Here is a 491812-nt window from a genome sequence, read left to right as displayed (position 1 = left end):
GTGCAGCTTCCTGACATACCACAGTTGTCAGGTTTGGGACCAACGTGACCAAAACCAAAATGTGTGCTCACCGACTTTATCTGGAAACACACATTATAGCCTGAGATGCTGTACTGAAGTACTGAGAGGATGGATACACTGTTGTACTTATGGTTTGTGCTGGAGTAAATGTACTCATGTAGTACAGCGTAGAAAAGTATGAAGACTTTTAGCCATGTTGGTGGCACTTATCTAGGGATGGAAATGTAGATCTGTCAATCTGTTGGTGGGTCAGTCTGTCAGTTGATCGGTCTACAACATTGGTCCAGACTGATATATCTCAACTGTTGGATGGGATGAATTCAGATGATGAATCCTACTGACTTTGGTGATCCTCTGACCCTTCCTGTATAGCCACCATGCGATCGACATTTATGGTTTAGGTAAAATGTCTTGACAACTATTGGATGAAATCATGTACATGTACAATTATGTCCCCCTCAGGATGAATTAATCCCTGAACTTTTCATCAACAAAATGTGTCCAGTACTTTGGTTTATGACCAAATACCTGCAAAACTAATGTCATTCCCATTTGCCCCTGCTGTCCTTTGTTCCTGGTTCTAATTAGAAAATGTTAACATACAAACATACTAAACTAAGATGGTAAACATTACCCACTAAACATCAGCATGCTAACAGGAGGATTTAGCTCAAAGCATGACTGAAGTGCAGCCTAACAGAGCTGCTAGCGTAGACTCATAAGACCTATGGATGACAGCAGCCTTGAGAGGCCACTTTACTCTGTTTAATTTAACATAGCTGTGGACTTCAATTTCATAAAACTGCAACATAAATCCAATCCAATAAAAATGCAACAACTATAACTGTCTGTGGAGACCAGTCAAAGTGCTGGCTTGTGTCAGCACGCTGTCTCAATCAAACATTAGCAGACGAAAGCTAATCTTTGCCTAAATGTAATTGTTCATCAACATGCAGCACGGTGGGCATGAATTTAATTGGATTTTGGCAGTTATGCAGAATCTTTTATTTGCTACAGGCAAATAATAGAAGGGTCCATGGGAAAGATATTGTTTTTTATGAATCTTCAGTATTATGAGGATGCATTGGAGACAGTGGCTGTGTCGTACATCAGCCTGTGACATTGACATATTGCTGTAATTCCTCCGTCCTCTTGTGTCACGGCCACAGCCAACATTGTAATAAAATGCAGATGCACACGACTTAGCAACAGCAGGTGAAGAGAGCTGGTTCACTCTGTTGCTGTGTGTTCACTCTTCAGAGGCTATTAGTGCCTTTGTTACAAATCAACACAGGTGATTTTGGTTTTGGTGAACACAGTTTCGGATCTCAGCCCAGGGTCATGCTGAATTCTCACTGGTAGTTATGAAGCAAAGAGAAAAGAAGAAAAACAACTACCCCAGAAGTCTGCGAAAAATCTTTGATTAGCTTCTCGTTATTTTCATCATCTTTATTGAAAGTTTGATCAATTCTACTCCTAATGATCTGAAACCAGGAACACAGCATGAGACAATTTTTTTTTTTTTTTTCCTCTGAGGTGGGTTGGAGACCTGATCTGTAGCTGGTGTGTTGAAAGGCAAAAAGACTGGTAGAGTTTGAATGATGCAGTGTGTCATCTGAAGGTGAGGATTAAGTTTGCACGTACAGGTCAACAGTGCATGAAATGACGACGGGGACCTGTCAGGATCACAATGTTTCAGGTGAAGACAGATGAAAGAATTGAGTCGCGCCACCTCTGGCACGACTTGTTCTGGCTGACGTAACTGTGATGTTTTCTGAGGCAGAATCGTCGCGATGTAATGAACTCTTTCCTTAACTGAACCTTCTTCTGTAGTCACAAACAGTTTTGGCCAGATCTCCTTTGAAATACAGACTCATAATCTCAATGGAACTTATCTAGTTAAATAAAAGTTGAATATAATTAAAATTCAATATTTGAGTGTTGCAGGCTCTCAGATCTCCTAATACAGCTACTTCTCTGCCACGACAACTTATGTAAGACTGAGTACAAAGGGAAGGCGAGCCCGTCTCTGGCATTATAAAGGTAACCAACCCCCTCCAAGCAGCACTGAAGGGGAAGCAATAATACCAACAGGATATGGGGATGAAGTACTTTCGTACAAGTCTGCTCTTCTCTTTCTGCACGCTGTTCATGCGGGAGCAGAACAGACATGTTAATGAGGACATTAATAAAGGATGCCGATCCATTTTTAATGATGCTCTGGCCCCTTTAGTTTGAAAATGATTTTCATGTCCGTGGTTGAGTTTTCCGTGTTTTGCTTTGAGAGCGACTCGCTCATGTGCTATTTTTTGCCCACACAAGCTCAAGTGCTGCATAAAAACCGACATACACCTGAATGTTTGTGTGTGTGTGTGTGTGTGTGTGAGTGAGAGATAGATGCGGAAGCAGTCTTGTCTGTCTATATTTGGAAGATAATCCCAAAGTAGGGAAGCAAGGAGAGAAAGAGGGAGTAAGAAAGAAAGGAAGAACTTAAACTTTATTATCCGGAAGGAAATCTGGTTTGGAGTCAGACAGTAAACACACACACAGTAGATCACAGAGAAGAGAAGAAAAAGTAATGTTGGAAAATTAGACAGAATGACAGGTATGAGACCTGCATTTGGCTCTGATATGTCATAGTGCTGTATGTGCATGCTGGCAAATCACACATTTTTGTTCTCTGATCCCAATCCAACAGATGTTATCATGCTTATTTGTTGTGTATTTTTAACATTTATGCCTGTCAACTTATCATAGAAGAGTCAGATTGAATTAAAAACGAAAGGGAGATAAAAGAGAAAGAGGAAACCATAGCCAGAAACTACAAGCAGCAGCAGCAGCTACAGCATCATGTTAGAACTGGCTATGCACACACTTACACACACACACACTTACACACACACACACATTCATCTCTATTCTCACTTTCGTCAGGGGAGAGTCTGTCTTCTCTCTGCAGCAGGCTTCTCCTTCTCATCGCTATCTCTCTCCCTCTCTCTTGCTTTGTTCATGCTGTGCTCCGCTCTGAAGCAGCGCCACGCTGGAGCACTAATGAGCACGCTGAGAGCAACCCCAACACAGATCTCCTGTCAGTTGAGGAGCAGCAGCAACTCTGACGGCGTCTGAGGCAACGAGACACAGGACTGATCTGCAGTCAGCGGGGAGGCAGCTGTAAAAAGCAAATGAAAGCCCTGGGAAAGGCGTAGGAGAGGTCGTGAGGTGGCTTCAAAGACAAATTAGCAGTCACTGAGAGAGTGAGAGGGGAGGGTTGATCCAGCGTTACCGCCGACCTTCTCCACACTCGGAAGCTGACCCTCGGTGCACTTTTCTTTTGGTGAAGAAGGAGGACCGTTTTTCCCCCTGAGGAGCGCAGCCATGGAGGAGATGCTCACCTGCAGCCGAAGCCCTTTCTCCCAGGTGTTTGGGCGTCAGGGTCAACTCATGCAAGCCAGTGAGTGTTAACATCCACCTGAAGTCTGCAAAATATAAAAATTTATACAAAAAGTTTTATTTACCTTGTTGATTCTGATTAACTTTAACTTGCATGCACTGGTTGAGTAATGGGTGTAGCCACTGTTCTTTTGTATTTAATGCAGATACAGAATATCACAGATGAGTAAAGTAGACTTTTCTGGAAAAAAAAATGACAGGAATTTAAATCCAACAATGCTGTTATGCAAAATTAAGGCATTTGGGGAGACAACAGTTGAAACTGTGTGTCCTAGTTTCACAAAAAAAGTAAGAAATAATATTTTTTTAATATCCCTTTCAGCATATGGTGCAATCCATCATTCAGTTATTTCAATATTTTTAATCATGTTATCCTTTTATCTTTTATAACCTGCATTGATGCCATTTTTTTCCTACTCTGTTGTGAAATCACTGTGAAAAAGACACAATTTATATTTCATACCAATTCTTGCATCATACCTCAGATCTCAAATATCTGTTTTATATATTCTCTAAGAAACATTGCATAATACATTGTGCTAAACAGCGACTTACGCGTCAATATTGAATCATTTTTATCTGTAATGCAGTGTGACATAGAGATGTGTTAACGTTGATAGACTGTGATGCTCCTTTCATGCACAAGAGAGATGTCAGGTGTGAACATGTGAGTGCAGTGTCTAGTGTGTGTGTGTGTGTTTGTGTGTGTGTGACTGAACATGCCACAGGTTTAAAATGGAAAAAAAACAAACAATAAATCATCAGCAGATCACAATTACATTAAAATTCAGGACTACAGGGGTGGACACAACAGCACAAACAGCTGTAAAATACAATATAATCCATCTAGTACAATAGTCCTGTAAAAAAAAATACTGCCATCATCAAGTTTATCATGTTTTATTTTTATTCAGAGAAAGAAGCGTCAGATTGCTACTTTATTATACTTGACGGCAACAAAATAACAGAATGCAATGTTGATTCAGAGTGACCTGAAAATGACTATTTTATTCAGTAATTCACAGTGCATCGGCATTAAATGCCGCACCAACCCTACAAATTAACTTTTGTAGATTTCATCTTTGCACATGAGGTTGTTCAGTGAATTATCAATTAAATATAGATGATGTTTGCTCATAAATATATGCTATCGTACTTTACTTTTATTTTTTTTAAATCAACATTCGAAGGGATTCTCTGCAGACCCCCACGCCCCTCTGTTCAAACTCCACTTATATGTGTGCATATATGTATTATTTGTATACAGTATTCAGTATGTAACTTGTTTCAGTGTGAATTGTAAGATTGAGCTTTGAGGTCCTGTGGCTTTCTTTTCAGGTTCAAACTCTGCCCCTTGGTGTTCTGTTACAAGGTGTCTCCTAATTCCTAAAACTAAAATAGCAGCCTTCGGACATAGAAGCAGAGTGAGTTGTGATTTTTCACAGGTTTGCAACAGATTTAGATGACTGTGCATGTACACGTTTGTATCTGCTGGGCAAGTTCATCCGCTGTGGTACAGAAATGGATTGCTTTTCTCCTAAATCCTATTGAACTTTTTTTTTTTTGGTACTGAGTTGAGCTGCACCTTGTCTGATTTTATTTTTCTATTCATCAATAAATAATTGTTTTTTTCCGGCTGCTGTTTTGGTAAAGGAAAGCAATAGCTTTTCCCTGGTCTGGAAATATCACTGTAGATTTATTTCAATGAAATATTATACAACAGAAACTTTTATGAATGGTTGAAGTGATTTTTTTCTGTTTGAAGGTGAACGCTTATTATTTGTTTGTTTGCTTGCGTCTTTAATTGTGATCATAATGACTGAGACTGAATATGTTTCCTAGTGTAAATGATTGAAATGATTGCTCACTTAGCTACTCATTCAGGCAGAGTGAGAGAACGCAGCAGGCAGTGTAACATGGGGGGAAAATCTACAGAAAACACACGACTGTTTGAAGGCGCGTCAAGCTTTCTTTGTGCAGATTGTTTATGAACTGTTACATACTGAAAATGTATTAACGCTGAATATTCAGTCTTCGTCACACATTTATTTTACATATGTCCGTGGGCTATTATTGTGTTCCTTCTCCACATTCAAAATTAACTCAAAGACAACTTCAAGTCAAACTGTTGTGCTCATTTGCAGAGACTCCACTCCCGACTCTATTTATCAGTCAAAAGATATGTGAGAGCGCTGGGTGTATTAAACCTAAATGCCACTCTTTGCTCATGAAAATGACATTATCGTTGCATGTGTTGTGGTGAATTACAGTCAGTCTTGCGCTCCCCAAGTTATCTATGCTCTTTGAAGCTTCTGCTGCATGTCTGCGAATTCGGATGTGCGGGAGAAGAGGGAAGGGGAGATGGAAGGAGAGAAGAGCAAGGAGGAGGAGGAGGAGGGGGATAGGGGCAAGAAAGTGAGCAAGCTGCAAACTGTGTGAATAAGAGATGTGTGTGTGTTTTTTTTTTTCTTCTATTTTTAGCAACAACCTTACATACTGTTACACAGCTGCTGGAAGACTAATCCACAGTAGCGCTGGCTCGCAATATCTGAGCAGTAATTATAGGAGAATTTTTTTTTTGTTATCTTTGGCTGTCACCCATCATTGGATCAGACGTCCCTCAGCTTTACGGCCTGCCTGAATTGCAGAGAGAAAATCCATTACATGAGTGTTGCATATTCCCAAAGACTTGAATATTAACAACCTTCTGGTGGTACCCTGGCAGTATAAACACTTGACAGAATTTTTTTTTCTTTTTTTTTTTTCTCGTGAATCATATTCACGTGGCAGTGCCAGGTGCATAATCCTGCTACATTTCTCCTGCTCCCCATTGGTGGTGTGATTTGTTCTGTGTTCAGTGTTGGGATGTGCTGTCAAAAATCCTTCAGCAGCCAATGCTGCTACTGTTTGACAAGTCAGTTCTCTGGCTTTGAAATAGTTAAAAGTATTCAGGGAAAGTTAATTTCTTATGTCTACAACTTTTAAAGGTTTGTTCATTCTAGGTAGAGCATTATTCTACCAATCAGCCACTGCTATTAAATACAATTCTTTGTTCCTGCAATGCAAACAAAGAAATGTTTTTTCCCCTTGAGAATCAAAGACATTTCTCAACACAGTGATGTTTTTTTAAAAATCCAATAAGCAGGAGCTTACAGCTCAATAGCACAAAAGTATTTGAAACATATCTGTTGGCTGTTGATAGGATTGTGGATCAATACTATCATTTTACCTGATACTGGCTTTCAAAACTCAGCTCCTGGCTGTCATTGTGTTTGAACAAAAGATTCCTGTTTTCACATGTCTGACATTGTTTCTCACCACAGATTCTTGATAACAAGCCTGTCAGTCTGAAAATAAATCTGCATATACAGTAAAATAATTCATATTCAACACTAATTTTGACTAGTTTTGCTTCCCTCTGCTGCTTTTGATTCATGATTTAAAGATGAAGAGCAGAGCAACTGACAAAATAGGTTTTTTGTAATCTCACATTCCTTCTAAAGTGCATATTAATTTCAATTAAGAGAAATGACAAAAATTATCTAGACAGAATGGTACAGCCCTGAAATTCTGATGTCACTGATAGACACTGATGATTACTTAAAGCCACTTAATCATAGCTGTATTCCCAGTAAAACCATAATGAGATTATGACTTTCAGAGACAACCTTACACGGGGGGGAGAGTATATATTTTCAGTTTAGCTGTCAAAGTTGGAGACTGTTTCTTTTCTTACCTACCACTCTACCCTTGACTATCCTCTTAATACTTCAATAAATCGTTGGTAAGTCCCTGCTCAGGAGAGGTGGTTGGATTTGAAGTTTTAATACGTGACCACTGCAGGTGTAGAACATATTTGGGTCTTCTTTGAAGTGATTAATTCCTCTCCTGCTTCCACTCGTGTAATGGTTCTAGCACACTCACGGATTCCTCATACCTCCTTACCCGATGGGCTTTTCCTGCAGTAAGAGATTAGCTTCATGCTCCTGGTGTTGCTAATCATGTAGAAGGAGTCACGTTGCAAGAGGTTCGCTGGTATACTGAGTGTGTGCACTCAGTAAGGTAACATACCATTTCTCACATGGTGAGTCATGGATTTGGGCTGTTTTTGTGATTTTCGTTTCTTTTTTAAATTTGCTCTTGAGGGAAACTGTTGATCGGTGAAAATGAAATGCCACAGTAAGTGTGAAACTACAAGATTGGTGCATTGATACTAACGTTCACACTCCATCTACTGTCATTTTTATGTGCCTTGAAATAAAATTGTGTAATTTAAGTGAAGAAATGAAGCCACGGGAGAGACATTTTCAGCCCACCAGACTTCAGATTGTTTCATACAATCTCAGTCAGAGGGGGAAAAAAATACTTCACCACACCAGAAAATAACTCAGGTACTGACTGAGACCACAATAATAATAATAATAATGATAACAATAATAATAACGCCTGCTGATTGATGTCAAAAACACACTGTGCAGTACTTTGATATACACACTGCTGCTTACTTTCAGAGTTACAGAACCTTGTTGGTATGTGTTTTCAGTTTTTAGTACTCTGACATAGTTTGTAGTGTATATTACAGAATTTAAGGGATATACTATATGCAGTGCTCTTGTGGAAGACTGAGTGCATTATGCTGCATGCTGTATTTTGTATCTTTATCAATATTTCATTTCTATAAAAAAAATGTGTGTTTACATCATACCAACTGCACAGTCTACAAAGAGTGCATTATTGTGTTTCTCAGAAGATTTTATTTCTCTTGTGCTTACAGACAGAACAAGTTAGGAAGGATATGCTGCTTTCACAGTAGCTTCTCTGCAGTATTTTGGGCTATTGTGGGATAATTCAGATAGTATTATTGTGACTGTAATGTAGCTTCAGTAGGAATTTGTCTTGGGAACCCATTTTTTTACCTCAGTGGATCTGTGGTTGGGAAATTTCTGCATTAACAGAACATTTATGACTTTAAATGTAATTAAATAACCAAACCATCGCTAATCGAGATTATAATTATGTAACATGCCCTGATAAATATATCAAGACCTGTTAATGAGCAGCCTACCACATATGAAAGCATCTGTCTGCATTAGTGGCCCTGTTCCAAGATGGTAAGAATGGACCTAAACATAAATAAATAGCAAAACCAGAGTTCTGTTTCACCAGAAAAGAAAGAAATTATAATTACGTAACATCCTATGACACATACGGGTCAGTCACAGATGAATGCAGGTTGTTCTTCTGCACCAATGGGCCTACTCTTCCTCACATGTGTTAGAAACCATGGTATCGCCGTCCACCCACACCGCGAAGCCCAGCAGGGCATCAGAATCACATGTGAAACATAGAGTCTCACACTGTGTTCACCCAGCCACCCATGCAGAAGAACTATGTACTGTCCAAATAATTATTTTATCTTTCTGGATAGTATGTGCATAGGTGATGAAGCTCTTCAAAAGTTCGCCCAATAGCAGCAGAGCACTTTGAAATCTACCTTCCAAGTTTTTTTTAATTCAAAACTCCTGAAAGAGGAAAACTGCTGTAAATGGCAGATCATAAGACACCTGTAATTCTCTGTAAAAATTTACACCACCTCTAACCAATTTCTGTCCTTACAACTGGACATCTCCAACTTCCATTAACCTTCAGATGACTGAGCACACTTCCAGGGTCAGCAGGCTCTGTCTCCACATCTCCTCCGCCTCACTTATCTTCTCTTCTACCCTCTACTGAACCATCCTTTTAGTATGAAATTTGTCAGACATACAGGCTCTATTGTCCTGTCACACATAGGGGTCATTCTGAATACAGATTACAGTCTGTTATAGTGGCTGTGACAGGAGTCAGCATCAACAAGAGATATAGGACCAATAAGTCAGGTTAAAAAAACTTCAGCCTATTGAATAAAAGCTATAAAGTAGGCCTATAACATGTTTGATACTGTGATAATCTAATACTGCAGAAAGTGTGGAAATTCTGTGTAATAGCGTAACATACTCTCAAGGACATTAGATGTTATCTTTGCTTTGGAGCTTCACATAGATGTCACAATTCATGCAAAATTAGTTTCTGTAACACCTCACTCTTTCTCTGATTGCTACTCCACATAATACCATCCACTTTGATGTGTGCATACATTTTAACAGAAAATCAATAGGCATCAATGCGCCATATTTGCTGTATAATTTCAATTTGGGGGGCTACTGCTTCTGATTAATGTGTCATTTCTTAAAGGAAGATTTTTATTGCTGATTTATAGGCCAATCTTCAGGGGTCCTCAGGATTAGCTGACTCCCTATATTTTTCAAATCCATCAAACAAAGGCAATGAAAAGGTCTTTTTTTACAATCAAATTCCAACTTGCTTCATCAGTTCTTGCAATACCCACTATTCACTGTTTCCAGTCACTAGTGGTGTTGGGCATGTTCATCTACATCTGTGTGTCAAGCGTAGTAAAGGAGTGCCACAATCAAATACATGGTAATAAATCATCTAATACTTTGCTACCTTTTGTGTCAGAGTAGGAGATTGCTGCCTGACAAATGTGTAAAAGCAATATTGCATCTGTCATTACATTCAAAACAGCTGAATAATAGCCACTTTTTGCACTGTATATATATATATATATATATATATATATATATATATATATATATTTATCAAAGAAATAGTCCCTACAAATGCTGGCAGCTTGTTCTGCAGATTATCCAGAGTAATTGGGACACTGCCTCCGGAATCAGATGTTTCTATTGATCTTTTTTAAAAAGTACTTTTTGGTGCTCTGAGCACCACAAATAAATTCCAGTCAGTACCACTGTATCAGGGACGGTGGCATAAATCTCAGAGATGGACATCTCAAAACAAATAAAGCCAGAACTATCTGCATTCTTATCATGTTTTTAAAACTTTAAAATCATTTTTTAAAAGATTATTTATTTTCTGTATTGTGCGTGATCCCATTAACATCCTGAAAATCCCGTGTAATTGCAACGTCATGTGATGCACCCTGGCCCAAAAACACTTTTTCCCATAGACTTACATTGTGAGAAAGACGTCTGTAAATCAGTGAATACATATTTTTGAGCGTCACAACCTCTGCGAAATGAGTCGTCTCACTATCACATTTCGAAAGTCTAGAAGAGCCGCAAGATTGAATTGTTTTATCCCCATTCGAGTTAGCCAGAGGGCTAAACCGGAAGTAGCCTGCTCGGGTGGTGTAAGTCACTAGTGCGCATGCTCTGTGGGCCGCACAGATACGGAAGAAATGCGGAAGAGGTTGAACTTTTTTGGCTTCATGCGCCACTGAGCAAATTTCATAGGAGTGAACGGGGCCTCGCCTCCGACGTTATCTTTATGCATACATGGTTTAAACCATAGACTGTAAAAAATATGGACGTCGTCACCCATTCGTTTGTGGACTGCCATTTGCAGCCTCGAGTTTGGCGATTTGATCGTCGCCATCTTTGATTTTTGGAGCCAGAAGTGAGTATGGTTAACTGTGATGATGCTAATGCTAATTTTCACTAGCAAAAACAGGCTTAAAACCATTAAAACAAAATTTACTTACCGGAAAAAATGAACAGCTGACTCCTTAGATGGTCTTCTAGTACAACAGGGAGCAGAAAAAGACCGAACCAAAATGTTACGCTTAACTTTGATGAACTGAAAAAACTGTGAAAGGGCGACGCCCATACTCTATACAACGCCAAGGATTACAGATAAATATGAAAGGAAAATAGTGCAGTAAAAAATAAGTTTACACATTACAATTATATAAGTATATTAAATTTGGAGCACAAATTTATAGTTTTCACGGCTTTTCTATTGCATGAGGTAGACAATGTTTTAATATAGGAGTCTGTTTCTTTTTTGAATGTACATAAAGAGGGTTTAACTTCTAACACCTTACATTTATGTATATAAAACTTGATAAGATTATACAGAAAAAGCCTATACTCTGTGAATCTGGGGCCATGCCATGGTTGCGTTATGTAACCAACGTTGTCGCCGTGGTAGTGACTTATCAATCACAAGGTAGCCATGCCCTAAAGCATACGCTGCTTCATCATCTATTTTACTTTGAATGGGACCATAACTTACAAAATGAACATCAGGTTTAGCTAGTGAGCGCCGTCCTAAAAGTTGGGTTAATGGCCTAAAGAATGAACTAACTTAACAACAAGATGAGCCATGTCTTTATGGGAGTTGCAGATCTGCTCAGTGACCTGGAGTTTAGTATAGTGATGAATGTTTCCGGTCAGAGGAAGGCAAAGAACAAAAACACCTGGTTTAAGGTAAGACAGCTTGCTTTACCGCCATAATGTTGATTGTTGAGTTTGATGAACAGTGCAACAGTGTGTGCAGCTTTGTGATCAACATTTTGCTAATTGCTTTGTGAATAAGTGTCTGTTAGTGTAATTTAGTTCTGACAGAGGTGACAGACCCATAGATTTAGATAGATAATACATGCTCTCATGATTTATCACCAACAGATGTATTGTGAGAGATTCACAGGTGTTCACGTTGATTAAAGCCTGTATTGATGCATACAGATGCTTTTGACTGAAGCTTTGCTGATAACACACAGGCGTGTGTTTTTGCACCAGACAGCTATTGATGTTCGGTTGGAAAACAGCATGAATTTCATGTCGGATTTATGGGTTGGGGGGGTCTCCATTGTCTGTTTGATGGAAACCTCATCTCTGAAGTGACTGCAGGAATGAAAGGGACAGGAGAGAAGCTGGAGTCTGTGTTCCTGGTGATCCTTTATAGTGTTTTTAGTGTGTGAAAGCAGACATTTCATAAGTTTACATTGTTGAAAAAACGTAACAATTCCCATTTCCTGTTGCTTGATGGAGCACTTGTAGTCATTTGTGTTATAAGGGAAATCTATGGATATTTAAAGGGAGTGGGATTTTATTGTATTACTTTTTGGTGTGAGGAATTAAATATTAAAACTACATCTTGTAAAAAATGCCCTTACACGGATAAATAAAGTTGTATTGAATTGAATTTAAATAGATTATAGAAGAGGTTTTCAAAGTGGGAGGCGTGCTTCCCTAGGGGGGTCTCCAAACAGTTTCAGGGAAGCTCAGTGACTGTGAAGTGAAAAAATATTACATTGGTTATTACATTAGTTATCAAAAGGAGATCATGTAGAATACCCTAAATGTGTGTGCTTTGGTTAAAGAGCTAGTTCGGAGAAACAGTATTATTATCTATTTTGGGGAATTGTACTGCTTTTCCCACTTTCCCAGAGTCAGAAACTAATAAATGCCTTAGGACAGACTTTTTTATGTGTTTGGTGTAGTCTGAAGTAACAGCTGTATTAGGCTATCTTGGCTCAATTGTTGAGTGTCTGTGGGATCAAATAACATAATCATGATCCCATAGCCATCCAGGAAGTGAGCGAAACTAAGTAAGTAAACTAAGGAGGTTGAGGGGGCGCCTTTTTCCAAACTTTGTCTGAGGGGAGGCCCAAAGTCTCAGACTTTGAAAACCCCTGGATTATAGTATTTAGTAATATTATGTATCTATAGGACCAACTATCATTTAAACTTTTGGCTTTGGAGTAGAAGTGTGACATTTTCTGCATGACACGTGGTTTTCAGTTCTTGAAGCGACTGAATGAATGAGTTAATGTACTGTTATTGCTACAGTGTACTCTGCTGATATACAAGTTTCTCTTTCTAGCCCCCACTACAAATAATTTTGCCACGCATCAGACACTACAGCCAGAAAAATGTTTACAAAAGTAGCATTAGGTTACAACAACACTAGCATTGCAACATACTTTACTCCTTCACTGTAACTGCACAGGCAACAGAATCTAACATGAACAGCCCACACTGAAACTCGCTGCAGCGTTTTGTTGGCATAAATGGGGAAACTGGTGTACAAATACTACCAGTCGGCTCTCAGTGTTTATCGTATCAGCTGGCAGTGGGGTACAGAAGCAGACTGGCCACAAGCTGGCAGGACTGGACGTTAGCCAATAGCCAGGCAGCAGCAGCCTCAGCCATGGACTGTCATCCATATAACATTGTTCAACATTGATCTCTGCTTTTTTGTTTCACATGTTGAAATATCCAAAAACACAGTGTTATGTTACATGAATTTAATAATAATCTTAAATGGTGATATTCAGTGTTTCATTTGACCCTTACAAACCACACAAAAAGTAGCTATTGGCCTTTTTCATGGCAAACATGGTTACAACAATCAAAACACAGGTGTACCTAATAACTAAGACGTGTAATTGTGATGCAGACATTAATTGTATTTATTACATCTGTGGTGTTCATGTTATGAAATTTGAGAAAGGATTTGTCTAATTTTGCATATTTATATATAAATAGACCTCCGTTGATGGCAGATGCACTATGATAAAGGAAATATAATCTGTAGTTCTGCCTCTAAAAACATAAAATAACATTTCTGCTCTCAGCTGGTTACACACTTAACAAAGACTGGCACAGCTCCAGAGAGCACAGTTTTATATCAGATTTTCCCATCCCTCTTAAAATAGAACGATAGGATTCAGGTTCAAACAGAGTGTCAGTTTAACTCTATTTGAGTGATCATGGAGCGTCATGCCATATTTAAAGGACAAACAATTTCCCTTCTGGCTTCTCTGCAAGGCAACCGTAATCCTCTCTAATCACTGAAAGTTGATTATGTTTGCAGTTGTGATTGTTTCACAGCGTGTTTCTTATTCTTTGCTATTCAGATAACACGTGTTTTCTTTTCCCCTGCTGTTTTTTTTCTGTTGGCTGCCGCGGCAGGTGGATGATGCGTCAGCAGCATGTGATTCTTCATCACGTCAATCCCAGTCTCTAATCCTTCACTTTCCTGCTTCTAAATCCTTACTTCAGGCGTCTGTGTGCTCCCATCTAGACAATCCATCTCCGCCAAGCTTTCCTCTGTGAGACGAGAGATCATTGATGAGTGATAAAAGCTTAGACTTTAATCCTGAACACATACAGGATTATAGGACAAGTGTTGCACATTTGAAGTAAAAAAGCAGTAGCCTCTGCTGTGACTTTGAGAACATGAGATGGGGACTTTTTTAGTTCACTCGCGGTAATAATCATAGTTATCCAAGAAAAAATCTAACCACACAGAATAGCCGTCGAATATATTTTGATAAGCACTAACAGTCTGTAGCCCAGTGAGCTGGTCTCATTACAGCACTTTCCTTCTCAGAAACTTTAGATGTGTATTTGCAATGACCTTTGCAGAGCACAGTTTTTTGAACCTGTAAATTAATACTGTCTTTGTCTTGGTTAACCCCGTGTCAACTTAGACAACATCACAAGAAATCATTTTCACAGATAATATTGTAGTAATCTGTCTCACTCCGACCTTTAACCTACCTACGATGGAAGCTGAAAGCATCTTTGTCATGTCTTTTTAAAAAAAAAAGATTATTTAAATTTGTTACAAGTGAAAAAGAGAAATGCTTTTGCTCAGAAATTATGTTAAAATATTCAATTCACCACAGTAGATGAAGACACAACCATAATGCAATCCTTGGCTTATACCCGCCTGTTGGAAAATGGATGATGAAACACAGATGAAGGCCAGTGACTGAAATGCTTTTGACTCCTGCTGTGCATTCAATAAGCATAACATACAATAATTTGGTGGTGCAGAAAGTCTTCTTTTTGATCCTCGGTGTCATATAACTATCCCCTGGAAACTTACTTTAGCTTGAGTAAAAACAATCAGAGCGACAGAAGCTAGAAGTCTGTCGATGTCAGCTCAAGTTAAAAGAGAACAGAAAGTTAATAAAAAGTAAACAGTAAATGCTCTTATTGACAGTATTAAGAAACGAATGCTCCCGTTTCTTAAGGAGAGAGTAGCGTTATGGATGCATAAACTACACTCTCAAATGTTAGACATTAATTACTGGCTGAATACTCAATCAGGGCTTATTGAATAATGTTAGTTGCAGCTTATCAGACAAAGACATAATAAAAATGATATACTATATCATCTGACCAAGGTCAGAGGAGTGCATCACACTCTCTGGATGTGTGTAGAGGCTTAAAATCTCACCTTCCACTGTAATTATCAGAGGCCCCACTGCCTAAGGGAGTAATCTCACTTTGGCTGAGGTGTTAGGATGGCACAGCACAGCGGGCTACAAAACCACACAGAGCCGTTAGACTGAGCTGACCCCTTAGATCGGTCAGGTCTGAACAGATGGATAGTCAGTGTTGTCTCAACTGCAAGTTCTGTGCCAAGATCCAAAAGAAACCCCAAAAATGTTATATTTAAAAAGGAGACATCATCAAAATTATTTCTAAAAAATACAATTTTATCTTGCACTGTCTAGTCATGCAGATAGTTTTGGTGTTATTTGTCCAGGTTTTGAGATATCTGTCCTTAAGAGTTAAAGGGAGATGGATAGAATTTCATTGCCGGTGCTCACAGATATAAAAAAATACATTTTAAAAAGCTCAGTGGCAACATGTTTGTCCAGAAATGTTTGTGTGACTCTGAATAATCCACTGACTGGCTGTGACAGGTTTTTATTGGAACCATCGACTGATACATCAGCACGGACGATGCCATAAGCCGATTTTGGTTAATCTCAGATATACTGATACCAGGTAGTACTGAAACTTCTCCAGTCAAACGATACCTGCATTTGTTCCTTTTTGTACCCAGATCCAGAGAAAAAAACACTATTCATATTGTTTTGCTTGCAGGCAATCATTGCAAGCATTCTTCGATTTAATGCGACATGTGATTGGCCCACTACCGCAGCAGCCACAACCCATACAGTCTGTGGTGGTGAAGTTGAGCATGGTGTGTTTGACGGAGTTAGCAGTTCAGCGTGCCGAGATGCCACCAAAATGTACAAAAGTGTGGTTATACTCCACGCCTGTCAAGTGAGGTAGAAAAGAAAAAAAAGGGTATAGAATGAAGTACTCTATTGGTATCAGTATCACTTTAAGTGTACTGGTATTGCCATTTTTTAAAAGATACCCAGTCCTACGTATATGCAGAGTTTGAGGCTGTTTTCAGTTTCTATGTGAGCACCTTAAGTCTGACATTAATGCGTGCACCTTCGAGGATGATTCGTGACATCACAAGTCGTTTGGAGCCAATTGGGTCCAGTATGGAATTTACAAAAGTGTAAAATGGAAACTTTCATTTCATTTATTATTATTATTATACAGCAAAAGATTAAAAGTAACATTACAGATGTTGAAATGTGCTACATTTAAACTGGTCTGACTCAGTTAAAACTGGTTTACAGCAGATTCCTGTTCTGCATCATTTAAAAAAAAAACAGAAACACATTACAAAATAAAAACAGAAACAAAACAACGACAGCTGCACAAACAGTACAGAGGAAAGGACCTAAGTGGAGTAAGATGGTGTATGTTAGATGGATCAGTGGTTGCAAGTGTGTCCTTCTATCACATAGTGTTTACATGCCTTTTTGAAGTGTGTAATAGAGGTTATTGCTCTCGTTCCAGATTTCAGGGTATGTGTGAAAAAATGATCTCTGACCATAGTTGTTTTTGTAAGCCGCTGCTGGAATAAGTGAATTGATCTAGTGTTGCGTTCCTGTCTCTTGTCGTGTCGCGGAAGCAGAGCAGTAAGTGTCTGAGGGGAGTTTTTATTCTGGATCTGAAAGTAAAATTTAATGGCTAGATTATTCGTGTAGCTCTGAAAAGTCAGAGCGTCAGAGTGTGAAAGTGCAGTGCGGTGGTGAGTCCGAGGGGGAAGGTTGCCATGGATCTTCAAGGCTCTGTTGTATAATATTACTATTGGTTTAATGATTTCCTTTGTGGTGAGGAACCAAATTTGAAGCCTCCGGTGCACATACACAGAGACCAGACTTTTCAGTCTAACTTTTGAAATATTCATAGACTCTGGATTTTTCAATGTAGGAGAAATAGTAGAAGACATTTTAAGCATTTTAACAAGGTAGTAAGACACAAATTATTATTCAAAGCAGTGTGTATTTATATATCTTAAAACACGTCTGCACAGGTTCTTTAAGGAACCTTTTTATAGAAAATCTTGTTATGTGTATTTAAAGTAAAACTAAAAATAAACTCTTGAATATCCATATTGCTGAAACCGACCCTCTCTGCACGGATTGATACTACAAGAGTAGTTTTTGTCATTTAGATGAACGGACCTTTTAATGTTGAAAATCACCAGACTATCTGTGTTCTCCTTGATCATATCTTTGATGGTATCTATGGCAGAAATAGCAGCGTAGCACAGCGGTCTAATGAGAACTTTATAGAACTGTTGGTGCTCTGAAGCCATTTAAATCTCCTTTAATTGAACACAGGTCCTCAGCAGCTGTTTAATTAAACAGAAGTTCCCCGATGAAACGCAACATTCACTTTTAACTTAAACACTAAATCCTGACAGAGGACTGTCATTATACATGTAATCCCTCTTGTTTATGTTTTGGCAGCAGCTTCCAGCCCCCACAGGCAAATCAGCGGGGATGACAGTGAAAGGAAATGGTCTTGTCAAGTGTGATTCATGGCTCCTTCCCCACCCCCCACCTTCTCCTGATACCAGTATGCAGACTTTTGAAGTATAGTTAGAGGAGCTGCGGTGCTGCAGATATATTACAGACAGCCATGCTTCATATTCACAGAATATTTTTCACTGACCAGCACCTTTGTTACTAAAAACATTCTCATGAATATTCAAATTTCAAACATCAAGAGGGGAAGAGATGACAGGGGTTGTGTGATGCGTGGGAGTAAGTTGTTTGTCAGTTTCATCTAAAAACATAAGAATATTTAGGCCAGTTTTGAGTCAGGCTGAAACTTCCTTTGCATTCATTTGCCATAATGTTTTCGCTAATGCACTCAGCATTAGCCATTAACTGTTCACCCGTGAGTTCAGAGAAAGTGCGTAATCCTGTTAGAGAGCTTTTGAAATCATTTCACAGCGAGAGCATTTTTTGTGTTTAAAATTCACACGGCGTCGCAGAGAAAGTGAGAGCGCCGCACTCACAAATCTTGCCTTGCGGATGCGAGATGTTCGCGGATCGCTCAGAAGTTCAACTTTGAACTTAAGTTAAGAAGGTGTTTATCCTGGGATCCACGTTTTAATCAGTCTGGCAGATTCAACAAACACATGAAATTCTGTTATGACACCAAACACAGGCAAAGATTCATCGGCCTCTAGATAGTTGGCCCAGATCCAAACTTTGACAGTATTTACAAAGACAGTTCTTGTACTTCAGAGATGCGCTGTGAACAGCACACTCACAGACCACCCGGTATCTAAGAAAAAACACGTAATGTGCTCAAGGCATAAAAGCCAGACAGTTTGGAGTTGACATAACAGTTTAATCTCATCTAGACTTTGGCAGTGGGGTCTGTGCATTGAATCCTTCCTGTTTGCGCAGAGCTTTGTGTTGGCTGTGACCAAAATCATAATAAACCAGAGACTACAAAGCATTAGACATGAGGCTTTTCCTTTTAACTTAAGAGCCCTGAGTCTGTTTATGAGCCGGCAGTGTTTATGAGGCTACATTATTAGAAAATGAAGTTAATGCACAAACAACATTAGTCAAATTACGTCGCAGCTGCTGTCCCTTTGTGCCGAGACATCAGATACCGTTTTTATTATTCTATTCCTCATGCTGAAATTGAGTACATGCTCAAGCCGGTATGTAATCCGTTCAACAATTGAGGATGTTGTTACAACTGCAGCAGAAAAACACAAGAATGAGGGCAGAGAGGAGGAGAGAGCTTCAGTCATGTAAAGCTCAGCAGAAACAGAAAGGGGGGGGAAAAAAAAAAATCAAGGGGGATGCATTTGCTGCTGGAGGCAGAAATAGGCAGATATGGTGAGCCAGGCCTGGATTTTTCTATCATGGGCAAACACACAGACACACACACAAATACACCCACACACACATACACACACACATACACACACACAAGCCGTTTTTAAGTGCACCGCTAACCACCTCCAGGAAACCACATCCCATTCCTGCTTCTCTCTCTTTATTCCACCCATTACAGCAGTAACAGATACGATTAGTAGAGTTTAATGAGCTCTGCAGAGATGAGAGTTCTGCTTGCCGCTCTCTGCTTCATAGCTACAGAACCCCCGGGGTTCGGCTCCACTGAAGGAGCGATGTGTGTTTGCATCGTCTCTGCCTCTTTATCATCAGCATGTGAATCTTGTGTGGGGACTGTAGGTGGGAAATTGATGGCATTATGTGCGTTTGTGAACACATGTGTAAACATGCGTAATGTATGAGCGTCCTATACGAGCAAACCTGTTTATGATGTGTCCGTGACCTACGCTCTGTTCATGAATTTTTAAGTTCTCTCCTGTGTCATGTGTGTGTGTGCACGGCAGAATCCGAGCAGAAGATTGTTTGATTTGGATAAGGAAAAACCGGCTCATAAATCCTGATCAGGAAAACATTTTATTTTCTTCTTTTTTACAGTCATTTTGATTCATGTATCACCTTGGATGACAACACATTTTTCAGCCTGTGTTCACGCATACTGTTTGTCGATGATTAATGCACCTAGCGCTCTGTGAAACTATCCCATTTCTTTTGATGGCCCGCCTTCGTGTCTCCCCCCAGCCCTCGCTACTCCAAACCCACAGAACCACTTCACATCGTCAGAACACACATCAGGTGTCGAGCAGTAATAACGTCACTTAAGACAATACGATAATGCTGAAAATATCCTTACAAAGCAGCGAAGATCCCCTCATTAGACGCAGCTGTGAATTAAAACATCACATTCCAATCAGGTCATATTTTCACACTAACAGACAGACTTATAATTGACATTAATTTGAAGACTGTCGTGCGCCTTTTCATCTTTTATGTGGTTGAAGTCTGGTAATGTTCGTCACCCAAGTGATTTGACTGATTTGCATTCATTTCACAGTGAGATTAAACTGAGTGGGAGTACTGTGAACACCATTCGACTGTTACTGACAGTAAGATTAGAAATTGGCCGACGCTGTGGTGTTGTATTGATATCATTAGAGGGCAGTGTTGTATAGCGCTACTCTCAGGTCAGACTGGTACTTTTTGACTGTGCGTTTGATGCTGCTTTCTATCAGGTAAAATCTATGCTGTAAAATTAATAACTTTTTATAAACCACCCCACTTTTATAAGTACTAGTACTGATTTAAAGATAACTTAACTCTTTCCATTTATCTTTCCTTTAGATTTTTGTCTGCAGAGTGATTTTTTTTCACATCTATTTTCATTTTCTGGGCAAACTGTATCAATCACCCATTAACAGTGGTCAGGACTGTAGTTTACTGTCTGTTTTTAAATGCCTTGTTGCTTCATGTGTCCTGTCAAATGTGTTAAAAACAACATTTTTAGCATGAGAATACGGACATGTGTGTTTTAACCAAAACAAACTACATAAACAAATATTTACTCTTCATTCCTGAGCGTCTTTAACTGCTTCTCAGGGCCTGAAGAGTTTACCGTTGCCTAAAATAACTTTATCATTATGATGTTAATGATGCCGTTGATGATCTCGCACATACTTGACTATAGATTTCACAAGTTTTGTCTTTACAGCTCCTCTAAACCATCTGTTCCATTTACCAGATGTTTCATAAGTGCATCATTTTTAAACTGTGCTTAATGGTGCAAACACAAAACCACATGCCGGGCTTCCAGTTTAGCGCCAAAGGAATTTGTTTCATCAATATGAACACAAAACAGGAAGAATTCACCGGAACTGTCTCTCATTATGTGGCTTTGATGCAAACCCCTAAGGAAAATAGCACTTTAAAAAAAACAACAGGCCTGTTAAGACTATCAAGCCGCATGCACTCGCTCTAATGTATTAAAGTTGCAATTTTTTATTTCATGCTGGCTATCAGCGTGTGAAATTGTTGCCCACTTTCATTGCTGCCTGCTGAAGGAATTAACTCGGTAATGCATTAGTATTCACAATAGCACGCTGGAAAGAGATAACAAGAGGGCCAAGGTATTGTTTGAAAGTGGTCGATGCCAGTGCCAATACAAAACCAGAGTTTCAGAACAAAGACCGAATCAATACTTTTACCCAATATTTCACATTGAGGAATATAAACAAAGCTGCTTCACTATTTAATAAAGTAAACTAATCATTTCAAATGCATGAATGTTTAATGGTTTCACATAAAGAAAATAGTCTTTAATTACCAAAATTATGACTTAAATTGGGAATGGTCTTATCAACGAATAAGTAAACAAGACTAAGAATCTGATCAAGCATTCAACAACTTGATAGTTATAATTCCTAATTATGAGTCCACTTTATTTATATCAGCTACTAGCAATCACCTCGGACCTCCAGAGAATACATTCAGAACTATCCAGCAACACCGGTATCGGTGAGAGCAACATTACCAGTAAAACAAGGGTTGATTTCATTTCATTATTATATTTCATAATAAAGTTCTTTTTTAATACTCAAGTGTTGGTTTGATATTTAATTACAGCTGAAACGATTAGTCGATTAATCAAAATAATCAGCAATGATTTTGTTAATTGACCTATCATGTCATTGATTTTTCAAGTGAAAAACACCAACAATCCTCCAACAATGAGAAGATTTTCTGCTTTTCTCTGTTTTATACCATTATAACCGAATGTCTTTGTTGGTTGCACAAAAAAAAGAAATACGAAGACGTTATCTTGGGCTCTGGAAAATTAATGGACAGTTTTTCATTACTTTGTTGCACGTTATAGACTACACGATTAATTGAAAAAATAATTGGCAGATTAATTGATGTGTGCCACCACCCCTGCTGCTTTCTTACGCAGAGAGTAAAATGGTTTTCTTTCTTCTGATATGCATTTTAGTTAATGAACACATTTAAGGACTACAACACACTATTTCAAGCACTGCGCATATATTATATACAGTGTTAAATAAAACCTTTGGATATGTCACACCAGCATAAAGAACCTGGGTGAGTATAACCTTGTACCGCTCAGTGCATTGCAGTAAATGTAAGTCTGACATCAGAACTACCCCAGAAATGGATTTTGGCTCATCACCCTCAATATTTCTCAATATTTCTCCAAGATTTCATGTGCGCTGCGAACAATTCCCATGAAATAAGCCCCTTTTATCTCGACTTTAGCCCGACCAGTGCACCTTATCCTATTAGGTTTGCTGCATACGTTCTTTCAAACATTTTTCATCAGCAGTGATCTTATTTTCCCCTGGCACCCAGAGTTCTCCCTCCTGAACAGATAAAGGCCTGACTGTGGCCTCTCTTTTTGCTTTTGTTGTGCTGTTCGTGCTCTATAGGGTGACATGTAAGGCACTCTGAGATCTGCCTGTGCTGGTGAGACACAGATAGAAGAAGGAAGGAGGGAAAAGCAAGAGGAAAAGTGCAACTGCCGAGCCAGAACGACAATTTTATTTTCCTGTGCATCTATTGTAACCAAACTACTTTAATTTTATCTTCCTCTTTCCTTCCCACCTGCATACCGCTGCCTCTCTTTCATCAGTTTTTCAGATTAGATGAAGGCAAACTTGAGGTAGAATCTATTTCAGTTCACTGTCGAAGACACAGTATAACAGTCCCTGTAGTTTGGTGTATTTTGCATATTTATCCTTGGCAGCAATGCCACTGCTGTGACAGTGATATATTGTTTTACTTTGCCAACACAGAATATCTGATTGAATGTAAGATTGTCAATATTTAATGTGGCCAATATCAGTTATAGCCTGTAAAAACACTAGACTACTATATACTGTTTATTGTTATTGGCTTGACCTGAAGGAAAGCACCGAAGCCTCTATTAGTAGAATTGTATAATATACTGTATAATGTAATGAAATCAATAATCAATAATTGTAGCTATTTGGTCTATTAATGAGAAAATGGATGCACATACAACAAGAGAAATGCCCTAGATGAATAGTGTGTGTGTATCTATTTATAGTCCATGATTTGATTCTTGTTGATACACACGGTGGAAACACCTTTTCAAAAGAAAAGCATCGATTGTGTGCTTCATTAAACTGGTTAATGGTTCGTCTGTGCAATGATGCATGACGCTTCCAAACCATTTAGTTGGGTTTTTTTTTTTGCTTCAGAGGCTTAATGATCACGGTATTGGCGACTGGACAGTGGTCAATATGCAGGGTTATGTGCAAGCAAAATGCCTATTGATTTTAGAGCACGGTGAATGAAGCAGGTAGCCTTCATCATCAATGGCTATGAGTTTGAAATCAATGATGTTCACACTGCAATGGCAATTTAGCTTATCTGTTGTGTTAGTTTTAAGAAGTCTTCATCATATTACCTGGGGTCTCTTGAATTCCCACGCTGTAAATGAATAGATTATTAAATTAGGTTTTATTCAACGTATCATGTTAGTACAGGCAAATTAAAAATCTCATAGAAAATCAGCATATTTATCACTGCTTGTCCAACACATTCCTGGTCACAGTAGCGCTACGTCGATCTCATCTGTTTGGCATTTAATTATTTCCCGTACATCTCATAACTGTGCTGGCTCACAAAACAAAAGTCTGCTCAGTTTGGTTAGGATATGAACCGGCAAATGATCAATGTCACAGTTTTTGATTCGCCGGTGCCTGCATGTTCAATATTTGTCCAGAAGAGGGCAGTAAGAGTCAGTGTCTGAAATAACATCATCCAAAGCTCAACTGAGGGAGTGAAAAAGCCATGTACATAATTACTAATGTGCGTCTGTGTGGCTTCCACATCAGTGAAAATATAGAAAATACACTGAAATTAGCAGGAAGAGAAAAATATGACGTTTGCCTTTCAATCAACCACATTTAAATATAAACTGAAAAAAAGGGGAAAAACAAAGCAGGAGAACGTCTTGCACACTCACCATCTACTGAAGTGTTACAATAGTGTGAACTGGCCAGAGTGTCTGTGAACTCAGGCGACAAACAGCAGCCTACTCACGTATTCAAACATCTGACGTCTGCTCCACTCTTACCTCAAGGGGACACAGTCTTCCTCTTCAGCCCCCTCGTTTCTTTCTTATCTCTGCCGCCTTCAGTGCCGACTTGTCAAATTTCCTACTCAAAGCTTGTTTGCTTGGAAATGTCACCCACGGTGAAAGAATTTTTTGGTTATGTAACATGTTAATCTATGCTCTCTCTCTCTCTCTTTCTTTTTTTTTTTTTTTTTTTTTGCGTGGGCTTTTGTGTGTGAAAGAGGCTTTATATTTGCATCCTGAAAAGACCCATACTCATTCTTGGCCTAAATTCATCCTACTCTATATGGATTTAGCAGGTTAGATTTCTTTATTTGGCAGAAATATGGCTGTGTGTGATTCCAGGACAACACAAGAGATTTAATGGCTCAAAGTCTGTATGAGATGACCTCTGGACAGAAGGTCAGTCCTTGATCACCTCTCGCTCCTTTTCTAACTGACAAAGCTGTAAGTTTGAGGTTTTAGCAAAGTTTAAATGCTGGAAAGATGAATAATGAGGCATTAGGGGTTAGTGCGGCAGCTCATGAAAAATACAAAAGATACTTATGCTAAAAAGGCACAAAAATATGGAAATGCCTTTTTCTCCAACTCTTTCATTTATCCAGCAAGTCTACCACGTGGGTGGCCTAGGAAATAGTTGTGGTGACCTTTCAAAGACTAAGGGGGATTAATGGCAAGTGGAAGAGGGTCGAGGAAGTCTGTGTGTATGTGTGTGTGTGTGTGTGTGTGTGTGTGTGTGTGTGTGTGTGTGTGTGTGAGTGAGAAGAAGGAGGAAATACAGTAGGGCTGGCTAGTTTGTAATGGGGGAGCCTAGCCGGAGAGGAAACCTGAAAGGAGAGGGTTTGCCAGGGACACACAAGGGCAAGAACAGGGAAACAAAAACAGGATGGCTCGCAGGCCGACATGGAACATTCTGGACCAGAAAGGGCGTTGACGGAGAAAGTCTGTGACAGTGTGACAGTAGGAAACCACTGAGTTATCTCTGTTGTTCCTGCTCAGTAAGAGGTTGGCACCTCATCCACAAAGGAAGAAGTAATACGTTTGTGTGTGTGTGATGGAGTTCTGGTATTTAATGCAGTTTATGATCCCCTTAAGCCTGTCTGTACTCTGATAGGGAGGACATATAAAAAAACTATAATTTTTACTTTTTAATTGTCTTTTTTAGTGCCATTTTTCCTGGACAATAAAGAGGGTTCTCAGTACAGATTAAGTTTGATTCACCAGACTAATGACTGATATTTTTAATCACTTAGTCAAAATCCAAATTGAACAAATGCTCTTCACGTTCACAGCCTATTCACGGTGACTTTTACCTTTATGTCTCCCTCTAGCTGTGCAGTCTCTGAACAGCCTGAATGACCAGATTGCAAACTTCATGGTGACTGGACCCAAGCCCCTGGAGCAGGAGGAGCACGCTTTTATTCCCCCGGAGAAGGAGACACTGCAGAAGTCCATGACCCTGATGAGGCACCTCCTGGTGGATGCTCAGGTACAAGAAACAACACGACTACATTCATTAGCTCACAAGACCGCAGTTGGGGATAAAGAAAGAGAATCATCACTGACAAAATGATTGTTCTGCTCTCCAGGTTTTAATCTACCTACAGGCTGACATATGACATCCTGTTTTTTTTTTTTATAAACAAACATTGATTGGTTTTCAACAGAAACAAGGGGCTTTCATTCTAGCTCTGTAACACATCCTGCAAGAAGTCAATATATCAGCATGCTTTCAGCACCACCTATTTCGCAAGAATGCATTGATAAATTTAGCTCTGCCATTCTCTGCTGTGACTGTGGCGCTTACATTAACGGTGTTCATAAAGACCCCTGAAGTGGCCCAGGCACTGATCCTTTAAACTTCAGAAACAGAAAACTGCAGGTGACTCAGTGATTCAACTGCTCGATTCAACATTACTCAGTTGATTGATTAGCCAGTCAACAGAAAACTAATCAACAACTATTTAGATAATTGATTAATGATTCAAGTCATTTATCAAGCAAGAAAACCCAAACATTTGCTCTATCTAGCTTTGAAGATTTGCTGCTTTTCTCTTGTTTATATCTTGAAGGCTTTTGTATTTTGGACTTGGACTCGTCTGATAAAACATTTGGGGTCTGGTAAGTTGTGAAGGGCGTTTTTGTTTTTACTGTTTTCTGACATTTTATAAACTAAATGATTAATTGCGCAATAAAATGAAAAAAAATGAAGGGATAATTCATTTGAAATAATCATTAGTTGTAGACCTGTGCACAATGCGGTTAGATTATGACTGATGTGAGATGAGACACATTTAATTAACCTTATAAATTGCTGGATAATGTAATCTCAGGGAACAAAGGTCAAAAAAGATGCTCGAATTTGAGAACAGAGGAAAAGATAGTTTGTGCTGACGCCTGGCAGACTTGTAGTGTGGGAGTACACTTCACTTCACACTTCATTCTGCATCAGTGCAAATTGTTTGTGAAGACAAAGAATGCTATTTCTGAGCAGCGCCGGCAAAAGGCCTCAGATGAAAAGAAAATATTGACTGTGTGTAATAGGGGTTGAACAACAAGGTTACATTTCTTCTACGTAATGACCGATCCACTGAATAGAACAGAGTATTCTAACTATTCTCATGGTTAATATATTTCTGCTTGCTACCCTCCACCCCCTCCTTTGACTGAATCTTCCTCCAAGTCCTGTTAATATTGAGTGATGACCCCACTGTCCTCAAAAATAAATTTTCTGGGGCATCAATCACTTAAGCATCTGTGAGAATTGATGTTTGTCATCTGCTAGGATGGCACATTTTGTTAATAAATGAATTTGCTCAGCCACTATTAATGGATCATATAGAGACGATGGGGACGTGACATTATCGGCACCGTCTCTGTACATCTATTCTTTCTCTGTTTTCTCCTTGTTTCACTCTTGTTCTTGCTGATGATTTCATGTAATTTTTGTGAGGGAAGAGGAGGAGATGAGAGGCTGGATTCCTACAAGCTCCAATTAGTGGACGCAGGATGCAGCCAACTGAAGTGGCAATGTCAAGAGTGTGATTGAGCTGTTGGCGATTTAATACGCATATGCTTGTTGTGGTAATTTGTTACAGTGTCATTTGTACTCCTTCACACAAATCCAAAATAATTTGTAATGCAAAATGTACTGCATGAGCTACAACCTAACAGATGTTGTTGAATAAAAATGGTCATGAACTCTAATCTACAACAAGGTGGCTTTTAAAGGACCAGTGTGCAGGTTTTAGTGGTATCTAGCGGTGAGGTTGCAGATTGCAACCAACTGAATAATCCCCCCCCCCCCACTTCCAAGCGTGTAGGAGAACCTGTGGTGGCTGCAAAACTTGTGAAAAAAGCAAAAGGCCCTCTCTAGAGCCAGTGTTGGTTTGTCCATTCTGGGATACTGTAGAAAAATGGTGGTGCAACATCGTGGAAGAGGACCCGCCCCCTATGTAGATATAAAGGGCTCATTCGAAGCTAATGAAAACACAACCATTCTTATTTTCAGTCGTTTATACACTAATTAAAACATATTTATGAATATTATTTTCCATTTCTGCAAAGTCTGTTCCACTAGATTCCACTAAATTTTACACACTGCACCTTTAACTTGCTGGTTGCAGATCTATTGCCTTTTTTTATTTTAGTCATCATTTATACAAAAGTTAACGACCTTCTAATGAAACCGGTTACCTACTTAGCATTTCTTTCTCTCTGATTCTCCTGGCCCCTCATTGTCTATTTCTTTTGAGGCTCAAAAGCCTGTTTAAAACTCAAAGCCAAAGGAAAATCCACTTAACTCCAGGACAAGAGACATGTTGAGACTACTGAGTGACTGGTGACTGACACTGAACGCTCCTTTCTCCCTTTTTCACTTTATCACTTCATCTCTCATTCTCCCTCTAAGAGACAGGTAGCCATCTTTCTTTCAACAACACTGCAGACTCTGTCTTAGTAATTTAAGTTGCAGTCAGGTACTTCTCATTCTGTCAGAACTCTTTTGAACATGTTTCTTTTCATTTTAGTCATAGCTAAGTGAGGTAAAATGTCATGAAGCAGGTGTCTATCAGTGAGGATTGTTGTCCTCGGAGCAAGAAGCTCCGTGCAGTAAAAAGTGTATGAACACAATTCCAAAATGAAATATCATTGATGGAGAACCTGAACATTTCTGGCTTAATTAGTCAGGTCCAATCAGTATGTATATCAGTATGTATGAGATGGAAATGACAAGATCAGAAATGAAGAATGTGAAATATGAAAAAGAACTGGAAATGTCACAAACCTTAAACGTGGTCTCCAGACTCCTGAACACTGGCAGATAATTCATGGATGACTTTGATGCTTTAATACACTTTATGATTTTTAGTTCTCTCTGTTATGCCTCCAAATCCATTTACACCCCTTTATAATGTAAGAACATTGAGTAATACAAATGTAACTGCTTTTCTGCTTTTTGCTTTTTTTTTACACTTAAACAACAGCTATGACTGATAGTCTGGCTATGGTCAAATGAAATTGGTTCCACCCTTTTCGGGTCCCCTGCAGTTCTGCAGTATCTGAGAAGGACGTTCCAAACAGAATTACACTGACTTCATGAGTATGTTGACCAGCAATCTCTTGAAAACTGAAGTTTATCAAATTTCCCTTCACCTCTCTCATCTAAACAACATTGCATTTTCAACAAACCCCAACTATTGTCCTGCAATGGACGGCTCACTGCAGAGCTGCTTCGTGTGGATCTTCCTTTTCCTCCAAAGGCCCATCTGGTGTGTATCCTGCAGTCAAGCTGGGAGGAGATTGGCTGCTGAGCTTTTGCCACCGACCCTCCTTCTATCTCCCCTTCCCCGTGCTGTTACCCGGCTGTGCCTACATTAGCTGAGCTGTCACTCATCAGCGGAGGAGAATAGGGGGAGAGAAAGGGAGAGTTTGTGCACAGGGGGATGTGGACACAGTTTGGAGGCCAGTAAAGGTGACTTTGACAGTGACTGAGTGGAGACACTGATAAATAAGATCTATCTGACTCCCTCCGACCTCCACTCTGCTGTAATCATCAGTGGAGAGCTGTGGACACGTCTGTCACTCTAATAGAAAAAGCAAAGCAGATAGATAGACACACTTTTTTTTACAAGTGCAAAGTTACACAGAATTTTAGAGCTAAAAACAATGAATATAAAAACATGTCTGATCAATATTTCATGCAATGAAATTACAACAAAAAAACTAGTAATTGTGAGCCCTTTGTAATCTGTATTGAACACAGAGAAAATCAATATTGTTAGCATTGCCGGCTATTCTGAGACAATCGATATTTAGTGGCTGTAAAGTGCACAAACTCGGCTTCACTATACAGAACTGTTACAAACTCTTGTTTCTCCTAACTCAATGACATAGATACAATATTATTTCAATCCATGAAAGCGTTTGTCTTGTATGGAAGTGAATAGATGGTTATTTTGACTTAAAGCTGCACTTATCAATATTTTCATATTAAAGGCCCCATGAAACAGAAGTTAGAGCGTCTTTAGCTTCTGTACTGTGACGTAAAATCGAATATTTGAGCGGTTTACATTTCCTTTGCATTTGATTGGACCACTGAAAAGAGGGCGGACCTTGGAGTTAAGTGCGATACTGAGCTCCAGAAAGAAACAGCGCTACAGAGGACTGTTGACTGCACACACACCTCCCTCACCTTGCTAGAAAAAGAATTGAGTTGAATGAATTAGGCCACATTGTTTTGGGAATGAAAACTGACTGATATCCAAACACACATCTCTTCCTGTCTCTCTCCATATTGTTCTGTGAGCTACTACGGCCCACAAACAGTGAAGTACTTGCCCAACGTCACATTTGATTGGATGAACTTTCCTGATTGCAGGATGAGTCATCAAACATTTGAAACCATTTTACGAGAAGAGAAAAGATTTTGATGTAAAAATACTGTGATGCTGATTTTTTTGACATATATTTGGCATATAACCAGAGATAAACACAGGGACACAGGATTAAACCTGGGAAAATGTATTTTCCATTTCATGGGGCCTTTAACAATGTGTCATTCGACAGTGTGTAATGCACTATGGGTCACTCTTGGTGATGAACCACAAGGGCTAATAATCACCTAACTCTGTAGATCCCCTCATCTCTACAGACCGTTCTCGTGTCTTTCAGCTCCCGTAATTTCACTGTTTAGGTTCAATCTCATTGCTCTCATCCATCTCATTTCCAGATGCAGCAGACGGTGAGAAAGCTTTGATAAACCAACTGTACGCAACCTAGCCAGCACTAAACAGCAGACTGACAAGGTAGTGACAAGCACAGTGGAGCATATAGCTGCTTAAGTGCCACACATTTACCTCAGAAGTTGGTGGAGGTGTAATAGAGCTAAGAGGAGAGTGAATAATGGATTTGGTGGATGGAAACATGACTCTAAGTGAATGCTAATGTTGCTTCACGTCTGCTGGATGTGTAAATAGGTGACTGTTTGCTCACTTTTTAAGTTGATGATTGATCAAAGTTGTATTTATTTGTTGTTCTGCTGCCCCCAAGTGGCCAAAAAAGAATGAATACTGCTTAAATGAGTGAGTTAATGATCCCACTTATCTACATTATGTGTCGACTAGATACCCAAGTCAGTTATGTTGGATCAAATACCTATCCGTGAAGTGTCCAAATTAATATTTCACATAGGACTGGCTTGCACATTTATTAGCCAATAGTGCTGGACCTGTGCCCAGGGTCATGGAAGAGTGCAGGCTGCCTACAGTCTCAGAGGACTGGGGGGAGGTGCTGTAGGGGGAGTGAGTGTGTGATGGGTCTGGCTGGGTCAGTCTGTCTCTCTATGACTGGGGGCTCAGCTGGCCCTCCAGAGCATGGTTTCTACCCATGCATAATACATCACCTTGGTCCCATCTGCCCTCTCAACCCTTCCTCTGACTCCACCAGGCCTGTCTAATAGGCCCTACTCCAAAAAGGGCCAGCCAGATATGCTGCCATGTGGTACTATGGTGATGGTTTATTGTGGCCCAGCTCAATCCCAGAGTGTGACAAATGAGAATGGAAATTGGGTAATGTGGTTCAAAGAGAGTTTTGTCTTCATCTACTGTTGAAAAGAGCCGGAGCGTTTGTGAGGTTTTACTGTTCTGTCAAAACATCCAGCAGTATTTTCAAAATACTAGAATTTGCACACTCAAGTTCTTCACTTCTGTGTGTTGTTAAATTTTTGAAAATGATTCTTTCATATCAAGGGCAGCCAGCTTCAACTTGAGGTATTTGGTTTCTGGTATTTGGTCTCTGTCATTTTCCCATTTTTGATTAGTTTATTCCTATTTCTGTTTAGCCTTTCCTCAAAGTCATAATTGCCTGATCTCAGCGAGTGTGATGGTACGGACAAGGGCAATCCCTTGTCATTCTTAATGCTGCTGCGGTCAAGAGTATTGCACTTAATGAAAAGCCCAGGGATATCTCATTCATTCAGAGGATACTATGAAGAAGGAATGTATAAAATGATGTCTTTTACTCTATCTGCTACTTCCAATCAGTTTTTTTTTTGCCACACAAAAATTTGTCAGTGCTAGATGCATGATAGTTCTCCTCTAGCTGGTGGACTTGTACGTTGAGCAGATTGAAAATGACGGCTTATCTCGTAAGGAATAAATTGAAAACCATTTCATTATAGGAATACAGCTCTGAATGTTGCCTGCAGAGAAAAGAGCTCTCTGTCACAGTGAAGTGTAATGGTATGGAAATTCATGAGTAAGTAGGAAATAATATATTGTAAGAAACTGTATCCTTTACTTGTTCTTGAGCTCTGATAATCATTATAAGAAGACACACAATATCATTTGTTGTAAAAATGTATAACTAATTTATCAAAATATATCAGTACATTTTGCAGCTGGAGTCAATATTTGGACCCACACTGTTTTCGGAAATAAATTTACAGAACTTTGAAGTTCACGCTGTAAAAAAAAAAAAAAAACCCTCCTCAGAATCAATATTTGCTCTGCCATCAAAATCTATTACGAGCAGGTGGAATCTAATGAGCCCAGGCTGAGTAAATAGTGAACATTGCCAAAGGACAGTAGGACAAAGAGCAGCAATGGTGAACTGGCCAAAGTAAATTTTTTGCCTTCATTGTAAATTTTTCATTCCAGGTTCCACATATATATTATCAGGTGTTTAGACCAAACTGTGTTCAAAATAGCGAGGAGCTGCATTAATGAAATATGATCTTGGAAAGCCAATCATAGTACTAGATCCAAAACACTGCATACTGTATTAATTAATAATACAATGGAGAAGGAATTCACAACTCTGGGAAGTTTTCACAATGAAAATCATTTTATCCTTTCAAATCGATTGTCAGCCCTATTAAAAACTGAATTTCTAAAAAGTGTGACATTACATGATGGGAAGCCAACATCAACCACTATCACCAGTTTAATTGACATACAGTATAGAGAGTGAAAATGGTTAGAAGAACACTTTTGGGTTGTATGAAAGAATTCATATGATCCTATCAGACTGCCTCACTAGTTTGTGTTACCTGACATGTATGATAATTGGTTTTTACTCAGCTTGTGACCAAAATCACTGTTCTCTGTTAAAGGGGACACATGCTTTGGGGGATTTTCTGTTATTTGTATACTATTGGATGTTAAACATGGTAAAAGTTACAAAACTTGATGTGAACATACTGTATGTAAAAATGCTCCCTGCAAGTCAAAAGCCCAGGCTAAAAATATAGACTTGAAAATGGGCATAATATCCCCTTTAATTTCAGCTACATTTATACTGTAGTTGTGTTTTGGGTATTTTTTAGTGCGTTTGCACATGGCATGACATGCTAAATCAGTAAGTACTTTCCCACAGCACAGGTCTGTGGGGACGCAGAGAATCTTTCCACTCATCTTACATCTAAAGGCCCCTTAAATGGAATAAATAATGGCATGCTTCAAGCTAGCTCTCTGCAAGGAAAACTGAAAATGACTAGTCTATTGATTTGGGAGATGCACTTAACAGAGCAAGAGAAGGAGCTGATGATTGTGCAAGCGTTTAACGCACCACACAGTTCCCATCTTCCACAAAGCCTTACTCTCCACAAGCTTTAACCATTTCCATCGGAGGTCAAGGTCTGACTCTAACAAAGACATACACTAGCTATGGGAATAGCAACACAAGGTAGTGGTTAATAGTCTGCATTGATCCAGAATGCAATGCCTCAGAGATTTTGTGACTACCAGCCCTCCGAGCTGGTCTCCGTACACAGCTGGAGCAATGACTAACTGTCCTTTTTGGTCCCCTGGGATAGGGAAAGATAAATGTGTATCCTTCAAGGAGAACTGCAAGCTTGAGGTCAGATTTGAGCAAACTGCTAAGTAAAGACATTTAACCCAGAACAAAATGTTTTCAGATTGTAGATTAGGCAGCGGCTGAAACACTGGACTTGTCGGTACCTCCCCAGGGGAAATGGTTTTATTGGTTCCACAAATCAGTTGTTTTAGATTTTGGTATTGAGTGAGAAGGCTGTTTCAGCATGATCTGGCTACATCGAATATTGTGAACCCCATGTGGGATTGTCTGCTAATAGATACGGAGCCCTCATTAGTCTGTAAGTTAAAAAATTGATCATAATAACTAAAGCTAATAACCAGATACAGTTTATACACTACAATCCTAGACTTGTTTAAAGGCAAAATACTACAGAAAACCTTAACAAATACTTATTTCAGACACATCCTTTGTATTTTTGGGCGTGAATGCATTTGGTACAAGGCTGGTACAATACCAGACTCTCAGATGGTCTAACAATTCATTTATTACTGCGTCTAATGACACTCAAGGGAAATTTAATCATGATAATAACTTATGTGGTGTTGGTGTTGAATAGAAATATTTGCATAACTGGTCAAGTCATACCTAGATTGCTAGGCAACACAGCTTGTCTGACAGTCACTGTTATAGACAGTCATGTTCATAGTTGAATCTGTGTTTTGGTGGGTTTTTTTTATATCCACTATGTTTTTCTTGGGTTTTCATGGAAGAAAGAAACCTTTATCCCAAGTGTATGTGTGTGTTTGCACTAACCCATCCACTAAGCAAATGAAGAGCATGCAATTTCTTCCAGGCACTTAGTCCACTTTGACACTGTGTCTACACAGAAAACGTAGCGTGAGCAGCATGTTTAGCAGAGCAACAGCAGCAGCGGCGCTGAGTGCCCTGTCTGTGTGTCTACATTGGAGGCTTTCAGGTACAGTGTCGAGTGTAGGTCAATCGCATTTTGGAAGTGCTCAGAGCCCAATACATAATGACTGGAGTTATGTGTGTTAAAGGGAAAAATAGACTTGAAGCCTAGAAAAGAAATACGCTTGAGGTCGCAAGCCAATGTGTGGGCTGTTTAGACAGCTGTATTGATTAACATTAAGGCGTACTGTTGTGTCAGACACATGAGACACAGACAGCTGAAAGTGTAGACACGATATAAGACTCATGATTATTCTGTGCCTCAAGCATGTCAGAAACATAGACCAAACTATGTAATACTGGTTAATATTGATTTATTTTTTAGAAGGTCTTTAACCCTTTGGCAGCTCACCTGGAGCCACATACGGTGTGTCATAAGTTAAACAAACTAGGGGAAGGGTTCCAGCTTCAGTTAGCAAACCTGCTGCTCACAATGGCTACATGATCTCCCTCTTCATGCGGAGAACAGTTTCTTTCAGCAAGTCCCGGCCACATCAGACACAGTACTCTTCTAATCTAATCTATCTAAGCTCATCTATTGATGTAGTCTAAGTGGAAACCTCAATTGACAGGACTTATGCCTCAGGCTTGATTTTTTGTGTGTATATATATGTATGTGTGTACACATGTTCACATAAGGCAGTAGGTTACTATGGAAACAGGCAATCAGAAGATTATTTTGATGGTATAAAGAGAAGATATAGGCAGTGAGGTAATAGAGTCAAAGCTTGTTTATATGTTAGTCCTGGTTGCCCTGTCTTTTTGCTCCCTGTTTCCCCAGTGTGTTCTCCATATTACTGCACCTTGCTATCTTCAAAGATCAAAGGCTTTGCCCTCAATTTTTGAACGGGAGCTATATCGGGCTGCCTCTGACGCAGGTGTGTGCTGTGTCCATAGCTACACCGTTTAGTAGAGGTAAACCCATAACCCTCAGGTGTGGAAGAGTAAAAATGCTCCAAGCTTTAGTCTCATGTATGCTCATGAATATGGAGTCACTGCTCACTCAATTTGTTTGACCTTCAACAAGTGAACTGCAACAGAGATGACTGTTCCAACCTTTTTCTTGTCTTTGTGCCGCCCAAAATTAACTTTGACTTTGTGACTGTCATGTGCAGTGCAGTATCCCTGGTAACAGCAGCTCAAATCAAGGTTACAAGACTTTTGAAAGTAAGTGAAACTAATGACAGCATAATAATGTGTGTATGTGTAGGTGTGATGATGAAGTTTTAAATCTGCATTATATGTGAGGTGACTCATCAATAGCTCTGCGCTCTTTTCTTGCCCCTGCACAGTGGGAGTTGTGTTTTATATTAGATGATTCTTATTATAAGACAACCCCCCCTTTTGCTATGTCTTTTTTTTTTTTTGTCAATAATAATCTTTGATGAAAACATGGTAATAATATTGTAATGGTGAAATGAAAATAATGAGAAAAGGAAATAAAAATAAAAATTCTGAACTTAAAACTCAAATGATCTGTCGTTTAATATCTTGTTCAGGGTCACTTGGGGCCTGTGTTGCCAACTTACTGACTTAATGAAGTACTCTGTCTATCTGTTTAGCAACTTTTAAATGGAAACTTTGCCCATTTTCAACCAGCATTGTATCATTACAATGTGTGTAGTGTGTGCAAATGAACAATGTTTAACTTCCCTCCATGTTGCCTGCACCCAGAGCTCCCTGCTCATTTGCCTACGCTAGCAATAGGGAAAAGCAGACACAAACTATCATACTACTTAATACTTCAAAATATCAGTACTTTTGGAGGAAAACTAATTTCATGATACGGAATATAGTGCTGTTTAATCAGACAGCTACAGCGCAGCCTGACACACAAACTTCAGCTGACTTTCTCCGTGATGACACTATCACAAACCAACGACTAGCTTGACAATATAATGTCGGAGCAGAGATGTGGCACCACTATTACAACTTAAAAGGCTGAATATAGTGCTGTGGAAACAGAAAAAACAGAGTGTGGAGGAGAGGACAACCACAGAAAAGGAAAAACTCTTTACTGCAACAAACTTTGCAACGCTTTGGTGAATCTGACTTTGTTTTCTGACAGAATATTATATCAGACTTTGCCAAGTCTGAATACAGAACAGTGAACAGCGACTGTGTTACCTGTACTTGTGCATCCATCCAGCGGCACCATGCAGCACTCGGTAAGTTGATCCACATAACGTAACTGACTCCAGTGCGCGAGTTTGTTTTATGATCCTTTGAACACGGGTGCAATTTATCCAGACTCGATGAGGAAAAACATTTTGTAAATGAAAATAAGCGTCAGTAAAGAGATATAGTGCTGCTGCTCACTAACCTTGTCTCTGCAGGACGTGTACACACCTTTAGTGGAGTGAGTCAATCTGATTGGATGCATTCTGGTTGTAGTATTCCCCCTTTAGAGCGATATGGGGAATCTACAAACTTTTCCTTAGTTTTCTATAGTCATAGGGCACTTAATTAAAAAATAATCGCACATTTCTAATACATAGGTGACCCACTTTTAAGAAATCATCATATTCACAGTGGTGAATTTTTCCTATAAGACCTATTTTTAGTGACTTTCTTTCTCATAAAAGCACCTAGTTACAAATGTAGTGATTTATTGGTATTGGACAGACATCAGCTACGTCTGTGTCACTTTCATGGATGTCTTTGCAAAAGAAAATGACACCAACATGTGTTTGATATGACATATGTAGTGATGAGAAGGCTTGAGCTGTTTTCCATTAGAAAGAGTTGGTAACACTGCAGTGTGGCTGTCCTATCAGGCTTTAGGCAGGAGGCCTGGCACACCCTGGACAGGTCACCAGTCTGTCAGGCTAACAAACTCAGACAGACACAACGTTCATTGTCACATTCTCAGCGAGGGGCTGCAGAAAAAGTGTGTGATCACGTTTCAGCTCAGACAGAGAAGAATCAATAAGTTTATGATGAAACATACTCCCCTTTCTTCTGCCAAACCTGCAACCGTGGTTTGCCTTATAATGTTGGATTCATGGACAAATAGAGTTCCCATCATATCAGCTGCTCCTATAAACACAATAGGAATTGTTTAGCCCGAAGCTGCTCATTTCATGTGGGTCTTGATAGAAAAAAATATATAACAGCGGGAGCACCGCTTTGGACTGTCCTGATTGAAAGATGATAAAGTGTTTTTGAAATATGTGGCGAAGGGGAAGGGGGGGGGGGGTTGTCACGATGCAGACACATACCGCTTTAGTAAACACAGCCGGACGAGTCAGCAGGAGATGACAAATAGAACAATTCATACTTGTCTAATCCATAATATGAAAAGCACCGGTGCTGTCATCAAATCTTCTTGTCACTTGGATTATTCTCTCTTGAGTGAGGTTTAAAGGAATCAATAGAGAGCGAACTTAACAATAAACGGCTCAGCAGTGTTTAGGTTTAGAATAATCACTTTTTCTGTGGCTCATAATGAAAAAATAATTAAGGGTTGTATTTATCTTTGGAATCATTAACATGTTGTGCTCAAGCATGAATTGAGGCCAGCCCTCTCCATTTCAAGAGTTTCGAAGAATTTATCTGTGTAGTGCAGCTGTGGGAAAAGCTTATTGGATCTCGTGGAAGCCTTGAGATAAGAATACCCAGTGCAACACATGGGCACTGGGTTATAATTGTCCTAAATTAATTTAAATTCACTTTTCATTATTGGGTGTTTTGGTCACATTGAGTTCTGCTCCAATACAACCTGTCTTTTGAAACACCAATTAAGCCTGTATTGAAGGCACTTTTGACCACACAGGAAATAAGTCTTTTGTTTTTAGGGAAAGTAAAGTAAAGGAGTACTTCTAAATATAAAAAATGTAACCCAGTCAAATAACACTGCATGTTTTTATCAGCTAATTGCTAAACAGTTTTCTGTTGGCAGCATTACAGTCTTCAACTGTTGAGAAATAACTCAAGGCAGCTTACAGTAATTATAATTCAGTTCCTGACACTACATCTATCCATACAAAAACACAGAGTATATCTTAATAGAAGATGGTGAAATCTAATTGAATTACCCCTATATGCTACTTACTCTGCTCATCCAATCATACACAGATGACACTGTACAGCTTTGCTCACGTCTCTAATGCAGATTCTTCTCAGTAGTGAGACTTCACGGTCGAGGGCGGTACACTGAATGATGGCATTATCCTCATGGCAAATCAGCCAGCCATCCGAAAAAGAAAATGAAGCCACTATAGCTTGTGGAATACACTTTAGTAGAGTTTAGCTGCAATAATAGATGCTTCTAACATGTCATTCCATCTGTTCAATTGCCTGCCTACATTCCTGATGTATAGTTATAATAATACCCTCAGAAACATTTAAGAGTGCCCGATCCCCGGAGCATATTTTCCTGTCAAGCCTTTCTCTTCCAAATATGACAGAATAACACTAAAAGCAACAGCAAAAAGCAGAGGACCAAAATTGTACACTACAAATAGGTAAATAGTGCCTTAGTCAAAGTAACAAATGGTCTGAGCTCTCTTGTTCACTTTTTCTCATCGTCTCTTTTACTTTACTTGGAAAAATTCTGCTCGCATTACGCCTAACGTAGAGTGATATCGGTCTTGTCTTTGATCTCGGTAAGCGATTAAAGACAATAAAAGTAGACAGGCTACATCTCCTCGTGGTTAAATGCCGGTGTAAATGGGATTAGGTTTCATTTTCCCATGAGGCCTACTGAGCCTGCCTACAAAGCTGACACACTCAGGTTGAACTCAGTAATAGATAACAGCATTTTTCTGCTGCTCACAGTCCTCAGTGTCACTCTATGTGCACGTCTAACCTTTTTTAATGTCACTGAGGCGTTTTCAAAGGACTTACCTGGACGGTAGACTGAATTTGCATAAAAGTGTACTTGCCATGGCTTAAATTGATTTCTGAAACCCTGGGCAGAAGAACAATGAATTTAGATATTTTCATTGAAGGAGTCCAGTGAGGGCTGCTGCCAGTTGCTTCTGACATTACCACAGGCGAACCAGACACAATTCGTCTGACCATATTTAGCATTTCAGTTCACTCCGAGCTTCTAGTTTGACCTACAGTTAAGAGCCAGTTTCCTGCCAAAATAGGATATCCAGTGTTTAATAAATTAGGGACATTAAGGGCAAAATACAATGGCCTATGCAAAATCAGCTTTAATCCGTTTCTGAGTCATAAAAAACCACAGCGTCTCTCATGTTTTTACTTCATCCAAAGAGACAAGTTCATCAAACTGTTTCTTAAAGGTTATTTCATGACTGAGGTGCAAAATGAAAGGAAAGCTGCTACAGGTTTTGAGAGAGTCCTTGATACCTGTCAGAGGTTAAATACAGGGGTGTCATGCAGTCAGTTTTTTTTGAGGGGGCACAGTTTCACAATACATATGTTAATGTTCATACCAAACAGAGTCGTTACCAGTAATCATCTGCTTTGGCTTCTATGCTCATGATCAAACCGACCCCTATCAGTAATTATACATTACATACAAATAACACTGTGGGTCACTTGTGGGCTCTGGTTAAATCGCACAGGTATCTGTCATAATGTCATTATATATATTCAGTATGGAATTGAAATTGAAGCAAAATTGCATCATGATCAGAGCAGATTCAGCCTAGGTCAGGTAACTTTATGTATGTAGGTGATAGCTACATCGAACACGTAAACTCAGTTGCTCTTATAAACTTCAAACAGGCTCTGGCTGAAGATTCAGACTGGACCAAAGCAGCAATAAACGCTGTAGGAGTGTTTCATCGCTGTGGGTATGGGACTAGACAGTGACAGCTTGAGCTCTACTGTAATGTTCATATGTGGAAAGTGTGCATCTTTCTCTTGATCTCTCACCTTTTCTTTCTGCCCCTCACATACTCAAACATACAGTGGCCGTGTCTTCCTTCTATATTATCTCTACAGTTTCTGTTAAGGGTCATCAGAGCTGGCTGTTTTTCTGTATTTTCCGCTGACTCTGTCTGGGCACGCTTGGGCATCTTTCAATTTAGCTCCTTCTGATAACTCAGCCTCCTCCAATAGATAAATATTAAATTAGAACAAATGACTCTCACTCTCTCAGCAGGCAATTGTGTCCTCTTCCCTGAGGTTCTTAGCATCAGCTAAACAAGCACTGCTGCTATCTGTAATTAGGAGTGGGGGAAAAAAAAAGAAAATGCACACCAACACATTTGAACTGCTAAATCAACATCCTTCGCGTTATCGATAGTAACCATCCAGCTGCCTCCCCTGGATAACTAACGTTATTCAGATTAGCTCTGTATATTCACAGGGGGTCACAAATTGCTAAATTCACCAAATGTCTGTCACTGAATCTGCATTTATGAATATTCCTCAATAATGTGGAGGATAGGATTTCAGATGGGCTTTTAAAAAATGAAAGCTAGATATGGTTTCGCTGGAATGTTTCTGCTTTTACATGATAAGTGTCTCATACATATATACTGAAATAATCTTCCTGCAAAGCCTTTTCATGTTTGTTTTTAGCACATATTCTAGGTTCCAGAGAAGGTTGTAATCCCGTAAGCCTGTTTGAGTGTGTAACATTATTAGTATAACATGATTTGGATTGCAGAAGACAAGTGAGCTTGATTGGGTGTCGCTCCCGGGGGAACACTTTTGGATGAAGGTAATACTGTGTAGCATCTGACTATCTGGCACGAGTTATTAGATGGTTCGGTGTGATAGGGAAGTGCTGCAATGCTGAGAGCTGCTGCAGATGGCTCATATCTATCTGTGCAGCAGCAGCGAGACCTCCATTTGGAGCAGTGAGAGTAATATCCTGAAGCAAGTATGCAATTTGCTGTATCAGTTTTTAAATCAATCTCTGTAGTATTGATATATCTATATGTCTACTGGTCTGTCTATCTGTCTGGCAAGTTATTGCCCTATTTATTTGTTTTCTTAAACTCTTTATCAAACCAGCTTTCTGTCATCGTAGATACTCTGTCTTTAAGTACAGTTTGTATTACAATTACTGTATGTAATAATCAGTTCAAAGGTTTAAAAAACAATTAAATTTTACATCAGTTGAATTGAAATTTGCTAGAATGTGACTCAACTGTGAAACTCCTCGTGAATATTCACTGTCTTAAAATGCCACCTTGGTTTGAGGACAGTATGGGAGGATATGGCTCTCATGCCACAGCTCACACATTATGTCTGTGGAATTACTGTATATTGCATAAAAAAGACACATGGAGCTCACTGATTTGAATATTTTTGACAGACTGTACATATTTCCCATTACTGTAGGGAGTTCTTTCAACTCATGGTCCTTAAGAAAGGCACTGGAGAAGATGGGTGATGTTAGGATTATGATGCAGTAACACTTTTATCTGGGATTTGATTTTGAATTAGTGGCACTCATGAAAATGTTTCTTTAGGTTTCTGGGTTTACAGCATCCATACAGTAACATAGCATTTGTAAATGTTAGAGAAGGATTAAAGGAAACTAGTGTTGACTGTTAGTAGGAGTTGCAACTTCCTGTTCGACATTGCTTTCACCTGTAAAATGACAGCATTGGTCATGTCATCCAATGCTAAAGAAGACCTACAAAATGATTGCGTTTACTGGCAAACAACATCTTGCGGCAAGTAATGACTGTTGTGTCTCAGAGGCAAAGACGAAAGTTGCGTAAAAATGCAATTCCCTCTTTTTGTTTCCACAGAGTTAAGTTCCTCGTTGAGCTGTGGCGGAGAGATGCATTCTAGTGGTCACTTTCTTCATCTCAGAGCTGATCTTCAGCTGCTCCTGTTGTCCTCCATTCCACCTCGATTTGCTCCTGCCTCTGCTCCTAATAAGACATGAACTATGGTTCACATCTGTGTTTATCTGGTGTGTTCTGAAAGAAATGTGTACCAGCGATTTCCTTTGAGAGATCCTGAAAGGACTGAGTTGTGGTTAACACTGTCAGTGGACATAAATACACTGTTTGCAAGGCTCAGTTGAAGAGGGGCATTACCAGTTGAGTTAGGGGAGCTAAGTGTAAATAAATACTCAGCATCTGATTCACTGATGGTAACATGTGAGTAAAACACTGGTTCTGGCAACAAATCTACACGTGACTACTAGAATATATCCCTCCACCACAGCTTGGCAAGGAACTTTCTGGGGAAACAAAGAGGTGGGAATTTTGTTCTAAACAGGCTTCGACTTTGAAAGATAGTGACCCGAGTTAGCTAACTCAGACTGCTGAAGCATCATGTTATCTTCACCTGAGTTTTGGAACGTATTTTTACACAGAACAAGGGCTGTGTAAATGTGGATTTTGTCCTTCATCTCTTACAGTGTATTATCGTTCCAGGGGAATAGTCTCAGGACCTGTGTGGACCCGTCCTTTAACCAAGTAGTTTTAGTTTCACAAACTTAATCAAAACCCCTACAGACAGCAGATCAGGAATCACTCAGATGAATCATACTGATAATCAATGTTGTCCTGACATTGGGCGCCTCATGACAAAACACTCACATGGGTCTTTTTGGAAGGCATTGACAAAAAGGGCTCATTCTGTGTTGACATGGGTCATTTGTCAGGGCTGCTTTAAAGAATAATCAATGCTGTCATTTTTTTTGGAGATAGCAGTCTCTTGTTGCCACATCTGCAGTGCAGTTGCATGGTATCCTGTACTATAATGGACTGTTTATTTTTGCTTACAGTTTTCTAATTTCCACCTTTCTAGACTGAGTGTATTTTTTTAAGCATGAAACATCCACAGTGAGAGCGCTTACCCGAAGAGGACAGTGCTGCAGAATCTGTCCTCAGCCGTTCAGCGGCGGCGTGACCTCTCTGTGAAGACAACGCCATTCATTATCAAATAAGGGTGAGATAGCAGGCTCCTACGCATGCATATGGATATTAATGGCTCGCTGTGATTTACATTTCAGTTGCAGGCACTATACGAGAAGTGAGTCATATGCAAATCATGAGCTGGTGAATTGTGCAGGAAAGAAATGATTGACATTTTTCAATTAATACTGCGAGATGAATTTAATATGTTTTGTGCATTAATTAACTGGTGGGAAATGGAAATGACTAAGGGAGAATTAGCATGATCTATGCGTGGTACTGCTGGGGTCAATTACCCAACTGCAACCAGGAGAATGAAAATGCAGTCATCTTTGATTGATGTCGATTCTTATTAATTTTGATGGAGAGGTCTGATAACTTCACTATCAGACTGAGCTCCTGCCAAATTAAAAAAAAAAAAGGTCAGAGTTTCTACATCTGAATTCCTCACCGTGTTTGCGGTTCTGTGGTTCTGTTTGAAAAGGTCAGATGATCACAGTATGTAAACAACAGAGTTATAATGGAAGAACCTGCTTCTCTTTGATGCGTCACGCACAGCAGTGTGTTATGTGCTTGTTACTGTTCAGAAATGATGAAATCTTGCTTTTCTAGTTTGTTAGGTGTTCATGGCTTTGAATTATAAAGGCTTTTTTTTTTAATGCTTGTAGCTTTTGCAGCTTACTGATACATTTTAATCCAAACAAAGACACTTTCCTGCATATTTTTGAGCTGTATTAACATAGCACGCGAAGATGTCAGTGTCTCAGACAGCAAAACATAACAAAAATAGAAACTTATTACATCAGATTGGCAGATGATGCAAATTCACACAACTTAAATGAAAATATATTAGAAGCAATACTGACAAAGGAGATATCAAAATGTGCTGGCTGACAGTTACACTCTTGATATGAACGTTATTTATTCTATCTGCTTTTCTCTTATCAGTCACCTTCAACTATGAGATTCTGCCTCTGCACTTTAATGATTTTTGAAAAATTTCTCCCAAGTTTCAACAAAAAAAAAGAAAGGGAGGAACACAGACGCTGCTCTGATGTCAGAATGTGTGTCACCGTCATGAAATATTCATCATGTTTGCCGAGGGTGTGCATTAAGTTTAGAATAAGAATAGCTTGAATTTTTCAGCAGCGGAGCATCGATCCGGGCTGTATCATTAGTTGAATGACTCATCACAGAAGAATGTTGCTGAATATTGATCGCTCACATGACTGAGCCCTGCAGAGCACATTTCCCAGCCTTTTCTACTCCCTCTTTTTGAAAAAGGTGTAAAAAGAAATATGCGTCGGAACATTACTGCTCATTCTAGTTAATTTCCAGGTGTCAGAAATGTTTCTCTACCGTGTACTTTTGGACAAACAAATATTGACACAAGGACAGTATTTCAGTATTCTTCCTTTTCCTCTCTCCGTTCCTCTTCCTTCTCTCTCTCCTCCTCCTGATAATTACACTTTAGCTATCTTTGATTTCCTCTGCTGCCATCGGGATGCTCCCACGAGTTACCTTCTATCTTGCTGCTTTTGACACAAGTAGTAAATAACAGTGAGAAAGGCTATAAATCATGGTAATTCTCGCTCAGACCTGCTCTCCAGACCTATCATCCAGATTGATCACTCGTGTGCCTTTGAGGTCCCCCTGTGAATCTCGTCCCACGGATATAAATTAAGTAGAATTATGGGAAATACAGTATATACAATAGCATCATTGTGTATCAGAATATTTATGCAACAGAGGATGTGTGAAAGTGCGGGCGGAAGCCTTTTTAAAATCAATTTTGGGATTCCATTTTCAAAGTTAATTATTAATTTGTCATTTAAAGCAAGATAAGGAAAAACACATTTAGAGATATTTTCGAATCCATCATTTCAATGTACACTCAATTAATTCATTTATAATTACTTTTTAGTAATTCATCATAATTAAACAAATCTGTAATAATTCTGGTGACATTCTCCACACTACAGTTTGGTAGAGTCGCTCAGAAAATGAAGAAATTAATCATAAAGTCAACCTAAGGCGGATTATTTTGTAAGGTTTTAAGAAAGGAGAAATTCACTGTCTTTATTAAGGTAAGAGGTAAAATATTTTTACAAGTTATAGATTCGGGATGCAGGGTGGTTTCGTCAGCAAGAAAAAGTGCCTGCCAACTTGAGGAACCTTTGAACCGAAGTGTCCTCAAGTCAGACACGAAGCCCGGTGGACGAGGTGGCAAGTGAAAAGAAATCAATAAAATATCACATAAGATTAACTTACATGGCGTGATCTTCAGATGCTGCAGTTTTCAGATGTCACGAAGGTCCTCAGTGCTTTTCTCACTTTTTACTCTTGTGACATTGAGGGATAGCCACATCCAACACTAACAGACACACACACACACACACACACACACACACACAGAGCGGGTGAGCTAAATGACTGACATGTACCTTTCTCCTCTGCTTATATCACTTCTTTAAGACTTTTCCAATATAATTGACTTCACAGGGGGGCTCAGTGTGTTCACTGACTCAGAAAATCATATTTGGATACACAGCTAGCAAACTAATCCCAGCCGTGTACAACTCTGGACTGGACTGGATTGGTAACAGCTGCAAGGCATCCTCAAACACTGGTGCTTTATCTCCCCATTGGCAAAAGTCAGATTAGTCTCTGCAAGACTTTTTTTTTTTTTTAACTCTCTTTAGCTCATATTTCGCCACACCATTAATGCAGCTCTTTTCTTCATTTGCTTTCCAAGCCTATTTCTCGAGTGCTGGAAGATGTTTGGCCATCTACTGCTCCGGCAGCTCAGGGTCAGCCAGAGATAACCCGCATAGACGGAAGGAATTTCAGATTTGAGCAGGATACATATGTAAGTAACGTTCACAGGCAGAGCTTTCAAGCACCAATCTGCTTGTCAACATTTGCTCGATGCATTTCAGTGCAGTTCGGTCATCTGAAGATGTTTTCACACTTGTACCAGCTGTACCCAGGTTCATTTCTTTAGTTATTTGGGAGATGGAGTCATCAATGCGCTTTGCTTTCACAAAAGAGAATTGCAACAAACTGTGGATTGATTGTGTGACACATATTCATGACAGTATTATACAGTATGTTACCTGAGTCATATCGGAGAATGTGAGTTGGTGTCTTGTCATAATGGAGTACCATCGTCAAATAAATTGTGTTTCTTTATAAGGTTCATAACTGTACACATAACTTTCGTAACGATCCCGTTCTGCGACCAGGGCTCAATAAAGTCTTATCTTACTAACAACGAAAACACACTAGCTAGCTAAGTAGAGAAACAGACGAGGTATTCTGCATGATGATATATATGTTAAATTCAGTTCCTGGCAGATTGAGGAGTTGGCTTTCACATGTTTTTGTGGATTCTGAGACCACTCGAATCGTACTCCAAACCAGTGTTTTATGGTGGACCGCTACAAATTACCTTTAAATACTACAAATTTTTGACATAAAATGTAATTCATGCTGGGATTATGTTCCTTGGCAACATTTTTATGATTGAGGTAAGTGCTACGCTTATTCGCCGCACTAGATCTGCAGGAAGGAAACTGAGCTGAATGACGACTGGACAAAGTTCTTTGATATCAAAGCTCAAATCCTATTGACTTCTGTTTTTATTCTTTTTTCCTGTACAACACAAATCATGAAAAAAACATTACAACGTTATAACACCAGGCAACACCAGGCAGATTATATTACATACAAATCCACTTTGAGCATATGTAAGTTTGTACACTATAGGGTTCTGTTCAGCTCTTGAATGTCACTAGCCAATTGTCTCCCTTTATGAATCAGTCACCATCCTTTATGTGGTCTGGTTGTTTTATATTCAGTGCACAGAGATGAGTTGATTAATAATGTCCCAAATGTTCATCCCTGGTTCTGTGAAAGTCTTTTGGAAACCACAAGTTTTTCTAACCACAAGGCTTTTGAAAAATAAGCTGAATTAAGGCACCAGTCAAAATTTTGGACACTGCTTCCCGTTCCATTGAATAAGAAAGTGTGTCCAAACTTTTGACTGGTACTATATGTTCTCTCCAATTTATAATAAGGATTATTTTAATTGATAAACAATCCGCTGTCCACAGTGTATTAACAGTCACACCAATATTGTCTTCTAGTTTATGACCAAGCAAGCACACAACGGGGCAGAAAAGAAGATCTGTGATATCAAGAATATTAATTTTGGGAACTCTTACCTCTGTCATACAACTACATAACAACTTCACGTCATACGATACAGGTGCTGAATTTGGCTTTTTCCTGTCACCTTGGTTCAGGCTGTAATCACAAAGCACCTATAGGTGTCCACATCCATTGCTTCCATAATCAGCACTTAGGCTGTGTGCAAGCACTCTATGCTAATTTAATACAGGAGGTAATGTGTTCATTTGCAAAGATCTACATATTTTGTGGATAAGTACGATGCAAAACACCAGGAGTGATGGCAAAGTTGACTCCCTATGGAGTTTTAGAGGTTTCTCTCCACATTCCTATAACTGATTTCTGTTTCCTCTCTGTAATCATAATGACAATGGGAACCTACTTAATTCTGCTGCAAATAAATCAAGTGTAAACATCATTAGATGTTGATGTAAATTACATTCATTTACAAGATGAAGTTTGCTATGCTCCACTAGATAAATTCATTGGCGCTGAGGTGAATCCAGATATGAATATTACAGGGAAATAAACTGTAAACTCAACAGCACTTTTGGTGTTTTCAATTAAGATTTTCTGTCTTTGCATATGGTGCCATTCATTCTTTATTGATGTTTTTAAGTGGTCCTTATATCTGATTTTGAGTCAAATATGCATTAATTTTGTAGTTGAAGCTTTTTGAAAGAAAACCATTTATCTTGAAGAACTATATCAATGGTTTATGTATGTTTGTGAATTTATTATAAATCACTTATAATTTACACCACAACTAACTATCTTTTAAACCAGGCTGCTGTGTTTTAGACATTTGGGTGTATTTTGTCTAATATTCCAGGCATCTATTGGTTTTCATTCATTTTCACGTAAAATTTTATTAGTACACTGTTGAAACTTTTATTAGTACACTCTTGACGTTCAATCCATAGCATTGATCAGCATTAAAGTTAAAGCTATATATTATTTATTATTATATATTATAAAGGATGTTTGGGAAGTCTGGTTAAATGATTTTCATATCATACACAAATGAATGTAGTCCAATAGCAGCTTGGAAATGTAGGGAAAATACCTTAAAGGGCTGGAATTGTGGAAAACAAGAAAATTGAGCTTTGGGATGGATTAGGGTGATGGTGGGAGCCTCCTGTGCTGTAAATTTACTGAATTCTTTCTCTTTGATCTTCTCCTAATCCTAACCAGGTGGTTTTTTTGCCTAAACCTAAACAACAGCATTAAATGACACACGAAAAGGTCAAAGATGCAGCGTTAAATTGGCGTATCACCTGCACGCACAATTGGACTTTGGTGTATACACTGCACGCAATTTGAAAGTGTAAGTCGTGTTATTTGTATGCAGATTGTTGCAGACCGGATTGGTGTTCCACACATTTTACAGCATTTACATGCGTCTACTGAACAAGACTCAGTACGTTGCAGGATTTTAAACATTTTGATCTTCAATCTTTTGATGTTTAAACTTTTTACGTTTTAAAACAAGCACACTCATAAACACAATTTCTTTTTGTTACTCAGCGAAAGCAATATAATATATCTGTGCTTAAGCTAAGCTAGTGAGCTACGGATACATTTGAAAAATTACTTTTACTTTGTTAGGAAACTTAGATATGATCTTACTATTCTGAAACATCCTCCAACGTCTCAATTGTGCAAGAGCAATTTCTTCCCCTTCATTCAGGATCAGACTCTGGTTCATAGACCTCTATATGTTACGTCTCCAGCTGCAGATGTTACTGCAGGTAAAGATGTGGTGTAGGGGAATTTGCATTATTCATTAGGTCATATTCCGATTGGCTGGGGGTGAAGGTGGGGGCCACATCTCCAGCCAATCGGAGAAGTTGGTCACTAATAATGGTTACCTTGAGAGGCAGCTGGATTCACAATATCATGGTATCACAAGATCACATGAGAATCCATCTTGTCAGGCTTCACTTGTGTCCGAACCACCAGTGGTTCAGACCAATCAATGTCCTGTGAGGATTATCTAGTTATCTCCGTTGTGAGGATTCAAATCCAGCTGCCTCGCAAAGGAAAGACGGTGATGGACAGATGGTTCATCCAGTCACCTGCCAAGTGTTTTTTGAAAGTGCCTGCCCTTTTCCAAACAGTTGCCAAGGACGGCTTCTCTCTGTGTAACAACATCTGGTGCGTCAGGTTATAATAATGCATCTGTTATGTAAATAGCTTCCGAAACAGCCTGCTGGAGGACAGAGGGGGATCTGGGCAGGAAAGATGGATTTAGAGAAATCTAAACAATGATGCTACAGCTATTGTGTGTAGTTTTCAAACTTTCAAAAGATGATAAGTTTTTGGATATATTTGTGAGTGTCTAAGCCTTGAGCCTCTGGTTGGGTGTCTCTCATGACATCGGTTGAGAAAAGACACGCTGTCAACTGCCAAAGTGCCATACAGACTGGAGACCGTCCTACTGCATAACCTACAAATAACATGTTAATATTGATAAAAGGTTTTTTCCCTGTAGTGTTAGTTATCAACCACTCACAAAAATAGAAGCTAGTTAGCCCAGCTTGTTAATGTTACCACCAATCCTCCCTAGATGTTATATTTTGTTTATGTTATATCAACACCTCCTTAGTCATCGGCAGCTCCTGCACACTCAAGATGTGTTCAGACAGAAAGCGAAGCAAATTTTGGCCTACAAACGCACCGACTGTGTGTGTCTGCGTGTTTGTGTTCAGTTCGGCTTCTGACTGAACGCGCCATGACCATACCACTCACCAGGAACTCCGGTTCTTTCTCTCTCTCTCTCTCTACCCAACCAGTCAAGGCAGATGGCCGCCCACCTAGAGCCCGGTTCTGCTTGAGGTTTCTTCCGTTAAAGGGGAATTTTTCCTCACCGCTGTCACCAAGTGCTTCTTGCTCATGGGGGAATTGTTGGGTCTCTGTAAATTAAAGAATATGGTCTAGACCTGATCTATGTGGAAAGTGCCCTGAGATAACTTTTGTTATGATTTGGTGCTATATAAATAACAACAGAATTCAACTCTTTCTGTCTTTTCCTTCCAGTCTTTCTACTTTTTTCCTTTTGTTTCTGTACGTTTATGAAGTAGATTCATAAATCTTTGCTTCAATCCGCGTCACTCAGGACAAATCTGCGTCTACTCGCATCTTTCCATTGACTCAGTGTTCATTGACGCCACTTCTAAAATTCGCTTTTCATTCTGTCTGAACTAGGGATGGGCATTTGAAGAAATTTCCTTAATCGATCATTGGGAAAATGAACGATCAATTATCGATTAATCTTTTTTTTATATGTATTAAAAATGCCTAGGGCAGAAAATACTAAAGAAAGTGCGTTTTTCCTCGATGAAATCTTTATTCCAAGAAGAAATTATAGACCAACACCAGTCCTCTTATGCAAGGCAGTTAAACTCGTAAAGGCAGTGGATAACTAGCTCCTCCGTGCTAACACTGAGGTGATGGTAGATTGAGAGGAGGAGGATTCATTAACCAGTGTCGGGTGTACGTTGTTCAAGTGGTACATCATTGGGGTCGTTGTTGTGTTGTAGGTATACATGGCATTGCAATGTTTACAATGAGCTTTGTTGTTTTTTAGCTCGAAATGGTCCCACACCAAACTTCACCTCGATTAATCATGCCCATCCCTAGTTTGAACACACAGTCAGTGTTTGTCCTACATAATAAAAGGGGACGGGGTCTAGCTAGTGTTTTACCAATGAGTGGACTGTCAGAACTCACAGCAGCGGGTAGTTCTTTGATCTGTGAACACTGAAACAGTTTCTGCTCACTATAAACATTCCTCCTGTTCATACTAACCATTAAGAGACCCCTTCCTAATGCACTTTCAATGGGACAGGGGAGAAAATCCACAGTCCTCTTTCTGTGCAAAAATGTGTTCAAATGTTTATTGATATAACCAGTTTGAGCCAGACAGATCTAGTGTATATCTTCCAAGGTTACAGTCTTTGTAGTATAATATTTCCTCTTTTTGTTACTATCCCTCCACTGCAGCTCAATAAGGAAACACTGTCCAAGGGAGGAATTTCACATCATTTGTCTAACTCTCACCGTTGAGGCCTCATATTAGCTTCAGATAAACTTTGGAATAGATTTTTGTAAAGATTGAGGACTGTGGATTTTGTCCCCCATTACTTACAGTGGAAACATGTTCTGAAGGTGACTCCTAATGGCTAATAACAGGAGGAGCAATTTCAGCAACAAGAAACTGTTTCAGTGTTCATATGTTTTAAGACAGACAGACATGTTTATTAACAAGAGGTTTTCTGTTGTATTAAATCTCTTCCTCTCATATTGTTTTTACAAACAAACAAATATATTTTTGATATCTTTTCTCTACCTCTTTTGTCGAGGTGCAGAAAAGCTTGTCATCCATGTGTTGTGCCTTTGAAGGAAAGTGGTTTTGAAAGGATACATCAAACCAGCCAGCATCAACCCCCCCTACAGCACCTAAACAGAGCTTCTCTCAATGCCTGTCACAGAGACAACGGTTGCTGAATACTGAGCAGAGGAGACAGGAGCTGCCCCTCAACTTGAAACACACAATTATTCTCTCTCTCCCTCTCACACACAAAGGCATACATACATGCCGACACATACACACATGCAATTAACCACACCAAGTGAAACAGCACACACCTACGCAGGGATTTCAGTTCAAAGAACACTAACAGCATCAGATGTGCAACCACACACTCCCTTTCAGCAGGAAAAATGGACCATCTGTGAGCTCTTCAGGCCACCAGCCAATGACTTTGTTTAGGACTCATTTTAATGGCAGTCGTGAACTGCATTATGAATCTTTGTTCAGCAGTCTTTTGCATTTGGTATTGAAAAGGCTTTTTTGTTCTTGTTGTTTTGTAAACATTTGTGTGTGGATGTGAAAATTGCTTCTTTAATGGAAAAAAAGGAAAATTTTTCAGCAGCTGTATGCTGTTAATGGCAGTGGCTTTTAAACAAATTAATGGAGTTGGAATAAATACATACTCATGCTCATTTTATTCTTACAAAGAATAAAAGCGGTGTAATGCTATGTGTATTCGTCCCAAACTGACACAGTATGCACGTTATGGTTCAGTGCATGCAGTCATATGAAGAATATACTACTGTGACCCAAACAATTACTGTCAAAATAGTTAGTAATAATCCAAAAAGAGTAATAATCTACTTATTCCAACATAAGGCTGTTGCAGTAATTGCAATATTGCAATACCGCACTATAGACGAGCCAGCTGTGGCGGATGGCAAGCAACCGCCACAACCCTGCTATATTCATGTTTTATCTTTTTTTCATGAGGCTAGGCCCTTCTTGTTTTACACTTCAGTGTGTATGTATTGAATGTTTGGCGGTTTGTTCGGTCCGGTCTGTCTCCGGTGGCTCCTCTGGTCCGGTGGCTCTGGAGGATCCGGTCCAATTGAAGAGTTTACCAACTTTTATGTAAACAGCGTCATGGCTCTTGTCAATCAGATGCATTTGTCTTTTTAACACGAGTTGTCGCTCATGGGGCTCCACAGAGTCTCCCGCGAGCCTCCAGCAGCTAGCATCCAGGCTAACAAGCTAACCTGGCACCCAGCCCTCATAACAGAGCCGGGCTCGGGGTGAGCTGACTGTGGGTCAGTGCTGATGCTTAGCAATTAAAAACACATCTGTATGAATATTTTGAATATCTGTATGAATATTTTGTCTTGGTTATATGTTAAAACTCTCCAGGGTCAACACGTGGCTTAGCATGCCAATTAACTTGCGAGGCAAAGTAGTTCTCCACCAATCATACAATCTAAAGGTGCGTCCAGCCAGAATCCATTTATAAATCCCAACTTTAAGGGGACTCGGCTGTAGGCCAATCTTGTTTCCTGCAACACAATTTAAAGTGTTTTCTGTTTTCGTCAGGTACTGCTGCTCCATTTGGCCTACTTATAATCAGACTAACATACCAAAATATGGCGCTAATACTGCATAGGCTGCATACTGTGCTGTCAGCCATGCTGAATCATCAAAGTGGAAATTCCCTCACCGTGACATGCGGAACAATAATTCTAAGGTGTGAGTTCCACCTGGAACATTTTGGTAGCATGCTCATGGATGCATGCTAGCTAGCTTAGCCAAGGTAGCCTGGTTACCGTGGTTACCATGTAGCGTCGCTGCCGTCAGAATGACAAATGAGAGACCCATAACACTGAGTGCAACTCTATTATTAAAATATGCTCCATTATCTCTGTAGTGAAACGATATTGCGTCCTTCTCCCCTCCCCGTGACAGTCGGCTTTTCACTCCACCTTTGAGTGAAGACGTTCAGAACAACGACAAACAAATTTGATTTCTGACGTGGTCAGACAGCACAGCGTGAAACCAGTTCTGAGAGGGAAAAATGTAGTTAAAAAGTATGAAAGTAAAAGTAGCGGTTTGGTCTCTCTGACTGATATATTATTATCTATGACATCATTAGATTATTAATAGTGAAGCATCAGTGTGTAGGCAGCATGTTACTGTTGTAGCTGCTGGAGGTGGAGCTAGTTTGAACTACTTTATATACAGTTAGACCATAAATCATCATAAACAGCTGTCAGCAGGTGTTCTGACTCCTTACAGGAAACAGAAAGCTTGTTTTCTTTTTCCACTGCAACACAACTAAACTGGTTCAGTAATAGTTTCCACTGCAACACAACTAAACTGGTTCAGTAATAGTTTCCACTGCAGCACAACTTGTGGTCAACGGGTTACAGTTCAGTACTTCAGAGATCAGGGTTCACATGCTTAATCCCTTGTGTGGTTAGGTGTAGGCAACAAAAACACTCTGTGACTCATACAACAGGTACATGTCATGGATTAACTCAGATTAGGACATTATAATTGTAAGTCAAACAAGTGTTTCTCCCCAGTGAAGAAAGGCAGAGATTATTTATTCATTACAGGTGCTGTCATACATGATTTTTGTGGCCATATTTTGGCAGCAGCAACTTCTACATTTCAGTAGTTGCAGGAAACTTCTCTCACTCTGACAGCTGCCTCTGTGCCTCTCTGCAGCTCTCTGTCCAGTATCATGTTGTGTTGCAGCTGACAGTGTAACATCACCTGTAGGCTATAATTTTCTCCTCTAATATCTCAGCAACTGTCACATCCCTTGACTGTCCTCTCCTCAAGGAGCGCTTTGCTTTAGAAAGATGTTTTTTAGCATCAAACTTCACATCAAATCATTCCATCTTTATTTCTGTCTCAGTGCAGAGCTGCTCTGATGACACATTGTTTGCAGCTGGACTCATATTTTCTAAATGTTTCAGGTCTCCTACTACTAACACTAAATTTGTTCTTTTCATCTTCTGATTTCTGAAAGCAGGGCTTGAAGTTGCACAGTGTTTTTGTGAATGAAACTCGCCTGCAAACAGAGCGGAACATGGAGCCTTATATGGCAATGTTAGGGGTGTGGATTATGCTAATGATCACATCTCACGAACACCCACCTCCTCATGAACAGGTGGCATTCATCAGCCTGAAACAAGCGATTTACAACAAGTTCAGGCAGTTAAGAGAGTTTGTTGAATCCCATGTAGGATTTTCTTATTTTCCTCTTATTACTTTGTGCAAGAACGAATATAAGAGACAAATATGAAAACATTCATGCATGAAGCCCATTCATCTGATATTACCATACTGCTTCATGTGAAAGTATATTTTATGGATTTCCATGAGTACATCGAGATATTGAAAAGTATTAATAGACCAGATTATGAATTTAGTTGTGGATATTTTCATGAGTTCTGTTTTTTAAAATGGATTTGAACAAAGTGGTTTGGAGGGGTAGCTGCTGTAGTCTTATTTCCAAAAATAAATAATAATAATAATAAAATAATAATAATAATAATAATGATAGAGTGAGATGATAGCATCCTGCTGAATCTACTTGAAATAGACTGAGAATTTCCTAACAGGACTGCCAAGACCGTCCCAGGATGGAACATTCGTTTTGAAATGTCATGAAATTTTGCTGATTACACTTTACCTCACGGCTTTTTTAAAACCGTGTTTGTGTTTGACGGTTAGGATGTGTGCTTGCGCACAAAATCCACTTCCATCATCTCTAACACAAACACAACCTTCACCACCCTCAGTGGATGGCGATCAGTGATATCCCACAACCAGATTCAAACCAACATAAAAGCATTTTTCTCTTTCGCCCATAAAACTGTGGGAGATCTTTGTTTCCTGCTTGTCTCACTTCAAAGGAGCATGTATCTTAATTCCCATCAAAGCCTGCAAACCTGTTTGTGTCTGAGATTAGCCTTGAGCCTTTACCACTGAGCAAGGGTCCATTTGGTGTTATGTCGTGCCCAAAAAAAAAAAAAGTCTCTCTGCCATCGCTGTCTGCATCTGCCTCACACTGACATTGGGAATGTGAGGCGGGAGGATGTGAGCAAGAGCTTAGCATGAATAGCACAAGAGATTAGAGAAATTGGGAGCGTTTGGATGAGCACACAGGATATTCCAATAACACACTTCCCCACCTCTAACCTCCCCACCCTTGTTAGACAGAATGGAAAACTTATCTGTGTGTCAGCAAACAGTGTTTACCCGGCTGCATCTGTGTATTTTATTTTTTGTCTGTCGTACATGCAGTGCTGACGGTGGCAAGGACAGCAGAGGCATCGATATCCACTCACTGGGAGCCTGTTTGTCGCTTGACATTAGTTGCTCGCTTCAGTGAAATGATTATAAATTCAGACAGTCTTTTAGGATAGAAAGATAATGAGAGGCCGGGGAAAGGAAAATGTGAAAATGAAACAAAAACAAGGCACAGTAAAAATGAGTAAAACAGTGAATATCTCCAGGCAGCGGCTTGAAAATGTGCAGTTATTTTCACGGGTGGACAGCGATGAAGTACATTTACTTATGTACTCATGTACTGTACCTAAGTACATTTTTTGACTGATCTGTACTTTACTTGAGTATTCATTTTTTCAATCACAGTGAACTACTCCTACACTGTCAGTCAAGTTCAAAGTGCTTTTTGAACAGTTCAGTTTGAACTTGGCGGTGGTAATGATGCCCACAGCAGATAAAGATGACGATTCCTCACCAGAGCACCCATGGCCATATCTGAAGTTCATGTTTCAGATTTTTGAAATGAAGAAAGATTGTTGTTGTTTTTTTGTCTTGCTTAAAGCAGTGATGCTGTTGGACAGTTATAAAGCCAAAAGTGTGTATCTTGGATTTTAAGGTAGGTTAGTTGTTTTATTTTTTATTTTCTGAGGAAGCTGCATCTACAGCAGTCCCACTGTGCCTGATACACACATGTGCATGGACACACACACATACACACACACACACACACTGCCAGAGCTGTGTCAGAACACTGCCATGCTGTTTAGTGGAGCTGGGGGGGCTCTGTTCTGTCCTTTTGTCAATGCAATCGTGTTTCTATAGGTTCTATAAGCTTTTTATTCTACAGCAAGCCAGTCAGTGCAATCAGTAGGTTGTTTCAGAGTCATTAGGTTCTGTTAATGCTTTGTGGCAACAATACAGCAGTGTGTTGACATTAAAAAGAAAATGTATTTTGAATACTTAAATATATTTACAAGTAAGTACTCCAGCACTTTAACTCAAGAAAAAATGTGATTGAACAACTTTCACTTGTATTGGAGTAATATTTGACCAGAAGTATCTTTACTTTGACTCAAGTAATGGAGTTGTGTACTTTGTCCACCACTTTGTCAAAATGTCTTGGATTTAGTCAGCCACTGGAATGTGATGTAAAAGTTTCGTGACATCTTCAGAGATCAGGAAGTGTAGTAGGTATCCATCACTAACACTTGGGAATTCAGCTGCTCAGGCTAACTCTGGGTGTTGTTGATGTCAAACTGGTGACCTTTTAGCTATACAAGTGTCTATCTAATCCCTCTGGGATAGACAGACAGTTGCCACTGCTCTCGGAGCTCTCTTTCTCCTATCCTCCAGCTGCTCGGCATTATCCATTTTCAGATAGTTTAAACAGTGAAGGAAGAGGAGGGCTGAGAATAAACAGATTAGTGCAGTGAACATAATTCTGTGTTTTCATAAGACTTGTGTCTGTTTTTTGTCTTGGATTGACCCACCCTGGTGGAATGAGCTCATAACTCTTCTCGTGTCACACAGTAACTTGTCCGGTCCCTCTTGTAGAAATGTTCCTTTATGCATGATGGAGATAGTGCACTTTTCATGGTATGAAACTGCTAATTGTTAATTCAATGTAAGAAACTTTGGCATGAAGCAGCAGGGCATCACTTTGCATTTGAGTCATCTGGGTTGTCTTGTTGAAAGAGTTAAGACTGTTGATTTCACCTTTCAAGATGGACTCTTCCTCATTAACAGACTAACTAAGACTAAGTGTTAATTTGATTCCTGACCTGTTATTGCCTCTTATATCCCCATTAATTACTTCAAACATCTTACTTTTTTCAAATTGCTTTTTTTCGGTCTGTTTAGCTGGACTTGGATGCCTTCATTAATAACATGGAAAAGCAGCTGGATAGAGGAGGAGCATTTAGCAGTTTCCAGGACACACTAATGTTTGGGAGTAGGTCTGAGAACTGTCTAGTTCTTATGTCACAAAACTGAGTTCATTCATGGTTTTGAAACAGTTAGTGCAATGAATTGCAACAGCATTTGCTGCGAAAGACTGACCTCAAATCCAGTGAGAGCATTTTTTTCAAGTGTGTAAACAATTATCGCATGTCCACCGAGTCCTAACCTTGGATGAAATTCTGAATAACAAAAACTTAAGTAAACATTTCCTGGAAATAGTGGGTTGTTTGGTTATAGTTATGACTCATACGAGAAAGATCACAATAGTTTCTGATCATTCTGATCCTGTCATCCTGCCAGATCCGTTGCCCAAACATAAACTTTCCATTTGTAGAACAAGCCTAAGGCCATGTTGAGGTGATTTCCTTTGGGTACTGTCTTCAGCTTGTACTCACAAGCAACAAGATGTTAGACTTTCTGCACAACAGTGGTCATAAATGACAGATCAGGTAAATATTATGATCTTATTGGGGGAACATCTCTCTAAAATATCTCTCTTTTCCTCAGTGCTCACCTCTCTTCCCATCCCTCCACCTCTGTATGTGTTTGTTATTAATGTGTACTGCCTGTTCTGACTCTGCAGAAAAAGACTTTTTCGCTGAGCCCCATTCTCCCCTAAGATGATCTTGATAAGAGATACCGTTCAACTACAAAAACTCAATTTCCTTACCCCTCTAGAGACATTAAACTATTTCCTTTTGCTTGAAAAAAAATAAAAGAAAGCAACCTAAGAATTCACATCAGCACTGCCCCGCATTACAACACCTTTTCCGCCTCATCGGCTGGCCTGTCCAGATGCTATCAGTGAGCAGGTGATTTTGGTGCAGCCCATAAGTTCTGCATTGCAGAGGCATAGTCTGAATCACTAAACACAGATTGTGGTGTAGGTATCTTTTCATTGTATTTAGATTATCTGTGCAGCAGCAACACTTACTTAGAGGCACAACCCTGACTGCTGAAAGCAGAAAGTACTATAACACATTCTTCTTTCTTGTGGTTGTTTTAGATTTGGATTCGTGTCATATTTGGATTGTAATAAATGTTCTCATACAAAGTCTGTAGTTACATTTTTTTCTTTTTTCTTTTTTTTTTTTTCAAAGATTGTGTTATAACACACTCAGGGTTGGTATTTCTGTGTGTCTTTTGGATGTTCCTCCTGTAGAAGTTTTCTTTCATGCAGTGATTAATTAATGAAGCTTATGTCGGGAAAGAAAAAGCTATATAACGTATCTCAGTGTGTGTCTACAGGAAAAAGTCATACTCCCGTCGTTTGGTTGACAGGTCTATGACAAAGTTAAGACATATAGAGAAATAATACTCTTGAACACGTCACCGTAAGTTTCAGTCAAGTCTTTTCTATAGACACCCCCTCGTTTTTTTTTTATCATGTCAGCCTTTCATTTATATACTTAACTACACCCACGCCTTGTCTATAAATGCTCTACAGTATGTTGCACATCATTTACACCTTGAACTGTCAAGTAATGGATTGAGAAAACAGGTTTGAAAGTGGTGAAAAAGAAGATTATTTCTTTAGCTGTGCTAAAAAAGGCTTAAAGAACCACTGCTACATCACAAGAAAAATCAACTTCATAAATACTAGTAATGGTGATTGTAGAAACATAACACACTGCCTCTTTTTTTAGAGGAAATTACAATAAAGTGAGGACCAAAACCTAAATTCTGATGTAAAAACACAATCTGCAGTCAAACTTTTGTCAGAAAACACTGACAAAAGTTGTAACAGTGAAAGGTTTTTAGTTTTTACTACCACAGCAGAATTCGGTTTCTATTGTTGCCAGGCAACAAAAACCATCCCAGTGTGTACGCAGTCTTGACTGTCATTGCTTAGCAACAAAATTCAGCCCCAGTAAGTAAGAAATTAAATCAGCGAGGCTTAAAAGCTACTGTATAGACTTACTGCAACTTTTTTGCATGACTGTAGTTGAATCCGGTGGCTTGGCTGCAAAAGGCCTGTTGTGTGGACGGACACTCGGCAGCAGCACAATGAAGAATGACTGCAGAGCGCTGATCCCACTCCCCACTGTCTCTATTCATATGGTAATCCGAACCCCTGGCACACCCACTAATTACTGATCCTCAGTCAGCCACTGGGTCCTGATTCACTCCACTGACCAGCAGACACATTCAGGACCCATGGGTCATTTATGTGATGCACACTCAGACATGGATCGAGGTCACAACACATGTTCATGTTTGGAGCTTAGTTCTCAATAAACCAGTACTTAGATGTTGAACTGTGAGTAGCCAAGGATGAAAATTTGAACCAACTACACAAAACAATCCCCAAAACATTTCTATGAGCATGTTGTTCGTTGTTCAGCTGCTGTTGGTTGGATTTTGGAGATGGATATCGACATTGAACAGATGGTAGACCCACTCATAAGAAAATAACAGAAGGCAACAGCAATCTTGACTTATGGTGATATATAGCTTTCTATCTAGTCTGAGGTGGTATGGACACCAGAGGAGATAGTAGATAAGTTCTTCATGCTTAGCTAAAGTTAAGGGAACTGAAATTAGATCTTGCCCGCCCCCCCACCACCACTGCCCATCTTCCAAAATCTCCAAACTATTTATCAGTCCTTGTCACTTTTATTTGTAGGCCCAGACAGAGCATGAACCCAAACAAACCAAATACAGCCAAGAAAACATTTCAGCCATGGCACCAAAATAGAATTGCTGTAGTACAACACACACAGTATAAGTTTTATAGTTTATGTGGAAGAGTAAAATGGAGCAAAACATAATTTTCAAGGTGAATTCCACAATTGGTTTGCAGGCTCTTTTACTTCCTGCATATACAACATGTCACATTGGAAATAAACTTCTGTAACACTGCAATGCTGTAAGATAATGTCAAGTAAACTATATATTACATATAAAACATACAAGTTATATAAAATATCAACATTTACCCTTCTTTACCCATGCACATGCATGCAGACAGATATCATTCAGGATATATGATATATAAATGAATAGATACAATAAATCCTCCGTCACACTTAGACACCAAAACATCTTAATTACCCAGAAGGGTCCAATAGACTTTTATGTCACCTGACAAGAGATGAATTTCATTAATAAACATCAAATGACTTTGGGATTATTAGCCCCCTGGTGTATGTGTGTATGTGTGAATGAGTGTATGTGTTTGTCTGTGCATGCCCTCCCCTGCGACTAATGTATCATATGCGGCATCAGGGTCGTCTATAAATAACAACATGATGTTCATTTACTGAGCAGGAGGGGTGACTCGTGTCTGGGCAGATGGATGAATGGGTGGAAGGGTGGAGTGTGTGTTGTTCTTCGTCTCCTTGCTTGCATACTGTAGCGGGCAGTCAGATAAGTTTTGTTTGAGACAACAGTGTGAACCTCAGTGTTTGGCCCACACACACACACCCTCGCAAAGCGCCTGGAGCCACGGTATCATTTTCTGGGCGTACACAGCAGTTGCTTGCTACTCTGCTTTTGTGCAGTGCAGTGGGTGATCAGCGTTTACCACATGCAGGATGCATCGGGGGTCCACGTTCACATAACCTCGGGAAACAACAACACAGCTGCACTGCTGAGTGAGTGGACATGCTTTGACAGCCAAATGTCGGACTATAGTTGACAAGTGCAGGATTGAGTTGGGTGTTGGGTGGGAACTTGCGCAGTTAATTCTAAGTAGTCATTCAACTAAAAAGTGGAGTGTCAAACTCTTTTCCTCGGCTGTGGGATTGGATACTGAGAGCATGAGAACTTCTTTTTTTCTGTGACACATTTTATAAAAGTTTTCCTCTGGAATTCAATGAAGCAGCAGTATTGTATACTGGGTTTAAGGCTCCTTCTCCGCTGAAGTGTCCTTTAGCCAGACACTTAATCCCTACCAGCTCCATGGATGATGATTTGTAGCTGACTGTGTGGTTTGTGGAAGGAAGGAATATCTGCTTCTTCTTGTTGAACACTGTGAACTTGGCTTCATGTCTTAAACCTGCATTAATTGATTTTTTTTTTGGGCCGACTGCGGGTAGCACAACAAGCTGTGATCACAACGTTGACATATTATTAGCAGACACCGTGCAACATTAGCATTAATTTGGAGTTGTGATTTTGGGTGTCTGGAAATTGTAAGTGCAATGTTCACTCTCTTTTTAGGTCTGTTGTGTTAGGTCTTCACCAAGGCTTTAGTAAAATATCTGGCTCTTTAGTAGCTAAAATTTCCACTATGTTCACTAGAAAGCTGCTAACTTTGCCAATATTCACCTCTTAGTGTCACAATTTGGGTTCAGAGTTGGGCACTCGTTTCAGGTTCTTGCTGTTGTGATCATTATTATCAATAATGATCACAACAGTGCACTGTGAGCCAATCCATTCACTTGTGCTCTTAGTCCACTGAGTTACAATAAGAAACATAACTGTCAGTTAAGCTATGATGGTCACTGTCTGACAGATGGAAAACATGCAGAGAAAAATGTGCCTGCAGCTTTTTTTCATCTAAAAAAAGTTAACTTGATTAATTTGGAAATAAAGTCTTCTGCCTGTATGAAAATATTGAAATGAAAGTGTAATTTACTGACCGCCGCCACTGGCTAAATGTCTTTTATACAACAGAAGTTGTACAGCGGGGCACTCTGTCTCTAGCAGCGTTGCACCCTCTCTGCTGCAACACTGCTACCAGTAAAACCCATCACTATCCCCGGCGCCGTACCGCCGCAGGGCTTTTGAAATGAAACAGACTGTAGAACGTTACAGAAGACTGTAGAAAGTTATTGTCTTCAACCACCCAGAGTTGGCTGGAAGTTTTGTAGCTGCAGTATGTGTCAGTTAGCCAGCTCATTTGTACTGTTAGTGCTGGAGTTTGGTTCTCCTCTCCGCTATTGTTAGTGTCTGGTCGATGGCGTATGAAGTATTCATAAAATGCTTCACTTTCATCTTGCAAAACTAATTATTAAGCTACTGAATCCAGACTACACTCAAAAACTTGGCTACTTTGAAGATGAACTACAAAATAACTCAAGTGTCTTAGTGCTACACTGTCTGTCTTCTTCCATCAACACAACATTATTAACGACATTCAAAAATTGTTTTTTAGAATCTGATTCTGAATCATAAAAGATAACAATTTACGATTCTTTTGTGAATCAATTTTTTTTTCTCCCACCCGTAACTACAAGCAACCATTTGCTCAGTACATAGTCATTTTTTTCTGTTGTTAATATAAAAATATTGATTAGCGCAGCTTTAAGTATTTCTGTACAACATTAAATATTCATGACTCAACATGTGATGTTAGGAAAATCTTACTTATCATTTTTAACTCCACTCACCAAACCCACTCACTCAGCCTCTCTTTCATCAGGACAACACACACTCCTAATAAAAGAGAAATCACATTTGACTGACATGGTTGTCTCCTTGGTAACATGAGCCAGTGAGAAGAGCACAGACAAAACAAAACACAAGTAGAGAAATCTCTCACATAAAATGACCAATATTGTTCGAAGTTTGGCAGAAGTGTGTATAGTAGATTTCAGGGGACATGCTCTCAGTGTCGGCTGTTTGTTCAATATTGCATACACGTACAAAATACTAAGATGGAGCATCGGATACTGTACTGGAGCTGTCTGATGCCTATTGGCAAACATATTCATTCTCCTCTGCAGTCTCGGTATCGAGCTGCTCTGGATTCATCATGAAGCTTTAATATCCTATAAACTTTTAGTGTCCGTCTGTCTCTTATTTGATTTCTGGGGAATATTTGACATTTGTAAGTAGTGTCATGCAGTACTTAAACTACAGTAAAAGCAACAGGTTTCCCACTCTGAGTGTACATATGTTCGACAGTATTCCTCTGTGGTGCTGCAGAGTGGACAAAGAAGCATTAATGTTTCATTCGCTGTGAATGATTAGCCTTATTTGTAAACAGGTGGCAGTCAGTGTGTCTGCTGCCTGTATTTGTAGACTTTTACTCTTCTGTGAAGAAAACAAAAGAGGGAGAGAAGCAGAGCATAATGTATGAGGGGTTATATAAGATATTTGTATTACATTGTTGATCACACACACACAGTGAAGATCTTTTTGAGGTGTGGCAAGACAGCCACAAGAGAAATGGTTTAATTCACCAGCTGGACTGGGAAAGTCCAGTTAGGAAAAAATGAGTGAGCAACATTCTCCTTTTCCCATCATGAGTCTTAGGAGGGGCGAGCACATTTGTTCTATAATTCCCCTGTGTGATTTTAAGTTTGAAAAATAAAAATAATAACCCCCAAATTATGGCTAAACATTTTTTATTTTATATTTTATTTTATTTCAGTAATGAGCATCCTTATGGTTTTGATCATTGTTCTCTAAGGCTTCAACCAAGAGGTTTTTTTTCTGACATTTTTCTGATTAATTGCAAATAAAATGTTTGAAATTATTGAAAAAATGCCTATCACAGTTTCCCAGAACCCGCAATGATGTTTTCAGCTCGCTTGCTGAAATTACATTCAATTTTCAATTATATGAAACTGAGAAAATCAGCAAATCCTCAAACCAGCAAATGTGGGATTTATGCTTGATAAACGACTTAAATCATTTTCTGTTGATTGACTAATTATTTAATAAACTAATCATTTCAACACTAGTGTGGTTTATGGACCTCACATTTTGTTGGAAACTGCAGTACACACTTGAGTGCATGCAAAAATATACATCTTCCTCAACTTAAAGCAAGACTACGTAACGTCTGCTGCCACGAATCAATCACTCGATATCACGCCGATATGTAACTATATCGTTATCAACAGAACTAAGATACATACTAGCCGCCACTGGACCGTATATCAATAAGTCAGTCAGTATTACGTTAGCTATTAACAACGACATTTTAGCACAGAGCTGCTGTGGGTTCAGATGTTGACATCATGGAAATAAGTTCAGCCAGAAACACAGCGAGGGATGAAGTCTGTTCCTCTTCAAATAGTCTCCCCTCACATTATAATAGTGCGTTACCCTCACTTCAAGGTAAAATAAGTTGTTTAGGCAACCTGTTAGAGCTGAAAATGCACTAAGAGCCTCTTCACCAAACATCATCATCGCTGTTTGTGCTTTTATTCTTCCTCTCTACAGTCTCTATATTGGATCTGCTAAACAAATATCTCCAAATCTTGTTTGTTTTTATTGAATAGCGCCGCTAACGAAGCTCCGCCAACTCTGTTATAAACACATTTCCTTTCCTGTAAGTTCTTCACAATAAAAAGCCTTCTGTTAGTTTGTCAGTGGAAAGCTTTTAATGTGAAACAGCAGCAGAAGGAAATGGAGTAACATCAAGGTAACAGGTGATTGTACCTGCTCAACCCAAGTTACATAGTGCAAGAACAAGGGTTCGGGGTGCGGATTGGGAAAGAAAGAGGGGCCGTTGTCCCTATTACAAGTCAGTGTACCATCAAAATGACTTTGAAGCTGTTATTTTAAGGTGAAATAGTCGCACAATGTTGCTTTAAACAAGTCTAGACAAACATTACAGCAGAGCCTTAAATGCACTTGTACTGCAGGAGGAATACTGTGATGAAAGCTTTGTTTGCATAACTATTATTGTTTTCTCTCCACAACTGTTTCTTTGTCAAACTAATGATTTCCTTCCCTTTGTCCATGAGTCCATGGAGGGAGGCGCACGCAGTGTACAGAGAGAAAAAGAGGAAAAGCTCGAGTGTTTCACTGAAGTCAGTTTTCACAGGCTTAGTGAGATTTGTTGTGTGACAGTTCAGTTAAACACACAATCCCAGAACCTTAGAGCAATATCTCCTGAAAACACTTGTGCCGAGGAGCTCTGACTTGCATGTGCTTATATGGTCTAGCTCACTCCCACCCACCCACCCCCCCGACTTTCTCTGCAAATGGTACAGTCCATTTAAAAAGGTGCCTGTCATCTCTCAATGCTCTGTGTCCTTTCAACAGTCAGCTGCGGGGAGCACATTTCACAGGGGCAGTGCTGACTCTCTAACACACATACACACACACACACACGCACATGCACGCACACACACACACATACACACTCTCATGCTGTTACGGAAACTCTCAGACACACACACACAAGCGCGCAGGCATGCTTGCACACTGACACACTCACATCACACATACACCAGCTTCCAAACACATACTCCCTCCAGCAGATACACATTTCCCCTGAGTCGGATGTCTCTCTTTAAGGGAAAGGACAAACTGCTTTGAGGATTTAACTTGGCTTTCTCATTTAAAAAAAAAAAAAAGGGAAGAAGAAAAGACAGACGAGGGAAAGAGGGATTTATTTGGGGACACCTTCCTTCACTGGAAATGGTCAACTTGTCAGCATGACACCTTGTCTGGATTCCCCTCTCTTCCTCAGGCAAAAATCCTGAAAATGATGGATGACAACAAGCAGTTGGCTCAACGCATAGATGGGGCCATTCAGTCGGCCAGCCAGGAGGTGACCAACCTGCGGTCAGAGCTGAGCGCCACAAGCCGCAGACTGACTGAGCTGGGGGCAACCGACTCCTCTGCCAGCATGCTCGAGACCCTCCAGCACAACCACAACGGTAAGAGATCAAACTGTGTGCTTAAGAAGCTGGGAACATGTGGAGGAGCATGAGTTAGGCTGCACACACACACACACACACACACACACTCTCTGATGCAGCTGTGTGTAGTCTCGCAGAGTACAGTATCTTTGTGTGTACATGTGTTCCCGCATGATGGATGGAAAAAGTCTGCGTTCATGCCTCTATCTATTGGAATAAGTGCATTTGACGGTCAGCGAGTGAGTGGATGAGTTGAACAAAAGAGGTGAGGGGTTTCTGCTGGCTTGTGTCCACTCTCAGTTCCCCCCCGAAATCCCCTCTCATGTTGAATAATTAACCTCCTGAACCTTTAAGAGGGAGGGGGGTGGGGGGGGGGGGAGTAGTGCTGCACTTTAGTAGGGGCAGAGTGGGTAAAGTTACAACCTCTTTTCTCTCTGTCACTCTGCCTGCCAGTTCATTCGGTTCTCCCTTAACTGGGCAACGGATCTGTGTCTCATGGGGAGGAAGGGAAAGGGGGCTGGTTTTAGGGTTGCCGTGGGTTACTGTTACCGAGAGCTGTTTGAATGGCTGCCCAGTCTGTAGAATGCTGTCCTCTGTGTGTGTTTGTGTGTGTGTGTGTGTGTGTGTGTGTGTGTGTGTGTGTGTGTGTGTGTGTGTGTGTTTGTGCCGCAGCTGCTCTGTTTGCCCTTTTCTACCTTTTTAAGACTCAGTTTGGCATATAGATAGGTAACAGATGTGTGTGTTTTTGTGTCTGTGTACATGAGTGAGCTGTCTGATAGGATACGTTCCATCTTGGCTTTGGCAGCACTCAGCTTTGAAACCACATATATCTGAGACACTTCCGAGATCAAGCTCAGGAAAAAAAAAAAAAAAGAAGGGGGGGAGTCTGCAGTATTTCCTCTCTCACATACACAAGGAAAAACTGTTGGCTAACTTTCCCTTTACAATGAGAGTCATTTAGTCCTCAGTTGACCTCTATTGCCTTTTTAAAGAGGAAAATGGTCAGCTGGTCAGGAACAGTTTGGTCATGTGTCAGCATTGTTTTCAATGGACTGCCCCTGTCGCTTTGTTTTGCGGTTATCTCTCCCTGCTTGTATGTGTGTGTGTGCGTGTGAGTGTGTATGTATGTATGTGTGTGCCTTGCGGTATCCCTTTAACCCAACATGCAGGCTCACACTCCTGCTGTTTCCATAGCAGTGTGTGTGCCAGTGTAAGTGACGACAAGCATTCCTCTGGGAGGGTTTGAGCACTGATGTCATTGTCCCTCGTAGCTGCTTCTCTGCTCAGCTCAAATGATGCCTGAGATGTGCATGTTCAGTTGGCGGAATCACATTCAACTCACAGAAATATCACATTAACACCACAGAGACTGCAGAGAAAGTCTTTTCAACCGGCCCTTTCTGACAATGTCCGTAATGTTTCTGAATAAATACACTTTTAGAGGCTGACACCTATCTGCTGATCTCTCTGTAGATGGGTTTTTTTTTTTGTCAGATGTAATTGTCCTGAAATACAGTACTAAGTGGTTCTGAGTGCCCCTTTTTCAACATCAAAAATGACACGCACACACGTCTTCTTGATGCATACGATTATGGTTGCTGAATCTCGTCTTTGTTTGGCCTGTATATCTTCCCACCGTCGTTGTGTCTCTGACAATGAGTCCTTTTTTGTTTTTTTTTTCTTTTTGCTTCACACCCACCTCTCGCTGTCTCTTCTCAACCCCCTTTCTATCCCCGTAGCTGTCCTTTACAAGCCCAGAGTGTATAATAGAAACAGCTGGGGATAGGAAGATTAGGTAATTTATCACCAGTGGCTGTGCTGGGAAGGGAGGTGTGTGCTAAGGGTCGCCGGTTCATTGCGCAGCCAGCATAGTGGGAGTCCTGAGGGAGGCTGAGTTGGGGGGTGCTACCTGGCACTTCGCTAACAGCAGCAGTAACCTTGCTGGCAGGCTGGCCTACGTTAATTGCGTTTTCTGCTGCCTGGGGGGTTTGCATTTGCATGTTGCATTCAACCCAGAAAGTGTAAAAGATATGAATAAATGGAAGTACTTAATGTATTATCTTTTTGTGATGGTCACACACACGAGCCAGCCTCCACATCTCTCCCTCAAACTATCTTACACCTTCTCTATCCTGTGAGCTCACTGGTATCCACATGTGGTTGTTCATGAGCTCCCTCCCCCCTGGACTTTAATGGACTACATTTAGCTTTGTTGTGGTGCTTTGAGGCTGCATAGAAATGGGGCTATATAGAAAAATGCTGAGCAGCCATAAAACTGGCCCAAAACTGCTGCCTGTGGTCCCAATTCATGCCGTTCTCATTTTCTGTTTTTGTATAGGAGCTCCACTCTGGACATCGGCAGGGTGAATGAGAAGCCCATTCAGTACTTATTCTGCCATATAGACTTTAAGCTGGAGGTATTTTTGAAGTGTCTACTTTTACAAAGTTTTCAGTAATGGTTTGGAAAGGAGTTTTTTATTCTCATTGCGTCAGATTTAGAATTTAAATGATTTTTATATCAAGTTTCATAGAGATGCATACAAAAACTCCTCTATGTGCACTCGATTTGTGTATGAAATGCACAGTCAAACCATAATTATGTATGCTAGATGCATTATGGTTACCTTGATTAAATCTTATGCAACCACCACAGGGCTGTTACAAAGTAACCACACAAACGTTTGTGCTGTTGTGCACATCAAACCTGCTGGTTTTGTCTTTGTATTCTAAACATTCTCCCACTTTGTGCAGTGCAAACCAGCAGGAGTGTGAGCGATAGAGACATCGTCAGGACGCATGCGGTAGAGGTCGGACTGTGGCTGCGACGAACAGCATGTTGTGGTGGAGCAGAATCATGACTGATCACAATTCTGTGTCGGTTAAATTTCACGGCGGTGTGATCAGCCAACCGACTTTGTTATGAAATGGGGTAAAATTCACAAATAGTGTAATTGTGGAAGTGACACTATTTGACATGCCGTATTTTACACTCGAATGTTACCAAAACATCTTAAACACAGTTATCGCCGGTTTGACATGGTCCACTTAGAAGCGTTTTGCAGAGCATTTAGACACATCTCACAGTCTTTACCAGAAGATTCAGGTTGCTCTGTTGTCATGGAGATGGCTCAGTTGTCATCAGGTGGTTATATAGTAAGTAAGTAGTATAGTAGTAAGTAGTAATCAGCATTTTAATCACTTTTCTAAAGCACCGCTCAAAATATTAAACCATTTATGAACTGGTTATATACCACCTTTCACTGCTTAATATTAGGACTTAAAGTGTGATGGTGTTTTAGACTTTACTTAGTCATATATCGAGTGCTTTAGACAGCATTTAGAGGTTATAAAATCTTTTGGTCAGCTATATTTTTGTGCTGTTTTACCCAGAGAAATGATGACAAGTAGAAGCAAGCAGTGCAAACTGCTGACCTACTGAATATATTCTGCCCAGTGTTGAGCAACTTTGTTTACTTAGCTTTAGTGCTCCTCCATTCTTTGTTGAATATCACTGATTTCTCTACAGTCTACTTTGGGTCTGAGTCTGAACAAATGCTGACGCTGTTATTGATGTGAGTTTTGGGATAAAACATTGGACATTTTCTGTTGCTGATTGTTTTCTAACCTCCTCTCATGAGGGATGATAATGTTTATTTATTCAGCATTCAAAGGTTATGAGAGAAGGTCAGTCCTATCGCGTATAATGACCCATCCACTCTTATTGTTGAGATCGAGAGCGTTTGAGCCAGGCGTGGTTGGTCAAGCATTATTGACTACGTTACTGCCTCAACACAAAGGGCATGCTTCTCTGTCTAAAGCTCATCTGAACGCTTTACATGATGTCCGAGTAATCATTTAAAACACAGATTTTTATCCTCATGATAATTAAAAATACAAAAAATATATTCATCTTCAAGGAAGGGTTATCCAGAAGATCAAGGCTGAGTTAGGCCTATTATATCATTTAGCATGGAGGATTTGCTGTCTCTGTACATCATTAATGAGCAGACAAGCTCTGAATATTAAAATGATACTGAGACTACAGTTAGGTGATGTTCTGTAATTCACTTCACGAAAAGCCTCCCTGGACATTGACATTAGATATTAAACAGGATTAAGAATATGTGGAGGCTATTTGCTCAAAGAGTAGTTGCTCCTTCAGAGGTGAGGAGAAGAGCAACCTAGACATGACAAGACTACTTATGTTTTTAATACTATAAGCCAGGGCTGGAGTTGGAATGAAACAGGTGCCAGTACTCTCTAGAGCAACACAGTGTGTAGTATAGGGAATGTGAAGTTGACGTCACACCATGTTGAATCGTGAGTAATGTTTAGAGGATCCCGCTGTCTTTCTGTTGGTGAGTTGGAGGCTGTTTTGTTTTTCTGTTGTGATTCTGGAAAGCGTTGCCATGGCAGGTTAGTGCTGCTGCATCAAGAACTGCCACAGTAGGTCACACTGTCGTTCAGGGAGAAAACTGGACAATGGAATAAGTTTTTTCGCCTTTCCTACCTGGAAAAAACACGAAGGGAAGCGGGTTGAAGAGGTGAAAAGAAGACGCCGGATGGCGTGGTTAGCTGCAGTAAGAAGAAAAGACATTACTTTTTACAACATTCCTGTATCAATAAAAGTGTGTTCTCAGCATTTTTGACCTAAATTGCACAATATTTTCATTTTTTATATTTCTTCAAAAAGACACCTGCTATTATTATCTTTCTTATGATCTTCTGTGAAGTGTAAACGTGTGTGTTTGTGTTTTTGTGTGAGTGTGTGGAGCAGTGGGTGAAATCAGAAAAACAGGCAGATGTAAAACCACAACAAATGCTAAGGGATGCAACATATTTACAACTTATGCTCCTTATTATTCTCTGTCCTGCCAGGGCATTTCATTTAGTTTTTCTTCCAGCTACATCCATCAAACCTGGTGTCACAAAGGCAGAGCAGGGATTTCAGATTTGTGACAGGCTGCACAGGATCTCTGAACTCCTCACAGTAATGTGGCAGCACACTCAATATAGCACATTTGCCACCTGTTTTATAGAGATCAGCGTAAAATCGTGTTAGATCCAAATGTGTTGGCGATGTTGTAGTGATCCTCCTGGCACGAGTCCTCACGCCAGGCCTGTTGTCAGTCTCACCATCCAGAGGACAGTTAAGTGATTTTCATGTGGCAGCAGCAGAAGTGTAATCAATCTTATGGCCCATCTCAGCATGCACTTTGTTCACATTGCTTGGTATGATCCAGTATGCAAGTTTGTCTGTGACAGTCTTCATTTCCCTGCACCGGATGGTTGCGAGGCAGCTGGATTTGCGAGATCACAACATAACGAGAAGAATCCACCAGTGGTTCGGACCAATAAGCATCCAATCACCTGCTATGTATTTTTTTTGAAAGTGCCTGACCTTTTCCAAACAATTTCCAAGGACGACTTCTCAGATGGTTCTGTGTAACAAACCATCTGGTGCGTCAGGTTACCGGATAGTCGCTTCCACTTTGAAAAGCAAGGCCCCAACGTGAGTGCATGTCTCTTCAGCACCAGCCGTGCATGTTCTGTAGGCTGAGGAAACTTCACCAGTGGACCTGATGATAACCCAATCCTTCAGAGGAACCTCGCTGAGGCGCTGGGAGTACATGACCTGTTGCACGACATGCAATGTAATTAATGACAAGTCATGTAACAAATGAATGAGAGATGAGTAACAGCAGGGAGCCAACATACAAACCCAAAGGATCTTCTTTTTATGCACTACACTGTAGGACTAACCTTTAAAATCACGTCTCCGTCTGTTTCTAGTCGACATAACCAAATGTTAAACATATCTTCCCGCTGCAAGTAGAAAAACCTACGTTTTTAACAAGGTCCAAGATTATAGCAAATCTTTTTTATTAATAATGCAACTGATCAAACCCCCTGCCTATGACTCAATAAAATAATCACGTAGCTGAATGTTTTTGAAGGTTTTGTATTTTGTTTGGTTTAATAATTGGGCCAAAAAGAGGAGTGCCACCTTAGCTTTGTGAATATGACTGTGCTCTCACAGTTTGCTGGCTTGTGACTTAGCAGATCTAGCATCAGGGTCTGTAATCCAGTCCTGGGCTGCCAAGTCATTTGGATCTATGTTGTTTATCGTGCTTAGTTTGTCCAAATACCATTGCTTTGCATTGGAATTCAGTTTCTCCCAGTAGGGTCTCTTCTCTCTCTGTTCTCCTCTCCATCTCTTCCCTCCTCAATCAGATTTGACTGATTCAACCAACATTTTAGCCAAACAAAACAAACGGTAAGCATGCACCACCGTAGCACCGTTGCACAACCGTAGCAGGTACAGGTAACAGAGCTCATTCCTCACAAGATCGCTCCCCCGTCCCAACATGCAACGTGGCGTGACGCACCATCACATTCCCTGTTGGGTGTTTTAACCTCTATTTCACGAGCACCTTAAGCTGAACGGCCCACACTCCTGTCCGACTGGCCCCACCTGCAGTCTCCAGATCGATGAGGTGTTGTGATGGCAGGCCAGTCATCAATGCGGAGTTTTAAAAGCGAAAGCAAGAAGCTGAGCTTATCTCCACTACTGGCATGTTACAGTCAGAGAGGAGCAGCACAGTCCTGCCCTCCTCCCTTCTACTTGATAACCAGACAATTCAAAAACTGGTAAAGAATGAGTTTCATGTTTTATTTGAGCTTATTGTGAAACCTAAATACACACACTTCCTCGGTATTACACCTCACTCCCACTAAGGTAACAGGGCATTGCAGTGAAATTACATTGCTCTGTGATTAAAATTTTTATGCGTGAGTGCAGATCCTTTCTGCTCAGTGGGGCTCCAGTCATTCTGTGTACAGCATTAACATTCAATTGCCAGTATATTGGAGACATTACTCGCACAGTGAATGCGTCATTAACATGCAGAAGAAGAGCTTGGACATTTGTATTCCTTCAGTATGCAGCCTGTACATGTGCCTGACACATATGACATGCACTCCTGATTCCTACTATAGAAATCAAATCTATATATATAGCACTTAATACTTGATATATGGAACATGCAGAGATCAATTTTGTACCACAGTCGTTTCATTAACATGTAGAGGATGCTGTTCCACTGCAACTTACAAAACTTACTGTGCATATGTCGACTATTTAAAAATCTCAACAGGTTTTTTACATAATTTCATACCCTCTTCAAGGGGTCTTTGGTATGATTGTTTCCAGAGTTACTTTAAATGTCACTACTTTCTTGTTGAGAATATGATTTGGGTGCTCGGATAGGAACATTATTAGTATAGTTACATATTGAACTGATGTTTATGAATAAATCTAAGTATCCCTGAAAATATACTGTACTCAATAAATTATTTAAGTTCACTTTAAGACTTATAAAATTCAAAGGAAATATATATGTGACAAGTTCATGTTCAAGCTGCATTATGTTCTTTTTCACACTGTATTCTGAGAAATCTGACTGTATTTCTCAACACATTTCCACATGCCACAACACTGAACATCTGATCACTGCCTTCGCTGCATCAAGCCCCGGGGCAAGAATATCATTTCCACCATTGTCTTTTGTTGTTAAGTTGTGGCGCTGTCAAAATCCCAGCAGAGTCATTCAAGTGTAGAATGTCCTCACATAGATTACAGGTTTTTCCATGAATTGCATTTCCTGCTGTCTTTTGTCTGCTGAAGATCTGACATTTTGCAACATGCCATTACCTTCGCAGCCTTTCACACTCCCGTTCATTGATTTGATGAAGAGGGATAGGTGTAAAGCTGCTGTCACTCAGAGAGGCGTATGGTGTAGAATACCAGCTGGAAAAACAAAGAAGGAGAGGAAAGATATAACAGGGTAATGCAGTCATAAAAGACTGCAATGAATTACCTCAAGCTGTGAAAATAGCACCAAATCTCATTAGTGTTTTTTGTTGATGGAGATGGCTTTTGAATCCCTCTCTGTCTATGGCAATGAGAAACTTAATGACTTGTGCGATGAAAAATGATAGTCCTCTCCAGGTTTCATGTTTATGGCACGTTTTATGGACATTTATTTGACAAAGTTACCCACCAGATGGTTACTCATCAAAGCAGTCCTCAAAAGTGCAACAAAAATTGGAAACACTGCAACCGCCTTTGGCAAACTTCAGTTTAGCTTGTCTCCGGGCGTCGACTGCAGTAACTTTCCTAATGAATCCCAAGTTTAGAAGGAATTACCACCCGCTGGAAGTTGTATTTCAAATGGAACGACCCATGTCAGTATAATTAATAAGGCTGAAACCTGAACATGTGGTTGAAGGTAGTAATTACTTGCCTATAAAGCATGTTAATGATGAGTGATGTTAGTCTGTAACCATATGTTTAAAGGTCATTCATTACATATACACGTAGTCATCAACTGAGCCAGAGAACCTTGTGAATTAGATTGATTACCATGTAGTATATGTTTAAAGTGTATTATGTGCTGTCTCTCAACATATTATGGGTGTGTCCTCTAGGGTTGGATGATATGGTCAAAATATTATCATGATGTGTTTTTTTTTATATTGGTCGATGTTGATAATTATCACAATATATATTTAATAATAATAATAATGCTTAATTTACAGTTTTAAGAGTATTCTCCTAAGGACAGAAGCCTAAAGAAACCAGAAGGTTAATTATAATTTATAATATACAATTATTTATTATCAGAACATTCAACAGAACCAACATGGCTTTACGTTAACCACTGAATAAATGAAATAAAATAATAAATACGTAAACAACTGCTGTGATTCCCATCACATCAAATGCCAGCTAACTCTGGTGCAGTACATCAAATGGTAGCATTTATGTTTGACACTGTACATGGTCCCAATAAATACAATACAACAACAGATGTCTGCCAAACATTTTAGAGGTGCTCATTTTCTTCTGACAAGGCTCCGCCACACAGATGGTCATTCTGAGTTGTGAGTGGGAGGAGCCGGAAACATGCGTCAACCATGTGTGTTTGTTTCGCTGCTGTGCGATTGGCTGTTCGTGTAGGAAAACAGAGACTCAGAGATAACTATCGAAAACAAATCTCATAAATTCATCATCGTTATCTTGGAAGATTTTATTGTGAAAATTAAGATTGTTTTATCACCCGGCCCAGGTGTCTTCACAGCGCTGTCACACTCACACCCCTCTGTGGCTTTGTCATATGTTGTTGGACAGGACAGGAAAGTGTTTCTAGCTACCAACAGGCCTTGACACACTAACAGCGACTTTGTGTGACATTACAACCCTAATAGTAATTAACCCACAGCCCCACTACTACATACATACATTATTTATTCTCTACCTGAATAGACAATTTGATGCCCTTCATTGCATTTGCGCGGGTCAGGTCGGTAGCGTATATTTGATGTTTTGGTTTGGTCACAGTGTGAATTAATGAGGTTGAGCATCTCTCGGGTATGTAAATTTATGTCGCCCTCTGTCCTTCAGCCTGCCTTTCCTGAAAACTGATGCTAACAGCACTCTCACGCGCAGCGGCAGATGGCATGAGCGAGTGTGCTCGGTAATCGGTGACATGGCGCATATTTAGATGCCATGAAGTGCAAATGCTGAGCTTTGTCATGCAGAACTGTGAAGGCAGACGGCGAGAAAGAAAAATAAAAGTGCTTCAGTACAATGTAAATATAATTTTTCCCACAGAAAGGCTTTTGAAAGAGGATTTTGAATATTCTGTAGCTCCATGAAGGTGACAGGCCAGTACAATGGATAGTCCACCATGTAGATAGACTACTGTGAACAATGATTAAAACTCTCATTAATTTGATGGAAAGCTTCATTAGCGACTGATGGTGGGTGGTGGGCTTCATTGTTTTTATACTGTATCCACTAAGAACCCCCATTAGTCTCTAGATGGCCTTCCTATATGTTTGCCACAGGGCCCAGCTCAAACATATTAGCACAAACTTTCCTCCAGATAATGTGTGGGAGAATCATTCGTAACTGTATCGTTGCCAGTGATCATAAAGGAAATAAAACGGGGGAAATTAGAGCAACTGAAGCTACGCAAGGCTTTACTGCAATTACATGGGATGGGACTCTGGTGTAGAAGTCTGCGCGGTGGAAGCTGATCGGTCTGCTCCGTAGCCCCAGAGAATGGCTCCTAATGGGCTGAGATAGGAGATGAGGAAAGTGTGTGCTCATCAAGCAAGGAGCCCCCCAGTGGTTTTTGAATGATGTGATGTGACGGGGACTTGGGTAAGAGGCGGGGGCTGAGGAGGAGGAGGGGGGGGGGGGGGGGGGGTCCGCTGCGGGGCTTCCTTAGATTTTGTCAGCAATTATTCACAATGAGGTGCAGTCAGACGATTGACTGTGGCAGCAGCAATGATGAAATGACATTTCCTCTATTCATCTCTCATTTCTGGTAGTGGTAGATTGAAAGGATGTTGAGTTTTGCTTATTTCTGTCCTCTGTGGACATTCCTGTGAGGCACATGCGGTGCGTTACGTGTGTTTGACTGAATGTTACAAAATGCTGCAGCGCTGTGTAAATCTTCGGCATAAGTCTTCGTCAAGTATGTGCAAAAAAGACCTATTTTAGAAGTTTGGTCGTAAGTGTTAACACTGCTGTAGTGTTAAAAACTGATCGTAGCAATGACCATATTCTCACAGTACAAAGAACTTAAAGATTTATTAACAAGCAGTCAAGAAAATAAGTGCATGTTAATTATATATATATATATAAACACATGCACATCGACAGTCTATACACACAAATATACAGTAGACATACAGGTACATTTATTGTGATGCATTACATAAACATCCTAACTTTCATTTTAAATATCAGTTTTCATCCCAGAAGTGTATTTGCTCCTGTAGGATATCCAAAGAAAGTTTACTAAGCATTGAATTTTATATTGTACCATATTACTATATTGAAACAATTCAACCGACCAGAAATAATGTAATTCATTGATGACACTTCAACGCAGAGCAAAGTTCATCCTCTTCAGGTCTACATCTACGACAGGGTGGTAATTTTGGATCCTAGCTGGTGTGTGTGTGTGTGTGTGTGTGTGTGTGTATGTGTGTGTGTGGTGTGTGTGTGTGTGGTGTGTGCAACCCAAGATTATAAGGATATTTTGGGCGTGGGTATTACCCGAATAGAATTACTGCATAGCTTTGCAGAGGCCTTGCCTGGCCTCTGAGCATTTTCAGACATATGTACTGGTCCTAGATCGGATTTCTCCTCGCATACATCCCACTGCAACCGTTTAAGAGCTGACAAATAGAGTAGGATCTCGGATCAGTGGTTTTGTAAAGCCTCTACTCATGTGTCAAACTGCCCTGTACCAGCTCAAAAAGATTGGCCAAGGGAGCTGTGAAGGTGTTTCACAGTTTTTTTTTGTGAGACATTACTTTGAAATTGCTACATTGCACTTGGAAAAGGGCACAGGATGCCTAAGCCAAAAACGCCCAATGATTAAAGACAAGGATCAGTGGGAGTTTAGAAGTACTCATGCAGAGCTGACACTAACTGACGACACTAACGGCGCTATTCGAGTATTAAAACACTCCCCTCCGCCTCCCACATTTTGTACTTGACATGCTGCTTGGATCGCTCTTAAATCTTGTTGACGGTGTAGTTAAGTTCACCAACGAAGTATACCAATAACAGTTTCCTACCTCTGTTGACTAAGTCCTATCATCGTTGAGTTAGAGGTTACAAGAGAGATTTTTGGGATTACAGTTGTCTGGTTGTAGTTTCACGTTTATACTTCAGTCCTTTGGCTGCGACCACACTGGACACATGTGCTCAAACTATCTGTGCAGCTGTGAGTATTACTAGTGACAGAGAGCCAGAGGTCAGTGGGTGCAAACGCATTACATCATCATTCTTATTGCTATGCAACGCACGGTTTGATAACTAGCCGGCTATCCAAGTGGCATTAGCTAGCTAAGATGTAATGAAGTGGATAATCTTAGAAAATAATGGCCAAGAGAAAGTTAGTGATTACTTTTCTTACTCCTGATGAAGAGGATAAAGAGCAAAAGTATGGGTATGGAAACATGACGGGGCACGATTAAGGAGAGAATGCACTGTTTTATTATCTTGTCTAACAGCTGCATAGATAATACCCATGTCAAAGTCTATTTCTAGTCTATTAGTTAATGGCCAAAAACCGCAAAATGTACTGTATATATAAATTGAAATAAGCACAGATTCACAAAATGTTTTTCTTTTCATTTGTTTCTTTTTCTTGTCCCTCTTGTTTTCTCTTCTAATTATCCTATCAACAATCAACATACGCAGACACAATGCTGTGTCTGTGTTTGTTCTAGTCAGTTAGTTAGAGGCTTGGCTGTTGTGAATAGGAGTTATCATCCAGCCTACAATTGTCCATCTATCAGCATGCAGGCTGTCCAGCCAGCTGGTGCCTGCTGTGTTGGAGAGGCAGATTGGGTAAGCCTGGATGTCACAGTGGTAGCAGGTGGGCCCTGCCATCAGGTACCGTAATGCCCACTGGCACAGACGGGGCCGTCTCAGAGCTGCGCGATGGGGAAGGGACGGGGCATGTGTGGCGATGGAGAGCGGGAGGCTTCTTAAGCTATGTGTGTGCCAACTCTGACAAATTGGATAAAGCCTACAGTGGATAGGAAGGGCAACGCCAGTGTGAGGCTGACATATGAAGAGGACTGGCACAGTGGGTGGAGTGGACAGAGGGTGGGAGGGGTGGGGGTGGCGGAGAGCAGATGTGTGTGTCATCACAACCGTGGAATCATGCTGGAGGAGGAGGAAGCATTACTTACGTTAATGGACATAAACAAACAGATACACGTATACACAGAGGAAAAAAAATGATTGTGCTTGTGTGTGCGTGTGTGTATGAGAGGAGCTGTCCTTCTATAACAATACTGAAAAATACTGCCAATGGGGCTATTTTCACACACACACACAATGTCTGTCTAGGGATGCTCTTCATCTTCTACCTCATTAGTTTTTTCATGCATTTCTGCTCCTATTATATGGTATGAAAAACGACTTGAAAGTCATATTTTATACGCTGATGCATTTATGCTTTGTAAATTGCCACAGACTTTCACTGTCAGGTGAGCTGCACTGTTCTCTCCAGCAGAATAACAGACCGTACACATGACTCTGTTTTACACTTAGAAACATGGTTGTCAAAGCAAATTTGTCAACACTGAATTACCTTAATTGATGCAGAAGTGTTAATGTCATTGTAGTAGTGTTATGCTGTAAATTAGCAATTCAGCTTTATACAAAGTGAAAGCTGTCATGCTGTGCAGACATATGGTAACATAATATATTTACTTCTAACTACAAGTGGTTCAAAACTTTGTACTTTGCTGGTATAGAAACCTGTTAGACTCTAATCAAATCCATGCAAAAAAACAGGTAGCTAACTGTCAAAGAAACTACAGTGTTCTGCTTCATTACATCAGATGTTCATTTGCAAGCTGAACCACAACTGCTCCTTTGCACAAAACTAAAGCAATTACACATTTCTCACAGTTGGTTTCACCTCAGAAAATTGAGGATTAACTCAAATATTTCATGACTAACCTTTCTCGTAAGCTTACGGTCCTCGATAGATTTCCTCCATATGAGGATTTGTTGATTCAAATTGATTCACTGGGTGGACAAAAAAAAAAATGAAAAAAAAAAAAACCTCAAAGGCTGCGTCTCAGGAGAGTTGTTGGCAGACAGAGATCTGTATTTGCCGTATTCCACTTAAGGATCTGTCCTGTCATCGTCTTTCATTTTATTGATTGGGATAATACTGCAATGACCAACTCCATACCTAACTGTAATGCAGCTTTCATTATGTAATGAATAGCTTATACAGCGACTAAGAAGATATTAGATGATATGTTGAGAACAATCTGCACTCTCTCCACACTGTTAATTGAATTGAACAACCAGTGATTCTCTGAAATGCTTCTCGGAGCAACATATCACGATGCAGGCGATGTGAACGGCCTCTAAGACTCAGCCAGCTAAGCTGTTAGTTTAGGGTCGATGCATCTGAAGGCATCATTTGACTCTCATTGAGCTTACATGACCCTTAACCCTGGACCAGCTGACCTCCAAACCGAGGATGTGATGTCCTCACACAGTCATTAAAAAGTGGTCAATGTGTCACCATGCCTGTTTAAGGCCCATTGAATCTCTATCAGCGGGAAGCTAAGCAGATGCCTGATCAATAGGCAGGGGAAATGTAACAGAAGAGTCACCCCTACCCAAATGTTTCTGTGGCTTTTTTTAAGCAATCACAGTCTCTCCACTTCTCTTTTTGAGCCTTTGTTGACAAACAGGCTGAATGCAAAAATTGTTCATATTTTTAATGTTCTTAGAATCTATTATATATTCAAGATATCTGTTGTATCTTCATCCTTTAAATGCTTTTAGTTTTACAAACTCTCTGTGTTTCAACCACCTCAGAGCAGAGAATTATCATAATACTGCACGAAGCTATAACAGGGTTGATAATAAACATAAGTAATTCAAGCTTTGCTTTAGTCAATGCTGAGATTTCTGGCATTCACAGTCGTACATTCTGGCCCATATTCTTGTAAACAAACCCCCACATTGTTGCATTTTCAAATCCTGAGAGACGGAGGATGGTGCTATGTGTGTGTGACTGGCATTGTAACACCTTTTTTTCCTCTCATGCCAAATTAGCTTATGCTAAAAAAAATAAAATAAAAAATAAAAAAAGTTTTGTATTTTTCACAGATATTTCACCTCCTCACAAGATACTTGTTTTGCAACTCTGCTGTAATTTGCTAGCTCGCTTGTTGTGTTGTATAAATATGATAAAATATTTTCTCTCCTTTACCTGACCTGTTCATCTTGCATTTGTTGGTTGCAGACAAACATCCAAAAAGCTGTAAATTACTCACTTCAACATCAGTGAAAACATCTCTTACAACTAAAATGTTATGGCATGTCCTATTTGTATTTTAGGAGTTGGTTCTTATCTGAGACATAACAAGGCAGGTACCGCCTGCTGCTCTGTCAGTCTAGAAGTAGTCATGACACTTCATCTCTCTGCAGCGAAGAGGCTTTGTCTCGTATCTCCCATCCAACCAAGAAGAGTTCAGCCAGAGTTCAAAAGGAAGTTGAGAGGGAGAGTGAGGTTGTTGCTTCCCCTTGTGTCAGTTACTCCCCACCTTTTGGGTCTTTCTCCTCTGGAAGGAGAAGTTGTTGATTTGACAGCTGGTAGGTTGCAGATATGCGGGGGAAGACATATTTCTTTCTACCAGCTCCCTATTTGAAGTATGCTGTAAAGCAGGGTTTGTCATCTTCTAGAGAAATATCAAGAGGAATCTTTGACTCAGCCGGCCTCAGGGGAACACTTTTAGTTATCAAGGATGCAGATTGTGAGGAAATGCTTTTACAATCCACCTGGGCGATGAAAAAGCCATGTAATTTAGCGTCAAAATGAAATAATACTTCAAAAGAAATATTGTATGTTGTTTTGTTTTGTTTTTTTAGAAATGGTGTATGAAAGAACAAAACACCACTTACTCATCTTGGACAGTTCCAGAGATCAGATTCAGGGAAGAAAAGGAAGACAACATGATGAATTGCTATGTTGACAAACTCATCGAGACTTTTTGGCATTCGATACCAACTTCAACGGTCATTTGAGGCCCTTCGGCAAGGCTAGTTGTTGCTTGTATGTATGCACACATGCTCATCATGTACGTACATTGTCAAGCAAACACAGACACACACAGCCTCGCCGGGTTATTTGTTTTGTGCAGTGAGTGATCCATGTGTCAGGGTGCTCTGCAGCCATTAATTGATGTGGCTGGCTCAGTAGACAGAATTGATTTCTGGTACAGGCCATAAAGCACAATGCTACATCTTCTCACTGTCAAAGTCTACAAGGCCATTACCTTGAAAGGAAGTTGATGCCACCATTGAACAGATTCATGGATAATGTAATGGATATAGAAAAAAAACATACAGGGCTATTGTGCTACTACTATCCCAACTCTTACTACTCCACTGTGTCAGCTTAGTATTCTTGTATACGTGTGTATGTGACAGTAATTTTGATTAGAAGTAGGTGGTTTCAGCCAAACACTCTAACTGGTCAAAGAGAAATACCAGTACTCGTCATATGAGGTTCACTTCTGCTGTACTAACTGAGGTGGTTATGATAGAAATACCCAGTAATCTTTCTCTTGACCTTACCAAGTGAAATGGAAAAATTTGATTCCTGTCAGAATTTTTTGTTTTAGTCTCTCCAAACTGGTAGGATACTCCAACATCTTAGCCATAAAAGTTTTTTGCAGCAATGTTTAGGGCTGCAACTAAGGATTATTCTCATTATTGATTAATCTGCACATATTTTATTTAGGTCTACACAATGTCAGATAATAGTGATAAATGATTACAGTTTCTCAGAGTCAAAAATGATGCCTTCAGATGTTTTGTCCCGACGGTCCAGAACCCAAAGATATTCTGTTTACTATCATGTATGACAAAAAATCCTCACATTTGAGAAGTTGAAAACTAAAATGATTATTTGATTATCAAAATAACTGCTGATAATTCTCTGTTGATCAAATAATCCAGTTCTTCTCCTACATTAGTTTATTTGTGGCAGCTCGCCACAATAAAACTTTGCTCGCCACAAACTGATTTTCTATTTTTGGAGCTGCGCACCACACTGATACACTCCCAAACAGACGTGTATGCACCTGCGCCGACTTGTTCTCCCCCCGCTGCTCACAAACAGCCTCCTCTGAACTTTTACCCTACAGTCACGTCACACCATCTACACTTGAGAGGCACAAAACATTGGACATGGTGCATTTAGGAGCACCTTGTAAACTCTGTACTCAAATGTCCACAAAGGTTGTTTAGAACAAGAAGGTTTTTTTTTCCTTTTACTGCAGCATTTTAATAATTAGATGCTAAAATCAGAACAACAATATCCCATTCATTCAAAAATTCTATAAAATCCCCTCCCGGCCACTACCACCATAAATACAATCTGATCCTGTGGGAAACACTGTAATCAATTCATTGACTATTCATTGAAGGTATAATTGCTTTGGAATATCAAAACATGAAGGCAAATCCTGACCAGACTGTCATGTAGCTGCAGTTTTGCAATTTGGATAATTGTACAGTGGTGCAGAGGATTGAGATCTGCTAAATGTCTAGACGTTTTTTCTGAAAATCCTACTTGTGCTGCCATCTAACTCTTGCTGCGTGATGCTCTGTCTGTTCACGTCAACAGATATCAAACTTTGAATCCACGAGAGTCTCAGCTTTTCAGTCATACCCAATTTATGCAATTCCAAGACTGTTTAGGGACCCCAGTGTGCAGAAATATTCAAATGCACCATTTTTAGAATAGGTGAAAATAACACATTTATACTGCATGCAAAAAACTGCATGGTTTTTGCCAAAAACTGAATGGGATTAGCATAAAGTGGGCATGTCTGTAAAGGGGAGAGTCATGGGTACCCATAGACCCATTTTCATTCAAATATTTTGAGGTGAGAGGTCAAGGGACCCCTTTGAAAATGGCCATGCCAGTTTTTCCCTCGCCAAAATTTAGCCTAAGTTTGTAATGTTATTTAGCCCCCTTTCCGATACGCTAGCATGACACGGTTGGTACCAATGGATGCTCTAGGTCGTTTAGTCTCATATGACACCAGTATCTTCACTCTAACGCTTTAAAACTGAGCCCACTACAGCCTCTGAAAGACAGTAATGTCAGCCGAGGACACCGGTGTCCTCGGGGAATGGAAGAGGTTAAATAACATTTATATTAACTTGAGGAAAAGTGTTCACTGAACAGCTGTAATGAAGTCATAATGCTTTGAGAGATGTTCTTTTCTCATAGCTGTCATTCAACCAGCACAGTTGTTATAATAAAGAGTAGCTTTAGATTGTCTGTATCTATGTTTAGATCCCTGTTGTTACATCTTGTTATTGTAAGAATATCCCAGAGACTGATGTCTGCGTGTATCTGGATTCAAAGCAATAAGCTGCTTATATTAGATTTTAAATCCTGCAGATCACCAAACAACATCTTGGCTTTACTTCCACAATCCATAATCAGACCCTTCACACAAACTTTATTTTGATGCTCCGAAATTCACTGATGAATTGCCAAAAAACCCTCAACCTTATGATGTCCCATAATTCTGCAGCTTGTAATACGATCAGTGTCTTCCCTTTACATATTTTACTGGAGTGAATAGATGGATAGGCGGCTCTCGGTAGCAGGTGAAACGGCTTGTGAGGAGGAATCACCTCATAGACAGTCGGTCTTTGTCAGGAGTGACATGCAAGCCTGAGCAGAGTCTGTCTCCCTCCACAACACTGACTTACATTAGGCTTAGTGTTCAGATATTGCTCTGCTGCTCAGGGTGTCAGAGAACTATTTCCAGGCTTACGCTCCACGCCGTGATGCCAAAGTGTATCATTGATTCATCGATTGTAGGCCTCTTAGAATTATTGCCGCTCAATGCGGTTTAGGGTTTATGAAGAACAATCTTGCAGCAAAGTATGTTTACAGACAGAGTTATTGCAAAGAATCAATCTCAAACGTAGGTATTACAGGAGAAATATTACTTTTATGTTACCCAGTCGGGCATGAGAAAATGTTCTAGTTTCACAATTATGACCACGTAGCTACAGCGCTGTGGTCTGTCATTCTTTAACCGATTACATGGTCAGTTGGGAGTAAAGGACACAACTCTCATTAACCAAAGTTTTTGTTGATGCGGTTGCGGTCTAGTGTTTCCCTCTTCAGACACTCCTGTTGCTAAACCTGGTTAGAACAGAATAACACTCTACTCATTGAAAACAATAAGAGCAAGAGTCCTGAGCCCTGAAAATGGTTAAGTATAATTCTGGTTTCTGGTGTATTTCTGCTGTAGAGGCTCATGCATCCTGCCCCGAGCTCTCGTTTCCCCCGAATCTCTGTAATGGAGCTGACGAGTGAAAAGTTAGCCTGATCCATAGAGCCTTAATGGCAACATTTATGGGAAATATGCCAGGTTGACAGAAAACCAAATTATCCTTTAATAGCAACAGTCATATGTTAAGTGTCAGCGTTAAATAAATTACCAAGTTGGAGTAAATTCAGCTTGTTGCTCGTCACTTAGGGCTTGGAATCGAATGAAATACATCCATAGTATCGAGTATTCAAAACTGTTTAGTACCCTGAAGCTGGGATCGAATGTGTGGTCAGACTTGTTGTTTACTTATCAATCTTTGATCAGATAGTTCCTGATCTAAATCAACATTTGGCTCAATTTAGACTGTAGTTTTTTAGGCAAAGTCCTCGTAAGGCTGCTTGTGTTTAGACAACATTTGACATTTGAGAACTTTTTTCAGTTTATATTTCTCAAAGTAAAGTATTTAAAAAAGTATTGTTCTGATGTCGTTACTGAAACTCAGATATTCTATCGGCACTAGTAGGCTAATGAAAACTTTTATTAAAACAAATGTATTTATTCATCAAGACTCAACAAATACATGACCGAATAAACATACAAACCAGTGAGGTGCACATAGGAACATTCACATCAAGGCGCCAATGAACACACACAAAAACATTTCTAAGTAAAAGAAAGAAATATAAAAGAAAATGAGCAATAAAAATATAAGAATTTCACTTAAATTATGACATTAACAGATATTCTCTGTCTCTAAGGCTTCTACAGATTCCCCCCTCTAGAAACGCTGTAATAGATAACCACATCTTCACAAAGAGGAATGTTTTTCTCATGAACTTAAACTTTTGTTTTTCTCATGAACTTAAACTTTTGTTTTTCTCCTGAACTTTTCAAGAGCAGAAGAGGGCAAAAGACCACGTAGATTTATAGACTTGGCCTGTTAAATGATTTCAAGTACTTGGAAAAATGTTTTGCTTGTAATAAATAGAAGAAAGTCATTTTCTTATCTGTGTGGCTTAGATTACATTCGCAGGAAAAATTCCAAAACATACTCCCTAGCATCATCGACACAACAGGTGTAAGACTCATAATATAATCATTTCACAATCCTGACAAACTGAAGCATCAGTGTGATGTAACCCTTAAACATGAGAGTGTGTTTGAATAAATCTCATCTAATGTATACTCTGCTGTAAATGTCAATGCTTTTGAGTTATTTCTGCTTTGAATTCTTGGTCCTGCTGGTCAATTGAGAAATATGGAGCTATTCATTGGAGGGCAGGTAAACATGCAGTGGTTAAGAAATGGCCCCACGGCTATGAAAGAGAAAGTTAAATGGCGACCATGCGGTGGAAACAGTACAGGCTAGATGTATAATTTTCCTCTCTTGAAGCGATGACAAGCCATTTGCGGTTGTTCTGCAGTGTTTGTTATTCATGCTGCTCCTCTCATGTCATGTTTTTACACCGGAGGATGGTTTTACTGCTTCACTTCAGTGCTGTTCAGTATAAATATTTATGGAATTCAGAAATATTAATGAAAATATATCTCTAATAACTGCCAGAAACTGTGACGTCATTCTAAGTATCATGCTACCAGAAAAACCTTGAATTGACATACCCACGTAGCCTCCCTTAACTCTGCGAAAGCTTGACAGTCTTTTTTAGGCCGGACTGGTCTCTGCCTCGCTGCCCGCAGGTCAGAGCGTTGCTTCAGGATTAAAGTCACTTTCTAAGTGTTTGCCTCCAATCCAGCGACACAGTTATCACAGCCGCGTGATCACACTATCAAAGCTCATGCCCGTGCGTCAGCGTAAGTCCGCGCCCGCCCTTTTAAGACGTTAACAGTTCCATGAAATGAAGATCCCACAATCATGCGGAAGAGCTTAATTGTGTCCTTTTGCCTGATGGTTCCAGCTCTGTGGAAGCTCAGTGACAGGGTCTATGTAGATGGAAGATAAGAGTGCATGGCACCATGCTTGCTCAGGGCACCGAGAGAGGAATGGTGAGTTTTCTCTGCTCATTAGGATTCTGCAGTGGCCGCCGAGGGAGGCAGAGATGAGGAGAACTGATGAGAAGAGAGGCAGCGGAGGGCCAGAAATAGATCAAAACTAAACTGGAGTCCAGAGTACTGGTGGGCATGAGGAGGGAAGGAATGTTGGCCCTGTAAGGCTGGACACGCTAAATGGAGCTGTCTGCCTGGACTGCAGATAGAGAGGCACCCAGAAGAGTGATAGCAATAGACCTAGCTGGTTAATGATGGGAACTATTTAGAAATGCTGATAACAGTATGAAGGGGTCTTGGTTTTGATCGGGAAGCAGGGAGATTATAGCAACCCTCGAGCTTTTTCTCTGCTCCCCATTTCTTTCACTTCATCTCTTTCCTCCCCCTGTTATCTCCCCTTCAGTTTTGCTGTTCTGACTGTGATTAGTGGAGAGATAAGAGGCTCATGATTCTTCTATTTTCTGCTCCATTAGATCGACTCACTTCCTGCGGTTGGTCTGTGTCAGTGGCCGAGCGGCTGTCTGCCGTCGTCTTGCCTTCATCATCTTTCCTCTGTTTTTCAAGGCCTCTCACTCCACAGCCTTTCATCTAATGGGCCACACATCTTAGTAGTAAAGTTGGAACCGATCCGATCCTGTATTGGTATCGGGTGCCGATACCGACGTAATCCACTCATCGGATTTCGGACTGATGTTACCGATCCACGTGCCGATCCAGATTCCATAGTCTGATGTTTTGGCCGGCCGGGAGAGAAGCAGAGCTGACGGACGGAGCGGAGCAGTGTAGAAGGGACTCGTGTGTACAGAACGCACCATAAGTACGAAGGGAAGACGCCAGCCTACAGCCTGGTCGCAAAAAATGAGAGTGTAAAAGCCGAGAGAACAGCCGACACCCCGCAGAAGCTGCGAGTGAGGCAGAGGGAAGGAGACAGAGCTCAGCACACATGGCACGCTGCACCCGCAGGCTGCTGCAGGAAAGAGGGACGCGCTTTGTGGGAAAGCGGAGGGGTGAATGTGCGCTATTATTTTGGCTCACCCCTATTAGTAAATATAGCTGGACTATTCCACCTTATATATGAACTCTCGATGCAGTAGGAGACTGAAACAGATAAGTCTGTTGATTCGTTTTCATCCTCTGTATTTGCCAGTTGGAGACGCCACAAGGTGGTCAGGGACTGGAGGCCACCCACGTGCTGCAGACAAAGCTGAAACAGCACTGCTCTTAGCTGGATCGAACACTGGACTCTTTTAACATTGAGACATTTTATTTCTTTTAGTGATGTTTTATTCCTTCTAAGAGACTTTTAACCTGTGTTTTAAATCTCTTCTTAACTTGTGCTTTAGCTTATAATAAAATTAATTTGTTTTTAACCTCAATTTCTGTCTGAATGCTGTTTTGATTCAGTGAAACTCCTCAGCAGAAATTCTTTGATTTTTCTTGAAAGTCACACTCCACACTCCTGGCAAATTTTGCTTTGGAATACATTTCAATTTATTGTATTTTTGTATATTTTTTTCTATTTTAAGAAAGTGCTGTGTGGTTTACTACAGCCTCATGCAACATTACATATAATACCAACAACAACAACAACAATAATAATAATAATGATAATAATGATAATGATATAGTATTGATAATATTCAAGAAAAAAGAGATCTGGTATCAGTTTTGGTATTGGCAGATAGCTAAATTCAGGTATCGGAATCGGATCAGAAGTGGAAAAAAGTGAATCGGTGCATCTCTACTTGATAGTGCAGGTTATGCTTTGCAAAGTTGCATTTCAGTTTCTCTGGTGTTTGCGTTTGTGAAAGTTATGAGCTATATGAGTTAGGTCAGCAGATGTTTTAAGCTGGATTCTATGAGTGTTCAAAAAACAAAAGCACGTTCAAATATAACCATGAGGAAGGTTTTTAAACATCTTGGTGAGAACTGTGCATTCAGTATCCAAATAAGATCATTACACTTCCTAGAAAATGTGACCCTCAGTTCAGCATGTCCACTTTCCAAGTCCTTCCTCCCCTTCTCTCCAAACACACCATTAGCACTACGCCGGCCGATCTGGAGCTCTGTGAATGGATGACATTTAAGAAACATCGCCTTTAGTCATTCCTCTTCCTCATCCCCCTTGTCGGTTAACCTTTCTCTCTTTCTCTTTTTCTCCCTCTACATTCTCATTTCTCACTTCTCTCCTCTCTTTCTCTAATGCGCTGTCCTTTCCTAAAGTCCTTCTGTGACTTGCAGTTTCATTCAGGCAATATTTTCTTTGTCTCCTCTCTTGTAGCCCCTCTCTCTCCATCTGTCCCCCTCTCTCTCTCTCTCTCTCTCTCTTATATTTCTGTGGATCCATGAGTGGAATGGAAGCAAATAGAGCGAGGCAGCGAGGTAGAACCCACTACCTCATCTGGTAATGAGCCTGGAAAGTTCCCAGTCAAGAGCACACCGTCTCCATGGAGACTGAGGTAAAGTTACTGGCACTGCCTGTGCCTGGTGTCTTTGAAGGCCCCGGCCAGAATAAACAATGCCAAGGTCAACGCTTCTAGGGGTCTGTCTCAGCATCTGCGACCACAAAGACGCACCGCAGTCTTTGAGGATGTCATGGGAGCTTGTTTTTTTTTTTTGTTGTTGTTGTTTTGTCATATTTTTCATCTCTGACCTTTTCGTTAGACTAGACCACCCTCACCGTGACTTACCACCCAACTCACTTTGTTTTTTTTCTCCAGTGCAAACCTCTAACTTGCCATCCTTGTGTTTTATTTTTTGCCTTGTCCCAGAGTGAACTTTCTAAACCTCTTTTTATTTCCAAGGCACAGATGAATAGCTCCATATATTTCCATGCAGGCTCTGCTTCATATTTAATGTGAACTTGTTTGCGTGTTCATTTACTGGATGTAGCTTTAAGGTTCATACTAAGTCAAAAATTTTTAGCACCATGTTGGTGTGTTTTTTTGTGCTATTCAATGCCTTCTTTTGTCCTGCTACAGCTTGTTCTTTTCTCTTCTACTTGCCCCCCGGGCCACCTCTATTTATTGTTCAATTTAATTATTAATGTTCTTAATTCTAGACAAGGGAACAAAGCTGCTATGTTGATTATTTATGCCTTTGAGCTCTGAGCCATTCACTCTCTTGCTACCGCGGTTGCTGCTGCAGTCGCAAGTCATCGCTAGTGGACTAATTACATACAGAGGCACCTGCCCACACACACAGCACAGACGGGTAGTTTTGTCACATTTCTTCCTCTCTTACACTGTGAGCACAGTGTTCACTTTAGGTCACACTTGGACCTGATGTGTGCGAAGCAGAGTCTTGGAAATATCGTAACACAGTAGTCATTGTAGCTTAGTTGCAAGAAGTGTATTTCCACTACAGTACAGACTTATCCAGGGAACTAGCCCACCACTGCTGTACTTGTCACTTGTAAACCTCCACAATAACATTGTACGATTAGAAATTACATTTATGTTCCTGTAATTTGCGACAGCACATACATTTTGAAAGAAATGTCATTCTGCCTGGGTTACATTTTTTATCAATAAGAGTAACTAAAGCATAAATCATGTTTTTATGGTTATGTTTAGGCAGTCAAAAGTAGGGGAGGGACAAAAAAATCAATATTTCCACTTGGATACATTATCCATACACTAGCGTCAAGTATTGATACATTTTTTTAAAACAGGACCGCTCAGAATTGATTCAGCTTCTTTGGCTTACTACTACTAGAGCGCCGCTACCCTCCACCTCCTTATGGAGGCACTGAACAGACTGATGGCAGTTAAGTGGACGGCAATTTTAGGTGACAACGAAGGAGAAATGCAAGCAAAATAACCAGCCATGAACAGCTGCTGTCAGACTCTCCGTGTCCTCGCTGGAAACACAGAGAGTCCGCCAGAGCTTTGACCATCACTAGAAGCACATTCATGGCCCATTGTAAAAGTCTCTGTGTGATAACTGTGTGCTGTAGTTGAGCTAGCAGCTCTACTAAGAGAGGCTCTCCAGTGTGTGTGTATCAGTATGTAGCTGTAGCCCTGCTGTTTGATAGTTTGATGGTTGATTACGTAGAAGATATAGTCAATGACTAATAATTGTAAGGTGTCAACCTCTGAAGCAATGCTGACCACAGTAAAGGAATTAAATACTACACAACACTTTCAGTTAAGGTCAGACAAAACGGTGATGTTAATGTCATTTTTTTTCTCACAAAGTCAATGTTATAACCAAATGTAGACTCGTATGATCAGACTGAATAACATCGACATTCACACATTGCTAACAAGCTGTGCAACTAAAGCATTTTGCAGCATATGTGACCCTTCAGGCTTGTAGCTGTGCAGGTACTTGACATTCTGCCCTGTGATGCTGTGTTTGTGTATAAATTGTGCGGCTCACACGTCACACTGTCCGACGCTGTCCCAGATGCTACGGAGCATATCTAGCTGTTAATTGGGGCTGAGGGCAAACCCAATACAGATGGTATTTGCACCGTGTGATGAAGAGGATTTTCTGGGTTTACTGCAATCTGCAGTGCAGCTAAAGGAGGAGAGGAGACGAGGAGACAGGAAATTGGAAAAGAGAAATGGGGGAGGTGGAAAGCTAAGAGAGGGCTGAGAAAGAAAGTGACAAACAGTCAGTATGGAGATTGAAAGGAGGGATGCACAGAGAGGAGGAAGAAATATGGAGAGACAGATGACATAAAAACATACAGACATCGAAAGAGCATTTAAAATCCCTTTTACCTCTCTTCTTAGCTGTGTTTAGTCATTTGATTTCTAGCACTTTGTCCCTCCTGCATGATTATCGGTGATAAATCTGGTGATCTCGGAATTTAAGCTTAATTTAGTGGCGAGGGCTAAAATGTAGACCACACATTTGAGCCAGTGATTTCATATGTATCCTACTTAATTGCCAGTGATTCTGATAATCGATTAATCGTTTTGAGTTATTTTTAAAGAAGAAAATATCCAAATTCTCTGATTCCAGCCTCTCAAATGTGAATATGTTCTGGTTTCTTTGGTCGTCTATGATGGTAAACTAAATATCTTTGGGGGGTGGACTGCTGGTCGGGACAAAACAAGACATTTGAGGACATAACCATGGACTCTGGTAAACAGTGATCAACATTTTTCACCATTTTCTGACTTTTTTGGACTTTTTTTTTATAGACCAAATGACTAATCGAGAAAATAATCGATGAATCGCTAATGAAACTAATCGTTAGTTGCAGCCTTAATCCTAATTACATGCCATGTATTGACACCCCAGTCAGGACAAAGGGTTAACCCACCAGAAATTGTCCCCTCTTTAAATCCCCGCTCATCCTATAATTACCACTGATAGAATCTCCTGGAAACTCATTCAACTTCCTAATGTGCAAAGTTAACTTGATGAACGACAAGCAATAATGCATCTGCGCCCTCCATCAGTCACCATTAAAACTGAGAGCTGGCCATTGCATCTCAATGTAGCACTATTAGCAGTGGGGTTTCTCAAGAAGATGGAGCGCTCCGCATACTAAACCAGACAAGAGGCCTCAGTGTGATGCTGAAAATGAACAGCTACTCTACTGTAAACTTTTTGAATGATCGTCAACTATGATTAATGTGTTTACTTGTGCTGATGAGTGAATAGTAGCTTAACAAATGGCAGCTGTGGATACTGTAGATACTGAACTTTAGTGAGACAAACTGATTTAGAATACTATTTTCTGACGTTCACATTTTATTCTCTATTTCCCAGGAAAACTGCCACCAGTAGGATCCTCTAGTGACACACCGTTTTGCTCTCAGCTTCACTGCATTTATAATTTACACATGCAAAATAAGACTCTCAGGATGAGATACAACCTGCACCTCCCAGTTCAAACATTTTCAGTAAAGTCACTCTTTCTTTATATCAAAGATTTTCAGACAGAAATTTTCTGATGCTCCAAAAAATAATGCCCCAACAAATGTGTCTCAGTTTGTCATACAGGGTGATCTTTTTCATCAAGATCTCTTTCATCGTAGACAGCTAAGATGATGAATGCTTTTTCTATTTGACAGCCTTTTTTCTTTTCACTGTTTCTCAACACTCACCACATTGTGTGTGGATTCCATTGTTATGCTCAGGAGCTGTAAAATGTCAAAATATACCACAAACTAACAAAACTGTGGTATACAGTACAGTATATGTTACAATTTGAAGGAGATCGACTGTGAATGCTCTATCTTCAGGGAGAAGCTATTCAATGCGGCAATGGTCCAGAATAAGCTCGAGAGACATGTAGAGACAAAACACCAGCATGCGGTGGTGCGGTGCTGTGATGGGAAAAAAATCACTGTGAAGGAGTGCCATATTTTTTAAAGCCCCCGGAGAGGCAAATCCATGATTGGCTCTTAATTATGTAATTTGGGATATAATGTGCAGATAGTAAACACCTATAGTATTTGACATAGCTATGTAATTCTTTAGAAAGTCTCTCTCCCTTCCCTTGTTACTGGGTTGCGGTTAGGCATGGCCAAGCAAGGACATTACTTGCGTAATAAATTTCTGTCCAATCATATTTAGGAGAAAGATGATTGATGTGGCTCTAAGGCCAAGCTGACTTCACAACACTTCTTATTGTTTCTGCCGTGGGAAAACACTGCACTGCACTTTTCTTTGCCTCTAGCTAGATTGAGAGTTTAGATTAGCCTGACATGATTTGAAATCTAATGTGTTAAGCTAACTAGCAGACTAGGATACACCACCCAAATCTGTATTAATCACAGAGTTGATAAGTAGCTCAAAAGTGAAGCATAGCAAAGCCACTGCTAACCATTTCATGTAAGTTAATAGAAGATACTAAAACACTTAGCTTCTTAGTCTGGGAGGTATAGTTCAATAAAAACATAGATATGTGTGGTCTACCCTAGTCTGCTACTTAACCTATTAATCAAGATAACTAGCAGACTACTTGGGTAGTTGATAATAAGCTCAAAAGTTTTGCATAGTAAAGCTAATGCTAACTGTTTCATGTAAGTGAAAGGAAAATGCTAAAACGATTAGCGCCATACTCCGAGAGGTATAGTTAAATAACAACACAGATTTGAGTGGTTGAACCTATTTTGCTAGTTAGTTGATTAATAAAGCTTTCCAGCTAAGAAGGGTCCATTTGATAGACTTGATAGTTTATTCCATGGCAGCAAAATGTTTTAGTGATTGAATGGAAAATGAAATGCTTCTTGAGCTGAAAGGGAGCTGTCAATCGAGCGTGATCTGATCACACCCCCACAATCCTGGCAAATGATTTGAGCAGCTAAATGAGCTGTTTTTGAACTGGGTTTTCTAATAGTTATGAATGTTTATTTTCACTCAGATTTTTGTGGATGCTTAATGAGACATTCCACTTTGATATTGTACATGCATTCATACTATTTCAAGCCAAATTTCCAGAGGCTTTAAAGACGTTTGTGAGCCAATGGTCCTCCGTGAAGATTCTGCTGCAGCTGTCAGCATTTTGATGATGTCATGTTTTCTCCTATGACATTGGAAGGATTTGACTCAAGCCAAAGTAGTTTTTATTAGTGCTGAAATCTCATTTTCATCTCTGTAGTGGTATTTCATTTTCATTTATTTCTGTTATTTAACCAGGTAAAAAAAAATCTCATTGAGATTAAAATCTATTTTTCAAGAGAGACCCGGCCAAAGGCCAAAGAGCAGCATTAAAACCTTGCTACAGCAATAAATACAGTACCTATTAGGTATCCAGACATTTGTGATTCAAGTAGAGCATATAGACAAAAAGCCTGATCATGGCCATGCAGGTTATTGTTGTCTGTTCTTTAAATATGTTTTCAACTCACTTTAGATTGTGTCATGGAACAAAAACAATGACATTTCAGGAGAAAAGGCAAAAATATAAAAGGATATATGTGGAAAAAATATTGAACATTAAAATGTGTATTTTCCCCACACTATACTGATATTTTATATACTGTAGGTAGTGTTGGGAATAAAAAACATTAAATCAGGATCAGTATGTCTATAGAAATAGGTTATCTATTGCTGTTACTGTACATACAGTATATCAGTGCATGCAAGTCAAATCAAGTAAATTTTATTTGTACAGACCAAAATCACAACAATCTTTACAGCAATACAACATGCTCTATACTTAGACCCTCATCATCACTTTATTGCCCTTTGTTAGTTTCAATTTGCTCTTTGGCAAGATGTTAGATGGTGGTCTCATCTCATCTGCAGCTACAAATACACTTGTAATGTTATTTCTGTGCATATTTTCTGTGTACAGTAATGTATGCATGCAATAATGTTAAATAATCTAATAAAATGACACCACATTGAACTTAATACCTCACAGCACTACCATTACCACCTCTGACTGAGCAGGAAGAGTAGGCCGTGGAGTCACGCCTCTCTCTCGCAAACATGATGGATTGCAAAATAGCCAGTGTCTAGAAAAACAAAGCCAGCATTTAAGCTCCTAGCTGCCCACTGTTCTTTTCTGTCGTCTGTGGCATAAATCTCAGTCAAGCCATACAGAGTGCTTCCTCTAAGAGGGGTGAGAGGGCTTATTTGTTTCACTTTGCAGGGAGACCACTGTGCGTGGGTGGTGCAGATTTCACCTCGTCTTTAGGGAGGCTTTGAGAGCCTGATAAGAGTTTGGACAGCAGAAAGTACAGAACAGATCTGGATGTGTACGGAAGCCAAGAACGGCCATACTTGCAATTTTTTTTTTTTAAGGCTGTTATCTTGAGATCGCAAGTTAATTATTTCGTTATCTCGAGAAAACGAGCTTTGTTATCTCCAGATAATGAGATAATCGACCCGTTATCAGGAGAAAAACAAAAGGTTGTTTCCTCTTACTACTTATAATGTTTATCAGAGATCAGGAGTGCCATGCCAGCATGCAAAGATGGCGTGTTGACAACCGTAGCAACTGATTTAAGCTGAAAATGTCAGATCAAGGAGTACTCATTATTATTATTAGTAGCCGTTTTATTAATGACATCTGTGTCACAGCCAAATGGCAGGTTGATTAACTCTATCATAATATGATGGGATGTTTCATGTAGGGGAGGTATCAAACAATACCTTTCAAACATTTTCATTTTATTAGACTTAAAGGGGGCCTATTATGCTTTTCCTTATTTTCAGTCATATATATAATGTCACAATATTGGATGTTCATATTAAACATGGCCAAAGTGTTAAATAATGAGGTAAATGTATGTAGAAGTAATCTCTGTGAGCAAAAAGCACCGGCTTCAGACTGCTGTGAACACTCGATTTCCAAAGTTTTTTTCTACTTTCAGCCTGACATCTGCTCCACGCACAGCACGCAAGTTCACTGCTCCGCTCCACTAACTTCATGGCATTTTTCCATTGTTTTAGGGTGTAGTCACGCTGAGCCATGGCTCGAGTCGAGCTGGCACGTTGTGAATGTTTTTCCATTACATCCAGCACTGCAAAATAAAATAAGTTGTTAACCTGTTGGAGGTGCGCTGGTCGTGTGAAGCTCTTCATCAAATATCGTCATCACTGTGGCTGTTTCTGCTTGTACTATTCCTCCCTGCATTGTTTCTAACTGATCGGCTCAACAAATAGCTCCAAATATTTCCATATGTTGTTGTGTCAACCGGTTTTTAGCTCCAATTCTTCACAATTATATAGTCATTTAAATTATATTATTTTATTATTTAAAATAATAATTTAAAATAATTTAATATGAAGCTATAAAGCAGGAAATGTTGGGTTTTCATCGGCGGTAAGTCAATATGACTCTGATACGGCTGCCCCTTGGCAGGTTTCTGGAAAGCTGGCCGATCAGAACAGAGTGGACTCATCAAGAGGGGGGCCTTTAAGAGACAGGAGCTAAGACTACCTGTTAGAGACAGACGCTGAACTGAGGGGCTGCATAAAGCGCCAGTATAAGATAAATAAAGAGTTTTTTGAACTGTGAATCACGCAAACCTACTCTAGTCAAGTCCCAGAATAAGAATATGGAGCTGGAAATGAGCATAATAGGTCCCCTTTAATGAGAGAAAGGAAAGTAGGGTGGAGGAATGAGAACCAACATATGACCGATTTGAACCCATGTCTGTAAGAGCCACCTGAAGGCTTGTTGTGCTTGATCTAAGTAGTTTAGGTATCCATGTGAGGGAGACATGGAGAGAAGATAGGAATGAACAAATGAGAATGAGCTCCATCCGTGATAAATCTTGTGATAAATTATCTCGTTATCTCAAGAAATCTGCCTTTTCTTTTCTCAAGATAACGAGATAAATTATCTTCTGATCTTGAGATAACAGCATTAAAAAAAATAATTGCAAGCGGGGCCGTTCTCGGCTTCCGTAGATGTGGGACAGTTTTGTGCCATGTAATGCATTTTTGAGAACACTTCCTGACAGGCTTCATGAGTGTGTTGATCTACTGGGAGGGTGTGTGTATACTGTTTTTAGAGGAAAACAATAGACATAGAGGCAGTAGACAGGAGTACAGTTTGAGAAAGTTGTATGATAGGGTCTTTGTGTGGTGAATTGCCTTAGATCAGACAGTGCATGTCATTTTTCTCTCCCTGAGCAGACATGCACACACATTTTGGCAAATAAATAGGTAGCTGGGGATTGGTTCAACCACAACAACAGCTGCTCATGTCTGGCCACTTTCATGTTAGCCAGCAGCCAGCCATGCAGGCTGTGCACTGGAAGACACAGTTTGTTGGCAGAGTCTGAAAGCATGTGCTGTGTATCTACCAGACACACAAAAAAGTTCTTGTACGTTACACAACATGAGTGTGAGGAGCTATGAATAGTGTGATTTGCAGTTTGTTTTGAATGTGTTAAGTAACAGGGGTGTACAGTCAGGTCATGGTTCAGCAAACAATGCATTATAACAGCAACAGTAGTGAACTTATTTATGGCCATAAAATGCACAAAACAGTCTTGAAAATAGTTTTTCTTCATACACATTTGTAGATTTTGGTGAGAAAAGCAAAGAGTAGATCCTCTTAGTACCGTACATGATAAAATAATTAGCTTGTTTTACAAACCTTATATAGAATAAAACCCAAGAACAAAGTCTGACTGAATGTCTATGTACTAAAATGTTTTCATTAAAGTCTTCTCTGTTAATCCTCTGTGTGGCCGCAATGAGCTCCCTCCTTGAAGATTTTGAGACTTTGTTGGGCTAACGTTCTTCAAATATCCCTATTTCAGCAGAAACTCTAATGGATGCTGTTCTTTTTGTACAGTGTGAGAAGATATTTAGAGGTGGCATGAATGCAAAGTCAGTGGAATCATGATGTTTGTTGGCATGAATGGAGGTGAAAATCATCAACTGAGGGAGCCAACTGATAAGATTTGACTTGATTTTATTTATATCATTACCAGATGTGTATCTTTGCGTTTTAGTATCTCAAAATATAATGCTAAGTGGCGTTCTGGTGGTATAAGATGCAGACTACATACAGTACTTGCAAGGTCTCTGGTTCAAGTGCAGCTGGTGACTTTTGGTGCATCTCATCCACCTTCTCTCCTCTCATGTCCTGTCAGGTCTCTACAGTAAGCTGTCTGATAAAGACAAAAAATGCCCCCAAAACTATATATATAACAATACCATGCTACGATATATCCTATACCACTGCAAATACTCAGATTACAAAATTACAAAAACTATTTGTTGATATTGCACTAAGCCACCGTGTTTTCCCCCTGTTCACCTCTCTTTGTAATGTTGGTCAACGCTATTTCGCCCCAAATCACCATGTAAACAAACAATAATTTGAAGAGCGGGTGTTTGAAATGAGGCTGCGAACCTCTTACTGATCTTGAATTGTTTTATGGCTTCAGCCTTATGAGGAGGGACAAGTCGGGAAATACTATATGACACAAATACTAACAACACCAGTCTATAACTAATACTATAACACCAGTCTCAGGTGGGTTTCAACCCTTTAATCAAGCATCAACACACATACACACATTCTCTGCTTTCACTACTGTTTAGGAGATGTTATTACAGCCTTGCTGAATTCGTGGAGGGTAGAGGAAAGGGTGTGCATCATTAAGTGGAGGATTCAGAAGACCTTTATAATCTGTGTCATCTCTGTAGACATTTTATTCACCTCAGACATGCTCCAAATGACCTCTACTTAAAGTACAATGTCTGGCCTGTGAGCGCTCTGTTTGTCTCCTTTGTGACAGTGTGTGTCCCCCGTTGATCAGGGCGTGTCTTCAGATGGGCATCAGGGGGCCAATGAGAGGAAGCCTGGAATGGAGACGCGTGCACACAGACACACACACACACACACACACATGCGCGCACCCAGACACACTCACACACAGATTAACGGGGTAAGCTGTGCCGCTCATCTGGGATAAATGCGGTCAGAGAGGGGAACAGCTGAGCAAACAGCTCTGGCAAGAGGCAGAGAGCAGAGTGGAGAGGGAGAGAGGGAAGCAGGGATGACGGACTATTCATCCCGGCGCAGCGTTGGTGACCGGCTGCCACGTTGGATATGTATCAGCCCTGAACCTGGGAGAATGGGCACCAGTGGAGGTAATGGCTAACAGACACACACATATACTACACTCAGCTGCCAACAGGTTTGTTTTTTTTTTCCTGGGGCAAACTGCAAAGGGAATGGGAATATAAGAGTAAACTGTGCCCTGGAAGAAAGAAACAATTGAGATGTCTGGGAAATCCCTTGTCTTTTTTTATAGTGACAAATCAAGGACAGATGCCAGTGCAGATCTATTGTCTGTATCAATCATCATTTTTTTTCCCTTAAGAATCTAGCAGAATTTTTTCTGTCTTTTTCTAAAAATAAAATAGGCGACACATGGAAAATAAGTAATGGTTAAAAAAAAATAAGATGAAGAATGAATGGAGAATAAAAAATTGCTCTTATAAAAACACAACATAAAAATCATACACATTTAAGTTTAAACAGAAACTCTTGTTTGATGTGATTTGCAGAGCACCAGATGTGGCACAGCAGTTAAGCGAGAGGAGTCATGCTTTAGATAAAACACAAGCAGAGGTATTATGCTGGGACATACACCCTTGTTGTACAGTACATTACGAGGCCAGATGGCCAGATGCTGATAGTCAGTGATGAACCAATGAAACCGGTGTCATTAGGATAGATAACAGTGATCTGCCACATTAATCCTCCAGTACTTGGTGCAGATGAAGGGGAAATACAGCATCTGAAACTGTCATAACCTAATTGGCTGTGTTGCTGCGTGATGCCTAGTTTGATCATAAATTGATGGGTTAGACTTTGAGGTGGAAGTTCTTGAATGTAAGATGTCATTTTCTTTTAGGTTTTTATTTTTTTGGAGACAAAACCATAGACCAACAAGGAAAGATGTGCCTTTCTGACAGTTAAAGCTAATTGTATCAGGTACACTTTATTCAACACCACTGTAGTGTCAAACACATTAGGCTGTCCCTCACCCATCCACACAGCAAAATCAAAACTAATAGGTATAGCTCAGTGCAATTTAGGTCGCAAATTGAATTGTGACTCTTAAAATCCACTTTCGTCTCAAGGCTTTCAGAGGTTGTCATCTCCTCGACCCATTTTGTTGGCCAACTCAATTTACAGAACTCATACTGAAACCTTCTTTTCAGTGTCGCTACCGGCTTTAGGAATTACTAAGCGAAAAATTAACTGTGATCCTGCAGTCTCATTTTGGCACATTGACATTTCTAGGGCGGACTTGTTGTTGCTGAACATGCTTTGGAAAAACTGCATGGGCAAAATAACTTTGTCAAAAGGATATAATGCCTCAAAAGGAATATCGACTTGAACGTCTAAAAACATCGCGTTCGGTTTTCTTTGCTTTGACATGTAAAGGGTTTGCTTTGTCTGGCTCTCTGCAATTGTTCCCTTTCATGTCCAAAAAGATTTGACGTCTGAAAACAGTTATTTAGGTTTCTGAAAAGGCCTTTATCAACTGCTGCTGTGTACATATGCAGGGTCTATTAAGCAAGACACCCGAGAAGTCTAAACAACCTTTTGAACCTCTTTCCCAAGATGACGGAATTTTTCTTGTAGGTAGCTGGTTTTAGGTTTTCATTCAGTTTTTTTTTGTTACTACTGCCTGTACAGCACATCTGCTCTGTTGGTTAGTTTTTTGTTGTACACTTCTGTTGCAAAGCACCATTTTTTGTAGTTCAGTTAAAGGGATCTATTTTTATATTTATTCAGAAGCAAAGGAGGTCTGCATCCTCAAAAATCCACAACTTAAACTCTATCTTAACTCTAATTTCTTCTCTTTGTCTTGGGATTTGGCTTTAATCAATGTCTAGCAATGTTCTTGTTTAATGGAAAATTGCAACCTATGCCTTGTATACTGTGCACACTGTTTATAGTACAGTGTAAAGTAGACTAGATGTGGAGTCCTTTTTATTGTGTTTTTGGTCTGACTGAAGTCCTGCATGGAATCGGAGTAATAACATCATCTTTCTCTGTCAGAAATAGGAAAGTTTGATGAAAACAGCTGAAAGCGCTGTCTTATTTTATTACAGTCATGTCACTGGATATTTTGCAAAATGGGGACCACAATGTATGAACTGTACCAAGTCCAAACCCTGCATCCTCTTCCTGTGGCAGCAGCGCTCCATCGTCACCTCGCCAGATTGGGGGAGCAGCTGATGGCAGTTATCAAATTCCCACTAGTTCTCTGTCAGTCTCTTTACCATTCATGTCCGATCTGCCAACCTCCTGCCAGTGTCTCAGGGGGTTCTCCCAGTTAAACCAAGGTTAAATCAAATCAATCCCCATGTCCACATGATTAGGCCTTACCAAATTGTTAATTATCCAGAGCATGGGGGAGTTGATAAAAGCGATGGGCAATAAAAGACAGGGGGATGGGGGCACTTACAGTAGATATGGTACTGTTGTAGAGTGCTCTGTTACACAGTTCATTCTCTGGTCTCAGCTTCTCAAATATGAGGATTGCTGCTTTTCTCAGTTTTATATTAATATGAATTAAATACATTGAGTTTTGACTGCTAGACAGTCAAAATAAGAATTTTGAAGATGTCAACATGGGTTTTGGGAACATGTGACAGGCATTTTCATCATTTTTTAGATTAAACTACTAATCAGTTCATGGCAAAAGTAAAATAGAAATAAAGAAATTTGACTCATCACTTGATAATGATGCTGGCCTGGCAACCAGCTATTAATACAACTTTGGTTGGTGTCTTACCAAACCAACTGCTTTCATGTCTTTGAAAGTCTGCCAGAGACTTCATGTACTTGACAAACACTATGCTTAAGGTTAACCAATAAAACAGTAATGTCAGACCTTGAAGCAGTCATGTAAACCTTTTTTTTTTTTTCATTTGAAATTAAGCTTTTGTATCTGAGCTTTCCCTCTATTGCTCTGCCAGAAAATGGCTTTGTCAGGCTATTTTAGCTGAGGCTTCAAAGATTACATTTCCCCAGATTTGCTATTCTGGGAGTAAAATGGCCTTTGCGGTGTAACAGGCTTCTGATGGGAAATGCTCCTGAAGGGAGAGAGAGCCCTGGGTCACTGTGACTCCTGGGTCTGCAGAGATGCGGATACAGTGCAGGTCTCTCCTCCTGTTCTGTGATCAAAGGTCTGTTTTAGCTGTGCAACTCAACTCAAACAGACGACTATCCATCCCGACACAAACAGACACACTCACTCTCTTATTTCGATGCTGTTTAATCTTGCCTCTGCAATAGAGATTGACAGATGAGCTGCTCATGTCCTAAACTTTGGTCACATACTTGGTAGTGAGCTTAATCTGCCCACACTCAGCTTTTCCACATAATCTCAAGAACCTTCTTTAATCCGTGGATGTCTGCAAGCTTTCATTATAAGCCTCTGGGAAGCCACATTTTGCATGTGTGTTTATGTGTGTGTGTGTGGTTTTGTGCATGTTTGCTTGCACTGCCATGTCTATGATGCTTCAGCGCGTTTGCTGACTCGACTCCTCACACCACTCACCAATGAGTATGAGACTGACTATGACAGGCCCTACACAAGCTCCATGCATTATTTAGCTAATGGTCAGGTGGCAGATGCTAGAGTGCTTGTACTGAGACCATTGTCCCAGCGGGCAAAGGTTGCCCTTCTCCCCTCTACAATCACTTCATTTTTTTCTGAGTAAGATCAGTGATGTTCCTCCCTGCTGGTCAGTGAGCTCACTGTGGTTTTTCTTGGTATCCTCCCAGTAGTTAATGTGGCCTCCCAGAGGTTTATATTTTAGAGCTTGCAGCCACCCACAGCTTTAAGGGCTAATATCTGAGCTCTGAGTGCAGAACTACCCATCACATCTACATGATCAAAAAAACTAATCACAATAGCCACACCAGGACACCAGCGCAGTTCACGGATGCACTTTACACTCCAAGATAAAGCCAGCTGTGTGCACAAATTCATTGTGGCTCCATATTAAAACATAACTTTATATATATGTATACAAAATGTCATATTAATGCATAAAGTAAAGCTTACTGCAGCATTTCTCTGTTTTATATCAACATGAATTGATAATCTTTGGGATTTGGACTTTTAGTCGGAGAAAATTAGAGCAATTTGAAGACGTCACCTCAGGTTCTGGAAAACTGTTCATTTTACTGACTAATTGACTAATCAAAAAACATTATATAGAAGAATCAATAAGGAAAATCGTTGTTCATCGTAGCTTTACTTTTCTTTGCATTGTTTTTGCCTTGTAGCGTATCTCTGAGCACTGTGCTGTGATTACACCAGAATACATTTCACTGAGGCAGTATGGGGTAGATGGTTCGGTGTAAATCAGGTCGAGTAATTACAGACCTAAGATATCAATCTAGCCTGGCTTATTATGTTGATGCATAAACAACGAGCTAAATCATTTGTCCCTAATATTCCTACAGTGAGCTGTGTGGCAAAAAGCATGAAATGTCTGTCCAACTTTACACCAGCTGAGGCCTGAGCTTGGAATCTAATGATGCTAATTGCAATCATTAGCTTGGCTTTAGAGGAGCGGCTCAGATGTTGTTTGGACATGGACGTTCATTGTGACACATTCTGTTGTATTGTGTAGTATCATCAAAAGCTAACTGGAGCACCATAGAGTGCTGGCTGGTGTAATTGGGAGATGTTAATTAGTCTATTGGATGGAGCTTGTACCCTCCTGAGTACTGCCTTTGTGTGCTGCCCTTTTCTGTGTACAAAGCCAACCTAATGCTTATGTCAGTGTAAATGTCTGAATGTGTGTGCACGCGTGAGGAAGAGAGAAATCATAGGACAGTGTGAGTGTGTGTACTTCTGTTTGTATACATGCACGACACACTCTGGGGGTCTAGCTAATGAGGCAGTCATTTGTTTAACGTAATCACCCACTAGTTTATGCCACCCGCTTCCCCTGGCACAGGGACAAGCCCTATTATAAAAAGGGCGTGTTTGAATCACATTAGCACATTTACCCCCACCTCCCTGTCTCCTCACCCTAACTCCTCATTCATATGCTGAAATGGATCATCAATACCCTGCTGCCACTGCAACAGTCAAGCATTAATGATGCCATGCACAAGGGATGCACCAATAGAGACAGAGCGCAATCAAGTCCCTCCCACAACAAAAATAAAACAATTCATCGCTCTCCATTGACTGCGTGTTGAGTGAAGGTGCCTCCTTGTCACTTCTGTCTGCTAGCAAACCACTGAAAAATGCCTAAAACCTGCTGTGTGGTGGGTTGCACTACCAACAAGGTAAAGAACTCAGAACTAAGTATTTATAAGCTCCCAAACCGAAAAACTGAGCCTTTAAGAAGACAAAAGTGGATACAGGGAATAAGATGTGAGGCATCGGCAGGATGAATGGGAAAAAAGTTGGATCCTGACACTCAGTATGCCTACGTGTGCAGCAAGCATTTCGTCACTGGTAAGTCAAATATCCAAATGTCAGTTTTAGGCTAACTGTATTTCTGTAAGTTAAGTATTTTGACACAATGTAAATTGTTTTATAGTGGAATGTGGATAAACTAGAAAGCTATGTAGTATTATGTTTGCAAGTATCTAGCTAACTACAATAGCTTGCTATCACAAAGCTAATATTTGCTTGCTAACAGCTAACTTGTCCATCATCATTTTACTTATCATATGCTCCCCAACTTCCCTCTATATCTGGCTCTATTTTGGCCATAAATAAATTGTAACACTAATTTTCCTCCCTCATGTGGTGTACCAACCCTGGAGAATCTTGCAAAAACATCAGATTTACACAGGATGCATTATTCCAATCAAATTTTCCTTTCTCTCACTGTGTATGTGTGTGAGAGAGAGGCTGAGAGGGGCGATAAATCAACTTTATTTACCACAGCAGAATTTGAATTTTTTTTTTAATTGGAATTAGTTTGGCTATCTTGTGTCAACTATTGATTTGTTGCCTCAAATTAGAGATGCTACCTAAATGATTTATGTTGTTTCAGACTCCAAATGTCATGATGAGTCTCATCCAGACTACATTTCAACCTTACTGCCTCACAAGACTGTAAAAATAGCCAAAATTGCAAAATAGAAAGAAGCGTCATCAACTCCCTGCTACCGCCATGACAACCCTGCCCACAACTGATGACCCTCTGAATCCCAACCCAAACTTACCTGAAGAGCACCCAACAACAGAACAGCTTCACCAGGAGATTGACGTTTTAAGAGAGGAAAGGGATGCTGCCAGGAGAGAGAGATGAGGCTCAACAGAGATCTAAAGCCAGCAGTTCCAAAGAGGACGATGAGGAATGCAAATTGATGACTGATGTATCCTGGACCATTTTTGTTGTACTTCATGCATGCCTTGCTCAGTTCATTCAATTCACTTGACTCCACAACTTGACCTCAGAAAACCAGTTACTCCACACGTTGCTAAAGCTACACCAAAACCCAACAACGTCTTTACTGGCGGTTCAAATGTTTGGATTAAATAGAACAACAGTGAATAAATGTCATGTATGCTAAAATAGCATACCTGGCCTCAAGAACTCTCAGTCTCACATTACATAGTCATCACTAGATGCCCCAATAAATGGTTTGTGCAGTGAGACTCTGAATCCAGCCCTCTTCACTTGCAAGTTGACCTGGGATTGATCATGCGGATAACTTGCAGATTGACTTGATCATGCAGATAAATGTGGGTGGAGGTTCCTTGTTTGGACAATGAATGGCTACAGGTCTTAAAACAACCTAAAACAAGTCACAAGTGTCAAGTTTGACTTTCCTGGTATCTGGTTTTAACTTACCCTGCTCTACAGTCACAATGGGCTGCCACAACTGTCCCATTACTCCTCACAGCAACCCATGTGTGATGTGATGTATCAGTGACCCTCAAGGATGGCTTCACATCACCGTTGAAGACTGTGCAGTCTGACTAGGCTGGTTTATGGTGGTATACAACTTGCACACATCCACTTACAAAAATATTGGACATCCAAAGAATTTTTCATTGTTGTTTGAGTGTAGACTAGATTCCTAACAAAAGATAAGACAAAGAATAAGCAATCAGCGTTCACTGGATACTCTTCTCATGCCAAGCTTTTATTAGGTCTTTTATAACATTGGGGATGTAACTTTCGCAACGCTGAGGCTATGTGCCTTGATTATTATTAACTAAGTTACAGTTGCTAATTTGGCTAAACAAACTGTGGCGGTTGAAACTACAAAGCTATGCAAGACCTGGTTTTGATCTTTATTAGGTTAAATGATTATTTTACCTGGTGATTCGATCAAATAGTTGTAAATATCAAAGTATTTCTCTGCTGGCCGTTAGATGGGATCATTTCTCCAAGAAAAGCAAGATAAGGAGAAGGGACACTGAGATAGACGGACAATACTGAGTTTGTCAATATACCTTTTCCTCTCTGGTAGATAAAGGGTGCTAAAATAATCATTTGACATGCTGGAATCTAATATTTTTAGCTAGCTACAGGCATTTTGTTAGCGTTTCAGCCTATTATGGCTCAGATTGTTTTCCCCTCTGGTGGGCATGGTCTTCGGAGTATGACGTCTCTATGATGCTGAAGCCAAATATGTCTGAACAGGCCTTTTTAAAAAAGTTTCTCTGGAAAAGAAAACAGTTCTTTGCATTTGATGGCATTTTCAAACAAACTGCAAATTTTCATTGGCCTTGATGTTGGCCAATTAATTTTGAATATAAACCGAATGGAAACATTGTATGAGCGAAGTGGCGGAGTGGGATCATAGGCTATTTCTCAGAGCAGGAATATCAATTATACTGTATACGCATTGTCAGATATTGCTGGCTGATATGATTCATATGTACTGTAACCGTTGACTCTTGCTCTTAATTTGTCAAGTATACATTTGACATTTCTAGTTGACATTGTGGGTGTGTGTGATGTGCTACTGTGTGTAACTTTGTATTATGTGTCCTGTGTGTTTTTTTGCTTCATACTGTTTTCTTATTGTGCTGTTATATGTTTTAATTGTGACCTGCCGAAGGGACTGTAGATGAAAATTAGCTGTAAGCTGCTAAGCCTCACAAATACAGTAAAATAAATAAATAAATAAACTTAGTAGGCTTTAAGAGCCCTCATAGGGCTGTTTAGCTTTCAGAACTATTGATACGCATGATTAGTTTTATGGGAAAACATGTAAAAAAAAAAATCCTTTTTACTATCTTGGTCAGGCTGAGACTTGATGGCCAGTAAATCAGTCAGATGAGCCATTTATAGTTCAACAGAAAACAGAATCTGCAAATCATTTGACAGACGGTCTATCTGATCCTTCAGCTACCTGTCCTCTACAAGATAACAAACATCACCCGATAGGCTGAGAGAGGATCAGCTGCCGCTAATGAAAAACAGGCCTTTCATCACTATTCAGTCTTGGAGTGAAAATACAGCGGCCAAAATTTATCATGCATAAACTTGGCCTGAAGTGCAGTTTCCATGTTTTTAATGGGGAAAGGAATTAACACCTCACATCAAAGATAAACACAGATATTTCTGGCTGCATCTTTCCCTTCTCTCAAAAAAAAAAAAAGAAAAAGTGTTTTGTTTTTGATCTATCCTTCATGTTTCAGTTTTCAAAAGTAGGCGCAAATTGCACTTGAGGGAAGTGTTGTGCAAATTAGGGCCCGAGTGTAACGAATGGCTTAATCAGAGCTTATATAGAGAAGGCTGCAAACATCAGACGATTGCGAGGCTAATGCTGGGATCAGGCTGAAGAAGTTCATTGGTATCAAATTCCAAATCATATTAACTGAAGTGCCATAACACAGAGAGCAGCTGAAACTGGTCCAGAGACATGCAGACTCATATACATACATAACATTATTATTAGAGCATACAGATATTAGTCAATAAAACGGGGGGAAAATTGCCATCACAAATTCACAAAATCTAAGATACCATCTTCAAATTGTATGCTTTGTGACATTCAGTCGGCAAAAGAACAGAAAAGCTTGTTGGTTGAGGCTTGAAGGTTACAGTACAGTATTAATGCACAGGATAAATGTAAAGAAATATTTTCCTCCTCTGTAATAATAGCACAGATGTAGCATGGTGTATTATGTCCTTTATTTTTTGGAGACTGCTAAGAGCTGAACCTAAACAACATGGAGTAATTGTCGAGAGGACGCACCAGTAGGGAGCACAATAGTGAGCACGATTTGAGAAGCGTACACTTTGTCATGTAATGATCTCTGGCATTCCTTCTGTAATCACAGCGCAGATATTAAGCTGAGACATGCATGGAAAGTAATGAGAAAATAGGCCTGTAACACTGATAGTCTTGCATCACATTCACCAACTTCACATGCTGCTAGACAGATCAGTAATCCTTCTGTTGTTTGCGAGTGCGACACAATATCAGAAGATTTTTTCTCTTTTTTGGCGGTCTTCTGAAGCATGAAAAGCATTGTTTTGGCTGTGAAGTACTTTTGATGTGGGATCCTGTGAGGAAAACGCACGAAGAAAGATGTATAGAAAATGTAAAATACGCTGTCGCCAACTTCGCTGGATAATGAAAGAGCCTCACAACACAAGAGGAATCCCACTTCAAAAAATGCGTCTGATGTCAGAGGGGGACTTTACCCTCTTCATGCACAGTCATAAACATTCCCATTTCTTATTCTCTAAGATCTGCTGGTGCTTGTATGTCATAAAGGCAGACAGTATTTTAGAGATTTTGGAGTCTGTTTATAGCGAAAAAGACATTCGTGAGAGTTGAATTTGAAGGATTTTTTTTGTCTCTATGCTTCCTCCCACAATCAGAAACCGGTAGGGAGGCGGCAGGTAATCCAATTATTTATTCTCACGTAAACTGGCTGATGGAGGTGTTGAATTATTACATGTGTAGCCTGAACGGACAGAAACAGACTATTAGAAAGAAATTGGCCATTAGAGTGAAACCACCACCTCAAATGACATCCTCAAAATATCCGGCGCCTGAAAATCCAGGTGCCTGTTTAGTCAAGTCTAACTTGAAGACACAAACAAGAGGGAGAGAACATTATGTAACCAGACGCGCATCTGGACCTTTTCTTGGTAATTGGAATGATTACTAATGCAGGGGGCCAGGAGGCCAGCTGAGTCCTGCGATTGCCCTTGTGTTGTCTCCTCTGGGAGCCGAACTGTCCCGTAGAGCTGAGGGCCAAATCAATGTCTCTGATTTGGACTGCAGCTGGGTCTTCTCTACAAACATTAGCTCCTCCACCACAGGAGATGCCGGCTGCCTTATTGAAATAAATGACTGTTCATATTAACAGCTGCAAGGTGCACACAAGAGAGGAAAGCCGTGCGTCTAAATGTGACATGGTCACATGGTAAATGTATAATAACATTAGCTGTCATTTATCATTTGATGGTGATGTATGATTTTTTTAAAAAATAGCAGTTTAACTCATTTTGATAAGCCTCTCTCTTCATCCATTCATCGCCTTCATTTATTTTTGGTCTTTTTCATATGAAATCCTGTTTAAGTATTGACAGTAGGCATCCTCTATAACACATAAGAAGGCATAACTTTGTTTTGACTGTGTGTCAGTAATGAGCTGTGATCTGAGAAGTTGTTGTGGTTTTGGGAGAATTTTGCCCAACATACTTTCTGTAGATCTAACAAATTACTTGTGACCTACAGTCAAAGTTGTGTAAAGTACTATTGACAGTTCTTGTTTCATAGCCAACCTGCAATTTTCAGACACTCATACTTGTATTGTTGATGAGTAATTTCATTTTCATCCCACTTTTTTGGCCTCCAAACCACATTTATCACTTTTCTGACAGCGAGCAAGCAAATTCAGTTTGTTCTGTATTTATTTATTTATTTTAACCATTGTTTATTCAGGGTAAAATTGACTGAGTGTTGAGCTCTTTTATAGCAATCCCTTGAGTTCACATTCATATGGGCTAGAAGGATATACAATAACAACCACAGTCATAACAGTAAAATGTCAAATAAAGCAAACAACTAGCAGACACGTCTGGCAAGAGTGATATAGAGCAATAAAAACAGTAAAATGACAAAAAAAAGTCAAATAACAACACATAAATAACAAATAACTCTGCCAAGAAGGATATACAGCAACAATAATGCATCTCATAAAGCATTACTACACTCTCATTCTTTCAACATATCCCAGCCTTATTATAGGCTGACATGACTCCAGCAGCATCTGATATTTGGTCCAGAGGGTACAAAACAGTTTCTCAGATCTCCAGACTGCTGAACTTCTCACATAAAATTCCCACTGTTGAGACTCAGCAGACAACTCAAACCTATGTTTTTATGCTTGACTTGCTTTTGTTGGTATTGATCACTGATGTGTTACATAGTTTTACCACAGTGGCAGAAGAAGTGAATGAAAAAGCATTAGGTTATATGGGGACCACATTAAATAGACAGCCAGTGTCAGACAGCCAGTGAGCAACCTTTTCAGCATCGGTTGGGTTACAATGCATGTTTATGGCCTTGTTTCACACTGTCTGCACTGTCATCCTTTAAACAAGCAAATTGCAGCAAACAAAGGCAATCCTAAGTAAACCGTGGTGCTAATACTTACCAATGAAAACATACAAACCAGAGTTCTGCAAATAATATAAGACATCTAGACTGAAATTGTGTTTCTCCTCTGTCTGTCAGTATTGAAGGTGTAATCCAGAGTGACAGTCTTTGTTGATATTGCCAAAAGCAATTTGTTGAACATATTTGCCGCCTAATGAATTTGGAAATGAAATACAAACAGCCAGAGTAATGTTACAAATTACTGTTTGATTACCAGAATGCAATCTCTCTGGGAAGAGCAAATGGCTGATATACAGCAAATCAAATATGTAGTTACAGCGAGCTTTGGATTCTAGTAAATCAATTTTGTTCCAGAGATTACTGAGGAAATATAAACTACTTTTGCTCTGGAACATACAGTTTCATAATGTGAATAATGCCAACAAAAAAAACCAGGAAAGAATGTAAACTCAAAGTAAAGGGAGTATAATCCTAAGGATTTGTAAGTCAAAGTTGTTTCTAACCTCCGTGCAAAGAGGAGGCTTTTATGTGATGATGGAAATTTCCAGTTATCAGGCTGTTTTGGCAAAGTCAGATATAATAGCCTTGTTTTCTGTTGCAGTGTTTTGACATTTGTTTCTTTTATAAACCCTCCTGGTCCTGTTTGTTTTTTTCAGAAATGTTCAGTAACAGCAGATTTTTGCAGACTCTTTCTGTAATACTTGATGGTCTGTAGTAGTCACTCTGTGTCTTTCCTCCGGTCAATTTTTATCTCAGCTAACTGTCAATTTCTGCATGATTCAGATTCAGTTTGACTTACTTTTTAAGGGAAAAAAAGAGGGTTTTGAGTGACTTTTTCTGTTTCTCATCTTCTCCATCTCATTTTTCTTCCCTGTTTCATCCTGCCTCTGTCCCCTTAGGGATTTCTGTCTGATAGGAATGTGGTTTCCAATCTCTTGTTCATCCCTCCAAATGTCAACGTCTGGTGTTTATTTTCTGCTGGTGCTGTTGTGTTTTCTGAATTCTCCTAATTAAAATGCTGGTTTGTGTAGTTATTCCTCACGTTCTCTGTTCCATCATTTTTTCCCTGTGATTTGTTAAACGGTTAGTCGATGTGGGTGGATTTTTTCTTCTTCCTTCCTTCTATCTTAGACAGAGTCCTCTGTACCGTTTGTTCTCATCCTAGAAAATTTAGCTGAGCGTTGGTGTATCCAACAAGAGCCTGTGACATCAGTTTATTCCCCTCTATAACCTGGCAGCAGAATTTTCTCACAATTTGGATTCACGCCATGGGTTATCAGTTGAGTCAGTTTCTTTCTTCCAGTCTGTCCCCAAAAGGCTCGGCTTTGCCCGAACTTGCCCTCACCCCCCAACCCTGCAATTTGTGGCAGCCGCTGAGGAGATGACAGGATTGTTCCAGGTCAGCCACGGAGCTTTTCGACCTCTACTCCTCTTTGTCTCTTATCCAGAAAATGACACACTCGCTTGGGTAAGCCAGCTTGATTTCACCTCAGAGCCTTATCCTTTAGTCACGCTCCGATAAGTGATTGACCAAAATGGCAGGCTGTCACAACAAAGCTAGGCACTAAACTCACAGACTCCAAATATCCTGGTTACCTGCTGATGCTTGGACGGCAAAATCAATCCGGCAATAAATCTGGGATTGTGAACTGAGACTGTGAATATGTCTGTCATGGGGAAAAAAAAGAAGTGCCACCTATATAGTTACAGGGTTAAGCCACAAGTTGATGGAGTTGGGGTGTCATGGCAACAGGCACTGTGGACAAAACCCTATGTATAAAAACCCTCTGTTTCAGCTGCAACTTGGACTATTCCATACCACCCTGAGCAGTGGTAGTAATGGACTGAACCATGTTGCACCCCTTCTGAACGGGCAGGATCTGTCCAGTCCAATCCACAGTAAAACCCACTACGGACTGGGTGATGGTTCTTTTGTTTGTTTTGCTTGTTTATGTGTGCATTAAACTGCAAAGGTGGCATCAACCATTGTGAATGTGGTCAGCAAAATACATGTAACTGTATATTCCTTATAGACAACTGTTTAACGTGAACAACAACTGTTTATTTTAGCGATTTTTGAGACAGAGAATAAAATCTTTGTCTCTGTGATAACGCTTCAGAGTCCTGTGTGATGTCTGATAAGTCTTCAGACTCATGGATATATATCACCGGCCTGCATGGATTGTGTTTCATTTTCTCATCAGCAGCTATAGCAACACAGCTCTACTAACACAGCCCACTTGCATTTTTTTACACAGTGCCATTGTCGGCAATTCTTCTATTTTATCTGTCCTGTCATTATAACCTTGTTCTGTGTCACATTCTTGCGCTACTTTTAATCTGTTCTCTTTAAACTCGAGAGACTGGAATGTCCACTCCTCACAAGCTCAATACTTAATCCATGCAATGCACTGGCCCTGATACTCAGTTCATGTTGTTCCAATTTAGTGCTACATGGGTGCATGTACTGATAGTGCTTTTTTTGTATATCACTCACCAGGTTTCAGCTTTATCTTCTTCTTCTTGTCACTGGATGCCAATATGTCTGTTTTCTCCATTAATCAATTAGTAGTTTGGTCTTTAAAATGTCAATCAGACCCAAGATGCAAACTAAAATGTCACGTTTTGTGACGACCAACAGTCTACAACCCAAAGATATTCCATTTACCATCATAAACCAGAAAATATTCACATTTAAGAAGCTGAAACCAGAGAATGTCAGCATTTTCTCTTAAAATATGACTCAAAAGGATTAATTGATTATCAAAATAGTTTGCGATTCATTTACTGTTGACTGACTGATTAATCAGTGTTGCTGCTCTACAACTCTTACAAAAACCGACATCTACAAGCCAACCAGCAGCAAGACAAATTGCAGTTTTTCTGGTTTTGAAACCTAACTTTAATTTGACTGTTTTCAAAGTGTTGCAGTTCTGTTCAATAAAGAAAATGATCTGAAGTCTGTTTTTGCTGAAATGAGTCTCTCTTGCTACTGCTTGGCCCCGATACAGGATGGGTATCATTTTGTAGGCTTGTTTTTCAAATCTTATTCCAGAGACAAAATGAACCATCTGGTGTGAAATATTGGATCCTGAAGCTTAACACATACAGTAACAAGTCCTTATTTGCCCCACTGATACAGCACCTTTCAAGTGTACCACCGCAATATATACAGTGTACAGAGACTCATTCATCAAATCATGTGTCCCCAGACTCCCTCTGTCTGCCACCGAGATAATTAGAATCTGCACACAAGGCATCAGATTGACTTTCGACAGGCTCAGTCAGGCTTTCATTTTAAGTCTTTAAATCTGTCATACACTTGTCTAAACGATGAGATGGTAAGGCTAAGGAGCTACACAGTCTATTTTGTCTGTAAATCTTCCACACTTTTCATTTATGAATTCATTGTCAAGGCACTTTTATCACACCAGATGAGATGTGCTTGGGTTATTGACAGAGCTGGTAGGGGGATCATTAGCTGGCACAGGGATGTGTCAGTGTAGATCAGTGATATAAGTGTTGTTATGTGCACTGTCATCCTTTGACAGTGGACATAACAAGATGGAGGTAGTCTGCTGAGTTTTTTTTGTTTGGCTTCCTTCATTTAATTTTGAGCTAATTGCAGTTTCTGCATGCCTTGGGGAAAAGAGGTGAGACGAGGAGAGGAGAAGCTATCATTCCTTAATTTGTATGGTAACCTGTCTGACACGAACACGCACAGGCCGGATGAGAACAGCCTATTCTTGTTTACCGAGTGAGGACATAGCGGTAATAAGAGACGGCTAGGCTGAAGGGACAGGAGATGATCAATTGAAACGGAGTCAGAGGAGGGAGAAAAGACGTGAGGAGAACTCAAGACGCGAGCCAAATGGAGGGACAAAAAAAAAAAAAGAGGAAAGAGATTATTACTGTAAATGGAAGCTATTTAAATGTATAATACACCATAAATGTGTAAACGCTTTAACAGCAATTGCAATTTTAAAGCAATAAAACATCTACAGTGAACGTGTATTGAGGTATAAATTCGTATATATCTACTATATGAGATAATGGGATAGGGAGAAATCCATCACCAAAACGTTTACTGACTCAGCCTCTGCAGCCTGAACATGTTTATTATAGTCACTTTCTGTTTTGTCTGGACAAACTCATTCTTTTCTTTCTTTGCCATTACTATTACTGTTATTATTATTGCAGGCTTATGCAATCAGATACATTAGGTCTGCAATGAATACTGTGAAGTTAATAATGCTTAGTTTTTGTTGACATTTTGTCAGATAGTTGTTTATCTGATGATATATTCATTTGTCATATTATTTGGTGGTGTCATACAACATTCAGAAACCACACAATGTTATGACATACAAGATAAAAACACTGCAAATTATGACATCAACTCCTCTGTGATAGAGTCACTTTATTAGTGAGTAAACAAAAAAGTAAATTACAAAAAATTAATCAAAATATCTTGTGGAATGATGAAATGTAAGTGTAAGATTATACGTGGGGGGAAACTGTCCTTCAAGTACAGCATGACAGCAGCACAATAGCTCCACTGACAAGGTATTAATTTTTGTGTGTGTGAAGATGATGAGCTGTTGAAAAGGGGAATCTGAGCGATGCCTTCTCTGAATCACCTATTGAACTGGTATCAAAGTAAAAAGCTGCTGTCTTGCCTCACAGGAATGGTACCTGATGAACATTACCATTACTCCATTTACCAGTATATAATGGGAAAGTGGAGGGTATTTATTTTTTCAGGGTAATAGTTTGCAGAATAAGTTCTAGTTCTTCATCTTGATTGTGCCTCCAATTACTTTACAGACAATAAGGGCAAGTGTATTTCAATTGAACCAATCAGCAATCAATCTTTGGATGAATTATAGACAAGAGACTAAGGAGCATGTTGGAGAGATATAATAAACTTACCTAATCTTTATACCCAAACCTCCAACGACATTAAACATGGAGAACTGTCCAAGAAAACTTGATGTAAGCAGTATAGATGAACATCAATGGATATAAATAGAAAAGATATATCAATATATCAATGGAAATTGATCTGAGCTCCATCAATGTCTGCTTTGTGAACTGAAGTGCTACATACATGGAAGGTTAGAGAGAGACAGGAAATGACAATCTCTCCACTTACAAGGTGAACTGACAGAAAACCAAAAAAAAAAAAAACCACGAGGAACCCTCGACTGCCACATAACGCTGACTTGTTTGATGAGTATCCTTGAAGTGAACAATAGCCTGGAGTGACAGAGAGCGATTCACACGGGAGATCTGAAGCTAGAGAGGTGTAGAGACAGCCAGAGATCCGGTGAAAGAGAACGAGGGATCTAAAGTGAGAGACAGAGAGAGGCAAAGTGACACAGAAAGCGAGACCTAAAAAAGAGAGAGTTTGTGGGGCAGACACGCCTCGGGGCCTGCAAACCTGCAGAGGGATTAATGACGTGAGGTCAGACCCTGAGCTTGTTTACAAAGAGACGCACAGCTATTTTCACAATTGCTGGCTTCCTTCGCCGTGAGAAAGGCACAAACCAAACTCTACAACTACAGTACCCAACATGCAACTAGAGAGATGGACCTGAGGGACAGAGGGAGTGTTGTATGTGTACAGTGAGCATTTGACAGTTACTAAAGCTTTAAAGTGTAGCGCAGGGGTTTTTTTTATTCACAGTTTTATAATGCACATAAAAACAAGTGGACGGGAAAGTACTCAGGTGACAAAAATGAATGCGTGAAGGATGCAGAGGAGGAGAGTTGGACTGTAGGGAGACCAGGAGGGTCTCCAGTGGCTCTTGAGGTAAGCTGGCTTTGTGTTAGGTACCGGGGGCCTTTTCACTGGACATATTTAGGGCTACCAACTAGGACACAGGTGTACCGGCTGTAGAAACAGACTTGTGTTACTAAATGAGGGCCACAGAGATAGAGAGCACCGTGAGGGTTATTTGCCTGTTGTGCAACCTTGACCAAAACACGTCCCACGCAGCGTCTCAAGGTCGCAGTGGGTGTGAACTGTTTTGTCTCTTAATAAAAACTACTTGAGCATACCATATTCAACACAAGAGGCTTCTTTATTCATAAAAAGCACAAGCGAATATCAAAAACACATTCCACTACGCAGTCTGTGTAAATGACACTGACCCCAGCGGCGATGCTGCAGTGTCGTATCTCTTACAAGAAGCTGTTTTTAACTGAGAGGACCCATTTAATTTAGCTGAGACGATACTGTAGGTGACCTGTGACAAAACTCCACTGTGCTATTTTGAATATAGGACACTATCAAATCCACTCAGTGAGCTCCCTGATGTCATACCTACATCTCTGCAGACAGTTGTTGGCTGTTTCTGCTTTAAATGGATTTGCACGAAAATTAATGAATACTGTAAATTCCTGAGATGAATATCCTCGTCTGTTTTGTGCGTATTTAAGTTTCAAACTATAAATCTTTTTGTTTGGAGGTTTTCTTTCCTTATTCTCACATATTTCAGGCCAAAAGTAAACTCTCCAGTACAACTACAAAGATGTTTAATACAAGAAAAATTCCAGTCAGTGATAAATGTGAGGTATTTATACAAAATCAATGAGTCTTGTACATTTGCCACCAGTGTGGCATCAGGACATCCATCACAGAATACGATGAGATGCCAAATCAACCAAAAGCAAAAGATGGGTGCAATGTTCAGTCACCTTTAGGGCTGCAATTTATGATCATTGTCCAATAATTTCACCATTTATGTTTGTGATATTTGATTAATTTGTGTAGTCCATCGATCTGAACAACAGGCCAAAACCCAAAGATGCATTGATATGAAGCAGAAATCTCTCACTTTTGAGACGCTGGAATCTGTGAATTTAGCTTCAAGGTCTTCAAAAATTATTAATTTATTGTAAATTGGTTAATTGATTAATTGTTTCAGTATGTCAGTTTCGGTTCATTTTGCTTTCAATAGACCAACACCCATTAACCATTCACTAACCGGTTAGTAAATGGTTATCCAGCAGTCGGTGGTCAGAACTAGCTTTTCTACCCTGGTTAGCTTAACGTTTAGCTCATCCTTCTTCACCTCAAAGTGTTTTTAATGGGTTTAGTCACAGTAGCTCTCGATGGTACTTGGGTTTGAGCACAGGTATGCTAACGATGCTAGCCATGCTAACTAGCTGCTAGCTGCCATGCAGGCTGGTAAAACGGATCTGTCATGTCTCTTTGTTGCTTCAGTCGGAAAATATGAGTTTTTAAAACTTCTTTCAGGGCTGCGCTCACTCTCAGTCCTGCACGGTGCTGAAATTTGGCACCAATTGACCTAACGTGAATAACATGAAGTTATGAGTTCAGTACCCAACCCTAGTATGCAAATTGACCTATAGACTGACATGTGTAACTGGTCAAAAATATTCTTGGTGGTTAACTGATTAACAGTTAACTGTTGACATTCCTAGTTTCAGGAGATGCAGAGTGAAAAACATCTAGGTCTGAGCTTCTGAGTTTATTTCATCTGTGGGGGAAATAAGACAGATAATTGGAAAGACAAGGGAACAGCTTGACAAGGGCTGTTGTAGAATAGCGATGGGGAAAATGTAGCAATAAAGCATCTTGGCAGGGTCAAAAACCTGGCAGCGTCAGAGTTCAAAGAGCACCAACCTCCGCTTCTCTATCTCCTGCCGTCGTTGTCAGTGTTTACTCAAAACAGCACTTCTTCTTGGTGGCAGACAGACAGAAATGTCAACACCCAGGAACCGCAGTACTTAGAGACTCCCTCCGCTTCTTTGCCTAGCAACACATTGCAGTGACAGCTTACATCACCGAGCTTGCTGGCAAAGTCCTCTGCAACAAGCTTCTCAGCAGCTGTCTGTAAATGGGGAAAAGGCAAAGCGTGGAATATGAAAAAGTGACAGGAAATGCTGAAAAGGCCTCCAGCTGACAACAATTAGGACCGTTTTGTGTTATTGTTTTGTCAGTGGGAAACTAGATATGAATTCTTGTGAGTGGTGGTTTTGTCTGAAGTTATGTCTGGGAGAAAAATGGAAAAATCTTGTGTTTCTGAGCATTCTTTGACTTAGTGGTTTGTGCAATGGCTGCATTTATTGCCAATATTGAAAGCCAGCCAGCCAGTGCTGTATGGGTGCCAATACACACTCACATACCTGTGTATCCTGGTATGTTGAGTACATCCTCATGCTATTGAGCTAATAATCTACTTTCTTCATTCCCAGGCAGCAGTCATGTGTTTCTTTATGACATATTTCATTGTTAATGACTTGTCTATTGGTAACACATCTTTAGAGACATGTAACGTTATTCATAACAGGAATCTAGCATTGTGTCATTTATTACATTAGTGGGGCAACAGGGAGCCTAATTATCCCTCATGGATTAATAAGGCCCTGCATCTGCTTTTCATTATAAATCAACTACTGTCACAACCTAGTGTACACAAGGAAAGAAATATTCATTTAGCAGTGAATATGTATTGTATTCTGAATCATTATCTAATTTTCCACAATTGTATTTGCCTTTGTACATTTTCCAAACGTGTGTTCTGGTCTAGATTGCAAAATGAGATGAATTCGAACCGCTTGTTTCTTTTCTCCCCCTTACCTTGACTCCCGGATGGCATGAATGATGAAAATGTTACTGTATTAGGTAAGGCAATTTAACAGTCACACACACACACCGTTGTAGGCACACGGAGGAGAAACCCATGAATGCCATCAAGCACACTATTTGTACTTGCAGCCATTCAGTGACACACTGTTGCATTTCAGTGTGGGGATTTCAAATAAAATCTGCTATGGTATCTCTGGAGTGGCTAGTGCTTTGTTGGCCTAGTGAAAATTTCATCATACTAATTTTCTTCATATCATCATCATCATTTCAAGATCAAATCCACAAATGTAGAGTAAAACCAGAACTTCAATAACTCATTCTGTTACTTTTCAGTACCAATTTGCTTTGAACCATTTATTTGGACAATATCATATATACAGTATATGATCATATTAGCATGATAACACTCCACTGAATGTTGATTAATCATCATTTTGAGTTATTGCCTAAACCTATAATCTATAAATCTATAAAAAAAACTTCATGTACACATTTCTGATACTGTAAAACAACATTTGAGTTCTGTGTCTGTAAATCTATTAATCCCTGAGCTCCGTACAGTAAATGTCAAGTGTTTACACTTGATAAAGATACGTGGCAAACCCTTTTAGTCATTCAGACAGTTAGCCTACGTTTGCCATTTAAACTGATGTTGATGTCATCTCCAAATGTTGTGTTGCCTCTGAACAAAAGGATCTGCTGTGTGGTTTGTGGCATGAATCACTGTTTGCCTTTTAAAAGCTGCGTTGTGCGTAAGAAACATGTTTGATTTGTGCTGAAAATGTCAGATATTTCTGTCCTTCTTTGATTGCGTATGTTAGATAGAAAGCCTGAGCCCTACAGCCACCGTCAGCTCCTATATAAGTCAGGACAGTTGCATGTATAATAGCCTGCTGTACATTCTGCATGTATTCCCCCCTGGATATCATTACTCTGTCAGCACTAGTGTAAAGATATAAGCATAGAGCTGTTTGAAGGGTTATATAGGGATGGTGGGTGTTCCAGAGTTTAGGGTTAATGTCCGCTCTTGTACATTCATCTTGCTAGAAGGAAAGGTTTTACAGCCACTGAGTTTTCCACTCCGTTCTCTCATGGCACATTGACTAATGTGACCGCTCCAGTGCCAACCCCCACCCAATAATGTCTCTTAGGAGCTTGTTAGCCACAGACCTGCAGTGACCCACACGCCCTCGCCTTTTCCCTGTTTGCTAAAAAAGTAACTGATTTTCTTTTCTTTTTTTTCCCTAAATGCCTTTTCTAGATCGGAGAACTCAACTTCAGACAACAACCTCTCGGTTGCTTTTATACAAACACAAGTCACAAATAGTTAATGTGGTAACTGATGTAGATGAACAAGGAGTATTTTAATATCTGAAATAATGACATTGTTCTGTCTTATCCCAGAGACTTTTTGAATAATGATCTCTCCAGGAAAAACATAGATGAATAAAAACAATATGTTGGCAGAGTTGGTACAGAGTTGGTAAGCACATTGTATTGATCCATCATGGCTGAGAACGCTCATAGAGCCCAGATACTGATTGGTGCTGACTGCTGCCTGTCCCAGCCCGCTGCCCCTGCTGAGATTTCCATATACCCCCCCCCCCCCACCATTTCCCCATTAGTCAATCGATAAAGCTCTAAGACACACCTGAATGGTTGCCGCCTCAATGCTGCCGCTGAGTGCTTTGATGGAGTGATGAAGCGGGTTTGTTGGGCTTTATAGAGCCTAACAGCCGTCACACAAGCATCTGGAGATGCTGAGTGGTTATGGCCAAACTTTTGAGAAGCCTATTGGACTGATTATTTTTTTAGTGTGTGAAAGTGAGTCATAAGATAAAATGGAGAATGAGGGAGCCAAATTACTCATTGTTAAAATCCAACAGGACAGTTTTATATTCATGACCCAAATAATTCACAGTATTCATCTCTCTGTAATGTTTTGTGTCAACTCGGTCCACATGCGTAACATACAAGGGCCTGTGGGACAAATTGATCCATTAGGGCTGCAGCTAATGACTATTTTCATCAGTGATTAATCTTCCAATCATTATCTCAATTGATGATTCATCGTTTTATCTTTCAAATGTCGTTTTAATTCCTCAGAGCTCATGGTGACGTCTTCAGAAGTCTTGTTGTATGTGATCAACAGTCCAAAATCTAAAGATGTTCAATTTATGATCATGTATGTATGACACATGAAGGCTTCAAATCCTCCCATTTCAGTAACTTAAACCAGCAATTTTTTTAGCATTTTTGCTTAAAACATTACTAATTATTGATGAATTCTCTGTCAGTCAGCTAATCAACTAATCGATGCAGCTCTAGTTTCCATTGGAAATCTTGGAGTATCTGTGTATTTGATATGTTTTTCACCCAAAAAGATTATTTTATTTACAACTAAAATAAATCTTCAGATAAAAGGACTACAGTATAAAATATTTTATAATTTAAAAAAACTAAAATAAAAGTAAAAAAACACTAAAATGATTGAAAAAACAAAAATCTAGCATACATGACTAATCTCCAATCCTGATTTATTATGCAGATGATGTGATATGCTTTCTCTACTAATCTATTTTTATCTAGATAAAGCTGATAAAGCCTCACCCTGCTTCCCACACACACACACACTCACCTCTACAAGCATCTGGGACTTGTCCACCGCTTCTTCAGTTATCTGTAGTTGGCTGTTGAGCCACTCCACTGGAGCAGCGAGGGGTTAAGTGGCTTGTTGAACACAACCTCAGCTGTTGATGGAGGAGGAAGTCATTCACTTTCCTCTGCCACATTTTCCAAAACCGGTCTGGGATCTGAACCCCCTTGACCCACTGTCTTCTCAGCTGCCACCATGTGGGCTAGAAGGCAGTTTTTCTATATTTGTGGATTTCCTCTCGCTGCATGCAATCTCACACCTGAGCAGGGTCACAGTGACATGTTGTGTGTGTGTTTTTTTTCCCCCTCGTTTAAATGTTTTTGTTGCAGTCAGGTAGTGAGTAGGAGTGTTTTTGTACAATTTTCAGCACAACCTGGGCTCCTCCTGTGCGCCTGTCACCTGTCAGAAATACTCAAAAAGACTTGCAGTGTGAGGTGGGAGATGTAGAATTATTGATGATAAAACAAGTTCAAATCATTGTCAACATCAGCCAATTTTTTTTTGATTATACAACATGTATAAACTTCACATACAGTGAGATATAATTCCAACAAAGCTATTATTCATGAATTAACCAGCGTCATATTCAGTACATGTAAAAAATTGATACAATAGGCTTATTAATCTTTCACCTTGAGCATCTTTTTTGTTGTTATTTACCGCTCAGTTTACCTTTAACAGATGAAAACAATTATAACCGCAATATTGAAAGCTATGTTACTAAAATGCTTTTACACATACTGTATGTTGTATGAGCAAGAGACTCGGATCTTTTTTCCAGTATCCGTATCTCATGTCCTTCAGAACTCCGAGGGAATACCACGATCATCATTTCGTATTCATGATGCAGGATTTTCCCCAGTCGATGACCGAAGTGCTGAATTGTGAAAAGATTTAGTTTGATGTGTAACATGCCTCAGAGCCCACTGAAGTTTATGTCTGACAGTTGGTTGGCCTTGAAGTGAGGGTAAGTGATGCTTTACTGGCAATTTGTTTTGCAGTCTGAGATATTGAATAAGTAGTGTATCGCTGGGCACCGTCATGCTCCATGAGCTTCACGGAACATCGGTAACCTGTTTGTATCTGCACAGATTTGCTCTCTGTGGATCAAGAGTGCGCATCCTTCCTTTTGAGACCAATTTGATGTGCGTCTCGACACAGAATCCATCTATGTACCCAAGATAAATTGTTAAGCGACCGCCAATTCCAAACGATTTGACTCAGACTGTGTCAGTGCCGTGCGAGGTGGATCATTACTGTGCTTGGATTTGATTGTCTAAACGCTTACAGGTTACATTTACCAGATTTCTGCCGTTGTTTGCAGGAAGGTATGTTGAAGCTAGAAACAATTAACCTCAACATATGTAAGAAAAAGAGTAGGATTAAAAATGTTGTGACATTTTAATAACAGGAAACCAACAAAAATGCAAATTTTTAGCAAGTTTTACAACTTAAAACTAAAAATAGATCTAAAGTTGTAAATTGTAGACAACAGACATATCAAAGGCTTTTTGATGAAAAATCTGTGTTCACAGGCACAAATACACAATAGCCTACCCCAGAGATTTATATATGACAGTAACCTATATTAATATCTACATTAATATACTTGGGATTCACATATTAATATAAGGCTTCCTAAATACATTATACAGCATCCAAATAATGCTTTTAAGTATTGGATTTACATTTCAAGAGAGACTGAAACTCATGTCAGTTGTGTGCAAAAATGTATTTTATAGTCTGTTTGCTATATTCTAATTACCTCATTAAAAAAGTTGCACTTGTCATATGAGAGTCTACATGTTCACAACACTGCCACTACTGTAAATACAATGAAAAAAGCAACCTGCCACCTATATAATTTGTGAACTCCATTAAAGTTAAAAATAGTAGCTGCTTCACAAAAAAATCTCACTGTTTGAACTTGAAATAGGTGTGAATCACATTCATATACAACAAGTCTGAGGCTTTTCAAATATGGAGAAGTCTGAATGTGTCCCCAGCCAACAAACTAAGAGACAAACACATGTTAATCAGATTTTTAGACATTTTTTGTTTTATTCAGCTTCTCAGATACAAACAAACATAAATCAATATTTTGTCAGCGTTCGCCCAATTAGCTGTGTACACTTTTCCCATAATATCCCACTCATTAAGCATGACTCACTACTTAACACCAAATACAGTATCAACAAAGAATCATCACTCTGTAGCACAGCACGGTTTCTCTGATGAACTGAATTGTGTAAATATTCTTAAAAGAACACCTAAAAATACATATCCGTGGAAGTAAAGCAACTGGAGATGGACATACACACACATAAATACATACTGACACACACTTCTTCCCTTACATACCTCCCTCTGGATTTGCTCTGTCTCCCTTCTCGCTCTCTCATCCGTTCCTTGTCAGTTTTCACACATTGTGTTATAATTGGGAACATTTGTAGCTGCTGTGACACATCTATCCCAACGCGCACGTGCTCGACACATCAACGCTTGACGCACACGTACATTCATACGGGCGTAATAATGGACAGACTCCGGTGTTGCCTTCAACAGCCTTAATTGGGAAGAAAAATCCGACTGATGAGTGCATGCCGCTGTTGTGCGTATTGATAAAATGCATCACTCACAGCAAGGATGAATCCGACCAAATCCCCCTGGATCGTTCTCATTCTGAGCCAAGCCTTTTTCTAGTTCGAGCTGTTTAATGCCTTGATTTTTTATTGTAGTTCAGTATTCTTTTTTTTTTTTTTTGCTGAATCCAGGAAGACAGTGAACCATGTTACCTTGGACCATGGACCTTTAAGGATCAAACAGAGTGTGACATTAATAACAATGTACTAATCTTCGGAAGCGAAATATCTATATTCAGTCGCCTGGAACAAAAACACTATGGACAAAAGATAACAACATAAGACTAACAATAAGCCTCCTTGACTTAAACGAACATTTACAACTTGATGATGATTTGTGTAAAAATATCCAAATATGCCTACATATTCGACTGTTATTGAAATAAATAGAGTTCAGCTCAGTTTCAAACTCACCGTCAGACAATTCCAGTTTAATGTCGAACTGCATGTTTTGCCTGAACAAGTCCAGACTCCCCACTTTGAGAGTAAATACACAGCAGGCAGTTTAATGTCTTCAATATGGTATCACATCCTCCTGCCAAAGACTGAGCCACATCAGAAAGGAGAAGAAGACGTTGCCAACTCAGTTTCCTGGGAGTACCTCAGTTTTCACTGCCCTCTCCTGGTGTCCTTCACCTACAGTGCAGAAAGAAAAGCTGAATATACTCAGCTGAGAGCACAGAAGTAAAGACGTCTGTGGACATCACTATGACATTTTTGCATCGTGAGCTGCGGAGGTTGGTTAATTTTCAATTTTGGTGTCAAGGTTTAATGAAGCAGTAAAGATGTCTTTGATAACAACATGATTTATACTAATTTTATCAAGTCAACAGGCCAAACTTCTAAGTAAGCACATTTTTGCAAGTTAAATTAAAACATGTGACTGGCTACAGCTAGATGTCTTTTTAAATCAAACTATTACACAACGAAAAACAACAATAATATGAGGAAGAAATGAAACTTAATCTGAATAAATTGTCATTAAAAGTGACTCAAATGTACTTAAACCCTTTTAGATTTTGTTGACTAAATATTTTCTACATTCAGAGCATAATAAATTACAAACAATTAGACTAAAAGAAAACACACTTTAAATGTTAATAAGATCAATACTCACCTTAGACTGAAGAAATCCCAGCAGTATGCAAACTAGGAGAATAGGTTTGGAAATTTAACAGTTTTCACCTAATGTGTTGCTTTTTAATGCCACTAACCACTTCCTGAAAACACAGTACAGACTTCTGTTTAAATTTCCTTTCACGCATGTGTTGATACACAGTGTACAGTGTTTAAAATGTAGCAGACTAGTCGTATGCACTTTCACGTTTTATCTCAGGAAAAAATCAGCTCTGCAGAGGCCTCTGCAAACACTTCCATACAGAGATCAGGGTCTGTCAGTGGACACTATGTTGCATCCTGAAGAGGCATAAGTGGAAACACTGATGTGGTTGTCAGTGGCAACCGTGTCACGAGCCATGATAGATGATTCTCGGGTGTCCACAGACTCTGATTTTGTACCGCAAAGTGCTGTCCCTCTGCAGATGAATATCATGAAAGACGCACACGTTACAGAAACCATCCATTTACAAGCTTTTCTGTTCTTGTTCACATATGGGGTTGTTGTTGTTGTGCCTGGATGGTAGTTGACTACCACTTAATATTGCCTTTTGATGCTCTCCTCATTTCCTTAAAATTGCCCAAGATAGAGGGAGCGTTAAATATTGGAGATAAACAGGCTGAAACTGTGTGAAACTGTGTGAAAAAAATAGGAGAATGTTCTCCTTCAAGCCTCTGAGGTTCAGTCTTCTTCATTTTATCCCATTACTGTATTCCACAGTCCACAAGACAAAGGCGGAGAGGAAGTGAGAGGAAGACAGAAAAGAGAGCAAATGCTCATAAAGACAAACCGAGAGCGAGGGAGAGAAAAACGGATGAGAGAGTGGGAAAGGCTGAATGTGCAGAAGATTGGAGGAAGGAGAGACAGACAAGGAATGAGCTGAGATTTGGAGGCAGGGGAGAGAAGAGAGGACGGCGTGACAGAAATGATCTACAGTCAGCGAGTGAAAGAGAGGAAACACGGATATTTGTCAGGTGTTAGTGAGTTTCACAGTGAAGGGAGAGAGTGAGTTTCAGCTGATAGCCTCTCATCAGAGAGGGATGGGAGAGTTGTTACTGGCTGGGATGGTTTTTGTGAGGAGTGAGTGTCAGGTGTGTGTGTGTGTGTGTGTGTGTCTTTTCTCTCGGTTGCTGAGTTGATAACTATTGGGTAGCAGAGTAAGTATTTTTGCCATTATAGTTCATCTTTGTGTCATTCGGCACACATACTCCTGCACATACCTGCTTCCTGTGTTCATACTGAAAGTTCTCAAATGAAAGAGACAAGCAGAAAAAAACATTAAGAGGTGAAAAAAATTACCTGTATCATAATGTACAGTATGTGTTTACAGGATTAATTCCGTCAGTAGAACAACATCGTCATGTCATATTCACCATCCTGCCAGTCTGACGTTCACTAACTGAAATACTGTTTTCATTCACTAATTAATTCAGATCAGCTCTACGTTGCTATTAGTTGGTTTTAAGCTGAAACACAACTCTGTCAATCTAAACAGCAAACATCATCAACAGCAAATTAAAGGTTTCATACTAAAATACGATAAAATATACTTTAAAAAAGGTGAAAAAAGTCTCTAATATCATCCAGCATCAAATAAAGGCCTGTTTTTTTTCCTCTAGTGACGTCAATATCTGGAAAATTTACTGTCACAGATAAAAGGAAACATCTTCTGTTGCATAAGATGAGAGTTTTATCTCTTTTCTTCATCATATATTGTCTTTATTTCCTGTCATCTCTCCCTTTTAACCTCCCTCGTACTTGGTCATTACGCCCAGTGTCTCTTTGTTCCTCTCATTTTCTTCCTTTTCCCTCCTTTTCCTGTCTCTCACGCTCTCACATGACTCATCTGCTCTCATTTAATCTCTTTCTCTTTGTCACTTCCCTCTGTCTGTCCATTTCCATTCTCTGGCATTTTGTGTCATTCATTTATTAGATTATAATCGCCACACACAATCAGTATAAACCAATATTAGACTTGAAACATACCTACAGTAGCCTTCAAACTCCAAATCAAACTCAGACAACAGAAACAGATAAATTAGCATGCAGACCTTTCAGCTCTGTGTTAAAACTGATTATTAAATTAGATGCCTGTGCTCTACTTATTTGAAGCATCTAGTACCCGACAGTTCATAGCTGTATGGGATAAACTGAATTTTTTAAATATGCAGAACGATGACAGCCTTACAAGCGATGCAAGTCTTTTTCATGCTTAACTGTCTTTCACATGAGGACTTTAAAAAATGATGCTGTAATGCATGTTTTTAATTTTGATTGAAACCAAAGCTGTTTAAATTTTATATAGTAGTGATATTTCAGCGACTCTTCAGATAAAATGTTATAAAACACGTGCGGATTATCATAATATACAATATTAATCAATGCACAGCACCCTCTTTTAATGTGTTTTGCCAGTGCAAGCTTAAATGAAAGAAAAACAACAGCCTCTCAAGGTCCTTTGGAGAATACTACACTTGAATAATTTTGCACTGCCTTTGAGTCATAATTGCTGTTAAAAGCTGCTCATAAAACACATTTGGTGTAGATTGTATTTATTAAATTGATTCTGAACAAATTGAAGTGTGCTGAAGAGGATTTATTTTCAATTTTACCTTCCAGGTTTTTTGCATAATTGCATTGGGATAATTATTCAAATATCTTCATATTCATTCTCAAGGCAAAATTAGAATTAGTTTATTAAGTATCTACAGTTTGTGTGTTTTTGCTATTATAACATGGTTGGTTAAAGTAATGTGTAAAGCTAAGAGTTCATTCTGCTAATATTCTACTCTTATCAGTGCACAGTGAAATGAGCCAAAGGTTACGTGAACTGTTGGCACGTTCAAAGACTATGTTGTGTCAGAATATCATCAGCGGAGTATTATGATAATTAAGATGTGTGCTTTTCGCCTCATTGTTCCAAAGACTTGACTTTGAATTTTCCTACATTATGCTGTACTGTAATTATGTTTGATCTATGAAATTGACAAACCCGAGAGAAATAATTTATTCCCACGATAACTTAACACCATCAGTGGATCCTCTCACATAAAGACTGTCAGGTCAATTAACAACAGCTGTCTTAGCTACCATTTTATAAATCTATCCACTTAAAAGTTCTCATTATCACTGTATACATAATATAACCGTTCTCACAGCTACAGCAGCCTGTTGAAGAGTATTAGTCAAGAAAATAACATATAGCGGTTGATACATTTCAGGTAGTATTTAAATCCTATCAAATGAGATCTAAGTTTCATTACAATTCAGCTTCCTGATATGAGCTGTCACACTACTCTCCATCTCCTAAAATGCTTTGATTCCAGGAACAAACGTGATGTTGAAGCGGCCGTGCTCCGGTCACTTAAAATCTGTACTACCTGCAGGCACCTGTCTCTGGTCTGTCATGCAGCTGAGCAATGGGCCATTTTTCACTCTACATACAGTGTTCGTTCCTCTGATGGCCACTGTGAAAATGACATTCACGCGCTAACAAAAGACAGCTTCTCCTCGGTTTAGTCTCTCAGGCAGCAGCTCATTTTCTCCCAAGTCCTTACACCAGCTAATAACATCCCCGGCCTACGACACGTCCTTTGAACGGTCCGCCTAGTACATTCAGCAGCCTTTCATTACAGTATGAATTGACGAGTCATCTTGAGATCGGGGATGGTTAGCGTGGGCGGCAGACGTTAAGCACTAGCTCCCCACAATCACACCCCTGGTCCATTAGTTCCATTTATCTGCAGGATATTTATGGGGCACCTTGAATTTGGGTCTTGAGGCAGGTGATGTGTGGGGGGTGGGGGGGAAAGGTCTGTCCTGGCTGGTGGTGGTGGCCATGATTAATGCATGAATATGCACGCTTTATCACGAGTCCGGCAGCCTCGGGAACAGAGAATGTCAGTGCAATTAAAGGCGTGTGGCAGACGTAAGAAAAGAGAGCCGGCGCCTATCTGCAGATTGCAGACCGAGCTGCGGTACATGGGCAGCTCGGCGAAGGTTCCAGCAACAGTGCCTATTCATTCCGTAATCACCTCCACTACTCATTAGGGCCTTCTTTTGTTCCACCCGTCGCTTTTTCCTGCGCTGTGCCAGCAGATAAAATATGGCAAGCTCAGAAGAGAGAAGAGCTCGGGGAACCCCATTAAGCGCTGGCAGAGGAAGGATAGAAAATGAGGAAGGAAAAAGGAGAGATGACGTCCGAGTGGTGGAGTCAGTCAACTAAGGAAGAAGAGAGGACTCAAGGGAGAGGGGTGGTGACAGGAAAGTGAGAAACAGAGAGAGAACTGTCCAAGCATGAAGACTAGTAATTCCTCTCGATCTTCCCTTTAGGACTGTCGGAACACTCAGCCAGAAGACCATTACAATATGGGATGTTTTATATCATAACCACGAAGAGTTCAGTTCATTACAGCAGTGAATTACCTCTACAATCATCTCCACAAACCTGTGGACTTGAACTCTGTGAATGTGGAGCACCGTGTCCTTGCACAGTAACTGAACATAAATCAGTGGTTTTATTCAATTGTTTCGTGGGAGTCCTCTTCCTGCTATGTAAAGGTATCAAGGTCTTCCATAAAACATGGCCGTACCAATAATTATTACGTTCATGGGTTGATTACAAAAAATACACTGCGACATATAAACTGCTGTCAGTAGAGGGTGGACACATGTGCCGATGTAAATAAATGGTAAGACTTACCACCTATGCTCAAATTAAAGTAAATGAAGCTACAGTTAATAATAATGTGTGCTGGGAACATAAATATTAAATGAGACCTATTTTCAGTGGCACTCAGAGCGATAAAAAAAAAGAGCAATAAAAACAACAAACTCAGGCAGAGTGTTGCTGTTGAAGCCGTACATGCCTGCATATTTCCCTCGGCTTCACAGATTATCCTTTGACCGACTGCAAAACATTTGAATTCCCGAAAGCAATTGTCTGAGTTCTTTAAAAAATGTGCAGTGAAGTCTGAAGTTTGAACTAAATCTTCCTCCAGACTCGGCGAGGTAAAGGAAGCTCGGCTGCATCTATTTAAAGGGAATAGTTTATTTTGGGAGACGCATCCCTCCCTGACAAGGATTTTGTGTTTCATCCCCACTGAGAAGAGGAACAACAGGGGGCTCTTGTTGACAAAGGCTGAGTCCTCTATGCAAGTTTTACTGAAACAATGTAAAGGTTAAACTCCCAAAGGAATCAACAGTCAAGTAGGGTCACTGAAAACATGCTCTTTTGAATTCAAAAAGAACAGTTTTCATGGTCAAAGTGAAACATTGTGTTAACCGGGAGGAAAAGGTCTATTTCAAAGTAGCCAAGAACATAATGTGTGTTCACTATCACTCCTGCATGTGTCAGCACTTTGTATCCATTTCACCTTTTACTTTTGGACTGTTAGTCGCCTTGCAATAAAGACTTTTGTCTCAATATCTACACTCACAGAGCACTTTATTAGGTACACCTGTGCAATCTAATGCAATCCAGTACAACAGCTCTGCCATATATCCTAGTTTAACCAAGCGTATACATTTTCAGTTCTTGTTGACATCATCAGAAAAGTGATAATTCTACTTTATGTTTATTATTGAGATCGTAGTGGTTTACTGGAGAGCATTATATTGAAGGGTTCCTAATATTTTGCCCCTCTTATATATGTTAATGGTGTGGACAAAATAGTAGTTGAGATGAGTGCACATTGATACTAAAACTGTGCACATCTCCGTATCTTGACTTGTTATTCAACCAGTTTTAAAGGTAAAACTGTTCACTCAACACTGCCTCAGCAGTCTCTCTTGAAGAACGACGTGTCTTTTGCATAACTTTTGTCGTCTCAGTGTAGTTAATTGCACCTGACACAGCAGACCAATTACTGTATGAAGTGGGTTTGACTGTGGTGGTTTTTGGAAAGTTATAAAAATTTAAATGCAAGTAAATTGTGGTATAAATTCCAAGAATAAGCTCAATTGAATCCACTGCCTCTTTGACAATTGTTGCAACCAAATTTCTTTCAGTTCTCTTGGACCCTGTTTGGCAAGAATACAGCGATTTGGATAATTACATCATTAGAAAGCCACATGGTGTACAATAGCTGTTTTTGTCTCCGGGCCAAATCATTATTTATTTCATCACAGCAGAATTACCTTTTCTCTCAGTTGTGTGCTCGGCTGGTTAAACTGCTTATTATTGATAAAGTGAATTGAGGAAGTTTGATGGTGAGGAAAATGGAACCGAGCTATAAAGTGTGATAAATTCTCATCAGTCATTTAAAAAAAAAAAAAAAGTTTCTGCTGCAGTGCGGTTCATTGCTTTCTCATGAAAGCTATATATCTTGCAAGATTATTACAACCCATGCCTTCATTGCTGTTATGTGTGTATATATAAACATTTCTACTAGACAAAAAAAAAAAACTTAATATAAAGAAACAGCAAGGACAGAGCTGATAAAAGAAATGTGAACGTTAAATAGGTCTCCACAAGCCTGCTGTTCTCCTCGCAGCTTAAAAGACAATCTTCAGATAGCTGAAATTCCTGTGATTTACCAGAATTAAGTTCTCAGGAATTTCAATTAAATTGGTAAAAAGATAGATGATTTTCCCTTACCAGCTGCATTTTTTAAACTTTTCTGTTTTTGTTTTAATTGGCGTGTATAATGTATGCATCGTTTTAGCTCTGCAGACATACGGATTCTCTTAATTTTATGCCAAACTGAAATCTTCCATAACTCTGTGTGGCAGATATCCACACTTGCTGCGAAGCTTACTGTGTCTTTGTCAGATAGTATTGCTGCTACTGGCATGTGGTGAAATGAGGAAAGAACAAAGAGAAGATGGAAACAGAGAGGAAATGATGCTCTTATCTCAAATCCTTAATAGATCACCCCCAACATGATTTATACAACAAGCGTAAGTAAAGCTTCACTCTCATTCAAGGTGCAGCATAGCAGGCAGCAAATGTAGAGAGTCAGAACAACAATGGAAATTACATTTTTGATTGCTTCTACATCTCTGTCTGTATTATCAGACGCCGGTATCTCATTTTGACTTCATCTCTCACCCTTTGTCTGTCTGTCCTCTCCGCCTGTCACTCTCTGTAGTATTTCTTTGACTTAAGTGAGCCGAGATAAAGATTACAGGATCAATATGAGCCACTTGGACCTCACCAGACCAAAAAATATTCAGTGTGTTCAAAAGGACATTGATTCAGAGACCTGGACAATGACCTAGAAAACATTGCAATTACCTCCTTGACAACTCCACTTGGCTAAATAATGGCATTTCTCAGTAACGCACACAAACACACGTCACTGCAAGGTCTGAAGGCCTAAGCAATAATAAGAACAGCAGCCGGACTATTCCCTCCCCATACCTCTGACTCTTAAAAAAAACATCCAAGTAGTCTACAAACAAAAACTATGGAGCAAAAATCACTTTTAAAAAATGTGTGCAGCCCAGCAAATGATTTTTTGTTCATGTATTTTAAAAGTGCGTGGTTCTGTAAGATGTAAAAAACAAATCTAAATCAGAAAGTAGGGCTGCAGCATAGAAGAACTTTGTGTTTGGTGTTATTATTAGTGGAAAATATTTCTCACAATAGGGAGTTGCATGCAAAATTGTTATTAGATGATTATAAGCTTATCTACATTTGGCCGTAAGTGCTTACAAATATTATATCAGTAACAATATGACATATTAATCAAGTGCAAGCAGCAGCATCAGAGTACTGTACGGTACTGATGAGAAGATGAGTTGCACCTTAATATGTGTGCAGTTTCATTTATTTTAGCTATAACAAGAAATTTACATTCACATTTTTGAGGCAACCGTATGACAGTAAACATTTCACAAGGACTCGTTAAAGATTCATATGCAGAAAAAAAAGAAAGTAGAAGTTCAAATGTAACTCGGAATTATCCAGATGTTTATTTCTGAGTGAATGAAGACGTATGAAGACAACGCAGTGAGTTTAGAAATAAATCAAGTGAAGTTCTTTGCTGTCGTTTGAAGGTCTCCTTCTCTCCACCATACCAGCTTTTCCTCTCTGTTTTCACTAAGCAACTATCATGGTTTACTACTTCCTTTGCATTTATTCCACCAGACTCTTTTCCTTTTCCATCTGTAAGTTTTCTCTGAGGGCCTGTCAAGGGCACGATGCAGGGAAGATAAAATATATTCACGAGGCTACCGGGGTGCAGCAGCTTGAAGCTAGCAGATAAGTATGCAATGTGAATTTTTACATTATTAAAAAAAACTAACAACTGTGTTCTCGGTGCTTAAGGCTGCACCGGGGGCAAGTTTGAAAATTATACATTTGCTAGGTGTTGGGTGGCAAAGTGTTATATACAATTTTAAAAGAAACAGCCCTCATGTGCTTTTACCAATCACCTCAGGTAGGTCAGGGAGCAAGGCTGTTATTTATTGCCTTATAAAGTCCATTTCGACAAGTGTGATGACTAATCTCGCCATAATGACAGTACCGCCCCTATACGTCGAGCTCTTCACCCAGACACATCTGTGCTCAATTACTGCTGATAATTCAACCAGTAACAGCTTCCTAATAGGCGGTTGGTGGACTGGTAGGGGAGGATAGAGGAAGAAGAGGAGGAGGAGGAGAAGGAGGAGGAGGCCAGAGAGCAGCAGCGAGGTTGAGGACTGACGTTGAAGAGATGTAGTTTGCTGAAATGTGAATTTTACTGTGCGTCTGAGCGAAGCAGAACCTTTAAATTCTTTTAACATTTTTTTTTTTACCAACCAGAGACGACTGCTCTCCAAAAAGTGACACTTGTACGACTGAGAGTGACTCTTTGCAAGTGTTTCTTTGAAATAAAACTCTTGGGAGGACGGCAGAGGTGGACAGCACATGTTGAAGTGGCAAAGTCATTTTAGCGAACACTTGCTGACCTGCAGAAATGCATTCAATATGCATTCACAACGTGCCGCTGGTGGGAACCGAAAAAACTATATTAGAAACCACTGAACCTCACCAGAAATCAAATCACACTCTGGTCATAAAAATGCTAATATTTATGTGCGTATGCAGTCTCTCAAAGCAGCGAATGTGTTTTTGCGGCTGCATGTGTTTTAGGGTTGTATGCCTTTGCTACGGCGGTGCGTTCACGCTGTCTCCAGAGACAGTAGCTGTGTTGATGAATAGTAAGCTACTGTGGAGTTAGTGCAGTCTAAGGAGCGAAGAGTAAAAGTTCATTATGTGCATATTGAGTGGGATGTTGTGGAGGTCACTGGTGTGGTGTGCTGCGGTAATCATTTTGTTTCCCAAATGTCCTCCTGCATACAGTATAGTTTAATGTACAGAGGAAAAGCAACATTGATGAGGGCTTTAATATACACAAGCTTTCTCTCTCTCTCTCTCCACACACACATCTGTGTACTGTCTGGCTTAAATTTAATATCAGTGGTCTTGTTGTGTTGAAATTGCTTTACATATAGCTTTTATGTTTCCATTTACAGGGCTCAAAACGTATTTAGATATTGTTTTTGAATGTATTAACTTAAAAATGAATTTTACAGCCCCGGTTGCATTTCTAAGTCTATTCTGGATGCTTCAACAAACATCCAGTAATTTTTAGCTACACAAGACACAACACAAGTAAAGCTAATATGAATTTTAAAAAGTCAAATATGTACAGAATATTCTTTTCTCTTGGTATTCATTTGGAATTACTTAGTATCCTCTCAAAACCTTGAGCTCAAATCCCGTTTCCAAGAACACTGATAAATTCTTCTATCTCTCTCCCTTCTGTTATCTTTCTAAATCCCTTCATATGTTGTATGTTGAGTTAACCCTGTCTGTTATTCTCTCCTCTCCCAGATCCCTCTCCCCACCCGAGGCAGAAGCCGCCCGCCACTGACCTCTGCTACACGAGTGAAATCAGCAGCCTCATGGACTTCAACTCTCCGGATGCCTCCCTGGACAAAGGTAAGATTTACTCTTGACTTAAAAGTAGGTTTTCTGCTGCAGTGTCACCATGGGAGGAGTACAGGAAGAAGTTCTAGTGGATGTTGTGGTAAGGCAGGGTTGACACAAATGCGTCCCAGAATGTATGCATGTGCAAAAATACTGTCCTGCATATACACACCCACATCTGCACCTGCAAGTACATTTTGCATTGAGCCAGTCCACAAGAGCTTGAGTTTGTGATTAAGTGTCTGCACGAAGGGTGCGCTAGGATTTCATTATGGGGGTAAGAGCAGTGGTAACTAGTAGCACCTCTGCAATCATCAATCCCTCTCCCATCTCAGCATTTGCTGCTGGCAGCTGAACAATGAGCATCCATTTCACGTGTTATTCTAGCTAACAAGGGCTGTTATTAACCGGTCCGGGTTGCCTCGGCTGCTAATGAAGCCAGTGAGTCCTGCAAACATCACAGACAGCTCTTCAACTAATCAGACTATTACAAAGGCTCTTAATTTAGTCTGCGTGCACGTTAGTATTGAGCTAGGAACACAACAATAATTGACCATTGCTTGTTTGTTTTATGTGCAGTTGTTGTATGCTTGGATGGAACAGAAGAGTAGAAATTATAACTCTCACTGCAGCTTGTACAGTAATAATACACTGAGTAAATAATAGTCCTGGCTGAAAATATACAAATTATAGGAAAGAATTTAAAAACTCCATATGGTGGCATCAAATGTAAGTTTTATATAATTGGTTAAACATGTTGAAAAGTTAGTAGTAATTGCTGTAAATAGAATATTTCGATTGCATTTACAAGCACTTTAAATGCATTTTACTAAACCGTATGTACGTCTTGTTGAGATCTTAGCCAATCCAGACTTATATAAAGACATTTAAGAAGTTAAAACTTCATCCAGTAATAATGAATTACCATTTATTTAACAGTTAAAGGTAGATTATGTAAGAATCCATCACAATACAATGCTGTTAGATCAAGGGGAAATTTAATGTTTAGTCTGCATGTATAGTAACTCTCCAATTTGTGTAAATGGTCAATTTACACCCAGATGTGATGTAATTGCATCTTGGTTGGTGGTTGATTCTACTGCAGCCACATTACAATCTTTACATCATTACATAATGTACCTTAAAGCCTCCTGCACCATCTGTTTTCACATTATGGCTCTAAAATGAGTTAAATCCATTACCTAAATGTTTCAATCTGCTGAGTCAGTAGTCACTTGTGTACCTACAGTATTGCAGGGCTTGCAGCTAGTGGAGAGATTCGTACGGTTCTTGTGAGGACAGTTTGAATACTTATTGGTTTTACATTTAATGCATTAATGACTTCCAGCCCTCATTTAATGGGATGCTACAATATGGCTCCGTCAACAGTTTATACCATCACGCTCCGTGGTCACCCGTGTTTACTATTCTGCTGTGAGTCATTTGCGTCACCATGAACCATCCCAAAGATCAGCCAATAAACTTAAAAGACTGTTTTTATTCCCAGACTCTTATCTGACTGGGTGGTCAGACAGGTCCAATAGTAGCATCGTCAGCTCTTCAGACGAACACAGTTGTAGCACTTCCACTTTCCATGTTCAAGCCCTTTCATGGCAAAAGCTTCTTTCAAGGACTTGGAGTCTTATAGAGAGGATCAGAGTAGCTAACGATGGCACCAGTACAAAGTGTAAGGCTATAAGCTCCAGTATAGATCTCTAGTGTCACCCAGGCAGCCCCCAGAGGCCCTTTTCCTCATTAGAGTGTCTTGCGTTGGGGTCTGTTTGGCTGCCAGTTCTCTCTTCTCTCCTATTAACATCTGTTGATGTCATGATGATACTGAGAATGCTGACAGGTACAGTCATTGTTTGAAAACACTGGAGGAGTTTTGCTGATTTTTTGTTTTGTTACTATTGTACATTAGTCCACCTGTTACCACATGTGGTAATAATCTGAGGCCAGTGCAGGTGTCTGCATCTAATTGATAAAATCACAGAACATACTGAAATATCTGATTACAAATGAGTACATTTGTGATTTTTTTTTTTGTTTTTAAACGATGGTGGTCATTTGGAAGTCAAGAAAGTAGATCAGCTTTGTTATATGGACGGAGTAAGGCACACATTTTTCACTGTGCCAGCTGGTGCGTTTGTTCTGTGGTCATTTCCTGGGTGCTGTAAATGTGCAGACTCAGGAAAAACACGCACGCACGCACCAGCAACCCCTGCAGTGGCCAAGGCCACATATATCACCACAAGTTTCATCAGAATGAGAACAACAAACTGAGGGGGTGTGCTATCAGCAATTTCATCTCAAGTCTGCAGTGAGAGAGAGAGAGAAGGAGAGGGGAAACAAAAGTAAGCACATGAAGACAGGTGCTGCTTCTGCACATTGACAGGCGATGACGTCACCAGCCGGGGGAAGCTTGGCTTTCCCACTGACAGCGTGCATATGAGCTGTTTTAAATAAGAAGGTCAGTGCACACAAGTCAAAGAGGGAAACCAGGAAAAAAAAAAGAAGGGAAGGAGAGACAGAGAAGAAGAAAGGAAAAATGGGGAAAAAGAGGTGAAGAGCACAGTGAGGAAGAGGACAAGGTGAAACATTACATAATGCATAAGGACACCGTGTTGCCTTGCATATGTTTTCTGATTAACAAGAGAAAGTCATAGAGAGAAGGGTGGAGGAGAGAGACAGACACGAACAAAAGGACAATAAAGAAAGGCAGAATGTGAAGGTGTATGTGTGGGTGTGCATGTGTGGAGAGGTCTCTGCTGAGCACTTCCATTTTTCTCATGCGCTGACACTTTTCCAAAACACCTGCCCCCACCAAAGCCCTCTTATAGCCATTGGGAGAGTGGCACTTAAATTGTCCCCGGCAACAATATCCAGGCCTCTCCACTGTAATTTCCACGCATCAGAAATAGCTACTCAGAAATGCTCATTCACAATGGCTGCGGTTAGGCTTGTTTTTTTTTTGTTTTTTTTTAATGTGACTCATATCATTTAATTATGCCAGAATGCAGTGGCCAGACAAATTGGATATTTCTTGTATTGTCATCTTCAAAGTCAGATTTGGAAGCGGGCACGGTCACTCGGCGATCAAAGACTGCTTATATTACCGAGGAGGAAGAGAAAAAGTAATATGGGGTTACCACGGTGGATATAATCATCATAGGCATACAGTATAATCAGAGTTTCACATTGTGGATTCACAAAGATGTTTCAGCTGAAACGTTCATAGACAAATGGCTTTTCTGCGTGCTTGTGTGCTTCTGTCCTCTGGCCTCTCCATTAAAGGCCACTGAGAGGTTGAAATTGACAAAGGGAGCCGAGCAGCAGTCTGATTATCTGCAGTCTTTGTCACTTTCTAACTGCTTCATTAAAGGAGGCTGCTGACAAATGGAACTCAAAGGTCATAAAGTCAAAAAGTTAAATTTCCAAGTGGTCTAGATTAAACTTGTCTGTGCAGAAAGACTTATTTGAGAAGTCATTAAAGTAAACACTGTTTTTTCCCCAAAAAATAGTGTGCGTGTACATGTGAGCGTGCACTTTGTTTTTCACTAGAACATCAGAGAAATTCTCAGAGACACAAACTTCTATTTTTCTCTCTTCTTCCACTGAGCCTTTTCCAAACGCTCTTGTTGTTTTCTTCTTCTCTTCTTTCTTTCTCTTCTCATTTTCTCTCCTTTCCCTTACAGAGGCAGGTTGCACCACCTAAATTTGATTGCAGTGACGGTTGCTAAGCACTGTGCCTGCTGAATGTACTGTAATGTAATTGTATTGAATGTAACTGTAATGTGATGTGTGTGTGTGTATCGATGGATTCAAAAGTGTCAGGTCTCAGACTGTGTGTAATTCTCTTGTTAGTGCTTGTAGATTTGTCTTTAGCGAATGGAAACTGCCAATATGCATCCATTGACCATCTGACACTGTAGCTAATCAAGCCCTTAATATACCTCGTAAGTCTATATTCAAAAGTATTATATTGAAGTAATATTAAACTGAAACCACTATGGTTGTACAGACTGTATTAAAAGTTGATCTTAAGATATGTTTATGTATAGAAATCATACATTTAAGGTGTTCATAGGTATTTAGGATTACCAAAAAAAGCAAAATGTTTTTAAAATAGACTTCCAGTATATTTCATACGTTCTTAGTACTTTAGGATATGCAGTATATTTCTTGCACAGCTCAGATTTGTAGTGTACCTAGTTAAACATTTCTCAATAAAACCCCAAATTTAAACCTGCTTTTCTTGATGTGCATAACCCAACCCAATACCAAGCTTTCTGGTGGACATCATTGGTTAAGGAAGCTGACATGAAGTAGAGAGTCTTTCTCTATTGGCTGCATGCCAAGTTCATCCTGACTGTGAAGTGTGGACCAGCTCTCAGGGAGTTTGTTCATCCACATGTTTTTTTTTGTTTGTTTTGTTTTTATGAATTATGTACCATTGGGTTGGAGTACTGTGATAATATGGGATGCTTGGGATGTTAATATGACATGTCCTTGTATAGGGACACAGAGACCTGTTGAAAGCATGAGTTCAGCAGGTGAATACATGCTGTAGTGAAAAGGGAGCTTAGCCTAAAGTTGATCTCAATTTACCAGTTAATCTATATTCAAAACCTTTATCTATGGTCATGAACTAAAAGTGATCAAAAGATTGTGGATTCAAGCAGCCAAAATGAATTTACTTCACAGCGTGTCTGAGCTCACCCTGAGGGTAAGGAGATCAGACATCCAGACTAGACACGCTGCTCCTTCACAGCTGTTCCTTTTAATCAATGCACTAAAGAATAAATCAAATTCATACTTACCATATTTTTTTTCTAAAAAAAAAAAACACTTACCTTCTCACCCTCTGAGAGATTAGTGTGTGTTTGTCTTGCAGTCTAAGAATGCCTTCCAAAATTTTCACTTAACACCTACACCTCATTAGGTTTTGGATTTACACCTTATTACAGCACCGTGCCAAGGTGCTACTAGAGGTGTATTTTCTATTTCTGAATTCCACCTTGGACTTCAGCTCGACATGAAACATACAGCCAACTGGTACATCCGGTCACCGGTTGTAATACCTTCTGCCTGCCCTTCAAAAGGCCCACGGGCAGCTCATCTGGGCTGGCGCCTGGCAGTCGTGAATTGGCAGTGGAGGCGATGGTGGAGAGGGACGGTAGCTGTTGGCGCTGACGGGTTTGGAAGAGAGCTGAGTGGCATCTGGTGGCTTTTCACTGATTGCTGAACATGAAGTTTGGAAGGTGGAAGAATAGAGAGGCAAATAACATAGCTTATGGAGATGAAGAATGAAGGAGCTGATTTGGATGAGTATGAATTTAGGATGCACAGTACTTGTAGCGATGAGTAGACCAAGAAAAGTAGAAGAGCAAGCAAGTGAGTTAGAGAAGATAACGTGAAGCAAGACAGAAACTTTTTAGACTCACATTAGATCAACAATATAAGGTTGCACACCTTCAGGTCTCATTTCAAACAGTAGACTGGAAGTTGACATTTTAACATTGACCCGCCCTCCCCGTTTATGTGCTTTGCCTGAGGTAAAAGAGTAAAGAGGTGGGGGTTGGGACGGAGGTCATGGGAGAGGAAATGACATCCTCGTGAAGATCATAACAAATCTAAGACCTTGGCATTCCTTGTCAAACCCCTGCAGTTATCCGCAGGAGACCCACTCAGGTGAAGTATGCGCTGACATGTTATAACTTAAAAAAATGTAACAACAGGAGTGTTCTGACTCCGTAGTCGTGTTACTTGTCTAACACCGTGTTCAGACCGACAAACAGTGAGACTGTTGCATTGGCACAGCGGGGGTCCTGATGTAGGGGGCTCTGGCCCAAAAAAAAAACAAAAAACGTAGAGTTGTTAGGAAAAAAAATGACTCTACTTTTGCAGCAGTGCAAAACAACATCATCTGGTAACACACTGCTTTGACCAATAAATATGTGTAAGTACAAATTCAGCTAGAATGCCATGAAACTGAATGGCGAGATTGTCCTCTTTACCCCGTAATTGTCGGAAGAATTAAATTTTTTCTGTTTTGACTTGAGTAGTAAAACCCTTCCTTAGTATTATAAAACTGCTCTGCAGTGTTTTGACATCTTATAAACCTTAAAGCTCATGGATGTGTTACTCCAACTAGACTCATTTATATTAAATCTTCTCACTGTTACCCGAGGCAACACTTTGTTTTTTTTTAAGGCAGTGCTATTTGTGTTTTAAACAGCCTATTCCTACAACAGACACAAAATGAAATCCATTTTGACAGTATGTCTGTGTTAAAATGCTAAATAAATTTTTGACTACACCCAACATTGTGAGGTAACTGCAGCCGCTGCACTGCAGTATAATGTTGCATCACTGCAGCAATGTGAATATTTTTACCTCTAGGTGGCAGCATAAACAGAAAACATGAGATTTTTGATTGATTGATTAAGTGTAAATCAACACTTAATCATATTGAGCAGAAAACTGCTTTTACCTTCGACAGCTGAGGGGAAAAAACCTGCTTCAACTTCACTGATTGGCTTGTGACTAGAAGTGCAACATGCTTGAAAATATCATGCAGTATTCCAGCAGCTTTTTTTCTGCTATACAGCACGTGATCCAGGGAAGATTTACCCTTTACAGAGTTTTACAATAACTCAGACTGCTATTACTACCGCATTACCACAACATTTCCCTCCATTATTTTCTGTGGTGTACAGTAGTTAATAATAAATTCCTGTTGGGACCATTTTTCCTTTCAACTCTGTCATCTTCACAGCTTTTTTCTCCCAAACAGTTTACACTTTGTGACTCGTGGGTGATCTTTTTATGCAGGCTTGTTTCAAGTTTTTTGCAGTGCAAGCTGCAGTGTTGGGAAGAATCATGAGAAGAGAAAAGGGGGGGGGGGGGTTTCATGAGGAGAGGGTGTCCATTAACATTTGCATTGTGTGTTGCAACAAAGGCCAGTTAGGCAGCACTGAAGATAGGCATTAAAAAGAGGGACAGCGCCTTGTTCACAAGACACAGACCTGAATCAATTTCTAAATCTGTCTGTCATTATCTTTGTTTTACTCGCATCTCTTTCTCACATAAGCAATAAAAGGTTGATATCTTCCTAGCAGGGTGAGGTGCTGCTGCCATCCTTTGAGGTATTGTGTAAACTGACTGTAGAGAGAGACTGGCTGCTTCCATTGATTTTCATTTAAGGGATAGTGCTCTCAGTTCATCACCTCCAGGCATCCCAGAACTTAGGAACATGTATGTGTGCACATGTGTGTGTAATGCGGCAACACACAATATGCAGAAAAGGCAAGGTGAGCGTCAGTTCAATTCCTCATAAACTGTTTTTTACAGTATCATCATGTAACATAAGCCATGTGTGTGAAAGAAAGCTAATTTCCTGTTGTTCCCCGGCCCCGCTAGTGTGATTAGATGCTGTCTTAATGCAGTGTAAATAGCCAGCACGTGCCAAGTACGTTCTTTTAATTAGGAAACCCAACAGACCTGCTGATTAGCACTTTATCTTCACAAGTGTCTGGGCCTGAGCTGCAGCTGGACCGCTTCCTAGTTACCTTACACTCTGTCTAACATGTCCCAACAGGTCTGGAGCAAGAATAGTGTAATTAATATGTTGCACTCTGCCATCTACTGAGCAAGCAAAGATGGTTTTGATAATGTGTTCCATATACATTTCTTGTAAGTTATTGTATTTGTTAAATATGTGAGCTCTTTCACTCTGGCACACTGCTCAATAATCATGGTACCCTGCTAGTATGACCTCATTTGAGATGGTAAAACCCCTTTGTCATAAAACCATCTTCCAGGTCATCCAGCATTTGGGGAACTGCCCTGCAATCATTTCTCAGGCAATGTTACCAGCACAATTTCACAGAGTTTCACATGATAAATTACACTATTAGTTTTTTTTTTTCCCTCAGATACTCTCTCTGAGTTCGCCAGAATGGGGAAATTGCTGAGTCATCTCTTATCCTTGGATTTCTAATCCTAAACCATTGGGTTCTAGGCAGAGGCACACCGCATCCTTTATAGCCCATATAACTACTATAGCCTTCCTCTTCACCGGCATTAAAGGGCATTTGTTACCATTTCATGAAATGGCCTTGTGACTGTGAGAGGAAAATAAAGTCCAACAAAAATCAATGACTGGGTTCCAATTGTGTAGTACATAACAACTCAGCGCCTCTCTCCCTGCCATCTTCTGAGGATCCTTTGGGCGTTATCATGAAGCGTAATCCTTCATCATATACACACATGTTCCCAACACAAAGCCTCACGCTCTCATCCGCAGCTCTTATAATCTGCTGTGTATCAGCCGAGGATAGAGGAGGATTCAGTGGAACTGAAGGCCCCTGCATGGGCCACAAACACTCCTTTGAGTAGACAGTGTTCAATTTCCTCACTTTGTCCATTATGCATGGACACAGTTAACAACAAGAGATTATTCTCTGTAGCTGCTTGACTGTTTCGGAGAGAGGGATAGTACACTTAGTGATTCTGAAATGGCACACTCTGCATAGCAGTGCGCCATAGGCAATGTAGTAGATCGACTCTGAAATAACGTCTCAGGCACTTGTGTGTGTGTGTGTGTGTGTATATGGAGAACACACTCACTTCATCTGAAATTTACAGGATGTTTTTTGAACATTAGCTAAATATAAAGGAAGTGGCTACTGGTACGGATGATACTAAAATGCTTGACGTCATGGTAAAAAATGTCAGTAGTTGGTAAATTATTGCTTTCGTATTAATAATAATAATAATTATTGGTTCCGTAGCTGCAGCCGTTGTCAAATATAAAACAAAGAAACTTTATCAATTCTAATTATTTACAAATGCTGTTATTTAGCCCTGCACATGTTTTCCTGGTCAGTGGGGAGTTGTGGAAGCTCCATTGAGGCATGTAATTAAGCAGAGTTCAGTAGTTAATGATTGTTGATGAATTAATTGATAAATTATAACAAATTGTATGAGCTTAATTAAATTTACATTCACTAATCTGCATGGTTTTGCCACACTGTTATGGAAGCAGGTTCTATAAAAATATTTGTATAAGTTTGAGTCTCAAAAGTGGCCTTGTTGATTAATGGTGCTTGAGAGAAACTGGGCTCAGCACAGGCCACCAGTGAGGGCTCCTTTAACCACAGTACAGTGTGGGTGGACTGGTTTTATTTTTGCAGCAGCTGCAGTGACTGTGTGGCCCTAATACTGATTGTAAATATATAAGAAATCACATATGGAGTTGTGACATTTTTATTTTTTTATAATGAATTGTCCCATTTGAATGAATTAATCAGCTGATAAAATATAATTATTTATGATCATTACTGGTTTGCACACAAAAGGCTCCACGTGGATTGCTGCTTTATTCTTTATTATTACACGGATGAAAGGGAAATAACTTCAATATACAATTCAATCAGCCTTTGATGAGTCTTTTGTGCTGCTGTTTTGCCCTTTTTATGACTAATTCGGTGTGCCCACTTTAGTTGTGGGATTACATTTACGGTCTGACTCATCATTCTGCTCGTTTTATCTTTGCCCTTGCAGACAGATGAATAAATCTTAATTAATTCATAGGATCATTGCATTTGTTTAAAATCAAGGTTTCTTCTGTCTGACCGCTCACACATCATCCATCTTTCATTTACCTTCCTACCTTCTAGCAGCATGTCAGTGCAGGAGTGGTTTAATACAACAAGCATACACAGATTTTGTGAACAAATACCACGCACCTGTGTCTGCATTAATCGTGAAAACCGGTGATTGAGTCTGTTTACTTGCTCTCCTCACCAACCACAGAAATTACAGATAGGAGATATAATTAAACTAAAATGTGGGCGGCTTTAAAGGATAGCTTTTTACAATGAAATGTAAACATATGTGGTGTATTACAGTTTATAAAGGAGCTGCATTTTAATCCACCAAAATGACGACAATATCCTGTGTTTATCCCGTGGTTGTAGGTCTAAATCCAGCCATTATTGCGTTTCTTAGGCCCCTTCTTTACTCTGTATGACTCCCTTAGTTTGTACAAGTTACTAAAAAATGTGGAGTGACGGCTTTGAAAAAAACATTGAACAGCGTCAATCAAAAAAACGTGTTTTACCGACTGTAAAACAGCAGAGAACAAACATCACAAATTGTTTTTTTTCCCCCCACTGCCGGGGTCATTTTAATGACACTCAAGGTGTTGTTTTAAAAGTATTAGGTTACCAAAACCCTCGGGCAAGTCAACAGCTGGCAGACCTGTTGCTGAGCAGCCTGCCGGTGTTAGACTACACACACACACATCGTCACTCACCTGCCTGCAAGCCCACACCTTGGCTTGGCTCCTCCCCTCATTGGTACGTGCGTATGTTTGTGTATGCATTTGAGTAATGTGGGAAAATCATTGTGACAGCCCGGGTGAGCTCCTCCTCCTCCTCCTTACCCAGTAAACCATTTGAGTTGAGGGGGAGGGGCTGAGTGTACTGTATCACTGAACCCGTGGGAGTCGCCTTGGAACAGGTACACTCAGAGAGGGAAAGACACAGGGGCAGTCCCTGGATATATTTCCTGGTGTCAACTGATCCTGATTTTAGTGGGAAAAAGATAAAAATGGTTGTGGTCTGAGGGAGGGCTGCTTGACAAACAAGGATTTTTTTTTTTGGATTTTGTCTTTCTTTCTGTCCTGAAAGTCCGCAGCACACACCTGACAGATCCTGGAAAACGCCGGAAAACTCCCCTCGGAGGAGGGGATGAAGTCAGACGGGGAGCAGGGAAAGTCTGGTGAGTGAGTGGAAACGACAAGTGCAGCCGCCGCTTTATTCCTTAATAGACTGGAGTATGAAGTGAGTTTCAGTCCTGCACTTTTGAGGGTTTTACAACGAAAAGGCAACGGCAGCTTGTTCTGTGTCTTTCTGGAATAAAGACCTGAGGAGGGAAGATTTGCCTTCTTTTTTAGCTTGAAGAGCGACATTTTCATGTCTGTGCAGGTGTCATGTCACCCACTCAGTCAACAGTTGTGCTGAGCCGTTGGGGGACTTTAACCTGCACTGACATCAGAGCAGTCGTTATTGGCTGAACTTGGGGCCAGAGGCTCCACCATTGACTGATTATTCTGCAGTTTGAGTTGTGACTTTTTTCCCCAAGTGTCATGCAAAAAATGAGTAGAAAGAGGCTCCGTGTGTTTTCTTATATCTGTAGACATATGGCTGTCGATGTCGGGATCCAACCTTTAACCTATAAAATAAAACACGGCCATGATTTGAGTTTTGAGCTTTTTGAGGACAGAGGTGTCACAGTTCAATCTAGTTTTTGGTCTATGTACATTGTGAGGGGTTTTTGTTACCTGTCAATGACTAGATCACATTTGTAAAGCAATGTTTGTTTTATGTTTGTTTTTATGGCCTCGTATCATAAAGAATCCATTGTGTTCTGTTTCTATTGTAAACATGCTGCTCTCAGGTTGTTGGCTGCAGATTTTAGCCTGAATGCATGTTGACATTCAAACAGGATTTTTTGCTGCGTCAGCCTGACTGGTTTCAATTTTTTTTTTTTTGACGCAAAAGCATTAAATTACAACAGCTGTGAAATGTTGCTCTTGTGAAAAAAAGCTATAGGTGTCATACTCTACTGTTTTTCGTTCAAATACCTGCATTTCATTTCTATACTGGTCGTTCACCTGCCCTTCAACCTTAGACTAAAAATAACCCAAACACAGAGGTAAAAGTTCACACGACAACACAGATTAGCCCTGTGTTTTCTGCCTGTCAACTTTTTGCACAAATTCCATGTGTTTGTGCCACCCAAAAATGTGTAAAACGAGCCAAAATGAGTTATGTTTCTCAAGCAGGTCATCTAAGTCCTTCATGCTTAACCCCAAGGTGTGGTTGTGACACAATTAGTGCTTTCAAAGCAAAACAAACACCTGCAGGCTACCTACAGTAACCCTCACTATCCAAGGTGTGGTTATGTATTTGCAGTTCTGCTCAGTTACCCACCTTTCCTTCAAACATTTCTCTGACAGCATCTGTGATTACCGCTTAGGTCATTTGTGGTCTATCTTTTCACACTGTAAATGGACATTAGTCATGCCGCCATTATTACTTGTAACCATAGCAGCAGATTATGTACAATACAATCATACCTGCTGTTGATGACATCCAAGCAGAATAAATGGAGGAATGTTCTGGTTTGATCTTCTCTGTGTGAAATCCACATCAAACTCCGGTTTCCTCAGCTTTGCCAGGCCTGCCAGTCAACTAGCGACACCCCAAATCATTTCAGATTACATTGCTGCTTTATGTCTCACGGCCGTCACTCAGAGAGAAAGCAGTGTTTTCAGATGAATGACATGATGTCGGAGTGGGCTTAACACCTTCTGTGAACCAGGCTATAACACAGAAGCTGCTGTTGGTTTCCACTGGACAGCCTGTTACTGTCTGACTGACTGTCCGACACTCGCTGAGGATCAGGTCAGGGCTATGTGTGTGTGTGTGTGTGTGTGTGTGTTCCCACATTTATATGCATCTGAATGCACGCATATGTCCATCTGTGCGTGTATGTCAATCAATTCATGGATGCGTGCGTGTGTGTGTGTGTGTGTGTGCTCTCAGCAGCCTCAGCTTGACGGCGTAATTGTGACAGCAGCTGAGTTTGGTCCTAGATGTGTAATTGCCTTCTTTCTCTGACTGTGCTGCAGGTGAGAGCAGTGAGCGTCTCCCTCAGGTGCTAGCTAGTTTCCTCACGTTGAGACAGACACAGAGGACAATTTGGAATGAGTTAAAGATAATCAGCTGCCTGTCAGAATCAAGTCAAGGATAATGATAAAGTAACTATAATAATCACGAGCCATGCTAGATCGAATTTGCCAGTTCTTTCCGAGCGCATGGAGTAATTTTTTATATTTCAATGAGGATGGACTGATTGGAGCCTTTATGTTCCATCTATCTCTCTCCGTTTGAATAGCTCGGTGCCTAATCACATTTACTCTGAAGCAAAAGCTCAGATTAATTTGGCTTCTTACTTTGTCACTGTCACAAATCAAATTCATCCCACTGTCGGCTGCTGTTTTCAGACACTGTCCATTCCTCCTCGGCTCATCAAATATGCATGGACGGATGACAAAACTGGCTGCGTGTAAGTCATTGAAAAGGTAACTCACATTTGCAGTGACAGTCTTTTCAGTCTTCTTGTCGTGTTATTTACTGAAGCTGTCAACCGAGGCCCTGCTCATTTTGAAAACTGGGAACAAATGCAACTCCATAACCATTAGCTACATATTTCAGTCCCAGAATCTTATTTAGTATCTCAAGAGGCTAGCAGGATTGTTTTGACACCTCCATACTGTAATTTGTCTGCCACATCATCATTTTCTAGGTGGCCGAATTTATTTTTGGCAACAGCATGTGTTGTGTGCAGGGTTTCGTCACAGTAACAGGAGCCACCTCATACAGGTGCACTGACTCTGCACGTATGTGGACTCATCCACGGACTGATGAAATATCCACGGCGACACAGTGTCTGCCCTCTCATTTGGCCGACACTTTAAATAACAGCACTGTTAGCCTTTGGCATAAAAGGTCATTTCTCAAATACATGCACACAAACACAGACACACATAGTGTACACACCTGCTAATCTGTTCATACACATAATAGGATGAATCTGTTGAGTTTAATACTTATTCTGGACCGGATTTGGAACAAAGCTCTGGTCATGCAGCACTCAAGAGACGTCGCTCTCCAAAACAGAATTTTTTTATTGTTCCTATTGCATCAGAAATTGTTATTATGTTGTCTACAGTACTTGACTCCCACTCATGCACAACAAGACTGTTCTCGGAAAATAACTGTTTATTTGTTCTCAATATGCTTAACAGCAACACCCGGGGAAAATGAGGTAAACATAATAGCAGCAACACTTAGCAATAACATGGAACCATAAACCAGTGAAAATAGATGTTACAAAACCAGCGAAATGTTGATGGCTCATGTGACGCAGTTTGATATCATGACTGGATGAATAACATGTTCTTATCCACATTATAATACCAGCACAGCTCATCAAGCATAACCATGGCAGCAATTATAGCCCGGCCTCATGCTGCCAATTAACATTCTCATCATGTCTGCTACTGTATAAGCTTTCCAAAATAAAATCACACACGGTAGCGTCTATCTGGAGGAACCGCCGTAGCAAAGCACCAGTTCATTAGTTCATTTAGTTATCCCCAAAATAAGCAAATACTGCACACTTGTGCAGTTGCAGTATCCTAGAATTGGCTTGATTTGTATTCTAGCAGCATTTATTTGCCACCTGAATGCCTACTAATACAAAATACTGGAGGATGATGAATAACACAGAGCTAAAAAGGAGATCACGTAGGAGGATAGTTGGGCAGCCTGCACCTTCATTACCACCTCTGTGGAAAGGGTTTGGCTCATTTGCAGTCTCTGACTCGTCCAGTTGTGTTTTAATGGCTCCGTCCATCTATCCTTGAATCTACCATCCATCTTTTCTTCCATCCAACTGTCTGTCCCTCATAACCTGAGCACCACGTCTTCCAGTTTCATAGAAACCCTGCTGCTAATCTCCATGACGAAGGAATTCAGAAAGCTGCCCAGAATATTATCTCACTGTTTGTAGATTTCATGGCATAGATTTGGGGGGTGGACTTTAAAACAAGCAGATTCTGTTGATGGATTACTGTCAATTCAAGTACAGACTGAGGGGGCTGGTTATGAAACTCTGTAAAAGGACACTAAAAATTAAGATAGTTTGTAAATATATGGTTTAAATACTCTTTCTGTGCTTTTAGACACAGTTATAATAAATCATATAAGTGACTGGGTTTGCATGTTTGTCTCTTTCTGAGAACAACAAGTTCTGGCCAGCGTGGCTGATACAATCCATAGACAAACCAGAGGGTTTTAAGCCGACAGAAGCAGATCGCGGTGGAATGCGGCTGAGATTACTGCCTATCTTTCCCTCTGATCAGTTTTTCGCTCACTGTCGAGCTTTGTTCTAACCCCACTCTCGCACAAGTTCAGCCCCCATTACTCCAAGGACCTGAAGCATGAAATAGGCTTGCCAGCATGTGGATGTCACATTCTCTGATGTTAAAGCATAGACTTCTTGATCGACACTGGCTGACTAGAAGGGAGTGAGTCACGCAGCGAGTGACATCGTCATTTAAATGTCTTTGATGTGAATTAATGGCGACAGCCTGGAATTCTGTGGTTTTCGGATTATAGTTTGTTTAGTGAAAGCATTAAGTAATTCAAGTTTGTTTGATAACTGATACTAATTTATCAAATAAAAATCTTTGCTGGTTTTCTGCTTTTCTGTTTTATATGATTGTTAATCGAATATTTGGGGTTTTGGACTGTATATCGGATAAAATGAGCAATTTGAAGTACCAGTTTCTGACATTTTATTGACTAAATCATCCAATACATTCACTGTTATGAGCTAACTAGTCTCTCTGTAATCTTCCAACTTCAGAGCAATTATGAGTTTATATGAGGCTGCAGACCACAGGGACTTGAGGCTGCCCTCCACACCAGTGTGCTCATCAATAAATAGCAATCCATCCCTTTATGTGTTATCCCGAATACCAATCTCTCTTCATCACTGTTTCCATTAATACAGAATATTAGAGTCTGATATCTATGATGGAGAGCCCTAAGGCAAGGTGTTTTTTTTTTCCCCTTTTTTCCAGTTTTCATCAGGCGTGACCCTGTCATCTCCTCGGGCGACGCAGGGCGATTGTTCTGCTCATGAGAATTGACTAGCTAATCCAGAGCAAAGCACTCTCAGACTGAGCAGACACTGAAGGCTGCCTTCATTAGTCAGAGCTTAGGCGTTACGACTGTCATGAGCCACTGATGAATTTGCTATCAATGGTCCATAAAGATGAGCGTGTGTGTGTGTGTGTGTGTGTGTGAGACAGAGAGAGAGACACACACACACACATACACACACTCTGACTTTTATTAATGACTCCAGCATCTCATTTGAGATGAGTGGCGCTATGAAATAATTTTGGCAAGCTGCCCTGAAAGACGTGTGCAGAGTCTCATGTGAAAGTGCGCTCATGGGCGTTCCCTTTCGTAAGGACCTGCATGTGAAAGTGACACATTTAAGAGATTATTACCACTTCATTTGTGTCCTCAACAATCACGCCCTCTAATATTAGATAACTCACATCACAGGAAACCAGTTGTAACTAACCTAAAAGGACCATCCCAGTGTGTTTCTATCTATCAGTTTTTAAATTATACTGAACATTTTTATTCAGTCTTTTTTGGCAGGATATATATTTCCAGGAAACTACTGGTTTCTGTTTGTTTTGAGTCTTTAAACTTGCCTCAGTTGTATAATCTAATATGAAAATCAAGTTTGTATTAATTTTCCTTCATGGTTCACTATTGTTGTGTGATAAAGCCATTGAAGTGCGGATTTATTTGAAAAGTCTGCACTGCATTGCCTCAAGCAGACTGAATGTTTGCACACAACTCAAGCAAGCTTGAAGAGTTTGCCAATTTTCATACAGGACATAAATGAATGGAAATCCATAAAAACAGTAGAAATAAATAGAGTCAAAATGCTAAAAGGAAGTTTTCAAAATGGTAAATTATACTGTAACGTATACATGATTTGTAGTAAATGAGCTTAAACGTGCAAAACCACTGGTATAGTCTGTTAACAAGTGCCAGTGTCCACAAATATAGTTATATAACAGCCAAAGCAAAAAGGAAGTGTAACATCATTTATAAAACAGTTTTTCTAGTAATTTTTTTTTTTTTTTGTCCTGAGGACACAAACAGATTCCCTCAGTAGGGAAAGGTCAGATGTTTGTATACATGCCTGCAAAGGGCAAACATTATTCAGTATCCCATCATGCATTCAGTATATGGTGTGGGGTGTGTATAATATACCTATCTGAGTTTGTGTGTGTAGAATGAATAATGTTCTCCATATTGCGACTATGTCTATAGAGTTTGAATTAAAAAAAAAAAAAAACACATCAAATTAAAAGTTGTTGAAATATGATTCTATAAAGGCATCTTTAAAACTGTAGAATACGTGGAATTTTCAATATCTCTGTCAATTTTCAAACACTGCAGATTGTAGATAAATCTGTGAAATTCTTGTGCTTCCTGAGACATAATCATTACAAGGAAATGGAACCATGACGAAGGGGCTGCGTTAGCCTGAAGGCTCTCTAGCATGTAGTCTTATATGGAATAACGCTGCTGATTCTCATGGATTTTTATAGGAGCCCAACTGGTGAAGTACTGGCTCGGCTGCTCTGTGCTCTGTCACAAAGACTGTAGAGGCAACAGGAAGCATAATGAGTCCAGAAATGGACTGAACCTGAGGGACCACAGCTTGAGATGTGTAGTAGATAAGCATCTGCATGTAGGGAGTGGAAAAAAAAAGAGTATTCATTTACAGATGAATGAAATTCAAATGAATTATTAGTAATTATTATCTTTAACAAGGATAATAAGCCTTGCATAATTACTGCATACATTATTACAATTCTTTTATTTCTTACTCTAATGAAGCACTTGTACAGATTTTGAATTTGGCAGGAGATGGAAGTTGGCTGAAAAGTGTTTGATGAGCTCCACTGCTGCACTGTGAGCGTGCACTTCGGCTCGTCACTGGAGCTTACAGGAAGTTTTTTTGGTTTTTTTCGTTCTCGCCTTTATGTGCATCCTTTGGTTAAAGGAGGAATAATTCTGCTGAAAAATCTTAATCACATTAGCCTTAAAATCCTATTTTTTTATTTATTTTAAGTATATTTAAAGGATTGCTGTGAAGGGTTAAGCTTTTAGCCCAGCGGGGCATCACTGAATGGTTTTACAGAGAATCTGTTTGAATGTAATTATTCAAGCAGTGCCACGGCTGAGTTGCCAAGTCCAAAACAAATAAGAGGATGTGGGCTGTTGCCTCCCGTCATGAAAGCACTTGCTCACATTCTTGACCCCGACTTCTCTTTCATTCCCTTTTTTATTTAACACATTCCTGATTTGGATTGTTCCATTGTCCTGGTGATATGCTCTGCGTTCAGACTGTGGATAAGATTTTACTGTATATACACATATTAATATTTGCTGGAGAAAATGGTGTTGGAGCCCAGCTAGTGTGACGCTCCTTTACAGCGTTTTTCTGTCATTAAATATGACCATTTTTGTGAGGATGTATGTTTTTAAGGAATCAATTATGTTGCACTGCAGGTGGACTTGATCTACTATCTAATGATGTGTAAGAATATTATATTGCAGTAATCAAAGCAGTCCATATACATAAAGTGTCAAAACTACATAGTTATTATATCAAAGAAATACCTTATCAGGATTTTCTAAAGTTCGTGTGCCTACTACATTATGTAGTCATTGTTTAGCAGTCTACATACAGTATGTGTACCCATAGTAATGTGCAGTGGAGCAGGGCTGCCTCTCACAATGGCAGCTATTTTTATGGCCATCATCTGCTTTACACTGTGCGCCTGTATGTCCTCACTCTGCAAGCTGGCTGAATCAGAATTCTGTGTGAACAATAGGCCTGTTAATTGATTTTGTCTCCAGTAACAGGCAAAAATTGAACCCCACGCCGTCTTTCCTTCCCACTCACTCTGAAGAGGGAGAACCAATCTAGAACCGTACCCCCTCTAGACACTTACTGTCATACCCTCTCAATTTTCGACCTCCAATCCCATTCCAGCCAAGTCCAATTTCAGCTGCCTTGTGGCCACTGGACTCTTAGACAAATTGTTGGACCTTTTGTAACTTTGGTTTCTGACTCCTGCTGTTTTTGTAGAAGTGAGAGAGGAAGACCTGGAAGAGAACAGGACAACAGAGTCTGTGGTAGATACTGAGAGTGACAGCAACAGAGACAGATAGAGAGAAGTCCTCATATTGACATATAATCAGTAACAGGCAGCTTCAGAGAGACTTAGTATCTTGATGAATGATATCTACTGATTACAAGCACTGAATAGTCTTTGTGGACCCAGAAAGAAACATTGATTTTAAGACGAATGGTAAAATGGTGAAATGTTTTGGAACAATTTTATGACTGGTTTCCACCAGACCAAAGCTGTCACACCATAGCTGCCAGATTATTTAGGGAGACAGTTTCGGCCATTTTGCTTAAATCATACAAATAGGAAATGACACTGATCAGATAATTCACTGGTACCAACTGCATGTCAGCTGATGCATGGCCGCTATTATGCAAATGGCCACATTTAAACAGTCATTTACATCAATGGCCAAGGATGGAGATTTTATTTACTGTTTCGATGAATCATAATAACTAGAGGCGAACCCGTTCAGGGAATTTAGATGGAATGGAGGCAGAGATGAAGGAGGGGGACTTCAATGAATGCACATATTTCTTCACTGATCGAGTCAGAGACAAAGATCAGCTATCATTAGCCTCAGTTTAATCCCTGTGGCACTTCACAGTTGCATAAGACTTCAGTCAGAAACACATTAAGCCTGCAAACAAACTCCCTGTTCACAGTTTTGTATATTTCTGGGTACTAGAAGCAAGAAATGCAAACAACAAGCTAATGGTTTTACAAGCAAAACTGTTAATGCTCCAGTCATTAGGGGCTGGAGACATGTGATGGGTCTTAAAATGCAGTTTCATAGATTTGCTTTTCTGTACATATATATTAAATGCTGCAATATAAAACCTTTATTATGATGTATTTGTTCTCTTCATTAATCGTTTCTTTCTCTTATCATGGTGCACTTCCTTTATTAGGTATATATGGTATCTTTATTTTTGTGGTGCCTTTTTACTATTCTGTATCTCCTGTCTTTTAAAATAGTGCTACGTTTTAGTGTTGAATTTTGCTGCAGAATTACAGGCATCTCAGAACGAATTGAGTGTTTTTAAGATGCTCTGCTGCCTAATCAGGTTATTTCAGTGTGTAAATCTGGAGAGGTTTATTATAACGTCTCTTCTTTTTGTGGGTTTCCTAATAATTCCTATTGGTAAAAAAGAAATTGTACTCACCAAGTAAATTGTTGAGATGTGGGTGTGCAGTGACATTAGTAAAAAGAAGCAACCACTCCCCCCTACTGACAATGCACACCCCCTACATATACATACACGTCCTCCTTTTCCAACAGCGTCTTCTGTCACTCCTATTTTTACCCAGATAATATCAGACACTGCTCTGTTGTTCACTGTTGTTTGCTGTAGTTTATTTGTTTGTCCAAACTGTCCGTATTAAAGGCTCGGTCACACAAGCATTTAAAATATCTACATTTTGCATCAAACTCATTTAAGTGCAATGAAATCGCAGGGATAAGTGGATTTTCTCATGAGTTAAATTTCGGTGACTTTGATGTGAATTTGTGCCGTTGAGCAATAGCAAGCTGATCCTTTAGGGAAAAGAGAGTCTAAAATGGAGGAAGTTGTGCTGCACCATCAACTTTTAATGAATCCTCCTCTGTTGAAGTATAAAAGAGAAAACTGCTCCATAAAAGAGAATGGGAATGGTTTGCAGACAGTTATGAGAGAGGAGTTCATGTTACAAATATGTCTTTTGAACAAGATGAACTTATTCCCATTAGCAACTAAGCTAACCGGCATGCTAACTGAGAGGTAACACAGTTAGCAAGCTAGCTAGCTCAGAGTGTTTTTTTCCCTCTTCAATAACTCTATTGGATGAAATTATGTAATACAGAGAACAAAATGTCAGGAGGAGTAAACACAGTACAGTGCAAATAGAGAACTATTGTGACTAACAGCTTGTTAGCATGTTAGCACGTAGCTCACCAGCTGCAGCAGTTCATCAACAGCCCATGCAAGTACAGTATGTCACCAGTCCTCCTGCACTGGCTATTTAGTGAAGATGGGTGGATGAATTTAGCTGTGACACTTTTAGGTGTGACCTGGTCTAGTGGCCATTCGCAGTATTGCAGCAAAAAAAGCCCAAAAACCATTTTCCCCATAGACCGCCATTATAAAAGAGACTACTATAAAACTGTATGCAGAATCTAATCAAATCTAAAAATCATTTTTGGCTCACGCGGCCAGGTGAGAAGTTAACATTTTATTGAATAGGCACAGTTCTTATAATACATCCATGCATATTACAGACTGACTTCCTGATTCAACTTTGACCTACTGTGCTGTACAGTAGCAGTATGTGCTCACAGTGAGGGATTGTTGCAGACATATTAACACTATGTGTGCTCACTAATGGTTTTATAGATACTGGGATTTATTTATAGACCTAGATAACATGGTTTAGATAATATGGACAAACTGTTGGCTTGTTTACAGCCTATGTGATCGTTTCACCACTCGTGTCTCTTGCCTCATTGGACTTTTTTGTTGAGATGTACTGTTTTCCCAGATCTCAGCAAGTACTTTGGTGGGTTCAATGTTATCATCATCATAACTGAAAGAAATAATGCCCAAAGTGTATACCCTAAAGTTCAGCTGTAGTACTGTGTGTGAGACCTCTGTTGCCATTTTGGAGCAAAAAATCTGTTGCCTCTGTCAGTCAGTGGTGAACAGGTGTTGTTGAAGGCTGAGCTAACAGTAGAGAGGCAGCAAATATCCGACCCTGGTACATCCTCTCACCCCTTCTAGTACTGAGGTTGTGATGGCAACAGAGTCGCACCACTGCAAACCAAAACAACTTTATGTGTACTCACAGTCCTACATACAGACAGAAACATTTCTTGTTATAGTTGTCAACTTTTTTTTCTGTTTGAGGAGAGAAGTAATTAAGGCCAGAAGGTTTTTGTTGACAGTTGAACTGGAGTGCAGCTAAAAACAGCAGCGTGGCTGAGATGTGTAACATTTGACTGTGGTTGCAGTGGTGAAATGATCTCATGAACACACTCAAAAAATAAAAAGTGGAGACTTGTTCATATTCTTTACCTCTCATGGTTAAATTCTTTTCATAATTCACTTGAACGTTTTTTGAGAAAAACTGCCTTGGGTTCATGTTTAATATGAATACCAGCCATTTCTTTTGCTAAAACTGATTCTATCCGTCATTTTGTCTGTTCAGGGCTTTTGCAATGAAGTTGTTCATCATTCATCCAGGCTTCAATAAAAACATTTGAAATTTTATATGCTTTTAGATGTTTCCAGTGGCCTCATAAGTCATTTCTACTGACTTTAAATGGAAGAAAATCAGGGACACTCGACTGATACTGTGTTGCATAAGTACACAGCAAGAATGTGTTTATTTACGAAATTACAAAAATGAAGAAAATAAAATATACAAACCAAAATTTCATACCTGAAACAAGTTGCATACTCATTTGCATATGCATAAGCTAAATTATGAGACTCACATTTTCCATGAGGCAGAAGTTGGAAACCATGCCAGAGAAGGACGCTCGATGGGAATGAGCTGTATTGAGTCCTGGAGGGGAGAGCAGGAGAGATTGCACTTATCAGGAAGCTCCCACTCTGAGTGTCATTTGTAATGCACAGCTACAGCGCATGCTTCTTGCCAACCTTGAGGCTATGCGGACATTGAAAAATAGGTAGCTGTCCTCACTCTCCTCCACCCCCATCGTCTCCCCCAACCTCAGAGTGTCTTATCTAGAGTGCTCCAGCACTGTGCTCGCCTGCAGAAAGCTGGAGAAGACAATAGCATATCTTTTTTTAACATCTCTCACTCTTATGCTAATAACTACTGTGGCATATTTAGACAGTGAATCTTGCATTTCCTATCATAGATGTTGAGGGTCCTCTTACAGACCAAGAGCAGGGACTCAGCCTGTCAGTGCTGCAATAAAAAAAAAAAGGTTTTAAATGTTCACCAGCTGGTTGTCTTATTCAGTGCAAAAACACATCACTGAGTCATCAAGTGTTTCATTTAAATTAGGGAACGACAGTGTGAGATTATCAGTGTGTGACGTCAAAATCTTCTCTATATTTTCCATAGGTTTATTTTTGTCCTGAAGCATCTGGGTCCATATAAATGTTTGAGAAAGAGTGAGAATGTCTTTATGTTTCTGCAATGGATTCTGTTCACCGTATATACAGTAGGCAGAGTTTGAAGGTATGAGATTTGAAAGTACACAAGGATTTTCCCTTCTCTGTAAAGTTGTTGATACATTATAACATACACAGTCTCATTTCACATGGCCATTTAAAGTGCTTCACATAATGCATTTAAAACACTAAGACATTAAAACACCTAATGTCAAGTTTGCGTGAAGTCTACTGTATGTTGCACAGTAACTAAATGCTGCCTTTCTATGTGGATTCTGTAAACAGTTAGCAGAAAGCTACCACTATGCAGCCAATTTAGCACGATATGGTATTTTACAGCTGTGCCTTTTTCCTGCTGTGATAAACAGGAGGAAGCGTAAAATGACACTTAGCAGTTTCCAATAACAAGTGGAGTTTTCTCTATTTGTTGCAGCAGTGAAATCCATTTTTATACGGGTTCATTATCTGTTTTTTCATTTTCTGTTTTTCTATAGTGATCAATCTCAATCTGATCAATCTAAACTGTGGTTTTATGGTGAAGATGTGGTTATTGTAACTGAATGTAGGACATAAAGATGTAGATAAGCTTACCTTAAAATCAATTAATCCCTACAATAACCATAAACTGAAGTGATATCGCATGCAGCGTTGTTGTTTTTTTTAAATCAATGGTCTGTATTTTGCATTCAAAGCTTTGTGCAATATCAACTGGAATTGTTAGTATTTGTGGGTCAACTACTAGAGAGAAAACCCACATCTCCAATGACCTTGTCCCTTATTTATGACTCTCTGCTGCCTTTGCACAATCAATACATGCAAACTTAATAAGTGATCGGATCGAGTCTGACTGTTATAGGATTTTTAAACACCACTGAACAGTATAGTGCAGTCGGTTGTTTCTAGATCAGGCCTGCTCTTTGGTTTGCCAATAAGTGTGTTGCTGCTTGAGTTGCCCCGTAAAATGTGCTTCCATTATCGGGTCCATTAAGTATACCTCTGTGTAATGACACTCCACTCACTGACGCTTTTCTCTCGACCCGTCTCCTAATAACCCCTTTTACAATTCATTTTCGTTATTTAGCAGGCAGCCTTTATCCTCAGCCACTTACATTTAGTCAGTGAACATAAATTAAAGGACTCAGAAGGCCCAGGAAGCAGGTACACACTGTACCAGCAGTGAACTGGTCTTAAAGGTTTATTTTGGTTTCGGGAGGAGGAAGAGCTTAAGTCATCCATGTGGTGCTAAAAGGTAGAGCGAGGCTTCATACACCACATATCCTTCGTTATAGTTTGTGGTCACAGTTTGCTGCTGTGTTGAACCATCACTAGTGTCCTTATATAACGTATCAGTCACAACTATGGGTGCAGGAGGAGGAAAATGGGATTATAGCACCAGGTCTGCTGTAAGAGGAGTAAAGAATGAACTGCCGGTGTCAAGGCCAAACCACAGGATTAAAGATACATGTGTCATTCAACAACAATGAATGTGTCACCGGTGTGAAATCAAATGCTGTGAATGTTTCTAGATGTGCAGGTAATGGACGGAAAAACATGAACTCATGTACAATGTGATGCAACTCTTTGCGATATCCCTGTCAAAAATACTTAACCTGTGAAGCTTATCATGTTCACGTTGACATTCAGGCGTTGGTTCAACAATATGGCAATATTTTAGGCCGTTATTTGTGGTATAGGTGCCATTGGCTGAATTACAGTATATTATAAGGTGTCTAACAGATACACCAGTGAATCCCAGCAGTGTATGCATTATCAGGTGTGTAGGCTTTAGAGCAAAAAAAACACCCACACACTGAATACATTCTCCCAAAAAGGCTATTTATTGAGTACAATTGCAACGTTTAGGCATGAGGCATTACATGATGAAGACATAAAGTTGAAACATTGTTATTGTGATTGAGATGTTTTTACCTTATACACTAGAGAAGTGACTACAGATCAGAAATCCTAACTGTGGTTTCAACCCACATTTTAGTTTTTCTGTTCACTAAAAATCCAAAACAAAGTTGATTAAACTATAATACGAGGCAGTAAAAATAGTTACAATGGTGATAAATCAAATTTAGAGCAAATCCAGTCTGCAATTAGAAGATTCAAGATTCAACCTTTATTGTCACACAGAGAACTAAATGCACTCAACAGAGACATTCTTAGTTTGCCATCCTCTCTGATTTTGAGGCCTTGTTTTTGCTTTTAAAACTTTTAAATACAGAATACTGGACTGTAAAAACGAAACATTGTTCGATGGAAACGAACAGTTGCTAAACGTTTTCTAAATGATCACATATAGATTTTGATGTCATGATGTATGTAACGGTAAAAGACGCACTGTATTAACCTGTGAGAGGATTATTTCCACTGATGCTCTGCAGTATGCAAAGCTTTAGCCGTTTTGCTGAATTGGCTGCATTGCTGGAAATCAATTTCTATCTCTGTACGTTGAGCCTCACTATACATTTTCACACTTTCAAATAATCATCCTACCCTTTATTAAAAAGCTGCAGTAAAATCTGTATTCTGTCTTTAATTTGTCTGTTCCCCTGTCCTCGGTATTTTGGCATATTCAGTCTCCTTTTCTCAGCTCTCCCATTCATCTCTGATAGATTTTATTTTATTATTTTTTTTTAAGACAGTAATATTGGAGCCGGGATATGTGAGTGTGAAGTGTGATTTATGTGAGGCAGTTCATAGTGAAGCCATGCGAGATGGGGCTGAGCAGTTTTCCTCAGCCCCCCCCCTTCTGCCCTGAGGATGTATGAAATTGAGCAGAATGACTCTACTCATCCTTATATGAATTACTCTCCATATGCTCCACCTAGACAAGCACATTCACTGTGCCAAAAAAAAAAAAGACATATTTTTAGATTAAATATTTCCTTTTGGAGGTTTGATGTGGGAAATTGAAGTGTGACATTTGTCTGTTGTGGCTTGTTTTAAAAGCGAGTGAAGTCCTCTCTGCTGCCGCTGATACTTTGAAAGCACTTTGAAAAATTCTCAGTGAGTCAAATTGCAAGAAAAATCGATTTCTCTCTGCTGCTGTTTTCATTTTATTGTTTGCTTCTTCTTCTTTGTGACAACGCCGGGGAGGAGCTCTCTAAAGCACCAGTCACTGAATATTAAATGGATACACCTCTCCTCTTTTCTCATAATTTCTGCCAACACAGACCAGGTTCAACTGGCAGCTTCAAAGACAAATTTCATTATAATATCAATGTCTTGTCCCTACTCATCACCTGGATCCCACCTACCCCGGTGATGCCTTTTACCGACAGTAATTTGGTGCTGCAATTATCTCAATTACAAATGAAACCATAACCTCATATGGTGATGTTAAATCGATTTTGCATTTCACACATAACCATTTCTGCAGTTGTGTGACCGTTCAAAGCTAATGCACCTCTATGAGATTGGATTCTAGTGTGCATATGACCCTTTTCTACCCACTGGAATTACAGTTTTACTTGAGCTTAAAAATGAGATTCACTGTTAAAACTGTCTCGCAAAATCAAAACCAAACACATTTCCACAATATATATATGTAACCACGTTTTGGTGTCGGCATGCTAAAGCTCTCCTCCCCTTTCTGTGTGTTGTAGTCCTGCTGCGTGAAGAGGTGGCCCAGCTCCAGGAGGAGGTGCACCTGCTGCGGCAGATGAAGGACATGTTGAGTAAGGACCTGGAGGAGACCCAGGGAGGCTGTTCGGCCGACGTGCTCTCCGCCACCGAGCTCCGCGTGCAGCTGGCCCAGAAAGAGCAGGAGCTGGACCGAGCCAAGGAGGCTCTGCAAGGTAAAGACCTCGCCAGGAAACAAGAAGCTGTGTGTGCTATTTAAAACACTAACATCATTATTATGCTGCAAGAGACGGAGAGCCAAGAGACTGTGTTCAAAGACATGTTGTCCTTCAGATTATTAGTTCATATTAACTGTTTGGTTCATTTTCAATGTTTTCTGAATGGTGAAAGGAAATACAGCTGCAGTAGTTACTGTCCAAAACAAAACAAAAAAAAAAGAATTATTTCTGACCAAAGTAAATGTTCCTGTGAATTTTAACATGCTGTTACCAGAAAAAAAAAGTTTGGCCTCATCTTATTTCCCAACATCTGCGGACAATGTTTGTCTATCAGAAAAAGAAAAATCCATAAAGAGCCATAGTTAATTATTTTCATCTGTTGTCTCGGACCAGGGGCCAGATGCATATGCAGTCTTTGATCAGATTTATAAAGCCGTGCTCTCTGTTTTATATATCTCTGTCATTGAGGAACTGGGCGCCATAGTCATAAATGGATGAAGACACACCCTGAACCAACCGTTTTCTTATCATTTCGCCGCCTGCTCCACCAGGCGGTACACCTGTCAGTGAAACAAATGGGAAAGAAGAAGTGCTGTTTCACCGATTGTGTTGCACCAGCTGTCGTTACACGCGTCTATTACACACAACCGTGCAACTCTTTATAGTGTCCATATCATTACATCATCACATGAACCCGTAAACCCTCGTCGGCAGTGATATCTCAGACATGTAATCAGTGATTAGTTTGTAGTGCTCATATCTAAACCGACTTTACAAGGTGTGACACTACCACGGATAAAATAAAAGGAATATAAACCTCAAAACAAAATGTTGACTGCTATGTGAATTAAAAGAATGATAAAATTAATCACAAAAGTAATTAATAAATGTTACATTTATAAATGTGCCTTTGATTCGCATTTTACAAATCTCTTTGTAAAAATCACGCAATCAGTGTAGCTGGTTATCAACCTAAATAAACAATGTTTATCTCTCACGTTATTTCACCTCCACGTCATCACATCACCCTCAGATCGCTTTAGAAAAACACGTGTACACCTGGTCTGACGAATGCATGAGGTGCGCACATTCTCACCACACTTTCTGTTTATAAATTCCACTTTATGTGTGAGAAATAGCATATACATGGTTTTTGTGCATATGCATCGTTTATGCATCTGGCCCCAAGTGTCGAAATGGCACCCTAAAAACAGAATGAAACAACATTTTGTAAGGAGCTTAGTAACAAATAACATGCACTATTATTGTGCAACAGTAAAACACATATTGTAGTGGTTGGTTGCAATCTACAATAAGGACAATTGATAAAAAATACAAGAGAGAAAATGTCTAAAATGTGAAAATTGGAAGAACGTAAAGATGAGTGTGTGAACAGAGTGAAGTGGCAGTAATTCCCACTTCATGCTCAAAGCATTCTGTAGTCATTCAGCTCTCAGCAGCTTCAGGTTTGCCCCTCCCCACTCATGCTGAGAGAAAACCTGCTGCATTTGGCTCCACAGGGCTTGAATCCAGCGCTTCTTTTTTTTCTCGTCACCATAATGTAAACACGAGTGTCTGTAACAATGTGGTAAATGCTGTCCATTAGCTGCATTACAGACCATTAGCATGCGTTACGTGCGAGGGGTGCAGCGGTATCTTGGGGTGAAAGAGGAGGATACTGATGCTTTGACTTATCAAAAAAGCGGCTACACGCTGCAGGAAAATTCACTCCACTCCCACTCCCACTCCGCACCACCTACATACCCCGATGTACATACAGCATAATGTACTGTAGAAGCTCTGCAGTACCATCAAAACAAAGCTGGATTCTGAATTTTAAAATGAGGGAAGGTGAAATGGGATTAAAACAAACTCTAAATGTAGCTAATGTCTATGTTAGATCGCTTCACCTGAAGCTCTCATTGTTTTATTGTGCTTTTCATGTGTATATTAGAATCTCCACTTTAAAAAGCTCATCTCAGGAATTGCTTTTGTGAGACTTGACTCCTTAAAGACTTTACTTAAGACTTTAAATTAAAAACATTCAAGTCTCATGTTTTGGTAAAAATTAAATTAAGACAGTGACAGACAGTCCATACACCTTGAATATTTCATTATTAGAGCGATGTATTGAAAGGACTTGGTCTCATTTACATAGAAATCACTATGAACAGATTTCAAAGGAAAATGTTAAAATTATATCAATTTAATGCTCTACATTAAAAGACCATTCCCAGCTCGTCCAAACACAGAAACATGAGGGCTCATCCTTAGAAATAAAGCCAAAGTGAAAAAAGAAACAATTCTGAAAAAATAATAAATAAATACATAATTATTTTTAAAAAACAAATACAAAAGCTGCATCTCCCACATGGAAATCAATATCGTCAGTGTGCTTCTACCTCATCTTCTCACTTACACATTCATAAAAGAAGTATAAATGCCCCTCTTGAGGAAATATTTTTCTATCTTTTGGAGTCTACAAAATTTAATGACCAGCCTGCATTTAAAAAGTGGGAGCCTGGAGTTTTAAAGACATGGGCACATAGCAGGCAGGAGCAAAGGAAGAGACGCAATTAAGTTGCATTATAGATGTGTTTTGGAACATGACTCATAATAATGATTCAAAGTCAAGCTTTGTTGCTTCGATTTTTACCGTTCTGTCTCTCGCAAGTCCCTCAACCCTGTAAAAATGCAATACTAAATCACTGGAAAACCCTTTTAACTTTGACTTGCTCTCAAGGGCTTTAGAGTTTATTTGGACTTGTGTCCAGTTACTTGAGGTTTGACCTGGACTTGCCTAAAAACATTTGAAAACATCCCTGTAAATCAGTAATGTCTGTGCCGTACACAGGATTTGTTCAAGCACAGCAACTGAACATCAAAACGGCCGTAACTATTCTTCCAGAGGTGATGAAATACCATTATATAGCACAGATTTCCTCTCTGTTAATGACTAACAAACGGTATTTGTTGCTCTATCTCTGTTCCATGGTTGAGTGTGTGCAAAATGGGAATACACTAACATATTGCCTTGATGGAAACTATGCACAGGGTAAAGTAGTGAACATGTTCTACCAGGGAGTGCACAGAGATTGCAGGGTATCAAGCAGAGATGTCATCAGCGTGGCAGTGAATTGTTCTTTTCAGAGAATTATCGTTCACAGAATGAAGCAGAGCACAAAACCACCATTTGGTATCAGACAAACACATGACATGCTGTCTGGGGACTTTGTTGGTGAGACATTTCACTTGACACTCGCAGCCTACGCTTTTTGGAGGAATTGAACAAAAACAAAACGGACGGGGGCAGAGGAGAATAGAGCACACAATCAAATAAACACTTATCTCTGCTTCGGCTGGATGCTTGACTGTCTGAGCAGACTGCACCCTGGCTCATACAGTCATTTGTATGACTCAGGCCTGTTAATGAAGGCCAAAGCCTACCAACCCCAACAGGCACTGACAGTAATCAGCGGCTAATGAAAGCCTTATAAAAGGGGACTTTGGTCGGCTTACAAGGTCCAGAAACGTTAAGCAGGATGGATCTGGTCTGCAATTAAGATGAGGTATGTGGGAGGAAGGAAATTGGCTGTTGTCTTGTTCAAGTTTGGTTCTGTTGGAGTGGGTTCAGAGAGGCAAATTGAATCGACTGTGAACTTGAGTGAGAGGACATTCCTGTTGCTGTTTTTCATTTTTCCCCCCCTCCTAAAGCTGTTTTATATGAGGAATAGAGCAGAAGTTGATGTTAAAGTATAGCTTCTAGCCAGAGAGTGACCTGAGAGTGACCTGAAAAAAATATTTGCAGTGTATTTGTATTCAGTGGTGACAGCAGCAAGATTTCTGAATTATTTATATGTTTTATTGTTGTTTTCTGCATGGCCTGGCCTTTACAGCTCCTTTGTTAGTCCACGTTTGTCACACTCCATCTTCATATACTGACGCTGTGGCTTGCTCAAACTCCAAGGGTACTGCAGTATTTTTAAGACTAAGCAATGAAAGGCCAGTAACAATATTAGTGAGCTTTTTGTTATTATACTGTTTGTATGTGGTGGGTAGCAGTCAGTGAATTTTGGCTTTGTTCCCAGCAATGTTTTCAGCTGTTTCCAAGCAAAAGTGGAAACACATCTGTCATCCAGTTTTCCTTGTTTATGGTGCTTTTCCAGCAGCTTTCACCAAATCAAAAGCATTTTCTGTGCTGCGGATACTTGCGGCACATGGTACTGGGAAGTACTGGCGATAATTGCAGTCTTCTTCTTCCTCTTCTTTCAGCTGTTCCCGTTAGGGGTCACCACAGCGGATCATCCGTTTGAATCTCTTCCTTCCTCTGTCGCGCCAACCACCTGCATGTCTTCCCTCACTTCCCTCATATCCATAAACCTCCTCTTTGGCCTTCCTCTTTTCCTCTTGCCTGGCAGCTCTATTTTCAGCATCCTTCTCCCAATATAACCAGCATCTTTTCTCTGCACATGTCCAAACCATCTCAGTCCCACCTCTCTCTCTTTGCCTCCAAATCGTCCAACTTGAGCTGTCCCTCTAATATACTCACTCCTAATCTTGTCCGTCCTCATCACTCCCAATGAAAAGCTTAGCATCTTCAATTCTGCCACCTCCAGCTACGCCTCCTGTCTTTTCATCAGTGCCACCGTCTCCAAACCATACAACATAGCTGGTCTCGCTACCCTCTTGTAAACCTTCCCTCTCACTCTTGCTGGTAGCCTTCTCTTCATGAAACCATACTGCTACTCACTAATCATCACCTCTCCTCTTAACCAAGCTTCCACTACTCTTTCCATTAACTTCACGCTGTGGCTGATCAGCTTCATACTTCTGTAGTTTTCTGTAAATCACCCTTATTCTTGAAAGTACAGTACTCTTATTCTCCACTCCTCAGGCTTCCTCTCACTATCCATGGCTGTCTAGTTAAGAGCTAGACAACCTAAACATCTCCATGCCTCCACAGGTACGTCATGTGGACCAACTGCCTTTCCACTCTTCATCCACTTCATAGCTGCCCTCACCTTCTCCTTGCTAATCCACCGCACTTCCTGATCCACCAGCTCCACATATCCAACCTTCTCTCTCTTTCATTTTCTTTATTCATCAGCCCCTCAAAGTACTCCTTCCACCTTCTCAACACACTCTCCTCACTAGTCAGCACATTTCCATCTCTATCCTTCATCACCGTAACCTGCTGCACATCCTTCCCAGCTCGGTCCTTCTGTCTAGCCAGTCAGGAAAAGTCCTTTTCTCCTTCCTTACTGTCCAACCTCTCATACAACTCACCTTTGCCACCTCTCTCTTCACCTTACATCGCTTCTCCTTGTACTCCTGTTTACTTTCTTCATCTCTCTTGCTATCTCACTTCTTCTTTGCCAACCTTTTCCTCTGTATACTTTCCTGTACTCCTCATTCCACCACAGTCTCCTTGTCTTTCTTCCTCTGTTCAGATGACACACCAAGTACCTTCCTACCTGTCTCTCCCTTCACTACCACCCAGTGTCTGTCTTAACTCCTCCCTGAACTCCACACAACAATCTTCTTTCTTCAACTTCCACCATTTGATCATTGGCTCTGCTGCCTTCACTCTCTTCCTCTTCTTGGTCTTCAAGGTCATCCTACAGACCACCATCCGATGCTGTCTAGCAACATTCTCTCCTGCCACCACCTTGCAGTTTCCACCTCCTGCATAAGACATAGTCCACCTGTGTGCACCTTCCTCCGCTCTTTTATGTTACTCTGTACTCCTCCTTCTTTTTCAAATACGTATTCACCACAGCCATTTCCAACCTTTTCGCAAATTCCACCACCATCTGTCCTTCCACATTCCTCTCCTTGACACCATACCTGCCCATCACCTCCTCATCACCTCTGTTCCCTTCACCAGCATGCCCACTAAAGTCTGCTCCAATCACCACTCTCTCCTCCTGGGATACACTCACTACCACCTCATCCAACTCACTCCAGAGTTCTTCTTTCTCTTCCATCTCACACCCAACTTGCAGGCACTGACAACATTCATCATCACACCTTCAATTTCCAGTTTCATACTCATCACTCTGTCCGACACTCTCTTCAGCTCCAACACTCTCTCGACATACTCTTCCTTCAGGATTATCCCTACCCCATTTCTCCACCCATCCACACTATGGTAGAACAGTTTGAACCCACCTCCGATGCTCCTGGCCTTACTCCCCTTCCACCTGGTCTCTTGCACACACACCACATCTACCTTCCTTCTCTCCATCATATCATCCAACTCTCTCCCTTTATCAGTCATAGTGTCGACATTCAGAGATCTGACTCTCACCTCCACACTCAACAGTGGCCGGTGGCAGTCGTTGGTAACCTAGGGTTTGACCGATCCGGTATAGAAATCTGATTTATGATCCGCATATTTGATTTGGCATAGGTTTTACTCTGGATGCCCTTCCTGATGCACCCCTCCCCATTTCTCTGGGCTTGGGACCAGCACTAAGAATGCACTGGCTTGTGCATCCCCAGTGGCTTGGTTGCTGGCGATAATTGCAGTGTGTGGGTTTATTTTAATGAGAACAGCTAGCACATTGAAACTTGTGATTCTATGAATATTCTGACACCATTAAAGTCAAGACAAGTCAAGTATATTTTGTGTATATTAATATCCTAATTGGCTTTCACAGGCGGGTTCACAGTGAGGATAAATGAAGAGAAAATGAAAGAGGTAGTGAGACAAAAATAAGCAGATAAAGATGCATTCAGGGTGAAGGTGAAGAAGCAAAAAAATATAAATAAAAATGAGGAAATACTAACTAGCTAGAAATTATCTTTTTCACTGTACAGTAGATGAATATCATAAAAACAAGGCTAATTGCTGAGTGAAGCGGGTGTCATTGTCAAATTGTCTGTTTCTGAAAGTTACAAAAAGTGTTGGACGCAGCTCGACTCGTGAGTTTGATACAGCCGTTTAATCACGAGAAAGAGAGCATTTTGTCCTTAATGAAATTCCATTTAGTTTTCATGCCTTCTGCAAATTTGAATGAATATTTAATATTCAAATATTACATTGCTAGTCTATTACAGGGCATTCTCCTTAAAAAAATGATCAAATTTACTGTGTTTTGTAGGAGGTCACGTAACCTTTTGGTATCATGATTATATTGAGTACATTCAGGGTTAGATCTTCGGGTTGGATTGTTAGGTCTTTGAAACTTGAAGGTTGACTTTGGAAGTGGGTGCCCACATGTAAATTTTGTTCTTCTATCTAATGGTGAGTTTGTTCACAGCACCACATCAGTCCAAGTCTCGTTTACACTGGATCACTCAGAGAAACAGATACATGGTAATGTAGTGAGGTATATTTCTTTATTCCTAAAGCACTCAAAATTCTTTGCCTTGTTACTTTTTCAGTTGGAAGGGTTTTTAATACAGCAAAAAAGACCCATTAGTTGTTGGCGTTGGAAATAGTTGACTTCTGTTGCAAAAAAAAAACATAGGCCAAATGTTCTTGAGAATACCTCATTAACTACAGCAATTTCCGTATGCTGCCAATTGATTGGAGGCGAGATGTCGACTCTTTTTGATTTCCCCCCAGTTCTCACAAGGCTGGCATATTGTGAACATCCCACCAGATGCTCCTGCAAAGTGTTTTCCCGGAAGAATAAGAGCAATGTTTGGACAACTTCAGCGCCCTGGGGGGTTTACTGAAGTGCTAGTAGCAATTATTGTGAAGCAGAGTAGCTTTGTGTTTTTTTTTGGTTTTTACTTATTTATTTTCCTATGGTTCTGCTTCAGTTGAAAAAGCAAAAGGCCCGAGTGATGAAGTAGCGTGAAAGAAATGCATCATCCCCTCTTTTGCTCTCTCTTGCCACTTGAGATAATACCTGTTTACTTTGGGGATAGTTGACAGAAACTGTCGCCACTCCTACCTCAGTTCAGATGGTTTGCAGCTAAATTACATGCAGATTTTCTGAAAACGGAGAACACTACTTTTCAGTCTGTTTTCTCTCCAGTTATTTTTATTTTCTCCTTCTCTGCCACCAACACCACCACCACCGCCACCCCCCCTCCGCCTTTGTTTGGTGGAATGCCCACACCAAGGCCTGAGTTCACTCCCACTGTGTGCCAGACATTGGCCCGTAAGCACTATAATTGTAATCGTGGGTAATTGCCCACCTCTCACAATTGCAGGTTTTGTTGTGATGCCTTTGGGCACTCGATCCAACCCAAGAACTGCTGCGTGGAGTCATTTCATCCCCCCAGCCTTTAAGTACACAAATGACAATGGACTGAAACTGTTTTAGCAGCCTCCAAATTACAATGAGAAAATAAACGCAGTTTGGTTAAAGACACTTGGACTGTCCTCGAAAGGTGTTTTTTAAGTTTACCAGACTCTTATTTGGACTTTCTCATCAAGGTTGTGTTTAATGATTTTTCAAAGTATAGCTGGCCCTCTCTGCTGTTTTTAATTAGCTATTTCTGCTTTGGCTAATTGCTATCACTAAGGGACTCACAGTCAATCCAGAGCTCAAATGAAAGCAGCAGACAGCTATGTATCATCAAAGCACAGTCTGCTTGCTCTGTTTAGTGTCATTTCACGCTACACCGTACTCTGTCCTTGACTACAAGGCCTCTTCCCTCACTAGCCGTTTAAACACCGCTACACACATACAGACACACACACAAGCTCAGTGCCTCCAAATCTCATCAGGCCACTTAACCTTATAACATTATAGTAATTGCATTTGTTTTTAGTGGTGACTTTTATTTTTAAACAAATAAGGACTTCTTTTGAATAAAAGATTCCAATTAAGTTTTGGAAACCAAGGAAAATTGCTGTGGGCCGGTGTGTTTTCACAAATCCACTGTGATTTATTTCCTCAATGCTGGCAGGCGCTTCATCATAAAAGGTAATGAGGACGGTTTTGCTATTCAATTTGCACCTCATTCTATTCAAACTGGATGGTCTCCAGTGAAAACACGTGTTTGGATCACAGTGGCCCCTAGAGGATAATCAAGGGTACCTCGGCCGTCCACCAATACTCAGTTAGATGAACAGATATCGTTCGAATCAGAATCTTTGGTAGCAGCTATCCCCCTTCTTTCCTTCCCCTGTGACAGTGGTGTTACTTAGTGTGCACCTGAACAATTAGGCTCAACCTTTGTACAGATTATAGTGCTGGTTCCTTTTTGTTTTGGATCCAGTGGAGACAGAGAAGTGAGTAATGAGGTGCTGTTATGAGATCAAAGTATGATTCTCCCCTTGATTCCCTGATGTGTCAGTGCTGCTAGTTAAATAGCTGGTGCACACACCCAGACACACACACACACACACACACACACTCCTCCAGATCACCTATTAGTGAGCAGTGTTTGATCTATTTTTAATGGAGGCTTACAGGTTGTGCATAAACCTATAACAAGGGTCTAATGTCATTGCTGAGGTCTGCTAATACATTAATTAACTTTAATTAACATGTTTGAATATCACCATGACTACAGAGAAGTCTAATACAGCAGCACCGTCGCCTGCTGTACAGTTTTAGATAGCTCCAGCGCAGATATCAACCTCATACAACCCATGAGTTTGTTTTTACTGAGGAAGTGAGGAGGTGAGCACACTGCGCAGCTCTAACGCTCGTACTTCATTATTCAGCTGGCAGATTTAAAATCCCAGACCGTGAACAATGGACTCCCTCCAATGAGCCGATGTCTCTTTTGTTCTCTCCCCAAATAATTATGTTAAGAGCCGACTAAAAGCCTGTCCCTTCTCTTTAGGACTGAATTTATATGGAGTAGTGTCAGTGTGGAGTGTTTTCATTCATTAATGTGAAGAACATCATTTTCTAAGGGGGGTGTTCATAAGTGGCTTCATCTTTGTGACGCTGTTGTTAATCGCGGCAGGTAAAGTGAACTTGCGTGAATAGAAGGAGGAAGGAGGCAGCTAAAACACAATTTTGAATTCATTGAAATGCATAAACATTGCATATGCCATGGACATTAATTCCCCATAGACCCCATTATTATTTTTTTATTCCAGTATCGTTGGTATACTCCTTTGTCATTTATTTATCCATGTAGGAATCCTCTTCAGGTAGAGACCAAAGGGGAAACTCGATTGTTAGAACGAGTAGAAAACATAAAAGGCAGGAAGTGTTATGTATCCGAAATCAGGGCTGGGATCTTGTTATATTTGTCCCATAATAGATGGGGCACACCAGATAATGAGGGTTGTTATTTAACCAAAGAGAGGCGGTGAGTGGAATGTGAAACACGTACCACATTGATAGGTAGATAGGTAGAGGTTGATTTTGTTTCTTCACAATCAAGGATTTTCAGAAAGTCTTTTCCTGGAGTTGAATAACATTTCACACCTGATTATCCTTAGAATTACCCACAGAGTATTTGGCCGGATAATGTGATATATTCACATTGCGTAAAAAAAAGTTTGTTGTTTCTTTTTTCACAAAGAACAGCAGCTGCGGTCAGCTTGAATTCATATCACTTAAAAAAGGAATCCTGTGGTGACATGTTTTCACAGCAGGATAAAAAAGTATCAAAACATCTCAGAAATTCCTCCTCCTGCAGTGTCATCCACTCATCTGCTGTCCATACATGCTCAGCAGGTTGCAAACACAAAGCTTACTTTTGACAAAATATGACTTAAATATGCTACCTCTGGTGGAGCACTGGTGCTGTCGAGGGTGGGAATTATAAAACGCTGACTGGAACGTTCTACTACTGGTATTACTACTACTGATAAGAACAAATAGTACACTCTCAACAGACAAACAACAAGCCCCAGACTACCTCTACATTCAGCCGTATAAATTTTAAAAAGATGTTTTTGTGTGAAAGCAATTTGCATCCACTCTAGCAACTTTTAAGAGACCTCAGCCCACAGTGAAACACATTGAAATTGCTAATTCTCTTCATCTTCATCGTCTTTTCAGTTGCCAGACAACAAATCTGCATCACAACCAACATCTGGTAAAGGAGTTGAACAGACAGCCTGGGTGACAAAAGAATTATTTTGTAATTGTTATTATTATTATTGACCTTTAAAATGCATGATGAAAAAGTTAGACAAGAGAAAGTTGTCGTCTTCACTTTGCTGCCACACAGTCGACTGTGACTGGAAAGCTACAGACACAGCCGTTAAACCTCTGTTTGGTCTCCTGATCTCTGTGATCATTTACTTCATTTGCATATTTTTCTGTTTCTGTCAGAAGCCAAAATCATTTGAATTTATCATCTGATCACCACAAGTATGCCAATCCATCCAATAGTTATTGAGACATTTCAGTAAAAAACAAAAAACTGAATCCCATGGGGGCAGCAGGGGAAAAGTTACAGGATCAACAAAGTCAGTAGTCCTCCTCCTCTGGAGACCATGAATGTCAGGTCGCCACCATGGCTAAAATAAAATAAATAGACAAAATCAGACAAATACTCAACACAAATGACAATTCTGAAAATGAAAACAGTAATCGTCCAACAAGCAACCAGCCTGCCATCTTCCCTTGTTGCCTGTCTTTTGCTATCATGACCACCATTCTGTTTATCTACTGTGTATACAGTACATCATATATGCATATATATATATATGCATGCATCATCATACATCTATTCAGCCTGTATATCTCCAGTTTTCTTGTTTAGTAACCAATTGGTCCACTAAGTGCGGGCAGTCTAAGCCCTCCAGTAGTAAAGTACCATCGAAGAGCCCAGCAGACAAAGGCTTTTAGCACACTGCAGTGCTGTAGTAGATGCTCACATTAAACTACTTTAAAGCACAAGGGCTTTGGTAGTGAGAGAGCCTTCACGTGGTGAGCTAAAAAACACTTAGGCAGATTTTAGAGAATGTGTCAGGATAGCGTGATACATTCAGGTGTTTTTGTTTTTAACATCGGGCAGTGGAAACAGTTGCTTGGACTTTTGACGGTGAATGTTTTGCATGTGTCCCAGTCTGCTCTTCCTGTGCTTACACAGCCTGGAATAGCTTTTAGTATTTGAATTTTACAGGCAGGCATACACAATTTTGCACAAAGACAACCACTAAAGCACATTTTACACACAGAGGAAAACTAGATATAACCAGAAAACATCAACAATACTCAAAATACACAAACTATATTCACACAATGCATAGCAAGAAAAAAAGATATCATTCCTCCATAAAAAGGCTATTAAGTTCAAGCCTCTCTATGTCTTCTTCTTCCTCCAGATACACACACATTAGCTTCAGCTCTGTATGGTTCCCAGGTGGTTCCTCCTTGTTTCATCTGGTAATAATTCTTGGAGGCTTGGACGAAGACACAGGGTGTATTACTCATTAATATGGCTGTCAGCAGAGGGAGACATGCTGATGCTTCCCCAACTCACCTAATTCTTTAGTGTAACATAACTGCAAGGATCATCTTTGTTCATTAAATATGTTATGGTAAGTAACAGCGCTAACATGATTTGTGACTGTGAATGGGCCCTTTTACCGAGTCACAGTGAGTGCTTTCTTGCGTCTGACACCAGGAAGGTGGATGTTGCCAAACGGTCACAGGTGCAGGATGTGAGGCAGCAGCAATGTTCTTGGCTCATCTCAAAGACGGCTTTGATTTCACTTCCTGAGGCAGGTGCTGGGAGGTTTCCTGTTTCTCTTGGCCAATGAGGGGTGTTTCTTGTCTTCTTTCGCCGGCTGGTTGGCTTGCGTATCGCTTTGGCGTGAGGATTCCACCTCTGAAGAAGAACGGGTGAAAGGGAGAGATATGAAAGGGTGACAGGAGAGAAACGGAGGGGAGGAAATGGACGAGAGGGTGAATCCGTCCTTGTAAAACGGCACTTCCATTCCACTTGCTTGAGCATGCTCCCCAGACGCAACTTGTGAATGTCACGCAATTAACCGGGCTGTAATATAAGTTAATTAATGACACACAGCTGACTTGGGGAGGGGAAAAAAAAGAGGGAAGAAAAAGAAAGGTGAACAAGCATCAAGAGGAAAACAAAGGACTGTGTGATGTTATGAAATATCCATCTGGCAGAGCTGCCATACTGTAAGGAAATAGATGTCAAAGTAAAGAAGACAAAGGTGGACAGACGCGGTATGAATGCTTAAAATGTGAATAAAAAATTTATTCTGATTTTGGAAAGATAGCAGGAGGGAAACTCAGCTATAAGGGGATGTCTGGAAAACAGCTTTGCATGAAAAGGGAGAGAAAAATTGAGTGGAAGCAAGAGAAGAGGTAGATGCAGATGCAGAGGAGAGAAAAAGGAGGTGTCGTCTTTGAGAAAATTAGAGCTTCTCTGAATAACTACGCTGAACCATATTCTTCTTTATCACGATGCGTGGGTGAGGTGCCAGAGGATTAGAGAGAGTGTGCGACTGAGAGATAGATGAAAAGAGAGACCGAGCCTCTAACGAAGCCAGCAGCAGAGAAGAGATTGACAGACGGGTTCATGTGTGATTCACTTTTTTATCAACATGCAGTCACGCCACATTAGGTCTGTAACAGCAGGTATATTTCATGTTTTTACTTAAGAATTCTTATATCTGGAAATGCTTCATAACTAGTAATAATTCATCTTGAAGAAACTGCTACAGTCAGACTCATGGACAACATACATACTGATTTAAACAATGCCATCATAGCAAATAAGAAATACTGAATAACCTCATGTCTGCAGATCCAAACAAGGTTTTTACATGTGTAAACTAATTTTACTTTTATTTACATCTCTGCTTTTAATATGTCTGTATAATTTTGACAAAATCCCAAACACAGGCTGTCATTTTAAGACATTTTACTCGCTAAAATCACTCTTCCATAACATGGATGTTTGTTGTTTGTTCTGCTCCGTGGAAACACACACACTTTTGTTTGCTTACTGTCAAATATGGTGCAAACATGTTCAAAACACAAGGTTACTGTTTTTTTCTGACAATAATTAATTTAAGCCACCACCAATTAGCAGCTTAAGACATCATCTCTTCCTCACACTAAACAGATGTACTGTCGCTGGCATACATGCACACACATCCGCCAACACACACTTTTTACATAACAAATGTTGCTACTGTAAGTCTCTGAGGGCTAACTGGTGTCCTCTCTCTCTCTTCTGTCCTTCCTAACAGCCATGAAGTCGGACCGTAAGCGTCTGAAGGCAGAAAAAGCAGACCTGGTGAACCAGATGCAGCAGCTTTATGCCACACTGGAGAGCCGGGAGGAGCAGCTCCGTGACTTCATACGCAACTATGAGCAGCATAGAAAAGTATGGCGCCCGTGCTCTGACCGTATACTGTCACACACAAGTACACACGCCAGAACATCCATACAAAGAGTCTCTTCTTCTGTAATTGTGTTGGTTGGAAGTGCTTTGCACAAAAAGGCTTGTTAGGCAAACAGTCTATATCCAAACAAATAAAACTGAATAAATTAGGTTTTGTTCTGAACTGGTTTTGCAAATTAGTGAGTATTTGTTGTCTCTCAGAATTAAACAATGGACAGCTGAAAAATGCCTCCTGTGTAAAAAAGCCTTCAGTCTTGAAAACATAACATGTGACTGTGTGCATGCTGTGGAATAATTTATTGTTATGTGCAGTGTACATGTACGGATCTACTCAAGGGTAGTGTTGCATTCTGTGATTTCTGCATATGTGACCTTGCTATGAAATACTTTACTACAAATCAGATGTTTCTCTTGGCATTGAAATTTGATGTCCAAGCATGTTTATTGATTCCACTCCTATAGCACATATTTCTTCTGTACCAAAACCATTCACCAGTGTACTGAAGTCATTGCCAAGCATAGACATGGACGTATCATCCATGATATTACACATACAGCAGATTTAATGTATTTAGACTCCTCTCTTCTTCTGAAAAAAAAGAATTACTGCCCTGAATGATTTGAAATTAGTGTATTTTTTAAAGGTATGCCTGATTTGTGAGCCAATCCATCAGGATCTCTGTGTCCACTAGGAGAGTGAGGATGCGGTGAAGGCACTGGCCAAAGAGAAGGACCTGCTGGAGAGAGAGAAGTGGGACCTGCGGCGGCAGACCAAGGAAGCTACTGAGCATACAGGGATGCTGCGCTCTCAGCTCGACCTCAAGGAAAACCGCATCAAGGAGCTGGAGGCTGAGCTGGCTATGGTGAGACAGCTGCATGGATGGATGGGAGGGGGGACTAGACTTTTATCTCTTTGTTTGGCATATATGAGTTTGATATTCTACATGTTTAAAATGTGTCTTTGTGAATAATAAAAACAGATAATGATCAGCAACTGAACCAAAATACAGTTGTCAAGGCTCAGACACATAATCCATCACAAGTGTTGAAACTACTGACAAGAACAAGGAAAAGAAGATATTTCTGCCAAATAAGAAAGCATAAATCATAAGTTTGCTGTTTCATAGGTGTACATTATTTTTGGGTATACTTGCATATGATCAAACACAGAAAGCCTTTGAATGTACAGTATAGACATCCCTCATGTCTCCAACCCCCAGATGAGTAACTGTGTCAATCAGAGAATGGAGTATCGGGTGTTTGAGCGGCTTGGGGACAGGGACTGCTCTCCCAGGGTCGTGGCGGTAAGACGGGCCCCCTCCCACCCACCCCAGCTTTGACTTTGACCTCTCTTGACCCTCCCGCTCCTTGGAAATCTCTCCTACTTGTGGCCTCATTGTCGTCTTGGAAAGCCCCTCCTCAGCTGCACGTTTTTTTTGACTAACCCCGGCTGATCCCAGTAATCCTAACAACAGTTGATCCCAAGGATTCCCGCTGTGATTGATCTGAATGTGGTCTAGGTCTAATGAGCAAAGATCTGCTTTGGGAGGAGAAACACATCGATATTCTGACAACTAATGATTGCTCCAAAGGGTTGTGATTGTATTCTGTTTTTGCATGTCAAAGACATTGATTGAAAATCGTTTGACCGCTGGTAGGTAAAGATGATTGCAATGAAGCTGATTGTGTTGGTGTTGATTTGCAGCCTGCTCTAGCATGGCATGATGATAAGATTTGCACAATAACAAGATTTCAAGCATTTGTTAAACACCGACATGTCAAGGCGAAGAAGAAAACCTACACAGGCAGAAAAACTTTTGACAGACACAAACCACACACGAACAAACACATCTCCCAAGGCTCCAGCAGCTCATTGTTGTTCCCGATAAAAGGCGGGCGAATTTTGCTTTGTGATGAGACTCTACAGAGCACATGTATTCATTAAACTTGTAAAAAAGATTCCTCATGCCCTGTTTCCCCCCTCCCCATCTCTACACAACCTCAGCCTCCACCACCTCCTTTAGCACCTTCACCGACACCTTCTCCAGATATTCAGGTCTGTTTTTTTCCCAGCACTCTCAGGAGCAGTAGCAAGAGATTTCACACAACAAAAGACACAGACCATGAATGTAGCTGCATTTTTCATGAGACAACAACCACATGAGGAGGCCAGAGGAGAGCTCATATCTTCACATGCACTCAGAGACTCGTAGGGGAATCGGTGATACATAACTCAACACGTACATACGTGCACACATACAACATGTGCATAAATAAAAACAAGAAAAACTGTGAAAGGAATACAAAAACAACCTCGAAATTGTAGGATTTCTCTGCAGGGTTGTTGCTCGCGGTGATCTCTGACTGTTTCCATCCGTCTGTCTACCTTCTTAAGGCCAAACAGTCATTAGCCACCCTGACCAAGGACGTACCCAAGCGTCACTCTCTGGCCATGCCCACGGAAACGGTTGTCAACGGCAACAACCAAGAGTGGGTGATGCAGGCTGACCTTCCCCTGACTGCTGCCATCAGACAGAGTCAGCAGACCCTCTACGTCCACACGGGTCATCCCACTGACAGACAAGGTAGGCCCACATGAGCGCACATCCTGTACATGAACTGACTCACACAGAGTGGTTTTACCATCATTTACCCTCTGCATGTTCATATTATACTGCTTCACACACACATTCACTCCCGCCATCTGCTCAGTATGACCATATTGTTGGCCAGCGATGAAGCTCAAGTCGTAACATTTCATGCGCTTGATGTAGCAGTTACAGTGAGCATATTTTTGGCTTTACAGCTTCCATTCGTCTTTCTCTCGCACAGATTTTGTATTTGAGAATGTTGGCAGCTGGAGTTCATACGTTTTGTCTGTAATGTTTAAATACTAAGACTATAACTTGACTCCTGTTTCTAAAGAAAATGTTTTTCAGCTTTTTTCACCTGACTGTCACTCAGTATTTTTTGTGCCCCTGTTTTTACTTTTCATACCTCCACCACATTTGCGACTGTAGGTTCACCATTTGACTGACTTGTACACACACCACAGGAGGAGTGACTTTATTTAACCATGGCTAGTCATGCATGCAGACACTTGGAGCTGAAATGCATCACAAAGCACGAGTCAAAGCATCAACCGTCATTGACTCCCTTTTTAAAATTCAAAACAAACATGGTTTACACACAGAATTTCATTGCAAAAAGCAGCCGCTTTTGAGTTTTCATTTTTTTTCTGTGGTGCATTGCAGAAATACAGCAATCTTGATGTAAAATTCAAACTCAAAATCCAATTTTAAAAGTGAAATTCAGTGACTGTTCAACAGTTTGTGTTGCGTTTCAGCTGCAAATTCCTGCACACAGGGTCATTATTAGGTCTATTAGATCAGTGAAATACAAAGCAAAATGAATATTATTAAAGAATTATTGTTATTATGGAATGACTGTGGTCTGGGGGTAATATTGCAGGCAAATAATCTCGCCCCATCAGAATCAGCACTTGAATGGTGTCATCCAAGTGACCAACCACACAGTCACCCTGACAGCTTGATTCTAAACTTCCAAAAAGATCAAAGTAAATAAAGCCAAACTGGACTACTGGCACCTTCTACCCTAAAAAGGAAGTTTTACACAGATTAGTCTTGCTGCCTCTAGAGTAGGAGTCCATCTCAACCCTTGTTTGAAAGGGCAGCCACAGATTCGAGCAGGCTGCTGACTAATTGGGAACATCTTGAGAAAGAAGCAGACGAAGACCAAAAACAGGGGAAACGTGTGAACAGTCACGATCCCCCAAATTGCTGTGCAATTGGTTGTACTGTATGTATCAGTCTCACTGGTACACACACACACATACACACGCTCTCTCTCGCTCAACCTCTGTGAAGCTGTTTTCACTGTTGCTAAGCAACTGCAGATGATTGCAAGTAATTTCAGGCTTTTGGTTCGGGATTTTTTAAAATATATTTTTGTTTAACGGTGTTGTGGCATTGCTGTGAGAAGAACCTGATTCTCCCTGTTCACTACTTTCGGTGCCCAAACACACCTGAAGAAAACAAGCCTCTTCTTTTTTTTTTTTTTTTTCCCCTCTCGTCCCGTTTAGTGGCTGCTGTGCGGGTGAGCCCGTGCCACTCGCGTCAGCCCTCCATCATCTCCGACGCCTCGGCGGTGGAGGGAGACCGGTCATCCACACCCAGTGACATCAACTCACCACGACATCGGACTCACTCTCTCTGCAATGTAAGAGCTGCCCACCACCGCACCCTCCCAAGTAATCACCTCCTATGTTGTACCTGCCGACTGTCCTGCTGCCCGGCCGCTGTCGTTTCCCTTTCCGCCATCGTTCTGGCTGAATTCATGTTTGCCCCACGCAGTCTGTTGTGTACTCACTCTGCAGCTGTGACTTGAATTTATGTGAAAACCAGTTGTGTTTGTAGAAAAAAAAAAAAAAGCGCATGCCCCGGCAGCATGTCAAGTGTCACTTCCCCTTTGTGTTGTGATCTTTATCTTTCTTGGACTTTATCGCCCACTCTGCACCGCTTCCACTGACTTCCTCTGCTTTTGCATCTCTCTTTTTCCTTCTCCATCTCTTCATCTTCTTCTACTCTCTCTCTGTCTGTCTCTCTCTCTCTCTCTTTCTTCCCTCAGTCCCTAGAAGATCTGGAGGAGGCGAAGCGTAAGAAGAAGAAAGAGAAGATGGGGCTGGGCTCTCTGTCACGTGTCTTTGCCCGGGGAAAGCAACGCAAGTCCCTCGACCCCGGTTTGTTTGATGGTACTGCAACACCTGATTATTACATAGAGGAGGATGCAGACTGGTAAAGCACACATGTCCGAGCGATCCACCCGGAGAGCCTTTTGTGGCAATTATCAGAAGACAGCATTGTGTTGAAGAGCATGTATGTGTATGTGTGAGAGAGAGAGAGAGAAGACAGGTATGCGTGTTTGACGTCAGCGTGTACATATATAAAAAAAATGTGCGTGCCTGTGCAGTCTCACGTGCATGCATACTTACGTGCGTGCCTGTGTGTGTGTGTGTGTGTGAGAGCGTGTGCATGTGTGTGTCGTCCATGGTAAGAGGCCATGTCAGAAGCCGGAGGCGCATCTGGCTTTGCTGAAGTGTAAACCTTAACGAGCAAATTGCACCTGTATGTATGTACAGTCCTGTAAATAGAGTGTGACACAGCGACCATGTGGATATGTTCTATTGTATCTGCCCTCCAAAACGGCTGTGTTATTGGATCTTTTAATTGTTCTTTACATTTTGACTTTTTGTTTTCACTCAACTGGAAACTTGAAGGACTGCTGTACCTGTAAATAACAACAGTTAATGTGCACTTTGTGCGTGTAAATGTCTCCTTGTCCTGAATGCCTTTTGTTATTTTTGACATGTACTCCCTTCCTCTCACTACCTTTTAACTTGAACCCCACCCTGTTTATTGTCCTGCTTGGTCCATCCCCCCCCCCCCCCTCCTCCCTCCTCCCTCCTCCCTCCCTCCTCCTCCTTCCACACTGCCATGATGAGAACAGTTTCCTGTAGGCAACATGCAGACTCCTCAAATCCACCTCCAATTTGGTCGTACAGCTCATCCCTCAACAGCCAAGAAAACTGTGCAGAGGCACCCTGAGATTTTTTTTTGCTCTGATGAGCAAAGACGCTGCTAAACGAGGAACGAACTTTCTGTGCAGAAAAGTTTGTTCCACAGCAACATGAAGCCAAACAGGAAATGTAAGAGATGTGTTTTCTATCTGTTACGATAGAAGGTACATGACTAAGGTACATGTGTGACATGCATGCACATAGTCCCAGTCCCCCAAATGCATGATGAACAAAACCCCACTAAACAGAAATGTCTTTCTCTGGGTATGTTGCCGAGAAGATGATAAACTGTCTGTTTAAAAAAAAAAAAAAAAAAAAAAAAAAAAGAGAGGTCAGTTACTGATTTCATGATGTTTATTCATGATTTCGCCCATTTTAAATGAAATGAAATGATTACATTTGGAAACTCGACCCTCAGTTATTCAGGAAATGTTCTGATTAAACTTTAAGAGCTTCATTTCCCCAACTACACACAGAACAGCGCTTTATTCTGCACCTTCAAGGTTATTTATGCAAAATGACATGTGAAATATTAAAGGTCAGCAAAGTCAACAGTCTCAAAGCAGCACTACACTTTGAATTATGAAATAACTTTTCCACTGATTCATGAGGCTCTGTAGCACTTTCTCTCTGTAGCATCTTGCAGTAGCTTGTAGCTATAATCTTATTAATACATTAAAATCATTTTAGCAGTAAAATTATTCTGGGAAGAAGTGACACTGAAAAAGAAAGCTATTATAGTATAAAACATCAATTGTACTTACATTGTAGATATTAGACTGATGGTCAAGGCTTCTCCAAACCTTTTTTTTTCCCCCCAGTAAATTAGAACGTCAATTTAAAGGCCTGAGCACGGAGCAGACGCTAAATGAGCTACTATAACAATAAGGAGTGCCAACGCTGGAGGTTAAAACTCAGATTTAAGCTGGCTAATCAAACTGAGGCGAATGCATACCTTCTCCCGTGACCCCTTGAACTCGCCAAAACATTGTGATGCAGAGTTCAGGCCACTGCTGAAAAAAAGCAATTAACTTTGTGCCAAAGGTTAATAGCATTTCTTCAAGCAAAAGAATCAGCACAGACATTGGATTATTTTACATCCTTTCATTGGATTGAGCCGGAGTCTGCACTGCCCCCCCCCCAGGAAATCTTTTCTCTCCCTGATATGAAACTAACACTGGGTATTTGTCAGTCTCACCTGAAACACTATAGAGTCACAGATTACACTGGAGCTGTATTTAACCACAGTGTTTGTTCAAAAAAAAGAGCGTCCACGTAAGCAGCGAGGGGGATTAACGTTTAACCCTCAGCTCAACCTACATTTGAGCTCGCAGATATCGGATCCAGAAGTGAATCACTAATTCAAAGATAAGTCATCATGTATTAAATTGTATGTGTAAGAACAGCTCGACCAGTTTATTTCATTAAACATTCAATGAAATGTATGAGAATCTAGGCTATTTTTATTTTTTCCATTTAACCAACTTTTATGATACTCTGCTGATGGGAGAAAAAAAAAAAACATATCAAATGAAAAAACATTGTATCATTTTATGTTTTGAGCCATGGTATCTGTTTTTTATTTTATTCTTTTTTTCCACAAATATTTTACTTTTTGTAAATGAGATAACATTACAGAAATGAAATTAATATTATTATTGAAGAGTTTTATTTAAAGTCAAAGACGTAGGCCTCAGTGGAGGACTTCTATTGTGAGGTCCTGAGATGTTTAGAAACGGATAGTAGCGAACTTTTAAAGGCATGGCAACAAAATTACGCTCAAAAGAACTAAATGAGAAAAAAAAAAAAAAAGATTATTTTAAAATAAAATGGATAACGTTGAATTTCCATGTGGCTGTCCTCTCTTTCCCTGTGTTAATGTTTGTGTGTGTGTGTGTGTGTGTGTTCCTTTGTTGTGGTATGGCTCTAATCCTGATTCGTCCCTCTACGCTGGGGGGGCTGCCATTTTTAACATATGCGTTAGCTTCCCTCAGCCCTGCAAGTCCATCTGTGAGAGGACTGCATCTAAAAATCTTCCAAATGGCCTCCTTTCCTCCCTTTCAAAAATTTAACTCCTTATTCACACTGAAAAATATTTTTTCTCTTATATTACTCTGAAATCAATAACCAGAAAAGAGATGGGAGGGAAAGGAAGCCATGTTTTTTTTAAACAGAACTCATATGTGTGTCAGCACATGGTGTCAATAATGCTCTGCTTTGATTTGACCCCTGACTTCTAACACTGACCCCTCTTGTCTGACCTCCACTGGACTCTCAACACAGTGAAGTGACCCAAGAAGTAATCAATCAGACTCAGTGAGACCAAGGTACACCACTTCCAATTGCTTTAAAAATCAACTCTGCTGGGTTGCAAACTGTGTTCGCAGATGCCTTCTAACTCTCAACAAACATCACAAAATAACCTCAGAGATGAGCACTTCTTCAAGTTGAATTTAATTCAAACCATCCAAAAATCAATTGCGTGCTACTGCAGACTGCAGCTATGCTTTCAGGGGCAATAACAAGTGTTTTCTTCTTGGGTGTTTACATTATTCCAACAGCATCCACCTGAATTCCTCCTCTAACTTTATCTTGAGTATGAATTGTACTTCAACACAGACTTCAGATGGACTTTACAGATTCTCACATTTATCAAACATGTCAATAACAATGACAGTATGAATTTAGCTGTTAAAAGAATAGTTTGACATTTTGGGAAATAGGCTTATTTGCTTTGTTGCTAAGAGACAGGTGAGAAAATCAATACTCTCATATTATATATATATATATATACAGACATAAGAGTGGCATCATCTAACTCTCTGCAAGAAAGTGAATAAATACATTAACTAAAATGATCAAACTATTCCTTTAAGGCGCTTTAATCTATAGCTATTATCTATTAGGTACTTGAGCCTGATAGCAGTTGGTAGCCACACTGAGTGTAAATTCCTGATATATTCAATTGTAAAGCATTTTTCATTTCAAAATCCGGACACTTCTAGCAAATGTATAATGTGCATCTTGGTACACAGCACTACCTGCTGCTCCATGTCCTACCTTGAGTGTAACGTTGCATCAGAAAGGCTGCTGCGCTGCACCAAAAAGGTTTATTACACCAGCTGCTGAACCACACGTTTACTTACAGCTTAAACAAAACAGTCTGCTTTGTCCTATGTGAAGTGTATGTGCTGCTATTCTCTCCATCCAACAAGATGAACACATCTGTGTTTACAAAACACTTTCACACCTAACACATATTGTATGGCCTCACTTAAAGGGCACAAAACTCTTCACAATAATACAACCACATATCTGTAGAAGGTTCTTCTGATGCACTCGGTGAGTTTTTAAAAAGGCATAAGGTCACAGAGAGTCCACAACAGCTTGGCATTCAACTGGATGTCAAACAATCCATTCTGCAGTTTTTAATGTGAAATGCTTTTGTTAGGATGTGAGAAGCAGACCTTGTGTCTGGACAGGAGTGCATTTCTGGCGAAAAGGGCAGATTTATTCAGTTTAATATGAATTGCTCACAAAGGAGCACTTAGAAGTGAACCTTCAGTTTATGCATTGCTCTTAGGAGAGCGCATAAAAGCATCCAGTTTGAGATGAATTACTTGCATTTAATAAAAATCTGTTTATTCAAACCCAACAATCATTCAGCCGTGAATCTCTTTTTGAGTAAACACACGGTGGTACAGTAAGCCGACCAGAAAGGAGAGTTTCCATTCGCTGTCTTTGCTGGAAACAACAGAAACAAGGAGACACAGTAACAGACAGGACCGCAGAATAAAAAACAAAGAACTGGTGGATTTATTATTTGTTTGGCCTCAAATGACATCTGAGTGAAATATACAAATCGGGGGCATCATTCAATCTCTCATCCTTATTTTTCCACTGAATTAAGAGTTGAAATAAAATAGACGTGGAGAGTAAAAAATCCAACAAATCTGTCTGTGGCCGTCCTTCATAACTGAGCTCTCAGTCTGGATGCTTTTATCCAAGGCTCATTAGCCTCCCAGGAGTCTATACAGCTTTAGCCTTGATAGCTAAAACCCATGCACAGTCCCACGATGAGCCATAGTGTTCTGTATTTATTGCACCATCGGCTCATTCTGAGGGCTGCATCGAGAGCTCTACAGGATGTGTGCTGATGTAGAGGTTTTCACCAAGTATTTGATGAGACAGGTGACATTGAGGTATGTCAGTTTTATTACTAAAAAAGAAAAACTTCTGTGCTGCTGCGCAGGTGGGACTTTTCTCTGTCAATGAAAAGAACGGCAAAAACCAAACACCTCCCACCTCAAACGGGATGAGCCACAATGATTATATGTTCAATATTAAAAGCAATACATGATTACAGAACCAGTGCTGCTCCCAAAACTGACACTATGTTGCCACCCGCTGGTAAAGACATGAAAATGAAACGGCTCTCACAATGCTGAGGTTGAAACAAAGTGACCTGCGTTGACGATCAATACTGTATTTTCTTGAGGTGATTACGCCTCCACACACTGAAATCATGAGAAAATGTAAACAGGAAGTATGTGGGTCAACTTAGTAACATAACAGGTAAGCATTTACAAGACTATAGGGAATCATTTGAGGATGATGAGGCAGAATTTCTATGATCATAATTTATCAAAACATACATTTCCAAATTGCAGGCTGTTATTTATATAAAGCTTGTTGCTGCAGGCTAATTTAGACAGATGAGTCATGTTACTACATCAGCTCAAACAGCTGCCCGTTTAATGGACTTCTTCAGTGAAAGCTGCAATTATGTTTACAGCATCATTGGCAAACCCTTGGCTTGTTGTCATGCAGCCAAAAAGCTTAGAGTGATGTTAAAAGCGTGTTAGTTTTGAAGAAATTAGTCACCGTCTAGTTCTTTGCCCGCACTCGGCTGATTTTATGATTTCAATTTGTTGCAGTATGTTGGAATTAACCTTTTGTGTTTTTTTTCATCGCTCACTATACCCACTACCACCTCTGCCTTCACTCACACCCTCGACTACATCAACCCACATGTCTCCTCTCCCCTCCCCCTCACTCACCCACCCAGACTCGGATAGCCTCTCCAGCCCCACCCGCCTCAGCCTCAGCCTGTCAGACGGCTCCGAGGATCAGCTGGACCGCCTCCAGCAGGTGGAGCTGGCCAGGACCACACCCATGTCCCAGTGGAGGGCGGGCACTGTGCAGGCCTGGCTTGAGGTTGTCATGGCGATGCCCATGTACATCCGCACCTGCTCGGAGAATGTCAAGAGTGGCAAGGTGGGATAAAACACTGACTGATGATGATGCATTTTTAGATACATTATGGGGCACAATTGCAGATGTATAAAACTTAGATTGTGTGACTTTGGTTGCAGTAGACTGAAACAAGGTTACCTTGACATTTTGCAGGTTTTACTAGGACTAACGGATGAGGACCTGGAACTGGGTTTAGGTGTCAGCAGTTTAATGCATCGCCGTAAACTCCGACTGGCCATTGAAGATTACAGAGATGCTGAGAATGGCAGAGGGTGAGGAAGGGAAACAGAATTGTTGAATAAACTGCACATTACATTATAGTGTAATAGGGCCATCTGTTGGTGAGTTATAGTAACAACATCCATACGCTGTAGTGTGGGATCATCATTTGTTGTAACTCTCTGAGGTCACAATATCGACTTTATATATAGAGAGAAATGTTCAGACAAGTTTCAATAAAGGCCACACTTTCAAGGTTTCCTCCAACAGATGAATGACATGCAGCTTTTTCTATATGTGAATGTTTGTCTGCGTTTTCTCTGCAATACTGTGATGATTTGTCCTCATTGAACAGCAAACGTAGCCACGTTAAAGGGTCAGTTCTGCAACCTTTAAGCACTGAAAAAGTACGTGTGAAATATTCAACAGTAATGTGCCTTTCTACAATCGACTCACAGCGAACGGTTTAATTTGGAACTTCCTTCTACTGAAAATATAGACCCTATAAAACTGTTGACGGTGAGTTCTGTAGTTTCTAATGTAACAGGCTTTGAGCACCACAAATGAAAGTCAAATCATCTTCATTGTTTGGTGTCGGCAGTCCAAAATGATCTGCATATCTAGATACAACTAAGAGTAAGTGACAAGTGTGATTTGGGTGAAGTGACCTTTTAAGAAATTGTTCCACTCTCTGTCTGCAGGCTGTCAAAGGCTGCAGATATGGATCACCACTGGGTGGCTAAAGCCTGGTTAAGTGATGTGGGTTTGCCTCAGTACTCTCAGGCTTTTCACACCCATTTGGTAGACGGACGCATGCTGAACTCTCTGACACGTCGCGACCTTGAACGTCACCTCAACGTCACCAAGAAGTTCCACCAGGTCAGCTTGCTGCTGGGCATCGAACTGCTGCACTTGCTCAATTTTGACAAGGAGGTAAGCGAGAATACGCAGTAAGTATACACACTGTGCATACGGTATGTACACATGGTTTTATTTTTATGGACAGGCAAAAATAAAACCTTTCAGTTGTGTCAAAAGTGTTTATTAAAATGGTTTCCAGGCACTCCAGGCTCGCCGGATACAATGTGAACACCAGAACATGGATCCGCTGGTATGGACCTCTCATCGGGTCATCAAATGGATCAGAGATATTGACCTCAAGGTGGGTACAGAGAGAAAGAGCGAGTGTAAAATACTCTCTTAACAGTCTTAACATGTATGTAAATATATCATCTATTTTAAAACCAAAGCTGACACATTTTCTAGCAAAAGTCGCTGCAGTCCATGCAGCCAAGCAAATCTTTTGATTAGATATTTATAATCAACAGATGTTAATGTACTGAGTGTTATAGGAACACTGTCTTGGTATTGTGAGTAATTATGTTTACTCAGCACTCCCTATTGTCACAGAGTGATGAGAAAAACCCTTATTGTTGTACTTCTAAGCTGCTTCTAGATGATTACAAAAGCGTTTGGATAACAGCCTCTATGGTGATGTTGCAATATGAATATCCCCAATCAACACTGTCTACTGTCTTGGCATAGGAAAGTATTTTTCCATTATGAAGCTTGACTGCAATCAGGGTATGTAGAGATAAAGCTGTCTAGGCTGACATCCTGTTAATATCCTCTGAGAGTTTGAATCTGTCCTCATGTCAAACAGCAACAAATGAATCAATATGTTCTTCGTCACAGAGCATATTTGACATCACTTTTCAGCAACAGTTGATCTCCCCATCTTTACCTTTATCCAGGAGGGGCTATACTGTACCATCAGAGGATTTAAGATTTGATGTTATGAATGAAATAAGTCACTCTTTCCTTCTGCATGTGCAGGAGTTTGCTGAAAGCCTCTTAAACAGTGGAGTTCATGGTGCTGTCTTGGTACTTGACCCGACTTTTAACACTGACGCCATGGCAACAGTGCTGGGGATCCCCAACAGCAAGCACATGGTTCGCAGACACCTTATTGAGGAGATGAAAATCCTGATTTGTCCGGCCAGGTGAGCAGACAGAGACTCCAGCTGTAGGTTCCAGTTAGCCTCTGTTTAGGTGCAAGTTGATAAGAGATCCTTGCATCAGAAGGGGACTATCTTTGACATTTGAGAGAAAATTCTATAAGTTACAGACTGCAACTGCCTGTTCCCAACACTCTGATCCCTCCCATGCTTCCTGCAGGACAGACGCCAAACAGGACTTTGAGCGTTTAGGCCTGGGAACACCACCAACATTGCTTCGCCAGAACTCCCTGGGCAGGCCGCCCAGCTCTACTAGCCGACACACTGATGACGAGGGCTCACTGAGAAGGAGGGCTGTCAAGGTGGGTGGAGGGCGATGACCTAACTGGAAGCTTCCAAGAGTTGTATCTCTTAATTTTAGCCTATGATATAAGTATTATATTCAGGGTTGGGCACTTTGATTCTACAAATACTAATAATAGTGCAGAAGAACTTGTTGCTGCATATAACAGATTTGACACAGCAGGTGTATAACATTAACGAGACAAAACAAGCTGTATGACAGCAGGCTGAATACAACATTACACAACACAACACTATAAACATACAGCATTACACAACACTGGAGAATATTTCCCACATCAAATGAGCTGTAATGATAATCTTGTCTTCAGTTGCACCAAACAAACAGAGAAAAAACAGCCTTGATTGAGTGTATTTGTAGTAAAAATGATGTGTTTGTGTTCCAGCCTCCAACAGGCTTCAGCCCCAAAGCCCGCAGTGGGCGGGACTTGAGTTGCCATAGCAGCTATGGCTCCCTTCCTCGGGAAGGTCGAGACCAGACTCCGCCCAGAACCGAGGGGAGCCCGATCCGCGGTTACACCAGCATTGAGGTCACCAATGTGTGAGGTCATCAGAGACGTCAGCGTCATCACAGCTACGATCTACGTCATGGACATTTGTCTTCTATGTGTACCTGAACATGAGATGGTTATGTTTTTGTAAAGATGAGCCTTTACAGGACAGATTGCACTTTTTTAAAGGGACAGGTTTCTTTTTTATAAGTTTCCTGGTTTAAGGAAAACTGTGTCAGAGTCGTTGTGGGCAAGTGGTGTTTTGATTGTTTTGAGGGCAGTCGTTTCTATTCCCCAACGCCAGAATCATGAGATGAAGGACTGAAGCTAAATGATTATTTTTCTATTTCTTTGTGTGAACGGTTCTTTGTGAACCAGGCAGGATGTGACTTGGCAGTTTGTTTTTGTTGACTAAGTGACAAGCAGTCTGTTTACCTGAAGGAAATGAGATTTTAAAATAAGATAGTTTGTATTATACAGGGTACTTGATGACAAAATGAAAAAAAGTTTCATATCAGTGTAAATTGTTCTTGTTTGATTCAGTTCTCTTTAAATTTCTGCTGTTTTCGTGATGCCTTGCCAATGTAGCTAAGGACAATTAACAAAAAAAAAAAAAAGACTTGAATTGAGTTTTAAATTCTAGAGTATATGTTTGATAGTCATTTTTCATCTTGCACATTTACACTGTTGTGTCTAAACAAAGGTAGCACCCTCTTCAGATGTTTTATACTGTGCAGTGAACATGGAAAAAGATTTGGACAAAGCCAACAAAAGATGACTGCAGAGCTGTACGTCCGTGGAAGCCTGTGGGCTAAAAAGTGTGAGGATGCAAATATGTGAAATGGTAAGACTGTTCCTTTTAATGAAATAAAAGAAATGAAATAAAATCTTATGATTACACCGTTGCACATATCTTCAGCAAAAAGTTAAACATAAACACGGGTGGATGATGGACGTAACTTCTTAAACTGCGATGTGTCTGTAAGTGTGTCTGAAGAAAATGGTGAAGATAAGAAGTAAAACACTTCAGTCTTGAAAGCAAAATATCAAAATATTAATGTTTTAAGTTCCACAAGTCAGTATTTTTCACAGTAACAATGAATAAAGTGATTACATGTCATGCTAATGGTTTGCTTGGTTGCACAATCACAAAACCACAGAGAATTATCAGCCGACTCTGCAGTTCTGTGGAACTTTACTCACTGTTTTGGTTTTACAGCCACAAATGTCCTGTACGGTTCAGTCTCACTGCTTTAATCAAAGCTGCTGTTTTCAGCAACAAAAAGCTCCAGTAAACCTACTGTAAGCTAACTGTCCAGTACCAAACAGCAAAGGTAGCATCTAAGTAGTTGGGGAAGCAAGTCGCATATCCGGCAGCTATAGGGCCAGCTGTTGTGCTCAGGAACTTGACTCCAAATAAATGCTAGATGCTTAAATATGCGACTGTTTGCTAACACGCCATAATAACTTTATAGGGAAAGTTATCATTTCAGTGCTCTGTGTCTTTCAGTTTGTTTTGAATTAGACTTCCTCCAGTGGATAAAAACAAACAAGCGGACCAACAAAAGTGAGCACAAAAAAGATGATTACAAGTTGATTGGTCAGATTAGGAATGAATGAAATGTATGAATGAGAGGAGCTTTGACTTTGTGGGAAAGGAAATGATGGAGATGCTGGAAAATGAATGAATGGAAGTTGACAACAGTAAGAATAAAAGGACAAACAATCTTCCTTATCGAACTCATTTGCATGACTAAAGGTTTATGAGGCAGTCTGTGTGGTTCAGTGCCTCCACTGTACTGCAGCTTGGGGTCCAGCTCAGTGATCACCTTTGTATGCTGTTTCTGTACACGTGACAAATCTCAGAGCATTTTGAGAGTTGAGTCACTCCAGCATCATATGCTGCTGTTAGACATGTCATCTCAAGTCTCTGTTGCGCCTCTACGTAATATAGTATGGTGCAACTTTCTCCTCTTATTCACGATGACTCAGACTTTGGAGCAAGCGAATGTTGACACAGCACCAAGTGAGACAGCTAAGCTCTGGCTGGCTGCTGTATCTTTCTGACTGGCACCTTTCCGGTAAACCCACCCATGGTTGGCAAAAATGAAACGAGCTATTCATTATATGATGGGCCTTTGTACTCAACACCTTTGTGATATCAGAGGTATGAGTAGTGAAGGTGTGTCAGGTGAAGTGAAATGAACCAAACAAATTATTAAGGAAACATTCAGTGGAGAGATGTTATTACATGTTCATGACACATCCGTAAGACCAAGATCAACCATTATACATTAGTGGATGTGAATGATTGTGCAAGTCGGACTGCAGCAACAAAATCAAGACAGTGTTTTTCAAGGGGTAGATACACAGAACAGAATATTGACTGAAGAATCTAATGCCACTTATCATATCTATAGCCTAAGCGACTGGCTAAGCTTAGAGGCCTTGCAAGTCAAGTTTATCTATTTTACTGTGAGATTATTCCAGTGTAGAACTTAATTTGATTGCAGGCTAACAGTGATAGGAGTTCAAGTCAAACTATAAGATGCAATCAAGATGTAATCAAGGCTTTTTACTGTGGTTCTCTGTCTGTCTTTTCCTGTGTGTGTGTGTGTAATAAAACAGAGGAACCACACAAAAGCTTAAGAGGAAGAAAACCTCCCTAGAGCGCAGAACAACGGAGTTCCCTCACTGAAAAAGAACAATACATCAAGTGGCCAGGATTGGGACTGGTTTTGTCATTATTGTAAAATAGGCCAGTCCGTGTTCTGGCAGGCCAATACAGTAGAGGAGACAGGGACGAGGAAGTGGAGCCAAGTGGAGTTGATTATTACTGTCCAGGGTAACTCTCCAAAATCTAAATGGCATACGAGCAAACATAAGCACGAACACACAGACGCCTGTATTGTGTTGAGTAAAGGCATGAGGCATGACCGTCTGAGTCATGTCAAAAGGGCTTGAAAGGATTGAAGGGGAATAGGTTATATATTTACAGAGAAGAAGATAAAGGTTGATTACGTCAGACTGATATGAAACTGACTCATCTGTCAATGTTTACAGCATGGGGAAGTTTTGAGTCTTGTTTGGTGATAACAGATGTTATTCATGTTGTAAAACAGTGGATCACAAATTGACTTGGCATGTATTGTTATGTACATCAGAAACTATTGGGGCGTTGACCACAGGAACTTTCTCAGAACGTTTTGAGAAACCGAGGAACTAAACTTAAAGTACTTTAACAGCAGGGACTAAATGTAGTTCCTGTATGATAGAACTAAAAGAGTCATAGTCATGTGATCCCCAGTCAACAGAAATATTCCACTCTGGGATTTTCCTTCAGTTTGTTTCACACCTCAATTCATAACCAAAATTTTCCTTTCTATATGTGGAGCCTCACCAAAGATGACTTTTTTTTTTTTTTTACTCCAAATGATGAGAAAATTATGAAACTAACAGAAAACTACAAACACAACTGTCTTTCCCAACTGCATACAAGATACTAACTGTAACAATGTTTTGAATGTTTGGTACGTTCACATCAAAAATCTGCAAAGGTATATTTATAAATGCCAGCATGCACAATAGGGTCATGATTTACAACAGGCCTTTTTCAAAAGAAAACATTTTGACATGTCACAGTAGTAAAAACACAGGTTTAAATAATAATGATGATTAATGATGGCTGAATTCCATTTAGCTGCTTCAGTTTCAGGGTCCTGGTACAGTATTGTGCATGCTTGCTCCTGTCACAATGTCATGGCTTACTGGGACAGCTGAACAAAATTAATATTATTATTAAAACCTTAACTTTTCCCTCTGCAGAATGACAAGTTGAAATGTCTGCTGGGATCTGAAGGAAACTTACACAGCTAAATGGAATTCAGCCATCATTCATTTTTATTTTTTACACATGGTTTCCTACTGTGACATGTCAAAATCCATGATTAAAGGCCTGTTATTGTGGATGGACATCAGGGCTGAAACTAATGATTATTTATATTGATAATTATTGGTCTATAAAATGACAGAAAATAGTGAAACATGGCCGTTACAATTTGCCAACAGCAAAGGTTTTGATGTCTTTAGATGTCTTGTTTTGTCTGACAACAGGCCAAAGCCCCAAGATATTCTGTTTGCAATCATGTATGACAAAGAAAAGCATGAAATCATTTAAATCATGAATCATTTAAAAAGCTGAAAACAGCAAACTTTTGGCATTTTTGCATAAAAAACTTTAAACATTTTTTAAACCCAAGTAATATTCATATGTTGAATTGTATGTTGCTGGTAGACAAATTTTCCCATTTTCCCATTTTCAGCTGACCTGCGATGCCCTGACTGAAATACTTTCTAGGCTACATTTGCTTTGCATTTAATTTGAATTACAGTATTTCATTGGAAATGTTCTACTTTAAATATAAGTTTCAAATAACACATTCTTCATTCCTGGAAAGTACCTGGGAATTTACGAAACTGTAAAATAAAGCGTTGCAGTCCAGTACAAGAAAAATCATTTGGCGTGTTTAAAAGTTAGTAGTAGTTGACTGATGCTGGAAACTGAGGAAACTTGCACTGCGGCTGTGTAAGCAGAAGTAAAATACCAAAAATACTTCCCCACATTCAGTGGCATCTTGTGACATAGGCTACTGTCACCTAGGGCGCCAAATGAAGGGGGGAGGGGGACCAAATGAGTGACAGTGTTTTTTACTGACAGGTGTGCTTGTACACAGCTTTTGGAAACACTCATTCTCCATTCATATGATGTGTTCAGACAGAATGCAAATTTTTTTGTGCAGATCAATTACATACAAAGTCAATGCAAAGACTAACTGAGTAAATTTAGACACTGAACACAAACACACAGACACACTTCCAACAGACACAGTCGGTGCCTGCTACTGTTAGCTAGCTTACAGCTAATGTACAATAATGTATTTTGGCAATCATCATTATCATTTAAACACAAATGATCCAGCAGTCAAACTCACACAAGGCGAAAATTTGCTTTGCGTTCTTTATTAACACAGCTTATAAGTTTGTCCTCTCTTTTTCCCCCATTGACTTGCATGAGTTTTCATCTGGTTTGTATTTCAAAGCCTTATTATTTAGTCAGTTTTTGCCTGACAGCCACCAACATTAATGTGCTACATCATGCCATGCCACCAAAGACTCACACACACATTTTTATTTTTTTTTAAACCTTTTTTATTGGGTTTTACAGGATTATACAACATTTGAATCAAAGACAAATATAATTACCTTTTATAATGATCCATCAAGGAACAAAGACATGTATTTTTATAAAGGAGTGGGCACTGAACCTGCTAGACTCAGAACAGTAACACACATGCACATACCAGCAGGGAAACAAACAAACTGGAAAACAACAAAAACACATAATAATGAGGATGTTCAATAGCACATTAATGTTGTGCCACCAAACACTCTTGAATGCACCTTGACCCCAACTTGCCTTTTTGTCTGAGGGCTGTGAGGACTCTGTAAGGGCTGGAAGTAGCCTACCATTGGTACACTTAATTTTAGTGTGAATTCATTTTTGAAGTTCTTGGACTGGAGGTACTATTGTTGCTCTTTTTGGGGGGCTCTGATAGCAAATCTCGCCTAGGGCATCAACATAATCAGGGGGCGTAAACTGCAATAACACTCCTATGGCCACATTTCACAAAGACATACCACGGACATAAAGATACGTGTTTTTGCACATTATTGTATTGTATTTATTTGGACAATGTACAGTTTTAAACATAAATGTTAACATTTGATGTACTGCACCAGAGTTAGCTTTAAAGCCCATTTTCATCTGCAGTCCTGTACAAATAAAACATATAACAGCACAATAACAAACGGTACAAAGCAAAAAAAGAAAGCAAAAAAGCAAAAGCAAAAAAATAAAAGTATATGTATACATGTACAGCTTTAACAGGCTGTAGGCATCAGTTTTTGTGGACTCACTTCTTTTTGGTACGACACCGGCCCCGCCCACACGGTTCTGCATCCAGCAGCAGGTAGTGAAAGGGTTAACTTCTAAACTGGAAGTGTGGTGCTGCTGAGCCCCCTCCTCTCCCGCTCTCTCCCTCTCTGTCCGCCTCTGAAGAAAGTTCCTGATCCATAAACGCTATTTGATACAAAAACTATGCTACACAAACTCCTATACGCGTCGGCGGAGTTTGAAAAGCAACAACACACCTCCTCCCAGCTGTGAGAAGAAGAAGAAGAGGAAGAAGAAGAAGAGTTACTTATTATCAAACGATGGAAAGGTGAGAGTAAAACCGACACACTCGCTCGTCGATGTATTCATTTGCACCGCTGAAATGTTACGAAAAGTTACACAATAGTCGAAGTTTTAAAAGGTTTCAGTCCTGGAAAGTTTTTGTTGCACTGCATGAAGTGTCCTGCTGTGTCAACGTAAGCAACCCGCCCAGTGTTGTAGCAAAGCGGACACTGCATGTGTTCAACGGGAAAATATGTTACTGTGAGAATTTAATGCTCAAACAGACTCCAGCTTTACATTTAGACACTCAAAAAGCATAGTTAAGCTCATTATCTGACCTAAACTATAATGTTGAATAAACTTAGAGACTTTTGTGATGAGTTGGCTGTAGAGTAAGAATAAAACACACAAGACCACACACAATAATTACATGTTGTACAGGGTTATGTGGGATGAAGGGTTTTTCATGAGCAAGCCTGTCAATGTCTTACTTACTTTACTGTAAAAACCCGCCCTGTGGTGAAATATAACCTTTAGGCTGCTCTGTAAGTAGGCCTACAATAGTGTAATATGTGACATGTTGCACAGCTGTGCCAGGCGTGTGCGATTATTGTCTGTGTGCCTGTGAGTCATGATGTGATTTTGCATTGTGTCACAGCTGTCATGATGACAATGAGTCAGTCTACTAAAACAATTATCAGCTGTATTTAGTATACAGCTTAATAATGATGAAGTATTGATACTGCATTATAGTGGTCAGTACTGGAAAACACTTGAATCCGCTCGAGTACACTGAGATAAGTCAAACACAGGAACTTCCCAGCTCTAGTCTCATGCCAAGCATTCTTCTGTGAGAAGGTATCTCTGATTCAGAGTGGGGGTTTGCTGGCTGTCCCACTCTCTCCCAGCAGGTCGGGGCACGTTTGTAGACACTTAACTTTGCTCGTTTATCTGAGGTTAAATGTCTGATAGGAGTATTTAATGATAACAGAGTTTTTTATATAGATAGTTTATTCCTTGGACTTTTGTCTGAGTGTATTTTCAACTCCCAGATGTCCTCCTCCTCTCTTTAAACTAGCAAAGATTTATTTCTAAAGTTATAGTGGAGGGAAGCCTTGTGATCCATGGCCTGTTATAAGTATGCAGTAAATCTGCAAATATGCTCATTGGTCATGCTCATTGCATTTCAGAGAATTAGATTACTGTGTACAACAGTGAAATGAATGCTAAGCTATTAATGTTTGGTTTTGGATTCACAGTAAACACTTTATGATACAAGATGGGGAAACAGAAGAAAGTACAGTATAGCTGCCAAGATATTGTAATATTTCTGGTGGTCATAGCTGTCCTTTTCTACCCTTGTAATGTGTTGACACTGGGTAACTAGTGACTCTCGGGAGGTGAGCATGCTGTAAATTTTTTACCACACAACACGCCTTTCCGTAGAAGCCTCAGTGGTATTTTAAGTCAGTGAGTTTTATGCTCTGTCCATTTCACTGAAAAATGGACTTGGACTCTCATAAAGAACAAATCTCTGGGCCGCAGAGGCATGTTCAGCAATATCTTCATAGATGACGTTCATATCTTAAAAGGAGAGCTCTGGCTGGTTGGAGTCATACAACTTCAGATACCAGCTCGCAAGAGGTCCAATTTTTTCAAAAGGGCACAACCAAAAATAATAGTTTGGATGTTCTGTGACGTTTTCAGCATCAGGGTTGTTTTACAGGAAAGGTCAGAAACAACTATATTTAAAATGTTAGATTTTTTTGTTACATTCTGTGGTATCTTATGTTTGTTTTTAAGGTTTCTAGTCTGTGTCTGACCTCATGCATTTCACTCAACAGTTTTTGACCTCACCGCAGCTGGTCTGACTGAATTTGAGGGACTGACAAGATGCGTTCCAGTGTGGATGGACCACCAGACCCTCATAGCAGAGGAGGCACCAGCAACAACAGTAATAACAACAACAACAACAACAGCAGCAGCACTGAGAACAGTGGAAACTCTGGTTCCCAGTATGCACTGTGTGCTTTGGGGGTTGGGCTTGTTGCCCTCGGCATTGTGATGATTGTGTGGAGTGTAGTACCTGCGGACACGGCCGGTAACAGCAGCAATACAGGAGGAGGAGATGGAGATCATGGTGGCAGGAAGAATAAAGCGTCCTCTGTGGCCTTTGTCTTGGTGGGTTCTGGGGTGGTCATGCTGCTGCTGTCCTTGTGTCTGGGAATGAGGAATAAACAGCGGGAGCAGATGAGGCTCCAGGAGTCCCACAGAGGAGTGGCAGCTACTGAGCAGGAGGAAAGAGAAATGTGAGTCCAAGTCATAGATTTCTGACTAAATGACATAAGCACATCAAGAATATAGTATTATAATCCAACATGAATACTTTATGTTTCTTGTTATGTGTGTGAGAAGAAGGCTCAACATCAGTTTTAAATGAATGAGAATGTATTTGACGATGAAAAACTAAGTCTTTGGAAAGGACTTTCTGTCAACAATATTTTACTCGTCCTATAACTTGATAAGAAGATAATCCATGACGTTAATAGTTTTGGCTGATATTCCTTCTCTCTGATATCTGAGACTTGAGACTTGGCTGCTTAAAAACTACTTTTTGCTGTATCAGGAGTTTTTTGTCTCCTGAGTTGATTAAGCAATGTCATAGTAAGATAATTTGAAGCTTTTTGATGTCACACTCTGAGGACTTGAATGTTGAGAGCATCCCACCAGCGAGCACATGATTGCACAGCTCTAAGCTATCAATCACAAACAGCTAAAATCTGTCAAACACTTAAAATGTTCCTTGATAAGCATTTGAGAATCATCAAATATTGCTTTTATATTATTATCCTACACTTTTTAGCTCTAGCAGTGGACCTGTTGGTGTACACGTAATGATTCATGTGTGCCATTCATGTATGTTTCTATAAATGCCTGCAGTGCTGAGGAGCAAGCCCAGCGTTACGCTGTACCCACCTATGAAGAGGCAGTAGGCAGTGGCCAGTACCCTGTCCGGCAGAGCAACCCTAACCCAAGCTCCTCCCAGCTACCCTCCTACGACGACTTGGTCCAAGTTGATGGGGTGCGGTATGAATTCGAGGGGCCAGAGGTCCAAGCAACTGAGGCACAGCCTGCTCCAGCTTCTGGTGCTCCCTCTGCTGCTTCCACTTCAAATCATAGACCTGGGAAAAGTAGCCGCAAACTCCTCCCTATCAAGATCCGCAGGATTAAATCAGAAAAGATGCACATGAAAAATATTGATAATTCTCAGCCGGCAGCTGGAATGAGTATAGAACCACTTACCCCGCCTCCGCAGTATGAGGATAAAGTGCCACCGCTTTAAGATCAGGGTGACCATGTTTAAAACAATCTACTGAATTACTGGAATTCTCTGTGATCACCGTATGTGGATCTCGGTCGGCCTTGTTGAGCCAAGACTTGAAGATGGCTCCTTTTACAGAATGTTCTTAGTGGCACTTTGTTATAAAACACAGTATCTGTTCAAATCTATCATTCATGCCACGTCACTCCAAAGCACTGAACAGAAGAAACTTTTCTTTTTTAAATGTTGGATGTCACTGGATCTTGGAAACAGTTGCAGACAGATAGTGACGGACATAGTCTGGATGGATAATTTTTTATGGCACTTTGGAATAAAAGCACACACCAAATGCAGTTTTCCTCTATGTCCAAGTCGTTTTCTGTTCATTAACAACTCACTGACATGTGAGTTGACCTCTGAAGAGATCACAAGACATCAGTGAGTGGTTCTAGTGAGGATTTGTGTGCACGCTTAAATGGATATGAGCACGGCACTCATTTTGTGAAGGAGCTGCTGTTTAGGCAGTGTATCACCCTGGCAGGCTCTGGATTACTACTGCCAGGGGTTTACCAGGTATGGACTCCACAGTGAGTGACTGAGCACTGTATATACTCAGCAGGTGTCATTTTACACATAAACTCTCACTGCCAACAATATTGTCTCTCCTGGTAATCTAGAGTTTTGCAGTAAATGACAATTTCAATAAGTGTTAATTGCTATACAGAGCAAGACAGCCTACTTCCATGTTAGTTTCTGTTCAGCTAGCTTATCTGAAAGATAATACTGTTGTTTTCTGTCCAAGATAAATGGGGTATCTACTGCTGTACTGGACAGCTGCATTTGATATTTTTAATCGAGATGAAACAAGACTTATTTTGTTAGTATTTATGAACTACAGTTCCCATGACTCTTGGCCATAGGAACTGTCACTCTACCAAAACCTAATGGGAAATGTACTTTTGGTGTTGAATGCTTGTTTTATCTTACTTATTATATCAAGACACTAAAATGTTGCCATCCAGTACTGCAGTATATTTATTAAATGGAACAGAAACACTAGTTTGACGTTTCTTTTTAGAAAGATGGATAAAATAAACACTCTACAGCACATGGTCTGGTCATGGTCAAAGCTATGTGATGTTAAAGTTGTGGGTATTTCTTTAATGAGTGGGACATGTGGGCCAAAATTAGCAAATTATTGCATTTACTGTTAGTTGTATCATTAAAGACGCCATGAGAGTGTATCTTTACTTCCTTAAAGCTGTATTAAACAAATTTTGACCAGTAGGGGGCATACAGACCCCAAAACAAACACAGAAACACAGCCCTGATCCAGCATTAGTATATCACTTATCACAGCTAAGAAGTTAGCAAACAGTTGCCTGTGTGCAACAAAGACACAGATGAACTAAAAGTGGCGTAGAGTTGAGTTGATGGTTAAGGTACGACCGAAAGGTCATTCAAAAGTGAGAGAATTGAAGGAGGCTGTTGTTAAAAATATCTTTTGGATTTAATGGATGAAATTGTGTATTCACCTTATCTAGTGCAGCACCAGTGGTCAAAATTACAGAGAAATTGTTTCGTTGGAAGAAACAATTTCCCAGGAAGTTGAGGGTGTCCTCTCATGGAATCTGGTAGGAGTGGTTATGCTAACATGTTGTAATATTAAAGAGTTAAGTGCCTTTGTGTTCAGAAATACAATGCTGCTCTTCCTAAAACATTTCAAAAGACATTGTATGACTGAAGTTGAGTTTCACTTCCAGTGCAGTGTTGCTTTTATTTTAAAAACGGCAGGTAGAGAAGGAAGTGTGCAAGAGAATGATGGAAGGAGCTCACGAATAGCTGAAAGCCTTTACCCTGTAGCCATGGTGAACACAGTTGAGCTGTGAAGGCAGTTGTGTAGTCTTCACTTGTTTTTGTTCTTATTCAAGATGACCAACAGAAAGACTCTTTGACTGTGCAGCTGCACCGCAATAACAGCAACTGTTACTCACTCGCTTGCTCATCACCATTCCTCCAACCACAGCTTGACTCGCAGCCCTGTTTTCACTCAGAAGTATGCTGAGAATGAGCAAAAAGAAAAGAAGGATAGCTCACAGCTGTGATCAGGGAAATGGGTTTTCCAGCAACATACACTATCAATAACTTCTTTTATTCCTCAGATTAGACTTGTCCAAACAGAATGATATATCAGATATCAGTCACTCAGTTACAAATTCAGTTGCATATTTTGTGAAGTTGCACAACTAAGATTTCTCCTCTTTTGTTTTTGTTAGACAAAAGGAACATTTATCAGTGACTGCATCATCTAGTTCTACATTGTCTTTGAGTAAAACAGTGTAGTTAAAAGCAAAAAAAGCTACTCTAACATTGTCAGCAGGTTATATTATATATTGCCAGCTTTTTTTCTTTTAAAACGATTTGGCATTTTTGCCTTTATTTGACCGTCAGTGGAGAGAGACTGGATGCATAAGGAGAGAGAGATGGGCTATGCAGTGAGGGTTGTGATTATGTGGTATGCACCTTTAACCATTAGACAACCAGGGCGCCCCATATTATATATTATCATATATAATATTATCTGTCAAACAAAAAGCAACAAGGTCGCTGAGCCACTACAGGTTTGTCATTGGAACTGAACATGAAACAGCCATGTCTACATTTCTCTGGATTGTTTTTGAAGTTGAAACTTCCCACAGTGTATTGATTTATTTTTGTTACGTTCAATACTGCAGACATCGTCATTGTACCTCATTTGCAAAGGACCGGTTAACTACATGATTTTATTACGACGTAGTCAAAAAGTTTTACATTGATGAATCATAGTGTTTTGATTAGCAGTCACTTTCTGTTTTATTTAGAGTGCCCCAAACACAAACTGTTGTCCATTTCATTTATTGTTGTTTTTTTTATTACTTAAATCTATTTCTTGTATGTGTACTGTGAAAACATGCTTTTCTATGTTTATTTTAATTTGTGTAGAATTTGTGTTTTTTCTGAAGAGTGAAAACAAATTTATCTCATGAATATTTTATGGGAAATAAAAGGAAGTATTTGTTAATTAACTCAGTATATTTTGATGTGATTATTAAATGATCGTGAGTCTAATTCCATGTTGACTCGTGACATAATCCACTGAACTTTGTTGCTGTTCACCAATTCTTACTGAATATGCAGCTGCTGTGTTGAAAGCTGACAGAAATTTCTGGAGGCTGTGTAGTTGTTAGGGCCTTTAGTCACCAAATTAAAAGATGGTTTCTTGTTTTTAGGTGTCTATGGCATGGACTCAGTCACGTTTTGTAAAAAGCTGCATTACCAAAATAACAGTAGTATATATAGCCTTTGACTTTGCAGTAAAAACAATGAGACAACACATCATAAATCATAGTTGGTGTTATTGTTGACAAAAGCACTTCGGCCGCCTCTTCAGTAGTTGGTCATAACCTGCAGAGTGAACAACAGAACACACAATTATAATGCACTTCCTGTTTTTCAACTCCCAGGCTTTTGTTTGCTTCAGGTTACATTGTGTGTATGCAGGCGAGGTAATCAGAAGATGAAAAAATTTCTCACTGTGTTCATCCAGCTGATGTAAGAGCTGACTTGTGTAAAGACAGTGGGCTTCTGGAAGACGTTGCAGCCCTGACCAGAACCGAAGCTCACTACGCCGTGGACGTCCCAGGAGCCATCAGGGTTCTGGCAGTTCAGGGGGCCACCAGAGTCTCCCTGTAGGTCGGCACATACTCTATTGGCTAGCAGCTCATTTACAGACACTGAGGTATAATTACCAGCTATCACTTAGTCATGCTGAATTTTCCTTTTATGCCATTTCTAAGTAAATCTCTTTACCTTGAATCTTCCTGAGTCTTTCATACTATACAAGATTGATTTCTTTTTTACAGATCACATAACTACTTTAATCTACCATTAAATGACTCCATGACCCCTCTTTTTATGAACTCACGTTACAGCCAGCAGTGATGCCGTCTCCCCCGGCACAGACCATCTTGTCCGTTGCCAGGACGCTCCACCAGTCAGGCTGTGAGCAGATATCGTGGCCGACCACTGGCAGGAGAGCCTGCTGCAGGATGTCAGCCAGAGGACCGCTGGCTGTGTGGAAGAAACATGCTGACTGGAGCTTGGGTAAGAAACAAGATTATTTGCTTTGAAGGAGGTTCATCAAGGGGACAACACAAGGTGCAGTAGAGGATTAAGATATTTGGTTTCCAGGGAGGACAATGTGTGGCATTTACTAAAACCTCTTCTAAATGCTGTTCATGGGATGCCTATTGAACCATCAAGGGTGCTACATTGATTAGATTATATTAAAGGTTAGATTTGCTGTTTTTATTTAACCCAAACCCTATTAAAATGTTGTATCCTGTCATATGTAACTTCACAGATAGTTTAAGCACTAACAAACTCCCTTTTATTGCATCTCCTAACTGAGTTTAAACAGTCCAATCGTGCAAGATTGTTCAAACCCAGTAAAAGGCAGGAAGCTCACAGGACAGTCAGATGTTTCCATATGTTGGACTGATAAGAGGGTTGCAAACCGTGCTTCCTATCAGATTTTACTACATCTTAGCCAGAGGCAGTAAACTGAGCAAGATTGAGTCAACTAAATTTAACATTAATCCTGATAGAAAGGCTTGGTCTGCGTGCTTTGTGGTTTGTGAGGGAAGACTCTTGTGCAATAGTACTCAGTGGACAAATACCATTGCACAGTTTGGATGAATCTCATCGAAATTGCTTTGGAGAACCATAAATGTATTACTCATCATTTTAATTCTTTATTTCTTTTGACATACCACCTCTCTGTCCTAAGCGATTAAACAGTAGGAATTTAAACTGTTTTGCACTTGTAGGATTTACATATAATTCAGGACACAGCCTAAGAGTTTGGTAGCTGCAGTAGAGACTGAATCTCCACGTCAGACATTACTAGTTCTAAGCTCTGCTTGTTGAGCAGTTTGATGGATACTTGACACATTTTTCTGACCAACTAATGATTGTAAAATATTCTTGGACCTTGGTAAGTTGACCTAAATTGACTGGTATGCACAGACAGGGGGAAATGACTGTACAGATTCACACGGATTTACTCACTGGAGAGTCGACCCCAGCCGGTGACATAGCATGGAGCACCGTGGGGCAGGACCACGCCCAGCTCTGGGAGGCAGGCAGGCATGATTGTATCAGTGAAGGTGACGGGGGAAGACAGCTTGATCAGCGCAATGTCGTTACTGCAGAAAGGGAAACAATGTACCCACATTCAGGAAGTGATGTTGTTTCACCTAAATTCAGGAAGTGATGATACAAAAATAACAAACCCCCCCCCCCCAAAAAAAACGCAGTGTCCGGTACATAAATGTGTTGCTGCATCAGCCTCACCATTTGAAAAATTACCTGTTAACTGACACCCTGTCTGCTTATACATGACAGTCTGCTGATTCTGCTCTCCACTTGGACTCATGAGGTGTTATTGAGCTGTGTGGGCGGCTGTTGCTGTTACCGGCTGAGCAGGATGTTGTAGTCCTCATGAGTGATGATCTGGGCTGCACTCTGAGCTATCGAGCCCTCCTCACTCGCCTTCAGGCTGTGTTTACCCAGCTCCACTCTGTAGTTGTAGCGGTCACTGTGGGATGGCAGATGACACGGTGTTTCCGTGGGGGTTTTAGACAGTAATATTGACTTTTTCTGCCTGTGTGTGCAGTACTGTGATTAAGTTGTTGGTGGATTGCAAATGCTTGGTTGTCCTGTTTGGGTGACCAACTAATTTTTAACAGGCTTTACAGCAGTAATCTGTGTGATCTCCTTCTTTTTGATAGCAATGTTGTTTTTCTGACAACAATTTTTTTTCTACAGTGATCGTCCCTGCAGTATGTGCTACTCTCAGATGGTGGCCATTGCTGCTAACTCTAGAAGAACTACCCTCATCTTTTCATTCTCAAAAACACCTTTTAAGGTAACAGAAAAAGAAAAATGCATCATTTCCTGTTGGACAGAGGAGTACTGCCTGACAAAAAAATCTTAATTACATAAAACTGCCATGGATAATCAATCTAACTATTAGTTAATTCCTAGTAGAACATCCAATATACAGATTTGTAAACCTAAAAAACTACGTTCAAAAATCATAAACCAGAGGATGACATCTGGAACATCTAAGAGTCAGTAATTGATGAAAAATCTGATTTCGATCATTTGACAGTCTTCCCCACAGTGTTGAGTTAAACATACTTGATGCAGTGTGCAGCGGTGAGGACCCAGTCAGAGGAGATGAGGGTGCCTCCACAGATGTGCCTCCAGCGCCCACTGCTGTCTGACTGGAGTGAGATCTGAGCAGAGCACAGTGAGAGGACAGTGTGCGTCGCTGTGCTGGATGGATGAGATGCACTGAAATGGACTAAAATCTCCCTCCAACACCCTATAAATCACTAGAAGAAGGAGAAATCACTATCAGGAGTTCAATGTTCCTAAAAGATAGAAGACCCAGAGAGTGAAGGTGTAAAATTACTAAATGTAAAATGTTTCTATCTGTTATGGTGAAATGAAAATTTAGAGTTTGTGCTGTTCTGCAGTTGCCAGAGTGAACATGCTTCTACACATTTAGCTCAGACTCTACCTGCCAGGGCCAGCTGTGAGGCGTGACGTCCTCTCCTGCCACCACCCTGCTCAGCACAGGAGGGAAGGTGGGAAGACCACATCCATAGGCTGGAACAAGGCCAGTAATGTCAGAAACACCATTTTTGTTATTTTCTGTTACATGCTAATTTTCCATGAATAGATTTGTGGATAAACACCACAGTATAATGACAATTTTCAGGACAATTGCAATTTTGGCACCAGACAAAACATTAAGCAGTGGTTTATGATTGTATTGTGGAAGTTTGTGATTAAATCTTGTAAAGAATTTTTAATAAAATGTGATTATTAGCATTCTGTGCACGACTACTAACAGACTAGCCATCTCATTCATGCTACAGCAAATTAGGTTTTAGTAACTAGCATTAGAAAATATAAACTTTTCTCACCACTAGCTATCACAAAAGCAAGAAACACCAGGCTCCTCATGACTGTAGAGTATGTAGTGTATGCCTAAATCTTGTATTAAGAACAGGCTTGTATTTATACTGTCCTGGGAAAACTGGATGAAACAGGCAGAAAGTCAACAAATGGCAGGGACTGGGGACACAACATGTGGTTGTAGATAGCATTTTCCCATCACTGCTCCCATTGGGGAACATTTTTGCTTTGTACTGTGTCACTGATTAAACGATGTAGATGATATATTTGTCAGAGTAGAGAAACTGAATATTTATGCCTCAGTCTTAATATTCAGCGATGCTTTAATGCTTTGCATATTTTTGGGAAACTGCTAACCTATTAATGAAGCCCAAACTGGTACAAAACACAAAATAACACAAAATATAGTTTCACATTTTATTTATTTTATATGTGAACATGGTGGCTTTGATCTCAAAAGCCTGTCCTCTTAATAGGCAACCATATTCTGTGGAAGAGATAGAAGAAAGTTAAACTTAGTGCAGCATAATAACACAATGAAATAATTATTTTTGAATTTACCCAGGTTATTTGCTATATTAATCCTTGAATTGACACTGATAAAGCACACTGAAGTGTTTTTCATTACTTCAGCCTCTAAAGATAGTCAATGAGAGAGCTTACGGAGCTGATCCAGTCGACGTAGGAGCTGACTTGAGTGAAGACGGTGGGCTTCTTGGGGAAGTTGCAGCTGAGCCCGGAGCCAAAGCTGACGATACCGTGAACCTCCCAGATGCCGTTAGCGTTCTGGCAGTTCAGAGGGCCGCCAGAGTCTCCCTGAGTCATGTGAGAGAAAACATGATCAGTGTGCAAATTCCACATTTAACAGTAACTTCTTGTCCTTGAAACACTCAGTGAGTGTGCTTAGTGTTTACATCTAACACGAGTTATGATGACGCGCAGACAGTGAGGGCTCTGTTTAAATATTAATATGTTTACATTCTATTTGCATTCCTTTAAATTTTAGATGTTTAAGTGACACTTTTCTTCAAAAAGAGTGCATGATATTCATAGGAGAGAGATTTGACAAGCCAAAAGTGGGAGAAGTGTCTCTTTTCTCCTCTAGTTGAGACTTCCAGGTTAAACTTTTTAGCCAAAAATAAAAACTTGATGTTGTATATGTTTGGAGGATATGAACTAAATGGGTAATGTTTTTGTTTAGTTGGATGTCATTGATTGTCTATTTGTGAGTTTTGATGTGTTCACATATCTTCTAGAAAAAAGTGTTGAAAGTATTGGCAGACCATTTATGTTTATGTTATGTATTTATTTTGAGAAGATTAGTGCTTATATTTTGTGTGAAATGTGTTGTTGGAAGTGTACAACTGAAGTCATTGAAAAAATAAACTGAGAACACACAGCTAACAGGTTTAGTTACCACGAGTGTAGCCTGCTGTGTGCGGTCTTCGGTTGTCAGAAGGCATTTGAGTTGGGTGTCAATAATGAGACTAATGCATTATTGTGTCATTTATTAGACTCACGTTGCAACCAGACACAACTCCATCTCCACCTGCACAGACCATGGTGTCCTTCACCTGAGAACCCCACCAGTCTAACCGGCTGCAGGTAGCGTGGTCCACCACGGGCAGGAGAGCCTGCTGCAGGATGTCAGCAATGGGACCACCGGCTGTGTGAAGAAGAGATTCATACAAGCTAGAGTTCAGTTGAGGTAAAATTCTGGTGAAAAAACAACAACTTAACAACACAGATTTTCTTCTAGCTGTAGCTTTGAGTCAAATGTTGTAGTTAGAAAGGATCAGAGCAAAACAGACAGTGTTCATCCTGTTAAACTTAGTTACAGTGCAACCAGTCTCCAGCTACTTTTTTATGTAGTGGGTTTCGTTGTGATGTACAGTAGCGATTCTTTTTATTTTGTTGATTCAATGAATACACTCACTCCAAGTCTTTCCTTATTGCTCTCCTCCCTTCTCATTTTCCCTCTTTACCTTTTATAGTACATATACCTTTATAGCTGTAGTGTATAAATTAAAAGATCAAATATTAAGATAATACTGTATACCACATTAAAATACTACTACTGCTAAAATTGCAGTAAAGATGCTTTCTTAACTGTAAATGCCACAATTACAAGATATATATATATAAGAGATAATACAGACTGGACAAGACTTGGAACTATCAACTCATGATAATAATCTGATGATATTGACTTTAAATCTGATATTTTAGTTAAATTAGAGTTAAACTGATTCAGTCTCAAAGAGAGGAAGGAGTGTGGGCGCTCACTCTTCATGCGACCCCATCCAGTGACGTAGCAGGACTGGTTATGGGCCAGGATGAAGCCGGCAGCGGGAATACAAGAAGCCATGATGGTGTCACTGAAGGTGACGGGGGACTCCAGCTTGATCAGGGCAATGTCATTACTGCAGAGGGAACATACAAACATTTAGATCCATCATAGACTTGATCTGCCAGTGTTATTTCTTGTAATGTTTACTGAAGTCTTTTTACCGGATGAAGAAGGGGTTCCACTTCTCATGCACAATAATGTTAGAGGTGGCCATGAACACAGCACCCTGCTCCGTCTGCAGCAGGTCGTGCTTTCCCATGGCCACTCTGTACTGCTTGCTGCTGCTGCAAGTTGTCCAACAAGAAGCAGTTATGTATTAGTGTAATGATCAAAAAGATAGCTGACCAGTGATATTAAAAATACATTCACCAGCAAACTATCAACCATGTTATGCAAATACTAAGGATTCTGGGAATGTCAAAATCAGTCAAAATGCACTAGAAACAAATCACCTCATAATTGACATCTTATACGCATGGATTATACTATACAGCAGACACCATGTCATTGATTGTGAATATAGATCTTTTGGTCAGCGCAACATGGAGTTGTGATAATTTGTCATGAATTGTTTTGAGTTCCACTGTTACCTGATACAGTGAGCAGCAGTGAGGACCCACTGGTCAGAGATCAGAGTGCCTCCGCAGGTGTGTCTCCACTCACCCTGTCTGTTGTACTGCAGGGATATCTGCAACATACATATCAACACAATCAATTCTTCCTGGTCACTGATGGTGTTTCCTGAGCTGTTTACTTTGGCGTTTCTTTCACCAGCTGGAACCAACTTCTGAACGATCTTGAATGTGTCCGTGACTTTTGTAGCTACTTTCAAATCTAAATGAAAAGCTCTGCTGTGCCTTTGCTTGATTAGTTTCTCAACTGCTCTTAATTTTATTGAATTTGAAATTTCCTGCACTTTAACTGTATTTCTGGTCTATGATTTTATCTCCTTTTACTCTAATTCATTTTATTTAATTTTTTATTGTGTTCTTAAATGTTCTAATGCATTCATTCACCTTATATAAAGCCTTTTACATAGCGTCTGTTTAAAAGGTGCTTCACAAATAAACTTGCCTTTCCTTTCTCACAATTAATATTCTTATTAATATTGAGAGATTAGTCTCTAGTCTACTTGACACATACTGCACTGTATATCTTTAGTAGAAACCTATAATGTACTTTACTGAAGTTTTGTTTTCAGACATCAGATATCTTGTTTTCTGAGTGAAAGTCCTTACTCAGCATGTTTTACCTGCCAGGGCCAGCTGTGAGGCGTGACATCCTGTCCTCCAACCACCTTGCTCACCATAGGAGGGAAGGTGGGCGCACCGCACCCGTAGGCTGAGGAGACAGACAGACACTTTTAAAAATTGTAAATGGATGCACAAAATGAAAACAGAAATACTGTATGTGGACATATCTTAAAACAGATGGCAGTAATCAGTGTTGTGTGTGATGTTTTTAGCGACAGAAAGATTCTTACCACCAGCAACAAAGAAAGCGAGAACCACAAACTTCATCATCTCTGTATCTCCACAGTTTGCAGTAAAACCATCAGACTCTTTTATATCTTAAATGATGTTATGCAACCTCAAAAAAAAAAAAAAAAAAACAGGATCAAATTCTGGGAAATTTGCCTTTTCAAATATCTTAATACTGGGGTGGAGCTAAGTGGACATCAAAACTGGGTAATACTAGGCCAAGGCCAAAGTTTCCTGGAGTTCTGTGTGTTTTTAAACTTGTTTGTTGAACAAGTCAGTGGAAAAAAGGTTTTTAGCTTTTATCATCAAGTGGTGGAATTCACACAAAGAGCCTTACTCCATATCAAGTATAGCACTCACTAGTATGATTTCCTTTACGGAGAAATGTATTGCCTCCTTCCTTACAAATAGTCAAACTACTGTATTACTACTATTGTAATTACAGCTGGAAGTTTCCATTGCTTATGAAACCATTCAAATTCTTGTGACTGTATTGTATTATTTAACTACAAAGTTATTATTATTATAATACTGAAACTCCTCTTACCTTGCATCTATGTACTTAAATACAGGTCAGCCACTGAGGTTTGACTGTAGTATGTGCTTAATGAGGAATACCACTAAACTACATATATAGTACCTGTAGTTTCAGCTCAGAGGAGGCCATAGAAACCAAACTATGTCAATGCTCCAAAACTGTTAATAAACAGTATCTAATAATCTTTATAAACTGTTATAGTAAAATGCAACTTCATTGCACATTAGTTCTCTACATGACTTATTTGTATCAATTTCCAATCTCACTAAAACATGAATACATACATTTTATTCTATTCTAACAGTAACATCAATATTTGCCACTTAAGTGATTAATGTGTATAACCATCATATTACCACATGAAAAATAGACGTCTTAGCTGAATACATTCTAATTTGTTTTCTTTATTGCATATATTGTAGTTCTTTGAGATTTTTTTATATATGCAAACATACACAGTAAGCTACATTTAAAGCATCTTTTCCAGAGACTAGAATGACTTTTGTGTTTTAAGTGAACATTTTGCAGTTTCACATATACATAAAAATGCACTCTTATTTTCTTTCATACATTACAAATAGATTGACCATTTTAAAATAAATACAAAGCCACAGAGTGTGAACATCATCTCTTCTTTTCAAGTTGAAAGACCTGGCCATCTCAGGTCATTGTGAGACATCTGTGAGGTTCACACAGAGGTTGGGTTGGGGAGATAAGGTGTATTTGGGGATATCTGTGGTATACTTATCTCCAAGGTTGATTTGTTTTTCCCCACCAACTTCGCCTGGCTGAGCTGAGGAAAATGTTGCATCACATTGGAGGTCTCTAACAGGTCTGTTAACGCACTATATAAGGAGGAACAGATCCCACTGAACCTTTACTCAAGACAGTCACAATGAAGTTCGTGATCTTGGCTTTGTTTGTTGCCGGTGGTAAGATCTGATGCTATTCTGATCAGACAATTACATGTTTTGCTGCATACAATTGCCCACATTTTTTACATGAAGTGGTCTATAAATTTGATATGAAGAATTGAGTTAACTGAGTTTTAAAAAAATCAATTTTTTACACTTACAAATTGCCAAAACTGCTTGAAAACATTAATGTTAAAGAACAAAATGAAAGAGTATTTTTGATGTTAAGACTGTCATAAAGCACCATATTATATACTGTTGTTTCTCAGCCTACGGGTGTGGCCTGCCCACCTTCCCCCCCACCGTCACCAGGGTGGTCGGCGGAGAGGATGTCCGTGAGAACAGCTGGCCCTGGCAGGTATGCTCCATTCTCAGTTAAACTCTGTGTCCTCACTCCTTTTCTTAAAGTCACAAAACATTCATGTGCTGCTGTTGTTTGTTCTCCACAGGTGTCTCTGCAGTACCAGAGTGGTGGCAACTTCTACCACACTTGCGGTGGCACTCTGATCGCCAGCCAGTGGGTCCTCACCGCTGCTCACTGCATCAGGTGTGGTTAAAAAGAAATGTGAAATCAATGAGGGTAAATGAGGAACAGGCAGGAGAGGAAAGGGAGGACAAAGAGGGTCATGACTGTGGATTTCACTATAAAGCTGGGTGATAGAGGCAGGATGGAAAGATGAATACATTTGGATTTGCAATTTAAAATAATATACAAATATACTTGAACTCATACTTGAGTACTTATCACAGCCTAAAATACTGTATACAGAATTACACAATAATGCAGTTCAGTGTTCAAACTGAAAAAGGCTTTGGTGAGCTGTGGCCACCTATTAGTGTAGTAATTGTTTTAAGAAAAAAATATGTTATAGATATAATTAGTAATTGCACATTAAATCAATACTCCCACTGTTAATAAAACATTTTCCAAGTTAAAAGAACACATTTTTAATGTATTCCCCCAAATTATTTACATTTTACTGTATATTGGCAGCAGTAGTAATATAATGAGAGTAGATTAATACCTGTAAATAAGTTTGGTGTTTTACTAAAGTGTTCTTGAATAGATCCCAAAACTATGCAACTCTGACCCTTTTTCCTACTTTTTTCTATGTTTTTTTTTCTTCTGGCAAAGCAGCAGTCGCACCTACAGAGTGTATATGGGAAAACACAACCTGAAGGAAAGTGAGGCTGGTTCTATTGCCATCAGCCCCAGCAAGATCATCGTCCACGAGGACTGGGACTCTTACAGAATCCGGTAGGCTCTGTCGACTGCATATTATACTTCGGTGACTATTTTGTTATTTTACCCATACTATTAATGCTCATTAACATTCTGTTTCTTCATTCATCCTCCAGTAATGACATCGCCCTGATCAAGCTCTCCACTCCTGTCACATTGTCTGACTCCATCATGCCTGCTTGTCTTCCCACTGCTGATGACATCCTGCCTAACGGCGCTCCCTGCTACGTCACCGGCTGGGGTCGTCTCTGGAGTAAGTTCTATTAACAGACTAAAAGGAATTTGAGTAACTATAAACTGGCAACACTGATGTCCTATCAAATCGTTGATATTATGTCAATTTTCCTGTTAAATTTGTGTGAGCACTGCAGCCCAGATGTTGTTTTTCTTAGCAAAATTTTCCACCCTCTCAAGAGGTTAATCTTCAACTAAAATGTCACTGTCTGTTCATTTGAACTGGGCTGGTGTGGTTGAGTCTAGTTCCAGCATTACTGTAAAAGATGTCTTGGTTTTAAGTCTACAGTAGTTTTATGACTTGTCTCACACACTTTTAGATGTTGCCTTGCCTTTTCAAAAAATAAAAAAGTTACAAATTACATATTTTAGAAATGACACCTCAAAGCTATGCATTGACTAATCCATACTTCTGTGTGTTAATAGAATATGACACTCATACAAATAGACATAATCTATAATGTCTATTCATGCTTTTAAAACATTTTGATACTGAATCTTGTCGCTTTTGAACTGAAACTGGACTTAGTGGACCTAGTTTTGGAGTTGATTTGGCCTCGTTGGTGGTGGTCTTAACTGCAGCCCTGAATCTGAAAGCTCTGTTCTCTTCTAAAGCTGGAGGTCCTATTGCCGACATCCTGCAGCAGGCCCTTCTTCCCGTGGTCGGCCACTCCACCTGCACCAGGTATGACTGGTGGGGCAGCCTGGTCACCGACAAGATGGTCTGTGCTGGAGGAGACGGACTCCTGGCTAGCTGCAACGTGAGTCAGATTCATTTCATTTTTTCAAACTTATGTAATGTATAAATCCAGGTCCTGTACAACAAAAACCTTATTTAAGCATATGTAAACACAGCATTTGTCATCCTCTGTCTGATTTCCTGCCCTAATACCACATTTGTCTCTGTTACCCTTCAGGGAGACTCTGGCGGTCCCCTCAACTGTCAGAACCCTGATGGCTCCTGGGACGTCCACGGTGTGGTGAGCTTCGGCTCTAGCATGGGCTGCAACTACCCCAAGAAGCCCTCCGTCTTCACCAGGGTCAGCGCCTACATCCCCTGGATCAACAACGTAAGTGGAAAAGCATCGGATAGAATATTTGTCCAAAAGATCTCATGATACATTTTTGTTTATTTTTGACTCAAGCTGACAGCGTTAAAACTTTTTCCCTGTCTGGAGATTGAGCCACTTGCTGTTTACTGGCTTTACAGACAATGTAAAGAAGAGACCTAAAACTATTTATGGGCAGCCATTAGTTTGTGCTCATTATGTGGCTCTTTATGTTAGAAATAAATATGAGAAATTGTTTTAATTAAAAGGAGGAAACTTATTTGTGCTTTTTTACATGAATATTTGTGTTGCAAAATGGGCTGTGTAGAATATTCAGTACTTTGCCAGAAATTATTAAATGAAATTATACATATTATCAAATACCACAGTGAATGTCATCTAATATTTAATTGAAACTTTAAATACTTAATAGCTCAGAGTCCAGAGTGGAAATATTGTGATAGAGTCACAGTGCTCTAGTGCCCTCTAGAGGAGGAATTTGACTTATTTTCTTTCTGCTTTCCGTTTTTTTTTTCTAGGTGATGGCCAGTAACTAAGATGTGGATTGTTTTGTGTCATAATTTGCTGTTGATTGTGAAATAAACAATGTAGTGATTAATACAGTGTGTTCTGTGTTTTTAAAATCAGACATCAGAATGGTATCTGTGTGCTGGTTAACCAACAAAAAGTACTGATCTCTTAAAGCCTACACTTAACTTCTATGTACTGATTCTCATTTGCTAAAAACCTGAGTGTTTACTGAAGCAGGATGATTTTCAACCATAGTCATGTACATCATCTCCATCACATGTTCCTTCAAAGCATGCTGTGAAAAAAGTGCCCTGACTGCTGTAGACAGTACACATAATCAGATGCCCCAAAGAAAAAAAAAATGGGGATATAAGTGACAACATAAGTGCATTTTTATTGAAGTGACTGTAAATTACACCTGAACAATAATAAGGCAACCATTTAAACTGCCAATAAAATTTAATGTGAACAAATCAAAATAACAGAAATATTGAGGATTCCAATTTTTTTTAAAAAGGAAAGGTTTTGCATCATTTCAACTGCATCATTTTACAGTAATCAGTCATAATATCATATTGTCATTACTTTGCATGGTTCACAATCTGTATTTTCACCAGGACCATTTAATATAAACATAAATCTCCACAGCAGTCCTGCAGTTCAGTGAAAATCTGCATTGGTTTGGAAAATAACCCAAAAAGCACAGGATGTAATGAACAGCAAAAAGCAAAGATACATTTTACACATGAAGAGACAGTGCACACAAGCTGATGGGTATCACAGTATCTGGAAGGTTTTAAAGCGACTAATCACTCGTTCTGTGTGAATGTGGTCTCTTGACAGTCGACAGGAGCAGAAACTAGGCAGGTGAAACTTCTCTTTTGCCAAACTTGGGATTTTTAATGTTGCTGCAACACTTAACAGCTCTTCTCTTGCAAGGAACCTCCTGTCAGCAAGAACCACATTGTTCAAGCTTTCCTAAAACGCCAGACTCTGATGCCATTATCTTGTCAGAAGCACAGCCTCCAAATCTGCCTGATGAGAAGCAAACAGCTCCTGCAGGTGTTATTCCAATTAGGTACTTAATAGTGTTTTTATTTTTGTGACGAGACCAGGTTTCAGCCCGTGCTAGGTTGGAGGTTCTCTCTATCAAACTTTCAGGGCAGTCAATAATACACTGACAGTCCACAAACTGGGGCTTAAAACACTTTGGCAAATTAACTCTAGCCGTTTCCTTGCTTGGCCTCATTATGAAGAGACGCAGTATAGAAGACAACACAAGCATCCAATCTTTGATGATCTTTGAAGGAGTGAAGAAGGACGCTCCAAATCTTCTCTTCCTGGTTTTGATTTGCTGTGAATCACAGTAGTGCAGGAAAAAAAGTCAATTCATTCAATCTTCTGTATGGATTATGAGCTAAGATACGGCCAGTGTGAGCCTGATATAACTGCATCAAAGTTGAATACAGCAAACAAACATGCAAACAGTTGTCGTGACTGAGAAGAATGTGACCACAGACTAGATGCCAACTGACAGAGCACCAACCTCGCAGTTTCCCATGTTGTCTTGAGGAAGTTATGTTTAAAAATAGAAGGTACAAAATCTGGGCTGTTATAGTCCGGCGATGGCCTCCCTGATATAAGAAGATATGACAGTGAGGTTAGAAAAGAAAATTCACAAACCTAGTTTACAGTCTGAACAGCATCCTTACATTTACAGAAAAAGTAGTGAGAGAGTATTGGTGGGTGATATAACAACATACACCTTGCAACTATATACATTTTGTGACCATTGTGGGCAAATGCTGCAAATTAACAGGCCTTTTTCACAGCAGACGTTTAGACTTGTTATAGCAGGAAAAGCACAGGTGTTACTAATAACATTAACAATGGCTCTGTTGTATTCAAGTGCCCCAGTGAGTCATGACAGTGAGCCAGCAGGCACAATACCAGCACACTGAAACTGAAGCAGCTAAATTGAATTCAGCCATCATTAGGTGCTTTTCCTATTGTCACATGTCATGATTGACTTATGAGCAGAATTGCTTTCTGGTAATGTTGGGTTTTTATATGATTTTTTGTACATGTACTTGATTTGTCAGATATTTAATTTGCTGGATTAGCTGAAACAGACATCCATGCCTTTATTTTTTTTTATTAATTTCTCAGTTTAACTTCTTCAATATCACAATATGTGATACATGTGATATAAACTGACATGTATTGCAATAGAGGAGAATCCAAACTGTCAATACTTTTCTTAGGAAATATTTCTTCTGTAGAAAATAGTTGCTATGAAAATTATGAATCATCCTGGAAATAGTTTCTGTTTTTGTCAAAGTTACTCCATAAAACTAAGATCATGTTGCCTAAATTAGAATAACGTTACTGTACATGACAAGCAAGTATGTTAGCTGATGTCTCACACTGGTATGCAGACTCGTAAACACAGACCACAAATAGCATGTTCACAGGCTTTCATCTGTCAGAGATCCATAAGTCACATCTGTTTATCGCTTCCAGTCACAACTGTCTCCTCCGCTGCTGGGAAGATGTTTCACTCTGGGGATATTGAACATTTTCCACCCATCACTGGTCTGAGTTGTGCAGTCTGGAGCACAACAGCTTTTTGTCATGTTGTGCTCACGAAAATCTTCAGTCTCACCCATGAATGTATTATAAGAGTGTCAACACCATGAATGTATTATAAAAGCTCTTATTATACATCGATGGTCAAAACTGTTTTGTTTTGAGCCCCATGTCTGCGCGCGCAGCCGTTTGTTTTTCTTCCTCTTTTTGTTTACTGGAGGATCGCAACTAACTTTAATAACCCATAGCGCCACCTGCTGTATCGGAGTAAGTATTTAGTATATCACGAAATCATTTGAATGAAATACTGACTAAAGTAATAGTTAAACCTATTAGTAGCGTCTCGTAACCTCGTTTTTTTAAAAGTACCATTAGCTCCATTGATTTTAATTTGCAAATAGCATTATAGTTATGGTTATATCTCTAGACTCTATTCTAATCTATCTATCTATCTAGATGCCTGTGGGCCTACTGATTTGAAACATTTTATAATAATGATAATAATAATAATAATAATAATAATAATAATAATAATAATAATAATTATTATTATTATTATTATTATTATTATTATTATTATTATTATTATTATTATTATTATTTGTTTGTGTGTGTGTGTGTGTGCTTGATTTGGTGTTCATTTGTAAATATTGTATTTCTGTATTTTTAAACTTTGCTGTAAAATAATTTTATCATGTTGATCAATTGTTTTTATGCTGATTTTAAAGCACCTTGAACTGCCATTGTGTATTAAAGGTGCTATACAAAGACTTAACTTGGACTATGGGGTGAGTTTTCCTTTTTTGTATGTGAAAGTGATTTGTTTGTACACTGACATAGTGACATCACGTTTGTCTGTGTATTAACAAACAAAAACGCATTAGATTCTAAAATTCCTACACACACCACCCAGTTTTCTTCTGTGTAAATAATTCACTCAGAGTTCACTGAGTGATATTTCCCCCTCCACCACTGATGAGGATGAAGGATCAGATGTCACTTCCACCATTTGTAACCAAGAGCGATATCCTCTTGCTCACTCCCGCTCTCAACAAAATCTGAACATACGTACAGAATAGGTAATATAGGTTGTTATAAAGCGAAAAGCAGACACAACCAGGGTCATAAACAAGACCAAAGAAATACAAGTTCTACTACTTGCAGCTGAGTCCTGTAGGCCTACATGTGTAAGACACAACATATAAACAACTAGAAGTATCAAATAATGTCAATAATCTGCATTTCATAGAATGATCCATATGCTACTTGACCGATGTTGCAGTACTGTAAAATTATTTTTATCATGTTGATAAATTTTTTTTATGCCGATGTTAAAGCACCTTGAACTGCCATTGTGTATGAAAGGTGCTATACAAAGACTTAACTTGGACTATGGAGTGAGTTTTCCTTTTTTGTATGTGTAAGTGATGTTTGTTTGAACACTGACATAGTGACATCATGTTTGTCTGTGTATTAACAAACAAAACAAGAACAACAAAAAAAACACATTAGATTCTAAACTTCGTATACATGCTGCTCAATTTTCTTCTGTGTAGCCTAAATAATCACATCAAAGAGTTCACTGAGTAATATTTCCCCCCTCCACCACTGATGAGGATGAAGGTTCAGATGTGGCTTCCACCGTTTTGTAACCAAGAGCAATATCCTCTCACATTTCACAAAATTATCTATATGCTACTTGACCAATGTTGTGGTTTCTCCCTCTTGTGTTTTGTATGTGACTGTTTCCTTTCTTTCACTTACATGGAATCTAAATTTCACAATGAAGACACAATAATAAGGACTTCAGAAATACTTACTTAGAAATACTTAAGGCATGTTCTTAACATTTGATTTTTTCTCATTTTATATTTATCTGTCATTTTCTGTAAATTGGTGGTCAAAATGCTGTTTCTAAGCCTTCTTTTTAATGCCAGAATGTAATTCTGCTTTTGTTTTGGGCTAAAAACTGTTCATTTGAAGAGAACTGACTTTAAAAAAATATCACTGTCCTCCACTGTGTGAGACAACAATGAAATTATTTATTAGCTGTAAGCTTTATTCACATTAAGACACTGCAGCAGAGAACATTTAGATACAGAGATATTATTATTGTATTATCATACATCTTGTGTTAACACAAAGACTGATGTTTGTGACCCTCATTAAATTGTCTTAATTCTTTTGCAGCTGTTTCTTTTGCAGTTGTGTATGTTAGAAGAATTTCGACTGTGTCCACTACATTAACATCACTGCTGTTCAGTTGGACAGTTAGTGAGGAAGAAATGATGCGCCATCTCGGTTATTACATTGGTTTATACTTTACTGATTTACTGTAATCTAACTGCACTCCTGTTTGTTTGTTTATTCAAGTGGGATTCAGTCGGGTCTAGCTGTGAAGTTGCACATTGCAACCAGCTGAATACCTCTCACCCGCACCCTTCCCTTTCAAGTATGTAGGAGAACCTAAGGTGGCTGTGAAACTCGCGAAAAGGCCCTCTCTAGAGCCAGTGTTTGGTTTGTCCGTCCTGGGCGACTGTAGAAACATGGCGGTGCAACATGGCGGTGTCCGTGAAGGAGGCCCCACTCCCTATGTAGATCATGGATGTATTATAAGAGCTGGATACCGAACTAAAAATGGCGCCCATTCAGTCCTATAAGAATTGCTCACCTGGCGCATACACCAAAAAAAGTTTCTAGCTTCCGGGTGTGCTTCCGCGTTGTGTGGCCCACTGAATATGCGCAGTAGTGCTTCCCCCGCTGGCCCCGCCCGCAAGCCCCTGCTCGGCCCATAGACTTTACATTGTGATGACATCACAGATTTTTAAATCTCTTTTTTCGGCTCAAGGAAAGTTTTACAAACATAAAACCTCCATGGATCAAAACTTCATAATAGAAAGAGTCATAATTGACGTTTGCAGTTTGAGGTGTCCTGTCAACAGTTTTACAGGCGTCTCTTTTACAATGGTGGTCTATGGCGAAAATCCTTTTTGGACCGCAGGGGGATTTTTCGCTGCAATACCGCGAGTGGCCACTGGGAAAAACTGGCTGCAAGGCTGAGCGGTGGCACCCTAATCAGCTCTTATTATACATCCATGATGTAGATATGACTCTAAGCTAACGAAAACACGATTCTTATTTTCATTCGATTATATGTGGCATTCATGTGGTGTCGGAATAATTGGAAAAATTATTTCCTGACTGGGAAAATTCACGTGAATGCCCCCTCAAGTCGGAACAACAACTCTGAAAGTTGGTGAAAGTTTTAGTACAAGACTTGTTGAAATTTGATGTCATATACGCAGAAACATGGTGGACGAAAATAAATGTTTGGTTGATGGCAAGAAACTTTTTACTAGTTCATGTATTGTATATCAATTTTTTGCTCACATGTAATTTATAAAATGGTATTAGGTTGTAACCATTGGCTTCTGTCGTAGAGTGACCTAGATTAGTTAAAAAATTATTTATTAGCATTAACCCTGATAACGAGTCAGGTAAAGTAATATTTTAGTGATTTAGGGAATGTACTGGTGCAGCGACAAGTCTGGGACAAAATACAACGCATCTTCTTTGTAGTGTCCATGTTGTTTCCACACTACTACTTAAAAGCTCATGAACACAATGAAGTTGGAAGAGCGACTTCTCAACTCAGGAAATGGGACCACACCATGAGCAGGTGAACGCAGGATGAAAACATACTTATATTATATTCCATTTCTGCCATGGTTGAAATGGCCCTCAACAATACATTAAAACAATGGTTATTTATCTTTTTTTAAAATACAACTTTTCTACCTATTTCTAAACATGGAGTTGTTAGAAGTAGGCTACAATTGTACATGATTGTGTATGCAAGCTAACATTACAAGTGGATTTCCTTTCTTCAATTCTTTGCGCTGCAAAGTCACGTGATGGGACGTACCGGAAACCGACACCTGCGCGGAAAAGCGTGGCTATTGGTTGTTTGTAGCATTAATGTCGCTAGGCTAGCGAGTGTCTTAAAGTGTATTTTTAGTTAGTGTATTAGAGTCAGTCAGCCCTAACAGTGTTTCGTTAGTCCAGTTTAAACTGCAGGAGTTTCTGAAGGCTCATGTAACGTGTTTTTCTGCCACGGTGGAAATAAATTCATGACGAGTGAAAACGAGTCTTACGACGTCTCTACTACAGAAACGGAAAATGTCAAGCTGCCAAATACCACTGTCCCAGATGATAAGGAGCTCAAAGGCAGTCTTATAAATGCCAATTGCCAGAGAAAATAATTTTTGACCGCTTCCAAGAGCCTGATAGGAGAGTGTGAGTATGTAACTTTACTATGATATAAGTTATAGTCAAAAAGTTTTTTCCCAAAAACAGCTGCTGTAAAATGGGGGTCGTCTTATGATTTGGGTCACCTTATATTCGGACCAATACAGTATTTAGGAACCAATTATTTTATAACATCTGACGTTTAGATTATTATTTTTAAGGTGGTTACTGCAACAGTTTGAATGGCTTCGCTAATTTGTGCGGTAAGGAAAAAAATCAATACCGCTGCAGCTGTACCTGCAGGGCCAGTGTGCTCCCATGCAGCGTTTAGCCAAGATAACATGTGAACCCTCAAACTTATTTTCCTTCATAAGTAGAATAAAAATAAATTTTGATAGCATCTGAACTCTGCGCTGTAATCCACAACAAACCTGTGTCAAGGAGCACCTGTTTCACTAGTGTGAGCCTTGCTGTGAGCTTCTCTGTGTCCTTTAATAAGATGTAACTTCTATAAAAGCACAAGGTTTGAAAACATTTTCTTTGTAGCAGTGTGTGACTTCTGCTCATACTGTCAAAACAATATTTGATTATTTAGCTTTAAAGCTAACTCATACAATTTTCTTTTAACTTCCTTCTTGCTATTAAACAATCACCTAAATACAAATAAGCAAATGATTTCAAAAAATTGGATTTTTAACATTCATAAGATCCATGAGTATAATACAAAATCACAGAGCTTTCCTTAAAGAAACACTTACCTTTTAATGTTTTGTAAATGCACATTCTGTTGAAATTTCAGCATGTAGCTTAATATACAAAGTATGTTGGTACTTTCATACTCATCAGTTTTAGATAAACCTCCAAAACCTCCATCAGTCTAGGTGATTATATTTGTACTTTAACTCTCAAGTGCTACAGCAGTTAATATTTAATCTTAGGACTGATTACTTAATTGTTAATCTGGGAACACAGAAAAGCACTAATTTCAAAAATATATCCATTCATAATTATAGCAGGAACAAACACACATAGAAATGTGCAGAAAGTATTATTACACTCACTTTCCACTAACCTACTATTTTTCTATGGTGCAAGTTCTTTAGTCACAACTCCAATTACTGTCCTGTCTTGTACCTGGAAAGATCTCATTTATAAACATGATGCTCTGGAGTAATTATTAACAGAGACCACTGTGCCCCTTTTTTGCTCCCAGGGCTAATTTGCATATTAATTATCATTAGCAACACAGGAAAACAAGTCATCTCAGTTAAAAAAGCTTATTTTTCGCGTGTCCTCCACCAACATTCTTTGATGTTTTCACTTAACATTCACAGCATTACTGTGTGACATATTTGCTCACAACCTCTACTTCAGTCAATTTGCATGGTAAAATTTGCCCAATTTGTAGGTGAATCTGAATTTGAAGTAAAATTATTCAACTATCATTATCATTATGAAATCATAAGTGCATATACCAAACATAGACAAACTGCACTGAGAAGGATGAGTAACGGTCATATGCTGAACTTAACCAACGGGGATTTAATAAGCAGGGAACTGATATGAAAAACAGCAACCTATCTTTCAACCCATCTTTGTAGCGTTCTTTGTAATATTTATTTAATTATTGTTTTTCTTGCCTGTTTAAACTGGAAGGGAAATCTTTGGTCATAAAAAGGTTATTATTTATCATCATATTAACTGTGATAGGTAATATGAAATACAGAATAAAGGTCATCAGGTTGTTTTTTATGCATTTCCAGGTTTCACTGAGTGGAATATCATGAAGGAACATCTATCTCTTTGGGGCCGATGGCAAAGAAATTTTACAAGACAGGTAATGAGAAAAAGTTTGATCTGCTTGTTGTTGACATTTAACAGAGTATAACTTGTATAGATTTTACTCCACATAAGATATTCCTCAGTAAATATATGTACATCTCTTTCCATAAAACAATGAAAATCAGCCATTACACTATGGCACCTGAAATGAGTCATTTTACTGAAAAATGGCAGGAATCCAAGGGTGTCTTTTCCATTGTGTCTGAAAGTTGTCTTTTCTTGCCACAAGATGGCGACAGATTACTGTATTGGAGCAGTGAAAAGTCTATCTTACTAGTGCATTATCAGAACAAGAGGTTCTTCATGAATTTGAACTGTGTGATAGACTAAACAGAAATGTATCACAGTGGTACAGAACACGATTATAACGGATATTGTAAAGCATTGCATATTACTTACATATTAATTATACTACCTGTGTTTGGATTAACACGTTTTAAAGATGATTTATTTTCACCAGCAGCATTTCATTATCAAAGAAATCCCTCTCAGGCTTCTGGGTAATAAGGATTATTTAATGAGGGCACAAAAAGCTATTTGAATAACATATAATAAAAGATCCTATATCATGTTTTACTGTAAGAATAGTAGGAACAGTAGAAATGCCCATGATGGTTTTGGATATTTGTAATATCCATGTGTTGGACAATTTTATTTCAGATTTACCACAATGAAAAACAGGACAGGGTGTGTGGTGCTGTCAGCATGCACATGAAAATGGACTTGTCAGAAAATAGATTTGTTTTACAGAAACACAAAACTCTGCGTTGCCATTGAACAGATTCTCTTTGACATGAAACAGCCTGCATCGCAGCAATTGCTGGCTGAGCCTCAGACACCAGCAGGTGTGAGGTTTCCAGTCCATGCACTGAACCCAACAAGCACTAATTTTGAACAAATGTAACCTTTAAGCCTCTCCCGTGCTGTGATGAGATGTTTTTGGCACTCCGTAGAATTCCTGGATGGCTCTCTCTGACTCTGCTTTGACCCTCGCTCATCTGTTACCATGTCCAGGGTTAGAAGGCTACCAAATGCTACACATGTTGTTGGCCTCAGGGTGTGGGCAAAATGTTTTGGGTGTGAGATGGATGCTGTGATGAACTGCGAGGGCAGACATTTGGCCTGTGCGTGGACCTTTCAAGTTCAAGCACAGTTGAACCAACTGTACTGTATATGCAATGAATCTGATCTTGTGTAGGCTGTAATTTCAATATAATTGCTTGTATATCTGAAGTAATCTCTCACTTCCTGGTGTAATAACAGCTGACACCTCGGTTGAAAAGACAGGGTAAAGTAGAGAAATATTAAAATGCTTTAAAAAAAAAAAACCAAAAAACAAAGAAATGCAGTTTTATTTATTAAGTGCTACTCTATGCTACCACAGTATTAATTAGAGTTTGCTGGCCAGGGTGGGTTTGCTGCTGGGAAACTGAGTTTAACCATAGCACAGCACAGGGCAGAAGCTGTTAAGTGGCCCCTCTGCACAGGCTCTGTCAATACATATGACCAGTGTTTAGCACCACTTTAGTTGTGAGGAACAGGATTTAAGTGTGCCAAGTGACAACCGCAGTGACTTCATGCCAGACATCCTTCAACTCACCCAAAGCCTTTCACTTTACACTCCTGGGTGTGCTAATCACCTCCTTCAAACAGAGCCATGAGATCACGATCACATTTTCTTGTTGTAAAAGACCACTGTGAATGAAAAGAGCTGCAGGTGTGATGTCGTGTTAGTGACATTAAATGTGTTCACTTGTCAGCCCCTTCACTTTGTACACTTTTCCAAAGAGGATTATTGGCTGATGAGATCCCATTGTTTCAATTCAGCAATTTACAGTTCCATATTGAAGTTTTATTTGCTTTTACACACATGTGTAATTCCACTTTTTCCGAGTTCTTGTTTCATTGTTATTTTTATTAAATGCACCACTCAGTATGTCTGATCTTTATTAGTTTCAGCCGTGCGCATGGCATGGTGGCACGTCTGTTTTTGCTTTTATATAATGATTCATCTGTCGTAGGACTGGGATTTGGTAGTGCTTTGTGCTGCTTTTAGCAGGCATTGGTGCTGCAGTGGATGGCAGACAAGCAGTCAGGCAGAACATCAAACTTTAATATCAGCACGGTGGAAATGGACAGTATTGAAAATATTAGTTTTGACTTTAAGTTGTGCTGTTTAAGAGTGGTTACAGTGGGGCAATGCACCGCGTATTTAAGTGTGACCGTCTAGGGGGAAAATGGTACCTTTTATCAACAAGGGCTCAGTGCTGATGTCATCATTACTGTGTGTGTGTGTGTGTGTGTGTATGTGTGCGCGCAATGAGGCAGACTCTCCCGTGTGGGCATCAGGGGACAAAGTAGGCTTTATGCAGTGTGCCGAGCTCCAAGGCAGAAACATTGTTGAGCAGTAAAACATTCTGTAACTAAAACCACATGTTCCAGAGTGGAGGACAGACAAACACAGGCAGACTCTGCAGCTCCACATCAGGAATTGGTGCCCTATCATCAGGCGCTCAGGGGCTCCTTTTGGACTCCAGTGCAACACTCTCGTTCAATATTGTGCATTTTATATGTATCAGGAAACACAAATCAAGAACAGATTGTTCCTGACAAAAATGCTGGAGGAGATGGGTGTGTGAGGGAAGAAGAGAAGAAGAAGAAGAAACAAGTTTATTCTGACACATTTTAGACACAACCGAACATATCATTAATTGCTTAATAGTTTTTTTTTAATTACAGATGTGTCATTTTCTTCAACAGATGTTTAAAGAAAGTTGCCCCCTACTGTGTTTGATTGTCTACTACTAACATTGCACGTGTGGATGTTAAAATGTGTCTCCTTGCCAACAGCCTGTGACTCACAGACACTTGAGGACATGTCAAACATAACTGCCAGTCAGCCACTTATAAGACAAAGTATTATTTAAATTTCATCAAAGGTTGTGGTCAAAGACACTTGACTATATCTTACATTGAAGAGGTGAGCTTAACTCCAAAATGTGAATTAGAATTATATAATTTTACAGCGTTCCATATTAATTTTAATATTTCAGGAATAAAATTAATACTTTCACATCACTTTAAATGTAGCCTATGATTTTTGATTACTCGTAGCACTATTGATGAACTTTACATGTGGGTCCCTGTAGGAATGTGTATTACGCACACGCACAATACACATTCCTACCAATGGTTTCACACTATTCCACTGATCTACAGTCTGCGGTAACAACAAATGCTGCAAACATGGATATAAACAATGCAAGTTGGAGTCATTTGTGAAACAATGGCTTTGAAAATGTTTTATGAGGAAGGAAATTCATTCAACATATTTGTCAGACCTCAAGGATACACACATAGGGCCTTATTTTCGCGGCGGTGCAGGTCCGTATTTTCCTGACTATGAAATTTACTTTGCTTGCCTTTGTGGTATTTTGGTACCCAGAGCAGTGTGCACGGTGCACAGGTGAGACGATGAGGCTCTAACAGGTGGAAGGTTTATTGAAACGAGGCAGTGGAAAGTGAGCTGTTGGTATTTTGGTGTATATTTGGTTTTAGATATTACGTTAATAATAGATGTCTCAGAACCGCATCCACTGCTGCTGCTACTGCAGTCACTCTGCTGTATTTGGTGATTTTATCATAAGCAAACTTAGTACTTTGCAACAAACGCACACCAAAATCGGAATAATTCTTAAATTGTAAACCGACATTTTTAAATGAAAAACTGTCCAACCAGTAAATGCATTTAAATTGTCATAAAAAAAAAATAATCATGTGGTTAAAGCAGGAATGTTGGTAAAGCAGTCTGCATTTTATTATGGGTGATTTTTTGGGGTGTTTTCTTGCCTTTATTTGACAGTCAAAATTGTAGAGAGAAAGGAAACATGGGTAGAAAGAGGGATATGAAATGAAACAAACGTCTGCAGCCGGACACAAACCACAGACGTTGGGTTTATGTCATTTGCGTCTTAACCATAAGACTACCGAGGCGCCCAATATTGGTTATTCACAGTAGAATTCAATCATATGCCTAAAAGGCTTTAACAACATTTCTATTTTTTTTATTCCTGTCTTCATTGTACTAAACTGTGAAGAACACATTATCTGCCTCTGGCTGCAGGTTTGTGGTGTTTTGTTTCTGGCATCATGCTGCACCTTCAGACAACAATGTGGTTTCCTGGAGCAGCATCTTTCCATTTGTTGAGCTAATGTTGTTATTGGCTCAGCTATTTCAGAGCTATGAAACCAGTGATGTTACTGGCTGAAAGTATGTGTATTAATCACCACCACACCCTCCAATTTATATATTCCACTTCACCCAGCCCTTATGCACTTCACGTTGCTAAACGTGATGGGAAATTCACACACAGTTCGTGCACCAAGTCCCAAAGCTTTGCACTTGTTGTTGCGCTTGCACAATTAAAATAGGGCCCAATGCGTTTTGCTGAGTGACTCTGAATGTAAACAGAACTGTTCGCAAGAAAACTCCACAGGGAACCTTGAGGCCAGAAGGGCTATTCTTCTGCTAATTCTTCAAATTAAACTTTATTAAATAGCACCTCTCAAGCAAGATTGCAGTGCACAACCTTGTATACCGACTGCAGATGGGGACTACAAATCCCAGGTGGCTTGTACAAGATCAATTGAGCAAGTTTAAAATAATGCAAAGATGTTCATAGTAGTTTCAAGCAAAGTTGGAAAAAAAAGCAAAACTAAAGCTAAGGCAATTTGATCCAAAAAAATACTTCCAAAACCCCCAAAACATTTTACATACCCTCTTTGCATCTTTAGTCTTTTTATTCTCTCAATAACCTCAGTGGATGATTTTACCAGAGCTACTGTGTTTGCTTAATGGCGGCTGTCTAAATTATTGGAAAACATGTCAATTTTGGTGTTTTCCTTCATAAAACTGATGTGTAGGCTGGAGCTGCTGATTCACTTCTGGTGTTCAGGGTTGTGTTTCCATTTTTCTCCCAGTCCAATAAAGTTTTACAATTCCCTCACAGAGCTCTTTCCTAATGTGCGCTGTGGTAATTAGCAAGTTGGCAAGAGTTCATTTTCAATTGATTCCCCACACTTCTCAGATCATGAGGTGCTCTATCTTGAAATGCCTTAAACTACTACTGGCTCCCTAGGAGGTCAGTCCTAATTAAAGGGACAGTGTGCCACATTAGCCATGCATGGAGTCAAGCCGGAAACAAAATTTAGATCAGTCAGCCCCCAAGGTTAAAGCTGAACCCTTGACCCAGACCCAGTGCCCCCATTTCCCTCTTCTTGCTAATGCTTGCTCATACCTGCTTTACGTAGCTTAGCTGAATGCCTGCTTCCTTATACCCGAACAAGCACCAAACAATGTTTTATTTAATTGCTCTCTCTCTCTCTGGGTGTTTCTCTCTCTCCATCTCTCTCAAAGCTGTAATACTTTTAAGCTCAGATTAGGGAACAATATCAAAAGTTACTACATGATGTTATTCTGTGTAGTTTTAAAAAAATTTTATCGGTGGTTTGGGTTGCTATGTAAGTGTTTCAAAGCCATGAGGCTAGATAGTAATTGTAAGACAGATGTCTCTTACACACACGTGTATGCAGTTTGATGGTTAATAACCAGCCAATAATTGTGACTTCAGTCCCTGTCTGCAAGACGAGCTAAATAGACTACATATCATTTCTGGAGTCAAAATGTCCTTGAACTTTTGAAATTAGAGGTTCAGTGTAGTTAATTTGTGATTGTTAATATGTGTCTTTAACTGCTTCAGCTAAGACCGGTAATGGTTTTCCTTTGAAGTGCTGTAGCTGTGTGTCAGGGGCCATGTTTGTGTTATTGCAGATCCTCTGAGAGCCCATTGTTTGGAGACCTCACAGGTTCCTCCTAATCTAATTGGCCACGGATGTCCCGGCTCAGGACCTTTCTCCATGCTCTGGGGATTGACAGAGCTGTTCAGGGCTTGAAAAGTCACTTGTCCAAATACAGCCTTGTTTAATTACAGGAGGGGGATGCATGCGTATCACTGCACACAACCCCTCCAAGCCCAATAAATGCCCAGTCTAACTCTTTTCAGACTAGATATTCAACTCCACCTCCAAAAGAATCTCTATCCAAATAGGAACTGGATTTGGGTCTCCTCTCCTCCTTATCCCAAAGCCCTTAAGCACCCTCCACTTCTCCTCTGTTCACCTTCACTTTGCCAGTGACATACCTCCCTGTGGTTCTCCATCCAGTGTAAACACCAGGAGATCCTCCCATGCTATTACTTACACTGCGCTTCCCTGATCCTCACCACCACCACCACCGCCGCCCCCTCTCCCTCCCATCCCTAGCCAATCCCTGACCACCTCAGACTCCACCTCTGTATTCTGAATTGCCAATCCCAATCTAATTTATGGAATATTTTGCAGGTAACTGTATACGGCGGCAGGGGAGATAACATCTCCAGGCCCCTGTGAAGGACAGGAACTCGGCAGTGTGTGCTTAATAACATAAACTGCTGAAAAAGGACCTGGGCCGGTGCATTGGCAGAGGAGCAGGCCGGTGAGACGGATAGAGAGAGAGAGCAGAGAGAGAGAGGGGACCCAGTGTTCTGGGGTGGGGTGGAGGTAATTGAGACCATGTGAGCCTCCCCCAGTGGAGGGATTAGAGAAGAAACGGAACTCTCTCAGCCCAAGATCGCTTTCAATTAGATGCGCCCAGAGCAAGGGTACTGGGGAGACAGGGAGGGTGAGAGACCAGCATGGCCCAAAATGTCTGGGCGAAGGAGGGAGGAAAGGTGAAAGAGAAGTTAGAGTTGTTCCCACCTCCTCCTCTTGATGCATGTCAATGCTTACGTCTGGCCTGTCCGGGTCATGTCTGTGTGTCACAGTACAGCAGATCCATGTTGCTGGGGGTTAATACGTAATGACAGCATCGGCTTATTTTTTTATTTTCTGTGTAACCTGCATTCATCAAAGGACAGTTGACTAAGCTTGCCTTTTCTTTCCCATGATGCTTTGCTTTTCCCTGCACATCCTCACTTAGGAGCTCAGTTTACCCTGATAACTACTGTCTGTGGACACTGTGTCTAGTGGATGAAGTGCCTTGCTCAAGGGCACACCAACACTTAGTTACTGCTGCTGTAGATGTTAGAGAAATTAAACATGCGTCCATGACATACACACACACAAAAATAACTAACTGTTAAGATTTTTTTGTGTTTATTTTCTGTTTGCATGTTTCATTTGCATTTTTGTTTGTACACACATGTTTTTGACAGACAGACAGGACTACTAAAAAAATACAGTGTGATTTAATTTAATTTGATGAGACTAGTTTATGCAGGCATAAGAAACTGGCAGGCTAAACTATAACAGCTTTCGATGGCCTTCGTACGTCTTCAGAAAGAGCTGAAAGACTTTTGGATATGAAGGCCGGTGTCACAGTGACATCAACCATAATCAAAGGTGGCACACTCACATTGGACCAGGTTTTTCGTGTCATTCCTATCATGTTCCTTTCAGTCAGAACACCAAGAACAGCACAGATGTAACTCATCTAGGGGACTGGAACTTTTCGGTCATGTCACTCATGTATGTGACGACCGTCGGGCACGCTGCCCACTGCACCCGCATAAGGTCTAACCCCAGTGTGTTCTGCAGCCATAATGTGTCTACTTGATCACCTGGTGTTGACCCTTTTAACATTATAGCTCTCACTGTCATACATCACTATTGACGGGTTGTCAACCGCTCGCACAAATGTCTGTCTTTGCTTTGCCTAGTTCTCCTACTAACTGTCCTATAAATAGTACACATGCCATTTTCAGTGTTTAGTTAGTTTCACAATGAATTGCCAAACTGGGAAGGTCTAATTAAAGAGGTCATACATGAAAAATGTGGAAGAAATTAGTCATGATAACTCTCTGAAACACTAAATATATAAGACAGTTGGAACAATTCAGCAGTTCACAACACAATATAATTCAAGTAGAGAACAGGAAAGCTAAAAATGTGAGCATGTGCATTGATGCGTAGCCACTTGGATGAAAAATCCCTCTCCGCACAAATTAAGTTATGTCTCAATGAATGGTGAGCAACTTGCAGAAATACATCAGGTGTTCTAATGTCTGAAGAGGGAGACTGATTTTGGTTTTGATTGTAATTAGATTTCATTTAACTGGGTACCCCTGCTGAAATGTTCTTAGTGACCTGTCCATAAAAATGACAGTTAATGTCGCCAAACACAACCACGCACATTTGCAGAAAGGCATTTGAAGTCACATAATATGAGCACTCTAAATTTAGTTGATGAGTCTGAAACCCCCGTAGACGTTATAAATGGAGTCTTACAAGGCATCACTTCATTTCCCGTCTTGCCGATCCAGAGTGCTGGTGTTTTGTATGAAATGCCACATCAGCCCCTCCTGTGTTTAGGTTTTTGTTGGCACAGCTTTGCAAAAGCCCTGATTGTTTAGAATTTGCTGTTTATTTTCACAGTCTCTAAATGTTTTAGAGAAAACCCTTCACCGTAAAAGACTGACAGTCTGAAATCTCTATGTTATGCTTTCAGCATCATTTAACTCAAACTGAAGGGTTTATATGTATGCAGTTCCATTCCTGCAGTCTGCTTCTGTCTACTTTAAAAGCTGACTCCTATGGGTATTTGTATATAATTTTCCAAAGGTCATAAACTCTCACTATGCTTGACTAAGTGTTGCAACACTAAGAGGCTTTAACTACCAATATTATATCGAATTGCTGCTTTAAAAGATGTTAGAGACATTTCCAAATTTTTGGGCTATTAAATACAGAGCTGCGTGTTTTTGTGCTTAAAAAGATACTTTTTTAAAACTTGAGTCTAAGACTACCCGCTTAAATATGATGATTGAAATCTTTCATTCAAATAACCAGTTTCCCAGTCAAATCATCAAATGGCCTTTTTTTTATTTGCTCAGTTTACTTTTTCACAGATCAATACACAATAAAAGTTGACGCAACGTTTGACAAGTCTAGTCACAGACCCCTCTTATCTAAATAATCTAATACAAAACATATTAGTCCATATCAAGTTATTTATTAAAGCTAACTACTCATTAGAGCCTAAACACAAATCAGGGATCAAAATAATCTTACAAGTAAGTATCAAACTTTCAGCACAGTCTTCACACATAATTCATAATTCAAGTGTGGCTAAGAATGTGATTTTGACTACCAACAAATGCTAAATTTATTTCAAGCCCAGGTGGCTCTATCCATGGTGCTTATTGTGTGTGAATGTGTATAATGCACACAATGACACAAAGACTATAATAGAATAGTTCAAATAGCTAAATCGAGGCAATCAATTCAACAATATAACCACATCAACAATTGCAGGAAAGTTACACATACTGTACAGACATGGCAAGTTATTTTGCTAGTAGTAAAGCCACAATGCAAACAAAACCAGAAAGTGTGTTCGTGTGTGTGTGGTCAGATCACCCCATTTCAAAAGGGTTATTGTTGTGCTCCTCATAACCATGTTGTATAATTGTTCCTCTGCACTTGCAATGGTGAATTTGTGAAGCTGATTTTCTCCAAAACCTCCAGATCTCCTCTATCTGCTGCTACCTGAATAGTCTTACGCAAGCAAATCGGCAATTAACAATGTTGGTAAAATAGCTTAAGTTTGTGGTTGTTTCATTTGAATAACATTGATAACTTGCTTAATTGTTTTGTCTCAAGGCCAGAGTGCTGCTGGCTTCCACTCATAATTTTGTCCAGAATCGTAGCACATTCACAGTTTAACGGTTGCATAACAGCGGCCCCATGTTGTTTTTAATCAAATGATGCCTTCCTGTTGATGATAATAGACTTGACAGGAATAGGAGTGCAATAGGTTTACCACAGAAACTGACTTATTAAAATAACAATAATTTGAGTGTCCTGGCTTCCTCTGGCTTGTGGGAGAAAATTGCACTGCATTTTAGGGGGTCCAGGCTTGTGGTCAAGGAGTCACTGGCTCCAGTTGGACCCACCCCATGACTGCATACTGACTAATATCAAAATCAAGAATGTTACATCAATATACACACATCCTGCCTTTCAGGCAGCCATTGATTTCTGTTGCTGTTAAGACAGCATGAAAATTAACTTGCAGACATGAAACTTCCCTTTTGGTATTGTAAGTAATCCAACACAGTAATCAGCATGTCTTCTTTTATTTAGTCAATTTTGTTATTGTTGTGTGACAATGCAGTTGAGAACAAGGACTTTATTGAATACTTCTCCTTGTTGTTTCATTTATGCAGTGTGGAAAATTTGCGGAACCTAAAAGCCTGTGCCTTGCTTTAAAAAAAAAAAAAAAAAAAAATCCAGTCAATATTGGCCGTCCATCTCCCTGCTCCAGCCACACAAACTGATTACAAACAGTTGAATCATTGGAAATCATCATTGGAAAATTGAGCCGAACCTCAATCCTTTTGTCTTGTTGTTCTGTAAATATTAAACAGCCAATACAGCAATACAGAAAATGAAAAAAAAAAAAGAAAGACTTTGAAGCACCAAATTCTCACATCATACAAACATATGTGGTCTTTTTTTTTATTATTTAAACATTATGTGCAGAGTATAGATTACAGAGTTTATATTCCCCTTCCTGAGCTAAAAAATAGACCGGAGAGCTCTGAGCGTACTGGGTTAAAGGCCGGAGTCATTGTCAGCCCCTATGAGGTAATTATGTGTTTGTGTTTATAGCATGTTGACTCCCCACTCTGTCTCTCTAGTGCACTCCATCTTTCTGCCTAACTCCCCCACCACCTCCTCCCGCCTCTCCCTTTCTCCCTCTCTGTTCTTTGCACAAGTCGTCTCCCTCTGGGAAGAGGTGCCTGAGATGTTGGTTTGGCCATACATCTCTGTCAAAATCTCTATGAATAAATTAACCTTTTAAAGATTAGTCCACCCTAATACCTCAGGGTTTTTTAAACAGAAGAGCGGAGCCCCTCTAGCCCCCACCCGCTCCACGCCAAGCCTCACCAACTTGGTGTTAATAGTGGAACGAGAACTTTTAAAGGCACAGATGTATTGTTTTCACTATAAACAATTAAAGGTTAGGATTATAATTATTTTTATATTCATTTTGTGATTATTTTTACGTTCTTGGAGTTGATTTTGAATCTTTGTGTAGAATTACAGATTTTGAAACGATAATAAGCTTGTTAGGTGTACGGCATGTAAATGCAATTTTCTCAAGAGCTGTATGTTGCATCATATCAAAAATGTCTTCTTTTTTTGTTTGGGTTTAAACAAACATTATTTTCACATCAATTGTTGTTATAGGTTATGATAAATCACCACCTTAATGACACTTGGAGATGAGACCACATCGCTAGGCACAGCTTATAGGAGAGTCCAGACTACATAAGTGGTTTTGAAGATTGTAAAAAAACCTCTGGTTTATTCCAGTTAAAATATTATTAAATCATGTGGAAGTGAAAAGTGTTGAAACATGAAGCAGCAAAGAAACACTAATCAATGTTGAAGTCAGTTTGGGTTATATTATTAATATTCACATTTGTTCTCAATTCCAAATATATTGTGTGTGTGTGTGTGTGTAGATATTTAGATAATATGGAAAAGTAGAGATTTTTTCTGATCTCTTGACTGTCTTGTCCTTTGTTGTTGAAAGAATTTTAACTCGATCACGTGGTGGTAAATGGCACAATTATTTAATAAAAGAAATAACAGACATAGAGAGAGTCTCCTGCACAAGACACTGAATGACATTATGGCATTATAAGAACGGCATAATAGTGTACCAAGCATTCCTGTCTTGCTATAATTGTAATTACATTCTGCTGATATGTAGTAAGTTTATTGCTGATCACATTTGAAACAGAAAAAGGACACAAAGTTACTGCTATAAATAATGTACTTCCATCCATAATGTTAAAGCTGGTTGGGGGTCTAAACTTTGACATACTGTACCTTCACATTCTGTTTACTTTACATCATAGGAAGTCAGTAATTATTCGTCGCATGACAAAGAATCAGCAGCTCACTGGCAGAAAAAGATGTTTTGTTGTAGAAGTGTTTGTTATTGAAAATGAGAAGAATCGGATTTTATAGACGATTTAAACCCTTCAGTGGCACGAGTTTAAATATGTTTCCTACAATCTGTTTCAACACAGCTCAGGGAGAACGTGCAGTAATTATTGTTGTTTCTTTACATAAAAATGTCTCCTTTAGACCTGAAGTGAGATTTTGCCAAAAGCAGGGAGCAGTTGGATCAGACTCTCCTTGGCCTTTTTCAATGACTGGAGTTATTTAGATGGAGAACAGCACTTGGAGTTGCTCCAAGCACCCGTAGGCACTCACACTGAATGTATGTGACTCGGGCTGCCTGTACAACATGCACGTTGATACCCAAATATTCTGTCTTTTAGAAGAGAGTTTCTGAATTTTGGACTCGGTGACGACAACTTTTGAGAAGATATTTACTGCTTCCACTGCAGAACAAGACATTTTGTTATTGTTTTGCAAATGTAAAAAATTATGTCTCGATGAAAAGCACCTTTTTTTTTTTCTTTTTTTTTTTTTTACAACCAAACATAACAGTGGTCTCTTGTTGGCAATTGGGCCAGACCTATCCACCTTGGTTTTTCAAACAAATCAGGATAATTATGAAGAACAGGTTTTAGGTTGAAATTCCTTAGAAAATAAACCATTCTTGACTGAGAGAATATGACATGTATTGGCTATGTCACTGGTTTTAGGTTTCACTCTCAGGGCAGGCAGAGGCGTCTCCTGGACTTCCTGAGCTCTAACTTGTGCCAACTCATGTACTGGAGAACTGGAGGTCCCCTCCTCCTTTATTTTGGTCGGGGAGGGGGAATCCGTGAGGGAGGGGTGAAGGACAAGAGTTTCTCCATTCCGCCAGTCCTCCTGGTCCTCAGTCTCCCCTGTTCGACCTCATCACTCAATCTTCGTTTAGCCCCTGACATGTTTTAGCCGAGCACTCCTGGACTAATTTATATCTGTAAAGACAAGCTTGGCAAAGGGGAGCTTCCAGTAAAAGGCCACTGCCTTAGCCACTGACCCACACTGCGGCAAAGTGGCTAATTTAATTTCTTTTAGATGGGAGGAGGAAGCTGTAATGTCTCTATTACCACGAAAAGGAAAAAAAAAAAAAAAAATCTGCCATCTTGGAAAATTTTGGGCAACACAGATGTTCTCCTGGATGCATTTTTTTTCCCCCCTGACCGACACAGACAACATGTGATGAGAGTGAAGAGGGTCATGCTGACCTTGCTGTTAATCTACAACGGTTGACAACATGTGGCTCCCTAATATACAAAACACATCCTCTTATAGGAAAGGCCAACATTGCAGAACACCGGCCAATTATCTTAGCTGGCCTCCAGACAAGTCTAGAGTGCCCTTGAGATTTATGGCCCGAATTCCCACGTCTAATGGTAAAGTAGAAGTTATTAACTTTTCAAAGTAAGTCTGTCTCCCATACCCATGCACCCATGTCCCCCACCATTTTTGTGTCTGCACAAGCTTAGTTTAACTGCCTGATTAACACTGGCTATAGCTGCTCTACAGGGCAGAGGATTTGGGCTAAAAATAATTTTATAACAATATCTCTATGTAGCCAATAAAGTTTACATCAATATTCTTTCAGTATTAGTCAATAATGCTAAGTCTTGGACTTGTAAACTAGAGGACCAGAGATGGATTGTTGCCTTATGTCTGACACACACTAGTTCAGGGTTTGGGATGAGAGGCAGTTCCTATTTTTTCTCAGTAGGAGGCTCCAGAGATCACAGAATGCACAACTCTTTCACTAAACCGAAGAGCACAGCCCATCTTTTGGTTTGCTGCCCTGCCCCTGTGCTGCCAGACCCACAACAGCAGCAACAGTCCACATATGGAAATGCTTGATTTGATATAGTGTCATTTTACTTTGCAGAAATGAGTGTATGCATGTTCTCCCCCTCTCTGCAACCCGCCACCACCACCACCACTGTAACCCATGGAGTGTGAAATGTGATCCAGGGTTACTACCAGTGCTGTTAAAAAGGAACACACTTCTTATTAAATGATTATCTACTGACACAAAAAAAATGACAGATTGGACGTTGAGGATATTCTTTGACTCTGAGAATCATTCACCGTATAAGCGATAAAAGGAAAAGGTACAGTATGTTTTTTATATCTTGCATAAAGAAGATATATAAAACATATTACCCCCTTGGCCCTGTTCATAGACACACAGCATTGACCGATACTGGGAAAATTCTCCTCCATTCATAAAGACTGGCCTAATTCTTTTCATAGGGAATTCCTCGCATGCCATTACAATATTATGTTGATTTTGACATTTCACAGGATTCAAGACATTTGAGGATTAAATATTGGGTTCTATGGTGATTTAAAATTACTACAAAGAACTTTAATTTTGTGTTGATTTAGACAGGCCCTGTGGACAAAAGCGATAGTGTTTCCCGTAATGAAGACTGCATTTCCCATGAGCACCACCGCCTTGTGTCATAAAGATCTTGATCTGGTTCATACAACTAGGTTGTGCGGAAGTGTGGGTGTATTTATTTGTGCTTTAGAACGTTAACGCCGCGAAACAATCAGAAAATAATGTTTTATTTCTCTGATTCACTGCTTTGTTGTCACTACCGCTGCTCCCTCTCTTCATTCACTGTTAGTCGACCTCCGCTGCTCTCATGTCACTCGCACGCTTTCTCTTTTTCTCTCATCTTTTTAAAAATGAGTTGGGAAGCCGAAAACAAGTCTAATTTTACTTTTTATGTTATCAAACAAAGAGAAATGTCCTTCCCCCATCCTCCCCTCATCCTAGTAACGTCTTTGTACTCTATCATGCTACAATGCTACATGTAATGTAAACGTAGGCTCTTCTGGTCTGCGTGCCATAAATGATTTTGTCTGCTTTTGCTGATGGTCTAGTTTACTTGTGTAGGTCAAATACTGTCGGTCGGTATTAAATTGAGATGATTTCACAACCTGTTAAAAACTCCTTGTAGTTGCTTTAATGAAAGGTTAATATCAAAGAGGATATGATGAGGTAAATCAATCATTTGTCCTTGATTTTTTCTTTTTAGGACCAGTAGACAGTGCCTGTGCCTCATTTGCTACTTGTGCAATTTTAAAAAAACCCCAAAACAACAAAAAATCTTAAATGTCTGATGTCATTATGACTAGGGGCTAGTTCTTGGAGTTAAGTTTTTTTTTTTTACTAAAACATTTCAAATCATATTTGCTTGACTATGTATTCACAGCACACAAGCAGCTATAATTTCCTATCACGCAGGCTTTATGTTTCAGAAACTTGGAATTGTTAGCCTCCTGCATGTGGTGTATTGGGAGTAGAAAAGCTGACTACAAGACTGTGACAGACTGTGGAAGGACTGATGTGCATTAGTGTTCTCAGCCTGTAAGCAGAAGGCTGTAAGTAAAATGTGTGTTTGGGAGGAATCCAGGACCCTTCGAGTACAGTACAGCACAACCACCAGCCAAGTTTGCTGAAGACCAGAGGAGAAAGCAAGAAGTACAATGTTATGATGTAAGCCATCAAACCTTCAAAATAACAGTGCCAGTTGTGATTTCCTGAGATTTCCCAGAATTTTTTTTTCAAGCTGCTGGTAGTAAACGGCACTGCATCGTCAGGAAAACTTTGTTTTCCCCCTTTTTGGGCTGTTAGCTGTTGTGAGTGGAAAAAAGGTCCCTGCTCCAAGTGGTCAAATAACTCCAGCTTTTTCAGCTTCTGTGTACAGCCCGCCTGCTGAGATGTAAGCAAGGGCCCAGACAAAACCAAACAAAACAACAGTAAGCAGGCTCAACGGACTGGATTGCCTGTGTGGAAACCAAGTAAGCACAATGACATTTTCTCTGAAGCATTGTGCTTATATATAAAAGAGAAATATTTTTGCCTTCATTGCATCAGAAATCCCTAAACCATTTGAAAGTAATATTACCAGAGGGCCCTCTGTTTCAGTTTAGCCAGAGTGATGGTAATCTGAGAAATATCTTTCCCTAATATTTACAGAATATATGTGGTCAACATTTATTGGACATTTTATACATCACAATGTATCACATTTTACCAAGGGTAATCTAAAAGTTTCTGGAGGTAAAGATGTGATGATTATGAATTTGTGATGATATCATAATATTATATGTACTGGACTGTAATCCACCTTGTTTTTCAGATAAGCATTTTCCCTTGAAGAATGTGCCAGGGTTAATCCTGTGTGACCACCACAAAAAGGATTTTCACTCCTGGGATGTCATGGGGAAAGCGAAGAGAACAGCTATCTGTTACCTTTTACAAAGGGAACCAGAGTTCCTCCTAACTGAACAAATGGACCTGTCTTGTGCGAGAGGAGGACAAAGGCATTCTCACTACACCCACGCCTCTGCAGCCCCAGCCTCTACTGCTGCCTAAAGACCAGTAAAACTGTTCAAATGTTTCCTCCGCCCCAGAGTCCGGGCTAGTTCCCCTTAATCTCGCACTAGTTGAGACCTCAAGAGTCTGTCACCTTTCCTGTCACGCTCGGCTGCCTGCAGCCCATTGGCCAGCAGCAGATTTATTTCTCCCTGTCAGGGCCAATAGCGTGGCGATGTGGCTCAGCCCACTGTTTAGTTACAGTGACAAACATGCTGATTAGAGAGGCCCCGATGATGGATGGCTCCTCGCCGGAGAGCGGCCCGAGTTTTTAGCGGGTCATAATGGGCCTGACACTGTGCAGCCCCTCTCTCTCTTTCTCCCTTTCTTTCTGTCCTCTCCTGGCGGATAGACCCCTCCCCCACAGGTCACACTCAAAAGGTCAGGAGTTAACGGGCCAGCCTTTGCGTACTCCCGCCAAATCAAAATGACCCTGTTTGGAGTCATATTTGTAGACACTCCATCATCATCATGGCCACTGCGACACCTCTATTCCCTTCTTCCCTGTGGCCTTTTCTCCTGTGACCACAAGCTCCCACATGGGTAAATAGGAAGGTACACAACCCTGTTGGCTTATTTAAACTGCTGAGCCTTCTTACTCACTTTTGTGCCGCAGAGACGCTCATGTGCACAATACACACACGGACACACAAACACCCGCTCCTTCCTTTAATGCAGGCTTTCTTATAGTGTTGTATTGAATTTATTTCTACCAATTGGATTGAGCATGTAGCTTGCAGAGTGTGTCGGGGAGCGTTTGGTATTGAGTCATGCTTGAGAGACTGTTCTATCTGGAAATATAGGTCTAATCCACTGTGAGGTCTGCAGTACTCAGACCTCTGCTGGAAGCCTGAACCACTAAAACCTCTGGGATGATTTCACCAAAGAATATTTCAGCTGACCTTGACATTGAGGCTGAGTTTCTTTCACTTTCTGCTACCCAGCTCTCACTTGGTACAAATAATAGTATATGTAATGGCAAAGTCTTAAACTGTGTCAATTTAACATTTGCTGTTAAAGAGTCAATACATAGCAGACCCTTTTGTTCTTAAGCTGCAACTTCTCTAAGAGGTAATGCGAGCCAGCAAGTTAGTTCGTAACAGAATTGCTGCATAGCTTTGAATTCGAGGGGCCAGATGTTTAACCTGACTCGTGATTTTAAATATGCGGCCAGCCAAATCCAAAGAGATGGGTCTGGCTTAACACTGTGGAGTCCAGGTCCTTGGGGCCACTTTTTTCCTGAACATCAGGATGTTGTGCCCAGAGGCACAGGGAGTATGTGTGTGTGTGTGTGTGTGTGTGTGTGTGTGAGAGAGAAGCTGGGAAAGTGCATAGCAGGACAGCACCTCATTTGTATTCTTTTTGAAACAGATGCTCGGCTGCATTAATGACTTCTAACTAAAACATTCATAAAGTGTTATTGGATTTTTAGCAGTGGGGTTAAGAAGTGTGACCTTGGGGGTCTGAAGGTTGCCATCTCCTTTCTCTTGTTCCCTCCCTCCCGGCCTCCTCCCCTTTCCTCTTTCTCTCTGTTTGGACGCTCCGGTGACATCACAGCAGCTCTGCTTCAAATTGGATGCAGAGAGTGAGAAGTTCAGCAGTAGCCCAGGGCAGTGAATATTTTTCCATTTATTTAGGGGGGGGATGGAGGAGAGGAGTAGTGGGGGGGGGGGAGCAGGACATGCAGACAAAAAAGGGGCAGAATACATTACAGGTTAAGTAATAAGTAATCAAAATAATTCCTTCTGTGTGTATGCATACTCCACTCAATCTCATGGTTAAGTGAGCCATAGCTTTGCTTGGGTAGAATCCCCCTCGGACACCTGGTGGTTTTTATGAATAAATCGACGGAGAGGCAGAGAGAATGTGAGAGGGGCGGACAAAGTAAAAGGGGAGCTGTGTTTGCTATCTTGCTTGTTTTATCAAATGTAGGTGTTACATTTGCTCCACTGATGCAGTTTGTAACTGTTGCACAGCCTGGCGTGGCTGTTAATAATATCTCCAATGATCTTTTTAGCTCCTTGAAATATCTTTCTTAGCAATCAGTAGTACTAAATAAAAAATAAACACATGCACACTGCACTTATATATTACCATTAAAAATACATAAAATTGAAAATACATCGAATGAAAAAACTTGCAGAAGGCAACAGACCATTGTGTAGAAATTGAACGTAAAGTGAGATGAGAACAGGTATGACGTGCACTTATACAATAACAGCACAGAAGAATTTTATGTCCAGAGTCTCTAAATTTGTTTGAAGCAAAATGTAATTTTTGTTATGGCAGTTTATGAAATGCATGATCTGAGATACTGTTGTGATACACTAATTCAGTCTCTACAATAAAAAAAATCCCTATTTGATCTGTGTAAGATGTACAATATTTGTTGTAAAATGTTTTTACTAAGCTGAGTTAAACATTAATGCTACTGTTTCTTCAGTTTTCTCTCTTTCCCCCTAATTTTACTTCTCTTTCTTATTGTACTACATAGAAAATATTTATTTCTTTGTTACTAAATGTGCATCTTCTGTCTCCAGAAAAGAGATGTTTAAGCTGGAGAGCTAAGCTTAATAAAAATAAACACACACACATTGTAACACACTGCAATATCACAATGACACATATAGAAAGCATCCGCTGACCAGTTATAATATCATCAGACTGTGGCCAAAATGGCAGCCAGGCCTAATTCCTCTGGCATTTCAAAGGATAACTCATCAATACAAAGGAATTATAATGGACTTAATGAAGATATTCTCTCTACTCCTGAAGCATAATGAGAGAAATAAAGTTTTTTTGTTTTTTTTTCTATAAAAATGAAAATGAATGTTAGTTGGCCGGTCAGTAGACACAGATAGGGAGGTGGTCGCTGCCATGCCCTCAGGTATGTTCTTTAACATGTTAGTGATGCTCAGTCTCATTTTGAAATCCTCATAACCTCCACTGTTGGTTTGCGGTTAGTGGGAAGCTGAACTGAGGCATTTCTCCCACTACGGTTAATAGAGCGGTATGAGTCACCTCATTCCTTGGCCTGTCCCTCCGCTGATTGAATCTCTGTATGTGCGCACGTGTGGTTTGTGTGTGTGTGAGGCCGATCATGAATGTGTATATGTGGTGGAGAAAGAGGCCCGCAGAGAAATCCAGGAAATCCTAGGCTCTGGTCCCATTTCTTGAAAGGATATGTGTTTTCTGTGTGTCTAGTGTGTACTATGCGCTTTATGTGTTAGTGGGTTTCAGGAGGAAAGGCCATGTAGAGAGAAGCACACACTCAAACAGTCATTTGCGCAACATATATCACATTACACAGCCTGGGCTCTCTGAGTCAAGCTCACACTCATGTAGCAGCTATGGTTCTAATCAACAGATCATTCTTGATATTAACGCCACACCTTCGAAATGAATTGCAGTTGCATCGAATAAAGAAGGCTGAGGAACGACTTGGACTGCGGCATCTATGATCAGTTCTTATTTGCTCCCCTTTCACAAGCTCTCTGCAATAATATCTGGCAAAATGGATTGGTCATTGGATTGGTAAATCAGTCTGAAGGGCTGGACCCTCGTAACACAGCAAGTGTAATCTAGTGAGAGAGAAAGTGCTAAGCCACCATGAAATAGAGGTTGGGGTTTGATGCCAGGCCCAGTTTGTCTTGTCACCCTGCCAAACCATCTGTATAGACCAGAGGGAAACTCAGAACAGTATTTGCTCTACTCCCATCCATCTTTAACTAAACCGACCAACCAGCAGGAGCAACACACCAGTGGGACCCCGTAGTCTGAACCGAGTGTTGAAAATCTTAACAACAAAAAAGCCACTTTCAATGAATATTCAAGGCATATATATGAATGCTGTGGGGTTACCATGGAGACAAAATATTTTTGACATTACACAGTTGTTGTGCAGTATATTTGCCTGGTGGATTCTTACTGGAATGGATCTCTATTATATTCCTGAAGAGACGTAGCCCGAAGACTGCTCATTAAACTGGCCACCCATGCAATAAACACATTAAATAAACCACAGATTAGAAAAGGCTGTCTTTTTGTTTTACCCCGGCTCTCAGCAAAGAAATTGTGCTGCCCAGTTCGAGATGGATTTGATGGCTCTTAATAGTGTCTGCCTCTTTTTAATAATGCCTGGTCTACAACGCTAGACTATGCTTTATTGGCCTGTTTGAGTCCGAGCACAGAGCCATTAGCAGGGGCCAAAATGGCCCATAAAAGTTGGGCCAAGTCTAATTATGTGCCAGTCTTATAATATTAAGTATTTTGGAATGCGTCAACCTTTCTCTGTAGCTGATATCAAGCCTGCGTCTTCATGGTAATTATTGCATAAAACAGTCAATAACTGACTCGGTCACTCTTGCATTTCCTCATTTAAAGACCTACACTGATGACTGGCCATACCCTAAATTTAACTTCTTAATGGTTCAGGCTTCAACATAGGGGGCTATTCTTCACTGGGCTTTTCCCTACTCAAGGTGGTGAACTTTATTTCACTTTAGAATTACATGCTTGGATGTGGAATGATTAGCATAATTGTCCCATGTTCACATATGGCTCGTATTGACAGTGGAGCAGAACTGCATATCAAAGAGGACTCCATTATCACCATAATTACAATTGAGGACGCAATTACTGATATTATTGCCTTATTAGTGCTGATTTTGTTTTGCACACTCACCAAAGCTTGACCAAAAAAAAAAAAAAAAAAAACTAGAAAAGGAAGAGGTTGTGCTGTACGTGAGCAGCATTATACTTCTTTAACTGCTTGTCCCACTGGTGTTAATTCTTAACCTCACTGACACAGCTTCCTTGGCCTCTTCCTCAAGGTTAATATCTTTAATAAAAGTTAATATGTGGAAAAGCTAACACTCTCCCGGTCTGTCCCACCAGACTAAATTAGACTTCTAACCGGACCCGGCCTCTCTTTATCATTTTTTTGGGTGACGTGTGAGGAGCAGCAAATTGCTTTCTTATGCTGAGTGTTCGTTCTGCAGACGGCCCGGTGTTGTTTGTCTGACCTGCTGTGATTTAAAATTTCATAGCTGTGGGCTGAGGTTTGGTAGAAACGACAGTCAGATAACGTGTGTGCACAAACCCTCTCATCACCTTACCGTACCCATCACCTCACTACCTCTCTTCTTGTCAGCCTCTCACTGACGTCTTTGAGGACTGTTTTATTTCTTTTAAATGCCTTTTCATTAGAGCTCGTTCTGGCACTTCAGCAGAGAGTCAGAGGTTTGAGGTTTCTCAGACCTGTTATACTGCGAATGTTCATGGAAATAGCAAACGTGTTTCTCTTGACACAAATCTACCATTATTCTCCTTTATTTAGAGACTTTGTGGTGGGATGGTACACTGCCATTTTTGGCACCCCATTTCATCTCATTTACTTAGATACCCTGAGAAAGATGAAAGCGTTTTTACATGCATGCCTACGTGCAAAATATGTACATAATATGTAATGTATTCTTCGCGTGTATGGCAAAGAGACACACATTTCTTTTGCTTATTAAATTTTCGGTGTATCAGTGCGTGTGTGTGTGTGTGTACAGACAGATGTGCATGGAAGCGTAAAGGCAGCATACCTTGCGCGCAGCCACAGTCAAGGCCTCGGGCCATGTTTGCACTGGGTGACAATAACCCCTTTTATTCTGCTTCTGCCTTCACCAATGTTTTGATTTCTACTTAAAGTTTTATGTCAGTGCCCTCCCTCAAGGGTGCCATTACCTTGTATGCTAATAGAGCTATGCATATTCTATTACTGCTGTCAGGGCAAGATAAGGGACACATTCAGCAAAGGAGCACTTAGGGGCCAATGAACCCAGCGAGGGGTCCTGCTGCTCCTGCATTATCAGTCATCTTCACATCTGAATGGAGCTGGCTTATAGGCCTTCTCTTCTCTCTCCCTCTCTCTCTCTCTCTCTCTCTCTCTCTGCAGTAATGACTAAGGACTCTCTTCCGTAATAATCAGTCACTGGGAAAACGCCCGATCCCTATCTTACACACACCCCAGACACAGACCTCCACATGCGCGCACACATACACACACACAGAAACCACGCACAGCTGCAGGCTCAATCTAAACCGACCACAAAGAATGCAAGAGCAGGGCAATAACACTAACACTGTCACACGGAGACAAACATGTCTCATTTGGGGTCAGTTTGGATGGGGCTAAGTAGGTCTTTATTTTCAGACTGACTGAAGTCTTCTCTCCCGCATAATGGTAATGAAGCCATATGGTATGTGGAATTGGATTACTAACAAATGTTCCATACCACCGTCTTTTCCCTGGCTTTCTTTTTTTCTTCACATCCCCCCCACTCCTCCTCCTCCTCTCTCACTCTATCTCCCTCTCTCTCTCTCTCTCTCTCTCTCTCTCTCTCTCCCCTGTGTCGCTGTCCCCCAATAAAGCAGCCATTTCAAATTGGAACAGCATGTTGTCTCGGAGTGCGCACCTCATTTATAAGATTAAATTAAAAGCCAGCCATGCTCGGATGGCATTTTGTGATGATGAGGAGAAGGAGGGAGGTTACGGGAGGAGGGAGCCATTTCAGCTGCACACAATCATCTTCCTGTCATGTGATTTGCTGGTTCCTGGTGGTGACACCTTCTTCCTGTCACCTGCTATGATGTGTCAAATGCCACACCTAAGACCCTAAAGCTAATGTATCCAGGGTTATGAGCTCTTGCATTTTTTTTTTTTTTTTTTTTTTAAGAGTTGAAGCGTACTTTTGAAATGTTATGGAAGCCTTTTTAACACGTGTTATAAAGTAGCTAAACATGGTTACAGGTTTGTGCCTTGTCACAGACACAATGAAATGATATATCACACTCCGAGCTAAAAGGGCCTTGCAAATTATGCTCTATAAATGGAAGAAAATCTCATTCTGTTCTCTACCTAAAAACAGATGAACTTTTATTGAAAACGTGGAAGCGATTAGTTTAAGGGGCGTCTTTTAGTGTAATTCCCAAATGAAACGAGCAGACCCTGTATTTATGAAGCCCGTAGCACAAAGAAGGGAGCTCTTAATGAGGCAATTAAGTTGAGGGGTCGAGAGACTTTGATCTAGAGCGCAGTGATTTTTACAAAAACATCGCACAGTGATAGATACTCATAACTCAGGGGCCTTAATTGTGCTTAATTTGTTTGGAATAGGAATATGCTTTCAATTAGAGTGTGGATTTGGGCCCGTGTGTTTAAAGGAGGCTGTCAGGGAAAATTAAGAAGCAGTTTGGTTCCCCTCCTGTGTTACTGTTTTTTATCACGGCCAGAGAGAAAGAGTCAGCAGATAGACAGATGAAGAGACCAAACAGAAGGTAGAGAGAGGTAATTAGGCAACAAAAACAGACCCCTCAGCAGAAGCCATGGATGGATGGATGGTTGAACAGGGGCAGATGAGGGAACTATTGCATGTCTCCCCTCTTTATCTGGGTGAGCTCAGCAATAAAGAGAGCATTTGTTTATTGGTCATCAGGACAGTCTTGATGTCAGTACTTCAGCCAAATGCATGATGTTATATTACACCAGGCAATAGTTGATGTACAACTGATTTTTAATTTTGAGCACATGCACATGATTTAATCACATATTCCATCACTATGCAGCATCATAAGAACACACAAATACATAGCAATATAATAGTATTTGGCACATAGGAGCTGTTTTCATGGTATTTAGTCGAATGAAAATTCCAGCAGCAGATGTATGAATGTCATACATTCCATTTGTTTGAGCTGCAAGTCAGAAAAAATCTACTCTTAACTAAAGTACAAGGTTAACACTATATCTTATAATGCAATAAGATTAAATTCCTCCTTAAATTCATTTAAAGATTAAGTAAATGTCTTGGAGTATCAGTTGTAAGACTTTTACTTCAACCACCTGCACCAGTATTTTTAGTCTTTATTCTACAAATAAATAAAACTGAATGTCAGTATATTGATATATCAGTTTACCACAAAACTGAAAAGTACAGTGTCTCCTCCTTCCCCCATCACAATATATAGACCATGACGTGACACTAGAACTCTCCACTAAGATATAGATGTCGCTAATAATTACTGCAATGCAGATGTTTATATAAGATAATGTTTTGAGTAACTACAAATGCAACAAGTTCAGGGTTGTCCTGTGGAATTCAGGGAAATGTAGGAAGTCGCTAAAAGATGTACAAGTAGACTAATTCCATGAGGCAATTAAAGAGTAAAAATGGCTACTCAATTATAGTTAAGGATACAAACTGATACACTAGGATTTCTTACAAACAGCCAATGTAATGTCCAAATATATGATAAATATTTATAGTCAGTTAATGGCAGCGACCACATGGTACTAAAGGCCCAAGATATATTAATACACTAACAAGCTGATATTATTACTCAAACCCTACAATGTTAAACGTGAACTCAGTGAAGCTAAACTGTCCTTCCTGATGGTAAAACACAACTACATTTCTGTGGCGTTGCCTTCTCCTCGTAGTGCTTGTGTCTGATTTGAGCTTGAGTTTTGTGGCAGGTGGATGAATATTTCTGGAGTTAATAATGTGTATGTCTGGGGCTGGTTCTGCTTTTATTTTTAGTGTGTGTGTGTGTGAGAGAGCGCAGATTATGAATGAATGACTCGATTCTGTCTCAGTCTGGTGAGAGGCCCTCTTGCTCCCCTCCTGCCCCTGCAACTCCTGGTCTTGGTCAACAATCGCAGCTCAAAATCATTGTGACATGGTCTTCAATCAGTTTGTGTGTGTGTGTGTCCATTTGTGTTATTTTTGATTGATTTTTAATCTTCCAAACCATAGATATTGTGCCAGAAATCATTAATGAAATCAGTGGTTTGTTACATATCAGTGTATCAACAAAGTTTAGGTCATATTTTGTTGAGTGCAGGTGAGGGTTAATGTTGGGTTCAGCAGTTATAATATAAAACCAATCACTTGATGTCTTCACAAATGAGGAAATATAAATACTATATATTATACTAATATATACTATACGTCTGTGCTTGTGTCTTTTGTCATATGACCTTTACTTAAGCTGATACTCACCTGTTCATTTAAAAGTACCATTAATCAAGTTCTTTTACTATTAAAGGTGCAGTGTGTAGAATTTATTGGCATCTAGTTGAACAGAATGTAATATTCATAAGTATGTTTTAATTAGTGTATAATCACCTGAAACTAAAAATAGGTTCTCCTACATGCTTTGTTACAATCTGCAACCTTACTGCTAGACACCACTAAATCCCCCACACTGGTCCTTTAACTAACTATTTTACTAACTAAATTGCTATTTTCTATTTAACTGTTTTTGTGTTTAAGTACTGTTGTGGTTTGCTTTAAGTGCTTATTTTTATCAACACTATGGGGGAGCTGCACTATATTTTGTTGCCTTGAACAATGACAGTAAAGCTGATTCTCCTCTAACCTTTAAACTTGTTTATGCCTGTCATATATTGAAATGCCATCATTTCCACACGTCTGAAATAATATTATTTAGAATAGAAAAGATTTCTAAAAACATGCTGTTGAAATGTTCAGTCTGCTGCTCACAGTGATGTCAGAGTTACTCTTTGACATGAGTCATGACCAAAGACGAACCTTAACCTTCTCTGCATGGTGGAAACATTTATTTTAGTGTCAGCTTTGAATCATTAACATTACCCTTTGTTATGTATGTGTTTACAATGATTAGTTATCTATTTACAGTATATACACTGACAAAAAGTCTGAATTGACAGATAACTAGTCGGATCCTGATTCTAACATGATATATATATATATTTTTTGTAATAATGCGAAGACAATTACAGTAGCTTTGCTTTAACTCTTATCTCTCTTCTATTATTCATCTTGCTTTACGCTCTTAACTACTGTTCAGGTGTTGCAATTTAGTGACTGGCAGTGTATTTCCAACAAGTGTCAGATAGTTAAAAAGATAAATGGGGGTTCTCTCGTTAATTTATCTCCCTTGACCTGAGTGGTGTGTTTGCTCTTTACTGTGTGTGTGTGTGTGTGTCTGGATGACTGACTGAATGAGACAGTAAAAGATGAGGAGAGAGTAGACGAGAGGCTGTACTGACAGGCAGATGGTCTCTCTCGCTGTCTCCCGAGGTCTTCCACTTCACACCCCATTACACCCGCCTCTTCCCATCAGCCTGTTGTCTGTCATTCACTGCGCTCTAACATCCGCTCCCTCTCTCTTCGCCGCTCTCTTTCTCCTGCTCTCACGCGCGCTCTTTCTCATCCCTCCATGCTTGTCTGCTTTGTTTGCTGCATGTCAAGTGTCAGGTGCAATCTCAGCTGACTGATCCACTGTGGCGTGTGCGTGGGTGTAAAACCAGTAAAGTGATGTCCCCCCCCCCCACTCCCTCCCTTTCTCCTTCTTCCTTCCCTCTGTCCCCGGGGCTTCTGCATCAGTAAGCTCCAGCTTGTCGAGAGGCCAGCAGGCCCTCAGTGGTCTCCAAGGAGCTGTTAGGGTGAAATCCCCCCAGCAAAGATACTTGGCAGCCATTTACAGCCACTAGGGACAGAACCTCTTCTTCCTCACTGTCGTACCACCACTGTTGGTGAGTAGCAGGATGTATCTTGCAGGTTGATGGGTTACAGTCTCTTTTGTTTTTTGACAGGAGTGACAAACTGAGTCTATGGCAGTGGTGCTGGAGTGACTGACTTGTTCATTTAAACCTTGCGGTCACTACATTAGAGGTGTCCTGTGGAGTTTTCTTGTAAACAAACAAAAGTAACATTTACATTGAGTGTTACTCACTAAAAGACGTGTATCCTTGAGGTCTAACAAAAGTGTCGAATACATTTTCTTCCACAAAACGCAATTGCAAAGCTGATTTTGCATGCATTGTTAACATGCATGTTTTCTAGCTTGCAGTCTTCTTCTCCTCTGCCTTGCTGGTACATTTCTGCGTTTCTTTCCGCATCACAACCACCTGTAGATCATCGGAATTATATGAAATGATCTCTCATCACCTGTGTGCATGTGCACTTGCATGTGCATCCTCATGCACAAGACAAACAAAACGGGGACCCACTCATGAAGAAACTGCTCCATAGTGCTACTAGAGGTCAGAAACTCCACAGGGTACCTTTAAATGTCAGATAGATTACCTTCAAAAACCAACATGCTACATGACACTGATAACCAAGGATGTTCTGCCATCAATGATCATGGAAAAAAGCTAGGCTCTATATCTAAACAATGACAGAAAATAAACTTTTTATGTAAGTTACTAACACTATCACTATTCTACTTTACGCAGCCCTCAAAACACAATTTTACTTCAAGATAGAAATGTTCCGAGTGAAGCTCAGTAAAAGTTTAGTCAGGACAACTACATCCAAAACTGTTGATTTATTATTTCATTCTCAGCTGCTGTCAATTCATATTCTTGGATCACACCATCTAATCAGGCCCAAAACCTAAGCCGTAAACTAGGGGCTCCTTTACTCTTCACCACAGATAAGCCAGTTACTCATTATTGTTCTCCTTATTAACTCAATTAGCTGCACCTGTAGCATGTCGCCTCCGGCTCTGAATAATGATGCTAGCATCCAGCCAACATCTACCCCGTCTTCCATCCACAGTAAGAGTCATCGTGACCAAGCTAAGAGTGAGGTTTGATTAAAGGGTTTTATGAGAAACAGGTGTGTGACAACAGGCCCTGCCCTCAACCTTCAGGTAGTTGGTTGGATTATCTCTAACCCCTAACTAATGTCTTGTGGTAAAAAAAACTAGAGCTTGATGCTGGAATTTTGAGGTTGACACAAAATTGATATTTGAGAGTTCAAAAATGTTCCTTCCTTTTGATTTTTCTTTACGTTAACACATAACACAACCACACATTTTTGTACCATTGATTATGAATCTACCATTGAAACTACCTCAAACAGATGTTTGGCATTTCTATACTGCAGTTTATTTCTTGGTTACGTCTCGGCCGTCATCTGCGTTAAATTTATGGTAAATTTGATGGCTGGTCATTGGTCGGGCTCCAGTGAAAATACCTTTTTATGTAGGTTTCCTTGGATGTTCTTTGTGAGTATTGTCTTTCTTTGCAATACATTCATGAATTGTGCTATTCAATTATATTAATTTACATTCTATAGACTGTAACCTGAATTCTGTCACTATCCACAAACACTATCAACCATATATTGAATACTGTATTTGACTTCCATCTCTAAGCCTTTTATCATCAGCAGCACTCTTAATATTAAATCAATATGTGGTGTTACTTGTAATCTGTTACTTCCTAATGTTTTCTTTAATTAAACCCCACCAGCAGAAGAAGAGATGTGTTACAGTTGATCATCTAACCTTTGATGAACTGTGGGTAAGAAAATCTCACCGCTCTGAGTATCTTGTACGAGTTCAGATTGAATGAAATATCAGTCCTTTGTAGCAGGCCTTTAAAAGTGCTCGTCATTTATTCGATTTCAACTGTACCACAGACAAGGTTCTCCAAAGTGTTCAAATGATTGTCCCCCCCCACCCCCTCCCCACCACCCCCCAGGATCAACGTATGCTAAAGATTTGCCAGCAAAGTGAAATCGCCTGAGCTGTTTCCTGCTTCTTTCTCTGCTGGCTTTGTTGTAGAGGTAAACCTGGCCTCCCAGAAAAAAAGCCTTTAATTAGCTTGAATAATAGCCGTGCATGTGTGGACTTAATCCCTTTGGCCAGCGCTACTCCGTTAATGGTTTCCTTGTCACTCACCGGGCACTGCATAAAAGCACGCTCTGCTTTTCACTCCCAACACCTTTCTTTCTTTCTTGCACCGTCCCTCCTCCCCGCACCCGCCACTCCTAGACCCAAGCATCCTTCCTCCTGCTGACCACCACAGACTTCTTCTTTTATTCCCTCCCTCTATCCCTTGTCTTTTGATTGAGCCCCTGAATGATGATGAATCTGCCCCTCGTCTGCTTCAGGAGGCTCTCCCACTCCTCCCTAACAAGAGAACAAATTACTCACTTGCTACATTTTTGTTAACTATAATACACTATTATAACTATAATACAAGACGCTGGACTTGCCAAGGAGCTTTCATTACTGTATACATATAAATATGTTTGTTTTTTCACTAACTGCAGTGTTAAAAGTTTACAGTATTGTTCCTGCTGTTCCTAATTTCCTGCTTGATTAATAAAGTATCTATCTGTCTGTTTAGTCGAATAGTGATGTAGCGCTTGTGATGAACCGGTTTTGTTACAGCTGCTTCAGTTGCACATTTATCAGACACATTTTTAATCAACTGACATTTAATAAGCACTCATGCTTCTTCCCTAATCTTTAGATGAAATTTGTCAAATGCCAGCGGGTTGATCACAGTTTATATTTTGGTGCAGTGACAGCAGAGGTGAGAGCTGAAGCCTTACAAAAGCACTTCACATCCAAAGAGTCTTAAGATGTAAATCAATAAGAGATGGAGCAAGGCAATACATTTTCATTGTCGAGGTTCTGTCTGGACTGCCAGTGCATGACCTGCTTCAGAGGGAGACGAAGAATAGCTCACCAACATCTAACCAGGAGCAATATTGAGCCAGATTATTTTTTCTGTTTCGGTCTGTCTGTGTGTGTGTGTGTGTGTGTGTGTGTGTGTGTGTGTGTGTGTGTGTGTGTGTGTGTGTGTGTGTGTGTGTGTGTGTGTCGGTCTTTGAGTGTATTTTTCTTCTTTCTCTGAATGCCAAGAGGCAAACAGGCACAGGTTTAACATTAAAAGACAATAAATAGCCATGGATGTCTACCTTTTTATAGGTGAAAGTCATTCTCCCCTGCAGTTCTCCAGGCTCCAGTATAAATCTTTTAAATTATAAATCAATAAATAGTTAATACAATAATAGGAATCTTTATAAATATTTAAGTAAGAGGATAGAGACAGAGTGGAGGTTGGGGGGGAAAAAAGTGAGATAAGCTGTGTGTGCTACTGAGTGCACAAAGTAAGACTGGTGCATATGCACACTCATGCAGATTAACAGTGAAAACACGCAAGATGGCAGAAGGACCGCATTTTTGTATAGTCTGCTTTAAGCTATTAACTTGTGAATGTGACATCCAGTAAGAGGACATCTGTGCGTATGTGCACATCAAGGCTAATCTGTAATAGGTGTGTACACGCGCGGGTCTAAAAAAAGACAGTGTATGGCCAACGTTAAGTGAATCTGATGTGTGTTTTAACATTTGCACGTAGTGTATATCTCAAATCACAGGCAATCAACTTTGGAGCCACACTGGTTTTTATAAACACAGCGCGCTGGGCTTTGGCATTCATACTGATAGAATATAAACACTGCAGGGTGCTAACATGAACCAAATGCATCCACTGACAAAATGTGTTTTAACACAATAAGTGAGCAAAAAGAAAACAGGGCACATTTTCTTTCTCTCCTCCCCTCTGCCTGTTTATCCTCCCATCCTTCTATCTCTCTGACAGCCCTAACATCGTTCCCCTCTCTCTCTCCGTCGGGAGTTAATTTGCCGGAACATTCCCGCTGCACACTGTGATCACCTAGTGAATACCCCCATAATTCTCTCTGCCTCTGCCTCTCATCCAGCCATGGAAATGACACCGTGGGGTTGACAGTTCAATTTACCCGTAACGGATGGCGGCTATCACGGCAGCACCCGTGCGCCAGCCCTTTCCTGTTGACTTTTATTTTTACTTGCCAGGAGAGAGATGCTGCCGGAGCGCGTCCCGGCGTTCACCCCTCTAGACTCCAGCGGCGCCTCCTCTCCTCAGCATCACTGCTGGTCCTCTGGGGAGAGATGCTGCCACTTGTTTATGTGGCCCTGTCAGTATCCCCCCCTTACACATACACTCTCTTCTCCCCTGTGTACTTATCAAGCAAATTATTCCCTCATTGCCACCCCCTCCCCCCCCCCATCTCATCTCCCTGTTCTTCATATCATAATAGAGGAGTTATTGATCTATATTTTGGTCATGATGCCTCTCAGCTTGTTGTCGTTACCCCCTCAGCATGCCATTGATATACTCCCCCCTCCTCCTCTCTTCTTCCAAATGATTTTCTCCTTCCTCTCGCCTCTTTCCCATTATCCAGCTCCGCTTTACATAAATCCACACGGTCATTAGATCCATCAAAAGCTAATGATAATCATTTTTTTTCCCTCCATTCCTGTCTCTTTTTTCAGTTTCTCCCTATGGCTCACTTTCTTTTGCTTTCACATGCACACTCATTCTTGCACACATGTGCAGCATGCTTATGCGCACACACACACACACGGTTCATGCGCTGTTATTAACATGCAAGTGAGAAGACAATGAATTGCATTAAGGACAGCTGAAATGCACAAATAAACCTAACCCTAACTGTTCTGAGACATGCACACATTACTAACCGTTGGATAATTTTATGACACAACTGCTTTGCAATTATAGTTTCATGGCATACTGTCATTGGAATATAATTGAAGACTCGCAAGTACAGTAATACCCGCTAGACACACGCACACACACACACACACACACTCCTCCTCTCTCCATCTCTGTCCCAAGGAGACGCACCATCGTCCAGGAGTAGCTGTCAGCCGTGGAGGACGTCCATTTGTGTCATTCATTACCCATCTGTCTCCTTTGCTTGTAATGAGCAGCACTTATAATAAAACAATTATAGACACCCCCCCCCCCCCCCCCCCCCCCCCCCCTTGCTATCTTTCTTTCCATCCTCTCTGATAGACATTAACATTTCTTTTCTATGAAGTCAGTTAAGTTGGCCTTGTGCTCAAGCTGTGTCAATGCCAGAGCTAACATCCTGACAGTGTGCCTGTCAGATAAATGATGAGACAGAGACACATGCTGCTCATTTGCAGTGTTAACCAGTTGGCTGCCAGGTCCCTCAGTGCCTGTAACATGAGCTCGTCTGTCCCTTTGATGATGCATGTATGTCATAAAGGGGAATCTGCGGGCACTACTTTATCACTGAGCAATGGTAGAGGCCTGCAGAAAGAGTAAGAGGTAATTGTGCAATATTTTGAGTTTCTAGTTGGTGTGGCTGCATCGTATCCCTCCATACTGTGCTCTGCTGCCAGCTGGGATTAAATTGGTGGCGAGCCAGCAGGAACTGAGTTCTGACACCTACAGTCTGAGCTCCTCTATTCAAGCAGATACAAAATCCCATAGATTTCAGTATCTTATAGATGTAAATGTATAATCAAAGAGACGGCTTCCCTGCTTCCAAAAGTCCAATTTAACTGCTGGCACTGAGGTGATACAAAGATGGGCACACAGGGGTACACAGGTTTCTCTCTGCAATTTGATCTAATCAGGTCTGATTCTGATTCAGTCAGGACACCATGTGAGAAAGCTTGGAGCTCCTCGCCAATCAGCGGACTAGCAGCACGAGGGGATATCCAGCGTTTCTGGAGGAGACCCATGGCTTCTATAATCACATGAAGCAGAATGGGAACTTTTGGGATAATAAGGCTTTTTTTCTTCAGCCTGCAGGGTGGCTTGACTAAGATAGACCTTCATTCAGGAAATAACTCTGTTTTTCAGTGCACAAGATATTTTTGGCAAATAAAATTCTGAATTTGGTGATTCCATAAGGCTAAAAATATCCTGAAATCACTCTTTACTGTCTTTGCTCACACTGTGTCAGTAGTATTTTCTTAAATCATTTGCAAGACAGGTAGAATATGAAATCTGATATTCAATTATGGTTATGGATATAACCATAATCTAAGAGATGTTTAATAATTTGATTAATTATGGATTCATTAAAGGGTTAAGCAATTCAGTAACCGAGGTATGTCATGCAGGGGGAACATACCATCATTATTGTTCGCCCCAAGTAGGTTGTTCAGGTTGTGAGTTTCAACACATTTCACTACTGTGAAACTTGAGAATGTACTGAAGAAACATGTCTTCAGCCTTCATTACATAAAGAAGTCACATCCATAGAAATTCTTTTACTTTCCATATTGGATCAAATAGAGTATGTAGCTTTAAATGTCAATAACAAGCCAACATAATCAAAATGACTTTTTAGAAACCAGGTTTAGGGTTTATTGTGTCCCATTTACTAAAAGCAGTGATATCAAAACTACTAATTTTTATACAATATCATACATGAACACATAAAATGTTACAAATATTCCCACAGCTGTTTTCAAAGCATACAAAGTGCTCATTTTACAATATAGACCAGTAAACATACAATACATACCCTGTCTGTGTGTTAGTGTGTGTGTGTGTGTGTGTGTGTGTGTGTGTGTTATGCAAGGTTATTATCAGACTGAGTGGGGGGGAAGAAATCCCCACTCAGCACCTAGCGATCCTTAAACTGCAGTCATAGCACTGTACTGTAATGGGAGGGAGAGAGAGAGAGACCTGAAAAAAGTGAATTTTCAGCAGATTTTAGGCAAAACATTCCTTCCTCTGCTTCCTCTGTCAGCTCTGTTTAAACATAACGGCCTGCCTATCCTGACCAGCAGGCCATTTGAATCTTTAAGCAGAAGAAGAAGATGAAATGCATCCCTAACACAGCCGTGGTTAATGTTTAAAGAGAAAATAATGGAAATACAATGTCGGGATCACACCAGAGAGAACCAACAATGTGTTTTATTACCGGGGAATATGACTAAATAATATATTAGATGTGCATGTTTTACATCATTGTGAATATTGAAACACCACTGAATGGGTGGAATGTATACGAGGTGGTGACAACCCGTGGGCTTCTACAGAGACAAGTAAACAAACAAGCAAACAAGATGTTTTAATGGACGGCGGAGAATGTTTGATAATGGATGCGAGACATGCACACGGTTTTCTAGACAAAAGGACTGTGACAGTTTTGCTTGCTTGTATATTTTTTAGTGATCTTTCACTAATCTTAATGTGTTTTTCAAACCAGCTTTTCAGCGCTCACACAAGTAGGCCAGCTCATCTGTGAATGTTGCATGAGATATTCATGTGTTTCCTGCATTTCAAGGCAGAGTTGCACACACAAATGATGCTAAAACACATATTTTCACATGATAACCGCTTGAAAGAAGAAAAAAAAATATAGGGAGCCACTTATATTTCAAGTTTAACTCCATTCAACTTATGGTGACCTTTAGTCTTATTTTCCAGTGTTGTGTTGTGTCCATTCCTACCCAGGCAGAACTGAACATTAAAAAACATGCTGGCAAAGTATTCACCGGCACTGTCTGTGAAGTGTGTTCAGGAAGGTCAGAGCACTCTGGCTGCCCTGAGGACAGCACTAAAGTCATTCAAGCCTGTTTTAGTGTCTGGACACCCTGATACTCACACACAGCTTAAATATGACCTGTGGCAGTGAAACTGAGTACAAGCCTGTGGTCTCTGATCACTCACACAGTGTCCTTGGCTTGATGTTTGGCCAAAGTATTACAGTATTTAAATATTTTGGCACAGTAAAGTCATGGCTTAAAGTACTTAAGTTCAAATATAGGAAGCAGAAAGGCCTGCCAAATGACCAAGAAAAAAAAAAAGTAGGTTGCTGTGCTTAAAATCTTAATGTTAATTTATATAATAGTAAATATTTGAAAATCAGGCTTGTGACAAAAAGGCAAGAAGTGCAGCAACAGCAACACTGATTTAAAACTCCTATACGTGAACTTAAAGCCCCTGGCACTAGGGGGAGCAAGTCTATTAGAAGTACTCACTGCAGAGGACTGCTGTGTCAGAGACGTGTTGGGAGAGGATGGAGGATACTGTGGTGAATTTGTGGTGGTTAGTGTGGTGAATTCATTACTCAATAATTCATCATCCGTTTTCAATTTTAACATCAGTTCACTATCAAAACACACATTTGATTATTTTTCTGAAATGTAAGAATAACTGCCACAGCAGACATACAGGTATTACTAGGTTTCAGTAGAAAGGAACTGCCCACGGTGTCTTAAAACTCACAGCAAAACTCTGCAGGATGTTAAATGCTGACCCAGGGAGAAAACAGACGTTAGCTTTGGCTGTGAGCGTTTAACTCTCACCAGTCAGGGCTAAAAATAATCAGCTCTGTCCAAGAACATGGAAAGAAAGGGAGGTGCAAGAAAACCAAGGGAACTACAAAATGGTGTCATTAGTTTTTATAGTTTGCTAAGGAAACACTAATAAGCCGTAGCTGGTAAACCATACCTGTAATTAGATGAGAGTTGAGGGAGGGCATGCTATTTATTTGTCAGCTATGTAATGCCAGGTTGCGGCTTGGGTTCCCACACCATCACTGGGACAGTTAAGGTTGCTTTTGGTGAGGCTTTTTTATGCCGGAGCCAAGAGACACTTTTCTGCCTTTTAGTGGTTTTAACCTGCCCAGGGCACCACAAAGTTAGTTCCCACACAATCACTCTATAATAATTCCCAAATATGAATTCTACATTCATTTATAAAATATAAAATAGTGCACATCCAGTGAGTAACTTCAGGACATATATTTTTTTTCATGAACTGGGGAGTTAGATGAAAGAGGAAGAATGTGTATTGCCTCTCATCAGCATGTGGTAGTGATTAGACAAGGAAGTGAAGGTGAGCTTCAGGTGGACTCTCGCTTTCTCTCGCCCAATTGTTTCCCCCCTACAACCTTTTACACATCCCCTTGAGGACAATTATGTAGAATTAGCCCCATATTAAGAAGTCAAGAGTGACAGAGGGTGCACATACTGTAGCGCTTCACCCGTGGCATTAGATCAAACTTGGCTAATTGATGAACATCCAAAATAGGGATGTGGTGCAGGGCCAAACATATTTTCATCAGATGCCCTGGCGCTGGGTCTCTGTTTTCTCTTTCTTTCATTCTCCGATTTGGAACATTAGCACTATATCCAGAAGGTCAAGACCTTTTGTGAACTTACATGGTATGTCTCAATAAGCAATTACTTTATGGCTGCTTCCCTCCAGGTCTCTTTATCTGCCCCTCTTTGTCCCTCACTTTGGTTGTACATTTATTTGCTGAGTGACTGATCAAGTTCAATGGAGCATCCAAAGGACGTGTCAAGAGTTTGAACAGAAGCCAGTGGCAGCGGCACTTCAAAACCACAAGCCACCTATACCCCCTGAGGTGACAGTAGCTTCAGGGGAGCTGTGTTTACTGGCTTCAGTAGTTCTACCGTCATCCAGTCTGTGGTTTTTCAGTTCAAACTCTCCCTTAGATCTTTCACTGATCAAGGAGATAAGACTGCAGCAAGATCTGGTTGGGAGCCAGTGTCTTGCACACATGGGTGATTTCTGTTCTGCACTTCCTGCCCATAATTCTCTGTTTGCTGTTGTTTGATTGCGAAGATATGGTAATGAAGTTGCACATCTTTGTCTTTGATAGCGTTCCAGATGACTGGTTGAAAAGCAGTTCCTGCATGAGAACAGTCATGGTTCTGAGGAATTCTTTTAAGTGAAGTATCACCCCCCCCCCGCCCCCCCCCCACCCACCCAGATTAGTAACTCATCTTTTTTGATTAAAGATACACAGCAGCTCATTTAAGGGAGGAATTCCCCCACAGTATTCTGTCAGGGCAAACTCCAGGCTCCCGTCCAAACGAACGCCGACAGATGACATATCTCCCCCCAAGTTAGGTTTGTGTTAATGGGAGACCCTCGCAGGTGGAGGTCTCCTCTTACACAAACACCAGCCGGTGATTGCCTCCACTTAGGACCAGTAAAAGTAATAAATGATGACCGATCAGGTCACACTGTAAATTCTGTCCAGCCAGTCTGATGGATGGCCAGGTCTAGGTGTGGTCTGAGCCAGAGCCGGTGGGTTTAACGAGTGCTCGGTTTCCTCCCATGAGCTTGTGTCTGTCTGAAAATCATTCCAATGGGAAGTCACAGTGGAACAATTTTTTCCCGTGGAGAAGAATCACATTTTTTATGATACATCGTACATTTTCCCTGACTCAATCTTCCTCATCCGGTACTCTCTATCATAATGTGCGTAAGTTTTGCTGAGCTGTGGTCTTGGATTTTCCCAGATGGGATGGCTAAGCTAAATCAACAAGACTATTAGTCCAGCTACAGATTATGCTTAACATGCTAAAATGTTACACATCAGCTACTTCTCAATGACAAAGGACAATAAACCCCTTCAATAATATAAGTTGGTGTTTTCCTGTAGTCAGTAGAGTCACAACCACTGAATACATCATTTCAGTTTTCAAGTCCAGAACATATCAACAATTTAAAAAATGGTTTAAATTAGTTTATTTCCTAATAAAATAATGCAGCCTAAAATGTCTAATATTCTGTCTTTTAGCTGTAAATATAGAGGATTATAATGCTTGTCACTTCTAATTAACACACAATGCAAACAAATAAAAAAAAACACCATCTAGGGAACAGAGATGTGCCGATACTCACACATACAGTATCACAGTATCAGAGCACACAGTTTGATACTTTCTTACTGTTCAGTTAGAGGAAACACAAGCAGTGTGTTTAAAAAGGAAACTCTCTTATAAAGTCATGCATTTCACTGATAACTTTCAGTATTGTAAGAATTGGGATAATTGATTACTAAGTGTCCAATACTACAAAGACTCAATGATCAGTACTTGAGATCAGAAGGTGATAAAGTAGTTCTGTCTGTATTCTGTTTGAGTTCCACTTTAACCATTGTGTACTTATTACAGGACTGTGGTAAAATGCAGAGCAAGCAGACCAAGAAAATTACAGACTGAATCATGTTTAAAAATGGTCACATGTCCACTTGATGCCCTTCTGCTACATTTTATGGTTCTGTACGGCTCAGTGTGAGTAGAGCGTGGAAGATCTAAGAAAGTATGCGTTCATAACTCTATAAGGCGCTTCGGATTAAAGTATCTACCAAACGCCATGCATTACGCTACATACTGTATATTCAAAGTCAGTAAAAAAACAAAAACAGAAATAACATTCTTTAATATCCATCTGTAATTTGTTGTGTGCATCTCTATATCTGTGTGGCCAGTATCCAGAACATATTAGTAAATATCTGTGCTCTTGTTTGACTTGGCTGCTACACATCCTGTGGGGATTGTGCTGAATCCCTTTCCCTGTGGCTGTGTGGTAATCTTGGTTTTACATTCAAAATCTCTAACACATTGCAGAGTTCTCTGTGTTTTCATAGAAGTCCATGCAGGATGGACTTACCACTTGAGAGAGCAAGAGCTTAGTCTAAAATGATACAGCTCAGGCGTGAATATTGCTTTGTGATGTATGAAAAGGGGGATGGCTTTGATTAATACGGTAAAATTTAATCTATTTATCTGGAAAAAGAAAAAATTAGATGTGAAGTAAACTACATTGTCTTACACTTTCCACAACTTTTTTATGCAAGAGTGGGAATTAAAATGGGCTATCAGGGCTGTTATTGAGTTGCAGTTTTACTCAACACAAAGTAAATCATTTTTGTGGCCACAATTAAAAAAAGTCCCCCTTCTGCTGTAAAACCCCGGCAATATTATGTTCGTTTCTGCGGGGTTGTGACATAAATCCATGCTGTCTGCCGCGATTCACTACGCCACATTAAATTCTTTTAGATCAATTAAACTTCCCAGCTCACTTTACAAGCCACCAGTCTTAATGTTGGCTCCCCCTTACCCTTTGAGCAGGGGAATACTCTTACGGGGTAGGCGGCACAGGGTGCTCTGCAGAATTTATTGAGCCATTGCCAAATGAACTGTTGGGGTTAAGGGAATGCATGAATTAATCATATTCAGTATTTTATGCATAGGAAGTGAGGAAGTTGCACGGGATTGACCCTCATAAGTTTGTTTTTTTTTCAAGTCTCACACAATGTAGTAGGCAACATTCTGGGGTGCTGCTGACTAACAAGTGGACAAAAAGTATCCAAATATTAATCAGTTTCAATGCTGCTTTGCTTTTTGATATTCCAAACACAATGAAAGTATAATTCTGGCACTCGCACAGTCATGGCTGCTTAACGGAAGTATGGAAGCACATTATGTATGGGTCTCCCTTGGTTGCTGTTTACGACTGAGACTTGTCTGGATTCCTCTCTTTGTATTTTTAGTGGAGGGATGATCTGACAGTGAACAGGTGGACTCGGGCTCTGTCACCAGTAAGCAGACAGATTCACAGCTACGTTGTCTGTGAATGTTTAAAATGCTATTAGTCTTAAATAAAGTTCTCTAACTCATGGATATGATATCTTATATTATTACCATAACACTTAAACTTTACAGTCTGCTCCATATATTCTAGTCTCATATCCTGTTCCTGAATTCTACTCTGTCTCTAATTTGTGTTTGTGTGTTTACACATTACACTTCTACTGTGCTATTTGTGTGTACTGTAAAGGTCATTCTCACTCTTTTAGTTTTCACCCACAGTTATTCACATTCACAGACCATTAAACCTTTAACAAGCTGCACGCCAGGCCTGAATATCAATTATTCTTTAATATGCAATATACCGTAGAAAACATAATAATGGTGAGCTATTGTTGATAAGGTGAATAGGACCAGGTGTGCACCCTGAAAGTGTCAACATATATTGCCACATATATGGCAGCCATTTTAAGAATTAATTGCTGTAATTTTGTCCACCATCCCCACCCCCCAACCGCCCCCCTACAGAGACTTAAAGAGTTAAGGTGCGTGCTGAAGTCGAGCTAAGTAAATTCACTTTATGACACTGCTGTGACATGTGCATCTGTGATTTCACACGCTTAATGTAAAATTTACAGTTGCAGTATTGAATGTCACACGGGCAGTGGGGAGAGCTGGGGGTAACCGGAGCCCCCAGAGAACAAAGCTGGCGTTTTGGCCCGGTCCCCCCTTGCGCATGCCTCCCCGGCTGCCACCCCTCCCTGTTGCTCTTTACAGCTGTGGAGGTGTGATCCGAGCACGACGGTTGGCCTTATAACCGTTAAGCAAGCACCACGGTGCTTCTAATGGCCAGAGGCCCTAATGACCAAAACACCTGGAACTCTGGGAGCGCAGGGAGAGTTAGATTTTTCTCAGGGCGCCGGTAGATGTTGAATGGGTGGATTTTTGAACAGAGGCCGGTCCAGTCCCCCCATCTTCCACACGAGCTCTGACTCTCGTATATGATCATCTGAGTGACCATATCTTCCAGCCAGCTTTGGAGGGGTCTGTTGGAATGGAGTGGTCATGTTAAGAGGGGAGAGGCCCACGCTCACTTAAAGTTCAAACATGGATTAGGCACGCTCGTCCCTTGGTGTCATGTTCAATGGCAAACTTCCCCCTCAGGGAATTGATCCCCCCACACTACCCACCAGTATTGATTTAGTTCTATATAGATTATCAACCTCAATCATGCCATTGAGCTGCAAGTACCACATTATATAGATATAAAAAGGCTTTTAACAGGTATTGTTTTCCAAGTCACTCAGGTTATTTGAGAAATATTGTCATTAGAGATTAATATGATTACTTACTGTATGAGCAGTGAAAGTCATTCTTGAGCAATACACAAGGCCTAACACAGGGTCCATTTACACATGTCTGAGTCAACTTAGACGCTGTCTGTCTGGGGTTTTCCATTATTGTGGGTGATGTTAATTACACTTCCATGCACCAAAGTATACCCTTTACAGTCATCAGAAATACTCGTGAGATGAACATTCACAGGGATGAAAATACTGTTTACTTCAGTGTCAGTAGTGGCACTTATCTGAAAAGTCTCATTTCTTCCTACTTTTGTTGATTACAGAATTGACACAGAAGAGTTTAGCAATTAGCAATTAATCTGGTGTCAAAGGAATGTTTTCACACACACTGGATGTGAATAAGAAAACAGAAACTCACCAATTATCATGTAACAATAAGAGTAAAATGATCATTATTAATAGCAGTGTTACTACTACTACTACCACCACTACTACAGTTTAGCACAAAAAGTTACATTTTGTGACATAAGTGGCACCATGGGTCCATTCATGAGACTCTTATAGGTATAATAGTTAGTCGCTGATAGAATAGGCAGAGCTAGCCAGGAAGTTCAATGCTTTTGAGTGACTTTTCTTCCCTGAAATAGTGTGGCAGGTACTTCTTGGGCTGCTTAAAGCTCCAAACAAGCTCTCCATTAATGAAATGGTTAGTGGGTATTATAGAAGGTTAGAGATAATAACTTTAGGCAAGTTTAAATAGTTTGCTGTGGTTGTACTTGATGGAGCTTGTTGGCTTGACACAGGTTGGGATTATGAACTACCTGAGCAGCTTGCTTCTGGTTTATAAAAAGTTGGTTGGTTTGTCAAGGCAGAGGTTTTTTTCAGGTTTTTTTATTTGAACATAACCCTTCCTTCAAAGTAGAACACCTTATGTTTTGCTTTTGTGGTCATCATTATGTATGAATATACTGTTTTGGACATTTGATATTTGCATTTGCAACAATTTTGTATCATCGTCTTCACTAACAATAGACGGACTAAATATGAGACTTTTAGCTACCTGGTGTTCTGTTAAGCCTCCTACACCTGGTCCTAATAGGCACTCACACACATGCTCTGCTCCGCTCTCTTTTCCCATCTTCCACCTTAGGAAACAAGCTGCTGTTATTCCACCAGTGAGTTGTAAACCTGCAATAAAACTGTGGCATGGCCCCTATGTGCAGTATGGGTAATGCTCCATATACTTTAATGGTACACTGGACCAGGTCATATATTTCTCTTCTTATGTGAGATTCATAAGCTAAGGGAGGGGATAAGGTCTGTGGTTCAGCCAGTGAGTTTAATGTCGAGTATGTATGTTGATAAGTACCATCTTATGTAATGGAGGAAAAAAGAAAGAAAAGTTCTGTCTGTAATCTTCATATGGATTTATATGCCAAGATTGCATCATTGATAAATGATGGTCTTCATTGTAAAATGACACTGCCGTATTTTCAGAAAACTGTCCTGAAGCACGCGATCACACTTTTACAGATGGGAAACTGAGTGGGTTTGTAAAATGAGATTTAAGGAAGTTGAATTCTTTAACCAAACCAACTGTGTAGCATTTTTTTTTTTTTTTTTTAAAGAAACGTCTGCTAATGGAATTCTTAGAAATCTCTGTCATGTTTTTTCAGGGCTCAGTGTGTGTTTAACATACCAGTATTATGTCACAGAACAATTTACAACTTCAGTGTAAAATATGTGATGATAACAAATTACATGTATTCCTGTCAGATCAGCTTACATCCTTTCATTATTCAGAGCACACATGACCAATTCTGTAGCGCTGCACCACATGCATGCTCTGATGCTAACCATCTCTTACAAATTTCATAACAACGAGAGAGGATAGGTCTTTCTCCACCGCAACCGCTAAACACTCCTTAGAATTAGATCCAAATGTGGTAATAGACAACATGTATTTGGGAGTGCGGATGTAACTCTAGACTACAGCCACATGATACTGACGATCAGTGCTAAGTTGTGGTTGAAACAGATGTCTAAACACACAACAGTGTTGACAGGCTGAGGCCCGATGTTTACAGTTGCCTGAGGGAAGGATGCTGCTTTTTGGATGTGAGGAAAAGATGATTGGATACACAAATACAACAACACCCTCTACAGATAGACTCAGAGGAAATCAATTACTGACTCACTGAGTAGACGCGTTCTCCACTGAATTATGACTTTATCTCCTCTGCTCGTTAGTGCTCAGTTAATTAGTGATCTTCAACGGGGGTCTGATTGCAGATCAATCAGGGAATGTTCATCCAATTTTACTCTCTTGACTCACTGTGAAATTGTTGCTCATTCTTTATATCATACACTAAAAAACCTATTGAAAAAGTACAATTTCTTATTTCATGTTTTTCTATCAAAGTACGGTGACTTTCATTTCTTGGAATTCCCCGCCCCGTCTGCCCCTTTTATTGTTTATTTAAAGTGATACTTGCTACATCATGTTTCAGCTGTAAATGTTTCAATTCTTAAGAAACGCTTTTTTCTAGCCGTTTGAGGTTGTGACAGATGAGGTAGGAATTTGCGTTCCATCAACAACAAATATCTTTTGATCCAACCACTAACTTATTGTCTTTCTGGTTACAAGTCAGCCAAGTTTAAAGTTTGATCATTTCACCTGTCTAGCCTTGGCTACCCTTAGGAAGGAAGTTTCATATGTAACACTTCTGTAATGTGTCTCAGTGTGTTCAAGGAATGATGTGTTGTCTTGTACTATCAAGTTTTTTTTTTTTCCAATCCTGCTTTCTCCTTCTGGCAAAGAAAATCCTGTCTGACTGTCTGTCCCTTAGGCACAGGATTTGTTCCATAGTCTATAACGAGGTATGTATAGTGTGTTTGCTTGGTTGTTCATTATCGTTGTGGGGTGTTTCCCCACATCTCACGTGAACTAGTGTCCTTATGTTGCCCCCCCACACCCCCTCAACCTCTTGGATCACACAGACACAGAAAGCTTTGGAGGCAACAATCATTGGCCTGCATACTAATGGCAGCCCTGCACTACCTGAAAGCTAGAAATTACACATTAAAATAATCCATTAAAGCTCTATTTGACATCCTGGTCAGAATTTGCATCTGCAGTGACTTTTCTGTTGTCACATTTATGATAATTGGTAAATGGGAATGAGCTGCTTTGCTTCAGCTACATATAAACTTGAACTTACCTCTCCGAGGCGTCTGTGTTTGTATTTCAGGTTTCCTGTTTGGATCATGTGATCTCAAAAATGTGATCTTGTCTTCTTTATTACACCTAATGCTGCAGAAGAACTTGATTGTGTAATATGAGCTTCCACCAGGGCTCCACTGTGTGAAACACAGCATCAATGGGTAAAAATAAACAAACTGAAAGTTAATATTTTACTATAAAATCTATCAGTTATATTGTTCAGCTCCACTTTCTTTCCTTTATGTGTGAATACAACTGAATAATACCACTCGATTTTATAGCTGAATATGACAAACATTAGAAGTAAAATGACATTGAATTGTTTTATTTAGTGACTCTTAAAAAAAATGAGACAACACAGTAATAAAAAAGTTTGCAATATTTACCTTGGACAGTCTTTTCCAATACAGATTATGTTTCAGAGCATGAATTCTGTAATCCTCAGTGGAATATGTATTGGAAGTACCCTTCACAACCCTGGTCACCTCCGACTGCACTCCAAAAAGGATTTGCCCTTATTTTTTCACTCCGTCTGACTCCAGATCATGTTTAATGTATCAAAACAGCAGTCATTCAGCCCTAAATCTGGTGTCGAGGCTGTGGCTAGACAGGAAATTGATGTGGAGAGAAATGGCTCTGTGGCAGACCTTTACTATTAACTCAGCCATGTATGGTAGAGATAGGTGCAGTCAGCAAAAATTGGGCTCAACACAAGCAGTTTTTAGGTTTTGCCAGACTGTGCTCCCCTCAGCTGCGGCCTGTTCACACCTCGTTGTCTCCATCCACCTCCACTCACTGATAATCACAGTTCAGGTCTCTCCTTTTTTACACTCCTTTCCTTTTCTCCCACTACAGCTTTGGCCAGGAAGGAGCTTTCACAACTCAACTTGTGTGGCCACCCAAAAAGTGAGGCTGAGTCCAAAGTTTTGCAGGAACTCTGTACAGCTAGTCCTTGGGTTTCCACAAGCTTGAGGAAATGAGAAGGAGAAGAGGAAGAGAGAGATTGTGTGTAATACATAGAGAAACAGAGACAAGAGAGAGTGAGAGCTGTGTGGAACAGTGGAAGCACACCAGCGGAGAAAGAAACCTGATTTATTATCACCAAAAATCAGCTGCAGATGTCAGCTCACAGATTCTCCTTCTGCCGCCAATTATAGACACTCACGCAAAGATCTGCACAGCCCCAGAGTCTGCCTCTTTATACACACACACACACACACACACACACACACACACACACACACACAGATCTGCATTGAGCTACAGTATGCATACCTGTGCATGCATTCACACATACATGCATACACACCTTTACCATTTGATGAACTTGTGACTCACTGTCGAAGCTCAAATGAAAGGTTTTCACCCACCTGGATTATTTCCCGTTGCTCTCTGAACGCCAGTGACGGATAATGAAGATGTCCATAAAAAGCATTAGTGGTGTGATGTCAGCAATAATAATCCCAGGAAAGATTTCTACCCTCAAGCTTTTTTCCTCCTGCGTGTTGTTCCACTGCATCAGTCATTATGTGCTATTTCAAGTCGTTACTGTAATCACCAAAGCATCCTTTGGATTTAGCGTAATCTGTCTATAGATTTTTGGATTTCATTGTTTAGAGGAAGGAAGATGTGAACTTGATAATGGCTCTCACATAAATCACGTATGGGGAAACATGATTGAAATGCTATTTTATCCAGCGTTGCGCCGTACGTGCACATAATCATAGAGTCAGAGAAAATTGTCTTGAATTTATGTTCAGATTGTTCAGATCCTGGAACTCCTCAAGCAAACATCAACCCCAACTAAAGACCTTGTGGACTTAGGACGAGGATGACAGAGACAAATGGACTGCAGCGAGGGTTAATTTGTGCCAGAACCCTCTAGATTAAGACCAGCCCCTAGTTTGTGGGATCTCCATTTCCTCTGTCACCATTAACATTTGATAATTAATCTTCTGATATACTTAATGCTATTTGTGTTAAGCATTCCTTCATCTCTCACTGATTTTTACCTGTAAAATCAGTCAGTCTGTCCAACCTGTCGGAGCAGCACCTGTGTTCTTGCACTTCCTGATTTACAAAAATAGGCACTGGATAGCAAGATTAGCAGACACACATGTCCGTCTCTAAAAGTACAATCCAGTTTACAGTGGTAATGCTTTGCAATAATACAGACAGCATGATCGTGTCTGGGCCAAGTTGGGGTCAGTTCAGAATCTGGAAGCTAAATCAGAGTAGTCACGGTTGGGGAGAAAGTGGAAAACTTAAGGAAAAATATATACAACATGCTCTGTGTGTTTGCGTCGTTGGTGTTGCGTCGCTGTGTTGTTGCACAGTGAACAGCTCTGCATTCACAAGCTCTGATATCAGGAATTAAACCTGAGGACAAACAATAAAAGGATAATTCTAATTTGGGAACTATCTGCAATCAAAGAGGTTGCTATTAGCAGCTCTTAAATCTCTAATGTCTCTCTTTCTAAAAATACAAACACAGCGTTACAGTAAATGTAGTAAACGGTGTTAAATGCACAGATAGGGTCCTTGAATATTGTTGTAAGATATCAAAGAGTGAAAAAGTGGAAACAATGACTTCATTGTCTTGTAGCCAAAGTGCTTTGCTGCACCGAGAGGAAGAAGTTAAACACAAAGCAGACAGACAACGTGCTAATCAGTATAGTCAGGTTTTCATCGAATGAAGCACACATTTGAACCCAGTTTCCAGAAAACTGGCAAAAGAAAATGCAGATTAATACATTTTTCCATCCACTGCTATCATGTGAGTATTAGGAGTTGGGCTCATCAAGCTAAACAGTGGATCTAATTCTCCAGTCTTGTGCCATTAAGCTATTGCAGAGGGCATGTAACGAGATTACGTAATTAAAAGAACGTTGGTCACATCTCAAATGATGGAAAACCATGTAGGAAACATGATGGAAATATGACATTTATACTCACTTAATGTATTATTTTGAGGAACGTTAGTCTCCTCATTGGTCCTCACAGATCAGATGTTTTCATCTGCTGTTATTTTTCATCTCTTCAGTAGAGCAAAAGCTTTTCTGACCTTTAATTCTCATGCTTCAAGTACATCAGGATCTATTTGCTAAGTCTGTTTCCATTGCAGTGTTGCATTTGTTTTTATTGATCCATCAACTTTTCCATCTCTACATGTAGAGATGTAAAAAAAACATTTTTTGTGATATTTCAGATTTTTTTTCAGAATTTCCAACGTTTCCACTCAGGATTTTTAATGCACAAATTGAAAATGTGCATGAAAACAGGTGGATAAAAAACCCATACATTATATTAATACTATATTTGCCCCTCATCATATAATGGACAGCACATACCAAACAAACATCAGTTCTATCCAGAAAAAGCACAGTGTCAGTAAATGATGCTGTCTCATGCAGACTGCATAGAACAGCCTAATGCTAACATTGTTTTTTCATACATCTCACTGTTTTTACAGATGGTATTGACCAAATATAAAACGTATAAAATATTAATTACAGACTGAATCACCTGCCGACTCAAAAAAGAAACATGGTTGTGTTTTATGGATCATAGTATTTATGTTATGCTAAACATTCCCACATGTGATATAGACAAGACAATTGTTTATGATCTTTGTACAGTAGGAACAACAGATAATGAAAATATATGCAACATGTGAGCTTGTTGATGACAAGGTGACATATTGTAAAGGCAGCCAACACAGCTTACTCCTACTGTATATAATTATGAATTCAAGGTCTTAAGTTTGCTGTAGCTTTTACGCCTTACAGTGAGCAGCTCCCCTCATATCAATAAAATGTTATTAGCCTCTGAGTCCAGTTTACACCCTAAAATTATGTGACTTTATTTACAGTGTTTTATCTCTCGCTCAGTTTCACTGTTTGCAGTTAAAATCTAAAACTATTAAAATTCTTTGTTATATTTGATCCAGACGTCTCCATTCACACAGTATTACATATCAGGGCATTGATCCAAACAGCATATATCCCGCTTAGAATAACTCCTAACTCAGGCATATTATTTCTTTTTGTTTGTCTTACTTCGAAAATCTATCCACTCATAATATATCCATCTGTATTCTTTGATTTGTTTCGAGGATCTCATTCAAATAATGTAATGTTACAAACACACACAGTTTAGTTTTAAGTTATACTTCTAGCTTTGAAATCTTATTGCCTATAATACATCACAGGTGTAGTTGTTGCCTTTATACCTATACAGTCGACTCATAAGATTCAGGACTCCTTGTTATGTCTCCTGTTTTAAAGAAATCAGCTGGAGGTAGCAGTACCATACCTCCTAGAATTTCCTGCTGCTTCAGTTCCCACTACCGTTCGCTGTCTGCTATTATTGGATCCTGTGCACTTGTACGGCCCCAAAGGTTATGTATGCTCTCACATAATTAGCGCTATGCAGAAATGCACATGTAAGTGAAATGCAAACGCACAATTTGTCCGTGTTCCTGTTGCTCGCTCTTTCCTAATATATATAATACACAATTCATGTAAAGCACTCTGTGACCTGCTTATGTGCAATTTAAATATATTTAAAGTTAAACAAGGCAAAAGTTCTGTCACAGCAAGAGATAACTTCTTAGAAAATATAGAAAGTGACTTGAGTGCATTTAAATGGTTTTTTTCCCCAAAACATATCACATGAACACGACTGTTGTGTAAACTGTGAGAAACAGATTTCAAAACTTTTTGTTTCTGCACTAAAGTATAAAATGTTGATGATCATATTTGGCGAAATTTTATCAATAAGCTTTTCTAGTCCTCTTCTTACTGAAATACAAGTGAAGTAAACAGGTTAAAGATGTATGAAATGCCTTCACAGCTGGATTCATGTAACACACATACTGTATGAGCACTTAATGCTTCATCTGAGGTTTAAAAAAATATATGATTAACAAGTGGTTCATTACTGCTACAGGTGATAAATGTTATGTTCAATGCTATGATAAATGCGACACGGTGATGACACAGTATTAGCAGAGCCAACCAATCAGAGGTTAATATGTTGGTTTACACTAACTTAACGATCTGTGGACTAAATAACAATAAAGCACAGCCTAATTAGTATGTTTATAAGAACACTCTCATTTTGATAGACGACTATGTGGCGTTCAGTGCCGCTAGCTAGCGTGGCTAGCCTAATGTAAACACCTCAGTGTCCAACGCTCTCAGTGACGGACCAAGTTGTAAAAACATTTACAGGATTAAGAGGATGGTGGGGGGTCAAGAATGAATTGGATGTGTGTGTATATGTGAGTGTTTGATGGGGGTCAGCTGATATACTACCCTGGCAGTTTTTTCTGCTGAGTGGAGTGCTTTGGGAATGGTGTTGATGGTAGTTTTTTCACATTTTCTTTCCTTCTTGGAGGAAACTATTGTAAATACCAGCACTGTTTCTCTATCACTCCTCCAGGGTGCCAGACTAATACTGTACACTGTATAGACACACACACACACACACACACACACACACACACACACACAGCTAGTCCTCAGTAAAATGTCCCCATAAAGTCTTGATTTTCCTGTGAGATGTCATTGCAGTGATCCATGGGGAATAAGTTAATGTCTAAGAAGAGTGAAAGTATATAAATTTTTGATATATGTGAAGTTGATTTTATTTGATGACCTTCACCATTCTTACAGTATTTGACATCACTGCTGTTGCCTTGTTTCTTTCATCCACTGACATATCAGTCCCGTTGAAGAACTGACCCTCCATAGCTTTAAAAGATAACGCCTTTTTTAATACTTGACCTAAGAGCATTGCCATGTTTAAAAAGAATGTTCTCTATATTTTAATAAAAACAGAGTAAGACCAGTTGTTTGTGTTAATGGTACCATATCTGTATATGGAAACATTATTCTGGGCAGACCTTTCATGACCAAAAATAAATGATCTACACTAAGAATCCCTAAAGGGGCCTGAACACACCTAAACTCTATTCAACCAGCTTTTTATAGACTTCATCCTTCATTTTAGTCTGGTGAATTATAAAAGATATACACACACTTTAATTTTTTGAATTATAGATGGTCATAAACTTGCCTCATCTCACCTCTTCTTTGATGACTGGTGGTTATCACTGAAGTATTTAGATTTTAGAAACTAAATTCCCTGAAAATTAAATTCAAATTTCACTGTCTCCTCTTCAAACATTTCAATAGACTATTTTGTATGTTTATTTTTTCGCAAATAATATAAAATCATTCAGGAGTGAAACTAAATTAGATGTGCTTAAACGTATCATATCATCAACAATCATTTGGCAGAACAGCTAATGCTCAAGAAGCAAGTGGCAGCTAGCCTTTATCAATGTAATTTCTTTATCTCTACAGGGAAATTACTGGCTAAAATTGTCCCTCTGAAGTGTTTCTTTAGATATGCCTACTTAACGTTCTGTGCAAAACACATTTATCCACAGTACAGAAAACATTCTTCCAAGAAAACCACATTCTTCCTCCTTTCTAATGGCTAATAATTGTGTTTAGTCATAAGAGATAAATACAAAATGTAATAATATGTGCCATTATTAAGCATGGATGCTCCCACTTTGCTCACAGTTAACCAGTGTTTAGTCACAAATGAGTGAACATGAGTGTTCAGCGTGGTATTTCAGCTCAAACCCCCCTAATTAGTTTAACATTAGCAACCACAATCAAACATATGCTGTTCTCGAGTACAGGAAGTCATAAACCTGGGTATTTACTTTGTGCGCCCCTGTTTGCACCATTAAAACAGCTAATAGGTAATAATGCCTTTCCCCCAATTGATAACAAGTGCATTTAGTGCTTTGAGACTGTGTGTGGGTTGCGATTTGTTTGACTGCAAACTTTGAGAAACTGAACTAATGGTACCATTAGGGTTAATTTCAGGGCCAACTCTTTTCTTTTTGGACAGAAGCGGCCGGCATATTTATGTTAAATGGGCTGTGCCGCTAATATTGTAAATAAAAAGCTCGCACAGGAACTATAATGATCAAGTTAATAACTTCAGCTCACCTCAGCACGATCTTAAGTTTTCACCATGCTCAACATATCTATCATTTCTGAGACACAAGCCTACCTCCTAGCCTCGTCCAATCTTACACCCTGACACCTACTGAAATCTCATCCAGTATCACCAGCTAATAGCTCAAGAGTGACTTACCCCCTCGGCTGTTTTATGACTGGCATTTTTTATGAGACCACAGTGGGCCTTCCAGCCCTGAGAGGTCAGACGGCTCGACAGCAGCGGTCAGAATGAATGGCTCATTTCCTAGCCGTGGCATGATGGAGAGGATACAGTTGCTCTAGCCTTTCCTCCAGGCTGTCAGTGACTAGACGCACAGACGGAGTAAATCTCGAAGAGTGTGACAAACCACTGTCTGCGAGCTCTGCTTCGTGTACCGAACACCGTGTGGGTCATTATGAGTCGTTTCGGTGTGACAAATCTCCACAGAAGACAGAGACGCGGATCACTCAAAGGGATCTGTTCCTGCGTAACTGGAAATAGTAGCTAGTATTTAGCCACCCCTAGAAGATGTGGTTGATTTCATTTTATATGGAGTGAAACAATGAGTCAGGACGGGGCTACTGCTGAGCTCTCAATGTAAAAGGCAGCCATCCCATCTGGAGGTGACTGAGTGGGATTTGTATCAGCCAGTGCTGGATATCCTTGCTGTCGTCTTTTATACGTTCATAAGGAGAAAGAGGCAAAGGAGGAGGGGTGCAGAAGGATGGTGGGGGTGGGGGGTGTGGGGGGTGGTGTGGCCCTGAAAACTAAAGGAATTCTGGCTTTTGCCTTGATGCATTTTATGAGAACTCGGCACAAGCGTCATTGGACAGCCCACTCGCAGATCAGGCCCCCACGGCTATAGGATATCTCTGGTTTCCATCACGAGGAAAGACACATGCACGAACATGCACGTATAAAAGGATAATTCTACACACGTGCCAACAAATCCTTGCAAACACACAAACTTTCCTATTTGTATCAACCTCAAACACAAGTGAAAACACTTCCACAACGCGTGTATCAATCTCATATCAAACACACAATCCTTTCTCTCTCTCTCCCTCTCTCTCTCTCTCTGCCTCCGTCTCGTTCGCATACACACTCTCTGCACTGAGGGTCTGGGAGCAATCAAATAGCTGCACTACATAGCCCGTCTGAATCCTGTTTTCCTGTGCGTCTGCACCCATGTACCAGCGAGTCCACCCCAGTGCTCCAATAAAACCTCACTAATGATCCCCCTCACCCCCCTCGCCCACACTCTCTGGCTCTGGCACCCGGCCCGTAGATGCACAAACCGAAGGGGCACTTTACGAGTCAAGCGGCCGTCCTCAACCGTGATGTCATCTTTAGCTCTCACTTAATCCTGCCAATCCCCCAAGAGCTGCCAGCCAGACACACCAGAAGAATACAGCTGCTATTTCTACCTCCCCTTTTTTCACCTCTGTCCATTTCTTTTTTTTTTTTTTTTTCTATTTGTTTGTTTGTTTATTTTTTCAGGCAGTAAAATGTAAATGATGTCCGCCCCGTGTGCCACACACACGCTCTCTAAATCAGTGGGTGGATATTTTTATAAAGGGCTTTTCCCAAAATATACTGCTTGTCCAATTACTGACACATTAACTGCTTCTCATCTGACGCACCAAGCAGCGAGCGGACATTGACTCACTGTTTTCAGAATGACTCTATTCAAGCAGCATAGAGGGATTATAGGTTTCTTTCTGCCCTCGACACAGCTACCACCATCCAAATAGGAAGTAGTCTGACATGCACTCACACTCTGTAAATCTACCACCTCTTTTTTTTTTTTTCTTGGAAAAATAAAGAGGAATATATGATCTACTATAGGTGTTCAGCTATAGTATTTGTATATAAAGAAACGTACAGAAATTGAATAAAGTCTCCGCAGACAAGTAATGAGCCTCAAACTTACCTTCCGTAATGTCATCCCGACTGCAGCCTCAAAGGAGCACACGGCTCTGCCCAGTTTTCAGCCTCAAAGCATGATGTTTTCAGTGAATATGTCAGGCTTTTAATAAATCTTAAGTAATGATACAACAGTTTGATACTAAGATGCAATGATTAAAATTTTAAAGAAGCAAAAAAATAAAAGTTTGTTGCTTCAGTCCATGGTAACTGTGTAAATATTTGTTCCAGATTCAGCACCACAGGTCACGGTGTGATGTATGACCGCTGTCGCCTAATCAGCTCTGGGAAATGAGCACACATGCACTGGCGCACATTTAGACACACACACACACGCACACACACACGTAAACTAGTTGTGTTGTTGCAATAAATATGAAGTTTTTAGTTAGTTTGACAAAATTTGTGGTCAGTAAACATCATCAAGGATTGTTATCAAGGAAGAGTTATGCTGTTAGAGATAGTAAATTAATGATAATATTATTAAGAACGGCTTAATTTAGCCTGTTTCACACACACATTATGTTTCCAAAACAACCTTAACACCCCCTTCTCGCTCTCTCTCTCCCTCACACGCACACACTCAGACACGCACACACGCAGACTCGCACGCCACACAAAATCCAACATAGGTAGCTAATTATGGGGGAAATGGCCCTTTACTCATTTGAAAGGTATCCAGACAGGCTCTTACAACACCTACTCAATTAGCTGCCATTTGTCCCCCGAAATGAATGACTCTCTCTCTTCTCAGTCACCCAAAACATGAACACTTCAGTCTTTGATCTGCTATTGAGTTAGATCAGATCTTCCACAAGTGAACTACTGGAGCACTTAACACTCAGACGCTGGTGCACTGGGGAAAAACGTACGCGCTATTTAAATGGCTTAGAGGTACAAAATAGATTTTTAAAATAACATGCAAGTACGTTTTTGTTGAAACCGATTCAACTGTATTGATATGAGTTCAAAGACCTAATGAGAGTAGCGGATTGTTAATTTGTTGAAATAAACTAAGTGAATTACCTCATTACCGCGGCCCTACACCAGTGATTCAATCTGTCAAAAGTATTGTCAGCACACAGTGATGCTGTGACATTAGTAAGAGGTATTAAAGGTGTATTTAAATGGCAATAGAAAAAAAAAATTCCTGCTGCCACTCAGCACCCTGGTAGATGAATGAGCTTATAGCAGCGAACAAGATTATCATCTGTTGATATAAGGCAACAAAATGAAGTTAATGAAAGTTAATAATAAGACTTCCTGTAAAGTAAAGTAAAACATAAAATAGAAACAGGCAGGTTATTCTAAAACCTCACTGCTACTGAGGCAGATATTCCTTCCCTAAATCTTGACTGTGGGACAATCAGCAGCTCCTGATCCAAAGACCTAACAGACTGGCTGGTAACAGATGTTTACTAAAACACATGTATGCACAGCCCTACAGGTAAGTAACTGTATATCAGTCAGTTCTGAAACTAATAGGTAATTAACAGAGAGATAAAAGTATTTCATTTTCAAGTCCTGTTAAGTCAGTTTACTTATAGAGCAAATTTAAAAACAACAAATATTGACCAAAGTGCTTTACAGTGAGATGACATAATTTTTACATTAGTATTTTCATGATGTACCCGCAGAGTATCATTTTGTACCCATATGTTTTTTTCATGTGGGTTCATAGGCTCTGCTATATAACTGCTGCTACCTGTCACTGTCTGACATTTACTTGGTTGCAAAAATAAAACTGAGTATGTTGAAAAGGATGGTTCACCGCAGCGGTCACCATGGTTCTTTCCTTTGTGATATCTGTTAACAGCTTCTGGTCTGAGAGGGCGTTCAGGCCAGAGAGGACAGGTGACCAGCCTTCACCTCCCTTCCTTCTACCTCTGAAAAGAAAACAAGTCATAAACCAAAAGAAAAAAAAAAAAAACTTTCTCAGCTAAAGAATCCACCGGGTGAATGGAGAGAGAGAGAGAGAGAGAGGGAGGAGTAGATGGAGTGAGAGAGTCCATTAAAAAGAATGACGGCCACGAAAAAAAAAAGAGAGGAAAAAAATCCCCATGGCAGCACACAATGCCATAGCTGGGGTTAAGTGCTAGGATTTCAGTCGATGGGGGATTTGGGGGTCCCTGCGTTTTTAAGCCTCTGTCCCCAAACCTCGCCTTCATCCACCTCCCTCTCCAATACACTCTCTCTTTCTTTCTCTCTCTCACTCTCACACACACACACACACACACACACACACACATTTACGTCTCTTCCAGATCTACCATCTCCACCCCCCCACCACTCCCCCCTCCTCCCCCAAGTCCCAGTCATCTGCCATAATCAGAACGATGATATACGGGCCCCATTAAAAGAGAGGGGCTGCTGACATGCAGGACAATAGCCCCTCACAGCGTGTCCAGGAAGCCTGCCCATCCAGGTGCACTCTCCCTTACAGCCAGAGGCCTGCCGCTCTCCCTCCTTCTCTCTCTCTGTCTCTCTTTCTACCTCTCTCACCCTCTTTTTCTCCCCAACCCTCTGAACGCAGTGTGAGCCCATTGAGAGGGAAGGTAGAGGGGAGGAGGAGGTAGAAACAGGAGAGGAGCAAATGGGGAGTGGAGGAGTTGTGTGGGGGTAAGGAGGGGATTTGCAGGACTGAGATTTGAGAGAGAGAGAAAGAGGAGGGTGGCGGAGGGGTGAGGAGTGTGAGGGAGAGCTCAGGTGTGTTGAAAAGATAGGACATTTGAGCAGTCAGCGATGAGGGGGGATCAGTGAGCTTGAAACAATGGTGATAATAAAAGTCTCCCCTTTCACCTCCGTGTGCCTCTCTCCTTCTCTCCCTTTCACTCTTTTTGCTCACCGTCCGTCTCTGCTCACCTGACCTACCGCAGCGCATCACGGGGCACAGAGGAAGGCTGAAGCCCCAAGGGGAGGAGGAGGAGGAGGGGGAGGGAGGAAGAGTAGGGAGGAATGGCTAATGGGACGGGAGTGGAAGAGTGAGTCCCATCAGCACATCCTCGGTGACAGCCGATGGCCTGTCCATCAGCAGGTAATTTAGACCAGACCGGGGATCTGTGTACACACACACACACACATACACACACACACACACACACACACACACACACACACACACGTCTGAGTGAATGGGCACAGCAAACAGTTTTCATGTTTATCCATCACTACTCACATTAATTCCTCCAGTATTATAATGTTTGTGATCTGACTACTACTAATACTAATAATACTAATACTACTACAAGCAAAAATACAGTCAAGGCTGTTTGAAGAACACGTCATCTATTATTTCCTCTTCTAAAAGAGTAATTATCTTACATTTCATTTAAAATAATGTAGACAGTACACACTGCCATAGCATGATATCAAAGCACATAAATAAGTACATAAGTACTGTGAAAAATTGCTGTTATTAAAAAGTAGGTTTTTAACACGGTGGCTCAAAAGTCACATACATACAATTTGAAGCAGGTCTTAGCTAAACATCTGTATACAGTCGCTGTTGAAATAATAGCTATATGTCACAAGAAATGCAAATCATCCATACTTCAACTGAGTAATGAAGAAATGCAACCAATTACTTATAGAAACCACATTTCACAACACCGTGTGCTGTAAATCCCACCAGTCTTCACTGAACCGAGGAGGCACACGGTCCCTCCCTTTCCTTTCAGCAGCTAGTGGCCCAGACACTGTCACCAATACTGAGGGCCACCACCGGACCCCCGAGAGCCTCCGAGGTCCACCGCACAAATCCCCTTCCGCATCAACCTGTCCATTAATACCCACTGACTATCTGCTCTCTGTGTGGTCCTCCTCTACTGCTACTCTAACAAAGAGAAAGAGGAAACTGTAAAGAGAGCTGACATCGCCGTCTTAGATGCTCTGCTTTTTTCTGGCCATCACCTATCCTGTATCCATGGCAGTGAGTCAGAGGTGCAATTTAGATAAGAAACTAGCTTCTTTCCTGTCTGGCTCTTTCTAACTGCTTTGAATGGAGAGACTGGAAAAAACGCAGGATGTGACACACTCATTTTTGTCTATACAGTCTATGTCTATGTCTCACATGAGTCTGGCTCCTACCACGAGTCACAACTTCGTTATGGAGAAGGTCATCAATCTCTTTTGGGATTTTTTTTTTGTTGACTTGGCTCGTTTTGGTGTTAAACACCAAATGTAGAGTTGGCAAGAGCATCCCTAAGTAGGTCTTTACGTCCATTGACTCACACGCTACTGATCTCAGGTCTGCATTGTTTCACTGTCTCAGTGTCTAAGGATGTTTTCCAGGACGTCCCTTCCATGTCCAATTTAAGATTTGTCCCTCTTGTCTTTAGCCAAGCTGCACTCCCTCACCGTCGCTTGCATCCAAGTCCTGGGAGGGAAATGAAAGCTGGTTGGGGAGATGCAGTCAACAAGGTGGTAGGAATTTTAATGATCGGCTTTCTGCTGCCTTTTCCTCTCCCACCGTTTTGGCACTCAAATAATGATCCGGCAGGCTTTGCCGTTTGGCACCCACTGGCTTTCCTCACTGGAAAAGGGGTAAGTCCACCACATCCCCCTGCTCGCTCTCTGATAAAAGACAAAGTACATTTTAATTAAAGCCAAGGAAAAACAGCTTAAATAAATAGATGGGCCTTATTTTCTGAAAGGTTTATTCTTTTCACTTTTTCTACTTGCTTGGCTTTTGTTTCTTTGGTCTCTTGCTGTTACTTTTGTTCAGTCTAGAACAAATGACTCCTTGCGGCAAACACTCTTATTCATATCCATATGTGCATATTGACATGGAAAAAAACCAGTCCTAATGTACATGCAGAAGTACACACACTCACAGACTGACATGAAATAAAGGGGACAGGCGGTCAAACCCCTGGTGGCAGACATTACCCGGGACCAGTGAGAAGAGAGCATTCGTCACGACCAATCAGAAGAGCCGGTAGAGTTTGTTATTGAAGCTCTGATTTTGGACCAGGGGCGCTCGTACACTCAGCGGTAGGTAAGGCTCACAATGTCCTGGCTTGTGTGTGTGTGTCTCAGGGCAAGTGTGTGGCACACTCTGTTCCTATCAGACCTCTCTCTCTTTCTCTTGAAGCAGAACAGATCCTCTGGATAAGCTCACCCAGTGGCAGAGAATCCCCTCCACCCCCCCACCCCCCTGCACATACATACATACACACACATGCACATTTATTCCTACATTGCATGCCTCCCCTCCTTCCATCTCTCCTGTCTTGATCTAATGCTCAGTGCATAATGGAACAAAAACAAGTGTGATTTTCCTCTTTTTCTCTGATTGCGCCTTTTCAGTTTGTATACTGGAGATGAAGGTCCTGAGTTTCCCAGTGCAGGCAGGCAGCCAGTAAGGGCAGAGCAGAGCAGAACTGAGCTGCTGGGAACAGACAGCAGCCAATTGTTAATGTGAGGAAACAGATCAGTCTGCCTGGCTACAAAGCGCCACAGTATTTTGCTATTTGAATGATGACTGATGATGCTACATTGACACTTATCAGTCAGAATGTGCATGTGGGTTATATATACACACACATACAGTAGGGTCCAAAAGTCTGAGACCACTTTCCCCAATGGGAAACCTACTGTACATACCTGCAAAATGTATGTGCAATGTACAGTAAGTGTATTTTCATTTCAAATTGCTTTGATTTGTCTGCATTTGATTACCCCCCCCCCCCCCCCCCCCCCCCCCCCCCCCCCCACCCCCCCCCCCCCCCCCCCCCCCCCCCCCCCCCCACCCCCCCCCCACCCCCCCCCTCCAAAATGGATTTAGAGAATTCTGCAGACAGACTCTTCCCTTCCTGTCTTTCATGAATACTGCCTCGAACACATTGCCTCAAAAGTCCAGCTCCCAGTGGCATAACAAAATAGTTTTTTTTTTTTATCATTATATTTTTCTCTGTGTGGTGTTGGTGTGTAGTGTGAAAATAAGACATTATTGTCGGGGTTTGCTCGTTTTATTGTAAAAATCAGTATGCATCATTAAAAAAACAGCTGGATTCTGGACAATCAGGAGTTGTTGGTCACTGCAGGCAACAAGAAACCAGAAATCCATTTATTTTTAAGTACCACAAAGACGTCAGCCATGTGTTAACCATGGTCACTTCATTTCCTCCTCCGCTGGCACTGGAAAGTTGACCGTAGTTGAACTGTTAGATGACATCACACATCAGAACCAAGCTAACAACCAGCTATTGTAAATCGGTTATTGACATCACATCACAGTAATGTGGTGTCAGATGGTGTGAACACAGCAAAGCACATGATAGAATGATAAAATTTGGTTTTACATTGCAATAACCTTTAGTTGTATCCAGCATCGTATGGCAATAGATAAACCAGATGGTAACAGTGACTATTAAATTGTAAAATAAAACCGTGTTATTGTAAAGAGATTCTGGGGATTTAGTTTTGTTTAGTTACATCTTGGTAATTCCCTTTAGTTTAGATTAGAGTTGCAGGAAACACACACATACACACACACACACACACACACACACACACACACAGTACACAGGACTGGAAAAGCTGAGAGGTGCCACCATGACCCCAGGCCTACAGGTGTCTATAAGCCCAGTCTTCCACACACTGAAGTCCCAGCAGCTGACAGGCTATAAGTGTCCCACAGTAGCCTTGTTCCAACTGACAACTTCAAAAGGTTACACTGCATGGGTCAAAACAAAACATTATTTTCAGCATATGTGTGACGTGACGGTGGGGGGGGGGGGGAGAAATTCCCCCAAATAGAGTGGCAAGTTGTCCAGTTTTACCACATGGCAAATGTCAGTGTGTGACATATATGGGCTTATGAAAATGGCAAGCGAGAACAGGATGAATCGTGAGTCCAATCGTCTGTCACACTTTATTAGCACAACCAGAAAGACCGAATCTTTCCCATCTTACTATGTGACACATTTGGTCCACAGATGAGCACCGCTGTAAAACAAGCCATTGGATGTTAACAGAAACCACACTGCCGAATAAAATCCTTCCAATGATGAGCAATCAGCATGTGCGGGCTTACATTTGCACGCTGGCATCCTACTGAGTAACTGTCACTGTGCGCTCCTCCCTGCCCCTCATCTGAACAAACATCACTTAAAATCCACCCCGGGACTACACACGCTACACTTTGACATGCAGGTTTATTGTTTTTTTCTTCTTTTTTTTTCAGAAATGAGAGTAGAAGGCCCAAGTGGTAACAATTTGAAGTCAATAAACTCTTCTCCTCTAAAATGCCCTGGCTTCAAAGGAGTAGTGTGGGTGTTCTGCACGGCGGTAATGGAATTGTTAAGCATGCTCAGGGATTTGGCAGCCGGCTCCTTTTGGAAAAGGGCAAGAGTGGAGGATGACAACCTGTTAAAATCTAGTGTTTGTTTCTCTCTTTCATGATAAGGTAGAGCACGAAACTGACACAAAGATGCATCAACAAATGATGCAGGGTTAATGTGATGAAGATGCTTTTAGGCACATGTTGTAAATACAGATATTTTCTTCCCCTGACACACATGCAGGCATGTATAAATACATATAAAGTACACAAATGAAGACAGGAAAAAATCATCTTTACAACAGTGTTTCACATGTTTAAGCTAAACATACATCCAGATCCAGTAACCTCACTGATGGTGTATTCTGTCTGGCCTGCATCTCCCAGCACAGAAGCTATATCTTTTAAAGGAGGCGGTGTCAATAAGTGGGGAAAAAGAGAGAGAGAGAGACTGAGTACAAGCCTATTGTGCAACATGTGTTTGTGTGTCTGACACAGGAGGGCAGTCTTTCAACACTTCCCTCCATCTGTAGAGGAGACCAGCTTACTGTTAAGTTGCACTGTACTCAGGTCTGGGCCTCTGCAGTTGCAATTTATTAAATGAAAATCTGCTCTAATAATGATCAAGTGTTTGATTTGCTCACTGGTGCATTGTTTTATTTTTTCACCACGAAGGGAAATCACAGAGAAAACGCTCCTCTGCTTCTTCTCGGCAAAGAAACCTCACCTTAGCTTGAGTATGACCTTTCTTTTCCTCTCCTTCCTATTAGCGTCCCAACTTTAGCCTAGGTTCAGAAAAGTCATGTCCATCCCTTTCCTTCACCTTTCCTCACCTGTCCCTCCGTCACCCCTTTTAGGCCAAGAGCGCTTACAACTCCAGCTTCAGCCATCATAAGAGAAACGGGTCCAGAGTCAATATTTATCCAGGTTGTGCGTGAAGCTATCTGCCATTTCAGCACTTGCTGTGCCCCTTCGACAAACAACATAGAGCTCTGATGCACACTGAAATTCCTCTGCATGTGTTTCTCTCTCGCCCCCCCCCCCCCTTTTCCTCTTTCTCCCCTCACTGTTCTTTCCGTAAGCAGACTAATTATGCTGTTCATCCAGGCTCTTTCTATGCGTGTGTGTGTGTGTCTCAGAGAAATTCTTCATTAACTCTTCTCTGTGAACCGCCGTCCAGGCTACCCAGGTTCACGGATCGGGGTGAAGGAGGATTTGGCCCTATAGAGGAAGTGGTAGCAAACCCGGGAAGTGCTGTTGTTTTTGATGTGTTGCCGAAATCCCACCCAGCCCCCCCATTCCCACCTCCACCTCCACCCACCATCACCATCAACCTACCCACCCACCCCTGGCTGGAGCTCCTATTAATCATCCTGTCAGTCCGGGCAACGTACACATTCGCTTTCTTTCTGCAGCTACACCATCACCACCACACTTATACACAATACACAAAAAAAACCCAACAACAACAACAAACAAATAAATAACGTAGCTGGTCACCGCCAGGCTACAGCAGTCTAAAAGAAGAATGAGAAAATAATCTCTATGGAAATGAAACGAGAGCTGCTGGGTTTGTTTGCTACTCGCAGTGTTTATGCTTCAGTCGTTGAAACCTTTATTGGTCTTTGTTGGGTTGTAGAGTGTTTGGTGTTTTATGGTTTGTTTCCTATGTGATGTCAGGCTTATAGTTTAAGTGTGCAACTTGGCCTAAGTTATTTTTTCCTCGTGCTGGGAAGTCATCTTCTCCTTTAGGGAAAAGAGGCTAACATGAAAATGTTTGCCTCACAGTACAATACGCAACAACACTCAGTAGCACAGTGCTGGGGTTGGTGTAAGTGTGTGCAGGAGTTTGTGTGTGTGTGTGTGTGTGTGTGTGTATGTATCAGGTTGAGTTTTAGTCATTTTTGTGATTTGCTGAAATCCCTTACAGTGCCCCTTGGACTGAGGGTCTGCATACCTTGGCAGTGGAGACATATTACTGAAAAGCAGATCCATTTAGCCTGAGAATGTCAACAGGACTTGTGGATTTGGGTAAGAGATGATGACTCCGCTACAGTTAAGAGCTTCTTTACCTGAATATATTTTAGAGACACACACTCAATATGCATATTTGTATAATCTCACAAAATGTTGCTGATGATAAATATTTGTCTCCAATTAAATATCTATGGAAGCAAACTGAATATCACAAGCGAAGTGAAAGTGCATCGTTAACACATGACACGTCCAATATGTCCGCACCGTGGACGTACGTTTGCTTCAAGATTGGGCGGAGAAAATACTTCAACACTGAGCTTTTCCCATCCCCTCTGCTAAGTATTTTCACTGCTATGAGTATGCGTGTGTTGTGTTGTGGGGCCCCACTCGCCGGCTGCAGTGACGTCACTCCCCACATTCAGTATTATGATCAGGGCTGTTCCAATAGTGATGTGGGATCTGGAGCACTATGGAAATCTAACTATTGAACAGAATATTTTTAGGGATGGAAACAAGTCTTGGATTTAAAGGTGTGAATTATTTTTAGCCATTTGACTTACTGATGCCTTTTAGTTGTACACATTTTTTTTTTTTTTTTACATGTGACTTTCAATTAGTTTTACAGGTTTTGATTGGATAATGTAGTGTAGTGACTGTAGCAACAATAAATGATTAATGCTGTGATATTCTGTGTAGTAGTTCACCTGTTCTACAGCTGGCACTGCTTTTACAGTTATTATATATAAATGCATATAACTACTGATATAGTAACAGACACAGCAACCTCCATTTTTCCATTGCATCTTGTAACAACACATTTCCCAAAGCCTCAGTGTTTTATCAAAGCCCAGTAGCAGTGAAATGTGTTCACTGAAGCTGATATGATGAGAACAAAATCCCAGATCGGATCTTTACAGGAGGTGAGAACACAAATCTCAGGTTGAACCTTCAAGGGGGTTTGTTTCAAAGATGAGAACCAGAAATCCCAGAAGCTGGTGAGCTTCAAAGGGCTTCTGAGGGGTGGCAGACGGCTCTCTGGAGTCCTAACCCGCTGCCATGCCAGGCTGGTGTGAAATGGACACTTGTGGGCTTGGCTTGTTCTATCTGTCCACAGTTGTTAATGATAACATGCACCGGCCTCAGCACTTGATGCTGCCCACATGAGCCTCTTGTAGCCTGCCAAGTTGTGTGTATGTTCTTGGTGCTAATACTTCCTCACCTGTGTTTGGTACCTACTGGACTCACTCTGCATAATAGCTTTCACTGTGCATGTTAAGCAAGGCAAATGACTGTCTGCAGCAGCTTATATTTCTATGATAATCATAGATTTATCCAAATAATTGCTCTCTTTCTTATTTAATTGTTTAATTCGTCTCACCTAAAATTTAACAAGATCTGTGACAGCTAATCTTCCTGGCTTGTTACATCAAATTTGACCACATTTTATTACTGACTAAAATGTATTTTAATTAAAGAATTAAAAAGAAACTCAAATTTATTTTCCTAAAATATTTATGGCTTGATTTATTTTTCTATTTTAATGATTATAAAGTGAATTATGGTCTGTCAGGAATTTGGCCAAACCTTTAGAAAATTTGATATGTTGGCAATATCTCTCAAAATAGTTTAATAATTTCCTTTTTAAATTTGTTAATATGTTCTTAAAATTATACAATCAGTTTTATGATTTCACTTTAGACTACTGATATCTTAATAATAAGATAAACAGCCTAATCAACTGCTAATATTTTCATTATTTTGCATTTCAGTTGAAGTCACTGAGGTGTCATATTTTCATAAATACTGTAATAAATACAGGCCCGAAGCCTTTTGGCCTTTACAACAATTTGTTTTAATCTTCCAGTAAATCCTCAGTATGAATGTGTTTTCTCCATTACTACAGAGCATAAATAGTTGCAGTAGTCTTCCTCCGACACTGAACTTTTATAAACTGTGTGCTCTTTGGCTGAGTTGTAAAATATGACAGGCTATTTTCCCCCCGCCGCTCCAAACTAAAAGATTAACATTGTGATTCCCAGTGTCCCAGCAGACAGCTTGATTGATTACATCATATTAAGGTCATTTCTACATCGGGGTAATTTTCACTCAAGCCTCCCGGCGATATTTTAATGTGCATTTGTTTGGCGGGGTTGTCGGCTCCTCGCTCCTGTGATCTGCGGGGAAATGGATGGCGACATTAACGAGCGATTAATTAAAAACAACAACATTAATGATGATGGGACGGGAGGCGGCCGGGATGCTGTGCCGTTTTTCGGAGGTAACCCCAATTCCCAGTCAGATTTAGTCAGACTTTGCATATTGCTTGGTTACATTTTGCAAATTGATCGTCAATTGTGGTTTCATTTTTGCTTAGACCGATAATATTTGTTGAGTTATAATTATTTTCCTTTCGCCGACCTCACTGAATTCAACCACATGATGATATCTGAAAATATATAGGATATTTATTGCCATTTGCAACGAATATCCTATATATTTTCATAATAAACCATAAGAACAATACCCTCTAATGTCTTTTTATGCAAAATTTGCCAACATCTGTCAGTGAAAACAAATCAAGCGTCCGGGCATTTTTCCAAACTCAGAGGTAAAGACAAATATGATTAAATTCATTTATTGGTTTTGTCCTGAGTCAGCAGTGTTCAGTGAACAGCTGAATGCATGTTTCAGACATTTCTGAGATGACACACACACAATGTAACAAACAAATATGATCATTTTAACACGTTATATGTTGCAATTGCTTCGAGGTCCTTTATTTATAAAAAGAAAATTAATTTACCTAAATATCTGAACCAGAAGATTTAGGTTTACCTCTGGCTGTATTTTACATTAAATGTTTCTGATTTCGTTAACCGATTTTCTATCTATCACCATCACACTCACTCCAAGACACGAACCCTCACAAATATTTGAAACGTTTTAGCTTTTTTTTTTTATAGCTCTCCAGGTGTGAAACCATTCCTATAGACCATCAGCTCCAGTACAGGCCTCCTGCAGTGAGTCTGTATCAGTACAGTCGCTGCCCTCTAACCTCTTCATATTCCTGTTATCAGTAGCTGTGGCGCAGCCAGCGTCTATTTCTGACAGCATGTTAACAGCACTGCACAAGGCCCCAAAGAAACGTCTTGGATTAGCGGTCAGATTTCCCATTTCCCATAGACGCACAAGGTCCTGAACCCAATTAATGGCTAATAATTACTAAAGCAACTTCACTATAACCGCTTCTGGGGACTTCATTAGATGAAAGGAGGGAGCGGCCTGCTGTGGAGTCCAAACTAATAGTTTAGAAAGGAAAAAGGGGGGTTTTCTAATTGATTTGCTGCTGGGATCTTAGTGAATTTGTGTTCATCGATTTGTTAAAAAAAAAAACTGCATCTGTGCAAATGACTGTTGTTGTGTTTATCATTGTTTGTATGTGAGATGACAGCGGTGTGTGGGTCATCGTTTCGTCCTCGCGCGGGCGATCTGTACATCATACAGTGTGCAGAAGTGCGCGCGCGCGTGTGTTTGTTTGTGTGTGTGTGCGCGCGTGCGTGCGTGCGTGAGCGCATGAGCGCGTGCCTCGCAAGTCCCAGCACCCCGCCGCAGCTAGTTACCATGTTTACTCTCCCATTACATCGACTGTGGCAGAATTACAGTTAGCAAATTTACAATGCTCACAGCGCTCACAAAAGGCCCCGCTGCGGCTTTGTGATGTCCCCTGGTCCGCCTCGTCCGCGGGCCGGACCGCGAGGTGCTCCATTTCACATATCTAATGTGCGCTGATGTTATCTGCGCGTAACGTCTAATCCAGAGACCCGGAGCCTTTTCCACCGTGGATAAAGCTTGGGTTTCAGCGGCCTATATGTGTATGTGTGTGAGAGTGTTAGGTGTGGGTGTGTGTGTGAGTGGGAGTGGGTGGGGGGGAGGATGATGGGGGGGTATACAGTCACCGCAGTCTGACCACACCAATCCACAATGTTATAAACTTCTGTAACCCCCCCACCCCCCCCCCATCCCTCCCCCCTAGCATATATACGCACACAAGCGCGATGATGATGATAGTGAGGAGGATTATTCTATTGACACTATCATTTACCTACATTGGTGTTTTTAAGTTAATTATCCTCTTGGCTTTCAGAGTATTTTTCAGGTCTGCGCATGTTTTTTTTTAAGCAAATGGTACTTTGGTTGTATTTTCCGTATGAATTCCTTCACTGTATTAAGGAGACAAAACGTCTGTAATGTTGTGACACGGAACACGACGGCCAGTTACTTTTTAATGAGAAACAGGTCAGCAGGTGACATCGCCTTCATAGTGTGAATTTAAGGGAAATTAACCGGCTTGGCGCAAATTGTGTCCTTTACATTGTCTAGACGCCACAAATAATTATACACGGGCCTGCATAGACTAGTGTATGCGTAAGAGGCCTGTACTTGCGATATATGAGCCGTGGAAACTGTCTTCATATACAAACAATCCAGAGGTGCATATACACACATGCAATACCTGCCAGAGACGTCGCACTGTGCCCCTTATCAAGGCTCAGTTCAACTGCTTCCTGGTTAAAGAATCAAAATAATAACAAAATATCATAAAGGCCTAATCGCATGTTAGTAATTTGGTCGCGTTTTTGTCTGTGTTTGTTTGTTTGTTGTCTGTTTCAGCTGATTATGAATCTCATCTGCCCCTCTTCAGGTCTAATTACGCATTAATAAAACAAAGAGAGGTCGTGTGCAGCTGATTGAACAGCACACCTCTCTTCCGGGGAACAGAGCCAGCGGTGTTGCCTTCCTGCGCTCCCTCCAGCCGCAGGACAAAAGAAGAAAAAGCCGCATTTCTGGAGAGCAAACACCACCCCCCACCCCCCCTTTAAAAAAAAAAAACGCGAGGCTCTCCTGCGCAGCCGTTTCCACAAACCCGTTAAAGGTCGACGTTTAAATGACGCAGAAGAAGTAGGCCTGTTCCCTAACGGGGCCGGTGTCGGAGAGCAACACTTTCCTTTGCAGGCGTAATAACAGTTAATTGCCCCCTTTTAAAAAAGGTGTTGCACCATGTGAAATCATTTGTCCAAACCGATGTGCAAGAAATATTCAGAGGCCTGACCTGAACTGTCTCGGGCGGCTGATGGAAATCATTTCGACAAGAAAAACTGTGGAGCGTTCAGCTGAATGCATTTCTTTCAGTATTTCTCTGACTGAAGCTGGATGAAGGATGAAGGATGGTAGAGCTAATCGATTAAGACAATGGATCATTGATAGCTTGTCGCCACCCTCCCACGCTTTCTTCAGACACTAAGGAATAAACAAAACCTTTGTACACCATCGTTATTCACATAATTTATTATTTGTTTATCGACCTGCTTCTTCTCTTTTTTTGCACCCCCCCTCCCTCCCTCTCTCGTCTTACCTCTGCGCTCCCTGCATGTACGCAGAGCTTCAAAGATTGGACTGTTGATTCTGTTTTTGAGGTTCAAGTATTGTGTTCATATTTTTTCCACAGGTTTACAAAGAAAATGTTAAAGGTCTGTAATATGGTGGCCGCCTCCCTGAAAGCATACTGCGCACACTTCCACGCCTTCTGTAAAGCCAATAAAATGAAACTTCTCGCGTCACGATGCCAAGACAAACTCCCTAATATACACGTAATGTATGCTAATTACTGCTGATTATTATTGATTAATGTTCACGCTATTCATTTCACCTCAACTCATGGGGAAAAAAACATCCCACGGCAATTTCTGTCAAATAGGCTTGAGACGTTGTTTGATGAACTCGTGCCTTTATTCAAATCAATTGTTGTTTCATGTGCATTATAATGAGCAACAAGCTGCGGCTCAAACAGTCAGAGAGTCAGACAGACCGCGACTTATTGCATTGTTTATATGCCAATGTTATGTTAAAAAAAATGCAAAAAAAAAAATGTCTAGAAATAAATAACACATGCATTATTATTACTATTATTATTGTTGTTGTTAATAAATATAATGATAAGAATAACAATATGTAGGCCTGTGCATGGATTTGAAATTATCCCATAAAAGTGCGCTGTGATTAGTGTGCAGGGAATTGATCCCTACCGCTCTCCCAGCAGACTGCAGTTGCTCCATCACCACCGATCTTTAATAGGCTCCAACATAGAGCCGCCTTTATTCAGCCAAACTAGACGGAAACCATTCCCATATGACATGTAGGCTAAAGGCCCAGGCACCACATGAATATGAAGAGCAGCCAACCACTACGGCACTACTTTATCATTTCAAAAAAAATAAATAAATAATAAAATACAAATAGATTTTTGATCCTCCACAGCTTCTCCTTTAGTTTATTTATTTAAGTTATTAGCTATTAAATAGGTCGATCAGTAACAATAAAAAAATATACAGCGTTAATTTAGCAATGCAATATTATGTAACAATAATAATCATTATGATTATTATGATAATTATAATTTTAGTAGGCATAATATATATTACAAATTTTAAATCATGCAAAAATAATTACAATACAGTTCATATATTATTCATTTGCCTCATAAATACAGTTCGAAATGGCAACTTCAATATTAACATGCAAATGTAAATAAAAAAATAATGCTGCATGATTTGTCCGATAATTATTTTTGAATATTTTTTTTTCCCGTAAATCAAAAATCTAAACATTACCTTGTAGTCCTTCAGGCTACACCGAGGTGCTGGATGCACGGACTATAAAGTAAAGGCGGTTTCCTCCTGCCTGCAGCAAACAAACAAACAGGTGCGAGGCAAAAGTCATACTTACAAAGTCTCTGCAAGTCTATCCACCTTCTCTCAGGTTAACTTAACTTTATGCTGCACAGTGGCGCTGACAGTGAACTCAAACACTTCTTTAAGGAATAACTTCTGCGAATACGATTGTTACGAATGTGAACATTGGTGAGGGAAAGAAAAAAAAAAAAAAAAAAAAAAAAAAAAGTCCTGGACTTCTCCCCGGTACGGACTCTGCTGGTGGAGGCTCCATGCGTGCGTCAAACAGCTGCTGGCCGCTGCTACACACACACACACACACACACACACACACACACACACACACACACACACACACACAACCAAATCATAGCCTATGAAGTGCAACTCCAATCGAGCCAGGCGCCTATTTACGCCTACATGTGAATTAATGAAGTTAAAAATAACTACTGCAATTCGAGCACTTTCTGGCACAACACATGATGAGGTATCAGCTGCGTCAACGTCCTAAAATACAGAGTTTCTCCTCTTGTGGAACAATCTGTAAATTCATAAAGAAAGTTGTTAACATTTCATGGCAGAAATATACATATTATGATATGAGGGAAAAAAAATACAAAACACACTAATATAATAAGAGAATATTAATATTATTAATAATAATAATTCATGCACATTTTCGTGATTGTACTGCGACCCTGACCTCACTGTACCTCACTGTGTCCATCGCCGGTTGGAGAAAACCAAGTTGCCGCTGTTAAAGGGGTAAAAATCCAAGAAGGTGCTGGCAGGAGCTGAATGGGGGTGGGTGGGTGAGGGTGGGGGGGGGGGTGGGGGGGTGGGGTGGGGTGTAGGGGTGAGGAGGGGGACGAGGGTAAGGGGATGGTAAGGGGGAGAGGGGGAGGGAGGGAAGGTGAGATGGTGAGGAGAGAGCAGGAGGAGGAGGAAGAGGAGGAGGGGAAGAGATAAGTGATCTAAAGGGGAGACGATAGGACAAAAAAAAAAAAAGTGATGATGATGAATACATTGGAAAGTTTTTTGGCCCCGGCGAGGGTGTCAGATTGAATGGCCTGTGCGCATGTGCGAAGGTGTCCAAACTGACAATGCTGGTGAGATGAAGATAGTGTTGTTGCTGCTTCTGGGCTCACGGAGGACGACGAGAGGAATCTACAAGCCGACAAGATGAGATCCAAGGCGAGGGCGAGAAAACTGGCCAAAAGTAGGTCTTCTTTATTCCCCTTCTTATCGCTTTCAGCCGCCGGCTCCAAACTCCCGGGTCTGTAGATGTCCAATGTGTCCTTGTCATTTGTCATAGCCTTAAGAGAGGAGGGGACGACTCTTTTGTCCAGAGAGACAGGGATAACTTTTCTGCTAAAAATGTGTCCCGCTCCGGCTGCTCAGTCTCGCTTCTCTGCATGCTGCGCTCTTGGCTTTGTTGGTTCCCAGTGTCAGAAAGTTTCATGTGTGATGAGAAACGCCGCTGGTGCTTTAGTTGATTACACTCCTATAAAGGTAGAGATAAACATTGCCGTCCAAATCTGAGCTCGGTCTTGTAATTTGCTCTTTTCGGTTGTCGAAGGTTTTAGAGGAGGCGCGGATTCGTTTCCCGAAAGTTACCAAGAAAGTTGTCGAAATGCATAGTAACTTTTTTTTATAGAGCCGTTCCAAGTCTTGTGAAATAATATTCCCGGCTTTTGAAATAGTGGGCGCTGTGGCACTGCTCTGCGTACAAGCTGCTGCTGCAGAGCTCACACCGAGCTGAGCGCACTCCTTCCCCTCGCCTGCAAACGGACACGCCAAGATGTGAATTTGGAAAGAAAGAGCAATGTTTTAATGCAGATTTTTTGTGTGTGTGAGACGGTCCTGCTTCAGCCGTAGAAGATATCGCTCTCCGGCAACTTTGTGGGCCCTCGGACTGCTGCAAACTGGTTCCTCCTCCAGGGAATGCCAATCAATAATGCGTCTTGTGCAAGAAAGCGCCCATATACTTAGTGGACTGCTGCTCGCGTCACACGGAAAATTCATGTATTCAGTTTTGTGAACATGAGCACTTTGTTGTTGGAAATGGAGCATATTTATTGTTTGACATTTTGTTTATTGTTGGTGGGTTGATTTATGAATCTCGTTTATTTACACCGTCTTTTTTTATTCCCTACATGAATGCACGTTTTCTGCGGGTAATTATGTGGGTCAATCTGCCTTTTATCCGTAATTCATTTGAAGGACGGTTTGTTCAGGCCTCCTGGCATTTGCTTTTGTTATGTCTTAATGCGTTTGTTACATTTTATGCAGAGTGAGTTTCGATATTTAGTTTGGTGAAAATGCAGAGCAATTTTCATTCAGCCATGTATTTTTATTTTATTTTTTTTAGGACACCCCTATTAAAATAATAATTCTTTAAAAATATAACCTACCTGTTATTGTTTTTTGTTGGGCTTGCTTGATAACATGGCCTTTAAAAACTTTATAACTCTGCCAAAACCTGACCTTCTTAATTCAACGTGAGCCTCGAGCTTTAGACACAATTCAGTCTTTTTAAAAAATACTCTTGATTTATACATTTCATAACATAAATGAAATAAATATATGTGCAGAGCTTTTTTAAAAAAAAAAAAAAAAAAAAAAAGCTGTAACGTGTTTGCTTTAAATGAGTTTCACTCCTTACATTTTAAAAAATGATTATGAATTGTTATATCTAATATAATTAATATTCATTTCTACTAATGGCATTTATACCAATAATAATAATAATATAATCATATTAATAATAAAGAATAACAAACACTGTTCATTGCAGTCATGTTTTTGTTGTTACCTTCTTACACTTCCATGCTGTCCATGATTCACATGGATCAAGTTTCCGTATAAGTTAAAGACAAAGAAGCAAAAGAAAAGGAAAAGAAAAACGCTAATTGGGCTACTTTAGTGAAAATACTTAAACATGTCTAGAGTCCTGCTTCTTGCCAGCAGTTGCACTTGGTCTTGATCTCTAAACAGCCTTGATAGTCTGTTGATCCGGGTGCTAATGAACACAAATACCTGGCTTTGTAGCACTCTCACATCGGACCATTGGAAGTCTCTGTAGCCCAAAGGCCTCAGATCTGTTGTGTTGCAGCGGTAAGAAGAGGAAAACAGAGCAGACAGCAGGCATGAAAAAAAAAAAGATCTTGTTCTTCTTAACATTCAAAACATGCAGGCCCACAACGTTTGAATACGACGCGTGGGAGTGTATTCCTCCCCCTTTTCTTTTTCTACCGCTTAGGTAAAATAGTGTGGCTGCAGCCGAGTACAGTAGGTCACCATCAACATTCACCAGCTGCTTTATCATTTTATTTTTAACCCTCTTGTATATAGTTTCTTTTTCTGGGTAGAGTGCACACACACACACACACACACACACACACACAGGCTTCGTCAGACTTCACGCTAAAGGCCACGAGTGTGTAGAAACGCGTGACTCCACAGCTCCACATGTGGAATATGAATATGTGTGTGTTTTAATAGAAGCTCGCATTGATCGCTCTGGTTTGTTTACATAATGCTTTTGGGTCAGGATTAAGTGAGTGTTAGTGTGTTTGGATTATAGTAGGATGTCGCCCTCACAGGTGGGCTTTTTGTGAAGAAGAAGAAGAAGAAATATAAATATCACGTCTTACTCTGTTCTTCACAAGATACAGATTTATTTAATATTTAATATATTACAGGAATATTTTTTTTTAAATTTGAGATAAAATACAACAAGTCGTGTTGTTTTGTCTATATTTAATTTTATCTGATCCAATGCTCTTTCTGTTTTACAGCAGCTTATTGATAATTATAAATTGTTTAATGAATTTTTTTTTAATAATTGAAGAAATCCTAAACATATGAGCCCTAACGTCACACCTCATATATATCGGAGATAAAGGCTTTTATGTCTCTCGTGATCATAAAAAAACTAAAAAAAATCGGTGCAGGTAATCTAATAGGGTCAATGAAAGTTGCTCTCACACGGAGGTTATATAGTGAAAGAAATGACATGAGAATATAGGCCTACCTGTCTATAGATTGTGTGTATTTCTGTGCGCCGCAGAGGACTGTTTGTGTGTGAAAAGTTAAACACCTTGCGGCTGTTTTTGTTGTGGTATTCTGTTGGGCTCATACGCTTTGAAATGGATCAATTAAGCTGAGTGAGAGTAGATTTTTTCCCCCCGGTATTTTTCAGTGTACAGGTGAAGCAAATAGACACACACGTACATACACACACGTATATAAACACACACACACACATGCACGCACGCTGTCCTCTCGCTCTCCTGCACGCTTACAACCGCGCAATTAAGTCTCCACAGACACTTTGAGAAATATAATTAAATCAAAAACATGTTCCAGCTTTTTTCCTCACATATGGACAAACAGGAAGGTGTTAAAGCCACACTGATTCTGACCGCAACTCAACACACGTTATTTATTTTCAAAAAAGCTGCTTTAGTTACTGGGCCCGTCTGCATTATCAAGTCAATAAAATGAAAGGTAGCACACTCGTTTTTTTACGACCTGATTTTTCTTTTTCTTTTTTTTTTTCTTTTTCTGTTTCTTGCTGAATTTGCACAAAATCATCACTCCTCCCCTTTCTTCTCTTACTGAACAAATGCACACAATTTCTGACAGTCTTACCCTCTGCCTCTGTCTCCCTTTCTGTATATACTAATGGCCAGATACGCTATTGATCTTTGTGTTAAAGGCCCCTTATTTGATGGACTCCCAGTTATGAACTTGGCCTGGCTCAACAGCATCTGATGTTTTGACAGAAGTAATAAAACCCAACCCATAACACGTTAAATCCAACAATGGTAGCTATGTTGAACTTCTGGCTAAACGTTCAGGGTCCCATGCAGGCTCCCATGTATTACTGCTTTGCAGCTGTAATGTGTGTCAGATAGCACTCCTCCCTGTTCACAGATTAGAGCCTGAACATAAAAATGATAGGATCATCAAATGAAAAGGAAATGTAACGTCAGTGTGATATATCATACTGGCCGCAATTCACATTTTCTGTATCTCTATGAAACTGTAAATCTCTGAGTTTCCTTTATTTGGAAGTCAGTGAGCCAATGAAGACAGCACAGATGCATCTGGTTGTTGATTCTTGCTTCAGTAGTTTTAGAAGACCACCTCATGGTGCTGGTGTGATGTTGACATATTCAGTTTGATTACTAATGCTAATTTTGTAGCTGTTTGATGAAGTTAATGATTAGCCTTTAAACAGTGCTTTCATTTATTGATTCTGTTTTGAGTTTCAGTAGTGCTGGACACAAAGCCAAATCAAAATACCTGTGAGATCTTTATTTTATTGCTGTGGATCTATCAGGATGTAGTGGGAAATCGGAGACTCTTGTGGTTCCATAGAGCCCATTTGTGTGATGATGTGAATGATCTTAGCAGCCCTCTGGAGCAGGCAACATCAGTTTTGTAGTTTTACATCTCTGTCTAAAAATGAGTGACTGTGACTGCGATGATAACCAGTCTCATGACTCTCTGCATCCAAAAAACTAAAGACCACAGGGCCATTTAGATGTTGTTTAATAGCATGTGTTGCTTTTGTACAGTTGTCTGTTTTGTTTTTTGAATTTACAGAAATACTGCTCAGCATCTAATCATCATGATGATCTTTGCAGCAATTTTGTGAAATCAAGTTTTTGATACAAAAACACTGCGTTTACTTTTCCTAAATCACTTCATCAAGTCTTTTTCATGATCTTGGGAGTTTTAACATGAGCATTTGGACTGATTTTAGGACCATTTGTGTCATTTTTTTTTGAGGCACTGAAAAATTGTGTAGCCTAACTAATTGCATCAGTCCACATTTGGCACAGCCTCATATGCTACATAAGTACTTCATTATGGAAGTTTGTTGGATGTGAGTTCCTCATCTTAATGTCTGCACATGTAGGATACAGTTCAGTGTGTGTTGTGGGGCTACTTTCCATATTTATTTCCAGGGCTGGTTTCTCAACTTTGTCTATGTCTGGTCAGTGAAATACCCTTGTACTGTATATATACAATTACTGCATTAATCATATAGTGCATGATATCCATGAATTTGCCAATTTGTAATATATTAATTTGTCGTAGGGGAAGTTACTTTGGTTAAGGTTAGGGTAAGTTTTGGTCATGGTTACGGTTAGTTCAATGTCAAGCCACTGTCTGGTTCAGTAACATATGGTCCACATTTGATTCACATAATATGATACAAATAAAGATGCATTGCTTTTTGTAACCATATCTTCAAAATTGCTGTGAGAGCAGTCTCTTGAAAAATGTTCTTTCCAGTGAAGTATTCATATTACCCTGAAATGTGGAGGACAGTGTAGTTTGAAGTCTCAGTTCTGCTTACTAGTCCTAAATCTTTGAAACAGTCAGCCAGTAAGGAAAGCTTTCGTGATCTCTTCCACCTGTGTGGGGAATATACTGAAGAAATAATTCAAGTGTAAGGTACTGCTTACTCTATGAATTACCTGATGTCTAAAGCTTTATAGAGGAAAGAATGATTTAGAGGACGGTTCAATTGGATTTTTACAATTTTGTGTTTAGTTTGTTTTACGACTGGCATGTTTGAGTCTTTTAATGTTTTCTATCAGTATCACTGACTCCCTCTCTTCCTCACGTCACACTGTGTGAGTCTTTTATCTCCAGGAAAATACTATTATTTTAATTCAGTCAATAGCTGCTGTAAATGTGTTGCTGCTGTTTTGGCCAAGTACATGCAGTGCCATAAAATGTAAAAATAATTTTGAGATGTGGACATTGGAATGACTTCAAATGAAAATGTAATGATTTGCATAATTTACAATTTATTTAGTCTTATTGTCTTATTTTATTTGGTCTTATGTGTGCTTTAATAAATGGTCAAACCAGTACCGTCCTCATCATATACTCTGTGTATGAAAGCTGGAAATGAAGACAGAGCTTTGGTTTTGGTTTTTGGAGTAAGCAGAAATTACTCCAGTTGCAATTTTGAAGAATGCTGAAGTCACAGTGACTTTTTAGTGTCGACTGAGACTCACTGAGGGCCTGAAAACATTTGAAAGGCTTTTCTTAGCTCTGACACATGTGCACACACACACACACACACAGAGAAAACTATACATACACAGTCCATAAACACACAACCATACATACACAGTAACGCAGATGGATACCGAATGGACAGACACACACACACACACACACACACACACACACACACACACACACACGCACACGCACACACCTTAGTGGTGACAGATTTTTGGGCAATGGTAGGATTTAACCCCAATCAATCACAAACTAGAAAGGTTGAGTGTAAATGTCATCCAAACAGCAGGAGTTGGCAATGTTGACTGGCTTAGTGTGCATGTATGTGTGCATGTGTGTGCGAATGTGCGCGTGCACCATTTTATACAGTTGTTGGAGGTCCTGTCACTGCTCCGAGCTTTGACCTTGGCAAAGTCTGGCACAGTGATGGGTGGGCACCTCTTACACCTGGACACATACAGAAACACGGACACTCACACTCGTACACACACACACACACACACACACACATTTCAGCGCCATGCTTCCTGCCTGGTCTGATGCTGGCTAAGTCAAATTTTGAGTTGACATACAAATACCATTAAACATTAAGCCCTTGCACATGGCTCTAAATCCCATTCATTCCATTGATAAGTTGACCTCACATTATCCAGTTGGCAAATATACCTCTTTCCCGCCTTGCACCATGACCTCATCCGCCATGTTTGTAAAAACACAGCAATCTCCCAATCATTTGGCAGTGGAGACGGTGGCATGCCTGAGAGAGTTTAAGATATATCCCTGATGTTTTCTTTTTTAGCAGACCCCTGTTTTTCGTCTCTCCTCATACCCTTCATTTTCAGCCTGAAGATGGGGGCAGGGTCTTGTTAAAAATAGCCAAGCAGCATTTGGAGAGCAGTATGTGTTGGCGAAGAGGGGGTTCAAAAAATGAAAAGCCATTACACTGCAGTTAAATGCATTTTGTCTTGACCTGTGGATGCTTATCGAGTTACGTCCCACCACTGCTGGGCCGTGTCAAGAAGATTCCATCCAGCTTCTTCGGGCTAAGAATATGCCACAAGTGCTGGAGTCAACCCATAGAAAACACCTCATCTTTACTTCTTGAGTATGCTGATTAACACTAAATGGTTATCTCTCTGTGTGTCTGGTGTGATTTTCCACCACCCGCTGTTAAACGATGTGTGTTGTTTGCCAAACAGAGGGCGAATGTGTCGAGTCCCTAATTAGCGTGTTTTAGCAGCCCTCATGATTCCCTCTGCATTGTGATATCCCAGGGATTGCTCAGCATTGTGACTAGTCTTATCTGGGTCTAATCCCGATTTGTTTGGTATTAGCCCGCTCCCTTTCTCACTCTTTCCTTTTATTTCTTCATTTGTCCTTACTCTGTTCTTTTCCTTTTATCCGTTCCTGAACTTCCTGTCCTTTATGTTGCCCTCGCTTTCATTTACGCCACTGTTCTCTGCGCAGGGAAACAAAACGTATGCCTGATATGTGAAAAGACAAATCTCAGTGTGAATTAACAAGGACTGGGTAATAATTAAAAACTTAATCTAAATCATAGTGTGAAGATGTGATCATATTGTTTTATCATTCTTTACATTTTTGTGGGTGAAATGAAGGATTCTGAGCTTTTCTGAGCTGTAATTTAGAAAAGTATTTAGGTTTTTTTTGTTTTTTTTACCCATATGCAGAGTTTGCAGCACAGTGGGCGACAGCTCATTGCTTTGAACTTCAGTGTGGTTATTTCATATGTTTGCAGACAATTGCTGCATCATGTTTTGATATCGAAAATTGTCCTTATTAATAGTATCCAGCCTTAAAATTAGGTGGTGGGCTTAAGCCCTCTTATCAATAAAAATATAATAGCAGGGTGACATCAAGCCAACTCAAAGTGTCGGGTATATACAACAAGCAAGTGTAACTTTGCTAATCATAGTTCTCAGGGCTGCAACTAGCAATTTTTTTCATTATCAGTTAATCCTCCGATTATTTTATCGATTAATAGATTAATCATTGTGGTCTATAAAACATCAGGAGTCTACGGTGATGTCATCAAATGTCTTATTTTGTCTGAACAACAGTCCAAAACCCAAAGATATTCATTTTTTCTGAAACGTAAGACAGCCCCTAACCCTAACCCTAAACCGATTTTTCACATTTTTGCTTAAAAAAGGACCTAAATGATTAATTGATTATCAGAATAGTTGCAGACTAATTTTCTGTCGATTCACTAATCAATGAATCGACTCATCTTTGCAACTCTATTCTCATTGTTCTCAGCAAACAGCATTCAATAAAACTATTTCTTGTTGCCTCAAAAAAGCTAAAAAACGTGATTCTGAGTTTGATTCCTCTCTTGTACAAGTCTCATAAATAGTAACTCATTTCTCACCACGCACACACACCCTTCAGTCCCAGTCCCAATCGGGCGCTGCTGATGATGGCTCATCCTGTCCAGATACGATAAGCAGACAAACTGCTCTGTCCCCTGGGCTGTTTGTCTGTCTGTCTCTGAAACACAGCATGGTGTGTAGAGGCAGCGTGTCTCTAAACTCCCTCTGCTCGCTTCCCTTTTCATCAGACCGCCAGTTCAAAGCCTTGGCTCCATCTTCACTTCTATCTCTCCCACTCCTCCTCCCCTCCCTCCTCCTCACCATCTTTCTCACTGTGTTTCGTCATTACCACAAAGATGGGCATGCAGTGTCTCATTAAAGTGGATTAGAGACATCTCCACGTCTCACAGGGGCCGAGCGGGACATTTCTCTTCTCTAGTCATCCCCCCACCCCTTTTTCTCTCAGAGATCAGGTTCTTTGATTTGGCCAGATAAAGACCTCTTTCATGTCGGTGGGGACGGTTAGCGATTACACTGTCAGACCCATCGTTTTGGTGAGTTTGACAAATTTGCCGTGCGGGGTGGGGCGGGTGTGGGGATTGTACAGGGGGGGTAGGAGGGGGGTGAGGGGCGCGTACAAGGAGATTCACAGTAATTGAGCTGTCATTATCCAGTGACCCTGCCAGGCGCTAGTGTGTAGGCCTCACCAGTTCTCTATTTGTTTAATACTTGGCTAACTTTCTTTGTGAGTATGATGGATAGAAAGAGGAGGAGAGAGAGGGGGAGAGAGTAGAAGCGGGGTGCCAGTCCCCAGATGAATGCCTCTGCTTATTTGACCACCTCTCTTGAGTGCTGCTGTCCATGAAAATTGGCTCCACTACATCACTGCTGTAAGTTCCTTTTCTCACCCGGCTCCTCCCTAGTGCAACGCAATTAGGCCCATATCACCGGCTGCCATTTATTTTCATACAAAATGAAAACTGGTGGCATGTTGATTACTGAACTCCCCAGAGACAAAGGGCCAGTATTGGTGTGGTTTAATTTCATTAAGTAGAGTGTGGTGCGCAGGATAAACATATTAAGCGCTCCCTTTCATTGCTGGCCCTCAATTTACCAAGAAATCCTTAGGTGTTACAGTTGTTGAATTTCAACAAATCTCCTTATGTAGTTTGGTTAAAATGAGGCACATTTCCTTTAAGTTCATACTTTTGTTCTTGAATGTTTCTTGTGTACAGTATCTGTTGCCAAACACATACATATTCAAGAGTTGTATGTATTAGGCAGCAGGGGAAGGACCCATATGCAGTCTATAGAGGCAGGCGGGGACAGTTCAGTGAGTTTATTGTCAAAAGAGATACGAAAGCCTACAGGCATGGGTGGCAAGTCCAAACAGTCCAAACAGCAGTAGTATTAAATCCACAGAGATGCAGGGATGAGACAGGGAACGGTCCAGACAGGCAGGCTAGCAGGTACAGATATGGTACAGGTTCAGGTAACATGATACAGAAAACAGAAGCACGAAAGCACTGACAAAAAGCAACATGATAACTACAACGACCTGACAAGGGAACAAAGGATCTGGGCCGGTATATGAAGTAAGTGGCTGATGAGGGAATGAGGTGCAGGTGAGGAGATGGGCGGGGAAGCTCAGGTGAGGGGAATGAGTTGATTGCAGTGATTGCAGGTCAGATGGGAGTGGCAGGATCTGGAAAGCAAGGAGAAAAGTCTGAGGTCATCTGGCGGACTGGTAGAGAATGGCAACTAAGGGGCCTTAGGAAGCAGGAATGCAGCTAGAGGAAGGGATATAGATCCAGATTGTGACTGGACACCCCCCACTTCAAGGGACAGATTTCAGACGTCCCACCAGGCTGGCCAGGAACACTGAGCAGGGTGGAAGTGGGGGTCTGGAGGTGGGATTCAGGGGCAAGTGGCTTGAGAGCTGAAGAATGGAGCTGGGGATCTCAGGCGGACAGCCTGGGGGTGCTGGACAGGGGAGGAGCAAGAAACCTCAAGTGGATAGCCTGGGGGCTGGGCTGATGGGCATAACAGATCTGGAGGGCAACCAGGAGGCAGGACCAAAGGGCAGAGCAGCTCTGGATCATGGCCTGGATGCTGATGATGTAGGTGGAGCAGCTCTGGAGGACATGCAGGAAGATGACCAGATGTGCGTGGTTGCCAGCAACATAGGCAGAACCACTTGGGAGGCCGGTGATGTAGGCGGGACCGCTCAGGAGGTCGACCAGAAGACAGGACAGATGGGTGGAGCCACTCTGGAGGTCGATAATGAGGCTGAAGGTCAGGAAAGGCAGTTGGCACCAGAAGATTCAGCTGCAGGTTGGGGCAGGCTGCTAGATAAACATCCAGCTTTTGGAGTACAGGACCGGAGGCTGGCAGCGTCAGTGGTAATTGACGGCTGAGGGTCGGGGCAAGGTGCAGGACAGGCTGACCGCTGGAGTGCAGAGCAGGAGGTGGGCAGCTGGAGGTCTGGTTGGGCGTCGGTGAGGATGGCTGATGATATGGGATATCTGGTTGTGGGTTGGCAAAGATAGCCGACTGGTGGTCTGGCTCTGCGTTGACAGGGGCTGCTGACTGGAGGTCTAGCTGGATGTCAGCAGGTGGGGCCAACTGGTGTTCAGGCAGGGTGTCAGCAAAGGTGGCTGATGGCTCAAGAACAGGCTGGACGTTGGCAAAGGCGGCCGATGGATCAAGCACAGGCTGGGCCTCAGTAGTGGTGCTAGGCAAGGGAGACTCTGTAGTGCTGGGCGCTGGCCTCCTCTTGGAGACTCCACGGTACCCCGTGAAAATGGCAAAGTGAGTCCCTTCAAAAGATGACCGCTGAATGTCAGGGTGGCTCCTCAGTTGATCCATATAAGGGAATGTAGGATCAAGACAGGGGGGTTGTGGGCTAGCCGGCAGGCAGGCTGCACGCCCACAAACCCAAACCTAATCAAATGGAGTGCAGGCTGAAGGCTGGGATGCCGGATGCTAGCAGACAAGGAGGCTAGGATAGTTGTCTAGTCCCCTGCAATTCCAGCTAGTACTTCTTCTAGGCAAGGCCTGGAAGAAACCTCCTGGAGTGCCATTTTGAGAGCTACTCCTATGTGCTCAATACTGGACGTGTTTCTGCAATATGTTATGAGGCACAGAATGGTGTGAATCACCTCACCAAGTTCATCCACTGGGTCCATGTTTGGTCAGATCATTCTGTTGTGAGTGGTGTATATTAGGCAGCAGGGGAAGGACCCAGACACAGACTATAGGGGAAGGCAGGGACAGTTCAGTGAGTTTATTGTCAAAAGAGAAGATAAAAAAGCTCACAAGTATGGGTGGCAAGTCCAAACAGTTGTAGTATTAAGTCCACAAAGTTGCAGGGATGAGGCAGGGAAAAGTCCAGACAGGCAGGCTAGCAGGTACAGATATGGTACAGGTCCAGGTAATAGAATATAGAAAACAGAAGCTTGAAAGCACTGACAAAAAGCAACATGACAATTACAACAATCTGATGAAGGAACAAAGGATCTGGGCCGCTATATGAAGTAAGTGGCTGACAAGGGAATGAGGTGCAGGTGGGGAGATGAGCGGGGAAGCTCAGGTGAGAGGAGTGAGGTGATTGTAGTGATTGCAGGTCAGATGGGAGTGGCAGGATCTGGAAAACAAGTAGAAAAGTCTGAGGGCATCTGGTGGACTGGTGGAGAATGGCAACTAAGGGACCTGGGGAAGTGGGGAAGTGGGGATGCAGCTGGAGGAAGGGATATAGAGCCAGATTGTGACATACATATTCTTAAAATGTGTTATGAATTAATCAGCTAATTCTGAAGTTGCTTAACTTTGTCATGTTGTATTTACAGATACTTTTAAAGGTTCGTTGTTACAGATATGTACTCTGCTCAAAACAAGAAGCTAGAAAAACCAACCCTCATTTGGTTATTTTGGGCTTCGTGTTTGAGATGTGGGCATGAAAGATGCTGTCTGGTGACTGAGCGAGAGGGAAGAAAGCCTCTGGCAGGATAGTGTGAGTGTATTAGCCCAGAGATTTTGATGAAGGAAATAAGAGCCCCCCTCATTAACCTGGAGTCATATTGGTTGTGAAGCGATGAGTAGGGCGGAATGTGTGTGTGTCTAACAGTTCATGAGTGTGTACGCATTTGTTTGTGTGTGTGTGTGTGTAGGTGTCGGAGGGGTCTTGGCTAAAGCATTTCAAGATGGCCCATTAGCCGGCGCGGGCCCGTTCCCCTCCCGACACTAGGATTCCTCCTTGCTGACCCCCTCTCCTCCACCCCCTCCACCTCTCAGCCCCTCTGTCCCAGAGGCCCCCAGCCTCATCCTGCCAAGTGTACGGTTCCAAAGTAACGATGAAGCTGCCTGCGTGTGAAAATATTGAATTGCAAAAACATCCCTGGGTGAGAGGGTGTGTGAATGGAGCTTTCAGCACTGGGCCCGACCCAGGCCCTGTGCTACTGACTGACGGACAACAAATGGCATTTTGTGTCCAGAGAGAGAGAGGGAGAGAGAGGGGACAGAGAGGGGAAAGAGAAAAGAAAAGAAGAGGAGAGACACAGAGAAGAGGGGGGGTCTTGAGGTTTTTCAGGCCTCTTCAGTCTGGGGCCCTAAATGAAGGTCTGAAATGCCTTATCACATGACCCGTCTGACCTTTGGCCCCCACTCAGCTAAGGCTGTCAGGCTGCTCTCCAACAGGGAGCACAAAGCCTTACAGCCTCAAAGGCCACCATTCACCCCCCCTGTGCAGCCGTACTCCAAAGGTAATAGGTAAAAGTAATGTCAGTGACCTCCACTTTCCCTTGCTCTACAGGAGGGCAAAACTCTTAAGATTCCCTGATAATGTCAAAGGTAGAAGGTGGTCCTTATCCACTGCCTCTACTTAACTCTCATGAGATGAAGTGTAAAGCAAACTGAACTGCCTCTTTTGTAGTAAAACTATTCCTTGGGCTAAAGCGTCATTAAATATTTTCATGCATCAAAAACTGACGGGGGAAGATGATGGAAATGTTAAAAAACAACATAGTATTGTTTTCAGTTGCTATGCACTGGGAATAAAGTTGTGTAACTCAGCTTTGTGTGTTATCTAAGTGTGTGTGTGTGGGACATTAGTGAATTTCTGATGTCTCAGAGGACTGACTGGGTCACAGTATGACCGTAACCTCCTGTCTCGCTTTGCAACCCACACACTGGCATCTCTCTCTCTCTCTCTCTCTCTCTCTCTCTGTCTCTCTCCTGACCAGTCCTAGGATTCTTTCTTTTCTTTTTCTCCTTTTCCCCTCCTTCTCTGGAACACTGGAGTTTCTCTCTCTCTCCGGTCTCCTTTGAAAAGATGCGGCGTCTTTGTCCGGCCTGATAAAGGATGCCATAGTTCCCCTTTTCCCCTTCTTTGTGGCCCGGGGCTGGCGGCTCCTGTAGAAGTGCAAATGGTATCCTCTCGGAGGGGCTATCCCCGCGGGCCCTGGAGGGCCCTCTCTCTCCTCCAGGCTTGGCTAATTACCACCCTGCCCCCCCACCCCACACTCCCTCCTCATAGCCCCCACCAGCTCCCTGGTCCCTGGAACCATGAACGGCACATTCCCACAACCAGCACCTGGCCTTCTTTTCTCCTGGCCTGCTTTGATGGCTGACACCCCAGCCTACCCCTCCCTCCTTCCTCATCCTCTTCTTCTCTCCGCCCCACTACCTCATCTCTCTTTCTCTCCCTCCCTTTAACTTCTCCCTCTCTCACTTCTCTCTCTCACTGACTCTCATTAATAGAGGTTTTAAATTGCTTTCTGACCCTGACAAACTGCTCTTGTTGAAAATGGAGATGTCGAAAAGGGAGGGCAGCGGATGTAAGCAAGGGACTAAAGGGGGAGTTGGGGGGGGGGGGGCTGCTGAAAGTTGGTATAGTGTGTATGTGCTGAAGTCCATCATATATTTTGTCAGCTTATAGCCTATACTAAGTTTGCTTAAGTGTTCCCCAATCACTCACACACCTCAATTGCTTTCTCAGGATACTGAAAACATTATTTTGACAAAAAAAAAAAAGAAAAAGACACCCTGTATACACATCCAATTATCACCCCACATTTACTTGTTTAACATGTTGTTAAAACATGAAAAAGGGCGACTTCTCTTAACTTAAAAATGCCTTCATTTATAGGGCTATTATATCATTAGTTTTTGACAGGCTTTGCTCAAAAGGAGGAATTTAAAAGTGATGGTTCATGGTTTATAAAATTTGACCAGTACCTGATGCAGATTAAGTTGATTTTACTGCAACAGTAATGCACACACACATACGCACGCACACACACACACACACAAACTATATCTAATTAGTTGCATATTTGCGTTCTGTTGCCTGCAGGCCTAATCAATAGCCTGCCCCAGTGGATTTGACCAATTCATAGCTGGCCTTTGTGCAGTCTAGCGATCCCAGCGAGGGCACTTGGACAGCTTTCTGAGGAAAACAAATAGCTCTATTACAAGGTTGCGTCTCTGTGATGCTCAGTGTCCCAAAGGCAAAGTGCTCGGCCTGTATTAATTGTATGTTCTCCACACAGGAAAGGGATAGGTTTTCAGCATAACACGGGTTCACCTGGCAGAGCCCCTAAAGAAGAGTGTTGTGCAAACAAAACTTTGCAGAAAATCTGTAGTGAGGATAAGTTAAACCAACAAATGTGCAAAACAAAACAACATGCTGCTTTGAGTTTATGAGAGGTGTGTTTCTAAGTGGGATAATTATTAAAAACCTAATATCAGTGAGCAAAACCGCTAATTACATGTCTGGATTGAGTTAAATAGGAGTATTCAAATAACACATTGGTCTTCAGCACTTTTTGTTAGTTTGTGTATTTGCTTATATGAGGCTAACTTAACCAGCAGTGGACCATGACGTTTCTTTCATTAGGCATTTGATATTTAATACTCCATCCAGATGTGAAAACAATTATATTGTGTTTCATGTTTTGATTCAGTATTTGCAATTGAATAAATTGGTTAAATAAACTGGACCTGTACAGTAAGATAACATGATATGTATCACATTTTTGAGAGATGAAATAGTTGTCTTGTTGATCTGCTGTGTCTGATTATCAGCCGTCCTTTAGGTTTTTAAAAAGAACCCATGCATGGTAGACAGAAGAAGTCATTTTCAGTACTGTTTTTATTTTTATATATTTTCAGTAAAACATGCACGCACAAACTTGAAAAATCCCTGTTCAGCAAAGCAGTGGTTGCATGTCCTGTAATGACTCACACAACACACACAGCAGAGGCAGAAGCAACTTGCAGCTGCACACACCCAGACCAGTTTCACCAGTGCAGCAGAGTTTGGCTTTGGTTAGTAAGACTGGGATTAGCGCAGTCAGTTCACAGATAACATTAACGCCACCAGGATTTTGAATTAGATAAGACTATCTCTCAGCAAGTTAATGAAATGTTTCAACTGGCATTTAAAGTTTTAACTGGGTCTGGATGTGAAAAATATAGCTGGAACATTTATTTAGCTCCCGTCAGAACTGAACCAGATTGGATTTAGGAGTTTGCAATCATCTCTGCGTCAAACTAACTGCTATAATGGCTATTATTGTAAGTTTTATAAGGCACAAATGATTTAATCCTGCCGCCTTTTACATCGCCTGCCATCCAGTTTGGACGTAAGCATCTCTCTGTGGTTGCCATTTCCCAGCCACAGCTGCCCTTCCCTGTACAGTTCACACATCATCACCTATAGGACTTGGATGATGTCATGAACTGGGCTGCTTCTTTCTTATCCAGTTCAGCCATAACGAGCATCAACTGAATGTTACGTCTATGTTGGATCATCCAGGCATTAAAGTGAAATTCCACACTCTGAATCCCTGACACTGCTAGATATCAACTTGTGATGTTCGATGCATTCTAGGAGATGCATTTTAATAGATATTGTACATGAACTGGTTTCACTAAGCCGTTGGTTTGATGTTTGGATATTTAATATTGTCGCAGTAATAACTGAGACAAGAAGTGACTCCTGATTGTCTCAGACACTAAACATGTCTGTGTCTGAATTGCATCGTGGTATTAGGAGACACTGTCAGTGGTGAAACTGGTATCTTTGTCCATACTTTGTTGGATTTATTGCTGTATTATTGATGAATCAGTATAAATGGTGACTTTACAAAAGCATTTCGGGGCTGACACATAAACAAGGCATTTACCATACATGTTTTTAAAAGTTTAACCAAGCATCTTGATCAGTTGGACTTTGCTTTTTTTAAAGCCTGAGATGTTACATTTAGTTTCTATAGTTTGGTTTAAGGAGAGGCTTCCCAACTCTCATGTCTCCCTTACTCTCCACCTCTCTCCTCATCAAGTCTAGCCACATCCTCTCTTTCGAGTACAGAAAAGGAAAGAGGAAGATCCGGTTTCTGAATTGTGTTTTATGAGAGGTTGAAAACGGCCACTTCTGTGGTTTTCGTCTGTCCGCGCTGACCGTTCAACTCAGAGTTCCTGAGGTTTTTGAGACATGTCAATTAAGCTGTTTTAATTGGGAAGATGTTATTCCAGACAAATGTTTGCACTCTGAGACCTGCGTGTTGGTCAAACTTGGGGGAGGGGGGAGAGCTTAAGACATGGAGCTCGGTGTTGCTGTAATTTTTTTTTGTTTTAGCGCCATGTTGGCTTTGTAAATTTGTTTCTCTTCATTTTCCTGAACGCAGTAAAAGCTCACTTGGATGACCGCATGCACATGCACTAACACACACACACACATATGCACTGAGGCATCTTGTTTTTCAACCGCACTGAAGAGCAGTAAGTGTTTAAGAATGGCACGGTGAAGCAATGACAAAGCAAACAAAAGAGGCAGGTGGGTGAGGCTGCTGCTGGCCTGTTGCCGGCCTTGGCTCCGTTTAGAAACTTTTTTTTTGGTAGTTTTTTTAAGACTGGGTTGTCAAGTCAATTTTATTTGTATAGCCCAATATCACAAATAACAAATTTGCCTCAGGGGGCTTAACAATCAGTACAGCATTACAACATCCACTATCCTTAGGCCCTCGATTTGGATAAGCAAGAACTCCCCTAAAAAACCCCTTTAATGGCAAAAAAATGGAAGAAACCTCAGGAAGAGCAGTGAAGTAGAACCTAACTTAACCAACAGTAACTTAGATACAGTTTTTGGTTATTTATTTACAAGATGTAACAAGAACATTTTGCTGTTGATATGCCTTACTAAAGAATAATCTCCAACTGTGAGGCCAATAGGGAATTTCTACATATGGTGAAAAAACTGTTTGTATACTATGAAGATAAAATTACATGAAGATATTAATGTCAGTGTTCAGATCCCCAGGTTTACACTTTTCCTCTGACAACATTTTCTCTAATATATGAAACAGATTCATGCATTCATCTGCCTCTTTTTTTTCTCTTACTTCATTGGCACAGCTCTCTCTTATTTTAATTAAAACTAGGTGTGAGGTTTGCCGTCCTCTCGCTTGACACCTCGTTATTTATCTGACGGACGCAAGCTCGGGGCAGGACCCACGGAAAAGAAGGGCAGATTTTTGTTTTTAGAAAACTGCAGAGAACTTTGATGCCAAGTTCTTCCGCAGCAAAAGGCAAGGCCCCGACCCAGCACATCTGAGAGTACTTTGGTGAAATAACAGCAAATGTTTGTCTTGTATTGTATGGCACGCTGCTGGAGGAGCGCTAAAGCCCCTTCTTCCAGCGCCTAAAGCACCTCTTAATAAAATAGTCAAGAATAACTCCTTCACCTTAATCTTCCCCTCAGATTACTGCACTCAGGGCGGGAAATTAGCGGCAGACCCACGCGCTTCCCTCTCAGCCTGTCTTCTTTCTTTGACACTGTTAACGTCTTTATTCGCCTCACTCTCCCTCTCTCCTGCTCTCTTTCTCTGTACGTCACCGCATCCTTCCTTTGCTCCCTAATTTTTTGTTTTCCTCTCCATCCCTCTCTCTCTGTGTGGTAGGCTAGATGAACTCTCCGTGGCAGGGGGGAATGGCATTTTATTGGGTCAGTATTAGAAGCAACATGTGGCTAATGGGTGGCTGAATTTTCCACGGTCTGGTCCTCATCAGTGGAGAGAAGGGGCCTAAACAACTAAACATGGCCGTTGACAATTGATACGAGGCCTTTTAAGTGGATCTGCTTGGTTGAAGAGGGGGGAGGGGTAGGGTGTGTGAGTCTGTGTGTGTCCGTATACACGTGCATGTTTGTGCACGTTTGCCTTTGCTTGTTAATTAGGAATCTAACAGACATGCGCACGCACACACACACACACACACACACAACAGCACAATATCCTTTGGGGAATATATATACAAGAATGTGTGTGTGTGTCCCTTGTGTCCAGGAGTGTAACCCACACCTTGAGTACGGTAGCGGCGGTAGCTTTGAGCGCAGTTCATCCCGCCGTCTGATCCTCGTAACCAGAACTCTCCTTTACTGCTTCCTGTTCGCTTGGCCCACCTTCCCCCTTGCCCGCCTGCCATCTGGGTCTGCCAAGAGACACACACACACACACACACACACACGTACACACACTGGTACACACACGACACAGTTGGGGACAGCAGTCCTCATGGTCTAACCTGTGTGTTTCACTTACAACCGCACCTTTGTAACCAATATCACACAGAGGAGAAGTGATAAATGGACTCAAACATCCACGTTCTCAACTTCTCTCTCCCCTTTCTTTTTGTCCTGACATAAGAAATCAAAACTTGTTTTCTTCTTCTATCAAAGTACTTTTTTCTAACGGTTATATTGAAAGATAAGAGCAGAGTTGAACAGTTCACATCATGCTCTTGATTTGGAGACCCCTCCGCCCCCTCACCAAAAAATCATATTTTAACAGATTTACAAACCTCTGTGGCCACACTGTTGAGGCTCAGATGGATCTGGATCCAAATTACATCTGTGACCATTTGAATCCTCAGAAGTCCGAGATTAGCTTTTTGTAAAGTGTAAAGATCAAAGATAACTGGATATTATCCTTTCTGGTTTGAGGTTAAGGCTGCAAAATCGGTGACATGTTTTAAAAACGAATTCTTAAACTGCATATCTGTAGTGCTTTTTTCAAAAGTAACAACAGTATTTAATATCAGAAATTGCTCTTCTCTAAAGGAAGTAGTAGTGTACGTAGGTGTAACAGTAATAGTATAACTAAAACCTTAATCCCCATTAAATCAACATCAAAGCCTATGCGGGTATCTAAATAACTTATTTGTGTAGATAGTGTTTCCGAGCAGGGGGCTCTGTGGGTTTCAGTATCAGGGGTTCTGGTTGACACTTTGATCACTTCCTCTGCTCTTCATACCTTCATTGTGTTCAATATCAGATCACACACACACATCGACACACACACACACACACACACACACACACACACACACATGCAAACACACCAAAGGTGGAAGGGGCAGTGTCAGGTGTAGCGGGGGACAATGCAGGGATGCGTAGCAGCGAGCCAACACGGTGTCTGTGACAGTGACAGAGGCAGTGTGCTCCTCAAAGCTGCTCCTCTCCTCTTTCATCACCTGCTGTTGCAGGAGTGTGTGAGGAACATTTCTGGCCCAAAAAAAATCTATAGTGCCTGAACTAAAGTGAATATGTGTACTTTCCATACAAGTAATATAATTTACTTGAGATTTAATACATTTACAAGTAAACTGATAAATACATGTTTTGTTTCTATATGGGTATCTCAGGTTATTTCACTCTTAATTTTTCGAGTAATTTCGCTTTTGCCATTTTGCTTTCAGAAATATCTGACCAAAGTTGTGCCAAAATCTAGCTAACTAATAATTAAACCTAATAGACTGAAAATAAGTGTAAGGGAGCCTATTTCTGATTTTTTGCTCATTTACCTATACGCACCTGTTGGTATATTTGCATATATGATCACTTTTAATTAAGAATACCATTTTGCTATTACAATCCTGACCTGAAAGGACTTAAAAATTGGTTGAATCCATTTGTCCTGAAATTAAAACAGGAATAGCTATACTGATAAAAACATAACTTTTAAGATTAGTACTGGTTTAAACATCATAACATTAATTGAAATGCCAAATCAAAGATGTCTTAAATAGTGGTGTTTAATTGCATTAATCCGGCTTAGTGTTTACATGTGTTTGGATGCTGTAGTTCATGTGTAGGATGGAGGTCAGAAATGTCTCTTGGTTAAACAACTGGCATAAAGAGCAGAACCTGCAGGGAAAGCTGATGTATGTGTCTGCAGAGACTGAGGGAATACCTAATGAAACTGGATAAATAGAATTGTTTTCACAGATTGCTCATGAGGGTGTAAGCAGAGTGGAAACAAAAAAAAAAAAAAAAAAAAGACAACTTATTTATTTTCAGTGCCGCAGGTGCCCGCTCACAGCTTATTGGTTTTTTGGATGACTCTTTTGCTCTAAAGAGGGCAATTTATGTCCCTCTCTCGTCTCTCTCCAGATGCGAGGGCTGAAGTGGCTCGCTTATTTTAGTGGGGTCTCGTGGTCATGACTTGTGGTGACATATTAATTGAGCGGTTCCTCTAAAGAAAAGAAAGGCCAGTGTCACGATTGGCGCAACGGTGTTTGTAGAGCTTTGAAAATTGGTTTTGTTTGGCTGGAAAGCTCTTAGGTGTTTATTTACACATCAGAGTGTTTCTAATGGCAGCTGCCGCTTGCCTTCTTTCTGTATGTGTGTTTGTGTGTCTGTGAGTGCATGTCTGGACAGATGTATGTATGTGTGTGTGTGCATGTGTTTGCTCACCTATGTACATGCCAGCTGTGTATTACATGTTTGTTTGTGAGAGATAAAGACTGGGGCAGAGACAGACAGAAGAGAAGAGGTGAGCGAGACACTTTTCCCTGGCTTGCCTGCCTCTTGAGTTTCCACACAGCTAGTCGTCCTTGCTGTCTTCTTCATCCATTATTGACCACATTCATTCACACCAGGCTGTAGAACTCATTACAACTCCGCCAGACAGTCCCAGGGTCATGTGCCACTGAAAATGGCTCCCTGTCTTATTCTGGACTCAAAGCTTAGACTAATTTCTTCATAAATTTATATGAAGTAAATTTGGTTACGTCTTTGGTATTTACTTGTTGGAACCAGAGTTTGATTTTTGAGGACACATCTCCTGAGAAAAATGAAGAATGGTGACATATCTGGCAACGTTTGGTTTTATGTAACTTGCATTTTGAATCACACAGTTGAACAGTTAGGGAAAAAGAAGTTGCACTGGCCGTCAACAGCAGGGACTCAGTTAGTCTTTCAAATGTTCTAATGTCCAATGTTACTTTCGCACTAATTCTAACACTTCATGTGTGGCTTTTTTAAAGGGAAGAGCACATTTGTTTTCCCAACTTCTCTCCAAGGAGTGATATAATCAGACCACTGGTGTGTGTGCGTGTGCGTTAGCATGTGCGTGTGTGTGTGTGTGTGTGTGTGTGTGTGTGTGTGTGTTAGCTTATGGGTATGAGCTCATCGTTGTGGCAGAGGTGACCACTGCAGAGTATAAACTGTCATCGGGGTAATTTACAGATTTGTAAGTTGTTTCCGTAGCACTGCTGTGAAGTTGAACGCTTGGCCCTAAATTCAGACATTGCATTGAACACACACACCTAGAAATACATAGACTGTGAATTTGTAGTTTATTTTCCGAAACTCAGGTGAAAGAGCTCAAAAGTTCAGTGCAGCCAATGAGTGAGGGAAAGTAACTGCTCAGCTACCTACTGTATGTGAACACGGTTACTGAGACAACAACTGTTTTAACTGGCATTCTTGTGAAGAGGAACATTAAAATAATAACATGAGGCCTTAACAAATTAGCCAGTTGGAAAGCTGGAAAATGACAAATTTGTTCTGTGTTTGTTCTGGAGAGAATACCTTATTTTGAGAAAAGACAAATCAAAGTTTGCTTTTCACCTTTGTTTTCCATCTGCGCTTATTGGAAATTTTAATAGGCATCATGGGAGATATAATAATAAGAAAATTGCAGTGTATTTTACGACATAAGATACTTTGTGTTATTTGTTTGACTATATCGACTAAAGACAATGTTAATCTACAGTTTGGACACTCACTGTCCTCCCAAGAAAACAAGATGATCAGTCATTGATGTAAGTGCCCCAAAACGAAATATATTTACGTTCAGTTGACAGATGCCCTCTATTGGCCAGCAATTATAAGTTGAGCATAGAAAAACGTTTCTATGCCCAACTTATAATTGCATGGGATATCATCGTTCGTTTCCCGTTTCCTACTGCAAGTCAACGTTTCTTAGAACCGTGACCAATCTTAATGATTATTGTTGTAACCGTGACAATGAAGGTCTGGTAACCTCAAGGAGGAAGTAATTTTAAAACAAGCCACGATGTTTCCCTGACCTTAACAAATTACTTATTTTAACCCAAACCAAGGTCTTTTCCTGAACCTAACCAAGTCATTTTTGTGGTTAAACCTTAACCTTAACTGCAGTGCTATCACGTTGCGTTTCAACAGTGATTTGTAACGGTTCAGGAAGGTAAAGACAAATGATTTTGCTCTGCCGATAACTGCCGATGGGTTACCTGGCATTGCCAGACTAATTTGCAAATGCGTATTAGTCTGGAACCTCTCAGTTCATTTTCAGTTTCCAAGGGGCGTCATCGACAGGCGCAGACCAAAATGCCTCTGCATGCAATGGGATAGACCTACAACCAATCAGAGCAACGAAACGTGTGACGTAGCACTGAGTGACACATGCAAGTTGGGCGGTGCTTTGTCCGTTTTCAAGAAGGCAAAAATGGCAGACTGGTCACAAACTTTTTTACAGCTAAACAGTACACTAAAATATGTTTCTGACAACATTTGAGGCGGGAAATAGGCAATGCAGTAACAGAATCTTGATTCATATTTGACTGTCTAGTTTGATAGATGGATCTGAATTTCCAGAGCTTGGTGCTTTGTGCTGGACGGATCTCTGCAGACTGTCAGGCTGTTTTCACATATGAACTCCGGAGAATCAGGTCCGTACATGGTCCGGAGTTGCCCTTTCACACATGTAGCATGATAGAAACGTCATCAACACGCCCCCTCGTTCGCTGTGAATTCTCCGAAGAATTCATTGCTGTATTCACACATGGGCTCAATCAGACATTACACGGACTTTGTACTAAGGAGCTAGCAGGGGAAAGTCTGTTAAATGTCTGGTCTGACTGATTTGGACATTTGCATTCACACATACAGCTCCTCCGGGTAATGTCCGGATAACTTCAGGGTTGCAGTGCATGTGTGAAAGGGACTTCGGTCCTGGGTCATGCACTAACCAATCGGGTGCTCTAATCGAGTTTAGCGACGTCAACCAATCACAGCAAGGTATCCCCACGTGGGCACCCTCCGGTACGTCCCCATGCATGTAGATAAACGGTTGTAATTGGCCTAGACGGGTCAGTACGAGTTGGAAGTCTGTCTGAATGGGAGGGGGGCCAGACGTATTTGCCAGAACAAATAAAACATGAACTTGGCAGATGCGTCTGGTTCTCAGGCTAGTCGATAGGGGCGTCAGATCAGAAAACGTGTTGTTCTGGAGTGTGCGGACCAATGTCGTATTTTGCAGTTTAATTTGGAGGACTTGTTGGCAAAAATGCTTAGCACAATATATAGAAGAAATATGGGCTTGACTAAGACAAAAACACACGTATTACAACAGAGAAACACACATGCACACTCATGCCCTGCCCCATCGACGCACTCTCTAAACTACAGCAGACAACTAAATGATCCAGATATATTAGCTGTCTTTTAATGAAGTGAGACTGATCTCTCTCTCTCTCTCTCTGTCTCTCTTCTCAACTGAAGTATCAATAATAAGATTTATCTGTCTTCCCCCGCAGCCTTGATTCAATTATCTCCATCTCTCTCTGTCTCTCTTCCTCTGGCTCCCTCCCCATTTGCCCCTCTACTGTGGATCCGTTTCCAATTGAAGGCAGGTCATGCTTTGTGTTTCTCTTTGTCATGACAGGGTTCCTTAACGAGTGGAGGCTCCCTTCCACTGCGGCTTAATCAGATCTGGAAAGGAGGGAGGGAGGGAGGGAGGGAGGAAGAAGTGAGGAGTGGAGAGGTGGGGGTAACCAGGTAAAAGTGGGGTCACAAGTAGTTTACCTCCAACTCCTCATTGTCTGCATTTCCCCTTTATAGGAAAATTAGATTTGTGTGGTCCCTCCTCCTCCCCATCCTCATAACGTGTGTTTCGTGTCCAATATGAAGGCTTTGAAGTTTGAACGGTCCCTTGCCCCTCCACACGCCCACCTCAGACAACCCCCCCCAATGCCTATACCTCCATCTTATCTTGCTCCCCTCCACCTACTTCCAGACATTGCATATTACCTGAGGCTGCATTGGAAGAAAAAGTGGCGGCTAATCAAATTGACTCTGCAGGTTTTCTACCATCAGAGGAAGTGCCGGCCATTTAGGGGTCACTGGTTCAACGCTAGGCTTCAGAAAAATGTTATGAAGTGAAAAAAAACTTCTCTGAAACAATTTCCAATGATAAAACCAATGGTAGTCTCTGCAAGTCCAGGCAACCTATCATGTTGTTAGGAAGATAAGCCTGCGCTAGTCAACTTGTGCCAATAGGTACATTTCCAGCCACCTGTTTTTATGTCCAGAAATGCCAGGAAAAAAGCCAAAATTATCGCAAAAAAAAAAAAAAAAAAAAATTACATTTGGCTGAGATGGAAAACTTAGCATATCAAGAACAAGAAGAGGTGATACAAGTTGAGGGAAACAAGTTTGCATATACCTCGCTGTTGTGGTAGCTCTGCTTCTTCTATAGACAAAGCATTCTTTGATGCCACTCACAATTACATGCCTGCACTCCATCAGAAATCCCAAGAAATAAACAGAATAAAAAAGGGCTCTTTGGGGTGTATGAAACCACAACATTCCCAGTTCAAATCCAGGCAGCAACCCATTTTGCATGTCATCTCTCTTACATCCTATCGCAAGCAGCATTTAAATTCTGTGATGTATCAGAGTTACTGGTGCATAGTTTATTATGTTATCTTGTCTCGTCCTCTGAATATATTTGCATAGAGGTAGGTAATGAAAACATGCACTGATTTACATCTCATTTTGTCGAAATTTCAGAAATTCCCTCTCAAACTTCCTGAAACTACTGAGTCATTGAGCTAACTCTGAGGCATCCCATCAAAAAATGGAGCGTGAGTGAGGTAGAGAGTAAATTCAGAGAGACAGAGTTGAGGCTGTTTACAATCAGCAGGTCTGGAGTGTGAACATCTTGAGGCGAGCCTCTGGCTAACTTCACAGGAGCTGTGAATGAAGTCTTTCTTATGGCCTGCGCTATGCAAAAGGCAGTTAAACGTAAGTGCGCACATGCACTGGACTCCTCCTACCTCAGAAAAACACACATTTACACACACACATCAGGCGCATGAGGGACGGGGCAACACAGCTGTTGAAGCAGCCAAAGGCATTAGCTGGTACAGTTCAGCAGCTTTGCATCGGCCCAGCATGCAGGTGTGAGGGGGGGGGGGGGGGTGGCCTTGTTTTTAGGGTTGCTAGCCATTTGCGGTGGTCTTGGATTTCCATGGGGACTACAGGGTATGTGATAGATATCGAGCATCTGTCCTATTCCTCAGTACTGGATGGGAATCACATTGTTTTTAAATTATTTAGAAGCAGTTTGGATGTGCATTTCTGTTGGGGATAGATTACATGCTGAGGAACAATCCCTGGCCTGAGCTTTTGCTAGACATTGTAAAGAAAAAATCAGTGTCAAATGACAAATGAGTTATGATGTGCAGCTCTCTCAGATGTTGTTTCACATACATTTGACTGTTTAGCTGAAACTTTTATACAGAGTGACCTACAGTGAACTGCTGACAATGAATCAGTGTGTTGAAGCTCAGCTCAACAGGAAACATGTATGATGATCAGCTTTGGTTCTTGCAGCAGTCAAGGGTGACTTTTAAGTTATGGGATACTTTCCATAAGCACGAGGTCACCCTGATGCCACATTTTAACTTTTTAACATATAACATACAGTGACATCTACTGTATGATGTCTCCATTCCACAATAATAAAGCTTCTGTTAGAGATGAACATGATTCACATCAGTGTCCTGGATGGAGCCTTTGTGTGGCAGCCTTCAACAGCCTGATCTACAATGGCTGTGTCACATACACAGCTATTGACATATTTATGATCCGTGTTGTGATTGCTGTAAATTCTTGAATTGTTCCCTTCCACAGCTCAGTCGTAAAGTTCGCCAGTTTGTAGAGTTCCAAAAAGCAACATTCACAGGCCAGAGCGTAATAATTTTTACAGCATATTGTTGAACCGGTCATTCACATCTCACAAATCACCAGTTTTGTCTGTTTTTATTATCTTTTTTTGCAATGGAGAAGAGGAAAACATTATTCAATTAACAATTTATTTGTCATAAAAACAAGAATGTTTATTATAGATGTTTTTTCCTCCCTGCGGCTCCGATGATGGTGTGTGTGACAGATTGTTTGACCTTTCTACAATTGGTACGAACTGGCTTGCCCTTCTGTGGCTCTTCCCCTTAGGGTTGCAAACACACAGGAGAGAGACGCGGCATTATGATGAAGGCCCTGAAGGGATGTGTGTGTTTGTGTGTGTGTGTGTGTGTAGGAGGGAGTGATGGACACATTCAACATGTTTTATATGTGTGTGTGCGTTGGCAAAGGGCAGCAGAAAGACATGTCATCTTCAGTGAGCTTCCTCTGGCTTTGGCTTCATGTTGACCTCTCACCCAAATTAAACCTCCACAGTTCTCTCCCTCTCCTCTCCTCCCTCAACCTCTCTCCGCTGCCCACTGCCAGGCACTTTTGTTTTCACATGGCCGACTTCTCAGGGAACACGCTCATATTTGTGGCTTTCGGGGTTGGCAGCAGAGTGTGCTGTGCCTGTCAAGTTTTTTCACTCCGACTTACCCCAGCACCCAAATTGAACTGTTCAGTCATTTCCTGTCATCCCCCCTCAACCACCTCCCCGTCCCATATTTGCCAATAATGTAAAATTTCATTGTTGAATCCGCCCAGGCGAAACATCATGTCCTGTAGTGCGTCTTTTCCTCTGCGCTCACTACTGACTGTATGAAGAAAGTGACCCTCCAAAAACATGATCACCGAAAACCTCTTGAATCCAGATAAGAAATTGATGGAAGGCTCATGTGGCCTCCAGCAATTTTTGGCTCCTGAGGAATACATTTGTTTAAATGACCTACAAAGCAAAAGCAAACAGTTTGGTCTTTTTGAGTACCCACAAAACTGTTAGCATGAGAGCATGGTTAGAGGAATCCTCCATGAATAGGCCGGGCTCATCCAAAGCATATCCCCAAATGTGAGAGAGAGAAAGAGACATGCAGAAAAAAAAAAAAAAAAAAGAACAACAAAAAAAAAAAACGGAGAGAGCAAGATGGTTATCTGAAGTGAGGTCAGAAATGAAACATGTCATAGCAAATTAGAGCCATGTTGTTTGAATTACTTCGGCCTGCTTCTTAAAGAACAGTCTGCCCATGGAAAAAAAAAAAGAAAAAAGAAACGGGCAGAGAGCGTGTATCGAGTAAAAAAAGCGAGAGACAGGCGGAGGGAAAAAGAAAGACACGAGATGCAATTTACAGTGGGGGCAAAAGAGATATAGACATAGGAAGATATGAAAAGTAAGAATAACAGCACAAGTTAGCAAGAGAGAAAACAGAGGGAGGGAGAGAGGCTTGACAGAAAAAAATTATGTTTTCTCTGGAACAAATAATGTGACTTGGGCTGAGTCATGGGCCTGCCGAGGAATGATGATGATGATGATGATGAGAAGAAACCTTGGACTCATTCCTGCTCCGAGCTAAGTTTGGGGCATCATTTACCAAACTACTGGAGAGGGGCCCCTGCGTATGTGTGTGTGTATGTGCAATAATAACCACATTCTCTAAGCATCTTCGGCCACCGGAGCCTGTTTTTATAGCTGGGAACAGGGATGGGCCAACACTCGTTAGGAAGACTATTTCAGAAGATGGGAGGGAAAAAAAAAAAAACGGAGGGCTTGAGGGGAGAAGGATGACCAGAAGCGGGTGTGCATAGGGACAGAAAGCCCACAGGCTCACAGACTGGCCCGTCCAAGAGTGGTGTGTTGCACGAGAGATGAGCCAGAGATCTGGCATTCTTTGGGAAAATGGCCTCCTGAGACTGAGGTCCATGCAGGCTTCTTGGACAGGATTTCACAACTCTGAAAGACTGAGAAAGCATTTTGAACAGCGACAGAAATGGAAAGACGAGATGGGTGGCTGAAAATCATCAGACAGAATACATCAAAGATGATTTATTCTCATTATTTTCTCCTTACGCAACGGTCAAAATCACTTCACACCACTTTTCTTTTTTCTTCATTTATCTTCTTTTGTTTTAAAACACTCGTGTGCAATCAGTTTTTTATTTTCATATGTCACATTATTCATCTTTCACTGTCCTGTCCAAGTTCACTGTACTGTTTCCTAGAGCAAAGATAGAGACATCACACAACCACAAATTATATATATATGTGTGTGCGTGCGTGTGTGTGCAAGAGAGAGTCAGAGAAAGATATTGAATTCAACATATTGTGTTGCCACAAAGACAGGTAGTAATGGATGCGAAACACACACACACACACACACACACATACACACACACATACACACACATTCACGCAGAAAGGGAAGGAGTGCAAAACAAGCAGGGATAAGCTGAGCTGGTAATCTTCTCCTTCAACAAAGGAATGCATTTACGAGACTTGTGTGTTTGTCTGTTTGTGTGCAGCCCGTATGTGTGTGTAAATGTGTGTGGCTGTGATTGTGTGTTCGCACGCCCACAGTGTAAGTATCTCATTCTGCGTTTGCATTGTGTAGCAGTCCTGCCGCAGTGCAAGTCATGCCACCATAAACATGAGGTGGGACAAGCGTCTTTGAATAGCAGCAGTGTGTGTTGGAAGACATCAGGCGGTGAATCCATCACGTTACCACTGACAGGCCCAGCGATGGGAAATAAATATTTACTCTACTTCCCCAAATCACATCCAGAGATTTCTCTCTGCGCTTGCTGTCTCTTCTCTTACCTTCCTTTTCTCTCCTTTTTTTTCTTCTTCTGCTTTTTTTCCCGATTCTATCCTTCTCTTTTCTTCCTCTAATAACTTCAGCTTCACCTATGCATTGTTTCATTGACTCTTTCTTCTTCTCTCCATCATGGTCTGCCACAAACACACAGCAGAGCAGGGGCCCATGCAGACGTGGAACACCGGTCATGTTTCCACTCAAGCGCACACACACACACTAACTCACACAAAAGGGGGTACAAATATATACACAAACATGCCCACCACACACTCACACACACACAAACACATGCAGGATCAGCCTGAGATATCCATCTGGGGTTTGTCATGTCAGACATGGCCCATGTCTCTCTCTTCTGTAATTATGGCAGTATTTATTTTTTCAGATCGTCCCGCTGGGTTAGGAGCGTCCCGTGGTGTGGTTTGGACGTGGAAACACGCTCCGCTCAAGACATCCAGCTTAGCAGAAAAAAAGGCGCACAGTACATTGACTAGAAATTGGTAACCCATAATTCAGAGATTTAATGTAATGTGAGTGTGTGCTGTATATTTTTTTTCTTTTTTTTTTTTTTTTTTTTTTTGAGGAAGCGTGTGTTTGTGTCCATGAGTGTTTGTGCACAGCTGTGAATGCAAGTATAAGATGAAGAGAACGAGGCAGTGACTTTTCACAGCAGAGTAAACGCTCAAGAGATTGACTCTCGCCAATGCCAAGAGAGTGAGATTTGATATTATAACATCTCACTGCATTACATAACACTTCTAACACACCCATACTGCCTGACTGACTTCATAGCAACTTCTGCATGTGTAATGTATTTATGAATTGCCTTGCACTAGGTGTGAATCTGAAGGATGATGGTGTCTCATGTTGTTGAGATTATAATTCAAAGGCCAGCTGTCGGTTTCCAGTCGTAACTGGGAAAAGATATAATTGATTAACAATTTGAATTTCGAGTAGAAGTCTAGAACACACACACATTTCCTGTGTTTAAACTTTTAGCCTTTTGTTTTTGATTAAAATAAATTGAAAAAATAATCGGCAGGTTTAAAGTTTATGACAATAATCTTCTTTTACAGCATCACACATTTACATATTTTCATCATCCTTTTGACTTGGATTTACAGTTCATCCAACTGTCGCCAGCTGAGTCATAAACAAAGAATATTCTGTCTTATGGCATTACGGCTCTAATAATTCTAATCACTCCAATAAGTCACTATTGTTTCTTCCGGAAAAGCTGTGATGTCACTGTAAGACAAGTCCAATCAGACAGGTTTAAAACAGTCTGTCCCCTTATATTCTGCCATTGCATCACAATATTAGAGTAAGTCAAAATATGCACCTTCAGGTAGCAATGCAGTGGACATTAACATAAAGTTTTGAGTTTTAAGTTCATCTTTGATTAGGTAATCTGGTAAAACTGAACTTTCAAACCTGCCTGATGTTCATGTTGGACTTGTATCTTAAAGCTGTGTTTAATAATGAAGCTCCATCCCTGCGTCTTTGACCTACCCTACTGTAATTTACCTTATCTGAACCTCACCACACCCTAAATCCTGCCTGTCCTGAAGATGTCTGTTTTCTAACCCTTCCTCTTTCCATTTGGGGTTTACAATTCATAGTAAAGACTGTGCGTGTGTGTATGTGTGTGTGTGTGTGTGTGTGTGTGTGTGTGTTTGTGTGAGTGTCTCCTCAGCTGAGTGGAATCACCCTCTGTCCTGGGCACACTCAATGAACTTGGCACTCATGCCACCGTTTTTCACCACTCCCGGGCCTCCTTTCACTTTCTCTTCCCTGTCTGTCTATCTCCTCTAACTCGTTTCTCTTCATCGCCTCACAAACCCTTTACCCTCTCACTGTCTTTTTATCACTTTCCTCCAAGCTCCCTTATTACTGTCTTGACAAAAACACAGATGAGTCCCCTTGAAAAAAAAAACAAAAAAAAAAACCCCCAACAAGATAGAGATAATGGCTTATGTCCAATCGGCCCGTGGTGCTAATCAGCGACTATCGTGGGAAAAGCGCAGGGGGACAGGGGTGGCGGTGGTGGTGGAGTTTGATGGTAGGAGGAAAACCAGGCCCATTGTCCCGGGGAGATTAAAGTCCCCGAAAAGGCGGCATTGTCCACCGACGGGGATAAATCTTCCTCCTCCCGTCACTCAGGGCCTGAATTCAATTCTCCTCAACCCCTCCTAAAAGAGAGGCTTATCTTCTACTCAATAGCTTGTTGCGCTACAAGCCAGGCAGGAATGCACCGAGTTGTATCCCTGACACCCGCTCACTGAGTTAAAAAGGAATTAGGGGGTAAAAAGAGAGAGTGAGAGAAAGTGAGCGCCTGAATTGCGACCTCTATTTTGCCAGAGGATGTGCGCTGGGAGGCAGATTGAGGTGCCGATAGAAGCTGACAGAAGGAGAGGGGACGGGAGAGCGGGATTGATTGACTGCTGCCGGGGGATTGAGGCCAGCGGAGAAGAATAGCAGCCTGCTCAGTCTGCTTTCTCCGGGGCTGCGAGCAGCATGGTAAACTGCTGCCCCATTGGAGAACAGACAGAGGAGCCGCAGCGGAAGAAACCACTTGGGAACTCCTGGCATGCTGTCTGGATGCCACCTAACAAACTCACCCCATCTTTCCTTTTCTTTCCTTTTCCTTTACTCCCTATTGCTTCAGCAGCATCTCTGCAGCTCCAGTCCAGGGGGCATCACCAGTTGCTAAGACCCACTTCTTCACAACACACACACACCCTCCACACAGATTCAATTCAGACCCCCCTGGTCCCACGAAAAAGGGATAGACAGAGACAGAGAAAGGATGGTTGGCAAATAAAAAAGAACTTGTGCAGACTCAAGCCCATAGTCCTGCTCTGTTTGGCCCGGGGAGAAAAACAAGCCCTGTGTCCCCATTTTTCACCCTTTTCTCCCCTTCTCTTTCACTCTACCCCCATTGGAGCTATCTCCAGGAAGAGACACAAAAAGAGAAAAGAGAGAAAGCGAGAGAAATTGATGGTGAGAGAGAGATATATCGATATAACATTCACTGAATGCCCCTTCACTTTACCACTCCTTTCCTTAGAATAAGTGAAAACAAGATTTTTTCCCCTCCTTTCCTCTTTTGGCTCTCAACACCCTCCTCCCGTTGCCCCTTGTATAAAAAAAAAAACAGGATTTTTCCGCTTTGCCACCAATTTCCCCATTTGTTGTTTATGCCCACTCTTTCCTCGCTTTCACAATGCACCCCTCCTTCCCTTCACCCCCCATTTACTGTGACTTGGCTGCACTTAATGACGGGGCTTACACCTGCTTACAGGATTAAATTAATTAGCACGAAACAGGGATTGGTGGAGGGGGGTGGGTGGGTGGTTGGAGGGGGGGTGGGTGGCGAAGAGGAGGAAGAGGCAGGGGGTGGCAGAGGGAGGACAACAACAGGGGGTCAGGAGAAAAGTACAGCAGGAAGAGGGCACAATAAAGAACGGGCCGCTCAGTGGCTGGTGTTGGGCCTCATGTTCTGCCGGATGCTGGGGGTGGTAGCGGGTGTGGGAGGGGGTGAGGGCTTGTTTCCAGCAGAGGAAACAGCGTTGGCCAAAGGGACGGGGAGACTGAGGCGGTTGGTTGGTGTGTTACAGGGACAAATGGTCTCCTGAACAATGTTTGGGTGTGCGGGGTCAGAGGTGACAGCCGCTATTGTGGGGATACGTCTGCACCGCAGCAACTCTGCCGGTTGTTCCTGTTTTATAGCTTCCACTTTTTCTCTTTTCACTTTTGAATCTTTAATCTTTACTTTTTTTCTTGTGAAACACTGAATAGTTTTACTTCTTCAAAGCTCTAAAAATGATTCACATGCAAAAATCTGAGAGGGCAAAATCAGTGTCAGAAGTAGGCACGAGTTAAGGCATTAAGGGGTCACCAAACAATATGATTCACTACAGTAAAAATGCTGAATCGTACAGTAAATTTGAAAAGACTGAACAAGATGGTACATTTGAATAGACCAGAAGAGAAAGTACTTCACTGTTGATTCAAGCATCAAATTACCATCAAAATTCACCACGATTTGCTATGTAAGTCCTCATGTAGTAGCTCACATCTGGCTAAATAATCATCCATCCACCAAATATCATTTACTCTGCAGTCTGTTATGTGATTACACATTTTCACTTTTGATTGTTACAAATTCTTATAATATGTTCTTTCTTTAGAATGGGGTTTATGAAAATGAACAGGCCTCAGCTCTGCTCGGCCTCTCCTCCTTGGGCTGGGCTGTCGTCTGTCATCTGTCTCATTTCTCATGACCTCAGTCCACTCTCCATCCCTCTATCTCTGTCCCTCTTGAGCAGCTAGATGTGCGGTTAGAGGGCTGGATCCGTCACGATAAGCACTTACAGATGGGCCTCTACTAGCTCTGTCATGCTACTACACTTGACCCATTACATTTCAGAAGTTTGGACACTGTTGCACTCCTCTTGTATTTCTGTAGACAAAAGGATGAACTTAGCTCACCCTGGAAAGCTCCCACACATGGATACACACACACATCTTGCATCATTCTTACATGTAGGTTACAGCAATGGTCATAAAACTGGAGGATTATGTCTATTATTATGATTATGATTATAATTATTATTATTTGTATTATACTCATTCCTATCAATAGCCACATGTCTGGTCCCTGTCCTTGGGCAAGACACTTAACCTCTACGTGTTCACCCACTGTCATTCAGTTTGGATATGAGGGTCTGTTAATGTCTGATATGTAATGGAAATATTTCATTCACACACACACACACACACACACACACACACAGGGGACTTAGTCGGTGACAGATGTGTTGTGGTGCAGCCCATTGCGTGGCATTGGTCACTTCAATCCCTTCCATATGACAGTGATTAGGCAGGACGCACATAATGCTTTTAGATCCCTACTCTGCCATCTAACACACACACACGAGGGCCAAGACACACAAATACACACTAACGCATGCACACACACACACACACACCCCTCCGACAACCCACGCTCCCAGGCTTAGCACATTCCGTACCTGTATTAGCAAACAGCTAAGCTAATTGCTTTCCGTTATTAGCGTTCAGTACAGTACACGTTCTTTGTGATGTACTAGCACAGTGGGTGGATTGCAGCACAGTTGAACTGACTGTTTGGTGTGTGAGTGACAGATGAGAGCACCAGTTTGTTGAGTGTACTACGCTCCAGTACTTTTATTGTATGCTCTATTTTGTAGTTTTAAGTACGTATTCTGACATGTTAATGCAATAAGATAAACATATTTCTTTTACTTTGATGTTCAGACGATAGATAACGAGAGTGTACTTGTTGAGCAGGGTGGTTCAGATTGTGATGTGGGGTTGGGGTCAGGGGTTTTACTTGCATACAGAAGAGTGTGTGAGTCCGTCGGTGCATGTGTGTGTGTGAGAGTTTACAGCTGTCACAGCCTGTGGCCTTGCCAAATCGGGCCTCATACTGATAACACATTGACAAGATACTGGCAGACAGTGCCGCTGGATTGTCACAACAGCTTATTCCATCAACAGGTGAAAACGAAAGCCGGTAAAAAGCTGCAGAGGATCAAGGTGAAACACATTTAGGGACCGAACAACACAGTGTCAGGGTGTAGATATAGTGGAGACGACTTCTGAAGAATCAACAACCAAGCAATTTATAGTGACTGCAACAAGAGTAATGTGTGAAGTCCTGTTTATTTGTGGAGCCCTCGATGACAGTCACAGTAGCGAAGGTCTACACAAGTCTCATACTGTAAGACAAAAAAATGAAATTAATAAATAAAAACGTTGAACAACAAATAAAAACTCTCATGACAATCTCAATAAAAAGGAACATTTTGAAGAGTCTTAGGAAGGAGGAAGGGCTACAAAACGGGCTCCTCATCAGGATTGTCCACAGTAGCTGCAGTTGCAACTAAACTGAAAATTTCCAGACAATCTGACAAGTGAAATGGTCTAATTTATGCTTTAAATATTTGCATTGTGGTCAATAGAGGTATAGTTTCTAGTTTCACTGTAGTGAGCTGGTCTTGATCCTTTCTTTTACATAAACTGTCTCTAAATCTGTCTCCCTGATGCCTTGTCTTCTCTCTTTTAACTGTTTTTTTCTCCTCCTGCATCAGTAGGATCTCAGAGTAAAGAGTTTAGATGGTTCATTGGCTGCCTGTTCCCTATCCCCTGCCGAATGCAATCAGCAGACACCGCTGGTAATAACTTTCACTCGTACACTTTTTCCTTCTGTATCTCCTCTCATTGCCTCCCTCTTTCTTTCTGTTTCACATCCCCTACCTCTCTTTCCTCTGATTGTATCCTACCTACCTACCCCGTCAGACAAAGGTGGCTGAATGAACAGCTGCTCGCCCTGGCACGATGAACCGCATGCTCAAAATTAACTTTCATTGAGCAAACAGATTGTAAAAGGGGAGAAAAGGGGAGCAGGAAGGGGTAGGAGGAGAAAGAGGCCCCTGCTTCTCCAAGTTTTTCTGGAAGCCGTGATGACGAATGCAGAATATAGAGGTGACTTATTGGACAAAAATTATGATTCAGATCCGACGGAGGTCCAACATACACAGAGAAAATTTAATGAGACACAAGACTGATTGTTCACCCACACACTTTTGTCTGATTGCTTGTTGTCTCTCTTACATGGCCCAACTGATATCATAAAACAACAAAAGTAAATCTGCCATTTGCCCCAGTCACGAGATAAATAGCACACTTAAATTTAGGATCAACGCAGGGGGCAAAAATGAGAAAAGCCTCCAAGAGCCCAGTGGCATCAAAGCGATTATTGGCTGTGCAGGTACCCCCCCCCCCCCTCCTCCTCCTCCTCCTCCTCCAATTCTGCCCCACCCTCGTCCTCTCTCCTCTTATCAGGCTAATTGAAGACAAGCTCTTTGAGACGGATGCACAATAGGGCCAACGGTAGAGTGGCATTTGAGACTCAACGGGTGGACCGGAGAAAGGGAGATGCCGGGGTATTCTATAAGCACCCCCACCCACCTCCTCGTCTAAATCCCTTTCTCTGTCTTTCTTTTATCCCATGGCGTCTCATTCAGCGCCCTACTTGACATAGCTCGACCTCTGAACCCAGAGTTTATGAACTGAAGCAGCAGCTATTTATTTGGTGTGGGACTAATGTGTGGCCGCACCATTGTGCAGAGATTTGGAGCAATGTTAGCATTGTGTTTGAGTTGCTGTGTGTGCTTGGATAAGCTGGTGGTCAGCAGACGTTGGTGCTAATACCATTTCAAGACCGCTGACAGCTGGGGTTGACTGAATCAGAAAACCAATAAAGTTATGGCAAAAAGGACAAACCCAACACATTTTTTCCTCGAATAGGTTTACTCTTCCTCCAGGATTGGTAGACATATTTGTTTTAACTTTGAACCCAAAATCTGTATCTTCTTTCAAAACAGTTCAAGAGCAGGTCTTCTATTTTTAGGTGGGCGTAAGCAGAATGTAGGTGAGGAAAACATGCACATAGGCACCTGCCTTTTTTGAAAAAGTGGAATGCTTTGCGCCCTTCTGTCACTTTGAGGAAATGCAAGCCTCCACCCACTCAGTAAACAGTGGTAATCTTTATAAAAAGATCAGTATTCATCATTCATAGTTTCAAGGGTGAAATTGTGATATCCTCCTCCGCGACCATTTATCGAAATCTTCCCGTGCCCACGAAGTCGAGGTTATCGAGTCAGGATTATAAATCTAATTCAACAGGTAACAATACATTTTTCGCTTCTTAACTCATGTAAAAAAAGGTGTAGGTGGGGTTGCCTAACACTGTATGAGCCTATCCTGAGACAAAAAGATGAAATCAATAAGATAGATACCTTAAAATGTCAAAGTCACTGATAAACAAGCTGCGGCCTGTCTTTGTGCTACAGTACCTGCTTGTGTTTATGTGTAGGTGTGTGTGTGCGTTAAGGAAACAGGTTAGGTTTTGAAGTGGTTGCGTTGTAGCAGTCTCTTTGGAGGACATGCAGCTCCAAGCAAACACAGATCTCTGCTTAAACAAACAAGGGAGGACAGGAGAGCAAGACTAATGATGGGATCCACACAGCTTCCATACACATGTATAGACACACACACACGTACAAAGATGCAGGTATACACTCATAAACTCTCTAGAGCAAAGACGAGAGGAATTTGTCCCCCGGAAGAGGAGTGTCGTAGAGCGGTGATTTGTACAAGAGGATGAAAAGACGGAAAAGTTCCTTTCTCTGTTTTTCAACACATCCCACCTCTTTTTATTCACTTCCGCATGTTTAAAATTCAAACCTGTATCTGTATAATCATGCACTATTTTGATACAAATTTAAAATCTTTTTGTGTGTTATCAATATTGTGTTTTTGTTGCTATGTGCTCGGTATAGCCTGCATTTGTGTGTACGTGTGTGTGTGTGTGTGTGTCTACACGTGCGCGCGTTCACGCCTGCCTTAGCGCCCTGATGGCATTGTGCAGCAGAGTCCTTGACAGAAGTGAATTAATCAGACCCCTCTGGCCCATTTGTCTCTATTTGGGGGGCTAATTGGAAAAGAAGCAGGTGTTAATAGAGAAGGGAGAGAGCCATAGTAAGAGTGTGTGTTTCTTGTGTGTGTGTGTGTGTGTGTGTGTGTGTGTGTATGTGTGTGCACGCGTGTAATAGAAGTCTCAGAGCTAAGTTAACCAGACTTAATTAGGCTTGTTCAGGCTCCAGCCAACCTTACATCTTTCTCTCTGCTTATCTGAGGTGAAGGCGATGCAGCGAGCGAGAGAGATGGAGGGATGTGGGGGAGGAATTGAGGACTGCAGTCGGGCCTCTTGTGTGTTGGCTGGCTGCACTCTGGGAAAAAAAACGAAAAAAACAAAAAAAACATAAAACATGCAAAGTAAAGCATGAACATGTCCACACAGATGCCTGCAGTAAACCTACACAACCACACAAAAGTTGAATTTGTGATGCCGCCTGCTGTTTAGAGTGGGCACAGTGTGACGGACAAGGTTGCTTGTGTTGAGGATGGGAAACTCTGCTCCCCTCTCCGCAGATATTTACCTCCACTGCTGGTGTCTGGAATTGTTTGTTTGAGATGCTCAATTGCGAGTGTGTGGCAGGCCTGTGTCCTGTCCTGCGGGTAGCTGGCCATAAAGTTTGAACCTGTTTGGAAGCTCAATCAAAGGCCCCACTAGCTCGTTAGCTCCCTGCATATTTAGCTGTCTAAGTGATGTCAGCAAGTTTTAATGGACGGCAGCTTTTCTCAATTACGCAGGAGGGAGGCAAGCAAACTGTATCCAGTGTTATATGTGTATGTGTGTGTGTGTGTGTGTGTGTGTGTGTGTGTATGAGAGCGTGTGTGTGTTTGATGTGGTGTTTACTCAGTTGAAAGCTGTCTCCTGTGTGGTCTCGCCACAGAGTTATCCCCCTCCAGATCACACACACACGCTCACCTGAGGCAGTGTACGTATGTTTGTTGTGCCCAAGTGTGTGTGCATGTCTTCATGGAGACGAGTAGGTGTAGCTTCAACACATGACGCATCTTTATGATTTTTTCGGGGTGCACGGCTCTTCCCACCAATGTCCGGTATACACTCGTGTGCACACAACACATCCACATATACAGAGATTCAAGACATAAACAAACAACAAAATCTTCCATAATATTTAGATATATCCCTACACACACACACAACTCCAGACACGTGGAAACTCATGTATATACACACACGAAGACACATTGTTCTTGCTTCTTTCCGTCTGGTTTTATATCTGTTTTTGTTTCAGTCTCACACACACTGAAGAGTTCGAGTATCTCAGCAGCTTTTGTGCTTCATCAGCCAGTCAGACAACCAATCTTCAATCTATCCATCCATCCATGGGGCCATGTGATATTGAACCTCAATTTGATACCGACCAATACGTGTTAACAGTATTGAGTATTGAAAATTAGCTCAAGTTGGCATTGCAATCTTCTTTACTTATGCTTTGATCAGAGAGTTTCTGTTTTAAATCATAATTCAAACATTTTAGACTGAATTTTATTTAAGTTTTCTTGTGTTTGGACAACAGTTTACATTTTGAGAGGTTTGGTTTATTTTGTTAGGTAAATACAATTAGGGTTCTGTAGAAAAGTATGTTTATTTTCCTCAAAGTAAAATATAGAAAAAAGAAATATTTTGGTGTTTGTATCATAACTCGAGTGTTGTATTGGCAGCAGTATCAAAAAAATGTTTTAAACAATACCCAGTCTTAACTATCCATTGATACATCCATCTATCTGCCAACCATCTGTTTATTACAGCCTTTCAAATTCTCTCATATATCTCTTCCTCTCCCTCTGTCCATCTCTTCATTCTTCCCTCCTTCCACACTTCCATCTGCTAAAGTTGGTTGCAGCCAATTTCATCGACATGAGTTGACCACAGGCAGTACTTCATTGACTAAAGTAGAGCAAGCTGTGAAGGAGCAGTGTTATTTATGTATATTATTACATATTTATTTATTTGAGGAAAGTTTTGTCTAAAATATTCAAAGCTCATATGTGTGCTTATGTGTGTGTGTGTGTGTGTGTGTGTGTTTGTGTGTGTGTCAAAGGGTGTGTTAATGTGGTAAAATATGCATCTATGTGAACATTCTGCCCTCCTGAACCTGGGATGCCCCCTGACAAACACACACACACACACACACACACACACACCAGTCAGAGGTGGGATGGCTGCAGGCGAGGAGGCAGGTCGGCAGCGATTAGAGGGGCTGTGTGTGTAATGGTTGCCATGTGCGGACCCATCTCATCCACCATTACACACACACACACGGCGCCCACCTCCCGAATCCCTCCAAGATACCGTACACTTTTAAAAACATTAGCCACTAATGCTTTAATGCCCTCGCGTCGACGTGGGGTTTGACTGGAGCTAAAATGGCAGACACAGAGGAATGCTGGCTTGTGTTTGCTCAGTGTATGAGGAAGGGCTCCGGCTTACTTTTGATTCAAAAATGATGGCTGCTTTAGCCCAGCTGCATTCTCCTCAAAACATGTCATGGATGCATTAAACACAACAATACAGTCCATTTTTTTTATGCTTGGTAGTATAAACTTGTTTATCTTTACTTTTTGTAGTTACTATTGCATTCTTGAGTCATTTTCAATACATTTACATTGCACATGCTGGAGCACAATTTTCTTTGGTTTAGATCATTAATCACAGGCCTCCATGCAAAATGCCGACCTGCGTGGATATTTACATGAGAATGGCGGGGCCATGCTGCCGAGCCAGTAATGACTAACGAACGCTGGGGCATGGCTAGTGGCCTGTCTCTGGAGCGTGCCAGGTGTTTGTTCCAGGCCAGCCTGCATGAAAAGCAGCGTCTGACCTTGGGACGGGTGGCTGAAACCTGAGTTGCCTCCACCACATCTAAAAGTTGGGCACCTGAAAAAAAAGCTCCTCCCCTCTGCACCCTCCTGTTTGTTTGTTCGCTCTTTCTCTCCTCTGTACCTGTCGTTCCACCCTCCATGATGTCGGGGGGGGAAAAAAAAAAAAAAAAAAAAAAAAGTGGAAAGTACCAGGACCCTCCTACTGTGTCTCCTCCCTCTTCTCCTCCCACCTCCACTGTAAGCACATTCAGAACCTTTGGTCATTGGACGCTGAACAGCTTCCTTGTCTGTGAGCTGGGTGAATGTAAACACAACCAGAGAGGGCGCAAAAACAAAAGTGTTATTGCGAGGGATTCATTGTGTCAACATCTTAGCTGGTGAGCTCCGTAAGGGAAAAGGGGGCACAGTCTAGACTATTTACTGACAAAGGGAGCGGCGTACAAGGGAGTTATTTAATGTACAGTTCACCTTTACATGCACCCGGTTAACTAATCAGTAAAAGAAACATTTTTGTCACGGAAGGGTGCTGAGATCCTCCCCTTAGGTTTCTTACAGTGATGTCGCTGTGCAGATGTATCACATTCACGAGACGGGTATGAAAAAACACATTGTTCCCCCAAGAGTTTAGGAGAGCAGGAAATTGATGTAGAAGACAAGGTCTTAATGTTAGCCGCTGTGAATATTGGCATTGAGGAGTTGAAGCTGTTCAGGTATCACAGACTTCAGCTGGTACATTTGCTAAACATTGTTGGTCTCTGTTTGTCAGAAAGTAGCATTCCTTGAAACATGAATGCTGTTCTTGAGCTCGTTCCTGGAAGGAAGGGCAGTGAGATAGACATCTGCATAGAGAGAAACTCCACCCGACCTACAACACACAGTAAGACACATAAAAACACGTCAGAATGAGTAAGGTCTGGGCAAGAACCACCGACAGCACATGCTTTACTGGAGCTGTCATTGCAGTTAAACTGTTAGAAGTAATTGTTTCTTGGATCTTGATTAGTAATTTGGGGAAAAAGGGTGATAATGAGACTGTCGGTAAATCAGCACTTGAATGCAATTAGCAGAATTAGATTGAGGCTAATATAGACATAGCAAGGTGCTCAGCCGGTTAGTCAATAGAATAGACTGACTTCTCCTGCAATGTCTGTAGCTGAATAAACTGGTGTGTTTACCCATGAAGCCAATAATGTGTCACACCTGGTAATGGTAGATAGATAAAAAGATAGATAGAAGATAAAAAATAGTGAAGTAACAGCAGATATTTGTGTCACTTGTGAGCAGCTTAACTTCAAACTATTATTTACTGAAAGATTGTAGTAAAAGCTGCAAAATAGAGAGCTGTGTTCTTTGCATTTCCACTTTTCTCAGAGTTTATTGGGCTTACGTTCTCTCCAATGGACACCTTCAGGTTTCCGTAACATAACTTTTAATAGATTTAGCGAGTGAACTTCTCACCTCTCCTCTGATCTCTCTCCAGTTTGCTCTAATCTATCACTGTGAAGCCTTTAAACATTGACCAAGTAGGGATCAACTCGATCAATATGGAAAGCGCTCCCTCTTTCTCTCCTTCTTTGTTTGGCTCTGTTTCTCTCTCCGTCTCTCTCTCCTTCACACTTGACTTGTCCCCTGGGTGTAGCAGATTAATAATGCTAGTTCTTTTACCATTCAGTGGAATGCAGAAGGAGAATTGTATAGAGGTCCTTAATGAACTGGGTGGCCGATGTTGGCCTCAACACCAATTAACACAGCTTTTAATTATGGCTCTAATCAGTGCAGCTGATGGCGAGAGCCCCTGCAACCCTGAATACAAGTGCCCTGCTGAGACATGCAGATGCACACAAGCACATGCACACACTCTGACTGCTGAAATACAAAAAAAAAAAAAAAAAAAGAGCTTAATGAGAGGGGAAATGTGTTAATTCCGAGATTCCCCCATTCCTTACCCAGCTTCCTCACTCATTTATTGTTTTATTGTTGACCCTAGACCTGTCTGACCTTACTAAAGAGGGCTGAAAACATATCTGGCCCCAAAATAGTCCAAACACTTTTTATTTAGAATCTCTAAGTCAGCGAGTCAAGGGTACACGCTGCCGCCATCCAAAAACATGAAGCAACAGGAAGAGAATGTCTACTGGAGTAGTTTGCCAACTTCCCAAGCTGAGGGAAAAATTGGTATTTTTATTATGAAGAGAGGACGATGACTGTTTGACTTAGAGCTCATAGAAAAGTTCATTTCTGTGAAAGGGGAAAAGGCAGAAGAGACAAGCGACAGACAGAGGTAACAAAGAGGTCAGTTATTAGCATGATTCCCTGAACATAAAGAACTATTTTTGTCTTAAAGCTTAGTTTGCCTGATTTCAGTTTCAGTGTTTTTAGCAGCTGTCTAAGAAAGGGAACGGCTGCCAGCTACAGTGCTTGACTCTAGTAATAGGGATGGAAGTTAAGCTCTTGAGAGTGTAAGTGCTGCTCTGGAATCAGTTTGACTTTTTGGATCAGACTCTCAGCAGGGCCTGGAAAGGACTCTAGATCAGCAACCCTCCCACTTCTCTGAAATATTACAGAAGAAAATGTAATTTTTGGCAAAGATGAGAAAACAAGTAGTAATCACAGCTCTCTCCCATATGCATTTGATTTAATCCAGTTATGCATGTATTGTAACACTTGGGCACACTGCATGTTTAAGTGGTGAAGTATAAAAAGTTAAACAGCTTGCTGATCGTCATGTTGAAACACAATGCTCCATGCTAGAGGAGGTCAAACATCTGTCAGTCTTCCTGTTGAGCTACAGAAAGTTTACTAAGAGCTGTAAGAGTCGGTGTATGCCTTTTTTAGGTATCTACGCTACTGATGGAAAACAACATAAGCAGTATGTGCCAGAGTGTGACGTTGTGAGCACAAGTCATGTGGCACAATGGTTTCATTTGTTGGGTGTGTTTGCTTTTGCTCGCACATATGCAATGTATGCTGACTAGCATCGTTTCCTGTATGCATGTGTTTGTATGAGTCCAAGTTGTTTTGTGAAATGATGCCATATAAGGTCTCAGATCAAAAGCTGCAGTGGAGGAGCCAAGAGAATGAGCTTGTCTCATTTTCATCTGGCTGAGATCTCTATCCCAGCCATTTTTTTTTTTTTCCTGTGATTCCTTTATTCTCTGTCCTCATTATTTTCATCTCCATCTCTTTCTTTCGCCTGTGTCTTTTTTGCATATTCACTGGGAATTGTTAGCAAAGCTCACCTACTGTTTCCAATCAGCTGCCTTTGTAGAGCGCTGCACAGTGCCCCAATACCAGAACATGGCTCACACTGGCAACACACACACACACACACACACACACACACACACACACACACACACACACACACACATACACACAAAGGGGGGAAAAAACACTTTTGGAACATTTATAAGAATGCCTTTTCTCTATCCTTGCCTTTTCTTTCTCCCTCTGTCTCAACGCTGGCACAGATATTCATAGATACGCACACAGACATGCAATCTTGTGCACATACAGACAGCAAGATAGCAAAGCAGACAGAATGGCATTAAGAATGACAAATAGAGGGAGATAGATAGTAAAGTAGACAGACAGAGCCCAGAAAATGACCCTCTTTAAAGCCTGTTAGGAATCACAACCGTCAGCACACTTGGAACTGGCAAGGCAAGCTGTCGGAAAACAGCCCGTCTGTCCCTCAGTTCTCAAAAGCAGCCCTTCTTCTTCTCTTTCTCTTTCTGTCTCTCTCTTCCTTTCTGTGTCTTTTTGTCACTCTCCAACTTGGTTTTACTTCCTGTAACCCTGGTAGCCTTTATTCCTTTAACTGAGAGAATTAGTTTGTAGCTGCACTGCAGCTCCCGGTGCATTGTCTGGCTTTAGTGTCTAGTGTCCATGGTCCTTTTTTATGCTGTAGGCAGGGAAGGAGACTAAACTGGCTTTATTGCAGCTCTCTTCCTCTTCTTCACCTTTAGTTAAAATTAGATAGACAGAAATCAAGTCAAGCCAAGTCAGTGTTATTCATACGATCTGTACAACGTGACACTGTCTATCCTTAGATTCTCACTCCACACAGGAAAGAAACTGGAAGACACCTCAAAAAGAACATCAGAGGAAGAATCTCTCCTCTTCAAACACACAACGAAAGATACTGTACAAACTTAACAAAAGTATGTGTAGCAGAATCACAATATGGAGAAAAAGAATAGAAAGAAAAGTACAATATTAAGAAGATGAAGTGTAAAACAGTATTTAGTAAATATTAAGTGTGATAACTTAAAGAGCCTAAAGCAAAGTGTAGATAGACCCTAATAGAGACGATATACTACAGTACATTATAATATTACATTAATTGTTTTTGTCTTGGAACTAGTTCATATTTGTTGAGTCTTTATACAAACTGAGTAAGTTGATTTCAAAGCAGTCCTGATCTTTTCATCACCTGCTGTGTTTCATTATATCAGCTTGAATGTCTATAAGGCCTCGATGCTGACACAACACGCACCCCCCCACCCCCCCAAACTCCAACCCAAACCCCTCCACACACACACACACACACACACACACACATCTAACCTAATTAAAATGGCCTGGTTAAGCACCATGCGTCAGGGCCTAGCAGGGGTAGGTGTTAGGCATGTGGAGGAGGTGGGGGCGTTACGGGGTGGGGGCGCCCAAATCTCAACTTAAACGCAAAGAGATTAGACAACTTTTGCAAGATATTAGCTGTTCAAAAATGAGAAAAATGTCCCTAAGCCTCTTGTACAAGCGCTGGACCTGGTCAGACAAGGCCTGCTTTTGTTTCACAGACAGAGGCATGGAGCACTGTGTGATTAGTGTGTGTGTGTGTGTGTGTGTGTGTGTGTGTGTGTGTGATGGTGGGGAGTCATCTGGCCTGTGGTGTGTAGGATGAGGGGACAAGACTGATCCGGGCCAGTGTGTGTGTGCGGTGGCTGCGCAGCAATCAGACCAGGTATTAGCAGTCAGATTACAGGCTTCCCAACTTTCCACCCAAGTGCTGCAAAATACAGAAAGAGATAAAAATGGTTAATAGAGAAGAGACAGTGGAAGATAGACGGAGAGTAAGACAGATAGGACAGACAAAGATATGAGTAAACTTAATTACAATAAAGTAAATTTTTACAGTATGTGCAATTAAGCTGTTTACAGGATGATGTGACATCTCTGTGAATAATCCAAATAAACAATGACACATGATTATAGTGAGTATTGTATTTACATTCTTAAAAACAGAGTTTCATTACCAAATACACATGTATAACTTTACCAAATTCAGAGAAATGCAGTTAAGGTGAATACCGGTTCTGATTAGTATCTATAAATCACAATAAACATGAAATATGCTGCTTATGTTCCTGTGTTAAAGCTTACATTGGCTAAAAATCTAACTGTCCTAACATAGTAAGAGTGTGGTGTTAACACGAGGCAGGCGGTTATTTGTCGGTCAGACTTGTAAGGCCTTCAGGACAGATGCTAAACATGATTCATCTCAGAAAATTAAATCTGGAGAACAGATGATGAGCAAACATGGATTTTTAAACAGAATGATCTGTATGAGTGACCTTCGTTTAACAGATGCTGGTTATGATGGTTTGTTTGTAATCTTGGGCAACTAAATGTTTTCAAATGTCCAGCTACATTTTTCAAAGATACCCACTATCTTAAATGTAAGTGCACACATCTAAATGATTGAGCCTAAAACACTAAGATGCCAAGCTGATGTTTGGCTTGAACTCAAGGACTACAGCTGACTATTTTCATAATCAATTAATGTTCAGATTTTTTTCCAATTAACTGTTTGTTTAATCTAAAAAAAAGTCCAAAAGACTGAAAAATGGTGGCCACAAGTTCCCACAGCCTTCTTCAAACTGCATTTTTTCTGTCTGACCAACAGTCTAAAGATTTAAAATGTAGTGACGTAAAACAGTAAAAAGCAGCAATTTCTCACGTTTGAAAAGCTACAAACAGTAAATGTTCAGGATTTTTGCTTGATAAGCATAAATCAAATCAAAATCTTAGTGGATTACTTTTTATTGATCAACTACACAACCTATCGATTAATCATTTAATCATTTCAGCACTACCGGAGCATGCGTGTGTGTATATGTGCAGCCATACTGAGTGTGTTTTGGACACACTGTGAGTGTATTTGTCCACAGCAGTTAGTGTGTTGTTTTTTTTGTGGCGCTACAGAGAGAAAGAGGGGAGGGAGAAGGAGCGAGGGAAAGAAGAGGGGTATTTAATGAAGCCCTCGCTGTGTGATAAGGAGAGCCACCAGAGTCCCTGGTGTGTGACATGGCCTGGCCTCTGTCATCACAGAGCTCCTGTTGTGGCTGAGAAATATCCACCCCTCCCTCACCAGCACCTCCTTTCCCTCAACGCCAGCCCAGAGAGAGAGAGAGACAGACAGAGAGGGTTGGGGGGGACAGTCAGACAGACAGAAAGAGAGAGTCCAGACAGACGCCATGTGAGTGTGTGTCATATGGAACAGATTTAGTGCTAATGACCCCCCCCTCCCTCCCTTCACCCCTCATCTCGCCCCCCCCCCCCCCCCCCCCCCTGCTCTGTACCCACCCTCTGCCATCCATTCCACAAACCCCCACCCCACATCACTCTCTGGCCGGTATCATCCCTTCACAAGGAATGCTGGTCTGTTCCAGCTCCAGTGTCCCATGGCTTTACCCATCCAAGCACCCATTCACCCCTCTCACCCTCCCTCACTCCCCCCCCCCCCCCCCCCCGCTCCCCGGTCATCTCTTGCCAGAGCTGTGGACGTGAGACTTGCAATCGAGCTGACTCAAGTCATAAAAATAAGAACGCTGTGACGTGAACTTGACTACTGTGAGAAAGCAAAAAACATTCACGTGAGTAAGATATAGCCAGGCAGGCCTTGCATGGGCACACACTCTGAATATTTAATTTGTTGATTAACCAGTTAGTTGAATAATTATTTAAGATATTAAACAGTCAAACATTTGCTGAATACAGCTTCTCAAAACAATTTGAAGATGACATCATTTGGACTTGTTGTCTTGAATGGCTTGAAATGTGCACTAACGCCTTAACAGCTGCCCCCCGTTTACTCTGACAAACTCAAGACTGGACTTGGAGTTGTCTCAAATGCCCCCAAAAATTCTTAAAAACAGCCTTGTCTCCTGTCTTGTCACCAGAAAAAACAAAGATCACCACATGTGGGTGGGTGCAGCGTTTGGTGGTGGAGGGAGAAGATATTTTGTCAGGTTAAGATGGGTGAGGAAAATTAGTGGTGGATCAGTGACAGGTAAAGGAAGGATTAGAAGAAAGTATCCAGAGGAGACCGTGTTGAAAAGTCTTAAAGAAAATGTGAAAAAGTGTCGACAGAACGTGGATTTCACCTGGAAGTGCTGCTCTCACAAGCTCATGACGGCTTTCACATGAGCTGAATAACCCCACTTCACTTCAAGTCTTAGAAGTCACGTTTCCACTGTTTTAGCATAAAAAGTATCAAGACAGATGACGACGTTCAGGCTCTCAGCACCTTTCAAACGTGTGGCGGTTGTTGGAGTGTCCACCACTTTAGGACTTGACCTCGACATCGACCTTCACCCAGCCCATCGGCGCCCTGCACTTCCCCTATCTCTGTCACATTGACACTGGCATTCTTTCACGTTAGCGCATCGCAGCGCCGGAGATAGGCCTGCCAGACACCCCCTGTGCTCTCCTAGTATCTGTGTCACACACACACACACACACACACACACACACACACACACACACACACGGTTAATTGGTAACTAGAGTTTATGAGTAGCCGCAAACTTATAGTTCGACCACGCTGTAGCGAGAAGACGCATGAGATAATATGTCGGCTTTTGGTGAGTTATGATCTCATATGTGAGTGTTTGGGAAGTATGTTTGAAGTGTGGCGCTGTGTGAGATTAGTGTGGTTGCTTGTGGCGTTTTTGAAGTTAAGGTTGTATTGTGATGGTGTCGTTTTCGTCTGAAGGCGGTGTTTGCTGAGAAACCATCCTTTGTTTAAATGTGGACGACTTTGGACAACGCGAAATATCTGCTGCTGTGTTAGTGAGCGTCTGAGTGGGAATGAATGTTATTTTGCATGCAGCTCACTAGCTCTTTCTCCTGTAGCTAAATGCTAACATTTACAATTGCCTCACATAACCGATAATCCTTTACTTTTTTCCTTCACTGAACCTAATCCACATTTATTGCACAATAATTCAACAAGGTTTTCTTTAGAGCGAGGTTATTTTGTCCCTTTTGACTCTTCAGTCAATATCAATAAAGTGGTCTAGTTATCTATTTTACCCTCCTTCAACAACTAGGAGATCAATACTCATCTGTCATGGTTTCACCCACTGAATGTTATCGCTTGTGCTGGAGATTAGCCCGTTGTAGCATCTTATCCTGACATTTTCTGTTATCCTGAGTTATGTAGGTTAGAAGGAGAGGTCTATCTCAGAGCTTTCCAGGCTATACTTGCCCAACAGCCTCATACTGAATAAATCATGTTTAGAGAGTTGCAGAGCACAATTTTCTTTGTTAAACCTTAAATGTGATTTTTCATATTTGCAAAAATACTTTTTGTCTATGTAATCTCTCTCATCATCTTCTATATCTTATAAAGTAATTTCTAAGTAATTTTATGATGTTTTTCCACAATATTTTTTCTTATTACACTCTGTGGAACAAATCGTCTCTTTACTTTTTTTTTTACTTTGTCTGTTTGATGTTTCAAAAAACAGCTCTGTTGTTCCTTCTGTATTCTAACACACGTATTTTTGTCTGCTGTGAACAATACATGTATCATATACAATATCAATACATTTTCTCCTTTCTATGTCGCTGTGTTTTACTCTTGGTCCCGGCTCTGTAGACGTGTTATTCTGTGTTATCTGTTTTGTATTTCATGTTATTTTCCTCCTATTTCCTCCTTTCCACGGTATCTTATCTGGCAGCTGACCTAAACACCACTGAATTAAAAAAAAAAAAAAAAGAAGTCCCTTGTTAACATGGGACCTTTTCTGTGTCACACTGGCGTGGAGGGTCATCCATATCCCAGACTGTCACAGGACCCAAGCAGGTCCATCCTTCATCCCTTTCTCATCCTTCAAGTCCTGACCACTCTCCTCCATCTGTCTGTCAGGCCAGGACTTGACCTCTCACCTCTGCAGGCCCGCCCATCTTGTTACCCCTAACCCTCAGTTGATTGTCTCACTGACCAGCAATGGGTAATGTGTCTTTATCCTCGATTCTCCCTTGAAACTGAAAAATCTAGGACCCATTGTTCATGGAAAATGTTTGAAAGCCACCTTAAATTGTGAAAACAAAAATCAAGGTTCTCACAGTATTTAAAAACACAGGAAAGTATCCTTTATGAATGTGAAATAAATCACTTGCACTTGGTTGGATAGGGCAGTGGTAGTAGAACATAGGATCAGCTCAGATACACATGAGCAATTAGGAGTGTAAAAAATAATTAAAAGAAAGATAACAGTGTTATCTCACTTTTTCCCTTTTGAACACAGCAGCAGGACCTCAGCTACAACGTGGTCCTAAGTCGACTGACATACTGTTATTTTGTATGTGCGGAGGCTCACATGCCAGTCGGTCCTGCTCAACACATCTCAACACAAGTTTCAGAGTAAAGAGTAAAAAACCCTGAGAGCCAGCTTTTTATTATCATTCATAGGAACATCGTTCTCCTGGGGGCAATGACACCATTACAGAGGCGTATGAGAGTAAAACAGTGTAAAGTATATTCAAATTTCTTCCACCCTCTCCTCCATCCCCATTCCTCTCCTTTTCTTTCTATCTCTCCTTTTCTATCCCCGTCCTTGTACCTTGATTCCTGCTTAATGCCTAGACTGATGAGCCCAATTTGGACTGGTTCTACAGCCGGCCCAGTTTGATTAATGGCTCTAGGTGAGGTAGCATCAGCACTGCCTCGTCCTTGTTTCATCACGCACGCACACACACACGAACACACACACACACACACACACACACACACACACACACACACACACACACACACACATAGCCACTCAATGCCACTAGACCAGCCTTGTAATTGATGACAGAGTGCTAACCATTTGCAAGCCAAATGTGGAAGAGGGAGACAGAGCAAACTCTGCCTTTAACACCTTTCTACCTCCCACCCCCCTCTTTCTTTCTTTCTTTCTTTCTTTCTTTCTTTCTTTCTTTCTTTCTTTCTTTCTTTCTTTCTTTCTTTCTTTCCTTCTTTCTCTCTTTCTTTCTTTGTCTCCCTCTCTATCTGTCTATCTTTCCACCTCCTCTCACTGTCTGTGCACCCGCTCTTTTCATTAGGCATTTGTCACATTGATATGAAGGGCCAGGGCTGCATTGTGACATGCTCAGAAGGCAGTATAAATATTTGATTAGCCCTAATGGAAATCATCACAGCGCACTAATTGCGCCACACATTATCTGAGGTGCAGTATCAGCAGCGGACATCCCCTTTGATCCTCCCTCCATCTCCCCCTCTCCTCTTCCTTTAGCCCATCTCAGCCTCTCTTTCTTTTGTTTATGCAGTTTATTTTTGGTCATATGTCATTATCTGCCCCCACCCCCACCACCACCCCCCCTCCACCCCTCAGCCTTCCTGCCTTTTCTTGTCAGTAGCCTCTCTCTCGTCGTTGTTATCTCTCTCTCTCTCTCTCTCTCTCAATGCATACTGACGTCTCTATGTGCCCAGCCTCTCCTCACTGTACCGTATGTGTGTGTCTTCCATGTTTTCCTCTGGTGCCCTGTTTGCCCGTGTGTCCCTCTATGAAGTAGCTGAGGCTAAATAGCTGCAAGGGACACACACACAAATAGACACACACACAGGGGACCAGAGGACAATACTCAGAAGGGAAACCACATGCACATTTGTTTTACTCACCCTCATCTGCAGCTCATGATGTAGGACTATTACATGCGATACAGACAATAAATGATACCATAAAAATAATATAATTAGACCTAAATGAAACCAAATGAATGAATCAAAATCTCTGGTGTTGATTGGAATTACATGTTGGGACATCAAATCAAAGGTGATTGTGTGTGTGCTCATATTGTGGCCAAGAAGTCAGCCAACATCTGTCTTAAATAAGACTGTAAAAAAAAAAAGTCTTTGTTTTCTTTCCCAACTGTAGGGGGAACGTGTGAAAAATTGCCAAACAGTTGTAACATTAAAAAAGAAAAATCTATTAAAAAATTTATTATTTTAATCACATTTTTAAGCATTGAGTTGTTATTGCTCCAGTCAACACGCAGCTCAGTAACTGTGCACTTAACATCCTGACTACTAAACTCCTTGCCTTTATTTTGCTTGCTTTCTTTCAGTGATGCTTTGAATTTGGATAATATCTTTCTCTTTTTTTTAAATGTGTATCCTTTATTTGATAATGATCCTTTTTTTCTTAACATGTCCTTCCTTAACCCCCATCCTGTTTGTATTTACTTGTTGTTATTTACGGCGCGTCTCCTGCAAAGATCTGTGACATTGTTCGGTGTCGCTCCTCTTTTCTCTCTCTCACCCTCCCTCGGACGTTTCCATTTAGCCAAAGACAAAACAAGTTAATTAGATCGGAAGTGCGGGCCTATCAATGGGGAATCAGTATTCAAATCAAGACCTTGTCTGGACACAAACAGCAGGAAGCCAAACAAGACCCCGGCACTGCTGAATGGGAGGACGGGAAAAAGAGAGAGAGACAAGAAAGAGAGGGAGAGAGCAAGTGAGAGAGCCTGTGGTGTGGGGGGGCTCACATTGGCCAACACACACCGTTTAGGTGGTGGATCAATTGTTTTTCTGTGTTCCCTTTCATATCTGTGTATATTTGCATGTGTGCAACAGTATTTTCAGTGTTTCCTTGTACGCATATCAGTTCAAACTTGATGCTGTGATAACAATGAAGCATTTCAGTAATTCCCAGTTTGGTTTTGTGTGAAGCGAAGTTACCTTCATTTATTCCTTCTTCTTTATTCTCTTCTGTCTTATCATTTTATTGTATATCTCTGCATTGTAAATGAGACCACTGCTCCCTCAGCATATTCTCTGAGCGTTAAATAAAGGTTAAGTACGTAAAACTCAAGGATCCATAAAGTGAGGCACTTCCACTCCACAATTAAGCAGTACTTGCACTCCATGCTGCCTTTTCTTAGACAAGAGAAATAAGGATCCTGAGTTGCATGTAGCATACATGAAAGGTGAAACATGTAGCTAATACTGATGATAATGACTTGGACCATAATTTGTACGAGTTTAGTGTGACTTCCATTAATAACAAGATTATTGCCAACGATAGCAGCCTTTACCAGACAGAATTCTACAATTTGTGTCACTGGTTTGAATTTCATGGGAAACTTGCTGGATTGCTTTGCGGCACAAACAGATATTGCTTTAGGATACAAAGAGAAGGGAGCTTCTAGCAAAGACCAGTTGAAACCATTTCCGACATGTTTACCATCTTTTTCAGTAGAGTAAAATCGAAGGCAAATACATGCAAAGCAATGCCAGAGAAGGTGTAAGTAACACCAGGAAGCAAAGGGGTTTATTTAAGGGAAGCATGATCTTAATTTTGAGAAATACTCATAGTAGAGCAGTCGGTCAGTTTATGCTATCACACATCGGCTCCTTATATGTCCCTGCAGGTACAATACAGAAACGACACTTGTTTAATTGTGGAATGTGTTGTGTGTTTTTGAGAGTGATGAGTTATGTGTCTACAGGTATGTATAAACTCAGGGAATTATTATTTTTTTGAGTCACTGTCCTTGCACCCAATGATCCTCTGGCTTTCAAAATATTTACATCATCCACTAGACCAGCAGGAGGTCAGTATACTCATTGCAAGATGTGTGTAATGTGACGCTGCCTGTCCAAATAATAGAAAAAAAGTTAGTCTTTGTACTACTGTTAGGTATTTGGACATGGCCAGTAATGTGTCAACATCGCTTTGTTTTTTAGCCACACTAGTGGGCAGCTCTAGGGATGGCAGGGATGGCAGGGATGGTTGGTCCACCACTTTGGTCCAAACTGAAATATCTCTGCTTTTGTTTGTGGATAGTCACATCTATGTTTTCCAGAGGATGAATCGTAATTACATTGGTCGTCCCCCGACTTTTCCTGCAACACCACCATTTAGTCAAAGTTTTCACTTATCCAGTGAAATATCTCAACATCTACTTGCTGGTTATGCAGCAAATTTAGTACAGATATTAAAGGTCCCCAGAGAATCCTGCTGACTTTTGAGATCCCCTGACCTTTCATCTAGTGCCACTGTGAGCTTGATATTTGTGTTTTTTTAGTGAAATGTCTTGACAATTAGATGCATTGCCATGAAATTATGTACAGATGTTCATGTCCCCTTTGGGATGAATTGTAATAATTTTTGTAATCCCTTAACTTTTATCTGATGCATCATGAAGTTAAAAATGTCAAATTGCCCAATACTGTGGTTTATGACCAAATACCGAAGCTAATGAAATTCTCATTGTCCACAGCTATACTTTGAATTTAGCACCAACTGGCAAATGTTAGCATGCTAACATGACAAATAAAGATGGTCTACATGGTAACCAATATACCTGCTAAACACCAGCATGTCAACATTGTCATTTTAGCATGCTGACATTAGCATTTAGCTCAATGCATCCGCTGTGCCTAAGTACAGCCTTACAGAGCCGCAAGCATGGCTGTTGACTTAGTCTTGTTTCACATACAATAGTAGGTATGGAAGTCGAAGAAAAGGTAAGGTAGGGGAGAGGAGAGGAGGAGAGGGAAGTGGAGAGGAGAGGGGGTGTGTGGGAGGTAAAGGTCCCATTATCTCGTGTGGAGGGCCACCTGAGCTAAAGACAGCCATTTGTTCCCAAATCGACCTGTCGACCCCCGCCTAATTACCAGCCAATTATTTCCAAATGGACGGCGTTCACCCCACACCCTGCACACTTAAAGAGGAGAGGAACAAAATTGCCTCTTTCTCTCTCTCTCTCTCTCTGTCTGTCTGTCCAACTCATTCATCCTTCCAGTTATACTATCTGTCTTTCTTTTTCTCTCTCCTTCTCTTGTTTCAGCATTTTTTATCAAGTAAGAAATACTTTTGCACGTACGGTATTGTTGCAGCCTTTGCAGTCAGTCGTCCTGCCAACCACCCACTCAACCACACGCACACACACGCACACATGCACAGCGACACACACTTCATATTTATTCCCAGTTCATTATGTGGTTCTATAAGTGTTAATTAAGTGGCCTAATTATGGGAAGAATTGACACTGAACCCGTGTGTGTGAAACAGTCTGATAGTTGGCATTTTCACACTTACACGAGCACATGCACAGAAATACACATTATGATGCAGCTCTCATATACTGTAGCTGCTTCATTTCTCTCTCTCTCTCTCTCTCTTTCTTTCTTTCTCTCTCTCTCTGGCACCGTTCAGTCTCAGCAGGCCGATGTGTATCGATGGGTCCGGCATGCAGGAGCCGCCCGAAGGAGAAGAAGGCTGTGCCCCCGTTCCCAGAATTCTTTGTGGTTGGCCTCCATTGTTCACCACCACTTGTATACAGTATTGTCAGACTGATTGTGAGCCTCCGCTCTCTCTCGCTCCGCGGACGGCAGTAGAGCGAGTGGAGCAGTGGAGGGAGAAGGAGGGAGAGAGGATGAGGAGGAGGAGGAGGGGAGTAGTAAGCATTGTGTCCCTTGCTCGCCATTCTCCTGCCTTCCCATCTGTTTCCCTCTCTTCCTTCCTGTTTCTGTGGGATAGTGAACAGATTAGTAATAGCACCGCCACAACTCCTAATAGGGGAAGTCATGGTCGGGAAATACGATGGATCGGTCTGAGATATCATCTGGCTGAGTGGTGCAATAGTTTTGAACTCTGACACCTAGCTGCTGGCTGGCTGACTTTGATCACATTGGTGCAGAGTGTGTGAGTGTATGTGTGTGTATATACGTGCAAATTGGAAAACACAGTACTGTACTGTATAGTTGTCCGCTTACTGCTGTTTTACTCAATTAGTTAATAAATAAATCGAAGTGTTAGAGCTGTCATTTGAATATGTTTATATGAACTTAACCTGCATTCTTATTTAGATAGTGGGGGAAATTACACCGGTAATTATAACACTATTAAATGCAGTAAAGCCAAAGTTCACATCTTAAAATAACTTGGTTTGTCTGACCGTCAAGTCAAGAACTGTGATTCTCAGTTTACAACACTATAAAACTCACATATGAAAAGCGTTTTTGCTTGATAAATGACTTAAGTGATTAATTGTTTAGAAAAACAGTTGTTGTTAAATAATCTGTCATTTGACTAATCATTACTGCACTATTTGATTGCATTAAAATCATCCTCAGAATTATCATAGAATGGAAATGACTCCCTTCTGATACAATCTTAACAAAACTTGAACATTAAAAGTTTCACAAAGCCAACATTTAATGACGGGCTATTGTATTGACTGGCAGTATATTTACAGGTGTTCGTGTTAATATGTCCACCCCTTGTGTAACCTATTCTTCTCGCATAATATATGTCCTATTGAACACCAGCTTAATATCCCCACAGGGATCGTTTAAGCTTCATCTGATCTAATCTAATATACATATTCGGAAAAGTTCAGTGTTACATCACTTAACATGTCTACTTCGGATGTGTGTGTGTGTGTGTGTGTGTGTGTGTGTGCGTGTGTGTGCGTGTGTGTGTGTGTTCTGCTCATTGCGGGCTTGAGACAGTGCTGCCTACTGGCCTCCTGGCTGAGTTTGAAGCTAAGTGGATTAGCATATCTCCCATGTCAGCTCCATTCACTGTGACAGCCTGATGACATGGGACTGTGTGACGGACGCGACCCACCTGACGTCCTCGGCTCAGGCCTCCAAGCAGGTGGTCTCGCTCCGGTAGGGAGAAAGGGAGAGCAAGGGTGAGAGACCGAGGCGAGAGGTGGGAGGGAGTCAGAGACGGGCTTATGGGAGCCAAAGTCATGTTCTGGGCAGTTATAAGAGTTTAGGCAGACAGCAAACATACCTTTCTGTGCCTCTTTTTGTCTCTGAGCCTTGCAGTTTTTCACTTTTACTCCTCCACTTTGCACATTATTGCTTATGTCAGCTGTCCTATGAGAAAAATCATTTGAATCATAAATGTCATAAAATTTGTGTTTAGTATACAAGCATACAATATTTGTCTAGTTTGTCTTGTGTGATCCTGCTTTGTGTATGCAGGTGAATATCTAGACTATGTGTGCTTTAACGGCTTGTCCAATATTACCGGGAATCAGTATGATAAGGGCAATAATCATGTAAAACACACACCACAAAACCACAACCAATGGCTGTTAATATAAAAAGTATACACCGTGTGTTTTTTTACAACATGTAGTATAAGACTGTTTCTTGACTGTAAGTAATTTCATTCAATTTTTGACACCGAACTAAAAATAAATGTAATTGTATGCTGAGTGGTATGCTCAAAAATAGCTTGCTGTATAATTTTACACATGGTTGCTAACAGCTCTGCCCAGTGAACTCCACAACACCACTGCTGGTCAACTGCTTTATTACTATTGTTCACTGATAGCCTCTCACCTTGAGTACAGTTTAATTTCCATAACTATTTGAGAAGTCCGAAATTAAACACATCCATACATACACAGACGTATTCCTTGTTTCTTTTCTCAGCACTCTTTATACTCTTACTCTTTCATCTCATTTGTTTTTCTCACACCTCATCTTCTCCTTCGCTACCTCTCCATCTGCTCTCACTTCTCCTCTCCTACCACAGACTCTCTAGTCCTCTGTGACCCTTCCAGCCACCTCACTCTCTCACTCTCTCCTACACCCTCTTCCCCCACCCTTCCTCCTCCACCTCCACCTCCTCCTCCTCCTCCTCCTCCTCCTCCTCCTCCTCAGTCTCGTGCCGGCCTAGCCAGGCAATGCTAACACTTTTGTCAGGGTGATTAATAGCATGCTGGATTGTCGTTAATTCACTGGCTAATGACTGGAGGGAGCAGGCGAGAAGAAGAGAAGAGCAGAGCGGAGCGAGACTGGAGAGTAATAGACTGATGTATGAGTGTAGGCTGTGGCAGAGGTGAATATCATCACCCCCAACCACCTCCCCTCCTCCACCCACACCAACACTAACACCCACCCTACACACTAATACGTCCTTAGACATACAGCTACTGTATAGAAACACAGTACAGAAACAACTACAGTGTTGCACACATATATATCATTATCAGACAGCCAATGCCTACATTTAGGTGAGTTTTTGGCACTTAACACACATGCATATTAGATATCATGATTTGTGTCTAAAACTTGATTAAAAAAAAGTAGAAATTGGTTATTCTATTTAATAAAATTATCAAAAATTTGCTCCAGGATCAGGATTTTTTTGTGATCAAGGTGACTGAATTTGTAGCAGCTTTTCCAAAAATTAAAACGTGTTAAAAATTTGAATGTTGCAATACTTTACAATGTATTTAAAAAGTGATAATCATATTGTGTTATATCTTCCATCAGATTTAAGTTGAAGAATCTCTTGTTTGGCTTTGACTTGTAAAAGTAGTATCTTTATGAGGAAAATTGGCAAACATTTTAAAAAATTGCAACAATTTGAGGAAAAATATTAGAGGAATAGGCTGAATTTATATTCATTCTTATTATTGTGGGATTGCAAATTAATGTGCAGGGACTGCTAATTGCTTAAAATGCTACACAGTGTTTGGTCTTTGTGTAGTGCTCACATTTGATTGGCAACATTGAAAACTTAAATATTCCTATTGATTTTAGGATGGATAAGCAAGAATATCTACAGTACATAACTGGGATGGATGGAAGATAAGATGTCATCAGATTTATTTGTATTTATCAGAATCAAACATAACACAACAAAATGTTACTAGTAATACACTTTTCAGACCAAAACATTAAAACAAAAGGTGCCGCCTTACACATATGCACACAAACGCGCACACCAATAGACACACAAGCTAACCCTCTCTTCTCCCCTGTTTAATAAGAATGGATGGGTTTGTTCTGCACGCTGTCTGCCTTGGTGCTCCCCTAGCTGGCTGTCAGGCCTCCCGAGTGGCTTGCTAAATGAAGCTGCACCAGAAGTGGGTGGAGGAACACACACACTCACACACACACACATGCACAAGAGATGCTGAGAAGTAGTGCAATAGTTTGTTCCTGCATTGTGTAAGGTGTTCTCTGTTCACCATCACTTCTGTCCTGTTATCTGGGACAACTGCATTAGTTCACCTTATATAGCATTAATGTTTTAACTAGGACGTAAAATACGTAAAGGACGTGTTTCTTTAATATTTCATTCATCGTAAATATACTCCCTGCCTTTGACTTCACGGTGTTGAAAAACGGTCTTAAAATTAAAAGAAAGCCAAAAGCTTGAATTTATTTCCGTGTTTGGAATTTGACATTCAGTTCTCCCTATTCCCTCCCTTGATCCCATGCTCCTTTCAACTTCCTAAAGCTGTAATTTACTCTGCTGAAAGAGGAGCAAAACTATAAGATTTATTTATGAATTGTTTTACATGCTAGATGAGATTTGGCTATGGTGGCTGACATTCAAACTTGGCTGCACCACCTTGTTTGTTTGAATGTGCTCTGAGTGTTTTTAAAGGGTTGATGATGTCACTGATCTGGTGTCACTGTGCCACAAATGTTTCCTATATTCAGGAGCTTTGCAGAAAGGGAAATATATAAAACATGTAGTAGTTATGCTCATCTGGAACAGTGGGTGATATTCGTCTCTGTAGCTGCTCTGGCATATTTTAATTCACTCTGGTATCTTGTTGATATATGTTTTGTTCTATGTGGACACGCTTGTCACAGTAAACATGACTGACCCTCATAGAAACGGTTGATTGATGTAGTGACTGTAAAGATGTGAAACTGAGCTCCTGCTGTGAAGGGTTTAGTCTTTATCATCACTTCTCCATTTACTTAAATCATGTCTCTTTTTATTTCACTCCCTTGCCTTGTTTTCACTTTCTCACCTAATTTATCATTTTTACCTTCCAATCCCTTTTTTTCCCTCTTCGTTCATTCGGTTTTATCCTGCTCCTTTCTCTTTCCATCCTCTTTGGTTTCTCCCCCTCTCCTCCCTCCTCTCTCCTTCTCTCCCCCTGGGTGATGTTTGCAACTCAATTTGGCAAATGTAACTCGATATTGATTATTATTAATATTTATCATGTTTGTGAACATGTTTTCCTCTAGTGCTATTAATCTGCCCTGTTAATAAATGTCTGCCGCAGCCTGGGCCCCGGGGCCCCTTGGGATCATAGGGCCACTACACACACACACACACACACACACACACACACACACACACACACACACACACACACACACACAAACACACCTGCTCTCAGCTGCAGGAGGTTGCATGCTGTCTTCTATTTGCCTGGGGGGCTTGATCGGGTCTCAGCGTACACACACATACGCGCACACTATTGGAGGACGTAATGCCTCTAGGCTGCTCAGCACAAATAACACATCAATACATCAGCCGTGTTGTATCGGTGCTACACCCAAACACATAGACAAATAACAAAAGTGCACACTTGCCTATAAAAACACAGACAAAACAAGCACCATTCCCTACTGAGCTCCATTGACCAAATGCCGTCCAGGTGTCTGTTATAGATGATAAAATGAAGTGCTGTGATTACATATGTTTTCTTTTTTACTGTTCGCTAACTGTAAGAGACAGGAAGTAAGGGAGAAACAAACTAAATCATAGAGAAAGATGACAAGGACAGCTCCCCCTAGCAGGTTCAACAGATAGATAACCATACCGGTCACAGATAATAAGGGAAGAGCACACATAAGCTATGTTTGTGCACAGTATGAATGGAGTTCAACCTTTGTACAAGCACATACACTGTTGATGATGCAGTGTATGTGCTTGTCATGTTAGCACTGAGTGTAAAGTAATAGGAAAATTGCTAATAAATACTTTCAGTACAAGTAGTGTAAACTGTGACTTACAATAGTGTAAACTTTAATGCAGCAATAACTACTGTATAGTTAAACATGTGATGTTTACTGTGTAATCATTATGTAGAACATTAGTACAAGTGCAACCATGTGGGGAAAAACATGAATTAAAACAGCAGATATGAATGTTGATGTACATTCAGATGCCGCACTTTTGATCTCATTCATGTTGTCCTTTTTTCATGATCTTTTTTGTTACTTTCTTTATTTCTCTTTTTCTTTCCTTGCACTGTGATCTTTCTTTACCCGCTCTGAACAAGCCGTGTTGTAGCTTTAAGTGTTGCTTGGAAATGTTCCCTGGTGCTTTTACAAGGGGAAACAGTGTGGCGTTTTCGCTCTGAGAGTCTTGCTGGTATTGTAGCTGACCGTGCCCCCATTGCTCACTCACTACTTCCAACCACACACACGCGTGCACACCAAACACACACCTTCTTCCCTGAACACCCTCCTTTGGCTGCCTCATCACATGCTTCCATTTATACGTCATTTTGAATATATGGTACTCCCATGCCACCGCGGAAAAATACACCATTGTACAATTTTTCACCTTTCACTCTCACTCACTTTAGCTTTAATTTGCACTCGTTTGATTTTTACAGCTGCCTTTCTCCACCGCCCCTCTGCTTTTAAAGCAGAGGGTGTTTAGGTTCTTTTGTGTAGAGACAGAATCATCAAAGGCCTGCTTACTACAGAGGAACAGGTACCAATATCACTCTGTGGCCCAATAATGCAGCTAAGTGGGACCATATTGACACAGTATAGCGGTAAAAACAGCAGATTAGGTTTGGGTTTGAATGGTGACCCTCACACACTTACACACACACATGCATACATGCACATGTATGCGCAATGCACCCACATCAAAATGTTTGGTCAGTTATTGCTCAACCAGCTGCCCATTTTTCATATCTGTCATGGTCCACACATTCTCCCTCTCCCTTCCATTTTTTTTCTTCCATGAGACTTTTCTCCATGAGTCTTTTCTCCCCATATTTGGAGCCGGTGCAGAATTTTGCATAGTTTTGCCTTTTCCCTGGATACTGTCTTTTCATCAGTGGCTGGCTTTCCTTTTGAATTGAACCAGATCAATTTACGAGCAGACAAAGATACAGTCTCTGTGTGCGTTGGAGAGGGAAGGCAGTGAGGGAAATGGGACGTGTGTGCTTTATGATGGCCATCATTGGCACACACGTCCTATTTCCAGCTCTCTTTCATTGTTATCATAGCCACGGCCATGGCTCCACTGTGCTGCTTGTTCTCTAGCAAACCATACACCTGGCTCTTAATACTCAAGCTATTGTTGGCATCCATTCTAGCCTGTGGTCTGCAGTACTTTATAATGTGGCATCTCCGTACACAAATAAAAATGTATAATTACAATTTTACAAAGATCCATGATTTTTCTCAATGAAAGCATGGATGCTTATGCTGCGAGAAGGGAGTTGGTCCTTATTTGATGCAGTATTTATAGATTCCTTAACAGAATTCCTGCATGCAGTCAGTGTTGTTTTTTTTTTTTCTACCCAGACTCGGTCGACAATACAGCTCAGTCTATACGCCACAAGGCACATGTGTTTGTGTGCGTCCAGGCAGACGGCAGAAAATGACTCCAGATCTCTATCTTTCTGCATTTAAGTCTAGAGTGCTCTGATTAAACACAACCACAGAACAATTTAGCCGTTGTAAGGCCCTCCGATCAAACCACTGATTTTCAGCACTGTGTCAAGTTATTTTGCCATGGCAACGCTGATTACAATGTTATCAGCATGTCATATTTTTTCAGTATTTTAATTTTTTAAATCTCGACTCATGAAAGTATACTCTAATTTGTCTTTAATGGCTTGTGCTGTTGTCATCTGCTTGTCTTTGGAAATATTTGACATTGTGAAATGTATAATTTAGAGGCTAGTGTCTATAAATGCCATATCTATGTCATATCTTGTAATTTCACTGTGACATGCAGTAATTATGAGATATCATCTTTACCTACAACACCATCTGATCTCTTGCACATGTGTTTAGAGAACAGTAACAGCTCCTGCAGTTGCAAACAGATGTGTGTTTGTGTGATAGCCGGCATCTGTGTTCATACGTGCCTTAAAATCTTTGTTATTGCAAGCCATGCTACAAAGCAAAGAGCTCTGTTTATGGCACGCATTTACAATTTATCAAATAAATGGGATGCCTTCATGTGGCCTGGGCCTGGCTCTCAGGCAGAGCAGCGTAGTTTTCCACTGGAATAACAGCCGCTGAACAAGCAGCCCATTGTAGCCACAGCCAGCACCGGGACCCCCAAGGTGCGAATTAATGATTGACCCCTGATGTAATCAGGATAAATAGCTCCCCGTAAAAGAGAAAGAGATGGCGAGAGGAACAGAGAGAGAAAGAACAACATAAGGAGCCAGGGAGAGGAAGGCACTATCTGGCCCGGGTGTTTTTTAAGAAGCCCTCCGGGAGACGAACCTAACATCTCTTTCTGGGTCTTTTGAGACCCAGAGCTAACATACAGCTGTTTAAAACAGCTCAGTCGTCAGATTTTAGACTCTTCGTCTCCTCCTCTTTGTCCTCCTCCTGGCCCCTTTCATTATTTTCCTGCTTACTTTTCTCATCTACAACTTTTTTAAGCGCTGGTCGAACATGGTCAACTTGTCTTACAGAGGGGAGGAGAGAGAGAGAGAGAGAGCCTGTCTCTGGTGGCGTGTAATCTAAAAATTTCCCAGTTTTCTCTCCAGGCAACTTTTTTATGAATTAACAAAGTTACGACTGAGAGTTGAACTTGTTTAATATCACACTGCGTTTGCCATTTCTCCTTCGCTTTACTGCTTCAAGTGTCTCACAAAAGATGTTTTGTTCATTTAAATTAAGGAGGGTTGTTTTTTTTTTTCTCTTTCTCCTTGTTACTCAATTATTTGACGTAGCGATCTGTGCATTTTTTGTGCACAGAGGCTCTTAAAGCCAAATAGTATTTAATAGATTTTCCGAGGCTGTCTCTCTGCTCGTCAAAATTGCTCTCAATGGGTCAAGTGCCAGTGAGAGCGGGGGAATGAAGAGAGAGAGTGAATGTTAAAAAAAGTGTTTAACAGCCTGAAAACGCTCTTGATTGTGTGGAGGGAGCAGCAGATAGAGCTGAGTTATAAAACTTTAATTGATCTGTGAAAAGTGGAAGCTACTGCTGGCTCACTTGTTCCATGCTTAATTGCACGCCTGGTCTGAGGCCCTATGAAACAGTGATCATTAAAAAATGGGTTCTTTTCCAGTCAAAATCACTGGATGACGCAAAATCAGTCATAAAAGGCTGGATTTTACTGCTGCAGCTTTATATGATAAGTTTCCCGGAGCTGCGTGGACAGGCTGCAGGTTTGCCAGGCGCTGAAAAGCCCCTGTCGCATGCTTTCATAGTTTCACATTTCACATTTAAAACGTACATGTCAGTTAATTTAACAACTTTCACAGTCCACATCTGTCACTGGGCTGGAACCCAAATATTTATCAAAGAACAGAAACTGATGCTCTGTACTATGAATGTGCTCCGAATTCTAGTGATGACTTTTTTTTTTACTTTGGTTTTTTGATTAGTTCTTTTAGACTTTCTCTAATTTACAAACCTTGGTGTTGCCTGCCCTACCTTTTTAGGCATATACAGAGAAAGAAATTAGTATACTCTTAATGCTGAAATATAACTTACAAAGTGTTCTTTGAATTACACTTATTAATGACGTCTATCTTTTACATCAAACTATTAAAATTCAACAAAGACAGTGAATTCATCATGACTAATAAACCTCTGTGTACTAACAAGCAAAATCTTTAAATGTCATGTTGCAGCTCCAGCTTAAACCTGGGAAATGGTGGCAGTCTTGGCAGCAGGCTCGATGCAGACTAACAGAGAGAGAGAACTTGATTGGAACCACCCCTGCTGTAATTTTGGGCCTAGTTAGCCCGCTGATTGCCAGTCCCTGTGTTTAGACAATAAAACTGCAGTGGTGCTTTGACTAAAGACACCAGGATCTGTCCTGAGAGGCAAAGGAGACACACATAGATGTGCATGTACAGAAAAATGGGACTATGACTGGATATTTAACCTCATCACTTTTGGTATTACCCAAAATGTGTTGGTTGCACTGAAAACTGTCAAATGTCAAATGCAGATAGTTCCTGATTTAAATACAAATTCTGGCAATTTTGTACTGTTTTATAAAGGCAAAGTTCTTGTACAGCTGCTTGTGTTTAGACAACATTTGAGAAATTTTGCTTCTTTTGTTAAATTAACTTTTTTTGTTACATTAACTTTTGTAGAAAAACATGTTTATATTTCTCAAAATAAGGTGTTGAAAAAAGTAATCTGTTAGTATCAGTACCAAAACAAAGGTATTGTATCAATAGCAGGTTTTTTATGGACTCATATAAAGAGTAGTCCACCTATCAGAGATCCCTTTCTCTCTCCTTTGTCAGCCGGGTGATGTTCAGAGAGGTATATGTTGAAGGGAATACAAATAATGTGCTGTTAAAACTCCCACATACCCCACAAAGACTCCACATGTCACTCACAGAGATGCATTTGAACATGCACATTTACAAACCTTCACTGCCCACAAAACAATTCCCTAATAACATAATAACACTTGGAGAAATGGGATGAAGCTTCAAGCCAAATGTTATGTGCATCCACACACACTTGCAGTACTCACCATCTTTCTCACTCATGCTAGAATGGTGGGATCCTGGAGCACAAGTACAATCATGTTGTCAATCCCCGACCGTGATGATAATGATAGGTGACGAGGCTAACCAGGTCAGTGATAGACGTGGCCATTATTTGTAAGATGAGTCCTGGCAGACAACAGTGGCTGTGATGGAGTTGAGAACTTTTCCCATCAAGGATTTGGCTAATCTAAAGCTTCTTCTCTTGGTCTGTCTCGCGCTTCTCAGATGGTCTTGGGAAAATCTGTGAACTGAGCATTTTGTAGATGAAGTCCACCAGATGGATGGGTATTCTTTTCTGAGGACCTCCAAATTCTCTCATTGAATAGTGTGGTTTTCTAACAGTTTAGAGGTTTGGAGATTGCAGTGGGTTGTTGTTTTAGGGTCAAGAAGTCATTGGATGCGTAATGTCCTACTGAAGTTGGACATATGACTTATAGTATTTCAGTTTCAGTTTCTGAGGTTATTCGTTACCTCTGTGGTGTAATCGCATAAGACATTGGGCCTCATGCAAGAGTCGCTCATACAGACAGATTCGTAGTAGGAATAAAATCCAGACTTGTCATATGAGTCATTTACAGATTGTCTGACTTTCTCCACAGTGGGAAAACACAAAAAGCTTTTTTTAAAATATATTTTATGATATTATTAGCATAATATATACAGTTGAGTTGAGTTTGTAGGAAACTTCTTTCACTCCAACAGCCGCCTCAGGGTCTTTCTGCTGGTCATTGTCCAGGTGAACAGCTTCAGTTATAACACCTGATAGTGAAACCTTACCCAAAGTATAATAATCTCTCGTCCATCTTTATGTCCACCTCCATTCAACAGTACTGTAAGTCACGGCCCGCTTTACTGTAGCAGGACTTTTTTTAGCATCTTAATTCATGTCTAACCGTTCTCTCTTGATTTATGTCACAGTACGCCGCTGCTCTGATGACATGTCTTTGGCAGCTGTATGAATATTTTCTAAAGGTTTCAAGTCCCCTAATACTACAAGAGAGACTGCTAATTTTGTTATGTTTTCTTCTACTGATTTCTGACTGTAGGTGTGAAGTTCTTTTTACTCAATTTTGTGAATGAATAATGTGAGTAGTGCCCTTACATAACAATTTGGGGGCATTGATTACGCAGATGATCAAATCTTACAGTCTTGAACAGGCGGCATTCAACACGTTTGTTGAATGGGGTTTGGAACACTTGTAAAAGCAAATCTGAGTGTGGTGTACAATAAAAATATTAAAATACTCTCACGTGAGGTTATGTTACAGTATCCTCGTCAACCTGAATATTAACAATCGTCTCTGTATTTGTGTTTTGTCTCTCAGATGACAGTGAGCCAGTGGACAGCATGTACGACACAGAGGCCGACCTCCCGGGTTTAGCGTCCGGCGGAGGTGGTGCTGACAGCCCAGAAGACGACGCAGAAGACGGCGTCATCAACATGTCTCCCCTGCCCTCACCGACTCCTTCCCATCCAAACAACAACCACCACCACCTGCTGCTCCCCCACATCTACGCCACCCACCACCACCACCACCTCCACAACAACAGCAACAGCAGCAGCAATGACCAGGACTTCACCACACCCAAGGAAGGCTCGCCCTACGAGGCACCTGTCTACATTCCTGACGACATTCCGATTCCCAGTGAACTGGAGCTGCGGGAGTCCTCTGTGCCCGGTGCCGGCCTGGGCGTATGGGCCAAGACCCGCATTGGTGCTGGCGAGAGGTTCGGTCTGCACAACACACTTCATCACGGGGTCACAGGCAAAGACAGCTCCTTTGGATGGGAGGTAGGAACCAGCCGGGCTTTTTTGTGCTTTGTTTTGAGTTGTTTACTGTTTTTTCTCCTTCTTTCATTCTTCTGCGATTGTCTATCACTTTGTTTGTGGCTCAAACACAAATGTACAATAAGATAAGAAATGGAGTAGTGATAGTGAAGCAACACTGAAGAAGGTAAGTGAATGAATGAGCCTCTCTTCATTCACACATTCGCATTTCCAGCAATCACTCCTCATTCACAGTCATCTATCTCATCATCAGTATAGATGCCCTTTGCATTTGCATCCCCTGTGTGATTGGACCTCATCTTTGATCCTGCACACACACACACACACACACACATACATACACACATACACATACACACACACACATACACATACACATATACACACACACACTAAACACACTGGTCCTGAAATCCAGCAGCACAGCAATGTCAGATGGAAAAATCTGGCTGATTAGTGGAGGTATCAGCTTTTCTGGGCGTCGGTCTGAGCGAGCACACTCATTTGGTCACGCCACCTGATATGGAAATGGAAGAAGCGTGGCCCAGTGCAATGGCGGCATATTGAACTATTAATTTTCATTTCAACATGACATTAGAGGATATTGAAGTTGCTTCAGTAAGCTCATTAGGAAAAAAAAAAGGAACTGATCTCTGCGTGTGTGTCTCTCTCTCCGTGTCTCTCTTTCTCTCTTTCTCATATGTCTAATCAGAGATGAAATATACTGGCCTGCTTTTCATTTCACTGACTCCTTGGCTCTTCATTTTTAGGGGAGCGGTCATTCACATAGTCTCATATTACATTCATATGTAATAAGCAATAGAGACTTGCACAAGTTAATCATTGGAACACTATGTTGGAAAGGGCATGATGTGCTTGAGTTAGACACCACCAGGCACCAGCTGATGTCACAGTTTTTAAATTTTAGATGTGCACAAACAGGCCATGCAATCATTTTGAAGAAGAGAACTCTTGTTGTATAGTAGTTTCTGGTAACTAAGCCTTTAGAAGACCACACAAATTGGCACATTAAATTAAATATTTCATGTCAAATATTAGCGCAATTTTCCAAATGCTGTAAATTGATAATGAGTTAAAATAATAAAGTTTACTTGTATAGCACTGAGAATGCTCTACAAACACAGAATAAAATTAATGTTTACTAACTTAATCATTTCTAAGAATCTATTAAACTTATCATATTTTGCAGTAATGACAATAACTGTATATGGTTTTCAAAATGCTACTACTGTTCTGTTCTGTGAAGTTAACAATTAGGCAGACAGAATAAAATTAGCATCATAGGAGCAAGAATAAACCTGCACTTGTCAATAAGTTAAACAGGCAGTGTAAACTATAAACTCATTTGAAGTTTGAAGATAGTGGAGAGCACAATTGAAATTAGTAGATATATTCTCACAATATTTTCACATTTTAAAATATTAAAAAAATATTGAGTAATTCCCTTAATATGTTAAATCAGAAGAACTCCTCGTGGTCTCCACCAAATCCTTCATTTCTCTTTTCACTCTGTTTTATTCTTAACAGTTGTAGGAGCATGCAGGCGCTACACTATGTGGCAGTGTGCCAGGCAGAACATTTTCCTTTTTAAAGTTCATATTATGGCTAGCCATTCGGGGTGCAAAGGGCACCTCTCCAAAAACTACACTCTCTCCGTAGCTGTCGTGTTTTCTCTCAGTTTTCCTCCTCCTTCCTCTTTTCTCCCCAGACACTCGACTAATGCATATTCATCAGTCAAGCTTTAGCTCTTTGGCCTGTAGGAAAAAAGGCCAACTTCATTCTGAAGAGATACATTCACACATATGCTCATAGAAATGCCCTGGCATACAGACAAACACACACACACACACACACACACACACACACACACATAGGCCTTCTTGAAAAGAGAGGGACTTAGCATATTGTTGCACTTTTAAGGTGTCCAGGTTTTTTGGTCAATTCATGATGGAGGGACAGACATTTCAGCACTTTTGAAGGACTATACATATATATATATGTATGTATATATATGTATATATGTATATATGTATGTGTGTATATATATATATATATATATATATATATATATATATATATTACAAATATGTTTTTCTTTTAGTTTATCATTTTTAGTTTAATAAGCCTGTCCAGAATTTACCTTTGAATTTGTCACATTTTTTGGTCTTTTAATTTTGACATTTTGGAAGTTTTATTTGTGAGCAATGCAATTTTTTTCTAATCAGAATGCATGAGGCTATAAGCCTGAGGTCAATTTTGTTTCTCTTCAAGGTAAAACCTTTGGTCTTTGTGTCCCAACCTGTCAAAAAGGAACGATTGATTTGTCTTCCCTTCATTCCTCCTCCTGAATGGTTGTTGGAGGCTCAGGCTGTATTATTTTTTTAAGATATCCTGTCTGGTTTGGGGCTGGAAGCCTTCAGGGGCTCTCCTCTCCCAGACTCTTATCACAGATAGTCATAACAGTCAGCCTGTTGATAGTCATCAACAGACTCCCCTAGGAGTCCCTACACCCCCTTACTCCCCCCTTTCACCATCTACGCCTCTACTCATCTACTGCCTCTGGTCTTAGACAAATAGACAGACGAGGCAGCAAGAGAAGTATGGCTATGTTCAGAAATATGCTAAAAGAAATGAGAGAGAAACAAGGATTAATGGGGAAGGCTAGAGTAAGAAAAGAAGATGCAATAAACCATATTTATCACAGAATCAGTAATGCAGGAGGAGTTAAATACTGTTCATGGAAAATCCGTGAATGTGTTTTACTCCAGTCCGCTGCCAAAACAGGGGGATGTGTCATGAGAGATATAAGTGATGTCATCTGAGATCTCTGTGGTGTAAATATGATCGTATCTAACCAAGACCTATTTGATTACTGCTTAGTCATTCTTGGTAGGAAGACCAAATTGGATTAGTGCTGAATTTAGTTATCAGTGATTAGTGTAACCGTGCTTCCCTTTTTATAATAAATTACAGTAAATTAATGATGTTGGGTTTTCTTCCCAAAATGCTTCTAAGAGTTAAGAAAACAAACTTGTTTTTATCTTGATGACCACCTCTTTTTAAGTTGATTGAATTATCTTAAAATCAAAGGTTGTAGAATGTGCATTTAGCCCTGTAATCCTTAAAAAACATAAAATCACCAAAATTGCAGTTACAAGATTGTCACCCATCAACAATGATATATGCCATCTGCACTAGTACGCTAAAATCCAAAACAATTTAACTACATTGACTGCATTTTTGTGGATTTTTTACTAAGACTGGCAATAACTCATTATGTTGGATTTGCGAGCACCGCGGTCTACCAACATGGCCAAACAACTCAACAATCACATGGCGGATGCTGTAGCGCTTTTGGATATCTGAGTGGAAGTGTAGATGGAGAGAAGCAGAGAGAGGACTGGAGAGAGTGAAAGAGTGGTGAGCGAGAGAAAGAGAGAGAAGAAAGAGGAGGGCAGAGAGGAAGCCTACAATTGTCTGTCCTGGGGCATCAGGGACTGGAAGAGGTGTTAACTCAGACTCATTTCAGTGAGACGGACAGCTCAATCTAAGAGCTGCTTCGCTGCAGGCCATGGCCATTCTCTTCTGTCGCAGACTCCCTCTTTGGGCCTGCACCGAGTCATCCATTTAAAAACCATTACGCTCCCCCTTTAGCACAACATGATAGAACGCCAGGGCCCCAGGTCTACTGTATGTGTGTGTGTGTGTTTGTGTATGAGTGTGTGTATGTCGGGCTGCCAACCCCTCAGGATAGGAAGGCCTGAGCAAGCAGAGTGAGGCGAGGCCCTCAGAGAGTCCAGTGTGGGGATCTACTGTCAGAGTGACTGCTGCTATTATCTGGCTGGTAGATTGGCCTGACTTGCCTATTGATAGAGACATGTCACCATACAATGGCTGGAGGTATTGTGCTCTTCACTGACTGGCATTGAATGGACTCACCGATGAAATTCTCTCAGGTTTTCAGATGGCAGGGGAGAGGACAACACATCTGTGGATATGTTTGGCTGAAGCAAAATTTACGGTTAGGAACTATAACTAACATTAAATCCTTCCTAAAGGAGTTAAGTGTGCATAAAAACAACAGCAACGACTTTGACTTTGATCTGTAGATGAGAGATAAAAGAAAATCTGATCTCTTACTTATGCCTGTATTTAGAACCTTTTGTTAAGCATGACCAAGCCCTCTCAAAGCAATATTAATGGTGTTTACTCTCACTTCTCCTTACCCGTACCACTGGGTGTGTCCTTGCACCTCTGAATCATGGCTTTTGAAACTCCCCCGGCACCTATCAGCTATGTCTTTTCTCACTATCTTTTGTTTCTCTAGCTCGAGTGTTTGCCTGAAGGTTAACGCACATCAGGTGTTGCAGCAACATTTCACAGACTGTGAGAAGATGGAGTCACTTGTCAGTTTTAGATGATCCTGAACTTATAATTACTAATCTTGGTGTTCTGCAATTGTCATTTCATAGAATCTAAACGGTACACAGCACAATACCTTCAGGGTGTCACATTGTGAGGCTTGATACAGGGGACATAACAAGGACACATCGTGCATTTGATTTTAGGGATGTGCATTGATGTAGACCCTTTGGACAAGGTCAGCATAAATACATTCACACGCAAATGTATCATAGAGTCCATGTCACCCCTAGAGCCATATTTGTCTGTTTGCAGCAGTGGACCTTGGGATGACTTTGTTGCCAGGCAAACTTCTTTCTCTCTGTCCCTCATTCTTTTTCTGTTTACTTTTTGTGGGGTGATTTTCCATATCAGTATCATTCATCCAGTGATGTGTGGAAAGAGGCAAAAGTAGGCTAGCTCTTCTATTTACCCTGTTATTGACTTAGTGATAGGCTAAGACGTTTGGCGGGCACTCTCATGTCGCCAAGGTCCTACGTGACATATACCCATCCGTCCATGGCATCATGCATCTCCCTCACCCTCTGTCAGGCACTAAATCTCAGACTTGACAGCTCGCTTTTCATGCTGACATTATGCTTCTTTTGTTCTCGACCTAATCACTGAGCTAAGCTAACGTCCTTGTCTCCAAACATTAGAGAGAAGAAGTCCTGGCACACCCTGACACTTATCTGTCCTGAGTCTGACCCACCTCTCGCCTCCCAAAGTGTTTGCTCGCCTTTTGTGTTATGCCTGAGGAGGGCGGATGGCCAAGTTCTTATGCCTCAAGATATCCCTATAGGGCATTCAAGGTGCAGCTTGCAACTTGTCTGATCTGTTTGCCTTTCACAGAAAGGTGTTCTTTATCTTGATTATTTGGCCCTTAAGGTGACTGGTACCGAACTGATAGGGCAGAAACTCCCTGGGACTGCCAGTAGACAGTAGGCACACCGAGTGAGTGGATAGTATCAGACAGAAAGAAAAAGAGGGAGTGAGATAATGAGACATAGAGCTGTTTCCTGCTTGACTTGACTAATGTGCTTTCTGACGTTCTCACAGTGACAGTCATGTTCTGCTGCTTGTCACCAATTATGAGTGTTGGAAAGTAAGCATTCACTAACCACAACACAGGAAACCCTAATCCTACATGGATCCATTTGTTCGTCATTTTTAGACACTCAGTCCTAACATTACTTCTAGTTAACTTGAACCCCTACCGTTTAGACTATTGTATAGCATGAGTGAAGCTCTTTACATAAATGGGGTCATTATCATGTCTTTTAGTAATCAAATCAGGACCATGCTCTGATGAACATGGCCTTGAGCTGAGAGTACTTCTCCTTAAAGCCACTTAACAGGAAAAACAGCAGGCCATCTTGGTTTTGCCTACTCAGATCTAATTTCATTGGAAACTGGAAGATAATTTTATATTAAAGGGTCAGTTCAGCTAAATCACATACTCACACAAAAAAAACATATTTTCCCTTTCAGTCCTAGTACTATTTAGCCATGGAGTTAGTTTTGTGATATCCACTACCGAGACTTCTCCTGCCACTTCCATACAACAGAGGTAGATAGTGAATAGAATTCTGTTTACGGTGCAAAAAACATTGAAAAGTCTTGAGAAAACCAAGATTATTAAAATCTGGGCTCATAAAACTGAAACTATCTGCATATGTAATCTACCACTAATCCCTAGTGGTAGATACACATTTTTGTGATTTGCTTTAATCTTATGTTTAACTGACAAGATCCATAATATTTAATGCTGCGTTGGTTCAGAAAAATCTCCTAAAAGAAATCTTTCAACAAAAGGAATCTTTTAAAACTTAAATTTTGAGACTGTTAAAATTATGAATATATGTGTATTTACACCTAATTGCATATTTTTCAAGATTGGTTCTCTGAAATTCTGCGTTAATGTAGGGAGTTACTTTGGCACATGTGCCTGTAGTCCCACATTGTAATGAAAGGGATATCAAACCTGTGGTTTCTAATAACAGTATTGACCAACAGTGTGCGGTTTTCTGTCATCATTATTTGACTTTGACAGAAACCCCAAGTTTACACATGGAGCAAAAACACCAGAGAGGGAGCGTAACACCACAAGTCCCGGGCCTGGGTGCTATAATATCTTCCATTCACGTTCATTTTATGTAGGTTTTAAACATGCCATTAGCCAATTTAATCCAATTTTCCCAGCTTTCGGAGCACTCCAGTGGAACAGATTCCATCTAATATTAAACATATGGTTGCCGTTGCCCCTAGAAACACCACAGCAGCACTGGGTTTTTTAAGAAGCTGTTAAAGACATGCCTCCTGTGTCCCAGTGCAAAGCGTTGTCAATTATCTTCAATGAACATGGTAATTGATAACGAGGAAGCAGGGCAGCAAATTAAATGTCAGGTTTGATTAGAAGCCTGATGCCTTATCATTTGTTCATAACTCGTTACCAACATCTGTTAATTAGTTAATAAATTAATCTGCAGGGCTCAGATGAAAGGTGCGCGGGCTCTCGAGGAAGTACAGTCATCCATCTTTGAAGAGAGTGGAACTTGACAAATATTGTCCCTGGGATTTGGGCTGTTATTACTTGGTCATTGGTTTCAGACCTCAGACACTCCAGCCAAGCATTCTCAATGGAACCTCTTGTTTGCCTGAATAACCCCCCCACAGTCTCCTCACGCATCTCCCCCACAATGCTATCCTTTATTGCATGGGGTTTCTCTTTGCAGACGTGTTTTAAACATTCATTTAAAAACCCTCATATTGGTCCATCATTCCTCTGTGGCAAAGCACAGGTAACTCCTGTCCTAGTCCCTCTCCCCCTCTCTTTCACTATGTATCTAGTTAAACCCCATCGTTCATCATTGCCATGAGAATAGTCCCAGCAGTTAGGGCCTCAGGGCAGGAGTAGACAATGACACTGCTCTTTGCCAGAGTGGAAGATGATGACATTTGTTAAATGTTGTTTGTGTTGGTGATTAGATTTATGCAATCATGTAAAAATACAGAAGTGGAGGCCATATGTTACCCTTTTCTGCCCTCCTCACTCTAGACTCATATTTATAAATTAGTCAGGCTCATCTTGACTCAGCTTTTGTCATACTTGACGTCAAATATCTGCATGAGAGTGTTACATTTGTTTGTCTATAAGCGAAGAGGAGTGAGCAGTCCAATGCAAGACCTCTGTTAGTCATAGATAATTTACCCTTTCTTCAGTTTTCACTCACTTTCCTTCTCTCCGTTGCTCTAAATCTCAATTTCTTGTGCAGCTTAACATTTCTGTGACTCAAGCAGGAGGTGGTGACCTATTAATCAGGTTCCCGTGGCTGTTGTGATTGCCATTTTCCATAATCAGATACACAACACGGCCCAAAAGCCTTGGCTGTGGAAATACTTATTTTCGTTAACTCCTTAGACTTCTTGTGCTACACTGTAGACTTCAATCCATGAGTAGTTGAGCCCAGGAGCAACCTGGAGCACACGGCTGTGTGTTTTAATTAATTTTTATTAGGTACAAGGACTAACGTTTTGGCACAGTGTGTATCTTAGTCCAAGTCAAACAGTCACGGTACAAGCAGAGTAGAAAGAACCCTCATATGATCAAGTATATGATTGGTTCTCAAGGGGGAGTGACGACTCTCACTAACCAATCGTCATATAATAAGCAGAAAAGTTCAGGTAAGGAGAAGTAACCCTCCGGTCCTCTGATTATTTCAAGTTTATATTTATTTTGCAAATCTCCAGTTATACAGTTTATTATACTGTATATTCAGTATGCACTACATGTTTCAGTATGTTTGCTGTATTGTGGTACAGCAACGCACGAACATGTTCAGGCATACACATTACCACACTCACATAATGTCCACACAAACATAGGGAGACACAGGCAGGCAGGAAAAAGACATTCTCCCATGTTATTCTTTCCTCAACTTGGTCATTTAGAATAACAGTGCGGAGTGAGAAGCTAAGCACGATGACGACATTAGATCTAAAAACAGTGTTGAATTGTTGAAGTGTCAAACACGCCGGGATGTCTTTACTTTGGAAAGTCTCCGGAATCGCTCGAGTGATTTTCGCTCATTTTCTCCACCACTGTCATTCGGCGCAAGACCTGGAGTCTTGTCTGCATGAGACAACAAGGAGGTTTTGACAGAGTCAAGATTTGTAGAGGCGTGTGTATGTGCCTGTGTGTATATCTGTGTGTACACAGACACACATGTCCACATTTCTGTCTATTAATCATCGTGGGCACTGGTCCACCCTCCACATAATCCTAAATCTGTCAGATTTCCCCAACTAAAACAGGATCTCACTAGGAGTTTGTTGTAATATCCTAATTTAGTACGAGTGCTTGTGTCAAGATGACAAATAACAGTTTAAACAGATGTTTCCCAGACATTTCATTTATGAGATATCATTGCCTCATTCAATTTTGTTTGCATCATTCTGCATACTAGTCACCATGACTGTGAGTTTTTATTTCTAATGGCTGCTGTAAAGCATTAGTGCAGTGGTATGTAGTGGATTTTAATTATCGTCATCATCAGAGGTATAGTAACACATTTAGCATAAGAACTGCTTGAAAGTATTTTTACCGGTAAATTTAAAACATGGCTATGATAGGACTCTTAAGTTTCTCTGAAACAAAATGACAGCATGACAGTCTTTAGAAAGTAGAGAGACCCCAGACACCTTATTAAACAATTATTTAATCACATCTCAAGAATTACATATTAGGCAAGTGATGACAGCCTGTGGATGTCCTGACTCCATACTGCATGTTCTACCTTGCCAATACAGCTGTCACCAACACTTTTGCTTACATGTAGTTGTGAAAGAGAATCTGTAGTTGACTAAAAATATTTACAGCCAGAAATGTTACGTATTAAAAATCACTGCTTACTAGTCTAGTAAAATGGCTGTTTACTAGACTACTGCAGACAGCTGCAGGGGCAATTCTAGGATTAGACCTTTAGGGGGGCTCAGACCTTAATGAGAATGTGACATGCATACAGTGCCTTGCAAAAGTGTTTAACCCCCCTGCTAAATCACTCATTAATACATACATTAATATTTTTCTATTCTATTCTATTTCTATTATTTTAATTTACAACAATAATACTTTTAATGTATTACTAGTAAGTAACATGAGTTTTACACCACAAAATATGTTTTTAAGAAAATGAAAAATAGAATATGCTGTTTGCAAAAGTATTCAACTACCTCACTGTAGCAAACCTTAATTCAATTAGGTACACAATGTGACCTTTAGAAGCAACCTAATTAGTTGGGTGGTCTATTGTAGTGTATAATAATAATGCTTCAGAATGAACAATCACAGATTTCAATATAATACACCTGTTTTAGAGAGGACCCTCAGTCAGCTAATGAAACCTGAGGCAAAGACTCAATCAAAATGATTGAACTTTGAACTTTCCAAAGTAAGTACAAGGTCAGGTTATAGCAAAGCAGATATGAGAAGTGTACAAAACATTGTTTCAGTTTCTGAACCATATGGGGACAGTCCACCATATCATCAAGCAATGAAATAGTAAAAAAAATAACTTGTTATGTTACAGCGTTACCTGCTGAGAAAAGTAACTTGTTAGAGTACCTTTGTGTTACCAAAAATTAAAACCCCTTTGTGATTCCTTGTATTATATTGTCCAGAGGGCGCGTGGCCTACTTTATGCCTACCTCTGAATGTATTGACTCTACCATGATTGCATAGCCTAAAGTAGTCTATGGCCCATAATCTGTAACTCTGTAGGCTAATAACAGGAATGACAGATGCAATATCCAAAATACAGCACTTTATTAATGATTATGTTTGATTACAAGTAAACATAAAATCAAGATGGTACTGGGGCTCAATGCATATAGCCTGACAAGTTTGTACAACATGTAATTTTTGCAATTCAACTGCAATGAAAAAAGTTTTTAAGAATTATAAGAATTATTTAAAGTACATGAAAGTAAATAGAAGACCTTTAGGGTACCTAACAGGTGGCACCTGTGCAACCTTTGGGCTGCTAATGATCTTACAACAATCTGGGCAGAGGCATAGGCACAGCCTACGCTAGCCTCTATGAAAGCAATAAAACATGGGCTCGTATAGCCTACAGTACATTATGTTTCAAAATGCATTTAATGACAATGCAATGTAGACAATATTATAGATCCAAGACAAAACTGACAGAGGAGCGGGACTGAGAGAAAAAGGCACAATTACAAATGCGTCTGATACTTCAGCACCCCGGACAGCGCCATGGATTTATCAATACACAGCACAGTTAGGCTACTGATATTTCAGAGCCATGGAAGGGGCCATAGACTCTAACTTGCACAAACCTCAGACAGATAAAGAATCAGTGAGTCAGACAGACTAGATTAACATATTCAACTAAATAACCCCTCTGTCCTAGTACTCTCTCTGGTACTAGGGGATGGAGAAGGGGAATGGCAGGTTAACAAGGGGGATGCATTTTGGTCATTTTGCTAACAAGAGGGATGGCATCCCCCCTAACAGATTAATTGAATTGCAGAACTAACACGTTACGTTACTCATTACAACAAAAAAGTAATCTGAGTACTCTAACATGTTACTTTGTATTGTGTTATCCCCGACAATGTACAGTACATATGCTGACAAATTAGGCCGTCCCTCCAATCTGTGCACCTGAGAAAGAAGCACACTGGTAAGAGATAACAGTTTGAGACCAAAAAAACTTTGAAAAAGTTCAATGGCTTCAATAAGAGAAAGAGTGCATGAGTCACATTTTATGTTCCAATGCTTCAATTCACTGTCCATAAATGTACTGTAAATATACCATAATGCCCAATTCTATCAGAATAAGAAATATTGTGACTAAAAGAAATTAAAAAGTGTATCAGTTAGCTCGTTAGCTGGCAAGTGTGCAAGCAGACTAGCTTAGTGAGCAAACATTAGCCGGTAACCTCTGAGCTAGCTAGCTAACTTGCTAGCTAGCGAACAATGTCAGCTAATGTTCTTTGACACTATTCACACCTTGGAACTATAACCATACATTTAAATAGACTTTGATATAACAGCAAATTTACATGCAAGCTAGCTCAGATATGTTCTAATGTTAGCCATCAGCTAGCTAGCTTGTGAGCTCACTAATAAAGTTAACATCTGAAACTACCGGCAGTTAAGATTATGGCTTGTTCTGAAAAAACTACAGTGATAACTTCACCTCCAAGCCTTACATTAAAATTACATTGACACATTACCAAATACATTAATAACACACAGTAATAATGACCAATCTGACCAAACGTTCCCTGTCAGAACATTCAGCAATTTTATTTGCTAACGTTTCAACCTACTTGTGTTTTTCTGCACCATGAAATCCTAAATTCACTACCTAGCTACACCTCGCACACTCAGTTTGAGATTTGGGATGGGTAGAAGTGAAGAACAGTGCTTATTTTAAATTTACAAGCATTTAAGCCCCAGAGAAGTTCGCAAAATGTAATGTTAAAGGGCTAAAAATTATTTCAGAAAATAATGATAATAATACTTGTTATTATTATTATTATTATTATTATTATCATTATTATTATTATTATTATCTTTTGGGGGGGGGGGGGGGGTGCTGAGATGAAATTAAGGTGTGCTCAAGCACTCCTAAATATTGTATGAAATATGAGGGTCTTCTATAATGACATTTACTTTGCCTGAAAATGAAACTAAGTCAAACTTAAACTAAGTTTTGTCAAAATACAAAATACACAAATGCTCAGAAATGTCACTGACAGATGGAGAAATGAAGAAATAAACAAATTAACAAGTGAGTGGACAAATGAGCAAGCAAACAAACACAAATCAATCTTCTCTTCAGTTTATTTCCATCATGGAGAACTAACTAACTTTACTTTTAATAACTTACAAACTTTAACTCTAATAAAAGAAATAGAAACTGACCAAGACTAACTTAATTTCTTAACTTAACTTAATTTCAAATCTTCTTAATGGTCAGCACAGTGCACTGCAAGCCTCTCAGTCACTCTGTCCTCTGTAAATGCCATATGATTCTGCTCTATGTCATTCTTTCTGGAGAAGAGGTGAGCTGATGTCGGTGCAGCTGGTACGCAGCGGTACCCAGCATGCCACCCAACACCAAAGGAGTGTGGAAAAAAATATTCTACTTCTCTGAGACTCTTAGGCTTGGGCCATGTGATACAGAAGCTATGCCAAACAACAGAACAAAAGCACTTTCTTACTGTGTGAGAGTGTGACTGTATGTGCATATATGCTGGGAGAAATGGCCCCCACCCTTACCTGCAAACAATAGAGGTGTTACAGTTTTATTTGCTGGATCACATGATGATTATGCAGCATTTCAGGAAAATCTTACCATTAACTGTCAAATCCATATGTCATGTATGCCCTCTTTTTTCTTATCACTTCTGGAAGTTATGTGCCATGACTGGGCATTATTTAAAAGTAGATATGAAATACTAAATACTATGAAACTCTCTCTATGTTACTTTGTTTGCTGTTATTTTATTGAGCCAAACTGTTTCTGGTGACAATGCCTGCTCCCCTCTGCTGGCCAAGAGCTCACAATGCCACTTTGTGAACAAGTGCTAAGTGCTCTTAATGTTGTGTGGCCGACATTGTTTCTTCAGGGAGGGAGAAAAAGACAGACACTCTAGTCTAACTTTATAAAAACATGAAAGCGTACAGTCACGCACACTAGCAAACACACAGTGCTCAAACAGTCTCTCACACACACTCAAAACATGGTGCCTACCAAGCTACTCAAGCAGAACAACTCAGCTCTTTTCCAGCCCTCCTTAGGAGTGGGGGGTGCACGACACACATGAGTCACCATCACCTTCTGTCTTTACACCTCCTTCCATTTCCTATTTTACTCTTTTTATCCCTTTGCCCCTGTTCTTGTACACTTGAACATGTTCACAAATGCTCACACACAGAGCACAGTGCCCTCTCTACAATTGGATCATCACGTGGCCTCCTGAGCATCCTTCACTGAGTCTTGGTTCACTTATGCGCAAACATGTTTATGTCCTGGTACAAACTTTCTTATAGCAGCCTGTGGCCTCTTTTTTTCGACGCCAAAGTGCTGTCAAATGCTGACCTCTGTGAAATAGACATCATGTGCTTTTCATGACAAAATACAGGACGTGTGCTTTAATTATACCCAGATCACAGACGCAGATCTTTTCTTTTGTGATTCATTGATTTTTCAACCCCCTTTCTCAACCTTATGTGGCCTCCCTCTCTATTCCTCCTTTCCTTCCTTTCTTTTTGCTCCCTCCTCCTCTTTTCCTGGCCTCCGGGGTCCTGGTGCTTCTAATTCGGCCTTATCAGTGAAGTAATTTAGCTGCCACAGCTTGGGTTTCTGTCGCGCGGCGAGCGGCCCCATTGTCCTGCCCTGCTGTTGCCGAGATAAACCCTCAGATTGAACAAAGTCCGCACTGACCTTTACAAACTCCCAAATCTCACTCTGTACACCCCTCCAACAGAGATTCTCTCTGCCTCAAGCTCTTTTCTTAGGGTGGGGTGTGGGGGGGTGGGGGCTTGGGGCACATCAAGTGGGAGGGAGAAGGCGAATGAGTGTGTGTGCATGTGTATGTATGTGAAAGAGTGAGAGTGTGTGGGGTCAGGATGGATTGAGTGAGCGTGAGATGGACAGGGGAGAGGGATTAAGATGGCTGACTGAGCCTGTCTATATTTCCAATGGCACTTCGCTCTAAGAGGGAGGCCGAGGAAGAAAAAGTGCACTGCAAGCAAAGCATTCAAGTGTGCATTTTCCTGTCTCCTTCAGACTGCTAGGGAAGGCTTTTGTGAGCCACATTGTCTGACCTTCCTGCCTTCCAGCCTTCAATCAGAAATACTGTATGATTTCTTTGACGTAAGTTTGTGTCTTAGGTCCTCGTACTTGCTGTTGATGTTCCTGAAACGGCTCATTGAGAGAATCCTGACAAAAGCACCGTTGAACCCCTCGTCTTACCTCCATTGTTATCTATCATGTCCTTCATTCCTTGGCAAAGGGCCCAAGAGGAGTCTGTCGGGATTGTTGCTTTGACACACAGTGAAACGGCCAGAGGGGAACGGTTGAAGCCAAGTGGCGTGGGGGTAGATGCTGTGTTGGGGAGGTTTGGGGCACAATGCAACAGGAGTACCCTCTCCATTGTGAACAACTGTCATCCTTCAGAAGCCACTCGACTAGCTCTCCATGCCGAAAATCCTCTGCTCTCTATTCCAACCGTCTGTTGGTCAGGCAGGGAACCTCATCAAAAGGTCTTGGAGTTGAGGATCGAGACAGAGTGGGTGGAGGGATGGTGGAGGAGAGAAGTAGTGTTGTTAGTGTAGTTGGGGTGGTGGTGGGTGAGTGTTTGGGGGTGAATGGTGATGAGGGATGGGGGCATACCAGGGTCCTAAGTTGAGATGTGAACTTCAGAGTTAGGGATGAAGGACTAGAGAGAATCTGCACCACTCTATTGCTTGATCAGGGTGGCCCTGTGTTCATCCCTCCATCCATCCCTCTTCCTTTCCACCTCCCCCCGCCCACCACCACCTGCCTGCAAGCCACCACCAGTGTTCCCAGGGAGATGAGCGCTACGGAGAAGAAGGCCCACAAGGGATTAACTTTTCACATGGCTGGGAGTCCTCATCTCAAAAGACCTGACAACCCCAGACGGCTTGATTAAAAAAGAAAAGAAGAGAAGAGGGAGGGAGGGCACAGGAGGAGGAGAAGAGGGGGAATTCTTCACATGATGGCCCTGAGAGAGGGATTTTGGATATTGGGTGTCTTTTTTTCCCTTCGTCCAAAGCCCCCATGTCTTGGTTGAGAATGAGCAAATTGTTCCTCCTGTTCTCTCGGCAGTCCCTGTGTTGCCCGGCCTAAAGATGTGGGTGGGCACCAGCACACATTGTTGACTCCTCACAGGAAACCTAGAGATGTCCTCTTTTTTGAAAAAAAGAGGGGGAAAATCATGGTGGAACTGATGGCTTTTGATTCCAATTTTCATCTCTTATTTTTCTTTGGATGCCAAAAACATCAAAGAACCAGAATATTCAGTCATCGATTCCAATTTTCTACAAAGAGATGATTATATCATGATGTATTATTTATTTATCTGTCATTAATGTATTATCAAAAGCCCCCTTTTGTTCTGTGTATGTCAGCATTGCATTACAGTCAAGGAAGACATTGGCAGAGAAAGTCGGCGAACCGTTGCCGGCTTAAAGTTCTAGTGTTCAAGTGGCAAGGCGCCCTATTTCCCCTCACTCTATCCCAGATAAATTGGGCCTCTCAGGTTTGTCTGTGAGAAAGAGAGGACAAAAATCAAAACAAACGCTCCCACTGAAGTGAAGATGGGAGTAGGGGTTGGCTTTCCTCTCTGGCTAGCGGATCAGCAACTCAACCTAGCGGGACAGCGGGCCACTTAATACCTCCCATCTTGTCCAGGTAACAGAGCGGCCCGACAGGGGGGTCAAGGAAGGTAGCAGGGTATCGTCTTACAGATCACCACTCACCCTCTGGCTTCCTCCACATGGCTCACTTACCCTCTTCTCATCTCCGCTGCTGGGATACACTCACCCTCTCTTCCCACACCCCTCATCTTGGATACAAACATCCATTGAGAAAGTTTTTGTGGATATTTACACCCAATTTCTTCCTGAATGTGCGCTGAGATGAACTAAAATCCATATGAAAGCTAGTCAAGGACATACGCAAAATTCCTGAGTTTTGTTGCAATTGCCAGGCGTATTTGGAATAAACCCACACTAGAATCAGGTATTTAATCCTGACTTAGTTCATTTCTATAGCTTCATGAATTTCCATGGGGATATTTGCTTTACAGGCATAACAACGCTTTATGTTAGAATTAGTCAGTAAAAATAAAACACAGAAAGAAATAAAAGGCAGTGAAAGGAAGAAAAAGGGAACAAGGTAGAGGAGATTTTGAGATCCATACAGACACAAGAAAAGTGTATTTGAAAAAAAAATCTTGTTTGAATGATTACTACAAGTGAAAAAGGAAATGCAACCACTGTCATATATACATATACGTATAGTGTAATTTCTAAATAGCGTTAAGTCTGTTTAGTAACTTCTGTTGTCAACACTAGTAGTGCAAAGGACAAGAAACTCCATATCCAGGGGGTGACTAACACAGTCAATTAACCCTAATATCAGCCCAGATTTCTCATTAATCATGCTGCTTACTAGCCATATGGCCCCAGACTCCAAGGAGGCTCTGAACCTATTTGCTGTGCACTTGACCTTGCTGATGGACCCAGGGGAACGCAGGAGTTGAGTTCTGTCCTCCAGGATGTTGTAGGCCTTTTTCCCAGTCTGCTGGATAAATAGATGAACTCATAGATAGATGAACAGAGTTCCCATAATCTTACCGTGACCCACAGGTGGTTTGTGTTTTTCACTTAAAAAGCACAAACTAACATACAGTATGAATAAGAAACGCAATACACAGTAGACATCTGGTGAAGGATGAGAAACAATATTGGCGTTTGAGCCTTGCACTGCCATTAGTTTCAAGTAGTGCTGAAACAATTTGACAATTAATCGAATCAACAATTCTGATAATGTATTAATCTGCTAGGAAATTGTGATGCAAACTATGTTCTAACATTTTATAGACTAAACAGTGAATCAACACCTCGAAAAAGAATCACCAGATTAACTGATGATAAAAAGCAATTATTAGTTGCAGCCCTAGTGTGAAGACAAAAAGGGAAGGGATAAAGCTAACATATGCAGTACCAGTCAATAGTTTGGACTCTTTCTCATTGAAGGGAACTGTATTATGAACCTGCGGCAGTATCTATCTATACAGATGGATACTGTAGCATTCATCATTGTTGCATAAGAAGTTAGTTTCTGCAGAGTTATGTCTTTTTTTGTGACAGATAACTTAATTGATACCTTTGTTTTAATTGATAAAGCCAGGCTCTGGAAGTTGGTGATCGAAATTTAAAAGTACATCCAGTTTCGCAGCATGGACAGTAGGCTGCACAGTGTGTTAATGTGACAAAAAGTATGTAAAGTATGTGATCTCTAATAATATCCATTCAAAGCTTGGACCCCTGCTATTCCTGAAGTGACAAAAGTGACAGAATTGATATGATACACTGACTCATATTCTTTTGACCCTCGTACTAAATCAGTATCCAATCAGTATTTCTTTGTCTGAGCACTCCTTCCTTGCAGCACAGCTATCATTAAGTGACTCATTTAGGCCATCACAGGTAGGTCCACATCATAGCCTGCTGGTGGCTTTTAATGGGGAACAGAGTTCTTTCTACTGTAATGCATGCTGAAGTAGCCGGGGCTAATGTGACCCCTATAGTTTGGCACTGCATTAGTGCCAGAAGACCCAGCAGTGAGCCTTTAACCTGGGGACGACAGGGCCATGATTATGTTCACCGCAGGGTAGGCTTGGCCAGAGGACGCTCAGCTATACACACAAAGGGACACAATGACATATGTGGACACCGGTGCAATTATTGGCTTATATTTTCCACAAGTAAAAATTTCAGTCATTTTTCTGAGCAGTTTCAGTTACTTGGTGGAGAGAAATTGTAGCTGTTACTTGATTCATTTTTTGTTGTCATGCTTTTACGTAGACTGTGTTCCAGTCAGGTATCATTTGATGCTTCTTGTTTTCTCCAATCATGGACAGAGAATGAGTGTTGAGTTGATTTAAGCACTTTCATTAGTCAGAAGTTTAGATTCAATTCTTTGTTTCTTTAAATGATTGGCTTACCCAAATTATAAAAAATCAAATGATAAACACACATTCTCACTGCAGGTAAACTGAATTTTCATTGCTGAGACATAACATTCAACAGAAAGAGCTACTTTGGATAATCTGCACAACATACTATTATGGACAGTTTCTTCAATAGAGAGTAGTACCAATTTAAACTGTTCACTACAGGTTTGAAGATTTATTACGACATTGTTTCTGGACATAGATGCTGCTGTTTAATTTTTTTAATGTAATTTTTTAATGCTGTGAGCTAAAGAAATTACGTTGGGGACGAGGCATTAATCTCAGAAATTGAAATCTCAAAACCAAGCAAAAATACTCAAAACTATCTGCAGAATTTTAAAAATTTTCATTCACTCAACCTGTGTCACTAACATTAATTAAAATTTCTGGACAGGTATAAACCAATAACACATACCTACATGTACACACAAACATGTCTGGTTCAAACAAAATAGGCACACTTACAATTCTCTTCCCGTCCATGCCTTTTCCTCCCCATCACTTTATCAGCTCTACAATTACCATGTTTACCATCTCTATTCACTTACTGACTCTTTCTCTCACTGTGTCTTTTGCTCACGCACACACATAAACACACACACACACACACACACACACACACACACACACAGAGCATCCAATCTTATTTCCAGATAATTCTCTCTCCTCTTGCTCCTCTTGTCTCAGTATCCTGAGCCACTAGACACTGAATGGACCACAGGGAAAGCTGATCTCGCAGACACATATTCACACACATGCGTACGCACACATGCGTACACACACACACACACACACACACACACACACACACACACACACACACTCTCACAAAACTGCGTGTGGTCCCACCATTTCAGTCCTCACCATGTTTTTTAATGCTTCATCAGGTCCCAAGGTCAGGGTCTTGGACTTAAGACTAATCTTTTAAATTCCTCCCTGTTTTGTCTCATCAGAAGTTGCTTGCCCACCTTTATTGCTTTCTCTTCCACTGTTTCCTTTGTTTGAAAGACTTTAACTCTGTGTGACTACAGAAGCTTTGGTTGTTTTCTTTCCCATCTTTTTCTCTGTGTCTCTCCTCTCTCTATTTTCTTCCTTCTTCTCCTATTCCCCCTTTGCATAATTCAAATCAGAATCCCCATGTGAGCACCTTGCTCTTGACCTAGCTTAGAAAGCTCCTGATTGCTTTAATAGCAGTCCTTGGACCTAGAAGGTGGGCGTCTTTAAGGAACTCTGGTGAGAATGGTGTGTGTATGCATGTGTGTGCAGTGTGTGCAGCCGAAGGGTGGTTGATTAGAACTGACCTCAAGAGTGTCAAGAGAAAAAAGTTACAAATATGCAAAGTGGACGTGTGCACTTGCATAATTGGGGCAGAGAGGAGTGCAGCGAGGTCAAATAGGACAAATGGTCAGCAGAGTGAGCTCATAGTCTATAAAAAACACACACAAACACTCACCACACATATATGTATGTTTAAGGGGCACTGGCCACTTTGAGGTTAGAGAAGTGAGGCTGTGATGGAAAAAGTTGCCAATTCCACAGTCAGGGATGGCCAACAGTAGAGGCCTGTGATTTGTAGTGGGAAGCTCCCAGATGGAAATGAGTGTAAGTGTGTGAAGCATGGCTTCACTCACTGAAAAGGAGCCTCTATGCTTTGTCGGCTTACCTTTTGGCAAATAAGATTTAAAATATCAGTTGGCATACACAAAAGTATAAAAGCAAGCCGACATGTTTTGCAGAAGAGGCACAAATGTGCACAAGGCTAAGCCCTTCAGCAGTTGGATAGCCCCAGCATTAGCCAAAGTCAGGAGCCCCTAAGTAAGGCCAGCTAGGGTTGGGGTGAGGCCTGGCAAACCCAAAGATTGAGTCTGAATCAGGTCCACCATTCAAAGCTACTGAAAGAAGTTTCTGAGCCTCCTATTCTCTACCAGCAAATTGGGAGGAAATCTGTCTATTGTGCAGAGTTTTGAAGAGGCTGGTGGCGGGGAGGGGGCTGCACACTGTGCTTACCTATAGATGAGAGTCGAGACAAAGGGTCCTGGGACATTCAGGAGAGGCTTTGAAATCCCTCTTGGCTGGAGACGGAGGTGGCCTGGAGTAGCTCCTGGTGTAGAAAAGGTCAACAGTGCTCGGTCAGCATAGACACTGAATGGAAGGGGATTTAAACTTGAGAGTGTAAGGATGAAAAAATAATCATTTAAATAAAAGTGTCTAAAACTCATCAGCATTACGACAAATATGGTACTTTCAACATGTATTATAGCGGTCTTAAATAACAGTATTTTTTTAGTATCAAACATTCACTTTAGGTTTGAAATGTGGCTGGTGAAAGTTTTCTCCTGTACTCAACTTGAATTGATTTCACTTACAACTTGCCTGAGGAAAAAAAGTCCATACATCCATAGAAACTTCTCAGATCACCATAATTTACTTTTGTTGACCACGCATACACTAAACTGTTGATACTGTTGATATCCAGGTCTCTTATATGTTCTGTAGGCTTATTTGCTTATTTTAAATTGTGTCTAAAATCTAAGTGTAAGAGTTATACGATAGAATTGTAGAAATGTAACTTCAAGCCATAACGCAGGTCATTACTTTAAAACTAACATGCTCACTCAGGATTAAAACGATTCACAATCAATTTTCATTTCTTTACAATTTTACTTTCTGCTTCTTATTACATTTACATTTTCAGCATTTAGTTGATTCTGCTATCCATAGTAAATACATAGCAAGTGCAACAAATACAGGTACGTGTATATTATATAAAGTGATGACAAACTAATCAAAACACTTTAGCAACAAGTCCCACGCACTGTTGAGTTGTGACTTCTGCTGTTTTCCCTTAATATGGAGCAGCTGAGCTTCTTAAGTGTGTGTGGCAAACTGACAACAAAGCAACTCCTAATGATGATGATGATGATGATGGCAGCAGCCTTTTAGGAGCTCTTTGATGGATGAGGATTGATGTGACCCACGTTGAATTGTGTGTGCCTACATAGGTTTTTGTGTATGAGAGAAGACAGACAATCCCTCCGGCTAAATAGTCAGGGTATCACCACACACACACACACACACACACACACAAACACACACTTTCGATTGGGTGGTATTACACTGCAGCTACCCTCTTCCTGATCAGCACTGCAGCCTGAGGCGCTTCCGGAGTCTCTCACCCCTATGAGACTTCAGCTCCCCCCCGTCTAGCGTACTATACCAGTGCCACCCCTCTCCTCTTATTTTCTCTCTGTCTCTTTCTCTGTCTCATTAATCAATGTCAAGCCGTCCAACAACAAGGCCGGCATTCTTTCCCTGCCTGCCTCCTCGGTTCCTCGTATATGTCATTGTGCCCTGACCCTCCCCCTCCACCAACTCAGCGGCCACCATCATCCTTTCACATGGCCGCAGAGCCGAAACCCAGGCCCACACTGCCGACATGAAAGGTTGTTCAGAGGCAGCGTTAGGAAGAGAGAAAAAAAAGCGTGGAGGAGGCATTTCTCTCACTTCTGTCTTTTCTTCCTCCCTTTTCCTGCCTTCCACTGGCTGGGGGAAGAAAGGGATGCCATAGTCGTTTACATAATTCATGGGAGACTCAGGAGAAAACAGGCCATTGAGTAGTAAAAAAAGTTTGGATGGAGCAGTCATGGGGGGTGGAGGGATATGTATGCCAGTCTTTGTGCCCCCGGACCCATCTTCCCCGCTTCTCTCCATTCATCACCACTCCCCACACACACAGACATTGTCCCATGTTCGTCATTAACCTCTGGCTGCCTCTCTTGCTATCAAGACATGTCTCCATGGGACAGAAATCATTTCATCATGTCTTGGCAAATCAGGGAAATAGATGTTTCTTTTTGCTGATGTGAAAATTTTGATGGACACCGCAGAGGCAAAAGTCATTAACCTGAATGTACCGTAGCTATCAAAGCAGAGAAAGGGAGAGGCAGGGCTTTGCTTGGATGAAATTAAACTTGATTATTGTGAGGTGATGCTGACGTTAGCCATAAGGACACATTCTCACGCATGTTCACATGAAATTCACACATGTAAGACACTCGTGAACATACACACACCTTAAAATCAGCACCTCCAGCATTTCTAGATGTCCCACTGCCACTTGTCAGTTTCTCATTACTCATGGGTGTCCGTTTTCATTGTCACATGCCGCATTTGCTCTTTTTTTCCATACTGCATTCCCACCATTAACCTGAAAATAAGTAAAGCAAATCAGAGACCATTCTATCACTAATACCCTGTTTAAACACTTAACTGTCCACGTTTACATTGAATAATGAGACCACTTCTCGCATGAGCTCCTCGGCATGCCGTTTGTTTACAAAGAAACAGATTGTCTCCAAATCAGCAGTTATTTGTGGGGGGTTGGAGGGGGGGGGGCATGTGCTTAGAAATCCTCTCTCTTTCCCAGTCCTCCTTCTCCGAGCATCTGTATGTATTTGTTGTACTAATGAACGGAACAAAAGTTTCCGGGGGCCCTATGGAAGGGGGGAACAGTTTGCGAGGGAGAACAGCCATGGCGAGGCAAAAACGGACTCCACTGAGTGGTCAGTCGCCATGAGGTTGACAGTGAGAGAACACTCGCTGTCTTCTGTTCTCTCACTGTCAACCTCATGGAGACTTGACCAACCTCAGTGAGTCCGTTCATTTTTCCCTCCCCTCCCGCTCCACTGAGCTGTATCCCTCCCTCGCATTCATGTCAAAAGCTCTTGCCCCCCAGACCCCCAAAGCCACATGCTTGTTGTCTATACATGTGCGTATACACGCATGTATGCGCACACGGCATACACACACACTTTCGCGGTCGTCTAGTCAATCTCCTCATCAACCTAAAGACAATCAGTCTTTTTCATCTGTGCTAGTGGTTACCAAGACTCCAACCTCTCAACCTTAGATGCAGACCTGCAGACCTTGTCATAGGCACACATATACAGACACACACACACACACACAACATCACTCCCACTGAGACCTTTACCTCCAGGCAGCAGGTATAGATTTGTAAAGAGGTGAAAATGAATGAATGGGTGGATAGATGGATCAGGAGAAGGGCAGAGAGAGAGGTAGAGAACGAGGAGTACAGGACGGACACTGGGCAGTAAATTACTTTGCCAATCAATCTTACCCCTGGGTACCCGTGATGAAAGCTGTCCAAACTTTCCCCCACTACTTTAAGTAACCCTCCTACAGTTTGTCAGTGGAGGGCTGAGAAATAGGGTGGACAAACAAGTCGCAAGATTAAATGTTGCTGGGAGGAGAGAGGAAAGGAGAGTAAAAGACAGAAAGGACCGCACGAAGTAGGGGGAGAAGTTCAGGAGAAAATGTGTGTGTGTGTGTGTGTGTGAGTGTGTGTGTGTGTAAAGGGAGTCTGGGTTTGGGTTTGGATTAAAGATCAGGGAGGGATGTGCTGTGTGGATGGAAAGGGGCACTCATATAACAAATGGAGAACTGTTAAGGAAGGTTTGCACCGAGGAATGTGTCCTATTTCTTCTCACTTTAGGTTCAGTAGCCTCTGACACACATACACAAAACTAGACTCAGGAGTCTTCATGGGTGGCACGACAGAGTGATATGCTGTGACTTAAAACATGTGACACCTCGCAATTACAGTACAGCACAGGGCGAAGGCAGAGCTCAGATCGAAATCAGCCCTTTGTTAAAACAAAGCGAAGAGGCTGCGTCGGTGGGGGTATGTTGCTTCAGGTAGTGTTGAGACATGAAATACAATCCATGAAGTCCAGTTTGAGCAACAGATCTGTGAATTTGAAGGCTTCACAGACGCTAAGACACCGCACCGCGGTTTTACAATACTATTGGATGAGATTCTACAGCTCCTAAAATTAACCGTGGTGGCGATTCTTGGCATCATTCATTTCGATGATTTGCGAGGTCAATGCAACCCTCTGCGTTGGCACCCCTGCTGCACTGCTGGACTAAAGGCCACAAGGATCTGCGGCTGCCTGAGACACACAGACACACACATATATACACACACAGAAACCCACGTTTTCACACCCTCCTTTTTTTCTTTTTTAGCAACAGAGGCAACAAGTAGAGATCTCCCTGACCACACACGCATGCAGAACATGTAAAATACACACAAACACACTCAAAGCCACATGCACCTCTTCTACATTTGTTTTCTGCCAAGTTTGAGAGCGTCTCTGCCCAGAACTGTGAAGAGAGAGTGAGGGCTGTTGGGAATGTTAATTTGGTAATTTGTTGTTTTATATAAGCAGGGGAGGGATGGTGGTGATGGTCCAGGGAGGGCAGCACACACAGTCTGTGTGTTTGGGTCTGTTGGGGGGAGGTTGTGATGGAGGGAGAGGGTAATTCTGGGTGACAAAGTCCAGCTCAGTGATGCAGATGACTCCCAACCAAGTTATTTTTCTACGAGAGAATCGGGCAAAAATACCATGACGGTCGGAGAGCAAGAAGCGCCCCATGCCCATAGAAGGTATTAAGATGTCTCTTATACATAGCTGCCCTCTCCCTCCTCCTCCTGTTCCCCATGTCTCTTACTCTCAGTCACTCTCTCTCACTCCTAAATCTGGGATGGTGGCCAAGTGCCACCAAGGACACCAAGGCTAATAAATCATCCTCGTTTCAACATCTGCCCAGTCCCAAAGGGCTGCCCACCGCCGCCACCCCACCCCTTGTGAAGATGGGTCCTTGCCTTTATTCCTCTTTCAGCATCCCTCCATACTCCCCCACCGACACCCCCTTCCTGACTGACAAAACGTCTATTGTCCCATGCCCAAGTGAAGAAGAGACCCTCTTTTCCCCTCTTTGACAAAAGCCGTCTGAAGCCAAGATGGGGACTGCCAGCCGAGATGCCTGGGACCCGGCAGGGGTGCCCCCTCTCCCCCTTCTACTTTTTTACCGCCTTCTGGTTCATCCATCCCTCGCTCTCGCTCTCTTTTTTACTTTTAATACTCCCCTCCTGTGGGGGTCACTCACTCAGCTCGCCCCCCAACCTTTTCATAGTGGTGAACTCTCAGCCTTGCATAAAGACATCAAGTGACAGCAGTGAGAGAAAACAGCCAGATTTGGCAGAAAGAGATATTCGACATGGCTGTCAGTGGCCATTCTGCATGCCTTTTGTTCTCTTGGGTGTAGTTGAAATAGATAAATAAACAGTCATAGGCTGAAAAGCTGGGATCAGAAACTTGTTGCATTTATTCATATTGAACGGGGAAGAAAAAGGCAAAAACGTGCCGGTGCCAATTAAGAAGAATGAGACAAAACTCAATTCACAGTGTTTAGATTTGTTTTCACGGCTGAGGCTAAAACTAAGCTATTCAGTGGCTTTCTGTGGTTTGCTCTAAAGATGGCAGTAGGTCTTTAGCATTGTGGGTGTCTCCATGTGGCAGAGAAGATCTGGGAAGTTGTCTCTGGACTCATCAGTTAAGAAGCACTCTCCACGGTTACTCACAAGGCTTCATTTACTGTGAATGCACAACGCTTTTTCCCAGCACCTCCAACTCGCCCCCAACAACGGGGAGTACCGCCCATAACTGTGCACAGGCCAGCCTCTGGCCACATTCACAGAACTGTCTGCTTATAATGAACAAAGTCACACCGCTTTGACTTGTCAAGAGACTTTGAAGATGATGCTTGCCAGGACATTTAGCAATGCAAAGAAGGTTTAAAGCGTTTCAGGAAATTTCAATGCTAAAATTTTTGCTTTGCAGTTTTAGGACAGAACAGACACAATGAATGAAACTTTTATCATTTTTTCATATGTTTAGATGTGATCTATTTTTTCTTAGCCTATCACACACTCATTACTGAAGGGTTAAGAAAGTGCTATTCATAATTATAGAAATGCTTCATTGTTTAACAATAAATTGTCTCATTTTTTAGGCGGGCCTCAAACCTTAACTTTATGCAAATGTTTTCATTTTTCCAAAACTGCTCAAGCAAGAAAGAACATTTACCAACAAGGTCCTGTGATGAATTAGTCAATTAGTGCTAGTGGCATTTTTTGTTTCATATTTTATTCTGAATTATGTAGATCGAGGCACTTTAATTAATGTTTTTTTTTCTTTTTTGTGGTTGGGTCATTATGCATGGAAATGTATTTGCCTCTAATTCAGAGCTTTGAGTGTTTGCTCATTAAAAGTGGCAGGGGTTTCAGGATGGGAATACATCTCCACAAAGGGTTCTTGATAAACAGTGTTTACTGCATTCCTGTAATAATTTTCACAAAATATGTTTTGCTCTTTGCAATTTCCCTCAACATAGTGATGATCAGAGTAAATTTAGACCAAATATCATTAAATAAAAATATTGAAAAAAAAATCTGTAATCTGATTTTCTGCTCCCAGGCAGACAGCATTCCTTCGCAGCTCTTCTCTCCCCATGCAAAACATTTAGATTTCCAATTAGCCCCTGAGAAGAATGGCTAATTTACCACAGCGAGCAGGCGCCTGATGTCTCAATCTGCCGGGTGTCAGCACAGTGAAAAGGACTACTCTCATGTAGGCACACACACACTTATAGAGGCACACAAACCCATGAAGAAAGAACGCAGCACTGAGTGTAACGAGTGAGGACAGATCAAATCCAGTATGGGGAGTAGATAAAAAAGTTAAGACTTTTAAAAAAAAAAAATTAATTCAAGACAAATAAGGGAAGCACACTTTAAAAAAATATATGTGAAGAGGGGTCTTATTGAGGCACTAGAGCGGCAGGACAGGCAGCAGTTCAGCAATGGCCCCAGATTGACTCGTCTGTGAGTGGACAGCCAGCCAGCTCCTCCACACAACACCCACATTGTCCACTGTGCCAACGAGCCAGAGCAGCGCTCCACTCCTCAGGGGGCTGCCTGAGACGAACACATTATAGATACATGTTAGCCTTGGCCCGACCTTCTGTATACTGTGTGGAGCACTCAGCGGAAAGGAGACAGAGGAAGGAGGGGAGGAGATGAGAAATGAAACGCACATGGAAGTTATTGAAAGCTACAGAAAGGATAAGCCTACCCGACAGCTTAACAGCCTCAAAAAAGTCTTAAAAAGTCTTATGAGGAGAACACTCCTATCGCTCTTACATCTACTGAATTGAAAATGCTGTGAAATAAGATATACTGCATCTAGACAGGGGGGTGAGAAGGAGCGAGATAAAGGAAGAGAGATGCTATTTTGTGAGACAAGATGTTTGCATGAATCCATTGGTTTCATAAGTTAGCGGTTTTGGCTTTGGTTATCTGTCAGAATCAGCTCACTAGATCTTCCATCTTTTTCTTTGTGCCTTATGAGGCCCCCTGCTTGTCCCGATGGGAAACCTCAAAGCTGCAGCGCTATCATGCTGTGTAATGGTCACTCGCAAGCGGCCAAGCTACCTCCCCTGGCCCTGATAGGGAGAGAGAGAGAGAGAGAGAGATTCCTGTCTGGCTCCCAAAACCCAAACAACATTAGCAGCACTGTCCTATTTCTCCCGTACTCCTTTTTCCCAGCCTGCTGTTAAACACACCCAGTTCCCCACAAAATGTTGTTGTTTCAGCTTCTATCTCTCCACTGTCATTAACCAGAGGCAGGCTGACTGACATTCCCCTCTCTGTCTATGTGTCTGCAGCCAGGCCCTCATTCACTTAAGGCCCATCAGCGGCCACAGTCTTTATCTTGCCCAGGGCAGCCCTGTGATAACACTGTTAACAACACTAATGTGTTGCGTTAGGGAGCCACTGGAGCTGCCACTGTCAGGGTGAGTAAGTAAGGTCAAGGGCTTTTAACATCTGACGTTGCACCAAACACTTCTTGCTTCTTATACTCCCATGCAATATGTGCTGTCTCCTCTTCTCTCTCTCTTCAAACTCTTGTCCATCTTTTTTAGTTTTCTAACCCCTTCCCCCGTTCTCTGCTTTCCAATGTTAACAGTGTGGGGAAAAAAGAAAAAAAAAAAAAACCTTGACTGAACTCGGCAGGACTGAACGGGGCCTTCTCTCCCCACGTGCCTTAGGGAAAACACTGGTGTTATTTTAGAAATCACACTGTTAAAGATTAATGTGGGCCTGGAGGAGTGTGTCATCGTTCCTTAACGACAGGGCCGAGACGCTGAATAAAGCCGGCACTGTGTTCTGTCCCACAGCCCAAGGACAGATAAGTTTTCTCTCACCAAGCTCGCCACTCGCCCTCCCTTCTCCTTTGTCCAATAACTCTCTCCTAAGTCATCCATTACAACCGCAAGGACCAAAATGAGAAAAATTTTAAAGAGTGAACTGTTCCAAAATCAGTTTATTCCCTGGTCTTAGTTTGTTTGGTCTTTTTTTTCTCTTTCTTTTTTTGTTATTGAAATTGACTGAGGCGTGGGCGAAGAATAGTGTACGTCCTGGCTTTGGAGATATAAAAACAACAAAAAAAGGGTCAAGAGGGTGTTCGCAAACATTTTTCATTCTGATTGCTCTAGTTAGATGACTAATGGAAAGTCCCGGCTCCAAGTTGTGACCATGCAACTCCCCCAATAAAGTCATCTGTCATCATCCCATGGACTGGCCAGACAGACAGTTATAAACCAGGGTTCAGAGACCACACCAGCGCATCCTATCTGTACATATCATAACTTTGTTATTCCAACAGCCAGGAAGATGATGATAACTCTATGGTAAAAATAAAACTGGTATCGGTGACACCAATGAAGATAATAATGATAAGAGTTTTAACAGTCGATGCTTCCGATAATAAAGACCTGTGAGGTTTGAGGTCTGATATTTGCAAATGGGACTTAGTATCCCTTGCTGAAGGTTTTTGCTGATAGCGGAAGCACTTGATAAGTCGGGGAACATCAATCTTAGTGACAGAGATAGTCTCTGCTTCACACTAATAGGGTTGTAAAGGGCCTTCACCTTATATGGCTCAGCTAATAAACTCATTTGTGATGAGCCCGAAGGTCAACTGAATGGATATTCACATTTACCTGCATATTGGGAGGGGGGTGTCTTTTACAAAGAATAGAATATGTGGCAGTCTGACACACCCATGATGGGACGCACAAAATGGTGAGCTGTGGTATTAATGTAACAGTTCTTGCTTTATATGTCATAAGATAGATTGAACTTTGGAATGACGTGAGGTATCTGTCTGATATTAAAATTCTTTGGACTACTTGGCAGTGCCTTGCACCACAAAGTCCACTGTTATGCACAGTTTTTCCACTTAGTTCTTTCCCTAGAATAGCCAGTAGCATCATATCATCGCTTTTGCAACATCATTACCACACAGTCTTTTGAAGTCTGAGACCATCCCTGAAATTATCAGTCAGTGACACTTCAACTCATCTTGGGCTCTGATGGCAAAAACATCAGACAATGGCCTTTGTACAAGGGAGTGGGACTGTTACATTATCTCCACTCAATTATATCTTCTTCGAAAAGTCCTCAAGGCCAAATCATAAAGACCGATGACAGAGGCTCCAAAGATGTAACTGTATCATTGTCAAGCGGTCGTTGACGAGATGTCTCAAAACCTCTTTTAACACCCAATTCTGGTTTCATCCCAGAAACACAGACTCTGATCTCTCAAAGAAGTTGAGTAAACAAGACAGTGGTGAATCATGTGATTACAATGTTCTGGGACATTGTAGCCATCTAATCAATTTCATTAGCTGCATAAATCATGACAGCTTGACATTTATTGTGGAGGTGATGGGTTGATCCTGTGGACTTGGAGACAGCTCTCGTGGTGATAAATGTTGCTATCTCTTGTGAGCAAGAATAAATAGAGTGTGTGTACAGAAAGACAGAGGGAGGGTTGGAAAGAACAAAAAAACCTGGTCACAGAGCATGAGAGCCCCAAAGAGGTTGCTGTGTAGCAACAAGTGTTAGATTGAGTGAATCAATGAGCGCAGAACGGTGGGTGATGATGATAACCTTAACGTTTTGAAATGTTGCTGCACTTTGAATTAGGGTATTTTTTTAGTACTTTAGAGTGTGTGTTTTTTTGTCTCAGGTGGAGTATTGTGTGGCCATTTACAAAATTCTTTGATGGATAAAACTTGTAAGGACAGTTACAGTTTCATCGTTCATCATTAAGTTGTTATAGTCTGAAAGACTGTGCACGTTTTTGTGCCGTTATTCTGAAAATATTAATTGTTCATGTACTTAATGATTAGCTGAAGAACAGAATATCCTTAATCTTGCATAATCTTTATGCAAAATGTGTTCCTCACTGGCCACCATAGTGAAAGAAACCATTTGTAGCCGGTATCTCCAGACAGTATCTTTTGGCAGTAGCAGCTGGCTTAACTGCTCTGGTCTTTATATGTTTCCACCGTGCAAATAATCTGATTGGCCACCAAAAGAAATCACAAGGATAAACAGTGCACTAGTTACAGTCCATTTGCTATACACAAACGCTTTTTGTGTTTTATCTCCACATCATACTCAAAATAATACACATTCTAATAGCAGCCATTAGAACTATTAAGCTGCTGTTATTATTGTTGGTATTTTTATCGTGTACGTGCTTCAGTCAGCTGTAATTGTACTTAAATTAAACCTTTTTTTATTCAAGTTTTTGACTTTACTTGCTGGTGGCATTATGCAGTACTCAATCAATCATGTAATGTAGGCTCTTTATTCCTATATTGGATCTGTTTCAGTAAAAGGAACAGATGCAGTGTTCAGTATGTGATTTTAGTGACATGCTGGTTGTGGTTAATGAAACATATGAAAAAGAGCGTGTGTTCAAGCGTATTGGTGCAATAAAAGCAACTTAAAATCACAGACTACCTATCTAACAAAGAGTGTCTTATGAACACTTGGAGCTGTTTACTCTTTCCTCAACACACGCCACACCATTCACCTCTGTCCTACTGATGACCTAACATCTAAGCTCCACGTCTTCCTTGTAAACACAGAGGCCATACGAGTACAAAAAGGCCATTGAGAGAGTGAAGAAAGGCTAAAGAACTAAGTGGATACTTAGAGTGTACAGAAGACAGAGGACCTGTGGGATGTGTTGAATAATTAATCTGCATAACTGTCATTACTGTAATCATGTAGTAGTTCTAGTATGTGTATAACTTTTCTCTGTTTGGTGCATCAGATCAAACTCATACATCCAAAACTACTCTGCTGCACACAAACAAAAACACACTCATACCCCTTAGCAGGAAATCCATGGTCAGGCCTTGTTTATTTATCTGCTGGAGAAATTTCATCAGCGAGTCACTCGGCATGGCTTTGGCCTTCTCAAGCATCATCATCATCCTCATCATCATCATCATCATCATCATCATCATCGTGTGTAGGGCTTGACCTCTGTATAAACTCTCTGAGTCGTGAAGAAAGCCCCTGTTTGTCCCAGGCACCGACCCATATATACATGCACTTAGCCTCCAAGTCACTAGAGACTTTTCACTTCTATGTTTGGGCCGGAGCCCAAGCTCCTTGTATATGTGTGTTAGTGTGTGTGTGTGTGTGTGTGTGTGTGATCCAAAACTGCAGAAAAGCCACAGGCTGGATTTGCAAGGGGATGCCTGACCGACTAACACACACAAGTACAGATACAAAGAAATACTCTCTCTCTCAAGTAAAAGCTAGATGTACAACCTTCTCAAAATGTCTTTCTTCTTCTCATTTCATTTTTCATTCTTCTCATTTCTCAGTTCCCTTCTTGCACTCTGTCTCCCTTCTGTCCATGTCCAATCTCCTTGTTTGAGCCAGCTTGTTCTTCCCGTGTTGTACATATATTGGGTTCGAAGAAAGAAAGAGAGAGGAGAAATGAAAAGCTACCAAAATCCCTCTGTTTATGTTGAAATATGCAAACGGCGTAAATATTTAGCTGGACCTCGATAAACGATATGCAATTTACTCGCCAGTTATCCATCGTCACGTGACAATATCTCAGTGGCTGCTGTCCAGAAAAGCCCCTGATGCGATGAGAGATCCCCCTCTCTGTGTTTCCGTGTCTTTTTCTACCTACTAAAAGGGATTCCTGGTTTGAATTAGGGAGTCATATTGGCACTAGACAGAGGGACAGACAGTGTGGTCTGGTGTATGTTTCTAAATACACAAATTCAGTTTGCAAGGGGAAATGGAGATATGAAACATATGAGACTGCTGAGCTGAAAAGCCAGTATCAGATTTATGTAGTGCATAAATGTAAACATTCATATATGCATAGGCTGCGTAGGCATCCCGCTCAGCTGAGGTATGTGAAATGAAAAGTATCCGTGGCATGACCTTTGATTCGATCTATATGCCCCCAAGTCGAGACCCTAAATCTTACTCCCATAACCCCCTGCTTGCTGAGAGGCAATATGTGTCATGGGAAGAATAGGAGATCATTAGAAATAAGGCAATATTATTTTTCTTCCTGCTGCCAGGTATCGATAAACTGCAACCTTTATCAAAATGAAGAGGGAGGATGTGGTATATCATTATCTGAAAGGCATGCCACAGCAGCTACTGAGGCTGTGTAGGCAATCCTCTTAGGCCAAAAGGTAGGGTTATTTATTGGGCCTTAACCCTGCGGCTGTCACAACATCTGCTAGCAGAAGATCTATCGGCACACCCTTATTCACTTATGATTATTACTGATCATCTGCCCAAATGACTTATCAATAAAGCGGAGGCCAAGCAGATAATTTATCTGTATGGTTCTGTCGATATCAAGTTCAGAGTCAACGGCCTTAAAAGGATAAGGGGCCTTGGACGTCAGGTGATGGATGGTTGTACAAGGTCCCCATGAAAATATGACCCTTTTAATAAATTTGCAGAATCTTACTCTCTCCCACCTCCCTTTGCATTCCTCACCCTCTCTTTTACATGAAAGTGGACTTCGTTCCTAAGGTTTGTTTGATGACTAAGTGCAAACCTTACCTTGTAACATCATTTTCTCCCAGGGAAATTATTTCAAACGCCACAACTGTCAAGACGTTTGAATACAAATATTTGATACGCTCATTTGTAGTGTTTAGTGTTTAGTGTTTAATGTTTGCCAAAGAGACCGCACTTGTCTATGCAAGACCTGTGAATCAAACAGGACATTGAAATGATGAGACAAGCCTGTCCGGGGTCAATGTAAACCTTGCCAGGACATTTCACTATGGCATTTTCTTCATAAATCACACAAAGACTCTTAGGACATGCAGGGTCAATGCTCGTTCTGTAAATATAAGCTGTTTGTATTTGACAAGTGGCCGTGACTTTCCAGAGTCGCACAATAGTTTGGAGTGTTTGCCTTCCAAATCTAACCTTTGTGCGCTAAGCTCTATCTCACCAACAGTTCTCGGTTCCGTCACAGGCCGCACCCTGCATAGACCCATCTGGATGTAGGGTTGGGTAACTGTGTTAGCTTTAGCGTGGTGTGATAAGTGTCAAGTTAATCTGATCCCTCCTCTTTCTCTCTGACAATGGCATCTTATGCACTCCTTTGGAATCCATTTCTTTTGCTTTTACCAAAGAACTGTGTGATTTTCTCACATTAAGCTTCACAGCAAAGTGGAGAGGGTGATAAGGAATCAAACAGTGATTATATTCACAATTACGTTCTCTATCAACTAAGACAGAGAAAGAGAGAGAAAGTTTCCTATCAGCACTCTCCTTGATGTTTGCCTTGGCCAGCCAAATCACCTCAAGTCTTCCGCTTATTAAAGTCATCATACATTTATTCTATCTGATGGACGCCCAGCTTCCTGGTATTTAGCAGCGAGAATTTCTGCCCTGTTTCCTCCTCTGCTGCCTCAGTCTTCCCACCTCCCTACTCAGGCTCTTTGAGCAACCTCATTGTTGAGGCATGTTTTTAAGAAGTCATAGCTCTGATCTTGTTTTGGGTCAGCTGTCAAGGCTCCTATCTCTGGGAAGTCCCGAAATAGCCCCATTTTACACCCTTTTAAAGGACAAGCCAGAGAAAGGACTTGGAACTACAACAGGCACCATCTGACTTGATGGTAAAAAGCAGACAGAATCAGACATGTATCCTTAGTCAAACAATCGCTAACACATTCTGGCAGGAAAGTGAAAAAGGTCTGTTATCAGGTAGTTCAAATGATAGCGAGAGACCTCAGAGAAAAACACTAGAGACTTGATATCCTCCACTTCTTTTTCTTCCTTTTTAGGGTCTGTCGCGTCGTTTCATTGATTGTAAAGTGTTCCAATCAGATTTGCCAGTATCTGGGAGTCAGAGGAGTCAGATCCATTTGTTGAGATCATGTTTGACATGATGGTTAGCTCCTATTTTAAAGGCTCCAGCAATGAGAAACAGAGCCTCTCCTTTCATATTTCCCTCTTTTTTTTCTTTCTTGCGCTCTGACACAAATACACTTTCCCTGCAGTTTATTATTCAACACGACCCGCAGTGAAGGACCGCTTCCTCTCCCATCTATACGTCAAAAAGATCAATAACCCGTCCAGGCCATTGCCACCACAATGAAATCATGTCAATGTGCCAAGAAGCTGCAAAAGTTCCCAATAAATGCATAGCAAAACTTTCAATTTGTGGCTTTCTTGGTGTGGCTGTTGCAGCCAATGGGTTGTCAGTCAGGGCCCTGGTTCAAAAAGCCCTGAGGTTTGTTTGCTGCTGGTTCTTTTTGGAAACTTGTGGCTTTGTGACATCCACAGCCATCCATTGGGCCGTGTTGCTGTATTGCCTCATATTATCCAGAGTTGAGGAGAATTGTTTTTGGCAACAGAATGCTAACATTTTCCTACGGCACAAACCTCCAAGTGGGGCCCTCTTCTTCTCCTCGCGCCTGAGGATGATGATGAGCAAGCTTTGTAAGGTCCTCCTCTGGTTGCTATGGCTACTTACTCAGCCTTCTCATTGGTAAGTTGCATGAATGGAAGATTACAGTGTGTAGGTCATTCTATCAACTACTTGAGCTGTGTTCATTCAAGCCACCACATATGCTTTATGAGCCCCATACAGAGAACCCCCTTGGGGCATTTCTGCTGGTTTTTCACCTTAAATGAGTTCTGGAAATAAACTGAGCAAGATTTTGCTCCATCATGTGTTTTAGACTGTGACAGGTCTTGTAAAAACAAAAAGGCAGTCCACTCACTGAGTGTCTCTCCCCACGTTGTGTTTTCTTTTGTATGCTTGGTCATCATGGCATGTCAATACGAATGGTGCTAAAGTGGTGTTGAAAAACTCCTGACTCTGTCCAATAACAAAAGCTGTGCTATGAAACACTAATAATGGCGGGGTTTTCCCTCCTGCCTGGTGTGAAAGCACACACCACAGACATGGTGAGATACACACACACACACACACACACACATACACTCTCACATATACAAACACACATTTATGCATACCCCTAATGAGGGTCTGGACAGCTCTTGGTGGAAGGATTCTGCAGGTGGCTGCACTTTCATCAAGCCACGGCTGGATTTGTTTATGTTTGAGGTCATATGGGCCAGAGAGAGAAGTTTGTGTGCCCAGACACACACACTTTCTAATTACCCTCGCTTCAGTGTTTTCTCTTTTCCATAAGACATATTGACATGTCAGCATTCAGCAGGCTAGATACAGAACAAATGGACAATTTTACCTCTCTCTGTGTAGTGGAAAATCTATCCCTCTCAACATAGGCCAGTCTCTATTTGGACCTGTCTCACTAACCTAGAGTAAAAGTCACTTTGAGATGATGGTGACACATGCAATAAATCATAGAGCCACCAGTCAGTGGCCAATCACATTTTCCTTCTCTAATTAATAGCTTATTTATTTGCTTGGCAGGGTCCGGCTGCAAGGCCTGGCTATTCTGTGTGTGTCTGTCTGGCATGTGTGTGAGTGTGTATATGTGAGTATGTGTGTGTCTATATACAGTATGTCAGTGTTGAAAGACCATCTCCACCTGCCTTTTTGTTCAAGTTATTGTCATTATTGCAAAAGCCCTACTGAAAACCCTGTCAACCACCAATCATTAAATTTTTACTTTAAAAAAAAAAAAATCCAACCTAACTGGGTCACTTTTCAACATAGAAACAATTTGGTTTAGAATTGCACAGAATTCAACGCAGGGAAGCTTTATAATTAGCATTTTCCTGACAGTCAGCTCAGTGCTTCTGGGCCCAAAACTGAGGTTTGGACGATAGAAGGCCCACACAGTCCCGACCCCCCACCTGAATTTGAAAGACATTAAGGCATCAGTAAAACCACTCATGTCTGCTTGCATGTCTTCTACAGTTTTAGGTTACTCTTGCACAATTTGATACACACACATATTTACACTTGGCATGTAGCTGAACAGAGCAGGGGGAAAGTCCAGAAATTATCCTATAGTTGTTGAACGCCTGGTAGCATTTTAGACAACCCAGCCAAGCTGTTGGTTTTGTAAACTGTTGCAGCTGGTCTTGTGCATTACAAGAAAGGGGAAGTCCTTTCTCTCTCTCTCTGTCTCTCTTTTAGTCTCTCTCTCTCTCTCTATTTCCCCATCTACTCCATCACCATGTTTAAAGTTCACAAGCACATTTTTACTCTCAGAGCAGACAAATTAACCTAATTTTTTTCCTACTAAATAGTCGTCCTCAAACTCCCTTTACTTTATCTGACACTGTTTTTCCACTGAAGAACTATACCATCTACTCCACAAACTAAATACATAAAGAATGAGAGAGAAATTCCATGAAACTGAAAAAAATATTTATTTGTTTGTTTATTTATTTGCACATTGGTCAATTTGTAATGTGTCAGTTTTATGTGTTGAAATTGGCACATCAGCATCTGTGGCTGCAAGAGCATAAACATTGGCCTTTGGCCACCAAAGTCCGAACTGATACACAACTCATACACACCCTCAGAAGACGCTGCATACAGGCCGGAGTTCTTCTCTATTGATAAATTAAACTCTATGTGGCTACTACACTACAATTTTAAACATAATATGCAAAGAAATCAGAGAATCCTGCACAGTGTTGATACACTTGTACTCACTTTATTAACAACTTTAGTATCTTCGCAATCAGGGGTTTGTCATCACACGCACCTGCCAATAAGCCTTTATGGTCTGATTTGCTGTAAACATAAAATGTGCAAGTTGTTAATTTAGAATAAAATATGTAGCAGACAATACCATGGCCACTTGTTGATCAGATTTGATCAACGTGTGTACTGCACTTTAGCACTTCACTCTATTTGCACACTTAAAAAACAGGCGAGCCACAGTTACCAGTCAAAACAATGTGACGAATTTGATTGGCCACGAGGGGGACTGAAACTGATTTCAGGAATAGGATGCTTCTGCAAAGATTTAAATGATGTGTAAGTAGGCTGAGAACACTGTTATAAGTATCTGTGCTGTAATTGCTGCCATTTGGTGAGGTTGAGAAACAGATCCCTTGACAGCTTAATGTATGGAACCGCAGCGTACGTACATTGGTGCACATATGGCCCATCTGGTTCACTGTTTAGTGAGAAGAGGGAAAGAGGAATTGAGAGTAAACTTCTGCGAGCTACTATGTTTTCAGATAACTGTTTTCCTATTTCACTGAGGAGTAAATAGTATTAAGGTCAGACGTCTTTAAGACCACATGTAACTGAACATCCACATATACGATTCATAATCACTTCCTGTGATTTGAGGCCATTTATGTGGAAAGGTGCATAAAAGAAGTTGCTGTACGCCAGAATTCAAAGAATAACCTCACAGTTTCCATGACAGATTCCACAGCAGATAAATGTCTCTTTCCCAATCACGGTGGGCTACATTGGTTTAGGAAATATAAACGTTAATATGTCAGTTGTAATATAAGGGCAGCCAGTCCTGTCACAACAGCCAAACAACATACCTACTGTTAAAGGGCAGATGGGGAGGATAGGGTGCAGGAAAAGGGAGGCTAAGATATGCCATGTGTCTGCGCTTGAGGAAGTTTTATAGGCCTAATTTCACTTAAACTTGGTAAAGTACTGCACCGTTCCCCCACCCCACCTAAAACTGCTCTGAAAACAGTCTGCATCTCTTCTTTGATCCTCAGTTGCCATCAATGGGCTTCAGAGAGGGAGAGAAAGAGACAGACAGACGGAGAGAGACTCTGGGTTGCCATTATATGTGAAATGCCCCCTCATTGCAGCAGAGCAGCCCCATCTCTTCATCATTCCCCCACTTCCTTCATTTCCTTTGGCAGACACTGGGAGCATTCTACCACCCATCTGCCCCCAGTAAATATTGCTTGAAGGCTTAATTATACACACACACACACACACGCGCGCGCACACACATACACACACACTCACAGACACAGTCTCAGCGAAATTTCCTGCAACGCTGAAGCGGAGAATTAACGTCAAATCTGTGGGGTATTCATTCATCAGGGTGGGTGTGTGTGTAGTGTTATGTTTGCTTGTGTGTGTGTTTGTGTGTATTTTTGTGACCTCTCAGTCCATTATTATATTCCTCTGGTCACATTTGTTGCCCAGAGGGTCTGTGTGATGAACTGTGAACACCCTGTGCCCATGTCGTCAAGCGGCCAAAGTCACAACCCGTGGCCGAGGCCCTGTGAAGTACAGGAATCAATATTCTCTTTTTATGCTTAAATAAAAAGATTTTCTCCTCAATCAAATCAATGTATGGTTGCTTGCACCGTTTAGAGCTTTACAAATATGTATCTTTTTGTTTTGTTTTTTTCTCAGCAGATGATGAACGACCATGAAGAGGCCTCCCCTGACAGCTGCATCAAAAAGGTAGGAACATTTATCTGTTTATACTAGTTCACGAATCCCGTCTGTGTTGCTTTCTTTGTCGTGATACCATCCCAATGCGTTAACCTGCACATTAAAGTCATGTGAAGTTGTAGTAATACAGTAGCTGTCTGTAAAGTAGCAAGCACAAGAAGGACTCCTTTACTAGCTACATTCGAAAGTCAGTCTTTGTAAAACGAACAATGTTGCCACTTAAATGTTCTGGCTCTGCTTGAGCACATATACAGTACATATCTTCACAGACACACACATGCCCAGTTGCAGTTTTGTTTGAGAATACTTACACTTACAGCTCTTTCACCAATTTACCTGGTAAACAAATATGTAAAATTGTCAACAACAACAACAAAAAAACATGTGCATGCTTAGATCATGTGCTTTTATTAACAGTTATATTAAAATTATATCATATTTTTCTATTAGTGTTAAAAGTTTTTGAGCTTTTGACAAAAGGTTCAGCAGAGCATACATGTCACTACTGTAAGTAATGAAGCTTGGTCTAATGAATTTCATCATATTCTTTTACACTGGATTCATAAGTGTTACAGTAGCTTACATGCCATGCTTATCAATAAAAGACAAACATCTGCAATAGAGGGAACCTTGTCTCCACTCAGACAAAAACACTGACACACAGACCGATACGTCCCATTGACCAGTCACTGACCACTTTATGAGGTGATAAATTTATTGAAGAGGTTGGGCAGTTTGCTTTTACTGCCAGTGTCGCCGGGTCAAGACAGGACAGCGCGAGAGTTCATGTCCATCTAATGGTCCATGAAAGAACAATGGCCGCAGCAGAGTGGACGCTCATTCTGAGAATGACTGTAGCCGTGGAGCCATGGCCTCAGTTCAAGTCAATGGCAGGGCGGGTGAAACCTAAATCAATGGTTGAAAATGGGAGAACAGTAAATTATGTGAGGTTTTATCTTTATCATTTATATTATTTATCTTTACCAGATTTGAGCTTGAGAGGAGCAATCCATATTTGCGGTATGGCACTAGTATTTTAAACACTCGATAACAGCATTTTGGCTTTGATTAAATCAAGTGAGCGTCGTGCCGTGGATGCTGTCAACTTGTTTTCATATGTTATAGATTTAGTTATCAGAAAAATTAGAACTGAGATGTGGACTTTGTTTCCAAAAAATGTAGGTGCCGTTTGTCTTATGTTACATGACAGGACGGTCAAAACATCCGGAGCAGAACTAATGCTGGACTTTTCCATACAAAGTACATCTTCCTTTAATAAAAGCAGTGTGTGACACAAGAGTAGAACATGTTTATAGAGACGCCTCATAAGCAACCATAGCAAGAAGTATTCCATTTAAAATCTCTCATGGTGTAATTTCGCTATTACTAAAAAGTCACATAATTTCCCTATTTGAATTTCAGGTCAAGGGTCTTGTTGCTGTAGCCTCTATACGCAGGCAGGCATGCAAATCACTGACTGCTTGGATGATTTGAAATCCTACATTAGTCAATGAGCTTATTTTAAGAGTTGACCGCAGAGGGTTTGGGCTGTTCCCTGTTCCCCACATGTTCGTACAATGTGGAAAAACCTAGACGGTTTTATAAACTACCTAACCACCCTCCAATGTGAGTGCACTCCTCTCCACTCTGCGCGCACACACACACACACACACACATACACACTTACACACACACATACAAACTTTTACACATTCACAGATACATAGACATGCATACACAAAAACATGCACCGATAGGAGCTTAAATTTGTAAGCGCAGTTTTGTACTGAACACAGATATACAGTACCCTTACCTTCAGTATGTAAAATCCAAACACACACACACGAGCCACATCTTATTATGCAGAGTGTGAGTTGCGGTGGGCCCTCATCGGGCGGTGGCAGACCGCATGCCTGTTATGAATATGAATGAAATTATGCATGAGCCATTCCTTATGACATGACTCATTCATCCACATCGTGCAGTCACACACTTACACGCACACAAACACACATAAACATTGACTTCTCCTTCCTTCACCATGTCATTGCCATCGCTATGCTTGATTAAGGCAGAATGTTAATTGAGTTGTAGCTTGTGAATAAACTAGTTCACTGCTGAAAGGTGTGTGTTATTAGTTTGTATTCGCTGCACCGCTTTACAGTAAAACTGAACTGTTGTTTTTGCATATAACATTTTTAGAGAAAAAGTATGTACATATACTTTACAGAGAGAGATTGTATGTGTTACTGTGCATCTTAATGCCTATAATACATGCATCCACTGTACAAATTTTAGCCATTACAGTCACATGTTAATATAGAAATGCTACCAGATCCTGTTGGAACACAGATGGACTACATGAATGGATGAGGTGCACCTGAACACATGCTGTGAATAGGACTCACTTTTGGCTTTTCTCTCTATCTAATTTAATGCATGAGGCACAGACACATATTTCATAAGTGATGGCACACTTGGTTTAATCTTGACTACATAACTAACTGTATACAACTTTCACTCACAAACTCCATGTTTGACATGGAATACATGAAGCTGTAAGTGGCTGGCTTCATACTAAACTGATCACAGACTTTAATCACACACTGACATTCACACAAGACCTTGGTCTCTGCTGTAATTCCGTGCACCTCATTGCTAAACTATCAAAATTATACCAGACACTACATAATATAACTCTACACTCATGCTGAAGTATTTGATTGGCAGTGCCAGAAGCCACCATCAGTATGGACTATAAGGTTATAGTAACCTTATAGTGATCTTATCACTATAAGGTTACTAAACTGTATAGTGATACAGTTTTTTTATCCTTTTTACCACACATTGACACATTCAAATTGACCACAAGAACTGGTTTATTCCACATTACTGAGTTAGTGTTAAAGCAACCTTCACTTGCTCTTTTTTTCTCAACCCTTTCTCTACCTCCCTTCCCCCCCAATTCTCTCTCTCTCTCTGCGTGGGGGGTACTGGTAGAGTCAGGGTTAAGGCGAGGGATAAAACAGAAGCAAAGATGTTATTGTAGCTTCTCCAGCCCACTTACTGAAAGCTGCCCTGAGCTTACAGCTGTACATGTGTGTGTGTGTGTGTTTGTGTGTGTGTGTGAGGTTTAAGGCCTTGGAGTCATATCCTGAGCTTGCTTAGACATGGATCGAGCCATATTGGCTTACACACGTGCACGCATAAAAACACATGCATCCTCACACCATGCACATACAGACAGAAAATAAAAAGATCTGTTATCTGAATCCCCTCTCTGCTTACTTCATCCATCCTCTTCCACACATTTCATCCTTCTCTCTCTCTCAGCAGACAGGATGGTGTTGTTTGAGCTATAGATTGCTATCAGTGGCTATTGGTGATAGGATCAGGGATTGTTTGGTTTGGTCTGGTTCGGTCATACAAAACAGGACTATCTGTCTGTTTAGCTGTCTAGGCCCTGCTTACATATATTCTCATTCACACGCTGCACATACACATAAGTCTCTGTGTGTGTGGAAGTTAATAGGGTATTGGAGGACTTGTGTTTTTTTTGGATTCCTTGGATTTAAAAGTGGTAGCAAGATAGGGAACAGGGGGAAAGAAGACAGTCTATGCTCTGTGTATGTGTGTGTGTGTGTCTGTGTGTTAATCCTCGTCTTCAGAAGAGCGCCGCTGTCCATCCTGACGTGTGTAAACACTCCAGCAGATCAGATGGCAGATAATGACTTCCAGATAGATACCCTCCATTCAACCAGCAGAGAAAATCAATGAGCACTGATTGCTTTTTTCCCAAGACGATCATCTCCCCCCGAAGGCTACTATCTTTCTCTCACTCTCTCTCTTGCTCTCTTTCTGTCTCGCTTTCTCTCTCAATTTCTCTGTCTTTCTCTCTCCAAGCCCCATTCATTCACCTCTCAATACCACTGAGATTGAATCAATTCACGCTGCTTTTCACAGGGGCTTTACTGTGAAAAGATACAGCGGAATATCTCTTTAAGACGATCAAGTCTCTGTTACTCCGTCTGTGTCACTCTTCCTTTCTTGGACATGCTTGCCTAACATATTTTTCTCGAAAGCATGAGATGTTCTGTCATGCTCTTTTAGTCAAACTCTAGCACTCATTTTTGTTATAAGTATGCATTAAATGTGTGTTTTCAATGTGGCAATGGTTGCAAATGGGAAAATGACAGGGGTTGATATGAACTCTGACCTATAAGTAGATTTTTCCCACTCTGTGTTGAAAGACTGGGGAGCCAAATGGGGGTCAGCTGCAGTTGTGATTCTATGGGTGTGTACGTGCAGGCACTTGTGTGTGAATATCGTTTTTTCCCCCCATATCAAGCCAGGGAATTGAGTTTCTAAATATGCTAGCTAAATGACCCTAAATGTATGAGGGCTATTATGTGGACAGAGGGAGGCTCATGGGTCACAGAAGTGATCCAGCGCTCCGGGCTATAGTTTACCCCCTGCCAACAGCACCACACTCCCCCATTCCTCCCCCTGCTTAAATAGGCTCATGATTGATTGATAATTATGATAATTTGTTTGAAATGATTATCTGGATATTATAATCACTGCCACCCCGGTGTGCCACGGGGGCAAGTCATTTTTCATAATGCTGAACGTCACAAATGCCCCCTGGTTACAGGGATGGATCTGTGCATGTGTGCGTGTGTGTGTGTGTGTGTGTGTGTGTGTGTGTGTGGGGTGTGAATGCCCAGGGCTTGGCAGTGGGATCCCCAGGGCCATGACTTGACTGTGGAGTGAGAGCCCAAAGAGCAGGAAATGGCATGAACACACACACACACACACACACACAAATAGTGCAGGCACAGAAAGTTGACACAAATTTGTATTTATATATAAACAGTGTATGCAGGGATGTACTGATGTAGTGCTGGAAAAAGTTATCAATGAATTGATTCGTCAATCAACATAAACTGAATCAACAGTTTCATAAATTGTTTAATCATTCAATCATTCATCAAGAAAAATGCCAAATATTTGCTGGTTTCAGCTTCTCAAATGTAAAAATGTGCTGCATTTATCTGATTTATATATTATAATTTGAATAATCTTGGTTTTTAGAATGTTTGGACAAAATTTGAAGATGTTTCTTTGGGCTGTGGGAAATTGTGATGGACATTTTATAAAAAAAATAATGAAGGGATCAGTAACTGTCAGCAGATAGATAGGTAGATAAGTGGATACACAAAAAAATGAAAAACAATTAAATCTTCATGTCTGCAGTTGAAACATACAAACCGTAGCATGATCAGGAAGTTCCCAAACATCCCCTTGTCATTCTCAGGCAGTGAGCAAACACACTGTAGCCCCAATCATCCTGTCTTCTCTGTCATCTAAAGGAAAAGAAGGGGAGGAGTGTGTGAACGTGTATTGGGTGTGTGTGTGTGTGTGTGTGTGTGTGGGGGGGGGGGGGGGGGGGGGGGTTGTAGAAATAATATTTGCGGTTTTTGCTTCGCCCTGAGATGACTTAATGATGATATGGTTCTCCTTCTTCTGCTGGGCAGGGTTACATTTTAATGGGCCCTGAGTGACATGTTTTCATTTGGCTCCATAACCTGCTTCCCCCCCCGCCCCCAAGACCCAGCACCACCACCATCGCTACCTTCATCTCCACCCCCCCTTCAAAATATACACCACCAAATCCTGCACTATGTCAGGTCCGACGAGGAAAAAAAGCGTTTTGAAACTTCCACGCGATGTTTGTGTGGAAGGTTACGGAGGGACGGGGAGTGGTCCTGTGCAGACAGACAGACAAATATGCAGAGCCTGAGCTCACATGGTCAAAATCATGTATGTTGGAGAATGTTTGGATCGTGGGGCAGGATAATCTTTCAAAGCATACCTTTTGCCTCCTGACATCATCTTGTGCATTAAGATAAAAGGTTAACTCAGCTCAAGGAACACTCCTCCAAAAAAATCTATCTTTTATTTATCAAACACTCACTTCATATAGGTTTGAATGGTGGCTCTGAAAAGTGCGTTGCTTGTTTATTTGCAGAGGATGGATGGATTTAAGTGACGACCCGGAGGGGGGAAAAAAAAGCGTGTAAAAATGTGTCAAACATTCATAAAACTTATCCAACCACTCCTGCAGCATAATCTACTTCTCTTCTGTTGATCTGAATGTTCACAATGTTCCAAACACTCAAAATCTGTGTACACCATGGATAAATATACTCCGTTTGTGTCCCCATAGCTCTAAAGCTTCACTGGATGTATCATATGTAGCTGTAGTATTAATGATATTATTATTATTATTGATTATTGATTGATTATTGATTATGTATCGGTCATGCTGCAGGAGTGGTTGGAGGAGTTTCTATTGATATTTTGCACAAAAAAAGCTTTAAACTTTCAAGCTTTTAAGCAAAGAGTATTTGATACTCAAAAGATAGTTTTTTTAGTGGCGTATTCCTTTATTGTTTCTTTAAGCACATGTCCAGATTCATATGTCCAGATTTTGTTGGCCAATAGTGTTGATTTGTGGAGGGTCACATGATTTGGACAAAGTCAGGGTTGTTGGAGAGGAGGTGGGGAGTAGGAGGAGAGGTGAAGACAGAAAGAAATGGTCTTTCTCTCTCTGTCTGTGTTGTCTGTGGGAACTGTCCCAGCTATGGTTACTGCAGAATGCTGTCATTATGCCTTGTGAGGAGCGTTCACTCAAAGGCCACTGCTGTGTGTCCCTGTGTTCATGTATGTATGTGTGTGTGTGTGTGTGTGTGTGTGCTCGCTGAGTGTCTGAGTGCCACTTTTAACTTGCAATGGCACTTTTAACTTGTGTGTGTGTGTGTGTGTGTGTGTGGGCCTCGGACTGACGCATCTCTGTTGTTATCGTCGATCAAAACCCGACGTCACATTGGAGTGAAGCGCTGGGAGAGGAATTCAAGTGGGAACGAAGGAAAGAAAGAGTGGAACAGATAGAGAGAGACAGAACAAGGGGGCGGAGGAGAAGCACGAGGTGATCGGAGGCACTTTCACATCAGCTGGCTCCCTGACCCCCTCACTCTCCCTCTCTCTCCGTCTCTTTCTTTTCTTCTGCCTTTCACTCTTTTCTGTCGTTCTCTCATTCCTTCTCTTGCAGTCTTTGTCTCTCCATAATCTCTCTCCCAGTGGCCATTCCCACCACATTCTCCGGGGTCACCCAACAAAAGGAGGAGGGCGACAGTCTGACAGTTGCGGAGGATGTCATATGAGTTTCCTCACACTCACACACTCACTTGCACACATTTCTTTTACCGGCTAAAAGATTTCGAAAGATTCTCCTCTATATGTCTAAAGACACAAAAATACTGTCTGGCACACTTGAACCTCTGAGGTTATTTTGCAATTTTTTTTCTGTGATATTTTTCCTTATTCAATGGATAACCTGTCAAACTTAGGCCTAGATGAAGTATCTTCACACTGGAATATTTTGCAACCTACTATTTTATGATTGCACTCAGTAATCAAATTTGTTACAGAAGAGGCACAAACAGTAGCCTCAATAGACCACAATACAATGCAGTCACAGACTGTACCTTTACGGATCTGTAATCTGCGTGTGAATGTAAAATTCAATGACCTCTGTTGTAACTTGAACTTGAATATGTACTGCAAACAAGCCAGAAATTACTTCATCCTTCCTGGAACACACTGAACATCACAAACTGATGTGAAGAATATCAGAATGTGGAATTTTTTCTAACTCTTATGCAATTTTCAACTTAATCCTTATTTTTACAATAAAAGGAAGGACATCATATTATTAAATGGGCTGGTTAAGTATTCTTTGAATTTGGTGCGACAAAAAGAAAAGAACCTGTGAAGAAATTTGAAACAGCTGTCACTTAACATCATTTGGCCTTTCTGCTCATTGGTAAAATATCCTCACAGTGGGGGATAATCTACATCATTCTAAGGACATTTGGTGCTCATACATTTCTAAGTACACACACACACACACATACACACACACACACACACACACACACACACACACACTCTGTCTTGTCTGTCAAGAAGGCAGCGAGTCCATTAAGGCAGACAGAGTGAATGCAGAAGGCCGGCTGGTCAAGCATCGGTAATAATAACATGACGACCCGCATGGCGTTGCCACGGAGACCTAGAAGCCAGGGGGAGGTGGGGAACAGAGAGTTGTGTGGTCCTGCTCGTCAAAAATATTTTCTTGTCAGACAAGGGAGATAAAGGTTCATCTGCGCGTGAGAAAGGCTGGGTGCATTTGAAACTCCGTATCACAAGAGGGAGTATTTCTTTTGTGTTTGAGAAGTTCTCTGTAACACTGTACTACAAACGCGTCTAACTCATCTTCAGCGGTTGCAGCTCAGAATATCTAGCACAAAATCGTATCTTACCATTTCACACAGCTTGGAATATCTCCCAAAATATCTTATTTTATGCTTTTAGGATAGCTATGCATGTAATAAATAATAGCATGGAGGAATGGAGAGAGGGAGGGGGGGGGGGGTGGTTGACTCACCACGTCTGAGCCTCTTTTAGGCTAAAAAGCTCCATGGAGTTGCAGACTTGATGAAAGACAAAAACTTCCAGAGAAACAGAGACTTTGTGAGAGATGGCGAGGTGTTGACACAACACAATATCTATAGATAGACAGGCAAAAGAAGAAGTTCAAGCAAGAGAGTGAGTGAGAGATGGAAACCCTCAGAGGGCAAGAGACAGCCGGAGGCAGGGGGTTGGGGGGCATGACAGGGAGGAATGCCAGAATGCCCAAGAGAGGCAAGAACTGGCAGCCCAGTTACAGACACAGCCCGTCTGGGGAAGAGAGACAGAGAGTGGGGGAGAGAGGCTGGCCCCGCCAACACAAGGTCATGTGAAAAAAGATCCCCTTCTCCATCCACCCACCTACCCATCCATCCATCCGTCCGTCCGTCTCTTTGTCCACACATCATTGTGACCCCCAGAATATTTTAGGTAAACAAAACATTTGAAAAAGAGAATAGAGGGTTAGTGAAAGAACTCGGGGTGACCGAGAGAGATAGAAGTGAGGGATGAGGAGATGGCGGGAGACAGTGGAAGTGTGTCTGCGCATAACAGGTCTTAGGGGAGCTTTTAGCCACGGAGTGGTAAGTGAAGCGTGCCGTATGTCGAGGCTGCTCTGGTTAACTGTCTTCATACTTTGAATTAGAGCCTCAGACACACTTCAACACATATGGGCATAGAAAACAATACCAGAAAATATGCTGTTTTTATTTATCAGCTAGTAACTGAAAAGTTTCAGAATTCATCAACAACTTTCAATAATATCACAGCCAACCAGATTTTTAGAACTAGAAAGAGATAGAAAAAAAACTGTGCTAGTGCAAGAGATCCAGGAATACTGATGTGCTCCTGAAAATGAAAAAAAAACAACATTACAAGGAAAGTAAAAATAATTTTCAGGCAGCAGCAGGCAGGTGTTATCCATGGTACACTTCCTGCCCAACTCCAAAACGTTAAACAGAAGTTAGCAACTAACTGGTGGAGAAAGTCATCGTCATCTAGAAGTTTAAGAGCCAGATGTTTCTGGTTTGGTTTGGAGACCAAACCAGAGCTAAAAGGCCAGTGAATACTGATGATAATCTGCTGGATTTATAGGTAGACAATTGTTTGCTGTATTGTTGTCTGTATCAGTTAACCCTGATGTGAGTGGTTTGGCTTACAGTAGGATGTGAAAGCTGTGTCATTTCTTTATACATACATATTATATACATAAATACATCTGGATACAAAAGATTTTTATGATGCCAGTAAGAGGAACGGGGCATGGAAATGTTCTTTAAAACAGGGTCAAAATTAATTTACCAAAATCTTTTCCTAATGGATTTTTTTTGTTGTTCCTAGTTTGCTCTTTGTGGCTGCTTGAATGCTGAATAGTGATTTTTTTATAGTGTTTTTTTTTTTTTTCTTTTCACTCAAATTTCTCTATAAAGGTCTGTGGCTGCTATAATGGTTTAAGAGGCGATCATTCTTAATGGCTTGTAATGCAATCAGTGCATTATTGAGCAAAATATGTTTTTGTTCCCAGCTGGTCCAGAAATCTTGATTTAGAAAGTACCAGAAGGGCAAAAATGCAGCTTTATATAGTTCTTCAAATAATTATTCACAGCATTTTATGTATTTATTTTTCAGTATCTGTATCTGTTGCTGCAAATTAGTAAAATCTACCCTTAAACACTCTCTACAAACCAGCGTTTCTGTCCTTTACCTCTGCTTTATGCTTTATCCTCACTTCCTTCCCTCTCCCCCTCCTTCCATCCCTCCCTCCTTCCCTCCGTTTTTCGGCCGAACAGTATGGTCTTTGACTGAGTCTTAATCTTCATTACAGGGCATTAGTCCACTGGGGAGGCCCTGTCTCGTCTCCCCACAGCGCAGCCTGGCACTGTCCCGCAAGGGACGTCCCGCCACGGCACAGCACAGACACCCTGCCAACCCCCCTCACCCCCCCACCGTCTTCACCTTGGTCGCCCCTTCGCTCAAATGAACTGTTAAATAAGCGGCAGGCCTTAATCCACATGAAGGAGCGGGAGTGGAGGTGGTGGAGTAGGTGGCAAGGCTGGTCAGGAGAAACAATAGAGCCGGCCCTGGACGCCTCCATTTAAAGCAACCATCAATCATGCTCACCATGAGATTTCACTTTCTTTCTTTTTTTGACATAGATTTTATCATTAATGACTAAATCTCAGGGAATCAGACCGACAGTAATCTGAGGCATGTGGCTCAGCACTCATATGCAGCCCGTGAGCATGGCTTAGTGTCTGATGATGCATATGTGTGTGTGTGTGTGTGTGTGTGTTCTCTTAAAAGGTGAGTGACATACATACTATTTTACATGGCTGCAGTTTCCCTTTTCTGCATTTCAGCTTTTAACTACGGCTTCCTGTCTCATTTAATACCCATCAAAATGTCTCTCACACATGTGTACATTCACGCTCATGTTCTCCCTCTCAGGTGGAAGGACATGTACATTTTTAAACAAACAAACACACAAAAAAACACATTCACAGCTATATCAGCGAATCCCTTCTTCACTGAGCTCGCTAACAAGGACAGTTGACTCGCTGTGAATTAGATAATTAAAGAGGATGGCTAATTGAGTAAACAAGCATCGGGGCCGTCACCCCTAATTAAGTGATTACAAGGAAGAGCACACTCAGCCGGCACAGTGCTAATTAACACATACACAAACACACGCATAGACACGTGTGAGGACATGGAGAATTATCTGTTAGAGAAACAATGATTAGGCCGAGTGGGGGATCCCAGGAGAGGCCAGCAATGAGAGGGGATCCCACACACACAAACACACACACACACACACACATAGCATCGTCCCCGAGAGAGGGGTTTTCTGTGTCTTAGTACTAATTCATAGTGGGTAATCCTTTTATTCAGCTAGTAACAGAGAGTGACCTGCGCTCTGCTGATGCAAACCCTCATAGACAGACAACAATACGGAGATGTTAGACATCGGCTCAATTTAAATGCAATTACACCTCCTTTCTTTTTCAGTGGTGATTATTGACTTAAGCAATAGACTGTCACAGAAAAATCCAATACCCAAATGTAATAATCCAATCAAATTTTTGTATATATTTACATATTTTGTTGTGCTTCTTCACTCCGCTACATTAATGCTGAAACCCATTTTGTTTTTCCACACTCCATGGGAGTACACTATATACTGGAAGTCAACCCTGCTCTAATCTCAGCTGTGACATTTCAGATCGAGATGCTCATATGAGGATATTATCATAGAGAGTGTTTCCCTGGGGAGAATTATCCAGAACATTAACCAGGGAGTCAAAGTGATTATTTTGCCTCACTTCTCCTTGGGGAATATAACAGCATGTATATGACATGATTTATTCTAATACAAACTATATCTAGTCAAATATTTATTTGGATATTAATGGCTTTGCTCAGTGAAAAGGGACTCTGCCATGAAAATGCCAAAAGGTCAGTCCGCAAATGAAACTGTAACAAATCCAAAATCAGTTCTTTGGGTCCAAAAGCGCCAGATTTAATTTCACACAAAAAGAGATTATTACATCTTACTCATTTTCAATCAGCTGTTTTTTCCTTAATGCACCAGGTCAGATGTAATATTTTTCCTGAGTGTACAGGATTTTCACAGCAGAGCACAAAAGCAGATCAGCTTGGCTTAAAATCCACTAACAATGAAAAAAAAAAAAAATGCATTAATTAAGAATCGCTCCGGGGATGAAGTCTAATTATTTTTGGAGCAGAAAAGATTTTCCATGTTGGTCAGGATAACTCTATGTGGTGTTATCTGCTAACAACAAGGCCGGCCTTTCTACTCCCCTACTGGCACCATTGTGAGGCTGATTTAAGATCCCCAGCTAATGGGCATACCTGCCTGACAAACATGACTTCTTAGCAGGTGACTCCTGTCAAGTATGTCTGAAATAACAGGTAAATGAATTAGCAATAAAATGGACTTAGGGGTAACAGGCAGGGGTGCCCATTATTACCGCTCCTAATCACTAAAGAGATGCCATTCACTTGCCTTAAGAAGGCAGCATTTTTCACCGCTTGCTGGCCACCGGCCCCCTCAGAGCCACAACACATTTCTAATGGAAGGCTCTCTGCTTGAGCTCCAACCTCCCGAAAGCCCCCAACCATTTCTTTCTTTCTCTCTCTTTTCTTTCCTCCACCCACACCGTACTCCCCACACTCCCCCCTTTCTCTCCTGTAAGATTATCAGTTTTGATTACCGCCGGCAACAGGCTCTTACCAGCGGTCGGAAGCGGCGTCTCACAGACCTGAAAGGCCCTCAGCAGGTTGCAAGAAGCTTTTGAAATTATGGGGCTGGGTGCAGAGGGAAAGTGCTCTGCGCGCCGCTTCGCGGCCATTTAATCAACTCCTGACTTTTGATAGTCAAATAATGGCTAATTACAGTAGCACCTGCCCACAGGGTTAAAGGGTGGAACAGATTTAATGAGAGAAAGGGAGGAAAGAGATCAGAGAGAAAGAGACAAGAAAATGAAAGAGAGTGAGGAGTGGAGAAAGATGGCGACTGTGTATTATTATCTTTATTTCTTGCTGATTGGGTGCAATGAATCAGTAAACCCAGGGATGCTCTTATGTGCCACCACCGCTTCCTCACAATTAGGAGTTGTTTTTCTCACGTACAGCACATGATTGACAAGGGTGGTGTGCTACAAGGGGAGAAGAGTGTAAGGTTGAAAGGAGTAAGATTGACTTTGATTAATGGTTTTGTTTGTATAAATATGGAAAAGCAGAAAATTTTTTAAAGGACACTTATCTGAGCCTCAATTTTCTTTTTTGAACAATGTAATGTGTGCTGTGTTTGGGCTCAGCTAACAGGATCTTGATGTGTCTTTTAAGAAGAGAAATATTCTCTGGAAATTGAAAAACAATATTAACTTTCATAACCCAGCTGACAAAATAATCATTTTATATGCATAGAAATTGTTCATAAATGAACAGAATTAATTTCCAATTTATAACTACATGCGATCATTCTCATGTCACTCTTCATCTTCGAATAGTCAGTCCATCTCTGTCTCCTTCTCCACATCTCCAGGGAGGCAGTTAGAGAGATAATGAGTGAAGAAGAATGGGGCTATTAAAGGGACAATTTGATAGTTCACACACCGTGTCCAGCGTCCTAAAACAAGATGTGCTTGATAGAGCACACCCAAACACCCCCTTAAACACACACACAGCCCATCTGGGGTGACAGATCAAAGCATATTAAAAATGACCTATGTGTCAGTGCATTGATCTAAGACCAGGTGGCACCCATACATGCAGGCTGAGCTGCTTGTTTGCTTTTATACCCCCTCCTTCTCTTTCTCTCTCTCTCTCTCTCTCTCTCTCTCTCTCTCTCCTTCTTTTCTTGTGACCAACGACAACTTAGTCCCGGCACTCTATTGTTCAGGCACAAAGGCACGTCAGTGATTACAAAGCTGCAATGGCACAGCTCAATTACTCAAACGTTGCTGTGTACCGCATTGGGATACATGTGTTTGTAGGTGAGTGTGTGTGTGTGTGTGGGAGAAGAAGTGTGTGTACTCACAGTGAGTGTGTAGCCCCTGTGAGATATTAACAGGGTTGTGGCTGTGTCAGCAGCGCTGCACTGTGTTTTTAGTCTTTCATGTTCCATTTATTTGACCCCTGACCCTCAAACACACAGAAGCTTCACTTCAGCCCCCTTCATACACACATCGCACCTCTTCACCTTCACACACACTCACACACACACACACACACACACACACACACACATCTTCACATACAACAGAATAATTCTCTCTCCGACCCTCTCCCGCTTTGTGCTATCACAAACCATATTTGCCCCATCCAATCAGTTTGATTAATCATGCACCAGACCACAAGTTTGCAATCAGATGACCAGAGCATTGCACCTCTCTCCACACAAAGACACAAACACACACACGAGCGCTTGTGGGGAAGTATTTCCCCATAGACATCCTCAGTGTGACAGCACCATAAACTGGCCATTTATCAAAGTGTCCCCCCAGTGCACGCACATACAAAGGCACTACTCAGACACACACACACACACATACACACAGATTAAAAGGAATAGTCCCAAAGCATTGTCTCAGTGGTGAAAAAAGCTATTTGTAAGTAGAAAATTTTAATTTGTTCATACGATAAGGCATATGTACTCTAACTTTGCATCTTTCCAAATTTCTCCACCAGTATACCGTGATTCTGAGATGAGTTGTTGCTTATTCATATTAAAATTTATCATTTTTCAGAGGAATTATATCCCACTAATTTGAAAATATTGTGTTGTTTCATGTCTGAATTAATGTTTGTTAGCAAATTGTGATCAGAAACTAAGAAAATGAATTATTTTTTTGTTTTACATGTGTGAAGAATTTTGTCTGTACTCTTATTAATATTGTGATATGGATTTCAAGCATATCGCCCAGCCCTGGTGCTATTGTACTTAGACCTGATGAGGAGACATTGGGGAGCATGGCTCACATTTCTGGTAAAATTATTATTACTCTTTTGAATCATCATAATTAAATAATGCAAATGAAAATAAAAAGCCATGAAAGTTTATTTTAGCTGTGAGGGGAATCTGGTATTAGATCTTTCCAAGAGGTGCATATGCCCTGAATTTGAATGGGCACAATAATGTGTATGTGGCTTGTTTGTTTGTGTGTCCATGAGCCCGTTGCCCTTTAGTAGTAGCCGCATAATTCTTAGGCTTGAGTAATGCAGAGCCCCTGCCGTTCTTTATGGCGTATGGGTCAATAGTAATAATAAAAGAGATATTCATAGACATGTGGGGGGGCTCTCACTCTGCCATATCAGCTAAAGATTTAAAAGCCCTGTTTTTTCCCCTCTCTCTCTCTTACTAAGTCTCTCTTACTCTTTGTATCGCTTTTCACTTTCTATGTGTCTCTGTCTCTGTTTCTCTCTTTTCTCCCCATCAATCTTTCAGCCTGTTTAGACAAAGTGAGGCAGTGGGGGAAACAAAGAGGTCTCCGATGTCCTTGCCACGAAACCATTGTGACTATTCTCTCTATGGCTCAACATACTTTTGATGTCGGCACGCATGCATGTCGCTTTTTAACTGTAGATATATTTTCTATAGCTAACTCTTTTTATAAGTCAGTTTTCTCTCAGTAGCTACGTAGCGTCATATACACAGTGGGAAAACACAGCGCAGCATCACATTCACTACGCACTAGTTATATCTCTTTCCTCATGGTTACAGCTTCTGTCCCAAGCAGCCATATTAGCCATGCAGGCGGGTTTGCAGCAGCTCATTGAAGCCTTTTTTTTTTATTACTGGCCTTTGTTCCAGAGGGCACTCTGTGTCAGTAATCAGGATATGGGGGTTATCCTGGCTGACCTATGTATTGAGCCTGCTAGTGCAGCCATTCCCAGTGCTAACACAAGTTAAAAGCACTGACTCTCATTGAGAAGGAAAGAGAACCAGTAGACTGTTGGCTTTACACACCATGGCAGGCCAGGAATGAGCTGGCAACCTGCCTAACCTGGCATCAAATGTTTGAGCAAATGTTGTTAGAAATTTTAAAGAGGCACAGTCGCCATAATAACCGTACAGAGTTTACAGAATTTACAAACGTCATAGAAAGATAGAGACTGTTAATTAACTTGTGTCTTTAAAGGTTGAGTTCGCCCAAGTTACAAAAATATTTCCAACTATTTCCAACCGAAATTGATGATCCACAGATACACAGTGCCAAGAAAGAGGAATCATCATAAATTAAATGTTTATGACAGAAATCTCCCTCAAAACCCGCAGGCAAATAAAACATAACTATCTGCAAACCAATTGGATGCCATTATGTAACTTAGAAAATATACATATTTTTTTCTTTGGCTGAAAAAACCCTTCAACATGTTACATTGAATATTTCTGCCAGTAATCTAGCCTTTGACCTTGGTGCCACTACTGGAGAGTTTTTCAAAATGTCCATCAACTTTATCAAAGCAAAAAAAAAAAAAAAGTCAAGACAGCTGCGGAGGGAGAGAACAAGATGGCAGTTGATTGTTTTCCAAAGGAATTAGCTTGGCCTGACCCTCTTGAGCCGAGCCATCTTTTGAATAGCTGACACTTTATTTGTTTTGTCCCTATAACAACAGAATCTCTCGAGCACCGTAGCACCCGTTCACCCTGGTATTGTCACAAACAACTAGACTCACTTTTCCTCTCCTTGTCTCTGTGTCGTGGAAAAAAAGCACCAGGGTTTTTTACACAATCACAGGAGGCAATGCTGAGGTATGTGTGTGCTGTGATAAGACAGAGCGATGGGAGACAGATATGGGAAGGGCAGCGGTGGTCACGCACTCATACACATAGAAACACACACACACACTTTGGCACAGCCAATGCACAGAGAGCAGAGCCAGGAAACATTATGTTGGAGTTATTAGTGCTGAAAAAGATTACTCAACCAGGATATTTACTATTAATGTTTGCATATATATTTGATCTAAGATAATGAATGACAGGGTAGACAAAGGGTTCATATACACAACTTTCTCTTGTGACACTGTATGTATGTGTGTGTGTGTGTGTGTGTGTGTGTGTGGATGCAGTGACATTACTTGAATGTCCAGCTGTGTGCAGGCGCCCCCTATTGCTTATTACCTTTCACTTTTTTCCCTGCAGAAAGCAAACATGGGAAAAGTTACACATGTGAAAACACATACACACGGGCTCACCTAAATGCACGTCGCAGAAGTCATGATATCATGACCGTATCTCAGATCATACATTGATCAAATCTGCCACAGTGGATCATCTTTATCAAAACAATGTCAGACTTATACTTGAAACAAATGTGCTTAGCTTGTGTGATCTCATAATAGCTCCCCACATCACTTCCGTTTCTGCAACACACACTCGCACACACGCGCTCACACACACACACACACATATTTCTCACCCATCAATCCCGGCGTGACCCCGTTTCAAATTCATTAACAAGGCTTCAAAACTTGCAGACACAGCAATCACCCCAAGCAAAATAAATTCCTGCGCCGGAGGAAAGAGAGAGCCTGTGTGTTTGTGTGTGTAAATTATAGCAGTGCCGTGTCGTCCACTGCAGAGTGGAGCGATGAATCTGTTTGGACAACTGCTGAATGTTTTGGTTCCCCCACAGCGCCTTGGAAAGCCATGCAGCCGCTGTATCTTTTACAAATTAGCCTGCGTCGTCTACCAAGCACTTTCTCTTATCCCCGGTAAGCCCCGTCTGCCCACTGCAGGACAACCCTGGGTGTGTTTAGGGTGGGTGGTGGGTGGGTGTAAGAATGTGGACATGAAGATGTTTGATAGTTTTCATGCATTAAATGCTTTATGAGCATGATAACTGCATGTAAAATACTGATAATGCCAGCAATTCAATCAAACATTTAAGTAAGTTGTTAATAATGATGAGTGCATTTCCTAAAGTGATGGCTTTAAAAAGACAGATCTGTAAGATCTTTGAAATGATTATATGTTCACATGGATTGTTTTAATCATGGACTATTACAAAAGCGTCACCACAGACGAAGCTACAGCATAGAGGCTTGGCTCTGCACAGTGTGTGAAGTTCTTTCCATCTGCTGTCAGTTGTAAATGTCCATCTGTGTCTGGTTAGCAGCACTGCTAAAGGCTACAGTAGGCCGAGGTGGGAGATATTTGATGGAGAAGGTCAAAGCTAGTCATGTGACGAGTGGAGCTGCTACACACAGAGATGTTTTTACAACTGATTTATGATGTAAAAGCATTTCGACTGGGAAGGTGATAGAAGAGAACCCGTGTGAGTCAAACAGTCGATTTGATGATGATGTGTGCAGAGAAGGTAAGGGGGTGTGTGTAGTGAGAAATGTAATTGTCTGTCTGCCTGGTACGTCTTCAAATTCACCCACACTTTCTCTCCCGGTAACTCCAAGTTCTGTTGAAGGGAATAAAATAATCTGAATGTCCATCTTTAACTGGTCGAGTTAATGTCAGCATGATGAAAACAAAACCCCAGTTTATTCCCAAAAAAAGTGGCAAACTCTCATTTTTTGAGCCCAGATAAAACAACTAAGAATGTATCTCACTTTCTCCTTTTTTTTTTTTTTTTTTTTTTTTTTGTAATGCGTGTCTCCTCTCCTCCTGATGTAGCGTGTCATATAGTATTAGGTGGTCCAAGGTTGAGGAGGAAATCCTCTGGGCCGAGTTGAGTCGCTGCTCAACAGTTTGGCCATTGTTCACCGTCTCAGACACCAACACCCCCTTTCAAAAAAAAAAAAAAAAAAAAAAAGAAAAAGTGAACCCATCAGGCAGCCACTCTTGAAACTCACAGCGTGCCACAGAGGGAGAACGGGCTGTAGAAAGGTGTGTGTGTGTGTGACAGAGAGAGAGAGGTAGATAGACAAGCAAGAAAGATGCCTGGCTGGATTTCCACCAAGGATGTTACTATCTTGTACTATATGTTACTAAGATGTACTATCTTACTATTATGTTATCTTGACAGAAGATGCACATTTTTTTCTGATTCAGTTCTGATCAAACTCATAGATCTGCATGTCATACTGAGATACTGCAGTTTTAAATTATTATATACACTTTGGTAGACAGGAGACACTCTGCTGAGCAAGAGAACATGCTTGGGACATTTTCCCAAAGAACATTTGGATGGACTCCCCCCTTACCCATGAGAATGTATAAGTAGGTGCAAGAGAATTGATAGATTAGATATATTCCAAATTTATAAAGCTCAGTAATTTTTAAATGCAAAGATTGATGTGGACCAAAAATAGAAGCCATGTGAAAATTTTGCATTCTGTTGCAATTCTGTGTGTCTTCAAGTATTCAAGCAAGACCGGTTACAAATGCAACTAGTTTTGCTGGTTAGCATGAATCATATTCTACTAACAAATTGAACAGACACAGGTTGGATCCCAGTAAAGCTTCGCTATTAGATCATAACTCAGCTAAGGTGCATTTATATTTTGTATAGAATGTGATCCATTGCTTCAAGTTATAGACACAGAAGATGAGCAGACAGCACCTCTGTCTTCATGCATACAAAGATAAATTGTGCAACAGGCAGTCCGGTCCATCCCAACGTTGCTGACCCTCGCTCTTTATCAGTATGACATTTATTAAAATGAAAATGTCACATAGTATGTGGAGGAGGGGGACCATGATGAAAAATCCAATTATACAGCAGGAATTTCTCTCTCACTAAATGATAATGTCAGCAGCTTTCATGTAAATGTATGTGTTACACAATCACAGCAAAGATGAAAATAAGCACTTTTTTTTTCATACATTTAGGTGATGGATCACTATGAAATATGACAGCTCATAATGTAACTTATTCTTGTTCTGTTGTGGCTGGGCTAATTATCCGACGTCGTCTTTGATTGGAAAGAACATTTTTATAAACTCATCCCTTCATGGCACAGAGTTGCCCCTAAATAATCTAAATAATGGATGAATTACAAACAAATTCAAAATCTGTGATTGTTGACAACTGTTAAATACCAGAGTATGAGATGGCTCCTGTTGCAATGATGGTAGTCATAGATGAGCCCTCGTAACTAACTCAAGCTTTTCTGTAATTGTAACCAGCAGTTACATGAAAATAACACAAACCAGAAGGAGAATTCTGTCTGGTCTGTATTCATCCACTTTATTTTAAAGGGTCCTGATGAGTGGTTGTCAGCTATCCTCTTTGCCAGCACACAGGCCATGTGCTGCTGGCTGTTATCATGGGCACTGAGTGAATATTTGTGGTAACCACTGGTGGCCTTAAAACCTTGTGCCAGTTTTAACTGGTATTAAATACTGAGAAGTGGTGTTCTTTTTTTCAACCCAAATGAAATATTGCTTCCATAAACATAGCAAAAGTCTTTTCTCCATTAATTCCAATAACTAAATCCACACATTCTCCACTGAAGAACCACCCACTCTGGAATAATCAGAAAAAGGAAAAGAGAGGAAATGTAACAGGCTTATTACTAGGTGAGAAATAATGGGAAAACTTATTCAAGGCCCTTAGTGGGTAACTGAGTGACCAGCCAACATGTCAGTGACCCCGAGTTGTCAGCTATTGCACATACACCCATATGCATACACACACACACACACACACACACAAACTCTGAGTCTGATACAAAGTCAGTCTTTGCAGCACAAACGCATGCATACACACGCACACATACACAGAGTCAGACATCCGAGGGGGAATGTTCTCTCACGGTGGTGCTAGTAATTGAATCAAGCCAAAACCGAACGCTGCCCACCCCCCCCTCCTTCGTTTCCCCACCCGCCCTCGCCTCTGCCTTAAAAAGGTAAGCCTTGTGGCTGATGGGAAGCAGATGTGGACTGAGCCCTGCATGGTAAAGGTGCAGAGTCAGAGCCCCACATCCACCCCTGGCCAGGAATATATCTTCATTGAGGAGAATAAGGGTGTCCACTTACATCTGCTAGAGCACATCAAATCACACTCATCTGTGTGTGTGTGTGTGTGTGTATGTGTGTGTGTGTGTGTGTATGTGTGTGGTGTGTGTGTGTGTGTGTGTGTGTGTGTGTGTGGACCCCTGGGATGTGACTGACACCCATCCCTATCAGTAGACCCTGACAGCTCCACACGTCTGGCTCCAATATCCCCCCACTGTTTCTACGGAAACACCATCCCATATAACCATCCGTCGCATAATGATACTTGTTAGCGTGTGTGTCTCTATCCGTGTGTGTGTGTGTGTGTGTGTGTGTGTGTGTGTTTGTTACTGCTTCAGCTCCAGCAGTAAGATTGAGTTGCAAAAATTGAATCTAAAGCTTTACAACAGAAACAGGAAGTTGAAAGTTGAAGACCCGGTTGATAAATCTGTACTCATTATGAATATATGAAGATAATACCCGTTAATCTTACTGAAAACCATAAAAAAAAAAAGCATTTCAAATTCAGATATGACTCTCAAGCTCCAACAGTATTTTTCATGCTATGCAGAGCTTAATTCACATAATAAGAAATTGTGATGAATAATACCTAAATAATTAATTAACATTAACTTTCATATTTATATATTCATATAAGTGAATTTATAAATTACCCCACCACCAAAAAAAAAAAATCTCTGCTTTGCACCACAAGCTCCAATTCAGGCTATGATACAAGAAGCAGCACTTCATCCTAATTATGCTTTTTACGAGGCATTTTCTATTTCAGTCCATTATACTATAAATATGTAATTATGGTCTAAAACACTATATGTTAGGCCTAAATCTGGCTTGTCTCTTGAAAACCTCTGGATCACTTTCAAGACCTTAAATAGCAGTAATTCTATCCAGCTGTTGCATAAAACATATGGAGACAGGAGGAGTTGGGGATAGATGGCATTTGAAGCCAACACAACCAATATAGAGATATTTACTGTATCTATGATCAGAATACTGTTACTGAAGTTGTTTTTTAGTGTTTTTTACTTTGCATCGTACAGCTTGTTGCACTCAAGTGTCGTCTCATTAAATTAAAAAAGAATACTATTTGATATAAATATCCAAAATACTGGACTATATCCAATTTGGATATCCTGAACTTCATCTTTTAGTGTAATTTTTCTTCATTTTCCATTTAAAATAGTGGCTATTTTCTTTTGCATGGACATGGAACTTGGCATGATTTAACCTTCATGAAATATCCCTCTGTCTCGTTTTTGCGCTCTGTCTAGCCAGTCTTTGTCTCTCTCCATCTACGCTCTTATTGGATCCAGCAGACACAACACAAACTCTAGGATTTCCTTCTCTCCCCTCCCTCCACTTCTACCTCAGAGGATTTGGCAGTTGCCGTAAGCGAAAGGAGGAGAGGAGTGCAAAATACACACCGCTGCCTGTCAATCTCATCAGTTTTTAGAGAGGGAGAGAAAAAGAGATGTTGGGAGGAGAAAGGAAGGAAAAGAGGTATTTGTTTTCACTGCAATGTTGTAAAGCCCTGGTTAGATCACAAAGGAATTCTCGCTCCTGTCACAGAAAAGACTTTTAATATGTATTTAACATGCTTTTATTTGAGTTGACAGTTCATGTGTGCCATAGATGAAGCTGTGAATCCTATTCGAAACCAGCGAAGTCCATTTCGTTCTTCGGTCTGACACTGAGTTCATGTTAGCCATTTTCTGTTGAGGAGGAGGGGTTATTTTTCCCTGACCAATCAGTGATGACTAACATATTCATGCCGTTGATGCCGTTTTCATTTGACACAGAAGCTGCGGTTGCTAGGAGATGTTAACATTTGTCATGTCGATCAAAGAAATAGGCTCATTAAAGAGTTTTTACAAGCCATGTATGAATTTTTCTATCACCAATTTTCCAGCTGTGAATCCCATTATTCTAAGTTCCTGGAAAGCTGACTTTCGAATGATACAAGTATTCACAGAAGAGCAAAGCATCCTTAATTACTCAAGAAAAGCAACATGTGAACGGAGAGAAACTGAGACACGAGGATGACAGAAAAGACAACAGCGAGAGAAAATGCAGGGGTTAGCAACATGTGAAGAGTGTGAGAGATGTAGGACGGGCGAGAGAGAGAGAGAGAGAGAGAGAGAGACAGGGAGGGAAAACACAGGCCGAGCCAAAAGAGAGAAAGAGCGCGAGCCAAAAAGGAAGGAAGGAGACGAGGAGATGCAGAGGCAGTGCAAGAAGAGACGTCCCGAGAGAGAGATGGGTAGGGTGAGTTAGCGAATGAGTAGCCCAGTGACAGACAGATTGAACCGGAGATGAGTGGGGAAATCCCTTCTGTGCACACATTCAATAAAGTCACCCAGCTGTACTCTATGTGTGTGTGTGTTTATGTGTGTGTCAGTGTGTGTGTGTGCACACTGTAATTGAGACAGTCAGAGGGGTGTATTCAGTTTATACTGTGTATTCTACCCTGAGGACTCCCTGTCTATATTATGTCATCCAAAAGCACTTATACAGACCTTCTGCTGGAACACACACACACGCACACACACATAGGACCTAATATATTCAGAGTCATATAGGCCTCCCACTCTGTCAGATGGCCGGGGGCAGTTCTGTTAGTTTGGATGTATTTTGGCTGGGGCTTCCTGCCTGATTTTGTCTTAATGCTGTTCCACACTGTATCTGATGGCCTTAACACACACGTTTCTTTCTATGTCTCACACACAAAAACATGCACGCAACCTTACACACACACCTACCCTCATAGGAATGCACTGCAGCTGTCAGAAGTCACTGTAATATTCTTATAAACGCAGAGGAATAATTTACACCAGTGCTTTTGTACATGACTTTATACTGGACACCAAAACACATTCAGAGTTTCTCTTCTTGTTTTCCTCTGTTGATAGTCTCCTGTTAGGAAATTGTTGAAGGGGTTTTCCCGTATATGCGCCAAGAACATTGATTGTACAAAAGTATGGAGCTAGCATCTGTGAAATCACTGATAGGTCTCTGAAGGGACATTTTGTCTTTGTTTTGGGTTCACTACTCACTCCATTTTGTCAGTTACAGCAGTAAGAAATGCCAAATCTCGGGCAGCTGGAACGTGCGTCTGAAGTGGAGCTGAGGTGGGATGTGGAAGCGGCTCATCTTAACTCATGGCTGAGAATGATAAGCTCAGATACCTGTCAGTCAAGCAGACACGCCCCCCCCAAAAATACACCCCTCTTTAAACCTTAGTATCTTCTTATTACACCAACTTGAAACGTGGGAAAAAAGTTTCAATGTTTGTAGAAAGAACTGAGGGTTTCCTCCTTCACTTTGATAGAGTCAGTTAGAGTAATATCATCTCAAGGCATTTCCAAAGTGATCTTTTTTCATGTGTCATGCTGCAGGGACATAGTATTGGCGATGTCTTCAGAATTTATATTTTACAACTTACCTCACTATCTTGTCAAGTGTTGATCTTTTCACCACCTATTGCACACCTGTCCATCTGTGGAGAGAAGACCTTTGATTAACAATTCCTGAGGTTTCTTCCATTTTTTCCTTATATGCTGAGGTTTTTTTGATGAGTCTGTTAAAGTCATTAAGACATGTATGTGATATTGGGCTATAAAAATGATGAATTTTTTTTTTTTTTTTAAATATAAATGAATGATGAACATGACTGTAAGTGTCATCTGTGACTTTTAATCAGTAGATGCATTAAAGTCAAGTACAAGAAGTTAAGTGAAGGACAAACTTGAAACAATAAGAGTCTGTGAAAGAGGAAAAACTTAAAGTCAGGGGAACATGTGAGCAGGAAAGACAGTAGACCCGGAGGAAGAGAGAGGAGCAGAGAGATTAAATATCCACAGCTTATTGTGTCAGCCTCCCACAGAGCAGCAAAGGACTAAATATGACACCTCTTCACCCTGACCCTGTCTTACAAGAGAAGAGTAAGAGAGAGAGAGAGAAAGGGAGAAAGAGAGAGAATGCTTGGTAGTGACCCGCCTCGACCCTGCCAGCTCTTCCTGACCTCCCCTGTAGCCTCATGCCGCTTAATTCTCCCTAATTACATTCCTCACTGACAGAAAGTTGGCCCCCGACCACCCTCGCAAAAGGCCCAGGTAGCAAAACCCACCATAGCACGGCTGGAATAAAGGGAGGATCCATCCACTGTAGAGGTGAAGGCAAGGGGGGATAACCGGTGATGACAAATTAATTAATGCAAGTGGAAGAGAAAACACACACACATTTTGGTGTGTGTAGCTACTGTGCAAGTGCTCTGACTTACACTGGCTGGTGTATCCAGTGAGCTCTGTAGCATGTTGATATGACAGGCAGTGATGGATGGTGTTTAGCGGTGGACTCAGCAGTAAGTAGGGAAGTGGGGGCAAACCTGTTGCACATTTTTAGACACCGCAGCATGTGTGAATTTCTGTGTGAAAGCCTGGGGAAACAAAGTGAACATGGTAACATTACTGGATATTGGAAGCACTGTAAATAAGCGAAATTTAAACGTCCTTGAGTAAGTGAAAATGTAAACAGCCGTTAAGCATTTACAGAGCTTTCGGTATAGCAAAAGGAACGCTAGGAGCGTCTGTACGCTGAGACATTTTGTTATGTGGTGCACACAAAGTACGGCTCTCTGGCTCATTGTTTTTATCAGGCAGTGCAGTCTCAGGCCAGGTTTGGTTCAGCTGCATGGGATAGGGTTACAGGAGTTTGCCTGCATTTGTCTTTACAATGTAATTAAGGGATTTTTAGGGCCTACGGCCTCTGAATGACAAAGTCCTCTTGCTTGATAGGAAATCTATTAGCAAATCAATTTGAGAAAGTTAATACATTTTGTAGCCACCTTACAGGTTGATGCTTTGAAAGAACTGAGATTCACAGTATGTGAAGTATGTGTTTATCAGCGGGGTATTGGTGTTGCCATCAAGTTGTTTACTGCTGATACATTAAACTGTAACATTAGTAAGCTATTGGACTTGCCGCCTTGTGGGCCACACAAATTTATCTCAGACTATTAACCAAAGTTCAAATGTCGTCTCTGAAAGAGTGGATTGTGGCAGAAAACCTGTGCATCCCCCTGGTAATTACCAAGCTTCGACTCAATACAACACAGTGTAGGCCTACATTTGATATTCCATAAACATAATGGTTTCATGTGACTGTGTGTAGATAAATATCATGAACCTAGCCTGAGGGAGAGAAAAGGGGGGACGTTTCATTTTTTTATATCACATAATACAGCTCTTGTGTTCCCACAGAATACAAGGGGGCCTTCTCTTGGCCCCCTCTGCTAAATCCCTCAGCTATCTTTCAAACAGTGATAGTTACGGAAATTAGCGGCGCAGAAATCCATAAGCGTCCATCATCGGGGGGCTTATTAGCGTCTTTGTGAGGTTATGAGGGGAGGACAGAAGGCCCGGAGCACCACAGGGGCTCGGCTGAGACGCTACCTTCACATAACACACACACACACACACATACACACACACACACACACGGACAAGGACACGTGCATTCAAACTGACACACACGGTCATATACACACACACACACATATAAGCAACCACATTCATGCACGCGTATGTACAGATGGAGCTGAAAATATCTCACTTTTTTTTACTGGACCTGCTGTTTCTGTCAGACTCATTTCTGCTCCAAAGTGACCTCAGAATGTCAGATTTTTCTGCCACCAGGAGGTGCAGTGATTTATATCTGTTAATGTGACAGAAAAGAGTCTGATTGTGCATATGGATCGAGATCCGAAGCACCACGTAGGGATTTATGTCGAAATTAGATATAGTGCATCACTTTCCTGCTAGCAGTCCTGGTGAAGAACACCTCTGCTGAACATATTGCCTTTGCATGAAATAGTTGCTGTTTCATGGTTTTCATAGGAGATGCATATAAAACAATGCTTTAGTAGAATAATAAATATGATAAGTACTGTTGAAATGACAATTGGCATCGCAAAATTGTGCTTACACAGAAAAATTTACTTGTCTGTTTTCACCAGAAAACATTTTGTGTGAATGTCGTCCAAGTCATAATACCCTTATTATCAGTGAAGATGTCATCTCATCTATTATGGACAGTGTTTGTATCATAAAACTTCATATTAATTCAATAAATTTGGTTTTCATTAGTTCTGCTCATTAACATGTGTTCCTTGGGGCTTGTTATGATGATCTCATGTTATAAGAAACAAAACAAAAAGTAAATTATGGACTTCACATTCAGAGCAAATTGGGGTGGGAGAAAGAAACAGGCGCCACGAGACAAATAACATTACTTTTTTTTTTTTTTAAATCTGCAAACTGTTGCTTGTCTTGGGGCAAAAGTGTACTCTAAAACACACACACACACACACACACACACACACACACACACACACACACACACACACACTTTGAGATTCACAAGCCCAGCAAAATTTCCATGCTATAGGACTTCCCAATATCCCCCCTTCATCTCATTTCAGTTTACGTTGTGTGTGTGTGTGTGTGTGTGAGTGTGTGGTTGTTTGTTGAGGTGGTGGGGGGATAATAAATGGCGGCAGACATGGACATCGATTTCGGTAATAACACAGAGAGCAGAGCAGAGGCAGTGGCAGACGTCAGCCTGAGGTCCATCCATCTATGAAACAGGACATGCCAGTAATAGGAAAACACCACACACCGTTATGGCCAGGGGCAAAGCACACAGGCAACTTATCACAGCACTGAACTTTGATGCTTCGCCGCGCGCAGGGGAGAAAATATATATAATTCCATTATTTCTTCACAGATGATGAGACACAGCCTGTGTGTCTGTGTGTGTCGGGGTGTGTGTGTGAGTGTGTGTTTGGTGTGGGGGGATGTTGTACCTTTGTGAACTAAAAGGAATCTTGCACACACACACACACACACAAAGGAATAGACTGTTTTTGCTGACTTGGGAAATACAGTTGTTTATTTATTGAATTATTATAATTCCTTTTTTTCCCCAAGAAAGGTGTGCTCTCCAGGGGCATGGCCAATTGACTGGTATGTGAGTGTTTAAGCATCTGTGAGCTGAAATATACCATATACCTCTTTGTAATAGCACCTTAATGCACATGTCATGTAGCTAGATTGTACATTTACTATTTGGCTTATTGAATAAATCAAAACAAAATCCCTCTATCCAAAGATGAGAACAAAAAGCTTTGAACACACCGGGCATACTGCCGGATACCAAGCAGACCATGTAGAAATCCAAGTCAAAGCGTGTCTTACTGCTCCATAAAACAGACTTGGTTGAACTTCAAACACGGAGCTTCAATGATGTGCCTGCCCATCAAGCTTGAGTTGGAAGCCCCTGTGTCCACTCTACAGTCCCGCTACTGAACTCAATCAAAGCCTGAAACTTTTAGTGCTCAAACTGCATAAAAGACCCATCTTTCTACAGTAAATTGTGGTTTTGAAAGTTGGATAAACATTTATTCACAAAATGTCACCAGCCTGAAAGAAACAAGGCATGGATTCTGTTTGCATGACATCATATCAATCACCACAGTTATATTATTGATGTAATAAGAGAAAACATCCATTGCGAACTTAGAATTGACCAGAAAAATGAGGGCCCTCTGGTGCATGTTAAAATGATTGTAGAAAGACATTAATTAAAGACAAGTAGGATTATTGTAGCCTGTAAAGTACCTTGAAGAATCATTTGAAGATAAAATGATTCATATATATAGATCAATTTATTCATTCAAATGTTTTCATCCTGACTGGAGCTTTGCTAAGTCAAAATGTTGAACAATAGTTACCACACACGCGGACATATCTATATATATATTTCAAACTGTGATGGATTTACTGAGCAGATGTTTCTCTTGAAATAGACTAAATTTCCACTGATTTGCACCTTGTGATATGCATATATGCTGTTCTGTCATTGAGGTAATAAAATCCAAACAAGCACGCTCTCCATTTGTTATAAAACATAAGTTGGGTTACTTTTGGTTGGCAGCTTTTATCCTTTGTAATACTTTAAAGGGTTGTTAAAAGAAACTGTGCATTTGGCACAGTTTGGCAGTGTGTTGACCCCACTTTCATGCCAGGAAAGTAAAATAACATCATTACGATTCTTGTATTTTCCCAGCTCGGGGCTCTCCTAATGGTGACACAACGTCTGAAAACATTTCACTGAGTAGAAGAGAATGAATCATCATTACTTTTAGCTGATATTAGCAGTAATACTTTGATCATACATATTCACAAAGGTATAGTATGTGCAGAAAAAGCGTTTTACACTCACAACATTATTTTTCACACTTATGAACTTACCGTTCAATTATTAACGTGCACATTTGTAAATCTTGAGTTAGAAAAATGTCACAAATGACACATGTTCACACGCTTATGGAAGGTAACATGAAAGAGAGTTCATCTAATGTTCTCCTGATGGCCTTCACTCTTGAATTTTCCAGCCATACCACACACCCACCCACACACACACACACACACACACACACTTACTTCCTATGTAAAAAAGCAGATCAGTGCTGAAACAATACCTGTTCTGTTACAGACTGTCGCTCACTCTCATCCAGAGGAGTCTTTAACTCTTCTCTTTCATTCTTTCACCCCCGCTGTCTCACTTTCTCACTTGATAGTCTCCTCCTCTGTTTTCCTCTTCTGTCAGTGGCACAGCTTTACTTCATGTCACTGTTTGTGTACGTCTGTGCGCACTATTCTGAGAAACCATCAGATAGTAGAATGAACAGACTATGATCTCAGAAGATGTTGTCTGTCTTAGAGGAAATTCTGTTACCTATACCTAAATTCTCCTTGATGTGTCTCCTGTAACATTTATGTTTCAACCTAAAAAGAGCTAAATCACTTCCTCCTTTACTTATTCACTCTCCCGCCCCCATACGCCCCTTCCTAAACCGATAAAAAGTGCTGATTCCAGCCAAAAGCTGCAGACGAGATGGGGGAGAGAGAGAGAGAGAGAGAAAGAGAAAGAGAGAGAGAGAGTGAGAGTGAGGGGGATGACGGGTGGTGGGGTAAGGGGATCTGTGAATGGTGTGAAAAGTATTAAGTGCCAGTAATAATTGGAAGTGGGCCTAGAGAATCCAAATATAATCTTACAGCGGGAACACTTGTAATACATTTGTTCTGGAGATGGGCCCAGAACACACGCACACACACACACGCGCACGCATACACACACACAGACACACACACACACATACACACACACATACACAAAGGCCCACGGTGGTTTCTCCTGGCCTCCTAAAACAAGGAAAGATGTTATGCCAGACGCTGACAGTGCTTGCAGATGCGCCGGCCATTGCCCCCCGTTAAAACTCCAAATCCCCCTCATTAGCCTTCATTTGGCCAAAAGAAACATGGCTGATATTTTACCTGGCACGCTCCACAAATCTTCCCCTGCTTCATTCTCCCTGTCAATAGCTATACGCTGTATCAGGAGGAAAAGTGACAGCTCTGAAAAAATATCCATTAAATTTCCCTCTGACTAATGTTAAATAATGTTTCACTGAAGTGGAAATTAGGAGCACAAATTGTACCTTTGCATGATCTGTGCATGGAATGTTTTCTATGTGTTAGACTGAAACTAACAATTACTTTTATTATTGATTAACCTGCTGATTATTTTTAGTATTTTAAATGCCAGAAAATCAATTTTCCAGAGCCCAAGATAATGTCTTTGGATTTCTTTTTTTTTTTTCAAACAACAGTCCAGTAGAGGCTGCATTTTTTTCCTTGATAGATAAATAATTTATTGATGATCAAAACTGTTGCAGATACGTTTTTCTTATGATCGAGAAATCAACTAATTGTTTTAGCACTACTGTTTATAGTCCAGCTACATAAAAGACGGGGTGTGAAATTGAAACCACAAAGTGCAGTCTGTAAATATTTTTGTTGTAGTTTTGGTTCTGTACTCCAGCACATTTAGGGAAAAAAACGATGTCTATGAGGTCAAAATACTGACTCTCAGCTTTAATTTGAGGTGGATCATATCCACATCAGATGAACCGTGCAGCAATTGCAACTTTTTATATAACCGTGCTCTTGTGTTAAAAATAGTTTTTGTTCTCCTGTGTTATATAATAAACTATGCATAATTAGTAATACAGAAAATATAATGATTCAATGTGAAGTTCATTGGTTATACAGCTACTAGAACTGAGAGATAGCGAGGAGAGAGGGTCCTTGCTGTCCCACGGGCGTCCCTAGCAGGTGCCAGCAGCGACTTGTCAGTAACTGTTATGAGGAAGCCGGTGGTTGGCCCAGGCATTCCAGCGGCTACCCTGCCTTGGGTCCTTTGGCTCTCGCTTCATGGCCTGCCACAGAAATGCCAGCCTCTCTCTCTCTCTCTCTCTCTCTCTCTCTCTATGTCTCCCTCCCTAACTCTTCCTCTCTCTCTCACACACACACACACATGCACAGCTGCTGGACCTCACACTCCACCAATATTGTATTTTTAGCTGTTGCTGTTTTAAAAACCCCATTTAGTGCCCGTTTTTTGCCTGGTGGCAAGAGTTAAAGGTTTATTTTAGGAGTGCTCGTATTTCCAGCCCTGGGAAGCAGGTAGTGCCGTCGTTTTGTGGGTTTAGCTGCCATGGCGGCGGGGAAGAACGTCTTAAGCAAGAAAACTTTTTTTTTTCTGTCTTCTCCATACGTCGCCTTGTTTTTTCCCCCTGTGGGAGTTTCTGGGAATTTCTTTCCAACAAAGCAAGTCTGTGGTTTGTGAGGTGTTCCTATTTAAATCTGTGTCGGACTACAAAGTTTTATTGAATCATGGTACTTTTTTTCCCCCTCCACTCACTGTGGAGCACGCAGTCAATGAATGACACATTTAAACAGAAATTCTAGAGAATTGTTTTGTGTGGTGTGTGTCTGTTTTCATATCCATGTTTATGTTTATGTGTTTGTGTGTGTGTGTGTGTGTGTGTGTGTGTGTGTGTGTGTGTGTGTGTGTGAGTGTGTACAGCAGGATAGGATGCTATTGGTCTTGCTAGGCCTGCTTTTTGTCACCGTAATTCCCCCAAATGAGGAGGTGGAATGAGTCTCCCTCCTTTACTGCACCCATTTACAGACCCCATATCAGATGCCTCGCTCTCTACACACCAGCCACAAGCACTTCATTTTAATACAAGCCCTCAGAGCAAAACCCGGCCAGCCTCGGTCCAGCTGCCATTTGGGTGTGCAATTCTTCCCAAGTTCCTAGACTGCAGTAGGAGTGAGCCCCCTCTTGTTCAAGCAGTAAATGTTTATTGAATTACCTTGTGTTTTTCCAAGCAAAAGGGGGAGTGTAACATAACAATAGAGAAAGGTTTACGTTTAGTCTCCCCGCCTGCTTTGCTACTCCAAAGTACCCCTGACACTAGTCTTTTCCCAAGAATGTGGAATTCCTCCTCCTCCTCCTCCAAGTGAACCCATTTCCCGTTTTTGCAAGTGCTACACTAAATCTTCTCAAACACCTGCCGTTTATTTTTCTCTCATGTTGTTTGCTGTGCTCTTCCGCACTTTTCTTCTCTCCACCTCTGAACTCGGCCGATTATTTTCCCTGTATCTCCCATGACACCTTGTTCCTCTTTTGGAGAATCTTGTCGGTGCTTGTATGTTTATCTGAGGGATGGCGGCTTTCAATAAACCTGGCCCCTGAACACCGCACTCACACATTCACACCTACACACACACACACACACACACACGTATGCACGCTCACTTCTTACTTCAGACACGCGGGCCTTGGTAATTAATCTAAGATAAACACACAGCCTCACACATACACATGTGTTAGGCAGAAGTGCCCTTTAGCAAAATAATCACAGCAGAGAATGCGAGTTTTAAGCAGAGTAAAATCTTGCCACTGTGTACTTTGGGTGGGAAAACGTATTGAAGCGAATGGAGGACAAACACTGGTGTCTATTCTATAGACAGACAAGGCTGCAAGCTGATAGCATCCACCACATATCCTGTTACCTCACATGTTCTATGAGTGCATGAGGTGGATTCTGAAACTAGTAGGAAGAAAGGTTAAAGGTCACTGGATAAAATAAATGGTGATGGTGAAAATGGTCTTCAGTGTTAATTTACGGTTTTGTGTGAATGTAAATAGTGCTAATAGGAAGGACAGGTCACACAGGTGACTTTAGGGGTAAAGGGGCATCTCGAGGGAGGAGATCAGACTTCACATCTACACACACACACACACACACACTCACACACACTACCTGAACGGAGAACAAGCTGCATCTGTGAGCTGTGAACGAGGCATAGCAGGAGGGAAAGAGTGGCAGAGACAGACAGAGAGAAAGAAAGCTGAGCCGCTGGACCACACAGATAAAAGAGTGTGCTCTGTTCTTTTTCCTCCTGAAGGAGGAAACTCCACCTCTGGGATTAAGGCTTGTGTTTCTCCAATTTACTGCCATCACTGCCTCGGACAATATATTTCTCTTCTCTTCTCTTCTCTTCTCTTCTCTTCTCTTCTCTTCTCTTCTCTTCTCTTCTCTTCTCTTCTCTTCTCTTCTCTTCTCTTCTCTTCTCTTCTCTTCTCTTCTCTTCTCTGTTTGTATTTTACTGAGTATAACAGATAAACTGTGTTGTGATGCTGTATGGATTGTATAGCCGTGACACGAGGGCATGCTCTGGCCCATTTGGTGGTGGAATTATCGAATTTGCTGTGCGTTGCCCCTGAACCACCCTACCCAACCACAAGAAAGACCTAGAGGAGGAGACGAAAGGTCTACACAAACATGGACACACACACACACACACACTGAGCCTCCCCCAGCACGAGGGGATGCTCTGCACATTCCCCCTAATTGCTTGTTTCAAGCGGAGGCTGATTGTGGAAAATTATACCCTTTGCATTTTCTTCTGTGCTCCCCCTCTGTCTTTTTTTTCTTTTCCTTTGTGTCTGCACATATGCATGTGCACATACATGTCAAGGGACCAAATGTACAGTATGTGCCTTAACATGGACTATGTGTGTCTGCATGAATTTGTGTGTGCAAGTGCACCATGCCTCTGTTCTGCTTGTGCTTGATCAAATTCTGTACATGTACTTTTGTATATGAAAAGTAGATGTGTGTGTGTGTGTGCCCATCTGTTCTGAGGGCTTTCATTGAGATCACTATTATTCCACCGTACCCCAGTTGTCATGAGCTCATAGTCTCCTCACACCGAAGGCCTGAAAAAAGTGTGTGTGTGTGTAAAAATATTTTGAAAATGGAAACTTTGTGAACTTTATGAGGGCTATAGTTACATTATAGTAGGGTTATGGAAATGTCGCAGTTAGTGTTAGTGGTGTTAATTGATTAATTGATATGTAGAACAGCGTGAAATTAATTGCAAATACTTTTAATAATCAGTGAATCACTTTACATTCACTGGTTTGAGCTTCTCAAATCCCAGGATTTGCTGATTTTTCCTGCTTTATATAATTATTAATTGAATGTTTTTGGGATTTTGGACAAAAACAAATCAATATGAAGATGCTGCCTTGAGGAAGAAATGAGGGCCACCTCCAGAAACACACTTCATCAACCCAAAAATAAAAAATCTGAGAGAAAAATAGACCAAATTGTCACCAAAATAAAAATGCTCAAGAAAAATCCTATTTCCTGTTCTTCCCGATCGTTCTGCCTGACAAAGCAATACAGGCCGAGAACCTCCCTCCCTCTCTCCACCACTCTTCCCACCTCTCCCTTTCCAAATGTGTGGCTTCCTTGCAGTGAGTGCTGCCAAACTCACTCATACAGTATATGCATTGGGCCGAGCATTGGCCAAGAGCAAAGTATAGGTCTGGGAAACCCACTTAGTGTGTGTGTGTTTATGTGTTTGTGCGAGGCTGTGAACTAGGTGCCTCTGGCCACAAGGTGAGCTTTGCAGGAGAGGTTGTGGTGGTCCCACTACTGTAACTACATAAGTGAGGAAATGAATTAAGTGGACTTGGGAGAAAAGGTGCGTGTAGACAGCGTATGTATCGAGGAGGCTGCTATATTTAACACACACACACACAAACAAAACATAAAGTACAGCGTACAGAAAATATTTCAGTGCTGCATGACTCTCACAAACAGATAGATATAAAGAGAATTAATAGGCTACATTATTTTAGAATCAAATGAAAATGATGACTTAAACATGCACACACACACACACACACACACACGCACACAAATGCACACAGTCTAGTCTGAGGGGCCACGTGTTCTTCTAACAAGGCCTCTCTTACAGTATATGCAGCCTGGCCTGTCTGGTGCGTTTAAGGGGCCAAGTAAATCTGTCATTTTAGCCTCTGAACATTCAGTCACTCACACACACACACACACACATACACACACACACACACACACACACACCGAGAGCCTTACAGCTGGAAGGAATTAAGCTGTCTCTCCCTCTCTCTCCCTACACCAGGGATGATAACCTCCACCGCTCGCCCTCCGTGATTGGAGAACCATTTATTTTAGCCATTAACGACATATCTTTTGGCCCCTGGGCTAATAGTTGAAAAGACAGAGAACCTTTAGTGTTTAGGTGAAAGGCAAGACTTGTCTTCTGTCTGGGAGTTTAGCTACTGTATCCTTCAACTGGATTCTTCACCTGGATGTTCAGTGTGTAGAGTGTGAGTGTGTGTGTGTGTGTGTGCGTAATGTATCCAGTTAATACAAACACACACTCAGAACTACTTCCTCAGTTCAAACACACTCCTCTTGATATGCTGCCTTTCACCTTGGTAACACTTATTTTTTGTACTCAAATCTAAACTTTTGGCTGTCTGGATTATGATGTCACTGGTGTGTGTGTGCAGGGGTGTGTGTACGTGGACTCCTGGTGCCCCTCTGCAAACATGTCAGCACAGTCTGTGCTGGCGTCTCGGCTGTTTCACAGATCCCCAGGTCTGACTAACAAACTGTCCAGTTAGATGGCCGGTTGTCATGCACTGAGCCTTACTTATTAGTGTTCATTTGATACATAGGGGCTTTGTGTTTGCATAAATTTAAATATGAACATCCATTCACATGTATGGTGTCTACAGTGCAAACAAAGAGGTAGTGAGGTGCACAAACATTAGAGAATAGAAATAACAGCATGTACTGTAGCAGATGAATTTGCATTGTGTGATGAACACAACAGCTGGATTACAGTGGTATTACTTTAATGTGACTGTGGATAGACGGATTGCAGATGACTTCTCTGTGCAGAAAATGCCCATTTAGCTACCACACATGCTCTGTTGACCCAACTAGATACATTTTAACATTAGGTTATCCTTAGCAATAAAGAATTCTACAATAGCATAAATATTTTCCACCAGATCACATCAAAATGAAGACACAGTTTTGAAGGATAAAGGAAAAGATGAGAGAAGAAGGGCAGCTGGAAGGGAATAATATGGGAAGGATAATATTAACAGACCAGCGTTCAGTGCTTGTTTGTTTGCACGTGCATGTATATACAATCTTTTTCGTGTGTCGGGCAGGTAGATGTGCGACACACAGACATACAAAGGTAAAGACAAACACATTGAGAAAAATGCGAGTGAATTACAAGAGCAACACTGCCTTAATATACCAACACAGATCAACCTCCACAGAAACAAGCTTATGTTGTGTATGCACTGAAACACTAACTCCAATTACAACCAAGACACAAGCATGTAATGCACCAACACACACACGCACACACACACATGCACACAGACTTGAGTAGTAGGCAGAGCATGGATGAGAAGAATGAGGTGTACATTATAGTGCACTCTGTGACAACCAAACTTCCTGCATCATGCTGCTTGAGGTTCTCACCTTCTGCCTTTAACACGCCAGCTCTTACAGCACAATTCATATTAATAACAATTCAATTTTAATGAGAACATCTTCTACATAAGTCTAAATTTTCCAAATGAAGTCCTGTTGCTCTCTATAGGCTGTGTTGTTAGTGAAGCAGAAGCAATACTGCACTTCAGGCCACAACTCAATATCATTGAACTTATTTTTCCTTTAGCAGGATCAAATACTTTGTTGCCCCCCTCGAGCAGAGACGGACGCAGCCTCACTCTTTTCTGTCATTCCCCACTCCATTTTCTCATCTTTCATTGTGTACTTGCCTGAGCCCGGGTGAAAACAGCAGGCGCACACACTCGGTAAACAACCTGTCAAAAAAATGTAACCCCTGTAGGTAGCTGTGAAGGAATGAGCTCATAATTGTTTCCCAAATTCAGTTGGCAAAACGATCTGACATCAGACCTGAGCGAAGGATGTTTTGTTCCAAAAAGGGCAAATGAAGAAAAGTTTTGTGAGCAAGTGTAATGTCTAGATCATCTGTCCTTCTCGTTTTGATGTGATGTCATTCTCTCGCTGTAACCTAATCACATGCCTTCAGCGTAGATCGCCAGCATTACAGGCTGGATGATAATACCTATAAATACACTCAGCGGCAGCAGCAGCCAGGCCCTGTCTGTCTATCTCTACCCATCTCACCATTTTGGAATGTATTACCTTAAATAGTCATATATGAAGACATTTTAGCACAGACCATTTTAGTTCAAAATTGTCTGAAAGTTTATATGTTTTGAACAACATAGATTTGTATGTAAAAATGATGTAAAATGTAAAAACACTCTTTTACTTGTTTGTTAGCAGTTCTAATCAAGTGCTATGCTGTTAAATCTAATATTTCCTACAATATTCATTCAATCTTTGCTTAGCAGCTGATCACTTCTTAATTTGTTCAGAGGCTTTCATTCTTGAGCCTGGGGGTTCATTGTATTTTCAATACCCATTCATATCATTCTAGTTCCTATATATAAATCCTCTGGTATCGGTTTCTTTCCTGCTCTTCCATGCATGTTTTCTTCATTGTTCTCTCTACTAATCAACATCTGTGTGTGTGTGCGTGCATCTGTGTGTGTGTGTGTGTGTTTGTAACAATGAATGAGAGAGGCAGAGAGGGTTACCTTATAGCTGTCAATGAAGCTACTAAGGAGAGAAAAAGATCCGGGGAAACATGAGGAAATGGTCAAGAATGCAGCCGCTCAAAAACAATTTGTGCATTTTCGTGTGTGTTTGTGTGTGTGTGTGTGTGTGTGTGTGCAGGTGCTCTCCTTGGGGAACTCTCTTGGCTAGAATAGAATAAGGATATGAATATAGGATATGTGCACTGTGGTGCACCTGCTGATTGTGACAAAGACCACACACACACACACGCACACACACAAACACACACACACACACACGCACACACACAAACACAAACACACAAGTATGCACACACACAAACAAAGGAGAGAGAGGAAATAGATTCCAGCACATTATCACTGTGTTTCATTGGCTCTTTGACAAATGGTAGAAAAAAAAAACCCCAGTGAAGTTATTAAGATACGTGTGTTTGTTGAGGTCTCTGGTCACTATTTTTCTCTCTTTTATGCTATTATTTACAGTTGCTAAGTAAGCAAAACTATTTACTCAGCTGCTTAAATCATGAAATGTCAAGAGTTGCAAGAGACCTGTGGGTCTGTTAGTGTGCCTAAAACACTAACAGAGACCACAACAAAATTACCTAGCAACAGGTTTATTAGCACTGAAACTATTAATAGTGAGCAAAATAGCGGCCAAAAGAGTTTTGCGTCATTGTAGCCGAAATTAAAGTTTTGGACAGTTTTGTAATGTTTTTCACCATTGACACTATTTTGACACTTTGTAGACAAACCAGTAAATTAGTTAATAATAAAAAAACATATGACACAAGTTAAAATTAACATAAAAAACAAAACACAGACAGCAGGGTACCTCAAGAAGAAACACATGAACAAATGATCATTACACATCACACACAACTCAAAATAACACAAAAGCCCATTTAAAAAGGGTCTTCAGTTGTTTTTTAAAAGCTTCTATAGGGACTGCTGCTGATGTACGGGAAGAGAGTTCCATAGTGTTGGATCCACAATTGCAGAGGCACGATCACCTTTAGTTTTCAGCCGAGAGTTAACAAAAAATGACGAATGGATTAATCAATAGTAAAAATAATTGTTAGTTGCAGCCCTAGTTTTTGTTTCACACATTGTTGAGCAGCATCAGCACTGTCCCCAGAGTACTGTAGTCTACCTCTGCACCAATGTTATCACAAGTGTTTAGACAGTTGGACAGTAAATAGACTGCTCCAATAGCAGTGAACACACACAAACACACACACACACACACACACACACACACACACACACACCTTGGTCCTCTTGTCCACCTCCCGAGGGAGCTGTGGTCTCCTTTCTCTCCCGCTGGCTGCTGCAATGACTGTGGGGTCGCGGGGTCTCCCAGATAAGACCACAGGGGTTTTGTAAAGGGAAGCTTGACTTTCAGAGCACAGGAAGGAGGGATGAATAACCCAGAGGAAAGAAGGAGAGTAGGGAGTGAGGTCGAATGAAACTCCAAACCACCTGCGCATCTGATAAGGCAGCACACATTAAGGTGAGCGTAAAGGAGAAGGTTAGCGGGGAAATGTCAATAAGCGCCCAGAGAGAAGAGAGTTAGGAGCTGGAAGGAGAGAAAGTGAGAGAGAAATGTAGACAGGAAAAGGAGGAAAACTGAATCTATCAAAAAAAAAAAAAAAAAAAGATCATGCACACAAAATTGAGAGAGTCGGATTGGAACAAAGAGAACGGACGAATGAATTATCAATGAAAGAAAGACTACAGCCGCAGACTTGAATAGGTGATCTTTGACACAGCACAATGCTGCTTTGAAATGGAGAAGTTCACAATCATCGGAAAACACCAAAAAGATTTACACCCACCACGCTCGCCAATAGCCTCCTGACTAAAATGTGTTGTCGTTTCTGCTCATTGACATATCGAGCGGTTATGACAAATGAAGTGTGGGGGACCTCAGGTAGCTCTGTGTGGAACCATTGATTTTCCCTGTCCACACAAGGCCGCTGATTGATAGGGCAGCGCTGGAGTCATTATATACCTTCTCAACCAGCATCTGAATACACACACACACACACATACAGAAGAGTGTGGTGGCGTGTTTGTGGACAGAAAGAGATGGGTGGGGAGTGAGAAGAGAGGCAGTGTGAGGGAATACGTATCTGCCAAGTTTTAAAATGCAACACTTAACTCAATCAAATGATTGCTGGCATACAACTACAACTCACTATAAACATAACTGTAATAGTCTTGTGCTTTTGGAAAGTGCGCCATGAATATTGGAAGCAAAATATAGGAAAGTCAGTGATAAAAGATGAAAGAAATCTAATAAAACCATTTGGCTTGAAGATGTTCTATGACCCTTTCTCTACCTACCGAACTAGCGCTCCCTTCAATCTGGCTTGACCCTTGCGCCCTTTTGTCATAAGCTGAATATTTATGGAGGTGGCGTGAACTCAAGGCCAAGGTGGAGGGCTTATTTTACAGATCTCACCATAAAACGGTCAGCTTGAAAATATGAGAGACTTGGCAGGGAGACTTGCCTACCTTTGGGATCCTATTGCAAATTGGCCTGCTTTAACTGGGGATGGACAGGATGTGCTCCCAAGAGAGATACACAGGGGAAAAGAGACACACACATTCACGCGTAAGCTCAGACAGGTAGCAGTATTGTGTAGGAAGTAAGGAGCCCAGTATCATTGTAAGGATGAATGGACAAATGATTAATCAATTAACTGTATATAAAGGAAACGGATAAAGGCAAAATAGCTTTAAAAAAAAAAGGGCACAGTGTACTGGAGAAGAGCAGTGCTACATGTTTGTGTGGAAATTCAATTTTGTTTTATACTTGGGGTACTTGCACAATCAGCAACTCATTTATATTTCTACATTTTGAAGAATTGGACAATTTCCTGAGCTTTGCTTGTTGCAATCTTGTTTAGGGTATATTGTGATGATAAGTGTCCTCCAGCAGCAGGAAACACAGCAAATTTTGGATGCATATGGACTTAAAAGTCAAGAGAAAATCACTTAAGACCTGCTTTGTAAAAAAAATATCTTGGTATTTTTAGTTGAAAATTGAAAAAACTGGCTCTTCCAAATGGGCTTCAACGTGCAGCTTCAACATCACATTGTGACATTTACAGCGCATTTAACATCTAATATCTTTCCTTTTTGCGTGTGTACAGACAGCTCAGGCCCGCTTATGTCAGGCTAAATTTCTATGCCCAACTCTCACTCTCAGATTCCTCTTTATAACTTTCTTCTGTTGCCACAAACACATCGTTCTGTTAAAAGGAACAAACTGTCCTGAAGTTGATGCTGACATTTGACATTTAAATAACGACAGAGCCAGAGGGCCATCTTGGCCACTGAGCTGGAAAATGTTACCTTTTGAGAAGGATAAGTCAGGATTTGAGATTTTCCTCCAGGAGAGAGCAACTGTTTACTCATGAAGACGATGTACACTGGAAATGAGCGGAATTAGTGGAAAGTGTTGAAAAGCGCTGCAAAGTTGGAATGTTTGCTTTGTGAATGAGATGAGATTTCTGACTCCATCGTGAAGCCCAGACCTCTCTGGAGCCATGAGGCCTCTGAATGTGTCTTTGTGAGTGAACACACACACACACACACACACACACACACACACACACACGGGCCAGATGTCAATTTGGCCTTGCAGATGATCTCTGATTTCATACAATTTTTGAACATCTTTCTCTTTGGGACTACAGCCACCAGCTAAGGGGCTTCCCATTATATGCTATCCAAAACACACACATATTCACATAAACACTCACACACATCCATTCATCCATATATTTATCTATCTTTATCTTTATCTAAGCTTTTGCTGTAGCCAATTCATATCATGTAATTCAGTAGTTTCCAATCACAAACTGGAAAGGTATGATTATGTGTCTGATGTAATGAGCAAACTTCTGACAAACTCTTTTTTTTATCACATATGTAGATCCTGTACTGCTCTGATACTCTGCACAGGCAAACCCAAGTTATCATTCAACTCCTCTCTGATTGAAGCTCGATTCACAGGGGAACTAAAGCATGCATGCTTTAAGGCTTCAGTGAATTTTATATGGAGGGTCTGACCTGAAAGGTGAAAAATCAAGAGTACATGCGCGGGCAAACATCAGAACATATTACATCTGACAGACTGTGATTCTGACACCTTGTTTTGGGATGTGTGTGTATGTGTGTGTGTGTGTGTGTGTGTGTTTAGGAACCAAAGTTTAAAAGTTAACAACTCAGTTTTGAGGCCAAGCGATCTCATTCCCCCCCTCCGACAGTACCACACACAAATACATGAGCACACACCCGAGGTCACAATCCAAATTCTGTGACTTGTTGGCCTTTTTCCCAAATGAAGCATTCCACGGATCAGCGAGCCCATCAGCGTACCCTCTCCTCCTCTTTGCTCAAATCTCAGCAATTATATTTGACATGTAACATCAATAATCTCATTTATTTTCTTGCCCCCCCCCTTCCTCTCACCCAACCAACCAACCACGCACGCACACAAACACACTGAAGGGCCTGCTCACTCCCATTCTCTTATCTGTGTCTGCAGGAAATGTGAGCCATGCAGCATTCGATAAAAACAATTTTTTGCACCATTGATCCCACAGCGCTTGTTTCTCCCTCCTGTTTTTCCTCTTCCTCCCGGTCCTCCTCTATGACAAAGGTATTTCTGGAGGTTTTGTTGTTAAACGATGAAGTAAATGTTAAGAGATGGCTGTGTTCTATGAAGAGCAGCGGGGGAAAGATCGTGACGATTCATACTGAGACGAAATGAATTGCCAGAGGAGAAACACACCACGGACGCCAACACTTGTGGAGTGGGGTCACTCACATAGGTTGCAGTACATACTGTACACGCGCAAATCACATATATATACTGTACAGTGTGCATGTGTGTTGCAGGTATGAGAGAATGAGAGAGTCTGTGCACATCAGTTTGTGCCTGTTTTCATGTGGACACTCTTGGCATTGTCTCTGCTGAGTAGAGAAGTCATGCAAGCTCAGTGGGTGCCACTTTCAGATCGCTCCACCGCAGTGCCACAGATCAATATAGCTAAAGTCACCCACCTCCACACACTCGGCCTCTGTAATCATTCCCTACACTGTGTTCTGCTTCACTCCCTCCATCAGCCAGGTTGTTGTTTATCCTATTATAGCCCTAATTGCCATGCTTATTGTAACCTTTCTTCAGCTTGCTACCCCCTGCACTAAACTAATGGGTAATGGCACAGGAGGGCTAATGCAGCCAAGCTAATTTGGCTGGACATATATGCCCACATGGACACCTCAGTCTAGCACAATGCCCACGTCCATCACTCCCTTACTGTTTTTTTTTTTTTTCTCTTTCTCTATGTGGCTTTCCTTCTTTCACAGCTAGCTAGAATTAGCACTCAGTGCACTGTGTGGCCCGAGAGCAGGTTGCAGCTAATGAGTTACCTCAGTGCTCTCACTGCTATGGCTTTTTAATTAGTGTCGCAGTGCTAAGTGTCCCACATGGACCCTTCCCAAGCCCCCTTTCTTGTCATCCATCACCCATTCCTTTTGTTTGCCTTTCATTTACATATATGAACCAACCCCAAATTAGCTAGTGGCTCATTAATTGCACGTATGGGGAAGTAAATGGATGGTGGTATGGTGGAGTAGAGGTGCAGTCAACATGTTTACCTTCTAAATACCCCTCAGGACCACTGAGCTCCAGCACACGGGGAGGTCATAGTGAATATGCCCCTCAGGCTAAAAAGATTCATTGTGCTGTTTGGAGTAATTAGTACAACTAACAAGCTCAAGCCCACATTAAGAGAGATATACTGTTCAGACACACACACATACATACTGTAGGTACGGAGGTTGTTTACAAAAACTTAATTCCATTATGTTCATATTACTGTGCTTACAAAATGTACGCAGAAATGTATGGTCATGATGTCTAAGAGCACTGAAATACTGCTAAAACAAATCCAAAAGAGTGAGACAAATATAGAAGTAGAGACTGAAAGAAAGGTTCTTCTACAGTCACGATGAGTCTGGTTTCATGTCATCAAATTAAAATACTCTCTATTGACTTTACAGAGTCTATTAAATTAAGTCTGCTATGCTTGTTATGGCTCCTTCGTTGAACTGATCCATAGTCAGTCAATAATAGATAATGATGTCTAAGTGCTGAGCGATGACCTGCTGCACCTCACGTGTCCTCAGTGTTATTGATCATACTCAAACAGCTTCTTAGATCAGCTTCTATTCACTCGCATCGGTTTTATTAATTTCCAGTTGTTGGGTAAAAGTCTCGTATCTCCAAATGTATAACTTTTCAAGGTTTCCAAAAAACAAAACAAAACAAAAAAAATTAAGTGGATTTTTGAGTTTATCTTACAGGTTTTTTTTAAAGCAGCTGCTTGACTGATACCTCAACCAGCAAGAAAACTTGAAAATCATCAAATTTGGTAAAATTGGAGTTTTTCACCCAATAAAGACATTTTTTTAAAATTATATCTTCCAGGTACTTCTATGTTTTTCTCACAACCACTGGCTGAGTGAAAATGTTACCATCTTCTTTTAAACTGTAGATAGTCTGAGTCACACAGATTAACATAAGACTAATACATCTGTTATATTATGAATGTCATCAGATGCTGTTAAAGTTTGTTTACATCCATATTTATAAATACAGCAGCAAAAGAGAACAAACTAAAGGGCTTTTCATTTACAAGTGACAATTCATTATATGAATATACCTTTAATTTCCATTATATTACTGATAAAAGATTAAAGCAAAATAAATCATATTTGGAGTTCAGTGCAGAATGAAAAATGAATGCACCAATGAAAATATATTGCTCCCTTCTATGATCCCTCTACTGTGCATACTGTACGCCTGCACATCTACCTTAAGACCAAAATACATTATGTGTATCATACTTTCAATCAGCCAACCAGCTGAGCACAATGTATATTCTCAAGTGAATAACAGTAATACTGTGTTGTGCCTTGTTTCAAGTCTTGTCCACATGACTGTACCCAACAGCCTCACTGTGTGAGGTATATCGTTGTGTTTGTTGCCAATGTTGATTGGCCAATTATGCCTGATTGTGTTCCTTGAGGGAAGCATTCTCCAAGAGTTGTTAGTGAATGGCCAAATTATGCCTTAGCTTTTAATGTGACCATGGGGAGCACAGGACCACTCCAAAAAGTTTTTTGGTCTTTGCAAAGCCACAAGTAACTTGTAATGACAGCAGTATTAGTCAAAGGATAGTTTGAAAGTCACTGTTATTTGCTGGTGTGACTTTAATGGCGACTTTGACGCCATGGGCCGTTTGAGCTTTAATGAGAAGTTTCCAGGTGGGAGTTAAAGTTGGGTCTGTGCCCTTTCTCTGTCGTTCATGACCCCTACATACCCAGCCCGAGTCTGTGTACCTAACTGTGACTGTGTGCTGCAGCTCTGATGTCATTTATGTCTCCTCTACTGAAATGAATAATATATAAAAATTAATATTATGTAACTATACACCATATTTTAGTTTAAATAAAACACATAAAATACACTCAAACACTGTATGCTCATTAAGAGGGGCTGCCCTCTGCAGCGTTGGCATATCTCAGAACTATGACTTAACTCTGAAACACAAAAGCACATCAAGGAGAGCTGGACTGTAAAAAGAAGAAAACAAACTATTCATCTTTGTCAATCTGCATTTGGCTCAGTTTGATGATTGACTGTTGCCTGTGTTCTTATGCCACAGCGGTATTAAGAGTTCCTAGATATGCTGCAAGCATTAAGACAGTAATGCTGCTTGGCTCTGTATCGGCTCTCAGTGCAGCAGAACGGGACTGAGTGTTCACCAGCAGCTACAGAGAGGGTGTGTGTGTGTGTGCATGTATGTGTGTGTGTGTGTGTGTGAGATGAGCTGTAAAGAAAGGGATGCTGTCTGACATGCTTGAAGCAGTAATAGAGCAATATGTTTTGTCGCCCCCCAGTAATCCTCCTCCATCTCCTCATTCTGTGTGTGTGCGTTTGTGAATGTGAGCGTATATGTGTGTGATTGATGACACTACTAATGGTGTGTCTAAACACTGGCAGCCCAGTTATCTCTTATCTGACAGAGAGGAGAAGGCTTGTGTCAACAGCTGCTCCTCCTCATTTATCTCTCTCTGTCCTTCCTCCTTCTCCGGCTCTTTTTTTTTTTTCTTTCTCACAAATCAAAAGCTTGCTCAGTGTTTTCTTACTGTCGTGTATGATTGCTGATTAATTATTAATTATTTATCAATCAAATTGTTTATTTTTAATTAATCATTTCATCTATAAAATGTCAGAAAATAGGGTAAAAAAATCACATTTACACTGTCCCAAAGCCCAAAGGAGCAAATCTTCAAATTGCTTGTTTTACCTGATAAAATCACATAAACAATTAATCAATAAAATGATTTAATTGACTAATTGATTCAGCACAACTTGTCTATTTTTCCTGTTGTTTTAGCACTACACTCCAACCATCTATGTCCACTCTGCTGTTTTTTCCTCCTTCCATCCTTTACACTCATCCATCCCCACTGCAGCTGTCCTGCAGTTTCCAATAGCTTCAAGGCCGTGGGAGATAGGAAGGCCCTGAAGCCTTCTTGTGCAGCTCAACCATGGGCCCTATCTCCAGCATGGGCCTCAATCACTTTAATGCAGCTGTTTAGCCATTAGCTTCTCTGAGGGAGGCCCATATCCATCCATCCCTCCATATATCCCGTCATACATTAAAGGGCAGATTGATAGCCATCAGCCAGGCCTCGGCCACTGACACACTCTTAATATTGTGTCTAACACAAAGCAGATGGCTGCAGGGCTCTTCTACAACACACACACATACACATACACACACAATCCTACCCCCAGCCTGTTCTACCGTTTCTCTCTCAGGAGAGGGGATGAGCGTTCTTAATTAAAAGTTGGATATATGGGCCTCTGGGTGGAGGTGGTCAAGCAGGATCCATTACCTGCACGTCGGGGCCCTCCAGAGTCTGAGTTAGGGTGATGATTAAGATGAAGAGATGGGGGATGGGGCACTCATCTCTTGTCTGTGCTGCATCAAGAGTCAAAACAAAAATTAAGGATGTAAAAAAAAGGAAGTAGTAGTTTGGGCACAAGGTTCTAGCTGAGGGCGCTAAAGCTAGCGCTGAGCCGGGCTCAGGCCATGAGGTGCGAGCCATGATCTCAATAGCTGTATTGTGTTCACACTTGAACAGGGGCCAAAACCCTGTGAAATATCAGAGCGGAGAGAGGGAGAGAGAAGTGTGGAAATGAAACAATGGTTTACACAACAGTGAAATAGGTCTTTTCCTCTGCTTCTCGCCAGCAGGCCCAACACTCAAGGAGAGAAAGCTTTATTGGCCCTCCTGTCCTGGCTAGTCTCAGCCCCTGGTAGGGCAGAGGTAGGGGAGGGCAGCCTTACATGTGTGTAGACAGACATAAGAGCTAATGTCGGACTGAGAAACTCAGATAGGCAGATCTATGTTCAGCAGCCACACACAGAGCGCAGAAGAGAACACACACATACAATTATCCTATGGTAGAGATGAGAATTGCCAGATATTCATCTAATCCTGTTGGAGGAGAGTAACACGTCTCATAAAATCACGCATGCCTCTATGGCTACAGCTAATCCTACTGGGCAGTACACCTCCTCTACCTACAGGTTTAACACAGACAGAATAGTCAACAGTTTGAATGTTTTTTTTATTTTTACTTTTCTCTCTTACAAAAAAAGAGAGCAGGGGTGGATTTCGAGTACATTAAAGGTGAAATGGGAGGAAAACTGACTGCAGCTACCTTGTTCTGTTAACAATAATAATGTGCAACATGAATAATCAATGATACTGTCTTTTTTAATTCCCATGTAACTGCAGTAATTGTTGCTATCGATTTGTACGATGAACAATTATCAATAAAACATTGAAATGCTTTCTCTTTTTGGAGAAGAACCTTACATTAACTCTCTTAGACTTACTCTCATATCTAAGTCATCTACCTCTTTAATCTGGATTTTGATTTACATTAGTTTATTTAGAAGACTTGACACACAAGGATTAACTTATTTCATCTTTTTCTGGATGACTTTTTCCTTCTGTCTTCTGTGAAAGGACTTTTTCTCATCCTGCTGGGGTGAATTAAGTTGTTTGGAGACGTTAGCATATAAAACAAAGTAAAATGAATTAATAAGTCAGAAAGAATCTCAAAGAACAGATCTCAAGCTTAACAAAAAAAAAAAATTAACTAGTAAAATAGCTTATTTAGTTTTGAGGATGTGATCAGATGGCAAGGTACCAAATCAGGATCATGACAGAAGGAAGGGAATTTAGCATAATTCAAGTTGATTGGAAATGTAATGTATTTTTGCCTGTGCTGCCAAGCAAAGCAAAAAGGAATTCACATATTGATTTGCTGGATGAAGATGGGTGAAAAATCATACTCCACTGTCCAGGCAGCCAACTCTCTACTGGTATGTGTTCCCAAAATGCAATTCAAAATACTGTATGTACTGTTTTCTTTCCTCCAAGCAATCAATACTGCAAAATACCGTTATCTTTCATCTGAGCTATTTCATCAACCCAAATTAACAGTAATGTACTACATTTAAAGATAAGATTGGGTACCGATTTACTTCACAACATATTTTTGTCGACTTGGGCTTTCAAATTCAAACCTCCTGCTGAAACCTGGGTGGAGTACTGGTGATGATGGAGAGAGAAAGAGTAAAAGACAAAAAGAAAGAGGAATGTGTGAGTGCGTATCATTCTCTTGCTGGCTCGCTCTAGTTTAAGAAAAATGCTGTGCACCTCGCAGAGTTTACGTTTCATCTTGTCTCAGCTCTCTGCTGGCTGCCAACTCATTGATCTCATAACACACAAGGACGCTCTACAATGCAGGGACCAAATGATATTCCACCAAAAAAAGGAAATTTAAAGAAGATGGTTGGAGACAGACATGACATTTTCTGTTTTGTGTCAGTCTCCTTCTTTGAGATTCAAGGAATGAGGTAGTCGATGGGATAAATGTTATGGATTTGATACTGAGCAGGAACTGATATATAAAGGGAAAAATTCTCTTTCATTTCATATTGGAAACCCCTGTTGTCTGGTTTGGATCACTAGAAATATGATTACAAATGAATAGTTCTTGTCACTGCGTTTCTATGTCTCTCATGCTTCTTTCTTCCTTCATCATTCTCCATTGTATTATAAAAGCAAATGTTGTTGAAGGAAGTATTCCTTTATTCGGGTGTTAATAAATAATTGATAGTGTTACGTGCTCTACAAATTTGTACCGAGCACCACTTCCCTATTTGTGTTTGCACAGTTCCAGGAATTGTCCCATTTTGTGTTTCACTTCCGATGTCAGTCGATAGAGTGGAGGTCAAGTTGTGTTAGTGTTGAATGCAAGCTTCCTTGCCTCATTATTATTTGACATTATTCTTGGCATGGATGCATTAGATTTGATTGATTTAGTTGCTTTGCTTGAGCTCGGGAAATTTTTATTTTATATCCCCACTATTTGGGAACTTAGGAAACAGTGAGCCATCCTTGTTCAGATGCATTATATGCTTAAATTTGGAAATCCAAATCTTACCCTCTCCTTTTTTAATCTTCTAATACATCTTAAATATGACATGAAACACACATGTGCACATGTACTTTTTGCTATAGAAAACACTTAAAGTCACACTGCATAGAATTTGAACGTTTTGGCAACCCCAATCTGGAGTCCTTTTTACAAACAAGAACTTATGACATCAGAATCATTTGAAAGACACATAATGGCTTTGAACACATGTACTAATTCATTACATGCATTTGTGTTTGTAGGTTACTGTGTGTTTGTGTGTGTGTGTGTGTGTGGACAAGCCCAGCGGCCCCATCAAACATTCCCGTTGCCAATAAACAACTCCTCTGCTCACTTTCTAGCCAATAAACACACACTTTGCTAACTCTGTTTACCTCTCAGTTAATATTTAACCAGTTTACTCACTTTCCTCTCCTCTTGAGCCTTTTTATAATCTTTTTAACTGATTTTAAAATGTTATAAATAGTCTTCATTCCCAGTATTAGAAAATGTTTTCTCAATGTGTCACTAACTGAGTTCACTATGTGTGTGTGTGTGTGTGTGTGTGTGTGTGCTCCTGTTTGTGACACACAAAATCTGGCTGTTAGCCTTCAAACACCACCGACAGAGTGTGTGACCCTGATGTACTGTTCATATATTTCCCCATTTACACTGCACCTGCTTCTCTATAATGAGCCAATATATCTGCTCACTAATTGCCCTAAATACATATCATAAAGCCTGGGCCTGTAAAAAGCTGTTCAACAGTAAAACAGACATAGCATGATGGTAACCTCTTTGTGCACACACACACACACACACACACACACACACACACACACTTTTACACTGAACATATCAGACATACATAAAAAGCATACATGTACACAGGCAGAAAGTCATGCACATAAGCACATACACCTGCACGTATGCACACAACACATATAGGATGAAATACTCAAGCGTGCACACAGACGCTCTTACACACACTCATCCAGCCTTTTAACAAGGGGCTGTAAATAACACAAAGCCATTTTATTAACGAGGCCCAGCCTGAAAACTCACTGCCTCTCTTCTTTTAAAGTGCACACACTTCCTGTTTAACATTACCCTAACCTGGCAACCCAGCACATGGCAACCTGCTCATTCAGATGAGCTGCAGGCGTGTGGGGATGGACATTGTGGGACGATGCTAAAAATAACATATGCAGTCATTGGCTACAGATGTGAAAAGCTTTTCTCCTGTTTCAATTAGACATCTTTGGCAACCCAAATTTGAAAAATGGTCATTGGTGGATTTCAAAAGCATGTGTTGCCTCCTGCTGCTGGAAAAAGAGTAGTAGAGAGAGAGTTTAAGTGGCTACTGACAATGTAATAATGCAAAAATAATGACAAAATCGTATCTTAACAGAATAATAAAATGTCCCTCAAATGGGTACAATTTGTAGTTAAACCTGTTAATGTAATAATCCATATTAGTTGTTATGTCATCAGTAAAATGTAATATGTGATGCATATTATGAAGTGATAGCTTATTGTTACATTATCCAGGAGTTTAGTAAAATGCTATTTCATTATCTGAGGATTATTTTATATTTCAGTTGCTACAAACCTTTTGTCAGAAATAAAATGCACTTTTATATTTATTCTGTCATCCTGTCTGTCACTGACCTTAAATCATTCCACATCTAATCCTGTGTTTCCACCTGCATGGGAACTGCTGTTCACTTGAAGGGAAAAGTTAGACAGGTCAAACTCAAACAAAATGAGATTTGACTTTACTGTGATTTTGTGAGTGTGGGAGATAGACGCTGGAACTTTTCACATGCATGTTTTCAGTGTAGCACACACACACACACACACACATACAGACCACAAATGATAGCTGTGTGACGGTGACTGTAGAGACGCTGATTTAAGGGAAGCAAGTCGGGTCATTAGTGAGTCGGGCCACATTCTGACACTCAGGATGCATGTAGACGCACACACACACACACACACACTTACACACGCACTACAACCCAGATGGCTTTTACAAGGCCCCAGGCCCTCCCTGGCCTGCCTGCCTGGTTTTTAATTATGTCGATGGCTGCCCGGCCCAGATAAAATGGGTCACATTTAACACGCCTTCGCTCACCTTCACACACACCACACATACAGTACACACAAACAGACATGTAAAACACACACTCCAACACCTTGCATACATATTACTAGTGATTCATGTAACTCTCACACACACACTTTAACACTCTTGTGCCTTTGACAGAGACAAACGGTAAATATGTGATATTCAACACAAGGGCTCTTACCTTAATAAAAGGAAATGTCTGTCTGCGTGTGTGTGTGTGTGTGTGTGTGTGTGTGTGGATTTACAGCCTGTTTCCTCTTTAGCTGTCATTAGGCTCCCAGACATGGCTACACAGGTGTACTATTACCAGCATCAGTAATAGGCCTTACACACACATGCACATGTGCGCGCACACATACACACACACATACACACACACACACACTCTCTCTCTCTCTCTCTCTATTTTCAAAGCCTCAATCTATACTTGCAGTATGGCTCCTCCTGATGAAACACTTCTGCTGTGCCACTGACTCTCTTTATTTGGACTCAACATATTTTCACTGAATATTTGATATTTTTTGATTCAATGATGTCACAGCTAAATCCATAATTTAATGATTCCAAAAGTTTGATTCAAATTATTTAGCGTGTGTGTCAATAAAAGCCACATTGTCAACATGATTTGATGGGCTAACGTGGTTGTGTATACTTCTTCTCACATTTAGGCAGTTTGAAGAACACATTTGAATAATATTTGAATGTGATTTGAATTTAGCCGGACAAAGAAATGATTGGCTCCACATTTGACAGTTACTTGTTTTTTGGCACTTTAATATGCAGGCGGTTTCTTTTTGTGAATGCACACTACATGTATAAAAAGGCTGGAATGAGGTGATGACATGAAGAGAGGAAAATGAAAATATATAGACGGACTTTGATACAGGAGGGATGTGTATCATTAGTACCAACTCATTCTATTCATGTCTGTTTAAATCTGTAGACTGAAAAATTTTGATCATAAAAGTGAGTTTGAAGATGACAAAAAGAGAGAAGAACTTCTCCCACATCAATTATATGTTTTTTGACGTTGACACATTGTGTGTGTCTGTAGTGCGTTTGTGCATATTTTGCATGCTGTTTTCACTGGGTTCAGATAAGGGTCTTTAACCACAGCAGTGAAGTTATTTCTGAACGTCATTGCACAAGCTCAAAATCTTTATTTGAGCCCATAGTTCACATCCTTACATGTACTGTAATGCACACCGTCCTCCCAGGTTTACTAACGTGCATGAAGAATTAACAGTTACATATTTTCATAAGTTTGTGTGTGCATCTTTCCCCCTTTATCATCCTCTTTACATTTGTGTTTCACTTCCCTCTCACATCACCATCACCCAGAGCCAAAGACCAATGAAGTTAATAAAATGTGAATAATCTCTCTTTCTCACTGCCTTTCATTCTTTCAGTCTTTTTCCTTCCTGCTCTAAGAGAAGGTTTATTGACAGGACCCCTTGTGTGCCTGTCCACCTCTCACCTCCGCACACACACACAAATGTGGACAGACACACACTCATTTAGACTGTTGAGTGATGTGGCAGGGTAGGGTCATCTCTGCAGGCCCCCATCCATCACACACACACACACACACACACACACACACACACACACACACACACACACACACACACACACACACGTGAATGAGTACAAACACATCGGAGGCTGTGGGGATCTGTACTCTGTCAGACGCTTTATTAGTCCCCCTTTGAGTGTGTGTGTGTGCGCGCGCATGTTAAGGGGCCTCCCAACTGGAAACAGACCCTTTTCCAGAAAGGATACACACTCTCAAACACACTCCTTTATTTCTTGTTAGTCGTCCTGCACCTTAATATGCAACACCTCTAACAACCAGCTCCGCAGTCAACTTCACAGCCACTCAATCTGTCACTGTCACTGCTCTGTTTCCATGACTGGCCCTCTCGTCAGGGTAAAACAGGGGTGTGTATGTGTGTGTATGCAGGTAATTCTTACTTTGTCCACCATTTTCATATTGTCTACAACCACCCCGGCCTTGTGTTTTTGTATTCATATGTGTGTACAGCTGCAGAGAAGGAGGGAAGTTTCATTTCCACTTCTGCTTGTCTACCTGGAGAGCTCTCATGACAGGCTGCCCCCTAGCAGCTTCAAGGAGAAGTGCATCCCTCTCTTTTTTACTCCTCTTTACTCCTTTGCTTCTCTTTCCTTTTCTCTACGTGTTCACATAATCTTGATCTAAACAGATTAAAAGCAAGATCAATACTGAAAGGCAGTCTGCCCCATGTTCTTTGCTCTTTCTCCCTTTTTTTTTCGTTTGTTGGGCATTTCCCCAGGATATGAGTAGGTGAACCAGGGGGAGAGTCAGCCTTCTCTCTACATGTTCACAGTGCTGTTTTCCTGTTTTCTACAGGCGGAAAAACTTTCAATGCAGAGAAATCTTTCAGCTAACTTTTGTTTAAAAAGAGTCTGCTTCTGTGTTTATCCGCTGAATCTGAAAGATGTGTTTGCTAGACTTTCACATAGACGGGTGGCCTTAGCTTGTTACTTGTCTTGATACCGTCTGAAGAAAATATCACCAATCGCTACAACATGACCAGAGCAACATACATGTAACTTGTCTGATTTCTCAATACTCTGAAGCATGCAATACATAGAAAAAAATCCAACATGGAAAACATCTATCCAAGTTAGAAAGAAGTTGCTACACTTGATTGAAATGGGATGAAAACAACTATTCTTTTCCCGATTACACACACACACATGCTGTATACAAATGCATGCAAAGTAGGGTGTGTTCACACATTGAAACACCGGGAAGTGCAACAAAGCACCAAGATCACACCTCATAAAATAATTCCCTTAGAGACACACAATAACCTAGCAGTTATGTGTCACAGTCTGCTTCTATCTCCGTCTCACATCAAAATCACAATCACCACTGCGCTCCGAGCTGCCATTTCCATTTTCTGTCCTCCGTCAAAATGAAAATAATATGTATCTTGCCACCAACGTCTACCCATACAAGCAACTTTCCTCTTCTAATTCAGCCCTGCGTGCCACACACATCCGTCAGATATAACCGGCGGAGGAGAGGGCATGCCGAGACATCCATTAAAGGTTCCTAGCTGTCAAAGGTTCCCCTTTGTGTTGTGAGGAGCGATATAAGTGTCGTGCTCTTATCAGAGCTTCCTGTGGAGTTTGCTCTGTATCCTGTCCACTCAGAGCCGCTTCTCTTTCACTGAAGTCTCAATGTGCCTGTGCACGAATTAGTGCATGTGTGCTGTCATGTGAGTCATTTTCTGATGCTGTTTATTAAAATAAAACTATAGATGAAGCTCTGAATTATATTTTTTGCATAGGAAATCAGTGATATAGAGGTGAGTGAAAATATGAATAAAGATAATAAGAATGACTTGTCTCCCGTTTTCTTCTCTCTACTGTAAGTAAGATTCTGTTCAGGTATTATAATTTCAATATTATTGCCACAGTATTTGGATAATACAACCACAATAACTGCGAGAAGCTGGGAACACAATGGGAAGTGACAACCGCAAAGTCAGAAGTGATTTGAAGGATGAGCAGACAGGCAGTCATACAGGTTATAAACAAACAAGCAACTACTTTATATGGAGGTAAAACTGAAAGTGAGCACACTGTATATGTTGACAATAATCTGTCATTGCACAGGAAAGCTGTGCACTCAGTTACAGAACGTTAGAGGTGAAAGTTGAACCAGGAAGTTGATTTGTAATAGTGATACTTTTACTATTTACTATTTGCCTTCATTTTATCTCCCAAATAAGTTTGACTGAACTGGGGGTTTGTTTAAAACCTATTTGATTATCTCATGGCTTGTGTTTCTGTTGAACTGCTTTTTAGAGATGTTGCTGCATATCCTGATGTCAATCATTAACTTAAGTAGAATGATATTATTACTGATAGAAGTGGCTCGCAAAACTATGAAAACAAGACCCAGTTTGTAATATACCAGAGTTATCCTTTTGATCGTGACATGACTTTCATGAAAGAGCAAGACGGTTGTCAAACTCAAGAGATCAGCAAAGTGACATTAAGAGCCAAGTGAATAGATGATCTGCCCAGATGAGCAGAATGAGAGTGAAGAGAAAGAGTGGATGGATGAAGAAAAATGGTGTCAGTGCAAGATGGTAATTGTTAGATTGTTATATTATATTTTGAAAATATAAAAAAATGAATTCCTGATATCTTTAGTGTTACAGTCTCTGTTTTGGGCTTCTCAGTAGCCAGGTTTGCTTTGTTTTGTTGAAACCTTTTCGCACATGGAGGAAGAAATGAAAAAGAAAGGTAAATAAACAAACAATCAGCCGTGGGCTTGTTCTGGCTCTCCTTCTCTGTTGCACCTCATTTGAAGCCTTATAAATCAGGCTTCCACCTGGAGACAGGGTGTTAGCAGGCCTCCTAGGCAACATACACACACATGTGCACGTACAGAAACACACAGGTCTGCTGCTCATTAAGCCCAGGATCAGACCCTCGGGTGTGTATGTATAGGGGAAGAGGGGAACCAAGATGTGTCTGTATGAATACTACCATGCTCATATGTAGGCATGACAGAATACATACATGTGTGTGTCAGTCTGTGCAGAGTCGTGCATACCCACCTCCCTTGCCACCCCTACAAAAAAAAAAAAAAAAAAATCCCACCTCGGTTCCTCCTGGATCTGAGCTTTTCTCCATGTGTTCATAAAACATGTACGATACCTGTCGCAGCTCCCCAGCAACGCTGTGACAAGTGCATTCTGACTCTACTCTGCAGAAAAGATATTGTGTGGAGTAGTAGGTGTGTGTGTGTGTGTGTGTGTGTGGATGGTTGAGGGGTTATGCTTGCTTAGTTTTCAGTGACTGTTTTCACACATAAAATAAAGGCCTGGACTCGATCAAGATGAGTGTAAACTGGAAGCAGAAGAGGCAGTTGCTGTAGAATGTGGTGTGTGAGGAATGGATGAGACTCTGTTTGTATTTTAAGCTCTTCCAGTAGATATATCACATTATTTGCCTGAGTATCTCAGTGTGAATTACAGAAAATACATAACAGGAACTGATTTGCATAAACAGTCTCTTTTCCCACTCTCACAATCAGCAGAAACATTTACATAAGCAGCAGCCACAGTTTTTATTTCAGACTCGTGGAACAGGGTTTTAAACATAGGTCAGGGTTTTGATAAATTATTTTTAGCCACGGCACTCACTAACAGGCATTGTTATTCTAAAGCAGGAGCAGTTAGTCAAGAGGGTAAAGTCACACCTATCCCCAAAAAATGCGTAAATGCATTCGCCTAAATCGGTTGCCGTATTCGGACAAACATACACATGGCAGTTGTTTCACACCTCCAACCAGACCCTTTGCATATTTTCTCACCAAACTTGGCACCTGCACCCACACCCATGAAAATACACCTTCTGCACGCGTTCACTCAGACAACAAGAACATGACCATTCACACTTTACGAGCTGGAAAAAAAACATGCCTTTAGAAAAGCAGCCAGTTAGAGAAGTTCACGAACTTTGCGCATCTAAAAACGTCATATGATTTGTTGGTTCTTCTCCATCACACCTTGATTTCCTTCAGCAGACGTTTGACTGTGATTAGGAGTGCAGAGAGTCAAGCCAGAGGTCAGCGCTGAACTACGGCCAGGCTGATTGGGAGTTGTAATTAGAGGAGTTGCTCTGTCTCAGGCCAGTTTTCCCCCAGAGGATTCACACAGGCTCAGTATCACATGCAGCACTGGGGCGAAATCGGAGCTTCAACCCCAGCTTGGTGGAGAGGGCGAGCTTAGGGGTTTCAGCAGAGCCACCCCCAGATTCCCCACCGCCACTGAACTCCACCGCACACAGATACAGATACACACACACACACACAGATGCAGGAAAAATGGCTGTCCTTTAAAATGTATGCAGTCTCTTCTGTTTCATAAAAACACTGATTGTTATCAATTATAGGTTTAAATATAACACTTCTGTCATTTTGCAAATTTTGAGACTTTCTCATTGTCTTATGATTCAAATATGTCATTATATAATACGTCATAATTTACAATTAAAAAAAAAAAAAAAAAAAAAACCTGTTCCATTTTTTCTCTTCAGCAAAACAAAGCATTGTTACTTCTTCCTGGTTTTCACTTTTCACTCCACAATAAGCCCCTCTTTTCTTATACCTCCTCCTCCTCCTCCTCTTCCTCCTTCACCTCCACCTCCATCCTGCTTCATTCTCTGTGAAAGCGGGTAACATGAAACCTGTCCTCTCAGAGTCTCAGGGGGGCGTAGGGGTTACAAAGGGTGATCAATATGTGCCAGGGAAAGTCTTTAGACAAGTGAAAGAAGCCACAGTTTGTCTACTCCCTCCTCCTTTCTCCTCCTTTGCCCCTTTCCTCTCCTTGTTGTCGGGATTGACAAGGTTAGGTGGCCCTAACACCCACTGACACGCTGCCTCTGTGTGTCTTAAAGTTGACTGACATCAAACTCCTGGCGTGGCTTTCTTATACCCTGACGTGCCCCTTAAAAATGCTACATTTTCAACTGCCCAGACCTTTCTAGGAAAATGTCACTTATAAAAATATTTAGAGTGACTTAGTAGTTGATGAAAGCCTATTGTTTGTCACTTCTTCTTTTGTTCCTCTTGTAATATCTAACCTGTTGCTCTCCAACAGGTGGTGGACGACATGGGTAATGTCAAGTTTGCCCTGGACACAGGCCCGGACGCCACCAGCAACAGCTGGCTCAAATACGTCCGCTCTGCGCCGTCATTTGAGGAGCAGAACCTCGCCGCCTGTCACCTCACCGGAGACCAGGTGAGTGACATGACGGAGATGTCCCGATTGGATTTGTAGTCCAGATATGAGAGGAACAGCCCTGTGTTGTCAGCAAGAGACAGAGACGACAGAGAGTGCTGCTTTTGTCTCTTGCTTCCCATCCACTAAGAGCGGGCAATGGGTTGATACTGTGTGAATATGCATTTTATGTGTGTGTGTGTGTGTGTGTGTGTGTGTGTGTTTACCGTTGTGGTAGCAAAATGTGTGCGCTGGTAATGAGCAAGGAATGGCTCTATTGTGTATCTGTGGCTGGGCCCGTTGCCAGTGCTGTTAGGAAATGACCCATGTAAAGAGGCTGAAGAATAGCCTGACACTCCTGAGTCCCATAATAACCATTATCCAAGGCACGGTCTTCTTCTGTGAGAGCAGCCGTTTCTCTCCCTTTTTGCTTCTTATGTCCCATCCTTCTTTCTCTCTCCCTAAAGAAACATGGGTAAGGCATTTGGAAAGATGCCCAGCCAGTGCCCATAAAACCCCAACTGCTTAACTAGGCACTAACCCCAACCCCATGCAATGTGTGAGCCAAAACTTACTGCTGCAATACATTTGCATATTTCTGTTTATGTTTATGTTGCAGAGGCTGTTTTTTCCCCCCTGTTTGCTCTTTTGACTCTTGTCCCAGTTTCTGAAAATTAAATACTGGCATTGCCATTATTTGACACACTTTTCAATTTCAGTTCAGTTTGGACTTTTATGATAACACACAGTCATGAAGTTGGATAAAATAAGAGACAAAGAGGCAAAAAGGCATCTAAAGGAGCAAAGAGAGAAACTTGTCAGCTCAAAACAAACACAAAGAAACAAACTGAGGGAAAAAAAAAGAATAAGATGAAATGACACCAGAACATAACTCGAGACATGACGGAGGTATGACAGTAGCCAAATGCATGTATATGACATGCCTGTGTGTTTCCACATTCCTGTCACTCCACTCTTATTTGTTTCCTAATCCCTGCCTACATGGCTCTGTCCCGCTCCTGTCTCAGTCTCTAGCCGCCTGTTCCTCGCTGTCTTTGTCTCCTTTCTCCATCCTCATGTCTCGATCTGCCACCTGTCACTCTGTCACACTGAGGGGACAGGCTAGTGTGTCCATTCAAGCTTCAGACATTAAGCCTGACCGATAGAGAGAAAAGGGGCTTGGACCAAGTAAGAGGGAACACACTGGGGCCTCCAAGATTGACAAGCACCAATTGGCTGGCAACACCAACCCGACTAATCCTTTTAAGATTTTCACATCAGTGCCCCCTGCCACTGCCACACAATGTCAAAGAAAGAATCAGGGCACCGGTAAAAATTGTTAAGAATTATCCAGCCCATCCTCACAAAAAAAAAAGGCAGTATAGGTCTAAAATTCAGGTCGGCAAAAACGACCTATAGTTACGTTTACGCCATCTAGCGGCCGTGACTCAGGGAAGTGACGCAATTCAGATGACGCCAATATAAAGTGACTTAATAAAATGATTTTGCTGTATTAGGAGGAGGCGTGTTAGGTGGATGGCTATATAGTTAGAGGGCAAAAAGTGGACTTTGCTGCAGGAGACCAGCGTTCGCTTCCCCGGACAGTGTTGGGACATTTTTTTAAAAACCATAACTTAGTGGTGTTTACTGACGCCATGATGACGAAGGTTTCATAACTTTAAAGAAGTGATGTTATAAACCTCATTTCAAGTGATCATTTTAACCCAAACCATGATCTTTCTCTAACCCTAGCCAAGTGGTTTTGTGCCTAAACCTAACCAGACTTTAACCACAGCGTTGTCACACAATAAAATCTAATTATTTAACAGTGATTTGTAACGGTTTTTGAAAGCGGCGTATTACGGTCCTATGGGTCGTTCTGGAGTGCAGCCGTAGAGCTGCTAGATGGCGTAAAACGTAACTATAGTTTGTTTTTCACTGGCTGAATTTTAGACCTTTACTGTCGTTTAATTATGAGGATGTGTTGGAATTATTGGACCCTGAAAAGGCCATGTGCTCGATTGCTTTTTGATGTGTTTTGCAGTTGTTTGTACTTAGCAAATGGCTTGGCTTTTGTTTGCCTGGCCAGTTGCTTGGTGTAGTGGCTCACAGGTATGACCCTATCATTTATTTACAAACACACTCACACACACACACACACACACACACACACAGCCACTCAGTGTTAAGATGTATAATTTAACAGACCATTCAGTGATTTTTCTTTTCTTTTTTAGCATCAGCATGCACAATGCATGAGTTTATGGAAATATTTGCACACCAGGCAAATCCAAATGCAGGCAGTAACCTTTTAAAAAGCAAGTGGATAATTGATTTGTTTATTTGTTTGTCATTAATGTTGTAAGATGAACAAATGTATGCATGATCATGCATAATTTAGATATTTGTGGCCATGTACTAATTTGACAATTATTTGTATATATCTGTATATTTGTTTCCATAAGCATTATGTACATACAGTATGAACCCTGGACACATTTTCTTTAGAAATGCTGTTAGGTTTAGAGTTTTTAGAGAAATGTGTGTGTGTCAGAGAGATGTACTAGTGCTTTGTGTAGGCGTCTGCAGACGGCTGTGTTATTTTCAGTTCTTCTCAATGAGTCCGTATACAAACACACACATATTTCTGCCTGTAATTTCATCCTAATGCATCATTCAAGCTCCTTAAATGAAGGCCTAACAAAACAAGACAAATTAACAGTTTTCAAGTGTGTTTGTGTATCTGTGTGTGTATGTATGTGTGTGTCTACCCTAATGAAATAGTTCCCATTCATTCAGAAAGCCAACAATCACCCAAAACTGGTGTGTAAGCGAACCCGTTCAGTGGCTCTAAGGCCAAGTTGCATCTGGTGAAGGAAGCAGCTGAGAGAGCGCAATAGGTGGTGTGTGTGTGTGTGTGTGTGTGTGTGTGTGTGTGTGTGTGTGTGTGTGTTGGGTTTGTAGGTGATGGGGGTTGACGAGGAGATGAACCTTGTCCACCTTCTTGTCAGTCCTTCATCTTTTGTGTTTTGGAGTGGAGCCCTTTCCGACGCTGTTTGATCTGCCCTTCTACCCCCGGACGGATCCATCAATAAATAGACAATGTTGTGGGTGTGTGAGTGTGTATGTATGAGGCCACAGTGGGGGATTACTGTGGGCCCTACGGCTGGCATTGATCGATGAGGCATCTGTCCCCTGAACACTGGACAGAGATGGGAAGAGGTCAAGACAGGTCTGATTGTGCAGGCCTTACTGTAGAATACACACACACACACAAACAAACAAAAAATCGTGAAGATTCAAAATGCTGCAGAAACTAAGAAGTTTAATTAAGGATGTAATTAAAAATGTCCTTATTTATCAACAGGTTGTCATCAAAAAAAAAAAAAAAAAAAAATACTGATTATATTCTAATCTGTAATCATAATCTTATCAGACAGGAGGATGTGTCATTAATATATTAAGATATTTAAAAGATTAAAAATAAATAGATAACAAGTTCTATTATAAACAAAAATATAAAGTATTTAAATAGGATATTGGTCATCTTTTATAATTTACTCACATTTTAGCGTATTACATTTTGTCTTTTTTATATTTTATTTTTTCTATAATTATCATTACGATTGGGGGAAAGTCAAATAATAATAATAATAATAATAATAATAAGAGGAAGAATAACAACCAATAGCTTTTTAAAGTAGGCTAAGTATTTCATGTTGAATACATAAAAATAGACGTTTTGATTTTTCACAAGCTCTATTAAAATATGATCTTAATAAATTCCAGTTTACCAAATAACTGTTTTGACCCCAATAAATCCAAACTTGACCTCAGAGTTTAAAGGAATTTGCTCCTCTTGTTTTTGCAGTTATGTTTTGGTCAGGCTGGAAGAAAGTGAACGAAATAATTTTACTGCATTTCGAACAAAACTTAAATAACATTTAATCAGCAATAATCGTATCGATACATTTTCAGTGTTTATATGTTTGTGCGTGTGTTTGTCCGCGCTACGTGTGTGTGTGTATGTGTGTGTGTGTGAGTGATAGAGTGGCTGATAAAGTGAGTGCAAGTCTGTCAGGCTGCTTTATCCATTATTTACATCAATAATAGATGTATCAAGCGGCCAAAGCGGCGGCTGGGATCGGAGATGCGGGGAGGGGTCTGCGCCGCAGATCCCTCAATCCTTTTGGCTGGAGATAAGACGAGGAGGAGTGGCCGACGGGTAACCGAGAGAGCACCAAGGGGCAATAGGGAATCACTAATGAGAGAGAGAGAGAGTCAGAAAGAGAGAGAGAGAGAGAGAGAGAGAGAGGGAGAGAGAGAGAGCGGGGGGGGGGACTCATCATCATCATCAAAGACGCGCTCACTGACTAGATTAGAGAGTAGCGCAACAGAGGAGCGTCGGTCTTCATCCAGCCAGAGGGAACGATCACCGACCGTCCGCAGCGCGCCCGGCCGCTCCGCGACCTCCTCTCCCCGGCCCTGTCCGATCCAGATCCCCGCTCCCTCACCGGTAGACCTACTATGGGTTGTGTCGCCAACTCCACCGGGACTGAAGTGCTACTGCAGCTGGAGGCTCTCCGCAGCGCCGCGCAACTTTCTCAACTCTTCCGTCTCACGGAGAAAAGAAAGGTCAGGTCGAAAAAGTGTGTAGAGAGGCTGCCGCAGCCGCTGTGGGTAGCCTTGTTGTTGTAAATACGTTGTATAATAATAACAATAATATTACTCTCATTAATAATAACCTAATCATAGCCCAATAATAATAAATAAAAATAATAATTTCATTTACAAGAAGCAAAGGTAGCAAGCTCCTTGTCTCATCTTAAGGGCACTAAGTCTTGGAAGTTAGTTTCACCAGCCTTTCTGTGTGTGTATGTGTGTGTGTGTGTGTGTGTGTGTTGTGTTGACATCGTTGAATTGGTGCAGAGCGCCCCCATGTGTTTATAGATCACATCTCCTGAATGCAGCCTGAAGCGGAGTTGTTTGCGCTGTTTATTGAGATGTCTGACGGTCTGATATTTTTTATTGGGCAACGCACGTTAAATGTGAATTAGTTACATTAATTTTGTGCAGATTGTGTGTATGAATAAACGTAGCTGGGTTTAAAGATGTTGGATAGAGACTGGATAAGGCCTCGTCTGTGAATGGCCTCGGATATACAATATTGCCATATTTTTTTTTATCCCTGTTTTCTCAGCTTTCCTTAATTGTCTTTAGGCTGCATGTTGCAGAAAACTCATTTGTTGTTCACCAGGAATTTATGCTCAATCATACAAGTTAAACGACCCCAATCAAATGAATTGTTCTGAGCAGATAAAGACTTCGACATTTTCTGCAGCTGTAAATAAAAAGCGCAGAGCCGCTGAGCTGTTTGAGGTTTATTTTCGTTTCACTCGCCACTTTTCTCTCAGACCGTTTAGACTCATTATCGTCTGGATTTCTTCTGCATTTTCTCTTTTTGAATGTTTGAGTTATTCTTTGTGACAGAATTCAGACCTTTTTATTTTACTGTAAGGAAACAAATACTGGGTGTTTTATATCTTATTTGTTTTGTTTATTTTATAACGTTCGAGTAAAAGTGGAATAAAACAAATCATTGTGTTGTATCATATTTTAAAATAGCCTCTAATGGCTTTTAATTAGAAAAAATAAATTGTGAATATTGTGAACAAAATATGTTTCCATCTCGCTGCTGCAGCCTGCTTAATGTAGCTTATTTTAGACATTCATGGTGTTTTATTTTCTTAATAACGACCATATTAATATGTTAATAATATGCATTTTAAAATACGGCCCTTCCTTTAAGCGCAATAATAAATATGTGGATCCAGACTTATTAATTCCATCTTGACCTTAAGTTAAAGTCTCTCTTTCTTTCTCTCTCCCTGCTCAGATTTATTATAAAGCTGTCCGGGACATTGAAGCAGGGGAGGAGCTTTTAGTGTATATGAAGGACGGTATTTTCCCGGAGGGATCCATGGCACCCAACCTACAAGGTAAGATTAATGCGCGTCATTAGCGCACATTTTAAACAAACTCCAACCTGCATCCTGTGCTGCTTTCGCGGCCAACACACACCACAACTTCGCTAATGTGACGGGAAAAAAGACACCATCTTTCCCCCCAATATTTTTCTTTTTTGCTTCCTCAAGAAATGTGAATTATTTGAATCATAAATTTCCAGGATGGAATTAAATCCCGCATTATAGCGTCTGGTTGAAGGCCGTCTTGGACCTGTCATTTAAAATAGGCCTGCCAATAATGAAGGCTACTCGCGAGAGTCTGGTCTCAATTGTGCGCTTACAATCCTGCAATGTAATAGGCCTCTTTGCCTGAAATAATGTATTAGGGTGTCAATTGGCACTTGTCATATTCCATCCTAAGTGAGTAGAAATGTTCTGTTAACGGAAAGCCAAGATCAAACAGAAATTATTCGAAGCCATGTTCCTTAAAATAGGAACACTCAGGAGCTTTAGGACGAGCGTTTGGAATTTATTAATTTATTATATCAGCTAAATTATAATAATAATATATTATTTGTATGTCAGAGCTGCAATATGTCCACAGAAGCGCTTCTGGATTTTTTTGGAGGCCACTGGCTAACATGATGTGAGATACACGGACTTTGCGTTTAGTAAATTGATGTCTCTGAGAATCGGCCTCGTGCTCAGAGCTCAGTTATAAATAAAACTGTTGATCAAACATATTTACGTTTTTGGGTTTTTTTAGTGGTATTTTTAATTTTCCCTTTCAAAAATAATAACCTGAGAGAAGAAGGACATTTGATCAAGTATTGTTAAAATATGAAATTATTGAAAAGAAACAAGTTGTTTGAACTTGATTGGCAGCTTGAAGTCAGAAGAATATATTTTAATTATTTCAGTCATCTTGTAGCCAACCTTTTTGAGTTTTAAATATGTGAAAGATTTGACTAAGCAAATTAAAAAACTACTCCCTATCACAGGTTGATGTGTCATAGGTGTTAAATAAAATAAACATTATTCCCTTTAACTTCTGATATCCATCTATCTATCTATCTATCTATCTATCTATCTATCTATCTATCTATCTATCTATCTATCTATCTATCTTCCAAATAAGTTGTTTATTTTAGTTTGATCTTTGCTTTCCCCTACAACACTAAAATCTACAACATCATGTGTTAAGTGCTACGCTACACCTTGCTGCACATTGTAGTCTGCAAATTGGCTCACATTTCAAAATGCCTCACATTTTTAGGAGCCCTCGCCCACCCGTCTCCCCTCTGAGTGGGTAACCTGATTTACTGTATTCACTACCATGCCCCTATACGTCAGACTGAATATGTCCAATTTTTTTTATCTCATAATCTAACTTGGACAGCTGCTCCCTGTCGATCTGGGCTTTTCTTTCAAAGTTCACTTGAGCAGAAAAGGGGCCATAGTTCCGCTGCATTTCTTTAAACATCTTGGACTTATTGTGGTGAACTGCTGTTGTCAGGTAACATTGTTTTGTTGTGTTTCCAGTCTTTCTGGAACCACAGAAGAAGAAAAAACTGATTACCCTTACTTGTCATGGATTATAAAATGGTGGAGGGAGAACAAGATGTGCGTGAGATGTTCTGCAGTTCACCCTTTGCATGATGCTCAGTTTATGCACAGATGTCCACGCCAAAGGAACAGGAGGAAACAGGAGCTAAAAGCAAGCTTGATTATTGAAAAGAAGCAGATTGGCATGTTGTAGGAGTGCATCAAAGATGGAGTGGACTTGTAAATGATTTTTTTTATCAATTCCTCTGTGTGTACTGTATGTATGCATGTGAAATATATAAAGAGGGAGGCAGACAGAGAGAAAAGAGAGACACTCCACCTGCCAGAATGTGTATGTCAGAGCCAAAGTATTTGGCTTTGTGTGTTGGTGTGAGAGAGTGATGAATGAAGAAAAAAATAAGAGTTACAGTTTGTGTACTGATTGAGATGTTTATTTGTGCGTGAGAGAGACAGGAAAGTAGAAAGAGAGGAGGAAAAGGACAGCGTCAAATTCCACCTACTGTATGGATGAAAGTGTCTGTTTTGTGTTCTTGTCTCCATTTATTTGTGTGTGTGTGTGAGAGAGAGAAAGGTAGCAGGGCTGAGTGGGAGCTTGGCAGTGCAGCCCTCCTCTCTGTGTCTGGCTTATCGGAGAAGGAATTTGAAGTAGAGGACTTGAGGAGTCCCCTGAGACCTCACCCATGCTCACAGATTAGCTGCTAAACTGCACATAATTGTGCTTCCCATCGTCTCCCAGAGAGCTATTAGTCTCCCCTTTATAACCCACCCCGCCCGCCCAGACCAGACTAACTGAAAAAAAACCTGAAAAAACACACTCATGCACACATGCAAGCACCTGCATTTAAGTGCATCTTCACTGAAATGCACATACATGCACACCTGAACGTCCTTTCAGAGGTTTTCTAAACATCCATGTTCCTGTTGCAAGAGGAGTTTGCAAGCTTTTTACATACAGACAAGCTTTTCCATTTTTGAAATGAATCAAAGCTTATTTTAGTTGTATTTGAATCAGCTTGTAAAACAAGTTATCAGTGTTTAGATGTTTAAGCTTCAGTAAAACATTCACTGTCCATGAGAAATATGTGCACACTGGTGTCAAAGTGGGCTAGTTAGTTTAGCATTTGAGCTCAGTGTAATGGCCCATTGACCAGAAGGTCATTTATCCTTCTCCCCAAGGTTAGACACATTGATGTTGCTACACTAATGCCCTTTTAATGTGTCCAAGAAGTTCCAGCTGGATAAACGGTCACATGCAGTAGAAAACAGGTGAGCCATGCACTGTAAGTCATTGCGGATAAACTCATTTAGTGCAGCTTGAAATGATGGATGGGTGTGCATGGCATGTTGGGACACCTGGGGGGCCAACTCAGGCATTGGCTGTTTGGGTCATGGCAAACAGGGTATGGCAGGTTGGCGCAGAAATCACCATGGGGCTGGCGCCACTGTGCCCCTGCTTACCTCTGTTTCTTGTGGCTCATTCTTTTTTGGAAAATGTTCACATAAACACATGCAAACTCGCACACACATACACACATTTATGACCGTGCACAAAGACACTCCACTGGGCTTTCCCCTGATCTGTTGAACTTGGCGTCTGACTCAGGAACTTGCTATTGAAAAAGCTGGCCCGAGTTTTATGCATTTGACCTTGGTGGTGAGAAGTATTGTAAAGGTTATCAACATGGAAGGGGAAGACCAGCCCCTATTGTTTCCCCTGTGTGCTATTACACCTACAGTCCCAGCAAACATTTGCCTTAACAAGCAATTAACTGTGTTAATGAAGGCTAAGTTTCACTGCTAATTGATTTCCATTTTATGCGAATGTCAATTGCAGGGTTGTTGATTTTACCATTTGAATGGGAGTCCATTTAGCTGTAACTAACAGAGAGAGGTGATAGATTTTTGTTCTTGTTTAGTACTGGGGATCAACACTTATAGCAACTGGATACTTAAGATGCAGCCCACAGGGGTTAGTGAACATCAGGTGCCAACCAGCACTTATGTGTTTCTTTATGCACAGCAAAATTTGTATTGTCTTGACGCTTATAAAATGTAGTAATTTTTGATTGCATATTTTAAAAGCCAGTGGAAACAAATAAGCTTAAAAAATCTTCAGTTGGTTTGTGTGAAGAGAAAATTGTAGAATGTTACATTTGCTCTCTATCTTTATGAAGACTTTTTGTTCCATTTTGTTTCATGTAGATAAATATTTAAAAAGAAAAAAAAGCTGCTTTTCCTTTTTTTTAATATAAGATATTCTGTTTGACATTTTGCGATGCAATCTACAAGAAAGACGTTTTTTTCATATCAGAAGTGTGTGAAACTTTTCTTTAAATAGTTAAGGTGGATTTATATGGTATTATATATTTCAGTGAGCTGAATTATGTGTGATAGTTAAACAAATCTGTGTTTCTGTATGTGTGTGTGTGTGTGTGTGTGCAGACGAGCAGATGTACCGCTGTGAAGACTGTGATGAGCTGTTCTCCTCGACACTTGAGCTGCGGCGGCACCAGAAGTATTCGTGCTCCAGTGCCGGCTCCATCTTTGACACACTGAGAGAGGACTTCAAACAGGAACGCGAGGACAGCGACGAGCCCGTCCACGAGTGTAAAGACTGTGAGAAGATCTTCCCAAATGAGTACAGGTATATAAACATACAATAATTTTTTTATTTGTATTCATGCTCTGTGTTACAATTGTGACTTCTATAATTTATTGAATTCACTAATGAATTTGCACTCTCCTCATGAAGTCTGGGTCAACACATGATAGTCCATACAGAGGAGAGGGAGTACAAGTGTGACCAGTGCCCCAAAGCCTTCAACTGGAAGTCCAACCTCATCCGTCATCAGATGTCACATGACAGTGGCAAACGCTTTGAGTGTGAAAATTGTGATAAGGTACAGCATACCCGGCACGTAAGTTGTGCACAGGACACACAGGCTTTATCTGCTTCAGAAATTCTGCTGGTCTTGTTTTTTTAGGCTTCATTCATAATGGCACTGGACATAGATTTAGTAATTCTGAAAGAACATATTAAAGCAGTGAAAACTGTATATTTTCATTGACAATGCAAAGAATGGAAGTTATTATTTTTTGCATTGTTAAATATGGCGTATATTGTATTTTTATACGCTTATTTCAAATTTCAGGTGTTCACAGATCCCAGCAACCTCCAGCGCCACATCCGCTCCCAGCACGTGGGGGCACGTGCTCACACATGTCCTGAGTGTGGCAAGACCTTTGCCACCTCATCAGGCCTCAAGCAGCATAAGCACATCCACAGCAGTGTCAAACCCTTTATCTGTAAGTGAGAGCTTTGGAAGTTAATAACACCTTATACTTAACAGTCCATTTATTTTATTCCTCTCACCTTTCCACCTCATCTCCCTCTCCATCACTCTGCAATCTTCTCCATGTACTGTACATCAACTTTTTGATCCTGTTTACCTCTTCTGAACCAAGTGAGCACAGGTCCAAGGATCATAATTGTATTCACCTACACTTTTTTTTGTCAAACATGTTTGGGGGCAGCACTTCATGACTTGTAGTTTAGATTAGTCTAGACTACTTTACAAAAAATGCAAACACAATGTTGATACATCATTTTTAATCATGGATCAAAGACCTATTCTATTTTTTACCCTCTTTAAGGTAATTAAATACATATTTAATGTATGTTTTCGCTTGTTTATGTTGGCAGTAAAATACTTACAATGTAGTTACATGGCAGTTTTAACTTGTAGAATAAAGCTGAAGTTGGTTTTGTCCTTTTCATCATCAGTTTCCATTCAGATGTGTGTTGCTGTTGATTTGGTATACAGAGTTAGAGACAGTGTTAAAATGGGTTTAACCAGGCCCTGATGGGCTGCGTCTTTTTGTTCCCCCAGGCGAGGTGTGCCACAAATCCTACACCCAGTTCTCCAACCTCTGCCGCCACAAGCGTATGCATGCTGACTGCCGCACCCAGATTAAGTGTAAGGACTGTGGGCAGTTGTTCAGCACTACCTCCTCCCTCAACAAGCATCGCCGCTTCTGTGAGGGCAAAAACCATTATGGCTCTCCAGCAGGGATGTTCAATCCTGGTATTCCCATGAGCTCCAGCCCCATCATGGCCAAGGCTAAGTCCCACCATCCCCACCTTGCGGGTCTAAACCAGTCAGGTTTAGGCTTCACTGACTACTTTCCCTCCAGACCTCACCCTCATGCTGGCTTGCCCTTCTCCCCAGGACCCCATGGCTTCCCATCCCTCCCACATGGTTTCCCAGGTATCTTCCCCCCATCACTGTATCCGCGGCCGCCTTTATTGCCGGCCAGTCCGTTGATAAAGAGCCCGCTGGGCAGCGGCAGTCAGGAGGTGAAGCTGCCTCGGAGTCCCCTAGATGCCCCTCCACTGTCCCTGGTTAGCTCCACAAACAGCAATGGAGGTAACAGTTTGAGTCAGGCAGAAGACAAAGAGAGAGAGAACAAACTGGATTTGTCTTCTAGTGGAGAAGCCAAGCCAAAATCTAAGATGGCTGACATGTCTGATGGTAGTGACCTTGAAGACGTTAATACCACAAGTGGGACAGATTTGGACACCACCACTGGTACTGCTTCAGGTGATGGTTCTGACCTGGACAGTGATGGAGAGAGTGAACGCGAGCGAAGTGGTAAAAGAAGGAAGCCGTCTGGAGCCATATCAAGTCAAGAAGGCCACCAATTAGAAGACACAAATAGTGCATTGTTATCAGCCGTGTCTAGTTCGGGGAACCTTGCTATTGATCGCCCCTTTCTCTCTTCTGCATCAACTCAGCACTCCTTCTTCCCTCCACCTGATGAGCAAGCCCTCCCGCCCACCACCACAAATGCCAATGCAGCCACCACTGATTCCATCAAAGCCATTGCCTCTATTGCTGAGAAATATTTTGGTCCAGGTTTGATTGGTCTTCATCAGGAGAAGAAGATGGGTCCATTGCCCTACCACTCCATGTTTCCCTTCCAGTTCCTGCCCAACTTCCACAACTCCCTTTATCCCTTCAGCGCAGATCGAGGTGCCCTCAATCCTAGCATGTTCTTTAAGGCAGAGCCCAAGTCACCTCGTGAGCAGCTGCATAAGATGGTTTCTGGGGCCCCAGAAGCTCCTGCTGCTACAGCAGAATCACCATTTGATCTCACCACAAAGCCCAAGGAGGCCAAGTTAACTCCTCCCACCCCAACAAACCCCTCAAACCCAAACTGTAGTACTGGGAGCAGTAGTGGACCTTTAACAATATCTAGTGGTGAAGAACAGCCATTGGACCTCAGTATTGGCAGCCGGAGCCGAGGTGGTCATAATGGTGTGGCAGCTGAGCCACAAAATCGAAAGAACCACATGTATGGAGTTGGAAAAGGTGTCATCAAGGACGAAACCTCAGCTGGGTTTCCACTCCTCCATTCCCAGTCATTGCACCAATCCTCCATCACCCCGCACCAGCAGCCCCAGGCACAGCCACACCAGCCACCACCCCTGCATTATGCCAAGCCCTCCGCATTCTTCATGGACCCCATATACAGGTATTTCTGCCCCAATTAGACCAGAAACTGCTATTCCCACATAAGATTGTATATACATACATTGAAAAAGGTAGAGATTGGTGTTAAGTATGAGGTTGGAGGTTGCAGATGAAATCTGACCTCGGTATGTAACCCTCTGCCTTGTTGTCGGTCCAGCAGGGTGGAGAAGAGGAAGCTACTTGACCCCGTAGGAGCTCTGAAGGAGAAGTTCCTCAGGCCTTCACCACCACTCTTCCATCCACAGGTAGGCTGACACCACACACACATACACATTTCAAATCTAGGAAGGCAGTATGTATAATCTTAGTAGAAACAATAAATGGTACAGTCATTACAAAAGTATAGCAAGGAAATACCAAACAGGGGACTTGACCTCCAGGTATTGCATCCAGGCTGATTATTCCCAGATGCTATCGACTGTCATTTTCAAACCATGTATTATGTGAAAATACTTCTCTCCTGCCTCCCACGCTGCTGCAACCTGAATTGATAGAGCCCTATGCACCATCATTCCACAGTGTTGATGTTATTTTCTCAAGGGCTCTGTATGATTTCTTCCTTTGTTTACCGAATGGCGCCTGTGTACCTCGTCACTTCTACCTTTTTCAGAAGACACAGTCTCTTATCGCAGTCCCTTTGATAATCAGTCACATTGTTCGACTGTCCCTAGACCCTCCCTACCTCTACAAATCTTGATTACAAAGAATGATAGTATTAATAAAAGAGAGAATAATAACCGTTTGAATTGTAACAAATTGCCTCACTTGGCCACGCTAATCTTAGCTGTGGCATTGTTTCATGTACTGGGAGCCCACAGGCCAGCTAATAACTCAACCCCCTCCAAGTTTTTTTCTCTGTGGCTGGCTGGCTGGCTAGATAATAGCACCGTGTCCATCAAGGACATCCTGTGTTTGTGTCCAGGAGAATGGGGGGCTCTCGTTGGGGAAACGGTTTAATCTGACCTGGAAATCTGTGTCCTCTATCAACTGTGACTTTGCAATACACATTTGGTGCATATGCAGACAGATGAATTCACACAAGAACATGCATTTGCATATATGACTTTACACATACATGTATTTATGCCTGTACAAATGATTAATACAAGAATAGTTAACATGGATTTTTTTCCCCCTGTATTTTGCAAGCTAAAAATATATAGTAGTTCTTCTCCTCACCCTGTAGTAAGAATCTTCTAAATCTATTATTCATTATCCAATGATAACGATATGATTTAAGCTTTAATTCAGTCTTCAATCCAGCTTTTATGAAGGAATTGTGGCAGGGGGAAATACATTTTTTTAGATATTGAGTATGTTAAAGCACAGAATATAAAGGATGGAGGATTTAAAGCATTCCAATGTTTGTAAATCATTCTTCATAACTGATCAATATCCTCAGGAAGAAAAGTTTTCACAGGCTCCCACGTGAAAACGTATCATATCTTATTGTGTCTAAGCTGTGATCCTCCCAGTGATCCAAAAACAATGCCACCTCTAATTCAGTCTCATGACGAAATCACCCCGCTCCCCCTCCACTTGTTCTCAGACTGCGAATAAACACATCGAGACGGAGTGTCTGTCCCTGTGTCTCTCCCGTCCCGTATTCACTAAAAAAGGAAGGATGTAAGCTGTTTTTGGCAAATAAACTCCTACATAACCGGCCCCCTTTGTTCACAGGCTTCTAGGGTAGGGGAAGTGGCTATCAGTTGGGGGTATCTCAAACTGTATTGTATGGCTCCAATTGGGACTCTTGAATGCCTAATTTAGCCAGTTTGCCGGCCTGCAAGTGTAGCTTCGGCAGAAGGTGAGAGGTAGAGAACAAAACTGAAGCTGGTGGTGAGGGTGTATGCAGGGGGGTACTGGAGGAATGGTACTTGAGCATTTGTGAATGTGCTATAGGTCATGGAGGTGACTCGCCTTTAGCACAACCAACAAGGCTAACCTCTGATATACTGCTTCCTCAAAGCTTCCGCTCTCTGTCTCTTTCCCTCACTCCCTGTTTTTTCTGACATTGTGTCTTTGTTTTCGGTGCTTACTTTTCTCACACACATATATACATGCGCACGCACACACACACACACACACACGCACACTGTATACCAGTTTGTGTGGCTCCTGTTAAGATGTGATGAAAGATAAAACATTGATGGTGGAATTAAAAACGGAACTGCTAGAATGAGTTTGTTACGTACAAGGTTTCTTATTAATCCGTGAATATAATAAATGATACCAAAATCTGGTTGAATTAATGTGATCCACTGTAAAAAAACAAACAAACAAAAAAAAAGGAAACAGGATCTCTCATTTATCATCAAAATACTTCATCTAACCTGTTTGTTCTGTACCATTTCCTCATGCTCTTCCTCCTCCTCAGATGTCAGCCATGGAGAACATGACAGAGAAGCTGGAGAGCTTTGGTGCCCTAAAACTGGACACGCCGCCCAATTCACTGCAACACTCGGCTCATCCACTGTTCAACTTCCGCTCACCACCACCTTCCCTCTCAGACGCCATCCTTCGCAAGGGCAAGGAGCGCTACGCCTGCAGGTAAATGCCCTGTGCAATGTCTTGTGTTATTGTTATTGTTAAACTGCATTACGTTACATTAAATGTTTGCAGCAACAGTGAAATATATATTTTCTTTTATTTTACTCATCCTTACCTTCTCCCTTCCTTTCTGTCCATTCTTCCTCCCAGGTACTGTGGGAAAATCTTTCCTCGTTCAGCAAACCTCACCAGACACTTGCGGACACACACAGGCGAACAGCCGTACAGGTATTCTGTTCTGTTCTAATTCAGTCTAGTGTTTAATTTTTGGGAAATGTCATGTATGTATGTATATGTATATATGTATATATGTATGTATGTATTTTTTTTCATCCCATTATTCTCTTCATTCCAATTACTAAAAGATTTTCTAAAACTGACTTGCCTCTTCTTAAGAAATCCAGATATTTTTTGAACAAATAAAGTGAGAATAAGGAGTTTCTTGCTCACTTCAGCAGGTGGGCGGTTAAAAACAACTCAGCCTTCATCTCTGTTTGAAGGGCAGTCCTTGTTCACTGTGCTGCTCTGTTTCTCTCTTAACTCTCACTCACGTTCCTCTGTTCTCCTGTGGCAGGTGTAAATACTGTGACCGCTCATTCAGCATCTCATCCAATCTTCAACGCCACGTTCGCAACATCCATAACAAGGAGAAACCCTTCAAGTGTCACCTGTGCAACCGCTGCTTTGGTCAGCAAACCAACCTCGACCGCCATCTCAAGAAGCACGAGCATGAGAACATTCCTGGTTAGTTTGCGACATCTATGACTCTGTTTTTCTCTAAGAAAAGTGAAGCTGTGGGAACTGCCATGTAGTTATTAAACAGGGACTTGGTATTTTGAGTTTTGTTAGTGGACTGAATAATGAATGGTTCACATTACCCATTTGGAAAATTTAAAATCTTCACCTCAGCAAATGTTTAGCTTGGTGTGGCAAATGATTTAAAGTGGGGAAACCACTTAATTAAGGAATTCACACTTGGTTTTCTTACTGCATCGCCAAAAACAGCCTTTTTCTGTCCAGCATGGAAGTACGCCACTGAATATGGATGGAACACAAACTTTTTGAACTGAATGATTGCCTTTTTGAGCAGTTATATCCAAGTGATCTGTACTTCACAATTGTGTTAACATTTCTAAATTACATATGACACCTTAAGGATACAAGGCAATATAAGTGGTTTCCACTTTATTTAACTTATTGTCAGTGGAGCTGTAAACTGCTGTGACATCACAACATGCACAGTACAAACCACATTTTTCAAATATGAAGGGATTAATAAGAGGCAATTCATAGACAAGTTCTTTGTTGAAGAGACCAGATTTTTTTTCCTGATGTGTCCTGATCTCTTATTCTGTGGCAAGCCTCAATTTAAGTCTCTGATTTTGTCAAACATGGAGATTTGAAATAGCAAATCTGTTAAATGATTATATTTTTTCAGTTAACTGTGACATATCATGTGATTGTGGTATTCCCCTTCATACTTTCAGGCAAACATAACAACAAAAAATTATGTTCAATATAACATTAAAATGGGAATAATGTGTATAATAACCTTCATAACATTTTGCATTTTCCTTACACTCATCTATTATGCATGTCTGATGATCATCAAACTAAACATGCTCATGGTTGTGTGTGTGTGTGTGTGTGTGTGGCTGGTGTCCATGTGTGTTTATGTGTGTGGATGTGTATGTCTGCACACTTTCCTCAACAGTGAGCCAACAGTCTGGGATGCTTTCCAACCTAGGAACCACCATCTCCTCGCCAAACTCCGAGCCAGACAATCATGCACTTTTAGATGAGAAGGAGGACTCGTACTTCTCAGAAATCCGCAACTTCATTTCCAACAGTGAGATGAACCAGGCCTCCAGCTCCACAGATAAGAGGTAAAAAGAAAACACACTCGCATGGACGACAGTTGTATTAAGATTTTTGCCAAGACTATCAGTGATTACTTTTGATCCATGAGCCTAACCCTCTACTCTTCGTGCCAAGCTCCAATTCGTATGCAAAACTAATCCTAAATCTAACTCGAAAGTAGTTCTAGTCCTAACACAGGTATGGAAAAGGAGGAAGACACACACAAAGCGTGTTCAGCTGACTACAACAGTTGTGCTTTCAGTTTAGTAGCGCCTTGTCTCTCCCTGTACACAACAGCATAAATGCTAGTACTTAGTGAACAGTGCGCTCTAGTGGCTTGAAGTTGCTTAGCAAGAATCACCAACATCAAAGTTGTGCCCCAGTTCCATACCACATAGTAATATATATATTTATATATATTTCTATATTTATATATATATATACACACACACACACACACAAACACACACACACACACACATATATATATATATATATATATATATATATATATATATATATATATATATATATATATATATATATATATATATATATATATATACATATATACTGTATACACGTAATATAAAGCTACTGCTAATAAACTTAAGGATAAAGCGAAATGTTTCTTTTTAAAGATATACTTTCTGTAGTTGTTTTGCCACCATGCAATAATCTGTCTTTTTTTTTTTCACCTTTTCATTGTGAACATGCTACATAACTTAAAAAGAGTATAGTGTGTGTTATGGGTTTGGGATACAGCTCAGAAATCATACCTTTCAACATTGTGAGTTTGTCTTAATGACGTTTTTCCAGTTTGATGCATTTCAACCATGTCTAAAATTTCATTAGAACTCTCTTTGTTGAGAACTGCAATTTATACCTACTGAATGCCGTTGTAGTTGGTAAATTACCCAGCTTACCAGTAACTCTGGCAGGAGCGTGTTTTTCCCCCACTCAAAAAACCACAACTTGCTTTGTAAAATAATGAAAATGGCTGGTCTATTTTTAAACCGAACAGCCACTCTGGCCGGTGGATGAAAAGGTCATCTTCCTGCTTTAAGTCCTGAAATGCTTTCAGTGTTAGTAGCTCAGTTTGTGGGAAGCTTCAGAGTTTCAGGCAAGAAGAAGGTATCGGAAAAGAAAAGGAGGATAAAATGTTTTTCTCTTTCAGTCAGTGGTTTGCCCTCTTTCTTTGAATCTGTTCCCTCTTCCTGTCTTTCATTCTCATTGTGAATTCCTTTCTGGTAGTCTCACTTTCTGTCTGTCTCTTCCTCCATCATCCCCCCTTCCTCTTGTCAACACACATTATGGCCAGCAGACTCAGTGGCAATTTAGCCCCTCTGCCATCTGGGATCAATACTGAGTCTCATCCACAACAAGCTGGCCTGACATTTTAATATCTGTAATTCAGACTAAGTGTTATGCTTTCTGTCCTCCCACCAGACAGCCCACTGTTTATTCTCCCTCTGAGTGACTGAAGTCAAACGCCAAATGCAAACACACATTCATGGATGACTATCTGTAATCGCTCTTAACCGCCCTTGCAACATAGTTTCTCCCCCTTTAAAACGCCATTTTCAGCATCATAGCAAGTCAAAATAAAAGTCCTTGGTAGCTCTTGTTTTCACATGAAAACTTTGTTTGTTTGACCAGTTTCTAAGCTGGAGACGTCATAGATGCTGAGGCAGCAATGCTGCTCTGAAAAACGTTAGGAGGTTTAGATGTACACGAATATTTCCAGCACTTCAGTGTTGAAGGACTAAGAGGTATCTGTCTCCTCGGGACCATAATCCAGGTCATAATTAGGGCTGGAACAAGGACCCAGGCCATGGCTTGAGCTCTTTGGTTTGGATAAAACTAGAGTTGGAGCTGGTTCCTTGTCTGGGATTGGGCAACAGTGTCTGGCAGTTTGGACCCTAAGGGGGATTCAGGTTGAGGCATTTATCTAGGAGATCCACTGATGATGGAGCTCTTCCCCCATCCACCCGCTATACCCATACCCCCAGCCCGCTAACACAAACACCCCACTGACGTGTTTAGACTAAATGACAAAACCCAGGGCCCCCTATGTCAGAGCTACGCTTCTTTCTCTGTACGCAGGCATGGACTTTTTCCCCGCCAACCAGCTTGGCAATTTGATTATGGTGATATTTAATCTAGATTGAAAGAGGAGAACTCCCTCCACACCCCCCCCGAAAGTCCCCCTACCCGCATTTACCCACCCACTGTGTGTGACCCAATCCTGTCCCTGTGCACCCCTTCCCAGAGGTAATCCTGTCTGATTTGATAAATGTCCACTGTGTGGCAAAAAATGGAAGGGGTAAATTTGCCGTCCCAGAGGAAATGATATCATGAGCCATGACATCGTGGTCTGGGGGTGATGGGGGGGGGGGACTTGGGGTGCTGGCTGGAAAATGTACAGATGGCAGGTCATAATGGCACTGTGCTGATAGCCTGTTTGCAGATCAGCAATCGTCTTCCCTCAGTCACACAAAGTATGTTCCACCATTACAGAGTGTCGAGGACTCTGGTCTGGTGCAGGCCATCTCTGGCTCTGTTTCTGAGGAGCTGGCCAATTAATCATGTGTGGGCGGTTTGAAAAGCGCTCAGGGCAGACTGTCAACACCCATGTTGTTTGTGTGGACACCGGAGTTGGGCTGCGCGCACTGTCAACAGATTATTTATGTTTCTCTCTCTGCTCGAGATGAGTCATGTCTTTAGATGGTCAGGAAAATGGTAACAGCCAATCTGGTTCCAGACTGAACACTATCCACACAGAGCAAGCTAAAATAAGTTCTTCTCACTTTTCCATCATTGTTGGTAAACATTAGAAAGGGGTGATTTTAATACTGCACATTCCTAAAGTCAGGAGGATTCACGATAGAGAATAGAATTCTCTTTTAAAAAGTAAAAATAGAGATATCCTCTCTTTTACTCCCTATACGCTTCTTTCTCTTAAAATCCTGTGTACTACATTACCCACAATGCAAAAGGATAGTATTTTCTCCTGGCTCTCTCAACAGGCTCATTTATGCTTATGTCCTCTTCTTACCAAAGCTAAGAGAGCCAGCCAGTTGCTCTTTTATTCAGACAGTGACAATCACATTTGCTTTTTTAACACCATCAGGGAATTTTTAACACAAGGAACATGCAGAGCCACAGACTTGATAACAGTGAGCTCTACATGCCTGTTTCTTATACTGAAATGTCACCAACATGGGAGGAAAAAGGCAGTTGTTTCAGCTGCCAACATTACTAACACTTCCTCCTTGCTTTGACCTTTGATCCGTCTGCAGATCAGACCAGGCAGAGGAGGAGCGCCCACCCAGCCACAGTTTGTCCAACTCCAAGTTAGGGCTCCAGGGATTGGAGGAGGAGGAAGAGGAAGCGGAAGGCGATGATGAGGAGGAGGAGGAAGGCAGCCTGACAGAAAAGTCTCATGATGAAGCGCCGGAGTCCCCGTCTCCCGTCACGACAGGAGTGTATGAAGAGGACGAGGAGGAGGAAGAGACAGAGACGGCTCCATTATCTATGAGCTACGAACACACTCGCAGGTATTCAGTCTGTTATAAACATAAACAAGCTGCTCTTTTACTCAACTACACAGAGGACCAGATTACTCATGGACACATATACACCATATTGTATCTATTTAACAAATATTTTAACAGAAACTGCTCCTTATACCTTCTTTTATTACAACTAATGCCAATCCTAAACAACACTACACACTGAGAAGGTGGTTAAACATAGTCTGAACGTATAGATTCCCTCCAAAAATCACTCCTGGTTCTTCCTCTGCAAGTTCACTGACTCTGTGTAGATTTTGTGTTTTTGCCATGACCCTATTGTCTCTTTTGACAATTTGAAAAATTAACGTAGGAGACAGTATATGACACAATATAAATCAGCACATATAACAAATGCATTAATTCATCAGGAAAGTGAGCTAGCTAAAACTAGATTCTGGCAGCTGGCTGTACTGAGAATGTTGTACAGTGCAACATTTCTTACTGAGATCTGTTCATTTATAACATGATTTACTTTGTGAATCTGTCAAAGTTTTTTTCTATCGAACATTAATGAGTAAAGTTCATGTGCTGGTTTCAAGGGATGAGGTCATCTGTTCAGTGAGACCATCATAACTTGATGTGAATAAAGAATGAGATTAGCAGTATCTCTTTATGTATCCTGTTAATTCATCCATCAAGCGTACATCAGTAGTCTTCTCATCTTTCGTTTCAGTTAAGCTAACAAGAGGTCAGCTACTGCTCCAACTCTTCTCTCCTTTTTCTTCTTCCAGTATACTCCCTCTACCTTTCTATACCTTTATTAATCGTACCTCTTTTTTTCTCTTCTTTTCATATTTTCTTTCACCTAAACCCCTTACCCCACACCAACGTGGCATTAACTCTCCATCTGTCCCTTTCCTACATCTATCTTTCCATCCATTTACTCATCCTTACCGACCCATCCATACTGCCCTATCTCTGCCATCCCTCCATCCCTCGGTGCAGGTGTATAGAGGAGGAGGGCTCTCTCTTGGACCTTGAGGGTCTGCCCAGCTTTCCCAAGAGCCTGGATGGGTTACGTAAAGCAGCCAATGATGAGCAACCCTTTGATGTTAAAGACATATTTAACACTTCACTAGAGTCGGAAGCATTGAAAGAGACATTGTACAGGCAGGCTAAAACCCAGGTATGTGACTGGCTTTTGGATGTCCGCTAAGAGAGGGAAGGACAGAAAAGACATGTTCTGATAAGACAGGAGGAGGGCCACAATGTGTCCTTTGGAGACAGAGATAAGGGATGAGATGGATTCTTTCATGTTTCCAGATAAATAAAATAAAAGATTTTTAATCCACTTAGCAATGCGTGAAACAACTCCCTCACTTCTTTTCCTCTCACTTAACGACTAACATTTTACCTGTAAACTGCTCTTACCTTTTCTGTGATCTTTACTCTTTAAACAGCCTAATGAAACATCATATCAAGGTATAGTTTTAAAGGATAATTCTTATGTATTATATTATAATGTTGCACTTAGCAGATTCATTGCTGAGATCTGGGAACATGGCAACATTGTTACAAGAAGTTCAGTGGAGCAAGAAACACTAGTCATCACACAATCTTAATATTTAACTATAGAATGTAATAGAAAACAAATGTTTAAAAATATCGAACCATGCACTTTCTTCTTGTTAAAAGTCACCTGTCTTCTCCCGCAGGCTTATGCAATGATGCTGTCTCTCTCAGAGAACAACCCTTTGCACGCGCCCTCCCAGAACTCTCTGGACGCTTGGCTGAGCATGGGAGGTGGACCGTCTGAGACGAGCAGCTTTCACCCGCTCAACCACATCTAGAAGAGAGAGAGAAAGAGAGGAAGTGGGAGGAAGAGTAGGAGGAACATTAGTTTCACAAATGGATAGAAACAAGAGACACAAGTGGACATGAGTAGTGAGAAGACGTGAGGAGCAGAGAATTCAGTGTCACATACATTCATGAGTGAAAGAATGTGAGTGTGTGTGTGTGTGTGTGTGTGTGTGCGTGCGTGCGTGCGTGCGTGCGTGCGTGCGTGCGTGTGTGTGTGTGTGTGTGTGTGTGTGTGTGTGTGTGTGAGATAGAGAGAGAGAGAGAGAGGAGGGAGAGATTGTCCCTAGGTGAGGGGTCTCACAAAACTCTGTCAAAGAGAAAGCACTGCTAAGCTCCTGTTGATGTGAAGGACGTGATGAATGCTTCTCAACAGCATTTAAACTTTGCATTACTCTGATCCTCCCCAAGTCCACAAGGCTCACTCCAGCACCACAGAGACCCTACGTAAGGCTCTCATAAAGACAATTAATGACTAGTATGTCACTAAAGTCTGTGTACACCGCCTGCTAAAAGCACTGCAGCATCAGCACTGCATTAGCACTGTATGTCCACAAGGTGGTGCTGTTTCACCCGGAGCAACACCAGGAACATAGTGGGCGCGTGCACTATTGTCTCCAGGTTCCCCCCACCAATCATGGGCGACACATTTACTGATCTTGTTTCAGTTCTAACTGCAGAATCAACAATAGCACCACACTAAATGTTACTTGAGGAAATGACAGTTCCAGTAGACTGTTTAAGCCGATTTTTTTGAATGATTACACGGAGAATGATGTTCAATGTTCAAATGTGCACAGTGACTGGTGATTTTAATGAGCTATCTGGGACATTAGCCATTGTAATTGGTTACCCAATGTGATCATGCTGAAAATGAATTTAAATGACACTCAAAAAAATGAGGAAAGTCTTTCTCTGCTTATTCATTTCACATCATTTGTTAATTTTATTTACTTTCTTTCCTCTTAGATACCACAGTATTGTTTCTTTGTAGGCACCGCAGTGCTAAATTATTAATATAATTATTTTAGAGAAGGACCAAAATTGTATGATATTGTCATATGATGTACAAAATAACCTAGATGTTCATAGCAAGAGTGGTATGTGCCAAATAACCCATAGAAAATGTTATGTTCTCTGACAATCATTTCATTTCCAAGGGGCTTGCATTTGCTGTCATAATTTTTTTTCTCTTATTATGCTCTTATATATTTGATTTCAGAAGTGTGTGTATGTATTTATTTTTGGTTGTTTTGTCATGACTGGAGGAGCGAAAATGAAGAAAAGTCATTTTATCCCTCTTTTCTTGTTGCTGAAGGAATGAACGCCTGTCAGAACGTGAGGGAGATTGTGAATCTCCGGTTCTGATGCGTCAGTGTGCCAAAATGGAAAGAACCCATGAAATTAATTGTTTTTATTTATAGTGAAAGATAGCTGTAGTTACTTTTAGATCCTATTTGGCATTGTAACGTCCTGCAGTGTTTAGTTTTTTTCTTGCTTCAGTTCAACAATTTTACCCAGTATGCTGAATGTGTCTTGTTCAAGTATTATGGGGTGGAGGGCAGATTTGGACAACTGTCACTATGAATGTCAGAAAAGGGCATTATGTTGTCACACTATTGAATCTGACTAGTTTCTACCACCTCAAGCTCCCCTTTCCCTCTGGTTTTCATTTGATCCATTTAGTGTGAACAATTAATATTCTTTTAAGAATTAGTTGGTCCAAAAGTCTAAAACACACAGTCACATCTGCATGAACATCTGGTCTTTGCTGCGTTGGAGCGACAGAATCGCTGGCCAAGCAAGAAGGAAGGCAAGGACTCATGAAACCAAAAAAAAAGAGTAAATAAAGTAAACCACAAATAGTATTAAAATGGACATCATAATTCTGCTGGTCGGTCCTTCTAACACATGTTAACACAAAAAATGTCTAGTTGATTCTGGATGGGGAAAAGAGAAACTCTTGATCATGAGTTTACCTTCATATTCCCTGTTTTTACTTTTGAGATCATACTGAAAACTCATTCCATATGGTCTACAAGGTAGCTGTGCCGTGGAGGGTATGAGTCATTTACTGTAGATAACTGTAGATAGCTGCAGAAGGCAGGGGGGATGAGCATTGTTGATCATTGTTGCCTTGGTCCTCCCTGCTACTGGGACTTTCAGAACTAGGCCTGATGCTGTATTTTCAAACTAGCACTTAAACCATATTATGGGTCCAAGCCATAAATTGATCAGGCTTAGGTCTCCAGAACTTAAAACACATTTTCAGACTTCTTTCACTTTCAGTAGATGAGCAGTACCTTGAGCTCGGCATGGAGAGATAAGAAAAACCTGAAACAGAAGCACTGTAATTTTTCTTCACGACAGCAGGTGGGAGTGTGATGCTTGGACATCTCATTTTTCTAAAGACAGAAGTCTCTTTTTATAATTCTACTGAATGAGATTTCATTCATGGTAAACTCATTGTTTTCCAACTCGTGGTTATAAAATGTAAAGACTTGGGTTGCTAAGTTTTGAGGTTGACTATATGTAGTAATTCATGTCATGGACTACTGTAATAAGTACGCGCTGTGTAAAGCAAATGAATTGAAGGCATTGAAGTATTCCATTTTGCCAACTTCAGAAAGTATTCTGGCAGATGGTCGCTGAAATATGTTTCAGCATAATAGAACATGGTTGCTGTTTTCCCCCCACTGTTACAGGAGAAAGTAAAAATATACATATTGTTTCTTTTTAACTGTATAGTATTTTAAAGAATGAAAAACAATGGTGCATTTGTCTGAAGAAAAAAAATCATTGAAAAATATGGGTTTAAATGGATGGTGCTTGTTTTGTTTGAATCTGAGTTGTATATCGCCTCTGTTATGTTTATTGAAAACAAACAAAAAAAAAAGATATTGTGCATGACGTGTTTAGCAGTCATAATGATGTCCATTTGTGAAATGTGTATCAAATCAAAAAATGAGAAAAAAAAGAAAAGAAAAAAATAAATCCGTAGATGCACTTATTGTACATGTGGTTAGGTTAGTAGGTTTGACTTCAAGTTTTTGACTGCCTTACAGATGTTTGGGCAGGCGGCTCTGAAAGACATAGAAAAGACTTGTGGGAGAAGACATAATGAAAAACAATAAAGGATTGTAGAATAATATTGAACAATTCTGAAATTGCAGTTCTTTTGATGCTTGTGATTATTGAAGATGTACTTTAGAGAAATTTCATTGAAAAGATATGACTCTGATGTTAATTCTGTAGAATAGCAATGTATACCAAATGTAATCTTTCCAATGCTATGAAGAATTTATACATGAAATTGATATGCAATAAAACCTGTGTGCTTTTTAAATGAGACGTCCACTGTGTGTTTGTTAGTTACAGCAGTAAAGCAATAAACCAAGAAGAGCATCAAATGTTTCCCTCCAAACGAATAACTCATTATTTAGGGTCAGCTAGTGCTGAAACAATTAGTCCATTAACTGATCAACAAAAATTTTGATAGTTCATTAAACATTTAAGTCATTTATCAAGCTGAAATGATGAGCATTTGCTAGTTCCAGCCTCTCATATGTGAGGATTTGCTCCTTTTCTCTGTTTTATATCACAGTAAAGTTAATATATGTGGGTTTTGGACTGTTTATCAGACCAAGCAAGCTATTTGAAGAGTCACTTTCACCTCATTAAACATTACATTTATGTTCATATCCATTTTATATACTAAACAATTGATTAAAAACAGTAATCAAAGGGTTGATGTGATTATTTAACAGTTTGTGTTTCTGCAGGCTGCGCGCCAGCTACGTATGTGTAAGTTTGAACGTAGTTACAATATACTATTAAAAATGAATTGCATCCATTATACTGTAATTACAATATGGCGGTAAAATACAACTACACCCTTTCTGAGCATGTGTTAAATCATTCTGTATTACCTGTTGTCATTGTTAAATGGCTAAAAAGGTGGGAGAGACTAACCAGAGAAAAGGTTTGTTGATATTTGGACTACAGCGGAAACAGATTGTCCATGACAGACTACATCTCTTTACATTTATGACACCAACATGCACACTCAGTATTATTCTGTACAGTTACTGTTTCAAATAGACAAAAACAGGAGAATTATCAAATAGTTGTTGAGATATTACAGTTTGGACCAAAGTGGAGCACCACTGACTGTCTGTTCAGGAAGTATCAATGCATGTACCAAACACATGACTTAGACACTCCTCTTATGGTTACATGCTTAACATATAAAACAACCTACCAGGCCAATTGTATTATACAGCGAAGCTTAAAAACAATAAAAGAAGCAGAAACCAACTGCACAAGCAACAATTACAAATCACAGGAAATCAATGAATGCAAATTTGATTCAAAGCATTGGGCTCTGTCTCAAAGGAGCTTTATAACAGACCACATGGTGGTGCTATATATCCAAAAGATGAATATAACAAATAATCTAAATATGTGCAACTATTGGATCCAAGTTTCTAGTTGTAAGTAGTTTGGTATAAAAAATGTGCTATTGCGCTATTGATGACATGTTTGAATATGTTGAGCACAAGTCTGCAAGTAATTAGTGTGTAATCAGACTGATTAGAATGTGAATGAACAGAAAGAGAGAAATATTACAGGAAATTTATAGCTATAAAAGAGATCAAAATACAACCTCTGTGCGTATTAAATACTGTAATAGATCATTATAATATCATGAATGAATAAAACAGTCAGTTTAAACTACATCATATTTACTCACTCTACATAAAAAGTACAGTTTATGTTTAACTAGTGGGTCTAAACATTGTTCAATCATAAAAATACTTTTGACCAATCTTACATTTCTCACTGCCAGCTATGATCATTTTGAAACACAACAGTCCACAAATAGTACTTGTTATGGCTCTGTTTGCAGTCTGACTCTGTGTCTCTAGCTGCCATTCTCCACCAGTCGACCAGAGACCCTCAGCTTTATCCCTGTGGTGTTAAGTCTGGACTGAGTGGAAGATTGACAGATAAGATAGTATTGTGTTGAAGGATCCCTTGAGATATTACTGCTTATTGTAGTTAACCTTTGTCCTGACATTTAAGTTTGTATACATGTGAGCATACAGAGCTGTTTTGTTTTACTACCTGAGAATGTGTTTTGGGCTGGTTTCTGAGTTGTGGAAGAGATCTATGTTTTGGACTCCAGGAGTTTGCATGTCTTAGTTTATCTTGCAGCCCATTTATCTCTGTACAGTAGCACAGTGCATTTTGTTTGCATTTGGCCTGCTGGCATTTGCGACTTTCTTGAGCTTAATTGTGTGTTCTCGGTTTTTGTTTTCTGTTTGCTCTGTTTTCCTCCTGTGTTCCTGCACTCCTCCCCGGCCCGTTTTTCCTTGCACACCTGCCCTGCATCATGCTCATCAGCCCTGCCCTGCCCCTGTGTCTTCCCACCTGTTCCTTGTTGTCTGATTAGTTCAGTTTGTATTTAAGTCCAGGTTTTCAGTTCAGTCTTGTTGGATCATTTGTTTGGTTTAGTTGCCTGCCTGCACTCCTGTTTGCTGTTCCTGTGTTAGTCAATAAATATATTCTTCAGTTCCTTGTGCCTACTGAGTCTCTGCATTTGGGTCCACCTGCTCCATAATTCATGACAGTACTGCAATGATGTTTATTATTTTATTCAAATGTAAGAGAATATGATAATAATAATATACACTTAATATGTACAAACTATTGATGTTGTTGTTGCATATTTAGATACTTACAAATAACAAATGCACAGCTAAACGCTTTCAAAGGTACAGAGGGAATTTTCCTTTCACATTAACATCAACAGCACATGAGCATTCACATTTCTATAAAATAAAGTAAAACACAGTGTAAAGAAATCAGACAGTAAAGGTAACATGGAGCAAAGAGCAAAGAGGAAGTACAGTAAGTAGTTTCTGGTGCTGATGTGAATCCAGATCAAAATACAGGATTAGTTTAAGTATTTCTTGTTCTTCTTCTCAAATGAAAATCTGGCACATCACAATCTATCACTGTATGTTTTGATGCAAATCCAGACACAGATGAAAAATTCATGAACCTTCTCTTATTAAAACAGCTTTTATCAGTAAAGACTGGTACACTGCTACAGTGTGTGTGAGGAAAAAGGACTGTTTCTTTCTCACATGGTGAAAAGCAGATGACCACTGAAGGTGCTGTGGTGATTTACATTGTCAAATATCCTTGAGTTAGCCCACTGACGCAAAAACACAACATCTTTGACCTCTAGAAGCAGTGTGACGCCATTGGCAGAACTCCCATAATGGGAAGGCTGATGCTCATATGCAATAAAGATTTGCTCTCCATTCTTGACCAACACAGCACCTGAAGGATGTGAAGCATGTCCATGTGCACCTATGTAGAACTCGAAGTGGTAGGCTCCTCTGACTGGTGCAATGAAAAACCCTGTGGGACATTTTTTTGTCATTTGATCTAAATGGAGAATCGACTGCTGTAATGAAAAGTCAAAGTGATTGTTAAAATTTGTGAATTCAAGTACCTGTGTTTGGGCTGTAGGCGTCTCCAATGTTTGTGACGACGTGTCTGAAGACCAAAGGAGTGTTTGTGTTAAACGGTCCGACTGTTGCTTCGCCTGAAGCCAACAGAGAGGCTGAGAAAGCCACCTGTTTGGCTGAGAGTGAGAGAAACATACTTTTAAAGTGGCTGATGTTACAGTAATATGATGGTTAATAACTGTAAATCCAGTTTAAATCCAGTTTGTAAATCCATTCATAAAAACACATTGTTATTCTGTGTATTATTCTACTACTGACCATTCTAGGAAGGGTTTTACATGATCTAATTACAATTGAAACAAAATTCTACATATTAAATTAGTTTAGAGTCTTACCTTCTCCATCTCTCTTTAGAGTCTCCACCTGGTTTTCTGTGACATTTGTTCTGGCTTGAATGGTGATCAGTTCAGCTGTATGTGCTGAAATTAAATTAATCCAAAAAAAAAACAAAAAAAAAAAAAACGCAGAAATGTGAAATAAACCATTATGAAAACAATCTTTGACAGTTAAAAGTATTTCATCATCATTGTTTCATTAAGGTTTGATTCATCCACTGAAATCTGGATATTTTTTGAAGAAAATACTGTCCAGAAAAATTAAGTTACATGTCATTAAAATCCTTTGTAAATACATTTAGAAAAACTGTCTTTCAGTGACCTTATTGTTTCTCATTTGTAATCTTCACTTGAATCTTGTTCAATATACACTCACTGGCCACTTTATTAGGTATACCTGTGCAATCTAATACAAATCAATACAACAGCTCTGCCATAAATTCTACTTTTATGAAGTTTATACATTTTTCAGATTTTGTTGACATTGTCAGAAAGGTGATAATTCTACTTTATGTTCATTATTGAGGTTGTAGTGGGTGGTGGTGTAATGGAGTACTTTATATTGAAAGGTGGTCCTTAAATTCCCTCCCCACCCATATGTGTTAATGGGGTGGACAGAATATAGAGTGTATATTTCCAGTGCCAATAAATTATCAGTCATGTCATCAAGATTTCCACACAATACCTTCTTGCTTTTGCTTCAGCTTGTCCACCTCAGTCTTCTGCGTCTCCAGTTCTCTCAGTTCTGCTGCATGTGCTGAAATTAAATACATCAAAAAAGTGGCAATGTGAAATAAACCATTATGAAAACAATATTAGATATTTAAAAGTATTTCATCATCACTGTTTTCATCAAGGTTTGATGTATCTATTGAAAACCAAGATATTGTTCAAATTAACTACTTAATACAGTCCAGAAGAACCGAGTTATATGTGTCATCCAAATACCTTGTAAATACATTTAGGAAACTGTCTTTCAGTGACCTTATTGTTTCTAATTTGTAATCTTGACAGAGAATTATTTGTCATTGTTCAATATACAGTATATTTCCAGTGCCATGATGACTTAATATCTTTATACCTTGTAGCTGTGCCTTCAGCTTCAGTAGTTATCAGTAATTTAAAGTATTTCTGAATAATTTTAAGCAGAAATGATCAGTCATGATGATTTACACACCTTGTAGCTGTTGCTTCAAGTTATCTACCTCAGCCTTTTGTGTCTCCAGTTCTCTTAGCTTAGCTGCCTGTGCTAAAAAAGGGGGGAAAAAATGATATAAGACATGTTCTGTGCAAACAATATTTCTGCCTCGTCCGTCACTCCCTGACATACTATTGTACCTTCATTTTCTCTCTGTAAGTGCCTGATCTCCACCCTCTGTTCAGCCAACAAGCCGCTCATCTCTCTCAGCACAGCATGAATGTCTTGTGGACAGGTCAGTGGGTGATGAGAAGCATTTGCTGGTTCCCATCCCTGGGATTCAGTCTGCTTTCCATGTGGGATAAATTCATTGTCAGGCTCCGCTTGAAGCTGAGTCGTGGAGAAAGAGCAGATCAGCAGCAGCTGTGGAATAAACATTGTCGTCTCCATTCTGTGACTGTCAGTCTTTGAGGTTTAACTTTTTAGTTTCTGTGTTAATCCCAGCCTTAAATAGTGTTTTACCCTGGTTAGTCATTACCAAATGTTCTTTTATCAAACACACGTGCAGCTAGATAGATAAGACTTGGAGTGCGTTATCTGGAAAACAACACTGAAGACACAACACACAAATGAAAGAAGATATATGATCAATCAGTACCTCTACTGGTTCAAACATTAATGACATAGTCATATAGAGACCTTCTTCAGGTTGGCTGAGATAAACCAAGACTTAGGGGAAACTGAAGTTATAAAATAAAAAGTATTTTTCCTCAATAAATGAAGCAGAATAAAGTTTTTTAAGAGCAACAACACCAATGTTACAGAAACATTCACACTAAAAAGAGAATTACAAAAATATCAAACAGAATTCAGTGTAACCATGCTCATTTCATGTTTATAAGAAATCAAATGAGCTAAACTGCACTTCTCGTACTGTGTTCCGAGCTGATCTCAGACAAATAGTACATCAATGCAACCACTCCATAATATGCACAAGCAAGCACTGAAAGCAAAAAGCAATGTGATATATTTAAAAAGCATCATCTTTTGACTTTGTTGTCTTTTTTTTGTTGGTTGATTATATAACATCATTCACAA

The 491812-nt window shown here is 40.8% G+C and overlaps 7 protein-coding genes and 2 long non-coding RNA genes across 26 annotated transcripts; 5 read left to right on the top strand and 4 right to left on the bottom strand.

Moving 5' to 3' along the window:
- The first annotated feature begins 10766 nt into the window (after nt 1-10766).
- Nucleotides 10767-192529, top strand: kazna (kazrin, periplakin interacting protein a). Of its 9 annotated transcripts, XM_067591836.1 has the most exons (19): nt 10769-10953; nt 11683-11765; nt 25778-25935; nt 66631-66820; nt 136587-136694; nt 163295-163486; nt 177594-177730; nt 178441-178611; nt 178969-179052; nt 180144-180333; nt 181851-181987; nt 182396-182519; nt 188413-188621; nt 188754-188872; nt 189521-189752; nt 189880-189981; nt 190656-190822; nt 190998-191139; nt 191527-192529. In XM_067591836.1, exons 3-19 carry the CDS (start codon nt 25822-25824, stop codon nt 191683-191685), a joined length of 2577 nt encoding a protein of 858 aa, XP_067447937.1. In that variant the 5' UTR covers nt 10769-10953; nt 11683-11765; nt 25778-25821; the 3' UTR covers nt 191686-192529. The 9 variants fall into 9 exon arrangements, with proteins under 9 accessions (XP_067447938.1, XP_067447937.1, XP_067447939.1 ...); XM_067591837.1 differs by lacking the exon at nt 11683-11765 and having other exon boundaries at nt 10767-10953; nt 178444-178611; XM_067591838.1 differs by lacking the exon at nt 11683-11765 and having other exon boundaries at nt 182396-182507.
- Nucleotides 192530-197417: 4888 nt separating this feature from the next.
- tmem51a (transmembrane protein 51a) lies at nt 197418-204253 on the top strand. Its single transcript, XM_067591832.1, has 3 exons — nt 197418-197912; nt 199711-200175; nt 200807-204253. The coding sequence occupies exons 2-3, from the start codon at nt 199760-199762 to the stop codon at nt 201207-201209; spliced, it is 819 nt and encodes a 272-aa protein (XP_067447933.1). The 5' UTR covers nt 197418-197912; nt 199711-199759; the 3' UTR covers nt 201210-204253.
- A 310-nt stretch (nt 204254-204563) lies between these two features.
- Nucleotides 204564-208276, bottom strand: LOC137184308 (chymotrypsin-like elastase family member 2A). Its single transcript, XM_067591834.1, has 8 exons — nt 208226-208276; nt 207817-207905; nt 207432-207529; nt 206704-206826; nt 206298-206434; nt 205153-205298; nt 204762-204914; nt 204564-204632 (listed from the first exon to the last, which is right to left on the bottom strand). Exons 1-8 carry the CDS (start codon nt 208263-208265, stop codon nt 204615-204617), a joined length of 804 nt encoding a protein of 267 aa, XP_067447935.1. The 5' UTR covers nt 208266-208276; the 3' UTR covers nt 204564-204614.
- A 344-nt stretch (nt 208277-208620) lies between these two features.
- Nucleotides 208621-212192, bottom strand: LOC137184307 (chymotrypsin-like elastase family member 2A). Its single transcript, XM_067591833.1, has 8 exons — nt 212051-212192; nt 211820-211908; nt 211158-211255; nt 210729-210851; nt 210504-210640; nt 209738-209883; nt 208881-209033; nt 208621-208704 (listed from the first exon to the last, which is right to left on the bottom strand). The coding sequence occupies exons 1-8, from the start codon at nt 212088-212090 to the stop codon at nt 208687-208689; spliced, it is 804 nt and encodes a 267-aa protein (XP_067447934.1). The 5' UTR covers nt 212091-212192; the 3' UTR covers nt 208621-208686.
- A 1233-nt stretch (nt 212193-213425) lies between these two features.
- On the top strand, nt 213426-216645 carry LOC137184304 (chymotrypsin-like elastase family member 2A). Its single transcript, XM_067591831.1, has 8 exons — nt 213426-213518; nt 213770-213858; nt 213950-214047; nt 214639-214758; nt 214860-214996; nt 215593-215738; nt 215895-216047; nt 216566-216645. Exons 1-8 carry the CDS (start codon nt 213482-213484, stop codon nt 216581-216583), a joined length of 798 nt encoding a protein of 265 aa, XP_067447932.1. The 5' UTR covers nt 213426-213481; the 3' UTR covers nt 216584-216645.
- A 105-nt stretch (nt 216646-216750) lies between these two features.
- Nucleotides 216751-219335, bottom strand: LOC137184305 (uncharacterized). The gene is made up of 3 exons (XR_010928650.1): nt 218984-219335; nt 218104-218191; nt 216751-217911 (listed from the first exon to the last, which is right to left on the bottom strand). It is a non-coding gene; the product is annotated as an uncharacterized lncRNA (long non-coding RNA).
- A 3924-nt stretch (nt 219336-223259) lies between these two features.
- Nucleotides 223260-273051, top strand: LOC137184303 (uncharacterized). Its single transcript, XR_010928649.1, has 3 exons — nt 223260-223442; nt 225158-225231; nt 270076-273051. It is a non-coding gene; the product is annotated as an uncharacterized lncRNA (long non-coding RNA).
- A 22191-nt stretch (nt 273052-295242) lies between these two features.
- On the top strand, nt 295243-486045 carry prdm16 (PR domain containing 16). Of its 10 annotated transcripts, XM_067591829.1 has the most exons (17): nt 295243-295378; nt 362088-362554; nt 401368-401418; nt 459729-459869; nt 465745-465847; nt 469823-470024; nt 470133-470280; nt 470533-470686; nt 471271-472915; nt 473072-473159; nt 475292-475464; nt 475615-475692; nt 476039-476208; nt 477179-477350; nt 480627-480884; nt 481848-482028; nt 482558-486045. In XM_067591829.1, exons 1-17 carry the CDS (start codon nt 295342-295344, stop codon nt 482690-482692), a joined length of 4203 nt encoding a protein of 1400 aa, XP_067447930.1. In that variant the 5' UTR covers nt 295243-295341; the 3' UTR covers nt 482693-486045. The 10 variants fall into 10 exon arrangements, with proteins under 10 accessions (XP_067447930.1, XP_067447928.1, XP_067447922.1 ...); XM_067591827.1 differs by lacking the exon at nt 481848-482028 and having other exon boundaries at nt 470133-470298; nt 471238-472915; XM_067591821.1 differs by lacking the exon at nt 482558-486045 and having other exon boundaries at nt 401371-401418; nt 470133-470298; nt 471238-472915; nt 481848-482549.
- Nucleotides 486046-488340: 2295 nt separating this feature from the next.
- LOC137185340 (uncharacterized) lies at nt 488341-491209 on the bottom strand. The gene is made up of 6 exons (XM_067593678.1): nt 490915-491209; nt 490754-490825; nt 490262-490333; nt 489577-489660; nt 489226-489357; nt 488341-489131 (listed from the first exon to the last, which is right to left on the bottom strand). Exons 1-6 carry the CDS (start codon nt 491162-491164, stop codon nt 488848-488850), a joined length of 894 nt encoding a protein of 297 aa, XP_067449779.1. The 5' UTR covers nt 491165-491209; the 3' UTR covers nt 488341-488847.
- Nucleotides 491210-491812: the final 603 nt, after the last annotated feature.

This window comes from Thunnus thynnus, chromosome 6 (assembly GCF_963924715.1).
Source record: "Thunnus thynnus chromosome 6, fThuThy2.1, whole genome shotgun sequence".
In the NCBI taxonomy this organism is placed as follows: domain Eukaryota; kingdom Metazoa; phylum Chordata; class Actinopteri; order Scombriformes; family Scombridae; genus Thunnus; species Thunnus thynnus.
The sequence above is the reverse complement of the archived record's forward strand: the minus strand, read 5'-3'. Positions and strand labels throughout refer to the sequence as shown.

Coding starts and splice junctions, on each gene's coding strand:
- prdm16 (XM_067591829.1), top strand. CDS start 295,342: ATGAGATCCAAGGCGAGGGCGAGAAAACTGGCCAAAA. Junction 472,916..473,071: donor TTCATGGACCCCATATACAG/GTATTTCTGCCC, acceptor TTGTCGGTCCAG/CAGGGTGGAGAAGAGGAAGC. Junction 475,465..475,614: donor AAGGAGCGCTACGCCTGCAG/GTAAATGCCCTG, acceptor TCTTCCTCCCAG/GTACTGTGGGAAAATCTTTC.
- LOC137184308 (XM_067591834.1), bottom strand. CDS start 208,265: ATGAGGAGCCTGGTGTTTCTTGCTTTTGTGATAGCTAGTG. Junction 206,827..207,431: donor ACCGCTGCACACTGCATCAA/GTATGTTTAACT, acceptor GCCATCCCACAG/TGACCGCTACAACTACAGAG. Junction 205,299..206,297: donor CGGCTGGGGTCGACTCTCCA/GTGAGTAAATCC, acceptor TCTTCCACACAG/CCAGCGGTCCTCTGGCTGAC.
- LOC137184304 (XM_067591831.1), top strand. CDS start 213,482: ATGAAGTTCGTGATCTTGGCTTTGTTTGTTGCCGGTG. Junction 213,519..213,769: donor GGCTTTGTTTGTTGCCGGTG/GTAAGATCTGAT, acceptor GTTGTTTCTCAG/CCTACGGGTGTGGCCTGCCC. Junction 214,759..214,859: donor TGGGACTCTTACAGAATCCG/GTAGGCTCTGTC, acceptor TTCATCCTCCAG/TAATGACATCGCCCTGATCA.
- tmem51a (XM_067591832.1), top strand. CDS start 199,760: ATGCGTTCCAGTGTGGATGGACCACCAGACCCTCATAGCAGAGGAGGC. Junction 200,176..200,806: donor GAGCAGGAGGAAAGAGAAAT/GTGAGTCCAAGT, acceptor AAATGCCTGCAG/TGCTGAGGAGCAAGCCCAGC.
- kazna (XM_067591835.1), top strand. CDS start 25,822: ATGGTGACTGGACCCAAGCCCCTGGAGCAGGAGGAGCACGCTTTTATT. Junction 179,053..180,143: donor GCTCTCCCAGGGTCGTGGCG/GTAAGACGGGCC, acceptor TACCTTCTTAAG/GCCAAACAGTCATTAGCCAC. Junction 190,823..190,997: donor ATCCTGATTTGTCCGGCCAG/GTGAGCAGACAG, acceptor TGCTTCCTGCAG/GACAGACGCCAAACAGGACT.
- LOC137185340 (XM_067593678.1), bottom strand. CDS start 491,164: ATGGAGACGACAATGTTTATTCCACAGCTGCTGCTGATCTGCTCTTTC. Junction 490,334..490,753: donor CTTGAAGCAACAGCTACAAG/GTGTGTAAATCA, acceptor ATTTAATTTCAG/CACATGCAGCAGAACTGAGA. Junction 489,132..489,225: donor CGCCTACAGCCCAAACACAG/GTACTTGAATTC, acceptor AATGTCCCACAG/GGTTTTTCATTGCACCAGTC.
- LOC137184307 (XM_067591833.1), bottom strand. CDS start 212,090: ATGATGAAGTTTGTGGTTCTCGCTTTCTTTGTTGCTGGTG. Junction 211,256..211,819: donor CTCACAGCTGGCCCTGGCAG/GTAAAACATGCT, acceptor TGTATGTTGCAG/ATATCCCTGCAGTACAACAG. Junction 210,641..210,728: donor TGGAACCCCTTCTTCATCCG/GTAAAAAGACTT, acceptor TTCCCTCTGCAG/TAATGACATTGCCCTGATCA.